Raw genomic sequence first — 576716 nt, forward strand, 5'->3', positions numbered from 1 at the left:
CAAGGAATTTCTATCCAATTTGGACAACTTTATGTATTTGGAGAGCAGTGTGTTGGGAAATGGCTTTCCCACAATGACTACATTCATAGTGTTTTTCTGCAGTGCATGTTATTTTATACCTTAGAAGATTACTATGATATGCAAAGGCTTTCTCCCATTGATTACATTCATAGGATTTCTCTACAGGGTGAGTTATTTTATAACTTATAAAGATTACTATGATATGCTAAGGCTTTACCACATTAATTACATTCATGAGACTTCCCTCTACTATGTATTCTATTATGATTTAGGAGACTACTGTCCTGTGGAAAGGTTTTACCACATTGATTACATTTTTAGGGTTTGTTCCTAGAGTGCCTTCCTGTATGATTTGCAGATGCCTCTTGTGAAAACTCTTTACAACACTGATTACATATATAAGGTTTCTTGCTAGTATGGGCTTGGAGAGCACTGCTATGTATACAGTCTTTACTGCAATGAATAAATTTGTAAGGATTCTGCCTAGTATGGTATATTTTATGAATTTATAAGACTTTTATAAAATAGTTTTACTACACAGATTTCTTTCATAGGCTTTCTCTCTGGCATGGAATATCATTCTCACTGAAGACATATATATGCATAGGCGTTACCACATTGATTACATTGATAGGGTTTGTCTTCAGGAGGGTTATTTTTGCACTGGGAGACTTGGATGAATAGATGTTACCACAATGAATACACTCATAGAATTTCACTCCACTGTGGGTTATCTTATGTATAAGAATTAATACATTATATACATAGTCTCTATAACAATAAAATCCACAAGACTTCTCTCTACGATGGGTTCTTTTGCGAAATAGGTTGTTTCTTATGAAAAGGCTTTCTCACACTGATTATATTCAGAGGATTTCCCTCCACTGTTGGCTACTGTATGAATTCGGAGATCAGTGTCTTGGGTAATGGCTTTCTCACACTAATTATATTCATACGATTTTCTCCAGTGTGGGTTATTTTATACCTTAGAAGATTACTACTTTATGCAAAGGATGTCTCGCATTGATAACATTCATAGAGCTTCTCTAAAAGATGGGTTATTACACACTTAAAAGGATTATTATGATATGAGTATTGTGAAAACACATTGCCATGCTGACTACATTCAAAGGGTGTCTTTTTAGTATTTGTTTGGAGAGCACTGTTGCATATAAATTCTTTAATACAATAACTACATTAGTAGGAGTACTGCCTAGAATGGGTTCTTTAATGATTTTGCAGGACTCTATTAAAAAAGGTTTTCCCACGTAGATATCATTCATAGGTTTTCTGTCCATTATGTGTTATTTTATTAATTAGAACACAAAATTAGGTGCATAGGTTTACTACATTGATTACATTCTTATGACTTCTCTCTAGTATGTGCTTTTTAATGAAATTGGTTGATTCTTGTGAACAGGCTTTCCCATATTGATTACATTCATAGTGATTCTCTGCAGTGCAGGTTATTTTATACCTTAAAAGTTTACTATGAAATGCAAAGCTTTCTCACATTGATTACATTCATAGGATTTTCTACAGGGTGGGTTATTTTATAACTGAAAGAGATTACTATGATATACAAAGGCTTTACCACTTTGATGATATTCATAAGGCCTCTCTCTACTATATTGATTACATTGAATGGGTTTCTCATCAGCATGGGATACTTTGCACTGAAAGTTGTATATGAATAGGCTTTACTACATTGATTACACTAATATGCTTTCACTCCAGTATGGGTTAGTTTATGCACGGGAGACTTAAATGCATAAGCATTACCACAATGATTATACTCATAGGGTTTCTCTTTAGTGGGTGTTACTTTATACATAAGAAGTAATCATTATATACATAGGCTCTATTTACTGTGGGTTCTTTTAAGAAATATTTTTTTCTTGTGAAAAGGCTTTGCCACACTGATTATATTCATAGGATTTCTCTACAGTGTGGGCTATTTTATGAATTTGGAGGTCAGTGTCTTGGGTAATGGCTTTTTCACACTGATTATATTCATAAGGCTTCTCTCCGGGGTGGGTTATTTATACCTTATAAAATTACTACTTTAGGCATAGGATTTCTCCCATTGATAACATTCATAGGGTTTCTCTAAAGGGTGGGTTATTACATAACTTAAAAGGATTATTATGATATGCAAAGGTTTTACCACATTATTTTCTTTAATAGGGTTTCTCTCTGATGTGAATTCTAAAATAGATTTGGAAATGAGTGTTGTGAAAACATATTACCATGCTGATTACATTCATGGTGTTTATTCCAGTATGTGTTTAGACAGCACTGCTATGTATAAAGTCTTTACCACAATGACTACATAAATAGGAGTTCTCCCTAGAATGGGTTCTTTAATGATTCCGGAGGAGTCTATTAAGAAAGGTTTTTTTCAACGTAGATTTCATTCATAGGGTTTCTGTCCATTATGGATTATTTAATGAATTACAAGACTAAATTATGTCCATAGACTTTACTACATTGATTAAATTCTTTGGAATTATCTCTAGTGTGTGTTCTGTTATGAAATTGGTTGACTCTTGTGAAAAGGCTTTCCCACATTGATTACATTCATTGTGATTCTCTGCAGTAAGGTATTTTATATCTTAGAAGATTACTATGATATGGAAAGGTTTCTCACATTCATTACATTCATAGGGTTTCTCTACAGGATGGGTTATTTTGTAACTTAAAAAGATTACTATAATATGCAAAAGCTTTACCACATTGATTACATTCATAAGGCTTCTCCTATTATGGTCTATTATGGGTTAGGAGACTACTGTCCTGTGAAAAGAATATAAAATATTTATTATATTAACAGTGTGTCTCTCTTGTGTGGGTTCTTGTATGAATTTGGAGATGACTGTTCTGAAAACACTTAACAACACAGATTACATTCATAGGGTTTCTCTCCAGCATGGGTTATTTTATGCACAGGGAGTCTTATATACATAGGCTTTACCATGTTGTTTATACTCAAAGGATTTTTCTCTAGTATGGGTTATTTTATGCTTTAGAAGACAGACATTATATGCATAGGCTTTTGCAATGTTAAAATTCATAAGACTTCTCTCTAGAATGGGTTCGTTTATGAAATTGGTTGATTCTTATGAAAAGTCTTTCCCACATTGGTTATGTTCAAGGAATTTCTATCTAGTGTGGGCTATTTTATGAATTTGGAGAGAAGTGTGTTGGGAAATAGCTTTCCAACACTGAGTACATTCATAGTGTTTGTCTGCATTGCAGGTTATTTTATAAATTTGAAGATTACTATGATATGCAAAGGCTTTCTCCCATTGATTACATTAATAGGGTTTCTCTACAGGGTGGGATATTTTATTACATATAAAGATTACTATAATATGCTTTACCACATTAATTACATTCATAAGACTTCCCTCTACTATGTATTCTATTATGATTTAGGAGACTACTGTCCTGTGGAAAGGTTTTACCACATTGATCACACTTTTAGAGTTTGTACCTAGGGTGCCTTCCTGTATGATTTGCAGATGAATGTTGTGAAAACTCTTCACCACACTGATTACATGTATAGGGTTTCTTGTTAGTATGTGCTTGCAGAGCACTGCTATATACAGTCTTTACTGCAATGAATACATTCATAAGGATTCTGCCGTATGGTATATTTTATGAATTTGGTCAGTTTTCCCACATATATTTCTTTCATACAGTTTCTCTCCAGCATGGATTATGATTTTCACTGAAGACTTATATGCATAGGCTTTACTATATTGATTACATTCATAGGCTTTTTCTACAGTATGGGTTATTTTATGCACGGGGAGACTTGAAGGCATAGGCGTTACCACAATGATTACATTCATAGACTTTCCCTCCAGGGTTGATTATTTTATGCATAAGAAGTAATATATTATATACAAAGGCTCTGTTACAATGATAAAATTCACAAGACTCTCCACTATGGAATCTTATGCGAAATAGGTTGTTTCTTGTGAAAAGGCTTTCTCATATTGATTATATTCATAGGATTTCTCTCCAGTGTGGGCTACTTTATGAATTCAGAGATCAGTGTCTTGGGTAATGGCTTTCTCACACTCTTTATATTGATGCGGTTTCTATCCAGTGTGGGTTATTTTATACCTTAGAAGATTACTATGATATGCAAAGGCTTTCTATAATTGATAGTAGTCATTGGGGTTCTCTAAAGGGTGGGTAGTTATATAACTTAAAAAGATTATTATGATACGCTAAAAGTTTCACGTTGATGTGACTTCTAAATTAGATTTGGAAATGAGTATTGTGAAAACACGTTACCAAGCTTATTATATTCATAGGGTTTCTTTCTAGTATATGTTTGGACAGTCCTTACCACAATGACCACATTAATAGAAGTTCTGCCTGGATGGGTTCTTTAATGATTTTGGAAGACTCTATTAAAAAAGGTTTTCCCACGTAAATTTCATTCATAGGGTTTCTGTCCATTATGGGTTATTTTATGAATTATAAGACTATATTATGTGCATAGGCTTTACTACATTGACTAAATTCTTAGGAATTCCCTCTAGTATGTGTTCTTTTATAGAATTGGTTGATTCTTGTGAAAAGGCTTTCCCACATTGATTACATTCACAGTGATTCTCTGCAATGCAGGTTATTTTATCCCTTAGAAGATTACTATGATATGCAAAGGCTTTCTCACATTGATTACATTCGTAGAGTTACTCTACATGGTGAGTTATTTTATAACTGAAAAAGATTACTATGATATGCAAAGGCTTTACCACATTTAGTGCATTCATAAGGCTTCCCCTTAGAATGTGGTCTATTATGGGTTAGGAGACTACTGTGCTTTGAAAAGGATATACAACATTGATTATATTGACACGGTGTCTCTCTTGTGTGGGCTCTTGTATGAATTTGGAGATGACTGTTCTGAAAACACTTAACCACACTGATTACAGTCATAGGGTTTTTCGCCAGCATGGGTTATTTTATGCACAGGGAGTCTTATATGCATAGGATTTACCACATTGATTATACTCAAAGGATTTTTCTCTAGTGTGGGTTATTTTATGCTTTAGAAGACAGACAATATATGTAATAGGCTTTTAAAATGTTTAAATTCATAAGACTTCTCTCTAGAATGGGTTCGTTTATGAAATAGGTTGAGTTTTGTGAAAAGTCTTTCCCAAATGAGTTATGTTCAAGGGATTTGTATCCAGTGAGGGCTATTTTAAGAATTTGGAGGGCAGTGTGTTAGGAAATTCCTTTCCCACAATGACTACATTCATAGTGTTTTTCTGCAGTGTTAGTTATTTTATACCTTAGAAGATTACTATGATATGCAAAGGCTTTCTCACATTGATTACATTCATAGGGTTACTCCACAGGGTGTGTTATTTAAAACTGGAAAAGATTCCTATGATATGCAAATGCTTTAACACATTCATTAAATTATTAAGGCTTCTCTCTACTATGTTATATTATGGGTTAGGAGACTATTGTCCTGTGATAAGGTATTACCATGTTGATTACACTGATAGGGTTTCTCTTCAGCATGGGATAGTTTTTGCACTGGAAGACTTATATGCATAGGCTTTACTACATTGATTACATTTATAGGGTTTCTCTCCAGTATGGGTTATTTTATGCACGGTGAGACTTAAATGCAGACTTTACCACACTGAATATACTCATAGGGTTTTTCCCTATTGTGGGTCATTTTATGCTTTAGAAGACTTACATTGTATGCATACACTTTATTATAATTCATAAGACTACTCTCCAGTATGGGATCTTTTATGTATTAAGTTGATTCCTGTAAAAAGGCTTTCCCACATGGATTACATTCATAGTGATTCTCTAGAGTGCTGTATATTTTTTCTTATTACTTTTGCACTGGAAGACTTATATGCCTAGGCATATCCCACATTGATTACATTCATAGGGTTCTCTTCAGAATGGCTTATTTTATGCACTGGTAGACTTGTATGCATAGGCTATACCTCACTGATTATATTCATAGGGTTTATCTACAGTGTGAGTTATTTTAGGGATTAGAAGACTTGCATTAAATGCATAAGCTTCATTCCAATGACAAAATTCATTAAGCTTATCCTTAGTTTGGGTTCTTTTATGAAACTGGTTGAATCTTTTGAAAAGGCTTTCGCACAATCATTATATTCATAGGGTTTCTCTCCAGTGTGGGCTACTTTATGAATTTGGAGATCAGTGTCTTGGGGAATGGCTTTCTCACACTCTTTATATTGATGTGGTTTCTATCCAGTGTGGGTTATTTTATACCTTAGGAGAGTACTATGATGTGTAAAGGCTTTTTCACATTGGTAACATTCATAGTGTTTCTCTAAAGGGTGGGTTATTATATAACATACAAAGATTACTATGATATGCAAAGGTTTCACCACATTATTTACATTTATAGAGGTTCTCTCTGATGTGAGTTCTAAAATAGGTTTGGAAATGAGTGTTGTGCAAACATGTTACCATGCCGATTTCATTCATAGGGCTTCTTTGTAGTATGTGTTTGGAGGGCAGTGCTATGTATAAATTGTTTAACACAATGACTAAATGAATAGGAGTTCTGCCTAGAATGGGTTCTTTAATGATTTTGGAGGACTCTGTTAAAAAAGGTTTTCCCCACATAGATTTCATCCATAGGGTTTCTGTCCATTATGGGTTATTTTATGTATTAAGAGACTAAATTATGTGCATAGGTTTACTACATTGATTAAATTCTTAGGACTTCTCTCTAGTATGTGTTCTTTTAGGAAATTGGTTGTTTCTTCTGAAAAGTCATTCCCACATTGATTACATCCATAGTGTTTCTATGCAGTGTGGGTTATTTTATACCTTAGAAGAAGGTATCTATGATATGCAAAGGCTTTCTCAATTAGTACAACATAGGGTTTCTCTACAGGGTGAGTTATTTTATAACTTAAAAAGATTACTAGGCTATGCAATGGCTTTACCATGTTCATTACATTGATAAGTCTTCTCCTTAGAATGTGTTCTATTATGGGTTAGGAGACTACTGTCCTGTGAAAAGGATATACAACATTGATTATATTGATAGGATGCCTCTGTTGTGTGCATTCTTATGAATTTGGGGATGCCTGTTCTGAAAACACTTAACCACACTGATTACATAGCGTTTCTCTAAAGCATGGGTTATTTTATACATTGGAAGTCTTATATGCATTGTCTTTACCACGTTGATTATTCTCAAAGGGTTTTTAAACTCTGTGGGTTATTTTATGCATTAGAAGCCTGACATTACATGCATAGCCTTTTACAATGTTTAAATTCATAAATCTTCTCTCTGCAAAGGGTTCTTTTATGAAACTGGTTGATTCCAGAGAAAAGTCTTTCCCACATTGGTTATGTTCAAGGGATTTCTATCCTTTGGGGCTATTTTATGAATTTGAGGAGCAGTGTGTTAGGAAATGGCTTTCTCACACTGAATACATTCATAGGGTTACTCTCCTGTGTGGGTTATTTTTTTTTATAAGTTAGAAGATTACTATCATATGCAAAGGCGTTCTCACATGGATTACATCCATAGGTTTTCTCTACAGGGTGGGTTAGTTTATAAGTTAAGAAGATTACAATGATATGCAAAGGTTTTACCGCATTGATTACATTTATAAGACTTCTCGCTACTATGTGTTCTATTATAGGTTAGGAGACTACTTTGCTTTGATAAGGTATTACCATATGGATTACATTGATACAGTACCTCTTCCGCATGGGATACTTTTTGAACTGGAAGAAATAATTTGTATGCATAGAATTTTTTACAATGATACATTTCAAATGAATTTGCTCTAGTATGGGTTCCTCTATGAAATGTGTTGATTCTTGTGAAAAGGCTTTCCACACTGATTATAATAAGAGGGTTTCTCTCCAGTGTGGGCTATGTTATGAATTTGGAGATCAGTGGGTTGGGTAATGGACTTTTCACCCTGATTACATTCATTAAGTTTCTCTCCAGTGTGGGTTATTTTATACCTTAGAAAATTACTACGATATGCAAAGGCTTTCATACATTGACTATATTCATAGGGTTTCTCTACAGGATAGGTTATTATATATCTTAAAAGTTTACTATGATATATAAAGGCTTTCTCACATTGAATACATTCATAGGGTTTCTATACAGGGTGGATTATTTTATAACATAAAAAGATTGTTATTATATGCCAAGGCTTTATCACATAGATTACATTCATAAGGGTTCACTCTAGTATTTGTTCTGTTTTAGGAGACTACTGTCCTTTGAAAAGGTTTTACCACATTGATTAAATATTTAGGGTTTGTCCCTGGAGTGGGTTCTTGTATGAATTTGGAGATGCTTTTTCTAAAAACACTTTACCACACTGATTACATCCATAGGGTTTCTCTCTAATATGGGTTTGGATACCAATGCTCTGTATAAAGTTTTACCACCGTGGGGCTTCAATCTAGTATCGTTCTTATATGAATTTGGAGGACTCTTGCAAAATGGTTTTATAACGTAGATTTCGTTCATAGAGATTCTCTCCAGCATGGGTTATTTTTTGCACTGAAGAGTTGTATGCATAGGCTTTACCACACTGATTCCATTCATAGTATTTGCATTCAGTATGGGTTATTTTATGAACTGGTAGACTTGTATGCATAGGCTATACCACAATGTTTATACTCATAAGGTTTCTCTCCACAGAGGGTTTTTTTTTTGCATTAGAAGAATTACATGATATGCATAAGTTTTTTACAATGAAAAAATTCACAAGACTTCGCTCTTGTATGGGTTCTTTTACAAAATAGGTTGATTCTTGTGAAAAGGCTTTCCCACATTGGTTATGTTCAAGGGATTTCTATCCTTTGGGGGCTATTTTATGAATTTGATGAGCAGTGTGTTGGGAAATGGCTTTCTCACACTGAATACATTCGTAGGGTTACTCTCCTGTATGGGGTATTTTTTACCTTAGAAGATGACTTAGATATGCAAAGACTTTCTCACATTGATTACATTCATAAGGTTTCTCTCCATTGTGGGTTATTTATAATTTAAAAAGATTACTATGATATGCAAAGGCTTTATCACATCGATTACATTCATAAGGCTACTCCTTAGAATGTGTTGTGTTATGGGTTTTGAGACTACAGTCCTGTAAATAGGTTTTATCAAATTGATTACATTGATAGGGTTTCTCTCCAATGTATCCTAAATTTTACACTGGAAGACTTATATGCATAGGCTTTACCACATTGATTATATTTTTAGGATTTCTCTCTGATGTAAGTTCCAAAATGAATTTGGAGATGAGTGTTGTGAAAACACTTTGCCATACTGATTACATTCATAGGGTTTCTCTCCCATATGTGTTTGGACACCAGTGTTATGTATAAAGTCCTTACCACATTGATTCCCTTCATAGGGTTCTTTCCAGTATGTGTTTGGATAGACTGCTCCGTACAAAATTTACCACATTGATTACCTTCATAGGGTTTCTCTCCAGTATGGATTCTTTCATGCCTGTAATGATAATTTGCACAGCTAAAAATTTTAACACATCGCTGCCTATCCAAGCAGGATCACCAGTAATTTCCACCTGCCTGGTCTCTGACCCCCACTGCTGATCCTCTACTGGAGTTATGGGCCCCTCCCAGAGATCTGCCTATCCCAGCAGGGCTACTCTGAGTTCTTGTAGGCTGGATCCTTGACCTCCATCACAGGGCCTCTGCTAAAGTGGCCTCAGCTGTAGAGTGCAAGGCCCAAGCTAGATCTGCCTATTGGTGTGGAAACATGCTGAGTACCAGCCCAGTCTTTGACCCCCAACTGTCTTTGACCCCCATTGCCAGGTCTTGGCTAGAGGTGAGTCTGAGACCAATTCAGGTGGAATCTCCCCTATACTCTTCCCCAGGAATTCCCTGGATTAGCCCCAGATCTCGCTGCCTTTGTGTCCTGCCCCTATCGAGAGTGCTCTTGGAGCTCTGATACACACCACCACACCACACCACACCACACCCCCACCAAGACCCTGCCCTCCCCTAACCTGTGTTCCACCCTGCCCACTGTCCCACAGCTCTGGTTGAGCACTGGGAAAGAGAGTGGGGCCAACAATCCAGCCACCATTGGGGAAATTTCTGGAGCAGCTCTGAGCACACTAGGCCTGCCTACCCATGCAGGACACCCATAATTTCCACCTGCCTGATCTCTGATCCCCATCTCCGGTATTCTGCTGAAGTACTGGGCCCCTCCCAGCAATTTGCCTATTGCCACAGGGCCATTCTGAGTTCTGAAGGCTGGATCCTTGACCCCCCCATTGCAGGGCCTCTGCCAAAGAGGCCTCAGCTGGAGATGCAAGGCCCAGGCTAGCTCTGCCTATCAGCGTAAGGAACATCCTGAGCCCCAGCCTTCGGGATCTTTGACTCCTATGGCCAGTCTTCTGCTGGAGCCTGATCTTTGACCCCCATCTCCAGGCCCCTGCCTGTGCAGAGACCTCCTAAAGTGCTTGGATCACCCAGAGCTATAGACATCGAACCTCTGACCCACCCAAGCCAACCTGAAAAGCACCATAGAGAAGGGGGGAGACCCCCACCAACACTTACTGGAAGAAGCTATGGGAAGATGGCAATACAGGAAAACACCTAACAACAGAAAGACAAGCATAACGCCACCAGAATCTAGGGAATCTACACCAACTAAACCAGAACACAATAAAGCAGATGAAGCAGAAGAGAATGACTTAAAAATTATCATCATAAACATGATAGAGGCCCTCAAAGAAGATGTGAGAAAATACCTTAAAGAAATGGAAGAAAAAACAAACAAAAAGTTTAGGAGAAATGAACAAATTTCTTAAAGGAAGTACAGAAAGCCAAGAAAAAAAAAAAACAATTAAACAGGTGAAGGAAATGGTACAAGACTTGAAAACTGAAATAGAGACAATAAAGAAATCAGAAACATAATGCTGGAAATAGAAAAACTGGGCAAACAATCGGGAAATACAGATGCAAGCATAACCAACAGAATTCAAGAGATGGAAGAAAGAATCTCAGGCACAAAAGATAAACTAGAGGAAATAGATTCATCCACCAAAGAAAATTGTAAATCCAACTGTCTATTTGCAGATGATATGATAGTTTACATAAGCAATCCAATAAACTCTACCAGGGAACATAAAAGATGGAGTCATTATTGGTTTGAAGAGAAAACTGAACCTAAAGAAATGTCTAGAGACCTACAAGACTGACTCCAAGTAACAATTTGAGCAACAGTGGAAAGGCTACCATAAATGCCCTTCCCTGATAATGAGATCAACAACTAACTTATCCACCATCATGGAGCCATCACCTAGTACCTGTTGGAAACAGAAGCAAACACTCATAACTAAACACTGAGTCAAACTAGAATCCAGATGCAGAGAGAGGATGAGACCAGGTTGCAGAAACACATAGAAACAGCTGACCCTAACAAGGAGGAGATAACGGGACCCCAGACTGATAGCTAAGAATCCAGCATGGGACTGACTAACACCCCATGAACATGGGTCTCAGCTAGAAGGACTCAGCAGACTAAGGGACCTCAGACAGTGGAACCAGAATGTATTCCTTGTGAACACATCCCCCATGGAGGGATACTCCCTTAACATAGAGACAGAAGACAAGTCCTACTCCCTACTTCAAATGACTTGACAGATTTACATGACCCCACCTGGATGGCATAGCCCTGCTTGTGGAGTGGGGGGAGTAGGGGGTGGTTAGGGTACATGTGAGAAGGGACAGAGGGTAAGAGGGGAGGAGGGAGGAAGGGAAGAAAGGAGAGAAAGGGAACTGGGATCACCATGTAAAATAAAAAAAGTTAGTTAATTAACTAAAAAAAAAAATTTAACACATCCATAACGCCGTTGAATGTATCTGTATGAATTAATTTTACAATTTGGTTTAACTGTAAAGAAGAATCAGATCTTAAGGTTTTTATCACTGTTTACTCTCATATTGTTTCCCTTCACTATGGGTGGTTTTGGATCTTTGAATACAACTGTGATGATTAACATTTATAGCATCTTTTTTTCTATATGAGATTTTTCTCACATTTGAAGAGAACTAGAAAAACTCATGAATTTTTCTATAGTCTGAGTCATAATACGTTTATAAAATGAACCAGGACAAACAGAAGTACATATACATTTCAAGTATGCATAAGACTTTTCTGAAGTGTGAATTGGTTGCTGTAAAAGCAATTACTGGTAAACTTGCATCACATTCAAAAAATCTATTCAAAGTGGGTGCTGTTTCATATATTCTAATTGTTCTGAGAGATAGAGAGGTATGTTGCTTCTTTTGATACCCTTATGTTCATATGGCTTATATCAAGAGTGATATATGATATACCTAATAAAGGAAGAATAACAGATAAAAGGTGTCCACATTGCATAACCATGATTTAACGTTCTGTTCCTCATAGACATATGATATAGAGAATAAAGTTCATGACAACAGTTGTCCTTTCCTCTTGACTCTAACTATCTCTCCTCTTACTAAACTTAGCAAAGACACAAGTATATGAATAACACAAGCTTTACTATAAACTATATGCTTATTAGAAAGTTTTGAACAGGTATTTAGCACTTATTCAAGGCGCATACCTTATGTAATATAAGTGGTATAAATTAAATGTATTACAGCAGAGCTATCATGGTGCTGTGATTGAAATGGTGATATCTGTTAAGGCATTGTTTCCTTGTCTACTCTCTTAAAATAATGCCTTGCAAATAAAATTCACCTAATTGACACTGAGGTATATGATTTTGTGAGAATTTATTAATCAGCAATGCACTTTAATTACATCATGGCTGCCTTTAAACCTTACAGACATCTTAAAATTTATTGAAGCATATTTGGATTAGCATGCACATCAAAATTACCTTCTGTGTGGCTTAAAACATAGTACCAGAAAATGTCTGATACATTATTGGAAATTGTGCACAATTTAAGTTATTATCTTCAGTGAACCTTAGAACCATGCCTGATTTATTCGCATCATCCTTCCTCAGTTTCAGATGTAATTACATAGGAGCATTAATAACCAAGAAACAGTTGCCCCCTTATTTTAAATTGTGAAGAAAAATTCAGTCTTACCTTTAGCAGTGAGACTCGTAGTCTCCAGCATCACACCTTTATAGAGATTCTCCTGGGAAGGATCCAGCAGAGCCTACTCTTACACAGTTAAGTCAACATGCACATCTTCACAGACCACTACATTCTAAAATATAACATAAATATATGAAAATAGAAGTGATACTACAACACTGTAAATGTATACTTCCTTAAAAATTTTATTATCATGCTTCCCACATTAAATGACAAAAAGTTCTAATGTAAGCAACAAGTCACTTAAGAAGAAAACTGAATAGGAGGGTCACCTCTGTCATTTCTGAAATGCCTATTAACAAACATACAAAGAGAAGCAAGCAGATCTATAATACTCAGTGCACATCAGAGACATCACATGAACAATTATTAACTACAAGAAAGATGAGCAAACTGGGTATAGTAGCTCATGCCTTTAACTGGTTCAGGAAACAGGGAAAAAAATCTGGTACCTGATGATTCAAGAATTTGCAGTTGGCATCAGATTTTTGGTAGACAACAGGAAATAATCAACTCCAGGCTGAAATCAGTAAAATGCAAACAAAGAACAGTAACAAGAATCAATGATATCAACAAGCTATCCAAGCCAACTAAAAGGCAGAGAGAATTTCTAAGTTATCAAAATCAGAAATAAAAAGAGGAACCTAACAATAGACACTGAGGAAATTCAGGCAATCTTTAGGTCATACTTCAAAAACCTATACTCTACAAAATTAGAGAATATAGAAGAAATGTACAATTGTCTTGGTAGGTAACATACACCAAAATTAAATCAAGACCAGATAAACAATTTAAATAGACCTATAATCCCTAAGGAAATAGAAGTCACTACAAGTCTCCCAAACAAGAAAAGCCTAGGACCAAATGGTTTCAGTGTGGATTCTACCAGAATTTCAAAGAAGAGCTAGTACCAATAATCCTCAGATTGTTACACAGAATAGGAACAGAAGGAACATTGCCAAAGTCTTCTTTTGGGGCTGAAGTTACCTTGATGCCCAAACCACATAAAGACTCAATTGAGAAAGAGAATTACAAACCAATCTCCCTATGAACATTGATGAAAAAATACTCAATAAAAAATATAGCAAGCCAGCTAGGCAGTGGTGTGGCAGGCCTTTAATCCCAGCACTCGGGAGGCACAGGCAGGAGGATCTCTGAGTTTGAGACCACCCTGGTCTACAAGAGCTAGTTCCAGGACAGCCTCCAAAACCACAGAGAAAACCTGTCTCGGAAAAGAAAAAAAGAAAAAAAAATTGGCAATCCAAATCCAAAAACACATGAAAAATAAAAATTATCCAACAAGCAGGCTTCATCCCAGAGACACAAAGACACAGGAATGGTACAACAAAGGCAAATCTGTCAATGCAATCCACCATATAAACAAACTGAAAGAGAAAACACATGGTCATCTCATTAGATGCTAAAAAACAGCTTTTAGACATGTAAAAACAGCTCCACCATGAACCCTACTAAACCCAAAGCTGTATCTGATAACCAGAACTCAGTGATACCACTCAATACATATAACCAGTCACAGTCCTAGAACAGTATCACATCCACTGGACAGTACATACACAGAGACCAAAAACAATGTTCTACTCTTGACATATGAAGAGACATGACCTTGATCAGCCCTGGGTATAGATTATCTCCCCCAGGATCATGATCCAAGAACCAGAAACTTCTGTTAGAGAATGGACCTGAACATCAGCTAAGATACATTGCGCAGTTGAGCAGCCCTGATAGGACTATAATTGGGAATTCAGAGTTTGAATGTTCTGTGATGACCCTTGGCATACTAAAATGCCTTACAATGACTATCTACCTTCTTGCTCACAAAAGTTAGGATCACTTTCCTATACCTGATAATTGCCTTAAATCTACATCAGGATAAGGAAAGGAAAACTTTTCCAAAGCAGGTGCATAGAACAGATTTTTAAAGAAATAATGTTTGATTTCTATTATACACCTAATACAACTTGTTTTGCTATGATTGATTTATAAGTCAAAAAAATTGAAAACAAATTTATCCCTGTTTTTTTGTTTTGTTTTTGTGTGTGTGTGTGTACATTTAAGACAATGTGTTCCATTTGTGTATAAGTGACACACCAGAAAAGAGCCGATCAGATCCACTGAAACTGGAGAGGCAGGTAGTTATGAGCCTCCTAATTTGGATGCTGGGATCTCTAATCAAGTCGTCACCAAGAAGAATATGTGCTGAGCCACCTGCCAAGCACAATAATACTTTTTATTAAATAATCTAAAAGTCTAGCACATAAACAAATAATAAATATCAATGATCCCAGGGAACATGATACATCAATAGCCAAAGACATTGCCCAACAATTTAATTTATAAGAAAAAACTTGATTGAAAAACTTCATGCAAAGTGGAAACACTCAGAATGAACAATGCAATTATAAAAGAAAAAAGTACACTCATTGATAAAATATGATTTATATATTTACCATGAAAGTTACAATAATGAAGAATGTGCACAATATTTGTAAAATAGAGGATGGAAAGAAAAAGCCAAGAACAAAAGCAGGAAAATAAACTTTTAACCAAAAGCACAAAGAAAACTTGGCCAAACATAGCTACCTATGATTCTATGTGTACTGAAATGAAAGAAACACAGATTTCAAAACTCTAATAATAATAATAATAATAATAATAATAATAATAATAATAATAATAATAAGTGACTTTAAACTGTTAATTTTCTGACCCTCAAGCAACAGATGTTTCTTGCAGAGAGGTGCCATACTCTAGAACTTGCCCAGCAAATGTAAGTCATCTCAGGCAGAGCCTACTATGGCTCTAAAGTCCCTCATGCCCCCTTGTAGTTTCAGGCAAACCCAAACAATGTCCAACCTAAAAACAATGTGAAGAATAATATAATGTCTGCTTCCTGCCACAATGATTATGTCACAAGATGTGGCATCTTCCATATTCACCTGCAAAATATTTTGCTAACCTGAAATACCTCTACAGCTCAGGAACTCCTTTTGTGACCTGGAAGTGAACTCCACTGAATCACCTGATGGTGGCTGTCAGAAGCAGAAAGTTGAAAGCTTTCTAATAATGTATTGCTGAGGCATGATGCCCATCACCTCCTTTCTATGTAAAGTATCTATAACATTTGAAAGAAAAAGCTCAAAGTGGAATATAATGTTCTGAACTTCTGGAACAAGACCTTCAGTTTTCCAATCTGTCTTCTCATTGCACAACAAAACCAATGCAAGCAATGCCTGTGTGTGCACACTGGACAGTGATAGTACAAGCTCATAGACTCGCATGCCAGGATGGCAAAGCCTCCCCTTCCCCAGGGAATCCACCTCAACAAAGCTCGGAGGCCAAGGGCCACTGCCCAGGTCAACATGGGAACAAACAGAACCTCAATGTGGCTCACGGTCCATCCCAGCCCAAGCAGTTCAGATTCTGAGAGCTCAGCCAACATGTTCTTTCTGGTCTGGGGACATTGGCCCCAAACTCAACATGGCATGGCTTATGGTCTTTCTTATAGCTTCCCACAGCAGAACAGGAGGAGAATATGGAACAATGACTTACCTTTCCCAAAGCCATCATTGCTGGTCTTTGGGACATCAGCAATTACCCTACTGGGTGAGCAGAGATCAAATGACTCAGCCCACACAGGCCCTCCCAGCTTTGTCCATCCACACTACTGTCAGACAGGGTCCTAATCTGGGAAATTCACAGTTTAGTAAAATCCTCCAATCTCCCAGAGCATTTCCTGTTTCTCTTTCAAGGCACAGGGTCCTATGTGTGCACATTCAATTAAACACTCAATGTACAGCACAGCCTTCCCTTTGCTTCACACCAGGAAGGTCCTGTTACAAAAAGGAAGGTCAAATCCAAACAGTCTCTGTTGTTAAACGAAGAGAACACAAGGAAGGGCCTATGGGTCGGAAAGAGACAGTGGAAATAATGTAATTATAATTATAAACATTATGTTAAAAAGTTGAGACAGGCTTTATGAGCATGTGCTCCAGAGACTAGGAATTTGTATTAGAGCATAACAAATACTACTCACACTATTTCTCTCAGGGCTACCATCTTAAGCCTGGAAAAAACAGTCATATTAGGCATAGCAACAACATTTCATCCAGTTCTCCTATTTGAGTAGAAATGTTGTAACTACAGTAGTTTTGTTTCATGATAAGTTCTGTTCTTTATCTAGATTCTTGATTGCCTGATCCTCTCAACTAAGAAATAGCCAGTCAGGATATTTATGGAACATCTAAAATTGATTAACTGACTCCACATGGCTAATGTGAAGTAGTGTCACGGCAGGAAAGCTTTCTCACTTCTTCTTGCCCCTCACTTTCTGTGCTGTGTCTACACCTGCTTTACAGTTGGTGGATGAAATTCTTACAGGTTCCCACTTCATTTGAAAATTCACAATAAAAATCTAGAAATCTTGGAGGATATTTGCTTACTGGTTAGTTTTTCCTTCCCAGAGATGAGTCAAGGCCCAGCCTGGACAGCAGAAGCAGAATTAGGTATTAAAAGCAATTCTCAATTACATAGTTCTTAAACCAGGCAACAATGGAAAACAGAGACAAAGGGATTATGGCAGTGATGCATTTAAAGAAAATGAAATTTTAAAAATGTTATCAATAACTGATTTTTTAAAGGAGATAAAAATAACTGAAAGAACACTCAGCTACACTGACTTTGAAACAGAGTAGACACTTCCTGGTAGGAAGAATGCCAATAATAAAACACTATATGACTTTATTCCATAAGAAATGTTAGCTTCTGAGTGCTGTAAGCTGACACATGGAGTTGCATTACAGCCAATGGCCTGTCTCAAACCTCTGCGCTGACTTAACTGTGTAAACCATGATTGCACATATCAGCATAGGGCACTTGGCTAATTGGAAAATGAATATTTAGTAGTTTAAGCTATCCTCCCTAAACTGTCCACCCACCAATTATGTCTGTCTTCATACACATGGAAGGAATTCATTCATGCAGGAAAATTACAGTCACCAACCCTGCCCCATCAGGCCCTTATTTATGATGGAGACCCCTCTGCAGCTCACTGCCTTAGACTTCTTCACTCTGTGATCTACCCATTGTCTACTGTTTCCTCCTGCAGTGTACACAGGACACTGTATTGTCTACTCTGTTTCCCCTGCAGTGTACCCAGCCCACTGTTCCTCCTCTTATGGTCTGAAGGGAGAAGCCATGCTCCACACACAAATCCTTTTCCTGTTACTGCAATAGACAGCCCACTATGTGACTCCAAACTGGAAGTTGTAGACCTCTGTGGTGCTGCAGACCTGTAATGCAAGAATTTAGGGTGTTTAGTCAGGAGGAAAACAAGGGCAATGCACTGTGGGACTACAGACAGGGTTCAAGTCCACTTCAATTAATATAGGAGACTTTTCTCAAAACCACATTTCAAAAAGACGGGAGAAGCCACTGTTCTAGAATTAATATAACTTTATGGCACACTGGGACTTAATGTTGGTTGTCACCCTGCAATGTTCCCTTGAGCAGCACATTAGACCTTATGGGTGAAGTCAGGGTTGTCTCTTTTGTTATGGGAATGTAAAGGCAGATTAATCCTGGTGAACAAACATTTACATCTTATCACAGTTATCATTGCTTATCATTGGGGTATTGGCCTTGAACTCACAGAGATCCACCTGCTTCTGCCTCCCAAGGGTTGGGATTGAAGGTGTGCACCCCCACACCTTTATCTTCGGATAAACTACTTCCTAGCTCCACACTCTGATCTTCAGGCAACTTTTATTTTTGTTTTTGCTTTGTTCTTGGTAGTTTGATTTTTTTGTGACAAGGGTTTCTCTGTGTAGCTTGGGAGCCTGACATAGAACTGGATCCAAGTCACAGAGATCCACCTGCCTCTGCCTCTCCAGTGCTGTGATTAAAGGCATGTGCCACCTTTAAAGCACAAAATAGCACCACACTTGGATATTTCTAAACACAGCCCTGGGGAGTGAAGTTCTTCAGAGGCTACCAACCTGGCCTATGGAGTTGCTCTCATCACACAGAACCAAGCTGGACAAGGCAGGACCAGGCAGGTGAACTCTGTCTGGCCATTGGCTCCCACTCAGCCAAAGGAAAATTAAACACACTGGCTTCTGAGCCTCAGCCGGACACTCTGCCTAGTCTGGGGACAGCGCCCTCCCTCACCATGACCAGCCACTCGCCCCCAAATGGGGAGTGCAGCCCCATGGTCAGTGTGACTGGACACACCGCCAAGCATGGAGACAGCAGTCCTCACCCATCGCCAGCCACTCTCCCCGCATGGGGCAGCGCCACTCAGACACCCAGGCCCACCGCTCCTTTCCTGTGAAGAGAGGCCTCGGCCCACAGCTACCCCTCCTCTGTGAAGAACAATGGCCTCTTACTCTCCTTTCCCACAGCTACTGCTCCTCTGTGAAGAGCAGAGGCCTCCTACTCTCCTTTCCCACAGCTCCTCCTCCTCTGTGAAGAGCAGAGGCCTCCTACTCTCCTTTCCCACAGCTCCTCCTCCTCTGTGAAGAGCAGCCTCAGCCCACCGTACCTCTGCCTCTGTGTGGAGAGGCCTCGGGCCACCGCTCCTTCTCCCCTGTGAAGAGAGGCCACAGCCCACCGCTGCTCCTCCTCCTCCTCTGTGAAGAGCCCTCCGCTGCTCTCCAGTAAAGAGTGGCCCCTCGCTCACCTTGTCCCACCGCTCCTCCCGGTCTGTGAAGGACAGGCCCTCGCTCAGCATGGTGAGAGCACTGGAAGCAAAGGCACAACTGACTTCCTCAGGTGAAGAGTTGAGGTGAAAGCCTGGCTCCAGGAAGAACCCTCCCATCTGACTGGCAGGTCAGACAGGGGCTCTGATTGGCTAGTGAAGCCTGAGAGACAGGACTAGGTGAAAAGAAGGGGCGGGCCCTCCCCTGGATTTCCCCTCAAACCACACTCCACCCTTAAAAAGCCCGCCACTTAAGGCTCCGCCCCCAGGGGCGCTAAATCCCCGCTTCTGGACACGCCTTCTGTTTCCTAATTTCCTGTTCTCATTGGGACACCCAGGAATGCTTTACTCAGATTAATTATGGATTTATTAATTCAGTCTAATTAAATTGTTGCATCACCAACCATGGTTTTCCATTATCCTTTCCACTAACTGGTATTTTTAAACATAATAGGGAGACTTTGCTGTTGGTTTTCTACAGCCACTTTCGGCACTGCACATCATCTCCACAGCTATGGTATCGGGAGGACATGAAGACAGGGCCAGGACAAGCAAGGACCTGGGCAGGCGGGAAAAGAAAAAGGGCATGTGGCACCTCGCGGCTCTCAGGAACCCACACACACCCGCACTGGCTGCAGCTGCACAGGCGCACAAGGTGCTGCAACCCCCAGCCCTGGTCCTGCACACGGGGAGGGAGTACCATCTGGCAAATGTAAAGCCAGATTTATCTTTATATTTGAAAAACCCAAAATAAATAAATTCATAAAATAAATGGAAGACAGCCCATGGTTTTACAAAGTACTGAATACTAGGTAGTCCAATACAGTAAGTGCTGAAACAAGGAAACCAGTACAGAAACCCTCCATTGTTCAAGGCCTGAAATGAAGCATGTTTTGAGCTGCTTGGAGGGGAGTGTCTATACGCAGACCTAATGATACAAGATTTGTGTTGAGAGCTCTCACTTATTTATCACTTATTTATCATAACACCTTGCGATGGGGGACTTGATCTCACTATTTAGCTGAATTCCTCATCCTTCTGCCTCCACCTCCCACGTTTTGGAACTACAAGTGTGTACCACCTTTCCCGGCATATAATCAGATTCAAATTTCATTTCTTAGTACAAATAAAATTTGAAAGTGTTTATAGCACAATTTCATGCTCAAACTGAGTCTTTCACCATAATAGAAACATGGCAATCATGTTACCTATTGACACAAACGCACTTTAAAGGACCTTGTCTCAAAACAACAACAAACACAAATAAAACACATACTTTAAAACACACACACACACACACACACACACACACACACACACCAGTTTTGAAGAAGATTTTAATGTACATGTTAATAATGCCTAATCCATTTTTCTCTTCTTAGATACTCTGAATTTACCTGAAGGAACCAGTTGGGTGACGTTCAATATAGAATCACATGGCTACTACCTTGTTAACTACTCAGGCCAGTCGATAGGACAGCTAAATCAGAACCATTTATAATACCTAAGACAGAATAGCTCTGATTCATGATGCCTTCCAGCTGACATTGCAAAATTGTCATCTGTTATCATAAGAAACACCTATCTCATGATATGCTAGACTCCAAAATCAAATTTTCTATTTGGATCTTTCTTGTAAAGGCAAATCCTACTTACTTAACCATGAGATATTTTTGCAAACATAGTGTTTATATAGACTTAACATTTTCAAATTTGTAATACAATATATAAACCATAACTTCTGGAGTATATCTAAAACAACTACATTGGACAACTCTTGGTGTTTATTCTCACCGCCCAACACAGACAAACATGTACTCAGCTAGCAAACCTTCAGGCCAGGCTTGCAGCCTCCTATTCACAGAAGTCACAATGCACAATGACCTGTCTCGCTCACTTTGCATTACCCCCTCTGAGGAATGGATAAGTGATGGAAAGGGGGAATGCAGGGGGTGGGAAGGAATCTGGTGTCGGTATGTCAAAAAAAGTCCCTAGAATAGACAATAGAACAAAATCTACCCTTGCTGGCAATCAGAGCTATGTTTAGTGCAGTAAATCATGAACTGTTCTGAGTTAGGACCCAGCTCCAGTCACAGATCTGTCTGTCAATGTGTGCATTTGAAATGTGAAATACTTGCAAGCTATAAACTTGACAGGAGAGAACTTATTTCTAGCATAGCTTGTTATTATAAGGACTTGCTCAATTTTTTTAGACATGCTAAGAATAGTGTATCTGGGTTCCTTTCAAATGTAAATATCGTTTTCAAATGCTACTACTACCACCACCTTGTAGGGTGTGATTTCTTATGGAGTAAAGAAGGAATGCATACACCTGTCACCATGCAGGCATTTGCCTGTATGCAGATTCCTGTGCCAAACTGTTCCTTTGCTGTTGTATGAGGCAATCTTTACATCCTGGATCCATCAGAGTCTTGGTGACTAATGCAAGGAGGTGGATTAGTGAAGCAGAGTCACAATGGAAAAATGGTGGGTGAGGATAGGGGGTGGATGGAAGGACGAAACTTGAGAAACAGGGAGAAATCAAGGGAGGGCCAAAGCTGGCCACTATGATTCATGCTACATGCTCCAGTCTCTCTAGGAAGCTGTTGCCATCCTCATTACCCTAAGCAGTGGCCTGCCCAGTCTCTTGCCTCCTTTTGTCACTTTTTCTGGGGAGGCAAAGTCTCTGGGATGAGTATTCCATACATTGAACTTGCATTCTACTACAAAGATTGGGGTGAATGGTAGGTTAAACCATCTATGGATGGTTCTGGACTAAGGAAATGCCAGCTTTCACAGTGTGATAATTAACACTTGCCTCAATATATGGAAGTGCAGGGGCTAGAGAGATGGCTCAGTGGTTTAGAGGATGTACTGCTCTTGTGGAGGACCTGAGTTCAGTTCTCAGCACCCACGTGGAGTGGCTTACAGCAGCCTGTAACTCAAGCTCCAGGGAATCCCCTGCCTCTGGTCGCTCTCTGAAGACATATATGCTCATGTGCACAAATCCATCCACACATAATTAAAAATAAGAAAATATTTTAATATATGGAAGTAAAAATAACAGGCATTTTCTAGAAAGCAATCTTTCAATTACTGCGCATTTTGCTACTGACAAATGTTCAGAGGCATTACTTAATGACTTAGCATCTTTTACCTCACAAGTCCTTGTACATGCTCCTGGGAAAACCCAGTGATTTATGAAATCATAAGCTGTTTCTCAAATTTTAACACCATCTCAGATGAGGACAATGGAGTAAAGGGTTTGCCTCTTCTGAGGGTTACTACCATTTTCAGGCCCTTTTCATTATTCCAGTTTAGTACATAAAAATAAACAATGTAAATTGCTACTAATTTACAATGCATGATGAGAGAATGTCATTAATGCAAAACCCTTGTTGATATATACCAAATACTGGCTACCATACATTGAATTTTCAATGAAAGCTATTCTGCTCTCTTGCATCTAATTTTCACCTTTTCTTATTTATAGTGCAATAAAACATAAATATTTGTGCAATAATTTGCCTGGCTTCTCATCTAAACATCTACCCATTTTTGTTTCCTTAGAAATGTTAGGTTCTTTAAATTTAGCTATCCAGGCAAGAATCCCCCTTATAATTTTCCCAAGCATTTTTACTACACATTAAAAAAATAAGTAAGTTATAGGTCTAGATATTACAGTTAGAGCTGGGTGTGGTGACACACACCTTTAAACACACCACTCCAGAGACAGAGGCAGTTAGATGTCTGTGAGTAGAGGCCAGCCTGGTCTACACAGCAAGTTCCAAGCCTTCCAGAGCTACCAGCCAGAGCTACGTAGTGAGACCTTGTCTCTTAAAGCAAAGCAAATATTGCAGGTGAGTCTTGGGGATCTTGTCCTTTGACTTTCTGAAGGAAACTGAGGCATAGAAATGACACAGGAGACATGAACCTGCCAAATGCCCTCCAAGTCTGTGCCAATTTGGAGGGTTGAAGTTTCCCAGGTTGCCCTCTTTTTCTATCTGAAATAACTTTTCACCTTGTAGTCTTAATTCACATCTCACAAATTGCCTCCATAGACCATCCTGACATATAGTGACATCCCTTCTGTGTTCCTACTACACAGCCCTCTCAGTTTACATGCTGACATTATGTTTTCTCTGTGTACTTGTATATAACCAACTCCTCTGCCACCCCCCCACCCAAGAGTAAAAGCGCAGCTTCCTGCTGCTCCTTGTGCTTGTGATTCTGTGACATTTGCTGACAAGTGGTTGCCTAAGACCCAGGGAGGTCAGGTGACTTTCTCAAAGCTGTCTCCCAAGGATATTGAACTGCGCTAGTCGCACTCCCTAAGGGGCTTCTCACCCCTCCTGGGATGGAACCAGATCAACTCATTTGGCCCCTTGCTTGCTTGCTGCAGCAACTTTCCCTACCTGGCTGGGGTGGGGGAGGAGCGGCGGGAGGGGCGGGGCTCGGTGCGGAGTCCTGTTGCCCCAGCCAATAGGCTCCGTGGCGTGGGGAAACCAGGCTGCCAGGCGGAGGCGCTCGCGCACTGTGCGGGGCAGAGGCAGAGCATCCAGGCTGCAGCGCGACCGAGATTGTGTAGCTGGCAGCGCAAGACCGAGGTACCCACGGGCCACCGTACCTGGCACGGTAAGCCACAGCAAAGTCGACTTTGCAGGATTTCTGGCCATAGGAAGTACCCACCTAGAGCCCGAGCTGCTGGTGCGTCCTTGTCCCCTTACTCTCCCTCTCGGTGTTGGCGGGATGCGGGTGAGCCGTGGGCCTGAAGCGCCACCTTCCCTTCCCTTCCCAGGCTGCTGCTGCTGGGCCCTGGCTCTAGTCCCGGTGTGGCACTGGAGCCCGGAGTTTGCAAGCCTATAGCATCTAAGGGTTCCACCCAAAATCCAAACGTCTCCCAGGAAAGAGCATGCTCTGGGAAGCTGAGAACCGCGGCAAGTGACAGTGCTCTGCACTGAATTCCAGCACCTACCTGCCTTATGTCTGGTGATCCCTCACGACCTGTTGCCTTGGGTCTGGGGGTGCAGATCTGCCGCACAATTTCCTATTTCCAGCTATCCTGGGGCGCAGAAGGAAACCTAGGAGGGTTTCCCTTGGCCAGGTTAGGAATAGAGCGTCCCGGTTATTTATTCACGATTTACATGGCTGAATGCCAAACATTGTGCTCAGCTCTTGCTGCCTGAAGGGAGTTCATGGGGACCAGAGGAGGGGTTGCAAAGTAATGTCATGCAAGGGGCACGAGATAAGTGGATCGTGATGGGGTCAGGGAGGTTGAGAAATCGCTATTCAGCGAAGACTTGCAGAAATTGGAATTTGGCATCCTGTGGAGGCGAGGGCGTCAGGTAGATTTTGTTATATGCAGATAAGAGAAAAGAAGGAGCCAGAACCTCAGCTAATCAAACAGCAGATTACTCAGTGGGACCAGCCGGCTCAGTGGGCAGTGGTGGAGACTGGCATCCACAAGCTGGTAAGTTGCAAAAAGCTGGTTTGGGGGCAACTTGGTTACAAAGACTCTAGCCCATTAGGACTGACTGGCCAGGAGCCCTGCATCTCCGGCTTCTGGGCATGGATTCAAGCAGAGAGATGCTGCCATGTGATGCTTGCTTCTGAATTTGCCTGTCATTGTATATTGTTTTTGGAGGTTGCAACCTCTATCTTGTCAACAGGGGGCTGGGGGGGCGGTTACATAGAGAACCTGTGCTCTCTGCCTTACTTGGGTTTGCCTCTCTGTCTCCCAAGGCCCAGAGGCATTGTTGGTAGCAAAGCCATATAGAGACTATAGAGACTGGTATAGACAACAAAGGCTCAGGGGGAAGTGAAACCAGAAGGCCACTTTATCAATTTGCCTTTATCAGCCTTGTGAACTAACCCCCCCTCATATATATGCGCGCGCACACACACACACACACACACACACACACACACACACACACACGAGAGAGAGAGAGAGAGAGAGAGAGAGGGAGAGAGAGAGAGACAGAGACAGAGAAAGAGAGAGAAAGAGAATATCATTTTGCCTAGTTGTCACAGCAGGTTTCCTAGGTTGAAAGTTCTGAGGTGCTATGCTGGTAACTTTTAATTGTTGATTTGCTACAACCTAATTACCTGGAAAGAACATCTCAGTGGGGGATTAATTGTCTATGTCTGATTGGCCTGTGAACATGTCTGTCAGGCATTGTCTGTATGAGTAAGCTGATTGATGGGAGGACTCAGCCCATGGTGGGCAGTGTTCTTCCCTGGAATCCAGTCCTGGACTGTGTAAGTGTGGAGGAAAGGGCTGAACAGCAGGCATGCATTTCTTCTTTCTCTGCTTTGCCTGTGGCTCCTGCCACCTGGATGTACCCCAAAATGGGCTGTAGCCTGGACTTAGGAACTAAATAAATCTTTTCTTCCCTATGTTGCCCTGTGATTTTTATCACAGCAACAGGAGTGGACACAGAACAGATGCTAACATTTCTATGTATAAGGGTCCTTGGGTCCTTGAGAAGTTGCTTTACTGTTCAGTGAGAACAGAGCTGGGGCAATAGGACCAGGCACAGGCAGACTGGGTGAGGGAGAAAAGGGGCTCAAGCCATCCACTGAGGCTTTTGACTAACCAGCCCATGAGTACAGAATGTTCCCAAGAAGGTGTGCGACTTGAGTTGTTCCCTTAGCCAGTTTCTAAACAGGTGCTTAAATGTAAACTATGAGCAGTCAACACCTTGGCTGCTGGAAATTGGTGGTAACAAACATCTTGGTCTTGGAGGAGAGCCTGAGACTTTCCCCACAGCATCAATTCTCTGTGCCACTGGATTGATTTGGGGAAAAGATGAGGATGTTTTGGGCCAGCCTTACACATAGAGGTCACTTAGAAAGTGTTTGTTTCTCTGACTTTTGAATTTCTTTACTGCCTCTGAAAGTTAATGTTGGGTTTGAGTGTTCATTTTTGGGAGGTACCTCTACTAGTGTCCCCAGTGAGAGTTCCTGCTGATTGCTTGCTGTATGTATCCTCTCCCAGTTGTCCCACAATATGCAGGTATGCACTGTTATTCTCAATTTGTAGTATTCTCAGTGTTTCTCAAGCCTAATAGAGCCCCTATTAAGATAACAATGACAGCATCCTTCACAGCATGCCACTTGTTAAACTTCCGAAAATGCTTTCATTGATGAGTCATTCATTGAGTCAACCACTTAATAATCCCTTCAGTCTATTTGGAAAGCCGTCCACACAGTAGGGGCTGTCCCAGGCAGGGAGGTACAGCTCTGTCTGTTAAGGGAGAGAGAGCAATGGCATTGCATATTTTAACCCTTCAAAAGAAAATATTGAAGGCTGGACTACTACTTTGTGAAGTCAAGGATATTAGAGAGAAAAAAAGGACTCTATCTGAGTGATTATCTGTGCCTTGCAAGGTGGACTTCTTGGAAAGCAGATACCTTCCCTTTCCTCTCCCTTAAGGAGAGCACTTTTTCATTTTATTTTCTTTCCTATGTAATTCTTCCTCACTATAGAACAGGCTTCATGGAATAGAAAGATGTTTTATCCCAGGCCCCAGCAGTGGTAAGCATATACATCTTCATTACATGCATGTGTGGAGAGTTGTGATATGGAGACTGAACCCAGGGATTCATCCATGCTAGCCATAGCCCCTACCACTGAGCTATGCCCACATCCCAATGTTTCTTGGGGAATAAAATGAATGATGGGGTTATTTCAGAGTCATCAGAGAAGGTCATTCTCTCTCTCTCTCTCTCTCTCTCTCTCTCTCTCTCTGTATATTATTTATGCTGATGCCTGATACTCAGAAATGGTATGATCAGGAAGTGGAAAGAATAGCTTGCCTATGGACCATGAAGTGGAAGAAGGCAGCCCACTGTTGCACTAGAATGGAAGTATACTGAAAAGAGAAGGATCAGAGGTAACTGCCAGGTTTAGGATTGGATGGATGAAAGATGTCTGTCACAGGGTGAATGGATGAACAAAATGTGCCATGTGCATACAATATTAGTCATTAAACATCAAAGTACCATTAATACATGCCACACTGTAAATGGACCTTGTAAACATTACAAAAATATAAGTAAATAAAGGCAGATCCAGGCCTGGGGAGACACTTAGTGAAGTGCTTGATGCATAAGCATGAGGGGCTGAGTTCAGATATTCTACACCCATGTGAAATGGCTGAGTGTGGGGGCCTACACCTATAACCCAGCACTAGTCGGTAGAGACCAGGAGCTTGCTGGCTAGGCATCCTATCAGAAGCCGTGAACTCCAAGCTCAATGAGGGCCTATCTGTCTCAAACAATAAGGTGGGAAGTAATAAAGAAAGATATCCTGCCCTTCTATGGCCTCTGTAAATGCACTAGTAGGTAAGTATACAGATTCTCTCTCTCTCTCTCTCTCTCTCTCTCTCTCTCTCACACACACACACACACACACACACACACACACACACACACACACAGACAGGCTGCAGGCTGCAGGATGGCTAAATGGTTCCCTTTGGAGCAATGGTGAGACTTTAGAACTAGATAGAGGTAGTGGTTGCCTATAGTATGAAGGTGCTAAATGCCATTCAACCATGCACTTTAAAGTGCTTAACTTTGCACTGTGTAACATTCATTTTGATTTTTAAAAAAGATTAGGTGGATGGTATGGGTGTTTCCACAATAGGGAGGCCATGTGGGACTGGACTACCCAAATATATCATGTATCCATGAAAACATACATTTGATGTAGGTTTGGGCTGGCATTAAAGGGCAAGTGTAAGCCATCAGATGTAAATTGCATGTGGAGCAGATGATTTCTAGTGACCAAGGGTGTGGATCATTATTTAATGGGATGCCCATAGCTACCCTATAAAGTAGGTACTGGGGTCCTTTTTCAGAGAGAAAACCAAAAACACACCTCCCACCTCAATGTATATTCTCAAGACTGGCTGTTAGCTTATGTGGGTCCCAGACTTCCAGCCCTCTGCCTTTCTCATTCCAACATGATGGCGCCATTTAGAACTCCAACACAAGCCTCCCCACTGGCCCTGCCCTCCCTATCAGCCATGACTGGGTATTTAGATATGGCAGGCACTATTCTGGGCACATGTGGATGGAAAAGGTTGACACAGCTCTAATCTCATCAAGCTTATCCAGTAAACAAGCAAGGGTAGCTATCAGATACAGGAGCTGAGAAGAATACAGCAAGAGCATCTCTCCCAAGTTTGGAAGGAGGAGGAAACTTTCCCAGAGAACATGATGGTGAGTCTGAGATTTGCTGTAGAAGCAGACAGAATGAACTTGAGAGGGAGAATGATCTCCAGGATGGCTGGCTGCCTCTGAATATACCTGTCTGAGAATTCACTGCAGTCCTCAGTTCTCCTCATGCTCATCAACTGTCAATATTTTCTTTAATCTAGCAGACCATGCAAGACAAATGGCCTGTTTTAACTTTAAGTGGGAAATTCATGCTGGGTATAGTGGTATATGCCCTGTAATCCCTGCAATCAAGCTAGAAGTATGTAGATCTCTGTGTCTGCAAGGCCAGCTTGATCTACATAGCAAGGTCTGTGACAGCCAAGACTATACAGTAAGAGCTGGTCTCAAAAGTAAATAAATAAAATAAAATTGGAAATTCACAAGGCACGTGCAGCCTGGCCTTCAAAGTGAGTCTCAGTTCTTGGGCAAAGTGATGTAGGATCCCTTTTGTCCAGTGCAGGTGACTGACCCTGTACTCTACTGTGCAGCCCATCTGTAGCCCTCATTTTATTTCTTATTTTGAGAAACACAACCTCACTCTGTTGCTGAGGATAGTTTTGGACTTACTTTGTAGCTCAAGCTAGACTTGAATTTGTGATACTCCTGACTCAGTCTACCAAGTAGCTGAAATGGCAGTCAGTGCCAGGAGGCCTGGCTGAACCTTACTCGTGAAGGAGGCCAATAATGACCACTGCCTGGGGTAGGATATGAGTGAGAAGAGACAGTAAGTGTTACATATGCTCAGAAAAAATGTCACTTCCCTTGGCAAGGAAGGGTTCTAAATGCACTGGGTCCCCTACTCTTTATACTAGATAGCAGCACACCCTCTGAAGTTTGTGTTATGGATAATTTGAAGCATAACATTACAAACTATGTTTAGAAAGCTCTTTAGAGACATCAGAAGAAAACGAGTTTGGAAAACACTGCTATAAGCCAAATCCTTTTTGATTTGCTAAGTAGGAAGGGGTTAAGTATTTAGAGATAGGAGTTTGCCTTTTAGGAATTATTAGCCAATGAGGGGGCTTGCTGGTGATGTAATGCCTGGGCTGGCACTCCATTGGTTGAGTGTATTGTTTCTCTGGATTCACTGAGAAGCAGAAGTGGAACACAGGGGTTAATCATATCATTCTCTCTCTCTCTCTCTCTCTCTCTCTCTCTCTCTCTCTCTCTGTCTCTCTCTCTCTCTCTGTCTCTCTCCCTCTCTCTCTCTCATATTCCTCCTCTCCTAAGTGGGAAGATACAGCAGAGCTCAGCACACTGTTGGCTTTTGCTTTCTAATAAAAGCTAAACTCGCCTCCTGCCTCCCTCCCAAGTAGAGCACATGTTCCAGTAGTACTACAGAGGAGGACGTAGGAGTAGGAGGAGGAAAAGAGGAGGAGTTGTTCTTTAGATGAAAGAGAGCCCCTTTGCAGAGCTATAGCCTCATCCTTGCAACCTGGGATGGGCACAGCTTCATGTGCCCCCAATGCATTGTTTAACAGCCATCTGCTGAGAATTGTTCAACCTGGAAGGATCCTCAGAACTAAGAGGTGAGCCCAAGGATCTGGAAAAGGGAGTGGGCCTGGGAGGGAAGGGAAGGCATCCTAGAGGGGAAAAAAAAAAAAAAAAAAAAAAACAGCCCTGGGCCCGGCCAGTGGCTGCCATTGGCCTGCAGTGGGTCTATTAGCCAAAGTGCACATGGTTCTGGCAGACACAGGCAGGGGACTGAGCTAAGAAGGATCTGGGATTAGGTTTGTTCTTGCTGTAGCTTTCTGTCAAAGCTCCCTAAAGATAAAGGCTTTGCTTTGGGAATCAAGTCAGGATGGGAGCTGGTATACCAAGGAGCCAGCTTTGAAGCAGCCCTCTCCTTGTATTGTCTGTGCCCCCTTCCTAGTAATCTACCCCAGCAGAGTATGGAGTAAGGTTTCTCCAGAAATTCACTGAATACTGTCACAGATTCCTATCTTGTTTGCCAAGACCTCTGATCTATGGATGTGAGGTGCCTAGATGGATGTGCTTTACTCTCTGGCTGTTCAGGCTGGGCTGTAAGGGGAGAGAGAATGCCTCAATTCCTTTTATCTTGCAGATAGCACAGTTGTGATGGTTTTCTTCGGTACAGGTTGCTAGATTTTTGCAACAGCCTGAAAACCCTCCCTACCTGTCTTGAAAGGCTTCCAGTGTGTGCATGCCTGCTTCTGCGGGTAAACTGGGAACTGCTGCAGGCTAAAAACTCTGCCTGTCTTCCCATCAGCACCTAAGACATTCTTGCATCCCATTCTCACACTAAGACATGATCTCTCTGATACAGCACCCCCACCACCCCCATGTAGAAATAAAAAGTTCAGCTTCTTTTCAGAATTTACTCTTGTAAGAGATGGGTTCCACATTTCTTTAGGGAGAGTGGAACCTACAAAGAGTTCTTGATGTGTCTTGTGCAACCCCGGGTGTCCACTGCCCCGCATTCCAGGCCAAGCTTTTGTTGATGCAGAACTTTGCACATTGTTGAGATAAATCTCCAGTTTTCCTAAGCCTCAGTCCTTTTGTGTCCATCAAAGAGGTGGGAGAGGCAGGAGCTGTTCTAGCTCTAGGTGCTTATGCTTTCAAAAGGGATGAGCGTCAGAATGAGGGTGTGAGCCAAGGTTGGTGATAGAGCAAAGGTTGTTGAACAAAGGGCATGGTGCTTATGTCCCTTGGGTGAGAGCAGAGTCACAGTAGTTAGTCACTGCATTTTTCTCCCATTCCTGGGAATTAGAAAATGAACTCCACTTCATCAGTGTGGAAAGTTGAAACTGTCAGCAGTAGAGTGACATTCTCAAAACCATCTTAGTGAACAATAAAGCTGATACCTAAAGCCATCCATTAGATGGGGTCGCAGCAGATTGCAGGGGAAGAGGGCTAGAGGTGGCAGCCTGTCTGCCTTTGCTTATTCTTTGTTCTTTATTCTAGAAACTGTGTCCCAACTTTGATATGGGTCAGCCAAGGCTGATAAATGTGGGTTGTCTGCTTTACTGCTTGAGTTAGCTTCAGAAGAATACAGTACCCTGGATCTGAAGAAAACCTCATGTTATACAGTCCAGGCCCCTCAACTTATAGCTGAGAAAATGTAGTTCAGAGAAATTAGATGCCACTTAGTTCATAGATTGTAAGAAATAGGGACCGTATCTTCTTGTCTTTGGTAATTCAAATAGTATAGCTCTTATTATGAAAGGCTTTTCTGTCAGTTGAGGAATTTGAGATGAACTGAATGTAATAATTCCTGCTTCCAGGCCCCTTTATAGTGTAAAGATTAGAGTAGACTCACAGACTTGGCATTGTAGCAGATGTCTGTGAGGTCAATAAGCATAGAGAACAGTGAACAGCCATAATGGGAGGCCAGGTCCTTGTCCTGAAGTAGGTTCAGAGCACAAGCCATGTTTCATGTGGGCTCTGTCTAATGGGTAGATGGAGAAATTTTACTTGCAGGTATGGCTGGTACATATTCCAAGCAACTGTACTAGCTCTTGTCACATAAGTTTGCTGTTCTTGTCTTTCCAAATAAGCCACTTGTTTTCAGAGAGTATGGTTTCTAAAATGTTGAACAGAAATAGTTGCTATCTAATGAGGAGGCAAGTGTCCTAAAACACGTCAAGAAAACAATAAAAAGTACAGGCACTTGCCTCTGCCCAATCACTGTGTTATTAAGAAAGCATCTTCCTGATAGCAGCTTCAGATATGCAAAATGTTATCATAGGAAAGAAACATTGTCATTTTTCTATAGGGCTGAGGATAGCTCACAGGGGGGCAGAAGTAGAGAGACGAGCCAGCAGATAGAGGGGCAGGATGCTGACAGAGCAGGAGAGCGTCTACCTACCTTCATGCTATTACTAAAAGTGGGTAGGCATTCTGGCAATGACAGAACCCCATGGCCTTCAAATTTCCCTCTAGATCTTAGATTTCTTGGTTATTCATCAGTAAGAATAAAAAAGGGTTTAGCAGGATCAATCTTATTCTTTAGGTTACATGAATGGACATAGTATGAAATAAAGAGTTGTACAGTCAAAAATACCTTTGAAAAGACTTCTGATGCTAAAAACATACATTGTGTGAGGCTTTTATGTGGGTAACATCAAAAAGCAGTGGCTGTTCTAACCAGTGTCCAAGATCCTGATCCAGCCTAAAAGAAGTAGAAAAGCAAAATCTGCATGGGTTTGCCTGGGGCTGCATACTGTTCTGTATTCTAGACAACTACCAGGTTATAAGCTGGCACAGCTGGGGAGTCCCCAGATATCTGTGCTTGCAGAGCTTATGTCATTCTATGTGTACAAACAGTGCTAACACCTACATGCTTGCTGAAAGTGTTTCTGACAACTGGGGAACCTCCCAGCCTAGGACCTGTTACAGAGCTGGTGCTCAACTAAATACTTGTGGTCATCAACATCTTGCTCTATCAGACTTGATGCTGCCTGTCTTGAAGGAGTGTTAGAGGCAAATCAGGCCTCCTGTGTATCTGGGTTGGCTGTACTTTTTTAGTGTTTGCAAATCCTGCTTGACTCCTCTGACATTTACTCACATGAATAAACATTACTTCCAAAATCCCAATGGGATGAAGAATGGGGCTGAAGGCTACATACACCTGGCTTTAAGATACAGTGTGTTACTTGTACTCCCTGTGTTTAGTTTCCTGCACTTTTTGGGGTCACTGGGGTGACTGAAAAGACTCACTGGGAACCTATAGGATGCCCAGAACCAGGTACTCATGCTCCTTAGAAAGGCATTGCAGGAGCAACTCATTTGTTCATGGTGGCAATACCCCTGGGTAGCTTTCTCCAGGGGAAGCTTAACAGAGTTACTCTAAGAAATCTTGAGTGTCCAGGCTTGGTCTCTCCTGGATTCTGTTCCTGCTCCAGCAGGCTGCAGTAAGATATCATATTGAATACACGCTTAAAATACCAAGAGCCAAATTCATTATTCTAAATTAAGGTTTCTCAATTTTGAAGGAAAATACAATATGAAAATGTAACACCAGGTTCAGAGCATTGAGAATCTCATTACTGAATGTTCATCTCTTGGGTTTCATTCATTTCCCATTCAACAAATATTTGAGGTGTTCTTATCTATGGTTAGTGGCATTCTGTGTACTGGTGTCTATCAATGGAGAGTCAGGTGAGGTCTTTACTCTCATGGATCATATCCATAAGTGAGCCATCCTCCCCAGGTGGAGACCCTGGCCCCTTCCCTCTAGTTTTAGGTGGCATATACTCAGTGTGACTGACAACGCTTCAGTTATATGTCCACTGTATAATGTCACATGGACACAAAACCTGTTGGGGCAAATATGAAACCATACAAAGGCACAGAGAGCTTGCACTGTAGGAAAGTCAGTTAGAGGAGGTCTGCATGCGAAGCCAACATTCAGCCTCCCTGGTAACTTCAGGAGTGGATGGAAATATCTGGAGGAAACTGGAAACAGTGAGTTAGTCTCAGAGCAGGTAGAGAGACCAGGGAAGAGAGAGTTAGAGAAGATGTCATTACCATGGACTCTGGAGCCAAATGCTCTAGGGATTTGTGGGTTGAGGAATATAAATTGGATTCTGCTCTAAGTTAGAAGTTTTAATCAGGAGACAGCATGGGTTGACGGACTGACTGGCTGGCTGGCTGGCTTTATATTCATTTCAGTCAGGGTCTCAGTGTGTAGTCCAATTTTCCTGCCTCAGCTTCTGAAGTACTGGGATTGTCATCACCTTGTTATGTCTTGTCAAGAATGTCATATACAGAAAATTGGCTCAGTCAGTAAAATGTTCTATGTGAGCATAAGGAACTGAGCTTGGATTCCTAGCAGCACCCCCCCCACCAAAAAAAAAAAAAAAAAAAAAAAAAAAAAAACTGAAGAAAGCAGTACATATCTATAACCACAGCTCTAGGCAGGGGTTGAGGGAGACAGATCCCTGAGGTTTCCTGGCCAGTCAGTTTAGCTGAATTGGTGAACTCCAAGTTCAGTGACAGACCATGTCTCAAAAAAATAAATATAAATAAATAAAAGCAGACAAAAAATGTGAACAGTGACATTGGAAGTCATGTAACATCTGGCCTCCAAGCATGTACACAGTCACCTGTACACACTGACACCAATACCTGTATATGCCTACATCATCTATGACCATAGTATCTGCCAATAAGAACTTAAAGGACAAGGGGTTGCTTTCAGTTCCTTGTTTTCAGAGGCTACACATCATAGCAGACCAGGAAACAGAGAGCTAGGTCAGAATCAAGAGTGGGTATATCCTTCCAACTCAGCCTGGTCACTCCTTAGCTAACAAGGCCTCACTTCCTTAAAGGTTCTCCAGCCTCCTGAAATAGCAACACTAGCTGCAAAATAAACATTCAAAACATGAGCCTATAGGAATGTATATTAATGAGGATCCTCTAAAGGAACAGAACTGATAGATTGGATATAGGATAAAATGGATTTATTTCTTATGTTGGCTTAAGTATGTGCTAAGCAGTCCACCAGTAGCTCTCCTCCCTCACACTGGAGTCTGAGAGCCCTGTAGCTGCTCAGTGGATGAGGCTAGTCATCTTAGCATTCATGCCTTGGTGCTGAAGTCTGCAGGATTCCTGAGGAGTCATTAGTCTTTAGTCCATGTTGAAAGCCAAAGAAGCTGGAGGTAATGGATGGCAGTGGTGGCTGCAGAAATAACAGAGTAGATGAGCATTGCAAGCAGGGTGGGTAAACTTGCTAGGAAACACACAGACAAAAGCAAAGCTTCCTCCTCTGACTCCTTGAATCTGGTCTGCCATTGGAAGGCACTGCCAACATTTAGGGTTGCTCTTCCTGCTTGAAATAACCTGTTCAAGAACGCCCTCACAGTTGTGCCCAGCAGCTTATCTTTTAGTTGATTTCAAATTTAGTCAAATTGGCCACTAAGATTAATTAAACCCTCACAGGAACCTTTCAGATTCAAGCTGAAGCAATGGGTCTGAAGCATTGGGAACAACAATTCATCAACTCCTCAGTTATTGACACCATTAACCATTTGACCTAGGTCAAATGTTCTCAGCGGGAGTGCAGAATGCCTCTTGTGCCTTCAGAGCCTCAAGTGATAAGGGCTTTTGAGAAAGACTCTCTGCTATAACAAAGGAGCTCACTGCATATGGAGTGTGCAGAGGCTGGCAGAACACTGTAGCTAGTACCACTTCCAGCTTTCCCTGTCAGGCTCCTCACCAACTTTTCACACATTGTCCTACCTACTCACTGAGGGAGCCAGAGCCATGCTTCACTGTGGCAGAGCTTTTAGCTTCTCACTCTCTGCCTATGAGCCAAGAATAGTTTGTTTGGGGTGGTCTAACTCCTACCAAAATCCACCCCTATCCCTGTGGTGTGATGAGTAAACTGAAGCACTGAAGCACTGAAGACTTAAGAGCTGGCCCAAAATGACAAGACTGAGGCAGAGGAGAAGGGTGCTGATCAGAGGTATCTGAGTTTGTTGCCCAGGACTTGGTGGAGCAAGCTCGGAGGATGAGGAGGAACAGCCATGCTTCAGGGAGTAAGGAAGTGGTTACTGAGAAACATCACTGTTTTATGTCATTTTTTTAGTTTTTCCATGCAGGGGCTATTTTCATAAGAAAGGAGATTGGGGGAAATCTTAAATTTTGTTCTCTTTTGACTTTAGCATATGGACTGAAGCCTTCTGTTTTTTATTCTTTCCTTTTGAGCTAATAACAAAACGGTATATAGCTAGTGAGGTTTGAAAGAACCACACCAAGTATTTTGGCATTAAAGTTGTTTAGTGTGTGGCTGTCCACTCTTCTGTAAAAAAGTTCAAGGTATGCTATATTTGATGATCACCACAAAAAGAGAAAATGTGTTAAAAGTACCTTAGTGGTATGCGGTATGTCAGGAGTCTTCTATGCATTTTCAACTCACAGTAGAGCAATGGGATGAAACAAGCACTTGAATGTAAACTTGGAACATCTGAACAAAAGAAAAGAAATGTTCAGTGAACTGATGACAGAGGGGGAAAGGACTGAAATTATCAGACAGTAAATTAGGAAAAGTTTATCAGGTAAACTCCTATTGTGTCTGTGGGATGGGTGCATGATTAACTCATGGACTTCCGAGAGATACAGGCAAATTGGTGCCCTGGTGTTAAGAGTAGGTTTTTCCCTGTAGCCAGTCTGGTCCCATCGCCACGCCAGCCCCAAATAACACACAGAGACTCTGTATTAGATATAATTCTGTTGGCCACTTACTTGTTTCTTATCGGCTAGCTCTGTCTTAATGAATAACCCATTTCTATTAATCTAAGTATTTCCACGTGTCTCATCTTACGGGAGAGTAGGGCCGGTGTTCTGCTCTCTCCAATCTCTACATGCTGACTCCTTCCTACTACTTCCTCTCTCCTCCTTGTCTCCTAGTCCCACCTATCTTGCTTTGACATTGGCCAACAGTGCTTTATTCATTAGCCAATAGGAGAAACATATTTACAGAATGACATCTCCCATCACCCTGGCTTTAGGCAAATAGAGTAAGGGGAGAGTTCTTCCTTTGATCCTTATTAATTAGCTTCAGCTCAGAATAGTTTTTGTGCCATAGGTGTATGTGTGTGTGTGTGTGTGTGTGTGTGTGTGTGTGTGTGTGTATGTGTGTGTGTGTGTGTTTTTTCCTGCAACTGGTAGGACTGATGGGTTTGATACACAAGAGAGTCTTGAACAGGACCTAGCACTGTGTAGCCATCAGCTGCTACTGTTTGCATATCACAACTCTGATCATCTTTATGAGGAGCCTGTGGTAGTAGCCACCCAGTTTTCCTTAACACACATATATAAATACACAATCACACACACACACACACACTCATATGCACACAAATGCAAATACACACACATACACACACACGAGCCTTACCCACATATCTCTTTTTTAGTAGCAGAAAGGCTGCCAGCCTGTGAGATGGGAGTGTGTCCCTGAAGTTGCATCTGATACTACCATTCTTGATCCAGTTTCTAGACTTAGGCTTTCCAAGGTGAAGGACAATGCAGGGTAGAGAGAGTGCTGCATCTTAGACATGATGACACCAGAAGAGGAGATTGAAGGGTAGGGCAGATGACCAGGGTGTCTCAGTGGTTGGAAATCTACCTCCTGAGACAGGAGAAGAGTGAAATGGCAAATTTACTGGTACATGATATTCTGCAAGTTACTAAGTTCCCTGAGTCTTAGTTTCTTCATCTTTAAATGAGGTCAGTGATGGTATTTGTCCCATGGCATTGGGTGAGGATTAGTAGGAAAGTGCTTGTCTTTGGATGAGTACCTGAGTTCATAACACATGGTGGGTGCTATTGGTGATTCAGAGATGATGGTCACTTAGGGAGAGTGTACAGTGACTAGCAGAGATATATATTCATGATATCCTTGTGGGTTAGCTGGGTTGATTTTAGAGGCATATAAACACATTTGTTAAGGACTCAGGAGACCTGTGCTCCAGCCTAGCCTGTCCTTCTACTGAGATAAGTGACCTTGGAAAAAATCAGCCTGCCAAGATTTCTTGCTTTAGCCAGTTTTCTGCTGTTGTAGCAGAATCCTCAGACTGGATCATTTGTAAAGAAAATAGATTTATTTGTCTCACAATATTGAAGACTTGTAAAGAAAAGAGATTTATTTGTCTTACAATATTGAAGACAGAAAAGTTCAAGATGTGATTGCTACATCTGGTGAGAACCAGGTACTTCCAAGCATGCTGGATGCCATCACACATCAGGAGAGTGGGGTGAAAGTGTACTGTGAGCTTTCTGTCACAGCTGGCCCCACAGCCCTAGATCTATATTAATTATAAAACTGTTGGCCATTGGATTGGGCTTTTAGCAGTTGTTGCTCCTACTCAGCATACAGTACTTTCCATCATTAAGTGGCTTTTTTATTACTCTATTTCTTTTACTTTCATTTTTTCAATTTTTAAGACAGGGTTTCTCTACTGCCATGTGCCACCACAACCAGCTACTCTATTTAACCACTTTTTCTTTTCTCTCCTAAGCCTACATTTATTTTTAAACACACTATAAACCATTTAGAGGTTTTACTTCATCTGAATCTGTCTTTACTGTAAATCTTTATCTTTTTCTAACCATGAGTCTTTTATCTGCTACACAGCTTGGCTAAAAGACCTGTGCTGGTTTTTTGTTTTGTTTTGTCTTTGTTTGTTTTGTTTTTGCCACTTATGCTGAGTCAGGAGCTGTTCCTAATGAAGCCTCTAGCGTATGCTTGTCTCAAACAGAGCCCACCTGAGGAAATGCTGCTACCAAGAAGTCTTGCTTGCCTTTGTTCTTTTTTCTAAAAATCCTTTTTTAAAGCATTTGTTAGGCTTTACATGGAAATTCATGCAACTCACGTTGCTGGCACCCTCATTTTGTTAAGAGAGGTTCTTTGTCCCAGCAGGGTCCCACTACCCTTGAGAGCCCATATAGACACACAAGACTTATATTAATTATAAAACTATTGGCCTGTGTCTTGAGCTTCTTTTTGGCTAGCTCTGTCTTAATTGTTAACCCATTTCTATTAATCTAAGTATCTTACAGGAGAAGGGTCTGGACATCTAACTCCTTTGACAGTTCACATTGCAACATCCCAGAATTCTCCTTGAGTCCTAGTCCCACCTATCTTTCTGCCTCATTGGCTAAACAGTGTTTTATTCATTAACCAATAAAAGAAACATATATACAGAAGTACAACACCCATCATGCAAGTACCTGCAGACGAGGTTGACACAAGAGCTGATCATACGAGCCTCTTCCTTCAATAGCTAACTTCATTCATAGGGGACAGCATTAATCCATTCATAAAGGTTCTGTCCCAAGGACCTAAACAACACCTATTAGGCTTTACCTACCAACACTGCTCAGGGAGGAATTACCCTTAACCACCACTTTTGGTGGGGAAAAACCATGCTCAAGTCATGGCACTCACCATCAGGAAAATACAGCTTTGGAGTAGGAGAGCCACATTGTGAGGGTTCTGTTCTGTGCCTACATCTCCTCCCATGCCCTTCCCCAGTCAGACACAGATAGCTGCCAACCACCCACAGCCCTAAAATCCTCCAGCAGACTTCAACCCAGTGTTCATTATGTATGGGCTCTGCATACCAGATCCTGGGCAAGGCAGGGGGAAAAGAAATCTTAGCATTTTTCTGGAACTGCATAATGGGAAGTACAGCTTAGTTGCAGTGCTGTGGGCAGCAGTGAGTGCTGGCACAACAGTACAGGGAATGACCAGACTGACTAGAGAACTCTGAAAAGGTCATAACAGAGCTAAGATGTGTGGCAAGGAGAAACCAGGGAAGAAATCTCAAGAGAAATGGTTAGTAGAAAGCCCTGAGGGTGTGTGACATGGGGATGTTTAGGTCATTGGGACATGTGTGTCACTGTGATCAAGTGCCTGGTAGGAACAATGAGAGAGGATATTTGACCCAGGGTTTCAGAGCTTTCATTCCATCATATGGAAAAGGTTCACAGCATTACAACCAGGAAACAGAGCAAGAGAATGAGAAACCCAGGGTAAGATCAGTCCCCAATGATGTATCCCCACATGATGGACTTCCTCCAGCTAGGCATCTCCTCTAGAACCTCTCAAAATAATGTCATCAGCTTAAGAGCAAACCTTTAGCCTTTGTTCCTATGGAGGACATTTCACTTCCAACTATGAGGGAACTTCCTTTGGTGGAGAAAGCCATTTTAGGTGTGGAAAATGAGTGAGGAGAGGTTCCCAATCATGTTAGGTCCTAAGGGTGTGAAAAGATTTCTAATTCCAAAGTACACTTTATTGGGGAAGTGACAAGAAGAGGGTTAAAAAGATGTAACAGTCTGTCAGATGGAGAATGACAGAGGCCAAGGAAGAATTACAACTGTCTAGGGACTGTGATTATGGAGTTGAAAACAACAAATAAATCAGACTGTTTTAGATTTGTGTTAGTTGCATGAGGGGATGGGGGGAGTCATGCAGATCCTTGAATTGCCAGACTGTGTGAGTGGGTAGGGTTACAAGAAGGGGTGAGGCAGGACACCAGGAGCTCCACTTGGACCCATCCATTGGGATGCTTTTTAGCCATGCCCTTTTCTGTTTTCCGAAGTGCCTTTGCTAACTTCTTCATTAGGCCAGCACCTGGCCTTTAGAAGCACTGCCAATTGGTCATTTGTCCTGCCCTAGGCAGGGAGCTCCTGGCCAGCAATTGAAGGTGTAGGATTGAAGACCTTGGAGGCTCAGTCTGGCTCATCAGCTATGTTCTCTGTGAGAGTGCCCCATCTGTCTACCTCTTTGCCTGTCTTTGTCATTCCTCATGTGTCTTTCCTGTGTATGTCTACTTTTCTGTCTCTCTCTGTCTCTCTCTCCTTCTCACCATCTCTACCTATTTAGCAATCTATAATACAGATATATAGATATATCTTCTCTCTGTGTGTTGAATTGAATCATAGAGACAACACATTATATGTGTGTATGTTGTGTCCTCTGGCAGAAGTGCCATACAAATTTCCAAGTCAGTTAGTCAGTTGCTATTTTTCTCATCACATTTTTTTTTTTTTTTTTTTGCATTCTGAGGGACATCGTGATCCACAAGGTCCATTTGTCTCTGAAAAGAAGACTACTTGTTTACTTTTTCAGCAGGATGGTTGGTCCTACCTGGTTTCTAAACTGTGGCAGTATAGGCATCTCATTGGCTCTTCTCTGCTTGCTACTGTCTCCAGTTCTCCAAGTACAAGGCCACATGTGCTACAAGCCTTGTTGCCTTAGTACTCAGAGTCAAGCTCAGGACATTTTCCTTAATCCACAATGATGAGTGTATGCAGAAGGCACCATAGCACACAGCTTTAGACCTCACTGGTAACTGGTGAATAGCACTAGAATATTCCCACAGGAGGCAATTAGCACAGAAAGAGTAAACAGAATAAAATCCTGAAAAAATTAGAAGCATTGGGAAGGATGTGCTAGAGGAGGGAAAACAGTTGTGAAACCACTGTGTGAGGAACAGAGTACAGGGACAGGGTCTTGAAGCACCTCCATTTAAATAGGTCAAGCTCATCTTCAGCGCCTGAGAAGCCAGACTCCAAAGGGACTAGGGTACCATGGTGTACTGGAATGCCCATGGACCATGGCCTCAAGCCTGCTAGGGCTGGAATCCTAATTCTAAGAAGAAGTGGGCATCTAGATGGTTAGGATTATAGCCACCAGAGCTGAGAGGAGTCGGTTTAAGTTGTAGCTCTGCCAAATAGTGGTCAACAGTGTGATAAAGAGTGAGTAGTAATCTCACCTGAGTCATAGGCTAGAAGATGGATGCCTTGAGTTAATGGGTCAGTGTCTGGCAAGCAGAGTGATATCTCTGGTCCTTGATTTTTACAACAGTAAATGGACCATCTCAACATAACCAGGATCTTAATCCCCATTGTTACCATATTCACAATCACTTTTTATGATTACCATCACCAGCATCAAGGTCTTATTACACAGTCAGCCCTTAATTAGTTTCTTCTGTTGTTACAAATACCCTGACAAAAAGCACCTTGAGGAACAAAGGGCTTATTTTGGCTCACAGTTTGAATGTGTGCTCCATCATGGCTAAGGTAGCAGTGCAAGTACAAAGTGGCTGATCACATGGCTCCACAGTCAGGAAATAGCAAGAGATGGAAGCTGGTGCTCAGCTCACTTCCATGGCTTCCTCTCCTGTTAAGGTGGGTGTCCCACCTCAGTTAATTCAGTCTCTCTTGAAAACATGCACAGAGGTTTGTTTCTAGAAGGTGGTAAAGCCCATTGAGTTGACAAGGTTAATTATCATAGTCCACGATCCAGCTGTTGTCTTGCTTTGTTTTTCTTCACAGTGATTCAAAAGTGATGCTTTAAATGCTGAGCCAAGGCAGTGAGCTTCAAGCTGCAATTTCCAGATAGCAGTGGTGGTAACAGTCACCTCACATGAAATGCCAGCAGCTCTCTCTCTCTCCCCTCTGGGGCTGACCACTTCATCAGTAGCCTCTGGAAGCCAGACAGCAGTCTGGAGAATTGTTTCCCCTAAACAGATTTGTAGACTTAACTGTAGTGGATCCTTTGTAAAGTGTCATGGTTCATCTTGATTGTCAATTCAGTTGGGTGTAGAATCAGTCAGGATAAACACTATGAAGACATTTCCAGAGAGGTTTCACAGAGAGGTTTCACCCTGAATGTGGGCAGCATGATTGTGTAGACTGAGGAAAAAGAGAAGGTGAATGAGGTACCAGCATTGACCCTTCTCTGTTCCCTTACTGGGGTGCAGTGTGGCCAGCACCTCATACAACTGCTGCCAAGCTTTCCCCACCATGAGGATTCGGGTCATGACCTTCAGATGATGAAGTCTGCATAAGTTAGAGGCACACTGACATGAAGACTGGATAAACATGAGCACAAGTCCCAGTCCTGGATGTTAGTGCCCAGAGGGCTCTGCAAATTATTTGTATAAATAAGTCCTGTGATTATTTTGTAGATTGGTTGGTCATATTAGCCATGTAAAATTTAGAGAATTTAGTAAATGCCTCAATTTATTAAATGTAAATGTTTACTTCTGTGCACTTAGTTTTGAGATTGTTTGGGGACACTTCTGTATTTGAATGTATTTCAGAAGGGGGTGATTAGAAACATGAATAGAACTCACTTGACTGACCCTCTCACAAAGTTTCCCAACAACCTGGATTGCTCTTCCTCAAGAGGAGAGAACAGGTGCAGAAGGCTAGAATTTATAAAATGGTCACAGAGGAACTTTGTGAGGTGGGAGATGCAAGCCAATACCACCCCACCTTATCATTTAACAAAGAAGTAGACTGTAAAGACTGGAAATGTTATTTTAAGTAAAATTTACAATAATAAGTATAAAAATATGACAGAAACAGAATCCAGTTCCCTGGCATAAATCATCATTGTTCTCAATCTTAAATAAACAATGAGGGTTTAAAATGTATTCTTGTGTTGGTGAGATGGTTCAGATAGTTAAGGCCTATGAGTTAAATTTCTAGTCCTGCAGAGTAGAAGACAGGAACAAATACCTGCACATTATTCTCTGGCTCCCACAGAGTGAGTGCACGCACATGCACCCAAATACACACACATGCACACCAAATCCATCAATAAACAAATGGAAGAAAAGATTTCCAGAAAATTGTGTGTGTGTGTCTGTGTGTGTGTGTGTGTGTGTGTGTGTGTGTGTGTGTGTGTCTGGTGAGGACCATCTCTCATTTGTATCTGTACAAGGTGCAGAGGGTGTCCCTTGCTAAGAAGGGTTCTATTCATACTCCAGGGCTCCCTCATCAACACTTACCCAATTCCAGTGACCTCCCAAAGGCCTGGTCTCCAAATCTCTTCTCACTGGGGACCAGATCTTTAACACAGAAACTTAATGAGGGGCATCTCATCTTCAGCATTATACAATCAAGAAAATTTGGAAAAAGTCAAATAACGTATTACTAAAATATATTCACTGCTATGACTTACTTATAATTTTTAAGATGTGCTACTTTTATATGACTGTTGTTATTCTACATGTAATTTTGTATTATTATTATTTTTTTCAGTGCTGGGGATCCAACTCAGGGTTTCCTGCATGTTAGGTCCCTTTACCACTGAGCTATAGCCCCATCCATTTAACAATCTTATATATTTATTTATCCATTTCATTCTGAGAGAGGCTCTTGCTAAGTTATTCAAGCTGGCCTTGGACTTACAATAGCCAGGCAGGTCTTGAACTATTGATCTACTTGCCTCTGCCTACAAGATAGCTGTAATGCTGGCATGTGCCAGCAAGCTAAGGCTTGATATGTTTAACATTACAGCATGAAATGCAGTTTTGTTACTAAAGATGCTCCATCTGAACCCCTTTTGAATGGACAGAAACAATTCACTGAGAGACTGTGTCATCCTGTGGCTGACATTTTCAGTAAGGCTATGCTAAATCTATTCATGCATGAGGTTTTTTTTACCTGTTACTTAGATTATCTTTCTTAGTGAAGAGTTCCTGAAAATGGGAGTTGTATGCTTTTAAGGCACATTGCCAAGTAGTCTCTAAAAGTGTGTCCCAGTTTGCAAAGCCACCAGCAGTGTGCTGGAAATGTTATTTATCTGTTTGCTTTTCAAGGGGAGGAGGTTGGCTCCACTAATGTGCTTACTGGATTGTTTCCAACAGGTAAACAGAATCCTGTGAAGCCCACTTATGGTGGTTTAGAACCCCTGGGCTCCTTGGACTCCAAGCCTCCTGTTCCCTGCCTGCTGGCAACCTGCACTTTGAACCTCACCTAGTTGCTTTTGTGCGGACAGAAGGAGGCTTCTATTGCATCTATTGCAGCCATGAACTTCCTCCGGAGGCGTCTGTCTGACAGTAGCTTTGTGGCCAACCTGCCCAATGGCTACATGCCAGACCTGCAGCGTCCAGAGAGCTCCAGTAGCTCCCCAGCATCACCAGCCACGGAGAGGAGGCACCCTCAGCCCTTGGCTGCCTCCTTCTCTTCTCCAGGATCCAGCCTGTTCAGCTCCTTCTCCAGTGCCATGAAACAGTCCCCACAGGCCACCGCAGGGTTAATGGAGCCACCAACTCCGGTCACACCCGTGGTTCAGAGACCCCGGATCTTGTTGGTGATCGATGATGCCCACACCGACTGGTAAGCAGCTTCAGGGACGGAACCTCTTGGGAGGACAGACTAGAAAACCAAGTACTCTAAAAGGCTTATATGGTTTCTGGGGCTAACTGGAAGCAAGAGGGGTTAACCAAAGAAAAACTGTATGCCTTTTTTTCCTAGGGGGTCTTATCCTGGCAGAGCCCCATCTGCAAACTCCAAGTCTAAGAGTTCTGAAATAAACAAACAGAGGCCCCAACCAAGTCTGGAAAGTTCCATGTGTATGCTGTAAACATCTGAAAATATTTGATAAAGGTGTTGCGAGTATTCTAGAAACACAGCACAGGAACCACATGACCTTTCTGAACAAGCAAAGTTCTCAAGTTGCTATTTAATCCAACATTTTTTACAACCATATCTGTGTGTGTGTGTGTGTGTGTGTGTTCTCATGTATGTGTTTTAATGAAAATGCCCTGTGTGGATGCATGCAGTTGACATCAAGTGTCTTCCTGGGCCAGTCTCTACTTTGTTTTGAAGCAGATCTCTCAGTTAACACAGAGCTTACTGACTCTTGCTAGATGTGCTAACCAGCTTACCACACACCCACCCACCACACCCCCGTGCACACACACTGTCATGGCCCCAGGATTCACTGTCTCTGCCTTCCAAGAGCTGGGATTACAGGTGACCACCATGCCTGTCAGCATCTGAACTCCAGTTCCCGTGCTTGCAATTCTAACACTTCATCCACTGAGCCCTCTCCCCAACCTCTAACCAGACATTTGGCCTTAATCTGTGCTAACTGTATTACCTGTGCCTCAGCTATTTGTCAAGAAAGTGTCATTCTGTTGGAGGAGGAATTTTAATAATGGAGGTACTGTGCCATCATGTGGCAACAGCTAGGCAGAGTTCCTGTCTTGTCTCCCAAAACCCCTTGCAGCTCTGTAGCTCTTGTAACTTGCTATGCCTAAATGCAGTACCTACCTCATAAAGGGACTTTATGGCAGTAGACATAATCTAAGTTAATATAAAAGCTCCCAACAGCTACTAAGTGCCATTTAAGTATACATGCATGTTATTGGAGAGGCTCGTGGCCCTCACTGTATGACATTGATCAGAGAGCAGTACCTTCCAGGCATTCTTGGTTTGGGCTCTCGTTCCACAGTATGGTGAGGGTTTATCTCCTCTTGTCTATTTCCTGTTTGTCCTGACTTCCTGCTCAGCCCCTGGTGACTGACTCAGATCTTAATGTTCTGTCTACATATAGAGCATGTGGTACCTTGGCAAGTCACAGTGAACAAGGCTGGGACCCATCTAAACAGCATTTAAATTTTGGCTTTGGTCATCAATCTCCTTAATCTACAGGAATGAGGAGTGTATGGATTTTAGGCACTGCTCCCTTGGGGTAGGAGCTGGAGATACACTTTTGGCCTAGTAGTCCTTGGTGTGTTGAAACATCTATCACTTGCTCATGCTTTAATTAGGTCTTAAGAACAACAGTGTTTGTTTTCTAGCATTCTTCTTGCCCTTTGGTGGGGAAAAGAAACAGATGCTTTTGGGTTCACCTGGGAGTTGGCTCCATATTCACTGAATATTTGTGACTGAGAAACTTCCCACCACAGACCCATCAGCTTCTCCTTTGAAATCCATTCTTGAATCTTTGTGAAATGTCTAAGCTTTCAGCATTACAAGTAGCATTCCAGTTGTCTCCAAAGTAATGGTCACTGGATGCCTAAAATAGCTCTTGCTGGTTGTGGTGGCACACACCTGTAATCCTTAGACTAAGGAGGTTTATGAAGGATTATGAGTTCAAGGCCAGCCTTGGCTACATAGGGAGTCTGTTTCCAGAACTAAAAACATGCAGACACCAGATGATTCTCAGTCCTGCCTACAGAATTCTCCAAAAATGCCTGGCCACACTTACCAAAAGTAGCCAGCAGGTGGCGAGCTAGCACCGTGATCCAGTGTATCCTGGCAGAGCCACTGCCTCCTGGTCTAGCTTCTTCCAAGCTCCTCCTCCTCTGTGTTAATGTCCCCAGAGGGAGCAGGTTGTGAAAAGGGAAGAAGCCAGCTCCCACAGCTTCTTCCTTCCCCTTTGAGATGATAATGAGATGGGCATCTACTGTCTGGGCTAAGAGTGACCCCACCCCCAGCCCCACAGGCATGCTGCTGTCCCCTTCCTGACCCTTCTCAGACTAAACCCTGCAAACTGTCTTCCTTTTCCTTGTCCAGGGCCAGTCTGTCTCATGAGGTTGCCTTGCAAGCAGAGGGAGTTGCAGGAACCCATACATCTTCTGGGTGTCCAGCTGACAGATTATTTGAACACGTGGGCCCTCTCAATTCCACCTGAGAACTGCCTAGAGTCCTGGGGAAGGGACCCTGCATTTATTTTACTATATTTTTTTCTTAATTTTCTTCCTACCTAGTCCCTCAGTGACAACCCCCCCCCCCTTACAGCAGCCATTATCAGTCATCAGCTCATCAGGAAAGGGTGGGGTCTTGTTGGTACCTCCTCTCTCTAAGATGGAATGTGGCAGGTTCCAATCTTATGCAAATATCCATAGCTGCTGTGTGTTCATGATTACAGTAACAACATCATATCCGGATGGCAATGTTTATGACACCTCTCCCCACCCTCCTACTCTTCAATTCTTCCTGCCCTTCCTTCTGTGATGTTCTCTGGTCTTGATATGGGGAGTGATATGCATGTCCTAATTAGGGATGAATGCTCATCAATCACATATTGTCAGCACTTGGGCCAGATAGTAATCTTTGCATTAGCAGACATCCTCTGCACAAATGGAACTTTTCTGCCCCAGGCTTCGAACACCTTTAGTCTGTGGGTGAAAACAAATATTTGGAAGGCAGTTTGACAGCCTGGAGAGAAACAGGAGGGGGACATTCTCCCTTTGAGCCCATGCCCTTCTTCAACACAGCTTGGTTTATAGTGTTTTGTATTTTCTGAAGAAAAACTCAGACCCCAAAGCCACCTTTGCTGCAAGGATGCATGGCTGACACTTTTAGATGCAGCTTGTGGAGAACTGAAGGTGTGGATGTAATGATTTCACTAGACCCAAGATAAATGATAAAGGGCTGTTTATTGGGGAACACTTACACAGATAACAATAATGAGCCACAACAGCGTTTCTCTGTCCTTCCTATCAGATACACTGACCCAAGAGAAAGAGCCTGAGCAAGAGAGACCACACCTCAGGCTTCCCTCTTTCCCCTTCTGGCTGCCTGAAGCCACGCCCAAAGAGGTGTGGCCACTGATACAGGTTCACTGGCAAGATATGGCTACAATTACCCTTTTAGTTTAAAGAAGGTTTTAAGCCAGATGCAAAAACTATATAAGATGATAACAAATACGTATAATCCAGGAAAAGGAAAGGTAAACATACACAAATTAAAACCTATTACCACCCAGGGCAACATTGAGCAATATATACATACTACATGTCAGTCCTAATCTGGAAAGTCTAAGATAAGAAAGAATATAGCTGTGGCTGTGTAGTCTTCAACCTCATCAAAGACCTGAGAAGGAAAATAACAATACTAGGGTAGGCAGGAAGCACAAATGTATGACTTCCTAAAGGTACAAGCAAAGACAGAAACAGCAAGCTACCTGGACAGTCACCCAAGGTCTCATAGCAACATCAGGGCGACCAACATTGACTGAAGCCTAAAATATCGGACAGACTATCTCAGAAGCAGGGAAACTGGAAAACTGGCTTATTCTGATTTAGCAAGGTTCAGCAGTCTTAAGTTTATTTCCTGCAAGCCAAGTTAGGACAGCCTTCCAAGGTCAGTGGTCAAGGTGGGGGCAGTTCTTTGCCCAAGAGGCCAGTAGTCAGGGAGAGAATGAACTCCAGGTAGAGGGTTATCAGTTCCCAACATACTCTCAGAAATAACTTGGTGCTGTCAGGAGCAATTGTGCCTCATGTCAACGGAGTACTAATTATTAAAACATTTAAATGCCAGATTCTGCAGGTCTTAGAAGTGTCAGCTTTTCATTTATGGTAGAAACAAAAACAAAGCCTCTTTGCCTTAGACTTAAATTTTGAAGTCAAAACCTTTTAAAACTATATGGGTTGGATTAATACAACAGCATTGATAATCAAATGTCTGTTAGCAGCTGTTAATCTTTCCTCAGCAATCCATTTAAAGACATACAGTGTCCAGATTCTCTGTGTATTTTCCATTTTTATGTGCCTTTTTTATTATTATTACTCTGCTTCTTTCACTTTTTTATTGTTTTATTTTTTGACATAGAGTTTCTCTGTGTACTTTTGCCTGTCCTGGAATTTACTCTGTATACCAGGCTGGCCTGGGGTGTCAAATTTGGTAAATAAAAACACAGATTATCAAGTTAACACTTAGTGACTAAGCCTAAGCATATACTGTGAATTGTGACTTAGACTAATACTAAAAATTCATTTGCTGTCCATTTGAAATACAAATTTCATTGAGTATCCAACATTTTTGCTCAGGGAAGAAGATAACAAGTGATACACCCTGATTTAACGAATATGTGACCAGCAAGAGGCCAGCCTCTGAGGTGTCTTGCTTTCTGGATGGGGACCCAAACTAGGTCTCCTGACTGGTGAGCCCCATTCTCAGAACATAGCTTTGTCTGCCATCACCAGCAGGGAGGGAGATGACACAGAAGATAGACTACAGCCAAACTCGTTGATGGTATGGGATCTGGCCCTAATTTCTCTCTCATTTATAAGACCTTAGTCAAATCCAAACTCCTAACCCTGCATTCCTCCCCTGTAAGGCAGGACTTTGGACTAGCTTTCAGAAGGGTGATCATGGAGGTTAAAGATAATGGCATGGGTGGGGTTGGTACATGGCTCAACCTGACATAATAGGCCCTGGAATGGTAACTGTTATTAACAATTAATTGCAGTTACTAATTGCTAATGAATATAATAGCCCTGGGAGCCAGAAGGAAGGAAGCCTCTTGGCATATTTCTCAGTTCAGCTGGTTGTGCTGGAGGGCCAGCTTCCAGAAGCCCTGGAGGAGGGGTGTCTAGGCCCTAGCAAACTAGTAGTCACTCTCTGAGATACAGCAAAAGCTCCAAGTCAATCATCTGGCCCTGAGTAAGTGAAGAGACTTATAGCAGAGATGCACAAGTTCCCTGCTGAAGACCCCTGGCTCTGGGAATAACTCATGCCTATTGCTACCACAAAGCTCTCCATTCCACAAGGCAACTGCTTGTGTGTAGAGAACTGTGAGGGATGTCTGGTGAGATATGATGAGGAAACCTTATAAAAGGGGTGTCACCTCCTACTTGTTTACCTATTAACTCAAACATTCCATCTGACCCCTTGGTAGACACTGGCCCTGCACCTCAGCCCCTCCTCTCTCCCTTCCCTAGTGTCCAGGGGGAGGGGAGGGACCTGCACATTCCCCATCAACCAGCTCTGTTGCCTGGATACAGCTCAGTTTTCCCAGGCTCGTCCCCTTTTATCAGAGAGACAATGTGTGCACACAGTGAGGGCCTTGTGTGGCACCCAAGCCCCTAGCCCTTTGACTTGAGGAATTTTTCAAGTGCTGACCCTTCTCCGTGAGGTCTTCATGCTGTCCAATCCAAGGGCTGGTGTCCCTGCAGCTCCTGTGAGTAGCGATAGAGGAAGGGGAAACAGAAAGTGTTACCCACACCCTGATCTTGTAGAATATTAGAGAGCTTCACCCTTGGAACCTTGCTAGAAAGTCCAAGGAAACATCTTTTAACAGAAGAGACTATGAAGAAATCTCTTCCTAAAATCTTTTTTTCTTTTTGATGTCTCTCTAAAGAGCTTGGCCAAACTATAAGATCTCACTGGTACAGGACACTTGTCTCTCTCAGCCCATTTCCTTAGCTATACAGCATGTGTATGGTAATACTATGTCTCCAGTGAGTGTTTCCTATAAAATTACTATTTCCAGCGACCACCCTAAACCTGCTGTATAGGGTCAAGTTCTTTCTAAAGTAACATTGTTCAATGTGATACAAATGAGGCTTTATTCGGTATACACAAAGAAGTTCTTAGAAGGAAAAGAGTGTATAGTGATTGGAGTTCTAGAGAATGTCAGCTTGTGAAACCCCTCCAGAGATGTGCACATATCACATGGGCATATATTGACTCTTGTCTGTCCTTGTACTTGAAACAAATTCTTGGTGAAAATTAAACCAGACTTAGTCTACTTCTTATTTCTTGGGGACACTCTAGGACAAACCTCCAAAGACTTGTGTACAGGAAGGAATCTTGGTTCTGTCAGTATACAGGCAAATACGAAAAGAGGAGCCATTACTAGAGAAGAATCTGGTGGATCCAGATCAGGCCAAGAGGACTGGTTACATACCACAGTAGACTCTAAATGTCCAGAATGGAACGAGGAACCTACTTTTTGACAATGATGAAACTACCAATAGAGAGGACTTCTCCCATGTGGCTTAAATGAATAGAGCCAAGACCACTGGAGCAATGAAAGATGGAGATGAAATTCAGCTTGGTAAACTGAGCATGCCACTATAGCTCAGTAGAAGTAGAACTAACTGGCAGAGATCAAGAGGGTGGAGGGAAAGGGTGAATACCCCATTGTGTAGCAGGGCCAAGCTTGATTTGGGTGCTAATTTGTAAAAACAATGAAGTGCTCAGACCCCAAAGAGCTCACTCTAGAAGCCCTCAGAGGGGCCTCTAAACTGAAGCTTTGCTGTTCTCTGGCCTTTGTTTTACCTGATCTCAGCCCCTTACCTGAATTCCACTGCTTCATTGTGAGTCTTGCCTCAAGCTCCACAACACGGCTTTCTAGGCTAGGTCTTCTCTGTGACATTTCTATAAAAACCCTCAGAGACCTGGGTCTGCCTGGGCAACAGCAGCCTCTGAGCTGAAACCTCCAGGCTTTACCCCACTGGTTGCAGCCCTACCCATGGAGAGGCAAGTCTCTGGGCAGATGCAAGCCCCCATAGCCTGTAGAAGCCTTCCTCTAGTGTGTTGTGAGTTCCCTGGCAAAAGGGAATCATCTGCCATGGCAGGAAAAGGGATGAGGTTTACTGTCTACTCTCTTGGCCTCCAATCTGGGCTTTATGGAGATCTTTGAGGGATTAGTTGTCATGTGCAGAACTGGCTTTGTCAGTCTGTGAGTTTGGGGACATGTGGATGGGAACTGCACAGATGGGAAGAAACACTTCCATGTGGCCAGGAAAAGAGCAGCATAGATTCCATGGCAAATGGCTTCAGCAACTGGGCTTGAACTGCTGGTATCTGACTAGAAACAATGGGGATGTTCTACATGTGACAGCCTCTAAATGCAGCAGCTATAGGCCACTCAGTTAGTGATTGCCATGTGAGAATACAGACTGGATGCTGCTGAGTTTTTGACATTCAAGGGAAGCCAGACTTTTTGAAATGACTTCTGTATTTTATAAGTAAAAGGGGAAGGGGGAGATGATTTGATGGCTAAGAGAGCTTACTATACAAGCATGAAGGTCTAAGGCCATTAGCTCCCACAGGAGAAAGCTTAGCATGGTCCCACACACACCTATGATGCTAGAGTTTGGGGGATGCAGAGAAAGGAGGATCACTGGGGCTTCCTGGATGCCTGCCTAGCCCTAGGCTCAGAGAAAGATTATGTCTTGGGAAGATGTAGAGTGATGGAGCTGGATGCCTGATGTCCTCTAGTTTCCTCATGTATGCATACACCTGCACATACTCATACTCATTTTCACATACACCACACCCCTGACACACGTAAAAGGTTATAATACATCCTGACAAAATGAAGCTATGGACTCCATGACAGTTACCAGTTGTAGACTTATGTTAAAGGATAGAGGTGTTAAGATGACTGATAGATCTGTGTCCTCCTCAGGGACTGTCCCAGTACAACATAAAGCTGTTTCTTCTTGTAATAAGGGGTGTTTCTTTCATCCAGTGTAATTGCAAAGATCAATATGTTGCTTAATACAAAGTAGAGAGGAAATGGAGGATGGATGGATGGATGGTTGGATGGATGGTTAGATGGATGGATGATGATAGGTGGGTAGATGAATGGATGGACAGATGGATGTGTGGGAGGTAAATGGATGATGAGTGTGGGTGGATGGGTGGATAGATGGATTAATGGATGGATGGATGGATGATGGGTGGGTGGGTGGGTGGACAGATGGATGTGTGGGAGGTGAATGGATGATGGGTGAATGGATGGATGGATGGGTGGTTGGGTAGTAGTCAGGTGAATGAGCTAGATGAATGAGTAAGCTGGATGTTTAGTTAATCTGTGTATGCGTGAACAGATAATGAATCTCCAGCCTTCTTCACGCAAAGAAACAGAAGGGAGGAGCTGAACATTGGCAAAGCACCTTCTATGTGCATTGTTTAGGCATTCTTGCCCAGCTAGCAGATGTAGTAATTTTTCCCTAATTGTTTTTATTAGTAAGAAAGCTAGTATTCTGGTGGTGGGTGTTTGCTTGAGGCAGAATCAGGATATAAATAGCAGAGCTAGACAGGACCTGGGTCTGTCTCTAAGGCCAGTAGGTCCTTCTACTTCCTGTCCCTGCAAGATAAAGCCTCACTCATCCCACCCATCAGAAGCCCATTGGTAAGCAACTCACTGGTGCATTCTCGGCAGCCTCCCAGATAGATGACTTTGCATTTTTTCGTAATGTAAATCCTCTTTACAACTTTAGAATTGATCTTTTAAATCCTCGTTATTCAGAGGAGGAGGCAGGGGTGGTCCCAAAATATCTACAGCAGGTATCAGAAATCCTGCCCTACCCCCAAAACCAGGTCTCCCTGTATGTGCCTATTGCTAATTTTTCTTTCTTGAAAGTGTGTGCCATAAGATGCGTCCATGTAGTACCCCAGTGCTTGCCCTGGCAAAGAACAGGCATCAAACATTGGATGAACTGATGAACTGATGGATTAGCTGCCCCACCTCATCAGAGCCATGCAAACACCCCCCACACTGCTACCCACTCAGTGCTGGGCTGAGTGTCCCTTCTGTGGACCACATAGAGTCTTTGTGCTGATGCACCAGTGGTTATCATCCATCTGTCACTTCCTCCTAGGAGGCAGTAAGTCCTGTGTGGTCTTCATGTTTGATTCCTTGGAGCCTGAAGGCTCTCTGCACACAGCAGATGGTCCATCACTGTAGGGTGAACCATGCAAAGAAGTCTTCCTAGGGTCATGGGCATGGCTCACTGTGCAAAGCACTAGCTGTACAAGCAAGAACTCCAGTGTTTAAATCCCCAGTGCTCTAGTGAATGAGTGGCCATGGTACCCCTGCCTGCACCCTATTACTTGTAAACAAGTAGCCATGAAACCCTAACTGCATCCAAGGACTGGTAAACAAGTGTCTGTGGTAGCTGTGCCTGTGTCTCATAACTCTTAAACAAGTAGCCATGGTACCCCTGCCTGCATCCCAGGATGCAGCAGGGCTGGAGGAGGATCCCAACTAGCTAGCTGAACTAGCAGAATCCTCAACTCTGGGTGATAGTAAGAGAACCCATCCAGCTTCAGTGGCTTCATGAGTCGATGGATTTGTCAGAGCGTCCTGCTCTGATGCAAGCAGATCCCATTTGTACTCCTTCCCTGGCTGCAGCAGGAAAAGAATGCAGTGACCACTCCTCATAATTCTCTCTCACATACTACCACATCCCTGGGCCCCAAGCAAGGGATTTCCCACCCCAGGCAGCCCTAGGTTATACTATTCTCCTTCCTGGTGCCTTTAGTGTGGCAGTAAAATATGAGGCCACCCACAGAGACAGAAACCTCCTAGAATCCAGAGTTCCCACCTTCACAGGGCAGGGCCACTGATTCAGTTGATTGGCTGAGTTATTCAGGAGCTCTGAGGATGGACATATTAGGACACTGGGATGAGACTGATAGTGGGAGACAAAGCCAATGGGCACCATGGATCCATCTGTGTCTGCCTGAGGTCAAACAGCCAGTCAACAGCAGAGACAGTGGGCTCCACCCCCAAGGCATCTAGAATTCTAGGCCATCCCTCCCCTTCACTCTCCCAGACAGAGCTGTTCTGAGGCAGCTCCAGGCTAAATGGGCCCACCCTTCCACACCCACTCCCCATCCCTCATGCAAGGAGGCAGCAGTATGTGTGGCCCATCAGGAGACAGACTTCTGACTCCCAGGCAGGTAGGGGGAGCTTGCCTGCCAGCCCCAGCAATAAACTTTCCAAAGACTCCTGGAAAGGTGAGGCCTCTTCAAGGCCAGAGCTGCTTGGGTGGCATGTAATTCAGTGTCTGAGTTCAAGGTTGAAATCAAGTCCAAGGCTGTCAGTCCTGCAGGTTGGGTATCCACACAATGACCACTATCATGAAAGATGTAGATTTGTGGATTCCAATGATTTGCCAGTAGGTGGCAACAAAGCATCACAAGGAAGGGTTGCAGACAGGGAAAATACCTGGTTAGCAAACTAGTGGGAAGCACAGTCCTATACCCTGTCACACTTGTGCTGTCACAAGTGTGTCATGATTTCTAGGAGCTCACAGACTGGATGTTTTTGGGCAGGGAACAGATCTGACAAGGCAAAATGGTACCATAACTGTTGACAGTTTGTGTGCCCAGGGGCCGAGGGGGCCACCCAGCCCAGGTGCTACCAGAGAAGATCAAAGAGTTGATATCGCCCATGAGGACTCTGGAAGGTGAGAAAGAGATGATCTGGCCAAACAGAGATGTGAGCCTGTGCAAAAGACCAAAAGCATCCAAGCAGAAGGCGTATTGATGCATCACAGGAGATATGTGTATCCATGGAAGCAATATTAAGACAATGCATGGATAAAGTGGGCCAACTAGTGCCAGAGTCCCCATTAGGAAGGAACTTGGTATTCTGGGCTGAATCCTGAAAGTCTGAAACTATGGGACAACTGGAAAAGTTATGAGACTTTGAAAGGTGACTTCTCTGTCTGCAGGATATGGGAAGTGACATCCCCTCTTGGGGTTAATGGGAAGGCCAAGTATTGGAGAAAAGCAGAATCTGCAGGTTAATAGATCAGAGTGGAGAGTAACTGGGAAACTAGGGAGGAGTGTGAGTTAGGACTGAAGGCCAATAGCTGGTTTTTGTGATGCTGCTATAGTCTGGATAGAATTCCTTAAGACCTATGAGTTGTAGTCATCAAAGAGGGAATGCAGACATTTTATTTAGATGTTTGCTAACTTGCTCATTGTAACTGTTAGTTTTAAGTGAAATCTTGTCACAGTATAGAATTGCCTGAGAATGTCAGTGCAGGAATTGATTAGATAATGTTGGCCTCTGGACATGCCTGTAGATGATTGTCCTAATTGTTAATTGAGTAAATCCAGACAATTGTGATAAGCAAGCACCATTCCCTACTAAAGGAAGTTATGTGAGGGCAAGCAGGCAAGAATGAATTTATCTTCTCTTTAATTTTGACTGTAGATGTGGTATGACTGCTTGAGCTCATGCCTTGACTTCCTCAAAAATGATGGCTTGTAACCTGAAATTGTAAAGAAAAACAAACAAACAAAACACACACCTTTTCATCTCTAAGTTGATTTTGGTGCTTTTGGTGATTTTGGTAGCTCTTGTACCCCAGCAACAGATATGAAATTAGAATATTCATCAACTTTAAATATTAGTCATGTACCTCATAGGCCACTTATTGTTTTTCTCTGTGCCCCACAAATACTGGAGATGGAACGGAATGTGCTGACTCTCTTGTTGAGGATTTGTGATGAAATTCTGCATTGTGTGAGGCTAGATAAACACATTTTATTGAAGAGCATCAATGGGAAAGAAACACAGACAGATAGACAGACAGACTAACCTCACTTTCAGGTCATACCAACCATTCCTGTTCCACAGAAGTCCAGCCTCGGTGACATCTTAGTCTGTCAATACTGTAAGAAGAAGTGACATTGGCATCACACTTGTCAGCCAAGGATGCTGGAGGTCTTGGGAAGACCTGGCATTGGGTGAGAATCAATGGGGGCTGTGGAACCAGACAGAGTGGAGCAGTCTAAGAGTTTGTAGAAAGGATTTTTCACAAAGATTGAGAAAATAGTTGGCAACATCCCTGCTCCAGGGAAAGAATAGAATGAAGAAACATAAGGGAAGGTTCTTGAATGAGATGCTTACAAATTCTTGACATGTGGTCACATGTCACTTAGGGGAGAGTTGGAACCACATTAAATAAATGTTTATCTAATCCATAAACAATTCTGCTGTGGGAAAAGGAGAGAATGGACTAGAAGGAAGAAAAGTGCTGCCTCTATCCCTAAGAAGGTTTGAGGAAATGCTTAAAGTAGTGTCTGGTTCACAGCAAATGAATCAAGCATTTGTTTCATTGCAACAGCAGTGGGAAAGGGGAAATGCAAACTGGGTCTTTCACATTACATATGGAAAGATATCTAAAAACACCTAAACACCCTTCTGTCCTGACTTCAGGGTTGAGTGGAAGCACAGACACAAAGAAGAAAGCCTGGGTGCAGATCCCCCTTAGGATATGAAAGTGTTTAGTCTCTAACTTTTGAGTTTCTTCCTGAACAGGAGAGAAATAAAAATGCATGCTTCATGATGGCAGTTGCCCACATTAAATGAACACAATCACAGATTAAACCCTACCAATTTTCATTTATTCATTAATTAATTCAAGAAATAATGAATGCATTCCTATGGTGTGCTGCACATTCTGGTGGTGTTGAAGATAAAATGATGGGTCACAGACTTGAAGTTCTATTGTCATTCAATGAGATACAGGCATTAAGCACCCTTACTGATTTTAATTATACTCTGCATTAGGAGAGACAGTCCATATCAGAAGAGAGAAGAACTATGGTCAGGAGTAGGGTGCTTATGGGAGGGTGAGTGGGTGAATGAAAGGATTCATTAGTTGTTAACATTAGACACATGATACAGAGATGAGGAAACATATCAGTAAGCCCTTGATGTTGTACATGTATGTAATTTAATAAAACACCACCAAATCAATACTGCACTGTTTAGGTTTTCCTTGTCTGACTGAGTCTTTCAAATCATCCCTAGAAGTAAGGAGCATGACTTCCTTTAAGAGGCTGCAATTGAGGCAGAGGAAGTCGAATCTCCTCTACTCCCATCAACTCTTTCTCCTCTCCTCCACCATTCTTTCTCTAAATACCAAGGCAAAGGATGGTCAGGGGAGGACAGGGGCAGGTTGAAGCTATCTTAGTTTACGCCTTTAGGGGTCAGGCCTCTGGGAAAGGGAAGAAAGGACAATGGATCCTTACTGAGCAGGACTCTTTGTCTCCTTGCAGGTCAAAGTATTTCCATGGGAAGAAAGTGAATGGTGACATTGAGATCCGAGTGGAACAGGTAGGTAATGGCCCCTCTCCTAGCACTTCCCACACCTGCCCTTTTCTGAGCAGGGGCCATTTCCAAGAGCAACCTTGCTTCATATCTTGTGTGGTCATAGTGAATTAAGATTGCCAGAAAAATCCTGGATTGTATTTGGGAGTCTTATTAAGTTCCAGAATTTTCTGGTCCATTCCTTTTTCAAACTTTTGGCTTTAGGTAGATTATGAGTCAGGGTCCTTTAGAGGAACAGAAAAGCAGAAGTGTGTGTGTGTGTGTGTGTGTGTGTGTGTGTGTGTGTGTGTGTGTGTGTGTGTGTATAAGAGGGGATTTATTTATTAGACTGGCTTACAGGCTGTTGTCCATAAAGTCCAACAATGGCTATCTACCAATGGAAGATCTAAAATTCTAGCAGTCTTTCTGTCCTGTTTTTAGCAGTTTTCCTGACGGCCTGGTCCCAGAGCTGCGTCAGCCACAAATAACACACAGAGACACTCTATTAGACATAAGGCTGTTGGCCTTTTGTTGGCATTTGTTATTGGCTAGCTCTGTCTTAAATTTTAACCCATTTCTATTAATTTAAGTATTTCCATGTGGTCTTATCTTACCAGAGAGAGGGTCTGGACCTCTGCTCTTTTGGTCTTACATATTGACTCACTTCCTACCTCTTCCCAAAACCTCCTTGTCTCCTAGTCCCACCAATCTTGCTTTCCTATTGGCCACAGGCTTTATTTATTAACCATTAAGAGAAACATATTTACAGAATGACAACTCCCATCATCTCTTTTCTGTATAAAATAAAAAGAAGGGTTTTTAACCTTAACATAGCAAATTATATAACAAAACAGTTATCAAATAAAAACCATAGTTAACAATGTTTAGTTCATTAACATTTAGCAAGATTTAAAGAAAATATTTCATCATATATCCTATCTTTGTGAGTCTAAAGTCTTATATGTAACTTATCTTTAATCCTAACTAAGGAAAACTATAACCATAACTATCTATCTTCAGCTCCCTCAAAGACCACAGAAGGATAATATATAAACTCTAGAAATGACAGAGGCAACTCACCTGGTTGGTCACCCGAAGTTCTTCTGTAATGTTCCATCTTCAGCCTATAGGCCATAGTGTGTCTGGCAGACTCTTCAGCAAAGCAGGAAACTTTAAACTGTCCACCTGTATTGGCAGTTTGTCAGTTACTTTTCTCTGTGTCTGCAGAATGTCTGGCAGACTCTTCCATGAAACAGGAACCCTGTAGCAATGTCCATCTTGTATCAGCAGTCACTTTCCTATGGGTCATGCTTGTCTAATTTATACAGCATGAAGTCAAACAGTCTAGACAAGACTAGTATCTTGTCCAAATGGCTAGTCTTCCCATATTGAAGGCAAACTCCATAACAAGTTTCTTTGATGTCATCTTTCTTTCTGACACAGGTGGTGTTGCCAAGAGCAGTTGTACCTCACTTTTAAGAAAAAAACCTAAACCATTTTAAATGCCATATTCTGTAGGTTTTTGAAAGGTTTGAAGAATGCCATTCATCTCAAATATATCTCTGTATATCTAGAAATCCTAAGTAACTTAACTCTAAGTTTTGACTAATATACTATCTATAATCTGTATTAAATTATATATTACATTTCTAAATGAGCTATATAAACAATATACCTAAACAAGAGGAGAAATATACATATCACAAAATTGACCTTAAATTTGTATCAATAAATGAAAATCCATTCCAGAACAAAATATTCATATCTATACCATACTCCCCTTTTCATATTTAAAGATAGGTTGGTTGTGGTCATTATCCATTTATAATCAACTCCATTTAAATGAAAATAAACATTTATAGACAATATTTGGGAATTTGGGCATCATTCTTTCCGAACTGCCTCCAGCTGGTAGGGGGCGCTGTCATGGGGATCCTAAGAAGACACAGAAATCCTGGCTATAGTGGTCTTCAAGGCTGCTTTGTCCCAGAAGTTTTGAATGTTGGATCACCTGGGACACTGTTTCAGGTGGTCTTGTTTGATCAAACCATGTTAGTCTGGAAGGAATCCACAGCTTTTCATTTTCTGTGGAAACAAAAATAGAAATTCTTTTCCCCAGGAGCCTGTCCTTACACTTAAATTTTGGAGTTAAAGTATTTTTAAAATATATAAATTGGATTAATCTAGCAACATTGTTAATCAGGTGTATTGTAGCAATTATTTCTTCCTTAGTAATTGAGCAATTCAAAGACAACATCATAGCATATAGTATCCAGACTCTTTTTGTGCTTTATATCTTTACCTGGCTTTTTTATTACTCTACTTTTTCTATTTCTATTTTTTATTTATTGAGACAGGATTTTTCTGTGGAACTTTGGCTGCCTTGGAATTCACCAGGTTTACTTTGAAATCACAGAAATCTGCCTCCAGAGTGCTGGAATTAAAGGTGTCTGCCAGCAATGCCCAGCTACTCTATTTTTTCTCTTTTTTAACCAGCTGTTCATACACACTATTGAATTGTTAGCAGCACTTCTTAAAAGCTGTGTTTTGTTTGTTTGCTTGTTTGTTTTTGCTGCTATGCTGAGTCAGGAAACCTCCCTTAAAGGAGCTGCGTGAGTCTCTGCTTATTTCTAGCAAAATGGAGCCCAACTGAAAAAATGCTGTTACCAAGAAGCCTTGCTTGTCTCTGTTCTTTTGTTTCTAAAACCCTTTTTAAGCTTTTGTTAAGTTTTAAATGGAAGTTCTTATTAGCCACGTTGCCAGCGCCATTTTGTTACGAGTATGTTTTCCCACCAGCCTAGTCCCACAGCCATGCCAGCCACAAATAACACACAGAAATACTGTATTACACATAAAGCTGTTAACCTGTTACTAGCATTTCTTATTGGCTGGTTCTGTCTTAAATATTAACCCATTTTTATTAACCTAAGTATTTCCACGTGGTCTTATCTTACTGGAGAGAGGGTCTGGACCTCTGCTCTTTTGGTCTTACATGTTGACTCTCCTCTTACCTAGTCCTGAAACCTCCTTGTCTCCTAGTCCCACCTATCTTGCTTTTCTATTGGCCAACGGGGCTTTATTTATTAACCAATAAAAGAAATATATTTACAGAATGACATCTCCCATCACTGTCCACTAACCTGAGTGTCTCAACTGGTCTTCAGTATATGCCAGAATTCCAAAGAAGTAGGCTCTAATGTCAGTAAAGGAATGCATTTGCCAGAGAGATTGAGAGCAAATAGGCAAAGAGCAAGTGTCCTTCTTCCATGTCCTGCATATAGGCTGCTAACAGAAAGTGTTGCCTAGATTAAACGTGAATAATAGGTATGGCATTGCACTCCAAATGATCTAACTAAAAATAAATCCTTCAGAGGTATCCCCAGAAGCTTGGGTTTTAGTTAATTCCAGATATAGTTAAGTTGAAACCTAAGAATAGCCATCACAGATAGAGAATTGTTTTTCAAAGGAAGTATCAAAAGGAGTTCATGCTACAGAATTCAGACAAGTGGAGCTGCTTAGATAGGAAGCCATGTGTCCCATCTGTGACCTGTGGCTCCGAGGCATCTTCTTTGAATTTGACTATGGAGGATAGTGGTAGTATTTGTTGCTTTTATATTACTGTGACAAAACACCATGATCAGGACAATTTATAATAGAAAGCATTTAATTTGTCTTAGAATTTCAGATGTGGAGAGTTCATGATAGTAGAGTAAATGCGTGTGGCAGCAACATCTGAGAGCTCATATCTTGATCTTCAAATGGGAGGCAGAAAGAGACACACTGGGAATGGAAAGTCTAGAGACACACCTCTTCCAACAAGGCCATACCTCCTTATCTTTCTCAAACAGTTCCACCAACTGGAGACCAAGAATCCAAATAAAAAAGTCTCATTCAGACCACCACAGTGGAAGAAAATATGTTTGCATCCCAGCTCTGTTGTTTCTAAGTGTTGAGCAGGTGATTTACTCCCAATGTGCTGTCATTTTCTTGTATCATTGTAGCTGGGAGGAAATTTTTTGAAACTTCAAAAGAGACCAGAATTGAGAATGCCATCTCTCATTATTACTTATATTATCAATATCCAGGCACTTGGTTTTGTGTGGGAAGAAACATGGACTAGGTCAGACTGCATAAGAAATCAAGCCTGAACTCCAGACCTCCTGGTTCCTGACCAGGGACTCCCCAGTCAATAAACTGAGACCCTCCTTTATAGGAGCACCATACTCAACCTTAGGAGAGCACATCAGAGCAAGGACTCTGGAGGCTGATTCCAGATTAAATCCCAGCTCCACCTCTTAATTAGTTGTCTTGGCTGTGTCCTCTTGACTCTGTATGTCATGTTTCCTTAGTACATCTATTGTTGTCCCCAAATTGTCAAGACTCTACCTTGTCTGAACAATCACCAGCTCTCATCCAGACTTTGAACAAACAGCCTCACAGCTCTATTTGTTTATCAAAATCCAATTTACTGTTCATGCCCCAAACCAAAGTGATCTATCCTGTGTGTGTGTTAGGGGGAGGGGTGTTGCAGGAGCATATGCCTCATGCAGGTGTGTGGTGGTCAGGGGACCACTTCAGGAGTTGAACCTCACCTTCCACCTTTATGAGAAAGGGGGTCTTGTTTTGCTACTGTGTGTGCTAGGCTAGCTGTCTTGGGAGCCCACTGAGCTCCTTGAATCTATCCTTCTCCTTATCAACATTGGGAACACAGATGCTTGCAACTGCACCCAGCTTAGTGTGGGCTCTACGAATCTAAACTTGGGGCCCTTCACTTGCACAGCAAGCACTTTTGCCCACTGAACCATTTCACTAGCCCTAGAGTCATCTTTCAAAAGAGCAAATTGGGCACTTTAAAGACTTTGATTAGCAGGGGCTTCCTCAGAGACTCCTTCCCTGAGCCCTCTCTGAGTCAGGACATCAGTGTCTCTTTCACAGAGCCTCCCTCCTTCCTTCCTCATCCTCACCCTGGTATTTTAGCAATATATTTAGGGTGGCATTATTTGACTGCGGGGATATGACATGACTAGATCTCACTCTGTTAAGTAGCACAGGTCCCAGCATAAACTAGAACTGAAGGAAATGTTTGCAGAATGAATAACTGACAGATTCCACAGATTCTGGCTGCATGCTACTTTCCAAGAGTGATATATCACTGTTTTTTAATCTTTCCCCCAAATCTTGGTTTTCTGTAAACCATGTGCCAAATGTTCAGTTGCCAACCAAGCTGGATCTACTCCATCTACTTTGTGGTAACTGTGAGGCATGTTCTCACCCCCCCCCACCCGCCCCTTATATCTTAGCACTGCCTTTGGTCCAAGTGGCAGGAACCAAATATATATGCAGGGATGGACACCTGAAGGAGCTGCTACAACTACACAGGGATTCTGGGGACACTTCAGGAGTCTGTGGGAGCTACACTTATCCTGGAAAATGTTGGCTGATTCCATCACTCTCATTTCCAGCCATGGAAAGCCAAAAAGTAAATTAGTCAGGAAACCAATTAGTATGTCATTTGGGCATTTGCCCCTGAGAGATATTCCTCAAACACTTCTTGAATGGGTTGTCCTTGGCCCATCTGGATCAACGGGTGGGTCACATAAGCAACGCCAACCCCATGGAACTTCACACTCATCCTCCAGCACTCAAAAAGAAGCTTTAGGGTAGAAACCACTGTTTAGTCTAAGCTGGCCTCTCAATGAAGGGCCAGATTAGACAGATAATTGTACTGTCTGGGCTTTGTTGGACAGAGTCAAAGAGTTAGTTGTGGTTGGCCAAGAGGAAGCCTCCACCCTATCTCTCCACCCTATTCCCCACAATTCCAAAAAGACTTGCTTGGCTGTAGCAGAGCCAGGAATCCAGAGACCCAGGGAAGCAAGTGGTGTACTGCATCCTTTTGCATCCCATTTCCCAGCATACCCTGCTGCATCTGCAGGGACCTCCTGTGGTGTCCTGGTGCCAACAGAGAGTATTTGGCTAGGGTGGATGGCCTGCCAAGATTTCCTGTTTGGTCCTGTTTGTTTTTGAGGCCAGGGCATTTTTCCACAGACATAGGTCACCCTCTGTGAGACCAAGAGGTAGGGTCTATGGATGAATAGACTAAGAGACATTTTACTAGAACTTAGTAGTATTGAACCCCTAACTCTGGTAAAGTTAGAAATGAGAAGATAGAAAAGGAAAAAGAGAGGCAGAGAGAGGCAAAGAGAGAAAGAGAGAGAGAGAGAGAGAGAGAGAGAGAGAGAGGGAGGGAGGGAGGGAGGGAGGGAGGGAGAGAGAGAGAGAGAGAGAGAGAGAGAGAGAGAGAGAGAGCTGAGATGACCATGTTCAATCATTTTTCTGATTTAATGGAGGTATCAACACCTAGCTCCAGCCATGTCAGACAGAAAAGCAGGAAGAGGGGGAAGCTGGACCAAATTACAGGCTTACGTCTGAAGTCCCTGTTCTAAATGATGGATAGGGAATTAATTCCCTATGCTCAGACCTACAGAACCTTTACAGATTTAGGATCTTGGTGGACCAGGAGTTTTCAGGTTTCAATTTTTTTCCAGATTTAAAATGTTTGCACATATATGATGAAGTATAATAGGTAGGAAGCTGAATCTAAATATGAAATTCATTTCTGTCTAACATGTTTCTTATATACATACACTGATAGAAACTGTACGTATTGTTAGTTTACCATATTTTTATTATGACCTAATTGTTTGAGGCCAGGAGTGTCATGGTAGCACTCAAATATTTTTGGACTGGGAACATTTAGGAGTTCAGATTTCCAGTTTAGGGGAGCTCAGTATGTATGTTATATGCAATGTGTGCACACATATGTCCAACTGCACTAGCATGCATATATGTGTGTGAATGCCGGAGCCACTCCCCCTTTTTGAGACAGGTCTCTCACTGAACCTAGAGCTCACTGATTCCTAAACTGGCTAGCTAAGATCATCCATCCTTCTCATCTCCCCACCCCTATCTTCCTGTCTCTCCCTGCAAAGTTGTTGGAGTTACAGATATATACTACCACACCCAAATTTTCTGTGGGTGCTAAGGATCTGAACTCAGGTCCTTGTGATTGTACTGCAAGCACTTTAGCCTAGTAGCCATCTCCCCCACCCCATCCCACTTTATGCATATTTTAGTCTTCAATTCATACTTGTCTATGATTTAACATTTATTTGGTGGGTAGTATAAGTCCTCACCCCTCATTGAGGAGCTATTGAGAGCTGGTGGCTATTAAGGGTGGGAGAATCAGTTTTCTCTCTCAACATGGCCTCTTGTAAGTTGACTTTTCTGCAATAGATGGCCCCACACCCACACACATGTGCACAGCACTAATCAGACTTAGTGGATCAGAAAGGGGAGGAGAGGTAAGAGGGGAAGTGAATATAATCAAAATGCACTGTTTACATGTATGAAATTCTAAGAAAATAAGTTTTAAAATTATGTCTTCTTTTTTTAGATTACTATTTTTGTTCATTTTTAAATTATTTTTTACATTTCAATCCCTCCTTCCTTTCCTTTCAAACCCTCCACTCACCCTTCTTCCCATCAGCTCCATGGAGAGGGTAAGGCCTCCTCTAGGAAGTCTACTAAGTCTGTCACATCATCTCGTCCATGGGAGCTCAGAAAGGTTAAACAATCAGCAGAAATGAGTAATAGAGAAGGAATCTGAACCTAGGTCCCCATGTTCACAACCACCCTGTATCGTTTCAGGGCAGTTAGAGATAGAGCTATTGGTACAGTCCTATAGAGAGATGAGATTCAGCTCTGTATACAGAAGCCTGGAACAGGGCAGACCTGTGTTGTAGATCAGGAGGCAGTCTTCTGGAAATACTCTGGCAGAAACTGGGCTGCTAAAAGGGGGATATTTCACAGGAAATTAACATTTCTAAGAGAAAAGATTCCTTTCCTGATGTTTCTTATATTTTTTCTTGTGGTATAGAAGTAATAGATTCAGATAGTTAAAAACTGAAACGGAGTCCCAGAAGTTGCTTTCTCAGGTGGCCTTCCTATTCATGTGGCCTTTGTGATTTCTACCACGGTGTTCTTCATCAGGGATAGCAGGTACAGCCCATCACCCTCATCTTCACACACTTGAAAAATAGGTCTTGGGTTTGGGTGTGGCTGTATGAGCAGGTGAATACTCAAGAGAGGATTGTACTGTGGGCTTTGATGAGTATATGCACCTGCCATTAGGTAATGCAGGAGAGATTCATTCTTTAAAAAAAAAAAAAAAGTCAAGAAAACAACTGTGTAGGATCATGCTAAAAGGAGATAATATTATTCTGCTGGAGAGTTGCCTGATCCAGGTCACACCTCTTTCCTGAGTACAGTTATAATCTGTTTTATAAAGATCCTTCCCCTTAATTCCAATCTGAGGCAGCCATGAAGGTGTATCCCTCCTTGCAGCTTCTGTGGCATTGATAGAGACCTCTGCTGAGACATCTGTGTCTTTCATTCCCCAGCCTGTTCCCACATTCTCTATCCTTTACACTGATTGTACTTCTCAAAGCATCCTTAATAAACTTCCCATAAGCCAACATCCATCTTCGATCTGCATCCCAGAAGATGCCAAACCTTCAAGGGCCCACTTACAATGTTGATAGGTACTGGGTACTTAATCTCTTACAGGTGATCTATGAGTCTCTTCAGGGCTAGATTTTGGAACTCTACTCAGCCCCTGGATTCTGAAGCTCTTCCCATGTAGAACAATCTCTGTTTCTAGCCAAGCATTGATGTGAAACTCTGAGATGCTCCATAATTTGATCTTCCTGTTTGACACTCCTATGTTTGAAACTCCCCAGAGCTTGGCATCTCTCTATAACACTGACTCCAGCTGCACTGACGTGATAAGCCTTGCTTTGTTAATACAATCCCGCAAGGTTTATTCATTTGGCTTGGCTAACCCTGACCTCAGATGTTCTGTTTTGTATTATTTTTTAAAGTGTACAGGTCTCCATGGAGGCCCTTTTCTGTTCAAATTGAAGAACCAGCTGGAAAATGAGGAAAGGAGAAAAAGAGAGAGAGAGAGAGAAAAAAAACAGGTGGGGTGCTAGGACATTCTAGTTGAACCATAACTCATCATGCAAATAACTGTTTCTCTCCTTAACCATGGCATTGATTTGTGTGGGTTTCTCAGCTTCCTGGCTCTACCTGTAGGCCCATCAGTTTAAGCCTAGAAACTGGTGGCAAACTACCACTGAAGCACCATGGCACCGTAGGGGCCTCTTAAGAGCTTTCTATGTGTTCACTTATTTAATCTTTAGCTATGACTGTTGCTGAGAAAACAGGTTCAATGAGTAAATTCACCAGACTTTGACCCACAGTGTGGTGTGTAAATTTAAATTTAGGTCTGACTTAACCAAAGCAGCATCTTCATCAAAGTCCATGTTTTAGGATATATGTTCTTGAATTCTGTCATGAAAGCTTTTGGCTTCCCTTCTGTCTCAGGACTCTCGCCCTGCTCTTTTGATATACTGGACACATTACAAACTCATCTGTGATGTCGTCTAGCATATGACTACCCTTTCCCCGACTCAGCCTAGTGCACTTCCCATTGGATGCTTCTGCATTATTGCTGCAAAGTTCTGCTGTCAAAAGTTCTGTTTGTTCTTTATTTCATCTCAGAGGTTACAATCACCTTGACCTTAAGTGTGGATGCCTTTGAACCACACAGAGGATATAAAAGCCCACTCTCTAGACTCCATTAGTGGGTTTTGAGTCCCAACTTTACAATCTTCTAAATGACTCTGAGGAGTAATTGAACTTCATCCTGCCTCAGCTTCTTCACATGTAAAACAGCATCCACAGTAAGTTCCTATAGGCTGAAATGACTTACCACAGATGAGGCACCCAAAGCAGAGAATGCTACTTTTAAAATGAGTTGTTATCCTGACTGCATGATCCCGAGTAGTGTGTGTGTGTATATATTATTTCCTCTTAGATCATTCACAGAGATGGTAAAGATACATCCATACACTAACAACCTAGACATAAAATATGTGGGAGAGGCTGCATGAGCACCTCTTGCTGTGATGTATGTTTGATTCTTTACATACAGAACTAATCACAGGACCCACTGATATTTCTACACTCAACTAACATTTTCTAATACCTCCTTGATACTATATAGTGGGGGTCCTGGTTTTGATGGGTGTTAGAGCTTAGGAGTTAGGTGTTAAGTGTGTTTTTTCTGGAACGAATGTAAGTAAATGGATAATGTTACAACCATGAGAGGGTGAAATCAGAAAAGAGTTCTTTGAGATCATTCTAAACCAACCTACTTATTTTGGGAAATTTGTTTTATTTTTATCTGTGTGTTTCTGTCAGTGTATGTATGTCTATGTGTATGCACAGAGATCAGAAAAGAACATCAGATCCTTTATGAACCACCTAGCATCAGTGCTGATAAGCACTCTTAACCATGGAGCCATCTCTCCAGACTCCCCCCCAATCTACCGTCTTAGCTGCTGAGACGTTCCAAGGGAGGACTAGAGCCATCACTCCTGGAGAGGTGGAGACTGAAGCACAGAATACCCAGGCTCTCATCTCCCATATTGCTTTTTCTATATCATTCCCTCACCTGTCAATGGGGTTGTTTCATTTTTGTCTTATAGTTTTAAGGAGCCATTAGTTCCTTCTTAATGGTTTTAATAACAAAGAGATTAATCTAACCTCATGAAATTCATATTTTCCACACTGACCTATAAAAGGCCTTCTTGAAAGGGATATAGACTGGAGTACTTAGCCTTAGCTGATTACCAAAGGACAGCACCATCAAGTGGGTAGGCACTGGGGGACTACTGTCCCCTATGCTTGGCAGTTTTTCTGATTCTAAACACAACAGGAACCATTCTGCCAATTGGATGGTCCTTCTGGCCTGCCTCATCTACTCTGTTAGAAGAGATTTTTATCACCCTGTTATGATTGAGCACTTGAGCTAAATATTGAAGAATTTATGGCAAAATGTGGAAAAGGATACAAGAGACAGGTTCCCCCCCCCTTCAGGCATTATTTCCTGTGCACCAATCAGAATGAAAGAGGAGGGAATTGAATGGTTCATCATCTTTCTTTCCTTTTTTTTTTTTTTTTAAACAGGGTTTCAGGGTTTCACTATGTATTCCACGCTGCTCTTGATCTCATTATAGCTGCAAACTCAAAGCTTACCAGCTTGACAAGTACTGGAATTACACATGTATTAACACACTACCTTGGAGTCTGTTGTCTTACACCAGGATGCCAAACTCATAGGTCTGGCCTCTAGCCACTGTGTTTGGTAATTTAGCTTTCCTTACTGCCATTCCACTTCACCAACACGTGCCGTGCCTCCATTAGCTAAAGGAGACCCCAGTGCAAATTACGTTGCTATCCAAAAGGAGAATTCAGCAAGCCCTTTGGTCTCTTGAAGGGTACATATTAATTAAACACACACACACACACACACACACACACAATGTCTCTTCTATACTTGCACCTTTGTTCAAGAGGTACTGAACACCTGCTTTGTGCTTGATATTAATGGCAGTTTTCCAACCTCAAAGAGTTCATCACCTGGTGACTGTAATACATCATGGCATATGTTTCCCAGAGACTTCTCAGCTGTGGGACATTGTCAGGAAAGGCTTCACAGAGAAGCAGGTGATCAGCTGGGGTTTGTAGAAAAGAATTAAGGGAAAATCAATGGACAGATGTGGACATCAGGCCTTCCAGCTAAACAACATGTTTTATAACTTAGCTTGTCACATATGGAAAAAAAATCAGATGATAGAGTTCATGAAAAAGGACTGTTCTGGTTAATTTTAAATGTCAACTTGACATAACCGAGAGTCGCCCGGAACAAATGTCTCACTGAAGGAATGTCAACATTTGGTTGGCCCGTGAGCGTGTCTATTGGGAATTCTTAATTAACCCAGAGACCAGAACTGTATAGAGTGGAGAGATCAAATTGAGCTAGCCAGCAAATAAGGATTTGTTAATTCCTTCTTTGCCTTTAACTATGGATATGATGTGACTGGCTGCTTGAGTTTCTGTCTTGATTTCCACAAAATGATGGACTCTAACAAGGAATCATAAATTCAATAAGCCCTTTCTTCTCCTGTGTTGCTGTTTGTCACAACAACAAAAGTGAAATAGGGACATGGATTATGGGAAGGAAATATAGAACAGGAGACATAGAGCCGTCACTTCCATAAGGGTGTTAGGTACAAACTTGACACAAGCTAAAGTCATCTGAGAGGAGGGAGCCTCAGTTAAGAAAATGCCTCCATAAGACCAGGCTGTAGGCAAGACTGTGGGACATTTTCTGAATTAGTGACAGTGCCTAGCCCTGGGCTGGTGGTTCTGGGTTCTATACAAAAGAAGGATAAGCAAACCATGAGGAGCAAGTCAGTAAGCAGCACCCTCCATGGCTTCTACATCAGCTCCTGCCCCCAGGTTCCTGCTCAGTTTGAATTCCTGGCTTCCTTCTTCAATGAACAGCAATGCTGAAGTGTAAGCCAGATAAACCCTTTCCTCTCTAACTTGCTTTTTGGTCATGGTGTTTCATAACATCAATAGAAGCCCTAACTAAGACATTGTTCAACTGAAAAGTATGTCCTAGAGGCAGCAGGGGCACATGGGCACTAGTCTGATTAACCTGCAGAATGGTAAGACCATATATTCATGTTTGAGTGCACATGCTCATGGTGTGTTTGGGAGATGGCCATAGAAGTAGTGTTTCGGGGCTGGAGGCAGACACTTGGCACTCCATTTGCTGAAGGGAACACCCAATCCTTGATTACTACCCTCAGCTAGAAGGCTCAAAAGTGGATGCTTGTGAATAGGAGATTTCACCATTGTGTTCTTTTTAGTATCGTGTCATGCTTATCATTGCTATTTGAGACAAGAAGAAGTGGCTTGATTAAACTTCTTAGAAGACAGAGAGTATATTCAGAGCCATGCAATAGAGTGGAGCTGGCTGAAACAAGCCACTACCAACTTCACTCTTTGCTCTTCATCATATCTCTGCCCCAGCTTTGCCATTCCATTTTTCCTTGGCCACTCCATATTTCTGCCAGAACTCCTGTTGTCTCCACCACTTCGGGTTTGATGAGAACAGACTTCTCAGGCCCTGCCAGAGGCCCCAGCTTAGGTGTGCTTATATACTGGATTTGAGCCTTTGCATTCTAATAGGAACCCCAGGGGTTATTAATTAATCCAGGGTAGAACCCATCATGGAACATCCCAGAACACCAGAAGGAACCAAAGGGACTTCTGAATACCCAGAATGGAAAAACACCATTTAATTGACTTGGATGACCTCACTACATAACTCTGTCTGGCTGTTATGCTAAACTGGAAAAGAATCTATTTTATCATCTAAGGAATCTCGCAGCCCACCCTGAGCATGTCTCCTGAGGCAGGGAGTGGGGCTGACACATAAACAGGACTTGTGCATAGAAATGTCTGGGCACATTGTTTCATGCCTAGAAGCTGATATCTGAGAATGGGTTTGTATATTCTACAATGTCTGCCTTCTGTATTCCACAGGAGCTTCCCTAATGCACTACTTACTTTGGAATATAATTCAGTATAAATCAAAACTGTCTTGGACTCCTCCTCAGGGATTCCCAGGGTGCCCTGAGAATTTCCATGGATGGTGTTGTCTTATGATAGCACTAAACCTAGGGGCAATAATACCACCAGCCTCTGGCCGCATGTTTCTGAGCACAAGGCACCAGCTGAGCATTTCATATAAATTGTTTTATCTCAACCTCACCAACTCCCTGTGGTAAGCAGGTACCTTAAAGTTCCATTCTCCAACCCACAGAGACAACTGACCTGAACAAGGGGGAGCTCATGGACCCCCAGACTGATAGCTGGGAAACCAGCATTGGACCGACTCAGACCCCCTGAACATTGATCTCAATTAGAAGGCGTGGGCAGTCTAAGGGACCTCTGACAGTGGAACCAGGATGTATCCCGGGTGTACAAAAGGACTTTGGGAGCACATTCCCCTACCTATGGAGTGAGGGGAGAATGGGATGGAAGGGGGGAACAGGAGGGATAGGAGGGAGGGAGAGGGAACTGGGATTGATATGTAAAATAAGGAAATATATATATATATATATATATATATATGAAATCTATTGACTATAAAATAAATAATATATTTGCAAAGCTGAAAAAAAATAAAAATATAAAAAGTTCCATTCTCCAAGTAAGGAAACCAGGGATTGCTCAAAGCTACTTGGTTTACTTGGTTGATGAGTGACAGCTGGAATTCACAGTCAGCCTGGCTCCAGAGTCTGCATTTCTAGTTCAAACATGATGCTTGCTTGCCTCCCTGGAGATGTATTCTAGACACATAAACCCCAGCCCCCACAGGAGGCTTCTCACCTCATTTCTCCCAGCATCCATTTTACACTCCAGTCCTCCTGACCCGGAGCCCTTTTGGTTCATAGCCCAAACCTGAGCTTACATATGTCTCTCCTGGGACATCCCTTCCCCCCAGGCCTTCTCTATATGCATTGCAATTAATTTCAGGCTTTGTTTCCACACTGCATCAATCTCTTGTGTTCACAGTGCCATGTGCACATGTCTACAATGACACTTACGTGCCTGTCCCTCCCACTGAGAACAGGGCAGGATCTTTATCCTACAAATAAAGTGCCTCTGTGTGCTAAATGGTGAGGGAAGACAGATGTAGCCTCTACCCTTGGAGAGTAAATATGAATAGCAGAGTCTCTTTCTCTTCCCCCTCCCTCCATACAAGCACTGTTAAAAGTCTATGAGAGTGTAAGTGCTGTAATAGTATTCTGGGGGAAATGGGGAGTCAGCTCAGTTGGTAAAATGTTTGCTGTGCAAGCAGGAGGACCAGAGTTTGATCCCCAGTGCCTACATATAAAAGCGGGCATGATGGTGGTATATGCTTGTCATCTCCAAGCTGGGGAGGCAGAGACAAGAGGATACTGGAGCTTACTAGCCAGGCAGGCTAGAATAATATGTGGGGTCCAGATCACTGAGAGACCCCATCTCACAAGAGAAGATGAATGGCTCCTGAGGGAGTCACCTAAGGTTGACCTCTGACCTCTATACACATTGTTCACGTATCCACATGCAACACTACCCCTTACACACACTACCCCTTACACACACCACACATATGCAAACACACACACACACACACACTCACTCTTTAATCTATGATGGTAAGGCGCCTGTGGTGATGGCAATTTACCATGGGGTTCCTGGAAGTGAGCACTTATGCAGTTAGTATCAAGTATACAGTCTGTGTTCAGCAACCTCATTTAAAGTAAAAGAAAAATAAAAGAAGCTAAAGAGTTCAGACCAAAACTGAAAGGCCCCAAATCTCCCTTTGCCTGGTAATGAATGAACATATAAAAGACTCAATAAGAGTGACACAGAAAAAGCTGTAACATCGTGATGAAGAATAACAGGCCACAATCCAAGCAATTGATCTGCACAAATTTATTTTGTTTTCACCCTGGTCCCCAAGCTTAGAATGTACAGAACTCAGAGTCACTGAGGGTAACAGAGCTGCCCAAGGTCACACAGCCTGTGGAAGGCTGAGCTGAAATGTGACAACCACTGCATCTGTGGAACTGGACCTCCTTGAGGGGCAGCCCCTTACCCAAGTCATGCCATTGGATAGAGCCAACCCCATGTAACTTCCCTCTCTCCTGCCAAGTCTGGCTTTGGGAGCTGTAAAGGGAAAGAACTTGGCACTGATAAAAAGCAGCAGCAGAAACAGAGCAGCAGCCCAGCATAGGGCACCCAGGAGTGCATTTAGGGGAATTCCAAGTGTACCCTGAGGGCAAGAAAGACAATGAGCCACAGCAGCACATTCCTGTGCTCTTCATAGTGCTTGCTTGTCCCAGCCTTTCATCTGTCAGCAGCTCCCCACACTCTTAGTTCTCAGATAGACAACTGAGGCTCCCAGAGTGGAACAAGTCAGGTCCTAGTTGCTGAATTGTGATGTTTCCCTACCTGGTAGCCTGTCCACTTAAGTCACCTGTTGTCTCGTCTTTCCAGACTAATGGGTTTTTCAGGGCAGTTTTCTCAGGGCCACAGACTGTTTCTGGTTTTATGTCCTATGCCCATATTACTACAATCTCCCTTTCCTCCCTGAATTACACTTTGTGATTCCTCTCATGATCTTATGAGTGGGTTGTCAGTCTGTTTGGGATGGAACTGGACCAATGGACAGTATCTTCCCACCTAAGACCTACACAAAATCCAGACAAGAAGGAGACAGTGACCTAACCCCAATGTGGCTGCCAGGAAAAGCAATGGAATTCAGGGTCTACACCTCCCCTTTGTGGGCCAGCCAATTGCCAGGAGCCACAAACCTTTCACTCATTGAACTGAATGGAGTTTTGATGACTCCTCTTAATTTGCTTGTTCTTAAACAATTGCTTTGGTCTCCTTCTGGCTCCCACTGCACGACATGGTCCAGGCTCCTCAATGTCCTTGGGCTAAGGTCCAAAGTCTTTAGGCAGCACCAAGGCCCTTCCTACCCTGGTAAGCCTGCCTTCCCTTTGCTCTTTTCCTCTTTTTGCTTAGTGGTTCCCATGGGCAATTTTGGAAGAACCACTTAATTTTACATGGTTTCTTATTCCTTGAAGCTTTCATACATTTTATGTGTCTTAGTGTCAAAAAATGTTATTTCTGTACAATGGCTATCAGTGCTGACAACCATTCATTCATTTATTCATCCCCCTATCTAGCCATTTTTGTCCATCTCTCTATAACTGACTCTCCCTTCTTTTACTTGTGGATTATCCCATCCAAGCACTAGTCAAGTTTAACAATGATAGTTTAGGAGATTAGGCACACTATGCACAGTGTGGCCGGAAACTGTTTTATCTAATCAGTTCAGAAGTAGATTATCTGTACCCTCTAGGCTTTATGAAATGTAGTATATTTCACAATACAAAGACAAAGACAATTAGCCCCATATATTAAAAGTGTTTATATAGAAGTGTGTGTGTGTGTGTGTGTGTGTGTGTGTGTGTGTGTGTGTGTGTGCAGAAATCAAGAAAATGGGCTGAGTATGCAGTTCAGGTAGTAGAATGCTTGCCTGATTTCCATCTTCAGCACCACATAAACTGAATATAGGGATGCAGGCCTGCATTTCCAATACTTGGGAAGTAGAAGCAGAATAATCAGGAGTTCAAGGCCATTCTTGGATACTTAGTGAGAGTCTGTCAAAAGATAGGCTGAGAGGAAAGAAGGAAGGAAGGAAGGAAAGAAGGAAAGAAGGGAGGAAGAGAAAAAGGAAGGAAGGAAGGGAGGGAGGAAGGAAGGAAGGAAAGGAGGGAAGAGGAAAAGAAACAATTGTACATAGATTGGTAAGATTTTACTATCTATAACCCAGTTTCCCTCCAGTGACCTTGTGAACTGTTACTGCTGCAGGTGGTAAAACTAGATCCACAGAATCTCAGCAATGTAAACTTGTGCATCTGAAGTAGGACTTAAACTCCTGGCTGGCACTCCCTTCTCCTAGCTCCCAATGCAACCCATCCCTTGTATCTGGTATACTTGTCTGCTGTCCTACCAGGTTTCTCTAGGCTTCCTGTTTCTCATAATCCTTCCCTGGACTGCAGTCTTTACTTAGTTTGGGGAAAAGGGGGATAGTAAGATTCTGGCAGTAAAAAGGCTCATTTGACTGTTGTTACTATGACATATTATTTTGATTAAACGAAGGAAATGTCAGTAGCCTCAGCAGAGTGGAGGTGTATTCAGGGTAAGGTGGTGCTCAGGGCTCTGTCTAGGCTGAGATGGATAAGGAGTTGGATTCTGCCCCTTTTCACCTGTTGGATTTGTAGTAATGGGATCGCTGCTGTAAGCTCCCATTTCTTTATTCATAAATACAAATAGGAGGGTAGCTGTGTTTGGTAGTCAGAACTGGATTTGCTTTAGTGGAAATGGAAAGCACTCTGAATTAGCCTGACTTACTCATGAATGGAAGAACTAGTAAATTCAGAAAGCATTGCCACCCCACATCTGCCCTGTTCCTACACCACACCCATAGCTCCTCCACGAAGGGTCAGTCACTTTCCAGCTAAGCTGAGGCCAATGACATACCTGTCCACACAGCAGAGGGTGTTGGCAGCAAGGTGGACCCACAGTCTAGCCTTGAAGGAGCATGCCACCCTGGCATGTTGTGATCCACACAAGCTTGCTGTTGAAGGATGACAGATTGTGGATAAAGTGATTGGGTCTTGAACAGATGTGCTCAGTTGATAATTATATCATGGGAATGAAACCAAATCCACTCACAACAAACTTGAACTCTATTGAGTTTTTCTCACCTAGCACTTCCTGTCACACCATTTCTGATCATGCCTCTCACAGTTATAGAGTCCTAAGGGTACCAGGGGCTTGCACAGTGTTGAACATCTTTGATAGAAGAAGAAATAGAGAGGGGTGAGAAAAGAGACTGATGGGAAGAGAAGGGAAGGAAAGGGAGCGGAGAGAAGAAGGAAGAATAAGAAAATGAGAAGAAAAGAGATGAGGAGAGAGGGGTGAGCAGAAAAGAAAGCAGAGATGAAGACAGAATAATGATATTCTGGGGTGGGAGACAAGCTTAGCCCAGATCATCTCTTTTGCTGTATCAGTAGTTTCTTATGAGGGGTGATGTAGACAATGTATCTAGAGATGTTTTGGTTATAATAGCCATGAGAACAAGGCCAGGGATGCCGCTGAACCTCCCATGATTCACAGGGCAGCCCCCACTATGTAGCTTAAAATGTCAGTGGTGCAGGCCTGAGGGACTCTGTCCCAGAGCCAAGAACCCAAATTCCACTCCTGAGCGAGAATCCCTGTTCTACCCTAAGAACAGAAGATATGAGTTCAGCTTATGACAGTGTGGCATCACTCTAAAGAAAGTCTACCTTTCTTCTCTCCTGTGGACCCCACATGCAGCCTAATGACAGAGATAGGGCAGGGACCTTCTGCAAGATTTTTACAGGGAGAGCCACTAAGGTGGAAGTTTCTGTCAGTTTCCTTCCAAGGTCCCATAGCTAGGAAGTTTCTGAGGTGGAATTGAAAGCCAGGTACATATAACCACATTTGGCATTTTTGTGGCAGAATCCCTCATCTCCCACTCTGCACCCAGGAAATGAGCCCAGTAGGAATCTGGGGGTCTGAGAAATCCCTGCAGACCACAGATGGAGGGCACATCCTGCTGTGGTAGCCTATCTCCAAAAGCAAATAAAACAGTGGGAGTGATGGAGCCATCCCATCAGGTGACTGTCAAGACTGAGTTTACAACAGTTCCCAGTACATAGTAAGTACTTTAAATCATTACAAAATTTAATCCTGCCAAGCATGATGTTGCACATCCTTAATCCCAACTGTTCCGGAAGCTGAGGCAGGATGATGGAGAGTTCAAGGTCATCCTGAGCTACATAGTGATTTAGAGGCCAGCCTAGTTAACTTAGCAAGACCTGTCTCAAATAAAATTTAAAGGAATAAAGTACTTGTATAGCAAAATAACAACAACAACAACAATAATAATGCCTAATACAAAAAGAATTCATATTAGACTATTGATATAGTATTTTATAATCCCTTTAGAGTCACCAGAAGTAGTAAGGACATTTGTACAGCGGCCACATTTAGTGCTATTCTACCCTTAGTGTCTTGATGGTGTCATTACTTTTTTCAACTTTATAAAGCACAATGCTTTCTATTTATTTTGTCACTACTTCCACTGTCATTTTTAATGGAAGAGCCCACCACTGGCCTTCTGGGTCCTTAGGATGTACGAAAGACGGAGGTGCAGAAAGTGACTTGAGCCATCACTGTTGCCCCTGTGTCCTCGTTTTTTGTTGTTGTTATTTGGGGGTTTTGGTTGTTTTTGGTTTATTTCTTCTCTCTCTCTCTCTCTCTCTCTCTTCCTCTCTCTCTTTCTGTTTGTACTTCACTCACTCAGGGTTGGAGGAAATAGGGGATGGGAGCTGATGAGGCTATGGAGAGATTCTTCAAAGTCAAAGAGTTCTGGTGTAGCCGTCTGTGGACTGCACTCACAGTCCTACTGCTGGGTGCAACCCCAGAATCAAAATCCAGGACTGAGCTGGACATTTGTATAAGTCCCCCAGTCATAGCCCTGTTCACAGCAGCCACTGAGACCCAGCACATCATTTGTTGTTCAGTATAGAGAGCTTGCTCTTCCCTCAGAATATGAACAGAGAGCTACACCTCTGCTTCTTGACACAGGACAAGCTGAGCACAGGTGGGACTTCTTCCCTGGCACTGTCCCTTCCTATCTGTTTAGGGATTCAGTTCACATTGGCTCAAAGCCTTACCTGTGTGCATGATACTGGAACTCCTGTGGCCTCTTGAGAAGAAAATGAATGCCTGGGAAGAAAAGGACCTGAACTTCTAGAAACATGAATCCCTGCTAGGGAAAGGAAGTGAGGGAATAGCCCATTTACATACAAGAAAGTGGCCCCAGGGCTCCCCCTTTGCTGAGCCTCATCTTAATTTGGAACCATTTCACAGTGGACCTTTGCAAGGATGACAAGTTCAAACGGAGCTGCTTAAAATGCTTGGAGCAAAAGCCTAGGGACTTGCAAATCAACCTCAGAAAAAGAAATTAGCTATGTCTTGTCTCAGAACTCCAATACTTGCTCCAAAATAAACACATAAACTATGCTGGCCAGGAAAGCACAGCCCTTTTTTTTCTCCATTTTAGAAACTGCATGTGTGCGTTATTTTAAATAGGCGCCAGCACATGAGGCCCTTTTAACAAGATTGAAAACAGATGGGGTCTTAGGCTATTCGGTAGCTCTTGAAAGCTAGCTTGGGACGTGCTAAGCCATCCTGTGTCCAGGCAATGCTCGTTTTCTTGTTGAAGCCCAAGTTCAGCCAAGCCTCTGGGTCGCAGAGAGCATGTGTCTGCTTCCTGTAGCAGGTGTGTGAGCCAAGGAAAGGAAGTATCTCCTCTTACCACATTTACTGTGTTTGCTTTTGGTTAACCCTTCAGCAGCTCCAGAGCAATGGATTAGCTACAAAGTATTGAGTAGTTTAGGAACTTGGAAGTTATGCTGGCCTTGGGCAGCCTGGGCAAAGGAGGACTGCCCTAGTCTTCATCATCTTGGGAGAAGGCAGGGTTGTTCTAGTTTGGGTCCTGATACTTCTGGGGTGAAAAACAGATATTGTGTGACAAAACTTTTCCTGGGAAGATGCAATACACACCTCATCCCAAATAGAGAACCTGTGACAGACCAAATTATGGAAACTACCACCAATTTGGTGAACCATGAGTTTTATTGAGATTACTTAGAAAAGTAATGCAAGTCATTAACTTGCATTAATGACTCAAAGACCACCCAACCATGGGTGACAGCTCAGAAGAGCTGGGAACCTGGAGCACTGCACAGCCTGCAGGCAGCTCAACAAGTTGGAGAGTGTCCTTTCCTGTGGCTCAGTTGCCTAAACCTCTTCCAGTCAGCTTGGCTGTTTTCTGCTTCCTCCAGGCAGCTGGGCTGGACTCAGTGTCCTCTTTGCTGCTCTGTCCAACTCATGTCAGAGGTACACTCAGCCTTTATTGCTTACTTTGCTAGGGCAGGGCCTAGTGAATCTAGTCAGTTTCAGGGACTTCCTGAAGCTATTTTGTGTTGTTTACCTTCCTGTTTAAGGAGTGTCCCTACAGGATTGAATCTCTGAGGAAACTTACATAACATCATACCCTGATCTTCTGTGGCTCAGATCTCTCCAACAGCTGCCATTCTTTATTATTATTATTACTATTATTTTTTAATTTTACATGTCAATCCCAGTTCCCTCTCCCTTCCTCCCTCCCACCCTCCCTCTTATCCTCTCTCCCCATCACATGTACCCTGACCACCCTCCCCTCCCATCCCTCCACCCCAATTCCACATGTAGGGCAATGCCATCCAGGTGGGGTCATGTAAATCTGTCAAGTCATTTGAAGTAGAGACTAGGACTCCTCTCCCTCAAGGACCTTGAAGCTGCCATTCTTATTCCAAATTGGTAGAGTCCTTCTAGTGGTCCAAGGCATTTCCCAAATAGATCTCTCTGGACCATGGTTTTTGAAATGTGGTGCTGTGTGCTGGCTCCATGTTCCTTTCTTACTCTGACTGGTCCCACTAGCCTTCTTGCTATCCTTCAAAATCAGAAACAGAAATAACAAGAGCTGCTGGGGAGAAGTCAGAGACACTGGAACCCTTGGGGAATGCTGATGGAAATGGAGAACAATGCAGGAAAACATTGTAACTGTAAGGATTCAGGCATTATGCTGGTCTGCCTCTGTCACCTGGCAGAATGCACTCAGACAGGACCCTGGTCAGCCCAGGGTTCCATGACTGTGTAGCCTGCATGCAGGTGCAAAGGACCCCTTTAAAAGACAGGACCCCCTCATCCACTTAATGCTCTTTTCCTACTCTTCCCTATGGTTCCCCTGAGGCAGACAAGACTTTTCCTATTTCCCTCTTCTCTTCACTCCTCTCTGTGTCTCTTTACCTCTGTTCTCTTTCCTTTCTCCTCCCCTTTCTAATAAAACTTCTCACTTAAGCTGTGTCTGCCTGGTGTGTTTGTCCCTGCCTCAGTCACCTTTGCCTGCCATGGAATCTACCATGCCCCCCCCACCACACACACACACAAGGTCCGCTCAAGTTTTATCTTAACAGTGGCATCCCAGGAAACAGCATACAGCATAGGGAAATGACCCATTCAGTATAATGCTTACTGAGCAAGCATGAACACCTGATTTGACCCAAAACCTACGTGGCATGTGCTTGTAAATCCCAATGGCAAAGGTAGACAGGAAATCCCTGGGGCTTACTGAATAGCCAGTGTAGACAAACTGTCAGACCCCAGACCAGTAAGAGACTAACTCAAAAACCAGAGAGAGAGAGAGAGCTCCTGAGGAACAAGACCAAGGTTGTCCTCTGACTTTTACATACATATGCACACTTGTCCACATGCACATATCCTCATACATATGAATATGCGCACACATACACAAACCAAAAAAGTTGAACACAAGAGTTTCTACTTAATGGAGCAATTTCTTTTCTGGGTATGTACACAAAAGAGTTGGAAGAAAAAGTTTGGAACAGATATAGGCCCGTGGTTACAACAGCATTCTTCACAATAGGCAAGGGCTGGAACCAATTTAAATATCCATCATTAGATAGTTGAATGAATGAAAAATTGTGGTGTATCCATTGCATGGAATTTTATTCAGCTCTTGAAAAAAAGCTGGAAATTCTAATATATGCTACAACATAAAATAACCCTGCAAATCCTAAGTGAAATAATCCAGACACAAAAGAACAAACACATATGACTTCAGTTATGTAAGTCCACAGACACACAGTAGAATAATGTTGCTGAGGACTGAAGTGGATGTCTTCTCAGTGTTCTATTACTGTAAAGAGGCACCATGACCAAGGCAACTCTTATTTTTAAAAAAGCATTTAATTGGGGCTTGCTTATAGTTTCAGAGGGTAAGTCCATTAAATCATGGCAGGAGCAGGACCACACAGGCAGACATAGATTTGGAGAAGTAGTTGAGAATCCTGTATCAGGATTGCAGGCAGCAGAAACAGGAAGCCACCAGGCCTGGCTTGGGCTTTTAGAAACCTGAAGCCCATCCCAACTAGGCCACACCTACTCAAACAAGTCCATACCTCCTAATCCTTTCAAATAGTGCTGATCTCTGGTGACTAACCATTCAAATACATGAGCTATGGGGGCCATTCTTATTCAAACCACCACAAGGGGAAAGAAAGATAGATTATGACTAATGGGTACAAAATCTTTGTTAGAATTACAAAATGTTGTGAAGGTAAGGGCTTGGGAAGTTGCTGAATCAGCAAAGTGATTGCCCCACAAGTATAAAGACCCAATTTCAATCCCAGACCCATATAAGAAGCCAGGTCTGGTGCTGTGTGCTTCTTGCTTCAGCAACAGTGATATGGGAGTCAGGGACAGGTGCATCCCTGGAAACTTGCTAGCTGTCTAGCCTAGCTATTGACAAAAATCTCAGGCCAGTGACAAACCCTGTCTCAAACAAGAAGTGGAAGATACTTCACTAAGAACACCTGAAGTTGTCCTCTGGCCTCCACATCCATTTCCATCCATGAGCTGGCCTCTAGACACCTATGCACCCATATCTCACCACTCACACACACAAACATCTAGAGAGAGGTATAGTGGTGATGGTACACCAACATGAATACCTAATGCCACTAAACTGTACACTTGAAATGGTAACTTTATGTTCAATTTATTTGACAATTAAAAATAATTATGGAATACAGTGTACTTTATTCCCCCTGTTCTCTTTCCTGGGACCTTCCTCCCTAAGTGTTGCTATTGCACACGGTCAGTATGTCAGGTTCTCTGCTTAATGTCACTGCTTACAAATGCTTGGTCCTCCCTTCTGAACAGTCTTCATCATTTCCTTCTTACAACCTCGACAGTGGTATTGGGCCTTGAAAATGAAAAACACAGTGTTTTGGCCTCAAGTCTGTATGGATGAGATGCCCCTGCCATTACCATATAAGTTTCCCTTTCTAAATACATCTCTTTCCATGTCCCCAAACTCCTCACACAGTGCCCTTACCCTAATCCTGACCCAGGAATCCATTGTGGATACAGCTCTCACTGCCCCTCACCCTAGCAGCTCCTCCTCCCTGGTCTGCAACCTGCAGTTTTCTCATTCACCTGTGAGCTTCTGAGTGTTACATTCCTATCCCAGGATGTTCCTCAGCAGGGGTGCACCAGGGAGACAAGTGGAGCCCTGCTTGGCACTGAGAGATGAAGGTCAAAGAGGCTTTAACTAACATTCATACCTCAGTCTAAGACGTGGTCTTGAAATAGCTAAACAGGTGCATTGTCTCTTGCAGATAGCAAAGGGTAGTTGCAGGTGGCAAGATTTATTCTGGATCTCTCAACCTTATAAAAGCACCAGAGGTGGGAAAAGATAAGGCCTTGGCTTTGTTCATCTTGCAGGCATATCCAGCCCACAGCCCATGGATTGCTCTGAACACAGGCCAGTATATTTGTAGATGACAACATCAAGTCACAATGTCAGAAGGTTAGACACCCACACAAGGTCTCATGTCCCCTCCTCTTTTTTGTTTTCTCCTTTACTTCTTTTACTCTTCCCCTGGTACTCCCCCTGTCCCACCTCTTCTCCTGATTTCTTCTTCTTCCCCTGTCTCCTCTGCTAAACACCCTTGCTGCCCTAAGCACATTGTCAAAAGCCCCCCTCTCTTGAATTTTACACCTGACACAGGGAGACAACACTAGATATTTCACTTTGAGTCCCAGGTTCTGTTTCTTATGAATGCAGCTATCTTGGGAACGAACCCTGAACAGACAGGGTGACTATCAGGACAAGATTAAGTCATTCATAGATTTAATGGCTCTCAGCTATCAAACTACACCCACTCACTAACAAATGTGCATCTAAGTTTATCATTGTGAAATTCCTTTAAAAAACAGGGATTCTGCACTCTCAAACTTGATTCTGACATTTTACATTGCCAAGAGAAGTAGTGTTGTGGTGAAATGGAGGGAAAGAAGGAAGAGTTTCCATCTTCACTGGTAAAGATGCTGGTGGGGACTGGCAAGTCTCATGTCATTGCACCATCTCCTGCAGAATAAAATTCCGTATTTTTACTGAGTTCTGCAATCTCTGGCCACAAATCTTCTGTGATTCTTCACTGGCCCAATTGCAGCTTCCGTGCTGGTTTCCACATATACTCTAGCCCCAGAGCCTATCTGAGAAGCCATATCCCACCCATGTGGTTTGTTCCTCCCCTTGCTCTTCTCATTGGACAAATGCCAGTGATGCCCCCACTTTGACATGACACTTCCTGCTCCCACCCCTCGCCCTGTCTTCCTGTCTCAGTTTACTTTTCCTCTCCATCCATTTTATGGTCTCTTTCTCTCTCTACAGTATAAACCCCACTAGGAAAAGAGTTATGACCTGTCACCAATTTCTGTCCTTGGCAGATGTCCTAGTCACTGTTCTATTGCTGTGAACAGATACCATGACCAAAGCAACTCTTATGCGAGAAAGCATTCATTGGAGGGTGGCCTGTAGATTTAGAAGTTTAGTTCACTATCATTGTGGTAGAGAGCATGGTAACTAGCATACATAGTGTTGAACAATGGCTGTGAGCTATGTTTGGATCTGCAGGCTGAGAAAGCAACTTCTGAAATCTCTAAGCCAGTGACAAACTCCCTCCAACAAGTCCACACCTCCTAATCCTTCTAATCTTCACCAAAGGGTCCCACTCCCTGATGACTAAGCATTCAAATATATGGACCTATGGGGGCCATTCTTATTCAAACCAGCACATTCCACTCCCTTGACCCCATAAGCTTATAGCCATTTAACAATGCAGAATGTATTTAATCTAACTTCAAAAATCCACATAGTCTTACAGTCTCAACATTGTTTGCAAGTTCAAAGTCTCTTCTGAGACTCAAGGCAATCTCTTACCTGTATGCCCATGTGAAAGCCAATCACATACCTCCAACATACTGGATACACATTGCCATTTCCAAAGAGAAGAAAGGGGGCATAGTGTTTCCTCACAAGAAGCAAGACCTAAAACCAGCAGGGCAAACTCGAAGCATCTCCATGTGGGATGTCAAAGTGCTCTCAGATCTCCAACCCTTTTCAGCTTTGTTGACTGTAACATCAGAGTAGCCATCCAATGAGAATTAGTTAAGTTGCATGCATTAATAATAAATATGTAGTCAGAGGGCCCTGAGCCCAACTTCTCACTGTTCTGCCAGTAGCTTTGTGATCTTAGCCAAGTCATGTGCCCTCTATGCCCCTCATCTTTCTCACCAACCCAACTAATGCCTATTCTTAGATCATTAAGTTGTTGTGCTAAGCAGGTTAGGTGACAGCTGTGACCACTAACCTTTATTACCTGATATTTTACTGTGACATACATTGACTGGTATTTCTCCTGGGCAACCATCATGTGCCTTTTTTCTGGGGAAACACAAATGTATCTGTCCACTCCAGAAAAGGTCCAGATACAGTTTCACTCAAGCCCTTCTCAGTGAATCAGCGAGTTTATTGGGGTTACTTCTGGAGACCATGACTAAAAAGCCTGCCCGAGCACAGGCAACAGATGATGCACCAGACCTGCATCTTTAGGTCTCCCTACCCAGCTGATAGGCAGCTCCATTGGAGAGTCTCCTCTCCACAGTTATTTATAACCTTGGGGAAGGGCCTTCTGAATCCCAGTTTCTAAGCCCCCTGAGTCTCCTAAGGCATGGAGGAAAAATATGATGCTGAGGCAATAGCTATATAACAGCACTGGCCTTGCAGCTTTATACACTAACAGCTCAGTGGTGCACATAAACACTGCCACTGCCTTTGCAGGTAAGAGGTGGGCGCTTTCGTAAAACGGTATAACAAGAAAAGGGAATAATGAGGCAGTGGCATGGCATCTGGCTTGAAAAAAACATGGGAGTGTATCATGTTGAAACTTCAAATCACTGCTCTTTTGGTTTAAATATTCCATTGTTTAAACATTTAGGAATGTTGAGTATTATCATTTTTTTCAGCTTTTTAAAATATTTATCTTGACATGTTTTCATAAATTTATCTTTCTCCACCTTGCTGGTCATGTGCACATGTGAATACACACTCATTCTCTCTCTCTCTCTCTCTCTCTCTCTCTCTCTCCTGTCTCTCTCTCTCCTGTCTCTCCTTCCTGCTCAAAATTTTCATACACAGAGACACTCTAATTTTCTAGTAGACTGAAGGCACTTTTGATCACACATAGAAACTGGTCCGTGCACTGTAGGAAAGTCACTGGGCTCTGTGCTACGTCTGACCCAGTGACCCAGGGCTTCCGTGAGATGCCAAACCCTGATCTCAAGTAGAACCTCCTCATCAGGAGAGGCAGCTGAGCCAGGGCACAGATGTTCAAAGCCTCCCCACCTCTGTAAGGTGAACCCAAGCTGGGAAAAGAGCTAAGCCTCAGATATTAGTTGAGGAATTCACTGAGCCCTAAGGCCCTAGGCTCTGGGAACTAAACTATAGCCTGCATTGGGAAATGGATAGGAAACAGGACATAGCTGAAGAGCCTTAGAACCCTGTCAAGTGCTTGCCAGCACAAGGGCAGGAGGAACAAACAGAATGGAAAAACCAGTAGGCCAGGCCTTTGCTCCTAGATGCTACAGGTGGGTGTGTAGACTAAAGGTGTGTAAAGGCAGAAAGCAGAGACAGCTACAAGGGCAACATTTGAGGGCATGGAGTAGTTCTGCATGTGGCCCTGCAGAAATCACCTCACATATCAGCAACCCCTTGGCACAATATGAAGCAACATTGGAGTTTGTGTCCCAGGTGACAGAACTGGAGGAAAAGTTCTCACCTTCCTGAGTGCCCTCTCTGACATCAGCCAATTTGGCTCCTATGTAACCCATGTTAGTCTCTGAACTACTGCTGCCCTACACCAGGCAATCTCAGGTCACAGATAGGAGAGTGGACCAAAGGGACTCAGTGTCTGCACTGTAGTGCTTCTTGTAGAGTTTCTGTTTTGGTCAGAAGACGATTAAGTATTTCATAGAGATGATCTTAAGTATTGAAATCTGGTGTGAATTGTGTTATAGTTCTGTTTCAGTTGCACAAGAAAACTGGCTGTGGAGTACAATGGGGTGCTTTAAAGGGAGACTACCTCTGGGGACATCATTGAGCAGGAGCCTGGATGATCTGAGGATGCTGTCATGCTGTCACATTGGGAGCTCAGAAATGGGCTTTCCCATTGGGGACAGACCATGAAGCTCAGAGGCAGGGGACCAGGAATGATGGGAAGCAGCAGAGACTAACTCCCATGGGGCCTTATGAGCCACATAGGGCTTGGTATTTTATATTTAGTACTTTAAGGTTATTATTGCCAGTGTTTGTCCTTTTCACAAGCATCTTGGCTGTGAGGGATTTAGAACTGGGGAAGGTCACTGTGTGTACAGAATGCTACTCTCCATAGGAGGAATTTCACACCCAGTTTTGTTCCTGAGAGAAAAGACATCAATCTTTGTTTGGGATTTGTATGAAAGTCTGGTGGTAATTTACAAAGGACTCAGAAATTATGTATTCTTCCCTTGACAATTGCCATCACCCCACTTGAGGTAACAAGAGCGCTAGCAAACCACTGGAAACCTCTGGGTATTCCATGCTCCCATGCAAGGCCCCTAGTATAAGTTCCAAACCCAAGCAGTGTAGCTTCTTATCTTCCCTGTAATCCAAACTGCCTTAACACCTTTCTTTTCTAGATTTATTTGTTTTATGTGTATGGGTGCTTTGCCTGCATGTCTTATGTGCACCATGTGTGTGCCTGATGCTTGTGGAAGTCAGAAGAGGGCATCAGATACCCTGGAACTGGAGATGTGTCCATCTCCTCCTGTGTACCTGTCTGTCTGTGTTTCTCTGTCTCTCCTCCTACAGAATGTATGAATACCTAGAGCCCTGTACCAGGACCTACTATAAGTAAGAATGGAGGGTACAGCTGCACCAGAGATGTCCTCACTAACTAACGGGAATTTCCAGAATCGTATCAACTACCCTTGGATTCCAGGTCTATCTGTCTGCCAGCATCTTGCCTTACTCAGGCACTCTGAACAAAATCTCTTTGTGTCGAAATCCTCCTTTAGTCATGCTTCACAGTCAAGGCTGATAGCTTCTACCTCCAAGTTCCCACACATTCTTGGTTTCTTTCGTACATTCCAGTCAGTCATCTAGTTCCAAGCCTCAATTTCATTCTCTGTACCATTGATCTGTTGGCCTAATACATCCTTCAACATATTATAATAATCACAGCTGCAATCACCCCCCTCCATGCTGTCATCACCAAGATTATCATCGCAAAAGCAATTATCAGTAAGGAGACATGAACATCCCATGCTTTCAGTCTTATTATCTACTTGGCTTGACATCCCTGTCAGGTACCAGTGTTCCTGAGAATGTAGCCTGAGGCCTTAGAGGAAATTGAATTCATTAGATTTCTATTCCTGGGTGTATGTGCATACATGTACATATGTACTTGCATGAATACGTATCTGTGCTTTCTTGGAACAGGATAGTCTCCTTTTCATCTAGGAGGATATAGTAGAGACTTTCTTGGCAGATATGATTCCAGCCATTTGTATTATCTATACCAGGGCCTAGATAATACAAGAAACTGTATAAATGTCCTTAAGATCAAACAATGCTCTCTAGAATCCTTTCTTAGCTACATTAAGTGTGTCTACTTCCTAATCCCTGGGGCCTGTGGAAATATTACCCAAATGGACTTTTCAGATGTGATTGCATAGTTACAGTTATGAGCCAGAAGCTGTGGAATGCCTTGGAGAGGCCAGTTTAAGCCAATCTAACCACAGGACAACATAAGTCCTTAGGAACAGGGAACTTCCTTTGGTGAAAGATAGAAGATGTATCAGAATTAGAAATTGGAAAAAGTCTGAGAAAGACTTACATTCTGTCATTTATTCCAAGATAGAGAGTGAAGGGTTGCAGATGTGGCTCAGTTGGTAGAGTGCTGGCTGGATTGAACACAAATCCCTGTGTTCAACCCTCAACAATATGAACTGTGTGTGGTGGTATATGCCTATAATTTCAGCATTTGGGAGATGGAGACTGAGGACAAGGAGATCAATGTAAGTCCTGGATGGCTCTCAAAGTTGAGGGTAGTGTAGGCTGTATGAGACCTCATCTCAAAAAGAAAAGAGAAGGAAGAAGAGGATAGAACATGATAAGGGGAACACCATTTTAGGTAGCACAGATCAGCAAAGCAGACACTTCAGTCCTACAGTTACCAAGACCTGAATTTTTTCAGCATCTCAGAGGCAGCTTTTTCCCTGAGCCTCCCAGTCAGAGCTCAGCTGGCCAGCACCTTGCCTTGTGCCAAACAGAGAGACAGAACAGAGAAACTAACCAGGATAACCTAGACTTCTGACCTACAGAACATTGAGGTAAGTTTGTGTTGTCTGAAGTCCCTAAACCCACAGCAATCTGTTCAGCTGCTGGTGATGAATGATATAGAGTAGTGTGCACACACCTTCTGCAGGAGTGCCAAAACTTCATGAGTCAAACTCCATTCTAGCATTCTAGTTCTGTTTTCTGCTGTGTTTACCCATGGACTCAGGGTCTCTGCAACAAATGACATTTCACCATTCCCTTGCCTCACCCATGTCCTCACCTATGCGTTTCTTTATTAACCCTCATCTTAAGATTTTCCCCCTACTGTCTGCCAACAAATCCTTTCCTGGTCATTCTTATCCAGAACCTCTGGCAATGCAGTCCCCATAGGCAAGTTACTTAGCAGCTACAGGACACGTTGGAAGTAGGCAGTGTTGTCTGAAGGAGCAAAACCAATAGAGTGTGTCTGTTGTAGGAAGACATGTATTAGATTGGCTTACACACCAGGGCCTAGGAGCCCAACAATGGCTTTCTGCATACTGGAGAAGCTGAGAACCTGATAGCTGCTCAACCAGCAAAACTAGTTGCTTCAGCAATACCAGTACAGCACCAAAGGCCTGGAAGCTCACTGAAGAAATGCTGATATTGAATCTGAGCTGAAATGACTAAGGACCTGGGATCTGATGGCCACCCAGGATGGCATCAGCAACAAATAAACTTGGCCAGGAAGAGGAAGCAGAAGGGGAACACTGCTTTCTTATCAGGCCTCTTAGTACATGGACTGCCCATTGGAAGATGCCCAGTTTGAAAGATTGTTATCCCATCATTTAATCTTCTCTGGAAATGTGCCCAGAAACATGCCCAGAAGTGTGTCTCCCAGGTGATTCCAAATTCCTTCAAGTCAGTCATCAAGACCAAGTACAGCCCCATTCATATTCAAATTATGAAAGTAATAGTTCATTAATGAAGTGGTTTTTAATATCTACTATGTGCCAAATATGACCATAAAGCAGTAAACAATTCTTCACAAAGCATGTTCTTTCTTGGTGTGTCATTCTCCAGAGTTGCTATCATAACAGACTTTGTTTTGTGGTGGTAACTGAAGAACTCTGGTTGAGAAAGAGGCTATATAAAAATGAAAGAGCCCATGGAGATAATTAACTCCACCAATTACAGTGTTTCAGATTAAAGATAAAGAAAATTAAAGCCAGGAGAGAATGAGGTCCTAGCCTAAGGTCAATGTCAAACTTCAGTCTTTGAGCTCTAATCCAAAGTTTAAGGCCAATCTCTCTCCACTGTTTCTCCCTTTCTTTAGGCAGATGTTTAATGAAGATTGTAATCAAGCAGGGAAGCTCGGGTGCCATTGGCATCAATGGTGGAAATCTCTCCCAGCAGCTTTTTAAAAGAATAACAAAATACCTGTAAACCTGTTTATGAATTGTACAGCACATCTAAAGATCAAAGAATTAGCACCTACCTTTCTTAATGATGTCTCCAGTTCTTAGGAATGTATCACACACTGTTTTTCCTCCTAAGATAGAGTTCCAACAATCAAAATTAACTGGAAGATATATTCATTTCCAGGGTAATGTATTAGGAGGGGTTAGAGAGATGGCTGAATGAGTATGAGTGTTTGTTTCTCCTTCAGAGGCCAGAACACACATTGGGTGGCTCATGACTTCCTATAATTCCAGTTTCAGGGATCCAGCATCCTTTTCTGGCCTCTTCAGCACAGACACACAAGTGAACAAACACACCCAGAGAGACTCATAAAAGTAAAATGAAAATAAACCTTAAGAAAATAAAGGAAACAAACTCTTTTATGTGCCCTGGGTAGCAAAAATAGACAAAAAGTAATGGAGTTAATCACAAGACGATTGACTTACACTTCCAGCAAGGGAGAAAGGAAGCTAAGATGATAATATTTGGAACTGGGTGAAACTTGAAACTTCCTGTATAAATCCAAGACATTTCTTTCAGGGTGTGTGAGCATGGTGGCAGGGGATGATATACATACTGGCCCTCAGTTGGGGGTATGACTCAGTAATAGGTGGGCCTGCTTGGTTTAACACAGCTGATGCTGAACAGGAGTTCTTGATGTTCACTGAACCTTCTTGACAGAGCTGGTTGCAACAATGGGCAGACACAAAGTTGAGCATGTCCAGTCGATATATCATTGGTGAAGCATCTGAGCAGTATTCTCAGAACAGAACCTTTGAGGTCAGATGATGGCCTGCTGTCTATGTGTATGATAGAGTGGGCATGCAAGAAGTTTGTTGATTGAAGGGACAGAGTGGTCACCTTGTATTGTCTTGGTATTTTCTTCTGTTTGGGTAGCTTTCATCATATGAAATTGATCACCTCCAAGACTCCCTCCATAATGACAGCAACAAAGACAACTTGAAACAGGACAGACATAGGTCATAGAATAGGAAAGAGAATTTAGAAGTAGCTGGGCCTATTGGCATAGGATTGTGACCATGGATACTTGAGAGGCTGAGGTTAGAGGATCACAAATACAAGGCCAGTACTTGGACTGCATAGTGAACTCAAACCAGTCTGGACAATGTAGTGAGACCTTGCCTCAAAACTAAGAGGCCAAGATACAGTTCAGTGGTAGAGAGCACTTACCTGGCCTATGTGCAGTCCTCAATCCCATGTCCCATACAGCCATGGAAAGAAAACTAGAGTGCCACAAATGAAATAATTTTGTGTTTGCAAAGGTACAAATGTGGTTCTATTGAGAAAACAAAAACCAAAATCTGATCATTTCAGCAAATGGTGGCAAAATGCTACTTAACAAAATGGAAAAGTAAAAACTTAAGCCATTATGTCATAATAAAAGTTAATTCTGTGTGTCACAGGATTAAATATGATGGATAAAACTAGGGCTTCTAGTAAGGAATACTGCAGAATGTCTATATAATCTTGGGATAGGCAGAGGTTTCACCTAGTAATAATGAAAAAGCTAACTATAAAAAGATCATCAAATTACACTATGCAATATGTGTGTATGTATTTTACATTTAAAAAGACACAGAATGGAAGAAGATAGTGCAGATAAATACATCAATAAAATGTTTATATACAACATATTCTTAAATTTTTTAACTTTTGAAATTTTCAAGCTAGAAAATATATATATATATATATATATATATATATATATATATATATATAAAATTAAAAATAGTTCCAAACAGAAATAAAAATGTGGATAAGATTTTATTGGATACTTCACCAAAGAGTGTATCTGAATTTCTAATTAGCATCTGAGGAAAGTACCCATGCTCCTAATCATCAAAAAGATGCAAACTAGAGTCATAATGTTCATTATCCTAGTTCCACAGCATGTTAGTACAGGAGTGACTCAGTGCTACATCTAAAGTCTTTAGAATCTGATTCATATCACAAGGTCTTTACACTGTAACCATCAACACACACACACAGTTCCCGGGCTTGTGCGGGTTCTGCAGGCTGTTGAGCCAACTGATGCTTCATGTATTGTCCCATTCCCTAACCCCCCAGCCTTGAGTATTTCCTTTCATGAAGGGTCAGACCAGCACTTAGCCACAGACATCTGGATCCCTCCTTATGGAGTTTCTGTGTCACTCCATATTTTCCTACATACTACCTGCAAATTCTATCCACAGTGTCTCTCCTCTTGGTGTCTTGGTATCCTCAATTCAGCGATGGCTGAGCATAGTGTAAGTTCTCCTATTGCTGCTTTACAGCCAAGAAACTCCCTCCAAGCAGCCATCTTGAATGATTATATGGATAATTGCATCATTTCTTTCAGAACCTCAGTTCTGAAATGCCTGCTGTAGGATGGCTGAATATTGAAATGTATTCTGTCTGGTCTCTTTGGATGAGATGGGACTATAAATAGAATATCTAGTAGTTTATTGTAACCATGAGTCAAAGTCTGTGTATCAGCTGCCTTTCTCATTGCTTAGCCAAATATCTGACTAACAGTAACTAAATAAAGGAAAGAGTTTTATTTTTCTTTACAGTGCGAAGACACCCTGGTGGGGAAGGCATGGTGGAAGGAAAAGCCCTTGGCAGTGAGAGCAGAAGCACAAGGCTGTTTGCTCATATCCAGATGGATCAGGAGACAGACAACCAGTTCTCAACTCATTTTCTCTATTCAGTTTAGTTGAGGACTACAACCAATGGGCTGGTTCCACCCACATTCAGGATAGGTCTTCCACCCTCAGTTACATCTCTCTAGAAATAACCCCAAAGACTCACCCAGAAATTGTCTTCTAGGCGATTCAAAATTCAGTCAAGTTGGCAATGAAGATGAACCATTGCATTCTCTATATTTTACATTTTGTGAGACACAAATGCTTGAAGATAATGCTGCTTTCTAGTTCTGGTTTATTGAGATAGGGTTTCTCTGTGTAGCCCTGGCTGTCCTAGAACTTGCTCTGTAGACCAGGCTGACCTCAAACTCAAGGGTCTGCCTGTCTTTGCCCTCTGTGTGCTGAGATTATAGATATGCATCATCACACCTAGTGGCTCTACCATCATTGGCATCTTCCATTCACTCTTACTTGAAAATAATTATTATTGCATGCAGCTCTTCACAGAAGCCTGTGTCTCAGCCACATGCTAATTGTCTCAGAGACTTGAACAATCACAAACTCTTAGGGACAGCTGTATTATTGTCTCCATTTTACAGGTGTTAAAACTGATATTTAGAGAGGACTTAGTGAAACTCATTGGATACTACATTGAGTAGCTTACATACACATGTAACTTCTTGAGTACATACGAATCTGCACCACAAGGCCTCAAGTGCAGCATTTTTAAAAAAAAACCACATAAAAGACAGTTGAAGAAAAAAATTGAGATTAAAATGTTAATTCATGCAGAAATTTTAAGTTTTTTAAAAACTTGTGTAAAACAGGTAATTGTCATATTACAGAGGAAAGGAGAGAGAGAGACAGAGAGGGAGAAAGAGATTGTATATGTTTCTCATGTTTGTATGCATGAGTTCTGCATGGAGTCTGATGGAGATGAAACAGCCTATTGACCATGTTGATATTTGGTGGTCTCTTCTGGCTTTGCCTGGAGTACTGAAATCATAAATTTCTCAGTTATTTTTTTCTCCTAGGGTTAACATGGAAAATTAACACAAACTAGGAGATTTAACAAATAGCTTGTAAATCTAGATGTTAGTTTTCATCAGATTTCATCAGGCCCTCCCACTTAGTACTTGGAAATATCGTCTGGGGAATAGAACCTGATCTACTGCAGTCTCTATGGAAACAATGGTATTCTTCCATAGTGATCACTGTTTTAGATCCTACCACAGTATCAGTGAGCCATATTGATGGAGAGGGGCTTGGTAATTCTGTGTGCATTTCCATTGATGGAGATGTTTTAGAAAATTAAATACAGAGGAATTCCCTTCTTCTTTGCTTCCTAAACTCTTTGTGTGTACTACAAGGGTCTTTTCACCCTGTGACCTAGGCATTCACTTTCTCTGATTGTTTATAATCCATGGCTTGGAAATAACTCTAGACATGCACATCTGTACAAGACCAACCTCTAACTTTTCTTTCTTTTTTAAAAAACTTTTATTGATTTCACATTGTGCACTCTGATCCCATTTATCTCCACATCTCCTCGCATCTGCCTTCTGCCCTTGCAACCTCCCACCCACAAATCAAAAACAAATTTAAAATAAAAACTAAAAGCCAAAGCAAACAAAAACAAAAGGAAAGCAGAAGAAGAATCTTGATATGGGAGCTGTAGTGTGGCCCACTGAGACACACAGTTTACCCTCTAGTTCATTCATGTTTACTTGCAAGTGTTCATTGCCACTAGTTATTGCTGCAGCTTGAAGACTCTGGTTTCTGCTATACCACTGATAATGGGTTTTCACTGGGGCTTCTCATGGATATCCTGTTGTTGTCCTGTGTCATGGAGACACACAGAAGAGCAGGCCCTGTACTCCACCGGGGCAGCACACTAGAGCTAACCCTGTTGTTGGGGTCACAGGTGAGCCAGCCCTGAGGGCACAAGAGCAGAAGAACTGATCTCAGCCATCCTTCTCTTATGCTCCCTACAACAAACTGGAGAGAGAGCCCTGCACCTTGCCTGGGCGAAACAGTAGCTCTGGCCTTAGCAATGTAAGTGAAGGGGACTGGGATATGAGGGCCTGAGAGCAGGAGAACTTGCGCTGCTGTTTGTAGGCACACTGGGTGAGCTAGCCCAAGCAGTACTGGAGAGCTCATCCAGATAGTGATGACGAGGGAAAGCTAGCAAGCTAACTATCCCAGCAACCACCCAGGCCCAGAATCAGTGCTATGAGTTAGTCCACCCCAAAATTTACTGAGTCTGTGAACTGTTGGGAGAAAGTGAAGGGGACAAACCTACAGATCCAATGTCTAACTTTCCTATCAAAGCCTGAATATATCTTCTATCTAGGAATTTCTTTTTCTTTTTGGGCAGCAAAACAACTCCTGGATCTACACCCCTTTCAGTTCGTTCCTTTTCTTCACATACCTAATAACCAGCTCTCTTGTTTTGCAATTTCCTTTTAATGTCTTTCCCTGCCACACACATGCAGTAGCTTTTTAAAATTCTCCTTGATGTTGCCAATTAAGTATTTTGAGCAATGTGGAGCTGAATTTGGAAGGCATTGACATAATAGCTGGTTATTACCACAGATTACCAGTGTGGGCTCATTAGCAACGATCTTTTCTTTTCTCCTTGCCACAACATAATGAGGCTATTAGAGCAAGAAGCATCAATGTTCTTGGTATTAAGTTTTCCTTAATATCATCTGGAGAAAGAGTCAGGCCCTTTGTGACAGTTCCTCATACTAGCTCCAGGGTGATACATTTAGATCTTCACTAAAACTTGTTCTCTTTACTTTTTTTAGGTTCCCATATTACTTTTCTGTTGCTGTGCTAAAACACCACAACCAAAAGTGACTTATAGAAACACTTTATTTTGGCTTATTATTCCAGAGTATCAGAGTCCATTATGATGAGAAAGGCATGGTAGTAGGCAGGCATAGCAAACAGAACAAGAAGCTGAAAGTGCACATCCTCAACTGAAAGCTTTAAACTCTCAAGGCCCACCCCAGTGACAGACTACCTTCAGCAAGTCTATACTTCCTAAACCTCCCCAAACAGTGCTACCAACTGGGTTCAAATATCTGAGCCTATAAAGGAGAGTCTTATTCAAAATACTATAATCCCTACAATCTCAGACATTCACGTGGCCTCATGTAGCCTCAGAGAGAGGCAATAGAGTACAAATGGTCAGATGCACAGTCCCTCGAGAACACTGCCCGGGGTTAAATCCTGGACTTTGCTACTTATTGTGTGACATCTTGCATATATCTAATCTCTGTCTTCCTCAATTTCCTTACCTGGACAAGGGTTACATAGATTTATGCAGGTGAAATGCTTAGACCAAAACCTTACACACTGAATATATGTAAATAGTTACATTGATTCATTAGATCCTGTACTGTGAATAAGGCCTCCCTTTAGTATTATTCCTTTTTTTTCTTTTTTTTTAATTTATTTTTTACATTCCAATCTCAGTTCCCCCTCCCTTCTCTCGTCCCGTCCCCCTCACTTCACCCACCACCTCCCATCAGCTACTTGAGAAGGGTAAGGCCTCCCCTAGAAAGTTTAAGTCTGTCCCATCATGTCATTGAGGCAAGACCAAGGTACCTCTCCATACCCCATACTCCTGTACTAGGCTGAGCAAGATCTCTCTCCATATAGAATAAGCTCCACTAAGTCAGTTTGTACATTAGAATTAGATATTGGACCCACTGCCAATGACCTCATATATTGTCCCAGCAACACCATTGTCACCTATATTAAGGGAGTCTAGTTTGTTCTTATGCAGATTCCCCACTTGTCAGACCTGAGTCAGTGATCTCTCACTAGCTCGGGCCAGCTGATCTGTGGTTTTCCCCATCATGGTCTTGACTTATGTGATCATATTTTTTCTCCCCCCTCACTTCAACTGTACTCCAGGAACTTGGCCAATGGTTAGTTATGGATTTCTACATCTGCTTATTATGACACTATCATCAAAATTCATAGGCTGACAAAGTGAACAGGGCATCCGATATACTTCTATAAATAATACAGACAATTGTCATTGCTCTTGGTCATCCAACTGGGCTTGGTTTAAGAACCCATTGCTGAAGACTCTCCACAGTTTGGTCAAGAGAAATCAAGTGGATACCAACCTACAACCTCCTTTCCTGGTAAATATCTTTCATCATGCCAGAGGTGCTAGACAAGCTATTGAGGGATAGCGACAAGTCATCAAAAATCTTACCTAGCTGTGAACTCTGGGCTTTAATAACAACTGCTGGTAAGATGTGCCCATTGATGCAATAATGGCATAAATGCTATGTTAGAAACCAACTGCTTTCTGCTTGGATTTATGGTCACTCCATGGAAAGGAACTTATAGCTGGTATTATAAATCTAGCCAAGAACCAAATGGCTGGGAAGATGATATACCTTCGGGGAAGCCTTACTTACGTTATTCTACTCAATAGAGATAGCATCAATCTGCCTTCTAAATTCTTAACCTTATATTCATAGATTAGTACAGCATTCACCCCTCATTAGATATGATACTTATTACAGTGGATATCAGTTAACACAGAGACTCATAGTTAGTCAAATTCCAGAGTGTGTGACTGTTGAGTGCCCATATTCAAATGGGACATCTCTAAATCATATTCCCCCAAGGTGAACATCATAGAAGAGGGAATAGAAAGATTTTAAGAGTGACGCTGATGTGAAAATGTATCTGGACATGACAGTCATTGAACTCATGAACTTTCAGCAGCTGTGGCTGCCTGCATAAGACCTACACAAGATCAAGCCAATCACATGACAGTATGGATGGGGGAAGGGTTCATGAGGACCATACACAGATGAGAGCTGTTGGCAGTTGATGGCTGCTAAGGGAAAAACAGGTGTGGTTGTTGTTGTTGCTGTTTTGTTTTCAGGAGTGTGGCCCATGGTTGGTTGTCCATGATCCAATTGTTCATGTGTTTCTGGGCAGCTCTAATTAGAGTCAGTGGGTTACAATTTTTTTAAATGAAGAGGATATGAGGTTGAAAGGTGGCTGTGTGTTGGGGTTCTGGGAGAATTAGAGGGAATGAATATGGCTAAAATACTTTATGTACATGTATAACATTCTTTTTTAAAGTTTATTTTATCATTTTAAATTATGAGTATGTGTATGAATCTGTGGCATTGGATCCCTGGGACTGGAGTTGCAGGTAGTTGTAAGTCACCTGATGTAGACTCTGGGAATCAAACTTGGGTCCTCTGCTAAAGCAATAACACTCTAACCACTAAACCATGTATTCAGCCCCATATATTACATTCTTAAAGGATGGATAAATAAAGTTGAATTTTTAAATTGTCATAGTTTGAAATCTAGCCTACACTACCTCCGAATGTGATCTTACTGGGAGAGAGAACCTCTAAAGAGGTTCCCAATCACAAACAAAAACAAGTTCATTACAGTGAGAAGCTACATGATTAATGTTCTTATAAAAGGGGGAATTTTGGATATAGAGACAAACATTGAAATGATGAGAAGTTCAGGGAGAAAATGGTGCTCTTCAAGCCAAGATAAGGGGTCTAGCAAAGACCTCCCCATTACAAGCCTTCAGAAGAAACCAGCCATACCAGCACCTTGACTTTGAACTTATAGCCCAGAACTGTAGAGTAAGTTCCTGCCATTTAAGGCACCCAGGGGTGGGTCTTCATTGCAGCATTCTAGGGATCTGATAGAGGTAGTTACAGCAACAAGTCTCTATCTCCAGGGAGCATACAGTGTGACCAGAGACATGTGTTATTCCACAGAACTCTGATTGAAAGAATAGAATTTCACTAATGCCTTAAACAGACCAGCCAGAGAGGACAAAATACCCACCAAAATTCAGACAGGAACATCAGGAGGGTCCCTCATCTCCTGCTTCTGTTCCTCTCTCCCCTGTCCTCCCTGCAACCCTTCCTCCTGTTCTTCAGCTTCCTACATTCTGGTTTTCCATGCTTCCCCAATGCAGCTAGCAATAAATATGATCCCAAGTAGCATTAGGCTTGTGCATAAAAGATAAAAGCCACCTGTGGGCTGGGGATGTAGCTTAGTTGGCAGAGTGCTTGACTAGCATGCACAAAGTCCTCAGTTCCATCCGAAGCACTAAGTAAAACCACTGTGGTGCACATCTGTAATCTCAGTGCTTAGGAGGTGGAGATAGGAGGAGCAGAGGGTCAGTGTCATTAGCAAGTTTGAGGCCAGCCTGAATTCGTTATATACAACTCTATGTCAAGAAACAAAACAAGAAACAGAGATACAAACCACTAGAAACAAACTTCATTGTCTTGTGTCTTAGTTGGGGTTTTCAATTGCTGTGAAGATACACCATGGGGTAGTATTTAAGCATCTGTACTGGCCTGTCCTTGAGGTTCTGACAGGATATACCTTCAGTTGTTGCCACTAATAGCACCACCTGTACCTATCACTATGTTCCCCTTTAAAAGGGCCCTGCCCACCTCCCATCCTTCTCTCTTTCTTTCTGTCCCTCTTTTTATATGTCTGTCCCCCTCCCTCTCACTCAACTCACTTTCTGCCTCTTTCCTATTGCCCACTGCTCCTATCCCTGGAGGCCAGTCTCCCCGTCCCTTTCCCATTTTTATGAACCCTTTCCCTAATAAGAAGTCCTTCTGCTTGAACTCTGACACATGATGTTTTTCTCTCATGTGCTACTTTTTAAAATTTACAACACCATGACCATAGCAACTCTTATAAAGGACAAACATTTAATTCGGGGTGACTTACATTTTCAGAGGTTTACTCCATTATCATCATGGTGCACCATGGTGGCATGAAGGCAGACATGGTGCTGGAGACCAAGCAGAGATTCCAACATCTTGATGTGTAGGCAACAGAAAATGGTCTATCTCACTGAGCATGGCTCAAGCATGTATGAGACCTGACTTCAAAGCCCTCCTCCACAGTGACACACTTCCTCCAACAAAGCCACACCTCCTAAAAGGTACCACTCTGTTAAGAGCAGTTTCCTACCAGCCTGGTCCCACAACCACGACAGTCCCAAATAACACAGAGAGATACTGTACTAATTATGAATCTGTTGGCCTGTTACTAGTATTTCTTATTGGCTAGCTCTGTCTAAATATTAACCCATTTCTATCGATCTAAGTGTTCCCATGTGGTCTTGGCTAGCTGGGAATGCCAGCCCTGCATCTCCTTTGCCTGCTACATCTCTGCAGAGAAGAGAGCGATTTCCTGTTTGTCCCTGCTTATATTCTGATTCTGTCCAGCTATGCCACTTCCTGCCTGTCTAAACAGACATCCAGACCTCTATGGTTAGCTAGTGGCAGTATCTGCCATGCTACATCACTTCCTGCATGGCCAACCGGTGTTTTATTCATCAACCAATAAGACAAACATATATACAGAAGAACATTCCGCATCACCACTCCCTTTAGGGTCCCATTTTCTTTCAAACCACCACATGTTGCTCTGTAGTTTTAACTTCTTAATTAGGAGTCTATCACTCCCTCCTCCCCTGTGACCAAAATGACACAGACATAGTGATTCCACTGTAGCTACATGTATGGGATGAGGGAAGAGAACATTACTAAGAATATCGGGCAGATAATTTGAGCCAACTGTTACCAGAGCCAAGTAATCAAAGACATGGGGCTGACAAACTGCACAGCACAAGGCTGACAGCTCTAGGAAACCATCCTGTTAACAATGGCATCTTCTAGTCAGAGTCAGAGTGGCCTCTTCTGCTTCCAAGGAGGCAGGAAAGTGTTGTGGTTATGGTAGTGGGGCCTTGAATCAGAGACTCATGGGTTCTAATCTGACGTGTCTGTCATGTGATCTTGAGAATGTCACCTGCCCCTCAGCTTCCCTTAGAAAAAGGAGATGAGGCCTAAATGTGCACTGCATAACAGTAGAAATATACAATAAACACAAATGTCCTACCCTGGTGGTGTTTGATGCCTCCTTTGTTTGATTTGCTTTCTCCTCCAGGCTGAGTTCTCTGAGCTGAACCTGGCTGCTTATGTTACTGGAGGCTGTATGGTAGACATGCAAGTTGTGAGAAATGGCACCAAAATTGTGAGGTAAGTAGACCCGAGACACAGAAGCCATCTGAGAAGTGTATATAAGAAATTTCACAGAGACACCTCCACCCCAGCCAACCTGCTGCATGTGGCTACTCTTAGGGACCACATGCATGTCCCTGTGCTAAATGACTCCCACAGAGTCCCAGATGCCCCTGTAACAGAAATTATTAATGACACACACACATACGGGAAGCAACTGTGATGTCCAGGAGGAAGACTTGTGGCAAAAGGTGTGTGTTCTGGTTGTGGGATTCTGTTGCTCTCTGGCTTATATATGCTTGTGGCAAGAGCACCATGCAGCCAGAGCCTGCCAGTCTACATGAACTGGTACGTGTGAGAGCAGCCTGTCCATAGTGTAAAGGCTTAGCAGAAAGAACAAAACTCCAGTGGCACAGCAGACTAAGCATTCAGAGTGAAGCCCTGGTTATCAGATTTTCCAGAAAACTGTGTAGGATGTGTACTGTGCTGGAGAGGAAGTGAGGGAATTATTTGGAAGGCAGAAATGACAAATACATGTTCACAGAAGAAAAAAGAATCACATAAGGCCAGTCCTGTGTGGCTGGGAAAGAGATGCACAGGCCAATGTGTGAGGATCTGAGTGAGTAAGGGATGATGCTCAGATCTGGACAAGAAGGAATAAGAAGTGAAAAGGAAAGAAGAGAATTGTGTGGGTAGCAGAATCCTTGCAGATATTACTTAAAATGGGCCATACTTTAAAAGGGTAGATACATGATCCAATGTAATTGGTGTCTTTGTAAGAAAAAATGTTGGACTAGATATGGTATCACAGGCATATAATCCCAGCAACTAGAGGTTGAGGCAGGAGGACCTGGTGTTCTACACAGCAAGTTCTAGGTCAGCCTAAGCTATATAGCTGCATCAAAAATAGTGACTAGAGATACAAAGAAAGTTCTGTGTGATGATGGAGGCCAAAACTGAAGTGATACATCTGCAAGAAGTGCCAAGTGTCTCCTGCAATGATGGGTGCTAAGAAATGGGCAAAAGATATGTTCTCTCTCAGAAGGAACCAGAGCTCCTGACACTTTGATTTTGGACATCTGACCTCTATCTATAACTGTGAGAGGATAGAGTTCTCTTTTCTTTCTGTCTTTCTTTTTGGTTTTTGAGATAGGATTTCTCAGTGTAGCTTTGGAGCCTGTCCTAGAACTCACTCTGTAGACCAGGCTGACCTTGAACTCACAGAGATCCACCTGCTTCTGCCTTCTGAGTGCTGGGATTAAAGGCATGAGCCGCCACCACCCTGCTGAGGATACAGTTAAGTGAGTATATAATTTTATGTTGGCTCACATCCATAGCTGTCCTTAGCCACCTGTGGCCCACCAATTGGATGGGACTATAACACTGAAAGTTTCCACAACTTTCCAAAACAGTGCCACCATCTAGGGACCGAGCATTCAAACACAAGAGCCTGTGGGCCTGGAAAGGTGTCACAGTCTCCTGCAAGCAGCCTCAGACTTTTTAGAAAGTACTCACTCATCAGGAAGCTACTGCTTGATTGACACTGTGACCTGCAGGTAGAAAGCCATGGAACCATGACAAGCCCTAGCTGAGCTCTCCCAAGTTAGAGTATTGAGCTGTTCTCTTGCTTGTGGTATCTTCTTTCAGAGACACTTAGGTGGCATATTGGAAATGCCAAAAAGCACTTTGTACCGTGGCCATGGTTCATTTTACATGTCAGTAGGGCCTCTACCCAGATGGGCATCATCTCTGGGTGTGTCTGCAGAAATCTTGCTGGTAGACTGAGTAGAAGATGGGATCTCACTAATATGGGCAGGCACCATCTCATCCACACAGAGCCCAGCTGGAAGAGCACAAAAGGAAAAGCTGAGACTGTCTTCTGGACCTAAGGCACTCAAGTTCTCCCCGTTTCTGTCATCAGAACTGTCATGGTTTCACACTCTAGGACTGACACCAATGGTCTCTCAGTTCTTGGGCCTCAGTATGAGAATGACACTGTTGGCTCCCCTGCTTCTCAGAACTCCACACTCACTGAATCCCATCACTGGTTCTCAGATGGCATATTATGGGACTTCCCCATGGTCTTGTGCACTAGCCTCAGTAACATGGTTCTATTGGTCGGTATTATGTTGCTTCTGTTTTCATGGAGGACATGAGGTTCACATTCCAAAAGATGAGGGTGGTGGCAGAGCAAACCACTATTGGTCCTCTCCATCATCCATCTCTTCTATCCTGAGATAAAGCACTTAGATGATTTTCCACCACAATGACCCCCTCTCTACCTCGTAGTCTGGGCAGTGTGTGCAGCTGACAACACATGACCAGCCCTAGTCTATTGGACTGTCACCTTACCTTGGGACTCAAGGTAATACAACAGGACTTTCTCATGAGACTTTTTCTAGAGCTCTTGATTAATAGAAATGGTTTCTGCAGGGGCTGCTGAGCTGGTAGGGTAAATGCCTGGAGCTGCTGGTGTCTCCCTGTCTCCCTGTATGAATGACCTTCCAAAAGTGAAGCCAAAGCAAAGGAAATCACAGCCAAGAGAGACAGTGGCCTGGTGATGTTCCTCAAGGCTGGGTCCACACTCTTCCTCAGACTTAAGCCAAGAACAATTCCTTTTAGTTTAGCCAGCATGAACAGTACATACAAAATTCATGATTTTTTTATTCATTTAACAAACACTTTTATAGCGTTTCCTATGTGCTAGGCACTGTTCCAAGCACTTAACATATATTAACTTATTTTGTCCTTTCAACAACCCCATAAGGTGTGTGCTATTAAATCACAGTTTATAGATAAGAAGGTTGAACAACCAATGAGTTGTGTAATGGAATCCAGGTGCCCAGCCAGTGAGACATGGAGCTCAGCCAGTCTGACTCCAGAGCCTGTGTGTGGCTTCTCTGCCCTGATTGCCCCTCTTCACTAAGAAGGAGAGTGTTGCATAGAATTTTTTAAAGAGGTGTTAAGTTCCCCACTATGGACAGTATGTAAAAGGACAGTTCAACAACCATTTGGAAAAAAAACAAGGAAAGAATCCAAGAGTCTGACTTAGAGGCAGGGTATAGGGGAAAGGTCATTACCACTTACTGTGTCAAATGGGATATCTATTCCCACAACCCCATACGATGGACTAAAGGAATCAGGGACAGTAGAGCTTGGCAGTAGATAACCCTCTTCAGCCTGGATGAGGGCATTGTATGATGGTGGATAGTGCCTTCTCTGGAACATTTAATTCTAACAACTACTCACAGAGTTCAGTGAGGCATAAACAAGATGGTGTGGGCAAATCTCTCAGCTGTGTGTCTAGACCAGGATAACCCTTAAATGCTGCTAATTATTACCATAGTCCATTTTAGAGCAGAAGAAACCAAATTGCAGCAGCAGAGATTCCCTTGGAGGCAAGGAATTGTTTGTCTCATCAGACTTCTAGAGCCTGGCAGCACTTAAGTCTGAACCAGGCCTCTGATGCAATGCCAGATGCAGCCCCAGAACTCCCTGCTGTTCATTCTGTCTGGCTCATAGCACCTATCCTCACTCCTTCCACACCAGCTTGGGTAGACCCCAGATCTCTAGACAACAGAAAGCAGCAGGAATCTGAGATCTGAGTTAGTCAGCTCTCCATTATCATGACAAGATACCTAAGTTTAATCAATTTAAAGGGAGGCAAGCTTTACTTTGGCTGAAGTTCTAGCTGTTTCCATCTATGGTTGCTTGGCTTTATTGTTTTGGGGATGGTAGTATCCAGTAAATCTTTGTGGACACGTGACACGGAAGACATCACCACCTCAGGGTGCTTGTCAAACAAAGAGCAAGGATGAGAAGGAACCAGAATCCCAATGTCCTTCCATGGCACAATGCCAGTGACCTAACTTCCTCCACTAGGCGCCACCTCCTAAAGAACCCACCACCTCCCAACACCATGAAGGACTGGGGACCAAGCCATGAGCATGTGACCCAGGAACAAATCAGATCCAAACTCAAGCAAACTTTCTGCTGGGGCTGAGCAGGGACAGAACTCTATGGATTAGTCAAGTGCTGCTCTCACGCAAAGGTCAGACCTGGAAAGGTCAGACCTCAGAGCCCCCACTCCTCACCTAAACAGGCACTAATAGAGCATGCATGGCTTTTGTGAGCACAACATGAAATAGTGTATATGAAAGGTTTAGTTTACTTATTCCAAAAATGTTTGTCAAGGTCTCACTATGCTCTGGGCACCAATTCTGCAACTGAGAATTACATCAGAAATTGTATGAGGTGAGAGACAGAATTCACGTCATCTTGGCTTATTTAAATGAAAGAGTCCCTTGCAGAGGAATGTGTGGAGCTGAAGGAACAGAGAGGGGAAATGAATGCCATTACAGATAGAACATCCCAGTGTAAAAGCCCTAATCCTGAAACACTCCAAAATCCAAAACTTTAGAGTTCTTTTCATGACATCACCAATGGAAACTTCCACACTGTTCATAAAATTATGGAAGACTATTATAGTACATTACCCCATGGCTACTTATATAATGTGTATCTGAAATGCAAATGAATTTTGTGTTTGGACTTGAGTCCTGATTCTAAGATATGTAAATATGCAGTGCATGTAAATATATGTAAATATTCTAAATCCAAAAACATCTGAACTGTGAAAGGTTTTAGCAAAGCCTACCTGGTCGTCTTGCAGGTATGCCCTATGGTTGAGCAGAGGGTGTCAGCTGGAGTTGGGGGCTGGGACACAATGATGAGTCTAGGAGTCAGGAGGGCATCCAGGAGGTGATTGTGGGATTCAAAGGAGGCATGGAAAGGGGGAAATGGAGGCTGCAGCTGGTATTCTGTTGTATTAGGGATCAGAGAAAACAGAGGTCTGCTGGCAGCCTACCTGCTCTTCTGGCAGGTGTGGCCTGTCATTTTTCACCTTAGCTTTTGAGACAGACCTCATTAGCTGGTCATTTGACTAAGCAGACTGACCATAAATATCAGGGCATGCCACCATGCCTGGATATTTAAGTGGGTTTGAGAGATCAAAGTGGGGATCCCTCATGCTTGCGAAACAAGCCCTGCTTAACTGAGCTATATCCACAGCTTAGGTATTCTCCACTTTATGGCATCCTGGGAGGAATATCCTGGAATATCTGGGAAGTTCAAAGGCCTGGTCCTCCTGATGTGATTTTAGCATGCCCATGGCTCATATGTGCTCATATGGTCATATCGAAGTCATAAAGTAGTTCCAATTTTTTTTACATTTTTATTTTTACATATATTTATAGCTAAGAGCCCTTTCTACTTTTAGGAATAAGTTTATTTGTTTGTTCCTTGTAGGCAGTGTGTACAACTGTTGTTGATTATGTGCCCACTGTAGTACACCCTGCTTCTGTGTTTCAGTTCAAATGCTTGTTTTAGTGCACAAAATTACAAAAAGCAACTATAGGAAAATACCTCCAGACTAGTTGTGTAACATATGTGAAATGCAAATGAAGTTTGTGTTCAGAGCCATTAAATTCAAAAGCTGACTTAAGATGGAGTCTCTCAGTACAAGTTGCAGCCACTATTTTATACTGTATAGAACAATAGAAGAGGTCACAGTCTGATACCAACAGGTGGGCACTGGGGACAGATACTACTACCCTCTTCCTACTCTGCCTTCCAGTCTCTAGCTGGAACCATACTCCAGTAAAGCCATGTGAAGGCCAGAAGGCAGAACTGTCTTGATGCTGCCTGAAGGACCAGGCTTGCTGGGGCTCAGAGCAGGATGTGGAGGACTTGGGAAAGAAGGGAGTCAGTCTAGAGGAGTAAATTATGGACTCTTCCGTGGACAACCTTAGTACAGTCCCAAGGTCAGATTCTGATATCAGTTTATAAATTTTAGTTGATAGTTTAGTCATCAGTCTTTATAGCAATTAAATTGACAGCCCTTCTCAGACACAGACCAGAGGTGCATGGCCAACCAGCTTGAGGTGCTTGAAGCACTCATCTCCTAAGGAAATAAGCTAGCTCTATTTGGAAAGCAGGGAAGGGGTCAGCTTGGGGCATGTTGCAATCATGTTCTGTGGCTGGCAGGGCTCTTCTGAGCTCAGAGTGGAGCCTGGTTCCACCAAGCAGTGAGAAAAGGGGGCAGCTGTGTTCACCCAGACAGATAGAATTGGAACTCAGAATGAGAGACACCAAGAATGCAAAACACCCAAAGAAGCAGACATTAATGAAGCTCAGGCTAATTATGCAAGCCATCTGAGTCTGCAGCATTGGGTAATTCTAAATCACAGGCAGCCATTCAAACCACAGTGGTTGATAATGTGCATCAATCATTAGAAGGTCAGACCTCAGACGGTTGAGGGGGAACCAGAAGGTATCAGGAACAGCTTGGGGAAAACATCAAAGGTTCTCAGATCCCATTGCCCCCAAACCCCAGGACCCACCAAAGCAGACATTTGCTGGGAGGATGTGAGAGGCAGGAGAGAGATGCCTGGGTTTATCCTAGCTAGAAGGGGACAATTCATCAGATCATGAAGATTTAAGATTGCCTCTCAGAATTGTCTGTGCACAATTCCCACAGTTCAGATGGGACAACTCTGGCCCTGTGCAGGAAGGGAGAGTGATCCAAGCCCCCTACTGTTAAGAGCTGAAGCCAGTTAGTTCCCCACCTTCTCTGTACTCTATTCTGGGAACTGTAAATATTTCAGAGAGAGAAAGAGGGGGCGGGGGAAGCTGGTCTGGGGAAATGTTTTAGTGAGTAGGGTGTTCACCACACAAGGTGAGGAGTTCACATGGATTACCAGTTCAGGAGCCTAATCCAGGCCCTAGGAAGTGAAGACAGGATGGCTGGGGTTTGCTGGCCCATCAATCTTGCCAAATCAGCAAACTCTAAGCTCTGTGAGAAACTCTGTCCCCCAAAATAAAGTGGGCAGTGATTGAGGAAGACTCTGGTTCCCACATATACTGCATACACACTTATGCACATATACACACCTTGTATAACTCATGTTATTTCACACATATTTACTCTAAACCTTGAATTTTAAATTACAGATATTCATTCATTCCTGGAGTGAGTACTAAACATCAGGCAGGAGCTCCCAAGTGTAACACAGAACCCAGTTCCTACTTTCCCTTTAAGATGCCTGAATGTTGGGGAATTCTTATTCACACCTCCAAATCTATCTATACCCCTGGGCTTCCCTGTCCTCCATTCATTCACTACTAGAAATAGAGACGCAGTTGTGACGCAAACAGCCTACATGCTGACATTTAAGTTGTGGCTATGTATCCTAATAGCAGATTCTGGGGGCCAACTGGTTTATGAGGCAGACAAGCACAGACACTTCCCTCAAGAGTTGACTTAGGCAAAATAGAGAAAAATTAGAGTGAGCCCAGTGGCTCTGGAGGAAGGGTCTGGGCCTCTCATTCAGCTTTGTGTGGATCCTAAATTTCTTTATTCAATGTGGACACAGAGCCCAGGGCCTCATGCATTCAACCCAAGCACACTGTCAACTGAACTATACAAAGGTGCTGTCTGGGGCACCTTTGTATGTGCTGGCCACACTTCTTAAACACTTCTATAGTTAGGAAACCCCCTCACCCCCTTGTTCTCTTTCCAGTCTGCCACCAAATGTCCCCTGCTCGGTGAAAACTTGCCAGCCCATCAGCTCCCTGTTCTCTAGGCTCAATGACATTTTCTTCTCCTTTAGGCCTGTATATCCCTGCTCCAGATGATAGATGGATAGACATCTCTGGTTTTAGATAACACAAAATATACAAATGTAAGGTAGTTGTAGATGTAATATAGATATACATAAGGAATGTTGGAGTGGAAGTTGGTTTCCTGCACTATTTTCTAGAGCATAGATCTGGTAGGCAGATTTTCCCATCCATCACCTGTCTGGTTTTCAACACCATGTACTCAGAGGATGTGGAATGCACCTCCCCCATAAGCAGGTGTTCTTCTCATTGCCTGTCCTGTCCTGGGACAGACTCCTGGGGAATAGTTACCCCTTACTCTCCACATCTCCCCTAGCTTGAACTCTCCCTGAGCACCTCCTCAGAGACAGATTTTCTGAATTGTAACTCCAGCTCCTGGCACAGTGCCTGACTCGGCCAAAGTCAATCCATGACTAGCTGGCAATACCCACAAATGAGACTCTTGAAATTTTGTAAAGTGAACGATTCACCACTGAGAATATATGACTGAAGTTGGCACCAGGAGGGGAATTTGTGATAGAACACACTGCTTGACCTCTGACCTGGAGGGGACATGTAAGGAGTAGGTGTGTGTGTGTGTGTGTGTGTGTGTGTGTGTGTGTGTCCGCCGCTGGTCTTGTCCTGCTGCCGTGCCAGCCCCAATTAACACAGAGAGACTCTGTATTAGATATAATGCTGTTGGCCAGGTACTAGTTTCTTATCGGCTAGCTCTGTCTTAAGTATTAATCCATTTCTATTTATCTAGTATTACCACGTGGTCTTATCTTATCAGAGAGAGAGGCCGCCAGCATTCTGCTCTCTTGACGCCCCTTCCTACTTCCTAGAATCCTCCTTGTCTTCTAGTCCCGCCTATCTTGCTTTCCTATTGGCCAACAGTGCTTTATTCATTAACCAGTATGAGAAACATATTTACAGAATGACATCTCCCACCCGGGACATATGTTTTAGGTGCAGAGGCTAGCATACTTGCTCATTGTGAGGTTCAGCAAAGCAGTCTTGGAGGGAAGGAGGCCCCTTCCACCTCAGCCCTGACTGCTACACAGAGGCAATGTGAGCCTGGAAAGAAATGCCAGGCTGTCAGCTCCACCTCTCCAGCCAAGCATTGGGGAGCAGGTCTTCCAGCTCCCTGGGAGAGGAGAGAGCACCTAGTCCTGTGAAGGAGAGCAGTGTGGCTCCTGATCCCAGCATCACACAAACAGGATGGGAAAGACCCAGGGGACCTTCTGTCCAGAATCTGCCAAGCCTGCGCACTTTCCTACTGCCTTAGTGAATTTGTTACTCTTTTTTCGACTATTTCAAAATACCTGGCCAAAGCAACTTAAAATAAGGACAGTCTAGTTTGACTTTTACTACAAGGGAATTCAGTCCATCACGGTAGAGAAAGAAAATAGGATGGGGAAACTTTTAGCAATGGTAATTTATTAACTGCAACAAGAAAAATTAATTCAGGAAAGTTAAAGCAAGCAAACAGAGGTGGGGAGTGGCACTGTGGATCGTGCCTCCCTGAGCTTGCTTCCTAGTCTGTAAAGAGGAGATGATATGGCCAACTCTGCAGACTAGCTGATATGCTCAGAACAGAAGGTGTGTGTGTGTGTGTGTGTGTGTGTGTGTGTGTGTGTGTGTGTGTGTGTGTGTCCTTGATAAATTATCCAATAATGTTTGAGGTTGGGTTATATTAAAATGCAGTTTTTCTGGGATATTTCTTTGTTTTGCTGATCTCTAGTGTTTCAGTGTCATTTGGCCTGTTGGCTGATGTTTTAGAATAGATAATCTCACCTCACCTTCATAAAATTTCTCCTAATGGTCCTGCAGTACCTGACAGTGCTTTGAGCTCTTGGGGGAACTTGTCCTTCACAGAAGGAGACTGGCTTAGAGGTGAACCAGTGTCAAAAGGTAAATATAGGGTCTCCAAATGCCCTGATTTCATTTCTGTTACTGTGATAAAACACTCTGACAAACACACATGCACACACACACACACACACACACACACACAAACACAAGAGAAAGGGGGGGCTATTCAGCTTACAATTCCAGTTTATGATCTGTCATAGCAGGATAGTCATAGTAACTGGAACTTGAAGCTAGTCACATTCACGGCCAAGAGCAGAGAGAGAGGAATGCGTGCACGCGCACTTGCCTATGCTTGGCTAGATTTCTCCACTCATATATAGTCAGGACCCACTGACTAGGGAATGGTGGTCCCCACAGTGGGCTGTGTTTTCCCATAGGGATTAACTTAATTAAGGCAATGCCCCATAAGCCAACCCAATGTTGATAAACCCTCATTGAGACTCTCTTCCCAAGTGACTCTAGGTTGTGTCAAACTGGTAATTATATATGTAAGGCCAATGACAGAAGTTATACAGTATTACGCTTACCATACTCTAGTGTCCACAGATAAGCACAGGGAAAGCCTAAATTTAAGGAGATCCCATCGCTTGAACAAAGTACCAAAGAATTTAAATGCCCACTAATCCATAGCCCCTCCTATCCCTTCTCTATGCAGTAGCTAGATGGGCTCTTAGGAAACTATTATATATTCCAGCTGTATGTGTAAATCCCTTTGATATTTCCTTTCTGTCCCTTAGTGAAGAGCACATGGTGGCTGTGGCCTGCCAAGCCAAATGTGTGGTGGGATCTATTCCTTTCTGTCACCATCTCAGCATACTTGTCCCTTACTTGTCTTAATGGGTCTTCTTCCCTGGGGTCTTTGCACTTCCTCTCTGCTCTCTCCATCTGCCACACATCACTGCAGCTCATTCCTCTCTTCATTTTGGAGATGCTCAGATGTTGCCAGGCACCCCAAAGGGACTCCCTTCCTAACCAGGGCCTCTTTACCCAGCTCTTCTCCCTGTCCTGACAGCTCTCATCTCTGCTGTACAGTCTGCATGTCTCTATCTCTCTCTTCTAGTGCCAAAGCATCAGCTCCTAAAAGGCAGGTTTGGGATCTGTCTTGTGACTCATGCTATCCCTAATGCCCAGAACTTGGGCTGGTACCATCCTACTGAATGAACAACTTGTTCTGAAGGCCTGTATTTGAAAATTCCCTTAAATCCTCCTTCATCTGGTTAGAAGGTCCTTGAAGACAAAGGTCAAGTGGTGTTCCTCATTGCAGCACTCAGCTGCAGCCCACAGAACATCATGCTTCTTGAGACTTTTGACTTAGTGCCTGGTTTGAGCATTTCCCCTGGCTGGAAGTTCTAAGTGTAGTCTTTGTATGTATGTATATATGTACACTTGTGTATAAAGATGTATATATGTGCGTCTGTGTGTGCATATATGAGCACACATGCCTGTGGAGGACTGTTCTAGTTTGCTTTCTGTTGCTGTGATAAACATCATGGACAAAAACAACTTGAGGAAGCAGTCTAGTTGGCTTATACTGCCAGTTCTGCCTTAGTTAATATTTTTCAGACTGCAATAAAACAACGTGACCAAAAGCAACTTGGGGATGAAAGACTTTATACTTCCACATCATCAGCAAAGGGAGTCAGGGAAGAAACTCAGGGTAGGAACTGAAGCACAGGTTATGGAGGGGTGCTGCTTACTACCTGGTTCCTAGTGGCTTGCTCAGCCTGTTTGCTTAACAGCATCCAGGATCATTTGCCCAGGAGTGGCCCCACCCACAGTGAACTATACCCTCCCCAATGAATCATCAGTCAAGAAAATGAACCACAAGCTTGCCCACAGGCCAGTCTGGTGGGGGCATTCTCTCAACTGTGGTTTCCTCTTCCCAAATGACTCTAACCTGGGTCAAGTTGACATAAAACCAGCCAGGACTCTGTGCATGCTTAAGCTTGCTCTCTTCCAACTGAACCCTATTCCAGTCCTTATGTTCAGTTCTTACTGTTGCCATGCAATCCTGTGCACCAGATAGCTACATTCATCTCCTAGCTGAATCCCCAACAGCCTTTGGGGATTTCAGACTGGGGATTCCCCTCCAGTCACTGACCTCGCACTGCAGATAGGTTCCATGACTTGCCTGTGGCTTCCTAAAGAACACACAAGCTGGGACTTACATCAGAGCTGGCTTGTTCTAGTCTTACATGTTACATTCACATGTGACCAGCCAGGTTCTTGAGTTAACCCAGGGTCTCCACTTTCTGATCCTCTGCCGAATCCTGTGTTGTTACCGACATTGGGCAGGTTGGTGACTCTTTCTGTGTTTCAGTGTCCTAAGATACAAGTTCAAAATCATATTAGTATCTAACCTGAGGTATGGGGGAAAGAATGAGATGGGTTCCTCAGATAAAGCCCTAAGCATGGCGCCTGGAGTCTAATGTGGTCTCTGGAAGCCTTAGCTGCTCTCATGGCTCATTTTTCCCCAAAGCATTCAGACCCCCACCCCATTTCTTGTTTTGTTTTTGTTTTTTTCTTTAGTTTTTTAAAATACAAGGTTTTAATATATAGCTATGGTTGCCCTGTGACTTCCTAAGTAGATCAGGCTGGCTTTAAACTTAATCCTCCTGCCTCTGCCTCTGCCTCCTGAGGGCTGGGGCCCTCCTGGTAGGTGGGCTGTTGACTGCCCTGTCCTTGGGTCAGGGGTTCAGCAAGAGCTTTTCACTACTTATAGTACTGGAAGGTGGCTGTGCTGCAGTTTGGGGGTCATACTGCTTGTTCTGCACATGACAACTTGGCTCAGGTCCAGTTCCCTAAAGCAAGCTACAAAGTCAGCTTTCATTGCCACCCTCAGTGCTGGCAGAAAGCTAGCAAGATAAAGTCACTGTGTGGCTTACATTTGCCTCCTGTCTGCAGAGCTCCCTCTGCTTCCCATACACAGATCCCAGAGTGTACCCTGTCTTTTTTTCACCAAGTCCTTTATTCTCTCCTATACTTTACACCTGATATAAAGATGGCCAAAGAGACAGGTAGCCTTCAAAGGTTGTCCAGCTTATGTGCAAAGTCATTGAACACCATTAAGATGGGGCAGAATATGAACCATCTGCCTGTGTCTATTTTCCCCAATTAGTAGGAGCTTTGGGGATGTAGCTCCATGACCTCAAACTGGGGGACTCCTTTTCCTCAGCCTGTGAGAGTGCAGCCCATAAGAAGGCCAAGTTTCCTAGGTTACATATACAACACACTCTCAGTAGACAGCCTCAACCCGGAAAGCCAGGTTCTTCCTCACACCCAGCCTCCATGCCTACACGTCCTGCACATGTCTGGGCCTCCATGCTAGAGCTGTGAACCAGGGTGACATTGCAGGTCCTTGGCCACTAGATTCTTACTGTATGCTAACTTTGTGGACAGCGACCACAGAAATCACAAGTCCTCTTTTATTAAAAGCAAATGTATTTTCATCACTTTTAAGACTAAATAGAGTAACACAGAAAGTATCTGAGTTGTGAAAAGTGTTCTCCTTGGAGAAGATAGAACAAGTCACTACTTCCTGACCCTGCTCTAACCAGCTAAAAACTGGAACCTCCAGAGGGATAGTGACTGGCCTTTGGGGTTCCCCATCTAGACTCCAAACAGGCCTAGGAGACTGGCTTTCTGGTCCTCTCGACCTGACCCAGAGGGAAGTGAATCCATCCCATACAAGACAGGGTTCTTCACAAAAAGGGAATTTTCTGCTTCTCTGGAATGGATAGAAAAACAAGCAGAAAACGGGGTCTCTTACTGAACCTGGAACACAACCACTAGGTTAACATGGCTGGCTAGCCAGTGGGGCTGAAGAAACCCCTGGTCTCTGCCTCTCTGCAAAGGTGATTACAATTGTGTGGGAAGGTCAGTTTGCATTAAAAAAAAAAAAAAAATACTTGAAGCATTTTCCTCATTCAGTTGGGCAGAATACAGTCACATGGCTGCACTCCACCCTTTTGCTTTCTGGGAAGTGTAGTCCAGCTGGATACCTAGGCCTCAAGGAAAATAGGTCTGCACTTCCACTCTTTGAGCTTTGAATGAGTTTGTTTTATTTTCCATCCTTCAATTGAGGATATGAGGTCTGGATATGTCCTAACTCAAGCCAAAGATCAAGAGAAATCATTGCTATCCCAGAGCACTGTGTCAGTAACACAGGTTTAGGGGAACTGTCACTGACTTCACCACCTCCTCCTGAATGGTTGGCACAGGGCCAGGGACATAGTAGGTGCAAAACAAACCATTGTGCTGCTGTGTGGCTTCCCACCAGCTTCCTGAATTCATGCCTTGCCTTGGCTCACTGGTGCTCCGTTCACACACACATCTTTCTGACAACTCACCATTGCCATCAGTCACTGGCAATGGCCCTTGCCAGCTGTGAGCTGGAACACAGGAAGGATTTTATCTGTAGTTGAGATGTCCTGAAAGGATGAGGCTCCCTTCTTGGATCGCTGGAGGGCTGCCCGCTGTACGGCACATTCTTTGCAGCCTAGAGGCCTGATGGTAACCAGGAGCTGAGTGAGGGCTGCAGCAGCCAGCCATGGATGCTGCTGCTGAGACATAGGCTTGTGACCTGTACCTGCAAGTTTCGAGTCTTCTTTATGTCAAACCCAGCCCAAGCTGGGAGAAGGAAAAGGCCCCAGAGACACTGCCAGAATTTGACTGCTAAATTGGATCCAATGACACAGCTCTATAATCCCACCTCCTCAGGAAGCTGCAACAAGATGACTGAAGGTTCAAGGCCAGCTGGGGGAAATTAGGCAGACCATATTTCAAAATAAAAAGTATAAATAGTCCTGGCAGCATGGTTTAATGGTAAGACACTTGCTGAGTGCACACAGGAGCCTAGATGCACTTCCCAACATCTGAAAAACAAACAAAAAGTCAACCTTGGTTGTCAGGGAACTCAGTTCTTAATATAGGTAGTTGGATGTTTGAAAGCACAAGGTGCAGCATACCTTCCAGTGGCAGCAGCTTCCTTTTGTGCGTCTACTAACATAACCTTCAAGACAACTTCCTATGAGAGAAATAAAATTATTACTCCAGTTTTACAGAGCAGAAAGTTGGGGCACAAAACCTCCACCAGCCTAACCCAGTGGGTGCTGTAGGAATGTTCCTTCATGGAGGAGCTTCTGAAGTTCACCACAGTCCCCTACCACTTCTGAATATCTCCCAGACATAGAGACAAAGAGTCAAGTATTGTGTCTGTGAACTTGAAAAGCGGAGCCTGGGGATTGGGGGGGGGGGTTTGCTTAAACTGATACTGAATCTGACCATAATCATTTAAAACCAAGGGCTGTCATGTTTCTGCTCTATAAAGCGGGACCATCACTAACTGTTCTAAAGTTCAAATCCCTATTTCCTCCAACTCCTCTAAGAGTGTGTTTAATCCAGGCCACTATGTGGAGGGCTCTGCCACAGTCACATGTACTGTTTACTAACAGAAATGATCACAATTCCACAGCAGATGACAACTGGAAACTGCGAGCTGAGATGGTTCCAGTAAATGTTGACACTCAGTGAGGGAAAAATCTTTTTCCCAACATATGCTTTTATGGATGAAGCCATGTTGTACACCTGTGGGGGGTCTGTGTGTCCATCAGGCACAACCCTTTTCTGCACATACATGCTCCTATAGCAGAGTTTTCTCAGTCTTGTCACAGTGCTGTGCAAATTTTGCTACTTATAGACCATTGCAGACCCCTGTAGCCTCACTCATTGTGGAGACTAGACCACAAAATGTTTGTGGCCAGTGTCAAGTGTCTCTTCACTCTGTCCTTGGAGATCCAAGAGCAGAGGTTTATGGCTCACGGGATCCTGCCATGAGCCAGGCATAGCACCAGACACTGGCCAAGAGTGACCTGGAGACCATTCCTGAAGGGACAAATCACTCCTCATTTCACCAAAACTGGAACTCAAAGAACATGGCTTCCTGTGTACTCACACAGGGAGTGAGAATGAGGCCAGGATGGCACCCCAGGTTTCCCCCTTTCTCCCCCAGCTCTTTTCTTTCCCTTCTTTGAGTACTGAGAATCAAATTCAAGCAAGCTACATCCCTGACCCCTGCAGATTTTTTTGATGGCCCAAATGCTTCTGAATGGGCGTGCACGCATGCACGCACGCACGCGCGTACACACACACACACACACACACACACACACACACACACACACACACACGACTCTACCATGTCAGTTACTTTTCTCATTACTGTAACAAAATTCCTGACAAAAACAAATTAATAGGAAAAAGCTTTACTCTGGTGCAAAGTGTGAGGATCCAGGCAGTCATGGTGGGAAAGACGTGGAAGGAGGAACATGGATCAGCTGGTGGCACTGTGTCCACAGTCAGGAATCACAGAGGAATACAGTGTTCAGCTCTCTTTCTCCTTTATGTGTAAACCTAGGATCTCAGCCCATGGAATGGTGGCCTCAGTAGTTGGGGTGGGCTTTTCCTCCTCAGTTAATCTGATTAGGAAACACTCTCAAGCCATGCCCAGAGACTTGTCACCTGAACAGTTCTAGAGCCTGCCAAGCTGACAATATCATTCACCACATCTACTTATTCTCCTTTGATTCAGTCTTGACAAAGATACTGCTCTTTCATTCTTTGTATATACGTACTATATGCCAGATACTTTCTTAAGCCTCAGGCATCTTCATAAGTAGAGATTGGGCTCCAGCCACAGACCTGCAGCACTGACTGACAGACACACCTGCAGCACTGACAGATGTGCCTGCAGCACTGACTGAATGCACAGGTGGCAGTGAATGGATATCAGCATGAGGGAATTGCCAAAGGAAGAAAACAGAGTAAGCTTGGGAACATGTTCTTTGCTCCATTATATAGATGAGGAAACTGAGGCTCAGGCAAGTTAAAGACTTGCTCAAAGCTTGAGGACAAATAATGAATGTGCTTAGAAACCATTATGTGCTGATGGCATGCCAGGTGTCTTTTGTGCGTTCACTGCAGCCTTCATAGACACTGCCCAGAATAAGTCCTGTTACCCTTTTTTTCCAAAGGAAACAAGTCACTGAGCTTGAATGTCCCAGTCTGAGATGAAGAAGAGCTGCAAGTGGCTAAGTCAGGGCCAGGCCTGAGCTGCCTGGCTCCTCTTTGAACTTCCATCTCACTGAGCAATTAGATTCTGTGACTGTCATTTCTGTAAGAGAGAAAGGGAAGATGAAACATGGCAGTCCTTGCCCTTCAAGAAGTCCCTGGGAGTCTTGGCAGTGTATCATGGTGGGATGGTCATAACTAAGAGTCTGCTTCAGAAAAGTGAGGATCTTATCTGGCCCCACATTGGTTGCCAATTGAAGGCAGGGTTTAAACAAGTCGCCAGACCCAAGATAAATGATGAATAGGTGTTTATAGGGAAGGACTTACACAGATAAGAGTAAATAACCACCAAGGTCTTCCTGCTCCAGAAGATGCAGTCTCTGCCCTTCCAATGCTTTTTGCAACCCAAGAGAGCACAAGCCAGCCCCTCCTCTAACTTATAATGGGTCATGTCTGCACCTGAAACCACACCCAAAAGGTGCAGCCACCACCACAAGTTCACTGGCAAGGCAAGATGCCACTACACATGTCAGTCCCCAGGCAGGGACCTCCCTCGACAGAAAAGTACTCTGACTCAAGTGCAGACAGAGATCAATGCCTCAGAAATCCAAAGCCTTCAAGGGACAGCAGCATGATATTTGGCATTCTGTGTCTCTCCACAACATCTGCATCCAGGTACCCATGTTCCCAAGGCACCATGGGAACTCAGCACTGAGGCGGGTAGCTTGGCCCATGAGGGGTCTAGAATGAGTTCGTGCAACCTCCACAATCAAGAGGCGGAGCCAAGAGAAAGGGACATGTTCTCTTTACAGCAGTGCCCAGAGCATCATCTCAGAGATGGGGGGGTAGTCTATACAGTCTCTCTCTGAGAAGCTGGAGAGACATGGGGTACAAGTCACTCCATGTCCCTGGAGAAGACGTGACTTAGAGCTACTCTATGACTCCTGCATCTTTCAAAACTGTAAAGTTAGAGAGTGGGTCCTCTAAACCTTTTTCAAGTGGCCTTTGTGGGGACCGAAAGGGCTTTATCAGTGACACAGGGGCCAGCCCACCTCCAAGTGTTCCAAATTCATGTCGTATCTGACTTGGAAAGAGTCTGTTTTCATTCTTCCCTAAGAGAGTTGCACAAAAAGCTTTGAAATTCATCTTTTGCTAGTGTGGATTATAATTAATTGCAAATCCTGAGGTCAAAACCCTGAGATGCCTAGTGTCTTTGACTAGCATGTTATTGTGGCCATACTACCAATGTGTCTAACTCTTCCTTGAAGGCAGATGCCGTCTGAGCTGCTTATCTCTTTTAATGAGCTGCAAAGTGGATTTAACATTAAAGAGATGCCCAGATTCTTCTTTTGTTACATCATGAATGTAACTCTTAGAAGCATCACATCTTTATGTGTGCAAGGATCTGGTTTCCAGGGAGGGCTGTCCCAAAGCTCCCGGTTGCTGGATTGGCCTGGCTCCCAAACACCTGTGCACTAAAGTAGGGCTCCCAGGGATGGTTAGGCCTTTGGTTACACTTAGACTTCTGAGACAGTGCTTTCCTCCCAGGAAGTAGTGAGCAGACACAAAGGTCACAAGATGATGCATATGTGTAATTTTACTTTATGTAGAAGTAGATGAACTCTCTCTCTCTCTCTGTTTGTGTGTGTGTGTACCTGTTCCCGTGTTGGAAATACAGAACATAAATGGATTTGGAATTTGGATTGTCTTTGACTCTCTCTCTGTCGTGCACACATGCACACACATACATACACATGCACATACATGCTCACACGCACATGTAGACACACTCACGTGCACACACAGATAAGCACACAGACACACGTGCATGTACAATACACACACTTGCACAAAGCATGCATACACACACACACTTTGCTTGCTATTGAATATTTGAATTCCAATATGTTTTTATCCAATTAGGGAGGGTAATATTTGGATCCCAAGAAGGTAGTTGGACTAATCATTGTCTCATCCTTCTCTGGAGGCCATAGAAAGCCTGACCTTCCTTCCACCAGTGTGTTTAGAAGCCAGACCTGGAGCTGGGGGCAAAGAGGAGTGAGCTGAGTTGGGTCAAGAGGAGTAGCAAAGAGTAGGGTGTACTAATTTTAGCATCTATGATGGATAGCAGTTACATGATCCCTATAGCCTCCCTGGCACATGCTTGACTGTGTCCTCTACCTTCTACTTTATAACAGCTGGGCAGACACAGACACTCATAGAACTGCAATCCTAATGAAACACAGGAGGGCTCTGTTGCCATAAATAGAGGTGTGAGGCATGCCTTCCCATGCCAAGTCTGGTAGAGTTGGGGACCTCAGCACTTGTCCTCAGAGGATGCTCAGGGCTAGTGCCACTTAAGAGGACCAGGTCTCTTTTACCTTCACTGTTAGTAGGTAGAAGTCATCATCAGCCTCCAAACTGGGCTGTGTGCCTGTACAGATATTCTCCTGGCTCTGGTCCTGGGGACTCATCATCCCTGCTCCATGCCCTCTGTCACTTAGCACACCTCCCCCCACACACACATACAACACGCACCTCTTCTTCAGGCCTATGATTCAGAACTGACTGTTCTTTTTTCTTTCTTTCTTTCTTTCTTTCTTTCTTTTTTCTTTTTTCTTTCTTTCTTTCTTTCTTTCTTTTTTCTTTTTCTTTTTCTTTTTTCTTTCTTTCTTTTTTTTTTGATGGGGCATTTCGAGACAGGGTTTCTCTGCAGCTTTGGAGCCTGTCCTGGAACTAGCTCTTGTAAACCAGGCTGGTCTCAAACTCACACGATACACCTGCTTCTGCCTCCTGAGTGCTGGGATTAAAGGCATGTGCCGCCACCTCCCGGCCTGATTCTTCTTCTTTTAATTACTTATATATCAACACTATGTACCATTGCATTCTGGGCACATTATCACTGAAAGCTTATAGCAGCATATGAAACAGGCACTGACCAGATACCCACTGTAAAGATGGGGAGGCTGAGGCACCCTGCACATTCAATGACTCAGCAAGGTGTGCACAGCCATGACTGGATTTTACATGGGTGTCAGAGATCTAAACGCAGGTCCTCATGCTTCCATGGAAGGCACTTTGCCAGAATGAACCATCTCCCAGTCCCTGCTGCTATTATTTTCAATGTCACTTTAGAGATAAAAGCTACATGATTCTGCACAGGGCTGACCATGCTTGCTCCCTAGAATCTGGAATGGAAATCGGCAGGCCCCTGGAGCTCATTGTCCAGCCAGTGTAGCTCAACCACTCAGCCCCAGGTTCAGAGAAAGATGGTAACTCAAAAAATAATAAGATGGAAGTGACCCAGGAAGACACAGATAGTGATGCCTGGCTTCTACAGTCGAACATATATGGGAATACAAGAATATGTGCAAGCATATTTCACACACACACAACTACCAAAATATTATTTCACCTTTATTTAGTGTCTATTAAATACCAGTCATATTTCATCTAGAATATTTCCCTAAAATATCCCAATGGAAGGCAACAAACACTAAACAAAAAAACCCATCAAAGCAACATGGCTGGGAAGGTGATTATGAGGTATCAGATTTTAGAGATGGGTGATGACTCACAGTGCCATAATCACATACACACAGTGAAAGACTCTGAAATGGCACACATTTAAAACAACTTAGTAGGTTTTCAAAGATTTTTTAAATGTGTTTTCCTGCATGTATGTATGTATACCAAGTGTGTGACTGGTGCCTGTGGAGGTCAGAAAAGAGTATTACATTCCCTGGAGATGGAGTGAGGGATGACTGTCAGTCACCAGTGGAAATTTGGAGCCTCTGAGTCCTTTACAAGAGCAGCCAGAACTCCTAAATGCAGAGCCATCTCTCTAGCCTCAGCTTGGATGGTTTTCTACAAAGTGCCATATGCAGGATCTTACAGGGATCTTCCTCAGGAGAAATAAAGCTTGCTCACTAAATGATGTGCAAATGAACCTTTGAAAGGGCTTTATTCGTAACAAGCAAAGCTAGAGACAAACCAGATATCCATCCCATGGGGACTTCGTGGGCAGAAGGTGACACATCCACATGGTAAAGTGCTCCAAGAGACAGGACGGTACACAGTTAGACTTCTGGACACTTAGTGGCTTTAAAACATCACATCCTTGCCTGCTGGCTTGTGTGGCTCAGCGCTCTGGGCAGGCTCAGCCCCGTTTTCTACAAAACTGTATCACAGATGCCAGCAGGGGCTCTGCTCTTATGTGGACTGGCAGGGAAGCTATTTACAAGATCACTCCATTTGTAGGAAGAATTTATTTATTGTAGCCATGAACTGAGGTGTGATTCCTTGCTGTTTGTTAGCTGGAGGCTCCTCTGAGCTCTTAGAGGTCACCTTCAGCTCTTAGAAGTCATCCTAGCTCCTAGAGGCCACATTCAGCTCCTAAAGGTCACTGTCAGGTTAAATAAAGGAGTTTGTCCATTTGTATGAAAATGAAACAGTTCTCATGATCTGCTGCTATGTAAGAGCAAAAGTCGCAAGAAGGCAAAGAGGAGGCTTAAACTAGGGGCCATGAAAAGTCCCCCAAGCTCACTGCAATGAGTGCATGTTAACCCACTACACTTCAAAAACTCCCCACACCATACATCATTTAAGGAAGAGGCATCATATTATTTACTCTTCTTATTGCTGTGACAAAATGCCTGGCAGAAGCTGTTGAAGGAAGAGACAGTATTTGCTTATTTGTTTGTTTGTTCGAGCCGGTACAATCCATCAGAGGGAGGCACAGCAGTGTGAACAGCAACCCTGGTCATCTTGCATCTAGTCAGGAAGCAGAGGGAGATGAACTTCTTATCCATGGGTTGAGTGGTGCTCTCTGGAGTAGATTTTTTCTCCTCCTAGGCACACCTAGAACTGTATCTCCTAGGTGACTCTAAATCTGTTCAAGTGGTGTTTAACCATTGAGGCCTGGTGGAATCTCTCCTTGGACAGATGTAGACATGACTCACACAAACCCTCTGACATGTCAGCCACTCAATGTGGCCTTTTGCTGCAACAAAGAGATGTCATATTAGGAAATATGTGATAGCTGTCAAAACAATGTGTGGACTTTTTAAAATTTACTATAGTAAATTTTTGTTATGAGTTGAAAGGACACACTCCAGAATAACAATAAAAATGTGATGATCTGTATATATGTTTCTCTTATTGGTTGATGAATAAAAAACTGATTGGCCAATAGCCAGGCAGAAAGTATAGACAGGGCTCCCAGACCAGGAAAGAGGAGGCCAGGGGGAAGAAGGCAGAGAGGAGCCACCAGAGGGATGTCACATAGAGGGAGAAGGAGTAACATGCTGGAACATTACTGGGTAAACCAAGAACACATGGAAATACTTAGATTAATAGAAATGGGTTAATAATTAAGAAAGTGTTAACCAATAAAACATCTTAGCCATTATCCAAACAGTTTAATAATTAATAAAGAATCTGTGCATTTATTTGGGGCTAATCGGCTGCAGGACCAGACAGAACAAAAACTTCCAACTACAAAAGTCAAGTATGGTAAATGTGGAAGTAGGGCCACACTCATCTAGGAGCATTGCCAAATATGAAATGTGCACGTAGTGGCATTATGCTTTTACAGGTAGGTACAGAAGGTTTGCTAGCATCAGCTTCACCACCAAGTCCTGAGTAATGTGTATGTCAGCATGGCCTTAATGTCACTAGTAATGGATTTTTCATACCCAAGTCCCACAAATTGTCCTCTGATCTCTGCGTGTGCATGGTGGTGCAGAAATGTGCACATACATTGTATGTATGTGTGTCTGTGTGTGCTCATGCATCTGCCATATGGTGTGTATGTACAAATGCATGTGTGTAACACCACATGTATTGTGAAAGTAGAGGTCAGAGAACAACTTCAGGTGTCATCCCTGCAGTGCTGACCATCTTGTATTTTGACATGGGGTTTCTTGTTGGCAAAGGGACTCATTAATTGGGCTAGACTTGTTGGCTCCTAGGATCCACCTGTCTCTGTCTCCCCAGTAGTGGAAATGCAAGTGTGTCATACCACACAAGCTTTTTTACATAGGTCTGGAGATCAAGGCACACACTTTACTGACTGAGCCCTCTCTCTAGCCCTCTACCAAAATCTTGTAGGATCACCCCACACATGTGGCCATTGGCTGTCAATCAGAAGGGGGATGAGAGAGGAGGAGAAGGAGGAAGAGGAAGGACTGGGTTAGAATCATTTTGAAAGCTTCCCAGGGATTCTAATGTCTAGCTAAGACTGAGAGTCCTTTTGCCCCTGTGATGGTGGATATAAGGGTTACCAAATCAGCAGAGACACAGCTCCAGGCACATCCAGTGAAACCAGATGGCTTTCTCCATAGCTTCTCCTTCCTTCCCTCTCTCAGATGGCCATGCAAGCTGGAAACAGCCAAGATCCCGTCTTAAGGAGTTCCTGTCCACAGTGTAAGGTGCAGCTGCAAGCATTTATGCTGGAACCTTTGGCTGGATGATGGCTTTAGAAATCACTGCCATGTGTTTCCAGCAGGGCAGGGCCCACATGCATTCTCTGCCTTTCCATAGCCTTCCTCTGTGCTGAGCCAATCTCACCTATCACTGCCCACTAAGTTGCTCCCATTAATCTCATTTTTTCATCGCATCTCCAGGAAATGAAACATAAAACTACAGCTGGGATGTGTATGCTAAGGGTCACGGAAGCCGGGCAGGGTGAGCAGGGGAGGGGACAGTGCAGGGAAGCTATGTCTCAGAAGAGGGGAGGGAGAAGGGGCTTCTGAGAAGAAATAGTGCCAAAATTAACCCTCTTTTTATTTTAAATGTTCAGATATATTTAGAGTTTGGAATCATTTTGAATACAGATAGGTGAACATTCAGATTTGTTAAATGCTTTGTTTTTCTTTTTATCATATTTACTGCAGATCCCTTTTTTAAAAATTCAGAGCATTTCCAAACATGGGGAACACACGGGGACTTCTTCAAGAGGCCTCCATGTATGAAGTGGGTCAGGCTACCTGGCTCTACCGGTGGCCGCAGGAACTCTTCAACCCTCTGTGCCTCTTCCTATTTAAAAGCCAGGAGTGACAGTTCACACCTGTGATGCCAACACTCAGGGGGCTAAGGTAGGAAGATGGTTGGAGGCCATCCTGGGCTACAAGTGAGGCCTTGTTATCTTCACCTGCCTCAAAGGGATGCTGTTGGGATTCATTGAAGTAAAAGTTCTCAAGAAGACAAGAGTCCAATGCTTTCACAGCATTACATGGTGATCCTCTTGGGACCAGAGCTGAGTCTTTTGCATCTGAACATGCTCCTGCATACACTGAGGTGTTTTAACAGAGAAGAACCTGGTATCTAGGACCTTTTACAGAGCCTTGAATGCCCTTTGTGCTGAGCCCTGACAGAGCTGAAAGGAACTATGCTGTTGATGTTGGCTGGGTGGCAAAGTGGCTGCTCTTGATCCTGAGGAAACCCCTTTGTGATCAGGACAGGAAGTGACCTCAGGGCTGGGAGGGAGTAGGCCATGTGGGTAGACTGAAAGGAGCATCTACTGGGCCCTCATGTCCTTTCACTGACGGACTACACATCCCAGCCTCCCCCATCTTTTGATGGCTCCCTTTATAAAATGCACAAGGACCCATTTTGTTTCTCAAAGGGGAGTCGTCCCATGAAAGATCTCTCCATGAGGAAAGAGGAGAGATCCCAAAATGGAAGCCTTGAGCCCATTCTGGCCCCAGCCTGAAGGGTAGATTTGTGTGTCTTTCTAGAACTCTGTTGCCACTAGTGTATGTGATCAAAGTGCTGAGCAGGCCCTGGCTAGCTGGGTCTTCTTAACCTGATGGCAGCAGGCATGTGAGTTGTTGGCATAGATCTTCATGGGAGAAGACTCAAGGCAAACATCTCACATCTCCGTGAGCTCCTTTCTCCAGTCTAAAATGTGCTCTCCTGTCACTCCAGAGCAAAACTATTATTTTTTATCACAAAATGGTCCCCCCTTCCCCCACATCCCTGTGTATCTCTCACATCCGTTCTAGCCATGCCGAGAAGGAACAGCTGCTGGGAGGCCCACCTCTCATCAGCTGCCTTATCTCCTGGATGAATAATGTCCCCTTCCCCGGCAGCAGCCTGGCAGGAGGCCCACAGTGCAGTAAGCTGATGACAGCCTTAAGAGCTAAGACAGCTGTGGGAGGAGAATGGGCTGCTTGGGGGCCCACGTGAGTGAGACTGAGCCCTCCATCTCCCTAGACCTGGAGGCCCCAAACCCAGTGAACCACATCTCCTAGACATCCTGACCTAGGGGAGCAGAGGTACTTCAGACATGGGTCCTGCTCTTTGGGAATGGGGACTGTTTATGAAGGGTGATGGGTACATAAAAATGCTTCATGTTATGGAAATATTTTTAACTACCCCAGGTCTCAGTTATCTTCACCTACAGAGTGGGTTGAAATGAATGTTTTATGAAACCAATAGGTTCTCTGCTCAGGTCTTTGCCAGTCAGTGCATTCAGAAAGCAGAAAGTAACACCATAGCAGGGCCTTCCCCATTGCCTTGAGCTGAGGAGAACTGCATCCCCAGACAACCAAGGGGCTAATACCCCTCCCCCATGCACACACCTGCTAGAGAGTCAGTAATAGTCTTCCATGGCAACAACTCATGCCTACCCATGTGCTCCAGGTCCCCCTGTCTCCCACCAAATGCCTTGTTGGCCAACAGGATTCTTCATCTCTGCTTCTGTCTCCACCACTGATTCACATGCTTCCCAACTCTGTTTGGGGCTCCTCATCTAGGGAACCCAGGACAGTGTAAGCACCTGCTTCCTAAAAGTTGAATGTGAGCATCCATGGAGATGAGGTTAATAAGTGACTGGCCTTCAGCCAACACCCCACAGTGAGTCTTGGAGATTCTTGAAACCATCCTGATATGATGGACTGCAGCAAGGGTTATAGATGCTAGCAGAAGGAGCTAAAAGCCAAATTCCCAAAATGGAGAGGCCAGGAAGGACCCTCAGAGAGTCTCCTAGCTCAACTCTCTTTATCAGTGAGGAGAGAGGAATTGTGAAAAGAGAAATGACATCCCAAAGGCACACTGCAAGCCAAAGACAGATGGAGCTAGGTGATTGCTTGATTTACACTATTATTTTTGTTGACATCTTTGATATTAATTTTTTTTCAAGTGTCCTTTGTGTTGCATGTACCAGGATACTGGGAAGTGAAGCCATGTCCATTATATGTTTGTTTTGATATGACCTTGTAAATACCTGTGTGCTCAACCCCAGCGAGGCACCCAAGAAAAGTCATAGACATCAGCTTAAACACATATTCTCAAGTCCCAGAAGCATCTGGCCATCTAGCCCAGTATTCAAGGACCAACACATGGGGTTCTTGGCAAGCTTGAGGCCAGCTTAAGCTATGTAGTGAGTTCCAAGTCAGCCTGGCCACCCAGTGAAATCTTACTCAAAACACTAAGATAAAATAAAACAAACACTAGGAAGGCAGAGACAGGTGGATCTCTGAGGCTCACTGGGCGGCTAGCCTAGGCTCCTTGATGAATCCCAGGCTAACGAAAGACTCTGTCTCACAAAAACAACACTCTAGATTGACCTCTGACCTCCATACACATGTGCTCAAGCTCTCACTCATGGAGCTTTCTTTTCTTTTTTTATTATTTTATTTTTTTTGTTTCTCCATACAGGGTTTCCCTGTATAGCCCTGGCTGTACTATAACTCTCTAACCTGCCTCTGCCTCCTGGAACTAAAGGCATGTGCCTCCATGCCCAGTTTCATCTAGCTTTCTTACATTGTTGAGATTCACTTGGCTAAGGATGGTTCCACCCACAATAGGTTTGGCTCTCCTAATAATCAAGACAATCTATGTGTTCATGAACCAATTCCACCTACAAAATTCCTTCATTGGGGCTCTACTCTCAGATGACTTTAGGCTTTATCAAGTTGATAATTACTTGAACTGGGACAAGTCCATTATTTCAGGAAAGCCAATGCAGTAACTTACAACAACATATCCATGGTCAAGAACAGTGAGAGAGCAAACACATAGATCATTGCTTACTTGATGCTCAGTACTCAGCTTACTTTATCTCCTCTTTTATTGTTCAGGGCTAAGCCTAGGGAATGGTACCACCCAAAATGGACTAGGTCTTCCTACATTAATGAACAATCAAGACAATTCTCCATAGTCATGCCCCAGAGGTAAACCTGGTCTAGATATTTCCTCAATTATGACTCTTTCCAGGTAACTTTAGGTTGTACCAAGTTAACCATTAAATATAAAAAAACATAGTCATCTATCTGTTCATTCATCTTGTCATCTATAGATTCCTGACAACCATAATCTTTGATTAACATTAAAGTATGAGAAAAGTGGAGATTTTTAAAGTAATACCCAGCTTGCTGCCTTCTTACCTCTTTACCAAACAAAAAGTTTCCCATTTCTCCCCCTAAAGCCATTACCTTTCAAAGTTTCAGTGATAAATCAGGTTCTCTTTTTAGATAGTTTTATACATGTGGCAGTGTACCCTTAGAGTTTCCCATGACATAACACTACCGTTGCTGCTATTTTTTTCCAGAAAGAAGATAGGCACATTTTTGATGCTGCTTAAAAACATGTCTGTGTCATTTTATTTTAATGCAGACAATAGCTAAAGAAAACCCAACTTCCTCCTCCTTCAAATCTGTAGGTTATCATTTTGGTGAATGTTCATATTTGTCCATGTTCCTATGTATTGGCAGGTTTGTTATATGATAAAAATTGAGCTTTAATTTCCACAATTTCAAGCCAGGCAGTGGTGGCACATGACTTTAATTCCAGCACTCGGGAAGCAGAGGCAGAGGCAGAAGCAGAGGCAGTGGCAGACAGATCTCTGTGAGTTTGATATCACCCTGGTCTATAAGAGCTAGTTCCAGGACAGTATCCAAAGAGAAACCCTGTCTCATAAAAACAAAAACAAAACAAACAAAACAAAACAAAACCAAAAAACCCCACAGTTTCATAAGTAAATATATTCTTTACTTGTTGAGTTTAATATTTGCTGAGGCTTTATTCCCTCTGAAGAGTAAATGGAGGTGAGATGGAGAGAGGTGGGAAGGCAGGAGGCAGGGTGGGACGGGGGACTGGGATTGGAATGCAAAAATAATTTTTAAAAAGTAACTAAAATAATTGCTGCAGTTTAAATGTACATCTCCCTCAAATCCAAGAGAGAGGAGAGGTCTTTGGGAGTTAGTAAAGTCTTTAGGATACAGCCCTCACCAGCCTCTCTCCTTCCTACGCTGCCTGGTAAAGGCACAAGAAGAGACTTGGGCATGAACCAGAAAGTGGGACTTACTAGCCGCTGACCCTCTGCTTCTTTGACCCCAGAACAATAAGAAATGTTTCTGCTGTTTATAAGCCACCAGTATGTGTCAATTTGTTACACTCCCTAGAATGCACCGCCACAGGGCTGCTGTTTTAGAACAAGGAGCATGGAAATCTTGATGGATTTATATAGAAGAACAAACTAAGCCAGAAAAGCCTAGAAGCTACCAGAACGAGGGAGAATGGGGCTGCCCAAGGAATTAGATTGCTGAGGTTGCTGAACACAGTACCGCAGGCTCTGAGGAGACATGATACATCACAGGACAGATAGAAATCCAAGGGTAAAGGATGGAGGAAAAGGATGAAGCCAGTGACATGCTCTAATATGAAAGAGAAAGAAGAGCCCAGGACAAAGAGACTAAGATCCCAAGAATAGAGACAGGAAGCCTGCTTCCCCCAACAGCCCCTGCCTGTGTTTCATTAACTTCTAAGTACTTAAAAGCTCCGAGATCCATGAGAGCAGCTGCCTATCAGCTCCTCCTTCAAGTCCCTTCTCCACTGGCACATGCAGCTGGCAGTGTCTCCGTGGGCCACACCAGCCTGGCTACAGTATCCTGTTTTCTGCTCCTTGCCAGATTTCTAATATCTTTTGGACTTGGACTAATTCCTTGCAGTCCTCAGGAAGCATTGCTGATTTTCAAGTACTCCCATCTGGGGGGGGGGAGTTCAATCCCACCCTCTGTAGAGTATGCCCATTTCCTGTCATTTATACTTGCAGCAAGATGGCGATGCTACAAGCCTTTGGGAGCACAGAGACAGCCCTGATGTTAGCTATCCTTCTTCCATTTTGCTGGTTTGCAACTCCTGGGTCCCTATGCCCTGGTTTGTACACCAAGTTATGTGTATAGAAACAGAGTAGAGAGGGTTCTGAGGAGCGTAGAGACAGTCCATAATAAGCCTGGAGTTTCTCTGCCAGCATGTAGAGATGAGAATGTCTGGAACCTTCCCAGGCCTGGCTAGGAACAGATATGCTGTGATGGGCCAGGCTGTGACCCAAGGCAGCATGATCACCCCCATTTGCTAAGTATCTATACTGATGAACATGGGATAGTTGCTAAATCTCAGTGAAGGAGCCGAGAATAATGAGGTTCCTACTCATTAGCTGAGGTCCCAGGCAGAGCCCTGCCAGGGTCCATTCTTGCTACTGCAAGGCCTCACATAGTTGAAGGAATTGATACTTCTCCAGTGGTTCAGAATGACTCAGCCTTGGGCCCTCTGCCTCTTAACATTGCCTCAAGCCCTCAGTAATCCTCACCAATGTACCATTTGTCCTGTCCTTACCATTTAATTGTCTGTCATTCTCAATTTCCTTGGAGCACTGAAACCACTTCTAAGTCATACCTGGGTCCAAGAGCTGATATTAAAATTTTAAGGGTAAAATAAGAAAGAACCCCAGAAAGAGTCTCCAGTGCTAACTTGTGTGGGCCTGACTGTCACAGATCCTGCCTAGGCATGAAAGGCATAGGACTTGAACTGTGAGGGATGAGAGAGAGAGAGAGAGAGAGAGAGAGAGAGAGAGAGAGAGAAGAGAGAGAGAGAGAACAACATGCTTTACCAATGCTCAACTCTGATGCCACTTTAACTGTCCCTATATTCCAGCCACAGAATCAGTGGCAAGCTTTCATCCCGCTGGGTTCATCAGAACTCAGGCAGGAAAGTAGACCTCATGATTCTCTTAGCTGAGATAACTGAGGTTATAGGCCAGGATCTGGATGTCAGGGATAAGGAAATCTTGGGCAAAGCTTTTGCCTCTGTCCCATAAGGCCATAAGGGCACCTATTCTTCAAAAATGGGGATTACTCTACGCAGAAAAAAGAAAAAGAAAAAAGAAAAAATGGTCTCCATCAGCTAACATCTCAGCTGACCACTCCTTTTCCCTACAGTTCACAGACAGCAACTTCAGGGAGTCTGATGAGTGTAGACAGAAGTTTCTGGTCCTGAAGCCCTTTAGTCCCAAATAAACACACAAAGGCTTATATTAATTATAAACTGTTTGGCCGATAGCTCAGGCTTCTTATTGGCTAGCTCTCTCTCTTAATTATTAACCTGTTTCTATTAATCTGTGTATCTTCACATGGTCTTGGCTCACTGGAGAATGCCCAAATGTTTGGCAAGAATTTCCATGTAAAACCTGACAAAAGCTGAAAAGGGGTTCTGAACACACAGAAATGAAGCCACACTGGGCTTCTGGTCCCAGAATCTCATGCAGATCATGGTGCAGAGATGCTATGGCATTTGGGCTTGAGCAAGCATGGTGGGTTCCTGGCACGGTACACAGAGGTCGTGTCTCCAAGCTATACAGCATGCTGCATGGCAGATTTAGCTCTTACTCATACAGACAAAAAAGGTTTATGGGCAGTAGCAGCATAGACCAGAGTCAAGGCAGTGAGCACAGCTGATGGTAACCACACACCCCCAGCCACCCACCCCGGCCGAGTTGGAAAGTCTAACTGGCTGGAGCCAGCAGCAAAAACCTCCACTTTAATCCTAGCCATGCACTTTACCAGATTAAAGACTCATATGGTCACAAAAACATAGAGATGTACAGAAAAGACTGATTCAGATGAAGACAAACCTCTAAAGGGTTTACAGTGTGTTTAAAGATATACATCAGCTTGGGAGAGAAAAGAAAAAGGGTAAGAAAATCCGTAAAAAATAAATAGAGTAGCTGGGCATGGTGGCACATGCCTTTAACCTCAGCACTTGGGAGGCAAACGCAGATGGATCTCTGTGATTTCAAGTCCAGCCTGGTTTACAGAGAGAGCTCAAAAAACTAAAAAGAAAGAAAGAAAGAAAGAAAGAAAGAAAGAAAGAAAGAAAGAAAGAAAGAAAGAGAGACTACTGAAAAAGCCTTTGTAATACACAGAGAGTCGGGATAGTGTATGTTATTGTGTTGTATTTGAACTGTTTGATTGCTAAGGAAGGAGCAATAGTTGCTAAATGACATTTGATTATAAATACTGTTATATTAATCCAACCTATATATCTTGAAAATGTCCTGACTTCAAAATTTAAGTCTAAGGACATGTTTCTTTGGGGGGGGGGAAGGTTTTGTTTTTGTTTCCACAGAAGATGGAAAGCTGTGGATTCCTTTCAGACTAATATGGTTTGATCAAGCAAGAACCCCTGAGGCAGTGGCTTAGGTGATCCAACATCCAAAATAACTGAGACCATGCAGCCGCATAGACCACTACAGCCAGGAGTTGACTATGATTGTGGGTTTTCTCAGGATCCCCTTAGGACTAACAGTGCCTTCAATCAGTAGGAAGCAGCTTGGAAAGAACTACACCCAAATTCCCAACTATTGTTTATAAATGTTTGTTTTCATTTAAATGGGGTTTGCTATAAATGCTTAATGATCACAGTCAATCTCTTTCTAAAGAAAAAAAGGAATATGATATAGAAATAAATACTTTGCATTGGTATGGATTTTGATTTATTGATACAAATTTAAGGTCAATTTTGTTATATGTATATTTCTACTCTTCTTTAGGTATTGTGTTCATACAGATCATTTTAAAATGTATAATTAAATACAGACTATAGATAGTCACCTACAATAGTCAAAACTTTGCTTTCTAGATATACAGAAATATATTTCAAATGGATAGGTATTCTTCTAAACCTTTCAAAGACCTATAGAATATGACATTTAAAATGGTTTATTGTGGTTTTTCTTGACAATGAGACACAACTGCTCCTGGCAACACCAATTATGTCAGAGAGGAAGATGGACACTGGAGAAACTCATTATGGAGTTTGCCTTCAACATGGCAAGGATAGCCATTTGGATAAGAAACTACTCTTGCCTGGACTGCTTGACAGCACGCTGTCCAAACTGGACAATCCGGCTACAAAGAAAAATGACTGCTGAACTTGCCAATGGGCAGGATAGTCCTTCAAGGTTCCTGTTTCATCAAAAAGTCTGACAGACACAATGCCCTGTGGGCTGAATATGGATACCCCAACATTACAGAGAAACTTAGGGTAACTGTCCAGGTAGTGAGATGTCTTTGTCAATTCTCAAGTTTATATATTATCCTTCTGGGGTCTTTGATGGAATTGAAGACAGATAGTTCTGGCTATGGTTTTCCTTAGTTATGATAAAAGATTAGTTACATGTAAAACTTTAGACTCTCTTTCCAGCCTCTTTTTTGTACCGTGTAGCCACCACGATGTTGATGCCCAAGAAGATCCAGATTGCCATCTATGAACTCCTTTTTAAGGAAGGAGTGATGGTTGCCAATAAAGATGTCCATAGCCCAAACACCCCGAACTGGTAGACAAGAAGGTGCCTAACTTTCGTGTACTGAAGGCCATGTAGTCTCTGAAGTCACGAGGCTATGGGAAGGAGCAGTTTGCCTGGAGACACTTCTATAGGTGTCTTACGAGAGAGGGCATCCAGTAACTCCGAGATTACCTCCACCTACCTCCGGAGATCGTGCCTGCCACCCTGCAGCATAGCTGTTCTGAAACTGGCAGGCCTTGGCCCAAAGGTCCAGAGGGTGAGTGACCTGCAAGATTCACGAGAGGAGAGGCAAACAGAGACATCTACAGGAGGAGCACTCTGCCCCCTGGTGCTGACAAGAAAGATGAGCCTGGGGATGGCTCAGCCACTGAATTCCAGTTAAGAGAAGGCTTTGGTCGTGGATGTGGTCAGCCACCTCAGTGAGTTTGATGACTGTGTTTTGAATAAACTTTAAAGAAAAAAATATATAAAACTTTAGACTCACGAAGTTAGGTTAGATGATAGAATATTTTCTTTAAATTTTGCCAAATGTTAATAAAATAAATGTTGTTACTTATAGTTCTTGCTTGGTAACTGTTTTGTTACATAGAATTTTGCTATGTTAAAGTTAAAACCTTTCTTTTTATTTAGATAGAAAAGAGAAGACCATGGGGGGAATGTCCTTCTGAATGCTGTGAATATGTTTCTCTTACTGATTGATGAACAGACTAGGAGAAGGCTGGGAGAAGATGCAGAGAAAGGGAGTCATGAAAGAGCCCCCATGTAGCTGCTGAGAAAGCAAGAGGCTTGGGTATCTCCAGTAAGCCAAGACCATGTGGAGATACACAGATGAATAGAAATGGATTAATAATTAAGACAGAGCTAGTCAATAAGAAGCCTGAGCCATTGGCCAAACAGTTTGTAATTAGTATAAGCCTCTGTGTGTTTGTTTGGAACTAAAGGCTGCAGGACCAGGAGGGACAGAAACTTCAGTTTACAGATGAGATCATTCTTCATGTCCTAATCTAAAACCAGTTCCCACCAAAGTAATAGTTTGCTAAAGGGAAGGAATTTTATCATGAGTTCTGCCTGCCAAAAAAAGAAAAGAAGATATAGGCAGATAAAGCTAAAGCTCTTCCTGCTACCTGGAGAACCTTTAAATCCCTATCTGTAAAGAAGCCCTACTTCTTTTTCAAGACCTAAGACTTTCTATACACACTCACCCAGACCTGTCCCTGGGAAGAACTGAACACACTCCCTGTGTGGGCCACCTTAGCATCTTGTCCACACCTTTTACACCTCATTTGCTTACTTTTTATTTTTACTTTGATGTATATTTGTTGTACACACACATCCTTCACACATTAGATGTAAGAATCTTAAGAAGTCACCAACATTTGTCCAAAAAGACACCCATACAAGTATATATGTGTTTTGACTACATTCATTCTCTCCTCTTACTCCCCCTTCCTATTAACCACATTCATTTTCCCCAAGCCAGACAACCTGGTCTCTGCTTTCACATGCCACTTGATTCTTTGTACCTATGTAGAATCTATGATCCCCAAGTTAAAGAAAACAGGTGGTTATTTGTCCTTCTAAGTCTGACTTATTTTGCTTAATGTAATGATTTCTGGTTGTATCTATGTTCCTGCAAATGGCCTAATTTCCTTTTTGTTTATAGCTGGATAACACTCCATTTCTGTATGCATTCACCTGACTCCATATCTTGGCTATTGTGAATTAGGGCAACATAGTTACTGTGTGAACACAAATGTGTTTGTGTTTACTGTCTCCTTCATACACATGGCTCCAGGCTCCTCCCAGCTGTCAGTTCTATGAAAGCAGGGACCATGTCCCTGTCATCTTGGCATCTTCAGCTTCTGTTGTAGTGCTTGGGAATATCCAGGAATCAGAGACTTGGCTGTTTGGGAGACATGGAAGATGTGTATTCCTCTGGCTGGACAGAGAAACCAGAATACAGAGTTCAAAGGAAGCAGCTACCTGCTACTGGACATATCTCTGTGCATTCCTCAGAGCTCTGTCAGGGAACAGCCTGTGCATCTATGCAGCAGTGAATATGCCTATAAACTGTAGCACATGCCTATCCAGCCCTGGATGTGAAAATCTTAAGAGGTCACCAGGGGTCAACTTAAGTTCCTTGGAGCGAAACTTGTCTTGTTGGGACCAATATTCCTCCATAAATACTGAACTTGTGTCACTACAAAGAAATCCCACAGTTACCAGGGCCACATATTATTGTTTGGACACCCTGACCATCAGACTTCATTTCTTGCCTTGAGCATAAGGACAAGATTCACTCCCCTTCACATTGGCCATTCCTCCTCATGTGTAATGTTTTTAATTCCTTCCTATGCACACTTTTATTAGTGCCCCCTTCTGGCCTCCGTGAACACTGTATCCACATGCATAGACACATAATTAAAAATAAAAATAAGATATTTTCTTAAAAAACACTATTCTGTTCTTGGAAGCTGCTCTGGGCAAATAGTGAGGTTTGACTGTATTTTCCTGGTTGTGTCCCTGTTATAAATCTTCACACAGCTAGAGAAGCTAGGAGGATGGGCAGTGTGAGACTTCTGACAGGGTCCTCAAGGTGGCCTCACCCCTGGCATGACACTGTGTTCATGTCATTATTGTCTACAAAGGAAACCACTCTGTCAGGAAGGGGTTCTGCCTAACTGTCTGGACCATCTAAGCAGCAAAACACAGACAGAGAGCAAAAGGCAACAGGAGACAAACTAGACCAGAGGAAGTGTGAAACAAGCGCATTTATGTGCCTTTTAAAAAGATGCACCTGGTTAAAAACTATTGTCACATTTGATAAGGAAAAGGCAGTATTCTCAATACAGAGCCCTTAGGAGGTAGCAGAGGGGAAAGCCACAGTTTTTAAAATGGAGATGTGAGCAGAGTCATATAAGAAAGACAAAGAAAATTATTAATTTCTTAAAAATTCAAAGTCAACAGAGAGATGCAGGGTGTCTTTTTGGGGATGTCACTCATCAAATTGAAACGCTTGTAGCTGCAGTGGTACAGGCATGTAACCCCAGCTACTGGAGAGATTAAGGCAAGAATGCAAGTTAAAGCAAGCCTAAGCTTCCAGAGGGCGTTCAAAACTAGCCTGGGAAGCTTAATGAGACCATGTCTCAAAGATAAACAAATGAATTAAATGAATGGGTTATAGCTCAGTAGAGTGTGTGCAAGGTCTGGCACTTAGGCCCCAGTACTGCAAAGAACAACAAAATGTCCTGTGAGACTGGCAAGGCTTCATGAGATGGAAACTGGGAAAATGAATCTTGAGAGTGGTTTCAGGGACATTGTCCATTAGGGGCAGTGTGACAGAATTACCAAAGGAAGAAAATAGACTCCTTGCCTAGATGTGCAAAGCTCTGAATATGATTCCCAGCAATGATAAAGGATGGGAAGAAAGGTGGACAGAAGGAAAGGAGGAGGAGAGGAAAAAAGAAAGGAGGAGGGAGGGAAAGGAAGAGAAAAGGGGAGGGGAAGAAGAAAGGGAAAAGAAAGAAATTTGTTTTTAAAAGTATTTTGGTCATAGAGGAACTATTCATGTCATTGTATTAAGTAGAAAATTCCAGAATTGTAACTGATGGAAAGCATGAAATCAATTATGTGTATGAATGCATGCTGTATATAGTAAACTACATAGTTGGATCAAACTGTGTGTATAAAGATTGTTAGGAATTTTCTCTGCATTTTGCAGCAATTCGTTTACCTCTTTTTACATTCCGTGAGTGTTTTAGTAAATCACATAAAAGTAGAAAATGGCTCTCTTGCAAGGGCTTCTGATTGCCATCAAACCCCTCCTTCATTCTTCCATCTTAGTTGCTCTTACCCTAAGATTACTATTTTAAATGTGCGTTTGCTTGCATGTCTGTCTGTGTGAGGGTGTCAGAGTCTCCTCGAAATAGAGTGGCAGACAGTTGCAAGCTGCCATATGGTTTCTGGGAACTGAACCCAGATCCTCTGGAAGAGTGTGTAGTGCTCTTAACTGCTAAGCCACCTCTCCAGTACCCCAAGATTCTAACTTTAACTTTGTTATACTAAGACTGGCAATGCCCATAAACAAACACATTGTGAGCCAGACTCCTGAAGATATTCCACAGTCTGATTTAAGTGGCCTGTGGAGATGAGTTAGCACTTAGTAGAAAAGACCTTGCCTTTGTTTTGATGGGGGGGGGGTGATGTTCACAGGCATTTCCACCACACCTACCCTTCATATACCTGCCCTGTAAGTGTCAGACACCAGGTATCTGTTGAGAACCAAGGTCAGTGCCACCTGAGACACATCTTCACTGGGCACATTCTTTTTGTCTGTCCTCAGTAGGAGAATGTCCTTCCCTCTGGGTTGTTTTAGTCTATATTTGAATTATTTTAAAGAGACAGTTTCTGTGAAATCAAGGATATGACTCCAGAAAAAAAACAGACAGATCATGGTGCCATGTTGAGTATCTACCCTCTGCCCACTGTGAGGCTGTTTTTCTCATGTGTCTTAAAAGTAAGGAGTACAGAAATAAGTTGACCTTTGACAGTGTGAATAAAACACTGTACATCTTGCCAGGGTGTGGGGTAAAAAACATAAGGGCTTAAACTAATGACAGAGTCCAAAGGCAACTCTCCTGATCACCAGCTTTGTGGTTTGGGGGAGTTAATTTCTCAGAGTTGCAAATATTCCCAGCTGTAAAGTGTATGGGGACGCATATCCAAGCCTTCCCCCAACTCTGTTGAGAAGCATTCATGGGGACCCTGTCTCCAGAGGGACCCAGCAAAGAAACTATGTGCACTTGGTTTTACCACTTTCTAGGGGTTGCTACTTTGCAGACACAAGGCCAGTTTGATCGGAAATCTATAAGGAAGAAGTCCAGCTATCAGACAGTTGACAACTATCAACATAACCCTGCCACATGTTACTTTGAGCAATTATGTATCTTCCTGTGTGTTAGGATGTACCTCTGGGAAATGGGAGCAGAGAGCATTCAAGATCTCAAGGGAATTAATTTATTCTGTGTGTTGCTCAGAACCTAGCAAAAGTTATTCCATTGCTCAGTTACTTGAGACATATTTGTCCACATTATAAATAAAATAGGAATCTAGGAAACAGCCTAAAATATAAACACAACCAAGTATCTGTTCTTTTCAATTCATTTGGTTTGTAGTTGGGTAGCTGTGAGTTATACCTAGCCTGCTCCATTCTCTCCTACCCTGCCCTCTCAGGTAACTGCTCCTATGAGTAACAACCACATAGGGTCAGGGCTATACAGCAAGCCTTGATTATACTGCCATGTGGTAATACAGCTGTTTCTTCATTTCTTGGTAGGTCCTTCAAACCAGACTTCATCCTGGTCCGACAGCATGCCTACAGCATGGCCCTGGCTGAGGACTACCGCAGCCTAGTCATTGGCCTTCAGTATGGAGGGCTTCCTGCTGTCAACTCTCTTTACTCTGTATACAACTTCTGCAGCAAGCCCTGGGTGGTAAGTGACAGACAGCATGCATGGAGGGAACTGGGAAGCATGAGTCAGTCTCCCAGCCTATAAATGGCTCCATTCGCTATACAAAGCCTCAACTAGGAGAAGAATCTTATTTAAGAAACTGAGCAAGTAACTTGACCCCAGGTCTCTTCTGGGAATTGCAGCCTAAAAAATACTGTGTATAACACATTATGATACAGGGTTATGTTATAGTCACATTAGTCTTGCTGGGGATGTAGCTCAATTGCTAGAGTGCTGGACTCAATCTCCAGTGCTGTGTAATCCAGATGTGATGGTGCTTACCTCTAATTCCAGAACTAAGGAGATGGAGGCAAGAGGATCAGACAAGTTCATCCTTGGTTATGTATTAAGAGTTCTAGGCCATCCCAGAGTATGGGAGACCCTGACTCAAACAAACAAACAAACAAACAAACAGACATAACTTGTTTTTAAAATCCTAGTATAATTTTCTTATTGTTGCTCTTTGAAGTTATCAAACACATACTGAATGCCAGAGAATTGCTACAAGTGCCCATGCTATTACAGTAGTTGAAGATGGCATTATTCCTCTGTCCTACAGAGGAGAAGCCTTAACTTCAGAACTCTCTGGGATCTTAGGGTTAGTGAATGATAAACCCAGATGTTGAAGCCCTCTTTCTCCAGCTCTCACATTTCTTTCTCCCCATTTACTAACTAGTCTCAAACATTCATTCGATTTACCCAGTTTCCATTCAAGTGTTATACAAAAACAAAGGATCTTCCTAAAATATTGGCCCTCCTCTATTCTCTCAAATACTCTCTGGTCCCTAACTCCACTTTGTTACTCCACACATGGGGTCTGCACCTAAATGACACCATACCTTTTTCCATCATTTATCTCTCTTAATACAAGCAATGCAGCTTCCCACACACATAGTTATAGCACCAGAGTACCTATCCCTTAACCCCATTCTAGTGAAAGTCTATTAGCGAATATGACAACTGTGTCATCTATCCTATGGGGGAAAATGAAGGAGGCTCAGAGGTGTGGAGAAAATGCTATGAAATATGTCAGCTCTCTGGTCCACCCTGTTTGGTTGCCTGTCTGTCATCACCTGGGAGTGAAGAACACTGACCAGAGTCTGGGCACTGGTGCTAGATTGACCAAGACCAAGTCTTTCCACTTATGTGTACCCTCAAGCAATTGTATTAGCCTCTCTGAACTTGGTGTCCTTATTTAGAAAAGAATAGTAATAATAGGGCTTTCCTGGCTTCCAGTGGGGGCATGTGAGGTGTTTGTAATGGTGGCCAGTACACAGCATAACCTAAATAAATAGTGGCAACAATACATGGACTAAGTCTGGGATAGCTCTCAGTATTTGTTGCATGACTACTTGGGGTAATATAATAGGTGTAGCTAGTCTTAGCTGCTGCTATCCTAGCTCTGGTCTTTTTATGTCATAATTAAGGGTTTTGACTCATGGAATCTAATATTTGAATGCCATGAGAAGGAAACAGTACATACTTTTGACATCAGCAACTTATTATCACTCACTATGCTATGTGCTAACACCCATATACTAGGTATCCACTATAAAGCTGCCAGTAAGAGCTGTAGTTCTCCAAAACTCACCAGTGTAGCTATGGAATTGCTTTTCCTCTCTAAACTCCACCTTCCTTATCTGTAAAATTAGGGACACCCCCAAACGGTTCTTCAAGCCGTTTAGAATGAGTTGATTCTGTGCTACACGTGTGGACTATTCCACAAGATTGTACAGAAACCCAGTATAGAGCATTCTTATTTCTCTGTCTAAGATATTGGCATTTTCCTGCCACAAAATGTGGCTCTTCTTCTAGCCATGAGGTACCTATGTTTGCAGAGTCCAAGTTTTTCTGGTATCCAGATGTAATGCTCCTTTGCCTTCTGAGCGAATAAGACCCTTGGTCCAACCTTTTAAAGCTCATGATGACCTGTGATGGGCCACTCTTTGCCTGCTTCCTCAACATCCCCCTGCGCCCGAGGCCACAGCCATGGTAGCCAAGAAGGCCTTCAGAAGCAGTGGTCTCCTTGAAAACACAGAGTACCCTTCTTCCTCTTATGACTTAGGTCCGAGGAGCCTTCCTGATGACTCTCGTCCTCCTCTTTGTCCCAAATTCCCTATGCTTCCCACCAGCAATACCTTAGCATCTCAACCTTGTAGTGTTGCCTGTCTGCCCCTAGGCTTGGAGTGTTGTCTTAATCATGTACAATGCCAGGTGCCATCTGAGCTCTGTACAACCACTGGATCTGACCCTCCCTCTGGAAGCACAAGCTAGTCTGAGGTCCCCTTAGGAAGTGAAAATATGTGTGATGTAGAGTGGGCACCTGCTTGAGAGTTTGCAATGTATAGTCGTAAAAGCAGAAGAATTATTACTCGCTACCTACTACTATGAATTAGGTAGTAGTGTCCTAGCATTCCAGTGAGTGAGATTTTTGTATCTTCTGCATTTACAAATTAGGAAATAGGGTTCTGAACCTGTTCCTCAAGGTATCATAACTATAACAGTAAGAATTTGAATGAGAGAGTCTGGACTCAGACTGAATGTCATAAAGTGCCTACAATGCTATCCTAGAAATATAGATATGGCAGGCAGAAGAATGGCAGAAGCCCCAGCAGGTTGTACTGGGAACAAGGGCCTTGTGTGAAATGGCTGAGAATGCAGATAAGTGCTTATAAAACATAGCTGAACTGAAGTCAGTGACAAGCCTACCTTTTGTGTCAGGGGCAGGCACAAATGGTAAAAGAGGGGGTGATACCCAGTCAAGGAAGTTGGCTTTTTAACCTGGTGGTGAAAAACAGCTTCCAGAAGTTAGCACAGGAAAGATGCTTGAAGGCCAGAGTCAAGTGGGTGCTGGGACCCTAGTGGGGAACCCTGGCTGGCTAACAAGCTCTCCTTTTCTCTCCCAGTTCTCTCAGCTCATTAAAATCTTCCATTCCTTGGGTCCTGAGAAGTTTCCACTCGTGGAGCAAACATTTTTCCCAAACCACAAGCCAATGGTGAGTGCCTTTTTATCTCTGCTTATTTTCCTGATGCAGGATGACCTTACGTGTCTGTCTCCTGAGTCTCTCTGAGTGGCTCAAAGCTTGCTTCCTGGTTACCTGGACTCCCAATGGGAGACTGCATGTCCTGTGCTTGTGGGAATGTCTAGTGCTCCTTGGAGAAGGTTTGACTTTTCCAGGAGAATTTCAGGTAATAGGGCAAGTGACAAAGGTACTTGGCATTCTGTGAAACACATCAAGGAACATCTTAAGCTGTCATGGAACTAGAGGTTGAGTAAAAAGGGCAAAACTACTTTTATGGTAAAATGTTACCTTCAGTACACTTTTCCTGGGACCTGGTTTCCACTGTAATTTTAATAAAAGCTCTGATATCTTACTTGAGTTGATAATTAAAAAGCAATTTGCATGTATGTTCAATTTTCTTTTTTTGAAGTACACTTGTGTTATATCTGGAAGTCTACTAGGGCCAAGCTGAGAGTGTGTGGCTTCATTTCCTATTTAGAAGGTTGAAGACTAATGTCCACAGTTAGAATTTTGGCAGAAGGGTTTTGAGCTGCTGGAACCAGCCTATAGCATGCCTGCTCATGGGATTAGTGCATAATCAGTGCACTTGGCCTTGCAGGAAATAAGGATCTCAGGGAACAAGAATAATATATACTCATCCTAGCTGGGGACTGCAGTCTGTTTGTAGGATTTCAGACTGGCTGCTAATTGAGCTGGGCTGGCCCATTTGAAGATACTGCCAGGTAGGACTGCAGGCTTCAGTGGGAGCAACCTAGCCAGTTGGTGGCTCTAGTTAGTTGTTTATCTGCTGTATCTTCTCATCAGTCACAAAATCCAGGATGTGTGAGGCTCTCATTTGTTGTCTGTCCACTGTATCTACCAGGATGTCTGGTTGGTTTGAGCAAGTGTAATTGTAAGTCTGAATTACCAATTTGACTGGAATGAAAAGAACCCAGATTAGTAATGAACTTTCTAGGTGTCTGTCGGGATTAACTAAGCCAGGAAAGATCAACCTGGAATGTGGGTAACACGCCATCTATGAAGTCAGGGGCCCAGACTGGGTTAACAGAAATGGAGGAAGGCTGGGGCTTACGCATTGTCCTTTACTTTAGTCTACCATGATGAAGCAGTAAACCAAAGCCTCTGAAACCAGGAACCAAAGCAAAAATCAGCCCTCCCACCATGAGATATCTCTTTCTGGTGTTCAGTTACTACAATGACAAGGTCAGAATAACACAGAACCTGCATAAACTAACTCAAAAAATTCAGGGTTTGCCTTCAAAGCAGTTGACTACTAATTGCCACCCAGTCTACTGACTAGATTTTAGACAAGAATTTAATCTCATTGAGAGTAGTAGAATCATAGCAGGTTGATAAGGGTCTGTGCAAGTGTATGTCTAATGCTATGCCTGGCATGTGATGGGTGTTGAGAGTGGAGAACCTTTCAAACAGGGGCAAAGGTCATGACCTACACTGGCAAATGAGGGCTCATAGTTAAGTGGTGGTATGCAATGGAAAGTAGCTCATTGAGTGCTGGATGGGAGGAAATCACCAGCTGTCCTAGGGCCTCAGGAATTCCTGGCATTCCAAGGAGCTTCACTCAGGATTTCAGTTAGATCATTGGCATCAAATATGGCTGCCTACAAGCTTCCTTTCCCACTCTGATCATGGGAAAACCATGACTTAGGCTGAGACAAGTCCCAGTCCTATTCACCCACAAGTGATTAAATTGAGGTCTTTTGAACACTGGACTAGGGGAGATCCTGCCAGTAGAAGAAGGAGTAAAGTTAGTGCTAGATTAGGACCATATGGGTCTAAGAATGCTCTCCTGAAATCTGTTGTAAAATAAAAGGCTTAGTGAAAGTGGCCCAGAATGTAGAAATGAGTGGAAGGAGGTTGTGTACAGGAATATGAAAAAAGACAGGCAGTATCTGCTTGCAAAATTCTCTCTGATACCAATATAATCCCCCAAGACAAGAAGGCAAGAGACAGCAGGTGTGTGATAGAAATAAAACCATTTTACTGTTTAGAATAAAGGACACACTATAAAAAGTGAACATTATGCAACATTACAAGACAATATACACTCACGGAATATAAAATTCATAAATAACATGGAGGAAAACTGTAAACAGTGCTACAAAATTTAGCAACAAATACATTCCTTCTAGACAGGGTTTTCTCTGGTTGGTGTCTCTTCATCATCACTGGGCTTCAACACAGGCAACTGGCTAGAGGAAAAGTAGTCATAGAGAATCTAAGGTACGCCTGTCCTCAGAGCATGGTCATTTTCTTAGGTCCTCTCCTCCTAAATCCAAATAGCCAACTTAGATCTGTTGAGATGATCTCTCCTGCCTTCTCACGTTTCATTGTGCTTCTGCCATTATACTTTTTAAAGTTTCTCACCAATACAAATACCTTTAACTTTAAGTAGCTGGGAACCAACCACCTGTATGCCACCTTAGCATGAGACAGTAATGGCTCCTGGACCCACATTATCTCCCAGACAGATCTATCCCCAAAGGTCATTGTATGTCCTTTATTGTTTAAGAAGTACAACATGAAACAGTGTTTGTGTGGCAGAGTTAGGGCTGGAGAAGGCAGGCACTGGGGTTTCCTTAAGCTCCCCACTCCGGCTATAGCAGATGATAATCTGGGAAGCAAGAGCCTGTGCATAGGAATTCCTTGGCTGAGAGGCAGAAAAGATGCCTAGATGAGACAAAGAGAGCTTGGAGTCACAGTTGCCATGGCCCCGGATGTTGCAGAAACCATAGTTTCCTGGTTGAGTAAGAAAAAGGTCTTGGGAAGTGGGTGGCAGATGACCCAGAGATAGTTGATACAGGACAAGAACATCAGTGTACTTTGTTTTTTTTTTTCTTCTTCTCCTTCCCACCCTTGGGATTCCATGGGGAGGAGGTAAAAGGAGGCTGTTTCTAGTACCTTCTATTTTTTTGAACTCCAGTCTAGCTGAGTGCTTGAGTCCCAGTGTTCTACCCTCCATTCTACTGTAGAATTTGAATCAGGAAAATGGCATGTGGGTTTCTTTCTTTCTTCCTTTCTTTCTTTCTTTCTTTCTTTCTTTTTCTTCTTCTCTTAGACACAGTGTACATAGGACAGCCTATGCATGACACTTGATTTAGCAAAATAAAACATTCATGATATGATTGAAATACCAAAGTGTCTCAGCTACATAAATGATTTTAAATTATACAGTAAGTGAACAGGTGAAATAAACAAAGCTATAGCTTATAGAAAGCTCAGAAACCACCCTCTGGTGACGTGACTTTCCCAGAAGGCCCCTCCTTGCCCAGGACTTCTTGGCAGGGCCTTGAAAGCCACTGGAACCATGGTTATGCCAGCTGATTTTATCTCTGGGTTAATTTCAGGTGCTTTACACTCAGGCCTCACCTGTGTCTCCTCTAGGAGTGAGGTGATTACACATTGAGAATGGCTAAAGACCTCTTAAAAGAGACACTGGGGTGTACATATGGGAGGGCACTTGAGCAAGGTAGATCCAGAGATCCATCTTAGGAGACTCTGAGTAAAGAACCCCAAACAGTAAGTCACCCCTTAATCTCAGCTCCTTCTCCACACGTGGAAAGGACCATGCCTTCTATTCCCTGTGAATACAGGGCAAAGTTACAGGGGAATGAAATCAACCAAGAGGAAACCCGACATCCACTGCCTGAACTGTCTTCCTGTTCTGCTAGTCTATCAAACACCAGGCCAAAGAATTGGTGTATGTGGAGTGGGGTTGGGGGGCAGACATTGGAGGAACATGTTGGCCTTTCTCTCTCTACTTATAATTGGTAACTATGTTTCCTAAAGTGGAATGACTGAAGATATGATACTAATAGAGGATAAATACACATAATCTGAAAAGAGACAGAGAGTAATTGTGATAAATGTCACCACCTTACCATCTCAAACTCTGTAAAATACACATTATCACCTACTATTGGCAATGCATTTTTGACACTAAAACTTAAAATAATCTTATTTAATTGGAAAATTTATATTATAGTTTTATTTTCAAAACAAAAATATGACACAACAAAAGGCCTACACTTTGACAGCAGAGCCTGGCTCTCTTGGTAACCAACTATGTTCATTCTGTGAGGTGTCCATTTCAGGAGGTAATATTCACCCACTACTGAGCTGGGGAAGAAGATATGTCCCCATATGCAGGAGAGGAGGCATTTCACAGAGGCAGAATGCTATGCAACTGCCCCTCTCATGTGAAGGCCCCTAACCTACACTCACGCTCACCTGCCACCAGCTGGCCAGTAAGGCAATTAAGTGAAGGCCACCCAAGTACAAAGCAGAAGGAAGAAAGGGGTGAGAGGTCAGATAATCCCAGTTGTAGGGACAAGAGGGTACTGAAGGTTTTCAGAGTTTCAAATGTTTAATTCAAATGAAAAGAAAAAAGTCAACTTGGAATGTCACAATTTCCCATCAAACAACAAAAGAAAAGAGATTAAACTATTTGCATATTTAACAGCATTGAATAGAATTCTGTGTCCTATAAAAATTAGCTCATAATACCCTGTGGGTATATGAAAATGTGTATATAAACACGATGAGCTAAACACTACTTTGGAAATAGTATTCTCTACCCAAATCTACTTGACTATATCAGTGGATAGTGTCTGGTGTGTATTTCTCCAGCTTACATATCAGCAAGCTTCAAACCAAACTTCCCCAAGAATTCCCAGGAGGATGTCTCATGGGAAGCAGGAAAGGAGAGATGTTCATCTCAACCCTTTGTCTGAATTTTGTACAGATAGACGGGTTGTCTGCTGAACTCAGGCAGATGTTTAAGTCTTCACCAATGTAGAAGTTCTGTTACTCTGACATGGATGCTTGCTCCAGAATCTGAAACATCTGGTCAACCCCAGTATCACTGGGCTGGGGAATTGTGAGTCAGACCCAGTTCTGTAGTTTTCTGCTTCCCTCCCTCACTCTGACTTGCATAGACAGAACATCTGATCCAGATACACAGTTGTATATCCTCTGTGGATAAGGTCTTTCGAACCTGCATCTGTCTGCTTGCTGCCCTTGACTGATTGGGAAACAGTTGGACTTCTGCCAACCTCCATATCTATGTCCTTTGTGTACTAGGATGAAGAAGTGTAACTGGAAGTGTGTCTAGGATGTGGTAAAGAGAGGAAGAAAGAGGGGTAGCTATTAAATGCCCAAATGGGATAGATTTTTCAATTTTTGTTTTCCTATAAAAATAGATTATATATCATGAAGAAGAGGACTATACATGCCTCATTCTTTCTGGCTTGGCACCAGGGATTCCCAGTTAGAAGTGGGTGATATCAAAACCAAAAAAGAAGGGGTAGGGTCAGGGCCAGGAGGGTATTTTCAAATCAACTCCATAGATAGAAGAGACTTTAAGTGTCCCCAGTGCTAAATTTTCAAGAAAACAGGCACTAATTTCATTGTCATCATCTGGGAAGAGTTAGTGTCCGGGAGGCTCAGTGGGATGGGAAGGAGGTGAGGTGGGGCAGCAGGTCTGGGTTCAGGGGTCTGTGGCATTGCTGATGCTCTTGTCTGGAGGGGCCCATCCTCGGTACCAGCTGCAGTAGCCACCCTTCTGCCGGATGCAGGCATAGTGCTTGGACTGATAGCCAGGGTAGCCAAAATTGGAGAGCATGTCGGTCCAGAGACACTCATTCTTGGAGGTCACAAAGCAAGGCAAGTAGTAGCAGGACTTGATCTGCAGTAACACACAAGCCACAATTAGGGGACTGCACTATGTCAGGCCCAGCCTGTATTCAAACCCGGGGTCCCTGCTCTTTAATGCTGACAGTATCATGCCATTAAGCATCTACTTGGTACTAGACACAGTGCCTCTAAACTTTTGGTACAGTTCTAACTCCCTTCTTATTGAAGGGGGCTCAGAAAGGTTGCTCAGCTTGCTCTAGGTCACACAAAGTAGAGTCCCAGATTAGATGTGGGAAGGGGAGACTACCATGCTGTAGGAATGAAAGAATTAGAAAGATGTGAGCATGCCCTGGGGTGGAAGTCAGACTCAGCAAGCTCTATAAGCCAGGATCACATGGTGAAGATGTCTGCACTGTCATTACTTACCTGTACAATGAAGCAATAGCAATTAAGTGGACATGAGATTATCCTGAGGATTAGGACAGAGGGTGACTAAGGGACTGGGTAGCAACTGTTGTCAGCAGGCCTTGGCCAGCCTGCTCACCTGGGCAAGGACTCTAGTGAGTCAGCTGTCAGAGTGACAGCTTGGCAGAACCCTCATGGAAACTTCCTGTACCTGTCATGGCCTTGAACAGCTGGGAGGGGCCAGGACACTGAAAAGCCCTCATAATCTAGCAGCTGCCAAGTTGGCACCATGCAGTCAGGTAATTCTTCAGAGCTTTCTCCCCTGCCTTGCCGTAGGGCAGCATTCCTTACCACCCCTGCACCCCCAAAAGGCTGTCTGTCCTAGCAGAGCAGGAACCAAAGCTTCTAGACTGACGCTATAGAACTCACCTTGCAATTGCAACCCAGGTGGTAGCGGTAATTGAGCCCCTTGCGCTGGGACAATGTGAGGTGGTCCCACCTCTCCACAAAGTTGCACAGCCCTGTGTACATCTTGCCCTCATAGACACGGCCTGAAGTGAGATAAGAGGCAAGGGAATAGGCATATTCTGTTAGAGGCCTGCACTGCCAGGGTCAGGCACTGATCCTAAGTGACACCGTCCCCAACACCTTTAGACATGAACTCTGGCCTGTTTTCCAAATGGCAATGGAGCTTGAGATACTGAGAATTCTAGTGAAGATCTCAAAGCCTTCAGATCTTAGATTCCTCAGGGTTTTGCATGTTGCCATTACTACAATGACAGCCTAAAGACCGGTCTGTGACATAAGACAAACCAATGACTTCAGACAGATTGTCAAGTGTTGTAGCTGAGGCAGCCCCTTTCTAGTTTATGTTAAAGCTGAGATACTACAACATCAGGGCGACCAGGGGCACTATGGAGCCAAGGCTGCCAGCCAGCACTTCATAAGCAAGACAGACACTCGACTTTATGAGACTCATGGCTGTGATCTTCAGGATGCCACTAACTCAGCTGTGGCAGACCCACAGCAAGGGGGTAGTGCCTTGATGCTCCTGGTGCCTCTCACCTGTCAGCAGGTACTGGTATTTGTTGACCTCTAGCTTAAGGCCACAGAGACTTTCAGAGGCTTCCGTGTGGATGTACTGCACGTGGGGCATCTTACTGAAGCCTCGGTACATCTGTGGGCAAAAGGAAACATGGTTGTGAGAGAGGGGTCAAGCCCAATCAGCAAGTTGCTGTGTATTGTATGAGTTTCTGGGTCTCTTGTGCAGCCAGGCAGTGGCACCGCCACAGGGTTCCCTGCACACCAGAGAAGGGCATCTATTCTTTCCCCTGAGCCAGGCGCATATCCCATCTAGCTGCCCTTCCCCATTCCTCTACCTACACATCTCGAAAACTACAAAATCCCTTCACAGATTCAAAGCAGCTATTATGAAAAGCTCCATGTTTCTCCATATACGTTTCAAGGAAACAGAGAGCCAGTCAGCTGGTCTCCACATGACATCTCTGTGACATGGTGACATATATAGCAGCATTCTTACAGCATCCTTACAAGAGCCTGGAGAGAAGGTACCAAGAACTCCATTTTTCAGATGAGGATACTAAAGTAAATTCTATTTGACTGGAGAAGGGTGAGCTCAAGTCAGGCATTGTATATGTTTTTATTTTTCTGATCTTCTGGGGTGGCACTGAGTTCCTTTACTCAGGATGAATTATATATGCATAATTATAAAAAAATCAAAACTTAATTAAACATATTATTATTACTAGATTAAACTATGTAAAATCAATCCCCATGACTGAATCAAGCAGCTCTCAAACAGAGGCAAGACTGCACCTATTGGAAACATTTGAAACATGAGACGATGACAGGAGAGTGGACAGAGCACAAGGGTGTTGGTAATCTTTCTGCAATACATAGGGCAGCCTCGGGTACAGAGTTATCTGGGCCCAGTGTCAGTGACAGTGAGGTTAGGAGACTGCTAGATCATCTAGGCACTGAATGCCCAGGACCTGAGAGGCAGTAGCCTTGGTGCCCACTTTACAGATGTGGCATCTAAGCCTTGCACAGGCTCAGAGGCTTGTCTATAGTCACACGGTTGGTAAACAGCAACAAAAAGTCCATCAAGACAACCCATAGTCTGTGGTCTTAGTGGTCATCTGTCACCATCTCCCTTGCATCCTGTGAAGCTTAGGACCAGGGCTTCCTCAGCATCTGCAGCTCCTTCCATTTCTACCTCTGGTGGGTCCTTTGTGAACATGTGCTCAGAGTCCTTGCTATGACTGTGACAGAGAATGAACACATTATGTAATTCTAGGACGAGTCTATGTGTGTCACACAAGTCCTGATATACTGGGACCACACTGTCAACTGTGAGCCAGGGAGGGTGGAGAGGTACATCCAGATCTGGCCTGATCCTGACCTCTCAGAGGGTCTTGAATGACTGGTTGTCATTAGTCCTCCGGCTAAGAGCTTCACAATAGAAAAATATTCCTAGCACACATTGTTAATCATCCAGGTAATTAATACAAGCCAGACAGTGGAGCCCACTGGTCCCTCACAGACACCCCACTAAGCCTGATAGTCCTCATCTTCTAACTGGTGAAAGGATGGCAGATGCAGGTGGTTCACAGAGCACAAAGTTGTCCATTGGACCCACACAATCTAGAGGCCTCTCCTTGTTCACAGAGTGCTCTGTCCTAATGGATTGCAATAGACCCCTTCTGACCCCTTTTCCTCCCCTGGGGCTTCAAGGAAACTTGGGGTTCAATTACCCCATGATGGAGCATGACTGGTGGGTCAAACCAGGGCCGTGGCTTGTTTGATGCTGGATGTTGCACTCAGGCTGCACACGAAACACATTTAAGACTCCTGATGTGAAGTCCCAACATCATGGCCTACAAAGAGCAAGCTTCATTGACTTTCCTGCCAGGTAACTAACTGTTCACAGTGATTTTCACTAAGCTCTTAGTGGATGGAGTATGTGACAGACAACCCAGTAGGTCCCAAAGGCCAGATAAGAATCTTGCACCATAAGAGTCTCAGGCATTGGAGGACAATGGCTCCCTGAGGACTGAAGGTCAGGGGGTCTTGCAGCTGGAGGAAGTCCTGCTGGCACTCATTTGCTTAGACAAACCACTGGGGAAAGGGTCCAGCACATTCCAACAGGCCAGCAGATCTGTCCTGCCCCCAAGCAGGACAGGCAGAGCACATGACCAGCACATATCCCCCTGGGATCCTCCCAGGACCAACTGGGACATAATGTCCCCCACGTGCTGTCCCTTGCAGCCTGCCTGAAAGCATGTCAGTGCTGTACAAACAATAGCCCCTGGCAAAACAAACTGCTTTCCCATGGTCCCAATGGGAGATAAGGCCCCACAAATGACAGAGGTCAATTCTGGAAACTTCCACCTTTGCATCACAGTTCAATTGCAGCTGATCTCTAAGTATGGGTTTACAATAAGCCTCCTGGATGGTTTTACATACCCCTCACCCCCACACTATTGGTCTGTGTGTACTCAAAGTATGCCCAAGAGAAGGAAGCAAGAGAGGAAGGGAGGCTGTGTGCCTGTCCCCAGAGATCAGGTGTGCTGGCTTCCCATGTCCTCTGTTCTCTAAGTTCCTTCAGTCCTACTCCAGGACTGCCTGTCTTCCCTGTCTGGCCCTCAGGTGTAGAATAACCCATAATAACAAAAGCTCCTAGGAACCAGTGCCAGTCTCACAGGCTTGACCCTCACTTCCTCCAAAGGCTTCGGATACATCATTTGCATGTTGCATGCCAGGAGTCATTCACCTGTTAGTCACATACCAGAAAATCCAATCTGGTCTTTTAAGTCCCCTGAGGGAATCAGACATGAGTAGGTGAGGGAAGCCCCCCACAGTAGGTAGAAATGAGCAGTCAATCGGCTTGCAGGCCCCCAACTTTGTTATCTCCTTTTCCTCCAAGACCGCATGGTAAAGACCTTATCGTTTGCTACTTTCTACTCATACAGTCTTGACTGTGATATTACATCCAAGTGTTGGGCGGCTATTTCACATCCTTGGCTTGAAGCTGGTTCATACAATGGCCTAGCAGATTACCTGGGACATAGCATATGCTCATTAAGTGTTACTTGTTTGTTCATTGTGACAAGCATATCCTTGTCTCCCCATCTTACAGCCCAATGCTAAGCACAGAAGAGGCTGAAGAGGACTGGGGTGAATGGGCAGACTCTCACTCCCAGCCACTACCTGCTCTGACATGCAGGCAGATGATCTCTGTAGATAAAAAGGCATTGACAGTTATGTGGGCTGCAAAGAGAGCTAGAGTTAATGAAAGAGATTGGATATAACTGAGAAACAAGTTATATTCCTCCTCCAAAGAATTTCCTGCTGTATGTTTTGCAGACTGTCCATCAAGAGCCACACATGATTAGGAAAGGTTCCTTAATGCCTCAACTTGAGACTCATATCTGCCCTTAATTAATTTCATGACTCTTGGCATATCACTTCCCACTGAACTTAGTCAGAAATAAGGGAAAGATTACTATATTGAATGCTCATCACCTTGACACCATGAACCCAGCTGAAGGACAGTGAGCAGAGAGTCTAAACCAGCCAGCCTAGGAGTGGTATGCTGGCAAGCTGGTGGGTGAAAGTACAGTTATAATAGCCTCTGAACAACTCCCACTTGTGGGTGTGACACCAACCAGGGACATTCTGCTGACAGAAAGGCCTCTGGTAACTGGGCCTCTAAGCCCTGAAGGCAGGAAGGAAGGCAAGCCAGTTTAGGAATTCCTGCCCCCCAGCTATTTCTCTGCAGCAACCTCAAAGTTTCTGACAATGGAGGTTGTTGCAGAGCAGGGAGGAAGGGGCCTCCACTGCAGCCAGAAATTCTGGCTTTCCTTTCCCCACTGCCAGAGGTTGCAAAGTGGCTTCCCACCTCCACCCACTCCTGGCCTCCCAGCTGTCTGGAGACATAAGCCGCTCTCATGACCAAGCTCAGGCAGCCAAGGGCAACTAGCCAGGGCTGACTTTGAACATTACATAACCAAGAGCCTGGGAGTGTTTCCACAATTGAAGCCAGAGCAACAGGTTCCACAGAATTAGTGCAACTAGCCACAGACCTTAGGAGGGGATAAAGAGGCCCGAAGGTCAGCCATTAGGATAGCTGGGCTCCACTCAGGGGTGAGTCAGCCCTCACCCCCAAGTCAAGTCCAACCTGGGCCTTAACACGTATCTTTTCTGAGGATTTTTCAGACCTTTGGGACTCACCTTCATCTCTTTCATTAGATGTTCCCATTCTCCAAGATTTACCTATTGAATGTTAGGATATCACCCCCCCAAAGTCCAAGGGCACAGGAACCGCAATGAGTAAAAAGTGCAGGCAGTTCACATGGACCTCAGCACATCCAAGCTTGAACTTGTGACTTGTCAGTGCATGTATCTTCTCCTTCATATAACTATAGTACTAATGTAGAAGCTGCCTCATGGAGTCCTAGGCTATAAACACAGAGATCAGCTAAAAACAGGGGTTGAGGAACAGCTGAGTTATTCAAGCTGAAGCCCCAGTCTTTAGTGCCATGAAGACAAACGTAAGAACATGTTTCCAGCAGCTATCACCAGTTCCTGCTTAGAAAAGACCCTACCCATTAGAATGCTTGAACAATGAGGTGCCAAGTCCAACCCCACTACCAATGGATGTTAACACCATGGCCAGGAAAAGCACAAGACCACAGTCAATGAGTTCTTTCGGAATAGCAACAGGAACAGAACATGGGTTCTCTGTGTTTTCCTGAAAACAGACTACTCTGGCATGCTTGGGAAACTTCCTGTGCTTGGTAAGTGGTCTGATGGTGTGGATATGGTTAGCAAATATTCCTATAATGTGGGAAAACTACCAGAGCTGGGAAACAAAGATGGCCCTGTGCTCAGCACTTATTCAATATGAAGACTGAAGGAAAGGACACCTATCATTTAGCCTTGGTGACAGCACTGTAGCCTATGGCTACAACACAAATCAGTTCACATGGGCTCTTAGGCTTGTGCAGTCCAAGATGATGCTCTTAGAGGTGTTTGACAGGCCAAAGAAGGGCAGCAACTGTACTGAGGTCTCACAGTCATCAAGTAACAAAGCTATCTGCCATCCAGTTCCAAGGCTCAGCCTCCCAACAAAGACCTATGAATGAATCTGCCTGTCCTGACTTTGGAGCAAGCAGTCACCATCTCTTCCTATTGCCTCAACAGCTCCCTGGGGCAGACTGAGTCTTCTACATTGAGAGAACACACATTCCAGGTCCAACCATTTGACTTCCCTTGGCCATGATTCTTCTGGCAAACCTCCAAGATCTCTCCTGGGGCCAATGATGATGTCACTCACCTTCATCTGCTTAATGGTGTAGACCAGTGTGCCAAAAGGCCCCTCCTTCACCAGCTTCTTTCCCACCACTTTGGCTCGGATCACTATAGAGAGAGCAAGACAGAGAGAGAAGGTGTTAGGAAAGCTTGAACCACACCTACCTAGAAAGGGCTTCTCTTCCTGATTTACTATCTTACCAAGAACTCTTCATGTCCTGGCACATCCACAAGGCTATGATGAACTCCACCTCCCTCAGTACCCCAAGTCAACATTAATTGCAGTAATTGAAACCAAGTCTGAGTCTCAGGGAGCCTAATGAGTGATCCATCCATGGATATTGTGACCCAAGACAAGTAGGAAACTTTGATTCTGGCTTTCCATCCCTAAAACAAGATTCACAATAGTCCAGATCACCTTAACTGGAGCAATTAGGTGAGACATAGCAGGTGAAACATACCCTTGCCTTTGATGCACCTTCTTTTTCTTCTTCTTTTTTTTTTTTTTAACTAAAAACCATAGATGATTTATTATTTCTAGATATCAGCACATAACAGTAGGAGAGTACAGGCAATTGAACTCAAGTGATATAACAATTCTTCATTCTTTTGTTGTCATAGATAATTCTATCATGTTTTAGTGCTGATATCTTCATGTAAAATAAGAAAAAATAATAAATATAAAAAAGGAAATAATTAGGTTATACTTTTCAAAATGATGTACTTTCTTTAGATAAATGCTTAGAATTATCATCTTTGGCATCAAAAATGGAAGAACTGCTACAATAGGCACTCTAGTGCACATCCAGTCATTATTCTTCAACTTCCTCCTGCAATCAGTGTATGCTGTCTCCAGTCATGCAGGGTCTGGCACTCCTTGGTTAGACTTTCTCATCAGTGGACAGGAACTGGTTAAGAGACTGTTTAACCTTCAGTTTCTACTAGACTGTTTGTGTGAAAACACCCTCTCCCTCAAAAGCAGTCTTCAGGGATTTTTTTTTTTTTTTTTTTTTAAAGCCAGCCCCACAGAGCAATCAATGACTAAGTATTGAAAGGGGAAAGCAGGCCTGCAGAAAGTAGGTCATTCTGTGTGTGTATGTGCAGGAGATCACCTGGTTCTAAGAACTAGTGAAAGCCCGGGGGTGACAGTGTGGTAGCTGAAGCTCTACTACTAGGATGCTGCAGAACAGAGGCATTTTTACTAGTTTTGAGCTCTGAATGAAACGCTTCAACTCTAAGATGCAATTGACATTCCAGACTCAAGTTCCTTCAGTCAGACATGGAGCAAACACACAACTCATTCCAACCCACTTTTTTGAGTAAATATTCAAAAAATGCTTATTGAAAGGATACCATTTACACACACACACACACACACACACACACACACACACACACACACACTTACATTCTGCCAGATTCCTTAGTCTTCGCCTTGTAGATATCCTATAATGTTTCTATTCTCTATTTATTTATTGCTTAAAAACATCTTCATGAGGAACCAAGTCCGCATCCCTATAGGGTTTCTTGCTTACTGAGTCTGGACCCCACTTTGGTGATTAGACATGGAATCATAACTTGAATGAATCAGTGAGCCTCTAGACCATTTAACTATCCTAGTAACACAAAGCCCACTGGCAAAGACAGCTCCGGAGCTGAGGCCATACAGGTTAAGAGGTATGAATGGCTCTTTCCAGATCTGCTGTATAAGCCGGACATTGACAAGTTTCCAGAAAACCCCTGAAGGCACTGCCTCCCTTTCTCGTGTCTCACTTTGCAAGTGCATCAGTAGCAGGCAACAGGCTGTCCACCCAGAGGCCTCAGAGACTCTGTCATCACCCTGACCTTGGGGGAACATCAGAACAGCCCAGCTGCTGGGCAGAGGGCAGATCCACCTGGACTGGAGTACTGATCCTCCTTCTGGAGGAACTGAATTGACTTCATATTCAGCAGCTTATTTTACCCAGAAGGTAAACTGGGGACAGTAAGGTTTTGCCTAAGAGGAAGATAGCAAGAGGATTCCTTTAAGTAGCAACATCTAGCAAAGAGCTCACCTTGATTTAGACTTAAAATGTCTTAAGCAAGCCTGCCCTATAAAGCTGGGTACTTTTGGAGGCTTCTGCACAAAAGATCAGCCAAATCTTTTCTTATCCTGAAATGGCCTGAGCTTGAAACCTTTTCATCTGGGGACAGTTTAGAGAAAACACACTGAGTCTTTGTACTCAGGGTTCAAATCCTACTATTACTATGTGGCCTCACTACAGCTCTTTCCCCTAAAATCTCTCTGGTTTTCTTGGCCTATTCCCACTCACATCCATTACAAGCGGAGGAATGCCATAAAGACCTGGACTTGGCAGGTTCCCCCTGTGGAGTCAAATCCTAGCCCTGATGCCATGTGACCACAGAAAATTTATTAAAGCTCTCTGGCCTTAGTTTCCTAGTACATAAAATGGGAGTGAAGATAGCAGTCATCTGAAATCTGCCATGAGAGACAAGAACGAGCACCAAGAAAAATATGTGGTCTACTCCAAGTACCATGCATCTTATTTCACTGTCACTAACATTGCTCCTGCCACCAGAACCTCACTTGATATCGTCCACCCTGAAGCCCTGTTAGGTAGGACCTGTCAACTTCCCATGGGATTAGGGTAGAGGGGAGATTCCTGGCTGGGATGAAAGTGAAGGAAGGAAAACTCATCGAAATATCTCAGCCTTGTAAAAATCGCAGAGAAAGGTAGAGGGCACACTTGAGGTGACCAGAACTAATGTGCATGAGGCCTTCAAACTAAAGCATCCCTGTTTTATCACTACAGATAGCCCAACAGTGATCTAGTGGGACCTGCCAACCAAGGTGGTATCTATGGTCACGGGATAGAGGTCACACCAATGTTTTCTCTACAAAAATAAAACCTCTTGAAACTAAACTAAAATGAAACATCTTGTGTTCCCAAATAGATGCACAACCCTTCCAAGTCAAATTGCTTGCCAGCCCCACATCCACCTATTTGGCTTGCAAATTATTATAACTTCATTTGCTTTAGTTTGTCCTGTGCAACTTGGATGCATGTTATTCTTTCTGTGCTTTCCTATTTGGCAGTAAAGTCTTCCCTGGAGGCAGTCACTGGCCCAGGCAGAGGCCATGGGGAACAAGAGGGTTGGGGGGTGTCCAAGACTTCAACAGCAACAGAAAAGTGCTCTGCAACTTGAAGCTGACATCACATCTCCCTCCACTTTCAAAAGGCAGCTTTGAGATGGACCATGCTGGACACAGCCACCCACTTTTCACCCAACATCTTCCAGCAGCTGAGCCATCCTAGGCCTGGCATAGGCTGGTGTCTGGAAGCAGGAATGCTTGGTAGGAGTGACAGCAAGAAATACAAGCCCCATTTCATGATTCTACAGATAGTCTATCAGGGAGACAAGGTGGAGTTTAGCACCAGAGAACAAATCAAATCGCCAAGGGGCACAAGTGAATCGAAAGACTTGAGGCAGGAGGCATAGCCTGACTCAGTCTCCGAAGTTCCCTAGACCCTATGAGGTTTCTTCTTCTGAGGGCTTGGAGACGGAAAGGGACAAGGAGAGATTAATTAAGGAGGTAATAATATTTCAACCTAAAGTTCCTAAGAAGAAATTGACTAGAGGGTTCTGGATCCATCCTGCAGAAGATACCTTGTCGGGTGCTTCTGAAATTAGAGGAAGCAGAAACTTGGAGCAGACTTGATGGGGGAGGAGGAGGAACTGGCTGGACAAGAGGAAAAACTGCAGCTGGCCCCTAGTAAAACCAGGACCCTCTCCCCACTTTCCAGGAAGACACCCCTCCCCCACCGCCTCCCCCAAATAGGTACTTCCTGCATCCTACCCTGGTTCCTCAGGGCTCTTCCTTGTCAGTTTCAAAGGCCCTTTTTGTTGATGTCAAAGCCAAGGCCAGACATTATAAATGCACTCCCCATCAAGATAAGCAGGCTCCAGTTCAAAGCCTGTCCTGACGAACTCTTTCCGTTAAGTAAAAATATTAATCTTGGTTTTATTTAAGCAGGGTTTTTTTTTTTTTGGCAAGAAATGACTGCCTGTGGCTAAAAATAAACACAATCCACACACTCTCCACAAATCTGGAAAGCTGCAAGTCATCTCAGCCCAATTCCTTCTCAGGGAATGTCATTAAATCCTCTCTGCCCCAGAGCTTGGTGCTCCATGGCTGGTACCCCCTTTGTGTTCTGAGGTCCCTAGGCAAGCCTGGCCTGGGGATGCTCAGTCCTTGGTCCTCGATGTCTGGGGAATGAAAGGAAGGATTTGTGCAGGGTCCTGCCTTGTATTCACTGTGTAAATCTATTTGATTTACAGCTCCTGGTGACACTGTTGTTGCAAGAAATAAAAGGGCTATGGAAGGAAGGCAAAATAATACAGGTCCAGGAGGTCAGGTTGCCTGAAACTTGGAGGTTACCCAAAAGGAACAGACTATAAAACCTCCAAAATGCTCCTGTTTTCGTATTCACAAATGATGACCTCAATGTGAAGTTCTGAGAGGCAAATGACAAGGGTCCCCAGCCTCAGGCATCTTCTCAGATTTGAGATTAATGCATTTAACTCCTAATCCAATTGCTTTTAAAAGCAATCACCATTAATTGTTTCCTGGACCACTTGCAATTTGGGAGAAAGATATGCATCATTTGGCCAAGATGGTCCTGGAGATGGCTGGTTCTTGGACATAAAGCTGACTTAGTTGGGAGCAAGGACCTGGGATCTGAGAAGGTACATGGTATCTCTGTGATATAGATTTGCAAGGCACCATAAGGTGCCACCTGGGCTTCTACTTCCTTTCCATGCATCAACCTACACATCAGTCTCCTTGACTGAAAGACTAAAGCCTCCTTTCTCTGCAGGCAAAGCTACTCTCATATACTCTCTTCTATTCCAGTTCCCTCTCTTTCCTTCTGGGGAGTTGTTCTTATGTGATCAGTTCTTTGAAAACTCAACAGCACACCTAGTAACCAGATGATGGGGACAACCTGGAGTGTCAGGACTTGGCATCAAGCCTACCATGCAGCAGCTTCCCCAAAAGGTTTGCTGAATGAATGAATGTGTCTGGGAGAGGGAATGCACAGTGACAGGAAAACACAGGCTTGTTTTCCTGTTTAGTCTCCTGGAGTAGAGCGTCAGGAGTCCCAGTTCCTAAGGGCTACGTAGACAAGAAAGAGATAGGTGACATGTGATCTGAGAGCCCAAGAAGAGACCCTGGTCTCAAACAGAGAAGATTCATAGGCCAAGAGAAGTAAACCAGGGGATGTTGTTACAGGCAGCCTTGTTCAACCTGCTGTCTCTCTGGGCTGCACCCAGACCCAGATGAGGAACTCAGGCTCAGGAACCCAGAGGAAGCTCCCACTGAAAACTCCTCCCAGCTCTGCCACTGCTGATTCCCTTGCAAGCAGCCTTGGCAGGTAGGAAGCAGTTCAGCTGCCCCTTCCGGCCACATCCCATCCTGTTTTCTACTTATTCAATGCTTGTGTTCCTCGTTTCTGCCCCTCCCTCTCTTTCTCTTCTACCCACAGCAAACACTTGAGATTGATCTGGTCATTGGTCAGGATTTCTTCAGAATGATATAAAGCACTGTGATCCAGCAGCATGCCTTAGGGATCTGACAATAAACAGGTGGGCAAGGCTCCTACCTTTAGGGACCTTCTTTTAGTCTTATGAGACAGAAAGATAGAAGTAGGACGTTACAGGACAGAACCATAGCTAGAGGGGGCTTCCTGCTCCACTTGCCTTCTGAGAAGTCCCTAGAGCCACCAAGAAATGGGCCTGTTGGTGGAGGAGTAAGTAGAGGTAAATACCTATAGACTAAAGACCCTACCCTACGAGAATAACAGAAAACACAGCCTGCAATGGGACTAATTTCCCAGGTGAGGGTTGATTCCTCTAGGGAAGACATAAATCGCTTAGAACATGTACTCCTAGGGGAGCCTCCTCCCCAAAAGCCTTAAGAAACCTCAAGAAACTAGTTTGGGACTTACATGGCCCTCTTTGCATCAGATCCTCAATGAGCTTCTTCCAGTTTGCATCCCATTGCTGGAGTGCAACGTTGGTATTTAATACAGTTCTGCACCTCCCATGCCCTCCCCCAACTCAAACCCTTCACCTGCTCATGTGGGTTTGCTTTGGGCGTTTGGCTGGTCATCTGCTCTACAGACAGAGAAGATATGGTATCTAGGATGTACACTGACTTCTGTGAAGCTCAGAGGCACTCCATTCAGGACTGCCCACTTGCTCTTTGCCATTGGTTCACAGTTGGCAAGGGGGGCTTGGACCACCCCCACTCTCTCTTCTAAGCTCTAGCCCCTCCCCATGAGCCCATGGGAAATTTTATCCCACACAAGTGGCCACCAGAATAGCTGCCTGGTCTTCAACCACAGCCCCTTTGAAGCAGTGCCCAGAAAAATACCGTGCCCTCCAATGGTTCTCAGAACATTGAGCTTTCAGGTCAGGTCGTCTGTGAGAGCAGAACAGCTGGCAGCATCTCAGGAGCTGTCTATAGCATTTGATTTTTTTTCTCCTAATTGGGATTTTGTTTGTTAAAGAGCTGAGGAATTCTGGGAGAAGTCTAGGAACTGAACCACCATTAAGACAAGGGACCTCCCCTCAGCACACCAGATCGGTAGACAGTAATTCTGTTCCCAGAAGGCACTGGGAGGAGCAGGAAGTGTTACTGTGGCTTGAGCATTCAGCAATGTTTCTTCTGTTTCTGCAGTATATTTGTACAGCACAGGTGGCAAGAAACCGTGGTATGACGTTAACATGGTCTTTGGGTCGCTCCTCAACTCTCAGAGCTCCCTCCAGCTTTATTGTCTGCAACAAGCCAGAAAGGTTGCAAACAGCAAACAGAAATAGCTAGGAAGAATTTACTGGAAATGGGTTGCTGGCCCTGGCCCAGAAGCTCACAATTCCCATGCCCTGGCAATGATAGAACAGGTATGAGAAGAACTCTAAGTGTGAAAGCACTAAAACAGTTAATCAGAAATAACTATCATGGAGGGTGTGAAGGAATGTTTCTCTGAGATAAGCTCCAAGTGCCTCTTCAAGACCCACCCACTTTAAACAAAATTTAGACAAAGAATGCTAATTGCTACCTTTCCTGGTCATGGTGGGCAATGACAGAATTATAAAACCAAATCCAACCATATTTTTGGTATTTCTGAACAATCTTCCCTGGCCTAGCCGGTTAGTGTAACTGAAGAGAAGAGGGGTCAGTGATTAAGAGAGAAAAGACCATCCAGTCCATGACTACCTCCCTACAGGACCCACAGTACCTGAACCTCTGTGCATTCAGTAATATCTCCTGACGGTCTACTACACACATACCAGACACTGTGTGAGGTGGTGAAATACAACAGTGAGTAAGACACATACCTACAGATATTATATCCACTCCTTAAAACTAACTGTAGCATTTTCATTGAATACAGAAAGAAACAAGACTCAGGAGGGTTGAGGAACTTGTCAGAGGTCATACAACTAGAGATTAAACACAGATGTGCCCAGCCACAGAGCTCACCCACCCCTTTTTTATTACTCAACAATCAGCAAGCATGGAATGCTCAACCCAAAGGTCAGAGGCATCAGAAGTGTGGAATGAGAAGAGATTGCCAAGGCTGATCAAGGAAGGTAAGCCATTGCTGCTGAGAACTTTGGGGGAACATCAGCTCCTTAACACCCTGCAGTGTCTAAGGACCTTACTGTAAACTGGAGGAACTCATGTGGATTCATTCCAGCTTCTAGGATGGTTCCTGGTTTTATGAGCTATCCAGAGTATGTATACCCCCATTAGATATACTGGGTGCAATTCTGGCCACACCTTATTGTTGGTCACTAGGGACCCATCTCCTGTGGCAACTGCCACTGCACAAACCACCCTCAAAATATGTGCAGCACAAATCATTTTTCCCCATGCACCTTTACTGCCTAGCAAACGTCATACAGTGCTTTGCCTAAGTGACCTACATGATCACATGTTACCCATAGCTCCTGACTCTGCCTGTCCGTGGGAAGTGATATTACAAAGTGGTCTTAGCTACTACTCCTAAAGCACCCTTAACAACTGCTTCTAGATGCTTCCAAGTGCAATAACACAGAACAAGTTTCCAATGCTATGCTAATGCTTTTTTTACAATAAGCAATAGGTATACGGCAGCTGAACACAAGTGGCCTAACATTGACCCAAAACACCAGTGAGTCACTGAAGCCTATTGGCAACCTTCACTGGCGATGAGAATCTACCGGCTCTGAGCATGTCACTTATTTGCAACTGTGTTATCAGTTGCAAAAAGTGCCCTTATTTATATGCAGATACTGTACAAGGTCAGTGCTGAGTACTTTATATGGGTTGTCCCATTTGGAGCCTCATTAAGATCTCATAGAGTAAATGATGTTCTCCTAGCATTGAGACCTATGGGAGTAAGTGATTTTCCTCTAATGAGGAAGTGGGGGACCCAACATGGCAGTCCAGGTGGCCTGACTCAAAAGTCCCCATTTATCATCTTTGGGCCACATTTAGTTAAGCTTCCAGAAGTGCCTGCACATTTCAAAGGGAGGATGGGACTTTCAGCGTCATTAAGTATAAATTTCTTTAACTTTCTTTGCCATCCCAGAGTGTCTGTATAGTGTGTGGCATCTGTGACCTAGGTCAGGCTGTTCCATGTTTTGACTATTGTATTATCTTCCTGTGATAACCTTGTCCAGTTGCTGACATCATGGGCATACACATGTCAGGGGAGTTCTTCCATTTTCCTAAGCCATTGTGAGGCTAGAAGTCACAGATTCTGAGGGTCCCTTCTCTGCCTCTGGCCCTCTTTACATCTCTCCACCATCCTCTTCTCATTTGTATCCTACAATTCTAAGTGCCATGACAGGGGATGAATGCAAACTTCCCAGGGAGAGGGGGTGAGAGGAGGAGCCATTAGGGCAGAGTGGAGCATGGTTGAGTCTTCCCTATTCAGGATGCCTTTAGTCGCTGCCACTCAACATAAGGCATCACCACTGTCTATTTAAAATCGTGTGTGTGAACAATTTGTTATGTGAGTAGATCTTAACTTCTCATGTGATTTAAAGTGTCTACCTATTACTGCTAAGAGTGTGGAAATATAGTATCTCTGACTGGTTTGCCTGCTCTTGGGATTCTTTCGCTCCTATTGGGTTGCCTTGTCCAGCCTCAGTATGAGGACTTTTGCCCTGTCTTGTATCTTGTTTTACCCTGTTTGACTGTCTCTTGGAGGCCTGCTCTTTTCTGAAGAGGAAATAGAGGGGAGGGCGGGGCTAGAAGAGAGGAGAAGCGGGGAGGAGGCCAGGTAGAAGTGAAAGGAGGGGAAACTGTGGTTGGGGCATGTTGTATGAGAGAAGAATCTATTTTCAATTAAAAAAGAAAAGAACATGAAGGCGTCAATTCACACCGTGTTAGGCTGTGAACACTGAGATCATGAGGGAAACTGTCATAAGGGAAACAGCAGCATTTATTATTTTGGAAGAACCTCCCCTTCCCAAGGCCTTGAAGAAGCTAGAGAACAGTAAGCAAGAGAATCAAGAAGTTCTAAGGAAAGAAGATGGAGAGAGCTAGTTGAACCCCATATGGGGCATTGCAGGCTCACAGCCTGGCTGCCAACCTTCCCCCTCTTGGAACAGTGACTGCCCCACTTACTCTGAGCCAGCACATTTTCATTTCAGGTCAGGTAGAAGCAAGGGATGTTGACTGGTATCTTTCCAAATAGACAGTGCAAAAGAGCCCAGCAAGAGGAGAGAGGGGAAGCATGGATACAAATACTAACTTGTGACTGAAGTCTTCCAGGTGGCATCTTGGTCCTTCCTGGGGGTAGGGAGCATTTGCATGGATCCAAATAGTATGTTTAGTGTGTGTGGTTATCCTTTCCAAAAACTGCCTTCCAACAAGGTTGTGGGTGTGGGAAGCCAAACTTGATATACAAAGTTAAGCCTGAGAGTCCTGGCTTGGCAGGCCTGCTTGGGCCAGAGTAGCCAGAGCCAGGCATTGTTCTGGCTAGAGGAAGGAACAGCCAGTGGACAGCATTCTGTGGGGAGTGAAGGCCAGACCCAGACAAGTTAGGGTCTGATGGAAAGCGGGACCACTCTTTCTGAGTCAGAAAGCCAGTTGCCTTGCTGCTATGTGAAGATGTTGGCTAACAGGAACATCTGGCACCAATCATCTTCCAGGCCATCCAGCAAGCCTGCATAGGGGTGCAAATGAAAAGCTGAAGGCCTGAGGAGCAGGCTGCACCCCACCCCCACTCTATCTCAGTCATAGTGCAGTGCCAACTGGGAACCAGCTGATCAAAAAGGGCCATGTTCTTTGCTCCATCCACTGGTTGGTAACAATTACAAGCATTGTTTGGGCAGCAACAGGAAAAGCGAGTCAGGGTGTCATGGTTAGGACCACTAGGCGTGATTGTGAAAGGCTGACTCAAATCAAAGGTAGTATCAGTTTAATGTTCAATTTGGTTCCTGCCTCTCTGACTTAAGGCTGGGGTGAGCCCTGTGGCTAGACAGACTGCTAAGAGTTGCTTAGCTGGATTTAGCGTTAGAGATTCTATTTTGTCCCCTTTCAGTATACTTGGAGTAGTAGACTTGAGGACATGTGACTTGACATGTTTCATTCAAGTTTAAGTCTAGGGAGTGAACTAATGGTCTTCTCCAACCCTCAGGGTTACCCTTGGGGCAGTGAGAAGGTAAGGGCCAGTTGCCCCAAAGATGCTGTAAATTTGTCCTCCTTCCACCCCAATGAGGGGGGGACAAGTGTGAAATTGCTCAAGGGAATGACTCCCCCAGGATGTTCAATGCCTCTTAGTGCCAGCAACACTCCCCTCTGCTGGTGCCAGCATTGAATCTAGGATGCTGATGCACTAAACATGGAGAAGAAACACATAGCATGAAGGGGGTATACTGTTTCTCCAAGGTCCAGACCAGAGAACCTGTAGCCAATAGACCACAACTCCCAGATGAATTCAGGTAACCTTGATTATATTGCTTGGGACTCCTAAGTCTTGGGATCACCATGGGCAAGTCACTTCTCATCTCTGCTTCCTATCTGGAAGCAAAAAAAAAAAAAAAAAAAAAAAAATGATTAAACAAATATTCTTAAAGTCTATTGGGTGGTCCTGCTTGTCGTCCAGAAAGCTCCTCTAGAAAAGCAGAAATGGCTCCTTTAAATTCTGGCCCTTCCTTCCTATGTGCACATAAATCAATGACCTCTTTCTGAGGCAGCAGTCAACAGGTGCCCAGAGTCTGTATGGGATATCTGAAAGATCTCCTTCCCATCAATCAAGTATGCTGGCTGAAAGGCTATCTGCCCCTAAACGGCCATGTTAGAGTTCTCCTGCTTGGCTTTTACCTACTCATGGGAGCTAAGTGTGAGCCTGGTGAGTCTGGCACCACCTCTCTCCCCTACTGAGGACCCAAGACAGATACTTACTCCATCTGAGTCCCAACCTCCTCCATCTATCAAAACATTTTAGTAAGGATCAGGGTTCTAGGAATCACCTAAGAAGTAAGATTTCTACATTCCTGCCACTACTATGGTAGAAGACAGAAAAAAATAAATAAATGTCCAATATAATACCAGGTTCTAGGGGTGGAGGAAGGGAAGATAGATTCCTCCATAATGGAAGAGCCATGGACACAGAAGTTAGATCCCATAGGACCTTCTAGAACTTGTCAAAGAGTTGAGAAGTCACTGGAGAGCTTTGAACAAGCCATTTCTGACAAATGACTGGTTTTCCAATAGCTTGCTCTGGCTACGTTTTTGGAGAATGGATTGTAGGGGGCTGGAGTGAAGCGAGGAAATTAGTAGCCATCACCGCTACCTTTTCCCTCCCTGCCTTCTATGGTCATTGGAAACTTCATAGGAGATTTCTACTAACACCCAGAAAAACACAGAGGCACAGGAGGAGTACAGATGGCCATATGTTTGAAAATCCATTTGTACAAGTAGAAGCTTGTAGGGCCTGGCACCAGGCTAGCTGGAGCTGTGCTCCTGTATGGATAGATTTCAAGAAAACAGGGTAGGATGGCAAACTCTGCCTGCCTGATACAGCTGTCTCTGTCAAGATGAACTCACATATTTAAACAGGGAGCTTTGGGTGAGGCTATGCCTGGCTCTGCTTTTGCTGGTAGTGCTGGACTGGGATAAGCTAACACCCAGAAATGTGGCGAGGCTAATGCCAATGAGAACCCATTTGCTGAGTGATTGGCACAAGTTCACCTCCCTAACTGGCCTCCCTTTCAGGGCTAGTAAGAAAGCACAGGGGAACTGGAGAGCAGGTTAGCTAGGGGTCTGCAATTTCAGAGTGCCCCCCTATAAGGAGAATGACCTAGAAAACCCCAGCATCCCAGCGGAGCCTACCCCAGCATCATGGCTTCCAGGCTTCTCTTTCCACTGGGGTATGGAATTCTGGGTTGCATGATGGAGCCTTGGATTCAAGGCTGTACTTCTAGATTCCCACAAGTGGAATGAATGGATGTGACAGCAGTGTCTTAGAGCTGTCATGCATAGAAGGGGAAAGCAGTTAGAAAATAGTGCTCGGATCACTCACCCACTCACACCCCTTGAGTCACAGGCTGGGGCTCAGGGGCAGACATCTTGGTGCTTAGTAAATATTTGCAGAACCTGACATTATCCAGAAGTTTCATTCCTCTGAAATACTATATTATTTAAAATCCCAGAAGACAGTAATTAATCAGATGACTAGTGTCAAACTAACAAACAGAAGCTGTTAGTTTCTCAGGATTTAAATCATCTGGGGAGCCAAATTTTACAAATGGAATGGAGATATCTGCTTGTTCTACTGTGACTGGTGATCCACACTCTCCCTGCCAGTTTCCCAGTCTGCTTCTTGTTTTCTTGCATTGTTTCTCTTGTGTAATGATGCAGTTGCAGAAGAAAGGGTGGAGGAAAGTACAACAAATACAGCATACCTAAGACTTGGCATTTGCAGGGCACCTTCAAGACTTTTTCCCAGACTGGTCTATCCCTGCACACATGCAGAAATGGTTTTGCCTCTGATGTAAGCATGTAGAACACATTTGTTGGAGACCTGTTTTCTTTAAGTCCAAACACATTCATATAGTTTACACCAAGTGCTTGTTGCATGATTTTGTAACCAATCCTCTGATAAGCATCATGTATGTTAATATCTGTGTGTACACACGAATATACATATGTAAATGTTTATATGCACATGTACATATTCATGTACACTGCCATCTAATCTGATTATTTTTCCTGGACTAGAAACTATCAGCTGACTTTAAACAAGTCATTTAGTAGTATCTGAATCTAAATCAGTGGGTCCTTGGCTTGAATTAGCTGGCTTCTCTGTAGACATCTCAGGTGACACTCAGAATAGCTGACAGAACATTTAACATAGCTTCTCAGGTCCCATTAACTCACCCCTGCCTCCCAAGTCCCCTACCTGCAGCCTCTGTCTCTCACCCACACAGACCAGTTAGTGACAAGCCTAAAGGAAAGACTATATTTGATATTCCTTGTGGGTCTTGCAGGACCCCATTTGTTATTTCAAAGTCTGAGGCAACATCCCGGGACAGATTGGGGGCCACCAGGAGCCTATTCATTTCTGTCACAAAGTCACAGCAAGAGGCCGCCTTCCCAAACCAAGTTCCTTTCTGCCTTCCAGATGCTGTGCTTATAAAAACCCTCTGCCTGTAGTGAGCAGTTTTAGTATGCCAAGTGCACAGGGAGCATCCCTTTCAGAGAAAAGCAAGCTGCCCTCCTTTTGCTCAGTCACAAAGGCAACCACCTGAAACATGGGTCCCTAAATGAGAATAGAGGATATGGATGTGGATGTCTCTTATGAAGGGTACCATGCTAATATCCCATTCAACCAATGAAAGCAGACTCTGTCCAACATGCTGCCAGTCAATCTGAGCCCAGCTATTCCTAAAAAAAAAAAAATGGTTTTTATTATAATATGTGCTGTGTATTGTGCAATACACATGCATATATACATATATCCTCCACTTTAAAGATCTAGTGATGGTTACCATAAGGCCAGTCCTATCCAGCAGGAAGTTTTCTTGCATGATACCCTATCTCCTTACTCCCCCTACACCCAACTGCTCAACTGAAGCTACTCAACAAAAAAGTATTGTCCCAAAGTCAATGAAGGAGGCACTGGCTCCATTTGAGGCAGTAGTTACATGCTGGAGAGGGGGTCAAGGGCATTTTGTTGTCCTTTGTGATGACTTGATAAGACAGCATGCCTCTCTCTCTCTCTCTCTCTCTCTCCCTTTGTGTGTGTGTGTGTGTGTGTGTGTGTGTGTGTGTGTGTGTACAGAGGACCTTCACCTGTACAGGTGTGCAAGTGGGGTGTTTAGGTTGAGTGAATTGCCTAAGAGGCAGTGACCAACGGGAGATTCTGTAAGGACCAGCCCTAGTCTTTTCACACTGAATCCAGAGTCCCCTCCCAGCCCCCAGGTGACCTCTCACCAGTCCTTTGAGAGCTTCCCAAGTTTTCTCTGGCCCTAGCCTGACACTATTCTGTCTGCCCACAGCCCAGCCCCCAAAGTCCCTCATGTTTCTTTAAGATGCTCCTGTTCCTCCAGCAGCTGTCCCTGCTGGCAGGTGCTCACCCTTTCCCAGACTCCCCCCTTCCCCAGGCGTGGACCAGCTTTGGGCCAATCCACAGGACCCTGGCTACTTTCTAGCCTGATATTGGGAGGGCACTCCAGAGCCTGGTTTCCCTGACTCTTTTGACAAACTCCCAGTCACAGATCTGGCCCATTTAGGAGAGAAGCAGAGGAAACCTGACCTCCGACAGCCCCCAACAGGAACATTCCCTTTGGAAGTCTCTTATGCAAGGTCCCAAGGATCTCTCCCATAGAGGTGTCTCGGTGTCAGAGCCACACCATGTTCAGGTCCATAAAAATAATCAAAGCTCTTAGGAAACATAGAATAAGGCTGAGAGCACCCTAGGAGCTATAAGGAGTACCCCAAAAAGAATAACTGGCTGCCACCCACCGAGGAGCTCTCAACCCAGACATGGAAGATTCACAGAGACTTTGCTTTCCCTCCACTGTTCTTTTATCTGATTATAAAAGTGATATGTCACTGTTATGAAATTTCATTGTCCAGAAAATACAGGTCAAAATGATAGTCATCCAAAACTACACAACCTAAGAATAAACAGTGTTGATGTTTTGGAAGATAGACACCCTGACTTTTTTCTAAGCATCTATATCCATATCCCTATCTTTCATTATTATTACAAACTAGTTTCTATTACTCAAAAGTGCCTGTGGCTGTTTCCAAGTTGATAAAGAAACTACCTCAGACTATTTGATGGCTCTTTGGCAGCCCATTGTGTTAACAATACACATTTAGGAAATTTCCCTGCAAGAGATATTAGGCATTGCCCACGTACTTTGGATCAAACTTCTAGAAATACAATTGTTTGTTAAAGGACATGTGCATTCCTTCCAAAGCCCTGGATGCAGAGCACCACTAAGATGACTTTCCCAGGGCAGATAATACTTTTCTTATCAGCAGCCTGTGAAAGCGAGGCCCATATCCATGAGGCTGGGAAACAACAAGTACTAGGATTCCCCATACAGCTCTGCCAAGTCCAGGGGCATCATCTGGAAATCCCCAAAGCCATCAGCACCTGGCATGAGCTAACTGTGGGAAACGGGAGGAGGGTGGACAGGTGGGAGGGGACAGGAAATATTTTTTTTTTTTTTTTAGGTGTAGAAGTAGGCGGTGGGAGATAAGTGAGTATCAGTAACCACCTAAGGCATTTCTCTATGGGTCCCTGGAAATGTCTCTCAACTGACAGGGGGATGCCATGCCAAGAAGTGCTATATGGGACAGTGGTAAAGGCCAAGGAAGGAATCTAACCACAAGAAGCTGCCTCCCTTCATCCCCAAAGAGCTATTGATCCCAGAAAAGCGTTTGCCCCTGTGGGCCTGTGATTCCCTTGATAATTTCTTGCTTCTGTGACTTCAGAGACCTAATACCACAGCACCAAATCCTGCAAATGTGGCCACCATTTGCCTTTCCGTGATCTTGCCTCTAGAAATGCATTCTTAAAGTCTGTCTTCACCAGGGCCATGCCAACCTTCTGTGACCTCTACTGGCACCATTAGTGCACTGAGGAAGCCTTAATGGCTAGAAGAGAACACGTACCTTTTTGGGAAGTAAGGAGCACATTCCTCAAATGCAGCTTCAGCTCAGCCTTTATTGAGGGCCTTGTCATGGCTGCCATCTCTCACTTATCTTCCCACCAGCTAGTCCTGAATTATAAAAGGGACCCTTCCCATTTGTCACTGGCAGAACTGAGGCTCAAAATTCACTGTACTCTCCCGGGGATAAAAGGCAGAGTTGGGGTTCAACCCCAAGTGTCCTTCATTCTAAGCTCATTTCTGCATCCTTGACTATCTCTCCCAATCAGCAGGAGAGCACCATGGCAGGACTCTGTATTGCTACTACTAATGCCTAGTGAGTGTGCATCTGAACTGGCTGGGCGGCAGTTCCACTCAGGCATGCATCTACACTGGAAAGATCGGTCATTCAGAGTGGGCTGTTCTCTAGAGCACCAATGCACTGGAAAGACATGGCACCACCTGGCTTTCTCATATTGGCCACGGTTGGCTCAGGAACCTTGAAGTTGATTACATCTTGTTCCCTAACCTTATCACCTATGAAGTCAGCACTGACCACACGGATCAGCAGTATCCAGCTTTGCCCTACAGACAACACTCATGCCGAAGTCACCTGCTTTAGTGCTTTAGTGCTTCCAAGAGCAAGGATCTGTGGGCATGGCCTTCCCATGAGTGGGTGGGTCCCAAACCCTGGATCCCACCTTAGCTCTAGGAGCTCCCTGCCTCCTGGAAATAAGCATGTTCTGATAACGTTCTTTGGGCCTTTGACATGGGAGAAAGCAGTGTGAAGCCAGAAATTCCAAGAGGGAGTGAAGAAAAATCTCAACTGACCTAGAAGAGTTGCCCCATCCAATAAGCAAATCAGATTAAACAGAAAAAAAAAGAAGCCAATGAACTGGGTGTCTGTTGGTCTCTGACTGTAGCTGTGGTATGCCAGGCTCCCATATGGTGACAGAGCATTGGAAAAATGGGTGATTAGGCAGAGAAGAGGCCAGACTCTGAGGAGGCAAGAGAAAATGGCAGCGAGGTGGCCTGTGGTCATGCTTAGAGAAAGTAACAATGGCCTTGGGTATGAGAGGCAGTTGCAGCCAGTTTACTACATATCACAATAAGAGATGCCTTCAAGGCACTGATTTCTTTAGGACTAGGGTTGGGAGGAGGGGTTTGGGAGTCAAGCTGATAGTTTCCCTAGAAAATCATGTGAGAAGATAGATTCTATAGAAAATAATAATGGCCAACAGATTCCCTTGGGCCATGAGTGGAAGTGGAAGTCAGGCTAACAGTACAGTGCAAGGAAGTCAGGGCCTTCTCTCCCACAAGAACCTTGTATGTCCTGCATGTTTGGAAACAACAGATGCAACCAAAAAACAGATGTCTTGCTCATGCCTGTCCAAACTGGAATTGTGGAGGGAGGTGGCCAGACCTGTACCAATATGACAGGCTGAACCTCTCAAATGAAACATAAGGTGATAGCAATATCTTCATAAAGACTTCACACTTTGTCTGGAGATAATAGGTATTCAGTAAATCTCTATTCATGTATTATCAGGGCCTTCAACACACACACCTGACCAAGTGGGAGGCAGCTGGAGGAGGGATGCCTGCCCACCTCATCTAGTAGACTTAAAACAGATGTGCCTGGTACCTGAGGAAGAAGACAGGAAATGAGACACAGGCTTCTGCACGTGTGGTCTCACACATGAGACCAGGCTAGGGTGAGGCTGATACCCTCAGCTCCTGACAGCCTTGGCACCCTGTCCTCTGTGTGTCCCTAGATGCCTCCTCTTTAAGCCTCTGTCCAGCTCCTTGGCAGAGAGGCAGTTCCTTCGCTGTGTAACCCAGCACCCACTCAGGAGGCCAGGCCTCCTGATGCCAGCACAGATAGATCATTTCTGCTTTTACTCTCTTGCTCAGTAGTGGGAAAAAAATGAGAAAGCAAAATTCCCCTGAGCAACCAGAAGCTCTGTGACCCTCTAAGTGACAAGATTCAGCCCTGCCCCGTCCCAAGTCCCCTTACTTTCCCCTGGGTCACCTATACTCAGCCTAGCCTGGGGGTTATTTATAACCATGCAGAGGAGGAGAGGACAGGAAATAGGAAGGAGAGAAGGGAAGAAAAGCCCAGTGCCCAGGTGACCATGTTGCCTGCCTAACCCATGCTGTCCTAGCCCTGTGATAGAGAATTATCCCTCCCCAGCCCAGTTCCTATGATCTCCAGTCCTGCCTGTTGCTCACATGTCTGCCCCAGCCCCCTCCCCACCCACTACTTGCTCTTTGGCATCATCTTTTGGGTCTGTTTGCCTGGAGTGGCTCTATAATTTTGGCTTCTCTCACCAAATTAATGTATAGGAGCTAGGGGCCAGCCAGGAAGCCCAGGCCCTCAGAGAAGGGGTATGGGGGACCTTAGTTAGCTCTAGGAGAGCATAAAATGAACAGACTCCATACTTCCTCTCCCAGCTGTTGTGTGTCCTACCCTGCTTCCTTCTTCTGTTTAAAAAAGCCAGAGTCTTAATGGTCAACACTCAGGTGCTCAAGAATTGCTATTACCTGCATTAAGGGGCCTCTGAGAGGACATAACTCATGCAGAGAATCACAGCAGCGGAGACAGAGCTAGGCTTGATGCACTGACAACTGTTCCATCCCACTGTGCTGCTCCATGCAGCCCACGAAATTCTCACTGTCCAAGCAGGAATGTGCTCACAGATGAAAACATCTAGCCTTGCTGTGGCCTGGGCCATGTTCTCAGTGGTTGAATCCTAGCCAACTGCCTCAAGCCCTCTCAACCTTGCTCTACAAAACATTGAAGCCACCAGTAAATCAGCAGAACTATTTACTCCAAGATAACTTTGGATAAAGTTAGGTTCCTTTGAGGTTGTTTTATTTGAAGCTTTTTAATCTTCACACAATTGTTGCCCAATTCTCTAAGACAAATGCTTCCATGATTATAAATCATGGGAGAATGTCTAAAATTCTTGTAAATTTTATTATGCATAAAATTATATTTCCACATGTATTCCTGTCTGTGATAGGATCATGGCCACAAGACTAAGCCCAGGGAGGTACCACATCCGTACCCTAACCCTAACCCTCTCCCACCAACTACACTGTTCTCCCATCAAGCCTGCAAATCTAAGTAATTTACTAGTTTCTACAACTTGAATCTGGAGCACACACACACACACACACACACACACACACACACACGAATGCATACACATGCATGCACACACATGCTCACACCTATGTTGTCCCTCAGTCTACACTATTGGGAAGCGATGGAAACTTTAAGAGATGGAGACCTAAAATGAAGTTTTAGATTCTTGAAGTCCTGGCAATGAAAGGAATTAGAGTGTTCATCTCTTGCTCTTTTTGCCCCCCCCCCCCCCCGCAGCCACTAGGAAGTAAACAGGCCCCCTCTGGCACATATACTTCCTTACTTTGTTACCAGAGACCCAAAGCAACAGGGCCAAGTGACTGTAGACTAAACCAACTAAATCACTTTCCTTAGAAAGATGAGTTCACATATTCTGTCACAGTGATGGAAATCTGACCAAAAGCTATCTTAAAACTCTAATGTGTCCCCCAAACCAAGCCAAGTGAGTCCTAAGCTCAGTGATCACCATTCGCCTTGTATGTATGTGTGTGTTCGCACGCACACATGCAGTAATCCCATATGAGCTGGTGAGATGAAAATGATATTTCTTATTTTCTCCATCCACTTATCAAGCTTAATGCAGGCAAGGGAGCAAAATTAGCCTTCTGAATCCTCTTCTGGGCACTGCCCTTGGGAAACCTCAATACCTTGGCCAGATGGGTTTATGGGTTTATGGGTTTATGGATTGCTGGCTTAAATCCAGCTTGTCATCTTGCGGGCAGTGGGGCTTCTCATGGCCTTTACTATGCTAATGATCACATGCATCTCCCAGGAGGCAGCAAAATAAACAGCTTGCCAAAGAATATTCCTGGGGTTGAGAAACACCTTGGGAAACAGGGTTGATTTAAACCTTCCCACAGCTCAGGAGGTCTTGTCTGCTCCTGTCCTCATTGCTTACAGGATGACCAGTGTATTGGATTTCTGCCAGAAAGGCCACCTCCACTCTTCTGAGCCAGACAGTGGGGCAGCTTCAGAAAGGATCTAGAGCAGCTGCTCCAGGTCTAATGGGACCTTAGGAAGCTACAAGGAACTGATTATGTAAATTGCTCTTAGAACAGCAAAGTCTTGGGGAGCAAGGAATCTTACTATGTAGTCCAGGCTGACCTAGAACTCACTGTGTAGCCCTAGCTGTCCTGGAAATCACTGTGTAGCCCAGGCTGGCCTGGAATTCAGTGTGTCACCAAGGTTGGCCTAGAAATCGCTGTGTAGCTCAGGCTGGTCTGAAATTCATGATCCTCCTGCCTCTTCCTGGTAAGTACTAGGATTTCAGGTGTGTGCCACCACACCCAGCCCAAAGTCTTTATGACTTAGGGGTGGGGAAGTCATTCTCCTTTTTTCAGCCTTGATAGGTACCTGGAAGCAAGGCCAAAGCACATTGAATTTGTCTTGCCTGGTATCTGAACTGTAAACTGTTATGAGAAAATTAAATGGTTGATCCAATGACATTCAAAGTTGGCAAGTAGAGTTGGTTAGCAAAGAGTTCCAGCCTATATGACACTCAGATAATCCTGGGCAAAAGTTCTTTTTATACGGAGCACAGTCTTACTGCACCATACCCCTACAATGACCCAGTTTCAGTATTTGAGCGTTCCCTGTAGTTCACCCCCATTTATTGAGCAGCTACTAAGTATGATGGCCTGTGGTCAGGGATACCAAGAGATTTCCAGGCAGCAAAGCTATTCTTAGCTTTCTGATGTCTATTTAAGGAGTGTTAATCCATGCTGCCTCCCCCTCAGCAATTAAACACATACCACCTTCCAACCTCATGCTGACCTCACCCAACTGTCCCAACTGCAGAGGCAGGATGGACAAGTATGCTTACCACCCTGCTGAACTTGGCCAAGCATTTGGTCTCCTGAGCCCAGGCAACCTGGGAACAAGCCTGAGGGGAGGTACCTGCTTTGTCTGGACCTTTCAAAAGGTTCTGGAGGTCAGATTTCCCATTCCACCTCAACTCCTGCCCAGTTTTTATCCTCCCTACAGCATAGCTCAGACTGTGGGGTAGACTTTCCCTTTCAAATATTCACACACGGCAATATGACTGAGTATCAAAACATAGGGACCAAAATTAACCTATAAACCTGTAAGTGCCACTTGCCCAGGATAACTTCCTGGAAAGCTGGAGCTATCATTCTGGGAAATAACAAGTCACATGTTTTCACTCCCCCAAATGACTTAGTTTTAACCAACTACAGCAGATGTGCATAACTGGATGTAGGCAGGAGGTACGTACATAAGCAGGAAATATGTCAGGATGTATGCTTGCCCCTGATTGGACATGATGGGAAACACAGTGAATTGTGGGTTTTGCTTTTCTAAGCCTCTACAAAACATGACTTATGGCCATTCCCTGAGAACCCAGGGGTGGGCCTGACCAGAGTTCATCTTCTTGGCTAGTATTTAAAGCTTGCTTCAAATTTGGCTCAAAATTGTGGAACTTGTTTTTCCTCTCATGATTCCCAAGATTAACAAAGATATCTGTATATCCTTGTTCAGACTCAGTATTCCCATCTATAAGGTGGGATGGTGATGACAACAATACTAATTCAAACATATAAATTTACAGCTAATAATAGAATTTGTATACATAAGTATATAGTTATTAGAACAGTGGTGGCTTTGATACTTAACTCTACTGGCTCCTCATCTACAGCACAGGAATAAAAGTCCTAACTTCTTAGGGTGGTGACAAGTTTAAAGTGATAAAGCATGAGTATATCTTAGCATATGAAAATGAATTGCCACATTAATCTTGTCAAATATTATTTTTATTCCAGACCAATCTCTAAAGCCAGATTGTTCCACCTCTTTTGACCTGGTTTCCCCCATTAGTCAAATGAGAGAACTGGGTCATATGGCTTCTAAATGGTCACACAGGACATGAGCTTCCTGTCCTGACACCTTCATGGCCCCAAGTCTCTTATGGCCAAGTTGAGTCAGTAGTCTCTGAGTGTAGTTAGCCCAAATGCACCCCAAGCTTCCCCATATCTTTGCCTGTAACCTGCCAACCAAGTTAAAGCAGGGAGAAAAGATGCCTTATATTCAGACAGTATCTTGGTTTGTGGTCCTTAGCCAGGGGTGGCTGCTAGAATAACTAGAGGGCACCCACTTGCAATTGATATGCACTGAACATGAAACACACCATGCATTTTAGAACGGCCACTGAAAAACTGGAAAATCTCGTTAATGTGAGTATTGATTAGATGGTAAGGTGACCATCTTACCATCTAATGGTAAGGAATAAAGGGAATTTCACCTGCTTCTTCTGTTTTATAATGTATATACCTTGAGAAAGTTTTAAAAAGTATAGGTAGCTCTCCATGCCCCTGCCTTAGGATGGACTAGAATTTCTCTCTGCTTGGGAACTATTGCTATGAAGCTTTTCAGAGTGAGCTCCAGGGGAATGTGAACTATTTAGGGTTAAATTTTAAAACAAAACAAATGCAAAATAGGGAGTCAGGTGGGGCATTAAGTTCTAGAAGTCTCTATGAATCTCCTGTGGCTTAAAAGAGCCTGAATATATAAAACCCGTTAATCTGCCAAAACATGGTGCTGATACTACCCCAGCACAAGGGCTCCAAATGGCCCCTTGTTTTTCATCCTCTGTGTGTGTGTGTGTGTGTGTGTGTGTGTGTGTGTGTGTGTGTCTGCATGTGACTGTGTGTCTAAGTCTATATGTGTATCTGTGTATGTTTAAGCCAGAAGTAAATGTTGGATGTCTTCCTCAAATCACTGCCCACCTTATTTTTTGAGACAAGTTCCCTTGCTGAACCTGGAGCTCACTGGCTAATCTACACAGGCTGATCAGGGAGTCCCAGGCATCCCTGCCTCTGCCATAGTTCTGTGATTTTAAGATCATACCACAGCACCACTCTTTATGTGGGTGCTGGGAATCTGGGCTTTCATGGGACCACTTTATTAACTGAGCCATTTCCCAGCCCCTTTGTTGTGTTTTCCAAGTTGATCACTGCTGTTTAACACAGCAGCTATTTCTCATTGAGCTGGCCAGTGCTCAATATGGCAAAAATTGATATTCTCCCTTTCTCCCCCACCACACCCCCAACCCCTGCCAACCCTGAACTGAGGGCACTGTTGCCTGGATACTGTCATTTTCAAACATCCTTATCCATTCACAATGCCTTCACTATGTGCATACTAACATCAGGCAGGGAGCCAGTCAGACCCAGTTCCAATGTAAGACAGGTATAATCATGGGGGTTGGTATTTACCAAGTCCTTACTACAGGCTAGGCAGTGAGACAAAACTGTTTTGTCCATTATCTCAGTGAATTCTCCTCCAGAGCCCTATGAAGTTAAAGGTCTTCTTGTACATTCAGAATTGCAGATAGGATAAGCAAGGGTGAGATGGACTGGCTTGCCTAAGACATGCAACCAGTAAGTAATGAAGTCGAGATTTGAACCAGACCACTTACAGCATAACCTGAGTTCTTCACCAGCTCGGAAACTGGGAAGGAAGTGGTACCAGGTACATAAGCAGTGTATGGAGGATAGCACTGTACTTCAAAAAACCACTGGTCATGTTCACTTGGGGACCTGAGAACCCAAAGAATAACCAAAAGGTCACTGGACTCAAAGCACAAAACCTATAACCTCTACAGCTGAATCTGTGCATTTAGGTATGTGTGTTCTTTTGCATTGCATTGACACATAAAAACTAAAGTTTCACGCTAGCCCTTTGGGTTTCTAGCTAATTGTAAGAACCTAGTCATTTGGCCAAACAGTCTCTTTCCTGAGGGATATGGATTTTCCAGTTCACCAAATTTGCCACCACTCTCTATTACCTCCCTGACACTAAGGCCAAAGGAGGCACTCAAACATATCACATATGTATTTGGGAACAAACATGAGAAAATAAGAGACTGGAGAACCTTGTATGTTTGGTTCATATGAGTAATAGACTCATATATTTGAAGTAAAAATACCTTCCTTTTCTGTGGACATCAGAGTTTGTAACCTGAACTAAATTACAGAAGGATAAACCCAACATGGAAGATAACGGGTCAAAATGGAACCTGCTACCTCAGATACAAGCTCTTCTGTGTTGTGCACATCTATCCTGAACTTTCCCCTAGGCTCCGAACACCTAGCACCACCTGTGTTAGGTTCTCACAGATCTCAGTCCTTTGGGTAGCTGTTTGTCATCACTAGAGAGAAAGTACAGTGGGATCACTCAATGGTCACATGTTTGACCTGGGACTTCTAGACTATCTAGTGGAGTGAATGGGATTATATGAGATAATGCCACTTTTAATTAAAGGTCTACATCTAAATTGGTCTTCTCATGGGAAAAGTCTCTCCTGCAGCTGACAAGGCTTCTTACTATGCTTTCCAGCAGTCAGTGACAATCTCTGAAGTGACTTTAACTCTGAATTCCAGGCTGAAGCTAAGTCTACAAGGCTGTCTCTAAGTCAGCTGCATCCCAACAGGAAGTCTGGTGGTCACATAGATCACCGAGCTCACTAGAAGTGTTCAGAAAGAAACTTCACCACATTCACACCCACAGATATCCCGCTCTTATCCTATCAGACAATATTGCCAATGAAGTTCCATTCTAAGACTGCCATTGGTGGTGCTAGGTGTTCGGTACTAAACTCTGCCCTCTCCAAGGGAAACGGACACTTCATAGGCACTCACGTGCAAAAGAATAGACACATGCAGTCAGCACTTCACCTTTCCAGGTAAGAGGTCAATCAGGTGATAAACTTGGGGTAGACCTCAGGTCTCCTGCCTGATTGCTCTCTTCACCAAGACCCAAGCAGAGCAGAGACAGGAAGCACTGACTTGTCATCAATATTTAGAATCACCAGTATCCAGGACCCTCCCCTTGGCTACTCCATTATCTCCTACTTCTTTCTGCCTAACAGAAGGAAATGTATTTAGAGGCATCTAGATGGGCAAGAGCAGCCCCTGCTCCTTGTAGAGCCTCCAGAAGGCATGGGATCTGCTCCCAAAGCATCTGCTCTACTGTGACCCCACTCTGCCACACCAGCTCTCCATACTGACAGCCATCGAATGGGAAGTGACCCCCACCACCACCCTGCTTCCCAAATGCTTCTAAGAATGAAAATGGAACAGTTATGGGACCAGTGTAGGAAGCTTTGTTATCTGTATGGGACAATGAAAACATCCCATCACCCCTCAGAGTCCTACTTTCCTCAGTAAAAAGACTTTGAGAACACTGGTATACATACATAGCAGACAGACAGGGCCCTCCTCCCTCCCCCCACACACATACACAAAGACTTTACTATACAGTAGATTCTATGCTAAGCTTTCTTCTTTTCTTTTCTTTTTTTTTTTTTTTTTTTTTTTTTTTTTTTTTTTTTTTTTTTTGGTTCAAGACAGGGTTTCTTTGTAGCTTTGGAGCCTCTCCTGGAACTTGCTCTGTAGACCAGGCTGGCCTCAAACTCACAGAGATCCACCTGTCTGTCTCCCAAGTGCTGGGATTACAGGCGTGCACCAACACTGCCCAGCATCTGTGCTAAGCATCTGACATGAGTTATTTCATCAACCCTAGCTCTCTCCAATTTTACAGATGAGGTAACTGGACCAAAAAACTTTCTGAGGTAGAGCTCCCTGGAGCCAGCATGTCTTCAGAACTGAAGGTGACCCTCAGGGATGAGGTCCAGGTCAGAAGGTAGTCCTCTGGACAGATGAAACCACACCTGTACAGTCTTTGGCACTCATCACTTCCCAGGGCCTAATCTGGGTCTCTGGGACCAATTCAAATTCAACAGTCTTCTCTACAGGTAGCCAAGTTGCCTGGGCCCAGGCTTCTACTCCTGGGAGGATCAAAGCTGGGCAGGGGGTGGAGTGAGGAGACCAAACCCCCTGTAATATTGAAGATCTGTGCTACTAGAGGCATGCACTGCTCAGAGCTTCCCCTCTCTACTCCTGCTCTGCAACCAACCCTACACCTCTCCCCTCCCACATCACTCCAGGGCTGTTTTCCACTAGCTGAATTTTACCATGGCACATGAAACCAAATCATTTTGTTCTCCCTTCCATCCCTTCTTCTGCCAGGTGGGACAGACCTGGTGATACTGGAAGTGCCTAGTATGACACCGCTAGGTGACAAGAAGTTTGTGACGTTAATCAGACTTGCATATTGGGCAGTGCTGTACAGTGTAGAATATTTCTTTTGTGGCAGTCAGACTGTCTTAGCCCTACAGAAAGATTCTTCAGGCCCTTCTGCAGCTCCAGGCATGTTTATTAAGCAAATAAGCAATAAGACCCCTTACTCCCATCACAGCTTGGAGACATCTTGTGGCCTCTCTGCCATATACCATTTAATGAGTCCCTTTAAAGGCCTAGTCTATTGTGCTAATGGTGTTGCACACAAACAAGCTGCTAGACCCAGGCCATATCTTTAACCGTATCCAACCCCATGGGACACAGGAGCTACTAGCTTCTCCACCAGTCCTGGTCACATGTCAGGAGTAATGTCGAAGAGGTAACAAAGGCAGTGACTTACTCAGAGATCCAGAAGCCCTTTTAACACTTCAGTAGGCCACCCCAAAATCTGAGGCTCAGGAGAGCCCAAGTGTCCTTACTTTGGATTGTAATTAATTAGCATATCAGCCAAGATGTGCAACCCATAACTGCTAGCATTATGACAATTTTCCATTTTAACTATTTGTTTACAGGAATGGAGCTGTAATAAGTCTCCAGAAACTGAACCCACTGACAGAAAAGAGGATTTTAAAACAATTATTGCTACCAGGAAGGAAGGAGACAATGGATACAGAGGATAAAGTGCTGAGTTAGGAAGCAGAAATTGTTTGTGAGGCTTGTTCCATTGGGAACCCCAAATAAGTAATGCTAAAATATAATTGAGGGCATCAGGGAAAGTAGGGGCCCAAAAGGCTGGTGATAGGAACTGCCCTGCCTGTCCCAACAGTGTGAGTCAAAGGCCAATATGCCAGAGTTGCAAAGGAACTCCCCAGTTCTAGAGACCTGTGGTCCTCAGTCCATAGGAGCAGAGGCCCTAAGTCTACAGGAGACAATTATTCTGAACACAGGCTGGGTTTCACACATTATACTTTTGAACCTGAGTTCATGCAAAAACAAAAATCCAAACAAGTTTGGATAATGAAAAGAACACCACTTATTATAAAAGCAAAACCCTATAGCTATCTCTAACTAAAGTTGTCGAGAATAACCAGCCAAGGGCTGTGGCTGTCCTACCAATTAAGACCTACTCTTGATATAAAAATAATCCTATTAACTTGGCCTAAATAACCTTAATTTTGTTCCCTTTCAAGAAGATAAAAAGACTGTCCAAAAGCAGAAGTCCTCAGAATACCAAGAAAATGTCTAAAATCGTTTTCCATTTGAGAAAAGCCTGGTATACCCTAGTACAGCACTGTGATATTGCCTCCATGTCTATCCTTCATCCCTCCATTCCTCTAGCTGCACATCTAAAAAGGACAAAGTCAACATGAAACTTTGGAGGGTGGACTGCAGCAAAGATTAAAACACACAATACCATAACTGCTGTCCAAGACTTTCAAATGTATGTTTGCCTTACAGAAATACCCATGAACAGAGCAGAAGACAATTAGTGACTACTTACTTATTCCAACACCCTTCTGAGGTTGACTAGTTCTTAGCTCTCCATAAAGAGAAGATGTCTAAATAAATGAAGGTAGATCTATAGGGATATTATATTGTCATAGTAATATCATCTCAAGTAGTAGTATACATATTATATAGTATAGTTGGATATACCTTAGAGATGGGCTACATGGGTTTAAATACTAGGTTCTGTTACTTACCAGATATAGCATTGAACAAGTTACCTAAATTTTCTGGAGCTTCGGTTTCTTCAGTGAAGATAACAATAGTATACCTGTCTCTTAGAACTGCTGAGAGACTTAACTGAGATAATGCATATTAATTATTAGAATGGTGCCTAGCACATGGTAATCACTCAATTTTAAAACTGTCATTGGGTTTTAAAAGTTATAATCCTATGTAATACTAGAGAGAGAAGAATAAAGTAACCTACCTATACATATATTAGTTGGTAAGACTCTCTAGTGCACATGATAAAATAAAAACAACATTAAGGGCATTCCAGTATTTAATCTTCTAACTCTTTGAGTTTTTAATGGAAAAAAAAAACCACTGTAAGTTTTCTACAGGGATAAAAGAATATATATGGATAATAGAAGTAAATAGCATTGATTGAGGCACTGATCCAAAAGAACTGTCTCTTTATTTGGTTTTTATATAGATGGATGGATGAAGAAATGCTAGATGATAGAAGACAAACAAAAAGAGATAGCTCAATGCTAGATACAAGACACTAGACAGATAATAGGTATACAGGTGGATAGAAATGAATGGACGATTGACACATAGAAAGATGAACATAAAATATACTCATCATCATAACTTTAAATTTAAAAGAATGAATACAAAGGGTCTGAAAAGGTATAAATTACTTGTGTCCTTTCATAATGAGGAGAGTGAAGACTAAAGGGACCCACTAAATGCCTAAAATACAAAGCCAACAAGACCCTGGGGAGGATTTGAGCCCAGCTGTGCCCTTCCCAAGGCCCTTCCCCATCCCACACTGCCTCTTGAGACCACCCAGGAGTTGGATGTGACAAAGGTAGGAAGAAGGGGCCTTCATGTCTATAGAGGTTAAAGTGGCAAAAGGCAAAAGTGACTAGAATTGTACTGTTTTGTTTCTCATTAATGAACCTGTTGGAATGTGTCATTCAGCAGCTTAGCTCAATGGGTCCTGCTGTTCCAGCACAACCAGAGCCACTTCCCAGCCATGTTCTAGTCTTGTCTGCCAGGGACTGGGAAAGGGACAGGGCAGTCAGACGGCACCTACTGCATCCACCAGGAACCCAGTCTGGCTCATGCCTCATTCATCCACCTCCCTTGTGAATCCCTAACTGTTTCCCACAAGCATCCTGAAAGTTTGGTTTGTATTAGCCTCACTCCTCGATGACCTCAGTGACACACAGACAGTCACTTTTTCAAATTGTCCTGGTTCTAAAAACTGGAAAGATAAGGAATTTCCTTGTTTTTTTTTTTTTTTTTTTTTCTGTTGTTTCTGTTATAAAACTATATAATCAGTTCTTCCTTGGCAAACATGATACTTAGTTAAAACCTCTGGCCATTTTAGCTGCCTCCAAAGTTCTGAGAAAAAAACTTTCCTAATCTAGACAAAAACAACTTCTCTTTTGATTCTAGGAACAGATGCCTGCCTTAGGATGCCAAGGGGTCAAGGAGAATTGGAGAGTATCATAACTGTGACTGAATGCATTCCTCACCACTGCTGGGTGGCCTTGCATAAGCATAACCTCATTTATCCTTAGTATTTTCCATCTGAGAAATGTATGCAATACCTACACTTGATATTGCTGTGGAGTTAAGGTAACATCTTTGGAGTGCTTGCACACCAGTGCAGATCTGAAGCTTCCTTCCCTTTCTTCCCCTTGCCCAACAACATTCCTTCTCTGGCCAGGCTTGCCAAGATGCTATTAGCCTTGGTACACATGGTATGAACACTTACACACACACACACACACACACACACACACACACACACACACACACTCTCTCTCTCTCTCTCTCTCTCTGTCTCTGTCTCTCTCTCTCTCTCTCTCCAATTTCCAGAATGCTCTGAGTGTTTTACCCATCCTTTCCTGATCTAATGCTGCCAGAGCATGATCTGTCTGGCCAGGGCTGCCTTCTTCATTCCCAGCACCCACCCCTGTCCCTTCAGAGTCAAGGTTTTGAAGGAGTTTCAGGGGCAATGACTGGTACAGAGAGGGCCCCAAATGAGGTGACTGCTGCCAAGTCCCTTTCTTTGCCCTACCGTGTATCTGATAAGCCTGCATGTAAGTTTATTCTTCTAAACACTTTGATAGGGTGCAGGACCTGCAGTTGCCATAGAAACCCCTTTTAACTCCTCTTCACCCAGAAGGTTGTGCCAGTCCCCTGGGCTTTGGAGAAGAAAGGGATAAAGAGACAGGAGAGGGAAGGCCATTGTGGGATGGTGACGGGGGCTTAGCAAAGGCTAAGCTAGGCATGCTGTGCCCTTCTCTCTGGAAACATGGCATCTGGCCAGGATGAGAATCCATGCAGGAAGCTTCTAGAAGAGGCTGGTGGCAGGCTAGCTTGAGCACACTTAGGGGGCTCCAGTGTCCAGAGGACAGTTGGGAGCCACCTACTGGAGGCCCCATGGTAACTGCTGCTGTTAGGCAGCAGGTCAACAAGCCAGCAGGCCCACACCCACACCTCCCATTTTTAAAAGCATTATCTCATCCCTTGTGCAGTGCACCAAACTAAGGGCCCAGTGAATCTGGATAGCTGCCAGAGAAAATTCTCTCTCTCTCTCTCTCTCTCTCTCTCTCTCTCTCTCTCTCTCTCTCTCTCTCTCTCTGTCTTTCTCTCTCTGCTACTACATAGTTCTGGGTTTGGCATATTTCTTAGTAAGTTAACTTTTCTCTAGAAGTGTATGAAGAGGAAGAAGCTGCTACTTGAGTAAATCCATAGAAATTACAAGAAACTCCATCAGTTCCCACATACAGTAGGGCCCTTATAGAAGCAATGGGCTGATTCCAGGAGAGCCCACTGGGAGCAAGATCTACTGGCTCATTCCTGTTGCCACTTTCCCACAAACTTCAGGGTAAGAACCCCAGGGCAATAGGCACCTGAGATAGAGATGTGATTCCCTGGCTCCCCTACACACACTACAAAACCAAACTGAACACACCTAGCCCATTGGGAAGCGGGAAGGAACACCCAGACTTCACCTGCTAGCTCACAGGCCAGGACCCCGCTCTAAACTGAGCAAAACCAGAAGTCTGCACTAACTAGCTGGGAATGTCACTGCCTGGTGAGAGGAGAGATATGTGGAGAGGAATTTGGGTGGGGGCACTCGGGGGAATGGAGAAAAACTTCCCAGGCCTCCAGCAACCCAAAATGAGTTCCCACCTATCCCAAGGACATGGAAGGGTGTGTGCCTGCGGGTCCCAGGAAACCTCCAACAAGGGTGACTGCAGGTCACACAAACACTCCAGGCAGCCAAATCCACTGACCTGGCCATCATAGCCACCTCCCAGATTTTCCCCTAGGCTTGCCTGGCCCCCAGCAGTGACTCTCCAACCTCAGTAGCCTCCACCCCTCCACCTCCTCACCACAACACACTTGCAGAGTGGAATCCCTCACCCAAGACCAGTGGAAAATTTCCTTCTCCTTTATGACTATACTTAAAACACACATACTCCATTCTTCACCTCTGAATCAACACAGGCCAAGGGCGGCTTCATGTCCCACCCCTGCCATGCAAACACACAGCAGGGACATTGGACCATGTGATTTAGGAGCTAGGGGGAAGAGAGCTTTTCCATCTTCCTCTCCACCTGGGGCCCTCCAAACACAAAGTGTCCCCAGCACTCCTGGAGCCCTCTGGACAGTGGGCTCTGACTCTTATCAAGGCTCTCAAATCAGCGAACAGTCTCTGAGACCATCATTGCAAATGATGAGACCCTTGGCATCTTTGTTCTTGGGGGGGGTACAAATCCATTGCTCACTCTCCCTCTTCATATACATTCAAGAAAGAAAAATAATAATAATAACATTCCTGTGAATTTTCACAGCTCTGTGCTAACTGATCCCCTAGTAACCTTAAGCCCACCATCAATACTCAGATGCAGGTCACCTAGGAAGGGGGGGGTCAAACCTACAGGTTTCTCTTGAGAGAGAGAGAGAGAGAGAGAGAGAGAGAGAGAGAGAGAGAGAGAGAGAGTTAGTTTTAACACCCCTGCCCTGGCCCTCTTTCCAGCCACCCAAACTTGGCAGGCGAGAAGCTCCATTAGCACTTGGTGGGAGAGCCTGAAGCTATGCTGGGTTGGATCTCAAGGAAAAGAATGAAGTTCAAGGGCGCAGGAGATAAGCAATCTCTGAAAGCTAGTTTTCTCTCGCAACTCCGCAGCCCCAGCCCGCCCTCACAAGCTTGCAACTTCTTGCAAAGAGTACTCGAGGTCCCAGCGCTTCAGTTAGAGTTCCAACTTTTCAAAACCTTCTTCGACTCTCCTCCTCCAGCTCTTTTCCCTTCATGAGTCAATGGGGAAATTTTCTAGGTGTCAAGCAGGGACCACTTGCCAGAGACCACTAGGATACTGCTAGGGTTCCCGCTGCAAAGCATCTCCTCTCACAGAGTCCCCGCCCAGGGAAACTGAGTCTGCCACTACAGCGTGAGGCTTGCTTAGGGCCTCCCAGAGCACTTACCGATATCGGAGTTGCAGAAGGCATCCTGGGGATGGCTGGGCGAACATGTGCACGCCTCTGCGCCCCAATGCCCAAGGCTCCAGCAGCCCAGGAGCACCGCAAGCCCAAGCCAGGGAGTCATCGTAGCTGCTGCGGTCCACTGCGGGGACTGCTACTCTTTTCTTCAAAGTTGCCGAATGCTAGCGCGGATACTACAGTCCGAGCTCACTCGCTGGGTCTGACCGTGCACGCTGGGCAACTTTGAGCTCCGGGAAAGTGCCCTCCAAATAGCTCGGCGGGATGGGGTGGGACTCGGCGAAGTGGCCTTGGGTGGCTGGAGCCGGAGTCCGCGGAACCAGCGAGTGGCTTCCGGGAGAAGGATCGGGAACCAGAGCGGAGAAGCAGAAGAAGCTTCCCGGAGCTGGCGGCTGCCCGCTGCCCAGTGTGTGCAGTGTTGAGAGCTGCAGAATGATATAGGGGCTCAAGGGGAACCCAGCCCCTCGGGAGCTCGGGGCCCACCCCCTCCGACCAATAGCAGCGCTGCATTACCTCATCGGCCCTCCAAAAAGGGGGCGGAGCCGGGGGGCTCGGGGCGACAGGGCGGGGCCGGCCCCGACTGTTCAGATCCTTATAGGGAATAATGCGATTGTGGGCACTCGAGTGGGTGGGCTGGGCGCCTCCTGGGTCAGTGTGCGCTGCAAAGGCGCCCTATGGCCCCGTTGTCTTATGCCCACCGGCCCTCCGAACGCCTTCTGCCCAAACAAGTGTCCACTCCTAGCCACCCAGCCGGGCAGCACAATCCCTTCAAGAGACCTAGGTAGCCAGTGTCCTGTGGTCCTTGACCCTACCTCCTGGGAAAGAAAAAAGTCTAAAAGGAAGCCTCGAAGAAAATTTCACCTACCTACCTTCCCTAGAAAGAGCAGGGAGTAAGAGGAAACACTTGGGTAGATGACATTATCTTCTCATCAACACACACACACACACACACACACATGCGTGCGCCTACCTCTACCTTTTGGGACTGGCTATAGTAGTTGTCACTGGGGGTAGATGGAGCTGTGGAAATCATTCAACAACACTGTCCTGGACACCAGACAAAGCCCTTGCAACTAGGTGATTGTACTTGTGCTATGAGGAAACTAGAATAGTTGTAGACCTAGGTTAGAATGACAAAAAGGGTATTGCTCTCTGGAACTGTAAAAGAAGAGTTCTCTGAGATGACATTATGCTAGGAGACTAGCAAGTGGGAAGGCCTGGGTCTTCTTTGGAGGGCAGAATATAGAATAAACAGGGACTATGATAGCAGGGCTCACTGGTGGCAGACAGCAGTCCTTCCTTCACCAAGGAACTCTGAGGTAAAACTGTCCAAAAGTGGAATAAGACCAGGTCCCAGAAAAAACTATCCAGGACCCTGGATGACTAACTGTAACAGAAGATCATTGGTAATGTTGTTACCAGCAGTCTCTTGATTGTGATATGTGCATGTGTGGTATATACACACTATTGTTGTTCTGTCTTTTTGAGACACACAATCTCATTGCGTAGCCCAGGCTGACCTTGAACCCAAGACCCTCCTGTCTCAGCTATCCACTGCTAGTTACAAATATGAGGCACCACACCTGACCTATGCTGTATGTTTGTAAAAGCAGGATTCCATACTCTATTCTTTCTAGTTAGAAAAGGCAAGAACAGGTGTCACATGTACCGCCAGCTAAGGAAACAGGCCCAGAAAGGGGATGCTCCTGTCACAGTCTCTCACTGACTCTTCTTACCAAAAGAGGCAGATGCCCTGGACTCAGCAGCATTCCATCTAACTTATAGGGCTCTTACAGAACTCTCTTCCTTTCTCTCCCGCCTTATGCTGTGTCTGGTTTTCAAGGACATTTGTGTTTCCTACAGAAATGCTGAAAACTTATAAGAAAAAAGGCAAATGTAAGGGAACACCTTGGATTATCCCCAAGAGAGGAGACTGTTTTTAATGGCAGGAGTAGAGAGTATTATGATAACATTATTTCCGATTGCACTGACTTTGTCAGGTTGAGGGAACACCTTGGATTATCCCCAAGAGAGGAGACTGTTTTTAATGGCAGGAGTAGAGAGTATTATGATAACATTATTTCCGATTGCACTGACTTTGTCAGGTTGTTTTGTGTCTTTTATCGGTGTTGGTGCTGTTGTTATTTTGTGATAGTCTTATTATATATGTAGCCTGTGCTGGCCTTGAGCTCTCAATCCTCCTGCCTCAGCCTCCAGAATGCTGTAAACTCCCAGCTTCCACATCTTTCTGCCTTATCCCCACACAGCTCTAAAGCCCCTCCCTCCTTAATTCTGTTCCCTGGTGCTGTGGACCAGGCATTGCTCTTCTAGCTCTTCTCCTGGAATATGGTTGCATTATTTCCCTGACACTTGGAGGCCTGAGCTCTTTGGCCACAATGCTTTTTTAATCCTCAGAAGGTCCCAAGAGACTTGAGTGTAGATATATAACCAGTAACCACTTGAGGCCTGAGCCTTGGGCACCACATGGGGCCATTCAGAGGAAATAGGTTGAATGAGGACATACTTGGTGGGATTTAAGAGACTCGCTGAACCTTGCACAGTGCCAGTCATGTGGAAGGCTTTAGAAGGGCTTGTAGACAAATCCACTTGGGATAAACTTCTTACAGGCTAGAAGCCCTCTCTTCCCTGCTTTCCTATTACAAGACCATTTTGTCCAAAGTGCCATTTGTTTTTCTTCCTAAGGAGAGCATTTTCTGGAACACAAGACAAGGGTCAAGCAGCCACTTTGCTACATGTCACAGAGCAGATTCCTCAGAGAGGCCATCTGAAGTGTGTCTTGTTCTGGCAGCTACTTGCTGTGTGGGTGTCCTTGGATTGTTTTCCCTCCTGAAAGGTGCTAATGTGGGTTTATTTCCTTTTGATCCTTCTACTTTTGCTTTCCCAGAATTTGGGGGCTTCAGAGAACACAAGGAGAATTTTGGCCAGAAGTCTTCTCTTTTGCCTGGGCTAAGATGTTCATCACTGCCCAGCCCTGCAAGGTCAGCTTAGTCATGACCCTGGGAACAAGAGCCAGGTACTCTGTGAGTCCTAGTGTGGATCTTACAGCAGGTAGACCTTGCAATATCCCCTGGACATTAGGTTGTCTGTTTAGTGAACAAGATTGAGTGGACTTGGAGCTTGGGTAAGAGTGGAGATAATGGGTCTCCTTCTTTCTTCTGATAGCTGAAAACAATGGCAGATTTACAAATCTGGGGTAAGCTGAAGAAGCTTCAACCAACACCTGACTTGTCATCACACCTACCAGGCTCACCTAGTCTCTCTGTTGGAACAGTTCTAGGAAGCCGAGGGCATGCCCACTACCTGTGTATCAGGTTTCAGAGGGTAGAGCCTATAGAAGGTATTTGCTTAGACATCTAAAGATAACAGAGTCACTCAGACTGCTCATCTTCACCCAAGAAGCTTTGGGTGAAAGAACTTACCAGCATCCCACAGGCTATTGTGAGCACTGATTCCTTAGCTTCTATCTGCATCCCATCCACAGGGCTGTTGTCCAGGCTAGGACATGTGACAAATGTATTTCCACACCCCATACCCCGACTATACAAACAGATCCTTTTAAGCTGACCAGCATTTTATAGTACTATGTAACTAAGAGGGTATTGCCTGTTTGTGTTTCCCTTTCTGTCTTATTTTACCTTTGCAAACCTGTTACAGAAATGGCTGCTATATAGCCCAGTGAACAAGTCACTTCCCTTGTTCAGGTACAAATCTCCATGTTTATTGGATAAAAAATTAAACTGTATGATTCCCAGCAAGGTGCCCCCTAGTAATTTTTAAAAATGTCTATTATTCCCTGGGAGATTCTCAAAGATGAGGTAAATGGTGGTAAGGAAGATAGATCTCACCATGTGAGCAGGTTTAACACCAAACTAACATGCCCAAGACTGATTCCCTGCTCTCCTGTCCTACTCTGCCTTCCAAGACACAGGGCTTAAAACAAAGAATGCCAGTGCAGGCTGTGAGGATAACAGGGCAGAAGAATCTTGGGGTCTTGTTTCTGACGGAGCCTCTTGTAGTCACCAATTCATCTTTCTGTTTGTCTTTTGGGTTGGAAGCATTAAAGGGTCGGGAACAAAATTTACTGGTCTCTCATGTCCTCCCAGTCTCAATTTAGATATTACCTCCTTAGCATAGCCTCTTCATTCGCCTCTTCAAGATTCCTTACCGCATCTTGTAGCTGACTCACCTGAGCAGCTTCTTCCTGAAGTGTAAGCCCATAGGATAGCATATTGACTACAGGGTTCATTTCCATTATGGTCTCTTGGATCCAAAGGTCGGTACTAGTCCTGCTGCCCAGTGTTGGGCTTGAAGGTGGCCGCTCCTCTGAGGGGCTCATCGAGCCTATCCCTCTGGCTAATGCCAGGGGGCGCTGTAAGCCAGAAAACACTGGTTCTCTGAACCTTTAGCCTGCGAGACTCTTTGAGAAGACAAGAGAGGGACAAGTCCACACCAGGTAGTGGGGTGCGGGTGCCAGAGTGGGCAAAGCGAACTTTTCCCGTCTGATACCTACAATGCTCCCAGTCAACATCGCGTCTGGTTCCACAGCTGCCCAGAGCTCTTCCACTCCTGGCTGAGGCTTACTTGGGAAGTGACACACTTGTAAATCGCTGATTTGGGGGCCATAGGGAGGTCTGGGAACACAGCAAACTTTGCCACAGTCCACTATTCCAAGTGGCACTCTGGAAGTTCAACCCGGAGAAGGTGCTGACAAACCTAAGTCACGATCACTGCCACATAAGAAAGCACCTTAGCTTCCCCATCCCCCAGACCCTAACCACAATGCCTTTCCCCAAACCCACAGTCCATGTGAAAGTCATTACATTCAAAATAGCCTTTTCCGAGCAACAGACAGCCTGGTCCACCCATCACCAGGAGCCCTAGCCAGACCCTCAGCAGAGTGGGGCAATTAGGAGCCTAAGAAGGTGGGTACTTCAGGTTCACTCTGTGCCTGGTACCAGCAGGGAGTAAACACCTTTCGCGGCTTCCATCTGGAACCAATTTCATGGCAGTAAAACTGTAGGGCGTTTCTCACCCCAGCTCCCCCACCCCTAGCCCTGCCAGGGACATGAAGACCCCTCTGTACGGTCTCTGGCTGTGTTCACGTGAATGCTGAGGTTTTCACATTTCTTTCCATAGACAGCTATTCCCAGGAATTTTAAGCCAGAGAACACATGTGTGTGGTAGAGACATTTTGTGTCCTGTGTTTTCTGGGGTGGTGGGAAATGGGAAGTAGAGTTAAATAGTCCAATTCTTGGTTTTCATTTAATGGTTGTATGTTCAGGCAGCCAGTTATTTCTGTAAAGGATAATGTGAGATGCTGGAGAGCTTCCCCGCAAGCCTGGTTTAATGTGTTCCTTATGCCCTTGGGGTTCCTGCACTTTGCCTTTAACAATGAGGAGTTAGCTGCTCTGTGACTTCTCTGAAGGTCTGGGGCCTAGCCCCCACAGGGTTGTCTCAGTCATCCATCATTGCAGGGGCTCAGGGAAAGAATGAGGTGGGTGTATGGTCAGGCTCCTACCACCCTGGCTGGAAAGTATGTTTCTGCAAAGGCAGTGTGAGCTCACCTTGGTGGAGGCTGATGCAACTGTAACTGGCTTATCCTGTGGTGGAGAGTCCAAAGGGTCTGGACACTATCACTTTCTACCTGTCTTCAGGTACCTTCTACCTCGGTGGCAGACTCCAAGTTCTTCAGTTTTCTGTGCTTAGCTCCTTGCCTTCCCTTTTAGCATCCCCTGTCACCTTGCTTAATCCCCACTTCTCTCCTGCCTTGACTGGCCAATGTGCTGTCTGCACTGGAATGAGATTGACAAGGCAACAATGTCCCTCTGGTCTCCTGACCTCCCTGTCTATACCCCTGTGACAATTTTACTTGCAAATTCAATGACCTAATCAGCCTCAAGTTGTCCTGAACTCACTGTCTTCTTCCTTCTGTCGCTTCCAGCATTACTCATTCCTTCTAATGACATCACCATTCACCATGTCCTAGAGAGCCTTGAACTGGACATCTCTACTACCCATCCCTCTTTCCCACCCCCACTATTCCCACCCTTGATTGTACCCTGGAGATTCTTTCCAGACAGTGTCAACAGTCTTATAACTGGCCCTGAGTCCTTTTCTGTTGGGTTCCTCTCTTGCCTTGCAGCTACCCAGCATCTTCTCAAATATCACCCCAAAGCCATGCTAGGCTTTGCTTCAAGCCATCCATTCACATTCCATGGCTTTCTGAATGAAGTCTCAAACCCCAAAGACATACAAGTTCTTGTCTGTTCTGCCTCTTCCTGTGGCACCAGGCTGCAACTGGAGGTTATACCATTCATATAGAATATCATGTGACTGCCACCCGACAGTTATACAGCAGCAGACCTCTCCTTAGCCTTGTCCTAAGTCTCTGTTACCTCATTGACATCATTGCATCATTTTATGGCCCCTGCCCTCCCTCCTCCATCTTATCTGCCAGGAACCAGCCAGAACCACCAGCTTCAGAATGTCTGTTGATTGTCTTGCTTCTCCTCTATGCCCCACTTACAATGCATTCCTCTGGGAGCCCCCTCAGTTTCTGCTGCTCCTAGTGGTTGAAACATCTCATTCTCCTCTAGACCCAAGCAAACCTGGGTGCTTCTCAAATGCTCAAATGCAGCACCTGCACACGGTAGGCACTTAGCAAATACTGAAAGAAGAGACTAGCCAATGGCTTGAGGAGAAAGTGTGGGGGGGCAGGCAGGTATCAGTATCACCATCACAGATCCACCATGAGAGGTTCTAGGATCCAGCTCCTTAAACTTGGATTCTCAGAGAGGTTCCCAGAGTTGAGAAGTCTCAGAGGTACAACCATTTCATGAGAGCCGGCCAGACAGCCAGCCAACCAGCCAGCCACAATGCCACTGTCCTTGCTGACTAAGAGGTAGACTGAGAACCCATGTTAATGGAACCCCTTATTATTCTGATCCTTGAAGAGAGCCCCATATGTCCTTACCAGAAGAACATGTTGGGTTGGTGGGTGTGGAATTAGAATATGGATTGAGGTCCTAAGAGGAACTTCTGGACAAAACACTTTGAAATTTTTCTTTTTAAATTACATATGTTTAAATTTATTATATGTGTATGCCTGTGTGTAACACAGCATATATGTCACAGTCAGAGGACAACCTGTGGGAGGTGGCTTTCTCTTTCCAGCATTAGGGTCCTAGTTATGAAACTTGTGTTGTTAGTGTTAAGTGTATTTGCTCCCTAAGTCAGCTCACCAGCCCTTTAATTTTCTTTCTGGTGGAAGCAGGTTCCACTGATCAAAGCCCATCTTACTGGATGCTGATGATGGCTGGGCTCACAGCACCAACTGTGGTCTGTTAGATCATAATCCTTTGCTTAAGTTTAGTCATGCCTTCATCTTTCTGTAGACATTTTTGGCTCTGGAAATACTGCAATTTATTAGCTTCTGGATTGTTTTCAGGTATTTTTGATGGAAACAAAATAACTAAAACTGAAACTTCTAGAAGAACAGCCTATTCTTGCCATCATGTAGATTTCTTTGAACTTGACCCTGGGGTCTTGTGTTTAAAAGCAGTGTCTCTCAAGACATCCTTGATGACAATGAAATTGCCCAAGAGGTCTTTCACAAAGTGTGTTGTAGGCATGAGGTAACATTTTTTTTTTAAATACACTTCTACAAAGAGCTTGTGCTTTGATGTCTTCTTCAGCCTTCCCAACCCTAAATAATAGGTATTTTATGTGTATGTAGAGGGGTCATACATGGTGTGGAGGACCAAGGTTGACAAGAATTGTCTTTCTATATCACTCTTCAGCTTATTCTTTGAGATAGTGTCTCTCTTTGACCCAGAAGCTCACTGATTCAATTGGGCTGACCAGCCAGTGAGCTGCATGGACCTGCTTGTCTCTGCTTTCCCAGCAATGAGATTAAAGGCATGTGCCATGCCCAGACTACTTCTATTCTTGCTACTTCTCTGACTTCAGGTGCCCATGCCTACATAGCAAGCACTTTGTCTGTGGGGCCATGTCCCCATCCCTGGATGCCAACTTTATAATCAAGGAAACTGAGACTCAATGAAGATACTTTGCTATTGTTTTTCTTCCCTCCATATCCATTTTTTTAGGTCTTTTTTTCAGCATTTCCAATGCTTTGACCATTTTCCTCCTTTCACTCTGCCCTCTTCTTTCTTTGGTACTGAAAATGAGGTCCTGGAACCCTGGGATGTGCCAGGCTGGCTGACATTGGTTCACTGATACATGTTCTAGAGTTCTCTGAATCAGTTGTAAAAGATAATCATGATTAAAATTGCAATTCCAAAAACCAGTAATTAAATAAATTTTATTTAAAGCAAGGGCAATTAACATTAAATTTCATCATTTCCTAATCACAGATACTCCTTGACTTATAATAAGGATATATCCAAATAAACTCATCATTGATTAAAAATATCATAATCCTAACGGCATGTAATGTACCTGACCCACCAAACATAAGAACCGAGCTACAGAGATGCTGTAGAATGTCAGTGCTCACTATCCTGATGGGGGCCTTTTAGGGTTTGTGCTCACTGCTCCTGCCCAGCATATCAAGAGGAGTTTTATTGAGCTTCAGTAGCTCAGAAAATGCTGAAAAATGCAAAATCTGGAGAATGGTTTCTACTGAGCAAGTATCATTTCCCCATCATCTTAAAGTTAAAAAGGAATAAAATCATGAGTCAAGCCATCAGAAGCCTCACATTCATGGCTCTAAGCTTGTTTCCATTGATTCTTCTCTGCGTGGTGGTGACATTACACAATGCTCTGCTCTTGTGCTTTTCTCAATTCTGCAGTCAGTGACAGTGCAGTGTAACTAGGAACTGGTCATGATGGGAGTATTTACACCACAGACATTGGTCAACATTACAAAGCAGGGTCTTCTTAAATATTCACAAGTTCAATGTTGCTATTTCTTAACTATAAAAACCTGGGTATGTAATTTTACCTCCTCATGCTTCAGTGTCCTTGTCTGTAATATTGAGACATCAAAAGGATGTTGTAGAATGCTGGACACTACCTTAGCATCATTGAACAGCCACTGTCAACATTGTTATTTAGTCAGGGTGTCATCAAGCACTGTCTCCCTCCTGAGCCAGATGCCATTCATACAGGATGACCCAACTTGAAATGTATCACGCCATTTGGACTGTCACTTTCTGGTTATATTAGTTACTTCTCCCTCACCAGGTACCTGACAAAAGTGATTTAAGTGAGGAAAGATTTGTCTTGGCCCCATCATGACAGGGAAGGTATGGTGTCCAGGAGGCTTTCTCTACAGGAACAGGAGTTCGTGCCGTGACTTGTTATATCTTGGAGGCTTGGAAAGCAGAGTCACCTGCATGGCCCACCTTCATCAATCCAATTCTGTAAGGTAGGCCCCATGTCTCCCAGGTTCTAGAACCTTCTGGGGACCAAATGTTCAAATATATAAACTGTGGAGGACATTTCACGCTCTACCCACAATGCTGTGCGCTGCCCATCTTTACCCAGTGTGAGGACTGGCTTGGGTTAGTTGAATTTTCAGTTCTGAGCACTTAATACAGTGCCTGACACACAACATGTCCTTGCCAAGCTGAGGTTGGGTTTGGGTAATGAAGTGATCAGAGGTTGCTGAAGACTCGGAAGGAGTGGGAGGATTCTCCAACCACATAGCAGGTTGGAGATACTCTAAGTATTTCCTTTCCACACTAGAGAATGGCTGTAATACTGTGACTGGGTCCGTTCTTTTTCTCAGAATCACATGGAGAAGTCATTTTCATGCTTCCAAAGCTGAAAGCCCCCTGACCTGGTGCCCAAAGAGACCCACATTGCCTACTGGTCCCTGCTTTGTCACCACACTCTCTGCATGTGTGATACAGAGCCTGGTGAAGTCTTCAGCCTGTCCAGAGAAGCATGACCAGTGACTTTCCAAACTGGTTGAAGGTGCCTGGAACTTCTGCTTCAAGAATTTACAAGGAAAAGAAAAGAATCTGATATCATATCAACATGTGCTAGAAGAGACTAAGGCCTGGGAGCCTGTGATTGGAGACAAGTGGCAGGAAGGAGGGAGAACTTGAGGCATGGTGAAATAATTTTTTTCTTTTTGGTCTGTTGTTTCTTAGAATAAATGCGTTTCTGGCTTATGCAACTCCCAGTAATTAAAATGGCTGGAATACTTTGCATTTTTACAGTAACTTGAAGGCGGCTCAGAGGCCTTGAGCTGGAGTTGGAGCCAACTCGTGGGGGGCCTGGCAATCCTATGATGCCTGTCCCTTGGCAGGGTAGAGGTGCTGGCATCTAGCTAGAGAGAGGAAGTGAAAGGGGTTGTGATTTGTGTCAACATCTCTCCCCTTTCCCTGGACAGGCACCCAGGTGTATTGCCCCAAGAAGGAAGGTTGCCAAGGGCCACTCATTTTCTGAAAGTCAGGTGATAAGTGATAATGCCTGGGGCTGAAAAGGAATTTCAGGTGATAAGGTTTCCCTTTCCAATACTTCCTGTGTATCACACCCTATAGTAAGAACCAATACAGTTTTTGCTTTAAAAATTAGATGAACACAGGCCTAGTGGTGCATGTCTGTATTACCAGCTACTCCTGAGTCAGAAGTAGGATTCCAAGATCAAGGCATTACCAGTCGGTCTTCCCACCACTCCCGGTGACTGTGGGTATTTAGTTCTTCTGCCTCACAAGGTCTAGATCAGAGATCTGTATACACTAGACACTCAAACCCCATGTTTGTGTGAGTGAGAGTGTTTGCATGCCTGTGTTCTCTTAGGCCAAGAGGAAATGATCGTCATTATTTTGAGGGCAGACTTCCTGCAGTATGCTTAGGCCTACTGTGATTTGCTATTCTACTGAAGGACTTGAGGGGCAAGTCCCCATTGTGATTAGTTCCTCTGATTTCTGTGAGTTCAGGCATTGCTTCACAATGTCTTTTATGGGACTAAAACCAAGATGGTACCCAGGGCTCCCATCTCCTCTGGGACTCCAATGAGGAAGGACCTGTTTCCCTGTTCATGTAATTGCTGCCAACTCTCAGCTCCTTGGTGTACTTGGTCCCCAGCTAAGGGAACTATTTGGGAAGGATTAGGAGCTGTGGCCTTGTTAGAGAAGGTGTGTCCCTGGGGAGTGGGCTTTGAGGTTTCAAAAGCTTCATGCTGTTCCTATTGCTCTCTTTGTGCCTCTCTGTAGTGGATCAAGACGTGGTCTCTCAGCTGTTCCTTCTCTTACTTTCATGGGCTCCAAACCTCTGAAGCCATGAGCCAAATTAAATGCTTCCTTTTACAAGTTGCCTTGGTCATTGTGTTTTATCACAACAATAGAAAGGTAACTACAACACCAATTTTCTCCCTTGTTGTGGTCTGGCATGCCTCAGTGATCCCTTGCCATGTGAGTCTCTTCATACACAGCTTCACTGTGTGACAAGTTCCTTCCTCAAAGCCAGCATGAAAGGAAGTCTTTCAAACTGGGCATCACAGTCATGTTCACAGACGCAGGCATTGCATCTTGTCACTCTAGCCATGGTCTATTCATGCCACAATAACTGCCACACTCGGGAAAAGGGAATTACACAGAACATGGGTACTAAGAACAAGATTCATGGTGATTACAAGAGCTCACTCTCCAGACAGAGGAATTCGAATAGGGAAAGCCCTGGACACTGGAGTTCTGGGAGTTGTAAATACTTGCTGTGGTTGGGGCAGTAAAGCATTGTTAGCTCTTTTTAAGTCAGATGTTTTCTTGTTTGTTTGTTTGTTTTCATTAAACTAGCAGCCTCAGGGCTTGATTTGGTTTGAGCACAACATTGTTTTTTGACAGACATTCAGAAAATTTCACACTCCCAAATTCTCCTGAAACCTAGGGAGCTCTGGATGGGCCTACAGGACTTCATCCACTGGGGTTAGAAGCAGCTGCCCAGGTCACACAACAAGTATAATCTGCTTACCACAGCCCATTTGTCTCCACCTCTCTGCCAGGATGCCACAGGCTGTTGTTTCTTATTCTTCCCATGTGCAGGCCCATGTGCTGCATCATGAACCCCTGGGAGAAGCACCCAGGCAACTTAGACCTGCTGTCAAGGCAGAAGCTGAAGACAATGCAGGCCTTAGTGATCATCCAAGGGACCCCAGATACAGGAATGGAGTAGAGAACAAGTGTCCAGGGTCAGGGCTAGCCTCCATTGAGAGCTGAGGCAGGTTACCTCTCCCTGTGGGTCATTTGTTCCTAGACCAGCTGACAGGGAAGATTAGGAGATTCACATGGCTTCCCAGAAAATGGAGAAACAAACATATGACCCCTTCAGGGTCCAGTCCCACAGACAGAGGGAAGCCAGTTTCCTTCTGTAGGCATGTGAAGGCCTGGAGTCCTGTCTGTTTTCCTTCTTGCCATGGAATTTTCCCTTCAGGAACAATTTTGCAAGAGGAAAGCCAGCCCTCTGAGATGGTGGAAGGGGAAAAAAGTGTCCCTGTGAGGTATGGAGCCCATTCATTTGCACTGCTAAAAATGACAGCTATTCTGTAATGGACTAAAGAGAAAGAGGAAGGAAGTGTGTGTTGCTGCAGATCCACACAGAACACTAAGATTCTCTAACCCAGGAATTCCAGGAGGCCCCAGAGAAGGGAAACCATCAGAGAGCAAATTAGAAGGCCATTAAATATGAAGTATACTGTGGGCTTGGTTCAACGAATCAACAGTGAACATAAAAACTGGTACTTAGGTTGTGAATACTATGGGCCAGACATGGACAAATCCATTAAGTCTCAACCTAGCCCTGTGAGGTTAGTGCATAACCCTTTCTAGTTTGTGGGTGAAGAAACTAAAATCCAGAAAGGTTAGGGAATATGCCTAAGGCCACATAGCTCATCTATGTCAGGGTCCAAGAGAGCCATTCAATCCTGCTTTAAGATCTGGACTTTCAATTGATACTTAGTCCATTATACAAGGATATATTAGCACAATAGGGAAATAAGGAAAGATGACAAAGTCAGGAGAAAGGTCTTCCCAGCTAGTGTGCTTGTTGCTACAGGGCCTTGTGCAAGATTGTGAGCCTCTGTGTCTTACATGGCTTATTGTCTTCAACCTTCCAATCAGAGCTGGCTTCCATCAGTCTATGGATCTGGGTCCTGGAGGACAATTACAAGTTTGTTCATTGTCTTTCTAAATTCCCATCGGATCTTCCAAAGGCCAATGGCTGGTAAAAATAAATAAAAATTATAAATAAGAGGGAAGAAGAGGAGCAAGGAGAAGTAAAGTGAGGCGATGGAGAGGAAAAGAACACACAGACACAACAACCTGGCTCCATGTGCTCAGTGCCAAGTCCACTAAGCACTACCCTACACTTACTCTCTTTACTCTCTCCCCTACTCCAGATCATCAGGGCCTTAAGACTAAAGAAACCAAGTACAGGAAACTCAGTACCTAGTCCAAGGCCATGCAGCTTGTGCAAGGTCACACAGCTGGGATGTGGAGCCAAGATTCCAAATAGGTAAGGTCACTTTAACCACCAGGCTCATAGCCAGTAACAAAAACAGTGACTGAGGTCTAGGTGTAATCCCTTCATTGCAAAGCTCTCTGTGGCAAGACATCCAAGGGTGATGTATCAGCTAACAATTCGTTGCTAACACGTGTGTGGAAAAAACCAGAGACTGCAGAGATGTGAAGAGGAAAGCAGGAACACCAACAGTGTGCTGCTCAGCAGCAATTTGGTTATACCTATCCACTTGAGCGCTAGTCCATCCTCTGTGGGGTTGTCTGATGGGCTGCCATATTACTCACTTCTGAAACCCCTATTACATGTTCCTCTGGTCTCTGTAAGACTAGTTAGTGATGACCTGAGAAATTGCAGCTCAAGGAAGCATAAACTAGATATGTCATCCCATAGTAGGAAGCTGGGAGCTGCTAATGTGTAAGCGGGAAAGTGGGCCTAAGAAAACAGAAATCAAGACAGAAGACCTTGAAGGCTCAACCCATGATGCCGTGCACCTGTGTCCTATCTGGGAGGTGGGGTTTTGATAAAAGCACAGTTTTCACAGCTAGTGTGAGAAGAAGCTCTTTGTTCCAGCTCCCTGGGGCATGGGTACTCGGCCAATCTGTATCATCAATGGTGTGAAAGAGTAAAAGAATAGTCATTGATAATGTCAGTAAAGTAACTTGCATATCAGGTACAACTGGGACTCTGTTCTCTATCATAACAGTCAGTTTTGCATTACTACAACAAAATACCCAAGGCAACTGATTTTATGGAGAGGAAGGGTTAATTTGGCTCATAATCTTAGTGTTTCTAGGCCAAGACTGGGAAGCTCCATTTGGATGTCAACAGAGGGAGTATATAGCCAGGAATCAGAGGGAAAGAAGATTATGGTCACATACTCTTCAAGGCACTCCACCAATTAACTAATCACCTCCACAGGCTTCACCTTCTAAAAGGCTACAGCACCTCCCAATAGTATGACTTTGGAGACTAAGCCTTCGTGCCTGGGCCTGTGGGAGACATTCAACATTGAAACCATGGCCAATGCTCATATGCAGGCAATGCATGCTATAGGTAGGAAAAGCATGGCTCTAGACTCACACAGACCAGGGTTTGAGTTCCGACAGGGCCAAGAGCTCACAGGTAAGCTGTTGGCCTTCCCTGTGAGAACTTACTGCAACACCAGAGAGTTGCAGTAAGAGTTACATGAGGCAGCAGCCCACTTCATGCATGGAAGAAACATGGTGAAGGATGACCAGGAACATTTCTATACAAATGCTTCAAGTCTGTGTCAACAGTCCTTGGCTATTGCCCTTCTCCAGCTTCTAGATGAAACCTACGTAAGCCAGCACTGCATCTCAAGTCTTTATCATGATGCCACATTTCACACTCCTGAGATGATCATTTGATTAGTGTTAGTCTCATTCTCCAGCCACAAGAAAGCAGAAGCTGTGTGTGTCTGAGTCCTCACTGGAACCCCAGTGCCTCTCACAACCTGCCATTTACTATGTGCTCAATAAAACTGATAGAATGAATGAATTAGGGAATGGCTTGTACCATGCCCGTGTGTTCTGTTTACTGAAGGAAGATATTGAAACCAAATTTTTGTTGTTGATATAGAAAGCCCTGAGGTTTGTGTTTCATTTAATGTGATAAGGACATGTTCTAAGTTGTCTAAAAGAGGCTGTTGTATCCTTCTGCTTGTGTTTTGCTGTGTTTTCCTAGTTGGGCTATGGTTAAATGCAAGCTCTAGAGATGGATAGCCCACCAGTATAATACCAGGACAGGCTCCCATGGAAATATCATTCAACTTTGTGTATTTATAGAAGCAGGAGATCCAGAAGTGAGAGATTGTTCAATGTGTAAAATGTTTGCTTTGCAAGCACAAGACCCTGAGTTCAATCCACGAATCCATGCAAAAAAACAAACAAACAAACAAAAAAACAACAAAATCCTAAAGCCCAACATGAAAATGTGTGCTTGTGATCTCAGCACTTGGGACACAGAGACAGGTGAATTCCTGGAGCTTGCTGACCAGCCATCCCAGCCTACTTGAAGAGTTCCAGGCCATGAGAAGAAAGTGAGAAACCTTTGAAGAATGATACCTAATGACATGCTCTCACCTCAACATGAAGGCACACACGTCACCCGTACACATACACACATGAACATACACACACACACACACACACACACACACACACACACACTATGCAGACAAAATTTAAAAATAAGAAATATTTTGTCTTACATCACAGACCCTCCTTGATATATACTTTGGTCTACAAAGTTGAAAATGAGAATAACCTGTGTCCCAGTCAGGTGGTGCAAACACGAGACATGTGTACTGCTGTGATCTTTGAATATAAGGCACACACTTATCTCTTTCCCACCTCTATTTTCTACTTATCAAACTGATGACCCTGCTTTGTCTCAATTAGTTAGGATTTGATGAGACAACAGTGTTGTTTCCTTTATCATAGCATATGTGGGTCTTCTGGGTGGGCCTCCTACCTCTGATGCAGTCTGAGATGTTTGTTTTTTTGTTTTGTTTTTTCTTAACAGTTAGCTTTTTACTATGCTGTGTAGTAGAAAAGTGTTAAATTAAACCCATGAATGAATTAGTGGGTAGTATTACTTAAGATAAACTCTGAGCCTCTGTTTAAGTAAGGGGTGGAGGGATGAATCAACTCAAAAGAAAATACTAAGTAAAATACAAACAGTAAAGTATGTAAAGAAAATGGGAAAAGTCAGAAATGCAACGGCCAGCTTTTGAATTTTAGGGATGTTGCATGATTGATTTTATTGTGTCTGTTCCCATTAGCCTGTGGGTTCCTTTGAAATGGAGATAGTAGGTTTTCTGACCCCTAATAATATGTTTCTCCACTGATGCAGTAAGCCAGATCAAGCTGAATTTAAAAAGTATAACAACAGGTTTATTTTAGCAAAGCAACTCCCGGACAAGTTCCCCAGTTCCAGAGATTGAGGCCATAGAAGCTGTGCCCACAAAGCATGGAGACTTTATAGAATGTGAGGCATGATGATGTGTCTTCCACAAACTTGGTTTGTACCCAAGTATGGTCAAAAACTAACCACTTTAGGTGAGGACTTGGGCAGCTTCAGGGGAGGAAGCTGCAGTAGCTGACAAGAAGGCTTTTTGGTGCCTTCCCTTTGTTCAGAGATTCTCCGAGTGGGCGACGGGGAAGTGTGGAGAGTGAGACAGGAATGAGGCTTTCCAGATCAAGCAGAAATGAGCTGGAAGTTCCAACTGTATATCAGTCTTTTATTCTTTATGCCCAAATATAAAGAATATGATGTACCTTGGCACATGGGGATTCAGTGCATAAGGGATGCATGGACTGAAAAAGAGATAGGCTACCTACCGTCTTTGATGCTTTCAAACCCACCAAACTTGGGTCATCCACAAGGTGTTAGGGACAACATTGCCCCAAACAAGAACTTTTCTTCCTCAACAGGTTGCTATGTGAAAATTACTAGGAGAAGAAAGGTTTAGTTGGTGCCAGACCATACAATGAGGTATAACATGTCTAAATGCCAGCTATATCCAGGCAGAGAGGGCATGCTGGGCATAGTACTGGCTGTGTGGTCTGACTGTTAATGCTTTGAATGGAAAGTATCCCCCCATGGGACTTTAGTAGGTAGAGCCTTGATGAAGGAAGTATGTTACTAGGGTGGGCTTTGAGGGTCCCACTTCTATTTTCCCCTCTCTTCTTCCTGTTTGTGGATGAGAAGTGTGATGAAGTACGTTTCTGCTCCAACCACATGCCCTGTCTTCCACACCATGATGGATTCCATCTCTCTGAAACCATAAGCCAAAGCTAACTCTCTCTTCCTAAAATTGCTTTTTATGGTATTTTATCACAGCATCAGAAAAAAAATAACACACTGCTTGTCTTCTCCTCAGTAAGACAAAGGAGTCATTGTAACTGAACACACTCTGTGGTTCAGGTGGGATTAGTTCGGAGCCCAAAACCCTGCAGGGAAGGTAGCTGGGAGTGGCTTCCAGGAGACTGGATTCAAGTTTGAGGAACTGGCCTCATGAAATTAGGGACCATGTCACAGTCATCACTAGGGTCCTGGGTAGTGGCTTGTGTAAGGGTTTAGGAACTTTTTCCTAGGGTTTGGGGAAAGTTGAGTTTTACCACTGGTGCTACCACCTATCTCAGAGCAATAGTTAAGGCAGATTTGCCATGTCCTAGAAGGCCTGGCCTCAATTTTCAATGCATTTTTAAAAGATTTATTTAAACTAAATATATAAAAATAAATTTCCTTTATTATTTTTTAGGTATGTGTGCATATGTGTGCATGCATAAAAGTGTGCATACTCATGAATATGGTATGCACATACAGAGGCCAGAAGCATCAAGTCCCTTCTGCAGACCATTGTGAGTCACCCAGTGTGAGCACTAGGAACTGAACTTATGTTCCCTGGCCGAGTAATAAGCACTCTGAACTGTGGGACCATCTGCCCAGCCCCACTTTGAATTCTTGCTCCTTCTCCTTGAGTGCACTTTACAGTTTAGTAAATACTTTTCATATTTCTTTCTGTCTCACCCTCATGGGACCCCAGAGAAGACCATCTAGAGTAGTGCACAAGGAGGCTGGTACCAGTGACTCAAGAGAGGATCTACTCTGGTGCTAAGCTGACCCAGGACAGGGACTTGGAGCCAGACCTCTTCAGTCACAACCTAGCTCTATCAGGTACCAGCTGTGTGGAATTAGGCAGATTCATCACTTCTCTGGCTGCAATGTCCTAGTCTATCAAATAAAGAGATAACACTCCTCAGGCTATTGTAAATAAAGAATAAAAACTTGAGCGCACAGGAAGGGATAGCTTGCTATTGTATCAGTGTGTGGTGTATGTGTGTGTGCACGTGCGCACACACACATTTGGGAAGCATAGGGCTACAGATGTTTTATCTTTTTATTGAGACATAATTTCTCATTGTCCTGTAACCTGCCCCTCAGGTTAGACTGGATAACCAGCAAGCCCCAGGCATTCACCTGTCTCTGCCTTCCCGGTACTGGAATTACATGCAATTGCTACCACACCAGTTTTGGTTTGGCTTTTAATGTGAGTTCTGGGCATCTAACTCAGGTTATAAGTTCTCAAAGCTATCAAGGCCAGCCCTTCACTAAACTATCTCCCCAGTCCTGCATCAGTTATTTTATGGCTTTATTGAGATATTAGACATACTCTTCCTGGGCTACAAGAGTAAAATACCACAAACTAGGTGGTAGAATGCTTCTGGAGGCCAGAGGAGGAAGGTCTGTCTCTCTGTGTAATCTCCAAAGAATGACTCTTGACCTCTTCCAGCTTCTGACAGTGCTACACACTTGGCCCTCCTTGATTGGAAGATGCTGATTCCCTGATTCTAACCTATGTCTTCTTGGTCACATGACATTGTTCTCTATGTCTATGTACAGTTTCTCTTCTTTTGATACCACCCATCACTGCATTCAGTCCCATGCTAATCCAGTAAGGACTCATTTGAACCCCATGGCATCTGCAAAGAGTCAGTTTCCAGAATCACCTTTACAAACAAGGCAGGCTAGGGCTTGAATATTTCCTGGAGGGTGGGGTGGGAGCACATTTAAACTACCGAACCCATATGGCTCCCCTTATCCTCAGAATAAGCTCAGAATCCAGCCATACATACATTAAGGCCTTCCCTTCTTCTTTCTCCAGGTAGATCTTGAACTTGCCTCTGTCTTGTGCCTCAGACCCTACTCTTTGGGCTTCTTGGCCCTTGCTCTGGCTGGTGTCCACACCACCTGTTCCCTTTTGAACTTTGCCCCCTCCTAAGCCCCACCTCTTGATATGGGCAGCAGCTCCTTCTACAAGCCTTCCTCACTGTCCCTTTTCCTTCTGATCTTGGGAGAAACAATCTCTTGTCATTGCTCCCCTCCCCCACCTCTGGACTCTCTGCCCAGTTCTACCAAAGATCCAGTCTTTTGTCTGCTTCCTTCCCTCACTATGATCTTCTAGGACAGACACAGTGTCTTCATTGCTTAGCCCAGAGTCAAGCATACAATAGACCACAGGGTGCAAATTGGAGCCTCATGGATGGGATGTAGCCAAACAGATGTGTTTTATTCAGCCTGCATGGTATTGAGAGGAATTTAAAATAGCTACCAACAATTAAAATGAGATGAGTTCTTATAAAAATCCAGAACTGCAGCTTCCTTTGAGAAGTTGGAGGGCCTCTTCCTCTTAGGTCTTTGTTTCTATCTCAATTTGCTGAAGCTAAGCCAATACCATGTCTTATGCATTCCCTGTTGTACTTGAAAAACAGCAACACCTGCTCATTTGTGTATTGCCTCTGGATGTTTATCTATTCTAAAAGTGAAGTTGAGTTATTGTGATCCAGATATTTGCTCTCTGGTTTGTATTAGTTTCTGGTCTCTATTGTAACAACTACTGTGGGATTGTGACTTAAAACAACATGAAATTTCTAGTTCACATTTATAGACAGACGTCTCAGAGTCATTTTCATGAGACTGAATCCAGGCACTAGTAGAGCCACTCTCTCTTAGGTGGCCTCAGCAGACAGACCTGTTCTTGCCTTTGCTGGTTTCTGTTTGCTGAGGGCATACCTGGACATGTGACTTTGTCTCTCTAATCTCTTGCCTCATGGTGGCCGTGTCCCATCCCTGTGTCCAAAATCTCTTTCTCCCTCTTTTTGTAATGATAAATGCAATTGTATTTTCAGGGCTCACCCAGGTTCAGGATAATTTTGCCTCAAAATCCTAAATTTAATCACTTCTGCGGAAGCCTTTTCCTCACATTATAGGAACATCTAGGTGCCATTGATTAAGGGGCAGTTCTTGGTGTACCTCATGTCTTAGAGGGCTGTTTTTAGCAGTGTACTCCATGTCCTTGCAGAGGGAAGGCTTTGCCCATCCTGCTTTAGAATATATTCCAGCCCTTCCAGAAGCCCTAGGCCTCATTCTCTATCTGGCCCACAACAGTGCTCCCCACTGTGTTAGCCACTTGCTAGGACTGACTCTGCCCTCCTCAACCCTGCCCCATCCTCCTGCACAGAGGGAATAAAATAGCACCATCTGCAACATTGCTAGGCCTTCTGATCTTGCTTCACTCTTACCTTGTAGCCCAGTTATATCCTCAGGGATAGGAAAAAAATGAGATTTTTTTTTTTTCCCAGAAATGGTCTGTTTTCCATGTAGGATCCTTTCTTCACCTTATTTTGCAGACTTGATGTCTTTTCCAGATGTGCTAAGAGGTTTTGTTCCATTGTTTTCTGGGCTCAAACTGCTCTCTGCATCCTATTTCTGCAGCCTTATACAACCAGTCACCCTCCCCAAACTAAGCAGCTCTGCTCCTCTAGGTGTTTAGGGATTCACCTCTCAACAACAGTGTCTAGGAGAAGCATAGTCCCCCTCTTCCCAGGCTTTTACTGTGGAAATTCAGATGCAAATTGGTTTCCAGATTTCTTTCCTAACTGGTAAAGCCAGCAGAAACATGTGGTGAATGACTATTCACTGTAAGAATGAACGGAAAACACATAAGCTCACAGCCATCTTCACGTGGAGAGAGCACATCATGTTTTCACAGGTATGTGAGATGGCTAGTCGTGTGCATGGGAGCTGGGCATTAGCATTCTTAGGCATCAGTGTCTTGTAACATGCCCCCCCCCAAATGGAAGCAGTCAGCTATTATCTTCATTTTAAGGAACTGGGGCTTAGAAAGGTGAGACAAGTACCTAAGTGTCAGACAGCTAGCATGAATGATGGAATTATGCATGTGCCACTATATTCAACTATCGTGCATGTGTTTTTAGGATTTATCTACTTAATCCTGCAATTCAAGAGTATAGCAAGAATATACACAGTCACCTAAGATCGATCCCCTGTGACCCATCGCCACATAGCTGGAGTAACCCTGTGAAAGAGGAGTATACAGTGATTTGTTCTCTCTGTCTCTGTGTATCTCTGTGTCTCTCTATGTCTGTTTCTGTCTCTCTGACTCTGTGTCACTCTGTCTCTGTCTCTGTGTCTGTTTCTGTCTCTTTGTCACTCTGTCTCTGTCTCTCTGTGTGTCTCCATGCCACTCTATTTTTGGTTTTGTGTCACTGTCTCTGTCTCTCTGTGTCTGCTTCTTTCTCTGTGTTGCTATCTCTCTGTCTCTCTCATCTCTGTTGCTCTATCTCCTCTGTCTCTCATCTCTGTTGCTTTGATTCCTCTCTTCTCTCTCTCTCTCTCTCTCTCTCTCTCTCTCTTTCTCTCTCTCTCTCTGTGTCTTTAGTTTTTCAGCTAAATATTCAACTAAGTTCACTCATAAAAGGCATCGGCATAGGAACTCATCTCATTTGGGAACTTCATGGAGTAGCCTTCCCTGGAGATAGGGCTGACAGTCAGAGATCTGAATTTCTGAACAGAGAACAGAAACCACAATTTCACTTTTCCTTCCCATTGGGAATCTGCAAGCCCCTGAGGACTGCTTACCATGTACCAGGCATAGTTTCAGTGCTGGGACTTCTTGGTAAAGAAAACTAAGAAAATTATCATGATTATTACCAATTAATCCATTGAGAGTCACCTAGGAGACTGGTAAAACCACCTCTGCCTGTATCCATGAGAGCCTTTCTAGAGAAGATTATTTAAGAAAAGAAGACCCGCACTGAACACAGTCAGCACCATCCCATTGGCTGGGGCTTTGGATATAGCAATGAAGGAACAAGGAGGAATCACACTGATGTAGACATTTCTTTTCTCCCTGGCCACTGTGAAGCGAGATGCTCTATTCTTCTACAATAATGGACTAAAACGTCTGAAATAGTGAGATATAGTGAATATTATTTCTTTTAAAATGCTTTCCTTGGGTATTTTGTGACAGTATTACAAAAAAACACCATAACACTTTCCGTATTTCTTTTTCTGGAAGCTTCCCAATTCTAGGTGACAATGAGTAGCAGAGTGAGCAAAGCTGAGGGACAAAAAGCACACACAGTCTTGGGGACATGGTCTCTTCTACCTAGTCCTTCCCCTAAGTGGCTTTCCAGAGTGTCCGTATCTCCCCATACCCCAGACGGTTGGCAGAATTATGGCTCTGAATATTGCTACCTATCTCCATATCATAGAGTATAACCAAACTCATTTTATTTTACCCAAACTCCTTGAACATTGAGCTCTCCCATCTCAATGGGGGAGCTGAAAGAGGAAGCCATTTACTTGGAGCCCTTTAGGGGTCTAGGACCAGAGTTTCAACCCTGATGTGTACACGATAGCTCTCCATGGATTCCCTGTTTGTTTGACTCCTTTGTTACCCTCATGTTCTGCTGTGATTCTGAAGCAGGGGTTCCAGCTCTGTGGAAACACCAGCTCCCAAACTGCCCACTCTGAATATGTGCAAGAGCTACCTGTTTTCCCAACCTCCTCTGTCCTCCTACTTATCCAGGCAGCTTCCTCCTGAGAGCCAGGCCTGAATTCTCCCTCACGTGTCCAACTCTCCCAGGGGAACTTCCTGCGTGTGCATACACCATCCCCGCCATGTGACCATCCTCCTCTGTCACCCCCTTGCCTGGACAGGCCTGTCATTTTCTCATTATCGTCACCATCCCAGACCCAAACTTGTCCTGTGTTTTCCTGTTTCCAATTAAACTTTGTCCTATCAGGAATCCTAGGCCACATTGTTCTGCGGTTACCAGAGGAAAATGACAGCATGTGGAGGAAATGCTCCCTGCTCAGTTCACAGACTTGGCCAGAGATATCCTGGTGGGGGTAGGTGGACAAAAGCTGGGAGAGACCCCAGGCCTGATGTGGTGCACAAACGAGGTTTGCAGTGGGTGTGGGGCAGGGTGTACTTTTTTTACCCATCGTGTACTTTCTTTTTACAGCTGCTGCTCCTTGGAGACCCCAACATTCCAGTTCCCAGAGCTAATTTTAATTTCTTGGGATTGGCTTGTTCTGAGTGACCCTTACCCCCTACCCCTGCCTTTCCCCTTGGCTCCGTGTTTATTCCTGCCCTGTGGCTCACACCACCCACACACATTCACAACCCACAGTCACATACACACTAACTCGTGTGACTCTTTAAGCAGATAATAAAATAACTAATCCAGGACAAGTGGCCAGGTCCCTGAACCACTCAGGAAGCAGGAAGCTAAATGGGGGGGGGGTGGGTTCTGGTCCCTGAAGGACAAAAGAGAGTAGGGTGGGAACCAGCTTCCTGCTCTCCAAGTAAGGGCATGATGTTTACAGCATCAGATGTGAGCTCACAGCCTTTCTGGAACATTTAAGAAAAGGAAAAGACTATGAGGGAGGAGAGGAAAAAGTAAGAATAAGGCTTGCAGAAAAATGTCTGCCATTGCTTTCTAATCCTATCATTTGTACAACATCCAAGCATCTCAGTTTAGATCCTCATGAGTCTCTAATTGAGTTTTATAGAAGACATAGACAGCAATTCCACAGTAGCAGCACCAGGACCCAGAAACGTGATTGTCCCTTTTGGGTATTTCTGGGAGATGGTGTCAATTCAGACCCTAAGCCAGAATGCAAGCTCAACCTCCTGACTTACAGCCAGATTTCTTTCAAGCCACTAGGCTACTTTTTGTCATGTTCTCCATCCATCTCCTATGACCTGAAAGCCCTTGAAACATTTGGCTGTTGGGTGCTGCCCTCTGGCTCGACCCAAGCTGGTTTCCTCAGAGGGTTCTTTGCAAAGGAAGAAGTGGGAGGGAGTGATGTTCATGGGGGGTAACCGCATCTACCTGGCTCCAGGCTAAGGACCTGTTACAGAGAACCAGAATTTGCTTTCTGGTCTCAATCCCCCATAGGCTAGTTCCTCAGTAGTAACCAGGGCTTCTTCTTTCAGTTTTAGGGGCATCAAAAGCCCACCCTGGACATCAGTAGTGACTGTTCTCTCCACTTCAAAATTTGCCCTACTTTTAGAGACAATTATTCATACCCTGCTATTTTTTCTCCATTTCCTTGACCATCTAGGTCCACTTTCTTGTCTTCATTTTCAGATCCTGAGCTTTCTTTACCCAAGGAAGTAAAGACTCTAGAACTTTCCATTGGCTTCCTGTGGATTCATTAAACTTCAGATCACTCCCAATAGTCCCTTAAGTGTTCTGATTCCCCCTTTCAATGCTACATAACTTAAAGCATGCAGGCAGGCTATGTGCTTCAGTTTCCACATCAGTACATTGAAATGTTGTAGTTTGCTTAATGTTACTATGAAAGACATCATAATAAACAACTTAGGGAAATAAAATGTTTATTTCAACCTACAGGTTATAGCACACATTGAAAGAAGTCAAAGTAGGAACTCATGGTAGGAACCTAGAGCAGAAACCTGTAGATGGATTTTTCTTAGGGCCACCAGCTCACAAAAACTGACACAGAGCCTTATTATTAATTATGAAAGTTTAGCTTATAGCTTAGGGTTATCCCATTAGCTTTTATAACTTAAATAAACATATTTCTACTCATCTACGTGGTGCCATGTGACTTGTGGCTTTTACCTCTCCTCTTGCATGTCTTGCTTCCTCTGCATCTGACAGGCAATACCCTTCTTCTTCCCAGAGCTCACTCTGTCCAGAAGTCCGGGCTATACCTCCTGCCTACTTATTGGCCATTTAGCATTTTACAAAACCAATCATAGTGACATATCTTCACACACTGTAATCCAATATCTTACAACAGAAACCAAGAAAGGAATGATGTTTCCTGCTCTTATTCCTATGTTTGCATTCAACTACCTTTTTTAATCAGTCCAGATTCACCTGCCTAGGGATGGTACCACCCATAGTGGGCTGGGCCTCCTACATCAATTAGCAATCAAGAAAATGCTCCACAGACATGCCAATAAGCCAATATGATGGAGGCAGTTCTCCAACTGATAATGTTCTTTCCCTACGTTTGTCAGGTTGACAACCAAGAGTAGCCATCACAGGGTGTAAACACTATAGAGCAACTGTGAAGATTAAATGAGCTCCCATGATATAGACAAATACAAAAATACTAACCACTTTGTTGATTTACTAAATAAAATTTTTTGTTTTTTAAAATAAAGATTGACTTTATAGAGTTCACACATTCAGAGTACTGAGAAGAGTGCTGATACTCGGTGCTGCCACTGTAGCCAAGGCAGTGCAGTAACTATGGGGTTAGTGGCATTGCTCCTATGTGCCCAGAGTGAGACTGTCTCACATTAGACTCAGGCCTTCTGGTTCACCAAGTGTAACTCTTTCTGCCAACAACCCCTGGAGATAAGTAGCATTTCCTTCACCTTTCACATGAGCAAACTGAGGCTCAGAGTTGACTTAGCCTTGATCAGCCAAGAGGTGGAGGACCAAAACCGTGTCCCCCAGTCCTATGGCTGTGATGACAAGGCCGTACCTAGCCTTGCTCTGCACATCTTTCCTTTGGGCCTCTCTCACTTCATGGTTACAGCCACCAGGCTTTCCTTTCTGGGAATCTTTAAGTCCTTAGAAAAGTGACCCATTCAAGGTCTATAAAGATTAATACATCAAGTCAGAAATAGAACCCAGGTCTGATAAAGTCATTTCCAATCTGGCACTGAATCCATCACAACCTTTTGTATTGTTGGTCCACTTCCAATCTAGACACATTGCAACAAAGAGATCCATGTCTGGGTAGTTGCTGTTCACTCAGAAATAATGTGTTGAGAACTGGAGTGGATTATATAACCTGGAGAAACAAAACATAGACAAGGCAAAGAATTCTAGTTCTCAGACCCCTAGGGTAATCATGCTACCATTCACTCCAGCCACATCCCCTTTCACTGTTCAAATTGCCTATCTATTCTTTGGATATATGACAAGATTGTGAATCTGATGTTCAGATCTTCATCCAAGCTCTCTCTGTGGAGAAAACATGCTCGGACCAGGCTAACAAGAGACCCATTCCAGGCTGCTGAGTGCTGCCTAAGCCCCACAGAGTGGTTTGAGGGTTCCTCCACCCTGATAGTCCCCTGATGTTATTTTTAAGGAAAGTTCCACAGAGCAAAACCTCACAGGGACACTGGGGTTTGAGGGCTGGGCTCTTCCTGCTGTCCTCTGGAGACTGGTTTTGAGGTTGAATCAATGAATCACTCAGCAAAAGTAAATAAATAAGTCGAGGAAGGGAATCTTCCTCAAAAGGAATTATGTTGCCTCCTCCTCTGACACAGAGCAGCTGTAGTCACCCGGGAGTCAACAACCTCTCTGGGACTCCTTCATTCCAGAATCACCCACACCAAAGAACCCACCTCTTCCCTTAGATAGGAGCTGAGGAACAGGCTGTTCACATCCCGGAGTCTCTGGGTACATTGACCTTGATGGCCTCTTCTTCCCTCTCAAGTAGAATAAGAAGTAGCCTGTCCATAGGCCTGGGATCTTGTGAATTTGCTTGGTTTCCTTTGGGGCTCACCCACTTCTTGTGACTTCAACATGTAGTTTCCATGGACAGCCTCTTGCTTCTCTCTCCTCTGCCAATGTTTGCTTGACTCTTCCCCTTCATGCAAAGAACATGAGAGCTCATCCTTTCCTGAGTCCAATCCCTCACCTAGCAGATATGGAAAATGAAGTTAGAATAGCCACAGAGGCAAACACTGGGGCACAGGGAAGTTTTGAGGGAAATGTTAAAACTAAAGCCTTGACATGTTCCTTGACATATTTGACCAGCAGTTGAATTGAGACCCTAGCATCCACCTCCTGACCTTCAGGGGCTGCCCTTGCATGGCTGAGATCCTGGACCCCATATATTTTGAGGGAAATGTTAAAACTAAAGCCTTGACATGTTCCTTGACATATTTGACCAGCAGTTGAATTGAGACCCTAGCATCCACCTCCTGACCTTCAGGGGCTGCCCTTGCATGGCTGAGATCCTGGACCCCATATACCTCGAGGGCACCCCTGCTAGATTGAAAGGGCTGAGAGACATAATAGGAGATTGGGAAGAACATTGTAGAAAGCCTTCAACATAAGTTATCCCAGGTCTCCTGGACCCTTGTATCAGCTACCTGATCAGTGTTAAAGTCTTGTGAGAGATCACTTTCACATGCCCTGAAAATAATCTACTCAAGATCTTTTGTAGCACAACATCCATCCATTGCCTCAGATCTAAACTATTCTTAGAATCCATGGCATTTGAGCCCTTCAGACACCTTCCCCATTTTCTCTTCCTGTCTGTCTGTCTGCCTGCCTGTCTGTCTGTCTGCCTGAACACTGCCACTCTCACCCAGGACTGAAGGCTCATTTCTGAAGCCTAGTAAACCTCAGTAGTGGGGATGGAAGCTGGTGTGGACATGACAGAGGCTAGCCTAGGAGCACCAGAGGGTCACCTAAATGTACTTCCTATCAATCTGTGCTTCCATGGTAGAAGGACACAGCACCTGGAAGACTCTACTTCATATTCACTCTAAGACCCAGGGAGAGTTAAGTTGCTGATCACACCTGCACCTGTTTCCTTGTTTCATTCCACAGGGAATATGCCTGACAACTCACCCCACTGTGAGGCAGCACTTCATGGCACAGCTCTGGGAAAAGTGAATGATGGTCCTTGCTTCTCCCCTTCATCCCCCAAGTTGCAGGGCAGCAGCCACAGAATGGAGAGAGTTTAGCTTATACTCCCAGCTTCTCTTACATTTAAAAACATGACAACTATAAAAGTTTCTGACCATGCAGTGATCAAAAATTAATTCAAATCACTTAATAAATCTGACATGCCCACCTGTGTTCCATCCATCGCATGACTTCACCACAGTCTTGGTTCTAAACACTATAGATAGCATCACACCATGTAACTCTAATGGACACAGTCCAAAACGACTCTTTGTGGCTCAGTGTTTAGGCCACTGTATGATATGAACATACTGTGCATACAAAACATATTTTCCTTTATAGAAAAAACATAATGATTTAATTTCAGAGAACAAACACTTAATATTTTCCTTCTTTCATTCCTTAACATGCAATTGTCAAATTACTATATCTTTGGATTTCAGTCTGTTAGAACATTTGATTTTTAAAATCACTGCTTGCACTGCTGACATGAATTTCATAACAAAAAATATTTCAATGGATTTTTATTTTGGAATTAGGCCAGAATGTCTAACAATTTCTGAAATGGCCATAAACATTCTTCTGCCATTTTGTACCATGTATTTATGAAAAGTGGCATTCTTAGTAATAACAGTTATAAAATAAAAATGTTAGTCAAATCTGAAATAGAAGGTCTGGAGGATGGCTCAGTGGTTAAAGTACTTGCCTCCCAAGTGTGAGGACCAGAGTTAAGATTCCCACAAACCCACACCAGGGCCTGCTACACTTGATGGCCTATCCGTAACTCCAACCTTGGAAGACAAAGATGGAGGATCCTAGAGCAGGCTGGGTAGAAAGACTTGTTTATGTGTTGTCAGTTCCAATGACTCTATTACAGCAACATGAAATGGAGTAATGCGGACAACTCAGAGAGAGAGACCAAGCACATACATGACAAATTTGCACAGTGGAGACCTGTCCTGATCACCATGGAGCCGTGGGCTGGGCCTCTAGATTATAGAGCAAAAGCCTTTTTAACTGAGCCTAGAACCCTCACATCATATTAAATTTTTGTTTTGGTTTGGTTTAGTTTTTCGAGACAGGGCTTCTCTGTGGCTTTGGAACTAGCTCTTGTAGACCAGGCTGGTCTCAAACTCACAGAGATCCTCCTGCCTCTGCCTCCTGAGTGCTGGAATTAAAAGCATGTGCTACCAACGCCCGGCACATGTTATTTTTTTACATTGTGATGTTTCTCACATTTGATTTCTCCTATCACTGTCAGTGTATGCTATTTTGTACTCAAAATTGTGCATGCAGATAACTGGATTTTACTTGCAGTAAAGGGAAGTTCATACAGTTCAAGAAGCATCATAAGATATTTGTAGAATTTTTCTCTAGGTACTGAGAATGGAATCCTAGAAACACTGATCAAGTGCTATTCTACTGAGCTCCATGTCTAGCCCACAAGATACTAGGACACTGAGTGTGAGATGAGAGTAAGGTTGCTATGGTACATGAAGAGGCACCATAACAGACTATGGATAAGCTTTCTCTTGTTCTGTTGAGGTCAGAAGAGTGGAAGCTGTACTTAAAGGATTTGGATAAATGGATAGAGAGCACTGAAGCTGCAGTCTAAAGACCTGAGTTCAAATCTTGATATATCTTGGTGATGAAAGCAAAGCAAACCTCCTGGGCCTTGTTTATGCATTATAAAGGGATCCCCTCACATAAAAACGGGGGTCAGGGCAGGGTTTACAGTGTAACAGTCTATAGCTTTGTGTTTGAGGGATTCCTAGATTCCTTCTGGAACAATTGATGTCTTAAGTATTAGAATAATAAGAGTGTCCATTGGTGTGAATGGGGGATGCCATCTTAGGAAGGTTATTTTATTTCTCTAAGCCTTAGATTTATTGATGGTGAAATCAGAATTGCAAACATCCTACATCATTTGGGTTTTAGATTTAGCAAGTATCACTTGTAAAAGTATGGGAACTCAGTGGTTCTCAGCAATGCTATTAGTTAGTTTTCTTCCTCCACCCTCTGACTACTATAGACCATCCCCCAACCTCTGCTATGCTCTCCAGTCTTTGGTCCCAAAGAGAGCTGGGGAGAAATGGAAACAGAATCAGGCTGAGTTTCCACAGTATTCTTGCTCAGAGGTTAGGAGTTCCTCCCACTCAAGAGAGTTTCCATTTCTCCTGTTGGGCCAGCTGTGGGGTCCATGAAAATAAAAATGACTATGATGGTGAGAATTTCTGTAGGCTTCTCTGGCACTGAATCAAAGCCACTGCCTACTAGGAAGCTAAGGAAAGTGATCTCTTAGTAAAGCCTTGGCCCAGAACACATGGATACTGTCACCTTCACTTTCAGCCAGTGAGGAAGATGCAAAAAGGTTTGAGAGTCTGCATTGTGATGTAGATCCAAGTGAGGGGATGTGGGAAGCCACGTGAATGGCTCCCAAAGCACATTGCTTATCTTGTTCTTGAGCCAAACCTTCAAGGGGTGGGGGGGTCTATGTTCTCAGAAGGAGTGATTCAGTGGCTTTGAGATTCAATAGTCCAGGAATTGAGGACTGGCAAATAGGAGAAAGGGAGGAGATACAGTCCCTAATCTTGGGGCGACCCCTTCCCAAAGTGCCCACTTGCTGGCCCTCTTGGCTTCAGAGCCTCTACTTGGAGCTCTGGGGACCCCATTCATACTGATGTCAACAGGAGTCAAAGCTTTCCTTCAGGAGATTGTGTTTGCCTATTTTTCCCATCCTCGGGGAGTTTTCTTTGGCCAAGGGGAGGCTGATTCAGTGGGCCCAGAGCATGAGCTACAACCTGTCTACACATCAACATTTCAGAGCCAAGGGCATACAGTCCTGTGCAAGGACCCACATTCTAGAGAAGATGATTGTCAAAAAGGGGTCAAACAACTCACTGAACCTGAGAGTGTTGGGAGGAAGAGAGGAGATAGGACTTCTGAGAGGAGAGGACCATGAATAGGCCTTACAGAAATAGCCTCCAGTTATACAGTACAATGTAGTCACCTGCCATCCAGCCAGGTGACCAGTTAGGAAATGCCAGTAACTTGGCATCTGCTGAGTGTGCTGGTTCTGTTTTTCATTGCTGTGATCACACTCCTGACAAAAACAAGGCAAGGGAGCTTCTTTTGGCTCATGGTTTGAGGGTACACTCCATCACTGCAGGCCAAGTACAGTGGCAGGAACATGAGGCAACTGGCCATATAGCATCTGTAACCAGGAAGTGGAAAGACATGGACGATGGTGCTCAGCTCAGGCCATGAGAGGGTACTGCCCACATTCAGAATGAGTCTCTCCTCCCTAGTTAAACTGCTTTGGAAATACCCTCATAGAAACCTAGAGGTGTGTCTCCTAGGTGATTCTAAATCCAATCAAATTGACAATAAAGGTTGACCATCACACAAAGAAAGAAGATCTTAAACATTTTCATCACTTGTGTGAGGCATGGGATCTCTTCATTAGCTCAAAATGGCAAGCATTCCAAAATATGTGCCCTTTTCAGAACATCACATTGTATAACTATGTATATAGATTCTTGCTCATTGACATTTCAGGGCCTCAGTCTAGTTAAAGAAAAGGAGAGAGGAGGCTGCCAGGGTCCAGAAAGATTGCAGAAAGCCCTCGAGGTTCTGCATGGCTGGTGGCCCTCAAGAGGTGGCAAGAAGGGACAGGATTAAGGACTGGCTTTTAAAGGAGTTAGACACACATCTGCTTAAGTTGCTGCTCTGCTGCCCAGTGTTCTCTGGGCCTCCAGTTTCTCATCCAGAAAATGGAATCTAGTCCTATCCTGGAATGCAAGCTCCTTGCTCACTCTTGTATGGGTGAGGCCTGGAACAGCACCAGACCCTGGGGACCCCTCGGTCCACTTGCTAAATGAATGAGTGAAAGAAAGACAGTTTATTCACTATATGTGTCTGACACAAGTAAAGGCTCATGGATAAAGAAGCTTTTGATGCTTGAGCTTCGTAGATGACTCAGATGATGAGAGTGAAAAAGCACTAGAAACCTTGGATGCTGGAAGCTGGGGCTCTTTATGAAAACTGGGGAGCCAGTGAACCACAGTGGACCTGGGAAGCCCCAGGTTGTCAAGCATCCTTTATCCTAGAGACCTGGCTGCATATAAGAGAACCTCTTCTGGGGTCCTTCCTAAGGCAACTCCTCATGTGTCATTGTCACAAGGCAGCTGTGGCCTCTGGAGACAGCCTGAGTCAGGAAATAGGAATTCTTGGAAGTAGCCAAATGGTGACCCCTTTGGGGTTGTTCTCTGAGACTGAGGAGAGCCTGCTTGCCTTAAGCAGAGTCACACGGTCAGCATCCGGGAGACCCCAAAGAATGGTGACCTTCATTCTTCCCACACATCCCGACCTCTGGTCTCAACAGGCTCTAGTGTTAAACTTGCTTGGAGAAGATGCAGGCTCAGACAAAGTGGGAAGGCCTGTCACATGGTATGTCACTCAGACCAAACTGCCTCTTGGTTCCCTGGAGGCAGGGCCCACTCCCAAGGGAAGGTAGTGTACAAGGCTAACCTGACCCTTCCTGTTCTTAGTTCCAAGGGAAGCCAGGGCTTTCGCCAGAGTGTTCAGTTTCCTCCTTAATGGGTCCCAGATCTTCCCTTCATTCTCCTTCCAGTTCTCTGTTTCCCACACACTGTCATCCAGAGGCCACCTCCTCACATGTTCCCCATATGTCCCCCATGTGCCCCCCATGTGCCCCGTATGTGTTCTCTCTCACAGCAGGGCATGGCACTCGCCTCTTGTGTGCACTTCAGCCTTGTCCTGCAGCTGCCTCTGCTCAGGGCCTCTCCTGGATACTGAAGTCATTGACAAACAAGCCAGGGATTCAGGGAGGGACAGATGATGGGCACATATATGGGCAGCTGCTTTGTTAATCAGAGTGATAGGGCGCCCCGCTGAAGGTGTGGTTTTTAGATGAAGTTGGCTAGAAGGAACAGCAGAGCACTGGTAGAGGGTAGGGTCCAGAAAATAGGCTGTTAGTAGGAATGCTGGCAGGATTAGTGATCTACACAACTGAATGAGCTAAAGAGAAACATTCGAGAAAGAACAATGTGGAAACATAAGGAAGTATAGGGACTGTAGAAAAGGGATGGGAACCTGAAAACTTACACTGAGAAGCTTTAGAAGGAGACTGAACCCAGAGCCCTATAAGCTTTGTCAGCTGTGGCTCTGTGGGAGAGATGAGCTCACATAGGAGTGAGATTTGGGTAGCAATGAGGGAAGCTGATTGGAGAGGAAACACAAAGGGTCTGTTCTAAACTTAAGGGATGATCAAGAAAGAGCAGCCCCAACATAGCCAGGAATTATGAACCCAATTTGTGGCCTGAAACTTACCACACAGCTTAGTAAAAGTTTACTTTATTACGGACATTCCCTCAGTAAGAATTCTAGAAAGAACTCATCATTGTCCACTGCCTAGGGAACTTGTGTTCAAATACTCACTCAAAAATGAGTGGGTGAAGGTGCACAACTCATTGAGCACCTACTGAAGTTGAAGCTTGTGCTATAGGAGGCTATCAACAATGGTGGTCTGACAAGTTGCAAATCCCTCTCTCTAGAACAAAAGCTGCCAGAGGGGCAGCTTTTGACTTTCACTTCTCCCAGAAATGCAATTCTTGGGGTAATTCCAGTTTTGAAGGTCCATTGTTTAGTCTAATGGCCAAAGTGAGAGACCAAAGTCTGTCATTCTTGGTATGCTGGTTTTAGATTCCTTCACCACTTCCTTACCCAGACTGGGGTCTGCAGTCAGTGCTCAATGCTCATCATACTTTCTCCACCCCACACACCATCACCAGTGTCGTATCTCATCAATGTCAAGCCTTTAGATGCCAGAACTGTATCTGAAGCTGTGTGAACACTTTACCTTGGCGTCTCATCATTCCAGTGAAAACGCTATCACTCAGCTTTCCATCCCTACACCTGAGCCTCTCCATCAGTATCCTTAGGCACCTGTGCACTCAGCCTCCAACCCTGGAGTCCTCCTGGAGTACTTCTCACCCCCCTCTCCTCCTCACCCTCAATCTAACACACCACTGTGTTTTATAACTCCCTTGACAAAGCCTCCCCACATTCAGCTGTCTCTCATCTGCTCTTGAGTTATCTCCTAACTACGTGTCCTGTTTCTGTCACTGTTTTTAGTAAGATGGCCCTGTGTCCTCAAGCTTCACAGCAGATTTGACTAACCAAGGTTTAAATGTGTCTGAAAACCAACTGTCAAATTTGTATTAAATATGTAAACTATGTATTGACTATGTATTACTTGCTAACTCTGCGCCCCTAGGAATGATATTGGTGCCCTTATAAGAGAGAGCCCAGAAAGATCTCCAGGTTGTTCTGCCACATGAGGGTGCAGGAAGAAGACAGCCATCTATGAGCCCAAAAGAAGCTCTCAACAATCTGTAAGCAGTGTGGTCTGCATTGTACCATCCAGCCTAAACTATGATTATATCTGTGGCACCTTGAACCAAGACATTTACCATGTGATAGTTCAAGACAACTGAGCAGGGACATATATGTAGAGAAGAGGTGGGCTGAAGGGACACAATGTCTCAGAGGTTCCAGTTAACCACTGTTCACGGAGGCCCAGCAAAGGGGTCCCGAGGGGCATGTCACCCAAAATAGAGTTTTAGTTGTTCCCTAAGCCAAAGGCATGCCACAAGATGACTCTAAAAGGCTGTGGGGGGGCGGGGGGACAAGCCACAGATGCTACATGCTACAGAAACTAAGGGATGTTGATGTTCCGTGTAAGCTGACCCCATGCCAATCAAATGCTACTGCACCCTGGTGTAAGAAAAGCCCTGAGTCCACCCACTTATAGCTAATCCATCTGGAGGCTATTGAGTCAGTCCACTGTACAGAGAACCCCATCTGAACACCTTCCAAACTGCATCATGGCTTATCTATGACAGCTGGTCACCTCTTCAGTGACAGAGAGCCCAATGACCACCTCCTACAATCCAGACATCAGTCTTAAATGTGGGGTGAATGACAGCCTCATTCACTTCTTCAAGAGGAGTGAAAGCAAAACATCCACTGTCGTGTTGGACACGTCCCATCCTGTCACACTCCCACTACCATGTTAGAAACTTCCATCCAGCCACACCCCTTTGTTCTCAGGTTTATGATTCCCCCTGAGGTTGTTGTCATCAGCCTTGTTTTATTGCTATGAAAACTGGAGCCCAGAAACTTGCTGTCTGCACAGCCCTACAGCCTACAGTTGGCAAAGCCAGAGTTGGAAACCAGCTCTGTCTGACTCTGAGTCCACACCCCTTCTCCTGTTCCACCTTCTGTTTGAGTGGCAGGTTATTCAGTATCATGTGCTGGCCACTACACCGAAACATCTCAAGCATATTGTCCTATTTAATCCTCTTATGAGATGCATATTATCCCCTTGCCACAAATGGAGAAGCCAAGGATCAGTGAGGCCGCCTATTGTTTTATTTTTTTTAATCTTGTAGCTATGTTCTTTATAAATATTTTTTATTAAAACATATTGTTGGATGAGCCTTTCATTCCAGCTCTCTGGAGGCAGAGGTAGGTAGATCTCTGTGAGTCACAGGACAACCTCATCTACATAGTGAGTTCTAAGATGGCCAGGGCTATGTCGAGAGACCTTGTCTCAAAAAACAAGAAATAAATTAAAATTTTTTTCATATATTTTGATAATATTCTTTCTCATCTTCCAACTTCTCCTAGATCCTCCCCTCCTTCCTATGTACTGAACTTTATAAACTTTCTCTTAAGTAAAACCCTAAAACCCTCAAATAAAACATAACAAAATCAATAAGACAGAAAAGCCCCAAACTTAAAAAAAAAAAAAAAAAAAGCACAAAAAATATGGAGTCCATTTGTGTTGGCCAACTACTCCTGGGCATGGTACCTGTCCTAGGATATGGTTTATATATTTTCTGTCACTCCATTGGAGAAAACTGATTTTCCCTTTTCTACAGAGCTACCAGTGGCAAATAGCTTCTTGGTAAAGGATGGGGCTTAGTGTTCACTTCCCCTTCCACAGAGGTCACCCAGGGGTCACCAATCTTAAACTAGGTCATCCATCTGCTAAGTTTTGGTGTTGGAATAGGACCTAGCATTATTTTAACCCAATGCCACGTTCTCTCCAGACACAAGGAGTCACTGCCCTAGTTGGCTTACTCCTAATGATGGGCGCAAGCTGAGAAGAGCAAGTCCTGCCTTTTACCGTGGATCAGCTAGCTCCAGTGTGCCCCAGCCTTATACACTGGAATCATTAGGACACCCTTCCTGTGGCCAAGCCCAAGGATGCAACACAGCTGCCAGGGAAGGTCCAGGACAGGGCATCCCCATGTCTTGAAGAATACAGTGAATAGTACTTTTTGGCAATGGACCAGGAACTCATAACTGGACACTGGAGGCTACACAATTAATGAAGCCTGTAAGGGATAACTCAGCAAAATGGTGGGCAGCTGGACACACAGGCTGTAGATTCTGAGTACTTAGGTTTAAACTGAGTCTATTTTCTGACTGTGTGATCTTCCAAGCTTCATCCCTTCTTAGATGCACTTTCTTCACCTGTAAAATGGGATTACTGGTTGAACATCTCATGGGATCACAGGGTAGCCGAGAGGAGATCACTTTCATACGGAGCATGGTAAAATCAAGATCAGCCCCAGTGTTGCACGCTGTTTAATATGTGGGTAAAGACTACCACACTAGGTGAGGAAGCTAGATGGGACTTGCACCAACACACCCCAACTTTTCTTGCTCTTGGAAAAACACTGGATCTGAAGTCTAAAGATCTGACCTCAAATCCACCCGACTTCTCTCTCAGCCTTGTCCTGCTCACACCAAAAAGAAAATAGTGGATTTGAACTTGACCTTATATTTCTTATGAGAGTCAAACAAGCAAAACATGTGGAAATATTGCAAGGAACCTAAATGCCTGAGAAATATTAGCTGTGGTGTTAGAATTGTTCCCTGGTCTTATCCCTCGCCCCACCCAGGCTCTCTCTAGCCAGTAAGCCTCCCTCCCACCCTTTTCTGGCCCTCATCTGCCTTGGAAGTTCACTCAGCTGCCCAAAAGGCTTCAGCACAGCACAGACTGTCCAAAGGTTGCTTCCAAAGCCTCCAGCGACTGAGTCTGGCCCTAGCCCTTCCTCCTTGAAAATGTCTCGCCTAATGGAAAAGAATGTGGGCTGAAATTCAGTCCCATTCAAGTGTATGAGCACTCAGAGTCACAGCCAGGTGCCAGGCCCTGAGCATCGAGTACCCGGAAGTAAACAAAGTGGTCTCTGCCCCCAGGAATCATGAGTTCAGTTGGCAAACTGGGACATCACAGAGACCCCCAACTGCATATTTGTGTCAGGGAGCCTAGAGAAGGCACTGTCTAGCCCAGAGGAACCAGAGACAGCTTCTTGGCAGAGGCAACATGGGAGGAGAGCCTGACCCTCTCTCAGTCATGTCTGAGTATGAAGCTTTGACTGTGTGATGGACCCTTTGCCACCCTATCTTGTCTCCTCATCCCAGGGAACATAGATTTGAAGATTCTTTCTTCAAGCTAATGGAGTCCATAAAATATGAAGGACATCTGTCACTTGAAAGGAGCCAGAAAGCTCACATGACCTTCTCACAGATGCCCAGCTGGACCTGCTGGCATGGCTGGGCAGTGTTTGTGTGAGGACTGATGTTTCTTCTGGGGCCATTCATCCCCAGTCAGACTAACCTTGGAGAAAGGATGCCAACTGTTCTCAAAACAGAATGTGTGTGTGTGTTGGGGGGCGGTCTCACAGCCCTCTCACCTGCTGCTTAGGCTACCATGGCGAACCTCACACAGCACTCAACAGTTTGCACCAGGTATTATATCCCACTCAGTCCTCTCAGAAATTCTGAGAAATGACCATTTCACTTAGCCTTGTTTATAGGTAAGAAGACTGAAGTTCAGACAAAAATCCTTGGGGTGTGGCTGTGAAACTCTAAATTGAATGCAGAAGTCACAGTGCCCTTGGCCAACATCTTTATCTGACTACAAGCTGCAAAGTCTGTTCGGGAGCTAAGGGCTGTGTGGCTGCTTCCTGGATCACTCCTCCTTTTTCTTCTCTGAGATTTCCTTGGACAATGCTGGGATTGCTGGTGGCGATATGGCTAGAGAGTATGTGTCTCTTTTCTGTCTTTTCCCCATCTCTGTTCTCTCCAACTCTCCACATGACTTGGCAGCTTTTCCTGTCCTGTTTCCTTTCCATATCTCTTTATCACTTATCCATGGTGCTTTCTTCTCCTCCCTCCCTCCCCCCCTCTCTCTTTCACACACTCTCTCTCTTTGTGTTTGTGTGTCCATCTCTGTCTCTTGTCCTTCCTGTGTTCCTTTCCCTCCAAGGCTCCAAGGTACTTAGAGATGCCAGGATCCTTTGTTCTTGCAGGCCTCTCTGGGCTCCCAGCCTCATGTTCTCAGGCAGCAATAGGGGAAAACCACAGAGAAAAACTGACAAGTCCCAAAGGTGTGTACCTCCTGGGTAAGAGGATTTCTAGAGAATAAACAGGAGATGCTGGGAAGCAGCAGCCCACTTCTCAGGCTCTCTGTGACATCTGGGGTGAGGAAGCAGAGCCCACTCTCTGGCTGGAAGCTGCAGCAGAAGAGATGGAGAGTAACCACAGAGCTCACTGAAGCAAAGGATGCAGAAGAGTGTGCATGGAAGAGCAGAGTCAGTGAGAGCAAAAAGCCAAGTCCCGGCTCTCCATCTGTTCAGGGTAGGTAGCAGGAGAAGCCCAGAGTTTGGAGGAAGAGGAAAAGAGTTCCATGTGTCCTTCATTTTTGTAGAGTGAGTTCAAATCCTAGGTCTTTTTGGCTCATAGAGATGCCTACTGGACCCTTGGATTTCCTGCACTGGGTCCCAATTCCTTCATTGTCTGAAAGCTGTGGCATCTTCCCCCCCCCCCATAGAGAAATAGCAATATTCTATTATATGAACCTCAGGGATGCCTAGCATAGAACTTGGCAGGTACTGGGAACTCAATGAGCATGAGTCCTTGCCCTAGAAAGTCTTCCTGCATCAACCTCACTCCCAGGGCTCTCTTACCCTCTGCTCTCTGCAGCTCTTGGCTGGTTCTTACAGTCCTGGTCAGTGCCCTGCCAGGCTGGCTTGCTGTCAGGCACTAGTCCCAGTTACTTATGGTCTTGGCTCTTGTTTGTGTGCAGACTGCTTTCCATAGCTCTTGACTCATAACTTCCTTCATACTGGGATTTGCATATGGTTCAGGTTTCATCCAAGGGACTATGTGTTTCAAAGGCTTAGTTCCCAGATGGCGATATTGAGGGATGGCATCTTTAAGAGATGGAACCCAGTGAGAGGCTCCTAGTTCATTGGTGGCATGTGCATAGTGCCCCCAAGGTATGTCCACTCTTTTGATATGTCTCTACAAAGTTCATGTGTTCAAGTTTTTTTTTAATCACCACAAAACCTATGATGTTTTAAGTAAACCTACAAGTTCATGTTGAGCCTCCTTGTTAGCTATTCTTGGCTGTGGGCAGTTGCATGCAGACTCCTGGGTAGTAGGTTCTCTGCCTTGCAGTCCCTGCCCTGGTTGGAAGGGACTCAAGTCATTAGTTGACTAATGGTACCAGAATGGCTTGGGTACAGAGCGAGCCAAGAATTGATTTTTCAGCAAGAAACATATTGAATAGTGGTGATTTAATAGACCAATGCATTAAATGCTCCCTGCCTACTGTTACTGCTTTTGTTGTTGCCTCTGTTGTTAACGTCATGATTGGATGGAATATGGAGTAATTTTAAATGCAGTGTAACCTGAGGGTAACATGAAGTCTGTTTTTTTTTTTTTTTTTTGCATTGCACATGAGAGAACAGGTCACAAATGTGGAATGCATGTGAGTATATGGAGGTACACAGGCTCAAAATCCAGGTTGACCTAAGGTACAAATTCCACTTCTTGTGTTCTTACTCTGAGTGATCTTGAGTGAATAGCTTTTCTTCTCTAATATTGTTTTATTATCTATAAAGGAAGACCTCTGCATCATCACAGACTAGGCACTCCTATGGTTGCCATGGTGATGGACATTCTCTCTCTCTCTCTCTCTCTCTCTCTCTCTCTGTCTCTCTCTCTCTCCACCCTTTCATGACTATTGACCTAATGAGCATCAAAGCTCTGATTTGGGACAGATCTTTTTCCTTCTGTTCTTTCATAAATTTCCAAGAAGGTCTGTAAGAGTTCCAGCTGAGGTTCAGGAGCCATTTTGGGCCAGGAAGTCAAGAACCTTCTGCTTTTTCTATCTGGTGAAATAGAAACTTTCTGGTTATAAAAGTAGACACCTGAGTAGTTTTAAAATCTGATTTCACATTTATTTTCTCTCAGTTCTTGGTAGGAGTTTAGTTATTAGTTATGGAACAGATATTTGAAACCTTTGTCTTGGAGCATTTTACTATATATAACAGATTCTTGGAAAGCTCTAGCTTTATTGTGACAAATCCACCCACAAAGTGACAACTGTTGGCAAAGAAATCTGTACTAATGCTAAACATTGTGCCTTGTGGGTTTTACAGTTTGTCTCATGAAGTAAGGTCACCCTAGTGTAATGGAGTGATTAAAAACCAGGATGCACAGTCAGACTGCTGGAGATTGAATTCTAGCTCTGACCCTTTGGGCAGCCTTCTAACCCCTGTGTCTCATTTCTTCATCTGTAAAAATGGGACAAACAAACATTCAATGCTATACATTCCTGTATGAGAACCAAATGGGTCACCAAGATGAAATGTTCAGGACAGCTTCTGTGTCAAGAGGTGGCTGCCTGTTATGAACTCTGTCCCCACTCCTACGCTAGGGCTTTTAAAGATGACTTTTGGAGATTTGCTTCATGTCCAGGATAGAAAGATGGTGTTTGCTCCCAGCTACCAGAAATAAAATAGGAGTATTTATTATAGTGCCTGCACCACTGTGCCCTAAATTTTCATTGGTTTCCTTTACTTGCTGCTCATGGAATTGTGAGTTTTAACACTCAGAGAAGTTCAGATTGGGACAGAACATTGAGGGTCTTCTCATCTGGTTATTCTGGACACTGAGATATCTCCCAATGCCCCTGGTGACAGTGACTTACCATACACTGGTCATTCCACCTCACCTCTGGATGTCTCTAATTCAAGCAAAATTCTCCCTTAATTGTGCCCCAAGCTATTGCTGCAAAGACAGCTCCTGGCTGATCACCTCTGCTTCCTACTCTTCACTGTTTCTGCTGTTCCAAGCTCACATCCAAACTCATAAGACCAAGAGGCCCTCCATCACTGTCAACTACCTTTCTTTCCATACATAGCCTGGGTCTTATCTGGCTTCCAATGCTAGGCCATTTTACAAGTTGGTTACTTTGCCTGTGCTGTTCCCACTGTCTTCTTTTTCTCTGACAGCCTCCTATACCTCCTTGAAGCCTCCAGTCAATGCCCTCTGCCTGAAGAGCCTGACAAGCCCCCCCCCCCAAAGGATGCCAAAGCTACATCCATCAACAGCACTCTCTGATTTTCACAGTGATCATCTAGTTTTGTGTCTGTCTCCCATATGAGTGACAGCTCCTTATTCATGTTCCCCACTTCTCCTCCCAGGCTCGGCTAACCACCTGCACAGGGGTGGGATTCCCTGAGGATGGAACCCAGGGCCTTGCTTGTGCTACACAAGCACATGGCCTCCAAGATTCATCCTCTGCCAGATACCCTAGTTCTGCCAGCCTTTCCTTGTGTGGTTCAGTATTGAGCTCCCCTTATCCCTGCTCCTCTTCCCTACATAAATTCAAAGTATTTATTGTTCTCCTCAAACTATGTCATCTGAAACTAATCACAAGGTACGCACATGGTTTGCCTTATGCAGGAATGCCCCCACTTGTTCTAGCTGTGAAATGGTTCATGGCATAGAAATAAGATGAATACCAGACAGTTGGACATAGGCTCAAAGTAATTCTGTTACCTGTCATCTAAATAACTTGTGGTGATGTTCAAATCACTGAACAACTAGCATGGTCCAGGAATTGACCAACAGCTACAGATCATAGGCAGATTCCAGAAGCCCCTTCTGAACTTGATGTTAACCTTTATGGTTAGAGATTACAGGGTAGAAGGGCTGGTGTGAAGTCATAGCACCAGCAAATGGGCCATCAGTATATAAATGCATGAATATTTGGATGACTAGGAGGACTGGGTAAGTATCTATCCTGGATATGGCCCAGAGTCAAGATTTCCAGTTCTTATCACATCAGTCCCCTCATCTTGGTAGTAGAGTTGAAAGTAGTACCTGCTGTTGGGGACATTAAAGGACACAATAACTAATGTTCCTCTTCCCTGACAAAAATTATAAGCAATTAAGAAATAAGGAAAATGAGTGAGCTGCAGTGTCAGGATGAGTGCCCTTAATACCTGAGGACAATTAGATGGAAGGCCTGCCTCATGCCTGCAGGTTACAGTCTCCTCGACCACTTAGACCCTGACCTAAGTCCCCACAGTATGGCTCCCATCTAAGTCTCGAGCCTCATCTTATTACTCATCTCATTATTCACTGAATGTTCCAACTACACTGTGTTCTGTGACCATTTTTAAACATGCCTAGTCTTCTGATCACCCCATGCCTTTTCCTGCTGCTCTTTTGTTCTGAAATATTCTATCTTCTGGATCACTATGCCTCATATATTAATATTTGGCTCATACATCTTCTTAAAAGTTTAGCTCTGCCTTCGAACTAAACTGGGGCAATGGATTTCACGCTGAATCCAGGGGTCACAGGAAGCCAACAGACTATAACTTGGTAGAGTTGGCCTCCATGGCAAGTCAGACAGCAAGAGCTTCTATTTAGCTCTCTGTCTGTACCAACAGGAGCCAGGCAAATGGGTCCCACCTATGAGGAGCTTTTATGCATCATTTTCAACGCCTGTTTTCTCTCTGAGCCCTGTGTTACTGCTTCTTGAAATAAGAGTGGGTTCTATTTAGTGTCCACACCCATGGATCAGGCATGTGTTAACTATGCACCACTTCAAGTGCTATCTTTGGTAACAGAATTCCTAGACTGAGCTTCCCAGAGAGGGCCTGTCCATCCTCTGCAAATCCAGTACCCACTTGAGACAATTTACCACTTAAATCTGCAGATAAGCTGCCAAAATCCAGGGACTTGACAGATGAAGATGGCACAGTTTCATTTAGCATGGTCCACAATCAGCCTGAAATAACATAGGAGTTGTGATCATTATTATTATATTATTAGACAGGAGAGTTAACAGCCTGTTGCTATAACTTGTGAGCTCCTGACATGGCAATGGACTCACACATTTATTAGCAAGCCACACATTTATTTTGTGCTCACGAGACATCTGAAATACATCAAAAAGTCCTTCTCCATCTGTCTGTCTTGTACATGTGGCCTCCATAGTCATCTGAGTAGGGACATGGAATAGATAAAGGTCAGCTCCTAATTGCCTCTATCTGGAAGGGAGGTTGTGATCTCACTTCTCTGCATTGTCCCAAATTGATCAAAAGACTCAACCTGATTCTTGGGAGGATGGGGGAATATGTGGGAGCCCTGGAAGAGTTGGTGATTAATACCATCTCTGCTATAATTATTGCAGTGGAGAGGAGTGGTGTGTGTGTGTATGTGTGTGTGTGTGTGTGTGTGTGTGTGTGTGTGTGTGTGTGTGTGTGTGTGTGTGCCTGTTCACTAATGGAGGCCAGAGGAAGATGTCAGGTGGCCTGTTCTGTCACTTACAAATTTGAGCAAGGTCTCTCACTGAACCTGGAGCTAGGCTTATTGGGCCATCAAACCACTGTGACTTTACTGTCTCTGCCCCACACAGCACTGGAGTTACAGATCAGTGGAGGCCACACCTAGGCTTTTAAGGTAGGTGTTGGAATCCAAATTCAGATAAGCATTCTACCCATTGAGCTTTCTCCAGCCCCTACATCATCCCTCTTATCTGTGAGAGGGTGGAAGGAGGTGCTGACAGTATCCAGCACATAAGATTGTTGTGTGGACTTGGAAAGAAGCTATTCAAAGTATTAGCAATGCATTTATCTGACATTAATCCAAAATTTTGAAGTCATAGGATTAAAAATGGAGGGGCTATCATAGCAGCAAAGAAAAAGGACCACAAAGCAACACAGAGCAATCTTAAAAATTCTATCTCAAGAAAAAGATGCCAGATGCAAATAATCCCACCTAGATGAAATCTAGAAGACATAACACAATTTATAGCAACCAAAAGCAGATTAGTAGCTTCCTGAGGCTTGGATTATCTGGGCCTTATAAGAATTGTGTTGTGTATGGGGGGTTGACCAAAATATTCCATATTTTGATTGCTGCAATGACAATGAGTATACCTGATCATCAACAGTCATGAACTTGAGAACTTAAAATCAATGCTTTGGGGGCTGGAAAGATGGCTGTCTGCATAGTGCTTGCCTTGGTAAACATGGGTTTTATCCCCAGGACTTGCATAAAAAGCTGAGTGTGGTGACACACGTTTGTAATCCCAGAACTAAAGAGATGAAAACAAGCAGAGTCCTGAGACTTGCTGGCCAGCCAGCCTACTCTACTTTGTGAACTGCAATCCAATGAGATCTTGTCTCAAAATACAATGGACAGCATTCCTGAGCAATGACATCTGAAGTTGTCCTCTTGTCTGCACTTGCACATGTACAAACACTCACATGGACTTGCACACACATGGACCACACATGTATGCATGCACACACACAATTAACCAATGCTTCTATTTCATGTAAATTATATCTGAGTAAAGCACATTTAATTAACACATAGACAGAAACAAAGAACAAAAACAAGAAAATGAGTAGGTTGGACCAGGCACATTGTAATTCTGATTCTGCAAAACAGTCAGAGATGCCCCTGCCCTGCCTATCAATAGCACATCCTGTACAGGAGCCCTTTGCTCTGGTCCCTTTCCTCCAAGCATCTGCTACAACTGTGCACTTCCTGGTCCCTGTTTCCTGCCATTGAGACAGTAGGCTTGACCTCTCTGCTTTGTCAATAAGCCCAGGGATGGGGGTGGGGGGTGTGCAAGGCATGAATGGGATCCCCACATATTACCTCACAGAGGGATGCAAATGTTGGCATGCACACCCTAAGCTGCAGGGATTGATGACCTTGCTGTCTTTGAGGGGCTGGTGACTATGATTCACAAGAGTGTGGGAGGTGCTGGGGCTGTCAGCTGATGCTAAAGCACAAGGACCCAGTCCTGTTATCCCTTACTGTAAACCAGCATGGTGAGAATAAAGCACTTCTCTTCTGAAGTTAAGACACTCCCCAAAGTCTCTGAATTAGACATCACAGAACTAGGGTTTGAACCCTGCCCATCTGACATGACCCTATGGAGAGCAAATGCCTCAGACCTTTGCCTGCCCAGCATACTCGCAGCCAGAAGCAAGTACCTCTGAAAACTTATCCCAATGGCAACAGTGGTAGCAGCTGGAGTTGGTCGCAAGGAAATGTAAATTACACGGTGAGTCCCAGCTCCAAGGTAGGTTTTTTTTTTTTTTTTTTTTTTTTTTTTTTTGCGTTTCCTAGACCTTTCTGAGAGATAGGCACCTAGAAAGTGGAGCAGCAAAGAACCTGTCTACCTGGGGAACAGTGCTAGACTGGGAGGAATCAAAGGCTGTGGAAGGGAAGGGAGTTAGGACTCTGGATAACTAACTAGTTGAGGCAAGATGAGGCATCTTTAAAAGAGGATTTCTCCCAAGACATATGGGAAGGGTCTCATGGAATCCAGGGGCACCAGTCAATCCAGAAATAGCCTGGAAGCAGGAAGCACTGTTGGCACTTTCTTACATCTCTGATCGCCATCCCTTCCTGTACATATGCTCCAGGCTTCCATTTCCCTACTGATAGACTTCCTCTGCTTTTCAGATCTAGGCATCAGAAGTGTGGCTGCCATTGCAGGGCCAGCTGCTCAGAATGTCTGAATGCCTGTCATTCTGTCTGTCTGACTCTTTTTCTTTCTACCAATCCCAAGTTCCAAGGGAAAACTTAGCTGATATTGGGCCAACAGTTCTTCCCTACTTGTCATGTGTGTGAAGAACAAAAGGGAGGTGCCACTCTGCTTTGCCTTCTATCCCCCGCATTAGAGATGAGTCTAGTTGGCTAAGACAATTTGGGAAGGGGTTGCTGGTCCAAAGACTGAAAACCCCTCCCAAGGCAGATCCCACATACATATATATCCATGCATATTGTTAACTAGCTTAATCTGGGCTCAGGAATTTTTCAAATTGCTCCCACATGCAGAGACGTCTCTGAGCTGTTGTCACTCAGACATCAGATGGGGATTGCATCTGTTCACCCAGCTCAGGCCATTTAAGGTAGCAGGCCCAGCCTCTCTCTACACCTACCAGCCATGGCAGCAATGGCCCTACATGGTCTTCATTTACTTCTGGACCTTTTTGTGCTCCAATCACATCTTTTTAGTTTTGGCAATTTGCTCACCTTTATTCTGGCTTCTGGCCCTTTTGACTCATAGTCAGTCCTTGACTCTTGCAACTAGGCTTGGACTGAGCTGGGTCCTATGGCCCCATACTGCCTCCTCTTGTCAAGAGTTTCCTCAGAAACTCCACTGCCCAGTACCTCTAAGCCCAGTCTCCAAGTCCCACTCATCACCACCCTGGCAGGACCAACAGGGTGTGACTATGTTGCTAACTTCAACAGCATCCCATGGCTTTGGCCCTTTCTTTTGTGCTTGGCCAAAGTTTTGGACTTTGGTTCAGCATTCTGTGATTTTAGGCTCCATACCAAGTTCTACACCAGGTGCCAGGAGACAGATGTACAGATGTGAGACTGTCGCCTGAAGAAAGCCACAGACATGGAAAAGGTTTCACTGCAGTTGGACTTCCTATGTTAGACATTCAGTAGCAAAAGAGAGCCAGCTACCAGAAGACAACCCACTAAAGGAGAATGGTCAACAGTCCAGAATGTCCTGGCATGGAGAGTTGCAAGATAAGGAGTCTTTGTTACTTCCTCGTCTGTGGGCACAATGAGGCATTGATGTGACTCCCCTCAGGACTTAGGAAGCATTTTTGGCCCAAGAAAGGCCAGTGCGTCATCATAATTGTGTAATATAGCTGTCCTCTTCCCATACCGCCCCTTTGACAGAGCCTGATCAGGCAAGATTAAGCTGCTACCACTGTCCATCAAGCTTCCTTCAGTGGTCTTTGATTTTGAAAAAAAATGGGGCATCGTTTGTTTCCAGTATGCTGGTCCTCTTACCTCCAAACACTATATCCAAGGACCCACCATTTCCCCAAGTGTTGGGGTACAGATTCTCTTGGAGGGCATTATGATAGCAGGGAGAGGCAGTCTTTGATGTTCAACTAAAACCCAGAGAGGATGTGAATTAATAGAGTTGAGCAATGGAAATGGTGAGTTTGAACCGGTTATCAGCAGTGAAAGCAAGGTAGTGTGTGATCTCTCCAAACATTGGGGTTTTTGTTTTGTTTGTTTCTTTATTTTTGTTGCTTTGTCTTGACTGTATTCATTGGATGATTTAATATGCAAGGACATTACTTTATAACTTGGATCTCATCAGAGATACTTGTATATCATGTTTATTGTGGAACTAGTCACAATGGCCAGAAAACAGAACCAGCCTAGATGTCCATCAAGATGGATGGACAAAGACAATGAGGCACATATACAAAATGAAAGTTTGTATAGCCAGGAAGAAAAACAAAATCATGGCATTTTCAGGAAAATGGATGCAATTGGAGATCACTATGTTAAATGAAGTAGGACAGACTTGGAGAGACAAATACCTCACTTTCTAGACTACATGTAGAACCTATATTTAAAATTACATATGGGGGGGTCAAGAAACTATAAAAGAAGTCATAAAAGGGGCAGACAACGTTAAAGAAGATGATAAATTGGATAATGAAATACATGCTGGAAGGGGGACGAAGGGGAGAGAGAAGAAGGGAATCATCTGGGGGAAGGGTTATTGGAGAGGGCAGTGGGAGACCTGACTCCATAGAGGTGGTGGCCATGAATACACCATTTTGTTTGCTCATCTGCAGAATGGCATTGACAGCCTACACACCCCGAACTCCAGAGCTGCTGTGCCCATCTAGTTAGCAAATGCCATTGAAAGGCTGGAATGGGCTGGGTACTGTCCTAAGTGCAGCAGGTGAGTCCTTGAACAAGACTTTGGTCTGGTGTCAACTGAATGCCTGTCTTACTGCCCATGAGAAATGAGAATAGGATCTCATTGGAGGTTCATCCCAAGTGAAAATGCTTGCAGATATACAGGGACTTAATACAAGCCAGACAACACAATAATAATTATAGCAATGGCAACTGACTTGTATGAAGGTTTTTTCCCATGCAGGCTGTAACTGTACCAATTTTACACATAAGAAAACTGAGACCCAGAGAGGCTGTTAATTAATAGAATTGAGCAATGAAACCTAGGTGCTGTCCTTCTAGTTCTGTTACCACAAAGGCCACTGTTACCTCTGACCACTATCTGGTTTCTTGTGCCTCAGAAATATATTTAGAAACATCTGGAAACTGTGTTAAGGGCCTTATCATTGGCAGTGGAGGGGTTAGCTCACAAAGTTTCACCTTTTGAAACTTTTGAATCTGCATCTATTTTAGATGTAAAGGCAGAGTGCTATGACATTTGCTGGCAAGCTTCCTCCACCCCATCCCAGCCCCTGACTTGGAAGCTACCTCATCACTAGTCTTTGCATCACTGTTGGCCAAGACTAGAGCCTGGGCTGTGTCCTGCATCTGAAAGTCTAGCCACAGGCTTTTATGAAGCTCTTTCTTTCTGAGAACCTCAAATGGGCATTACCTCATTTGTCCTTTGTCAATGTCCCCAGAACACTGGCTGGCAGCCTCATCCCAGATCTATAGATTGCGGGGCTGGAGAAGGCCAGAAATAGGAAATGACTCTTTCAAGGACACCCAGTAAAGTTATGTGTAGAGATGCTCCTGAATCCCAACCCCAAGATGTCATCTGAAGCCTTAATAGACAGAGGTTATAAGCCACAAAATGGCTAATGGCACAAGGCATATAAGAGGCATTTGTTCACAGCCTTTTCCATAATTCTCTACCTTTCATGGACTGCATCGCTGAACATATGCATATGTGTGCACACAGTGTGCAGTCATGTGTGTGCATATGATTGTGGAGGCCAGAGGCAATTTTGGCTTTTGTTCCTCAGGGGCCGCCACCTTGTTTTCTTGAGACAGTTTCTCACTAGCCTATAACTCCCCAAGTAAGCTAGGCTGGCTGGCCAGGGAGCTCCTGGCATCGGCCTATCTCCACTCCCCAGGGCTATGTGTACTGCTTTGCCCAACTTTTCTTTTTTAGGTGAGTTCTGGGGATTGAACTAACATCGTAGCAGTTCACCAACAGATCTATTTCCCCAGCCCTCTGTTGCTAACTCTTTTCATGCCAGCGCCTGGGCTAGGCACTAGGAAGAGTGAAATAGATGACACAGATGTGGTCTGTACTGGTCTGGAGACCACAGAGGAGCAAGTAAGACAGACAGGTGAAAACATGCTAAGTGAGAAAAAGAGAAAAAAGGGAAGAGCTCTGAGGCCCTAGGGGAGGGGTCAGAAAAGGCTGTTCTGGAAAGTGGAGATACTGCCTGTTATGGTTTAAGTGTCCAATAGAGCCTGTATGTTGGTCAACTGTGGCATGACTGGGAAGTGGTAGAAACTTGAGAACAGGTCTAGTAGAAGGAAGTGATGTCACTCAGGACATGCCCTTGAAGGACATAGCATGATCCTTCCTCTCTTTCACATGCTTGTATGTTTCTTAGTGTGATGGTCTGTTTCATCTCAGGACCAAGTGCCCTGGACCAGCTAGCCAAGCACTGAGGCCTCTGACATTAAGCCAAAAATAGCCATCCTGCATTGCGTTGGTTGTCTCAAGTGTGTTTTCACAGTCATAGAAAGCCAACTGACACCATGCCTGACACTCAAAGGGAACAGTCAAGAAACAGTGAAAGGAAAGTGACATTCCAGGTAGCAATGGATCAAGTAGAAGGAGGATGACAAAGATGCTGGGGTCTGTGTTGGATTTCTAGTCCACCTTGTAGCTAAGAATGGCTGCACATGAAACACCCATTGATCACACTACATCTGTAAGGGTCTGCATGCTCCCAAACTTGAATTCATCAGCAAACCAACATTTAAGGGTAAATGTGTATGAGCCAAACTCAAATTATTTTCTAAAGATGACACTGGATCCACAATTAGCACTTTGACCAGAACACTCTTGAGACATTTTCACTTCTTCATCTCCAATCAAGATACAGGGTTATGGTCTGGGAGATAGCTCAGTTGGTTAAGTAATCTCCCAGGATTCATGTGAAAAGTATATGGTTTGGGTCATGTGTTTATAATCAGTGAACCAAGGAAGCAGAGACAGAGGAACTCTAGGGCTAACTGGCTAGTTAGCCTCACCTATTTGGTAGGTTACAGGCCAGAGAGAGACCCTGTCTCAAATAAAACAAAGTAGATGGTAACCAAGGAACACCACTCAAGATTGTCATCAGGCTTCCATATGCACTCACATGTGTGTGAACCCATGTTCATACATGTACCTGCATACACACACACACACACACACACACACACACACACACACACGGAAGACAATGAATCTATATGAAATAAATGCCAATCTGTTCTGAAGTTGGAGAATCCTAGCCTCTGTGTGTGTGACCCTTCCCTCCTCAGAAATACATGGGAAGACACAGCTCACCTAGGTGGCTACTTAATAAGCATCAAAATGATGAGAATCAATCAAGGGCAATATCTGATGGGACCAGACTAAACCTACATTATATAGCCCACTCACAGCAGTTCAGCCGGGCCAGTAAGAAGAAATGTAGTCAAAGCATACACTCAGTAATAGCTAGCTCAACAGTTTTGAGTATCTCAACTTCAGTATCTTCCTAAGTAGAGACAGTTATCACATAAGCTTATATCAAGAGTAGCTAAGTTGATCAATGTCAGTTTCTTAGAATGTGCTCACAATTGTATGTCTTAAACTTGGGCTATGCAACCCAGAATCTTTGTGCCACAAGCATACAAGATAGCCATGAATGAAGCCCAACATAAAGCTGAAACCTCACTTAAAACATTAGATTAGTTTGGCTATTTTTTGTACCTCAATTGTACCATGCTCAAGCATGAATTTTGTAAATGACAGTGTGTACCTGGGAAGCCAAAAGGTTGGACACCGGTGGAAATAATGTGTTTTGATGACAAGTGGAGAGGGGTGAGCATATGATGATTAACTTAAACTGTCAACTCAACTGGGTGGAAAAACCTAAAAGGACTAATGAGAAACAACTTTGGTGGTTATCTATGAAAACTTCCCAAGAGATGCTTAACTGAAAAGACCCATTCCGAATGAAAGCAGTGCCACCTCAGGGCTTGGAGTCCTAAGTTAAATGAAAGGAGAAAAAGAAAGAGAAAGGAAGCCAATTAAATGTCAGCCTTCATCTTTCTGTTTTCTGATTATGGATGCAATGGGATCAACTGCCTTCAATTCCCACACCATCCTTCCCTAATATGATAGGCTGTATTGTATCCCTTTGAATTGTGAGCCCAAACAAGCCCCTCCTTCCTTCATGGATCTTGACAGATATTTGATTAAAGTGACAAGAAAAGTAACTAATACATATGTAATCAGTGATCAATAAATAACAGCAGAAACAAGTAGACGTGAATAAGCATTTGATAGGGCTAGCGTTTTCATCTGGAGAGATAAGAAACACATGGTGATGATGGGCGTCCACTTACAATGGTTAAAGTAGTAAAGTTTAGATTATATAGGCATTACCACCACAAAGGGGGCATCTCTTATAGCTTCTCCATGAGGTATTTTGACTGTTCGCAGGATTCTAGATTACAGGGTAAAGGTTAAAGGTTTCTGGCTAGTAGGAGGAACAGTGCAATTCTTGTCCAATATTGTACTCTATCAACTGCTCTCATTCAAAACAATTAAATTCTAAGTCCTCAAGAGGCACCACCCATGTGTGGTTGGAGCTTTGAGAATGTCACACGGGTGAGCACATAGCTATATGCCCAGTTCAGAGACATGGGCTTGAGGGACAAGCATGAGGAGATGAGAAAACTTAGCAGGAAGCTTTGCTCTGTGAGGATGATGCTCCATCTGCACCAGGAAAAGTCTGAAGGAAATGAAGATGCCCATGCATTGTCCAGGTCTTTGCTCAGGCTATATCCATGCACAGTCCCCTTTTCTGCCCTCTGAGTCTCTCCAAACACTTAGGTGCTTTCCCCTGATCCAAGGCTCAGCCAGCAGCCACATCTCAGGAAGGGCTCTCCATACAGGTACATCTCTTCAGAGGATTCCCATCTCTATATCTAATCTATTATTTTATACTCACTTCATGTGTCAGTCACCCCCTCCATGAAAGGTGGGAGCTATGCTGTGTCTTCTCTGCATCCCTTTCCTTGCTTGCTGCCCCTAATTATGCAAAAACATCTTCATCATTTTAATGAAAATCAACATTTTTAGAAGAGAAAAAGTGAGATATTTCATACCAACACTTCCTAAAGTGATTTCCCAGGACACACCAGTCCTTCAGGATAAGAGAGGATGATTTGGAGGTGAAGGAGTTCTGTGGTCTAAGACTCTGGAGAAGAACTGAGCTAAATAAAGCTAAGCAGCCTATTATAGGGCACATGGAGACTATGACACACGACAGTTACTTTGCAAGTCAGCTGGGACAGCTCAGTAATGTAACTTTGGTAACTTGAGCTCAGCTGTGGTAGGAGTATTTATATCATGGAAAGCAGCACTGGCTACAGATCTGTGGCTTTATCTATGTTTTCAGAGAACTGGTTTACCCACATGTCACTGAACACTAGCTCAGGAAGAGTGTGGACTCAGAATTTTCCTAATGTATTCAACCATAAAATCCCATTAAATCTCAACTTGTGGGAAATGCCTTGGACAGGAAGCCATGTCCATTAGAAGGTACTTGGGGGACATTGTTCTCTGCAAGGATACTTTAATAAATGCCATGGGAAATGAGTGACAGAGGTGAATAGTAACTGGGCATTTGTCATGCCCATGCACATGTTGGGTGCCTTATGTTTACTGCTATGTGCCATTCTCCTGGTACCAGAAGAGGCACAGATGTAACCTCACTTTACAAATGAGCAAGAAAAGAGATGAAATGACCCCAATATATCCAGCATGAAACCTATTTCCACCAGAGATTACAATGTCTTGTGGTAGTTTTGTTGTCAAGATTTAAATAACACTTTCAGAAGGGTTTTTCAAACAATCACCACATAGGACATGAGCTATTCTTATAGTCCAGTCATCTAGAGTTGCCAAAGATACTTCTAGAAAGTAGAAGAACAGGAACAGGAACTGAAAGTCCCACTTGGTACAATCCTGCCTTCTCTCTCTGTCTCTCTGTCTCTCTGTGTGTGTCTCTCTCTGTCTCTCTGTATCTCTCTCTCTCTCTCTCTCACACACACACACACACACACACACACACACACATTCCATATACCGAGAGTCCTGGATAAACCATAGTTTTGAACCTCTAACCCCAGCCAAAATGAAGAACTACTGACCCATGAGAGAGCCCTAAGAGATCATCCAAACCAATTCTCTTTGTTTTGGTAGGGAGACTTAGAGTCACAGAGACAAGTGATATCTTCAGAGTCCATTGGCTGTTGTACAACACCATTTTCAATTAACACAAAGATCTACAGACTTCAGTGCCTTGAAGAGATGATTTCAACTGAAATCCAAACCCTTTCTGGATACCCAGGGCTTGGTTGCTTTCCACTAAAGACAAGCTTATCAACTCACAGCCTTTGAGGAAAGATATAAGAAGATGCCCTGAATCATGTGTGGGACCGGGCCACATGGTTCTCTGTGTCCCTTGTGCTTATCTTATAGGTGCCTCTGCTTCAGTGACAACAGTAGGGACCTGGGAACATCATCACTGCCACAGGATGTTCCAGCAGCATCTTCTACCCTCTGATATGGTTTCTTTTGGTGTTGGTGTCTGAGTTGGTGCTCCCCAGAACATGTCTTCTGGAACATATTAGAAATTCTGAACAGAGACCCCAGCCACCTGGGCAATGAAGGTCAAAATAACCTAGTAACAGGGCCAAGGTGATACTTCAATATAACTTCAATATAACTGGCATTGGAGGGATAGGGAAATGGCTTAGAAGGTAAAGTTCTTACAACATGAGCACGAAGACCCAAGCTCACCTCAGCACTCATGCACAAAATCAGCTGCAGCAATGTGTACTTGTAATTTCAGAGCTTGGTATACAGAGAGACAGGAGCCCATGGTCTTATGTAATAACTTCCCCGCAGCTCAGTTACGACCCAGGCAAACCACGTAAAGGCTCCAAGCCCCTTACACTGCAGCAAGCATCTTCCCTATTGTTAGTTCATTGATTCAGTTTTCACTGCTGTGGCAAATGACTTAGGGAAGGAAAGGTTTGGTTTGGCTCTCGATTTCAGAGGTTTCATTCCAGGGGTGCCTGGCACCCATTGCTTTGGGTCTGGGATGTAGGCAAAGTCAGAGAAGAAAATATGAAACAAAGCAAAGCTGCTCACCTCAAGTGGTCCAGGAAGTAGAGAGACAGAAGAGAAAAGGAGCCTGTGACAAGACATAGTCCCCCAAAGTGTGTCACTCCAATTAAGCTCCACCACCTTACACTTCTACAACCTCAACATGATACCGGGTTATTCCTCCATCAGAGAGGATTAATCCTCTGAACCCATCAGTGGGTAAACCAAATGAGCCCTAAGGATTATTTCTCAATGAGCCCATCAGCTGACATCTGGGCCTCCAAGAGAAATCTCAGATGCAAACAATAATAGTCTAGACTTGAGTAACATTGTCCCTGACACTAAGGCACAGTAAGCAGGCAGAGCAAAGTCTAACGGGGAAGACTAATACACGATAAGAAGCAAAGAAAAGAATGCTTTGCTGGCTCAAAGTTGTGTGATAGAGAAGGCATGATGGCAGCTGGGGCACCAGTCATGGTGGCAGGAACTTGCTATGTAACCTGCTGCATCTCAATGACTCAAGAATCGAGGACCTAAGTTTGGAGGGGACCAGGTATAACCCTGTATTTCAGACCCTACTGCCCTATATCATCTACCAGTTTGGACCCAAGTCCAAAAGATTTTACACTCTCCAAATCAGCACCATCAGCAGCAAAGTGCTCAAACATATAAGGTGTGGTGACATTTTTCATTTAAATAAGTCTGGTGTGGAAATAAATCAGTGTACAGCTATGAATGAAGGTAAACAAGAGGTGGGGAGAGATGGAAGCTGTGACCTACTAATGAAAAGCCCCCTGTGTGGCCCAGTGCCTTGACTGAGGCATGGAGGTGAAATCCTACCCACTCAAGACGTCTGGATGAGGTTATCAGACTATCATTAAACAGCGAGAAGGGCCAGGAAGTAGAGGACAGTCCAAGATGATATCAGCCAGGTCAGGAGGTTAGAGCTAGTGCTGGCAAGGAGAGGCATGTTGCCAAGCTGAACTCATGAAGAGTGTGCAACAGATATTGCATGTCAGAATCCATTCTTCACCTCCTTCTGGCCTGAGATAGACTCCTGGAAGCCAGAGACTGCAAGACAGTGTTCAACTTGGCAGTGTTCGATACTTGCAACCACCAACCAATCTAGACAGGAAGCCCATCTGGACCAGCCAGGCTAGCCAGATCATGAGAATTTTCATCTGTAGACTGATCCTTTGGCAAGGATGATAGTGCCTGGCCTGGTACCCTAGAGGATGGAACTGGCTGCTTAACAACTACAATTCCTTCAAATGACAGCAAATGAGAGAGGGGGAAGTATCAGTAGTTATTGTGGGTAGTCACACAGAAATCCAAAGAAAGAGATCAGGAAAGGCCTTGGGTCAGGTGTGGCCTCACATCTGTAATCCTGCACTACGAAGGACAGAAGCAGGAGTCTGGACATGAGCCTGGGTTGCTATGTCTCAAAAAAAAAAAAAAAAAAAAAAAGGGTGGGGGGTATGGGGTGGTAGCACAGTGGTTAAAGAGCTTATCATGCAATAGCAAGAACCAGAGCTTGAACTTAACATAAATCTTGGGAGAGTGTGGCAGCCCACCTGTATGCCCAGCACTCAGGAAGGGGAAATGTAGAAGCCCAAAAGAAAAATGGCTACCTAGATTAAGAATCAGACAGTTTTGCATTCAGTATAGAGACTCTGCCTCAATGAATAAGATCTTAGCGATCTTAGGACACTTTTTTAAAAAATTTATTCTGTGTGTCTTTCACATCATATATCTTGATCCCATTCATTTCCCCATCCCTTTGCACCTACCCTCTGCCCCTCCCCCTCAATAAAACAAAATTTAAGAGAAAAAAATTAAAAAGAAAAGTTAAAAAATATCATCATGAAAGATGCAGTGTGACCTGACATAAAACCTTGTCCATATTTGATGTTGACCTTGGGCCTTTGTGCACCTATGAGCACATAACCAAGGGGAAGAGAGAGAGTGTGGAAAGAGGAGGGGCCATGGGAAGGATGATGGGATATCGAAGAATCTCATTTCTGCATGAAGAAGACAGTTATTTCACAAGCCCACTCACTCTAGCAACCAGTTCCTCTTGAGTTTTCTTCCTTTCTTCTCTCCCTCTCTCTAGCTGGTGCCTGGCTAACTAAAGTGTCTCGGTCACCCTATTATTACTGAAACTGCAAATCGAGTTCCTGCTGCTGAGAAACAATTTCTTTGTACTCAAAGCAAATTCTCAAGAGAAGGAATGTAATGGGCCCCAATGTAGCCACTGCAGGCCAGGTACCAGACAAAACACAGCATGGAGCCTGTGTAGCTCTCACAGAGATCCTATGTGCACAGCAATCCTGGACTGTACACGGTAACCAATATGTCTCAGCCTGCTCAGGAGTTTCCTAGTTTTAAAACTAATGCTGTCATGTCTGAGGGCCTCTCCCCAAACTTGGCAAAATGGAACAGTTGGTTCCCCCTGTGTACTGTGTGGGGGCCATTCCCTTTGGAGATGTAGAAGGGCCATTTGAGTGAGAGACTCTAACAGGTTACTGTTAGTCAGGTGCAGTGGGTTGTACCCACTCAAAGGTTTGGGTGATGGCAGACTTAGTTTCCAGGATAGAAATATGGGTAAGTGTGAGAACCCTTTAGAGGCAGAGCCTAGTTGGAGGCCTGAAGTCACTGGTAATGTGCTCCTGGCATAGGACATGGTTCTCATGACACCTCTTGGTAGTTTTGTGACAGAGTTGCTATGAAGAGGGCAAGGTTGGCCCTTCTTCCTCACTACTTCCTGCTCTAACTAATTACTCTTTCCATCCCCATTCACCGTTTGTCACAAGATCCTCACCAGAACTCAGTCAGTGCCATCACCATGGCCCCGAACCTTCAAAATTGTGAACTGAATAACCCTCTTTTTCTTAATAAATAGCCTGTGTCAGAACGTTTGCAACAGTGCTGGCAAGCTAGCACACCAGAGTGTGGAGAGATGTCGTTTTCATCGCCAACGACAAGAATTAAAATTATGATGTTTCTGTGGAAGATGGGATATAGAAGTACTGTCTTTGTTTCAGAAACACTTTAAGTCTAAAGTAGACCTCCCAATTAATATATTCAAGGAAGCATTCTTTGTCAAAGTAAAATTATAGAATAAACTTAAATAGTCCATCAATTGATCAAAGTAAGCTATCATGAACCAATGGAATAGTGGTTATTATTAAGACTCATTAAAAAGAATAAAACAGCTTTCTGAATATTGACATGGAACTATTCCATAAAGTAGTCATAAAAAGAAAAAACATGTAATTAAATAGTCCCATAGAATACTTATACAAAAATTAAATTATTATGCATAGAAAAGTTACAAAAATATCTCACTGAAGGAGCTACAGGTGACATCCATCTTTAAATTTATGTTTTTTTTTTTCTACTGCACTGAGTGATATTTTCCAGTTTGGATGGTTTCCCATTTTTTAAAGAGACAGAAAACAAATCCTGGTCCAACAAGGCAGATAAAATAAAGTGTTTTCATTCAAAAGGGGTTTCTGTTCTATAATTCGATTCTGGTTCATTAATTTTAGAACATGCAGAAATTTGGGTTCAGGCCCCAGATGATCCACTAAGGTTGTGTTTTTTTTAAAAAAACAAACAAACAAATAAAAGACTGACTGCATTTATGCAGTTAAATTAATATTGTGGCTTGGTTGCAGATTCAAATGGAGTGGAGTGGTAACTTCTCATTCTTCACTTTCTATTTAGTGTAGCTCAGGCCATTCTGTGGGATTCCCACAGTAACCCTGAATAATTGGAATGAAGGCAGAGGAAGAGAACTAGAGCCCTGATTATCCAGAAAATACTATGTCTCTCATCTTGGAAGGACCTGCAAGAGGCCTCTTTCCAGTGTGCAGTGTGAAGCCACAGCTGGGACATTTCCAGAAAGCAGAGCTGTACTGCTCCAGGCATCAGCTCTTCCATGCCCTTAACCTCAGCTTCCTTTAACTAAACAGGAGCTGCCTCCATGTCCTGTCATTGCCTGCCTGAGCTTGGGCACTTTCCTTCTCACACAATACCCAGACACCATCTCCCAAGCAGTTTGATCCAGGCCAAACAGCATGCAATAAAATTCCTTCATCATGGAGTCACCCTTGGCAACAGTTCACACCCAGGAAAGATTGACTCAGAGGCCATGTGAGTAGCAGACAGCAGAGCTCCCCACCAGCACAGCACACACCTCTTGTTTGCTAGGCATGCCCTGATCTATGAAGACGACTTGATGCCTTTCTTTATATTTTGTTATTTATTGGGGATGGTTGGCTGTTTTTGAAACAAGCTATTCCTATGTAGCCCAAGTTGGTCTTGGGCTCATGGTAATCTTCCTGCCTCAGTGTCCTGAGCACTGGGATCATAGCATGCCCCACCACACCAGACTTGGGGTGCTCTTCTCTTGGAAGAAATGAGAGGCAAACATGAGAAAGCCACAGCAGATCTGGAGTTGCTGGCTCAGAGAAGTTACTGCCATAGAAAATGCCAGGGCAGTTCTTTTCCTAACCCACCAGTCATGATCACCAAAGGGCTCATGTAGATTCCTGTTCCCCGGTGCTTTGTCAAAGACCATGAGGTAAGGAGGATGTTTTTGGAACTGTATCCCTCTTGGAACATGACATCGAGTGTACTTCATTATTAATGTTTATATGCAAGCAGTGGAGAATTGTCCCACCCTCACACTACAGTGCCTTCTACCAGAACTGGGGGGAAGGGCTGTCTGAGTACCAGTAGGAAAGAAGGACAGCACTGTCTGTGGATCGTTTTAGATCATAATAGAGTTGACTGCTATCCAGGCTGCTTTTTACTAGCCACACACACACACACACACATCAACATTTCCTAACACCACCAGCGAGAAATCTTCTTTGTCATCCATATCAACCACTCCACCCAGCCTCATGCTAGGTCCAGCATTGTCTGCTGCAGATGATACACTTCACAGATGACAGCCAGCATCCTCTTATTATTAGACACATTAACAATTATATAATACAGTCATAATCCAGTTTACAGATACTAATATTAGCTGCATTACCCTAAACAGGGAAATGCAAGGTATCATACAGTGATTTTCAAGCCTGAGTCTCTCCTTTCACCAGATCATGAACAGGTTACAAAATATTTTTCCATGTTCACTCCTGAATCTCACACTGGTACTAAGAAGTGGGCACAACTATGCTCACTTAAAATATGAGGACACAGAGACTTGGGAAGGTAAAGGAAGCAACCCATTTCTGCAAGCGCTTTCCACCAGCCTGAAGCGACCAGTCCTTTGGGCTGGGGTACAAACACTTACATCACAAATATGAGACCCAGACTTTGGATTGCCAAAAACTTATGAAAAAGCCAAGGAAATATGGCAGCCACCTGTAGTTCCTGTATTTGGGAGGCAGAGATGGGATCCCAGAGTAGGCTGGCTAGCTGAAATTGGTGAGCTCAATGTTCAGCAAGAGACCTAATAGGAAATGATTGGGGAAGACATTTGATGTCAACTTCAGGCCTCCACACATACATGTACTGCATAGCCATGCAAAAGTGCACCCATTCACACAAGTGAGTCCACACACCTATACAAGTGGAGTGGGAAAAAGACTCATGGGGGAAAAGGACACCTCCCCCACATCAGGAGATAACAGGTCTGACACTGACACTTGGAGGTCATTGGAGCAACACAGGAGATGTGACCACTTCATACGAGGTATCCTCTCATCTTGTTTGAGCCTCTCAGAAGCCCCAAGCAACAGACATCACAGGAAGCAATACCAGATCTCAGAAAAATAGGTTTACTTACTCAGTGGGACATGGATCAGTAAGACAATAGCCAAAAAGTAAACCCTAGAATCCCTGGCCAAACCTCTCAGGCCACAGCAGTCCTGAGAGGGTGAGGATTGGCAGTGTGGTTGATGAGGGATCAAGGAATGCTTCTGAGCTTCTGAGAAAGAGAATCTGGGAAAAGAAATGCTGAAGCCCACACTTCTCAGAATCAGTGGTGGCTCCTGGTTGAGGTCTTGGGTGAATGGGATGACTAAGGCTTTGCATATATGGCCTGGGTTTTCCCAACTTACATGAACATGAGTCCCTGGTCAGTCACTTCCAGGGAGACCAGAAACATGCCCTATCTACTCACAGATCATCAAAACTTGTGCCATTAGAAATATAATGGGAATACGTATGTATTTGTTCATGCAATCATTACCCATCATTGGTTTTCATTGATATCAACATCATGATTATCATTACAATAGTGGAAGTAATAGGTGCCCGTGTTAAAAATTTAAAAAGATTGCTAACTAAATAGAGCATAAAAAGCACTAGGCCATGGAGTGAGATCATCTTAAAGGTCAGCTAACCTCCTTTTTGTCATTTTTTTCCTGAAAAATTGATAAGTTCCCTTGTTTTTTGTTTGTTTGTTTTTGTTGTTATTATTTTTGTATTTGACATTCATTGTGCATTGGAGACTTCATTTTTCTATCTCATTTCAGGAAAAAAATTAATTCTTTTCAACAATTTTCTGTTCCATCTTCTCTTCTTCTGAGACCCCAGTTTCACATATATAGACTGCTTCCTCTGTTGATTAGACTGTCCCACTGTTAATCCTGCCAAACAAGAGTAAGGGCCATCACTTAAACTCTTTTAGTTGAATTAAACAAGCATTATTTTCTGCCATCAAACAGGGTTGTCTCCCTGAAGTGGAGTTTGAAAGAACAGCATTGAACATAGAAGAGTGTGGGATTTATATAGCTAGAGAACTGTATGACAAGGGGTTTTTCAGGGGTTGGGGGTGTAAGGAGTACAGTTTTTCAGCCCGCCGCTGGTCTTGTCCTGCCGCCACGCCAGCCCCAAATAACACACTAAAACTCTGTATTTGATATAATTCTGTTGGCCAGTTACTTGTTTCTTATCAGCTAGCTCTGTCTTAATTATTACCCATTTCTATGTATTTCCACGTGGTCTTACCAGCAAGAGGCGACTGGCGGTTTAGCCTTCTCCAGACTCTCCATCTTGACTCCTCCTTCCTACTTCCTCTTTCCTCCTCGTCCCCTAGTCCCGCCTATCTTGCTTTCCTATTGGCCAACAATACTTTATTCATTAAACCAATATAAAAAACATATTTACAAAATCACATCTCCCATCATGGGGGATTTCCAGAGGAATTTTGGTTACATAGGACCTTGGTAGGACATCTCAAAATTATTTGGCAGAACATCTTATCAGGGTGGTCGTCAGGGTATAGGTTGTGGAACATATCAAATTCTAGAAAGTAGGTTTTACAGAAAATTTAATTTTTCTGTTACTTGATATTAGATTCCTAAGCTATAATTTCAAGCTGAACAACCTTTTGTTCTATAGTATAGAATCTGATGTTAATGCCATTTCATGTAATTTTCATTACAGATATTGTTCTTTTCACACACACCCCACCCCACCCCTGCACCTGTGCATATGGACTTGTACATAATGTGCAGTCTTTTACACTTTCAATTTCTTTCTCACACTCATTTTTTTTAGTATCCTCAGACATACTTGTAAGACTCATAATAGACTCCTAACTACTAATCCATATCTACTCATTGTTACCTTTTTATTTTAGAAAGAGCTTCTCTGCATACCCTGGCTGCCCTGGAACTCACTCTGTAGACTAGGCTGGCCTCAAACTCGAGAGATCTTTCTGCCTCTACCTCCCAAGTGCTGGAATAAAGGGTAGTATACCACCACTGCCTGGTCTAATGTTACCATTTTTATTGTCTCTAGATGTGATTCTTTTTATTGAGTTTTCCTCTCATTATGAGTCATCTTTTCCATATAGATGGTGTCTTTGTGTCCTATTGCTGTGAAGAGACACCACGACCAAAACAACTCTTATAAAGGACAGCATTTAATTGGGGCTGGCTTATGGTTTTGAGGTTTAGTCTAGTATCATCATGGCAGGAAGCAAGGTGATATACAAGAAAGCATGGTGCTGGAGAAGGAGCTGAGAGCTCCACCTCCAGTTCTGCAGGCAGGAGGAAGAGAGAGAGCCTGCAGGCCTGGCTTGGGCCCTTGAAACCTCAAGGCCCACTCCCAGTTACATAATTCTCCAACAAGGCCACACTTCCTAATCCTTTCAATAGTGCCACTCCCTGGTGACCAGCCATTCAACTCTGAATCTATGGAGACCATTCCTTTTTTTTCCCTATCTATCATTTTTATATACGTATTTATTATTTTTCTCATTTTACATATCGACCCCAGTTCCCTCTTGCTCCCTCCTTCCTTCCCATGTCCCCCGACACCCCTCCCATTCCAACTCCCCCCTCCACAGGGAGGGTGATGCCTTCCAGGAGGGATCATCAAAATCTGTCAATTCATTTGGAGTAGGGTCTAGGCCCTCCCCCATGCCTCTGGGCTGAGGGAGTATCCCTCCATGGGGAATACTCCTCGTGCTCCCAAAGTCCTTTCCTGAACCAGGGATACATCCTAGTTCCACTGTCTGAAGTCCCTTAGACTGCCCAGGCCTTCTAACTGAGATCCATGTTCAGGGGGTCTGAGTTGATCCAATGCTGGTTTCCCAGCTATCAGTCTGGGGGTCCATGAGCTCCGCCTTGTTCAGGCAGCTGTCTCTATGGGTTTCTGTAGCCTGGGGACCATTCGTATTCAAACCACCACAGATGATTGGAAACTGAATACTTTTATGTTGATGAATGATAGATTTTGTTTTATTTATTTTAAGAGCACTGAATTGTATTCTGTTGGTTAATTATGCAATTTCAGATTACTTTTATCTCTTAGATTTCTTTTAAACTTTGCTATGACATGTCTAAAGCAGACTTTATTTTAAAACTAATGTAGTGTCAATACTAAGGTGTCACCTTTGAGGATGCTATTCAATGCCTATAAATTATAAGGTTTCTCTGGCTGTTAAAATCAGAATGATTCTTATTCTTGTATTGACCCTGGACATTGTCCTGACCTATTTCCTTCCAAAGGGTTATTTCCTCCTCTGGAGTCATGGAATTTCATTTTGTGCATGCTCAAATCTATTTTCAGAGTCAGCGGACATCTCTGAAAATACTGCAAGTGTCTTTCCCTCTTTCTCTCTCCCTCTCTTCCCTTCTCTTTATCCATTTGCCTTTCTTCTTTGTAGTTCCTCCTCTCCAGTACTGTACTCACAAATTCTAGATGATACAATAACCCAACTTAAGTCTCATCACCTTAGTCTAATAACTGCCTAGCTGCCTTATTTCCTTGCTCTTGTTTCCCCTTACTGTATGCTGCAGCCTGGAAGCTAGCTCCGAGTAGTGAGCTGACACAATCATAGGCCTTTGTTTTCTTACCTTCGGAAAATGTGGTTCTATCACTTCACAGCACTTTTTGTTAAGATCAAGTGCAGAAATCACAGTCTTGTGTTACCTGTTGTCTACTATCTAAAAGCATGGTTTTCTTGTTTTCCCACTTGTATGATACCATAAAGTATTGAGTGGTCCTCCCTCCCTCCCACAACAGTTAGTCACAGCAGAATCACAAATTCTAACTGAAATGTTTTAAGCAGAAGTATGGTTGAATCAGCTGTATCTTTTAAAGAACAGTCTTATTACTCTATAGAGAATGGATTAAAAGCAATAATCAAGGCCAAATCTGAATCTACTTAAGCCACAGAGGATGATGACTTGTGTTTGGGGAAGTAATGAAGAGAAACAGAATGAGACATGTGAAGTGAATTTAACTTTTACAAGATTCAGTGGCTGGCTGCCAGGTGGTTATCAAGGATGAGTCTGACCTCTGAATTGAGTAAACTGAGTAAATGATGGTATCAGTTAAAATAAGAGAGGCATAGGAATTTGGGGTGAAAGACCATGGGTTCTCATTTGAAGATGGTTTCATGCCTTTGAGACATACATAGTTGATGCCTGCAAGGTTGCTGGATTAAAGCTCAAAAGAAGATCTAGGCTGGGCTACTTAAAAATATGATGTGGGACTTCACAGTGCTTATCTAATCTCTTGAAATTATGAGCTCTCAGAGAGCTGTTTCCCTCCCTGTAGCCCACAAGTACCTGGCACCTGGGTTGACACCTGGGTAGGTACTCATTGACTGTCTGTGAATGAGACAATGGCTGTTTCCATTATTCCATTCCATCTCCTTATTCCATACTCTTGAGTTTCCTATTTGCCCTCTGGTTGTTTGAGGAATTGTCTTATGTTTCATTGCTCCTGTTGGTTGGTTTTGGGGGTTCCAGGCAGACTTTTCTCATTAGTGTTAGTCATCAATAGGGAGGGTCATAATTCTCCCTTTTCACAATGGGGTGGATCTTGTCAACTCAGAGGTTCCATCCTAGTGCTGAAATTGGTACCAACTATGTAGGAGGCCATCTTCATTCCAGTAGGGATACTGTTGGTCCAAGGCTTAGGCTGAAAGAAATCTGCGGGCTTTCCAAGGGATATTTATGCCTTTGGAATTTCACAGGTTTCTCATGAACCTAAGACTCCAATTTTCATGCTCAACCCCCGATTTAACCTTAAAAGTTGCTTAAAGAAGGAAAAAACAAGCCTATTGTAAAAAATAGAACATCTGAAAGTCTCAGTATAAAATTTTAATTTTTTTAGGTGGAAAATCTCAGTTGTTCTGGAATGAGCTTTGTTCTATGGATTGGAGAACCTGAGTTCTTGGTCTGAAATTCACTCTATGAGACTCAGAAGTACCTTCTCTTCTCTGGTTCCTTGAAGGTCTCCTCCATTTGTTAGAGTCATAAGAAGTCTATGCTGGGTAGTACAGTCTTGACCCTTCCTCAAGGTGCTTAACATCTTAGAACTGAATTGAATAGTGTCCTGGCCCTATGCCATCCATCTGACACAGAAATCCTACTTCCTGCAAATGTAGCTTGTAGCCGGGAGTTGGGGGCACACACCTTTAATCCCAGCACCAGGGAGGCAGAGGCAGGTGGATCTCTGTGAGTTCATGTCTAGCCTGATCTACAGAACTAGATCCAGGATAGGCTCCAAAGCAATACAGAGAAATCCTGTCTCAAAAACAAAACAAACAAACAAACAAAAGAAAAACAAATGTGCTTCATATAGTTTTATTTTTCTCTGAAAACCTTTTTAAGATGAAGAAATAGGGTCCCAAGAGAGGATGTGACTTATTCAGAATCACACAGTGGGTCCACATGGAACACGACCCACAACTCAACACAAAGAGACACATGTATGTACATTGCACACATGAGCTACCCTAAACTCCACCAAAGCTGTTTGTCCACCACCCTCTCTGTCCCTGCTGTAGAACATTCATATGCAGAGGGAATTAAAAGAAGGGGGTGGAATATTAAATTTACCTGACATTGGCAATTGTAGTTCCTCTGAATGGAGCCCAGTAAGCTCTGACTCAAGGGAGCCTAGCAGCACTGTGGAGTCCTGGGTTGTTAAAACCAACTTCAGGTCCACACGCCTCTGGAACACACTCAGACCCTGCTCTCCATCAGGTAAAGTCCCTAAGACAAGGGGTCTGTGGTCAGGCCATCACTGCCTTTGAGTGTTGTCTTGCAGCCTGTCTGACCCAACTCTGTCAATGCATCCTGCCAAGCTCAGTGAAACCACTGGAGATGCTGGGCCAAGCTTTGTATAAACTCAGGCCAAGTTTCAGAGTGCCTAGTGCCAAGGCTAGATGTCTGATCCAGTGAAGATTAAGACTTTCAGATGCTTGTCAACAGTTGACCTCTCATAAGCTTTGTGACCTTGGGCCTTGATGACCTGTCCAGGCCTCAGGACCTTGTATAAATACAATAGAGACAACTTGTCACCTTGCCATCCCAAAACACATTATCCACTTTCTCATGTCATCTCACTGAGTATTTGTAGAAGTCTAATGTTCCAGATCTTCCTCAAGTACACAGAGGATAAATATTTACTTTTAAATGTAGATCCCATACAGCTTTCCAAGTCTGCAGATCCCAAATATCCAGTACAAGTGAATTATTTTATAAAAGAAAGGGTGAAAGACTTTAGGGTAAAGATGACTGGTGGATGTCATCTGGCAGAGTCTTGTGCTATGTAAGGTAAAAGAGACAGGGAAGCTGCAGAGAGCCTACTGGCCAAAGAAACGAAGACAAGAAGCCAAGACAAATGGAGATTTGTGAATTTCTGTGATGTCACTCCCCTTGAGGCTGACTCTTGAAGTCTTTAGTAAAATCTACTATGTATCTTTTCTCCTGAGGACTAAGAAGAGGTATAGACAGCTCATACTAGGGAGCTTGAAACACAGTGTATTAACTATCAATTGTGTATAACAATGCACAACCACTACTACAACTCTGTTTGTTGCTCACAAATCTAGAGTTGGTTAGTGTCAGCTGAGAGGCTTCTCTGGGCTTGACTTGTCTTGATCATTCATCTGGGAACAGCCAGGTGCTAACTGATTTGGGATGGCCATGACTGGGCAGTTGGGGAATCTTAGCTCTGTTCCACGTATTTATGTCATTTAAGAAGGCTTGCTCAGGCATGTTCTCAAGTTGATGTAGAGTTAGATGAGCCCCAGTAGGAACATGCAAATGTATGTTCAGGTCTCTACTTGCTTCAAGTCTCTTAGCAGCCCACTGAGCAGAGGAAGTCATATAACCAAACTGAGAATGACAGAGTAGAAGAATATACTTTGCCTTGCAATGGGCACTGACTGACAGCATTCTAGGTGTTATCTGTCCTAGCAGCCCAAGGATGACTTAGAACAGAGTCCCCAGCTGTCCTTTTATGAAGAGGGAGTATAAGTAAGAAACAAACCTTCTTCATCTCATGATAAAAGATTTGGGTAATTTTCTTATTCAAACAACCTAGCAAAGCTAGCCTACCATTACTGACATAAGCAAGCCTGCACTGATCACCTAGAATGTGCTAGATTCAGGACTGAAATCTTCATGGTCATTGAGTGTTTAGATACATTCATATTACAAAATATCAAATAGCTATTTTGCACCAAAAATTTTTTCTTCTACTTGGTTAAAACCAGACAGGTTGCATAGTTATTTCAATATTATTCTAGATGAAGAAACTGAAACTCAAATTGCTCAAACAGTTTTCCAAAAGTCACAGAACTAATAAGCAGCAGCATAAGATATAATAAACACAGTGTGCCTGATTGCAGTGGTAAGTCTCCTAGCTACTCCGTGTTAATCTGATTCTGAGAATGTTCTTTCATGGTTATTGTCCCCTCTATAAAAATAACTGGCCTGAAAAAGGGAATTTTAATATTGTGGCCCATTGAGTGAGGACAAAACAGATGCCTTTGTGTATATATGATCCACACCCCAGCCCTGTGCGGTACTCATGACATTTAGCACCAGCTGCGGTGGCAGAGCACCTGGCCATCTCACCAGTGAACTGTTTATCCAAACAGATCATAGGTTTTCTCCACCCACCTCCCCACCCCCTACCCTCCGCCCCATATCAAATCTTATAGCCAAGGGAGGCACATTGTTCAGTTTATTTGGCAACAGGAACCCTGCTGAGCCAGGCTCCACCAGATTCATTCAAGGGTGCAATCCATCAGTGCAGTGAGACAAGGGATGAAAGATTTGTGTCAAAGAATGTGTCTTTAGTTGGGTCCAAGGGACTCTAACACACACACACACACACACACACACACACACACACACACATACACACACACAAATGTGGACCTCTGACTCAGCACATGACAAGTCACCTGAAAGAAATATATGCAGCTGGCTCTTACAAAAGTAGTAAATTAGCTCATATCAAGTTAAAAAAAAAAAACATCGATGTTTGGAGATGGGGCTATTTGTTACAGAATTTGATGTTACACTAAATATATCAGGATAGAATTCATATCAGATCTTTGGAATGTAATAGAAGTTAAGTAGGTTGCCAGATTCTCTTGATAGGAAAAAGTAGCACTATCTTTTAAAGCTGAATACACAATCATGTATTGGTGATGGAACAGAAATATAGGTAGACCTTGAAAGAGTGAAATGCCCCCATCTCAACTCATTTCCATACAGTAGGAGAACAGACACGAGAACAAAGGTCAGACTGTGTGGATAGCTAGTATTGCCATTTCAGACTAGATCCTCATTACTTAAAGGTCTTGGAAGTGAGGTATAAGAGAAAGGAGAATAAGGTCAGCCTTGAAGCTTATCACTAAACTAGCTGTGTAACCACTACGTGTAATCACAGGATCTGCAGTCCAGGGGCCATTTTTGTGACTCACATGGACCTCACATTCAGGAATACTTGTAACCTCAGGGAAATACATATTTGGTAGCAAGTTATAGGGGCATAGCATACTTGGTAACAAATTTTAAGATAACAAATTCAATGGGAAGTGGCTTTCAGCCTTGGCTCAGAAAATCTCAGAAAATAAAGAACAAGAGGAAAATATTCCCAAAGTAAAGCTGTGAGTAAGCAGCCAACATAGAAGCAAAGCAATTGAGAATAACAATAAAAACCATTCTAAAGGGAAAGGAACTAAGATGGGACTTATTCAGGAGAAATAGCAATATAAAGAGATTTTAGAATGAAAGACAGGGAGAGATAAAATGAGGATGAAAGTAATCAGCAAGAAAGCCATACTTATAAAATGTAAGAGTTCACATTATGCATACCAGTCACTCAAACCATAGAACAAGAGGGTGCAAATATATTCAAAGACATTATGAAAAAACTTTCTGAATTGGCAGATTAGAAAGTAACCTTAATATATTGTAAAATTTTGATAAAGAATCATCAGAATGTAGCACTGGGAGACATCCTAAAGGAAAAACAAAGCTGAACTCTGACTGTTCTTTATCCCTTAATGTTAAGAGACGTGGTAGCAGTAAACCATTGATGATAATAAGTCCATCCTGAGAACTGATTGGCAGTCTTCTTGTCTTCAAGTATGAAAAGAGTTGAAAGACATTGACTGTGTTGGTCACTTTCATATTACTAAGACAAATGCCTGAGATAATTAATTTACAAAACATAAGGCTTATTTGGCTCAAGCTTCTGGTATGAGATTGAGAAGATCCATTATTTGCAGCCTCTGTTGGAAGCACCATGTGGCAATTCTGGAGAGCAGCAGAGCAAGCTGCCCACATTGCAAGCCAGGTAGCAAGAGAGAAGGGGGTAGGAAAACAAAGGCCAGGAGGCCTCAGTCCCTTTCAAGAGCATGCCCCCAATGACCTAAGGGCCTCTCGCTTAGTCCTATCTCCTAGAGATCCCAATACCTGCTAATAGCCTATGACCTCCAAACCCTGACCTTTACCACTTTAGGCTCAGATCCATGGGAGGATGGAGGTAGAAGAACACAGACTTGATCATGAAATGCAGCTCCCTCCTCCCCACAAAAATACATCAATGGGATCAAATTAGGAATCTCCGTGAGTTTCTGAAATCTACGAGTTGATGGCAAACATTGTATTTGTGTAAATATAAAACTAAGGCTGAACATCTGTGGGGATTATGGTAACAGAACAGAATGCAAATGCCCCAAACCAGGACGGTATAAAATAGGGCAGGGGCGGGAGATAGACACATGCTATAGTTTCTACAGCTGCCTTAGTGGCGCTCTCTGGGCAGAGAATACAATTGGCAAATCAAGAAGTAGATTGGTGAATTCACTATTTGAAACACAAGGGTAAATGACTCAGACAGACTGTAAACCGTCCAACCATGAGAAGGGACAAGGCAGACAAAAGAAGCCTCAGAAGCCAAACCAAGGGAAACAAATGGCAAAAAATAAAAAGCAAAGTAAACAATTTATTTTTTAAAAGAGAATAAAATGACAATTTTAGAGCAAACTTCCAACAGAGCGTTCATATAATGAGTATGTTTTTTTCTGTGAAAATAAACTAGAAACTGCAATTGCAGGAAAATAACTCAGTGTAATCCCATTTGGATCAACTATCAGTATAAATACTCTGATTTCCACTAACTTAGGGAACTTTCTGAAAGCTTGCCAAATAAATTGACAATCATGATTAGCTTTGAGGAATGGTGTTAGGAAAACTGCAGAGGAGAAGGATTTTATTCTCCAATTAACTGTGTAATATAGAAAGTTCCATTGTCCATGGATTTTAAAAATTTAACTTTAAATATCTAAAAAATATGACAGTGACAAGATGAACAGAGGGCTTTGAGAGGTGTCAGGAGGGAAGGGCTGACTACTTAGGTTGGAGGAATTTAGCTTCAGAGGGTGGTAACACATGATAGGGCCTTACAAAATGCCTGCCACTTTCTGAGGCACAGATCAAGTCAACCAAATAGGGAAGAGCACTGCAGAAAGATGAGTGTAGTGTTCAACAATGTTGGAATCCGCAGGACAGTTTGAGCATATGCAGTGCAGGGAAGAAACACTTGGCCTGCTGATAAGAGGCCTGGCACAAGCAGTGGGGGTAGTTTGGGGAGAATGCCATTCTTACTTTAAGGCACCGTCTACCATGGCCATCTTTTTAAGAAATCACTTCCCCCCCTTTCTCTCTCTCTCTCTCTCTCTCTCTCTCTCTCTCTCTCTCTCTCTCTCTCTCTCTCTCTCTGTGTGTGTGTGTGTGTGTGTGTGTGTTACCATCTTAACATTAGACACTGGGTATCCCATGTCTCTTTCTCTCTCTGCTGTAGCCCCCATTCATATTTGGTCCTCCTCCACTACCAGCCAGATAGACAGATTAGATGGATGGATGAATGGATAGACAGACAGACATTCAGAACCACTGTGAACCTTGTTATAAAGCAGTGGTTCTCAACCTGTGAACCCCTTTGGATGGGTTGAATAACCCTTTCACAGGGATTGCCTAAGACCTTTGAAAAACACAGATATTTACATTATGATTCATAACTAGCAAAATTATACTTATAAAGTAACAAGAACAGTAATTTTATGGTTAGGGTCATCACAACATGAGGAGATACATTAAAGGGTCACAGCATTAGGAAGGTTGAAAGAAGCAGGAGAACAGATTAATGAACTCTAGCTCCTACTTGTGCTTCATCAAGAGACTTCTGGGACTCATCAGGACCAGGGTAGGGCCCTCCTTGATCCTTTATACTGAGAGATTCCAGAACAGAAGCTGATAGGCAGAGGGAAGGGCTCCCTGTGTTTTAACTCAAATCCTCTAAGATCCGGGCAAACAGGAACCACTGTGCCTGTCTTACTGTCAGCCAGATGTTAGTGACTAACAAAGCTAAAGGATCTGGGGTTGGAAGCATGTCTGTGTGGTTCTAATGTGCAAAGCCACTTCCTTCCCACAGCTCACAGGTACTGCCATATGACAAGGGCTCAGCCCTGCCCTATGCTAGACTTAAAATCGTCCAACTCCTCTCCCCTCTTTTTTTCTTTACCAGTGAGTGACAAGTACCTGTGGAGGCTGGGAGAAGGCTATAACAATGGCAATAAAAGTAGGAGAGAAGAATAATACTGTCTCTTTGTTTTGTTGGTTGGTCAGTTTTAAGTTGGGTTTTGAACTTTTTGACACAGGGTCTTGTTTAGCACGTAGGCTGTTCTCAAACTCTCTATATAGCAAAGATTACATTGAACTTCTGATCCTCCTACCTCTGTATCTCAAGTTCTGGGATTATAGGTGTGCCTGGAAATTTTGTCTATTAATAGTTTACTGGGTGTTTCCACCACACACACACACACACACACACACACACACACACACACACACACAACATTCCAAAGGTGAACACTACTACTCTCATTTGATGGTTAAGGAAATTGAGGCTTAAGGATCTTAGGTTGGTTGTTGAAGGCCCCATTAATACAGGAAGATCAAGCCAACTGGCCTGGCTCACTCCTGGGCCTTGCCCATGGCTGCCTGTCCCTGGACACCAGCCCAGGTATTTCCCCTGCTGAGATTTGCTTCAGTACAGCCAGCACCAGAGATGCAGCCCAGCAGGGCAGAAGGACCCTTCATCTAACAAGGAGACAACAATCCAAGCAAGGCTATACATCCTCCAGGTGGGGGATTCAGGAAGAAAGAGAGCAGGTTAGGGTGCTATCCAGGAGGGCAGGTGAGAAAAGTCTTTTGAAACACTTGGGAAGAACCTTGGAACAGAACCACAAGCTAGCATCCAAGCCACAGGATTTAGAAGTTGTTTTCCAAATTCCTATCAGAAATCTCATAATTGAAAGGGATTGGAGGCTGGTCATTATGTCCTGGGCAGCAGACAGTGAGGATAAAGAACTCTCAACTGCCCAGAGCCAGCTAACAAAGGGGAAATGATTTCTCTTTCCCAAGAGCAACTTTTCCCTGGGGCAAGACTCACACTGAAAAATACTTGTTTACCCATTCAACACAAGAAAACATCCACCCAACCAGCAAAAACATGAAAGAGGGAACCATGCAAAGGACTTGGGGTTGTACATGTAGACTCTCCAGTGTCACAATCTAATGAATTGCTTATTGACTAGGACCCTCTGTTTCCTCGTTTGTAACATGCCCAACATGAGAGCAAGGACGAAGGTGCCCAATTTTATGGTTGATACACAGTTATAGATGTAAGCCTTGGACTGTTCTGTGAATACTGATTTATGCTATGGTCTGTATTCTGACACTCTCTGGGGACTCAGCCTGACCTTGTGGGGGTGCCCTGAAGTCTCCCAGAGGCTATGAAGAGGAAGCAAGTAGGAACAGTTCATTACTGCACTGGCTGCTTTAGTTGTTATGAAGGAGATCTCAGGACAGAAGCTGGCATGGACTGAGAATAAGACTATGAGAGTCACGGTGGCTGGAACCTGGGGAAATAGTGAAGTCAATAACCAATTGTGAACACCTGAAGATCTGAGGTCAATGCCCAGCACCTGTGTAAAAATTCAGGCATGGTAGTACGTACTCGTAATCCTAGCTCTTGGGAGATGAAGACCTAGGGAATCGCTGGCCAGACAGCCTAGTCTAATCAGTGAACCTTGGGTCCCAGGGAGAGGCCCTGTCTTAAAATGACAAGGTAGATTGCATCTTAGGAATGATACCTGAGGTTTACCTCTACCCTCTGTGTGCATGCACACAATGAATGTGAGCACAGGCATGGCAATGTCTGGCTCCTGCAGAGCACTTGGGAGGGGCCAGCACTGTTTTGAGACTCTGAGGATTTGCTGAAATTAACAAAGAGATGTGGAGAAGGGTTTCCAACCAGGTAGGACCCATGGGCAAAGTTCTTCAGAGGTCAAAGAACATCAAGTTAAAGGAGATGAGTGGTCAGAAGTAAAAGGCAGAGAGATAGATCTTTCAGTCAAGAGGAGAGTGGGGTTGAGCATCTTGTATTAAGTCTTGAAGGCAAGAAAGATATAAGCAGAATCACACCATCAGAGAGTAAGATATTGCGGTGAGCCAGTAGAAGACAATGGGAGCCTGAACTTAGGTAAGAACAATGTAAAGAGAAACAGGATGGAGACAGTCTACAGTAAGCAAATGTCATGACTCTTCATGTTTGATGTGTACCAAGGATCACACCCATCCTCTGGCTTAGGCATGTGGAGGAATTCTGGTGCCTGTTTCCTGAGATCAGGAAAGCTTGAGAGAACAAGGATTACAGGAAGAATCCATGACTGAGAAATAAGCTGGTCAGGTGAGCCCCTTCTCATCCCTGTGTGGCTGGTGTTTAGCTGATGATACACAGGAGATGCCATTTCTCCACACAAATACTAAGAGAAGCAGTTGGACAAGCTCAATTAGCCACTGTCCATTCAGCTCCTAAGCCCCATAGTTCTTGAAACAATCATAGAGCAGGTGTTCAAATGGGTGGCTAAGATGGCTGTCCATGCTGATCAAGTGAATCAAATCCCCACAAGGTGAGGATGAGTGGAGTTGAATGGCTGCTGGAGCTTTGTGGGAAGCAAACCCCCTAGGTACCCACTCATCCCTTCAGTTCACACACATGCCTGCTTGGCCTATCCTCAGCTGTCTCTCAAAATTCTTCAACTAAGAATTATTTACTAAATTATTCTTTTTCTGATTATAAAAGAGAACATGAAAGGCATCTTATAATTCTGTCACCCAGAGAAAACTGGGTGTATGCTTTCAGTTAGCCTTACTTGATAATTGGTCATAATAAATACAATGCCCCTTTATGGTGGTAGTCTTATAACTGAAGTACTTTCCCATGAGATTAAGGATTCTTTGAAACAGGGTTTGGAATAACAGTATCATTTGCTGAATAATTTATGTAATCACTCCACCATCATTTCTTGGATTTCTAGACACATCTCTATTATGATTATTTCTTCAATTTTGTGAAAGTGAGACAATGAGATCAAGGGGATAGTGTGTGTAGGCTTTCCACAATCGTTGTTAACTTGCTTTCCAAAACGTTTGTTTCCATCCTCACCACGTATCAACCATCATCACACATGGCCAAGACCAGATGTGACCACTTTGGAAAGTTTTCTGGGTGAGGACAGTGGAACCCACAAAAAAAGCCCACTGGCCATAGAAGCTATCCTTGTTTTTATAGAGTCCTCACTCAAGAGGAGTTATCAACTGAAAACTAGATAGTAAACAGAGTTGAAAAGGCCCTTGACATTAGTTTCTGCTTGCATGTCATAAAGTTCCTAAATAACTCCACCCTGGTTACTGTGCAAAAACAGCTGTGGACAGTCTGTCAACAGTGGAGTGTGGCTATGTTCCAGTGAAACCAGGCTTGTTCTTTATTTTAAAAAAAATGTTTATCTGGCCCCTGGCTCATGGTTTGTTGACTTCCACTCTGCCTCACTTCATCCTCTCTACAATCTTGATCAGTAGGCAAAGCAGGAATTAGTGTGCCTGGGCTTGGAGAACCCAAGTTCCATGTCTTCAGGCACACAGATAATAACTGGAGCTGCTGGCATGGATTCCTACATTTTCTGATGTTTATTTACAATATAAGGGCTCTCTTCTTACAGTATAGTCATAGGAGGCAGATGAAATGGCAACAGGTGCCTACAGTGCCCAAGTTGCTTGACCCAATGGGCAATGCACTTGTAGGTACAGAAGTCAGAAAGGAGGAATCATGGCCCAGTCCCTCAGATAGCAGGAAAGTGTTTTGTAAAGGACCTTGACTTGTGAAAAGCTCATCTGAAGTGTGATATTTGTTGGGGTTGATTTCTCCTTCATCAAAGAACATGGTGATGGTGGAAGGCAGCTTAATTATAAAGTCTTTGAATTGAAAGGAACAGAAACTCTAATTCCAAGTAGTGGAGTGAAAGAAAATTTGTTGGTTCCTGTATCTCAGAGATATCAGAGCAATGGCTTTAGTCGGGGCTGGATCCAAAGGCTAAAATGGCACCATCAATGTGTCATTCCATGTGCTTTCTCTCTGATTGTTTGTGGCATCAATTTTTAGATAAGCTCATTTTATGGGACAGATGAAAAGGATATTGCCAGGCTGAATTGTGTTCAAAATAAAGGGACCCTACTCCCCTCAGGCCACATCTTCATGTGGATCTACCATAGGATTAGTCATTGTACCCAGAAATAGGCAGCATTCTGATTAACCATTGATTTTAGAGGATGAAAGCATCATGTTTGATGTTCTCTTGGGGTCTCATAGGTAGGGAGAAGGCTGTACTATTAGAAATCAGTAAAAACTGATCAAAGAACATTAAAGCAGAAAGGAATTTGAAAAAAATTCACCAGCATGTTCACTGGAAGACCCCAAAATGAGAGGGCCCAGAAATTCATTCTCTGGGGACTGAAGTGTGATCTTGCCTTACTCGTGTACTTAAAAAACCACGAGGGAAACATGGAGAAGGGTATTGTTTTAGATAGAATTATGTTTTCTATCTTCAAAGATGTGCATGTATTGAAGTCTGGTGTCAGACTGACACTCTACTGGGAAATAGGGTCATGGTAGATGTACTTAGGCTGGAATAGGTCAGGCCTCTAGCCTCATAAGGCTGGTATTCTCAGAAGAAGAGAATCATGTGACAATAACAGCATAGAACACCATGTGACACTGAAAGCAAGAGATTTGGATGCTGCTGCTGCTGCAAGTCAAGGAATGCCAAAGATAACCCAACAGAAGCTTGGACAAGGGTGCTCCTACTGGCTTCTGACTGTGGCCTTACCAATTGCATGGCTTTAGATTTCCATCCTCCAATGCTGCAAGACAATAAGCTTTGTCCCTAATTACCTGGTCTGTCATGTATCACTTAGAGAAAACCTGATGAACTCAGGAGAGGAGTACGGGTCAGTTGATAAAGTGCTTGCCACGTGAAAAAGGAGAACATGGTGACTCATGCATGTCCCACTATGGTGGCACCTTGTACTCATTAAGGTAACTGCTGTTTTTAAGAGTAGAAAAAGAAGCAGTAGGAGGAAAGAAAATAAGTAAATGAAAGGAAGCAGGCTTTCAGCAAATGAGCCCTGAGAAAGTACATCATAGGAAACCATAGCACCCTTCCTTTCCTGAGTCTCTGAGGCCACACACTGAGCTCTATGCTTCAATGTATTCAATGTATTTGAGGACTAGCACAGTATTGTGCATCTCTGAGAGCCCACCAGTGGGCTACAAATGTAGCCAAGGTTACTTTGAATTGAATTGCTCTAGAAGCATTGTGACTCTGTCACATACTAGCTTCTGGAGTAGTTTTCTCACCTGGAAGGGTGGGTGGGAAATAATCCCTGCCCTGTGTATGGATAGTGGACCACAAAATGAGGTCAGACAGATCTTGAAGCATGGAGGAGCCTGCAACAAAGGGAGCATCAGAACAGAGAAGCTATGATGGCTGGTGCATGTCTGAAAACAGAGACTAGATTGAGACTTTAGGTTGGCACAAAGCCTCTGCAGGTACCTGCAGGCTTCTAAAGATAGGGAACCTCCCTGGGACAAGTTGACACTTCTCTGACAAATGTCCAGATACATCTTGTTGGTGCCAAAATGTCTGAGCCCTGTTGCCTATTGTCAGCCCTTTCCAAATACTCAAGGCCTTTACTGATGGAAAAAGCTGACTTCCATTTCCCATGACATACCTTGATTGACAAGTATGGTAGACATCTCTAGAACTCCTTTCCAAGCCAGCACTCGGCACTGCAAAGCTGGGTGGCTTGATAAAAGACTGTAAACAGGATGGCTTTTTAATAGGCTGTTACAGGGCAAGGCTGGGGAGGGCTCCCCTCAAAGGGTAACACCAGATTCTTATCAGAATGGAGTCCATTTTTCTCCCCCATTTTCACACCATCACTCCCTCTGGAAAGTCCATTCTGGAGGCCCAGAGCTCTGGAAGCTGAACCACGGAAATGACCACCCAATGGCAATGCAGTGATAGCTGACCACAGTCCTGAAAACAAGTGTTTTCTCCTTCTGGACAGTCCTCCATGGTCCTCATGAGACAGACATGGGCACTGACTCAGCAGCTGGCTTCTCTTTGGGGATTTATAGGTGCTCCCACAGGCCACCATCCTGCTCTTACCTCCACCATTCAATGTCCTGGTCACTTTTCAATAAGGGGACCATGGGGCCATGAAGCCTCTGACTGTGCATGGATTAGTCTAGTCTATGGATGAGCGAGTTCAAAACCTGATAGGCTATTCAGGGGTGGGTCCTGGTCAAAACAAGAACCACTGTGACATGCCTTTGATGCTTTTGAGGGTCTGTACCCTGGCTCTCCCTCTCTCTACTTCCTGAGTGATAAGAAGTCCTCCACCACACATTCCACCACTGTGATGTTCTGTCATACCCCAGGCACTAAGAGACAGACTACCATGGACTTAGTACTCTGAAACCTAAGACAAAATAAACTGTTCCTCCATAATGCAGACACAGCTCCTCGGGGCTGTCTCTCTCTCTCACTATTGAATCCCACTCCTTCTGGGACTCTGTTTCTTTGTGAAAGCCATCCCCACTTGCTAGGAATCGGAGCTCCCTCTTGGGTGCTGTATTGTATTGTCTTGGTGGCTTGGCTCTTCCTGGATAGGGTGAGCTATTTTTAGTCAAGGGAAATCTCTGGTTGGTTGCACCTGATCCTTTCCTCCATGTCAAATGGCACAGTGGCTAGAGCTTTGTGTTGTGCCTATCTGTGACAGGGGCAGCTCTGTGCAGTGAAGTCCCTGCCTGCAGGAGGTGGCAGTGGTTGTTGCTCCATCACCAGCATGACATACTCTATGTAAAGAAAGACCTCTTCTCCCTCCCCTACTAAACCGGCAATAGTACCACTATTTCAAAGCATGCCCTTTGGCCAAAGAACACCCTAACTCCCATCCCCACCCCCAAGAAATCTTGTCTACTTTGATAAACCAATCCTATGTCCTTGAAAATGGGAGTGAGAAAATTTGTCAGGGATTTTGAGTTATCCACAAAGGAAGCCACACCAGACTACCCACAGAATCCACGTCCGCACTTGCATACCACATATGGCCCTTGAGAGAACCTAGGTGCTGGCCAAACTAGGTGCTTCTGTCTGCCCAAACCAGTGTCCCTGGATGGCTGGCCTGTGTCCTGATGGGAATCAAGGCACTGCTACACAAAGCTTTCTTTCTCTCATTATTTCTACATTATATGAAATTCTTAGGGAGGGGACAGCCTGGCTTCTTGACCAGAACTCCCCCAGCCCCACCCAGTTTCTTAATAGGGAGCCACCCAGCTGGCGCCTCTCCAACTCCCAGGCCTCAGGGAGAAAGAAAGGGCTGTTGAAAGTGCCTCTGGGTTCCCACACAGGAAGGTGCCAGCTCCAGACAGTCAGGCTTTGTGTGGGGGATTCCGCTTCTCATAAGGCGGCAGGGCATCGTCCTCTAGAGAGATTTGAAGGGACAGCAAGGGGTGATCTGAGGGACAGCAAAGGGTGGTCTGAGTGTCAGATGAGCCTCAAGCATACACCTTCCCTAGAGAAGAAGGCGCTCACCCCTCACTGAGCCTGAGATGAGAAGAGCCCAGCTCAGGACCTCTCCAGTGCCATCACATCCCAGCTTCTCTGATTTGGCTGCTGTTAACTGAGGAATGACTGACAAACCAAAAACATTCTACAGCTAAATATTACCCCTAATCACATATACTTAAAGGTGATACATAGGAGAGCTTAAGGCTGTGGACAGAAATTGTTAGGGACACTAAAGACACCAAACACTGCAGACCCGGGAAAATACAAACTCCATGAGATATGTGAGTGTGAGTGAAGGTGTGTGTGTGTGTGTGTGTGTGTGTGTGTGTGTTAGAGAGCATAAGTAAGTGAGAATAAGTGTATGAATGTGTTGTTGTGCCATCATGAGTGGGTGTGGGACAATATACATAAGTGTGTTCACATTCTTGACTGGATGTGGGGATAGGGGTATGAGAGTAGAATGTTTATTTGTGGAAGAATATGTGAGTTCACTGATGTGTCTGGGTGTAAGTACAGTGCTTATGGGTGTAAGCATACACACATTCTTTACTGTATTTGAAGGTGGTGTCTTAGTTTGGGTTTCTGTTGCTGTGATGAAACACCATGACCAAAAAGCAAGTTGGGGCAGAAAAGCTTTGTTTGGCTTACACCTCTACATCACCATTTATTGTCAAAGGAAGTCATGACAGGAACTCAAGCAGGGCAGGAACCTGGAGTCAAGAGGTGATGCAGAGACTATGAAAAATGTTGCTTTCTGGCTTGCTGCTTATGGCTTTTTCAGCCTGCTTTCTTATAGAACCCAGGATTATCAGCCAAGGGATGGCATCCCCACAACAGGGGAAGCCCTCTCCCATCAATCACTGATTGAGAAAATGCCCTACAGGTTTTCCTGAAGCCTGATCTTATGGAGACATTTTCTCAGTTGAGGTTCCCTCCTCTCATTATCTTGTGTCAAGTTAATATAAAACCAGCCAGCACGGGTGGGGTCATGAATGTGCGTGTGACTGTCGATGTGTCTGAGAGAAGGTGTGTTTGTCAGGGAGTGGAAGACCTGATGGGACTCTTGGCATCCGAGCTGGTACCTCAAGAACCTCTGTAGAGGGAGACTCCCTTGAAAAGGGCTGATCTACTATTCTTTCCTTTCTTGACAAATGTAGAAACTGCAGCCACTGGAGGGAAGGACACTACATGTCAACATACCAGACAGCTTTATGGTTCCAGGGCTGGAAATAAAGCCTCTAGATTCCACCCACACACCACTCTGTTGCCAAGAGAATTGTCTAACTAATCTTGGAAACCTGTCATGGCCACCCTGCAGGTGGGCTATCAGCATCACCCTTCTAGAAAGTGCACCTACCTTGCAAACACTCCTGCTCTCCACTCCTCACATACTCACCTCATCCCTCCTTGGAAAATTGGCCCATGCCCATTTAATACAGGCTGCATAAAGCTCACATTCTGTAACCATGGCTCTTAAACATATGTCTTGTTTCCTGGCAACAGATGCTTGGTCTCCAAGGAGAATCTAATCCAGGGTGAGCCAGTTAGTCCATCCCTAAGAATTCTGACAACAGAGTAAGGAAGGAGAGTCAGCCCTTCTCCTTGCCGAAGCCAGGAGGCAAGATACTGAACTGGAAGAAGCCAGCATGCAACACCCAAGATAGAACACAAACTGCAGAGGCATGGGGTTACCAAGCCCTTCTAGAGCTCGGTTTCTAACTCCTTTGAGAACATCATTGCCTTTCGACTTGCCTGAGTATTTAATTTATCGGTTCTTTTTGAACCAGTAAATTCTCATGTTTTAGTTCATGAGTTAGTTCTTCTAATTAAAAGCCAAAGTACACTAGAGTGGCCATAGTCCCTGGAGACGGTTTTCATACAATTTGAACTTTATTGTAATGGATTCTTATTTCATTGTAATCCTCTTCTTTAAATAATGTTCCTATTTCTAAATTGTTTTATTTATTCTGTGAGAATTTCATACAATATATTTTGAGCATGTTATTCCCCTTCCCATATCCTTCTCCATCTCCCCAGCCCCTTCAACTTCATGTTTTTTTTCTCTTCCCCACCCCCAAAATACTTGGAATAACCATAAAAACCTAATCAAACTAAAATAACAACAAAAGAAAACCCAAGCACACAGACACACACAGAGGGAGAGGGAGAGGGAGAGAGAGATTTATGTTAACCAACTACTCCTGCACATGATGGTTAGTTACCAGTGTGGATAAACACTGTGCTTGGGAAAAGAAAATACAAACAACACAAAACAAAACAAACAAACAAACAAACTCGATTCTCCCTCTTCCAGCATGTATAAATTGCAAATAACTCCTTGGTTGGGGTGGGACTTCGTGCCCACTCCCCCTCATCCACACTGGTATTTGTCTTGAATTGGTGTGTCTCTACATGCTTCCACAGACACTGAGCTTATGTGTACATCATCCTTTCTGTGTCTGTTTCCTTGGAGTCATCTTCCACTGCTGGCTCTTACTATCTCTCTATCCATCTTTTGCACAGATCCCTGAGCCCCACTAGGGCCAAACACTCCCAAGTCTCTCACTCTCTTCACGTTGTCTAGTCATGGGTCTCTGTTTTCCCATCTACCACAAGGAGCTTCTCTAATAAGGGTTGAATGTTGTATTGATCTATGGGTGTAGCAATTTGTCACTAGAAGTCATGTTATTGCTATGTTTATTTAGTAGACTAACAGTTTGTTTCCCTTTAGGGTTTATCTAGTCTCAGGTTCTTGACCTCATTAAAAATGTCAGATATGAGCTCTGTCCTTTTTCCCCCCCTTCCTCTTTTTAAATTGAGCTATATATTTTTCCCACTTCCATTCCCTCCTCCCCTCTCCCCTTCCACCCTCAACTTGCTCCCCATGCTCCCAATTTACTCAGGAGATCTTATCTTTTTCCCTTCCTAGGTGGATTCATGTATGTCTCTCTTAGGGTCCCCTTTGTTACCTAGCTTCTCTGGGGTTGTGGTCTGTCGACTGGTTGTCCTTTGCTTTATGTCTAATATCTACTTATGAGTGTGTATATATTATATTTATCTTTCTGGGTTACTTTGCTCAGGATGGCTTTTTCTAGTTCCATACATTTGTCTGAAAATTTTAAGATTATCATTGGTTTTTTTTTTTTTTACCTCTAAGTAGTGCTCCATGTCTAAATATACCACATTTTCCTTATCCATTCTTTGGTTGAGGGGTGTCTAGGTTGATTCCAGGTTCTGGGTATTACAAATAAAGCTGCTATGAGCATAGTTGAGCAAATGTCCTTGTGGTATGAGTGTATCCTTTGGGAATATGCCCAAAAATGGTATTTCTGGGTCTTGAGATATATTGATTCCCAATTTCCTGAGAAACTGCCATATTGATTTCCAAAGCAGCTATACAAGTGTGCACTCCCACCAGTGATGGAGAAGTGTTCTCCTTACTCCACATCCTCTCCAGCATTAGCTGTCATCAGAGTTTTTGATCGTAGCCATTCTGACAGGGGTAAGATGGTATCTCAGAGTCATTTTGATTTGCATTTCTCTGATGACTAAGGATGTTCAGCATTTCTTTAAGCATCTTTCCACCATTTGAGATTCCTCTGTTGACAGTTCTCTCTTTACATCTGTACTCTATTTTTTCATTGGATTATTTGGTCTTTTGATGTCTAGTTCCTCAAGTTCTTTGTATATTTTGGAGATCATTTCCTTTGCCAGATGTGGGGTCCTGGAGAGGTTCTTAAATCCAATCAAAAGTTATTGGTTACTCTGATAACATTAATGGTACTATTGCATAGTTTGCATTTAGGTCATTATTGTAGCTTGCAAGATCTATAGCTGGGTGAGATTAACTACTTTCTTCCTCCAGTAGTATGCTTATCACCTTCTAACACTATGATCACCAGCTAGGAGAGGTGAGGCTTCCAGTTGAGTACCAGCTGTATTTCTCCATGTTCCATGACTTGAGTATATAGTTACAGTGTCTTCACCAACACGGTCTGACCATCAAGTTGTGTATGGAAACCAGTAGCATTGGCAATTGTAACGAGTACAGTTTTTCCGCCTGCCGCCGCCCGGTCTTGTCCCACTGCCATGCCGCCAGCCCCAAATAACACACAGAGACTCTGTATTTGGTACAATACTGTTGGCCCTGTTACTTGTTTCTTATCGGCTAGCTCTGCCTTAATTATTAACCCATTTCTGCTGATCTATGTATTTCTCTTACCGGGGAGCTGGCGACATACTGCTTTCTCCAGACTCTCCATCTTGGCTCCTCCTTACTACTTCCTATTTCCTCCTTGTCTCCTAGTCCCTCCTATCTTCCTTTCCTATTGGCCAACAGTGCTTTATTATTAACCAGTATGAGAAACATATATACATAATGGCATCTCCCATCAGGCAATAGTATGGAATGTTTGGGGGGATATATTGGACCCCTTTAGCCAATGAGTTAAAAAAATATACAGCCCATTCCTGGTACTAGGGGTTTTATTTGGTAGCATATGAAAAGAACCTGGTGCTTTTTGAGGCTCCAGTTCTCTGTTCTTCTCCTTATATACCATGTATTACCATAAAAAGCAAGAACTAACTCTGATTAGCTCTAACTCCTGTCTGGGAACAAAAGTTTTAAGAATTGTATAAGTTGGAGGCAAAGGGAGAAACAAACTAAGTTCTGAGAAACCAAGATGATGTTTATTACTTAGCAACAAAGAGAGAAGACAGTACCCTTTACATGTTTATATCATGTGTTGACATCCAAGAGCAGCAGTTGGAGGTAGCATAGTGGCACTGTTCCATGAAGACCTCAGGACTAGTTCATTGGCATATATGACAGCTGGGTTCATGAAATGTCTCTATGCTCTGTGACGTTATTGAACATGATGAATACCAGGCTGAGCCTTTGACTCTGGGCTTTAGACACAGACAACACTACAAGTTTGGCCCTACACTGAATTCAATGGGAGGGGTGTCAACCACACCTTCTGAATATTACATTCTCTCATAGGACTGGTGGTGAGATGCTGGAGAAAAAGCAGAGGGATGGAGAGGCTGAAAATTGCTGGGCTTGATGAGGCAAGCCTATGATCCCAGCACTCAGGAGGTGGGGGCAGTGGAGATGTTCAGTGAGCTTAGAGCAGAAACAGACTGGGACAAGAGCTATGAGACCCTGTTTAAGAAGCATAGGAAGGGTTGGAGATGAGATTCAGTTGGTAAAGTGCTTGTCTTGCATTCAGAAAGCCCCAGTTCACTCCCCCAAACCACGTAAAGCCAAATGTGGTGGCACATTCCTGTAATCCCAGCACCTAGGATATGGAGGCAGAAGGATCTTAAGTTCAAGGTCATTTTTTGCTGGTTAAGTAGTTCCAGGCTAGCCTGGGTACATGAGATCATGTCTAAAAAAACAAAAACAGCCCAGAAGCCCCTCTATCCTTTTTTCTCCATGAACAAACAAATGAATGCTCCAGAGGAAACCTCAGCAAGAGTTGCATGCCTGCTGCTCCCCAGAAACAGAGTCCAACTAAGGCTATACCAGTGTTCATGACACAGGGTGTGTTCATGCAGCTTGGCCACAAAGCATAGTCTCAGCATACCCTTCTCTAGTGCTCAAGGCGAGCATCAAAGAAATCTTTTACTAGCAAAAGAAGACAGCAAGGAGTAGAGCCCTGTGCTGTCACTCACACTGAGGAACTGTCACTCACACAGAGGAGTGGAGGGTTCTGTGCTGTCAGTCTCAACTGGCATGAAATTTTCAAGGATAATTTTCACTGTGCACATTTTTTTTGATTTTTGTTTGTTTTTGTTTTTGCTTTGCATTGAAATCTTAGAATAACCTATCACATCTATTTCTTCCACCTCCCGTCTCCCTTCCTCTCATCCCCCTCTTGCCCTTGCTTGTGTCCTTTTACCTAGTGCTATATACACTATCTGTCTCTTCATTTTTCCCACCTAATAATAGCAATCCCTAGTCTTCTGAGTAATGGGGATGAGGGCCAACAAGGTAAGAGCTGGTCAGAGGTACTAACCCAGGGATGAAATGATGGTGATTTGGATTTGGACAGGGATGGGAACACCATGGTGTTAGAATGATTAATTTGGAGATGTGTAAAAGGCAGATACCTCCTGGTCTTCCCATAGAGCAGAGGGGCTGTGTGAAGAGCCAGGGGTCAGGACCACTTTAGATCTGAACTAGAATATCCTGTAAGGTTGGACCAAGTGAACTAACGGGAAAGGAAAGGGAGGAGTAAGAAGGGAAGGGAAGGAATGTGGGAGACTCAAGGGTTCTGGGGATACCAGCTGTATGGTTCTGTTAGAACACAGAGTAGAGATGTGTATGCAGACATCTGTGTGGGAAAGAATCAGGTAGAGATCAGGCTAGGATATAGATGGGTGAGTCACCTTCATATGGACAGGTGTTCGGTTAGATAAGGAAATTAACTGAAGGGATGAGCCTGGAACCCTTCAATGTTAGTATTGGACAGGCAAGAGACACCTGACATGGGTGAAGATAAGGTGGCACGAAAGGTTCTAGAAGCCAAGAAAAGGAAATGTTGAAGAACAAGTGCATAAATGCTGCTGCTCAATCAGGGAAGAGGAACCCTGAAACATGAGAACATGTGTTGGGCCCCTCTCATAGTGCTGATCTGTTTTCCTGTTTTGCTCCCACCCCACCCTCTTCAAAAGGAAAGTCTCTTTATCTGTCATCTGCCAAGTGCTAATTGGGTGGTTTCAGTTGCAAAGGTGGAATTCTATTTGCAACTCCCAGGCTAGGATTCCTGTCAGGAGGCACATGCAGTCTGCTAGCATAGTTCCAGCAATGACTTACCCGTGTGTTCCTTGTGTGACCTTCAGATGCTTTCGTGTGCTTGGGTTCCTCAAAAGCTGAGAGGTAGAAGAGGTCCTCCCAGGGGACCACTGAGGGACTTCATACCTACTACATAAGGCTCACACTCAGAGAGACTTTCCTCTCCCAGCCAGATGTTTGTGCAGTTTGCAGGCCCCTTTGTCAATGTACAGAGGAGAAATTCCTTTAACGTTGTTGGAATATAGAACTTTATGCTTTCTCAGTCTGTTTTAATCTGTCGTGGTATTTTTGTTGGTTTTTGTTTTTAATTTACAGCTTGGAATCCTTTGAAATGGCATAAATAGGTAAAAGGTACATTATTAGCATCAAATTTGCCACTTAAATATTTATTGTTCTGTGCCAAACTACATTAAATGCAGATATAAGAAATTTGAACTCATAAACAGAATCAATGAAATTACATAATTTGTATTTCCTAGTTCAAATGCCAGACAGCAGAAATACCACATAAAACTGTCATGATGTCACTTCTTTTGGCCCATTCAGCTTACCAACACTCCACTTTATGTTCATTACTGAGGAAAGAAAGGCCAAACTAAAAAGGAACATTGGTTGCTCTCATGCTCTCTCTCTCTCTCTCTCCCCCTCCCTCCTTCCTTCCTCCTCTTTCTGTATTGTCCTTTTCAACACAGAATGTTAGCTAGTGAGAACGATGAGTGGAGTTTTGGACCTTTGGGTTTTCTTAGGGTGCCATTCTTGCATCTAAAGCATTTGCTCTAGCAGACAACATGGCTCCTACTGCTGTCAGCAGTCCTGCTTCCTCGGCTGTAGACTAACCTCCTTGCCTTAGAGTTGCTGAAGTTTGCCTAGCCTCCCACACCACACAACACAGTACTAGTCTAGAATTCTATGCTTAAGACTCAGACGTTTATCTTGCTTCTTGTCGCCTCTGCTTGCATACATAATCTGCTGTCCCATCAGTCCTCAAGAAACACAAGTTCAAGAGTAAATGTACTAAGAATTTTAAGGTGGCAACAGCGAGCATTCAGTCAAGATTAGGACCAGCAGAGCACAGAGAACCTGTGTAGTAGCATGGATCACTCCCTAACCCTGCTGTCAGAATCCTTCTGTGGACACAATCACCACACTCACTGCACTACCCCCACCGCCCCCTGTTGGTTTTGTTTTCCACATTAGGGAGTAAGTCTATTCTTCCTCAGTTATTGCACCATTGTAAAATAAACATTACTATAAAGCCAAGTCATTGCCAGATATTAAGCCCATGGACTCTGGTGGGATTTCCTATAGCAGTTTCTGCCCCTTTCATTTGATATAATCATTCTGCATCTCTAGTGAATCCCCAAGAAGCTCACAGTTGGTGTAAAGATAGCTCCTGGAACACAAAGTTCTCTTGTCCACTTATTTTACTGGGTTCTAATCTAAACACACTGTTCACTAATACATGCACTTGGTGAATGTCTGTGGTAAAAATACTAGAGTCCCATGGAGACAGAAACTAGTGGGACATTGAAGATGGAGTGTTACAGAATCTCATGGAATACATTTTGGAGATACTAGGAAGGTACAACTAACCCAGGCTTGGACTCGGTAAAAGTTCTCAGAGGGTAATGTGCCGAAAAGAAAGGCCTCTCAGGATAGAAAGATGCCTCAGCTAGCACAATTGCTTGCCTTGCAAGTGTGAAGACTAGAGTTCAGTCCCCAAAACCCACATAAAATCCAAGTGCCATGGTATGGATTTGTGATAATGAAATAGGAACATAGAGATGGGTTGACCCCTAGAAGCTTGCTAGTCAGCTAGCCTGACCTACTTGAAGAAGTTCCAGGCCAGTGAGAGACCCTTCCTCAAATAAAAGGTGGAAATCACCTGACGAATGACAACCAAGATTGTCTTCTGACTATATATATATATATGTATGTATGTATGTATGTATGTATGTATGTATATATATATATATATATCCATGTGTGTGTTCCTACACACAGACACAGAGAGAAAGAGGATATAGATAGATGCATAAATAGATACATAGATAGATACAACGATATCTGCTCCTCCAGTAAAAGTAAGCAGATGTGAAAGAGTACCATAATCCAAGCCAGCATTGCCTTCTGAGCAGGTTGTGCAGACGGGTGGAGTATGATGCTGAAACTGGACATGTGGGTGGCTAAGATGCAGTACAATTAGCTCCCTACCGGTAACATAATTCTCCCTAAGAACCAGAAAGGGAGCTGCTAATGCCTTCTAAGGGAAACAGTAGCTGGCCTCCATCTAAGCACTTAGGAAGAGTTTACTCCTAGATGTGTATGGAGAGAGCATCCTCAACCAGGACGGTGATCTGAAGCCCAGTGACTTTTTTCTTTGGGAAATTGTGAGAAAGTATGAGTTGGAAGTGTGCCAAGATGCCAAGTGAGAACAACAGTCCAGCATTACCTGAGCCTGTGCTCTAAGGCTCTCTGATCATAGTGTTGTATCTATGTATTTCCTTTTAATGAAGGCCTTTGGTGTAGGTATTTTTACTATCCCATTTATGGATGAAGAAACCAGAGAGGTAAGTAACTTAACCAGAACACTATGTCATCTCTGGGCCTCAGGCCCTTCCAGACCTGCAAGATTCCAAAGAGACTATGGTGTTTCAAACACTCACTATACTGAACATATACTGGCTGCTAAGCAACAAACTCAAGTAGCCAACAAGCTTTAGGGGCAATTGTCTAATGCCATTTGGGGTACCCAGCAGGTGTGTGTTCACATCTGACTCTCAGAGAAGATGAACAGGCTGCCAAAGAAACTTAGAAACCTTGAACTAACTGGTAACCACTGAACCCACAAATCAGGAGCATAAGAGAGGGGGCCCAAGACAGAGCCTTATATAGGAGATAAATATGCAAGAAATGAGACGATAGAGAAGTAGAAAGGGAAAATAGAGTGATATAATCAGAAGCTAAAGGACACCCATGTCACATTCTACAGAGTCAGCCAATCAAATGAGGACTGCAGAAGGCACTTTAGACTGTATAGACACCTCCACCTGTGACTTCATCCAGAACTGTCCCCTCCACCAGCTAATAGGAGGGACAGGACAGTCAGTGGGTATCAACCTAGGCATAAAGTCTGACCTTTACAACTCATGGAGAAAGAAATTATGCTTTGTCCAATATTTTAGATTTGATGTATAAAATGACAGTCACCGCAATCAGATGCAAGTTACAACTTGACTGGGACATGTGACAAGGCACTCTCGTCCCCTCTTTGGGCCTTATTCTGCCCATTGGTAGACAAAGGTGTTTGAAGTGGAACACTCAAACTTTCTCTTTGACCATTCCAGATCCTTTGGGGATGTTGCCATTGACAAGAAAGATGGCGATACAACACACACACACACACACACACACACACACACACACACACACACACACACACCTTCCATGGGTCCCATTATATTCTGGGCCTCCTCTGTCTTGTTTTCTCTTCTGAGGTAACGCCCAAGTCACTGATGGGAAGCACGTGTTTCTGGGCTGCCATGGAATTGCTCTATGCAGCCAAAGAGAAAGAGGATAAAAGAAAATTAAAAAGAAACGAAGGAAAGAAATAAGCATTGGTGTTCTCCACCCTGTACATAATTCCCCTATTGATGTGATGTGAATTACAGCAGCCGCCAGGCCATCGTGGTTTCTGAATCATTTCCTTCAAGAGGAGCCATTGCTTGTTCCTGGGCTGGCCTGGGCAGGCTGGATTGCAAAGAAGTTGGCCCCCTCTGTGCAAGCAGCTGCCCTTCCTCCCTGCCAGGGTTCCAGTGGGAAAGAGGACATCCAGGCAGCACAAGAGAGGCCTGAATAAAGGTGTCAGACAAGCAGGTTGAACCTGTTTATCCCAACAGGTGGACCCTAAAACTCATGGCTTTCCCCCTTATTAGAGAGGGGAATGAAACAAAACAGAGATTACAGACCATCTGTTTCTTCAATGGGTTCCAGACTCATTTGAGACTAGAATCACCATCATCTCTATCTGTTACTCTGTCTGATAAAAGCAGCATGAGCATCTTTGGTGCAGAGTTGGATATGAATTAAATGCCGGTCCTTCCTTCTATGGCTCACATTAGGGTACCTTGAGCTCCATCTCTCAATCTCCTATGGGGATGTGGGTATGAGTAGTCCAAGATTTCCTCTCCAGAGCATTGGTGCTCAAATAAATCTGTTTAAATTTGTCTATAGAATAAGCTTCATTCATTCAACAAAAAACTTAAATCCTTTCTCGGGGCCAGATTCTAGATAGGCACCAGTGTTTCCAAGAGGAAATGAATGTGATCCCAGTTGTAAGAGACACAAAGAAGCAAATGATGTAAAGTGAAGATGGCAAATGTTATGAGGGGGGTCCACGGGGTTCATAAGAGTCCAGGAAAGGCATCCAGAAGTTTCTGTTGCATTAAATAAGACAGCATGCCATGTCATTTTCCTTTGTCCAGACATCACTCCTCCTACTGTCCTTACTTGCTTGTCCTGAAGGTCTCTATCTTGCTTGGAGATGAGACCCACCACATTAAGTTGTGAAGTGTCATCCCTCCTCCAGGGCGACAGAGGGTAATGTTTCCCAACAACCTGTGCAAGTTGAGGAAGTGCAGGAGTGCTGCCACCTGGTGGGCTGGCTGAGCTAGGTTCAGTTCATAGCTACTGGGGTGCTTGGTAGAGATGAGGCAACTTGGAAACAATACCAAACAGGAACTGGTACTGGTATGCCTGCTCATTGGCTGGTAGTTTTGAAAATATGAAAAGAGAAACTTTTAAGAAGCCCCTATTTGCCTTCAGCTGGCTGCAGTCTCTCCTTAAGAAAGGGACTTGCAATCTAGCACAGACCCAGATATATTACTCTTGGGCATTTACCCACAGGATGCTCAATCATACCACAAGGATACTTGCTCAGCTATGTTCATAGCAGTTTTATTTGTAATAGCCAGAACTTGGAAACAACCTAGATGTCCCTCAACTGAGGAATGGATAAAGAAAATGTGGTACAATTTACACAAAGGAGTATTACTCAGATGTTAAAAACAATGATGTCAAGATATCTTCAGGAAAATGGGAGGAACTAGAAAAAAAAAGTCATCCTAAGTAAGGTAACCCAGACCCAGAAAGACAAACATGGTGTGTATTCACTCATAAGTGGATACTACCTATAAAATAAAGGATAATCATACTATAACCCACAGACCCATAAAGACTAGGTAACATGGTGGGTTCAAGAGGGGATGCCCAGATCTCCTGAGAAGGAGACTGGGGATAGGTGGAGATGGGAACAAGAGTGATCAGGTTGGTAGAGAGGAGGGGATGAAATTGGATAGGGGCTGGGGGATAGATATGGAGGGAGAGATGCTAAAAGAGACTACTGGAAGTGGAGGATACTTCAGGGTTAGGGGGGTCAGGTAAAAACCTGGCACAAGGGAATGTGCACCGATGACCGCAGCTAAGACTCTTAGAAATAGCAGATATGTAGTTTGAACTGGCCGTCTCCTGTGACCAGGCAAGGCTTCCAATAGAATTGGGACACCAATCCATCCACATAAACTTCTACTTACAGTCTTTCCTGCTTATGGAATATGGTGGGCTAAGGATGGCTTAGAGATTGAGGGAGTGGCCAACCAATGACTGGCCTAACCTAACACCTATGCCAGAAGAATAAGCCCACCCTGACACTGCACGGAGCACCAGGTTCCACAGGCAGGATGACCCAGAGACCTAGGATAGAACCAAACGCAACCAAACATCATCAATGTAATGATGCCTAGCTATATTCTGCTACACTCATAGGTGGCTGCCTAGCCCAATTGTTATCAGAGAGGCCTAACCCAGCAACTGATGGAAACAGAAGCAGAGACTCACAGCCAAACATTAGGTGGAGCTCTGGGAATCCTGTGGAAGATGGGAGAAAGGATTGTAGGAGCCTGAGTGTTAAGGACACCACAAGGAAACCCACAGAATCAACTAACCTGGGCTCACAGGTGCTCACAGGGAGCCTGCGCAAAACTGACCTAGGCCTTATGCATATTTGTTACAGGTGTATAGCTTGGTCCTCTTATTGGATTCCTAATCATGGGAGCAGGGGCTGTCTTTGACTCTTTTCCTGGTCTTTGAGACCCTATTCCCGATTCTTGCCAAGCTTTAATACATTGGAAGATGCTTTGTCTCAAAGTAGCTTGCTGTATCACATCTTGTTGATGTCCATGGGAGGCCTGTCCTTTCCTGGACAGAAACGGAGAAGGGTGGATTTAGCGGAGATGAAGATAGAAGGGGTAGGGGAGAGACTGGGATGAAAGGAAGGAAGGAATATAAAATGAGTTAAGTAATTAATTAAAAAGGAGAAGCAGCTTATGTAGTAGAGGTGTCATATCTTACTCTTACCTGAAGATTCCTAACCTCTAAATGTCCTTGCTGTCTTAGTCATTGGTGAACGGATGAATGAAGGAGACACTTACAAGGAGGGTTCTAGAAAGAGGAAGCATCTGTCTGCTGAAGGACAGTTTAGGTGTTGTCTAACACAGCTACTCTTGTCTCATGTATCCCTGGTAAGGTGACTTGCCCTGGGTCACGCATGTGTCAACTAACTGGCCCTGGTTGCCTGGCAGGGTCAGCTGCCAAGGCTTAAATAAGGAACATGGCAAAGCAGCCCAGGAAACAGGAAGCAGGCCTTCCCCTAAGGTTACACCCTGTGGGAGAGCTTTCTACTGAGAATCTCTGCCAGTGAGCACACTGACCTTTCTTTCTACCGCTCTCCTTCTCCAGTCCCAGGCCTGCCACTCACTCTTTCTGTGACCTTAAAGAAGGCACTGAAGTCTCAGTGCCTGTGTTTTCTCGCCCATGAGAGGAGTGTTCCCAAAGCATGTGCAGACTGTGTTGCTGTGAGCATTGATGGAGTTCAGCATGCAAAGCCCTCCAAACAGCACTGAGCTAGTAATCTGCTTGCCATGTGTTAGCAGTGATTCCTGTGGCTGTCGCTACATGTAATATGCCCTTTTCTCCCTCTCATTTGTCTCCCTCTACTCCCTCTACTTCAAGAATGAGGGGGCTCATTCTTGAAGATAAATTCTTTGATATCCAGCCATCCCTCTGTCTCCTTCTTAGCCAAGAGGGGGGTATATCACCCCCACTCTCTCAATGACACCCTGAATGTCCCCGTCCATCAAAGAGAAGCAGTGTCCTCTCCTGGTTGTGGGATGCCTAAGATAGGCAACTTAGAGTTACAATGTGTATAACTTGCAAAGCCCTGGCAAGCATGAGGATGGAATGGGTACAGCTATTGAGGAATGTCACCTGATGCTGACCTTTGGGCCTCCATACAAACCAGCTTACACACATGCAACCACCACACACACACACACACACACACACACACACACACACACACACACCTCCAGCCACATGAGAACACACTGATGAGGCTCCATCTGCAAATATGTGAACCAGGAAGCGACCCTTGACAGGCAGGGAATCTTCCTGCTTCTTGACCCTGAAGTCCCAACGCCTGGGACTGTGAAAGATAAGCTTGTGTTGTTCCCAAGTCTTCAGTGCTATGTTTTAGCAGCTGACATGGGTTGAGGCAGAAACAGTCTGAGGCCTGTCTCCAGCCACACAATACTTTTGCTGACTGTCCTTGTTTATGCCCGAGACTGCAGGACCTCTCCTTTGTTCTTTAGCCCACGACCTACTGGAGTGAATGGCAGATTCATCATTCATTTTAGTCATGTAAAGTCTCTCTGCAGATCAGACTTCCAGGGAGAGTGAGAAAGGATGCTAGCAAAAGTCTGCCCTGGATTGATTGCAGCAGCAGGTCTCCTCTGAATATTTTTTGTTGTTTTATTTTATAAGATTTACTCTTATTATTTTCAAGTATGCGGTGGGTACAGTGCCTGTAAAGACTGGGTCTATCAGAAGAGCAGTACGCTATTGCTTACGAGTGCTTAAGTGCTGAGCTGTCTGTCCAGCCCTGTCTTCCAAACGTCTGACATGTACTAAGTCACCTACTCATCACATTGACTTGTGAGGGTACAACTGTTGGTACCACCAGGTCAGTGAAAAAGAGGTCCTCAAAGGTACTTATTCAAGATGACACAGCTGGAAGGGACTGAGCTGACTGGAGCCTGAAGAAACAAGCTCTAGAATTTGCTGCCCTGACCCTTACATTTTTAAAAACAAATATAGCCTCATCCTCTATCTGTGAGTTCTGTTCCCACAGAGTCAGATCTAAAGTCTCCCTCCCCTCCTGCCAAGTCATCTATATTGAATATGTGTGGATCACCTCCCCTGGTCATTCATCCTCTAACAATACAGCATAATAGCTGTTTGCATTGTGTCGAGGCTAAATTGTGTGGAGATGATTTGGAATACATGGGAGGATAAACACAGGTTGTTATGCACAATGCTTTGCTACTCTACATGAGCGACTTGAATTTCTACAGACTGTGGTATTGGCATGAGGCCTTAGAGATACACAAGCAGGACACGTACTGAGGGCTAGACACTAGTAGATGCTAGGAATATGGTAGCACACAGATATACATGGTCCTTGAAGCAGCCAGTGGCATAAAAAGAGAGTAGGATAAAAAGTTTGGGGACTGAAGAGATGGCTCTGTGGTAAATGCTTGCCATGCAAGCCTGAGGACCTGATTTCAGATCCCCAGCACCCAGGGAAAAAGCCAGGCATAGCAGCACACATCTAGAGAGGCAGAGGCAGGCAGATCTCTGGAGCTCCCTGACCAGTCATTCTAGCTAAATCCATGACCTGTAGGTTCACCTAGACACTCTGTCTCAAAAAATAAGGTGAAGAGTGACTAAGGAAGGCACCTGTGGTCTCCACATGCACACTCAAGCACATGCATGTATGTACATACATGCACATGCACATACACACAGACAAATATGAACACATACTTACACTCATAGAAATTTAATAGATTAGGCCTTGGCTTGAACACAGCACTATGAGATACAGCTAGGAATGGATTATGGATTGTACTACTACCATATGACCTTATCATACTAAATACCCTTCAACCTAAGTAATGACAGGATCCATGTCCCCAAACATGGTTGTTAAGTTTAAGTAATGTAATATGGAGAGGTGAGAATTGCCCATGATGGAGGAGCTGATGCTGAAGCTGGGTATCTTCTTTGGGTATCCTCTGCCTCTGTGTCTCTCTTTCTTCATATCTACAGTGGGGATGACAGTCTCTAACTCAGTGTCAGCATCTGAATAAATGCTCTCATAGATATCAAGCATGTCTAACGGGAGTGGAAATCAGGATTCATTAGACTCTGTATATATGAAGTGGAGTTTATTTGGGGGAAAAGAACTTACACAGAAAACAAGTGATGCTCCAGCTCCAGGGATGCAGGCCCTGCCACCCTGATGCTCTTCACGACCAAAGGGCGTTCAGACACCCGAACTTTTTCCTTATAACTGGTCATGCCTGTACCTGTGACCACACCCAAAAGGCATGGTCAGTGCTACAGGTGTGGAGGCAGATCTATCACTACACATGTCATCTGTGGGTCCCTCACTATGTAACTGTTATTAATTGAACCCCCCCCCATTGAATATGGCCATGCTTTCTCATGCTTCTAACAGTGACCACAAGGATAGGCACCTCTCTATGCACTCAAAGAAACCTTTCTCTTGTTCTCAGTGCATCACTAGCCTCCAGAACACTTGGGAAATTAGTTTGCTTGAAACAATGTTCCCGCCCCTATTCAAAAATGCCTACTGTGGGCACTGATGGCTCAGCAGTTAAGAGCATGTACCATTGAGCAACTCAAACCACCTTCAACTCCAGCTCCAGGGGATGCAACACCCTCTTCTGGCTTCATACACACACACACACACACACACACACACACACACACACACACGTACGTACGTTTATAAACATTAAGAATAAATTCTTCTTGGAAATGGCTATTCTGAATGCAAACACTAAACTGTCTTTGGCTGTCACAGTCTTAGTTAGGAAAAGCACATGGCCAACAAGTCAAAGCAAGTTTCCACCCCAGGAAATGCAGAGGAGAGAACATCTTGCATCAGACTTCAAAATACTCAATCCTGGTGACAGCCCCTGATGTTTATTGAGCACTCCCCATACGCTTGACACATGGCATTGCCTTTACACCTCTGACAGTCAGTGTGGTGGGTTTTGCTTTCTACACTTTACAAACCAACAGAAACAGGAGGCTCCTGAATCCTCCTAGTGGAGGTGTGTTTTCTGTGGCTGCAATGGGATACCACATGCTGGGCACATCACAAAGACAAGAGCCCATTGTTGGCTCATGGTTCTGGTCAAAGATCAGTGACTCACATGGCCTTAACTGGCATAGTCCTGAGGCAGAGCAAGTTACCCCATGGTAAGAGACAGCATTAGTGTATGACATCTCCCTCTTCTGAGAAGTCAGTGGTAGACCCTGCCCTTAGGACCTTGTCAAAACCTAGTCAATGGCATAGAACCCCAGTGAATTAAGCTTGCACCTTCCTCATAGCACACAGTGATAAAACATCAATGCACGAATCCCTGAGGACACCCAATCCACATCCAAATCACAGCACTTGTGAGGTTAATAAATACGTGCTTGCCCAGAGAGAGGGAATCCTGATGCTTGTCCATCACCCACAGAAAAGCTACCTCCAGGTACCATGTCCTCATGTCCTCCCAACAGCCCTTGTTCCTGTTATATGGGTGGAGTAGGCAGCTAGGTGTAAAGATGGTAGTTATTGCCCAGATAGCCAGAGTGGCAGAGCAGGGCCTTCATGTTAATGCATTTCCACTGATGTAACAAAATACTTGAGACTGGCATATTTATAAATAAAGGCTAGGAGATACCAATGGTACAGTGTGGTTGTTGTGGTTTGAATATGAAAATGCCCCTCACAGCACAAGCCAACACAGGAGGGTGAGGGAAGAGTGCTCGTGATTTCAGCCCTTGGTCATCAAAGCATTATTCCGTTTTAAAGGCTGCAGAGTCTTTAGAAGGTGGGGCCTGCTTTCTGATTGCTTGCCACTTAAATAAGAATACGGCCCCATTGCCCCAGCACAGCATACAACACTGCTCACACTCTCAGGTGTGGTGCTGTACACAGGTAGTCCTAGCTACTCAGGAGACTGAAGCAAGAAGATCTCTTGAGTCCAGACGTAATTGGCTATAGTGTGCCATGTTATTCAGGTGTCTGTTAAGTTCGTTATCAATATAGTAACCTCCCAGGAGCAGGGTGACAATCAGGTTGCCTAAAGGGTAAACTAGCCCAGGTTGGAAATAGAACAGGTCAGGGCTACATACTTCTCCCACCATGGTGAACCAAATCCCTCTAAAAAGAAAGCCAAATTAAAATTTCCCCTTAAGTTGTCTCTGTCAGGTATGTTTTATTTTTATGTATTTATTTTTTTACAGCAGCACAGAGGTAACTAATACAGTCAGTGTTCACAAAACACACCTACCTCTTCCATCCCATTGGCCAAAACAGAAGGGTCTGGGACGGAAGTTAGGAAGGAGGCGAAACATACCTGTAATGAGCATCCACTCCAGTCCTCGGGCACCTAAGGGGGTGGAAATGTTAGGTCAGAGGTCCATTCGTTTTCTGAAGGTCATAAAACAAGCAAATGGCTGATAAAAATTTGACCTTGGCTACTGTCTATCTTCTCTAAGCCTACTTCCCACCTCTGAACACCCACACCCACCCCCACACACACACACATACACCCCACACACACACACACTTCACTTCCTGCATCTCCTGACCATTTGCTACCCACCATGCCAGAGCAACCTAAAATCCCTTTTCAGCAGCCCCTCCCTGCCCCAGATACTTGCCCCTCCCAGACTCTTCTATGACATCCATCATATCATGGGTTGGAAGAAGAGTCCTAGAATTTTCTTTTTACTTTTTCAAAAATTACTTTACCCTACACTTTTTTTTTTTTTTAAATCTTTTCTGTGTGCTTTTGATATTCAGGTCAGATGTTTGTTTTTAATTGAAAAAGCATAGATCAAGCTTCATCTGATAACATGGCAAGGATTCTGGGTATGACAATTTGCCATTGATACAAAATTCTAGAGCATAAGAGAATCATCTTAACTTCTTTTACTTTTTTTTTTCCCCAAGAGAACGGGAATAAAATGTTTCCAGGTTGAGGGAATAAATGGATGGAAAAGCAATTTGATAACAGATGATTTTCTTAGGGCCTAGCTGGGGGAAGCCAGCAGCTGCAGCATATTGCTTACTCGGATATCATTAAGTCATTCTGGGAAAGGATAACGTGTGTGTGTGTGTGTGTGTGTGTGTGTGTGTGTGTATCTGTGTGTGTGTGTGTGCGCGCGCACGCGCACGCGTGTATGCATGGTAGACATGTGTTTATGTTCAGAGCAAGGCAGCCACAGAGGCAATTGCTTAAATATTGCCTCTGGGCCTGGACAAAAGACAAGTAAACCCTGCTGTATGTGATACTTCTTAGAGTCAAGTTCTTGTTCATCATGAATTTTAAACTGAAAGCTTAGGAAATTGTATTTCTTATGATGTCTGGCCTTGGAGGGACCCACTATAGTGGAGACGACAGGATATCTGGGGTGTTCTGCTCGGATTTCCTCCCTTCTAATAACTAGGCTATGACTCTAAGGAAGTTTCTCCTCCCTCATGGACTTTGGGTTCTCAAATGTAAAATAAGGGAGTTTTGACAAGAAAGTCTCTGATGTCACTTCCTGCTCCGAGGTTCTGTACATGTGCAATAGATTTTTATGGAATGAATTCCGTCAGCCAGATGCCCTGCTTCTCAGACTTGAGTGGTGGTTGTCCCCCACCCACTCAACAAGTATGGTCTTTAGTCAAACCATATTTGGGTATAAATCTCATTGATTTCTCCGTGTTTGCATTGACAATTGCACAACAACTCAAAGCTAAGCTCCCAGGGTGTGAGATAATTAAAACAAAACAATTAGTCACTTTCAGGGAAGATGCTCACACCCCGGACTCAGGCCTGTGCAAGGGCTGAAGCATGTATGGCTCATGAGAAAAAGACTGTGTATCTCCATGTTTGGCTTCATAACTAGTAGGAGACCCAACTGAACCCTCTTGATGACGAGGCATAGTAGTTCAATTCTCCCTGTCATTATACTTCAGAGTCAAGATTCCAACCAGTTGTCTGGAATTTCAGTGTGTGTGCACCCGCCCATGACTATGTCTAGGACGAATGCAGTAGACCGTGCAGTCCAGTGGACAGCATCTCCACTTTGACACTATGAACATTTAGACAAAGCAAATCTTTGGTGTTCCAGTAGTCACATCATTGGATGTCTAGAAACATCCCTGTCCTCATCCCAGGATACGTCAGTAACCACTCTTCAAGAACATCTCTAAACACTGACAAATGCCATGGGTGAATATCATGGACAGGACACAGATAGAATAAGCTGCAGTCTACAGCACCTTCCCAAGAAGCATTATGAAGAGTAGATGTGACATCATTTAGGCAGCGGCCGTCCTCACTCAAAGCTTCTTCCTCCAGTCATCCAAGAAGCTCCCAAACTAAGCTGATTCTAGAGAAGCTGAGATGAGGAAGATAGCCCCACCTAGTCTTCCAGTCTTTTCAGTACTGGACAAAATCTGAAGTAGTAATGATGTCAATGATAAGAGCCTGATCTGATGTCACCTGGAGGCCCTCAGACCTTTTAGGATCCAAAGAAAAACATTTGGCACTTTTCAGATTTTTTGATAGTCATCTGTTGGCTCCGCTTCTCTGAATGTTCTGCCACTGAGTCACTTGTTCCCATGGGTACAAACCCTGCATACCACTGTTGGCAGGTGCACCTGCTTTTCATGCCCACATCACAAAAGGCTAAGTGTTTTACCCATACAGTGCCTCTAGGGGATCACTTCAAGATGAAGAAACCTTGTTGGCCTTCCCTGTTCTCCTTTTCCTTGTCTCAACCCCTTGATGTTGCCCCTGAACACACATGAAGCTTTGGATCCAGAGGACTCTAAGTCCTCGGGAACTCACCTTTTAGTTCCATCATGAAACAAGGTATTTTCTCCATGTAGACTTCCCTCCCTAAGCAAAGCCACAGAAGGAGCTCACACAAAGTTATACAGTAAAATGTGTACCAGTGAAACCTTATGCAAGATCTGGTTTAGAGGTAGGCTGGTACCCTCCAGAGCTTCCCATGTAGAAATTTCACCCCCACTGCCAGTTGTTATGAGTGTAGAAATTTAATTGATTGTGGTTAGAGATGAGACCTTTGGGAGGAGATTACAGTTATATGAAATCATCATAATGGAGTCCCGGTAGCTTTGTAAGGACAGAGCAAGACACAGAAACAAGTGTGCCTTTGTCTCTTGACATACATTGTCGGGTGCCAACCTCATGGTACATCCTGCAAGAAGACCACCACCATATGCATCCCCTTACCCTCGAACCAGAATTATGAAGCAAAATTAACCTCTTATATTTAAAGTCACCCTGCTTTGGGTGTGTCATTGTAGCAGAATGCTCAATACTGTGATATTTTAGCCTCTCTTAAATATTTATCAGTGACCTCTGTGTTTGATGTACAGTAGCTCATTTAATAAGCCCCAGTCATTGCAATGATATTCACTAAAACATACAGCACTGAGTCAGAGGCACAGCCTACTTCTTTCTATGTGCCTTTGTTTTCTCCTTCATTGCTATAATAGAGATCATAGGAATAGCTGACCCTGAACTCATTGTGAGAATTGGGTCAATAAAGATAGACGGTGTTTAAAATGGTGTCTTGCCCTTAGTATGTGTTCAGTAAGTGATCGGCTTTTGTCACGACCACTGGAGATGCGTAGAGGGGTTTCAGACTGAGTCAGCCTTAGACAGGGGTAACTCACAGAACTGGGTGGATGAGTAAGTCCTTGTTCCCAAGAATATCTGATGTTCTGCACTTCGTGAAATCAAAGCCTGCTGGTCAGGAGCCCCTTTGTCAACCCTGTCAGCCTTCCCTCCTGGGTTTGCCTACTAATTCCTCATTCCCACAGGCCTCAGTGAGACACTTGGGAAAATATTTTTCCAAAATAAGTTTCATGTTATTATTTGTCCCAAACCACCCAATTCTGTGGCCCATCCCTGACTACTAATGTTACTTCCCTGTCCCTATTTAGACTGAGGTTTTATAGCTGTCCAAGGCTCTCTCTGGGTCTTCCCTGTCCTGCCATCTCCAGCCTGAGTCACCCTGTGATGTCACTGTCCTGAATTTGTCATGGTGGCTGCTGTGGTCTCAGGGATGACTATGGATGAGCCTGGCTCAGAGCCCAGCTATGACTTATTTTCATTGTGTTCCATTCCTGTTGCCTCATTCCTCCCTGATAGAATGGAGTCACAGCAAGGCTACCTCCATATTCTGATGTCCTTACTGTCTCACCCTGGACCAGGGAGGTTGCACAAAGTTGCAATCTCCTCATTAGTAAAGAGCAATATTTGGAAATTGTCTTCGTTAGAGTTTCTATTGCTGTGATGAAACACCATGAACAAAAACAAGTTGGGGAGGAATAGTCTTATTTGGCTTAAACTTTCATATCACAGTCCATCCGCAAAGGATGTCAGGGCAGGAACTCAAACAGGCAGGACAGGAGCTAATGCAAACATCATGAAAGGGAGCTGCTTGCTGGCTTACTTCTCATGGCTTACTCAGATTTCTTACAGAACCCAGGAACACCAGCCCAGGGATGACAACACCTACAAGGGGCTAGGCCCTTCCACATCAATCACTAATTTAAAAAATGACCTATAGGCTTGTCTATGGCCATATCTAATGGAGGCATTTTCTCAATTGATGCTCTCTCCTCTCTGATGATTCTAGCTTGTGTCAAGCTGACATAAAACCAGTACAGAAATTAAATTGGACTGTACCAAAATGGTGTGCCTGGAACAGAATACAGGGCACTCATATCTATTGTCATAAGTATGTCAAAAGTATATATGTCATTATAACGACATATAGTACACCACCCCAAAGTTTGGCAGCCTAAAATATTCTTTGTAATTCATGTCTCTGTGTGTACAATTCATGTGTACATGAGTGCATAAATGTGCATGTGCAACCACAAGTGTTACCCTCCAAAATGTCATCTACCTCCTTTGAGTCAAGTCTCTCACTGACCTGGACCAATTAGGCAAGGCTGGTTGGCTGTGAGCATCAATGATCACACTGTCTCCACTTCCCTGTTGTTAGAATTAAATGTATGTCATCATACCTGAATTTCCACGTGGGTTCTCCAGATAAAACTAAAGCAAGCACTCTACCAACTGAACCACCTTCCCAGCCTTACCATTATCCTTGCTCCCATGGATTAGACAGTAACTGGTTAGTTTATGAATAGCAGCTCATCAGGACATGCTCTCGGCATGACAATGGTAGAAGTATAAGAGGATAATACCTAAGTCTACAAGCACATTTTAAAGCACTGTTTCCATCTCATTGGCCCAAGAAATGGACATAGCCAAGTCCCAAATTAAAGATGAGGGATGTGCACTCCGATTGAAGAAGTGGCCAAGTTTCTGTCCTAATCTATTTTGTGTAGCTGTGATGAAATGCCTGAGACTGGGTACATCATAAAGAAAAGACATTTGTTGAGGTTACAGGCCAAGAGGTCACACACCAAGAGCATGCATGTCTTCTGGTAAGGACCATGAGGCAGAGGGTACCATGGGACAGAAGCTCATGAGAGAGAGGTCACAGGAAAACATAAAGGAGGAAAATAAGCCTAGAAAAACAAATTTTCTCTATGGCAATCCAACACAGCATCCACAGGAGCCTAAGCAGCTCTGAGGCATGGCCTTCTAAATATCCTACTACACCCTCAATACCATCCCACTTAGTACAAGCTTCCAGCATAGGACAGGGGGTACAAATAATATCCCAAGGAAAGCAGTCATCTTGAAAACGATGTGCAGATTGACTGAGGAATTAGGAGATGTGATACTGATCCAGTGTATAGGGTCAGGAAATAGCTGTTTTCCTGTTTCTAACTTTCCTCCATAAACTCACCCTAACTCACCCTAACTCACCCCAACGAGAGAACTTACAGTCTCCTTGTTGGCATAAGATGAATAACTTGTGTAGGACCTTGGGGGTTAAAAGAGGTGGAGGTCTTACTTGCTCACCTTAATGTGTACACCACTCTCTGAACTTGATCTTCATTGTATCTAAATGGATCCATATAATCTTTTCTCCTTTGACAACCAGGGATATTGAGGCTTTGAGATGTCCACATGTCCAAGGCCATACAGGTAATATGCAAAGAGTTTCACTGAGCCTGCTCTCCAATTAGGTGTATCACAGCAATGCTGTGTTCTTTCCATCCATCCAGGAAAGCACTCAGACCAAGACTTTAGACCAAGTTTTGTAAACTGTCAAATGCAGTGCTTAGTATTTTAACTGTATTTATGTCTATGCTGTGACTCGCCTAGCGATTTTTCTTTAACTTTTCCATCATAAGTTGAACAAATGTATTTCAAAAGAAATTTCATATGAGTGAGGACCATAATGGGAACTAATAGCTTGTGCCACAAACCACTACACAAAGCAGCCATTAAAAATTTTACAGAAGGGAGCTGGAGAGATGGCTCAGAGGTTAAGAACACTGGCTGCTCTTCCAGAGGTTCTGAGTTCAATTCTTAGCAACCACATGGTGGCTCACAGCCATCCATAATGAGATCTGGTGCCCTCTTCTCGCTATACAGTGAGCTGCTTCTGTCCCATGCTCTGCAAGGTTTTGCAGCTCTACATGTTCTTCTCAGAGCCCAGACATCCTTTACGTCACTGAGCATTGAAAATATATCAGAGGATGGGCCCTCCAGGCCTTCAGGCAGCCATTTTCTTTCTAGAGTCCCTCTGCCACTCCAGGAACCCAGAAAACACTGCATAGATTCTTTGAACCCAAATCCCTCAAAACTTTGGGATTTCTTCCATATGCTATGGCCTCTGTACCTACACCAGGCTATATCTCCAATAAATTAACCCTTTCCAAACTCCCCTTTTATGGGGACTTCTGCATCATCCCTTCCCTCAGCGAAGGAATTGTTTTCCAATAACAGAAGTGAGTAGCCTTCTGCTCAGTACAAGCTTGCCTGTCACACCTGAGCTCTGCTATGTCAAGAGCTGCTTTACTTTTTATAAGGAGCTGAGTCTTTGATTTAAAAGCTGGAGAACAAAGGGGTGAAGACCTTTCCCAAAGTAGTGGCCACAGGACAGCAGCATTGCTGGAAAAAGAAGGACCCTGCTGAGTGAAAACGCAAGCCAGCTAATGTCACCCAGCTTTGCCAAGTGTTCTACACACACACACACACACACACACACACACACACACACACACACGCACACATACACACATGCACAGGTGTACACACACATACACACATGCACACATATGTACACACATGACTTTCAGAGTAAATAACTACACAGCTGAATTTGATAGATGGGAAATTTCCTGACTCCCTACCCCTTTATCTCCATTGTATCCTTTGACTTTAAGGGAGGATATAGCTTCCTTCTTGTTTTTTGTTTTTTCTGGTTTTGTAGTATTTTTTAATTTTGTGTTTCCTTGCATTTTTTTCTTCTTTTCTTGAGTTTTTTTTCTAAGTGTCCTAAAAGAAGGGATATCATAAAACACTCACTTATTTTCTTTTGGGTTTTTACCTCTGCCCCAGCTTGGGATTCTGTTCCTTGTATGTGTACAGCAAGACCTCAACCAGCTTTCTGGGCCATTCCCTCCCCTTCCCAAGACCAGTCAGAAACAGCAGAGAAAGCCATCAAAGGCTGTGGCTCCACAGGCTCCATGCCTCCTGCATGGGCACAGAGGGAGGAAGGAGGCCCCTTGGGTCCCAAAGGGGATGTCTTCACTTCCTGGCAGTCTCCAGTACACAAACTGTGTTTGTTAGGAGGGAAAGGAATGCTATTGATGGCTCTGCTGCTGCTGGAGAGAGAGAAACAAAAATAATCTGTGACCATTGGCTCTGTTTCCTGTGCATGTGTCTGTGTGTCTGTCTTGTCCCCAGCCTGTCTGGCAAGCTCCATGCTTGTTTGGGCTGGAAGAGGTTCATGGAGAGGGCTCTTTGGAGCCAGGGTCTGATAAAAAGGCACTTCTACTGTCCCTGACACTGACCCAGCAAGCAGGACAGTTGCCACCTGGCACCTAGAAAAACCTGTTCTGAGTTGTGCCCTCAGGGATGGAGAAAACCTCCCTCCTTAGCCTGTCTCTGCTTCCTGAGTGCCCCATTATTCTCAAGTCCTACATGCATGACCTTGTGCTTAGACTATTGCTTGTGTATATTGCCCCCACTTAACTCAAGGTTCCTTAAGATATTGTGACTCAAGGTGAACTCTATCTCTTGGTCCCTACTAAAAATTTCTGAAATTCAGTAGATATTCAGTATGTTTAGTAAAATGGCTTCTATTTCCTCTCTTTCCTTTAATGTTTCTTCCCTTCTGCCTTATCTTATCTTTGAGAGCATTGTCTTGGGGCCCTGGCAGAATGGCTGCCCTCATTCAGGAAAGGAGGAAGCTAAGCTCAAGGTCACAGTCACACTGATAATAAAATGTAGGAATTTTAGGATCTTGGGTTTCAAGCTGTTTGGTTTTTCCTGATGTCTTTTCACTGTAACATTCTCTCCCTCAACTCTTCTCTGTTGTTTGGTTTTCTTGCCTGCTCTGCCCACCCATATACCTGCCCATTAATCCCCCTTCCCATTATGGCCATCCATTGCTCCATCCATGGTTTCAAGGATCTGTAAGCCCTGGGCAGAAGATTGAGATGAATGCACTGTGGGGCCGGGATGTGTCAGCAGCTAGAGAGCAAGGATGAGGTCCAGTTACGTGGACTCAGATCTCTATTTCCATCTCTGGACACAGATTTCTCCCTGACTCTTATTTAAGACCATCTTGCCGTGTGTGTGTGGTGTGTGTGTGTGTGTGTGTGTGTGTGTATGTGTGTGTGTGTGTGGTGTGAGAACACGTATATAGAAGTCAGAGGTCAATGTCAGATACTTCCTTCCCTGATTGCTCTCTAACTTGCTTTTGATCACAACACCATTTACTGAACCTGGAGATCACCAATTGAGGGAGGTGTGTAGCCCAATGTGTTGCAGGGACACTCTTGTGCCCTTTGCCCCTCCCTGGTCTCATCCCAAACACAGGTCACAGCTGCATGCTACTATGCCTGAATTTTTATATGTCGATAGGGATCTGAACTCATGTCCTCATTCTTGCACAGAAGGTATCCCCACATGCACCATTTTTTTCTTGTTTTTGTTTGGTTTGAACTTTGTTTTGTTTTGAGATGTGATTTTGCTGTGTTAGTCCAGGCTGCCCTTGAACTCATGATATTCCAGCCTCAACTTTCCCAGTGCTAAGATTACAGATGAGCCCCATGTACAGCTTAAAGTAACCTTTATAATTGTTATTTTTCACAGTATCATCTTGCGCATCTTGGGTCAATATATAAATGCAATTTTAAGTGTTTTTAAAGTATGTGTGTACTGAAACACATCCTCATTATTTTTTTTATCTAGAAGGCTTGGGATAGGACCCTGACTGGTTACATCCCTTCACAGTTTTATGTTATGGAAAATGGAGGGGATTCCTATCCAGCAACACTGTAAGAATTTCTGGAGGACACACTCTAGAAGTGGGAGCCCCCATCTGAAGAGTATAGGAAGGAACGATCTGTATCCTTTAAAAACGGTCTCAAATAACAGGGCCTCTTTACCTTGTCTGATGGCAGTCATTTGGGTTTTCTCTAGAGATTTGTTAACATATAATTCACATCCCTCATTTAAATTGTGCAGTGCATTTGTGTTTGATGTGTTCACAGATACAGGCGACCGTTTTTATACCCCTTTATGGATAGCTGTATTTTTAAGATTTCATCTACCAATTGATTGACATTTAGGTGGGCAGGCCCCATATTTTGGCTAATATGAAAAACACCTTTATGAATATTCAAGGACAACTTTTATGGAAACATTGCATTTTCATGTTTTTGAGGGGATAGTTATGGGTCAAATTTCTAGGTCAAGCTCAATTGGATAAAATGTAGATTTCTGGGTCTCAAGACTCTCCAAACCAGAGCCTCGGAAGAGACCCAGAGAATTCCAGGGACACTTACATCTCTGTGGATATTGTGAAGTGCAGCTAGGCTGTCTCACTGCCTACGGTTCCAGCAGCATCACCAACAGTGAGGAACAGTTTATCCAGTGATTTCTCATTCCTTTTAACCACATGCAATCCTCATCATCAGCCCACAGAACTGCTGTAAAGAGAGGGGCGAGGCAGCCCCAGATGGGATCCTGGGGTAAACCAGGGCCTTCTAATGGGAGCCCAGTGCCGATCCAGCTCCTCATCCATGGCCATTTTCTAACCCAAAGCTGAAACCAAGCATCCCGAAAAGTGACTAGGGGCCCTTATCCCACTCAGCTGTACCCTTCCGTGGTTTCTTAATAGAAGTTCTCCATCCCCGAATGACAGTTTGAAACCCTCCTATCTCAGAATTCCAAGTCATCCCTCAGATATTTTCAATTAAATGAGATTAATGATGTGTCATTAATTCATTCTTCAAAAGTTTCTAATCATTTGTCTTGGATAGACACTCTAGTATGTTCTAGTACACAGTGAAAAGACAGTCCAGCCTGGAGAAATGGCTCAGCCATTAAAGACTATCAACCTAAACACCAAAAAGGCACAGTCATCGTCTAGCATGGAGATCTAGAATAAATGCTATAATAGTGTAGTCAGAGGGCCTGGGAAACCAAAGAAGGCTTCCTGGGTGAGGTGAGCTCTCAACAGGCTTGAGACCATGTAGGAAGGAGACAGCATTTCAGACAGGGGATTCATGGGCACAAAAGTTGAAAGGTAAGAAGAAGCTGTTTGTTAGGGTTTTATAGCTCTACAACACCCAGATCACAGAAAGAATGAGGCAGGAAAGGTGTTAGATGCGAAAGGTAGCCCAGAATCAAACGGGGAAGTGGGTGGGACCTTATGTCACACAAAAGAGCATTCAATGCAGTGCTAAAGCACACATTCTGACATCTCCAAACCAAAGTGGGGAGGATAATCCATGTACATTAGAAAAGGAAAGGGCATCCCCAGGAGGCAGTGAAGACTAATAGGTACCTCTGAAATGACAACAGGGCAGGCTGTGGGCCCAGCACTCGAAACAGGGATGTACAAACTGTTGTGTCCTCTCAGTGCCCCAGCCAAGCCACTGAGCCAGATGCCAGGAAATCCTACACCCACCAAAACCAGAACTGCACCAGGGATTTTTGAAGCAGCTGTCAAATATTTGCTTCAATATTCCAGAAAGTCCCTGTTTCAAGTATTTGTTATGTGAACATTCTCTGATTTGGGTTGAGAAAGCGAAGTCAGTAGATTGACCCATGTTCACTATGAATAAATAGTTACCTCTGTTATGGGCTCTGGGAATTCAGATTTATTTCTTTCAACTACCATATACTAGCTCCCCAAATATATGATGGATATATACCAGATTGTGAAGATGGACAATAAACAGGATGGGTGGATAAATGGATGGATGGAAATTAAATAAATGATAGATGATTGACAGATAGACAGATGAAAGATATTCAAATGATTGAAAGATTTATAAAGATGGTAGGCAATACATACATACATACATACATACATACATATGTGATGATAGATACATAGATGCTAGATAGAAGATAGAAGATAGGTAGATAGGTAGGTAGACTGATAGATAGATAGATAGATAGACAGACAGACAGACAGACAGACAGACAGTAAGGAGTTGAGAATATCATGATTGTTCCTTGCAGACACCATCAGTGGTACTCTGAGTAGACAGATGTGGGCAAAAATTTCAATAGTGTGTTCATTACTTTTCTGTTGTCATGCTAAAATATTTTGTCAAGAGCAACTAAATGAAGAAAGGGTAGGTTCTGGCTCAAAATTCCATAGGGACACAGTTCACCACGGTGGGGAAGACATGACAGCAGGCAGGAAAGGTATGGTAGTGAGAACAGAAGGCTGGGGGGGGGGGGGTCACATTGCTTCCATATTCAGAGAGTGCGGAGAATAGTCAGGTGATAGAGTGAGGCTCTAAAGCCTGAAGGCCCACACAGTGACCCAACAGGGCTCTGCCTTTTAAAGGTTCCTTCCCAAACAGTGCCACAGCCTGGAGACCAAAGATTCAAACACAAAAGTCTTCGAACTACTTATGCAAAACTACATTCAAACTACAACAAGTAGAAACCTAGTGTGGGGGAATCCCAGGAAGGGCTTGCTTGGAGGAGATGATGCCTGAGGAGGTCCTAACCATCAGTAGAGTGGAGAGTGGAAAATAGCCTGGCTTTGGCTTGAGAAATCCCACATCAGCAGCTGAGTGCCCTGCCTCCTACTATATGACCTGAGACAAGTCACTCCAGAATTATAAAATCTGACCGATCTGATGGAGTCGTGGGGGTGAGAACAGAAATGAGCATTCAGTACTTCACGAAAGCCCCAGCGGATGCTTCAATTCTGGTTCGGGCCCAGCCCTAAGAGTTTGGAGGATGTCAAATGGGTTCATCCTCACAAATGTCTTGTGTGAGAGATACTATCTCCTGTCTAGAAGTGCAAACATGTGGGATGGATATTCACCTGAAGCTGAGAACAAGCCGGATTGGAACACAAAAGCTGTAACTTCACAACGAACTCTCTGAACCACTATAGGAGCTGGCCAAATGATGAGCTTTATAGCATTGCCTGTAACCCCTGATGAGCTGATAAATGCAGGAACCAAAGCTACTTGCAGCAGCTTCCCCAAGCCTTGGAAACACTGTGTTCATTACATCAATCAGTCAACAAAAAATGAAATTAAGAAAACATATCAGGATGGCCACTTCCCTGGATTTGGGGTTTATTTCTCTACCAGTAATGCAATCAGTCCTTGAGCCATACTGAGAAATAAATAAAAGATGGAGGATGGTGTTTGCAAAGGGCTTCTGCTCTAGCTAAGCTGAATTCTTCCTGCTCCTAACCCTGGAGCAAAGAACTGCAGAATCCTGGCCATCGAGCTTATAGCAGGAAGCAACTCCAGAATTCATCATCTGCCCCATCATAACCAGTCTACAGAAGAAAAAAAAATGAAGGTCCCCAAGAGAAGGTGTGGCAGCCAATGTCACACAATGGCTTCCTGTTAACCTGGGACTTATGGAACACTTCATACTCACACCATGTCTTGATTATGGCAGTCAGGCTGGGATATGCAGCCACTCACCCTCCTCCTGTGTTCCTGATTATACAACAAAGCCACTGGTCCAAGTACAGCCCCGACACCCTTATCTCCCCAGGGCAGCTTCTCCATATCTGCTGGTTCCAACATCTCTCTGCCTTGCCAACCAACAGAAGGGGTGACAGAAACATGACCTTTAGCTATCTGACTTGTTTTCCTAGGGAATAAATCAAAGAGCCCAAAGCACATTCCTCACCTCATATTCATGCCCTGCCTTTGATGACATAAAAACACCACTCTGGCTTGTACAAATAAGGCTTTACACTGGAGGATTTGGATCTGATTATCCTGGGGTCCAGCACTGAACTGCCACTTGTTGTTCTATGATTTGGGCCAAATCCATCATTTTTCTGGTCCTCAGTTCTTCATCTATGAGCCATATGTCCTAAAAGACATCACACAATGTTAGGATTAGATGGGATACTGAGTACAGCAGTGCCCTACACACAGTAACTATTAACGAAACGGCGAATGTACTGCAGCAACCCCAGGTGTGTCCTTCTTCTGAAGTCCAGAGTCACATTAAAACCTGTGGAATTTTTTTACTGTGTTGAATTTTTATTCTCTTCTCCTTGCCAGTGGTGTGGCTTGGGGAACAGTAGGCTCTAGACATCTGGGCTCTGAAGGCACTTGACAATGACCTCTGACTGGGTTAGCATTGGATTGGGGGAAATTGCAGGGCAGAAGGTTTATCAAATCCAAAACAGATGTCAGCCCAAAAAGACAATGGAATGTAGTAACTGCACAGGTTCAGCTTCCAGGCCCAGTGCACCTGTGTTTGGCTTTCTGACAGAGGAAAACATGCCTTACTAAGAGGACATAAAATATTCTGGGGAGTGGGGACATTATAGAAGCATCAGATTCTGTCATTCAAACAGTTGGTGTTTGGGCCAACTGTTAATTTGCACCTATTTCCACCTTTAAAAATATGATGTTGACATAATAAATATATGATTTTTGACCAGATGTGGTATCACATGCCTGTATTTCCAACAATTGGAGGAGGGCATCAGAGGTTGAAGGTCATCCTTGGGTACATGGGGAATTTGAGGCCAATGTGGGTGATGTGCAATTCTGTCGGAAAGGAATGAAATGGAGGAAGGCGAAGGAGAAAAGACAGAGAGTAGTTTGGGGTGCCCTCTTAAATTTCTTTTCTTTCTTTCTTTCTTTTTTTTTTTTTTTTGCTTATTGCTTAATATATTAATCTTTCTACATTACTTAATGTTTAATGAATTAATCTACTTATCTTAATTGGTTTTCTTTTTTGTTTTTTTAAATTTATTTTATATAACAAAGTCCAATTAAATGAAAACAAACATTTATACACAATATTTGGGCGTTGTTCTTTCCAAACTACTTCCTGCTGGTAAGGGGTGCTGAATCGAAGAAGATTCAGAACTCCTGGCTGTAGTCTGTAAGGCTGCTTTGTCCAGCTGTTTTGAATGTAGGATCACCTGGTACTCTATTTCAGGCGGTCTGGCGTGATCAAACCACATTAGTCTGGAAGGAATCCACATCTTTTCATTTTCTGTGGAAACACAAATAGAAATCCTTTTCCCCTGTAATTTGTCCTTCAACTTAAATTTTGGAGTCAAAGCATTTTTTAAAATTTAATTTATTATTTTACTTTTTCATATACTTTTCAGGCTAGGTGTTCAGCATCCTTACTTTGGTCCTGGCCCTAACCCCCCTCCTCCAGTCCTCTCCAGAGCCTGTACCTTCCTGACTCCTAGGTGGCCTCTCCTGGCCAGTGGTACCATCAGTACCTGGAGGGGGAACGTGCAGAGGGATAGATGCTTCTGACTAGAAACTGACTGAAAAGGACCATTGAAAAGAGATTTCCACAGAGCAACTCTGGGAAAAAGAAAAAGGAAAACATTTATAAATTCTCTAAAGCAATCCAGGAGTGACAGGGAAGACAGTGACGGGTGGGCTGCTTCTTGGCCCCAGGATGCACACTCGGCCTACCAGCACCCTCCCATCACATGGTGCCACCCACCCACTCAGAGAGAACGAAGCTGGAGGACCCCGGTTTGTTCACAGTCTACCCTTCTTCTTCTCTTCTAACCTCATATCCAGTGACTTGGCACAGACATTCTGATGAGGGCTTGTGATGTATTACAACACGGACCCCGCAAGGATCTCTGCTGTTTAAGTGTTATGCGGTTTGCAAGCACATTCCCATATGTGCCCCAGATGCCAGCCCGGCTTCCTTCCCCCACTGCCTGAGCTCTAGATGTGACTTGCTGAGACCTTTGTTCATTTCACAATCTTCTCAGGTCTGGGAAAACTCCCCGTGGCTTCCAGGACAGCAGTTCCTAAGTCACTCGCCCCCATTCTCTGTCCAGACTCATGTGATTCCTGAATAAGTGATCTCACTGCAGATATAAGAAACATACAGGGCACTTTGTGGATGGGCTCCATCTTCCTCTGCCTGGGTTCCCAGCTCCTTCTTCCTCCATTGCCCAGAGCAATCCCTGCTGCCTGGATTAGGAGGTTTCTGGGTCTTTGTCCCTCTCCTAAGAGGCTTCAGCTCACTTGGAGGATCTAAGCCCCTCTTTCCTAAAAAAAAGAAAGATGCCACGCCTCAATTAAACCTGGGGAATTGAGAACACAGTAAAGAAAACACATTTCCCCACAACTAAGAGTAGACATTCAATCTGAGGTCAGAGCTGAAGATGGACATTTTGGGCATGTTTTGTGTCGGGGATGAATTTCCTCTCTAGATAAAAATCTCCTCTGGGCCTTTTGCATATTTATTTGTCTGTCTGTCTGTTTGTCTGTCTGAGGCAGAGCCTTGCCATGAGGCTGAGGCCAGCCTGGATCTCTTAATCTCCAGTCACTGCCTCTTGAGTACTAGAATTACAAGCATGCACCCCCATGTCTGGCCTCCCCTCCCTGTAAACCAGAAGCTATTTGCTGCATAAAGTAATTCAAACTGGCAAATTAAATAAGGGCAGGCACTAAGTGGAACCTGATAGATACATAAAACGCTATGGAGGGGAGAAGAAAAATTTAAACTTCATTGCTTCATCTACCATGGACCATGGAGGAAACTTTATCTTGCCTACTTATTCTCCCCTGAGTGCAAAAACTGAGGCCAGGGCAGGCTGAGGGGTGTGCAGGCTGCTTGGCTCCTTGGTAAGTGTGTGTGTGTGTGTGTGTGTGTGTGTGTGTGTGTGTGTGTGTGTGTGTTTTCACAAAAATGAGTGTAAGTCTCTGAGCATGTCTCTGTGTCTGCTTGTCTAGATATGTTTGTGTGGTGATGCATGTCTGGCTGTCTGCACATGGCTAGCTTCATGCATCTATTGGTGTTTGCCTTTGCCTAGTTATGTGTCTGGATGTCCCTCTGTCATCAGGTTTGTGTGATCTGTTTTTTCTGCTTCACTAGGTACTGAAGGATGATATAGAAATGGTTCCTGCCTGTGACATGAGTGGCCTATAGTTATGAAGGCGTGTATTGGAGCAGGGGTGCATGGTGTCCTGACTGTGACATGTGCAGCATGTAGATGTGCAGGGGCGTATAAGGGCAGGGTTCATAGGGTTCACAGAAGCCATAGCAAAGGTGCACACTGCCTCTGCAAAGCAGGTCATCTGCTTTCCTGGTTTTGTTTTTCATTCTCCCAATGGGCTCCAGACCCTTCTTGCAAACAAAGAAAATTTAAAAATTGCAACCCTTCCTGTGTTCCCAAATGTTCGGAATGCCTCGGTGAACTTGAATGCCAGCAGCTTGGATGCCCAGCCCTACCACTGCAGCAGGAAGCCACCACCCATTTATATAATATGCCCCAGGGGAAGGAAAAAGGAGCAGCTGCAAAGCTCGCTGCACTCCAAACCAGGAGTTAGTAATGCACCTTCCATGGGAATGGGAAGCCTATGGGACTGCAAATACGTCCTTTCGGGGCTTCCTCTAGTTTGGTGAGAGGGAAAATGCACTCTTTTCCGTTGATGTAATAGAATGGCTGAGGTTAATCTGGAGGCTGTATGTTAGTAACTTTTCACATCGTTGTTCTAAAGTGTCTGATAGAAGCAGTTTATGGAAGGAGAATTTACTTCGGTTCACAGTTCAGGGGATATGATCCATCACAGTGGGCAAAGACATGGTGGCTCCTTCCATGACAGAAGAAGTTGGTAACACCTGTCCACAACACTGTCAGACCTCAGCTGGAATCAAGGACTGTGATTCACAGAGATCCACTTCCTCCAGCGAGTTCCCACCTTCTAGAGGTTCCTCCACCCTTGAGTTGCACCGCTGGCTGTGGACCAAGTTCAAACACATGAGTCTATGAGGGACATTTTACATCACACAACAGCGGCTGGGTAGTTCAGGCACGTGGACAGGGGCCTGGTACTGAAAAGGCAGGGGTCAGGGGGCTCACTTTATAACCCAGACTCTCAGATACTAACCCAGTGCCAAGAGAAACACATTAATCCCTTAAGAACTCAATTTCCTCTCAAAATCTCCCAGCACAACCACATAGCAAAGAGATTTCAGCATGTGTCATGGCGTTGGGTAGAACAAACTGTACTCAAACCGCAGCAACACCCTTGCCTGGAAGTTATTATCAACCAACCAGGTGTCCTGATACCTTGCCTATTATCATTTGCCCAGGTCAGACAGAGGCAGACAGCAGCATCTCAGTCATTTCCACACGTTTCCTGAATCTCTATTCTGTCAGTGTTGTAAAGACAAAGCAGCTCCACTCTGCCACCCTGGGACTTGGTCCTCTCTTCTACATGTCACTCAGTGTGCACCTCCTTAATGGGGGACGCATTCTCCTGTGGCAAGTTAATGAGCCCACACACATCCACGTACACATGCAAATGGGAAAAGAGGTAGAAAACTCTAGACCTCAGGGATTCCTAAGAATGGGTTTGCAGAGAGAGGCTATCAAGAATAGGAATATCTGAAATTATAAACAAAATGTGAGTGAGAAAACACAATCCACCTACTGACTCTCAGGCCAACAGCAGGCCACCCTCCACACTATGTTTTTGTAGCCCTCCAACTCAAACCTATTTTGCCAGTGGGTTAGCTAAGTTTCAGAAAGGAAGTGTTAATACTACTCCCCCCCGCAAGACTTCACAGATGGGGGCCTACTTTTCTCTATCCCCAGATAACTCAGGTGAGCTAAAATGATTGTGGTGCACTCTGAGCCACCAGTTCCTCAAGTGCAAGCTCTTTCCATGTGTTGGGGACTCGACTCACAGTGCCAGGGGTCTCCAAGTCCCAGTGGCTAAGATTGTCCTGTCTGGTGAGTGATTTAGAGACTTGGCACCCTCTCTTGGTCCATTATGCCATCATTGAATTTTCAGTCCAGAGGCCTTCTGGCATGCCCCACATCTTCAAAATGAAACAGGGGAGCCCTTACTCATTTGCCTGATTTAAAGGCATCTAGAAGCTTTTTTTTTTTTTTTTCCCTAATGGAGGGAATCATACCATCCATCTAAAATGAGGAAATCCCACACTAAGGAACCAAGAGAAAAATGGAGACATAAGTTTAAAGGGCTGACATATTAATGGAGAAATCGTGTGCCTGCTTTGTTTCTGCCCAGCCCCATTCTGCTTGGAAAGCCATGCCTCTCCGAAGCTTTGGAGCGAAGAGGAGACGGCTTTGTCCTAGGGGAGAAATGAGCTCCCTGCCCTCCTCCTCGGGCACCGGTGTCAGTGTGAGGTCACTCCCATTCCCTCCAACCTGCAGACAATTGTGGAGAGGCTGCACTGGGCTGGGTCAGACCTGTGCTAGTTCATTCATCTGACAAAGATTCATTGGTGTTGAGGAAGCCTCTGCTTCCCTGTGTTCTGAGGAGAGGCTCAGAAGCAAGACTACACACCTGGCCTGGCCAGTAAGTAATCTTTATGACCTATCATCACAAGGCATTACCTGTTCTCCCTAGTCCAGGCCTTGAATTTGTAATTGTCCTATCTCTGTGGTGGCTAGGATGACAGGATTGCAGCCTCAAGTTCAGTTGGTAATTACCTGTTCTAAAAATTATTTATATTGGCTTCCTTCCTGACCCATGGGCACTGCCTCAGAACAACCTGGACACAACGTGATGTAGAGGACAAGCTGCCAAACTCCCAGTAGCCTGCAGGCCTCAGGTTGAATCCTTTATCTGTCCCCGGCCCTTCCTTACCCCTACCCAGTCCTACTACCTTCCTTCTAGTCAGGTGCTCTGTCCTGTGTGGAAGTTGAATAGTATCAGTCCTGTCTTCAGAGCCTACCACCTACAGAACGCAGTCTGAGCCACTGACTCATATTTTTTGATTTGACCTCTAGTCCTATGGTTCCCCCACTCCATCATTTACACTCCTACCTCTCTGTGATATACATTCTGGGACTCTGCAGGTTCTCACTGAGTGAGAGAGAGCCTCTGAAAGAAATGATCTTGGGTCTGGAGAGATGTCTCAGTTTGTCCAGTGCTTGTCACGCATGAAAAATTACCTGATTTCAAGCACCAATGTAAAAAAGCCAGACATGATGGCACATGCCGTGCTTGAGTTGAGGAGGTGGAAACAGGAGGATCCCTAAAGCTCACTGGTGAGTTCCAAGTTCAATGAGAGACGCTGCCTCAGAGAATAAGATGGAGAGAGATTAAGGAAGGCATCTTCCATATACTCATGTGCACATACACAAACATGAATACCCACATAAATGGCATGTGATGGAAATGATCAAACACACATGAACACAAAGTGGCACAAGCAATATGTCTGTGTCCCTGCTCAGCTCCAGTTCAGACCCCGTCTGTGACCACACTAGGCTTACTTCCATATCCAGACCACACAGGATTATTTTAAAGAAAATTCCAGACACCCTGCCCTTTCATCTGAAAACAGTTCAGCTTGCATTTCTGAAAGGAGAAGAGAAAACTTCATTTTTGGAAGCTCCAGGTTTGGAGAGGCAGGGAGGTGAGCAGCCAAAACAAAGTAACCAAAGTTTTGGTTTGGTTTGAATGTGTACCTTTTCTAAACTGATATTTTTAGCATAAACCCCCTGAACATGCAGAGAGTGCAATAACTATGTGTCTACCCTCAATTATAGAGAGTGGTAACAAAGTGAGATCTTCTCTGAGTGTGGATACTGGCTAGCCTCTCCCTGGTAGCCAACCCACGGTTGGCTCAGATGTTCCTGGTCCCTCTAGAATGGTCACGCTTTTGTGCCCTTTCCTCATGGATGCATCTCCCTGGAATGCCCCTTTCTTTATTTGGCAAACTGACTTTATCTGTAAAACCTAGTACAAATGTCACCTTGCTCATTGTCTATGGTACCTCCTCAACACCCCTTTCCTCTTAAGACAAACTACAGGGCTGAGTTGAAATCATTCTTGTATGTATCCACTGCCCACTTTCTCTCATGAGCCTCTGTAGAGTGGGGTCTGAGTCATCCCTGACTCTGTAGGCCAGTGTGAGAGACAGATAGTCCTCAAGCATGGGTTTGGCTTCAGCTCAGCTGAACAGTTGTTTAATTAGATATTGGGGTTGTGGTTCGTGAGTCAGGAGTAACAACACTGTGATGGAGCTCATGGGAATTAAGTGGGATATGTCTACCTACTATAAGGCTACAGCAAAGCACACCTGGCCACCAGGAAAGAGAAGAGATATGGCTTCTGGAACCTGACATCTTCATGAACTTCCCTCTTTGAAACCCATTAGCCAGAGACCTGCCTCACCCTGTTGTGGAGGCTTATAGGACTGCTTGCTCCCATGCTGTCCTGTGGTTCCTGTGCCCTCTCACTTCTAGCCTCCATGTGCTGTAGACCAAGCCCTAGGGACCCTGAAGACAATGGCACACTGGCATGGCTTGTGCATTTGAAACCTCAAAGCCCACCCCCAGTGACACACTTCCTCCAACAAAACCACACCTACTCCAACAAGGCCACGCCTCCTAATAGTGCCATTCCCTATGAGCCTATAGGGGCCATTTTCATTCAAACCACCATGGAGGCTAAGAAACCTTCCAAAGGTGACTCTTGTGTTAGACCCAGGTTGAAGAAAAAAAAAAAGTAAATAAAGGGAAAGGACAGGAAGAAGGTGAGGGAAGGAGGGGGAGGGGAGAAGAGAGGTGAGCAGGAGAGGAATGAACACCGGGCAGTCCAGGAATCTGGGGATTCGAGGCAGGCTATCTTCAAAAGCCTGAAGGTGGACTCCTGCACCATCCTTTCAGGATTATTTTCCCCCTCCCCCAGACCAGCTCTTCCCCTGAGGATGTCCTCTGCTGTGAGTTTCACCTAGGGAGTCCCTGAGAGGGCAAGGGTGTAGGCTGGCAGCCTGAACCTGCTATGAACCCTAAGCTCATACAAGTAAGAACAAGGAGAGCTTGTCCATGGGCAGATGCTGCCAGTCTGTGGGGTTATTTCTGACTGCTGTATTTCTCAGGGAAACAGGAAATGTAAGAGAAAGGAATGCTTGCTTGCCAATAGGCATGATCAGTTTAATTATTCCAAATTTACTACCAGTATTTTTCCAAGACACACTAAAAGCAGTGGGGTTGGGGGAGATGAGACAGAGGCAGAATTATCAGGGCAGAGAGAGCACAGGCTCTCAGTAAACACCTCCTAGGCCTTTCTAAGTGCCAGCCCTGGGCCTGGTTAGCATTAGAATTAAGAAAGGCAGAGCATGTCTATCTTAGGTACCCAGGTGCACAGGCAGGACAAGTGATTTTGGTTGGGATACAGGTGGGAAGTGCTGTTTGTGATTGAACGTCATCACACCGGCTGTAAGTTTGAGTTGGAGATGTCTGCAGGGCTTCTTGGTCCAGATTTGTACCTTAGGATAGTCCTCAGGTCTAAACCATAATCAGCAACAGGCATAGCTCCATTGTTTCCCAGGGACCTTGATGGACTGGGACAGTTGAAAACAGGCTGAGATAAACTGAAAAAGAAGGGTGATCAGGCATTGGCCCAGGCAGCAAGGTAGGGCCCAGCTTCTTGGAGAAGTGATTGTAGAGATACCATCTGAAGTAGGTATGACATGGCTTCATTCTGGGCAGCATATGCAAAGGCCCTGTGGCTGGAGGGAACAGAGTAAGAACAGCATAGGAAAGAAACAGTCTGATAGGGAACATGAGAGAGATGGGATCTGAGGTAGGGTCTGGGAAGTGAGGAGCACCAGACAGCAGAGAGCCCAGACAGTACAGCCAGGAGTTTGTCTTGTGTTTCATCATTTCATTTGTAACTTTTACCCCTCTTGGTGACAGCTTATAGGCTTGCATACTATTAAAGGATCAGAAAGACCTTCAAAGATTATCCTGTGTGTTCAACAGGTGCCATGTGAGAATTCCAAGGCAAGTCTGTCAGATGTATCATACCAAGGCCAAGGTTTACCCAGCAACTGTTAAAATGCTTCCAGTCCCTCTTTTGAATGGCCCTTCCGGAAATGCATGTTATGAAACCCACTTCTAGGCCTCCCTGTTTCTCTCAAGGCCTCCTGGCCCTGCTCACAGCCTGCTCCTCAGATTTCCTCTCCCTGCCTCTTCTGCCTCCATCCAAGACTCATGCCTGCCTGCTGATGAGCTAATGCTCATCACCCTGTCACCCGAGAGCAGAGATGAAGACAGGATGGAGACATTCTTAGGGACAGATGCACCACTCCCAGGACACCTTCACTAGCCATGACTGCTAAGTGAGCAGGCCATCTATGGCCAACCACTACTGTGACATCCATTGCTCCCATCAATCCGGTGGGATTTCAGTGAGTTTCCTGTTGGAGAGAGAGAGAACTGAGTCACAGATCTGGTTGTGACTCAGCCAGCAGCCCATAGTAGATAGGAACTGGACATCAACTTGGAGCCTCCTGGCTCTAGAGTTGCTGTTTCTACCCACCTCAGGATTTACGGTTTCTAGCCTTATCCTCACAGGTCTACTGGCTTCCATCCACCCACTGCAGAAAGTGCTTGGTGACAGACAACATGAGGATCCAGAGGTGCCACCACCAAGTGGTGGCAAGGTTCTGGGGCTCTGGTACATCCCAGCTGCTTCATTTTCTCCTTGGGTGATCTCTAGAAAAAGACTTCTATTTGCCTTTACCAAATTCCCTTGTATATAAAATGAGAACAAAAGGTAGACGCTAGAGCTGAAGAAATGAATGGCATAATGATTAAGAACACTTGCTGCTCTTCCAGACTACTGGGGTTTGGTTCCCAGCACACATATCGAGTGGCTCATAACCACATGTAACTCTAGCTCCTGAGGATCCTACACCCATTTTGTACCAGGCTTTGGATGCTACATTTACAGTAGCAAACAAAACAAAGATCCTGGTCCTCAGAACATCTATAGGCAAGTAGAGAAATGGACAATAAAGAAGGAAACGCACAGACAAGCACATTTGGGAAGATGCCTTCCTCATTTGCCTTTTATTGCTGTGATAACACCCTGACAAAAGCCAAATTGGGGAGGTAAGGATTTATTTGACTTACTGGACTCATTCCAATCACTGAGGAAAGCCAAAGCAGGAACCTGGAAGCAGGAACTGAATCAGAGGCCATGGTGGAATGCCACTTATTAGTTTGCTTTTTGTGGCTTGCTGGTTTTGTTTTCCTACCCAACCAAGTGCCCAGGAATGGCACTTGCCCACAGAAGGCTGCCTTTAATCCAAGTACTTGGGAAGCAGAGGCAAGAGAATCTCTGTTAGTTAGAGACCAGTTTGACTTACATACTGAGTTCCTAGGACACCCAAAGCAACATAGAGAGATTCTGCATCCAAAGGGGAGAGGGAAAGGAAATGACCTCCACAAAGATAGAGAGATAGTTCCAGGGTCAAGAGGACTAAGGTCCAATTCCCTGAGTCCTCAGGAAGCACTCTTGACTACTGAGCCATCCCATGTCATGTAGATCACAAATGTCTATAATTCCAGATCCATGGGGTTGGACACCTCTGGCTTCCACAGGCACCTGACCTTGACTGCACACACTCACATGCAGACACATACACCAACATATAATTTAAAATAATAAAAATAAATTCTCTTTAAAAGAAGAAAATATCCCCACAGGCACACTTTCAGGCCAGTCTGAGGGAGGCAATTCCTCAGTTTTTGGCTCCCTTTCCCCAGATGACTCTAGTTTGTGTCAAACGGATGAAAAACTAACTAAAACAATGAGTAGTCATATGATGAGGTGGGAAGCCAAAGCAGCAAGGAAGGCCCCTGGTTTGAGCTCTTCCACCAACCCAGGCTTGCCCCAAAAAACTGGTTAGAAACCCTTCCAAAGACCCAAACAGCTAGGCCCCACCTCTTAAGGTCTTCTGCCTGAACACGAAGCTGGAGAACAGATTTCCTCCATAAACCCCTGGAGACACACTAAAGTCATATCTATGGCTCAGCAAGGGTCCAGTTCTTCACATACTTAAGTCTCTACTATCCCAGAGTGGGAGACTGCATAGGATCATCCCCAGGTGCCCACTGTATAGTTTCATCTTGAGGATGTGGTTGATAGAATACTGGCCTTGGCTCAGCCTGTTGGACCCTTGGGACTCTTCCCAAGGGAACACCCTGCAAGAATGCAGGGCCACACCACTTATTTGAGCTTATTTGGGTACTTTTGAATAAGGCCTTATCAGGGTGGAGAATCTTTCTTCAAAGATGGGTCTGTCCCTTTCTAACAGGATGTCAGGCCTCTTGCCATGGGGCAGTGTTGAACTCTGGAGTGTCTGGGGCCATGGGACCGGGAAAAGGGTCCCTGAGAAGCCATCCCCAAGGAAACTAAATAAAGCTATTGTTGAAAAGGGAAGAGAAAAAAATAGCCTAGCCAACAAGATGTTTTCTGTCCTCTGTGACCTGTCTGTGTTTGGGGAGGGGCTGGCATGTGGCAAAGGGATGAAAATAGGAATGGCCCTTGGGATCCACAGAAACAGTGTGGAAGGGAAGGAACATGGCAGAGATGGGTAGCCATAGGGCTATGCTGAGTGGCTTGTTTCCCAACAGTAATGCTGGAGAAGGAAAAAATGCTAAGGCACATTGCACAAGAGGTCCCTGGTTCCATTCCTGGCTGGGAAACCATCTGTCTTAGTCAGGGAGATGTTGTTGAATTTCTGCAAGCAGATTCAAGACCCCCACTTTCAGTTCTGGAGATCAAAGACTTACTTTAGAAACCTGTCATAATGTCTCCAAATTCTACCTATCTCCCTTTGAAAAGTTCCAAGTCTGGTTCCTTGGAGATAAAATACTAGTTCAAAAGACATGTGCACAGAAGTGTTTAGTGGAATTTTGCTTGCAGCAGCAGGGAAAGGGGGGAAGAAGGAGACAGAGAACCACACACATATTTGTTCATTCACAAGAAAATGGCTGAAGTATTGCAGGATAGGTGTAAGGATTATGGTTTTTCCGCCCACCGCTGGTCTTGTCCTGCCACTGCGCCAGCCCCAATTAACACACAGAGACTCTGTATTTGATATAATGCTGTTGGCCAGGTACTAGTGTCTTATTGGCTAGCTCTGTCTTGAGTATTAACCCATTTCTGTTGATCTAACTAAGTATTTCCACCTGGTTTCCTCTTACGGGGAGAGCCGCTGACATCCTGCTCTCTCCAGTCTCTCCATCTTGCCTCCTTACTACTTCCTCTTTCCTCCTTGTCTCCTAGTCCCTCCTATCTTCCTTTCCTATTGGCCAACAGTGCCTTATTCATTAACCAGTATGAGAAACATTTACAGAATGGCATCTCCCATCAGATAGGAGTGCATGCAATATGGGGCAGCTATTACAATGACTGTGTTAGAACTGTGTGTCACAGTAGAAGGAGTGTGTGTGATATAATATGTCAAGTTAAAAGTGGGAAGAGATGTAGCTAAGAGGTAAAGCAGGGTTCCATCTCCAGCATTACAAAAGCAAGTGAAAATAGCTACTTTGGGGCTGGAGGGATAGCTCAGCCGTTAAAGGCTAGGCTCACAACCATAAATATAAGAAAAGAGCTACTTTGGAAAAAAACAAACATCAACCTCAACTCTCTGGGTGCAACAAAGTATGTAAAAAGACAGATGTAGTGAACAGGAGGCAGGAGCAGGTGAGACTGGTCAGCAGGGCTACAGAATACACGGAGAGGTAAGGCAAGAGATGCCAGAAACACGTGTGACAATGCATAAAGATGGGCTGGGAAGATGGTGAAGCGTTTGCTGCATAAGTACAAGAAACTGAGTTCAGATCCCAGCATTCATATAGCAACCTGAGTGTGGCAACACATGTCTGGAGTCCCAGCACTGGGAGATGGATACAGGGAAATCCTGGGGGTTCATTGGTCAGCACTGAGCCAATCACTGAGCCCAGGTTCAGTGAGAGACCCCTGTCTCAAAAAAATAAGATGGAAAGTGATAAGAGAAGACACTGGACATTGACCTCCAGCCTTCACAAGCACAAACATGGGTGTTCATATGAGTTCACACAAATGCATCATCTATACATACACAAAGAAGAATAAAACCAGTTGCAGAGAGGGAGGAGTGATAAGACATATCTTGTTCCAAAGCAAAGTCTCCCTTTGGCCCACAGTTGCAGAGATTTTAGTCCACGGTTCTTGGTTCTGGAGATATGGTAAGGCAGAGTAACATGGAACAAGATATGTCTTCCAAGGACACACCCCCATGACCCACTTCCTCTCACCGGGCCCCATCCATCTTTCATAATTGCCACTGCCTTTAGATAATATGTTTAAAGTCTGAACCCATCAATAGATTAACCACTGCTTAGGCCATAGCCCTTGTAATCTAACTGAAAATGCCCTCACAGACACATCAGAGCTGTGCTTTACTGGTCACTTTGATATCTCTCAAACATTCAAGGTCAGCATCAATGTTAAACAACACAGTCAAAGTTTTGATATTGAAGTTACCCAACCAGAAGCACCCAGACTGTGTTCCTCCTGGTGTGGTCATGATTCTCCTGGGTTGCAGTTTCAGCTCCTTCCAGCCCAGATCAGCAGGTGCTGTGGGACCAGAGCCTCCAATCTTTTCCATCACCCAGTTTTCCTATATCCCTCCCTATTACTCCCAGAGTTAGCACCTCTGTGCCTCCCCTCTGCTCTACTTTACACTTGTGATTTTAGTACTTTTAGTTAAGTCATCTATACTCCTCATTTCTTCCTCTTGCCACACCCTTGCTTAACGGCCCCACAAGTTGAATATTATCATCCCATTTTTCAGATTGGGAAACTAAAATTAAACAGAGAATAAGTGACAGAACCAGAGGCATGCCATGATCCCTGCAGGACCCACCAGGGAAGTATGTGGCCAGAATGGACAGGACAAAGGGAAGGACAGGACAGAAAAAAGAGAACACCATCTCTCCTCCCCTCCACTCGAGTTGCACCTTCAAATGAGAAGCAAAGCCTCCAATCTTTCGATTGCTGAGTATGTATGCCTACAGTCTGCAATGCTGGCTGGGTGTGACGACTATGCTAGGTAACAAAAGATCCCTGATGAAAATGCACTCAATGAGTGCCTCGCACTGGGCAGGTTAATAAAATGCAAGTCTCCCAAGGTTGGAGAAGGTCCTAGGGAAGAATCTAACACAATTATTTTCTTTATGAACATGGTGTCAAACTGCCTTCTAAATATTATGTTTATACTCATAGATCAGTGCTACTCCCAGCCTTGGTCAGAGAAGCCTTTGTTTACACTGGATGACAGTTAAAACAGGGGCTTACAACTGATCAAAGGCTAAGAACGAGAGTGGAAAGCTCAGCCCTAAATGTGACATCTACACCACTCTCTCTGGGGCTCAGGAAATATAGTGGAAAAAATGTAAAAGCTCAAAGGACAAGGAGAAGTGAAAAGCTGTCTTGTGGACATGATATGACTGTTACACCTGCTCCCCTGCCCACCCACACCATGAACTCACAGAAGCACTGGCTACTACACAAAGCCTGCACAAGACTGGACCCATCAGCCACCATCATGGATGGGGAGAGGCTCAAGAGGCCCCATCCCTCCCTGAGGAGCTGTAGGGAGTTGTAAGTTGGGGGTGGGAGAGTCATATCATTGCAGCCACTGATGAACTTTGTTCAAATAAATGGCTCCCCCTCCTGTGTTCTTGTAGACAGCCTTATTAACATGCAATATGTCAGAAACAAAAAGACATGAAAGTAGGTGAGGGGCTTGAGGGGAAGAAGGAGTTGGTAAAGAAAATAGGGGGCATGGTGTCAAAGTACAGGAGAAAGGGTGTGTGTTTGTGTGTGTCCATGTGTCTGTGAGTGTATGTGTGTATGAAAATGTGAAAGAATGTTTTTAAAGCATAAAAGCTGAAGTTTCAAGATGTACAATGTTTGTTAGGAATTATATAACAGCAAGACTATGAATAAATGCAGGGGAAGAATAAACACAGACTCCATACACTGATTCCCTCTAGGGTGGGAGGGAACAGGTTACATCAAGGAAATAATGACATCATGGCTTTCATTGCTTGGGCAGGGTTTAGTTTCATCAACATGATGTCCAACTCTGCTCTTGAAGTCTCTTTCACATGTGAAATATTTTATAACTGTTAAACCAACAAACAATAACCACCAGAAATGCTGTCGCCACTTATTAGGTGCAAAGAGTGTGAAACAAAATTGGATATGTGCTATGCTCTCAATTTCATAAAAACAGAACAAATGAAGAAAACAACTAGAGGGCTTTTTTCCTCAAACTAGCAGACAAGAAGTCTGGGACAACAGTTATTGCCTTTTTTATACTTAACAATTTATTGCAGTTTCCAAACTTTTGCACTGAGTGCATATTGCTTTTGGTATCAAAATCAAATGTTACTGCTTTATTTAAAAAGACAAATTGGTTCACCTTGAGTGCAGGAGTATGGTAATATTTAGCCTGAAATAAGGGGGAAATTATTCAAACCAAGCGTAGGGATTACAGAACCCAATTTAAGTCCTCAGCTCTCAGCTGGCAAATTTTTCTTATCTGTAAAATGCTTAAATAACAATAATGATGATGATGATGATAACAAGTACCTAGCCAGATTACCTTAAGGGGCATTATGGAAGTGTGATGAGATGATGTATACCTACCTTTTTGTGGTTCTTGTTGTTTCTCATTTTTGTGTCAAAAAACTTGATGTAACATAGTGAAGGAAGGTTCATTGTGGTTCACAGTTTCAAAGGGGTCAGTCCTTCATGGGGACAGGGTACTGCAACAGCTCATATCATCATGTAGAGGAAGCAGAATGACACTCTGATAGTAAGGGGCCAGGGCAGGATGTAATTCTCAAGTACACTTCCTCCAACAATACCTACCTCCCAGCAGTGCCATAGTGGGTAGAGTCCACAAAAAGGGTTACCCATCCATGAGGTCAAAGTCTCATGATCTAGTCATCCCTGGAAATACAAACACACTCAGAAGTGTGCTTCATTAATCTCCTAGGTGTTTCTTAATACAATCAAGTTTACAATTGAGTTCATTTGGTAGTTTTGTGATCCACAGATGGCCATTGGGCAAGATTGTGTAGAGGAAAAAGCTGAGCTCCTCATGACCCTTAATACATAAAAACAAGTACATTGTTGGGAACAACCTAGAACAGGGTGACATACTATTTATACAGCCTAGAGAAGGGGTATGGTGATCCCTGTTGAGGGACAGACAGATTCAAGGAGAAGAGATTGACATCATTACTATGTAACAAGGAGAGATAAACTTTGACCTCAAGCAAACCAGAATAGACTCCTACAAACCAAGCAAACACCCTTCAGACAACATAGGAGCAACATGGGAGCTCAGGTGTGAGCCCTGATTTCCTCTCAGTCTTTCCTCTCAACACTATTTATTTGTATCAAAGGGAAAGATGCACACACCTTGAGAAAATGTTGCTGATGGAACAGATTGAAGTATAGATTCTACATTCAGCCTTGTATGGGGGTTAGAAGTGTCTGAGAGACTGGCAATGCAACAGGGCACCAAGCAGGCACCTGTGGTTGCCTGGAAAACAGTGGGATGCTCCAAAGAAGCCACCACCATGAGGCTGTTTAACAAAGTGCCTGTGGGATATAACTGACAAATGCTAGCAGCAGAGTGGACATGAGCTCTGCAGTGTCCTGAAGAAGGTGAAGAGACTCCATAGGCCCCCGAAATATTATTAGAGGCAGAAATGTGCCAGTAACAATGAAGCTGCTGTTCTCTGAATTCACAGTTTTAGAATTCCTAGCACGGGACTAGAGATGTCTCAGGGGTTAAGAGCACTGACTGCTCTTGCAGAGGACCTGGATTCAATTCCCAGCATCCACATGGCAACCCAGAACCACCTGTAACTACAGTTCTATAGGACTCAGTGTCCACTTCTGGCTTCCATGGGCACCAGGCACAGGTGTGGGCAAAGCACCCACGAACATAAAATAGTAAAATAGTTTTGTTTGGTTTTTTCCAAGAAAAAAAAAAAAGAATTCTTGCAATGGTATTATCTCCCTCATTTTGCAGATGAGAAAACAGGCATGGATCCAAATAATTCTTTGCCTGCAGCTGCACTATGGTAAGGCCAGAATTTTAAGTTGGTTTTCTGGACGAACACCTCTGCCTCTACAGACCGTTGGGTGCTCCCAGGCCAGCTGGCTCTGAGAGCTGAGATGGGCACAGGTCCTATTGCAGCTATAGCAACAGGGTGACCACCTGCAGATGGTTCTGTGGGATCCCTGACAGCATTCTGTGAGTGACTCTTTTTGTAGAGCAGACCCTCCTTGTGGCAATCAATGCTCTGAGATTACTAATGAGTGATTTCCTCTTGTGTCTTTCAGCTCACAGCCCCTCATTTCCCTGTGGTGATCAAGCTGGGACATGCCCATGCAGGCATGGGAAAGGTAAGAGTTTGAATGCACACAGTCAACATAACCACAGCCCACCAAACTCTCTGCTGCCCCTCCCCCACCAGTGCAGTCCCCCCAGGACTCCCACAGACTATCATCTGCTGCTCCTACCCATAGTACCCATTGGCATAGTCTCCAGAAGAAAGAGTGTTGGAAGGAATCAACAAGTCGCCTCCCTCTGCTGGCAACTCACTCCTCCAAACTTGCATTGCAAGGACTGTCCCTCTCACTCAGTCTGAGCTCTGTACATCACCTTGAATTGATAGCTTACAGTTCTCCTTGATTGTAGTTTAAGAGACTTGAAGGAAAAACCTTTGTTGACAATGATTCCTTTGTACCAAGTAGCTACTGCCTTCTCCTCAGTGTTGTGAGCACCTGTCTTATTTGTCCCTCCAACACCTGCTGTGCTAGCACCACCAAAGTGCAAACAGGGCTGCCCAGCAGGAGCCCCCGAGTCAGCAGGCTTCTGACAAACTAAACAAGGTATTTCACAGTCACAGACAACATCCAGTCGTATTGGTTGGCCTTTCAGTTCTCAGTGTCAAAGCTCAACTCTCCATTTGGACCTCTGACTAAGGTCTCTCTTTCCAGCATCACATCTATCGTGGGAGAAGGCTTGGGTTCATGTACCTACCTCCAATGAGGAGAGGGAGGGATGGGTCAGCCCCAGTCAAGATGAAAATCCAATCCTAGAATCCTAGAATTGTGGGCAGTGGGGAGCTACAGCAGTTACCTCTCGGGCCTCAGAAAAAGGTAAATGACAAATGATGGGGGGAGGGCAACCTTGCCTTGACCAGAGTGGACAGCTGTACAGTTCTGCTCTTGATGCCTATATCTCTTCCTGCCATATGGCAGGATTCCTTCCCACTGACGCCCTCCCCACCTGTGCTCTTCCCATTCAGGCAGCATAAGGAGAGGGTCAAAGGTTCAGGATGAGGCAAGTTCTAAACCAGCCTCTTTAGCTGCTTCACCATTAAGCTATGAATCCATTGATGAGATCTGAGCCCATCTGATCTAGTCACCCACCCACCCACCCCCAGCCTCTGCTTATAAATTGCTGCAATGGGAACCATATATTCAACCCCTGAGTTTGGGGGAGGCATTTAGTATCCAAACCATAATACCTCTCTCCGGACTCCGTAGACTACCCACAGGATAAAGAAGGGAACATTTGTCTCTTTTCCCATTACTATATCCCAGGACCAGGACGGGGCCCGGTGAACAGATGAGCAGAACCCCTGTAGGTGCCTGTCCCTCCTTTGCCCATTCCCTCCTGCACCTATACACTGGCTCTATGCTCCTCCCCCTCCCCATGGCCTTCATGCCAGTTCAGTTCCGGACTGATGTCTCTACTCGAGCTTTTTGAGCGTTCCTTCTTACCCTCAAACTTTTCCTTTAGTGGCCTCTGATTCAAGCTCTCCTGGCTTTCTTCCTCAGTTTCACTGATTACACCTTCAGTCTCTTTTAAGAACAAATTCTCCTGTGCCATCCCTGACCATGACCACGCCATAAACACACTGTTATCTCTCGCTAGTTCCTCAGCTTCATCCATCCCCATGCCAACGGCCTCCTGAGTTATATTTCCTTTACCTCCAGTTACCTCCGGTACTTTGTTACCTTGTCTACATGGAAATACCATGTTCCTTATCTCCTGCCTCCTCTTTGTCTTCTTCCTCTCCTGTTACCGTAGCAGAAACTTGTCATTCATTATCTCAAAACCAAAATCAAAGGGCAAGGGTAGCTCAGGGGTAGAGTGCTTGGCTAGCATATCCCAGGTCCCATCTCTAGCACAAACAACTCAGAGACGTATGAGTCATTGCTGCCTCCTCCATGTCCAAATGGCCACCAAGTTCTTGTCACTTGACCCTTGTTTTTCTAGGTGCCCCTTCCTATCTGTCCACTGTCACCATCTTGGACAGCTCTGGTAAAGTTAAGGGCTCCCAAGGACTTCATTATATCACTAACGCTTAAAATAATCACAAAGAGGAAATAAGGAAGTACCTACAGAGATGAATGTCCCAAAGGTCAAGAAGTCAATCCCCAAAGCAAGAAGGTTACATAGACCAAAGCGAACAAGGGTTTTCAAGAATACTGACACGGGGGGGGGGGGGGGCTTTTCTTCTTAGATTTGAAGTGAGAAAATTTCAAGGAACACACTGAGAAAGCTGACCGAGCAGATGATGTCATGTTCATGCTGAGAGGGTAAAGGACCTAACATGTGCCTCCTAAGAAGGGAGATGGTGGCTGGGGACCAGCAGGGAAAGCATGGCCTTGGTGTTGTACAAAGCCCACTCAGGACCCAGTAGGTGAAGTCACTGACCCACTGTCAGATTGTACCCTACTCATATTGTGTAAAACAGGGCATAGAATCTCTTACCAGGGAGGACTATCTCAGGCAATGGACAGCTGCCCTGTTTTACACAATATGAAATGTTTTGACTTGGACACAACATGATGGTAACAATTCCAAAGATGGATTAGTTCATTTGTCAGGTCAGAGCCCTCACAAGCCATTCACCTCCCAAAATACATGGAAAAGACATCTGAATGTGTTGACACTTGATCTTGAAAGTCGAGTAGATAGTGGTCAATGGTGGTGACAAGTAAGAGTGTGCCACTGAGAAGAGCAAGATCAAGCTTCCAGAAAGCTGCACAAGGCTGAGTCGACCTAGGGGGGTTAAAGAATCCAATAAAACAGGGGAAAAAAAAACAAGAGAGAGACAGACTAACTCCCTTGTATTAAAATGAAGAACAGTGCATACCATGAGACAAAGGAATTAAAATCCAGTGAAACACTGCATTTGGGGGTTGCTTAGATAAGCAGTGTAAAATTATGGGTGTGTTGGTTAGTTTTTCAGTTTGGGGGGTTTGAGGCTTTATTATTGTTGTTATGATTATTATGACACAAACTGAAGTCATCTGGGAAGAGGGGACTTTAATTGAGTGATTGCCTCCATCAGATGGCCTGTAGACAAGTCCATGGCGCATTTTCTTGATTATGATCCATGTGGGCAGTGCCACCCTAGGCAGGTAGGTAGTCCTGTGTGGTAGAAGAAGGTAAACTGAGCAGTTGGTGGGGAGAAGGCCAGTAAGCAGCATTCCTTTGTTCCTCCAGGTTCCTGACTTTCCTCTGTGATGGATATGAGTGGGATATGCAGACAGCCCAAAAACCCCTTTCCTCCCCAAGTTCCTATTGGACTTGGTGTTTATTACAGCAATAGAAAGAAAACTAGGATGGGATGGGGAAGTATGCTATGAGCTTCCCATAAATCAGGGGAAACAAGCAGCTGGGGGGGGTTTCTTTCCCAAAAGACACTGGGCCAGCCATATATGGAAACAATGTTAGTTGCTACAGTTGGGAGAACATGGGGTTCTTCTGGATCCTACCAGGAAGGAGCCAGGGTATCACTAAACACCCCACAATGCACAAGATAGCCTCCCACAACAAAGGACTATATCAGCAGTGTCAGATGGAAGGAAAAATCATTGCACTTGGATAAAATTGATTTTATTTCCTCTGTTAAACATTTTACAAGACTGGAAACCAGATGATGCTATAGGGATTGGAGAATGGACCTGTTTCAAATCCACAGGGGATTCCATATCAGTGGATCCATAGCTGTAAAGTCAACCAAGTACAGACCTGAACTGAATAAGAAAAAAATTGCCTCAAGATCAGCCTGGTCTACAGAGTGAGCTTCAGGACAGCCAGTGCTATGCAGAAATGCTGTGTCTTGAAAAAAAGAAAAAGAAAAAAAAATGCCTCTCTACTAAAAACATCTATTTTTCTTGCCATTATTCCCTGAAAGTGTATATATGTGCTACATAGAAGGTGCAGCTACTATGCCAATTTCCATAAGGAACTTGAGCATTCACAGTCCACAGGTTTTTACAGTACTTACAGTGTTAAGTTTTCAATGTTTTCCTTCTCAGAAGCAAGTCATCACAGCAACTAAGGATCTTCATCAGAATCCAGATTCCACCACTTGTGAGTTGTGATGCTGTAAGTTACCTGGAAAGTATCAACCTCACATGCTGGATGTAAGGATTAAGGGAATCTTTGAAGTCGTAGCTTATTGCCTGGAACAAGTGGGCACTTGGTGGATGTTAGTTGTCTTAGTTGTCCATAGAACAAAGGATTCCTGGATCCTGCTCTGAGGACCCTGAACCCAACTGAAGTCAGCGGGAGAGAGATGACTAAAAACATCAGCTGTCAGAGACTACAAGTTCTTGTCACTTGGCTACAAGTTCAGTATGAGTCAAATGAATGTCAAGTTGCCAAAAACATCAGCAAATGCCAAATATGCATCCATGAAAATGGCCTCTGCTGTCTCTCCCATTGGGCAAATGAAATACATAACCATAACCACAAGAATAGCTAAAAATGGAAGGATTGATAACATTGAGTGTTGGCACTGTCACAGAACCTACTGCCTACTAAGCTGAAGGCAAAGGAGTTCTTTGAACATACCTGGCTAAACTAAACTAAAGCACTCATTTATGGTAGTTCTGATGTTAATTTCCAAAACTCGCATGTCTGTTAACGGTAGACAAAATTACAGTGTATTCATGTAAGTGAGATGTTTTAGCGACACAAGCAAGCTAAACGACTTGTATAGCATGAGCAAATCTCACAAACACACCACTGAAAGAACTAAGTCAGAAACCCAGGGATGCTGATTTAGATAAATTCACTCCCATAAAGTTGGAAGCCCTGAGGAATTTATAAGTTCTCTGGAATATTTTAGGTGATAAAACTTCCAGGAATCCCAAAACGGTTCAATAGTTGAATACTTACCTGACACACATGAATCCCCAGTTTATCCTCAGCACTGTAAACAAACAAGTCAGAGCAGAAATTACCTTCAGGGTGGGAGTCAAGTACTCACTGAGCCAAGATGGAAGTGGACAACGTTCTTTGGATGATCCTATAGGGTTATTTGATTTGTATCTACTCACAGAATTGTCCTTCCTGTTGCCTGTGCTTTTCCACGGTTGTGTTATATTTTGAGATAAAGTTTACACTGTAGCCAACCAACTCTGAGGATATAGCCATAGATGTATGTTATCAGAAGAAAGGAAGAGTCCACAGCTAGAAGAGTGTGGTCCATTCTGGATAGTGCCCTAATTCTAGGAGTTTGAAGAAGATGTTGACATGTTGGTGAGTGAAGAACAACTAATAAAAGGAAAAGCTATTCAGTCCTAGAGGACTAATGACACCATGAGCAGCATTGTCAGAAGCAGGGGCATGGACAAGGAAACTTAGATCTATCTGGCAGACTCTACATTCATCTAGTAGGCAAGGCAGAGAGCAAAATCAGTTGAAGGAGCACCTTTATAGAAGTCAGAACCCTGGAGCATGCCCACCCTCTTCAAGAGGAGGTTCTTATGGTTACACAGGCAGTATCGTAACCTCAGACATTGGACCCCCTAAAATTGAGACAAATCTGTAGGTGCAAAGAATTTAAGGATAGTTTCTGTTTCTCACAGGTAACTCCCAATGTAGACACCATAGTTCCAGATATGAGGGCTCAAGACTGTAATCCCCAAATCATTGAGGCAGGAGGACTGCTACAATTTAAAGGCTAAACTGAGCTATATAGCTTAGCCTACTGCACACCTCATTGGGCTATGTAAAGGGACATTTCTCATAAACAAAAAGTGACCCTCTATTGTTGTTCATTGATAAGTTTCTATAGTTTTAATCATTTGAAAGGAATGGCATGATGTATCACCATCCGTGATGGTTCATCTTTACTGTCAGTTTGGTGAGATTTAGAGTTACCGTGGATGTGTCTGTGAGGGTGTTTCAGAAAAGGTTTACCTAGAGAGAGAGACTCGCCCTGAGTGTGAGCGCACCATCCCTTGGGCTGGGGTCCCAGGCTGAATAAAAAGGAGGAAGCCAGCTGAGTACTAGCAGTCACCCCTCTCTGCTTCCTGATTGAAGATGCACCATGACCAGCTGTGTCCGCTCCTGTGGCCACGACTTCCTCACTGGGGGTCAGAGTCAACCTTTTCTTGCTGGCGTAGATTATGTCAGTCATTTTTCCACAACAATGGGAACATTAACTACTACACCAGCAGCATCAGAAAACAAGTTTGAGGCATCAGCTGGGGAGGCTGAGGCAGATGGATGGCTTGAGCACAGGAATTAGAGGCCAACCTAGGGATAATAATGAGACCTTTTTTTCAAACCAGCAAACAAAGACTCAAGTTTAAGTCCCAAATGTGGCAGGGGGGAGCACACAGCTTCTGACTTTAATCTGGACTTCCCACGCACTGGTGGTTACATGCATGTCAATTTCCACATCTCTAATACAGAGACAGTAAAGTGCCACCTGGGGTTGTAATGACAACAGAATACATCAACCCATGCTTAGGAGGGTGGCAGGTAAAGCTGGCATGCATTTACTGCAAGAGAGCTCCAAAGTCAAGCAGCAAAGGTGAGCTATTGTTTTGATTAACCACTTACTGAGTTGAAAGTGTTTCTCATCACAATCAAAGGGAAGGAATTTAATTCAATTCTGGGTAAAATAAGGGTCACAGCTTTCAGTACTAGCAGCTAACCCCACCCTGAGGGGGTGCATTGGCCTTACTTTCCCAGATTCTTCCTGTCTGAGCCTGAATTCCATCACCTCACTCAGAAGATAAGAACCTGAGGCTCAAAGAGGAGCAGGACCTTACCCAGGCTGCACAGCAAACAGAGAAGAAATGAGAGTTGAGATATTTGGCCCCATTCATACTTTTGAGACAGAAATGTAGTAACTGTGATAGCAATGCAGATGTCTCCTTTGTCCAGGAATGATATGTTCTACCACCTCCAGCGGAAGCTTGAAACTACAAAAAGTGCCAAAGTGCCAACCCTATGCCTATAGTTGTACAACTCCCCTTTGCCATAAGCAAATAGGTAACTCTTGGATATTTCAGGGCCATCATAAAGTAGAATAAGGGTCATTTGACCCCAAGCAAAGCAATACCTAGAGGGACAGTTCACACTAGGAGCAGCTGGAAGGAGGCTGGGACACATTCTCATCATTCTACTCAGAATGGCATATGACAAGAACTTAGGAATTATTTACTCCTGAAATTTCCCATTTGACATTTTCACATTCCAAATTTCAAATAGCTGTGGGAACCAAACCATGGATAAGAAGAGACTATCATAATCATAATAATGATTTAAAAAAAAAAACTAATGTCAGGTTGATTTTATTCTGTCTAAGAACTATTCTAAATAGTAGATAATATAAGATAGATAGACAGACAGACAGATAGACAGATAGATAGATTTTGTATTCAAAAGTGGTAGAGTTGGGGTGCATCCCAAGGCAGTCTGGCTGAGCTCAGAGGAGTAAAGGGTGTGGCCACTGAGATGGTAACAGGTTCTGGAGAACCAGGAGTCCTAACTCTTCTCCCTGTGTACACAGCGCCACCCCTCTGAATGGAGCCTCAGGCAGTGAGTGACAGGCTAAGGCACCCTGCAGCAGTCTGTTCTGGGGCCAGGTGTCTGTCTCCAGGTGCAGTGCCTGCAGCAGCCCCAGCATCTCATGCACTCCCACTTACCCTGGTTCGCTGCGGTCATCATCTCTAAGCAACCTGGACTCAGACCCCTTCCTCAGGATGACTCACAAAGCAAGCTGGAGAGGGAGCATGAGAGGGACAGGGTGCAGGGGAGCAGTTAAGGAATCAAAAGATTCTCTGCCACTGGGAGTCCGCCAGCAAGGAGAATCACCTGGAGACAGCAGAAGCCTGCAGAGTGTGAGTGACACCACGTGCAGGAAATCCATCAGGGCCCTGCTTCCATGAATAAGGGTAATCACTGAGTATTTACACACATGTGTATTTCACACGAGAACACGAGCACACCTATAGACCCTTCCTTTTATTTCTGCCCTTGGGTACTAAAATACTACCCTTCTAAACTCTCAGAGCCAGAGGGAATAGCATGCTGTGTCTGTCGGCCTGGTATGTGTCATGTTGAAGATAGATTCATCTCGATCAGGAGGGAGTTCATTTTTCTAGCAAGAATTCAAGGCTTCAGTCTTCCCCTATGACATTTTATCTTCCACCTCCCACATCTTTGCATCATTCCTGGTTCACTGGAAAGAGCTTCAGCCTAGATGCAAGAAACCTGGATTGTCTTTCTGGCCTCTATGTCTCTGGGGCCATCCCTGTTCCTGTGGGCCTGTCATTTAAACATAAATGCAGTTTCCCGTATGTGCAGGAGCTGATAAGGCCAAAAGCAGAAAATGGCATGTAGGGAGGAAGTGGGGAGGAAGGCTGTGGAGGGTCATGGCTTCAGACTCCAGTATTCCCTGGTTGTGAGCTTGCCTCTGCCATTTGCCTTCTCTAGGGACTTGAGAAAATGTCTTCATTTCCCAGGACTCTGATCTCACTAAGATATCTCAGAGCAGATTTTAGTGGTGAGCAAAGGAGGAGAGAGTGCACATTAACAGTTTCCACATATCTGTGTGCTGAGGCACACCCTCTGAGTCCCCAAGCCTCTCTGGGGATGAGACCCAAGCCCTGATTTGCACAGGTTCCCAAGGGTCATCAAGATCACAGGTTAGCAGCACGGAAGAGTCAGGACACTGGGAAATTGCATGGTGGGTAAGATGCTTGCTGTATAAGCATGAAGACCTTAGTACAGAACTGTAGCACCCATGGGAAAGCCAGGTGTGAAAGCTCCTGTCTGTAACTATGATGCTGTGGGAACAGGGACAGGTGTGATCACAGGGCCTCCCTGGCCAGGCCAGTCCAACCAAAACAATGAGTGCCAAGTTCAGTGAGAGACCCTGACTAAAAAGTAAGGAGGAAAGTGGTAGAAAGACATTTGGTATCTGGTATCTGGCCTCTGCACGCTCATGCACACACGTGCACACACATGCGCACACACACATTCTACACCAGGAGTCAGACGACCAATAGACCCGTCCTTGCCCTCAAAGAAAATCATGGAGACTATGTAAATAAGGATAAAGTCAGGTGTGATGACACCTGTAATCCCAGTACACAAGTTCAAGACTACCTTCAACTGCCCAATGAGAGCCTAACTGAAAAGTAAATAGATATGTAATATTTATACATGGGCCATGATGGAAGACTATGAGAAGAATGTGGAGCTCACAGGAAAGAACTCAATCCACCCAGAACATGGGGTCCCTTACCACAGAGGAATCTCTCAAGCAGGGGATAGCTGAGAGACCTGATTTACACAATATGGAAACACTTGGAATAGGGCACAGCATGATCGTAGCAATTCCATGATTGGTTAATTCATTTGTGAGGTCAGAGACACAGGAACACTCTGATGGAATCACGTCTTCCCAAGATAAGGCAACGAGCCAGCTTCAGAAGAGAGCAGACGTAAACAGGACTTCACGGAGACCCACTAAGGAACATTCAGTACCACTGAGGCGAGCATTTACCTTTCCCAGAAGAATGGCCTTGTTTTCTGGTCCACTGACCTCACACCAGGCCTACATCCAGGATAGATAAGATTCATCTCAAGAGAATGAAGAAAAGACTGATAACTATCAAACCTATGTTTCAAAAAGTGAGCACCCTATCGCCTTCAGGCCCTATTTGTCACAGGGACAGAGCCTGTCAACAGCCTCCTACGAAAGGAATAAGTCACCTGTTCTCGTGGATGTTGACACACACAGACCCTCCAGGGAATACATCATGTCTAAAAGAAAACTCAAAATATATCTTGGAGCAGATAAGATTTCCTTGCTTCCTTTCTGTTTTCCTGTCAGTGTCTGCCAGCATATCCTGCTGCTGTATAGAAGGCAAGCCAGCAGAAGCCTTTCTCTGGGCCCTCAGAAAGGACAGTTCCACATGATCACTGGCTCCCACTCTTTCCCCGCTGTTAGACAGTCATAGACACTAGAGAGATGGTAAAATGCAGGGCTAGAGAGGTAGATCGTTGGCAAAGGGCTGGCCTTACAAACATGAGGGTTAAGAATCTATGCTTTTGTTATTAAAGCCAGGTATGGTGGCATGTTCTTGTCATCCCAGTCCAGGGAGACAGAGAAAGGAGGATCCTTGAGTCTCCCTGTCCTGCCTAGCTGAATCTGTTGGTTCCAGGCTGATGAGAGACCCTTTCTCACAAGATAAGGTGGAAGGCTCCTGCAGTATAATAAGGCTGACAACCTCTGGCCTCCACACACCTAAAAGCATGTGCATAGCAGACAGGGGAGAGGGAGAGATACAATGAGTAAACCTTTTTTATATAGGTTTCATTATCAGAACCTATTTTACAGGTGAGATAAACTAAGACCAAGAAGTTACTCTCATAGGACTGCACATGGCATGTCCACACGGTTTCCTCGGGTTCTGGTGCCCATGCTCAAGGAGGTTAGCTTCCAAAACATTGTACTAGCCCATACAGGACACAACCCAGTGTCTGTCATGAAGAGTGCAGGTTTATTGTTAGCCCACAGGAGAAGTGATGTCCTCAGACATCCACCTGCCTTCCTGGCGTCTCAGCACAGAGAGCTGCCCACCAAGCTTCCTGGAGGGAAACCCGTCACAACTCTGGCTTCTTGGAAAGAGCTGGAGTTTGGGGAAGCTGTCAGTTTTGTTTATCCAGGAAGGCCAGGAGGATGCAATATGGGCTTGTATTTGGCAGTGTGTACATGCATGTTTGGGAATGGGAAAAGCGTGTTCTCTCTCAGACTCCACTAAGCCTCTGGATAATTGAGGCAGCAACGGCAGAGCTTGACTTCTGGCCACAGCTGCAAGAATTATCCCATCAACCCCTTCCAGGGTGAGGCCTGAAATGCTAGGAAGGTCAGTACTGAGATGGCGAGTGCTACACAGCCTTTTCCAAATCATAGTACTTTGAACGTGGTGGTATATATACAAAGATGCCACTGGAACCTAAAGGGCTTCACAAACACCCATGAGACAAGGATCAGCAAGTGTTGGCATCTGCTAGGATGTTAGGTGATTGCTCAGGTGAGTGGGTCTGACTCTGGAGTCAGACAGGCCCAAGCTCTTCTGATGGGAAATGCCATTCTATAAATATGTTTCTCTTATTGGTTAATGAGTAAATCCTGGTAGGAAAACAAGATAGGTGGGACTAGGAGACAAGGAGATGTAGTAGAGAAGAGTCAAGATTAGAGACTTGAGAGAGTAGAGGTCCAGACCCTCTCTCTGGTAAGATAAGACCACATGGAAAAATACTTAGATTAATATAAATGGATTAATATTTAAGACAGCACTAGCCAATAAGAAATGCTAGTAACTAGCCAACAGCTTTATTTCTAATACAACATCTCTGTGTGTTATTTGGGGTTGATGTGCCTGTGGGACCAGGATGTCAGGAAAACTGCTAGTAATACTCCTCCACAGCCCTGTCAATTAAATGTGACTCATAGGAAGACCAGCAGCAGCAGCACTGAAACCTCTTTCAAATGCAGAATGCAGGCAGGCCTGCCCCAGCCCTGCTCCACTAGCATCATAACCTAACAAGATGTCCAGGTGGCTCATGGGCATGGGCCCAAAGATGCAATCTCATCTGGTCCAGGGACCAGGAATTCCACAGTGAACCAGGAACATTGGCAAACTAAGACAAAGGTCATGCCAGCAGATAGTCCAGCTATAACTCAGTTCCAGCCACTTAAGACTGGGAGACCAGGAAGCCTTATCATGTCCTCTCCCCCTTGTCATGAATTGTGGGCCACTAGCTTGATACCTCCAGTTACATGGAGTTTGGGCTTGTTTTCACTTTGTTGAGGACTGTAGAGCCCAAGGTGAAGTCCCAGCTCAGAGACCTCTAAAGTGTATAACCTCGCTTGTGAATAATAAAGCCCCTACCTGGTTGAGGGGTTATCCCACAGATAAACCACTTTGAGGAAGATGTTGACTTACCTCCTTTAGATCCCAAATCTGTCCTGTGAATCAGATCACCAGGGCATTAGTTAATGTGCCTGTCCCAGCCTGAGTGGGGGTTGGGAGGTGCTGCTTAGGCTTCTGTATTTAACAAGAGTGTGGGTGATGTAAATGCTTCTAGTCCATTGTCTAGACCAAAGGTCAGCAACTGACATTTTACTCTCCAGGTCCCGCATGTTCTTTGTTCCCCTGTAGAACTAAATAGCCATAGGTGACTGTGTATGGCTGTCTCCCAGAAGAGTTTTATGTGTGACATTGAAACTTCAATTTCAGGGCCACGAGATAGCAAAGTCCATATAGTGGTTGCTGCATAAGCAAGCCCCTGAGTGTGATTCCCCAGAGCCATGCAGGGTAGCACACATACTGTAATGTCAGTGCTGGGGAAAGGAGTAGATGCATGTCTGAACTAAACGTAAGCTCCAAGTCATAGTAAGAGACGCTGAAAAAAACAAAACAAACAAACAAATAAAAAAAGGTGAACTGTATCTAAGGAAAGACAAGCATGGACCAGCAACATACACACACACACACACACACACACACACACACATACAGCACTTGCATGCATACCCACCCAACCCCCACACACACACATAGAGGGGAGGGTTGTTGTTTTGTGTGTGTGTGTGTGTGTGTGTGTGTGTGTGTGTGTGTGTGTGTGTGAATGTTCATCCCAGGCTGGCATCAAACCTGTGATTCACCTGCTCCAGTCTGCAGTCTACACCACTATCCTGGGCTAATAAACACCATCTTTAACTCATGAGTTGCATCAAACAGGCCACAGGCCACTCTTAGCACTCCAGTATAAGTTGGCAGAACTCTGTCCAATACCATCTCGAATTCTAAGACTGGTCCTCTTTCTCACCTTCCAGACAGCAAGCACACACCTCTACCCCACTCCATCACCTCATCCCCCACTCTGTCTTCAGCTCTCTTCTAGCCTAGTCCAGTGCCTTGTGCAGTTGAAAACCATTCCCTCAACCCACACAATGGGCAGGAGCTGGGAGGAGGTGATGCCCTCAGGACTGACACTTGTCGGTGCCTCCCTTCCCTTACGATTAGTCTTACAATCAACTATATACAGTAAAAATGGGGCTCAAAGGATTGGTGACCCAAGCTCTCATCACCAGCACACTGACATCTGATTTATTGAGGAGAAAAGAGGAAAAAAGCCTAGTCTGATAAGCAGGATAATTAGTTCCCACAGAGCCCACTAACTTCCCGGCATGGTGGTCCCCGCCTCTTCCCAAACCTGGCAGTGTGTAAACAGGGTGTGAACATACTTTGGGCTCTAGCCTCTGGGCTTCAGAAGGCTTAGAGTAGAGGCAAAGGCTTTTGAGGATCTGAGACCCAGGGCTTGTGATGTCCTGAATGCCAGCATCCTTCCGAATGTTATAAGTTGGGCCTTTATGCATGCCTCAAAGTGATGCTGGAGAGGCAGGAACTCTAGGTTGTTCGTGGGTGGCCCATTCAATCTATCACGTGAGGTCAGAATTTGCCAGTATGGCATCACGCCAGCACTCAAAAGTTTCAGATTTTGGAGCATTTGGGGTTTCCAATTCTCAGATTAGGTATGTTCAACCTACTGAAATATTCTATATTTATAATGAAATACTTGAGGTGGGACACAAAATTCATCTTTCTGTAATAGATAGAATAGACCTATAACCTAAAGGCAATGTTTTAGCAATATTGTTAATAATTTTGTTTATGAAAAATATTTAATATCAATTTCCCACTTGGGTATCGTGCTAAAATGATCATAAATTTCACATTTTGAATCATTTGGGATATATTTAGTGTAAACATGTTCTTATGTGTAAGTACACACATGTGTTAAGTGTAACATAGCAAAGGCAACACTATCTTCTCCACCATGGAAGGCAGTGCTTTAAATTTCCCTTATGATTTGGGCATGAGGACCTATGTGGGTACCACTGTCTCAAGCCCAAATGCCAGTGGTATTTAGGAGCCCTGGGGTATATGGATGTCTGACTGTGCATATTGCACCTACAGGCCTCTCTCTCTCTCCTTCCCTTCCTCCCTCCCTCCCTCTCTCCCTCCATCCCTCCATTCCTCTTTTTACATTTTGAGACAGTCTTACTATGTATCCTTGGCTATCCTGGAACTCCCTATGTAGACCACACTAACACTAGCCTTAAACATAAAATCTGCCTGCCTCTGCTTCTGGAGTGCTGAGATTAAAGGCCTGTGCCTCCATGCCAGGCCTGTTCCTTTGATTTTTGTTTGTTTGTTTGTTTGTTTGTTTGTTTGTTTTCTCTTTAGCTCTCTAGGAAGACATCTTAAAGATGGCATGTAAGGAGTAAGGTTTTTCCGCCTGCCGCCTGGTCTTGTCCCACCGCTGCGCCAGCCCCAATTAACGCACAGGGACTCTGTATTTGATATAAGGCTGTTGGCCAGGTACTAGTTTCTTATTGGCTATCTCTGTCTTAATTATTAACCCATTTCTATGTATTTCCACGTGGTCTTACAGGAGAGCGGGGGCTGGCGGTTCTATTCTCTCCCTTTTGTCCATCTTGACTCTCCTTACTACTTCCTCTTTCCTCCTGGTCTCCTAGTCCCTCCTATCTTCCTTTCCTATTAGCCAACAGTGCTTTATTCATTAACCAGTATGAGAAACATATTTACAGAATGACGTCTCCCATCAATGACATGAACTTTACCAGCTGTACACACCCACCCATGATTACTTAATTTTAAACTTTCTTCTCACAAAGTTAATCTCATTCAACTAGCACATGCTCTGCCTAGTGGAGGATAATCGTACAGCTTGTTCTACATACAGCAAAAGCAGTCCCCCCCACACTTTGTGCAGAGAAGAGAAACTTGCTTGTTTTTTTAAATATGGCTCCCCTTGCTGGCCCAATGCCAAACAGACAAAGCTGCTGTTCACTCTGGGCCTCCCCATTGTCACAGCACCCATGTCACTTTATGTCCTCAGAAGAGCTGGGACAGACACTAACGATGTTCTCACGGGCAGTGAAGCAGCTGCTTTCTCAGTGGCTCAGGAACAAGTGTGAAGTGAACACCTCAGCAGCAGGCGCCAGGAGAGCAAAGCTGCTTCCTAACTCATTGTCACCTGCAGCTGCAGAGGGACTCAGTACTGGGCCAGCACTCTCACGGAGGCCCCATCCTGCAGTGAGGGCTCTCCAGGTGATATGCCTGCCAAGGTCCTATGCCTCTTGTACCATCCCTCAATCCCAAGGCTTCCTCTGCCTGTTTCCTTCCTGGAACTCTGAGTCTCAGGGTTCCAGGGGACATCTAAAGATGTGAAACCCTGCCAGTGTTCCTAACGGTGGCCTGGCCCCTTTGGGCCCTTTGCCCTTTGTCCAATGAACCAATAAAAGTACTCACTATTTACAGCATATCCCAGAGGAAGCTCTGTTCTGGAGAAAGACAGAGGTCCAGACCTGCCCAACTGGCTCCATCCCTGCCTTGGAGTCCGACTTAATTGCATGCTTTTGATTTTTTGAGATAGAATCTCAAAGTCACTATGAAGCCAGAGTTGACCTTGAATTTCTGTTCTTCCTATCTCCCTCCTCCTGCAGCAGCTATGGGATTTAATTTGCACACTGCCATGCTCAACTGCCTGGAGCCCACTTTGAAAACCACTCAGTTCAAGAGGGCTACCCACTCCCACACCATGGTCAGTTCCTGGAATTTTGCTGTTGATTGAGGAAATAGGTCCAAACCACCTTCTGTGTACAAAGAGCAAGGCAGCCAAGACCATTTTCACAGTTACTGGAGGTAATAGAAACTGAAAGCCAGTCTGAAGGGCTGACTCCTGTTGGATAATCCCTGACGATGTCTCTGATGTGACCATGGCACAGGGGTAATGAAGAAGCAACTGACTGTGCCCATCATCTACAGAAACAGTTTTGCAGGCAGAAGGGCTAGTGAGGGCAACCGCCCAGGGCAGCATTGACCATTGTGAGTTCTAGACTCTGGATGACAGGGAAGTGATGGGAGTAAGGAAGGCCGTCAGAGATGTAGCAGGAGTGCGTGCTGCTGGGCCTGGAAGGCAGGAGCTGTGCAGCATCGCAGCCTTACATGGCTTTGATTCAGGTGCTAACCACATGGGAATTTCTGTGCCCTGCTGAATAATGACATTTGAACATTCTCCTTCCTCAGCAAGGAAGGGGACCTGACCATTAGACACAATACTTTCCTCCCACCTTTTCCTTCCTCCTCCCCCCTCCCAGGTGCACCCTGCCCCCCCCCCAGGCTTCAGTTTCTCTTTCTTGAAGCTAAGTGGGCTGAGTCGATGGGGTCATATCTGAACTCCCTTTTCACATGGAACCCTACATGGAACCTACAGCTGTGACATAGATAAGAGCGGCGAATCAAATCACTGTGATTTGATTCAATATTTTTTAGTCTATGATCGGCATATAAATCCACGAAGAGAATACTGGAGGCTAAAAATAAGGGTATGTGGCAAAAAATCTCAGCACTCGGCAGACTGAGTCTAAAAATCAGATTGCAAGGATGGGAAGAGAAAATGCTTGAGCTCTCTGGGCTCCTTTCAGCCTTGGCCCCTATTTCCGTCCTCTCTCATGTCCTTGATAGAACGCTGTGTAAAAAGCCAATAGGGCCTTCCCCATTTGTCCTGCCACCCCCACATGACTGCCCTAATAAGTCAAGATGGAAGAAACTCACTCTGAGCCACCAAGACAGCTCATGGACATGGCATCAAAGAAAGTTTGCTTTTGTATCCAGGCTGCCCCTTGGTAAGCTGATCATCCATGAATGGGTTCATCCATTTATGAGGGCAGAGCCCTAAGGTCACACCCCAACCTGCAACTCTGGGCTTAGGGAAGTCACTGAGGCCTTAGTCTCATTTGATTTCAGCTCATTGGTTTGAAGGACGCCTGCATTGTAGAACACTTCCTCCATACTGTGCTGGCTGATGTCAACATTGTGAGTTACATGGATTCCATTCATCCGTATCTACCAGGATCAAGAAAGACCTGGAAGAATAAAGGCTGTCCCACAGAGCTGGGCCATATGAACCTTAACAGTGAATAACTAAACACTTGGCTTCTCCCCCAAACCTGCACTTCCCACAGCCTGCCTCGCTGGAGCAGAACCAAGGGAGGGACTGGAGCTCTGTCCTGCATGTTGCTCCCACTCCAAAATTAGCATCATCCTTCAGACTGCTTCTTTTTATCATTCCACATCTTCTGACCATCAGCAAATCCCTTCCACATCCACTTCACATAGTCCTAAAACCTGCCTTCCTTGCTCAAGCCCGTGGCACCTCTCAGTTTTATTAAGCTGGCTTTCTAACCATCTCATTACTCTGCAGCAACTGATAAGTCATCGTTTTCACCATAATGAAGAGGGCCCAGCTCGGACCCATGCAGGCTCCCTCATTGTCTCTATGAACCCTCTGAGCCAGGTTAGTTGATGCTATGGGCCATGTTCTTGTGGTGTCCTTGACACCTCTGTCTTCTTTCTACCCCTCTTCTGCAGGGTTCCCTAGCTCTGCATAATGTTTGGCTGTGGGTCTCTGCATCTGCTCCCATCAGTTGCTGGATGAAGCCTCTCTGATAATGATTGAGCTAGGCTACATGAGTAGAGAATATCATTAGGAATCATTTCATTGATGTTTGTTGTTTATTTATTTATTTGTTTCTTTATTTATTTATTTTTAGCCAGTTGCGTTTGGTTCTGTCATAGGTCTCTTTGCTATCCTGATTCCTGGCCCTCTTGGCAGTATCAGGCCTGGGCTCCCTCTCATGGCGTAGGCCACTAGTAGGACCAGTCATTGGTTGGCCACCTCCACAGGTTCTGTGACACCATTACCCCAGCACATCTTGCAGGCAGATGTTGTAGGTAGAAGGTTTTGTGGCTGGGTTAATATTTCAGTTCCACCACTGGAAGCCTTGCCTGGTTACAGAAGTTACGAAAACACAAGAAATAAATCATCTCCCGCCAGCAAAACCTAAAGAAGGGAAGCACACACACCACCACCACCAAAAAAAGGAATTAACAACCATTGCTAATATCTCTCAGTATCAATGGACTCAATTCCCCAATAAAAGGACTCACTGTCTCCTTATTAGAGAGGCTCCAACATGCTCCATATGAAACAGCTCCATTGTGATTCACTTCAGCCCCATTTATTTGCCCCTCCACGCTCATCTCCACCTAACTACCATGTATTTATTTGTGCAAGATCTTCCCACCCAGCCCCACTACTGCACCCCCAGTTCCTACAATAATACCTGGCTTGTAACTGGGGCTCCATAAATATTTGTTCAGTGAATAACTAGGCCTCAGAGTCAGACAGACTTCCAGTTGGAATGTCAGTGCTTCTGTGTGCCAACTCTGAGTCCCACAGCTGGTAACACATCCTTGGGGGCACACAGATTTTAATACACAAAATGAGAATAATAGTAGTAACCTCATAGGATTCTTATGAATTACTCTAGGGCTTCTCGACTAATACCTGGCACTCATGAAGCACAGCTGTCATCATCCATCATTAATGCCATTATGACCATTGTCATTATTATTCTCTATACAGAGGCTGAGTCACATGGCCCAGCCCAGGGACACACCCCAGTTTCCCCAGCCTTCCTCTCTAGCCAGAGGTGGAGTGGGTGGTTTGAGTGGGGGCAGCCCTATGAGTCAGCGTTGAGCCTCAGCTGTGCTGGGGTCCTCTGGCACAGGCTGTCTTGGCCAAGGGGCCCTTGAGTTGAGTCATCAGGGCCATGTTTCCAGCTGGAGGATGCTTTGGCAGTGGAGTTTGGCTGGCAGAGTTTGACCTCCTAGATCCTTCCAGGAAGAGACTGGGCACCTGCCCCACGAAGCTCTCAGATGTTACACCATGCCAGCTATGTCTATTAGTCTACTAGTGCAGCCTGCAAAAGAGCGGGATGAGAACATGGGGGAAGGATAGGAAGCAGAAACGCTGCCTGAATAACCTAGTTCAATCCAGAGTAGCATGAAGGACAGTTCATGGGGTTCTGAATTCAAGCTGGATGGCCTCAAATAAGCCCTTTGTTTGTCTGGGCCTTCTCTGTAAAGTGTGAAGGAAAACATGGCCCTTTCAGAGTCCCATGGGGATTTGGTGAGTGGAAATGGCCCTTTGTTACTTTCTCCCTTACTGCGACAAAATGTTTGACAGAAGCAGCTTACAGGAAAAGGGTTTGTTTTAGTTGAGTTTAATTGTCCCCATCATGGTGGGAAGATGGGTTAGTGCACCGTTAATTACCCACCCCCCATCATGGCAGGTGTCTAAGTCACCACTCCATTGCTGTGAAGAGACACCATGACTAAGGCAGCTCTTATAAAGGAAAGCATTTCATCAGGAGCTAGCTTCCAGTTTCAGGTAACCACTGTGGGAAGCATGGTGGGAGGAAAGCAAGCAGGGGGGGGGGGGCTGAGAGCTTACATCCATGTGCCTGCTCAAAGCCCGCCCCAGTGATTGACACATCTCTGGCAACAAGGCCACACCTGTTCCAGCAAGGCCACACCTCCTAACCCTTCTAAACCTTTCCAACTGCTCCCCGGTGGGTGATAAAGCATTCAAATACATAAGCCTGGGCCCGGGGAGTCATTATCCTTCAAACCACACTGTGTGAAAAGCTTGGCAGCTGAGGTTCTGTCCCCAGCAGTGGGAGCTCACAGCACAGTTAATTCCATCTCAGTAGATCAAGAAACAGAGAATGCTCAGTGGAGAAGCCAGGCATTCCACATCTCCCAAAGCTTCCAAGACTCCCTGAAACAGTGCTACCAGCTGGGGAATAAGTGTTCAAATAGACACAAGAGCTTGTGGGAGATGGTTCAATAACTCAATAACATATGCTGTCTTCAAATCCCAAACCCTTTCTGAAGCCTTCTCAGACATGTCCTACAAAGTCCCTAACTTCAGTAACATTTGTAAAGGGGGAGAAGAATTTCTCCTCTCTCGTGTTCCTCCTAACATTCCTTACCCCCAGAGAGGAAGAACATCAATTTAATCCTTCCTTCCCTTCAGTAGTAGTATTTATTAGGCATACTGTGCTGTGTCATGAATATACAAGCCATGGTCTAGTAGGAAAGCAGACAATATATGAACAAGCAAATCAATAAGCCTTTATAAAGCCTGCTCAGAACTAGGAAAGGAAAAATAGGTTGTTGAATGAGAGAGAAATACAGTGCCACTACCAGAAAAAGTATTTAAGGTCCTGACTTTCAAGCAAAGAATGCAGAATGAGACGGCACTAAACAAGAAGGAAGAACTTCCCAGGCAGAGAACAGCAGATGCAAAAGCCAAACGACAGGCAAACGCTACTCAGTGTCTTGCAAAAGGGCAGAGTAGAAAGAGGCAGGCCAAAAGGGGCTGGACCAACATGGGGCTCCTGTCCAAAGGCCCCCTCCTCTCAGGCACTGTGGCCTCAGCCTCACACAGCCTGTTTGCACCGCCTATGAACAGTTGCCTCAGGGATTGTTCCCAGTTTTATAGTTGTTTACAAAGACAGGGCTTGTCAGGGTACATAATGGCCGGAAGCCCCCAAGACTGTTTCTGAAGATTGAGATGATAGTCCAGATTGGGTGAGACTCTTCCTGGCAGTACAATCCCTGGCTCATAGTTGGCACTCAATACAATTTTTTTAAAAAAAATTAAAAAGTAAAAATCTTTTCAAATAATGAATATGGAAAAAAATTGGTATCTGTAAGCCTCATGTCAATTTGCCCTTATTGCCCTGCAGTGTTAGAGATAGCATTTAGGACCTCACACATGCCAAGCAGCTATTATCATTAACTCAATGATAATGGAGTTAATGAGTCAGAACTAGGCAGTACTGGTCAACACAGTAGAAGTTGTTATGTCCAGACTGAGTTCTAAAAAGTTGTAGGAGGGGCCAGTGCAGACTCAGACCCAGCTTATCTTCAGGTTTGTAGAAAGGGATTGCATGGTGCAGGCAGCCACTTAAGGACCAGGGGAAGTAGCCTGCAGGAGACTCACTCTAGGGCAATTTAGGTTCACTGCAGGGTGAACCTAGGTGCCATCTATTACGGCACCTGGAAAGCTTTCTGAGAGTGCAGGGTCTATGTGCTGCGCTCAGTGATGCTGGTCACTGACTTATCTGTCCTCTGTGTCCTCACCCTCCCCCATGGACTGTGAATTTCTCAGGGTCAGGAACTGTGCCCCAACTACCTTTTATCTGAAACAGGGTTTCTATAGCCAGATTGATCTTGAACTCAATACATAGTCAAACATGACCTTGAGTTCCTGGCCTTCCTGCCTCCACCTCTCAGATGCTGGGATTACATGTATCTGACCCATGCCCAACTCTCTCAAATATTTCTAATGCACTACTTGGACTCGTGTGTGTGTGTGTGTGTGTGTGTGTGTGTGTGTGTGTGTGTGTGTGTGTGAGAGAGAGAGAGAGAGAGAGAGGCTTAAGGATTAGTCTAAATAGTGAGTTTACACTCAGTAACCACTTTTGTTTATTTAAAAAACACCAGCACTATGGCTCTGGGGTCTTTATCTTGAAAAGATGTTCTAGAGAGTGACATCATTATACTCTGAAGAGTAGCATGAAGGCAGTACAGTGACACATCTTTATAACCACAGCCCTCTGGACACTAGGTATGAGATTCCAGAGTCTGAGGTCAGCCTGGGATACATAGAAAATTTTTTAATTCCCTTAAGTGTGATCTGGTTTGAAGTGTCATCTGGCCCATTGGCTGGTTCCACCAGAGGGCTCTTCCTCCAGGGACATTCTTCCAGGGACTTTTGCTACTCAATGCCAGGGAAAATCCTGGAATGCAATCATATGAAATCATCCTTCCCATATTGCATCAAGACAGCCTATAGCATCCACACTCCTGGGTCCACACAGTACATTCTGTGCTTTCAAGCAAAGCACCATTCTCAGTATCAAATGGACACCATGTAAACAACTAGCCATGTAGCTTGGAGCATCAAGAGTAGATCCCACATTTCTTCCAGTGTATTGTATTTTGTATTAGTGAGAATTTATGGAGACTGGGTTTTAAATAACAGTGCCATGTGAAAAATCACTGAAAGACAGTAAATGAGAGCAATGGTGTCCAGTGGCTTGAGAATTTGTCCAATGTTATGCCTAAATTGGTTAATACACACCCAGAACCACTGGCTTGGGGCCTTTGTAACTTCCATGTGTCTCTTCTAAGCTTTGGGTCTTTGGGGTCTTCTAAGCTCAAGGATCAATTCTGAGCTAAAGTATGAGTATGGCCTGACATACTCTGTTACACAGAACCTCTTAGTGGGAGGGGGAGAGCATATGCATATTCATGTATGTGCAGGTGGGGGACGGAGGTCAACCTCCGGGGCTGTTTCTCTGGAACCCTCGCCCTGTTTGTTGAGACAGGGTCTCTCTCTCTCTCTCCTTCCCTCCCTCCCTCTCTCTCTCTCTCTCTCTCTCTCTCTCTCTCTCTCTCTCTCTCTCTCTCTCTCTCTCTCTCTCTCTGGGAATTGGGTTTGGTGACTACACAAGGAGGTTGGCCAGCAAGGCACAAGGACCCGCCTGCCCAGCTTTAGGGCTATAGGTTTGTGTCACTATACTTGGCTTTGGCATAGGTACTGAGGATTGAACTCAGGTACTCAGGTTTGCACAGCAGGCAATTGGGTACTGAACCATTTCCCCAGTCCCCAGAACCTGTTCTTACTCCTGTCTTTGAAGTGTACTTAAAACCTTCCTAGGAGGTAACTGATAAGCCTGGCCCCCTTTACCCCATCTAACTGGTTTCTTAGTAAGCTGATGTGGCTTTTAAATGAGTTGGATGCCTGCCTTCCTGGTACAGAAACAGAAAAACAAGTCTCTACTTGTGTGCTAGAATTATGTTTCTATTATCTCAAACAAGGAGTACCCTGAGTAGCCAAATGGCCTGCCATCTCCTCTTGCCAAAAAGAAAGACCACAGAGCAACTGCCCACAGCCTGGTATTGTTATTGGTAGATGCTCTTTGGCTTTTAGCTGGCTGGTCAATAACCTGGGTCAATAAACTACCTCATGTGTTTATTCTATGTGCCTTGGCCATAGAAGGAAAGAACATGCTTAGATTCGTGGTCTTTCAGGAAAACATGATAGGGGTGTACTGGGCTGGAGTGAGCAGCTGGCCAGCATTTGCTGTACATTTTAGAAGCTTCTGAAACAGTGCAGTGAGATTCCAATGTGCTCCTGTGCCATGCATCTGGGGAGAGTCTGGACCCCATGTCTTCATTCGTCTCAAAGGGAAGATAGATTATCTTTTCTTCCAGCACAGGTCCCTCAGTGTCCACCAGATGTGAAGGGTTGTGGATCTCAGCACCCATGTGCCCCTTACCCCACAGTTCACATTAGCAACCCCTTCATTGGCTCTTCCGCAAATGTCCATTGTGCCAAGCCCTATGCTGCATGGTAGAGTTTAGGACAGAATAAGAATAATGACATCATCTGTTAAAAATGTGTGATGAGCCAACAAGTCTTAGACCATTTATATGTAGAGGCTTGCATAATGTTCAACTACAGTGTTCAATACCAGCTAGCAGCAAGCTACTTAGATTTTGCTACAAGTAAAGTGAGGCCCAGAGAGGCTGATAAACTCTGGGTCATTCAAGTAAGTGATGAGGCTGACATTTGAACCTATATTCTCCAGCTTTCTACCGTATTACCCCTCTAGCAAGACCATGGGGAAAAACCGTGCATTCATCCATAGCTATTTTCAAAAAAGTTGCTGCAGGACTAAGGTTTCAAAACCATACCCTGAGCCGATGACTCCTATGATAGGAATCCATGGCTGGAGAGCAGGGAGAGGCCCCGGTTGTTCTTATGGTCACCTTCTTTCCAGAACCAACCAGAGTCACAAAAGAAGGGCATTAATCCTTGCCTACAGAACTTGAAGGAGCAGCACTGCAGTGTCCTATCTCCAGATGCTGACCTTCAGTCCACAGGTCCCATGAGAACCACATTGACCCTCCAAGGGCATTCCCCCTGCCCCGTGACCCTCCTAGACTGCTCCTCTGTAAGGTCTTCCCAATAGCACATTCAGGACCAGGCTGCCCACCTGTGAGCCTTTAGAGGACACAGTCAAAGTGTATGAACTTCATCTTTTGACCCTAGATACGATGCTCCCCTGCAGATGGCCTGAAAGGGATCCACACTGGTTCACCAAGCTCCATCCCACAGCACAGGGTGCATCATCAGGTCTGCTGGGATCCACTGGAGGTCTCAGCAGCCATGGAGGTGGGGGACCAGCACTTAATCTCTGCATAGTTTACTCTCCCACTTCCAGAGCCAGGATGTCCATGGACCTGTTTAGTACACAGGCCTCTGCATCCCAGCACACTTTGCTCAGCTCCAACTGAGACTGTAGGGACCACTTTACATCTCCTTGAGTGGGCATATTCAAAGACTATTTCCAGTGAAGTCTTACCAGCAGGTGACAGCTTAGGGCTCATAGGATGGAGACCTTATCTTTTTTCCATATTTTCTTTTATATCATAGCCCTTGTTGGACTGTATAGGTGTAATCTTTTTTTTTTTTCAACTACAAAAGTGCACTTTATGAAAGGCGTATCAAAGTGGTTCCAAAATTGCCTTCCCTTGATCACTTGAAAGCTGCTTTCTTTGAACGATGCTTTCAGGAAAAGACATGAGGATGTGAGATGCTTCGGATCAAATGTGAAACAGGAAAGTTCGTGCTGAGCTTCGAGATAGCACTGTCAATAAAAGGCTTGCTTTGCAAGAGTGAGGATCTTAGTTCAATCCCCAGGACCCACATTAAAAAACAGTAATAAATAAGTTAAGCAGGGTATTGCCTGTCTGTGCCCTCAGCACTGGGAAAACCTGGACACAGGCAGCGCCCTGGAACTCTACCCAGCCAGCTCAACTTACTTGGCGAGATCCAGACCACTGAGAGACTGTCTCAGAATAACAAGGTTGAAGAAGGACACCTTCTGTCCTGGCCTCTGGCTGTGCACCTGCACATATATGAACACATCTATGTACACACGTGCACACGTGCACACGAACAAACTTGTGCATACACAAACAGACTCACACTAAAGCTCTTGCCTCCACATGATGGTATTTGCATGATGGGGCCTCAAAAGGCTTACTTGATGAGCAAAGGGTGGGGCCCTCTTGCTAAGTTTAGTGTTCCTTTAAGAGCCACCAGAGAGCCTGTTTTCCCACTCTCTGTGTGAGCACCCAGCAAGAAGGCAAGGACCTGCAACCCCTCACCAGAGCCAGCCACATCAGTACCTCAGTGTCAGACTTCCCAGTCCCAGAGCCAGGACAGTAATCATCTACTGCTCTTGAACCTCAATATGCAAGGATCTGTCATGGCAACTGGAACAGGGTAAGACAGGAGACTACAGTAAAAGATTGCAGTCACTGGAGATCGCCTAGTTGTATGCACAGCTCCCCCTGGGGAGAGCATGGGAGGGTACCATTTTGCTTGTGCTGCAGAAATGGCTGTGATTCCTCCAGACCCTTTCCTCTTTGGCCCAAGTTGCTTTTTTCTTGTTTTCCACACACAAAGGAGGGCACACACCCACTGCCAGACATTGTCATTTGCACTTTTAACCTCATTCTGACTATAATTTTGTATCCTCGCCCCTTTTGTCTTTTTCTTCCAGCCATACTTGTTTTTAAATTTTTATTATAGAAATTTTCAAGTATGCACAAAAGAGGAGAAAATGCTCAACCTTCAGCTTCCGCCAGAATCCTTCCATGGTTAGTTTTGCTTCACGTGTACACACCCTCATTTCCTCTCATTTCATTTTTAAAAACTGAGATCTGCTGCTAATACAGTTTCTCCTCCTAATGTATGTGATTCGGTGGGTGTTTTTCTTCTTACTATTTGCTATTTTCCCAACTGGGAGCTATCTCCATGTTCCTTCCCCATTAGAAGTCCCTGCCAACCACCCTTGGCCTCGGTCCAGGCAGCCACTCTCTTTTTTCTGTGTCTATGGTTAGCTGGATTGTTTCAAAGCAAATCCCAGAAAGCATGTCACTTTATCCAGAAATAGCTCAGAATGTATTTTTAACACATAAAGTTCTCTTTTCGCTGTAACATAGCCGAATGGCACTGTTACACCTAAAACTTCACCATCCACAATCTAACATCCAGTCAATGTCAATAGCCCCCTGCCCCCTTTTATTGGATCTTTTGTTTGGTTGGTTTTGTTATGGTTCTTGTTTTTGCTATGTAACCTTAACTAAACTGGTACTCACTGTGCAGCCCAGGTTGGCCTTAATTCTGCCTCAGCCTTCCAAGTGCTGGGGAGACAGGCATGTCACACCATGTTAGGAGCCTCCTGTTCTGGCTGCAGACAAAGTCTGAATTCACACATCCAGTGTGACTCTAACAGCTCTTCTCCCTCTATTCTTACTGGGGGTTTTTTGTATGTCATTTAGTTATTGGGTAGAAAACAGGTAGTTTTTCTATAAAATTCCCTATATGCCAGGTTTAGCTGATAACAACCCATGATGCTGCCACTGTCTTCCCTGGGAGCTGGGAAGGCAGATCCCAAGATAAACACTGTGTGTCAACTTTCTGTTACTGTCAAAACAATCCTTCCATAGTCCACTTAAAAAGAGCAAAGGTTCATTCTGGCTCACAATTGTGAATGTTTTAGTCCTTGGCTGTTTGGGCGTATGGTGAAGAAGTACATTATGGTAGAGGTGCTAGACAAAGCTATTCACCTGGGGGTGATTGGGAACCAAACAGAGAAAGGAAGGAGCTGGATCCCGATATCCTTTCAAGAGCACACAACAATCCCACTAGCCCACATCATGAAGGTCCCACCACCTCCCAGTAGCACCCTGGGCTGAGGAGCAAGCCTTTAACAACCAGGTCTTTAGTGAAATTTCCAATCCAATCTATGTCAATCATCTACAACAGTTCACAGAGAACAATGGGGTGTTAATTAATTGTTTAATGACTAGCTGAACATATCTAAGAATATCTCTCTGAGAACCCATGAGGTATTGGTTCTATGACACCAAAGACACCAAATCCACTTTGCTTCCGAGTTTCTCCTCGGGGTAGAGTGTGTGCATACATGCTCACACGTGTGCATATACTTATGCACATGCCTGTGAGGGAAGGAAAGCAGTTCTACAGACAGTCAGGGAAGGCAGGGGAAGGCGTGCAGTGGAGAGAATGGGCAGGAGAGAGAGAGCAGGAGGAGAGTTGCTATGAGAGAGGGAAAGGCAACTGAAGATGAGAGGGAGAGTGGTGAAAGGAACAACTGGACAAAGCTTCTACAGAGTATTGAGGTCACTGCCACAGAGCCTTGATCTTGTACCCTGTCCTTGGTCTTGGGAGCTCTCTTGAGACATCTTCTTTACTCAAGACACTACTGTGATCCAGGCCTCAACCAGGTAAACAGGGCAAGTTTCTCTCCCAAGCTTCTGAACTATAAAGCCAGCCTGCCCACTGCATGCACACATCCAAACACACACTCACACATACTACTACATACACACCGGGTATAAGCACAAGATATACACAGCAAATACCACATGAATGTATGAAACACACCATACATGTAGCATCTGCTAAATACATGCAAACACAGCATATATATTGCTAGAGTGCATGTGCACTGGAGAATGGATAGACAGCCATACTCAATGTCCTCCTTACTCCACAGATCAAAGTAGAAAACCAGCATGACTACCAGGACATCACCAGTGTGGTAGCCATGGCCAAAACCTATGCCACCACTGAAGCCTTTATCGACTCCAAATATGACATTCGCATACAGAAGATTGGATCCAACTACAAGGCATACATGTGAGTCAGTGGGCAGGGGCTGGGAAGAAGGTGGGAGGAGCCTGCTTCTTTCTACCATGATGCTTTGTTTGTCCTCACCTCTGGTTCTGTTGAAGCTTCACCCAAGACAGATCTCTCTACAAAAGAGGTGTGTGTGTGTGTGTGTGTGTGTGTGTGTGTGTGTGTGTGTGTGTGGAGAGAGAGAGACAGAGGTAGAGAGAGAGAGAGATTTGGGCAAATCAAAGAGTCATTGAATACATTGCTGAAAGTTTAGAATTTTCCTGGGTATGAAGGAAAAAGCTGTGTGGTCTGGTGATACGGAATAGCAATCCATTATTCCCTGGAGCCAACAAGACTCACTGGGTAGTCACATCAAATTCTCTGTTTGCAAGCAATAGAAACTACTTCTGAATATTGTGCTTTGTTTTTAAGACAATTCATTAGAAAATCATAGGTAATCAGAAATTTTTAAAACAAACCAAAAGCCCACAAATTACTGATTTCAGAAGCACTGGGATTCGGGCAGCCCCTGTGTATATAGCCAGAAATAATAGCTGATGTTCACAATGCCAAGGGGTGAAGAACCCACCGGAGTCTTTTGCAGCACTCATCTCAGAGTGTGATCTGTCACTTGCACTTTGGTTAGAGAGAGAGGCAGAAAACCACTATGGCAAGTCCAAGGCAGAAGGCAGGCAATTTGAGCAAGATCATGGCCTGGTGGGGGTGGAGGTGCTACCTCTAAATGCACAGCTCTGAATGCTAGATGAGTCAGCAAAGGATGGACTAACCTGTTTAAGTGGGGCTCTGGAGAAGGTGGAAAGGCTCTCCCTTAAAGAAGTCTTATCTGTGTCTGGGTCTCTGTGCCCTCACTTTGGAATGTTGCTCCTGGTTCCACTTCCGATGGTGAGACCCAACAGCCAAGTGTTGACTTGTGGCCTTCGTGCAGCATTGACCATGGGCATAGCTCCATATCAGGAAGCTTCAGTACTTAGCCATGGACAGTTGGACAATCTGTCTGTCCATGTGCTTCTGTGCAGCATAACTTTGCCTGAGAATCCTGTGGGCAAGCCAAGCTGTCACCTGCTTCTGTAAAAATGTCAAGTCAATCAAAGCTGTGCTTATGCAAGTATGCATTGTCTGCCTTGGTCTTTTACCATCTGGGTTGCCTAGGCCGTCAGGAAAACACATCTTTGTTTAAAGGTAGACTGGGGAGATAGTTCAGTTGAAAGTGAGATCATAAGTACCTGAGTTCGATTCCCTGCATTCACCTAAAAAGAAGTGATGGTACACATTTATACTCCCAGACGTTGGGAGGATCCTGGAGCTCATTTCCCAGCCAGACTAACATAATTAGGAAGACCCAGGTCACAGTGGAAGATTCTGTCTCACAAGGCAAGGCCAATTGTTCCTGATGAACAGCACCCAAGATGACCTCTGGCTTCCACACTCACTCACTGGTGTGTGTGTGTGTGTGTGTGTGTGTGTGTTTAAATAGGTCTAGGGTGTTTCAACGAGTAAAACACTTGATTTGCAAGCACAAAAACCTGAGTTCAATGCCCAGATCCCACATAAAAGTACCAGGTATGAGGCTGGGTGTGGTGGTGAATGCCTTTAGTTCCAGTACTTGGGAAGCAGGTGGAACTCTGTGAGCTGAAGGTCAGCCTGGTCTTCATAGTGAGTTCCAAAATAGCCACAGTTACATACTGAGTCCCCTTCTCACAAAACAAAAGTAACAGTTATGGTCATATGCTCTTGTAATCCAAGCACTAGAAAAGCAGACAGGAGGCTCTCTAGTCTCCCAGTCTATTCCATTGGCAACCTCCAGGCCAATGAGAGACTTTGTTGCAAAGGAGGTAGATGGTATTCTGAGAATGATATCCCAGGTTTCCCTCCAGCTTCAACACGTGCACATGTGTGTGAAATCATGTGTGCGCACATGCACATCTGTGTGCGTGTGTGTGCTTACACACACACACACACACACACACACACACACACACGAGCACACACACACACATAAAAATAAAACATTGGGGTGATTTTAGGCTTTGAGGCCCATGCAGTTGGTACCCCCACCCCTGCATCCCTGAATCACTTTGGCTCATCCCAGTGAGGTGGTCCAGTGCATTCTCTCAGCATCACCACAGTATCATTTCCCTCCTCGCCTCATTGTTAGAATTTGCATTTGACATTGGTATGTCCTTGCCCCAGTTTCTTCTGGAGGATTACCTCATTGCTGCATTCTTCAGACTGAGCTGTTCTGGCCTGACAGCTCCAATTTGTCATTGGTTACAGAGATTCCTGGACCCTGGGTTGGTCCACATCCAAGGGACCATATTACACTTTAGCTGAGAGTGTCCTTCCTACCGTAACCATTGTCCTCCTCTGGCCCACATCCTGTTCTGCACTTACACCTTTCTGCTTGCTGCCACTGAGATATCACTGCTTGCTTTCATACCCTCCTAACATACACAGCCAGGGCACACACATGCACATTTGCCCACTCATACAAATGCATCCATATACATATGCACATTTGCCCACATGCATCCATAATCATCTCTCAATGTATCCATCTGCCTGTGCATTACTCTAAATGGAGTCACACTGCTGTCTGGACTTTCACCCAATATCTTGTGGCTCAATTTTGCCTTCCCTGATTGCTTATCTGTTCTTTCTATGCCCATCAAGAAAACACTGACTTCCACCCAGATGGTGGTAATACATGCCTTTATTCCCAGCACTTGAGAGACAGAAGCAGGCAGATCTCTGTGAGTCTGAGGCCAGACTGGTCTACAATGTGAGTTCCAGGACAGCCAGGAATGTTACACAGAGAAATTCTGCCTTGAAAAAGAAAGGAAGGAAGGAAGGAAGGAAGGAAGGAAGGAAGGAAGGAAGGAAGGCTTCCACCATCCATCACTCATTGAGCTATTTACTTGACCCCCATCAATGTTAACAGTTTCGGCCTGTACCTGAAACAGTGGGAAACAACTCTATCAACCACAGCAAAAACTTAAAGAAAGTATCATTACGTTCAGTCTTAATGTCTTCACTCTTATCCAAAGGTACTCAGGCTAGAAGTTTTTCCTCCACCTCCAAGGTAGTACACTTGGTCTTATATAATCCCACCCAGAATTCATATCGGAAGCCATTCCTTCTCAAGTGAAGCCCACCCCTTCTATTCTTAGGAAGAGAGTTTGCAGAGGGGATTACACCAGAGGTGTAGAACCTTCCAGAAAGCAATCAATGCTTGTTCTAGTTCTATTCTGTTACTGTGTTAAAACACTCAGAACAGGGGCTAGAGAGATGGCTCAGTGGTTAAGAGCACTGGCTGTTCTCCCAGAGGACCTGGGCTCTATTCCCAGAACCTACATGACAGCTAACAATTGTCTGCAACTCTAGGATCTGATACTCTCACAGAGACACAGATGCAGGCAAAACACCAATGCACATACAATAAAAATTATTTAGAAAAACACTCTAAACAAAAGCAACTTAAGGTGGGAAAAAGAATTTCTTTCAACTTCCATTCCATCACTGAGAGAAGTCAGAGTAGGAGCTCAAGTAGGAATTTGAAGCAGAGACATGAAAGAATGCTGTTTGCTGGCTGACTTACAGACCCATGCACAGTTAACTTTCTCATACAGCTAAGAACCACCTCTCTAGGAAATAGTGTCACCCACAGTGGGCTGTGCCCTCTTATATCAATCAACAATAAGACAATCCCCACAGACATGCTCACAGGCCAGTCTGAACTAGGTGGTGTCTCAACTGAGATGTTTTTCTTAGATGAGTCTAGACTGTGTCAAGTTAACAGTTAAGGCAGTGTTCTTAGAAAAAGGAACTCAGAGGAACCCCTTGCCTCATCCACTACATGAAGACACAGTAAGAAGTTACAGACCAAACATGAGTCTTTGGGCAATTTGAGCTTGGACTTCCAAGCCTCCAAAACCACAAGAAATGAGTTGTTATTCACAAACCACATAATTAATGGTCCTCTCTTACATCAACCCAGATAAGTAAAGGCAATGACAATACAGACAGATGCTTTGACCACTATCTCCATTCCCTCCTACATCCTACTGGCTGCATCTCAATCAAGTCAAGAACAAGGGCCCTTTCATACACATGTGATGGGTCCTTCCATACATGTGTGATGGGCCCTTTCATACATGTGTGATGGGCCCTTTCATACACATGTGATGGGCTCTATGAGCTCTGTATGTAGTCAAGGCTGCAAGGGAGCCACATTCCAATGAAGCCTGCAGGGTGGGCAAGGACTTAGGAAAAGAAAGGTGGCCACAAGGGCTGCCAGGAGCAGTAGGGAAAGTGGGTGTTCAGGACAGGAGCCACGCATGGCTGAAGCAGAACAAAGTCCAAAACAGGAGTCGAGAAGGGAGGCAAGGCAGGCAGAGGTCACAAAACCTTCCCACTCTTCACCATGGGAAAGTAGTCACTTCATCACTAAGATCAGTTTTTTCCTACATTTTAAAACCTGTAAAAGAAAATACAGAATCACTAGGTGGTACACTGCCCTAGCTCTCCTCAAAAGCAAGAGGTCATGCATATTATTCACTTTTCCATCACTGTAGCAAAATTCTTGAGACAATCAACTTAAAAGGAAGAAAGGTTAATTTAGACTCACAGTCTCAGTCATGGAGGCTGCTCACCTCACGGTAGCCAGGAAGCCAAGAAAGAGGCAAGAAGGACTTCAAGGACATGACCCCCGAGACCTCCTTTTCCCAGGCATCACTTGCTGAAGATTCCCACAAACCCTGATAGCACCATAAGATGCTAAGTCAAGCCTTGGCATGTGGGATCTGGGGTGGGGAATGCTGCAGCACCAAAGTTTGTGCCATTTTATCTGAGATGGCAGCCTTTTTAAATTTTTAATTTTGATGTGGGTGAGAAAAAATATTTTTATTTTAATATGGAGGCTGGAAAGATGGCTCAGCAATTAAGAGGATTTTATTGCTCTTGTAGAGAACCAGGGTTTGGTTTCCAGCATCCACATGGCAATAATAGAAACTCCAGTTTCTGTGGGTCTGATGTCCTCTTGTGGTCTCTGTGGGCATTGTACACACGTGGAACACAGCATGTGAACAAAACATACACACAAAGTAAAATAAACAAAAACTAAGTAAATACAATTTTATCTTTACATTTCAAAAAAAAGTTTGGAAAACAATACACAATATCCAGGAATAACTAAATCAGTCAGCATTAATGGAAATTACACAAAGAAAAATCAAGTTGAGAACAGCTCCAGATCCAAAAGTACATTCTGTGTATGATATGCCTCAGATGTTTGAAGTGACATCTCCTCACCACCAAAGCAAAGAAGGAAAGCAGAATAGTGACAAAGATCCCTGATGTCCTTGGTGTGTGTTTTGTTCTAACCTAGGAGGACCTCCATCTCTGGAAACTGGAAGGCCAATACAGGCTCTGCCATGCTGGAGCAGGTGGCCATGACAGAGAGGTAAGAGACAAAGGGTGCGTGGAGGGGATCACCAACACCCATGAGACTGGCACCCCAACATCTGTCCAGTGTCCCATAGAGCACTTCCCAATTTGCTTTCTTATGGTCAGCAACAACAACAGGGCACCTGTCAAATTAACATTTTCAGAGAAGGGAAGTGTTCTGCCCCATGTCTCAGAGGTGAGAGTGGAACACTGAGGCCTTGGCTTCAAGCCCAGGGGTCTTCTTGGTCCTGCTCTGCTGCCTCAGTAAGAAAGCTTGAAGCCTTCATCAGTCCCCAGATGTTTGCAGGTAACTGGAAGAGAGCATTTTTATTAAAACATCATAAAAATGGAGATGGGCCTTCCTTGAGCCATAGGAAGAGAGAAAAGCCACTTAAGTTGTGAGTTCTTTGGGGTGTGGGCTGGGGAACCCACAGGTCTTTCTTCCTTTAAGCACTGCTGTGTGTTGAGGAGGGGGTGGGCACCTGCTGTATGCACCAGTCACACATGCCTTTCCTAAGAGTCCACTGAACACAACCTGCAGGCATGGCGGTAGTAGGAGCCAGAGCATGTACTCTAGGGTCAGTAAACACTGACCCTACTGCATGCCACAGTGTGCTGCGCAGTAAAGAGGCCAAAGCGAAGGGCACTGACTCTCCCTCTAAGAACTATGGGTCAGCTGCAAGCATCAGAACATAGCACATTAATTTGTGGTGTGGGATTTATTCACTTCTGTTGATGAAATTCTTCAGGAGAGACCTAAGACTCCATCTCCACTCCCTTCATTGAAATTGTTTCTTCCATGGCTGTGTTGGATCACACTTTCTCCAACAATGGTTCACAGCCTCACCAGGGTTAAAGCCTCAGTGTCAAGTCTGGCAGGAAGAAAGCATCTTTCCATACCATTTCATTCAAAGCCTGAAATAGAACCTTATTGGCTGCTTAGCCAGGCTTTGGTCATATGATCATCCTCAGGGCTGTTTGACAAAACCTATGGCAAGCTTCTACTCCAGAGGTTGGAGTGGGGCTCCCTTGGTAGCCTCAGGAAGGGATGTAATGCTGCATACCGAGAAGTCCTTAGGAGGGAAAGAATTGCCCCGACTTGTTGACGACAGCCATCTTTCCACCCTTGTCTAAGGGATGACACAATTGCAGCAGAATACAATAATGCTAGGATAGCATGAGCCCTGAATACTTGCAGTAGGAAGAAGGAGAACATGCACCCAGTGAAATTCAGGGAAGGGTGGGTGTCAGCGTTCCATCCTAAGGAGTGAGTGGGAACCTGAAGGAGCTGGCTTTTGTTTCTTCTCTATAACCACGTCATAAGCAGTCACTGTGGGAGCTGTAGAGCTGGGCCTTAGAGAAAATGATGGGGAGACAGGCATCAGCCCTGCCCCTGTGGAACTTCCAACTCAGGGTCTACAAGCTCAGGAAACCAGATGAACCAAGGTAAGTGCCCCTGCCCCTTCTAGGTAAACTAACAGACAGTTTTGAACTTCAACAGTGAAATGAAGACAGTCCTGCATGCCGTCAGAAAGGCTCACTGCAGCACAGACCCCTGTCAGGGTGGATACCTGCCCTTCTCAGCAGGCCTAGCTGTGGCTACAGCTTCCATCTGGGAGCTCCCTTATAACAGCCAGTCTTTGTGGGGTTGTGCCAAGTACCATGCACTCCCCTCCCACAGGGGGCATTCATGGACAGCCAGTGCCCTCTTCTTCATGACTCTCCCAGTCACTAGTCTTACCCTCTCCATTGCCTCAGAAGTTTATGATGGAGATCTCCAGTGCACCACCATCCTGTGGTTCCGCTCAGTCTCAAGCTACCAGGATAACTCCAACAGGAATCTTCACAGGACAGGGTGTGCTCAGCCTAGTTTGCACTGTCCCTAAAACAGCCTGAACTGTGCTCATGGCCTAGACAGAACTTCCTGGTCCCATTCCTACAGTCCCAAAGTTCCTGGAGTCCCTTAAGCCAGCCCAGCCCCTCTGTGGTTCACCTCTTGCTGGATAGCCCGATTCCTCAGCAATTTTCATTCAGTTTGATTAGTGCTAGTCTACCTGGTAGAAGGGAGGACCTTTCCCATATTTCCTGGCCCCTAGGGTTTGTGCCTCTGGGATGATGCACACACAAGACCTAGGTGTTCATCATCTGAAAACAATCTCTGGAACACCCAGTCCTAAGTCTAGACTTCTGTCTCTCATGGAAGAACCTGACTCATAAGTGTGTCTCAGGCATAGTGCTCCCTGAGCACGTTGTGTCCCATGAGTCAGCCACCAGCGCCAAATGCAGTATCTCTAACACCTGGTTCCCAAAAGCCTCTCAAAGCCCCAAGGATCAACACTGTTACCAAATGTGACTGCACATCAGTCAGAGCATTGTCCAAAGCATTAAGAATAGGTAGAGGCCACCCAGTGACACAGGGTGGAGCCCAGAAACTGGCCATCTACTTATGCATGGGTGTCATTATCTATGCAAGTCCCAAGCACAAGCACAAATAAAGGAAAACGAGACATCAGGAACGGAGAGGCTCATCCAAAATCACGCAGGAGATAACAGAAAACTTCCAGATCACAGGCCAGGGAGACAGAGCAGTCTATAAGTACTTCCATACCAGCATGAGGGCATGGGTTCAATCCCCAGATAAGCCAGGCAGGGGTGGCAGTATGCAACTGTGATCCCAGAACTGGGGAGAGAGAGATAGGAGGATCCTGGGGCTCGCTGGCCAGCCAGATTATAGTGTTCAGCATGTTTCATGTTCATGTTGAGACCTTGTCTCAAAAAACGAGGTGGAAGGTGCCTGAGGAACAACACCCAAGGTTCACTTTGAACCCTGCCGAAACTCATGCATGCATACATGTGCTCCTACACAACATATGCACTCATTCTCTCTCTCTCTCTCTCTCTCTCTCTCTCTCTCTCTCTCTCTCTCTCTCTCTCTCTCTCTCTCTCTCTGTGCCTGTCTGTCTTTGTGTGTATGTGTGTGTCTGTGCATGTGTGTGTATGTCTTGTCTGTGTGTATGTGTGTCTGTGTCCATCTGTCTCTCTTCCTCTCTCTCCCTCTCTGTCTGTCTGTCTCTCCCCCCCCCCGTGTGTATGTGTGTCTGTGTCTGTCTGTGTGTGTGTTTGTGTGTGTGTGTGTGTGTGTCTCCCTCTATTCTCTCTTTCCCTGTGTCTTTCTGTCTGTCTATATTTCCCTCTGTATGTGTGTGTTTCTCTCCTGTCTCTGTGCCTCTGTCTCTGCTCTCTGTCTCTGTCTCTGTCTCTCTATGTCTCTGTCTTTTTCTGTCTCTCTCTTTCTATTCCCCTCCCTCCCTCCCTCTCTCTCTTCTCCCAGTTCCTCCATGTCAAACAGAAACACTGTGGCAGGCTCCAAATGAGAGGGAAGGAGGTTTGCTTACAACCAGGATGCAGACAGGATCTGGTACAGGAAGTCAACGCTGTTAGTTATTCCCCTCTCTCAGCCTCAGCTTCTTCGTCTGGAAAGATGAGTTCAACCCTCCCTCCTTGATCAGTTTGTGCTGGGATTAGAAGGAATGAGGAGTTAGGTTGCCAGGCACAGAGTGGGTCTGCATCCTGCCTTTTACTCCCAGCATGCTCCTGGCGGCAGTTGGATGGGCGAACTAGGGTTGGGTTCCAGCTGGAGATCTAGATGAACATGACCACATTACTGCATAACCTCAGAGAGAGAGACCTTCTCTAGGCCTCAGTAGGCCCTGATGGATGAATTCGGAGTGAAGTCTTAGAAACTGTCAGCCATGCTCCCTCCTCATTCCAGGTCACATGTCTCAAACACACAATCTGAGAGCTGGAGTGTCCCATGTGACCCTAGAGAGTAGGGAGAGAAGGGGGAACATTGACACAAAGTTCCCTGTGGCTCCCAAATGCAGGCCACAAGGAAAGCCAAGTGCACGCCCACAAGATCTCCCCAGATACAACCAACCCCTTGTCGTAGAGTCAAAGTTCACAGCCCAGAACTGTCCCCAGCAAAACAAACTGGCCCTGCCACTGTCAGTCACTGGAGCAGGAACAAAAGCATTTGGTCCAGGGGGCCGGGTCCCCAGGCAAGTCAGGAGCTGTCTGAAGGAGCTCCCCTGCCCCCCACTCCGGGAGAATGAGGTCCTTTGTGCCCCACAGGTCTGGCTGGGGATCTGAGCAGGGAGGGTAGCCTGGAGGGGGTTTTAGAGCCCTTTAAGCAGCTTTCCCAAGGGAAAGGGCTGCAGGGCTGTCTGGGTGTCTGGGTAGCTCTGGGTGGGGCCAAAGCAAGCTACTGCTGCACGGACGGCCAAGGTCCTGGGGCAGCAAAAGGGTGGTCATGGGTCTCAGAGAGCTCTGGGTTCTTATTCCATCTCCCCTTCATCCTCTCGCTCTACTTATCTTGAGTGTTCCCACCCCTTGGTCTCCCTCGGACTTCTTGCCTTGCTTCTTACCCCATGCTCACCGTCAGTCTGTCTGTCTTTGCAGGTACAAGCTATGGGTGGACAGCTGCTCAGAAATGTTTGGCGGCCTAGATATATGTGCTGTCAAGGCTGTCCACAGCAAGGATGGCAGAGATTATATCATCGAGGTGAGAAATGGAGCAGGACATCCAGCCTGGACCATCCCAGCAGGAAAAGCTGACCCCCAGCACGGTGGCCATATCCTGGCTCCTGACCTATCACATATATATAGCTCAGAGCATAGTGAGCCACTCCCAGAGGTATCTGCCCCATGCTTCATGCACCCACCTCAGCTGCAGCAGCAATGGGAACCTTCCTGCTCAACACTCTGACCTCAGAGTTCAGAACTCAGGGCACAATTTTTCCAAGGCTGTAAGGCCAAGAGTCAGCAAGATTCTGAGCCAGTGTCCTCGGTGTTCAAGGACATGACATGAATGTACTTCTCTTACCACATACAAGGGTTCTGCCCTTAAGTTCTTTCAACAAACGTGGGCTCCAGGGATCCCTTGGGCCCTGGGTAATTCTGAGACACACTATTAAGCACAGCAAAATTTACAGGCTACAAGGGAAGATAACATTTTTTTTTTAAATGGCAGGCCATTGTTAAGCTAAGAAACTCCATTGTCAGTGTGGCTGGAGGGACAGATGCAGCTACCAGAAAGAGAATTGTAAGAGATGTTCACAGATGGGCACTGGGACCCAGAACCATGCTAGAGACCCTTCAGCTGCCTGTCTTCTCTCCATCGCCCAGTATCCCCTCCCCTCTACAACCCTTTCCTGCCCTCCTGCCCTCCTTGGGGGCTCCCTGTCCTCTCTTCTCCAGCTTCCAGCCTCCAACTTCTGCAGCTTTAACCCGAAACACCCCTGTGGCCTCAGGGCTCCCAGCCAGTCCCAGCTACCCAGCTCCACAGTCACATGGGGCCCTTTCCATAAGGCTCAGTCTTCATCCCATAAGGGAGAAATGGGTTAATGCCGGGTCAGGCCCTGTGGCCACCCCTCCCCTGCAGCTGCCTCTGCACAGGTGTGGGCTGCCACTGAGAGGCAAATGGCTGGGGTGACCACAGTAGCCAGCCAGTCTCCAGTCCCTCATGTCTATCCCACTGCCCAAGGACCAACAGGCAAACAGTACCAGGTAACTGAATGAGTATGGCCCTGCAAGAAGGTATACCACCAGGTCAGGGAAGGGCTGCCTTGGGAGCCCGGGGCCAGAGATGGTCTCACTTGTTGGCTCACCAGAAAGGCTGGATGCGACTACCAGGTGAGTGGCATCTCTGTGTAGGACCCCATCCTTGCCCCAGAATAGAAGTGAGTGAAGGGCCTCTTCACCTGGGACATCAACAGCTCCTGGCAAACCACCCTGCATCCTTTCCTCACTACGACACTGGACAGGACTCTGGTTTGGGCTCACACACACGCGTTTCTTCACTCTGGGCACTGGGCTCTGAGTTAAAAGAACATGGCTCCAGATGTAGCAGAAGAGCAAAAGAGGGCTGCTATCCCACTAGGAATGAGGACCAGGGGGCAGGAGACGTGACTTATAGTCAAGACTCTTGCTCTTGCAGAAGACCTAAGCTTGGTCCTCAGCATCCACATGGTGGCTCATGGCCGTTCCGGATATGCATCCACATACATTCATACAAGCAAAACACTCATACAAACAAAATTTAAAAAAAAATCTTTAAAAAGTAAACACACACACACACACACACACACACACACACACACATGAGTTCTGGTCTCTGAGAGCCCTCCACTTTCACAAAAAGCCATCTATATCCAGAAGCCTCAGTTCCAGACCCTCAGAGGTGGGGCAGTCAGGAATTAAAGATGCTTCACATTTAAAAACTAACAAACAAAAAAAGCCAGTTGGGTCTTCTAAACACAAGAAAACAACTTTTCAAAAATGTTCCAGAAAAATCTCAAACAAATAAAAAAGATGGCTTTCCGATTTGGGTTTTTTCCCTCAGAAACATTAAGAGAATTGTTTTCCTTTGGGGTTTGGGGCGGGATCAGGAGGAGAAGGAGCCTGTTCCTAAGAAGAGAAAATGTATTTATCCCAGTAAGGGGGAAAGAGGCAGCAGAGATCCAAAAGCACTGTCTCCTAGCCACAGCTAGGCAAGAGCACAGCACTTTTGTGTCATGCTTGGTGAGGGTCCTCAGGGGACACCCTGAACCTCATCCCCTCTGACCTGGCCCAGGGGATGACCTTGCACACTGGGGGGAAAAATGTTTCCCTAGGGAGAGTGGGTGACCAGTCGCTTTGGCTGTGTCCACTGTGGGGACTCCCGCTCCTGACCTCAGGATCCCTGTCATCCTTTTTCCACTGCAGAGAATGTGGGGGACAATCCAGGGCAGAAAGCAGTGGGCAGGGTGGGAAGGAAGAATGGACAGGCCAGGTGCAGGGAGCCCAGGACCTTTGGGGACAGGACAGAGCCCCGTTGTAACTGCTGATGGACTCTGCCTGTGACCCAGGCAGGATGCCCACCCCAGAGAGCTCCATTTAGGGACAGTTTACAGGGCCTTCTGGGATCCACACCCAGGCCGTAGTTTGCTTTTCAGTTCCATAGGCACTCTGCATGCTTGTCCCCACAGTTCCCTGAAATGCACTGCAACCTAGCAGCTGCCTGCACCCTCGGTTTATAATTGACAGGAAGTAGACCCGGAAAAGACAAGAGACATCTCATGCAAGCCCATAACAGAACACAGGCCTGAAACCCATGCTGCCTAGTCTGAAGTCCTACCACAGAGCCACCCAGTGCTTGGTGAGGAGGTCCCTGATGCCACAGAATATCCCGGGCTGACCCTCAGTTTCCTCATCATTCTGTAAGGATGATCAGCCCTAAAGGCTGTTGTTGCTGTGAGACAGGGTCCCATGTAGTCCAGCTGCCCTCAGACTCCATATGTAGGAAGACCTTGAATTTCTCATACCCCTGCCTCCACCTCCTGAATGATGGGATTGAAGATGCTAGGGATGCAAGTGAGGCCCCAAGCATACCAGGTGAGCATTTTACCAAAAAGCCACCCCCTTCCAGCTCTGAGACAGAGCTGACATCATCTATACCTGGTTCTTAGGACAGTGCCCCAAATATCATCAGTGCTCGGAGAAACTGTACTGTCAGGGCCTCCTCCAGCACACAGGCCACCCCTGGCTTCCTGGGATTACCAATGGCAAATGCTAGTTGTGGGACTAAGCTTTCCAAAGGAACAGTTAGGTGAGCTCAGCAAAGACACAGTAACAGAGGGCTTCTGGGAGCTTATGTGGTCCTGGAGGGTCTGGAAGGAAGGGCTGACTAGATATGCCATAATGGATAAGGAGTTAGCCAGGTGAGGGGTGGGCACAGAGAGATGGGTACATGATCTGGACATGAGGCTGCCTGATCACCCCAGAGCTGGCCAAAGAGGGTTTGACAGGGTGAGACAGTGACAGAGGAAGGCTGGATTCCTGTAGCACAGGAGAGAGGTGGCCAACACAGCTGTTACAGGTCTACCAAGATTTTCTTCTTTTAATACTATCAGCTGCCTGTGCCTAGTGATCACCTGGCCCACTGACTTTCATCTCTGAACCTCAGTTTCCCCATCTGGCCATCAGGACCTCCCAGGACTGACACCCCTACTCCTTAAGAACAGCCTGGTTCCCAGGGTATGAGTTTCATTTTAGGCCTGCATCCTGCCCGGGCCCCAGAAAATCGCCTGTTCTCTTCTGTCTTCTCCATAAACCCTGGGTCACTTCCAGCCTGGGTCAAATTTTTGGTTGTTGTTGTGACAGAGCCCCCACCATTACTGTTTCCAGCTCTTAGGACATCATCAACCTTGGGCCAGAAGAGAGGGTGGGAGGAAGCTGGGGTGGGAAACGAGGGGGCGGAGACCCATGCCCCAAAGAAAAGTACAGAAAAGGTCAGCACGTGCTCCCTTGGCCCTGGTCACGTTGCTGGACTCCAGCATGTGGAGGCAGAGTTGAACTGAATCCAGGAGTCCTTTGAGAAGGAAATGGAGAGAACTGGATTTCTACTGATGGCCCAGACAGAAGGAAGAGAGAGCCCAGCTGGGCTGTTTGCATGGGGAACATTGCCATCTAGTGGTCATTCTGTCTGGAGCCCAGAGTCAACACTCCCAGAAAAGGACGGCCAAGCCATCTTAATTCGGGGTCCTTCAGCCTCCTTCCTCCCTGCAGGTCATGGACAGTTCAATGCCCCTGATTGGTGAGCATGTAGAAGAGGACAAGCAGTTAATGGCTGACCTTGTTGTCTCCAAGATGAGCCAACTCCTGGTGCCAGGGGGCACGGTGCCCTCACCCCTGAGACCTTGGGTAAGGTTCTCTTGAGAACAAAGGAGATTAGTGGCTCTGGAATTTCCCCCTCCACCGGGATCCAATAACCCCAGGCAGGCATCATGTAGGAGAATGGGTTGGGGACAGAGGCATGCAGGGACCCCTTTCCCCCTCCTACCCCCTAGGAGGAAAACTCCTATCCCATCAGCCTTTGGACAGACTGCTGACAGTGTTCATCTCAGTCCCCATCTTGGCCTGAGATTTGGTGTGTGCACCTGTGTGTGTGCAAGAATACATGTACACATATGCCCTATGTTTCCAGTCAATAGAGACTACTGTGTATCCTGCTTCCCCATTCCCCAGCCCAGCAAGCTCCCATCCCTCCCCTGCATAGACCCCACCAGACCACTCTTTACAGCTTGCTAGCCTTCTGGAAAAGCAAGTTTCAAGTCCTTCCCCAATCCCAATCCCTGTTTATCCCTCAGAAACACATCCCTTCCTAGACACAGGATCAAGTATTTAAACTCAAGGGGCTACTAGGAGGGAGGGGGTGCATGCAGCATCTTCCATGGCTATGCTGAAAATCTATCATGAGGTACACTGAAGAATCATGCATTGTGGGTTTTACAACAGTGATGTTAAAAACACACACACACACACAAAATAAAGCCTTGACTCCTACACAGAAATTTGTCACCACAGACTTCCTTTCTCTTTTCTTGCTCTAGGGTCCACAAACTAAACTTGCAAAATCTCCAGGGCAAGGCCAGCTGGGACCTCAGCTAGGACAGCCCCAGCCAAGGCCACCTCCACAAGGTAAGGCTCAGGACAGCCACTGAGAAACATTGTACAGTAAGGACATTGAAATGCCATACAGAGGACTGGGAAGGTAGCTCAGCAGGTAAGAGTGCTTGCTGTGTGTACACACATGAGGACCTGAGTTCAAATCCCCAGCACTCACATAAATAAGCTGGGCTTAGCTAAACATGCCTATAGCTCCAGTACTGCATGAAGGGAGGAACAGGCAGCTCTTGGGAACTTGTTGACCAGGTAGACTAGCTGAAAGGAAGGCTCAAGTTCAATGACAGCTGCTGTCTAAAGCAGTGGCTCTCAACCTATGGGTCGTGACCCCCTTGGGAGTCACATATCAGATATCCTGCATATCAGTCAGTTACGATGCAACTCCTAACAAGAGAAAAAAAATTACAGTTATGAAGTAGCAATGAAACAATTTTATGGTTGGGGTGCACAACATGAGGAACTGCATTAAAGGGTCACAGCATTAGGAAAGCTGAGAACCACTGGTCTACAGGGGAAAATGTAGGAAACAACAGAGGAAGATATGCATTGTCCTCTGACCTCCCCTTGCACATCCAAGGGTATGTGCATACACACAGAGTAATTAAGTAATAACTAGATCCATAAAAATGTGTTGTTACTTGGGAGGCAAAGGCAGGTGGATCTCTGTGAGTTCGAGGCCAGCCTGATCTACAGAGCTAGTTCCAGGACAGGCTCCAAAGCTACAGAGAAACCCTGTCTCTCCCTTCCCCCCCCCAAAAAAAAATGTGTTGCTGAAGACAGTCTAGAGCAGTGGTTCTCTCTTCTTAACATTGCAGCCCTTTAATACAGTTCCTCTCAACCATAAAACCATTTTTGTTGCTACTATGTAACTGTGATTTTGCTACTATTATGAATCATAATGTAAATGTCCATGTTTTCTGGTTGTCTTTGGCCACTCTGGTGAAAGGGTCACTCAACAACCCCCAAGGGGTCCGACCCACTGGTTGCGAACTGCTGGTCTAAACAATCCATCCTGATACTTTATTTCTGGGCTATGCACACTCTCTCCCTCTACAGGATGAGGAGGCTAGGAGGGCTGCTGTCCCCTTAAGGTCAGGGAAGGAGTTAGGAAGAGAACATCGGACTGTCAAGTATTTAACATGCCAGGCCCCGTGCTCATTTCCATCCTCCCAGCCGCTTTGCAGAGGAAGCATCAGTGTCTCCCTTTTCCCAAGTAGGAAATTGAAGCTTTGCCCAGGAAGGCACAATGAGAAGATGGCAGGTTTACAAGCCTGGACTTTGAAGCCTGCTGGGAAATGTTATTTCTAACCACTAGTGGTGCCTGAGTATACATTTGTGAGCCAACCAGCTAGAGAGGAAAAAAGGAAGAAGTCCACAACATCATACCCACAACTGCTGACTTTCTTCCTCCAAACCATCCTTGCCTACTCCAAAAGAGCCACAGCTTGTTACAGAGTGGATTCAGGATGAACAAGAGGAGGAAGAATCATGAGAATAGCTAAAGATATGCTGGAGGAAGGTAGAGTGTGGAGAGTTTCCCACGCACAGGTTCAAAGGAAGCACCTGCCAAGCATGTCCCTTATAGCAGATCAGTGTGCTCAGCCTGGCTGCTCTGGGCCAGCTCAGGCTTCAAAACAGCTCAGCCTAGAGATGCCTTCCTTGCAATCTTGAAAGAAGACATTTCCATCCTTTTCTGAACGTTCTAGATACATCATTAAAGCAGAAGATTCATTGCTTCTTAGAAGAAATGGGCCTGGGGCACCAGATGGCTTCCTCTTCCACAGCTCTAGGGGAAAGACTCCTCTCCTCCTTCCTCTCCCCGTCCCTCCCAGCTTCCTCTCTCTCCTTCCTTCCTTTCCCCTTTATTTACTTAACACAACCCCTCAGATTAGTTTACTTTCTCATACAAAAACCTTTGAAATTGACTGCACCCAATATACTCCAAATGTATACACAACAATTAAAATTATATTTAACTGTGGACTAAAAGCTACTGTATTTGTCAAAATAGCAGCTAGATGGCATTTTAATTCTCAGTATTTGTATTCAAATAGTCTTCTCAGAATATAACAAACAAGGCTTGATGACTCCCAGCACAAAAGAAACTGAGGCAGGAGGTTTGCTGTGGGTCTAATGTTAGTTAGGACAACCAAGTGAGTTCAATGCCAGGCCAGCCTGGGCTACAGTGAGAGATTCTGTCTCAAAAGAGGGAGTGGGAGGATGGGGAGATAGCTTAGTGGGTAAGTGCATGCCTTCTAAGCATGAAAACATGACTCTGATCTCTAGTACCCATATAAAAAAATTAATTAATTAAAAAACTGGGTGTGCCAGTGTAATCCTAGAGTGGGAGAGATGATGGTGGGAATCTGAGGTTAGTTTGTCAACTAGCCTATTTGGAAGGTTTCAATCTCAAAAAAGATAGAGGTTGATACATGTCTCTAGTCTCCATATGTAGGTTTGACCCTGTACACACACACACACACACACACACACACACACACACACACACTCATGGCGGTGGGGGACATAAAATAGCATATCCAAAACTGTGTTCATTCTAGAGGCCAGAGTTAACCTCCCCATTTATTTCTGAGTCTTTCTCCTAAAGGTTTGTTGTCTTCTCTATAGTGACAAGCTTGAATAATTCAGATCCCTTTACAATAAAGAACAGAAACAATTTGTGGGCAGTAAGTTGCTAGCCATACACATGGTTGCCCACCTATCTTTCTTACTCTGCTGGTTTTCTTCTTTTCCCTGGGAAAACACTGAGTTTAACAAAGGGAGATAGCAGGTGTCTACCCCTGCGTTGGTTAGCTTCCCATCACCAAATACCTAACTCAAATCTAAAGGAGAAAAACTTTATCCCAGCTTCTGATTCAGAGGTCCAGTCACTTGGCCCGGTATCCTGGGACCTGTGATGACACAGTATTCGCAGCAGTAGGGACATCTTGGAGAAGACAGTTTACTCATGGTATCAAAGAAACAGGGCATGTCCCTAGTGACCTAACTTATTTTCATTAAGCCCCATCCCTTCCACTTTATCCCCAGGGTGGCACAAACAGGGATGAAGCCTCTACCCCTTAGAGCTCTGGGGGTCTTTAAGACGTGACTAAAGCAAGCCCTGTAATGAACAGCAGAGTTCTCCTGACAGTCTATGTGCATGCTCAATCACTCCCACATCACCATCACTCTCTGGTTTAGGTGACATCCTTTCAAACCTCAATTTCCCCTTCAGCTTTCATGATGAATAATAGGGACTTGTCTGTAGGACAGTGCTGACTCTGTTAGAAAGAGGTCTGACAAGGGGTAGAGCCTGGAGGGCTCAGTCCTTGCTGCTAATAACTTACGATTAATGACAATTACACAGCTCTTACTATTTATACCTGCTATCTTTCCAGCGATTCTAATTGACAGATCACTCTTCATGGTTGTCAGTCACTACACTCTGACACATGAAGCCCTTCTCCCCTTCTGCCTGACAATAGTAGTAGTTGCAAATGGTCTGCCTCCTCCCTGCTCTTCCCAGGGCCAACTCTTTAAACCTCTGAATGGCATCTCTTTAGACATCAGAGAGCTAGTATGCTCTAATCTCCTCTCTGGCCCAGAGGAGAAGCAGCTTGATAAAGAGATTTTAAGGAACATGTAGCCAAACTCCATGTGGGTGAGTTGAAAAATAATCAATTTAAAACCAATTGAGGCAATTAAAGGAAATTCTTAGTGAATTAACATTTAGACCGAAAATAACAAAGCTAACTTAAAAATGTTTTCACCAATTTCTATAAATAACAGAATCACTTTATTGACTTGTTTTAACTCATTTTTCAAACTCAATGAACATGAAGTTTTCTTTTAATAAACTTCATCTTTTTAGGAGATATATATATATGTATATATATATATACACACACGTATATATATATATATATGCAAATAAAAAATACTAAGTTGTTTGCTATGCCAAAGAGCTGTAAGAAACAACCAATGTTTCTCCTAATATAATTGGCCCCATGAATCTATCCATCCATTGGAGTGTGAAGCTGGCCTGTTCCAATGAACAACTTTCCAATTTCTTTATTGCAAGATTCTATACATTAATGCTCAAAAGAAAAGAAAATACATACTATCTTAAAAACTATATTTTCTCTTTCTGTTTAGTGGTATATACTTGGCACATACTGTCAACAGTATGTTGACATAACATGTGACAATCAACCCACATTTCATTATCTAAATGCTTTCTTGTAGCTACTTTTGTTTTGACACAGGGTCTTCTGTAGCCAGGGGCCAGGGGCTTGAATTCTCTACATCATCAATGATGACTTTGAATTTCTGATCTTCTTGCCTCTGCCTCTTGAATACTGGAAATACAGGCCTGCACCACCCACCAAACCTAACCATGCTGGAATCAATTATAGGGCTTCGTTCATGCTAAACAAGCACTCTAACAACTGAACTGTTCCCTGCCATCTAGCTATTTCTTGATGTCCCTAACCACTTCCCTGAGATCTGACATCTATGTTGTTTTCAGTTATAAAAAACATGTTTATATAGACATGTGTGTTAAATGCATAGCCACATTTATTCCCAATACAAATTGAAAATTAGCCCTTTCTTTGGTTTGTAGGGGGCCCTCGTCAAGCTCAGTCTCCTCAGCCTCCCAGATCTCGAAGTCCATCCCAACAGAGGCTTTCCCCACAAGGCCAACAGCCTGTGAGCCCTCAATCAGGATCTCCACAGCAGCAAAGATCACCAGGCTCTCCACAGCTATCCCGGGCATCTGGTGGCAGTTCTCCAAACCAAGCCTCCAAGTCAAGTGCCAGCCTCAGCTCACATTCCCGGCCACCCGTGCAGAGCCGCAGCACTTCCCAGCAGGGTGAGGAGCCCCAGAAGTCAGCACCACCTCACCCCCACCTCAAGTGAGTGTTCAGTCTGAATGGGTATAGAGCAGAGTTAGAGTCTGTCCAAAGATGAGCCAATCAGGGTCAGGAACTAAGACGAAAAGAACCTGACAAATCCTTGCCTAGAATTCAAATAGCAGGGGCCAGCAATTGGAGAGATGGCTCAGCTGTTAAAGGCTAGGCTCACAAGCAAAGATACAAGAGAATACAGATTAGGCTCTGCCATGTACTCATGATCTCTGTATCACTCATCACTTGCTATGTAACAAACAAACCCAAATTTATGTGGCTGAAGAAAATCAGTTTCCTAGTTGTTCTAGTTTCCTGTTGCTGTGACAAAATACTGACAAAAAGCAAGTTTAGAGGAACTGGACGGATAGCTCACTGGTTAAGAGTATTCCCTCTTTAGAGGACTAGGGTTCAGTTCACAGCACCCACATGGTGGCTCACAACCATCCGTAACTCAATTTCCAGGAGATCTGATGCCTTCTTCTGGCCTCTATGGGCTCTACATACATGTTATGTATTGCGGTAAATAAGGATCAGGATAAACGAACAGGCCGAATAGATGTTTATTCAAGGAGAAATAACTTACAACCTAGACAGATGAACACCAGGAAATTCAACCCGATCCTCTCCTGTCCGAGTCACGCCAGCAAGAGAGAGCGCCTTCCTGGCCCCCTCCGACCTCCTTCCTCAGGTCACCTCCGCCCATCGCTCCACCCCCAATGGGCGTGGTCAGTGCTACAGAAGGACTACCTCACTACAATTCCCCTTTTAGTCTAAAGAAAAGATTTAGGCTTAATACAAAACTATATACAAAACAGTGAATAACAAGTGTGCTCTAAGAAAAGGAAAATCGAGAACAAAATGACCTACATATCTAGTCCTAGGGTGAGGGCATAATGGAGTTTACAATAGAGTTGTCCTAAGCTGGAAAACGTAAGTCTAGTACCTAATATATCTAACTAGGAAGAGAGAATAATAGTTGTGATAGTTTAATCTTCAACCTCATCAAGACCTGAGAAGGAAATTAACAATACTAGAGTAGACAGGAAATGCGGATGGACAACTTCCAAAAGGTGCAGCAAGGACAGAAACAGCAAGCCACCTGAACAGTTATGTAGAGACATACATGCAGACAAAGCATCCATGCACCTAAAACACAAATAAAAATCTTTCAAAAACTTTTTCTAAACAACTTAGGGGAGGATTTGTTACAGCTTCCAGTCATAATTCATCATTGTGAGGAATCAGGAGATGAACTCGAACTGGAACTTGAAGTAGAAACTATAGGAAAATGCTGTTAGCTGACCCACTTAGCTAGCCTTCTCACATAGCCCAAAGTAGCTATGTCTAGGGAACGGTGCTACTTACAGTGTGGTCCAGCCCTCCCGCATCAATTAACAATCAAGACAATCCTCACAGACATGCCCATGGGCCTCTCTGATGTGGACAACCCCTCAACGCAGACAGGGAATTTAGAACAGGGACTGCCTGATTTATCAGCTAATGCTGGGAACCCTGTGAGAATAACTGGAGCCTGGCCCAGCCCACACTGACAAATTAGAGCTGCCTGGGATGGGGGAAAGAAAAGAAGGTGTGCATGCTCCCCACTTGCCTCTGGGAACCCCAGTTTCTATACCTAAAATGAAGGCAATACCTCCCACTTTGCACATTCTGGGCTAGCACCACTGTGATGTTTTTATTTCTGGCCTCACCATCCTGTGATGACTGGGTTCAGCCAGCAGGTGTTAGTGCTCATTCCTTTGGGGGTCCCAGCCATGACCATCCCCAAACCGTTGCTTTCTGTTTCAGCAAATCTCAGTCCCTGACTAACAGCCTCAACACTTCGGATGCCTCCCATCGAGGGACCCCAAGTGAAGATGAGGCCAAGGCTGAGACCATCCGCAACCTGAGGAAGTCCTTTGCCAGTCTTTTCTCCGACTAGCCCCACTCAGGCTGGAGGGCAGGAAGACTCAGTGACTGGAGCATTTCTCTGGTTCCCTCCTTCTCAACCTTGGTTCCTGGTGGAAACATGCTTCCTAGATGCCTCGGACCCAGGAACTGATAATCTAATGTATTCCCACCTCCATGACCATGACATTCCAGTGCCGTCTGACTGAGAGTAGCCTTGGGAGCCCCTGGGTTCCTCAACACTGGCCTTCTAAACAGACAAGGCATCACTACACCCACCATATGCTTGTTCCCTTGCCACTGGTACCAAGTGAGATGTCTATATGGCTTGTATTTTGCATTCTTGTTAGTGTTTTGCTTGCCTTTGGGCAGAGGCCCCCTTTGAGGCCTTGACTCAACCCCCATAAAATGCAGACATTGTAGTCGGACCTCAGCAACATGAGAGGCAGTACTTTTTAATGATGTTTTTGCAAACAGAAATAGAGAAGCCCAGTGCAGGAGCCCACTATATACCTAAAGCAAGCTAGTGCTAGCCTTGATGGGAGCAGGCTGGCAAAGGCCCCACCCATCACAGCTGGACTTCATAGGAACCTCGATGACTGACGAAAGACAGACACTAGACCCTATGCAATAAGCGGGGCCTTTCAGAACAGAAGAAACCCCATATAATGTTACCCAGGGCCTAGAGCCAACAGCAGGAACCCAGAGGAGAGCCTGTGCCCCCTGTGGAGGTCACAGGATTGTGCCTCTCTGACCTGTCAGATCTGTTTGTTTCTCCTTACGGTTAGATGGCGACCCAGAGAGAGTGGACAGCTCTGTGGCAGGATAAGGAGACATGGTGCTGGGCTCTATATGGTTCAGCGTTCTACCTGCTCTGAACAAGGTGTCAATAGGTCACATTTACAAAAGGTCTCCTGGTGGGTCAGCCTTCAGAAACAGTGCATATGCTTTTCTTTATGAGACACGGAATACAGGACACACAGTGAAGCCTTTTGGAATTTTTTCTAGGAAAAGTTCCACTACAACCTTGTTCCAGCCATTATGACTAAGATGGTTTGCTGCAGAGCGAGGCCAAGTGGTCCTGACTCCCCTTCCAATGCTCGTTTGCTCCTTCCCCCACAACAGACTGCCTCCCAGATCCCATCACTAAGCACCTGGTGCTAGAAACACTGTAGGTGCCAGAAGCCGTGACCTGGTCCCAGGACAAGCCATGATATCAGAACATAGCCATGCTTATCTGCACAGCCCCCTCAGCCACCTGAGGAGTGCCTTCCCTGCACAGGGTGAGGGAGGGAAGAGTTAGTAATTAACTGAAGCAGCTTCTGGTTGTGCCCGAGTTCTGCAGACAGGCGATCCATCATCTGAGGCTTTTCCAGGTCTCCAGGAGCACAGATGCAGCCACCATGGCTTCCGGGGAGTTTGTTTTCTTGAAACACAGTCTCATTCAGCAACTCAGGCTGGCCTAAGACTTAACTATGTAGCCCATACGAGTCTCAAACTCATGGTGACTCCTGCTTTATCGGCCTCCCAAGTGCTGAGACTGCACGAATGAACCGCCACGCCCAACAAGCCTTCATCACTTTCTGGTCCTGCCAGCCCAGACTGGAAGTGGCAGAGACAAGAATAGATCCCCCACCAGCCTTGGCTCACTGCAACCCTGCATTTCTGCAGGATGAACTTTCAGGCTGGTGTCCAGCAGGGATCAGCTCAGCATCAAAAGTGGCAGCTTTGGCCCTGGCTGCGGAGATCCATTTGGCCCTCGGCGTCATCCTTTTCCTCCTTGCGTCTCCCTCCCTCATGATCAAGTCAATATTGACAGCAAGCACTGGGGTTACTTCAGAAGCCCTCCTTGGCCTCTTCTGTACCCTTGGTGTGGAGAAATACACAGACACTGTGACTCCACATTGTGTAGGTCTGGTGACCACTGAGGCCGTACTTTGGAGATGTAGACTGCAGGGCTTCTGGTGTGAAGTGGGTAGTGAGCTGTTGAAGGCCTAGTACCCCTCCCAGTACCAACAAAGCCCAACCTTTTTCATTCCTAATTCCAATGAGCTCAGAGGGTGCAGGAGTCTCTGGGGGCATGCCTATACCCATCCTGCCCACAGCTCCCTCCCTCATTTTGCTTAACCACTCTTCTATCACAGAATGAGGCTGGCAAAACTTCCTGAATGCTTGAGGACAATGGGGGATGGCCTAGAATGTGTGAAACAATTGTCTCTACACTCTGCTGCCCCCACCTACTCCCCGGTGAGGGAAGAGGAGGTCTTGAGGCCAGCACCCACAAGCCATGAGTAGGTTATCCAAGGAAGAAAGCAGGTCTGGGTCTGCAGAATGTTGCTCCTTCCTCCCAGTCTCCTCTGCTCTGACTTAGCCCTTGTAGCTTTCTCTAGATCCTCTGAAGAAAGCTAGGTGAGGCAGAAGGAAGGACTGGGAAGGGGTAAGATCTGAAATGTCAAAGATAGTCTGGTAAAGTGAGTTCTACAGAAGAGGATGTGCTTGTTGGCTTCTGATTATCTACCCAAGATGTGAGTCCCCTTTGCAGGTCCCCCAACACCCTCTTCCCATCCCTCTCCCCTTTATTACACACACACACACACACACACACACACACAAAGGAAAGAAAAGTTAACATCTTAAAACCCCATTACCTCATTTCAGACCATAGTCTTCTTTCTCCTTCAGTAACAAACTGTGCTTCCCTATCAGACCTTAAGAAACCAGGGCTGACTATGAGGCCCATGTGGAAGGAATCAGTACACCAACCTTTACTAGGAGGCAGCACTTTGGGCTTGAGAGAAGACAAATGGGAAGGTTGGGCGACAAGCAAGCCTGACTGGTCCATGTATCAAGCACAGAGCATAAAGGACACAGAAGCTCTCTTGTGTTCCCACAAAACACAAGCCCAGATTGATGAAACATGCACACCCAGGCTTTTATATTCAGACTGAACTCGTAGACACAGAGGAAAAAAATAAAAATGCCCACAGCTTTTCAATGAGTCTCAAGAAGACTCAAGTTAACACTTCTTATACCCAACATTACTTCAGAATATCAGGGAGAAAAAAAGAAATGTTACAACTCACTTGGGATTCCCAGTACAGAAAACAAGAAGTGGTTCAAATTATATCTTTAGGGTCTGGAGAGACACAGTTAAGTCAGCCAAGGGTTTGCAGTACAAGCCAAGGGCCCTCATTCGTTCCTCAGAACCCATGGTAAAGGCTGGCATGGTGGTGGGTGCTTATACTCTCAGCGGTGGGGAAGCTGAGACAGAAGAGCCTACAGGCTCAATGGCCAGTCAGTCTGACCTCATCAGAGTTCTTCCAGGCCAGGGGGACAAATGTGCACACACATCTTTACAGACTTGACATGCAAAGTATTTACAAAGCATTATCCATACTAGGGCACAAGCAGAGCATCTGTCCAGCTGTTCTCCAAGGCTCAAATCAGCAGGGTAGGACAAAACAGTCCTGGAGACCAACTCTGAACAGAAGAAACGGGAGGAATACCTGGCTCCACAAGTTAAGAACTTAGGAGACATCAAGTGAAAGCAATGGCCTCAGCAACCGACAAGAACCAAGCAGAGCTAGAGAATTCAGGATTTTACAAGTTGGAAAGGGTTCTTCCCAAAACTGAATTACCAGCCATGCCAAATGGACACTTTTTGTTTAGAGTGGTACAGGGAGAAGCAAGCTCCCACTACTAAAAAGTGACTAGAGGAGAACTTAGAGGCCAAGAGAGATGGAAGACTGCCATAAGCCAATGCACTGGAGCTGCACCATTCCCAAGCACTTGCAAGAGGCTTCTATGCTGCCCTGCTCCTGTTACTCTGCATGGAGAGGACATCACAAGGCCATGCAGTGAACAAGCCACTGGCATGCCATGATCCCACTCATGTCATCAGCAATACATAAAAGTTCAAATTCTAAGGCTAAGGATACAAGATTTCTAAGCTTCTGAATATAAAATTGGCTGTTAGTCAAGAGGAAATGCTTTGAGGACTCCTTCATACAAAGTTTTGAGAGGTGCCTAAGTCTTACAGTATCTTAAACTCAGACTTACAACATCTGCCAAGCAATCAAGTGAATGTGGACCAGCACAATAATCAGGGGCCTCCCAGGGACTATTTGGAAATGACTGTGTTAAGAAAACTTGTATTTGGTGCTCTGGTCTTCAGCTTCCCATGTCGATGAGGGTTCTTGTGCACATAGCATGCGCGCGCATGCACATGCACACACACACAACTACATGGGGCACATCCGGACACAAAGACATGTTTTGAAGTGGAATCTAGATCAATCAAAGCTCCAGGGTGACCCTTTCAGCCACACCCAAATGAAGCCTATGGCATTCAGCGGACATTAAGACGACTGTCCTACAAATCATAGAAACATACGCAGCCCAAATCCTCTTATTTGTTAAAGATCATACAGCCTATAGAAATATCAGACTGAATTTTCTTCACTGTGATGCAAAGACTCGAAACACATGTGTAGCAAAGTGTCACTTGAACACAGGACTCAAGATATTCCTGCAACATACATTCCAAGCCATTTCCTAATATGCAAAACAGGTTTTTAAAAACAAGAAGATGTTGGCACTATTCCTATTTCCTGCAGATGCTAATAGCATTTTATTCCTGTGTAGCAATTCCAATTTAAATTTGTCACTATAGCATGTTCCTATTGTTACTTGTGTAAGTCATTTGTGTTTGGGCCTTTTCTTGTTGTAGAATAAATAAATGTTGAATTTTGAGTATTTTGTCTTAAAAACACAACATTCTTTCAGTAAAAGGGGGCTAGCCTTGAAGAATAAGTACCCAACAGTGCCTGAAGAACTCTGCTGCCAAGACCATGTCTCAGGTACCCACACACAAGGGGGGAATTCTAGCTGGCCACAGAATCCAGAAAAGCTGCTCAAAAGGAAAGGGTAATTCCAGCAAACTGCTGAGCAGCTGCTTTTATGAGGATTTGTAAGCTCAGCTCTCACCTGACTGGCAGCACTGCAAAACAAAAACAGACACTGCCTGTCTCAATCACCTCTTCTCACCTGACAATTTTCAAATATAGAAATGACTCATACTATAAGGTTTGAATACAAAAGTCAAAACCACCATGTAACTTCTACCTTTATTAATCTAGCACAGAATATCATCAGTACCACAAGCTTTATCCCAGAGGTGAATCCAGGGCAGATAGCATCAGTCAGCTATTCCCAAAGCCAACCCAGCTTTGAGTAACATTGTCCCTGGTGCCAGAAACTGACAGCAGAGATCGTGTCCAAGAAAACAGCATCTGTGGTCTCAATAAAGCCCCCAACTCATTCACATGAATGGTAGCCGGCTGTCAGCTGGTCGGCCCCTGCTGGGTCTGAAGGGAAATCTGTTGTTGGGACCACCTCTTCCTGGCAAGAGGGGGTTAGGTCCTGGAAGAGGGCCCATAGGATCAAAACGTGGTCTGAGTGGTGGTGTCTCCCCTGGCCTTGGGATGAGTGGGTTGGCTGGGTCCCCAACATTGGGTAGTATTGGTCTGGCATCATATTCACCACCAATGATTCCTGGAGGAAGCAGCGAGGTAAGCAAAGAGGTCCTGGGGTAGACAGGAATGGGACAAAATGGGATCGAATGGGGTGGCGATGTCAGGAACATGGCATGCCGCATCCTCTGGGCCTCTTTTCTTTGTATGTGCCTCTTTCTATACAGCTGTAGACAGAAGGGAATGGGGTGGTAAGTGGGTTAGAGGTAACCAGTCTAAGCTGCCGTACTGCCTAAGTTCATCTGCACTTTTCTTTCCCATAGTCTATTCAAAAAAAGCAGGCAAGTTCTCCTCATGAAGAGCCTCAGCTCCAGACGCGGTGCCAGGTGAGCTGTTCTTTAAGCACTTTAGGCACACAGCCACAGAGTGACTGACAATAACTCCAAATGGGTAACTCAGGGGCACATACTTTTAAAAATATAATCTAGCACTCCTTGGCTGACATGAAAGCTTAGCTAAGCCTTTCCTGCACATCATTTAAGTATTTGTTGAAATGCCAAGCTCTAAATAACATTCAGGTACTACAGGAAAGTTCATGTTTCAATGTAAAACACAAATAAGTGGCTACATTAAAGGGCAGGACATGCACTCAAGAACAGTACTGTGCACTCTGAAGGCATCTGAGGACTTTCATTCAATTATTTTTCTTTAGTCCTTCATCCCAAATAGTTTTTCACAGGCCTATCGGTTTTTACAGCTGAAATCTACAAATAAAACCAAGTATCTTATTCTTTTCACAATGTACTATGATATTTAACAGCTTTGGATTACACAAACATAATGACAGAATTCTTGGTTTTTTTTTTTTTTTTCCCCAAGACAGGCTTTCTCTGTGTAGCCCTGCCTGTCCTGGAACTTACTCTGTAGACCAGGCTGGCCTTTCTAAACTCACAAAGATCTGCCTGCCTCTGTCTCCCAAGTGCTGGGACTAAAGGCATACACCACCACTGCCCAGCCAGAATTATTTTTGTGGAAAAAAAAAAAAAAAAAGCCTGTTTTCTATTTCAATGAAAAAACTATTAAGACTTATCTTTATAGTTTCAAGAAAACAAGAACTAGGCCTAAAATTGAAGACATTTTCAGTAGCAATATTTAACAATAAATTTAAGTTGATTTAATCACATCACACTAAAAGTGAAGTGCTCATTAGTTATTTGAGTAATAAACATTAGTCTTCTTTTTAAAAATACCTACTTCTTTCCAGTCTGTGTCTGGACCTCTGACAGTACCATCTGCAAAGGAAAACAAAATATACAGAATTAAAAACCACTTCATACACTCGGTATTACAGGAGAACCTGGACCTTGACCCTCGAAGAAGCAGCACATGAGGCCTCTGCACACACACGGCACATCACTAATTCCAGTGGTCGACACTGCTTAGTGCACTACCTCATGACTCAGCAGTGATGCCTCGGGACATTCGTCCCCTGATGTGTCTTCATCTGGACTACAGCCCACATTCATTACTGAAGTCACACTGGCCAGGCTTCCTTCCTGCCATTCTCTAAATGGTTTCAACTACCGGAAGTGTGACAGTAACACACAGAACTATTCTAAATGCACTTAAGATACATGAAATACAAGTTATTAACTAGCGTGTAAGTTTATGAAAGCTCTAGCCCAGGAGTTCTCAACCTGTGGGCAGTGACCCCTTTGGGGGTTGACCGACCCTTTCATAGGAATCACCTAAGAACACTGGAAAACATAGACGTTTACATTATGATTCGTAAAAGTGGCAAAATGAAGTAGCAAAGAAAATAACTTTATGGTTGGGGTCAGCACGACATGAGGAACTGTGTTAAAGGGCCGCAGTGTTAGGAAGGGTGAGAACCGCCGTTCTAGCCCCATACAATCTTTACACAGACTCAGCTTCCCAAGGAGCTATGATCTAGTCAGAAATGAATCACAGGCCAACAGCAGTTAAACGCACGGGTGAAAGGGCATCTGCTACTCTCATATGACTACACTAGAGCCAGCTTCTTCCTGTCACTTGTTCCACGTGTGTTGATCATGTGTCTTTTACCTACTTGTCTATATGATCTTTTTTAAAGACTCTGTAACTCAGACCAACTTTGAACGACAGCTTCCCACACGCTGGGATTACAGACATGCCCCACCAGTCCCAGTTTATGCCATGCTGGGGGTGGCACCCAGGCCCAGTGCACGCTAGCAAGCACTCTACCAACTGAGGCACACCCCAGCCCTGTCCTTCTTATTAACTGTGAGTTTTCTTTTGGTTACCACACTTGCGGCCTACTGTCAAAAATGTCAAAAAGTAACACTTTAAGTTTGACACGTAAGGGCTTTAAGCAAAGTAAAATGAGGACCTTATGAACCAAAGAAGAAAAGGAAGAATCTAGTTCATTCCTTAAACAGCAACTTCTCAAGTTTAAGAATCTAAATATCCTATTAAGGGGTGGGGAATCTACCCACCAGATTCCCACAGCTAGGGTGGTATGTTAACAGCATATTCATTTTCATTAAAATGTTTCGGTCAGGAACCACACAGCACATGATACAGCTCAGTCCATTTGCTACTGTGGTTCCATTGTTCCTTGCCTTTTTTGTAAATTGACAAGACATTAAGTCAATTTTATGACCTACCCTACATTCAAAACAACAGCTTCAAAAACACTGACACATCAGTACTGGCTCAGTCAGGCTCTTTTTGGGAAGCTCAGTCAAGATCTTCCTGGGAAGCTCACAGTCAATCTCTTTCTGGCCTTGTCCTGGAAATCCTGGTGTACAGGGTCTAAAGTCTCATCACTGCTGCAATGGCCATCCGGTCACAAATGTGACCATTGCAAGCAAAGCACCAGAGCACACACCAAAGGTGAGCAGCTCTGTTAGCTGACATAGTACCCCCCCCCACCCCAAAGACAAGCAGCTCCGTTAGCTGACCTGGTCCCACAAGGCAGTGAGTAGAAGTGTAGTTTATTCTAAGTCAGAGACTGAAAATGCTCTTTCAGATAGAATAAACCTGCCTTCTATTTTGTATTCTGACAGAAGTTGCTTGGGGCTAAAGGATTGTATTGCAGAAAATATAAAAAAGGAGTGGAGTGTGTGTGTGGCACAGGACAGTAGGAAGCCAGAGCTTCTTCATTCAAAAGCTATTCCTTAAACAAGCTGCAGATAAACAGAATAGCAAGGGAAAAAAAAATCCTCTACTTAAAAACTTTAGCTAGCTGAGTACTGCCAAGGCAACCACGGCGACAAAGAGCCTTTCTCCCATCAACTTGTCATTATGTAAATCACCTCGAAAATCGCGAAGATACAAACACCGCCACAGCAGTGGGTCATTTGATGCAATGAGGAGGTCATGGCAGACTGCAGACAAAGCCAGGACAGAATGAACATCCAAAAGTCGGAAGATGCGTAGTTTCAGCTCCAACGGAAGGACCACCAGTCCAAATACATCTGGAAGGTTCAGTACTAGATGGGAGAAAGCAGCAACAGGAGTCACTGGGTAAGCAGCTCGGTTCCCCACATGCGCATCAGAAGTTGTCACTGCCTCTCTCTGAGAAGGGCTCTCTGAATTGTACTTTCAGCCACTAACATCCAGCTCCACTTCTGATGACCAGCACAGACTCTCTTGAGATGGACACTGGCTGGGCTCTGACACAGGGTATCCTTCAGCCACAGCAAACTCACACACCACATGCACACGACTGAAAGTAAGTGCTTCACTGTGACACAAAGAAGAGAAAGCTGGCTTATAAAATTTTATAAAAGCTTGTAAAATAGAAAGCTTGCCAAATGCTAATTTCACCATTCATAATAGTCATCATAAAATCTACTTCAAAGTACTAATATCCAACATTTACCAATGTAAAAATATTTAGTGCCCAATAAATGTTGCCTCCAAAGAACCACAAACAGTATCGCCGGGAAGATGGTTCAGCAGCTGAGAACACTTACTGTCCTTGCAGAGCCAGGTTCTCTGCCCAGTACCACTTGGAGGCTCACCACCTTCTTCAACTCCATTTTTTTTCTTTTTTTTCTTTTTTGGTTTTGAGACAGGGTTTCTCTGCAGCTTTGGAATCTGTCCTGGTACTCACTCTGTAGGTGAGGCTGGCCTCAAACTCACAGAGATCCACCTGTCTCTGCCTCCTGGGTACTAGGATTAAAGGTGTGTGCCACCACCACCTGCCCTTTAACTCTATTTTCAGGGGTTCCAGTGTCCTCTTCTGAACTCTGCCTTCACTGCAAACACACATACATGCAAACAAAATGCTCATACAGATTTTTAAAAATTTTAATTTTTTTAAGATGTGGTTTTTAAAAAAGAATGGGAGCCAGTGATGGCTTGGCAAATAAAGGATCCTGCCACTCAGGCTGATGACCTGAATTCAATTCCCTGGGACCACATAATGCAAGGAAAGAACTGATTCTTGCAAGTTGTTCTTCTTACCACGTATGTCCTACGTATGTTCAAGTATACATGTGCACAAGCATACATGCATGTGTGCTCACATGTAATTTTAAAAAGCAAGGAAAAACACCCATTTTACATGCTATACATACTTATGTTTATTCATCACCTATTATAGACCAGACAATGAGAATGCAAACTGATTAAGACATATTCCTTACCTTCAAATTACAACCTTACATTGAAAAGGAATCATTTTGACCATTAAGATACAGTGCAAATACTGCCATGGAAACCTAGTATTGCTGGGAGGCTGAGCCAGGAGGATCACAAAATCAAGGCAAAGCCTGTGCTCCATAACAAGTCAGATGCCTCCCAGGACTACACAGTGAGATGAACCCATCTCAGAAGAAAGAGAATGAAAAAATGCTCTGAATAAAATGTACAAAGAGAAAATGGATAACTCTTAAACATTGCAGTAATTTTAAAGCAGGATTTGGTAGAACAGAGGAGAGGTCAGGTCTCAGAGTTAATGAGACTGTTCAACCTGTGACTGTTTCCCATTTCTCACCTTGTCGTGTGAAAGCCAGAAGAGGGTACACCAGCTGGTCTTTGAAGAGGCGAGAGAGCTTCTTAAGATCTTTGTACACGTTGGCTGCACTTCCTCCTGGAGTGGTTTTACAAAGCAGAAGTCAAAACACAAAACCTAAAGTGGTGTCAAACATGATCCAAGTATTAAATATTCATGAGTAACAACTAAAGGGAATCAGAATCATTAGAAGACAGGCACAGTGCTCGACTTGACAGAGTCAATCTCGGGGCAAACATTAATAGGCGATGTCAAACTAACTGAGCCAACCTCAACCACAGCTTAGAGGCTGCAGAGAACCACCTGAGGGATCTGGATGCACTACCAGCCTGTTGTGGGCCCTGTACACTGTGCATTTTCTTATGCAGCATGAAGCCCAAGAAAAGGGTAGTACTTCACACAACAAACTTAACAAAACAGTGCTGAGGAGCTCTCCAGCTTCCCTTACATCAACCGTTCCCTCCAAGAGAAACTAAAAGAGAAAGGTACTATTTCATTCACCCTTTCTAAAGCCATGGTAGAGTCTTCCCTCAGCCCCCAGAGTGACACTGTAGGAAGTACAGACCTAAATGCCTGATTTTTCCAAGTATCCACAACTACAGTGTAGCCAGCAATGCTGGCTAGAATTATGTCAGCTTAACACAGACTACAGTAATTTTAGAAAAGGAAACCTCAATTGAGAAAATGTCCCCATTAGTCTGGCCCGTAGTGTATTTTCCTAATTGATGTGGGGCCCAGCTCACTATGGATAGTGTTATCCCTGGGCTGGTGGTCCTGGGTGTTATAAGAAAGCAGACTGAATGAACAAGCTATGGAACAAACGACTAAGCAGCACTCCTCCATGGCTTCTGCATCAGTTCCTACCCTGAGTTCCCACTCTAACTTCCCTGGATGATGGACTACAACTGCGAAAGGAAATAAACCCATCCTCTTCCATGTTATTTGGTCATGGTGTTTTATCACAGTAACAAAAACTACTTCACCACCACTAACGCCTTAATAAATAGAGGCTAGGAATTTGAGAGAACAAGAGGGGGCTGTATGGGAAGGGTTGGAGGGGGAGGGGATGAGAAAAACAATATAACTGTATTTTAATTTCACATAATAAAATATCACACACACACACACACACACAGTGTAGCCCTGGCTGTCCTGGAACTCATTCTGTAGACCAGTCTGGCCTCACACTCACAGAGATCCGCCTGCCTCTGCCTCCCAAGTGTTGGGATTAAAGGTGTGCACCACCACCACCCAGCACTGTTTATTTTTAAAAGACAGAAAGAAACACAGAAATAAGGAGAAAAGTAAATGTGGGGGAGGGGACAGACTCTGAGACCCAACCATGTCCTGGTCAAGCTCCACATTTCAATTGGAGTTTAGGTGACTCACAAGTACAGTAACAGAAACATGACCACACCTGAGAGCCCCATTTCAGTGTTACTATTTACAAGTGTACAATCCTAGACAATTACCTCTCAAACACTCACCTGATGGCTCACCATAAAGAGAAGAGCTACTGAAACCTAAAGCTCCATGCACAGTGCCTAGAAGTACATCAGTAGCCTACATTTACATGTTCAACATTCTACATTTGCATATTTCACTGTGACAATAGCATGCTCGTTTAAATTTAAATAAGAAGCAAAGAGATATGCAGCTTAACTCCTTTAGCGCTTAAATCTGTGTTGACTTTGAAATCTCTCAAGATAATACCACTTTAAAAAATCAATTTGGGCTCTCCTCTTTCTGTTCACCCAGAACCAATCCCTCCTTCTCATCACCAGCTGCAGCCTCCCTTTCCCACTGCCTACTACCTCCTGAAGACCCCAGACAGTCCCCTTCTAATCTCCTTGCACCAACTTGTCACCAAATACCAGCCCCAAAATCCATCAGGCACCCCTGCTCAACCACATTCCATGCCTGCCAGAAGACCAGGTGGGCTGCCCTCAGACCTTCTCCTCTCTCGGTCCCCAGACCCAGTCCCTGAGTCTCACCTCTAGCACTGCCAGGGAACATCAGCTGCACCTCTCCACCCCCCATACCTCCGGTGGATCCCAAAGACCATCACCATCTTCCTCTTCCACCAGCCTCCAACACCAGCAAGCACTCCCTGCGAACACAGCGGCCCAGCAGGCCAGTAAAACAGGAGACATACAGCCAACACACTCTGCAAATCTATACAGGAAACAAACCAAGGACCCAAACACCCACCCAACCAAGGCAAACCCAGAGATCAGTACCGAGACCTGTAATCATCCCAAACCAGATACAAAGACACCAGCATAAAAACACAATCTCCATTAAAGAGCAGCCCCTTAATATTCCAACATAGCTGCAGCACAAGAAAAATTCTGGAAATGAAAATTTAGAAATGCAAACAAGAAATACAGAGGCAAGTTTCACCAACAGAATGCATGAGATGGAAGAATGACTGGCACTGAGGATACAATAGAAGAAATAAATATACCAAGTCAAAGGAAATGTTAAATCTAAAAAATTCCTGACACAAGACATCCAGGAAACCTGGGACACTATGAAAAGACCAAACCTAAGAATAATGATAGAGGAAAGAGAAGAAATCCAACTTAAAGGTCCAGAAAATAAAATCATAGAAGAAAAACTTCCTATCTTAAATAAGGATATGTCTATAAAGGCACATGAAGCTTACAGAACACCAAATAAATTGGACAAGAAAAGAACAATCAAACATAATAATCAAAACACACAGAATATTAAAGCTGCAATGGTTAAAAACACCAAGTAACAAATAAAGGCAAACCCTACTAGAATTATACCTGACATCTCAATGGAGACTCTAAACGCCAGAAGGGCGGACACTGGAAACAACCTAGGCGTCCCTCAAGAAGAATGGATAAAAAAAACTGTGGTATAATTTACACAATGGCGTATCATTTAGCTGTTCAAAAAAAAAAAAAGACATCATGAAATTTTCAGGAAATGGATGTAACTAGAAAAAAATCATCCTGAGTGAGGTAACCTAGACCCAGAAAGACAAATATAGCATGTACTCACTCATAAGTGGACATTAGCCATTAAGTAAATGATAACCAAGCAGAGAGGTTAGGTAAGAGAAGTGTGCTAGCAGGGAACACATGGATCTCCCTGGGAAGGGGAAATAGATTTTATGGGTGGACTGGGGCAGGTAGGAACAGGAATGGGAGGGATCAGATGATCAGATGGAAGGGGAGAGACAGCTAGAATTGGGGGCATTTGGGAAATGGTGTGAATGAGAACTCCTAATAATGGAGGATAAGGAGTCTGAACTGGCCATCTCTTGTAGCCAGGCAAGGCTTCCAATGGAGGGGGTCCATTGCATTCAAGTGAGTTACTGGCCAAGGAGGTCCCCTGGAAATCCCCACAACCCCAGTGCCGAGGACAACATCCACATCACTCACTGAACATGTAGTCAAGCTGGTGCTTACATGAAGCCTACACCCCTACATTGTAGGAGTGTCTCTTTGGTGTGGGAAGGTATTCTGTAGGCTACTGGAAGGGAAACATGGATGCCAACACAGGCACAAAACCTCTGATCTATCATCTGTAAAATATGAGGGCAATGGAGACATATAGCTGCTGGGAGTAGGCGGCTGATGTCGGATTTAACAGAAGGCCTCTTAAGGAGTAGAAGCCAGGCCTGACATTGCTTGGGTGACCAAGACCCAGACACCAGATAACCCAGACACGTAGTCCCAGCACTCGGGTGGCAGAGACAGGCAGATCTCTATGAGTTTGAAGCCAACCTAGTCTACAGAGCAAGTTTCAGCTCAAAAAAAAAAAAAAAAAAAAAAAAAACAGAAATCCATAAAATGACCCCTAATGATATTCTACTACTCACAGAGAAGTGCCTTATCCTGTCATCAACAGAGTGGCTTTCTCTGGCAGCAGATGAGAACCAGACATTACACAAGAAGACTAACTGGGATGTCTCCATCAAATTCCTCCCCTTAGAGCTCAAGGAAACCTATGGAAGAGGCGGCGGAAGATGTGTACAGTCAGAGGGGATGGAGGGTATCAAGAGAACAAGGCCTTCTGATTTAACTAAGCAAGGCACACATGAGCTACTTAGGTCTGGGACACTGAAGTGATTTAGCCTTCTCTACAACCATTTCCTCATCTGTAATATGAGCATAAAACCTGCTGTGGAGTATGAAATATTCATAGCAAGGTCCTCCCTAGGATGGAGATAAATGTAGTGCTGAGGGACTTTTTCAGTTCTCTGATCATGACAGAAAGCTTATTTACAGATTCATGACTCTAGCACACATTCTCAAAAGCGACAAGATCACCACAAAGGTAGGAAAAATTGGTTCTTGGAGAGTACTAATGTGAACCCAATTGTAGAATCAAAAGGGCACAGTATTTAAGTTCGGAGTGTATTTGTGGTACTGAAATTTCACAAGAAAGAGTGACTGTATGACAGAGGATAAGGGGGCTAGGAGTCCTCAGAGGAGTGACGGTAAAAGAACCAACAGGCTGATTAAAGATTGGCCTAGAGCTACTATCTGGATGCACATCCAAAAACAGACTTTGTTCCTCTTCCTTCTTCCATCAGTCTCCCAAGCCTGATCCCCTCCAAATTCACAAGAACCAATCTTCAGAGGAACAGCCTGGGTCAGCCTTGTGTAAGAGATGCTGCTATAAATGTTATCTCCTTTCCACTCAACACTCCCATTCTCCTCTTAACATCTACTGTGGTTTACTGTAAGGACCACAGGGATGGTACATGCTCAGCACAAAACAAAAAGGATGACCCATTCTTCTTCACCCACCACTCTAGAAACAGTAAAAGGAGAAAATGAACTATTTTTGCACCAATTAATAATTTTACCGAATGATAGGCAAAGCCATACTTAGAACCCTAATATTAGGGAAATTCTAATCTCGTTAAATAGTAGCATTTATATTAAATTTATAGTAAAAGTATTCAAGTAGGTTTTTTTTTCTCCATCAATATCAATAAAGAAGCCACACTGAATTACTTCTATGAAACAGATCTTCTCTGTATCAGTTACACAACAGTAGAAAGATCTCCAAGGGTTAATAGGAGAAACCAGGAGGAAATAGCTAACAATCTAAATACAATTTCTATTCAAAGACCTTAAGAATTTTAAGAAACAAATTCTTCAGAATGTCACATTTTCTGCTTTCTTTCCCTCTGTATTTGTGGAGCAGAGTAGCACCCAGTGCCAGGCAAATGCTCTACCACTGAGCTATACTTCTAAGCCCTAAACAACTGAATTCTTAGAAACAACATTGTTTTTGAATTTGCTTTAATCTCATTTAGAAATGATCAGCCTTTTCAACATAATCTTTCGGGCTTTGTTTTTTCAGAGCCTCCCAAAGCTTCATTCCAGAGTTAAGTCAGGGTTACATCACCTGGATCCACTCCACAAATGTAGGACCTTGGCTGCAGCTGCACTGACTTCACATTTTTAATCCCACCGTCGATTTTTACTGTAGCTGTAAATAAATGAAAGGAAAGATGATAAAGCGATTTGTCACTTCCTGAGTGAATTCCCTGCATTTCCTTGCCTCCACACACTAAAGATACATTATTCCAAACAAATTGTTCTGAGTCCATTCTTCCTCTCACAACAAGTTCAAAAGGCTAAACCTGCCATGAAGTAACCTGCCTCAAACACCACCTTCAAAGACTACAGTGAGTGTCTTCATACACAATCCACTCAGCATCACCAACAGCAGCTTCCTAGTGATTGACAGGTCTGCAACAAAGTTGGCAGGATGAGGCAAGTACAGAAGACCATTATTTCTAATGAGGTCACTAAGGCACTATTCATTTTTTTTAAACCCTTGGCAACGGTTAATCCTTGTTCATTAACAGGATCCTGCTAGTTTTCACAGCACCATCGCTTTCGGATCCAAAAGACCAATATTCTTGACATCACCAGAGGGTTCAAATTTAGTTTTATGTACAAAGGCGCACTTCATCTCAGCTTATGAGAGAGCCAGTGATGGGCTAATGCACGTGTGCACCAAGTCATGCCCTGGGTGAAAGGTTTAAAGACACTGCTCCTTTTCAAAGCCTTGAGGCTGCAATGACCAGCTACTGTGGGAGCCTGCTAATCACTCATTTGTAAAAATTCAAGAGTAAAACATCAGAGATTAAGAAATCATCAAAATATTTAGTGAAGATAGGATATTATATGCATGTCATTAGGTACCTTTACATGAAACTGAGGTAAAACTCACCACCTCACACTGGCTATTTATGTTTGGTAACTTCCATCTTCCAAGCTGTGACATGATAAATCAGAAACCATTGTCACTTGGGTACAGAATGCCACACTACAAGCTATACAAGCTAACTGTGAAGAACTAACAGGGGTGTTACTCAGCCTTCATGCCATCACAGCCTCACCCTGAAAATGTGCAGGATCATCTGCTTTTAAAACTGAAATGGGGAGACATTCAAGAGAACTGGGCAATTAAAGGGGAAAAACTAGATGATAAGACAAAAAAAAATAAATCTAATTCTAAGACAAAAATATGCCATAAGTTAGCTTTCCAAATAAATTTAAATAGCTTTTTTTTAACTCAAGGACTCAATAAACAAAGGAAGTAAGCATGTTGTGAGGGCATGGACTCCATCTGACATCATCTGAGTGAAAACAAGTGAACACCTCTGACCTGAGGCAGCAAAGCAGGACAATCTGTGACACAAACATTACATTCTAAATATCTAAAAGATAATCTCAAAAGCAAAACAGTGTTAGCCTGGTGGGATGGGGCACAATCCTGAAGGACAGAAGTTCAAGGCCAGCTTCAGCTACATAAGTAATCTGAAGCCAGCTTGGGCTAAATAAGACTCAATTTCAAAGATACATAAATAAAACAAAAAAATCAGAATGTAATTTAAGATCCTGGTCATGCAAATGAATCTCCAATACTGGAGATCATAGGGACTTTCCAGAGACCAGTGGTGGTTAGGAAGAACCTGTGTGACATCACAACTGAAATGAAATCCAGAGACAGGATGGACTGCCACCTCAATGAAGTTTCCTAGTAGGAGAGGAGAAAGCAAAGAGGTTCTTTATTCGGGCTACTTCCTGAGGAAGGGCAGACAAATTATGCACACATTAAGGCCTCAAAAGTCTCAGCAGTGTTTATATGTATCAACAGTCAAAGAGATGCTAAACTGGGTAAACAGGAACCTCAGTCCAACCTCATAAACCTAGGTAAAGACTTAAGAAGTAAATAAAAAGAGACATTCATGGACATGCACAAAAACCCCTCTTCAAATAGTTTATACAAAGTAAAACTCATTTCATTCCAATGATCACTGTTCTCACAGAATAAAGGATTCAAAGACTGAGCCATCAAGAGAGGGTCTGGGGCTGGAGAGGTGGCTCAGCAGTTAGCTACAGGAACCAGCTGTCCTTCCAGAAGAGCCTGGGTCAAGTCCCAGCACCCACATAGCAGCTAACAACCACCTGTAACTCCAGTTCCAGATGTGGTGTCCTCTTCTGGCTTCCAAAGGTACTGCGTGCATGTGATGCACAGACAAACATACAGGTAAAACATTCACACACGTAAATTAAAAATAAGTGTTTTAATAGAAAGAAAAAGGGAGCTACCCCAAGAGTGAAGGGTGATGTCTAAACCAGCATCAACCTCACATTTTTAATCCTCCAGGCACATTATCAGTGGTAGAGTAATTAAGTTGTGAATGACTCAGAACTGTTTAACAGCCAGCCACTGAAGTGGCTATAAGATGTTTAAAAAGAAACTATTTACTTAATTCATAAGCCAGCAGCCGTGACTGCACCACTCCATTACCATTTATAATGATGAGGTTTTCTAAAGGCACACAGGTGAGCACAGCAGCACCGCCCTCGCAGAGAGGGTGAGTGTACTGCAGCTTGTACACACCGCTCGACCTCCACTTCTCAGGCATTGACACTGCTTTGGCTTCAGTCCCCTGGGGAATGGAACAAAAGAAAAAATGATTCTAAAAGGTGCTGTACTAAAAGCCCCAAAAATCAGAAACCTCCCAACTTACCCACCACAGGTCACTGGTGACTTAAGTACCCAGTGAGACCTCGCAAGGCATCTGGGCTGAGCTCACCTGAGGCATGTAGCCTGACTCGAGCATGAGCAGATGCACCAGCACTATCAAGGCATCATTGATGCTGGAGCAGCCAGCTGACTGATACAGAGTCTCCAGGGAATGTGGCACCTGCCCATCCTCTGTTTCACTGCAGAGCATTGGCTCCAGTGGATGGCAACCAGAATCCTCTTCCATACCCATGGCATCTTGAATTGACTCAGCTTCAATATTTTGACTAGACCCTTCCTAAAAACGAAGATAATAATAAATTCATTAATTTTACTTAGGACGTTCTACACCCTAAACTAAGCAGAGCATAAGGTTCAGCAAAAAGAGACATCTTAAGGAAGCTCTCATATATAAATGAGACTGTAGCCTACACCTCCAGCCTGAGTTCCTAACTCCCTTTATACTGACAGACCAAATACCTGGAACTCATCTGTAAGTCTCCACACTCACTAAACAGTACCCTAACTGTGATATCATCACAGTTCTAACTACTATCATGCCTGAACACCTCTAAAGCTGTACTTCTATGCCACAGGTGCTTCAGATCCCCATTATGTGTCCTCCCAGCTTCCCCTTTCTTGTCTCCTACACACCATGCACTCCTGCTAGTTTCCCTGGAAATTAAGAATCCAATCATGCCTTATGCCCAATTTAAAGCATACCAGGATTTCCTCAAGACAGGCAATGGCATTTCCCACAATTGTGCCTTAAGACTGTGCTGCTAGATAGTCTTAGGGGAAGAGCTACTACATAGTCTAGTGTAGAAACACTACATGCTATGTCTGTCTAAGTGGACCTACAGTCAAAGAATGCAGTATTAACCTTATAAAAGCTCTGAAAATTCTAAAAACAGTAGTAATGTGTGCAATTAACCAAAACGCATTCTCCTTCTTCACTCACTTAGCATCTCTGTTACACTTACTACAGTTTCACAAAAGTGCTTTTCAAAAACAGACTGTGGAGTACAGGCCTAGAAATCAAGTACAAATGCCTAGACATATATATAAGTGCTGCCATCATCCGTTCCCTGGCTCGCCATCTATTCAGTTTCTACCAACCCTTCCCACTTAAGTGGGAGAACTCCCACTTAAGAACCAAGGGACGCTGCTGCCTTTATTATTGACCCTACCACATTGTATTCCTATTTTTCAATTCACACATCTGCATCTCTCCATGGGACAAAACAGATGTGGAAATTTTTAAGAAGCATTACCCTGAGCTGCTAACTCTACACCCATCATGGGCTTATCTAACCCTATTCCTAAGTCCAAGAAGCACTGGCATCTGCTGAGCTGTTCTGATATGAGTGTTTATCACCTTCCATGTGTGCACAGCTGAGCATCACCTTCAAACAGTCTTGCCATAAGCCACTCAAGTACAACAGAGATCCTCTCAGGTCTGCAAAGGCCATCCCTAGCTATCACTAAAGGTCATTCCCAAGTACAAAGGAATAAAACTAACTTATATTTATTCACAAAGCAAAATTCCTCTCCTCTGGCTTTGAGTCTTGTTCATCTATTTAGTTTCCTTTCCCATAGCTCCCTTCTATATTGAACCAGCAGATCATATAGATTGAAGGACTCCAGACATTATTTATGACTTCAAGCTCAGTGTCCCTGCTAAGGTTCCACAGTCACCCCATAAAAACCTTACAAGACAAACAGTATGCTCTTATAATTGGAATCACTACCTTGAGGCACGAGTGATGTCTCAAAATTTTGCAAATAAAAATTAATCAAGTTTACACACACTGTGAAGCCCATGTTACTGGAGGTTTTTTAGAGCACATACAAGTCCTCTAGGTTTATCTCTAAAGGAGTCTGTTTCCTAAGTATGCAGTTAGATGTTTTTACTCATCCAACACACTGTCCTGTGAAGCAGAGACAATAGGAGAATTTGCAGTGGTAAGAATATATACCTAAAAACAGCTAAAAATGATGAATGTCCTGAAGCAAGCTCCAGGACAGCCAGGGCTATTGTACAGAGAAACCCTGTCTCAAAAAACTTTAAAAATGTTTTAATTTAAAAAAGAATTGTTTCATACAGAGTATTAAAAGGGAAAGTAAAATTTAGGAGCCCACAAAGTGATAAAGATCATCAGTTAATGTTCTCAAATCACTGGACTATAATGAGCAAGGACCTTGGAATACAGAGATTCAGACAGGAAAAGGAGGATCAGCAAGGGCACCAGGGGCATGTGGCTGGTCACAAGGTCAGGAGGCCGTGCCCTTGATGTGAGCATGCAAATGGAAGAATGGGAATTATCAGGACAAGAGACTGTCACTGACAGGAAAGAGCAGAAACCAGATCTGGAGGGGCAGGGTAGGACAATTTTCAGAAAGCCTGGGTACAGAACAATAAGGGACTTTCTTTTCTGTGAAATAACATGACTAGACTAGAGATATTTGCATCTCAGACACAGAGCTACTAAAGAGTAAGAGAATGACATAATGAAGATGTAGGAAGCAGAAAACCTAAAAGATCAAATACAGACTGGCAGTCCATATTATAAGAAGTCATAAGTCGGTCTGTGTGGCGGAGCCTTTAGTCCCAGCACTTGGGAGGCAGGTGGATCTCTGTGAGTTCTATAAATTTAGTTCTAGGACAGCCAGGGTTGTGACACAAAGAAACCTTGTCTCAAAAAACCACCACCAACTACAAAAACAGTCAAAAAGCACAGGTTATCAGTAGTCCCACTGAGGGGCAGAGCAGGGAGTTTCTATGTGGAGGTAGACCTAAGGTGCATCTTATTTCCAAATTCATGTTAGACAGAGTCTGTGATAACCATTTAAAAGTCCATCAAAACATTTGGAAATATCTGGACTATAGGTGCAACATTAGAGAGTGCCCAAACACAGTAAATTAGAAATTATAAACACAAACATCAGACACCATGGGATACACTATCTAAAGGAGCATCTAAACAAAACTAACAAAACCATGCATGTTAGAATGCCAGCATATTAGTCCAGACATTTTGCAGTTAAAAAGAAAATGTTCAGAAAAGGCACAGTCTGCAATTTACTGATGCTAATCATCCTGACAGATATAGAATTCCTCTGAAGTGCCAATATGCCTTATCAATTACTCTATTTCATCTCCTCCTCTTTAATACCCACCATACTGTCATCATTCCAGGCATCAAATTGGGTGGCCTGTCCTTGGGAAGAATCACTCCTTTGTTCATCAGGAATGCTAGCCTGATGTGAGCTGGCAGCCAAAGAAGGTTGGTCATTACTCTGGAGTGAGGAATGCTCTGAATCTGTAGATGAAGGTAAGTTAGGTGCCGGCAAGTCATCTTCAAGAACCAAACATATCAAGTCCCCAGAAACAATCCCATATGAAGCCAAGGTCTCTTCATCTCCAGTGAGGGCATCCTTGTTGTTCAATGTAATTGCAAATCTGGTATCAGAACTGCCAAGAAAGATGGATGAGCACAGTAAGAGCTACTCCACTATTCCAAATAATACATTTGGAATACATTAAACTACATGCTATGTATCCAGAAGCACTTAAATAATGAAGAAAAGCAGAGAACAAAATCTCTTGTTCTTCCAGTGCTCTGAAAGAAAATAGACTTCTAATGGCTAAAACTTTAGAAGTTTAGCCATGGAGATACAATACTCATCATTAACCTACATTTTCATCATTTCTAAAGCATATACTTTTCAGTATTTCAACATCTTCGAAGCTGAGGTGCTTGCTAAACCTAACATATCAGTTTAATGCACAGCTTTACTTCCAGCTTTCTTACCAGTGAAAGAAACATTACTGGAGTCAGAACTATTCCCTCACCTTAGAAAATAAGCTGTTCAGCTGCTGCCTGCAAAATGCTCTGATAAACAAAGAGTTGAAAAATCTGCCAGGTGTCCACAAAAAATATCATCTCAGTTTTGGCAGAAAAAAGGAAAACTCCCCAAACAAACAATTCCTTTTGTAGAAAACATAAGGAATGGTCGGTCTGCTTAACCAAATGCCAGTTTTCCCTGCCACGCTTGTAAATGTCTCCAAGGTACTATTTTCTGAAGTTATGGGGTGAAGGCATGCATTTCACCAAAAAATGCAATTCTAGAAACCAAACTTTTAAAAATCTATTTTATCCCAACCTTTGGTCTGCTTAATCAGAAAACACTCTTTAGGAATAACAGCTGTGTCATAAGAACACATTTGGAAGCTGTCCTTCTGTTCCCCAAATAAACAAAATTTCAGAAGAATAAATTTACTTTCACAAGCTGGAGTATAAATTCCATCCAACTTATCAACCTCATCTGTGAAAACAAGCCTGAAAGAGAAACTAGGTGGGCTCTTGGGTTCCACAACTTTTCAAGACTGCCCTGCTTAACTGAACAGTAATATAAATACCTTAAAAACAGAATTTTTAACGTTTGTGGAGGGGTAATTGGTATCAATATATAAAACACTCAGTTTTGCCGGGCGCTGGTGGTGCACACCTTTAATCCCAGCACTTGGGAAGCAGAGGCAAGCGGATCTCTGAGTTGGAGGCCAACCTGGTCTACAGAGCTAGTTCCAGGACAGGCACCAAAGCAATACAGAGCAACCCTATCTAGAAAAGCCCCCCCCCCCAAAAAAAAAAAAAAAACCAACAACAACAACACTCAGTTTTACAACAAGAAGTAGTGTAGGTCACCATTGTGTGGTAATATGTTAAGTCTTTTAATATGAAAAAAATGGCTTTTTTTTTTACGTTTTGGCTAACATTATTATTTTATTTTATTCGACAGGTTCTCACTATGTAACCCTGGCTGCTCTAGAACTTGCCGTGTAGACCAGTCTAGCCTTGAACTCAGAGATCCCCTTGCCTCTGCCTCCTGAGTGCCAGGAGTAACAGTGTAGCTCAGCCTCACTTTTAATCTAACAACATCTTAATGGGGGTGGGGGTGAAAGGAAAAGAAATCCGTATAGGACCTCTTTTTTGCTCAATTCCCTACAAATAAATGAAAGGTCATTAACGGGAAGGCCCAGAGTCCATCTTTTGAAAATATTTTATTCTCGAGTTCAAATTTCTAGCTCAGCACCTGAAGTGGGTCGTCCATATACTTGTGTCTCTATGACCTGAGAATATCTTCTGCACGAAGACAGAAGCTTCATCTGCAACCCTATAAAGTAGTAATGAACCCCATAAAGTAGTAATGAAACAATCCTTTTTCAATTTGCCACAAAACTGCAAGCTCTCTGGGGTCATGCCTCTATTTTTGAAGAAGTGCCCACTGGCCTGAAGCATGCGTACTTCCTAAAACATTGTGATGAGAAAGTTACAGCGTTGGGGGCAGTCTGACACTGGCCGGCTCTGTTGTTTTTAGTTACTGTTGCCTTAGCAATGGCACAGGTTACAGCCGCCCAGGGTGCAGGAGTTTTGTCACTTCGGGCCACTGAACTATCTCGACGGCTGAGGTGAACTCCAGCTCCGTGGGTTCACACTGCAAGCGTCCCACGTCCGACCTCGGCAAGTGCTTCCCGCGTTTCCCGCCCTCGGGGTGGCGGTGACCGCACACCCGGAAGTGACTACTCACCCGGGCGGACAGCCGCACCCCGAGGACGCTGCGCCATGGTCTCCCCGATCTGGAAGCCGGCGAGCACCCGCTGCCGAGCGTCACGGTCACAGGTTTTCAGCGCAGCTCGGCCCGGGAGGCCCGGGGCTCACGTGATCGCCCGGGGACCCGCCCTCCCCGGGCCCCGCGACCGGGGAGTTGCTCACCTGAACCCCAGCGCCGGCAGCAGAGCCTGGCTGAGGTGCGCGCGCAGCTGCCCGAGCGTCGGCTCCGGCTCCGGCACCTCTAGCGGCTGGGTCCGCTTCTGAAGCCGCACGCGCAGCCTCATGGCGACAGGACCGCAAGCCTCGGTCGGCGGCGGCTCCGGAGCGAAGGAGAAACCGAAAGCGAGTTGCTCCGGGCCTGCGCCTCGGAATAACCCGATGAGCGGAGCGCCGAGCGCCTGCCCTACCGATCGGCCGCTCGGCACACGATAGCGCCTCCTGCGGGCGAGATGCGCACGGCGCAGGCGCTGAGTTTGCTTGGGCGCACTGAGTCTCTGCAGGCTACCGGGTGCGCTTGCTTCTCTGCTTGCAGCATCTGGAAGGACCAGTGGCACTGTTTTTGCCTGCCCAGAAATGAACTGCTCTACCCCAGTCATTAGGGTGCTCACACAGGTCGCCTGTGATGATAAAGAAACTTAATGTGGAACCAGGCATGCCTTAAGGGCTTTAAGTGCCTTTGACCTTTTGATCTGGAGTGCTGGGAGATCCTAGTGGCCTTCAGGTGAAGTAAGAATAGGATAATGGGCTGTGAGTTATTAACAACTGCCATTGCGTCTGTAAAACTTGCTTATCACTATGGCCTTTTTATTACTATATAGTGGAAAAGTAAGAAACAAGTGGAGAAAGTAAAAATTTTCTCGCCCAGCTGTGAGTTCCATGAGTAGTTGCAATACACTATTACCTTTTTGATGTCAGTTTCAAAATCTCGCCTTAATCCCTCTTCTGCACAGCATGCTATTTGGCTCTAAGGCTGCCATTAAAAATACATTCATTTAATATAAATTAAATTGAGCCTAAGTCTTTGGTTTCTCCCAATGCGTTCAAATTCCACAATAACAGTATAGCTCTCCACTTCCCAGGGCATATCCTGGCAAACCAGCCTGCCCAATCTTTGTAGGGGGAAAGGGCCAGTCAGAGAAACACACCCTGGCCCTGCAACCAAAGTCAAAGAAATATACCCAGACCCCTAAACTAGTACCAAAGAAACACATTTTGGCCCTAGAATCAGAGCCAGTGAAAAAAATAAGCCCTGGTCCTAAAAATAGAGCCACAAACAAACAACCCCCCCCCAAAAAAAAAAAACAAAAAACAGTGAAAGAAACACACTTTGCCCCTGAAACCAGAGCCAAATCTGACCCTGAGCATGAGATCTGAGCTCAGGGACTTAAATCTGACCAGTCCCTACAGTGGAAATCTCCCTGGGAAAACTTTGCCCCTAAGAAGCCCTATATAAGCCCTGTGCCTGTACAGTTTGTAGCTGCCCGGCTGTCCTCTTTCACCCTGGCAGAGACAGTCCCTCTCCTGGATTTTTCCCTCCCAATAAATGTCTTGAGTTAGGTTTGGGTGATACCTTCCTTTCCCTGAATGGAGGAGAGGAGAGAAGTAAGTTTTCTCCAAGGAGCAGGGGAGCAGGGCTCTAACATTCTTGCCAGGAAATCTTCCCCTAGTGAATCAGAGTGGTTACACTGGGGAAAGGAGGGGCAGAACAGAGTCGGGGGACCAGAACCAATCTGTAACAACTTCACTGGGGAAGCCCTCCCTTGCTGGAATGGGGTTGTTATACTGATGGAGCCTTTCCCTAGAGCTGGGGAAGCCTTCTCCTGCCAGAGCAGAGCTGTTAACACTGGAACAGTCTTTCCCTGAAGCTGGGCTGTAAGCTGCTAAGAGTACTGTGATCTGTGGTATTCCTTGGCTCCCCAGTGCCAGAATACTTTTCCATCAGAGCTGTAATACTTAGTATTCCTTGGCTCCCAACTGCCAGGGTCCCTTTCTGAGTCACAATGCTTACAATAGCCTTGCCTATTTGTCTGCCACACCCCTATTTAGAAACCTCACACTCCATAACAACCTTTATCATGCCCATGTCTGATCTTTTGAACCTTGCCTTTAGGGAGAGACAGCCCATGTACATGAAACAAAAAAAAAAAAAAAAAAAAAAAAAAAAAGCTTGCTTTAATTTGGCCAGGATGATTTGGGCTGGTGGTCTTTGCCCTAGAATCTGTGAGGCTAACATTTTTTTTCTGTAGAATTAACAATCCTTGCCCCATTTCTTGCTTGGCACTGCTCTTGAAAACTTGAAGCTAAACCCAGCTCCTTTCCCTCCTTCAAGTTACAGCAAAATTTAAAGCAGCTTGTAGTTGCTGATTTTTGTTGCACAATGTATAGTAATCTCTTGCTGAATAACAATTGTTCTCCAAAGCTTACTAGCCTACATCAATAAGACATTTGTTTCCCTACAGGTTCTGTAGATCGGGAACTTGAGGGTAGTGTGTATAGGTGGTTCTGTCTCACGGACTCATGCCAGGGCTGCCCGAAGATTCAAGTACACACACCATCAACCTGTTGCCTCAGTTTTCACAGATTTTGCCAGCGATCTGCTTGCATGTCCATGTAACATGATAGCTGTGTCCCCTCAGAGTAAAGGACCCAAGGGTAACCAAGACAGAAGCCATGAGTCTCTAATGACCCAACCTCAAAAGTTACATATTTTCTTCTATTATGTGTTTTACTACAATGCAACATTCCATTTTAAGAATATCAAATCAAAAGCATGAATATTAATAGATCAGGCCACAATGATTTAAGACTGATTGTAATTAAAAAATATATGAAAGAGATGTTCTGGGGTAGGCAAAGTGTTTGAGACACATTCTAGAATAATGAGAAGCCACTGGAGAGTTGTAAGGGAGTCCTCAATGTCAAGGCCTTCAGTTCTGGCCAATGGAAATTGACTCTGGGCAGCTACCCAGGAAGTGATGAATTAACAGCAAACCATAAGGCCCAAGGGCTTCTGGGGAAGATTGGAGAAAACTCATAATCACACCAAAGACCCAAAGACCTGGCCTGGTAAAGAATGTATCAAAGTTGGAACTGCTGGATGAAATTGCTGCCACCACTGCTAAGGAACACAAGGGTACAGCTGATACTGTCTCTGCTACCAGCAGACACCTTGTGTTTTGGGGTTTTGTATGTTGTTTGTTTGTTTTTACCTTGTTTTGTTTTTGTTTGGTTGGTTGGTTTTGCTACTTCCTACACCAACAAAAATGACACTTCCAATAAAGATTCTGTTTTCTCCACTCACTTCCCAATTGAGGGCTGTAGGGGGGCAATCTGAGGAAGTGTGGGCCCCACCCTTGAAACCCTGACCCCAAAAGAGACTGAAAGTCAGAATCTGACTCTTTCTTTGGGGAGGCAGAGCTCATTAGAATTTTCCAGAAGCATAAGGAAAGCTGTTGAAAATTTGATAAGAAGCCATAAATTTGATCTGAAATGTGTGATTCCCCACCAACGGGGGAGGGGCAGTGCGTGGCACCTTGTGGGACTGTATAGATGTCTCAGAGGGTAAGAGGGCTGGCTGCTCTTCTGGACTACTTGGATTTAATTCAGCACCCACACGGCAGCTCACAGCCATCTATAACTCCAGTTCCAGAAAACCCAATGCCCTCTTCTGGCCTCTGTGGATACCAGGCAGCCACATAGTCTACAGACATACAGGCAAAACACTCATAGGGACTGTCTTCCAACTTATTGCAGGTGGAGGGTCTATGTAGATTGGACAGACAGACTGGGGACATAGCTCAGTCAGTAAACATGAGGTCTGAAGGAACACTGCAAACACCTCCAAAGAGCAGGCCTACTGACTTGGTCCAAAATGACCATCTTGGCTCAGCTCATGCCAGAGACTATAGGATTGCTGGCAGAGACTTTCAGCATTCCGCAGGAACTTGTGGAACAGGTTCCTCTGCCAAAATGAGTCATTTCCATTATGGTCTGGCAAGGGGACAAATGGTTCTCCACTGTCATATATCTGTGGTTGCATATCAGAACCTACACTGCCCTTCTGTCTCCACACATACTTGTTAAGCATTTAAAAGCCCACACTAGCATCCTGGCCCTTCTCACCACCTCCTTTACCCTCAAGTCCTAGGCTGTTCCAGTTCAGAGGCCTCCATCCCCCAAGTTACTCATCCTTATAATCTTCATGGTTTGTCCATGCCCCACTTCCTAGCCCCTGTCTGATTCTTTTCCTCTCTGTTTTAGACTCTTTCTGATGTCTCTGGTTGTTCTCTCTTATTCACAGTGTAAAAACCTTCCCCCAATCAGGGAGCAACCATTTCGATGATTTCTTTATTGTGCCCCTGCTTACAGTAAAGTGCTTGCCATACATCCACAAAGCCCTGTGTTTGATCCACAACACTGCAAAAGCCAGGTATAACAGTGCACACCTGTAGTCCCAGCACTTGGGTGAGAGGTAAGAAAATCAGGAGTTCAAGGTCATCCCTGTCTACTTAACTAGCCCAGATCAGTCTGGGTTGCATGATCTTGATATAAATAATAGGTAGGCATAGTGGTGCGTGCCTTTAATCCCAGCACTCAGGAAGCAGAGACAAGGTCATCTTTGTGAGTTCAAGGCCAGCCTGATCTACATTCCAGACTAGTGAAGGCTATGTAGGAAGTTCCTGTATCAAAAATAAATGAATAAATAAATAAATAAATAGGTTCAGGCTTGTTCTACATAGCATACTTGTCTATTTTTCATCCAATAAATTATAGTAGTATGAATTAGATACTTACTTTACATTTTACATTATAATCTAAAACATTCTTCATTCCTCCCGCTGTTGCTGCTGCTACTGCTGCTCAGCTCTGTCCACTGGAAGAGTCTTCCATTGGCTCCTGTATCCATTTTCTATCTCTGTATTTTTTCCTTCGTTTGTTTTATTCAATTCCATTTTTGAGTATTTTCTTACTTTCTGCAACTATTAGATGTTAGGTGCCATGGAATAATTTTGTGTATTTCCTGCACCCGCACCAAAACCAGCAATTAATTTTTCTAAGAATCCCTACCTACTTCCATTTTTTTGTTTTTGTTTTGTTTTGAGAATGGTATTTGAAACCAAGATCTGGTTGATAGTTGTGCTCTTTGTAACTGGAACGTCTTTGATTCTAAGCCTTCCTGGCTGACTGAGCAAAGATATATCTTATTTCCATAATAGAATATCTATTTCTTCATGTAACCAAACACATCATTTTGATAGATCCAACTCTGACTCATTCGTATATGAATCACAGCCGCCTCCTCCTGCAGCCAGGGCAGCACAATCTAAAACTTGGAGTTCCTATAAGAAGAGCAACGACGTGCACAGGACACACAGAGTCTCTGGGTTTCTTTTACTTGAGAGAGAGAACAGCTTTATTTCACAAGTTGGTGTATTTAAAGGGCAAAGTGAGATTACTGAGTCACTGGGAGTATCAGACCTTCACTAGAGCTTTAGCAATCATAAGGACTCACTATCCGAGGCATTTTCCTTCTGCCTATCAGGTGGCCTGTAGTTTTCCATAGAAATTATGAGGAGAGGATTGATTGAGTTACAGGATGCCCTTGAATTTAGGTTTGCCTTTGAAAGCTATTCCAGCCTTCTGATAGCAGCATCCTCCCTTGCTGATCTCCAACTTCCCAGACCAACTGTGAGAGGCCCAGCTACAATTGTCTGCCATCTATTTACTTCATTGCTTAATTGTTCCACTGTACACACATAGTGTCTTTAGAATTATTAGCCATACCTTGTGAGTTAACCAGAATACTCCTCTAGTCTAGAGTTGTCATTGCCTTTAGGCTTATAGATTCCATGCATTCCCACAGTTATTCCCAAACTCTTGAGTTATGTTACTTAAACACTTGTGACCTATAAAACAAAGCATGGGAGAGTAATAGAGATAAAGCTATAGTGTAACTTGTCCTTCTTAAGAGCCAAGCAAATTCCAGGAAGCTTCCTCTGGCAGTAATTTAAAACACAAATCTGTATTACTCACAAAATTCAATTAGCTGGTGGAGAAATCAGATGGGTTACCAAGTAACAGCACCCTCCTCTCTCTTCCACCTTCCACATACCCTGAACTGTGGGCTGCCCTTCAGTGACCTTCCTAAAATGCCATCACAGCAGAAGAGACACCCAGAAGCATAACACCCATATCTTGAATGTAAACACTGATGCCAATGTACAGCCCTTGACATCAGTGTCTTCATCCACAGCATGGAGATAGTATTTGTCTGATGGGAGATGTCATTCTGTAAATATGTTTCTCTTATTGGTTAATGAATAAATCACTGTTGGCCAGTAGGAAAACAAGATAGGTGGGACTAGGAGACAAGGAGGAGAGAGGAAGTAGTAGGGAGGAAAATTCAAGATGGAAGACGGAGAGAGCAGAATTTCGGTCCCTCTCTCTGGTAAGATGAAACCACGTGGAAATACTTAGATTAATAGAAATGGGTTAATATTTAAGACAGAGCTAGCCAATAAGTAAACTAGTAACAGGCCAAAGCTTTATATCTAATACAGCATCTCTGTATTATCTGGGGCTGATGCGGTGGTGGTACCAGGCTGGCAGGGAAAAACTACTCATAACAATTTGTCCCCTGCATGGTCTTGGCAGAGGTTTAAGTAACTCATATATGAAAAGTGCCCAAAGCATAACAAATACACAATAAATACTCAGTCTCACTTCACATATCCTTTATGTCTCCTTTGGGGATTCCCTTTTAATCAGACTTCATTAGCACAAGTGTTGGGGAGACAGGAAGCAAAGCTAGAGTGCCTTTTGCCTCTAAACTACCCCTTCTGGTTCACCCCTATCCCAGATACATATAACCCTGTCCCCTCTCACGAAACAGTCTTCAGGTTAAAAAAAAAAAATCTGGGAAGTGCCGGGATGCCGGGACACTGGACCTCACCCAGCCCTCACTGGGGGAGTGTGCACAGGAAACAAGCAAGTGTGTGATGGAGACATGGGAGAGAGGCAGAACAGGAGACGCTGCAGCAATGTGAGGAATAGCCTGATGTGAGAGGCCTGTGCTGCCACCTGAGACTGTGGTGATGCCCGCTGCCACCAGGGCCATGTCTGGGTCCATGGTCCTACATAGCCTAGGTCTGTGTTGATGCCCATGACCTGTGTTACCCCAAAGGCTGTGCTAATATCCGTGGTCTGTACTATAGCCTGAAGCCTCATTGTACAAGGACCCCCATTGAACTGGCTCCTCCCCTCGTGGATCACCCCATGGTGGTACCAGAAGTAACATGGTCCTGCCCCTCACGAGCTACTGTGGGTGGGAGAGCTGGCGGGCTGACTACCACCCTGGCCCAGCTCCAGAGTTTTTGTTTTAGTACATCCCAACATCTTCCCCATCTATGGGCCTCTGGAGCACATGAAGGGTCCAGTCCTGTAGATCCATAGACAGCAGGATAACCAAGAGTCTCTATGAGGGTAAAGTATTGATGGTGTGGCAGAAGCCAGAGGCGTTGAACTAAACTAGTGACTCATTACAACGAACATTCTCAAGTAAAGCTGTTTGAGCAAAATGGTATACTGCATGACGCAGCAGCTTTCAACACCACTACCATGAGCAGATATGTGATAGAGATGTGGGAAGAATGAGGAGCAAAGTGGCCCATGAACAGAAAGCTATGGTTGAAAGAGGAGCAGGTTGTTGCCCAGAAGGATCAGCTAGATGGTTTTCAGGGGTTGTTTTGTTTGTTTGATTGATTGATTGGTTAGTTGATTTTTCTTTTCTTCTTTTCTAATTTTTGTTTTGTATTTTCATTCGGGGGGTTACAGGGTGGAGGACAGCTATGGAAAGACTAGGAAAGGAGGGAAATTGGGATGTGTGATACTATTCCAAAAGACCAATAAGGAATTATGCTAATAAACATTTAACTTGCAGTGTTTCCTTCTAAAAGGAAATACAATTCCTTCCTTGGGGAGACACAAGCCATGCCTATTGATCCTCAGAAGGTCTCAAAGACAAAGCAAAGTTCACCCTGGGAAAACAATGAGTTTATGAAACTTCCTTACACATGGGTAAGGGGTTGCTGGCAGGAGCATGGGAGAGCCCAGAGCACCCATACTGGAAAGTTTCCAGCAGTATAGCTGATGGCTTCCCCAGAGCCTCTTCTATGGAATTCCCTCGGTTAATCCTCCCCAACCTCTATATTCCACACCACCGGTAAGCAGATGACCCGATGGACAGCTGGGACCTCAAATGAAGGCTCAGTGACCCATCCCACCTCCTTCCTCTGCAGGAACAGTCAACAGATTCACTCTTTAGAGCATGCACAGCTAATCTGATAAGGATGCTGGCCACTTTGCTCAGAACAGCATAGTCTACATGCTACATGATCTAGGAACCAGGGACAGGGAAAGCTTAATCCCTTGAAACTGGATCTTGGCATCTTTCTTTAACAAATAATTATTTCTCCATAGTTAATTATTATCTTCCTTCTGGAGCTATAATTAAAAGTATCCCTTGATCTGAAAAAGAGCCAAGGCCCTGGCAGCCATTAGTAAATGAGATAACTAATATTGTGTTTTAGATTAAAATCACAAATAGTCTGAATAAGCAGGAATTACCAGCAATTTTTTTTCCCACTTGAATGTGGAGACCAAAAAACAATGGGATTTGGATGAAGTACTATTGGCTCTTGCTGTTTTCTTGACAAACTTGAAAACTTTGCCTTAAAATGATTCCCTGAACAGAGTAGAAAACCAGTGGAGCCAATTTTAAATATCCTTTCCAAAAGGAGTGAAACAAATTTGTTGTTTATAGCCAGGTGGTGGTGGTACATACCTTTGCTCTCAGCACTAGAGAGGCAGAGGCAGATGGATGCCTGTGAATTCGAGGACAGCCTGGTCTACAGAGTGAGTTTAGGACAGCCAAAGCTGTTACACAGTGAAACCCTGTCTTGAGGCATGGGGGGGGGGGCGGTGGGGCATGCCACAGATTGATGTGTGGCTGATCAAGGACCACGTGGAGGAATCTGTACTTTCCTACTTTTGCTTGGGTACCAGGGACTGAATTTAGGTCACCAGGCTTGAACCTTCTTCACCTGCTGCAGCATCTTTCCTTCCTGGTCTTTGTTTTAACTCCAATTATTTGAAATTATTCTGCCTTTTATATGAGCTGTACTCTTTTCCCCATAAATTCATTTAAAATGTTTCTAGTTTTGCTTAAAAAGGAAATGCTATATAAAAAGAACACATCTGTTAATTTTCAAACAAGGGAGAGCTATAAAAGCTGCCCATGGTCCTCCTTATCCATGTTTCCACATCTATTCAAGCAACAGCTGAGTTCAAAAATATTGGGAAAAATACATGTTATGACTTTCACTGTCATTGTTCACACAATGATATAACATAGCAACTATTTACATGCTCTTGTGGAATCTGTGTAACCCAGAGATGATTTAAAGAATATAGGAAGATATGGTTGGATTATATGAAATGCTACCTACTAGATAGAAGGTACTTAAAACATCTGCAGATTTAGGAGCCTGCTGGGCATTGGAACCCTTCAGAGACTAAGGGACGACTGTAATCTTGAAAACTGAATTTGCATTCCTCTTCAAGAGGAAGAGGTAGAAAAAGAAGCTATTGGAGCCACCCTAGGAAGATGCTGAAGAAAGTGCATAAATGTTTAGAAAAATATTTATGAATGTTTCCATATGATATGTGACATCATTCATCCTCCATGTCTGCTTCTGCATTGTTTTTTCTAATGTACTCAAAAGGGCCACAGTGCAATTTCATGTGCTTATCTGTGTGGCCCCTGGCATTATCTCCCATCATGCACCACAGGATGCCAAAATGATGTCTTTCATTTCTGAATGGTGACTCAAAATTCATGCTTCCAGAGACCTCTTCCCTGAACACAAGCATAGCTCTCATCACCATCAATATGCCTGCCAATATGCCCATCATCACTGGCTCACGTTTCTTGGCTTCTAAGAGTCAAAGCTCAATTCACATATTACCTCTTCAAAGAAGCCAACCTGGAACATACTGACAAGCCAGACTCCTGCAGCTACATCACTCTGTCAATTATTAGGTTGCCTCGCCAGTTACATTCCCTTATTTCCTCCATAGTGTACATTAGTCAGCTTTCCATCATTATAAAAAATTACCCGAGACAATTAAATTATAAAGAATACAGGTTTATTTGACTCAAGGTTTTAAAGGTTCCAGTCAGTGACAATGTGGTGCTGTTGACTTGGGCCTGTGACATGTCAGGAGTTTGTGGCAGAAGAAAATTGCTTGCTTAGTATCAAGAAAACAAAAGTATAATGGGTAGAATTCCAGATCCCCAGGTCCCCCAATGGAGTATCTCCAGCAACCTAAGAATTTCCCATGATATCCCACCACTCGGATCGGAAATTCCACCATTTTCCCATAATGCCACACCGACAACTTAGCCTTTAATACATGGGCCTTAGAGGGGACATTCAGCATCCAAACCAGGGAATAGCACATGCTAATCTGTTCAGTTTTAATTGTTGTTTCTGTCTGCTAGAAGATGTCCTCATCTTAGTCAGTGTTCCTCTTGTCTTTTCTCCTAAGGAGACCTTTGCCTACAGTAAGTCCTTGATAAATGTTTGTTGGTTGGCTCATGTTGCCATTGACAAGGCCACTAAAAATTTACAGCTTTAACAGCATATTCTCATGCTATCAATATTTCCTATTGATATATAGAGCCGATTCAGACAGAACTCCATTTTACCAAGGATTTTTAAAAAGTCAAGTTATGGAGATAACTAGAACTGAATGTATTTTTTTTATGATAAACTTGCAACCTCATCAGTAGTGAGGATATTGCTAAGTGAACATGCCTGCCATACTCACTGAAGAAATTAAACATCCTGATTTGGCCCAAGCTGTTCTTACTTCAGTACTTAAAACACACATCCTAGAAAAACTGAAATAGTAACCCTATCTTACTCTAAAATATTAAAAATGTTTAATGTGGATAAATTATTTCATATCATGTAATCCAATCCCTAGTCATTCAAAATACACTAGCTAGCTAAGTATGGTGGTACATACCTATAGTTCTCACACTTGGAAAAGTATCATAAATTTGAGCCAGCCTGGGCTACACAGAAAGATCTGGTGTAAGAAAGAAAAAAGCAAATACATTGACTAAGTCATGTAAACCATGGAGACAGAGCAGCTGATAAACACATACAGCTTGTGTCAAAGACATGCTGGAACAGGAAGTCATTATAGCACTCTGAAGAGGAGCAGACACTTACAGATGCCATCTGTGGTCCTGCCTTGAATGATAAAGATGCTAACTAGATCAAACTGGTTATCAAGCCACATGCTTTCAGACTGAATCTCCTGATCCATCCAAAGTCCAAAAAGTGTTCTATGCAGTAGTGGAGCCAGCCATTGGCTGAAGACACACAACGTGGCTTATTGAAAAGGAGATTCTTCCCCCTCTTCCAAGTCAGTATTTCCTCCCCCCCCCCCCCACCCATGTGATGCTTGGAATGGAACCCAGGTCTTTGGACATTCTGGGCAAGCACTCTATTACTGAGCTACATCCTGAGTCCGTTCAATAAGAACTAACACCTTTTAAAAATAGAGCAGAAGTCTTTTCTTAATCTTTTTGGTTAAATAGCCCAACACTTTCACAAGTATGCTGTGTGTGCATTTGGTGTGTGAATGGGTAATGATTGCATGGGTGGCCTTGTCTGTTCATCTGGATAGAGACTGTAGTATTCATTCATGCCATTGGGTAATTGTAGTGAAGCAATTATGTATTACATTTTGAAAGAGTCATATGAAAAAAAGTTCACGGCTGAGATGACTCAGACTTAATTATCTGGACGTTTCAGCAGCTGCGTTCAAGGCGCAAGGTAGAGAACACTCCTGCTTCAAAGGCAAAGGGAATCGAAGGTACATCCCAACATTGGACGCTTCTAGAGCTTGAGGTAAGAATCTTAAACAAAACTTCAGGTCTCTGCTAGCCCAGAAGCTTAGTGTAGGGACCTTCAATGCAGACATGACATTGAGTAATCAGCTGTCATGCATTCTGAATTCTTACTGCTGTCTGCCTAGGGTTTTTATGCTGTGCTTGTCATACCTGTTCAGCCAGAGCCCTCCCAGGGAAGAGGTTTAGTGAAAACTGAAGGGTCCTAAGAAGAGGAAAGAGTCAATCTGGACTATACATCTAACTTGAGTTGGTTCATGGTGGCATGGAGTTTGATTGAATTTAGGTCTTTGGTTGCTTGTTTTATGCTGCATTTCAGAGAGGAATCTAGCAAGTGGCAGAAAAATCTCTTGTCCCTCAGTTACTGTGGTTAAGACTAAGAAGCCATTGTGATTCTTGTGCTGTGAGCAGAGTTCCAAACCACACCGGCACCTTAGATCCAATTCATCTGAACAGTTGAACTTGTCAGTGTTTAGAAAGGAACAACTTGGCAGGACATTTCAGGGACCCCATTCCTAGAAATCTTGCTATACTACAAATGTAAGAATAGAAACCTTGGGAAGATTTCCCAATTCTGCCCATATTTCCTTTACACACTTAAAAATAGTTTTTTTGTTTGTTTGTTTGTTTTGTTTTGTTTTCTCTTAATCAATATGTTGGGATTACCTAGTGGAGACATCTTCAAACCCATTGAACTAAGGTTTTCAGCATGTGCTCTGTTTAGTGTTGTGTTTGGATCATTCCTCGCTCCCCTAATCAGGATTTCCAGATCCGCCAAAGGTCTTGCCAATAACAGCAATGGGAAACTAAGCTGTGAAACTCCAGATTTTTTTTTTTAAACTGTGCTGCTGTTTTATTATTCCTAGTGTTTGGGACAGCCAGACCATTTAATCCAGGGGCGTTTTTCTCTCTGTGCGTTGGCAAGGAACTATTGCTATGGAAGCTATGAGTCTTAGGAACAGTTCCTGAGAAGCAACAAAATAGGAGTCTGGCTGAGAGGCTTGTAGCTTGTAGGTCTTCTTGAATACTTTCCTGGAGCAGGTAGCTCACTGCCCTTACTTGTCAGACAAATGAGTTAACCTTTGCAGCATCATTGCCTTGCCTGACAGGGTTGCTATCCTCCCCTGCCCAGGAATCATCATCCCAGGCAAACAATTAACCTGAAAGTTATGAACACTCCAGCCCTTTCTACTTTGGTAATAAAATTCTCTCATAAGATATCTGGAGGAAAAACAAGTTTTTCTACACACAATTTGAGTTTCTGAATTACCATCAAAGTATACTGATTTGGACACTTCCTTTAGCCAAGGTGGGAAAATAGCTCTTACCTATGGAGGAGAACTTAAAACTCCATCTGTGCCCAAGAAAGTGTAAGAGAGAGCTGCTCAGAAATGCTTAAAAACTGCCTGGTGATGGTTGGATTTCTCCACATTGAAGATGTCACCAAGGTATCCTTACCTAAAAAAATCTCTGGATGAAATGAAAATCTAGGAACCAGAAGAACAAGGCTTGATTCTCAGGTGCATGTCTGGTTGAATGAGTCATTCAAACTTTACAAATCTCCATTTCCATGTGTCTAAATTGGAGATGAAACAGTATCTACCTGTGGGTTCTGTGATTGGTTTTTTAAATTTTACTAATTTGTCACTATTTTTATCACTGTTTCACTGTTAGAAACTGAGACATTTAAGTGTTTTACACTGGTATAACCCTGTGCTTTTCCACTGCAGACATGGAAATATCTATAGAAGAGCACATACATCCATAGTTTAACTATTCTTCTGTCCCAATCTGTTTAGAACCTCTTTTACTGAGGTCCTGTTCCCTCATTTTCATGAAGTTATTGCTTCTCACTGCTATGAAAAATTCTTTCTCTTTGACAAAAATCTGTCTGGTGCCCATTTCAGAGTGATATTTCCACTTCTAGTCTTTGCCTCCAGTGATACTAATGTGGTTGCCAGTAGTATGGCCTCTCCATTTGGTAAAATGTGGAAATATTCTGTACCCATTGGTAAATAGCTACTAATCTGAGGCCCTGGGGTGTCCTTCTTACTCCCATTGTCTCATCCCTCTGGGCCTAATCTCCACTCCAGATCTGTGTGTGTGTGTGTGTGTGTGTGTTACAAAATATATATATATGTGTGGGTGCACTCTCTTATCCTTATGCTCGTATCTTGTGGTCTTGTGGAGACAACAGGTTGGGTAGTTCCTAACTCACTCTGCTTAATTTTTTGAGTAGACTCTCACTGATCTGGAGCTCACATTCCAGCTAGATTTGGATCCTCCTGTTTCTACTACCCATCCAACATCTCGCCCTAAGCACTGGGATTTCAGCTGTACCCTGGCACACTCAGCTTTTGTGTGGGAGCTGAGGGCTCAAGCTCAGGCCCTTGTTTGCATAGCAAGCACTTTACCCTATGATCCATGTTCCCAGCTCTCCTGGGTCCCTTGGCCACCCTACCCTCAGGACAATTACAGGATCAGAAGGCCAGGGATATCAGGAAGCAGGAACCACTGGACCTGCCTCCATCCTGAATACAGGATGCTGTTCATACCCCCTGCTTTCAAGCTATGAAAACTTCACACCTGTTTATCCCTCCTCACATTTCCTCCCACCATCAGATAATTCCTTGCTGGGCCAGAACCCTTCCTCTCCTACTGAGTGCCTCCCCAGCAGCTGGCTCTCCCTTTCATCTCCCTTTCATCTCCCATCTCCTCCCAGTCTCAGGCCTGCTCCTTCTAAGGATTGCTCTGCAGAATCAAAACCAGCTATGCAGGGCTGAAACATTACACTAGACTCACAAGGCCATACCAGTGTAAAATGTCCAAACACCTCTGAGTCTAATAGTAAAGAACCACTACTCTGCCCCGACAGTGTCCTCAACTGCCCTGGCCATTACTCCAAATTGTCCCATCCTCCCTTTGACCCACACCTAACCTTGCCCCTGCTGCAAGACTGCACCCAACATCTGATGGGTTTCTGAACTCTACTGGTTTATAATGCTATGCTAATCATCTCTGCAATGGACTTACAGTCCAGAGCAAGATAAGTGCTATCATGTCCTTTATTTAATCATTGATTCATTCTACTACACTTACCAGTCACCCACTGTGTCCTGGATCTGGAGCTTCCAAACTATGTGCTTGCATTCCAGTAGGAAAGGCAGACAGTTTTCAAGAAAATAAACATATGCACATAAATAAATATGCTTTTTCTATAATTCAACAAGAAATGAAATTGGCTCAAGGGAGTCAGAAATGGCTTCGGGAAGAATATGTTTAACATGGACCTTCAAGAGGCTGTGAAGATAGCTCAGTGAATAAAGCACTTCAAGTATGAGAGCCAGAGATCAGATCCCTAGAGTCTATGGAAAGACTGGATAGAGGGGGCTGGTGAGATGGCTCAATAGATAAAGACACTTGCTACCAAACCTAAGAACCTGAGTTCAATCTCCAGAACGCACATGGTAGAAAGAGGATCAACTCCAATAAGTTGTTCTCTGACCTTTCTCTCTCTCTCTCTCTCTCTCTCTCTCTCTCTCTCTCTCTCTCTCTCACACACACACACACACACACACACACACACACACACACACACACACAGTTATAGAAAGGAAAGAAAGAAAGCTGAGCAGGTGCAGTAGCCACCTGTACTCCCAACACTTGAGAGACAAGATTCTCTGTCTTGGCAAGCTGGACATAAACATAAAGTGAAGAGCAACTGAGGAATACACTTGAAATCAAGTTCAGCCCTACAAGCACACATATATACACATCCACACATGCAGCCACACATGTGACAATGTATACTCACCTTCATACACACGACATATACATATCCAAACAAATATAATAAAACGGACATCTTGCGGGAAGCATAAGGTTCCTGCAGTCTAGACAGAAAAACAGCATGAGCAGTGTTATTAGTTGGGCATTGCTTGCAGATTTAGGGACTGGTGGCCCTCTTTGGTTGGATATTAGATGCACAGAGGAGGCTCCTGGGAGACCGGGTGAGAGATATAAGCAGGTTTACCAAACTGGGTAGGCTTACATCTAAAGATGGACTTAGGCATAGATGAGTCAAAAGCCATGTTCTAACCCTCATGGCCCTCCTCGGACCCACTGTGGGTGTTTGGTTTATGCACTAGCGAAAATCACTAGCTCAGAGGATAAGTGAGGTAGACCCTACTCCCCATAAATCATACGTGGTGTGCTGTTTTCCTAATAGGCTGTCCACTGGCACCACTTTATTTCAACTGGGGGCATCTTTATCCATTTCACCCAAAGAGTAGCAACAGCTTTGGGGGCCTCTCCTTCCCTTGACACACTGTTCCTGGGGGCCCTCAGCCCCTAATCACACTGTTCTGCCCTTTACAAAACTTTCCCTCGAAGACCTGCTTGCCTGCATCACCCCATCTCCATGATCTCACCCCTAAATGTACAAACCACCAATAAGACTTTCAGCCACATTAACCAAGCACCCACCTCCTCTCCATCTCGGCTTCCACCAAGGACTAGCCCTCTTATAACCCTTATCTGATCACATCCTTCCTTCCTTCTGTCTGAACACAGGGCTCTCATAAGTGCCACCATCTTGACCACCTCTACAAGGTCATCTTCCTTGACTTTTGTTTTGCTTTTAGAGACAGGGTGTCTTTGGAAGCTGTCCTGAAACTCACTCTGTAGACCACGCTGACCCCAAACTTACAGAGATCTGCCTGCCAACGCCTCCCAAGTGCTGGGATTAAAGGCATGCACCACCACCACTCAGCCTTGATTTGTTTTAAATCCATGTGGTTTTGCTTTTGTGAACTCAGCAGTGCCAGCTCATCCACATCGTTAACACCCTGATCAAGAATCAAAGCTTATGTGTGTGTTAATCATTTGGCTGTCGTTGAAATAAATCTACACCACTGTTGCTATTGGAATCTGTGACTTAGCCAACCAGAAAATGGGGTGGCGTTAATTCAACAAGCAAACAATTGTTTACTTACACATTCCAAACATGGGTGACATAACAATGAATGTAATGTGTTTTCTTTCCTTGGAGAGTATGTTTGTCTCAACAAGGTATGTCTACTCAGAGCCAGGCATTGTACTAGACTCTGGAGTTACTTAAGTACAACACTCCCTTGATGAAGGGACAGAGAAGTACAGAGGCTATCACTATGCAGGGCCATGCATACCTCATACTACAGTCTCAGGACTGCCCTGAGTTAAGTAGGAACCTGTAAGGAATATGTGACCCAATTCATAGCCTCTGAAGGAGACAGTGATTCATTTACCCACTCAATCACTCATTATGCCCACTGCCTACTATGTGTCAGTTGCTATCAAAGTGCTGGCATGATGAAGTCCTTCTGTGTGAAGTCAAAAAATGTCCAGTAAGGGAAAAGCAAACAAACAAACAGTATATCAGTAATTGAATATTGATTAGGTTATAGCTTCTTAAGCATATTTCCAACAATTTCTGAAATGGCACTAAATGTACTACTGGGCTTATGCAAAGTAACATTCTCTGAAGTGACAGTTTTAAAATCAAAATACCCACCTACTCTGGGAAAATATTGCAGATGTTCTCCACTCAATAGTATTAGATTTGACACAATTTAATTCTTTATGTAAAAACAAACACACACCCCTCTCATCAGTATGCATTGCTTTTGTCCTTAATATATAGTAAAATTATACATTTTGAAGGCTGTTTTGTGTTCCTAGGGATCAGTACCAAGACCTTATGTATGTTGCAAAAACTCAGCCTTTCAGCTGCAACCTCATCTCTCCATCATTTTAAAATAAATTTCTTTTTTGACTTCTTATCAGTAAATATTGGCTTTGTGTTTTTATAAACCTATATAGCCAGAGGTATCTAAAAATTTCTTAGGCAAAAGGGATTCCAGGTAGAAATTTTTTGGGAAACCCTGTGGTAGGTTATACATGCTTTGGGGAAAATGAATTCTGAGAAAGAGAATAGGAGCTCAGAGTCATAGCTGAGGGTCCTTGCTGAGACAGAGTAGACAGGAAATGCTTGCTGAGATGACACTGGGTACTCCCAGAGAAAGAGAGAAGCCTGGCCATAGTGCTGTCTCAGGAAGACTGTATAAGATGGAAGGAACAAGTACAGAGTAGAAACAGGCTGCTCAGGGTGTTCAAGAAAGATCAAGTCGGCTGGGCAGTGGTGGCGCACGCCTTTAATCCCAGCGTTCAGGAGGCAAAGACAGGAGAATCTATCTCTGTGAGTTCAAGGCCAACCTGAACTTTACAAAGTTACACAGAGAAACCCTGTGTCAAAAACCAAAAACAACAACAAAAAAAAAAAAAAAAAAAAAAAAAAAAAAAAGGCCAAGTCTGTGAAGGTGGGCCTATTCCCAGTGTGAACCAGGAAGAGGTCAAAAAGAAAGACCAAGTCAATAAGGATGGGCTGTATTGGGGTTGATGTGATCTGACCTTCATTTCAAATGTCCCCACTGACTATCCAGAAAAGGACAAATACTGAAGCAGGGAGACTAGAAAGGAGGTTGTCAACAACTTCCACGTGAAGTGACATTGTCTAGCCAGAAATTAGTGAGAGGTCTCTCTGCCTTCTAGCAGATAGCAGCATGTGTCAAATGCCCCAACCTACTTACTACTATGCTGGCTGGTAGTTGTTGCTGTTGTCTTGACACAATCTGGAGTCATCTGAAAAGAGGGCACCTTAACTGAGGAAAAGTCCCCAGCAGACTGGCCTGTAGGCAAGCCTGTAAAGCAGTTCTTGATTAATGATTGATATAGAAGAGCCCAGGCAGATGTGAGTGGTGTCACTCCTGGGCAGTGGTCTGGGTTGTACAGGAAAGCAAACGAAGCAAGCCGGGAAGAGCAAGCCAGGAAGCAGCACTCCACCGTGGTCTGCACCTCAGCTCCTGCCTTCAGGTTCCTCCTGCTTGAGTTCCTGTCCTAACTTCCCTCAGTGATGGGCTGTATTGTGGAACTGTAAGATAAAATAAACCCTTTCCTTTCCAAGTTGCTTTTGATCATGGTGTTTGTTTAATTTCATTTTGCTTTTCACCCAGGCAAATGTCCCTTAAAGGCAAGGTGGAAGGCATTTTGATTTATGTTTTTTAATATCAGTTTGCACTTCTAATCCAACATGAAAGAGAGGGATAGGGAGACCATAGTGTTCTATTCCCAAATGTTATCTTTCATGAAGCAACAATAGTGTACATTTCATCGTGTAGATGAAAAATAGTTGAAAAATTATACCTTACAAAGTTTTAAAGACTTGCATACTGCTTATTAGTTACATTTTTATGAGGAAATTCCATTGGTTCTTGGGGGAAGGGTCTGATGAAATGTGATTTTTTTGTTGTTTGTTTGTTTTTTATTGAAAATAGATTCCTCTCTTATTCCCACCACGGTTTCCCCTCCCTCCACTGTCCACCTTTAATACTCTTCCTCTCCCCCACTTCCACTCTCCCTGTTTTCTCTTCAGAAAAGAGCAGGCCTCCAAGAGACAACAGCCAAACATGACCAAATGAGATACAAATAGACAACAGCCCTTGTATACAGGCTGGACAAAGCAACCCAATAGGAGGGAAAGAGTCCCGAGAGCCAGCAAAAGACTCAGAGACAAACCGGCTTCCACTGTTCAGAGTCCCAGAAAAAGACCAAGCTAACAGCCATGACACATACGCAGACCCATACAGGCCCTGTGCTTGCTGCTTCAGTCTTTGTGAGCCCGTATGAGCCTTGCTTAGTTGATTCTGTGGGCCATGATCTTCTGGTGTCCCTCTGACTCCTACAATTTTCCACCACCTCTTCTGTGGGATTCCCTGAGCTGTAATGGGAAGGACCCAACGGAGACCTCCAATTTAGACTCTCTCTACATAATGTCTGGCTCTGGGTCTGTGAACCCACTCCAGTCTGGGACTAGAAGAAGCCTCTCTGATGATGACAGGACAAGGCACTGATCTATGAATATCATTAGGAATCATTTAGTTGGTTTTTGTTTGTTTTCTTTTGTTTTGTTTTGGCCAGTTGTGTTTGGTTCTATCCTATATTTCTATCCAAGTACTGCCAGACTTGGACTCCTTTTCATGGCATGGGCTTCAAGTTAAAGCAAACACTGGTTGACCAGTTCTGCGCCACCATTACCCCAATACATCTTGCAGGCAGGACAGATTGTTGGCCAAAGGTTTTCTTGGTGGGTCGGTGTCAATGTTTCTCTTTTGACAGCCTACACAGTACCTTCCTGCACTGCACCAGAGACTAAAACGCAAGGTTAGAGGTCTCATGCAGGCACCAACTCCACCTATGTAGATTGAATGAGTTACATGGATGCTGTACTCAAGAATGTGGCCCTGTTGTCAGTTTTCAGAGAAAGATCTTTTGTCCTAGCATCAGCCTGGGTTGTTTAGGGGTCTCTATGGGATCCCCTTGGCCAATGACTCAACCAAATACAACCCAGTCCCACCGCTGGAAGTTTTGCCTGGCTATAAAAGATGGTCAGTTCAGACTCCTTAACTTCTACTACTAAGAGTACTCACTAGGGTCACCATTATGGATTCCAGGAAGTTTACACTACACTAGGTTCCACACTACCCTCGAGATGCCCCCCCCCAATTCCTGCTGTCTCCCTGCACTATCCCGTTCCATCCCATCCCTCAATCTGATCCTTCCCACTCCTGTCCCCACCCTCCCCAGTTTACCAATAAAATCCATTCTGTTTCCCCTTCCCAGGGAGATACATATGTCCCCCTGTCCCTCTATAGCCATCCTCTTTACCTAACCTCTCTTAATCTATGAATTGTAACTTGGTTCATTTGTTTAATGTCTAATACCAACATATAAGTGAATACATACCATATTTGTTTTCTGGGTCTGGGTTACCTCACTCAGAATGGTTTTTTCCTAGTTCCATCCATTTGCCTGAAAATTTCATGATGTCGTTTTTTTTAAATAGCTGAGGAATACTCCATTGTGTAAATGTACTGTATTTCTTTATGCACTCTTCTATTGGAGGAGTCCAGTTTCTGGCTATTATGAATAAAGCTGCAGTGAACATAGTTGAGCAAATGTCCTTGTGGTAGGAAGGAGCATTCTTTGAATATATATCTGAGAGTGGTACACCTGGGTCTTGAGGTAGATTGATTGCCAGTTTTCTGAGGAACAGCCTTATTTATTTCCATAGTACGTGTACAAGTTTGCATTTCCACCAGCAATGGAGGAGTGTTCCCCTGATTCCCCATACTTGCCAACATGAGCTTGTGTTACTGATCTTAGCCCTGACAGGTATAAGATGGAATCTCAAGGCAGTTTTAATTTGCATTTCCCTGATGGCTAAGGATGTTGAACATTTCTTTTAAGTGTTTATCGGCCCTTTGAGATTCGTCTGTTGAGAATATTTTTTTAGCTCTGTATCCCATTTTTAATTGAATTATTTGTTTTTTTACATCTAGTTTCTTGAATTCTTTACACATTTTGGAGATCAGCCTTCTTTCAGCTGTGAAGTTTGTAAAAGTCTTTTCTGTAGGCTGCCATTTTGTCCTATTGATGGCATGCCTTGCCTTACAGAAGCTTCTCAGTTTCATGAGATACCATTTATCAACTACTGATCTTAATGCCTGCACTATTGGTGTTCTGTTCAGGAAGTTATCTTCTGTGCCAATGAGTTCAGGTTCAGTGTATCTGGTTTTATCTTGAGGTCTTTGATCTACTTGAACATAAGTTTTGTGTGGGGTGATAAATATGGATCTATTTGTATCATGTTAGATCAGCATCCTGTTAGACCAGCGCCATTTGTTGAAGATGCTGTCTTTTCTTCCAGTGTGTATTTATGGCTTCTTTATCAAAAATCCAGTTTCCACGGATGTGTGGATTCATGTCTGTCTTTAAATTCATTGATCAAAGTTTCTGTTTTTATGCCAATACTATGTGGTTGTTATTACAGCTCTGTAGTAGAGCTTGAAATCAGGGATGGTGAGACCTCCAGAATTTCTTTTGTTGTCCAGGATCATTTTGCTATTCTGGGTTTTTTTGTTTTTTCCATTTGAAGGTCCATTTCAAGGTCTGTAAAGAATTGTGTTGGGCATTGAATCTGCATATTTCTTTTGGTATGACAGCTGGTAGGACAGTTGTTTTCACAATGTTAATCCTACTGATCTATGAGCATGGGAGATCTTTTCATTTTCTGTTATCTTCTTCAGTTTCCTTCTCCAAAATGAAGTTCTTGTTATACAGGTCTTTCACCTGTTGGATTAGAGTTACCCCAAGATATTGTATAATATTTGAGGTTATTGTGAGGGGTACTGTTTCCATGATTTCTATCTCAGTCTGTTTGTCATTTGTATATAGGAGGGCTACTAATATTTTGAGTTAATCTCATATCCAGTCACTTTGCTGAAAGTGTTTAAGAGCTGAATGAGTTCCTTAGTGGAATTTTTAGGGTCACTTATGTATACTATCATATCATCTGCAAATGATGGTACTTTTACTTCTTCCTTTCCTATTTGTAACCCCTAGATCTCAAGTGGCCTATGGTTGATAAGTGGGTGTTCACCCAAGTTAGGGGCTGGGACACAGCAAAAACATGGGGGATGGGCTAAGGGGGTCTGTGGGATTCACAGGAGGTATGGACTCAGGGGAGGGGAGGCATCAGTTGGTGTTCTGTTGCAGCAATGGGGATGACCCTGTGGATTGAGTCTGAAGGAACAGAGCTAGTCATGGTGTTTTATCACAGCAATAAAAACCCTGACTAAGATACATTCATTATGTAAGTGTGACAGGAAGGTGTGATGAACCACGCATTCATGAAATGGAACAGTGAAGGATATTGTCACAGAAGAAAGTGGAGCTTACCTGGGAGAATGAATTCACCCAGGAGTCTATAGATGGGTGACCAGAGTGCAGGAATTGGAATGGGAATGAGAAAGGGAATGGGAATGGGGGGTTGCAGGCATGAGCGCACGCGCAGGCACACACACACACACACACACACACACACACACACACACACACACACACACAGACTAAGAATTGAACAAAGGCCCACAAGTGTGTGAAGGCTGATAAATCAATGAGCAGAAAGCAGATGGTTCTGACTGGCCTGTTTGGAACATCATCACTTAGAAGAGGGGATACAGCTGCTAAGAAATACAGAGACAACAGAAGAAGACCTTTTTTGTCTTGTTGTTTTTATTTGTTTTGAGACAGAGTCTTAAGAACTTACTAAGGAGCCTAGGGTGGCCTTGAACTTCTGATCTTCCTGCTTCAGCCTCCTGAATGCTGGGATGACAGGTGTGCACCATCATGCTGGCTTAAATGAGATCTTGACTGCCATGCTAAGTCCTTACATCCAGTCCTGTAGATAATGGGGAGCTACCAGTAGTCTTTAAGCAGTTGACAGATTGCTTCATGGCCATAAGGCTACATGACTTAATCTGTTTTAAAATATATTTGCTCCACATGTTACCCCACCCATGATCTGTCTCAGGGTACATCCCTATCAAGGCCGTTTTATTACATTGTGTCACAAACATGCATGTGTGCTCACACACATATCCAGCTCAGCCACTAATCTGTGGGAAACAGAGAACAGGGATGATGTGCAGGTCATCTCTACATCTACAACATATTTTTGCTATGTTCAATACAGGACCCTGGATGGGTACATAGGTTGCTCAACAAATGGTAAAGGCATGGATGGATGGATGGATGGATGGATGGATGGATGGGTAAATTGGAGAAGCTGAGCAATGAAAATCAGAAAGCCTAGAAACACTGGATGAATTGATAGACAGGGAAGTAAAACAAATTAAAGGAACTCTAAATGTTGATTCACTGCAGATGCGAACAAATTGGGTCCCAGTGCTCTGGGCATGCTTCCTCCTATGGATTCTTTGCATCTCCTCCTCCCAAGCTGTTTACCCTGGAATCAAGGCAAGGATCACCCAGCGTGCACTGGACTATGGTGAGTTGAATTCATTCAGAAGTCAGGCTACAAATACCCTAGATATGGCCTGTGTTCCAAACCAGCAGGTTGTGGACTGGGTCTGAGATAAATTCTCAGACCTTACCCCTTACAAAGATGTACCAGACTCCTGGAAAGAAAGTGTTACCACAAAATAGACACCTGGTGGAAGGCACATTCAAACATACAGATGTTATCTCTTCCTCTCTTCTCCAACACCCTCACCACATATATCAGGGCTGAAAATAAAAATGTGTCAGAAAGAGTACAGCGGCCCATGCCTTTAATCCCAGCACTCCGGAGATCTCTATGGTTTTGAGGACAGCCTGATCCACCTAGCAACTTCTAGGTCAGCCTGGAACACATAGTGAGACCCTGTCTCACAAAGAGAGGAAACCTAGATTATTCTAAATCATACACAAAATTTATTGTGGGCCATTGTGCTTTATTCTTAAGAGGGTCCACCACATGTGGACTTAGCCTGGAAGACTAGTAGTCACTACTTTTAGAGAGTCTTTGCAAGCCTAGAAACAGAAAACCATTAGAATATGATGTTATTGAGCTAACCTAAGGTCAGGTACAGAGAATCTTGACTGCAAAATCAAACTATACACAGTGTGCTGCTGGCACACCTTTAATCCTGACACTATGAAGCAGAGGCAGATGGATCTCTTGAGTTTGAGGCCAGCCTAGTCTACAGAATGAGCTCTGGGACAGCCAGGGCTATACAATCAAACCCTGTCATGACCCAATAAATAAATAAATAAATAAATAAATAAATAAATAAATAAATAATAAAATTAAACTATGTAAAGCGATTTTTCTCCTGTCACATTTTGCTTCAGATTACCTGAATATAGATTGCCAGATATCTGCCGATTCTTTTTAACAAAAGCAACCAATCCAGTACTATTATTAGTCTAACCAAGAAATCCCTCAATCTAACCAAGAATGATTCTTGGTTATATAAGAAAAGAAATAAACAAAATGAAGGGAGGGAGAGGAAAGGAAGAGAGAGATGAGCTGATTGGGCAACTCCTTTCTTCCTCAGCGGTTCATGGGCCCAAAGAGTTTAAAATTAATCTGTTACATATAACTGTTAAGACACACACACACACACACACACACACACACACACTAGGAATATGAATGCGCATTCATATGAGTATCTAGTTCCTATATTGATGTCTATATGTCTGTGTATATAGAAAGTGTATGTCAGAACTAGGTATCCTGTAAAAGTATTAAAGTGGTTTTTCCACCTTGTAAGTCATAGCATTTAACAGATCTGAGATCCATCTGCATGGTCTCGGGCAGGTAGGTTGTCTCATCTGGAAAAGTGGTGATGAGTAATTGGTCCCTCCATCTTAACTGGTAGGAGAACCAAATAAGCTCACCTGAGCAAATGCAGGAAGGAGCCATGGGGATGAGATGGTACTGGAGTCGAAACCATCTCAGTATCTACCATGTCAGACTATGAATGTGCCTTATGTAGAAAGCATTCCAATACAAGCCCTAGGAAGAAGCTATGTCGTTTCACGGAAAGGCGTCTCATGACAGCAGCTAACGCAAGGTACAAATTCAGTTCTAGTTTTAGTCAGCTGTCCGTCACTGTGACAAAACACCTGAATAAGATACTTTAAAGGAGAGAGAGAAAGATATGTTTTGGCCCACAATTCTATAAGTTACAGCCCAAAGTCCTGCTACTGCTTGATGATTAATTCTGGGCCTGGCAGGGATTATGCAGGGTAAATCTTAGTTGCTCGTCTCATGACTGCTGAGGAGCAGAAAGAAAGGATATGGCTACAGACAGTACATTTCCTTCAAGGGCATTTCCTCAATGACTTACTCCCTTCATCTAGACTCTACTTCCTTAAATTCCCACAGCTCCCCAATAACCCATTAGGCTATGACTTTATCAATGGATTAACTCTTCAATGGAGTTAGAGCAGTTGTAATCCAGTCACCTCTCATTGTTCCTCCCTCTAAACACTACTGTACTGGGGCCACACTTTTACTGCATGAGTGTTGAAAAAATCATTTTCTCTTTTATTTTGATATATATTTTTAATTTTATTGTTTCAGTACTGGAACTAGAACCCAGGGCCCCATCCATGCATAGCTAATGTTCTACCACATGATCTCTAACCCCTAGAAATACTTTTTAAAATGTTTTATTAGCATATGTTAACTATATGTAATGAATATGAAATCTCATGTTTCATCATGACATTTTCATAAATGTATGTAATGTATTTTGATCATATTTTACTTCCTTCTTGCCCTTCTAATTCCACTAATCCCCTTCCTCTTCCTACCTAACCCTCTTTCGTGTGTGTGTGTGTGTGTGTGTGTGTGTGTGTGTGTGTGTGTGTATGTGTGTGTGTGTATGTCCCAGTTAGGTTTGGTCACAGGAGCACAGGCATCTTATTAGCAACTACACCACACATGACAATGTCTTCCCTCCCCCATCAACTGTTAACTGTATACATCCTCAGAGAAGGATGGGGCCCTCTGAGCCCTCCTGCTTCCATTACAGGGAGTCAACCAGCCCAGTAGGTTCATATCTTATGTAGGCAATCACAGTTGCTGTGTATTCAAGAATATAGCAGCTACTTCATGGCCATAAGACACCATTTCTGGGGTCCTCCTCTGGCTCTTAGATTCTTCCCTTCTTCCCTGAGCATTGGAGGGAGGTGATACAGGTATGTCATTTATAATTGACCATTCAACAGTCTCTTAGTCTTTGTACTTTGACTAGTTATGAGTCTAACTTCACTACTTACCACTTTAAAAAATATTTTCTGACCAAGGTTGACAGCAGCAATAATCTATGTGAATAAACATAACTGTTTAGAAGCCATTTGATGGGCATGTCATGTCCATTTAGCAAAACAACTTTCCTATTAGGGCCTATGACCTTCCGAGCTGTGGGGTTCTGATCGTGTTTACAGTATGACAAATTAACTACCCCTTGTGGTCCACGTAGGAAATCCAATCAGAAAAGAGTTAGTTACCCCATAACAGAGTTGCCACTATTGCACCAGTAGGATCATCTTGCCTGATTGGTTGACATTGTTTCACACAGCACTCACAGTTAAGTAAAACTGTTGGAAATTCACCCTAGCAGCCTGTGAAGCACTTTCTGGCACTATGATGGCTAGCCAACAGGGAAGTTCTAGCCAAGTTCTAGCTTGGTTTCTCTATGCCCTGAGCAAGGCATGTGGTGTCTTCAGCAATAATGTCTCACTATGTAGTTCTGTGAGCACTTAAGAGCAGTAACACTAGTCTGTATGGTTTTAGAAAACTTGGGAACTTCCCTGACCACAAGTGGAGAAATATTTTCAAACAGCTAAGTTCTGTCTCACCATACAACATATGCTCATATTTCTGTTCCTTGTGCCTAAAAGCCCAGCCTGTTGACAGACATTGGATGTGGGCTCATGGGCAAGTCACTACCTCATTCTAAGCCTAGACTACCTCATGTGTGAAGTGAGGGCAAGGCGTATATCACTGAATTGTTTGGGACTTGAAGGAAAGAACCTATGTAGAATAGATGGACAGTCTTGACACATACAGGCACTCCATACAAACTGACTCTTATTAGTTTAGCCTCACCCATTATACACATCCATATTGTTATAGAGCATGATTTGCTGTGCTCATTATTAGTAATATCTGTGAGGTATATATCAAAGAGGAGACAGCAATAGTGGTGCCCACCTCTCAGCCATGGTAGGAAATGAGTGAATTAATATACATGAAGAACTGAGAACAGGACCTAGTGAAACAAAATGCCTTTTCATATGTGTGAACACATTCCTTCCTGGTCACAGATGAGGAAAGGTAGTGGCACAGAGGCTGAGTCATACAAGCTGGTAAATGACAGTGCTGGGTTCAAGCCTAAGTTCAATACTTCCTTTGATTTTCCTCTCTCTCTCTCTGTCTCTCTGTCTCTCTCTCTCTCTCTCCCTCTCTCTCTCTCCCTCTCTCTCTCTCTCTCTCTCTCTCTCTCTCCTGTATGTGTATGTGTGTGTGTGTGTGTGTGTGTGTGTGTGTTGTTATTTCAAGACAGGGTTTCTCTGTAGCTTTGGAGCCTATCCTGGCACTTGCTCTATAGACCAGGCTGGCCTTGAACTCACAGAGATCTGCCTGCCTCTTCCTCCCTAGTGCTGGGATAAAAGGCATGTGCCACCACTGCCAGGCTCTTCCTTTGATTATTATCTTCACTCCCTTCATTCTCTGTTATATGACAACAGTATTCACAGAATTGTATATGATGCAGTCTGCTCTTCTTCTCCAAGGGGATAGAACAACTGGAATGATCTTGAATGCAAAATAAGGGAGAAAGGCTAGGTTGCATTTATTTACTCTAAATTTTCTATTATATTTATTATTTATTGAACTCCTCCCATTGAAAAATGAAACCCAGTAAGCATAAAACCACTCACTGTCTTTCACTAGATTTTCAGGGTTCAGTGGTTCCCTAAGCCTCAGGAACCCTTCACTCAAACAAATAATCTGGAAAGAACGGAGATGAAAATAACTTTGTGAAATTGGCCATAACCTGGATTCTGGAGCCCAATTGCTCAGCATTGGCCTCCTAGCTCTCCAGAACCCATACTATCTTAGGCACAAATTAATCTTGTTCACATCTGCAAGATGGGCCTTGTGGCAACTGTAACATCCTCTGAAAAATATCTTTTATTGGTTTCATCACAGCCCTGGCCCTGTATTGAAAACGTCTCCTCATGTTAACCCTGTGCTCTCAGGAAAGTTCCTCCACTTCTCTGAGGTCTAGAGTTTCCATGTGTGAGACAGAGACAGTAACGCCTTTGTAGGGTTGCTATTTTCTTACTTAGCATCAGGACTTACTCAATGCTTACATCTGTATGGTTGTAGATATTATGCCACTGTCATCTTCTTTGTGTAAAGGAACACTTCCTCTTTCCCTCACAGGTGTTCAAGTCGGGATGAAGATGATGGAGGAAATGGCAAAGGAAATTGTCATCCCAGATCTGAAAGGTTCCGAGTCTCTTGAGTTTCTGAAGATTGACTATGTAAAGTACAACTTTTCAAAGTAAGAGAGTGGAGTGGAGTGTCTAATGCCACAGGGACTCAGAACCAGAGAAACCTATGGCATTCCTGCCTTCTTTATCTTTTATTCTGCTTCACCATCTAAGTTCTGACTTCTTTCCCCAAGTTTGCCTCATGGCCCAAGATAGCTTCTATGGTTCCAACCCTGGTGAATATTTCATGTAGCTGAAAGGGAAAAATGATGCTGGGAAAAACCTCTTAGAAGCTCCATTAATTTTCTCATTTTTGAGGTTTTGTCTGAGGCTCTAACCTAACCACATCCCATTTATATATCAAGGGACAGAACTTAGTCACATGTCCAGGGATGTTTAGGGAAGGGGAAGTGGATAATCAGATAGTAACTGGGATCCAGTAAATCCCCAAATGAGGAATAGGATGTGGCCAAACTGGAGATTGGTCTTAAAGGGCAGAGGAGAACCTGCTTTCCTAAGGAGTTGTGTGAGCTGTCATTCACCCCAATGCTTTTTTCAGTTGCCTATTGTGCTAACTCTTTGCAGTAATAATCTCCCTGACTTAATGACAACCTTTTATAAAAATCAGCAGGTGTCTTTGTTGCAAAGGAGATAGTACAGGGAAAGTTCCTTGCAAATCTCCTCACCTGCACAAAGCCAGATGTTCAACATGTGTTTATTGAGCAGTTGCCTCATACAGGGTTTTTTTGTTCTAGACACAAGGAGTATTATAGTGAGGGCCTTGCCCTTGATATTTTGTGGGAGGGATCGGCATTATGTATATATTTGCAGAGATAATCATTTAACTACAATGATAATGACACGACAGAAAAGTACAGGGAAAGCTATAAAGTAAGTTCTGGAGATGAGAGGGAGAAATGGGCAGTCTCATGTGTTGCTGGCATGAGTAGATAGATCAATATAATTTTAATCCTGTGCTGTCCAAACTACAGATACTGATCATTCCTGGGTATTAAGCATTTAAAATATGACTTGTATAACAGAGAAACTATATTTCTATTTTTTTAGTTTTAATTCAAAAGCTAACTCTTAGCTAACCATAGTGATACACACTTATAATTCCAGTACTGCGTAAACCGAGTGTGGTGACACACACCTCTATTTCTAGCACTTGGGAGGTGGAGGCAGAAAGATCAGGAGTTCAAGATCATCCTTAGCTGTGTGTCAAATTCAAGGGCAAAAAAAAAAAATGATGCACAAAAGATCAACAAGTAAATGCATACTGGGAGAATACATATGAATCCACATTGAGGATGGGTTTCCCACCTCAGTTATCCTAGTCTAGAAACTTTCTGGATCATATCAAATTGAAAATCAACAGTAACCATCACAGTATATGTAGTCTTTGTCCCAGTAATTTCACTTCTCAGTATTCTCCTGGGGAAAGTATAGTCCACAAGTAATGTGTACAAGGATGTTCCCTGTGGTGTTGTTTATATAATGGAAACAGCCTAGAGAAGGATTTTGATGTATTCTATAGCAGTTATAAAGATTAGACTAGTGAGGCACAATGGCACACACCTGGGATTCAAGGTGTGTGAATCCCAGTACCCAGAAGGCTATAGAGTGAGTTCCATGACAGCCATGACTACATAGAGAGACTCTGGCTTGGGGGAGTGGAGGGGAGCATGACCTATAGGTGTCAAATGAGCATATTGCTAAAACACTGCTATTCTGAATCTCTGCCACAGAGGGACTCGGGTGTGTGGTAGAGGACACATAGGAGATACTGCACAGGAAAGGAAACCGCAGGCTCATTCGTCAGCTAGCACATGCATGTTCTGGACTTTTCCCAGTCTCAGTTCAGAGCAGTGTCTTTCTCCTGTGCATCAGTGAGGTGAGGATGACCTCATTTCCACGTCATCTCCCCAGCCTTCCTGGGAGTAGCAAAACTGCGTTTTGAACCAGTGACTGAAAGAGGACAAGTGCCTTGCTCAAGGTTGTACAACCAGTACAAACCTTGAATCCAGGTCAGATGCTCATTGTATAATACTCGGAGTGGCATGACCCAGTGATTACGAGTCTGAAGTCAGATTGCAGAGGATCTGGTTCTACCACTTACATATGACTTTACAGGCTTTTCTTATCTTCTCATCTCTGAGCTGAAGCTTGTACATACACCAGAATCCTACAGGGGTACTGGAAGGGACAAAGTGAGATTCAAAGCCAAGTGGTTGCCAAGAGGCCAGGCAGTTGGGAATCACCCAAATCACAATACTTTGTCATTGTGCATGTAGTTTCTATCTTCTGTCTATCTTCGTGGATTACAGGCAAGCCCACTGCCTTACAGGTTCCTGGGACAACTTGTTTGACAGCTCAGGGAATCTTACAGGAAACCACCTCTTTCCATCTCCATATAGGGGAACCTGGCAACTGTAGGAGGAAGGCATGTTTTGTTGCCCCAATGAATGGAAGTGGGAGATACATCTGACACATGTGTCAAATGCCTGTACATTGACAGTCCTATGAAAAAAACAGCTGCTTCATCAAAATGACTGATGCCATCCCCTTAAAGAAACGCTGAAACTGGTGTGTGTGTGTGTGTGTGTGTGTGTGTGTGTGTGTGTGTGTATCCATAATGGCAGTGTTGTACCTATTTTTGCTTTTAAAGGAACCCAAAGGGCTGGGGAGATGGCTCAGTGGATGAGAATTCTTGCAAAAAAGCAAGAGCCCTGGTTCACATCTCAAGCACCCATGTAAAAAGCGGGCTGGGCTTTATAGATCTGTAACCCAAGCCCTGCAGGCACCAGAGACAGGAGGACCATTTTGCTGACCATCAGCCTACCTCCAAGTCTCCAGGGAACAAGATGGAGGGTGATAAGACAGAGCACCTGGTTCCTCCTCTTGTTTCACTGTACACACACACATGTGCATACACATACATGTACATACATACACGTGCACACACACACACACATGCATACACACAGACACCACAAAGAAATTTGAGAAGTAGATTATTTGATTACTTTAAAATTTAGTTCTATACTTGATTGCTTCCTCCCCCAATTGCTTCTTGCTAAGAGGACACACAAGGCCACGCCCAGGTACCCTGCTAGAGAGCTGGGAGGCCCCTTCATCTGTAGGAATTTGCAATCTCAGTGCAGCCCTAGCCTCCAATTTTGCTCCCTCAGCGATGTCCAAAAGTGTTACCCTCACTTTGCTGTTTCTTATTTTACAGCATAAAAATCAACGCCTTTTCGTTGCCAAATACCTCACTGGCCTTTGTGCCCGGGGTCGGAATCAGAGCACTGAGCAACCATGGCACTGCCAACATCAGTGCTAACTGGGGAGTCAAGGCTCCGCTTTTGTGAGTATCCCACTATATCCCTCGCTGGGGAAAATGTAAACAATGCACTGCTGTTTTCACTAGGCTTCTATCCTTCTGTGTCCATACTTTCTCAAGAGTGTTGTGACCAGGTGAGAGTTGACTCAAGGAACCCCTGCTTGGCAGGGAGCTGGAGGAAAGACACTCTCCCTTAGAAGCAAGCAACAGAGCTTTCCAGACTTCTGAAGAGCCAGTGGTGGTGGGGCACTCTAATTCTAGCACAAAGGAGACAGAACCAGGAAGATCTCTGAGTTTGAGGCCAGCTTGATCTACAGAGGACAGCCAGAACTACACAGTGAGACTCTGTCTCAAAATCACGCTCGCGCTCTGCATACACACACACCAAAAGAAAAAAGAAAAAAAAAAAAAAAAAAAAAAACTAAGAACTAGAGGCCAGGCTAGGAGGGAAGTTCCCATATCTTCCACATTTTAGGTCCACTAACCTGAACCAGTTGTTTAGTGCATTTCCCCATCTGCAGGGTCAAATAATGGGAAATGGAGCTTCCTGTCTCACATAGAGCTTGGAGGATGGTAGTTAGCTTGAGTACGACTCTTCCCCAATCTGTCTCTGACACCAAACAGAAGGAAAAGAGGTTGAAACTGGATGTGCTGGTTCTTTGCCTGTAATTTAAATATTTTAAGAGGCTGAGGCAAGAAGACTGATGCTAGTTAGAGACCACCTTGGGTTACATAGTGAGTTTCTGGCTATCCGGGTTACAGAATGAGACAATGTGTGAAAAAGTAGAAAAAGAAAGGAAGGAAGGAGAGGAGGAAAGGAAGGAAGGGAATAACAGAAAGAAAGGAGCTGGGTTGGAGAGATGGCTCAGTGGTTAAGGGGACTGGCTGCTCTTGCATAGGACCAGAGTTCAGTGCCCACATAGTAGCTCACCACTGCCTGTAACTGCATGCACACAGTTGGAATGAATAAATAAAAAGAACAGAGGAAGGAGGAAGGAGAAGAGAAGGAAGAGGGAAGGAGAGAGAAAGAAAATTTGAACTCACGGCATTCCTACAAACCAACAAACTAACTCCTATGGACAAGTGATGCAGTGTTATGGTTAAGTCTGTCTTGGTTGGCCTCAGAATAACACATTCAGTCATTCAAGAGGCTACTCTACAACCACTTATCGTCTATGTATCATTTTTCAAGGCTGATAGATTGCAGATAAATAGCATGTTCCCCCATAAATAACATAGATTAATATACTTCCTCACTTCCTTGATGATTTAGCAGCCATGCTAAATGTTGGGAAATTATTCTGTGCAGGGTTGTGTGCAAAGTCTTGAGTGACACATGCTCCAGTGCCTCAAGACCGTAGTCTAAGCATCACTTCCCCATGTTCACCCAGCCCAGATGTTTGTCTGGTGCTCCCTCTCAAAATGAACACTGTATGTGAATGGTGCTCCACCTCTGCTCAGCCACCTCCAGCACCAGAACATTGGTGAGAACAGAAGCAGTGTCCCCAGCTGTCCATTCACACAATCACCACTTCATTTGTGTTGTAAGCTGCAGGGACTCTGGCATGGGCATGACAAAGCCCCTGTCCCCCAGAGAGCTTAGAAGACCCGTCTCCATGTGCGGCCCAGACTTGGGTAACCTTTCCCTTTCTCTCCGCACAGCCAAGATTCGGGAGCTGCTGATCTGTTTCTCTCTGGAATCTACTTTTCGGGCATCATTGTCCTCACCCGTAATAACCTTGGTCACCCAGCCGTGGAACTCCAAGACTGCTATGCCCAAGTGAGCCATGCCCGAGTCTCATTTTCTGGAGGCCTCAGGTGAGTGACAGCAGCGTGCTGGGGGCTCTGGCTGCCGCTCAGAGAGGTTTCATGGTCCCTTATAAACTCCCTTTTTCATTTTTCCTAGTGTCCTGTATAACTCCTTCGCCGAGCCCATGGAGAAACCCATTTTGAAGAATTTAAATGAAATGGTAAGCCTTCAGAAGTTAGACAACCACTGTCAAATGCTATCAGCAGGCCTATCATACTTTAGTAATTTTTCATCACAAACATTTATTGAGTACTAAGTGTATGCTAAGCACCATCCAAAACACTTTAATTCATACTATTCTAAGCAATTTAGTTTCTCATGGTTCAAGCATTGTGGCGGGAGACATAGACAAATAAAGCTGCATCCCCTCTCTCGAGTTTCCCATCACAGGATGGATAAGCATCTTGTTCTTAGTGCAGACCCAGCTAGACTAGGGACTACTAAGAACAAAAGAAACAATTATTAGTTAATTTAGGAAAAAAAACCCTCAGACTTATAATGACTGAATGAGGGCTTGAATTTAACACATGGTTACAGGATGGTGAGACTGAACTGAAGGACTCGAGAACTGGAAAGTTTCCTGGAGACATGTTTATTTAGGGAACTGAGCCTCAAAATATAGTAAGCTTTGGGCAGGTAAAGAATGGGTAGGGTGATGACAGGTATTGCCAAGAAATACATTAAGAATGCTCTTGGGACGTGGAGACAGAAGGATCAGAAGTTCAAGGCCATTTACAGCTACGTAGCAAGTTTGAAGCTAGCCTAGGCTATGTGTGACCCTGTACCAAAAAAGGCAGCAGCAGCAGCAGACTCATCCACAGAGTCTGAGCTAAGCAGTATTCTCTGGACTATTTCAGTTTCTCCTCACAACTTGATGAGGTAGATGTAATAACCGTCTCCACGCTGCAGATGATGAAACTGAAGCCAGGGTGTGAAAGTGAATTGCCAATGGTTTCCACTCCAGGGGCCAGGCTGCCGAGCCTCTGCTGAAACCACCGTGCTGCATGAGCAGTGCTGAGCACGTGACTGACACATCAATATTGTAGCTTAGTAGTTTCTCTCTGGAATCTGCTTTGCTGATGTTCACCCCTTCAGAAAGGTAGAAAGGGGGGCTTCGATGTCTCTCAATTAGTGAAGAGCTTGCCTAGTATGCATGAAGTCATGGGTTTGATCCCCAGCACCACATAAACGGCATGTGGTGAGGCTTACCTGTAATCACGGCACCTGGAAGGTGGATATAGAAGCATCATGAGTTCAAGGTCATCTTAGACTATGTAAAAAACCCAAAGGTCAACATGGGCTACATGAGACCACGTCTCTCGAGGAAAGGAGAGTGAGAGGCAGCAACAGAGTCCTAAGTGGATCTCTGATCTCATGGTCTCCGCAATTGGCCCAGGTGAAAGAGAAGGTTCCAGCTGAAGCCACTCCAGGCAGGACTTAGAGCTGCTGATGCAATGGGAGGCAGTGGCACCCAGTCAGGAAAGACAGCCGCTCACACAGCAGGTTCCTCAGGCGTGACGCCAACACTGTGGACAGAGCACATGCCTTGACATGTCCAGAGAGAAAAGCCAGGCTCTTTTGTGGGGCTACTTGGGTGTGGTTCAGCCAGCACTCAGTGACACTGCAGAGGCTGAAGGCCAAGAGCATCAGCTGACTTAAAGAAGCGTTGCCATGGCCACAGGGATAACAGAAGGCCTTTTCAGTATGATAACATGCATTTTCGCAAATTCTTTTGGTCCAGCTCTGTCCCATTGCCATCAATGAAGTGGATGCACTCAATGTCAACATCAGCGCCCTGGAGGGTGAGTCTTGGAACTGTCTTCTGGATAGTTCTCTACAGCTTCAAACATTACCCAGGTCTTTTTAAGCAGCACAGTGCCTATTTGTCAAACTCTGCTTTTCTTCCTTCTAAAAACTAAAGTCCCGGGACCCCATATGGGACAAGCCCTATGCATAGCACATGTACTCCTTGGCTATGACCAGCTTTGTTACTGCAGCAGAAGGTGAGTCTCAGGGATCTCAGGTGAACGAGGGAGAAAAGCCCTCCTTGGCTCGCTCTAATCTAATGAGGGCTTAACTGGCCTTCTTGACCAGATTATGTGCCTAGCCTTCTCTAAGCCCTTCAGGGCTGCCTCCAGTGTGCAGCAAGCCCACATGTCTGGACTCGTTCTGTCTCCAGCTCTCTCTGCTTCACTTTTCCCTCCTCTGTCAATCACGCTGCCTCTACTTCCCGCCTCTCCTTGGCCTTGCTCACATGCCCATTCCACTGAGAAGGGACTCCTCTCTCCCTTTCTTTTAACAGACCTTTACTGAGCATCAATTTATTTTGTTTTGTTCTTGTTTTTGAGGCAGTGTTTCTCTGTGTAACAGCCCTAGCTGTCCTGGAACTCATTCTGTAGACCTGGCTGATCTCGAACTCACAGAGATCTGCCTGCCTCTGCCTCCAGAGTGCTGGGATTAAAGGCGTGCACCCATTTATACAGCAGCACTTTGCTGATCCCCACAGACTTTCTACACCTACCTTCTCCTGTCCCTTTCATTTCTCTTTTCCTGAAGACTCATCTTATGAGCCCCTCTCTTCCACACGCCACAGTGACACTGCTTCTTACATGATACTTTACGCATGTCTCTCTGCTCGCTGGTGGTGTACAGGACACTTAGAATTTCTTGGGCACTGGTCTTGGTGCTGGACAGGCACAAAGCCAAGGAGACAGAGAGAGGGAACAGTAAACAAGCAGGTAAAAACTGTACTAGTGAAATTATGACTGATAAGAAGAAAGAAACAAGGGAGAGCTGAAGAGGAGCTTCTGTTTTAGGTAGTGAGTCTAGGGGAGGCAACACTGAGCAGGTGACATTAAAGAAAGATCCTGAAGGGACCGTGGAATGGACGGCTCCTAATTTGGATTGCCTTGGTCCTTTTTCTGTGGCTGTGATAGAATACCAGAGGCTGGGTAAATTATAAACAAAAGAAGGTTATGTCTCATGATCTTGAAAGCTGAAAAGTCCAAGATTAAGGATGTACAGCTGGTGATGGTTTCCATGATGAGCCACAACATGGCAGAAAGGCAAGTAAGCATACATGAGACAGAGAAGAAATCAAGCCAAATTTGTAACAAAACCCACTCTGATAGTCATGGACTAGTCACCGATTGAGGTCCCACTTCCCAATATGTATCATATTGGTAATTAAATGTAAGTGTGAACTTTAGAGGGACCTTCAAATCACAGTATGCATGAAGGGCAGTAAGGTACAGTACATCACATGATCAAAGGCCCTGAGGTAGGAATGAACTGAGAGCTGAGAGACTATAAGACCAGGCTAGGAGTAGAGAGAGGGCATGGTTGAGGGGAGGGTGAGACCTGAGTTTTCAGGTGGGGGGAGGGGTGTCTGGGCATGTCAGGGATCTGAAACACCCCAAAGTCCATCTCTCAGTCTGAGATAGTCACTCCAGTGTCCAATAGACAGGATGGAGCAGCTGAGAGACCATTTAACAGACTAGAACAATGACCCATACAAGTAAGGATCACAGCCAGCCTTGGGTGGAGTGACAGAGAGACAAGACGTGTCCCTGTATTCTATACATACCTTGTTGGTAGACAGCAATAGTTTCCAGCAGGTCAAGTATGGGGTATGAAAGTATTCAGGAGGGACCTCAGGTTCTCATCCTGAGCCAGCAGATCAGCCTCAAGGGAGTTCTTCCGGTACTGGATTATGACTTCCTGGCCGTGTGCCTGCCCCCCCTCCTCTGGACTCTGAGACCTTTGGTGTCTAATATCAGGGACAGGGCCTGGCTGCCAGGCCAATAAATACTGAACTGATGAAGGGACAAGAGAAAACGGGCAGTGGGGCAGAGGATGGATGCGTAGGTGCAGAATTGGAAGGAAGGAAGCGGAAGCGAAGGATGAGCCCCATATACTGTGCACCTCGCGCTAGTGTCTTCATCGCCAAGCCTCACTGCCATCGCTGTAAACAATCCCGTCCTGATCCCCTCACCGCGGGTGGTGGGACCTATTTAGATTGGGCACTTTAAAAACATTTAAACAGCTATGATTAGGGCTGGAGATGGGGCACAGTGACTAAGAGCATTGAATACTCTTGCAGAGGACTAGGTTCAGCTCTTAGTATCTGGAGGCACATAGCCCCCTGTTAGTTCCTTTCCGGAGTTCTGGCGCCCTCTTCTGGCCCTCATGGGCACCTGCACACCTGTGGTGCACATACAGACAAGCAGGCACTCACATACACATACACATTTCACATAAGTGAAAATAAATTTTAAAAAGGTAAAGGCCATAGCGACGTAGAATGACGCTATGTTCTTACTGACTTAGCTTCACCTCCTCCTGTTTCTCATCACCATCTATGGTACAAACCACACATGGTATGAAAGATGTTATTCCTTCATGATGTTAAGGTGATCCTTGAGTACCTTTCTCTAGAACCTGGAGGTCTTCAGACCACAGAGTACAAAATACCAGCAAAGCAGCTTTCCCAGGCCATATCAGAGCCCAGGTACTGCACTGACACCATCTCAGGGATGAAAATCTTCCCTCCCAGGGACCTGGCTCACTGTTTTCCCCAACTCCCCTTTGCCTTTGGCTTTGATCTGAAAATTCAAACACAAAAATTTCATTCAATTAAGAGCTCCATGTGTAAGAATTTCCAAGATCTCTAACTCGGTGAATGTTTCCTTTCTCATAACGTCCCATAACATACCGGCTCCAGAATAAATTCTGGGGCCAGTAGGGCTATATGGGGAGTTCAAGGCTAGCCTGGGCTCCAAGAGAAACAAACGTATTTCTATTGCAAAAGTGATGCATGTTTTCCCTCTCCTCTCTCCTTCTTTTGTTTTTCAAGACACAGTTTCTCTGTACCTTTGGAGCCTGTCCTGGAATTTACTCTGTAGACTAGGCTGGCTTCTATCTCCCAAGTACTGGGATTAAAGGCATGTGCCACTTACTGTCTCTTTTTAAAAATGGAGTTCTGACTACACAGAATCTCTATTATTAGTTGGAAGCCTCTCAATCTGATAGCATGATTTAATATTAATAAATATATTTGTGTTAATTTATTTTTTGTTTCATTTTTCCTGTACTGGAAATAGATTCTTTTCTCATACAATATATCCTGATTACGGTTTCTCCTCCTTCCACACCTCCCAGGTCCTCCCCACTTCCCTTCCCCTCCAGATCCACTCCTTTTCTGTCTCTAACTAATAAGGACCAGCTTCTAAAAGATAACAACCAAACATGGCAAAATATAAGAAGAAGCAAAAACCATCCTATTGAAATTGGACAAGGAACCCCAGTGGAAGGATGAAAGTCCCAAAAGCAGGCAGAAGAGTCAGAGACCCACTATTCTCATAATCAGGAGACCCCCCCCAAAAAAAAAATACTAAGCTGAAAACTACACAGAGGATGTGGTGCAGACCCATGTAGGCTTGTCACACACGACACAAACATACACAATACTAATAAAGTTTTAAAAATAAAAAAGGGTCACACATGTAATTGAGTATGTAGATGTTTTATGAGCACATGCAAAAGAAGAAAGGTGTGCCAAAATTTTACTAATGTTTCTCTGATAGTTGAGAAAAATATTTGCATTCTTTTTCCTCTTCCTTCATGTTCAGATGTAAACATGCTTCTCATGAAAAGGGGAAATTGGTGTTTCATACATTAGTCATAGATTAAGCTTCTAATAAACACAAATTTTCTTTTATTTTCTTTCTTGGTCATTTAGTTTTAACCAAGATTGACAACTACACTCTGCTGGATTGTTCCCTGCTGAGTCCTCCAGAAATCACTGAGAACCACCTTGACTTAAATTTGAAGGTAGCTATCATTCTAGAACACCCTCCTGCCTGCGGAGAATATTTGGAAGACAAAATTATGTTCAGAAGAAAATGTACATGTATGCTCTTCAAGCAATTTCATTTCCTATAGCACCTGCCTTGTGTTTGCACCTTTCAAAAGACTCTTGAACCCTTTCTTTGTGGCCAAATGGGTGTTGTCCTTTGCACTACTTTGTCTATCTTCTTAGTGAGAAATATCAAGACATTTTGCCTCTTCCCTCCTGGAAAAGACTTGAAGCTAGGAGCCTGCAAGTAGAATAACCACATTTATTACATCAGGAGGTATGGAAGGGATGCTCAGTTGGTACAGTACTGGCTGCACAAGATGAGGGTCTGGGTTCAGTCTCCTAAAGCCCATGTGGGAAAGGCCAGGCATGGGGAGGCAGAGATAAAAAAAAAATCCCTGGGGCTCACTGGCCAACCAGCTAGGTGATTCCTCAAGCTCCATGTTCAATGAGAGACCCTGACTCAAGAAATAAAGTGGAGAGTGATTAGGGAAGACATTAAACATCAACCTCTAGACTACACATGCACACATGCACGCACACACACACGCACACATGCACACATGCACGCACACATTGCACACTTGCATATGCCCCACGTACACGAGGACTATAACATATCAATGTATTGTACAGATTAGTGGATTTCACTGAGGCTACTGACCACTATTGAAGTCACAAGTATGTACAAATGGTCGTTATTGATCCTGTAAAAACATCATCTTGCTTATGTTTAGTTTTATCCAAGTTTATATCACAGTCTTTTTGTTCTGAGACAGTTTCACTATGTATCCCTGCCTGTCCTGGAACTCACTGTGTAGATCTGGCTGGCCTCAAACTCACAGAAATCCACCTGCCTCTGCCTCCAAAGTGCTGGGATTAAAGGCATGTGTCACCATGTCCAATATATTACAGTTTTTAGAATAAAAATTGGTTTATATTTCCTCCATTCACAGCCTTTCAAATCAGTTAAGTGCTGTTCAAGACAGTACATTTAAATAATTCCCAACACCTAATGAGACCAGAAGCAAAATTAAACAATTTGGAGTCCTTATTTATCGGTGCATTTCTGTAGCTACACAATTATTCAGCAGTGTGTATTTTAAAGGTCCAGCATTGGGCATCTGCAAGGTTGGTTCATGTACTATTCACAGGTGCATCTTGCCTGACTGCACCTCTCCCCTAAGAAAAATTCTAGCCTGGAGCCTCTCCAGGAGGGACACCCGAGAATGAACAGATACTGCTTGAGAATCTCCAGAGCTCTGGGCTGGGGGAAGGCCCAGCTGTTGAAAACCTACTGCTCTTCCAGAGTACTTGGGTTCTGTTCCCAGCATCCATGCCAGCTGGCTCACAACTGCCTGTACAGTTCCAGGAGATCCAATGTCTCTGACCTTTGAGGGCACCTGCACTCATATGTACATACCCATGCATGTACATATCATTTAAAATATGTTTTTTATCTCAGAGCTTTGACATGACTATTAGCCAAGGAGCCTGAAGATCTTACATTCCTTATCCTTACTGAGAAGCATCTTGGATTTTCTTTATCCGGACTTCAGAGGTCCTAGCTGTTGGATACATTTGCATTTACCCCTGATAACTGGTCTTCGTTTCTGCTCCCCACAGGGTGCATTCTACCCACTGGAAAGCCTTGTTGACCCCCCCTTCCTACCAGTCCCCTTTGAGCTCCCACAGAACAGGGACTCCATGCTCTACATTGGCATATCTGAGTATTTCTTTAAATCTGCTTCCTTCGCACACTATGTATCTGGGGCTCTTGGTGTCATGCTGTCCACCAAAGAGGTAAGTAAAGCTTCGGGGTGGTGGCTATGGCCACCATCTTTAATCTTTTTTTTTTTTTTCATATAAACATGTGTACCATTATGAACATTTTGTCACAGTTTTGATTCCTGGGCCTTTTTACACAATCACTCTTTACAAAATTATAGAATGGGAGCTGTTGTCATTTTAGGAAGGGGGTTGTTGGGTTTCCAGTTCTTCCAATTTAGTCTTCTTCATGATATCTAGTCACTATTATAGAATGATCTTAACTAATACAAAGACATCTACCTCTCCACCATTTGTCACCTGTGACCCCTTTGGTCAATTTAGCCTACTTCTATATTTTGGTTTCCTCATCTGAGAAAGAAGGCTGGAGGTCCCACACTCTTAGAGTCATAATGATCACTAGAGGGTTTAAAAATATATAGCTTCTAGAACACTCTCAGTACAGAGTAAGTGCTCTGCAACTGCTGCTTCGGGGCTATATCACCACCACCACCACCATAACCACCACTACCACCAGCATAACCACCACTACCACCAACACTAACATAACCACCACCAACACGTCCATCATCATCATTCCTTGTACTCTATCAGTATAAGGATTTCTCCTATTGGTAATTACAACTGACTTACACCAGCAAGCAGTAGTGGTACAGGACCTCACTGATTCTCTTTGTTATGTGAAGAAGCACTCGCCAATAAGCCAAGACCATGTGGGAATACTTAGATGAACAGAAATGGGTTAATAATTAAGAGAGAGCTAGCCAGTAAGAAGCCTGACCCATCAGCCAAACAGTTTCTAATTAATAGAGTCTCTGCGTGTTTATTTGGAGCTGAAGGGAACAGGTGGGACAGAAACTCCAGCCACAGCTATACACCTCTCTTTTGTCACAAGAACATCCTCTCTGGCTAGTCAACAAAAAGCATCCATTTTATTTATTTTTTGAATGATTCATTTTATTGTGTGTGCACTGGTGTTTTGCCTGCATGTATGTCTGTACGACAGTGTCCAATCCACTATGACTGGAGTTACAGACAGTTTGTGAACTGCCACATGGGTGCTGGGAATTGAACCCAGGTCCTCTGGAAGCCCAATCAGAACTCTTAACCACTGAGCTATCTCTCCATTCCCCAAAAGCACCCATTTTAAATCTTCACTCTCTGTGTGTCGTAATTGTACACTTTACTATAAACCTTACATTCAGTATGGTGAGGACAGCAGCACCAGCTGCCTTAGACTTGAAAAGAATGCTTACTGGGTAAAATACATAAGCTATTTATGTTTGGGGGGATCTCTGAAAATGAAAGCAATAACTTGAGACTTACTGCAAATGACTGTAGAATGTTTGCATAAAGATGATGCATATATGACACGATGTTCTCCGATGAAGAAGAGATTTCTCTAAAGGAATGTGGCTTTAGGCAAGTCTCTGGCCTTTTCTAGGGCTCAAATTTCCTAAAGTTGAGTTTTATAAAATGAGGTGACTTAGCATTTTGTGGCTCCACCTCTTCACAGTTCACATTATCGAGAAAGACAACCCAGGTCAAATGTTGCAATGCGGGGCTGGAGAGATGGTTCATTGGTTAAGGGCACTGGCTGTTCTTCCAGAGGACCTGGGTTCAATTCCCAGCAACTATATGGCGACTCACAATCATCTGTAACTGTAGTGCCATGGGATCCAATGTCTTCTTCTGGTGTGCAAATGTACATGCAGACAAAACACCTATATGTATGCATATATTTATGTGTATGTGTAATATATATTTACATAAATAAATCATTTTTAAAGTGTAACAATGATGTAATGCTTCTTTTCTTTTCTAGATTTCCAACTATTTTAATAAAAATACTCAAGGAATTGGCAGCGTGCTCTCCAAGGTGAGTGCTCAAGTTTTGCTCCTCAGTAATGGATGTATTGTCACTGAAATCACTTCCAAGAGACTCTTGGGTTCTCTACATTCTCTTTTGATCCAGGCATAAGTCAATGCATCCTTCTATTCTTTGTTATTTCTTTTCCATTCTCTCTTCCTTTTCCTGCTTCTGTTCTCTTCCTTTTCCTCCACTCCTGTCCTTCTCCCCCTCTTTCTTGACAACGTCTCAATATGTAACATGGCTAAATTTGCCATCCCCCTGCCTCAGCCTCCCATGTGCTGGGATTAAAGGTATATACCGCCATACTTGGCCATTTTTCTAACTACAAGATTTTTTCTTCCTCATCAAATAAATATCCAGAACTATTTCCTAAATAAAGCCCATTAAACTACAACTAAAAGTGTTGTTACATTTATAAAGCAATCAATCCATAAAATTCCACCACCCTTAAAGTACTTCACTTAAATATAGAAATTATTGGCTTGAATGGAAGAGTTAATCTTTAAGTTACATCATTTATTTATTTATTGTCAAGGTCTCACTACATAGTTCAGGCTGGACTGGAACTCAATATTTAACCAAAGCTGGTCTTTAATTTTGGATCTCCTGAGTCATTTTCCCAAGTACACATGGCTTTAGTAAACAACTGTTAATATCACCCCTTCATAGCATTCCAGGTTTCATACTTGAGACCTACAGGCTCAAGTCTGCCTGAGAAGAACAAGACATTTCAGAGAAAGGCACTCAAGGCAGACAGATCTTGGCTGGAACTTCAGTTCTGCAGTTAATTCTGTGAAAACTGTCAGAAGAGCACTTAGCCTGTTCTCAACTCAACCTCCATTATAAAACCATTCCTGCCAGGTGGTGTCGGCACAGGCTTTTAATCCCAGCACTTGGGAGGCAGAGGCAGAGGCAGATGGATCTCCAAGTTCAAGGCCAACCTGATCTACAGAGTTTCAAGACAATCAGGAATACACAGAGAAAGCCTGTCTTGAAAAACTAAATAATTAAGTAAATAATGAAAATAAAACAGCACTACCAATAGACCTGCCTTGGAGTTTTATGAAGAGTAGATAAGAAATGATAAAGTCCCTGGTTTTGTAGCTGGCACAAGGGATGTGTTCAGCAAATACACACTGTTATTCCTAGTAAAGAGGTGTTTTCTGTTCTAACTGCATGATGCAAGATTTACTTAGCACAATCTGCTCTAGGCTTGTGGTTTCCCCTTACCAGCTCCTGACTCTATCTCTATTTCTCTCCCCAAATGGGACAGATAGCAGAGATCTATGTCTTATCCCAGCCATTCATGCTGCAAATCATGGCCACAGGGCCTCCTGTGATCAACTTACACCCAAACAATTTCAGCCTGGAGTTTCCTGCTGCTATCATCATGCTCACTGAACTGCAGAACTCCACCATCGAGCCCATCGTCTCCATGGACTTTGTGAGTCTGGGGATACAAGAGGGCAGCCTCTGGGTACCAATCCTGTTCCTGCTGGGAATCACTGGCTAGCAGCCTCTAGATATTTGGAGTGAGGATAGAGTAGATACTAGGGCTCTCTATAACAGACCTATCTGCACATATATGGAAGTAGCCATATATGAATACAGAAGAGCTCATAAACATGTGTAAAATATCTCACCAATCTCTACTTCCCATGTTCTCTTCATTTACATTAGAGAGCTGTGATCGAGTCAACTTTCCCTGACCAATTAAAGTTAAAAAAAAAAAAAAGTACAATGAAGCCAAACAAAATTACACACGTGAGTGGGAAGAAGAGTGATTAGGAGAAAACAATACTGAAGAGGGGGCATGGGATATGGCTCAGGGGTAGACCGCTTGCCTACCCTGGTAAGACCCTGGGTTTTAATCCATAGCACTGCCAAAATTTTTAAGAGACACTCTCAAATGAGAAACCTTTAAACTTAGCTTCTTTCCCCGAAAGAGAGTATTTTTCTCCCCATAAAGCCTAAGCTGGCCTTGAACTCTCATTCCTCCTCCCTCAACCTTCTAAATGCTAGAACACACTCCTAGGCTGCCCTGCCCAGAGTTAGCGATATCTCTTGCCAACATCTTTTGCTAAGATGGAGCACTGGGCTTGTGCCGTCTCCACTGTTCTCCAAGAGCGGAGCTGCTTTCCTTGTGGTCCAGATCCGTCACCCACTTCAGTAACAAGGGCTTTCTTGTCTTCAGATTGCTAGCACCAGTGTTGGCCTGGCTATTTTGGGACAAAAATTGATCTGCTCCTTGTCTCTAAACAGGTAAGATCAATTGATTGGACTGTTGGAAACCTTGGTAAAAAAAAAAATTAGTGAACATTCCCCAAGGACAATGTGACCATTGAGGGAACAATTGCTTTACCACTGTGGGACTGCCAGTGAGCTCGTACTCTGTCTCTAACAGAACAGATTATTAGTGGTTGAACCTGGAGAAAGAAGATTGCACTCTGTTCTTTCCTTCTTCAATGAGAGCAATGGTAAGATAAAATGGAAACGAGGTCATTGTAAAGATAAGTCTATCGGCACCCATTCCCGTGATGGCTAGAGTTCCTCTTGGTGACTCAAGGAGGAGTACACTGAATGGGGTTATGGCAAGAAGAGGGTGCACGGGGACATTCAGATGCAGTGAACATTTTTAGGGATAAAGTTTAGGGATCAAGTTTCAAATCTGTTCTCATTGGTCTTATGGCCAAGCCTTGCTATAAGGTTCCTATTGATTAAACAGCATGACTAAAAGCAACTCAGGGAAGAAAGTTTTATTTGGCTCACACATCTTAAGTTACAGTCCACCGAGTGAAACCAAGACAGGAACTCAAACTGGGCAAGAACCCAGAGACAGGAGCTGATGCAGTGACCAGAGAGATGCGCTGCTTAGTGGCTTGCTCCTCATAGCTTGATCAGCCTTCTTTCTTACAGAACTCAGGACCACCAGCCACAGTGGTACCATCAAAAATGGGCTGGGACCTCCTACATCAATCACTAATTAATAAAATGCTGGACAGGTTTGCCTACAGCCTGACCTTACAGAGGTCCCCTCCTCTCAGATAACTGTAGCTTGTGTCAAGTTGACATAAAACTAGCCAGTACAAGTCTATTAACCACTGGCACTTGAAGTCTGTTTCCTTATATGCAAGACAGTAGAACTGGGCTGATCCAGAACCCTCAAACTCTGACCCTGGATCCTATAACTAAAACACAGAATTTAACAAGTTCTTGGCCTATGACAAGGTGTGAAGGGACATGAACAGTTCCTACACACAGGCCACTAAACACCATCTTCAAAGTCCATGGCCACTGAAGGGGAGGGTTTACAGAAAGATGAACTGGCCCAGAGTAAACTCACGGAAGAAGAGGAGGCAAGAAAAGCAGTCAGAAAAGAACTGAGAAAGCAACAGGAGAAAGTTGTCCCACCTTCCTGAGTCCACCTGGTGGCTAGGCACAGGGCTGCAGTAACATGGAAAACTCATACAATAAAATCATGGCAAGTAGAAAAAGAATACAAAACTGCATACCTGGACAAGAAACCGGAGTAGCCATCACACCCTCAAAAAAAGTCAGGATCCAAGATTATGAGATTGGGAGGTTGAAGTTTTTTATTAAACTATTCATCATGCTATATTGTTTTACAGTAAGAAGAACCCAGTTGTAAAAGATCTCTGTAGAACAGGTTCACATGGAGAAAAGGTTTCTTGGCTCTAAATTACCCTCCAAGTACAGCTGACTTCTCAGAAGGGTCCCGAGACAGCATACCCAGATTTCACCAGATTTAGGGACTGAGGACACCCTAAAGAAATAATCCAGACTTTATTATGCTAAGTGTATACAACAATGATTTCAAAATAATTACTCTAATTATTATAATTTCAAAAACAATTATTGTGGATTAAAAGACTCCAAACACAAAATTCTTAATTGTCTGGAGACCCCAAGGTGGCCCTATTTCTAGGGAGTCAGGCAGATAAAACCCAGAGCCATAATGGGTGACTCTCAAGATGGCAGTTCTGAGAAGCAAGTGGATGGAAATCAGAAAGCAGGTGAACGAAGCGGTAAAGGTTCTTCAGTATCTGCATGGGCCAAAATGAAGAAGGGAGAAAATTCAGACTGAGTTACTTCAGCCTGGGACTGTGAGTACAGGTTAAGGCCTTAGGTGACAGGGACAAAGAGGAGAGAGCAGGTAAGAAAGAGGCGAGGGACCTGGACTGATGGCAGAGGCAGGATGAGACTGCTAGCTGTGGCTTGGGTCCTGGGGTAAGGTAAACAATGCCTGGCGTGACAGGTGCCCATGTTCCTGGCAGAATCTAAAGGAAGGATTAGATAACGGTGGTACCTCAAGCTTGGTCAGGGGACTGGGCTTGTTGTTCTGCCTTGATGGATCCTGGCCTCCCTGACATTTCTCCTAGTGACCGATAGAGCCATCAGCCAGTGTTACGATTACTTGAGGGAATGATTTTTAAAGTGGAGTTTACCCCCACTAAATTCATACCATTCCATTTTCCAGCTTCCTGCAGTCCTCAGATTACTTTAATGTCATGACAATGAACCCTGAAATTAGGGCTCCTGCCTCATTGTTCATTGCCTTAGGTCTCCTTGAGGTTTGCGGATTAGGAGGTTTCCCCTGCGCTGATGCCTTAGTCACATCTGGGTAGGAGTGTCTGCGTTATTTAGAGCCACTGCAAAGGGTAAATGCAGCTCTCCTACTCCAGAGATTATGAAGAAGGGCAGAGAGGTGTCTCAGTGGGGAAAATGCTTACTGAATATGAATGGGGACCTGTGTTTGAATCTCTAACGCCTTTGTGGGCATGGTGGAGCACTGCTTAACCTCAGTGCTGAGGGACAAAAACAGGCAGATCCTGGGGACCTGCTGGCTAACCACGCTAGCTGAAACAATGAGCTCCAAGGGCAGTGGGAGACCTTGTCTCAGAGAGATAGATGATAGATAGATAGATAGATAGATGATAGATAGATAGATAGATAGATAGGATAGATGATACATAGATATAATAGATAGATATGATAGATAGATGGATGATATGATAGATGATAGAGAGACACACACATAGGTGATAGAAATAGAGAATGATTGAACACATCTGGCATGGATGTCTGGTCTTCACAGGTGCACACACAGATGAACACAACGTGTGCATGCACACACACACACACACACACGGTTTTTAAAAACTTATGAAGAATGGCATAGTAGAAACTGAAGGAGTCTGAAGGTGGCTCTGCAGGAGATGTTGTGTTAAACTCAGGCACTGAGAAGCTTTGGGCAAGGTTTGTGGGTGAGGCCTCACTTGGCCAAAGAGGCAGAACAGCTTAGCTGGGCAGGGCTGAAAGGCGGTCTTGTCCTCAGCAGTGGGAGCCGCACCTCCCACGTCACTGCCCCTCCTCCACTGCAGGGCTCTCAGAGCTGCCCTGCAGGCTGAGCTGGTTTAGTCTTTGGCTGGCGTCACAGTCATCAGGAAAGGGGGCATGGTTGAGGATCCATGAGACAGACATCAATGCAGAAGAACCAGGCGATAGTGTCTCCAAATGAACGCCCAGCACACTGTGGCCTTCTAACCACACTGGCTGAGCTACTTGGCATTGGCTACATAGATAAGAGATGCAGGAATCAAAGGCAAACCGAAGGGGTGTGATTACGATGAATTAGAAAGCTGGCCTAGCTGCATTTAGGTCCCAGCACTACCATTTATCAGCTGTGTGATCTTAAGCAAGTTACTTAACCTCTCTGCATCTCTATTTCCTTCTCCATAAAATGATGCTCTAATAAAACCTGCTTTCGGAGGTTGTGACATTGTGAGTCCACATGTGGACACTGTCTATCTGCCGCTCAAATATGCTGCCTGTAACTATTAATAGTTCTGTCTAGTCTCAGCAAACAGAAAGGATATGTTCAATTACACAAGTTCTCTGTCTGTCTGTCTCTCTGCTAGGGATAAAACTCAAGGCTTTGCACATTAAACAAGTGTTCTAACAGCTATCCCTTTAGCCCCTACAGTGTCTTCACGAGTGTCCCTGTTGAGAGAACCCCTCACTCCTCTATGGGAGATGTGGTCCTCTCCTCTTTATTGCTAAGCTTTACAGCCTCCTAGATTCCTCACCCAGCACAACACCCACTCCACTCCACTTACGTCTGTTTTCTTCTTCCCTTATACATTACATCCCGACCACAGTTTCCTCCCATTTCTCCCAGTCCCTCCGCCCTCCCCAATACCTCCCTTTCCCCCAGATACACCCTTCCTCCATCCTCCCACTCCCCACCCAGCAAAAAGAGCAGGCCTCCTAGGGTTATCTACCAAACATGGCCTAATAAGGTATAATCCAGTAAAGCGCAAACCCTCATATCAAGGCTGGATGAGGCAACCCAGTAGGAGGCAAAGGGCCACAAGAGGGAGCCCACGTCCCTTACACTGCCTGGATGTTCAGGGACCAGAGGCTAGGCAGCCCAGAGTCCCGCGATAGAACCAAACATGACTTAAATCTTACAGCCCCATCTCATGACCTAACACCCATGCTCATCAAGTGTTTGTAGGATAAGTGAGCACTCGAGGTGACTTGATAGGTTACTCTCAAAGTCACAGAACTATCCAGTGGCTAGATCACAACTTGAACCTGTTTCAAAGCCATGGGTGTTTACCTATGTGCTTTTGGCATAGGGAAGAGCTAGCACATAGAAAAAGGAATCTGAAGATGGCTCTGCAGGAGATGTTGTGTTAAACTCAGGCACTGAGCTGGCTTTGGGTAAGGTTTGTGGGTGAGGCCCATATAGACCTGGGGCTTAGGAAATAAATAGGGTTGTCTGGATCAGGACACCCATGAACCAGGTGTCATGCAAAACTGAAAAAGACAGCAAATCATTTCTCAATACTAAGCATTGAAAGGTAAAAGGGATGACATGGGACAGTGTCCTGAATGGAAAAGTTCTCACTGCCAGAATCAAGTGAAGGAAAGGACAAAAGAGATAGACAGTCAGGGATGCTGATAATAAACTTGAGCTCTCTGGGATTGTCTAGTCAGAAGCTCGGTATCTGGAGTCAGGTGGATGTGGACTTGGATTCTGTCTGTTAGTTGGTAGCTGTGTGACCTGAAGCAAGCTATTCAAGCTTAGGTATCAGTTTCCTCATCAGACAAACACCACATCTCTCACCTCTGGGTAGAGCTGATGTGTGAGTGGATGGGGTGATTGATGGATATGAAGCCTTTGACACAATGGCTGGTCATTGCTACTAGTCCTGGTACTTAATTCTCTATTCCCATCTCAGAATCCAAGTCTGACCACAGAAGATGGGTAAATTGATCCCCTGAGGCATGACAAATCAGAATGGCCTCAGAAGCTGGAGCACTGACCCCACACAGCACACGGCAGATTCCTACTGTTCTGTCATGGAGCCTCTTGAGACAAATAGAATTGTGTGGAGGCCTCTTTAGTACATGGTAGGTGTTAGACCAAGTTAAATGATACTCTCTCTTTCTTGGTCTTCATTCAGATAACTTAATTCTAACCTCAATCTGCAAAACTGAAGGCAACCAGGGACTGGGTAGATAGTTCAGTCAAAGAAGTTGCTTGTTGTCCAAACAGCAGTATCTGAGTTTAGAGCCCCAGAACCCATATAAAAAGCTGGTCAGTTGCTGAGACAAATGTCTATAAACCCAGAGCAGAAAAGGGCAGACAGGAGGGTCCCTGGAGCTCCCTGGTCAGCCAGCGTAGCCACATCAGGGAGTTCTGGGTCAGTGAGGGACCCTGTTTCAAAAAATAAGGTAGAGAGTGGCTGAGAGTGACACCCACCATTGACTCTGACCTTCACATGTGAGCCTATGTGTGCGTGCACACACACACACACACACACACACACACACACACCCTACAACCCCTCCCAAGCAATGCAGTCAGAAAACACAAATGCAGCTGATTACTAACTTGCCTCCTCACAGGTGGGGCAGGTAAATATTTCCCCACATGAGCCATTGGGAACGCATGTCCAAATGGAATGTGTCTGAGGTTTCCATCATACCATCATAAGGGTGCTTTTTGGATTCTTGGCAAAAGAGGGAACACTAAACAGGCTGCAGGAGGAACTACAGTTAAAACACTGGGGAAATCTTACAAGTTAAATGGGTGTTTCTCCCACAAAACCTTTAAGTACAGGTCAAACCCACAGCCTAGTGGGTGATTGTTTTTTGTTTGGTTTAGTTTTAGGTTCAAAGGCAATTGTATTAGAGTTGAAAAGGAAGATTCTGGAGCAGACCAGCTGTAAATCTCAGCAGCTGCCCAAAAGAGGAAAAGGAAAAGCTGCACCATTTAATCTCTTCTAGGAGGTCTGCCCCAGAGAAGCAGAAGCAAGGCAAAGGAGAGGGAGGGTTTAGAGTGGGGATCCCAGAGAGTGAATGAAAGCACCATGCTCTGGTGTTGTAAGCTCTTCAGCTACTGGTCCTGGCCTCCAACCCCCCAACTCCCACCCCCCACCCCACCCCCAAGCCCTGACTTCCCCCTCTTCCTAAAACTTTCTTTAGAATGCCCTCAACCTCAAAGGGACCCCCAATTCCAGCTACCCCCTAGCTATCTCCTCTGTCTGCTCCTCTGTCTCTCTGTATACAGTCAGTAAGGATTTCTTTGTTTGGTTGGTTTTGGGTTTTGAGACAGGGTTTGTCTGTATTGTTTTGGAGCCTGTCCTGGACATGGTCTGTAGACCAGGCTGGCCTCAAACGCAGAGATCTGCCTGCATCTGCCTCCCGAGTGCTGGGATTAAAGGCATGTGCCACCAATGCCCAGCCCAGTAAGGATTTCTTGAGCAGCCAGTTTGAGCCTTGTACTGCTCTTGGTCCAAAGAGAAGGATAATGGTCCCTACATAACTTGGGAGAGGAACAGGCAATCAGGGGGTGTGAAGTGTCATTCTAGAGGTGTATATGAAATGCTTTCCTCAAAGGACAACTTGTTTTGCTCCATGACTGTCTTCCCCCCATCTCATTCTTTCTCATACAATACCCCCTTGTAAACCCCCCCAAAAAACACTAACATCTTCACTACTTTGTATCATCTTCTACAATTTTAAATTAAATTCTTCACACGGCCAATACACGGCGGCTGAGCATGGGATGAGCACCTGAGAAGTTCTTGGCCGTCAGTCATGTCTCCACATTGCAACTATCATCTTTCATCTTCAAAACCTTCATGATTCTTTGCTTCTAGCCTAAAGATAAAATTAATGGGGCAAAACATGGTGGGGTTGCCTAGTCTGGGCTGCCTCGCCTACCTCTTCAGCGCCATTTTGCTGTACCTGCTCTGTGGCTCCGTTCCTTCAAACAGCCTCTGCCAGGCCCCTTCTTCCTCCTTCCATTTTTTTCCTTTGAAGTTGTATCCATCCTTCATGTTTCAGCTCAAGGAGTCTTTCCTTGGGAGCCTCCTTGCATCTCCCAAGCCAGGTTCTGTGCCTCTGTCACATGACTCGGTGACTTGTTTCTTCCCTTCAGAACCTTTATCTCAATTTGTAATTCATCTTTGGTTCTTTGAAGATGCCCCCACCTCACACCAGCTGTGAGCTCCCTGAGAACTCTAGATGGGTCTGATTGTAGCCACAGTCATCTCCAGCACATTCCCCTTAACTGACATATGTTAGGTGCTCATGAAACGTCTTGTGAATGGGCCAATAAAGTCATGCTTAATGCTGGGAGCCCTGTGACACAATCATTAAGACTGGATCTCACCCCTGAAACAGAAACAGGACATAGGACATTGGGTGGTAACACTGATTTTCCTTGCCTCCCTTGGCACTGGGTTGGAGGGGTCAACTTGTGGACCTCTGCACTTGACCTTGCCTCTTAGCTTTTGCTATACCAACTTCACCATATTGACCCAGGTCATGATAACCTTTCATTTTTACTTGCAGTTTTACTCTGGTTTTCAATCTCAGTAATAAATTTTCTCTAAAACTTTTCAATAGGATATATTCTCCACGTACCGTCATGATGACGGAACTCAGTGCCACAGGCTCTGTCACTATGCCTCGCCCCCAGTCCAAGAGAGAATCTTACTTCCTTCCCAGAAACTCTATGGCCCTGCAGTAAGAGTTTGTTCTGAGTAGCTGAACTTTGAAGGTCAGATGAGAGATAGAAGATAGTTTGAAGGCCAAATCAGACTCACCTCATGGTCTAATCTGGGATTGTCTTCATCAGTGTCTCCACAGCCAGAGACAAGAATCCACTAGTACTTTACTATGAGCATGTGAGAGAAAGTTGAGGTTGCCCTAGGAGAAAGGCATGCTTCCAGGCATGCCCTGTCATAGCAGGTGTTCCTAGATGTCCACACATGGCTTTGCTGGTCAGGAAAGAGAGGAGACTTACGTGTTCCAACGTGATTTCAACACCAGAATAGGTTGGTCAGAGGGAGCACCGCCTTCACACCTTCTCTGCAGAGTCTTCAAACGTGCCCTGTGGATCCTCCAGGATCAATACCAGGGACATCATCTCTGACTTTGCCAGACTTAAGAGGTTTTCAGATTTTTATTATGAGTTTGAAACTAAGTTAGAAACTTAGTTTCTAATAACATGGTGAGACCTGATGATCAGTTGATACCTCCTTGAAAATCTGCTTTTTAAAATGTAGTCACAGAAAGATTCTCAGAAGAGATATCAAAGAAGACATTTAAGAGCTTCACCAGGTGAATGTGCTTGCTCTGAAAGTCTGGGGGACCTGTCAGTCCCTGCAATCCCGGTGAAGGAGAGAACCAGCTCTCGAATGCTGACCTCCAACCTGAAGCACACACACACACACACACACACACACACACACACACGTAATAACAATAAAAGTAACAATATTACTTAATATTATAAGTTTTAAAAAGTAAAAGTTAACCAATCAAAGAGGGAAAAAAGGGGTGGCTAGTCCTAAAACAGGAAACATCCTGAATGAAGACAGAGTAGCCGAAAACATTATAGAATGTGTGAGGAAAGACAATGCCTCTCAGGTACAAGATCTTCCACAGCCCTGCTAATGTTCGGAGACCCCAGCCAGTATATTACATATATTCAAATGGAGCCATCATTAATTACATCTCACTATGGATGGTGTTAAAATGCAGGCACCAGTGGCCATAATATTACTTTATGGCACTATGTATCTTTTCCAGGATTTTTTGGTATGCATTTGGTACGAATACCTTTTAAACATTAATTCTATAATGCTTGGTGAATAAAACAGCATCACATCCCACAGTTCAGGGTTAAAGAGGATAAAATTCAAGACTCAAAGCAAATCCATAGTGGACACTGCAGAGGTGACTGGGAGCCAAGGAAGTCAGGTGTGTCATGTGACTGATTTGACTTTATTACAGCCACTAAAGACTTTTGGTCAGAGCAGTGTCCTCATCAAACATGTACCCTTGATGTGGTACCAAAGACTAGCTGGAGAAGATCAAGTCTAGAGACAGGCAGAAAGCTGACATAGATCTGGGCAAAAGTGAGCCAAAGAAAGCTAAGAAAGTGGTAACATGAGATGAGCATCAAGAGAACTGGGTTCTAGCTAGGCGTATTGGCACATGTGGCAATCCTAGCACTCGGGAGGTTGAGGAGGTCAGGACCAGCCCAGGCTTCATAAAAGACCTTGTCTTGATGTATGTGTGTGGGGGGGGGAGGGCGTCTGGGTTTTAATCCCAAGTCTGTCATTTGCTCCCTTTTGACTTCAACTTTTCCAACCTCAAAATGAAAATGTCTTCTCCACTAGTTATTATGTCTTCATATTACCCTTTACCCTCACTACAGTACAAAAAAAAAGTGAAGTATTAAAACAAACAAACAAAAAGTGAAGCCTGAATCTTGGGAAGAGCCTTAGCTGTTTTGATATTTGACAAGGAATAGCAAGTTAAGCATTGGCCTTGGGTGTTTCTGAAAAGGGCCACATTTGTATAGAGCAATAAGAATACAGTAGGCACAGTGCTGATCTTTTAACTGCATTATCTCAGTCCATTTTCACTCACATACCCATAGTTCACAGCTGAGAAGATGAAGACCCAGGGAAAGCCATAAGGTCTACAAAGTATTAACAATGCTTTGCATTCCAGATTATCAACTGCTAAGCCCTACAGAGCACTGGGGGAGTCAGCCTAGAGTCAGAGCCAAGTCCCAGGATTGTTTCTGTTCCACTTCCTAAACAGCAAATCACAAGGGGAAAAAGATGTATGTAGTAGACTCTACGACCTTCTGAGTTTGTCTGCAGACCTTTTGTTTGTGTTTGCAGTATATCTGCCTAGGTAGCCCAAGTTAGCATAGATTCAGGCTCCTGAGTGCTGGGTTTAGAAGTGTGCACCATCATGCCTGTCTACGTGCAGGGTTTTCAGTGGCAATTTGCCCTTATCTATAAAAAAAGAAATGTACTTTTCTTTTGATGTGTTGTTTCTTATTATTTTGTTGTTGTTGTTTTGTTTTGTTTTGTTTTTGAGACAGGGTTTCTCTCCTTGGCTGTCCTGGAACTCATTCTGTAGACCAGGCTGGCGTTGAACTGGCCTCTGTCTCCCGAGGGCTGGATTGAAGGTGTGCACCACCACTGCCCAGCATTTATTATTTTTCAATTTAGCTTTCTTTAAAAAATTAGATTTATTTAGTGTTTATGAGTGTTTTGCCTGTATACATATATATATGCATACATTCCTCATGTGCCCAATGCCCATGGAAATCATAAGGGTCTATAAGTCCTCTGGAACTAGAGTTACAGTTTTAAGTGAGTCATCATGTGGAGACTGAGAACAACCCTGGTCTTCTGTAAGAGCAAAAACTGCTCTTAACTCTTAACTGCTGAACCAGCTTTCCATCCCCATAAATCTATCTTCCTTTAACCTCTTCCTTTTTACTTTCAGATTCCGCCTCTCTTTGCCAGAGAACAGCCATAGAGATGTTAAGGTAGGAATGCAATCTCTCGGGGTGCCCCGAAAAAGGCACAAGAAACAGAATTCAGTGTTTGTGGTTTTCTGTGTGTCTGAGTCCTTGATAATTCCATAGTTTTAGCTCTGAATTTTTTTCCTGTTCATGTGTTTGGTTGATTTTGCAGCACAGGGGATTAAACCTGAGACCTTCATGGTATTCATTTATCAAGCCCATAAGCTTAGCAATAGACTTTTACTCACATTACAGGGCTTTAAAAAGAATTTCAAAGACTGTGTGTGATGCTAGAAAATGGGCATTCTTGTGGGGCGGTTTGTTTCCTAGATGGAATGATCCTGTAGAGTTAAATTTAAGTTTCAGAATTCCACAGTTAAGTTCATTCTTCAAAGGCATCCAGCCCACATTCAGCTTGGGAGTAGACATGTTGTCTTTGCTCCTTTTCTGGTGCTGTGATAAAACACCACGGCCAAAAGCAACTTACAAAAGAAAGGTTCATTTGGGCCTATGGTTCCAGAGGGAAATTCCATCATGACAGGGATGTCATGGTCTGGTAGTAGGAGCATGATGTGGCTGACTACATTTACACACACACACAGGAAATAGAGTGAGTAAGCAAGAAGTAGTGTGAAGATATAAACTCTAAAAGCCTGCCTCCAGGGACAGACTTCCTCCAGCCAGGCTGAAAGGGTCCATAACCTCCAAACAGTACCAGCAATTGGGGATCATGCGGGGTTGTTGAGAGGCTCTGCTGAAGCCCAGTTCACTCAACACACCTACAGCATGCTGGTGGTAGGCAGTCAGTAAATGATGGCTGCTGTTCCTGCATTCATGTCCGTGTAAACGGAGAATATGCATAATAGTTCATACATTAACTCTGAGGCAAACTGCAAGAGTGGAGTCGCACTTACTGGCTGTATGTTCTTAGACAGGTCACTTAGCCTCTCATGAGGTTAAGGTAGTGCACGGCAGATATAGGGACTGTGTTAATTGTTGCCACATCCAACAGGAAGGTGGCAATAAGACAGGACCAGGCCTGGGAATGTTAGTCAAGGCAGCAAATTTAGCCGAGGCCCAACTAGATGTTTAATTTCAGGGAGAATTCTGAGATCAGGAGTCAGGAATATATATATATATATATATATATATATATATATATATATATATTCTATATGTAATTTAAGACATCCCTTTCAAGCCAGCTTCTAAGTCTGATATCCAGTATCAAAGTCGAATGTGATGATGAACATCCACAATCCCAGCAAAATGCCTACTGTTGACAACACATTGTGCTGACCACAGCATTTCAGAAAAATAGCAATGGTTTATTCCTAGCATTTGCATAGTATTAATCTGTGTGGTTCTGATAACCACCTATGAGAGGCTGCTGCTGATGGTGATGGTGGTGGTGGTGATGATGGTGCTGGTGGTGATGCTAACAATGGTGGTGAGGATAATGGTGATGGTGGTGACAATGATTGTGGTGGTGATGATGGTCATGGTGATGATGATAGCCTATTATTATTGTTTTCATCTTGTAGTTCTTAGAATTGAGGCCCTGGAAGATTGAGTAACTATTCCAATACAACAACATAACTCTAGAAAAATCAAACAAGAGAGATAAGCCTAGACAGATGGGCTTCAAGCTGTCCAAAAAGTTTTCACTGATACAGGTGTGGTGGCAAACACCTATAATCCCAGCATTAGGAAAGGCTAAATCAATAAGAACATAATGAGTTCAGGGCCAGCCTAGGCTACATAAGGACTCCCAAGTAAGTTTGAGGTTATATAATGAGACTCTATCCCAGCAAATAAAAAAGTATTTACCCAGTGAGCTGCTATTCATCTAGGTTCATTTTCTTTTTCAATATTTACGTTTGTGTGTGTGTTTATCTGTGTGAATATTGCACCCACAAGGTCCAGAAGAGGGCATCAGAGCCCCTGGAATTACAGGCAGTGGAGAACTACCCGATATGGGTGGTGGGAACTGAACTTCTGTCCTCTGGAAGAACAATATTGCTCTTAACCACTGAGCCATCTCTTCCACCCCCACTTTCTTTTAATACCTGGATCTTTCCAGAAAGTAACTCTGCCCAGGATATCCAAATACCAGTTTATTAAAGGTAAAGTGGAGGTGGTGGTGCTGCTAAGTACGGTGCAAAGGGAAGGCTGTGGTGAGGTTCCCAGGGAACACAGGGAACTGGACAACACCGTAGTGCTCCATCGTTTACCTGCTCTGTATCGAATGAGCACATTTGCTTCCATCTCGGTCTCTGTTCATTATCACCAGTGCAAAAGGAAACAGAAGGGTCCTCCCACCAGGGAGAAAAGAACCTGTATGGCATGGTTTTCTATGAAGCTAGTACACACCCACAGGGAAACTCTTTATCATGGCTTTCTATCCAGCTGAGTTCTGGGGACTTACACACACAAACCAGGCATGATGCTTTTGGGGAACCTTGATTGGGCAACTGATGAAGTCGCCTTTTTCATTTTAGGTCGTGAGGTTTGAGAATATCCTGTCTTCTATTCTTCACTTTGGAGTCCTCCCATTGGCCAACAGTAAGGAATTCTTTACAAAACAATAGGATTCTAGTATTGCTTACACTTTTAGTTTTGTTTGGAACTTTGTACCCTGATACCTGTATATTTACAGTGCTATTGTGAATTCAGGTCAGATCCAGAAGTTTGCAGTATAGAACATTAAGAGCTGAAGAAACCAGTTAAAGGTTGATGCTTGTTAACAACACTATTTACACACTCAGCAAGAAGGCTAACTTGGCTTTAGTTAAAGAGATAAAACTATGTTCTTAGATAGTTAAGTCTCCTTCAGGTGCACTGGAAATGATATTTTTCTTTTAAGATTTATTTATCATGTATACCATGTTCTGCCTGCATGTATTCCCTCAGGCCAGAAGAGGGCATCAGATCTCATTACAGATGGTTGTGAGCCACCATGTGATTACTGGGAATTGAACTCATAACCTCTGGAAGAACTCTTAACCTCTGAGCCACCTCTCTAGCCCCTAGAAATGATATTATACTCCCTAGGACTACTGTTTGGAAAGACATAGTTTAATGGATGACAATCCTGGTTCTTTCCCTCATCTACAACGACAAACCAAAGCATCTGGAGTTCAGCTCAGTTAAAATATTTTTATAATAGACACAAAATGTTCCCTAGTCCATGGATTAGGAATTTTCAAAATATAAATGGAGGGGGGCTGGATTGATAGTTAAATTGGCAAAATGTTTATCTTGAAGCACAAAGACCTCCAGGAGCTTCCCCCTTCTTATTTTTTAAAAATGCTGGCACAATGGTTCATACTTACAATCTCAGTGCTGATGGAGGCAGGGGGGGGAGGAGCCTGGGGCTCACTGCCAGCTCCGCCCACTTGGGAATTCCAGACAGTGGATGAAAATGAGGAATTGCACTGAGGTTATCCTCTGTCCTCCACACACATGTGCACACACCACACACAAGCACACACACATACATACGATACACCCCACTGTGTGTGTGTGTGTGTGTGTGTGTATGTGTGTGTATGTAAATATATACATATCTTTTATGGTTATGTAGAAAGTGAAAAGCATAGTCAGGCATGGTTAGTACTTAAATGGGATAAAATGGAAAGTGTTTTGTTTTGTTTCGTATCCAAATATACATAATTACATGTGCTTTTTTTTAATTGAATATAAATGAATTACTGATCCATCCAGCAAAATGCTAGGGACATATCACTGTGAATTAAAACAAGACCAGGGACAATGATAAGACAAACTATTTAAAAGCTTCTAGTTCATCTCTTTCTAAAATGCCTGCCAAAAAAAACAGTGCCCCTGCCCAATTACCCTGCACCTGTTTTCTACATTGTAGCAAAACTGCAGCAAGGATTTCCCCTCCCCAACCCCTACAACATCTCATTCGTCAACTCGGACATTGAAGTTCTCGAGGTAAGATTCCCCTCTCCACTGCCAATTGTCACAGCAGACCAAGCTTCCTGCTTTGTTTCTTACTTATTTTTTTAAGATGTATTTACTTTATCTCAAGTGGATATGTGTGTGCATGAGTGTATGTATGTTTGCCCTGTTCATTCCAGTGTCATGACAGATCCCCTGGAACTGGAGTGACAGCCAACCATGAGTCACACCAAACCCAGGCCCTCTGTAAGGACATGGCTGCTCTTATCCACAGCCATCTCTCCATCCCCTCGTTATGTTTTATTTTTGCTTCCCTTCAACTTTTTACCAGTCCAAGGAGTTTCGTAAACAGAACATCCAGCTATTAAAGTTTCTAATAAACAATGAAAAATTTAAAAGTCAGACCAAAGTCACATTGAATCACTCCACGGTATATGAAAACATTTTATTTTATTTCACCAGGCAAGCTGTAAGGTTGAGATCATTGACGTCATTTTTCTGAGGAAAGTAGACCCAAAGAAGTTTAGAAAGGAAAATGGCTGGTATATTAGTTACTTCTCTTGTTGTGTGACTAAATGAGGCTGAGGGTGCGTCACGCTGATTGGCTCTTATACCTTCAGTGGTTCTCAGGATCAGACCCTTGTAAATGCTGCTTCCTGGGAGATTGTTACTCGGTAATTTTGCAATACTGCTGCCCTTCTTTTCTTCATTTTGTTGTTGTTTGGAAATCAGAAACAACTTTCAGAAAGTATTGTCTACCTACCCACTACTACCTACCCAGCCCTTCCTCTTCTCTGCTCCCCACTACCTAAATCAAATCTAGCAACAGTGATCCAAAATGGCCCCTTCTTGCATCAGGGGCCTTCACATAGGTAACAGGGGCTGGGGAAGGCTTGATGCCTTAGAGCCTGACAAAGAAAATTTCCTCCCCTGAGGCAAACCCAAATATGCCCAATTTAATATTGTCTTCATTCCACATACTTTGCAGAGTTTCCTTCTGATTTCTACTGACCTGGCACATGAACCATCCTCAAGACAGCAGCCAAATCTCCATAGTTGGGGAGGTCTGAACCTGGTCAATGGGCCATGGAGAGAACAGCCAACCCATTGATTGTTGGGTCCCAATCCACCCCAGGAAGTGAACAACTTCCGCCCCACAGAAACTGTAACCCTGGATGATGAAGGCCATGCACCCTGGATGATGAAGCCCTTCTGAAGCAGTTCTCTCTGGAGCCCTAGGAGACCTAGAACGAGGCCGACTGAGTTAAAGGGCTCAACAGGGACAAGGCAGTGGGAGCCAGGTATTTGTATGTCCGTGTAGGAAAGCATGCTGTGCGTCTGTAATCTGTGGATATGAGTGAGGCAAGTCAATCTGACCAGGTGGATAGGGAAGTTGTCTGTATCTGCCCTGGCAGGTGTGTGTCTGTGTGTGTCTGTGTGAATTGTGTCTGCTCTTTAGAGACACTTTCTTCTTTAGTTGGATTTTGTGTTTTTATGTTTACTAGTACTGTCCTGCGCTTAATTAAAATTGTTTTCTATCAGTGTAAATCTCTGTGTTTGAAAGCTCCTGTCCTGAACTTATTTTAATAAAACATGACAGAAAATGGAAAAGACTTTTTTTTTAAAAAACTTTGGCAAAGACTGATGTTCTACAAATATCAACATTAAAAATATTAACATTGAATCTTAAGCCTTCCTGGAGGCATCCTGTGTTGTTTGTTTATTTAAGTTTGAGGATGTGAACAGGGCTTGAACAAAAGGGCAGTGTAGCTTACTAAACCTAGACAGTTCACAGCTGACATTAGTGTTATTAATCAGCTGACAAGAGAACAGGATGGGATAGCCAGGATGGATATGCAAAAATGAACAGAAACCTGTGCTTGTACTCTGCTTAGGTTATTGGGGGACGGAAGAGAACTGTTTATGTGCTTAAAGCCCTGGCCTGGTTATTCCTCCAGCTCCATTCCTGTGACCTTCACAGCCACTCTATGAAGAATTATGATCCCATTTCATCTATGAGAAAACTGAGGTTAAAAGGAATTTATCACACAAAGTTTGGTAACGGAATAGGTGGAAACTGAGCCCAAGTATTCCTTGTTGCTACTGTGCTTTTCTTCCCTGGAAACAGAACTAGAAACACATCAGCACAAAGCTCTCTTCTTGGAATGGAATCAACTGCATTTAAAGGCACACCAGAGAGGGCTTACTCCAAACACAGCCAGGCTGAGAAACCGCAATGATTCACAGCAACTGTAATTTATTCACTTTTGCAGGCATTGTTGGCCATACCAGATGCCTTCCTACGCGCTTGCAGAAATAAATGATACGCTGTAGTCATATGCTTATTTGGAATGCTGCTTTTTGTATCAGCAAATGTTTGTTCTGTGTCCACGATTCCCTTATGAAACGTTACAATATCAAATATGCTGTTCCTCAGCATTTTATCTTGCTCAGCTGCTTCACTAATGCGGCAGCGGACTCGAAGCTATGTATTCTCTAGAGCAGTTGACGTGATCCAGATTAAAGGGTTTTCGGGAGTGGCTTAAAAACATTCCCAAGCACTCCTCTATTAGCCCCAGCCAGGAGCATAGGCAAGTGGTCTTCTGAGAGTTCGAGGCCAGCATCTTCCAACGACTCACCGCGAGTTCCAGGCTCACCCAGGCTAAATAGCCAGACCTTACTTTTGGGTGGATGGGGGGGGGGAGGAATTCACGAGAAGGGCGGTTTGGACAGATTTCACCAAAACCCAGTTTGGTTTAGCTTTAGCTCATGGAAAGCATCCTGACAAGATGACAACGGCTTGCGCGACGAGTTTTGAGCCTCGGCGCTTGCCTTCTTCCGTCGTGCGGCGGAGCCGGCCGCGCCTGCGCCCTGAGTCCTCAGAGACGGCTACGCGGAGAGGGTGGGCCGCGCGGCGCCTTCTCTTTGCGAGCGGAGCCGGGAGCTCCCGCCAGCTTCGCCGCCACCATGAGTCGCAGCTACAACGATGAGCTGCAGTTCTTGGACAAGATCAACAAGAACTGCTGGAGGATCAAGAAGGGCTTTGTGCCCAACATGCAGGTGAGGCGAGCGGGCGGGGGCAGCGGCCTTCGCGGCTGCGGGCCGCGCTTCCGCCGCGAACCGGCCTCCTCCGCCCCGCGCCGGCCGGCCGGGTCGGCCGGGCCGATCCCCAGGGTCGGCATCTGCCTCCCGGGCTCGGATCGCCAGTCTCGGCGCACGCGTGCTTCCCCCTGGTCGTCGGGGACAGCCGTGGTCTTTCCCACGGTGGCACAGTTAGTGGAACCCGTTCCTCGTGAGTCATGGTTGTTTCTTAGGTAACGTGTGCGGACGGGGTTCCCCAAGCGTAATTGGCTTTGCCACAGTGACAATCGGCAAGATTCAGGCTTGTAGTAGCTCTTCGCGGAGCGACCCCTAGGACCCGTCTGCACCCATCTGGGACTTCAAGTCCAGTCCACTTAGTTTTCTCCGCCTGGGTGACGTGGTTCAGCTGGAGACTGGGGGCTGAAACCCTGGCATGCCCTCTGTGTCCCCAGGCCGTTTATTTAAAGAGATTTTGACACGTGTATTAAGTGACTCAGTCCCTTAAGTCCCAATGGGAAAGCAATAAAGTTTTGCAGTCCTTTGTCTTAGTAAGAAGTTTCTGATAGGCCTTGCGCGGTAGCTCAGGACTGTAATCCCAGCATTGGAGGCTGAGGGTAGAAGATCCTCTTAGCGCATATTACTCTGTTAAGAGGATACTCCAGGATACATACAGGGCCCACCAGAGCAACTTACGTAAGACTCTCAGAAATCACAAAATTTCCTTTCATTTGACACTAGACGAAGCTTATCAAATGCCTTTGAGCTCCACATTACTTTGGGAGACACGAAGGGGAAAAAAATCCACTACAGTAAAGCAATGGTATTTTCCTTTTATTTGTGTGGAAGAAGGGGAAGTTGGTTAGTAGATTCACTTGCTAATTATTTTTATTTGACAGTTGAAAATTGTACATTATTTAGGACACCATGTGGATTTTCTTGTAATGTATACGTTGTAAAAATGACAAAATCATAATAGATATATCTCCACAGAAATGTGTGAGCACTGAAATAGCAGGTCGAATGTCTCTTGTCTTAAATGTTGAGACCCAGAGGTGTTATAGATTTTTCATTTTTTTTTTTCTGATTTGGAGACAGTTGCTGAGATTTCACTGGTTGGACATTCATAATTTGAACCCAGATCTGAAATGCTCTAGAATCTTTGGTTTGGGACTGGAAGTTTTTCTCCTGTAAGAAGTAATGGGAGTTTGCAGAGTAGAACAGTACAGACACTATGTGGAATATGTGCATTCTGCCCACTGTACCTGCTCTTGATGGACCTGGGTTTGCATGATCTTTTTTTTTTTTTTTTTTTTTTTTGCCTTTATGTTTTATCAGGTGGAAGGTGTGTTTTATGTGAATGACGCGCTGGAAAAATTAATGTTCGAGGAATTAAGGAATGCCTGTCGAGGTGGTGGTAAGTGTATGGTATGGGCCGAGCCTCCCTGGGCCTCATAGAGAAATCAGCCAGGGTGGAATATTTGCAAGGAATGATCAAGACTTGAATCAAAGTACCTAACCTATTTGTTTGTGATCAGGTTTAACTTGCTGCTGTGTTAAGGATTTGGAGCTCGGGGCTAGTCTGTTCTCAGATAGATAGCCTCACAGTAATAGTCATTGCTACTGTTCATCCTGTGCTCACTGAGTGTCAGGCACCTGTTAGGTACTTATGCTCATTGTCTGTGTGTGTTTGTAATAACTAAAAAGGACCATAGATGTTATCTGTCTTTTGTACATATGCAAAAGTGATTTTCGGGGAGGGTTGGTGTTTTGAGACAGGATTTCTCTGTTCTGGCTGTCCTGGAACTTGCTCTGTAGACCAGACTGGCCTCAAACTCACAGACATCTGCCTGTTTCTGCCTCCTGAGTGTTGAGAATAAAGGCATGCACCACTACTGCCTGATTCTTAAGTGATTTTTAATTGTCCTTGATCACAACTTCATGGTGACAAGCCAGAATTCAAATCTGAGTGCCTGATTTTAAAACCAGTACTCTCTTCTCTCTGTGTGTGTCTGTGTGTTTGTGTGTGTGTGTGTGTGTGTGTGTGTGTGTGTGTACAAATGCTCTTCTTGGCTGCATTTATTAATGCCACATTGTAAGTGATACTTGGATGATTATGTTTCAATGAAGTTCCATGTTACCATCTAACACAGATTGTTTAGTTTAGCTGCCAAGATTAACCTTGAGTGCACTTGGGGAGTAATTAATGATGGCCATGGGTAGGCACAGGACTGGAGTCTTTCAATGCTTTTCTTTTATCAGCACTTCTGATTTTATAAAGAAAGAAATTTATTAACTCCATTCCTACCCAGACTTCCTGGTAAACCTGGGTATAGTAGGGTTTCTTATAGTAAGGACCCAGGCCAGCACTTACTGGTGTACTAGCTTCAGTGAACATCAGGATTGACACCTGCCTCACGCTTCAGGATGGTTTAGCTAGGAAGGTATCGTTCTCTAAAATGGAGCTCTGAAGTGATGGTGAAATAGAAAATGTCTTCTAGTCCATTCCAGTGTTTAGATTAGCTAAACAGTTTGTTTCTTCCCTCACTTGAATTTGTTGACTTGTGAAGAATGCGTTGGTATTTAAAATTCAATCTGAATTTTTTTAAGTGACAGTTACAATTCACATTAAGGTCAGCAATTTTGTATTTTCTAGAAAGGGCCAAATACTACTTTCAGTTTTATGAACATTCAGATATCTGTCACTAGGAATTGGTTCTACCACAGTTCAAAAACTGCCATATAATAATATGTAAGTGAATAAGTGTGGCTGTGTCCTATAAAACTTTATTTACAAAACTAGGCAATAGACCTGATTTTGGCCCATGGAGTAGCATCTTCTAATGTGTGCACCATGTTGACTTGCTGGCTCACTCATGAACTTTAAAGCTTTCAGACTGACATTTACTGGGGTTAAAATAATTTTTCCCCTGGCCAGTTAAAGCAAGTTGCAGCTATGTTCAATTTGCAATTATATCACATTATAAAACTTTGCCCCCTAACATCAATTATTTCAAATTTGACATGCTTGTTTTCTTCATTACAAATCATTTGAATGGTGGTCAAGATCAAGACCAGTTTCCAAAAAAACCCACAGTAATAGTGACTCAGTGAGTGAAGTGACGCCCATGTGACCATGAAGACCTGAGTCGGGACCCCTCGTGTAAAAGCCAGGTGCCAAGGTACCTCTGTAACTCTACATGTTGGGAAGGAGACAGGCAGATTCCAGAGCTTGCTGGCCAGTCAGTCCAAACAATAACAGAGGCCCAGATTCAGTCAGAGACCCTGTTTAAAAAAAAAAATAAGGTGGAGGGCTAGAGAGATGACTCATTGGAAGAAATACTTGTTCTATAACCCTCCTGACTGGGGTTCAGTTCTTAGAGGCCGTGTAAATGTAAGAGACTCCACACAGTTGTCCCCTCATCTCCCTGATCTTGCATATGCTGAGACATTGAGCAAAATACGTAATGTTGGTCTGTGGACTGCACATAGACACACACATGCATGCATGCATACATACATACATACATTCATACATACGCACACACATACACACATACATACACACACACATACATACACACACACTTGCAGAAGGTAGGGTGCAGGGAACCTGCCGGCCATTGACAAAGCTGGGCTTGTTCTCTATCTGTCCTGACTCTCAGCTGTTGTTTTGTTTTCTCAGTTCTTCCCCCGTGGCCCTTCACTGTCTTAGATTCAAACCACTGCTGGTTTGGAGTAGCTTTATTTTGAAACAGTCTTGATCCCTAAAACTAGAGTTACAGATGGTTAGAGATGGTTGTGAGCTGCCTGGTGGATGCTCAGACGAGAACCAGAAAAAGCAAGTTTTAACCATTGAGTTGGTGTGAGTTATTGAGAGAATAAATTTAAACGGCATCATAAAGGTTAATAGTTAATCTTTTCTATCCCTACTACATTTGCAGGCCAGCTTCTTGTGGTGTACACAGTATGCATGTGTGATTGTCCTGTCCCTGCTGGGAATGTGCTGCTTCTTAAAGTTCCCTCCCCACTTTCATTTCAGACATCCTGTCCTACTCTATCCATAACCACTGCCCCTTCATGTATGTAAGTAATGCTGAAGATTAAATGTGTCATTTTTCTAAGACTGAGGTTTGTTTTGTTTTCAGGTGTTGGTGGCTTCCTGCCAGCCATGAAGCAGATTGGCAATGTGGCTGCCCTGCCCGGGATTGTTCATGTGAGTCAGAGTCAGAACCTGAGTCTTTTATGTTGTGTAAAGTTTGTTGGACGAATGAAGGACTCCATCTAAATAGATGCTGGTGTCATTTAGATTGTGACCTTTAACTGTAGCAGTAACCCTTAGACTTTAGAGCCAGCTGAGTCTGGACAGCCCCTCCATCTCTTAATCTAAGTGTTTGCAAACCTTGGAGTGGCTTTTATGGAAAGATTTAAATCTTACCATTGTGTGTCATATTCCCTCACCAGTGTACCATTCTAGGCTTCATCGTGATCCTGTCTAAAGGATAATTGGAAAAGGAATGAAGAGAAAATTGAACAGTGAGGAAGGACCACCTAGTTAGAGCTCTTGTGGCAATGTTGGAGCAATGACAGTCAATAGGGTGGAGCTGGATGATGTAAATGGGCCTGCACTGGCCTAGCATGCAGATCGCACCTTAGAGGAGAGTGTTGAGAAGCGGGTCCATTTACAGACTCATGAGGCTTCTCAGTGCGTTAACAATGCTGTGCATTGGGGGCAAGGAGGTGATGAAATGTATTTATGAAGTCCTATTTCTAGTTGTTTCCATGTCCTCACCATATTTGACATCTTTTCTGTCTGGCATACCATCCTTCACTCGACCCCCAACGTATGAAGTATGCTGTATTATTGTCATCAAATAGATTTCATTTGTGCAATTCCTCGTGAACTGTATAAACCAAGGCACAACTACGGTTTACCACTGTCTTAAGACAACTTAAGAAAATAATAGCACCTGTCCTTAGTGTGTGATCTTCTGGCAGCCTGTTACTCAGAGGCTTTTCTGTTGGCCATCAGACTTTATAAAAAGATGTCCTGGGCCATATTCAGCTTTGTGAACAGGAGTCCATGGACAAAAAGAGACTCAGAATCAAGGGCAAGTCCATCAGACAGCCAGGGTGCAGAGTGGACAGCTGTTCTTCATGTCTCGTTCTTTTCCAGCGCTCTATTGGGCTTCCTGATGTCCACTCGGGCTATGGGTTTGCCATAGGGAACATGGCTGCCTTTGATATGAATGACCCCGAAGCAGTGGTATCTCCAGGTAAGGCACCATTACAGTGTGGCTTCTCTCTGTATTGTGTGGCCTTTCTGAGACAGAGTCGCTTAGTGTGCATTTCTCAGTGTCAATCCATCATATTCAGTGGTTTCTAGTGTTCTACATTGAAGCTGGTTATGGACAATTGGTTATGGACAAAGTATCAATCAAACCACTTATTGAAAACTTTGGAGACTTACCAGATGCTAGGGAATATCAGACATTGGCTACAAAAGAAACATTTCTCTGGCAAAATTTCTCTTGGTGACCCAGTTAGTGCATAGGCAAATGTGTCTAATGTCAGACCTGAGCATTATTGGGAGGAGTAAATAAATTTAGCTTGACTCAGTACTTCCTCACATTATTTTTTTGTTTTAACAAATATTTAATTTTAGGTTAATATATAACATGCTATGTTCGCACATGTCTTATTCTACATTGCTTTCATTAATTCCCCTCCCCCACTGCCCTCCCTCACTTCTCAGCTGCCTCCCTGTCTTCCCCAGGCTACTCCACTCTCACCTCAGTCTGCTTCCCTGTTGCATGTATTCTGTTTGCTTATTCTACCTTCCTTAGATCTCTCCCTTCTCTCTCTCGTGGTCCCCTTTCTAGCTTTACAATCAACAAATGTGTGTAATACTCTGATATATATCATTTTAAATTTAGATTCTACATATGAAAGAAAACATTGGGTATTTGGGTTTTTTTATGAATCTGGCTTATTCTGCTTAACAGTAATTTCCAGTTGCATCCATTTTCCTGCAAATATTATTTTCCTTATGGCAGAATAAATTATTGTGTATGTACTGCATTTTCTTTATACATCAGTCTGTTGATGGCTATCTAGGCCAATTCTGTTTCCTAGCTGTTGTGAATATGCAACTGTAACTGTGGGTGTGCAAGTGTCTCTGAGTACATTCACTTGGAGTCTTTCAGGTGTGAACCCAAGAGTGGTAGATCTGGGTCATATCATAGTTCTGTTTTCGGGAACTTCCATACTGATTTCCACAGTGGTGGCACGAGTTTACATTCTCACCTGTAGTGAATAAAGATCTCCCTTCCCACGTTGTCACCAGTATTTGCTGCTGTTTCAGAGTCTAAATGACTGGCTTACAGTTTCAGAGGTTAGTGCAAGAAGCATAGCAGCATGCAGGCAGACATGGCATTGGAGAGGGAGCTGAGAGGGCTACATCCTGATACACAGACAGCAGAAGAATGTGCCACACTGGGCATAGCTTGAATATATAAGACCTCATTCTGCCTCCTCAGTGACTCCTCCTCCAACAAGGCCACACCTCCTAATAGTGCCACTTCCTATGGGCCAAGCATTCAAACACATGAATCTATGGGGGGCATTCCTGTTCAAGCTACAACTGGTAATCTCATTTTTGTATGCAGATATACTGTAGCCTTAAACACACAAATTAGGAAAGAAGGGAACTGAAATAATCTTTTATTTTTTTATTTTACTTATTTGCCAGGAAGTGGTAGCTCACACCTGTAATCCCAACACTTGGGAGACAGAGGCAGGTGGAGGCCAAAGTGAGTTCCAGAACAGCCCGAGCTGTTACACAGAAGCCCTGTCTTGAAAAACCAAAAAGAAGGAAAAAAAATTTAATGTGTATGGGTGATTTGCCTCCATGTATGTCTGTGCACCAAGGGTGTTCCTGATACCCAGGGAAGGCCAGAAGTGGACATAATAGATCCTTTGGGACCAGAGTAGTTGTGAGCTACCTTGTGGATGTTGTGACTCAAAAGTTGGAGAAAGTGCAACAGTTAAGACTCACAAAAGGCAAAACATTGGAAATCGTTTTTTTTTTTTTAAAAAAAAGTGCACAGTTGGAAAGGTTGGCTATTTGAGAAGACTAACAGTTGATCAGCCTCTGATATGAGACAGAAACGTGTTGTGTTACTCCTTTTCATCATGTCTGCCATATTCCCACAGTTGGTGAATACCTTCGTGCATGTGTGCCTTGTATTATTTCAGTGTTGGCAGACTTGATTCTGCAGAGAGCCACTGTATAGCTACATTAAAACATACTTGTCAGCTGACCTGAACAAGAGGGAGCTCATAGATCCCAGACTGACAGCTGGGAAACCAGCATTGGACAGAACTAGGCCCCCTGAACATTGGTGTCAGTTAGGAGGCCTGGGCAGTCTATAGAGCCTCTGTTAGTGGAACGGTATTTATCCCTAGTGTACAAATGGACTTTGGGAATAGAGGGAGGAGGGTCTCGGCCCTGCCCCAAATGATGTGACAGACTTTGATGATCCCCCATGTATCACCACCCTCCCTAGGGAATGGATTGGGGGTGGGGTGGGTACCCGGTGGGGGACATGGGAGGGTGGGAGGGAGAGGGACCTGGGATTGATATGTAAAATAAGTTTGTTCCTAATTTAAATTTAAAAAAAGAAAAACCATGCTTGTCTTTGAAAGAATGTGCATCCTTTTAACTCCATATTAACAGTAAAGAAACTTCAAGTCTGGTTATTCTGCTGATATTTGACTTACTTTATGTTGTAGGTGGTGTCGGGTTTGACATTAACTGCGGTGTCCGCTTGCTAAGAACCAATTTAGATGAGAGCGATGTGCAGCCAGTGAAGGAACAGCTTGCTCAAGCTATGTTTGACCACATTCCCGTTGGGGTGGGATCCAAAGGTGTCATCCCAATGAATGCCAAGTAAGAGCACGGGGTTCTGGTAAACAGAAAGGGAGAGGGAAACCACGGCTCAGCTTTGCTTTCCGTTTAGACAATGACTCAGTCACTTGTTAGGACGTCAGCTCCAGTCCATGTTCATTAGAACAGTCTTTGAGCTAGGCTTGGTGACATATGCCTGTAGTCACACCCTAAAGGGGGGCTGACATGGTAAATTCCAGGAGTTCAGAGCCATCCTGGAAAGCATATAAAACTGTGTCTAAAATTTAAAAAGAGAAAGCATGCAGCCCGAAAGATGACTCTAGTTAAGACTATAAGCTGTTCTCCCAGAGGCCCAGGGTTTTATTCCCAGCACCTATATAGCAGCTCTCAACAGTCTGTAACTCCAGTCCCAGGGCATGACACCTTGTTCTGACATCTATAGATACTGCACATACACGATGCACAGAAGTATGTTGTGGCAAAACCCCATATATATATAAAATAAGAAAAAGAAAAGTAGTCCTTGATGTAGAGTATTTTAGAATGATGGCACTTTCTAAGCATGAGGCATGTGCCTGATACTTTACCCAGATGATGACCACTGCTAGAAGAAATCAAACTAAGGGAAAGAAGCAACAGGAGATTAAGTTTGGTTAGTGCTATCAGGGTTCAGACTGGAGATCTTTTGCCTTGCAGACAATCTGTGTTCTGAGTACTTCTCAATGAAGCCATTCGTCTACAACCTTCTTTTTGAGAGATGACACTGAATATGTGCTGTATTTAGCTAAGTAGTGCAACAATACAAGGCTGCAGTGTTCCTATCTCTTGGGTACCTATTAACAGTGCTGTACTGCTCATACAAAACAGTACACCTTACACTTGGCAGGGTCTTCTCTACCCTATGCTCATGCTCCCCTGCCTCAGCCTCCTAGATAGTAGCATGGCAGGTGTATACCATCATACTTGGATCAGATGATGTACTTAACAAGTGTAAGTCAAAGGTATTCCTTTGACATCTGCGTTGTATGAAATTTGTTTGTATGCATACATTAATGCAGAACAACTAATGCTCTTAATTGTTACCTGTTACACACTCCCACCAAAAAATAAATTTAAAAAAAAACATGAAGGAAAATTTAGATGCTTATCTTTTGTTTTCATATTACCCCTATGCCACCCTCTGTGAAAAGCATACATGACATATAACAATGAGTGATTGAACACGAAACATCTTCACAAATATTTCAGGTAAAATTTTGTCCTAATTCATTTTGTTTGTAAAGGATTGTTGTCTAGGGTAGTAAGGAAGGGAGTAATTTCTTCTGCTGTGTGAGAAGCCTGCCCTTTGGGGGTTGGTGGAGTATCCTCTCTGTAAGCATTTAATGTTGTGTCTTACAACTTCAAAGGGCAACCTGTGTTACTTGAGGAAGTTTAGAAACTGTCATTACTTGGCTAATTTTTTCATAAATTATTAATAAAAGCATTAATAGGGGTAGATGGTAAATCTGATTAAGATTACAGCTTTTCTTTGGCTATTTAATTGCTCCCTTAAAGAATTCAGAATCCCAGAGGTAGAGGTAATATAAAAGAAAATAATAATTGAAAAATATACCACATGGGCTGATGATATAGAGTACTTACCTCGTAGGCAAGGAAACTGAGCATGGTGGTACATGCTGTGTCCACACTTGCAAGATAGAGACAGGATTTTCTGAAGTTAAGGTCATATTTGGCTACAGTGAGTTCAAGGCCAGCCTAAACCACATAAGAACCTTTTTTGTTTGTTTGTTTGTTTGTTACATACAACAGTTCGTGTAAATATCAAGTGGAACTGTAATCATATTTATGACACTACCTCCATTTTAAATAGTAATCATTTATGTGACTACTTTCCTCAAAAGCAGATTAACAAAAACCAAAGAACATAAACTCTAAACAAAACCTGGTATACAGGAAGTATATTTTCATATATTCCTATGTTCTTTGAGGTGTGTGTCTTCCTAACTTTTGATTGCCCTTTGCTGTGGAATGACTTGTATTTCCTTACTCACCCCCAGAGACTTGGAGGAGGCATTGGAGATGGGTGTGGACTGGTCTCTGAGAGAAGGCTATGCCTGGGCTGAAGACAAGGAGCACTGTGAGGAGTATGGAAGGATGCTGCAAGCTGACCCCAATAAGGTCTCACCCAGGGCAAAAAAAAGGGGCCTTCCTCAGGTAAGGGCCTACATGCTGTTGTAGCCATATCTAGGGAAGGAATCTGTATCTTCTGTTTAACAAAAAGTGCATCCTTAGAGGTGTGTGTTTGTTTTTTACAGTACATCAAAAAATACAAATCTGTTTGCTTGTGCATCATTTTTCTATAAGGTCATTCAGAGCTTACAAATATTCATAAATGATTGTGAGTTATAAGTGGATAGGAGAACAATGGACATGATTATGAGACTTACAAAGTATGTCATAATTTAGATACTTTGTAAAAATTATTTATTTATTGGAAAAGATTGTGGGGCGGTGAGAAGGTTCGGTGATGGAGGCACAAGCCCCACAACCACAGTTCTGCTCTGCAGAACTCCCATAAAGACAGGAGGAGAGAACTGACTCCAAAGGGTGCCACACACATCGTACAGATACAATAGTAATAATAAAACAGTCTCTGATCTGTGAATGATTTTGATACCTGACATGAAAAAATGATGTATCATAAATCATTTCAACCTGGGGCTTACCTGAGAATAAACATTCTTCCTAGAATTTGGCTCTTGGTGATAATTAAAACTTCTGTAAGTCATTAATGGCTTGGGGTTTGGGGCTTTTATGAGCACTTGAAGCAGATGTTATTCTAGACCTTGTGCAGTTCACATTAATTTTTGGTACATGTTATAATAAGAATGTAGAATTTTTTTTTGTTGTTACTTGAGACACTTTGTATGGTTATTTTTTTGTTGGCTTGATTTATCTATTTGCTTTTTAAATATATGTTTGTTTATTTTTAACTAGAATATAAACTATTTAATCAGACATTCTTACATTTACAGTTGGGGACCCTGGGAGCAGGCAATCACTATGCAGAAATCCAAGTTGTAGATGAGATTTTCAATGAGTATGCTGCTAAAAAAATGGGCATCGACCATAAGGGACAGGTGTGTGTGATGATCCACAGTGGAAGCAGAGGCTTGGGCCACCAAGTTGCAACAGGTATATTCTAGACCTAATTTTTACTCGGAACCAAATGTATGTTTTGTGAGGAACAGGACAAGAGAGTTAATTGAGCCATGGAAAAATACTGTTGTTTTTTTTTTTTTTTTTTTTTTTTTTAATGGATGGCTCTCTTTACTTGTGACCCTGAACAAACTAACAACTTCATTCGGCCTTTCTCATCTGAAAAAAATGGGTATCAAAGTTAGTGAAAACATATATACATAGCATTTTACTGCATGTGACCCTTAGGAAGCACTTGGTAATAAACTAGCTCTACTTAGCACTGTATTCACTGTTGGAGGTTAGTGCTAACCATCTTGACATTGATAGTACATGGGCTATGGAGTTTAGATCGATACTCATCCCATGAGCCTGTAGTATTCAGCAAGGTTAGTAGTTTTGGTGGACTGGGTTCTAAAGTGGGTACTTGACTTCGCTTTCTGATGAATAAGATCAGGTTGGAGAGAGATCTCAGTACAGTGTGAGGCAAGCCTAGTAACCTAAGTTCAGTCCCTCAAGCCCACAGAAGAAATACTGGGCATGGTGGTGCACACTTGTAACCACAGTGTTGGGGAGGCAGAAACAGGCAAATGCATGGAACTCTCTGGCCAACCAAGCCTAGCCTGATTGTCCAGCTTCATGCCCATAAGGGACCCTGTTTCAAACAAAACAAAACAAAAAACAAAAAGGCACCCAAGGAAAAACACTCAAGGTTAACCCCTGGCATCCACATGAATACTCATCCAAACCTCCACACCACCACCAAAGACAAAAAATAGTAGTTGATGAAATATTGTATGAAAGGCAACTTAAGTATGATATGTTTAAAAAAATATTGAGGTGACTTCATAGACAGTACTTGGGCTAGGCCTTGGGGTTTGAATAGTAACATGTAGAAGACATTCAGGACAAACAAGCAGCAAGAACAAAAGCAAGGAGCAGGGAAATGGGTGTCTGGATGACCTACAGACATTAGTGACTATGAGACAGTATACACAACATGGAATTATAAACATCAAATCTCATGTTATAGTTCACCTTACAGTTGTGTATTATGCGTAAGAATCAACCACCTGTGCCAGACTGGTCCTTTAGTTTTAATCTAATAGATATATGAAGCACTAACTGTGGCTTTCATGTTGAGTAATTCTCCACATTTAGTTGTAAGGCACTCAAACATGTTTGAGACGTGTTCCACACGCTATGATCTCCTCATTCAAGAAGAGGCTGAGCAGGAGCCCAGCTTCGAAGTAGCCTGAACATGTAGTTGGTTGGAAGAAAATGGGTTACAAAGTGAGACCCTGTCTTTTTTTTTAATCTATTTAAAAACCATGATGGCAATGCGGGAAGGGAGTAACTAAACCCATGTTGCTATCAGTTGTACACATCCCATTTCATGTTTCTAGAGGCAGATACTATTGTGTGTGTCACAAGCCTATGTCACCTTACTCAGAAGATTCTCAGTAAACATCTTTTTAAAAAGTTCATTTAAAGACATTATATTTATGTGTGTGCATTCTTGTCTGTATGTGCACAGTGTGCATACAGTGCCCATGGAGGCCAGAAGAGGGTTCGTATCCCCTGGAACTGGAGATACAGGCAGTCATGAACCACTGTGTGGGTGCTGGGAGCTAAACTGAGGTCATCTGCAACAGCAGCCAGTACACTTAATGGCTGAGCCTTCTTTTCTGCCCCAAATATATCTTGATTGAACAAATAGATGAACTTAGACATACGTAAGGTTTTATTTTGAATTTGAATGTTCACTGTCTTTCTACAGTAAGTCTGAATGACTTAAGAGAAAGCTACCTGGGCTGACCTAAGGCTCTGTTGTTCCAGATGCACTGGTAGCTATGGAAAAGGCCATGAAGAGAGACAAGATTATTGTCAATGACCGACAGTTGGCTTGTGCTCGGATTGCATCCCCAGAGGGGCAAGACTATTTGAAGGGAATGGCTGCAGCTGGAAACTATGCCTGGGTTAACCGTTCTTCTATGACCTTCTTAACCCGTCAGGTAAAATAAAATTGCTCTCTTGAGTTAATCAGGAAGTTAAGCATGTTTGGTTTTAGAAATCTGTGTTCTAGATACTAGAAAGTATCTTAAGGTTTTGGTGTCTTGGACCAGGAGAGTATCAGGCAGGCCTGGAAAATAAAGAGAGCTTAGAAACCCTCAATTTGTGTTGAGCCTCAGCAAGTATGTGCATGCTGTTCTCTGTGGTTGAAAAGGCTGGGGAAGACTGCAGGCAAGGTGCAGGACAGCATTTCTGCCTGCCTGTTGTAGACTGCGTGACAAGCAGTGTGCTCTCCAGACCTCTGCTCTATTGAATTCTGAAGTCCCCATTCCAGGAATTTACTAACTGAAAGCAGTAAAATACGTTCTCAGGAGCTAGAGCCGGCTGTTTGTAATGGAAGTTTTCTCCCTAGGCTTTTGCCAAAGTCTTCAACACAACCCCTGATGACCTGGACCTGCATGTGATTTATGATGTTTCTCACAATATCGCCAAAGTGGAGCAGCACGTGGTAGATGGAAAGGAGCGGACACTGTTGGTGCACAGGAAGGGATCCACCCGTGCTTTCCCTCCTCACCACCCGCTTATTGCTGTTGATTACCAAGTATGTAACCCAGCATTTTTGTTTGAGAAGTGAGGTCATGATCCAGACCATTGTAGATCTAGGCTTCGTTAAGCAGGAAAGCAGCACGTGTGTAAAGAAAAAACCTGTCACCCGTGACAGCAGTGGTTCCCAGTCTGCACCAGCGCCCCATCCCATAGCAAGTGCTGTCTGATATACTAGGTATATGTTAGTCCCCTGGGATCAGTTATAGCTTGAAAGCTACTGGGTGGCAGGCAAAGGTTAAGCTGCAGGGTTTCTTTCCCTACACTTACAGTTTCACAGAGGAGGAAACAAGTCCAGAGAGGGCAGATGCCTTGCCATGGATGAAACATCCTAACAGTACTTCCCTCCAATTTGAGAAGTTGTTTTACTATGTTCAGTCTGTTGCAGGCCCTTACATCTTCCTTCTCTTTCTTTTTCCCCAAGAGCCAAGGGGGGGGGGTGGGAATGAAGTAATTCTTTAATATAGTTATTAGAGCATTCAATTTGGAGGTTTAGGTTTCTTCTACAATTTTACAACGCTAAAAGAAATTTCAGGCATAAAAATTACAGGCAAACAAATTTATTGTTTGGTTTTGTGTATCCTCAGCTCACTGGACAACCAGTGCTTATTGGTGGCACCATGGGAACCTGTAGTTATGTTCTGACTGGCACTGAACAAGGCATGACGGAGACCTTCGGAACAACCTGTCATGGAGCGGTAAGGAGATGAAAACTTGCTTAAAAATTTTCTCTTCATTTTAGCTATTGTTTTTCATTTTGACAGGTAAATACCTGATTAAATTTAGCAGAATTAAGGTTTGAGTGTATCATGACTATTTCTGCAAATGACTCCCTATACACTGTTTAGTGAACTGACTGAAGTCACCTAGAATCTCAGTAAGCACTCTGTAGGACCAAGTTCATCCTCCTCAGCAAGTCCAGAAAATCCAAACTAGACAGTTACCAATGTAGCTGAGTTTATTGCAGCTGGCTTGTAGTCAGCATAAGTAACTAACGCACCACACTGAGCTTATGGCCCTTTCCAACAACCCACTTGACCTGCTCATTTGCTCAGTTTGTTTGTTCCTTTCTCTTGGACAGTCCACTCCAGATTTGAGCAGATGCACTCTTTGCAATCAGAGCCCGTCTGTTTTAGTGTGTTGGCTCACACCTTCTCAGCCACCAGTCAGTGAACTGTCTGTAGAGAGCCATCTAGTAGGTACTTCAGTTGTTTTAGGCTTTGGCAGCTATCCATTCTTCTGCCACAGTTCAGCTCTACCTTATAGGGCAAGAAGAGCCATAGTCTATGTAAATAACATTGCTGTGTTTCAGGAAATTTTTACTTACAGAGAAGTGATTGATTGGCTACGTTGATTACTGAAGTACTAGTCAGTGCTACTTAGAAGCATACAAAAACTTTAGATGTAAAATGCTATAGGTAGAAAGTCACTTTCAAAAAGGTATGATGAGGCTTCTTAATAAAAGGTATACGATAAGGTTAAAGTAGCAAAGATAGGGTGTGTCTGTCTGTCTGTCCCACACTGGTTGTCTTCCCTTTTCACACTCCACCTTATTTTGTGAGACAGGGTTCCTTTTGAGCTAAGCCTTGCTATGCTGCTTACAGTGCCCAGGCAGGCCTTGAACTTGCACTTCTGTGTCAGCCTCATGAGAAGCTAGGATTACAGACACTTATCACTAGTGGTATGAGGACTTGGAGCTCACTGATGGCTAGACTGGCTGGCTAGCAAGCCTTTGGGATTCTCCTGCCTCTGCCTCCCTAATGCTGATCTAACAGGCTTGTATGGCCATTCCTAGCTCTTATCTGGATGCTCGAGCACCAAACTCGGGTTTTCATGCTTGCTCAGCAAACACTTTATCTATTGAGCCATTTTCCTAACCAGGTGGTTTTGTTTGTTTTAAAACTTTTTATAATTTCTTTCTTTGGTGTGTGTGGGTATGTCCGGAGGGATATGGTGTGACATAGCATGTGAGTGGAAGTCAGAATTATTCTGTGGCAGTTTGGTCTCTCCTTCCATGGTATGGGTTCTGGGAATCAGACATGGCAGCAAGTACCTTTTACCCACCTCACCATCTCAGTGGCCTGTTAGGTTGTGTGTCTTTTTTTTTTTTTTTTTTTTTTTTTTTTTTTTTTTTTTAATATATATATAACGAAGTCCAATTAAATGAAAACAAACATACACAATATTTGGGAATTTGGGCGTCGTTCTTTCCAAACTACTTCCTGCTGGTAAGGGGCACTGTCATGGGGGATTCGAAGAAGATTCAGAAATCCTGGATGTAGTCTGTAGGGCTGCTTTGTCCAGCTGTTTTGAATGTAGGATCACCTTATATTCTGTGTCTTAAACTTTTGTTTTTTAGTAAAACATAAAAGAAAACCCAGTCCTCATACCACTAGTGATATGTGTCTGTAATCCTAGCTTCTCATGAGGCTGACACAGAAGTGCAAGTTCAAGGCCTGCCTGGGCACTGTAAGCAGCATAGCAAGGCTTAGCTCAAAAGTGAACAGACAAGCCAGGTGAGATCGTTCAATGGGTAAAAGTGCTTGCTGCAAACCTAATGGCTCTCACTCCATGGAGCCCTCACGTTGTAATCCCAGCACTCCTACAGCAAAATGGGCGGTGGAGACTAGAGCCTGACTTAGCAGAAGCGCACACCAGCTCTCCTGGAGTTCATGGCAGCATCAGAGACAAGAGCCCTGCCTCAACCAAGTGGAAGGAGGAGCCCACTTCTGAATGTTGTCTTCTGAGCCCACACACATGCACATGCCGTGGCCATTTTACAAACATGTGCTCATGTGCACACACACTCGCAATACGGAGTGAGGGCAAATGAATAAGTACATAGGAGGATGTGATAAGAATTTAAATAATCAAAGAAAAGACATTTAATCCTAAAGACTTAAATAATTACAGGAGTCAGATTTTAGTTCAGAATTCATAATTGAAGTTCACTTCTTCCCTGACCTTTTTCATTCTAGGGTCGTGCATTGTCCCGAGCAAAATCTCGCCGTAATTTAGATTTCCAAGATGTCTTAGACAAACTGGCAGATATGGGAATTGCAATCCGTGTTGCCTCACCCAAGCTGGTTATGGAAGAGGTGAGTAAGCCTGGTGAATATTTACCCTAAGGCCATTAAGATTTATGTCAGTGGACAGAGGCAACGATTTTTGGTAAATCTTAGAGAAATGACTTGGAGTTTTTGATGATTTCAGTTTGGATGCTTGGGGTTTTTTCTTTGCTTTGTTCATTTTTTTTCTGTTTTGAGAATTCCATCCATGGTTTTTATAATGCAGCTCCTCCTCAGGCCCCCCCCCCCACCACCACTACTCACTATTCCTACCCACTGAGACAAGGTCTGGCCTACTCTAGCCTACTCTGGCCTCGACCTTGAAGTAATCCTAAACCTCCTAAATGCTAGGCCCACTAACATGACCCAGTTTGAGAGAAAAGAACCTGCTTTGGAAGATTGGAGGCAAAACCTGCATTAGGGAAGGTAGCGGATTAGTCACAGCGAGGTGAGGGAAGTGGACAGAGGGGGTTCTGCCCAGAGTCACTGAAGTGGTCCCAGAGGCCACAGTGAGAACAGTTCAGAATTGGAAAAGGGAGCTGTGGTACAACAGCAGGCACACAGCCCAGTCAGGGTCTGGGCAGCCTGCCCTGTGTTAGCAGACATAGACCAGCAGGTACAAGGGATTAGCGGTGCTTGTAAGATGTGGGTGTGTATGGCAGGGAGTTTGAGTGCACGCACAACCACACATACTTGAAGTTGTTTAGATAGACTCAAATCTCTTGTGAGGAAAGTTACTAATACACATTCATTTAGAAACTTTAGTAGCTGCTGAAATAGAGAAATCACTTTGCTCATATTACTAGTCTGTCATTTGGATCATTTCCTTTCAGGCAGATTGGTGTGTACACTTGAAACATGTTTACCATGCTGCTTTTCTTTTCTTTTATTAGTGCATGTGCCCAAGTGTCTGTGCCAAAGCATATGTGAGGGCCAGAAGGAGTCACTTCTCTCCTACCTACTTGTGTACCAGGGATAAAAGTCAGGTCACCAGGCTTCTACATTCCCCACTGAGCCATCTCACTTGCCCCTGCTTTTAATTATACAAATAATATATGGTTTTGGAGAAAATTTTAGAAAATGTAAGACCCACTTGTTTATCTTACACCCCTTACTGGCACTGATAATGTTCATATTTTTAACCTCTGCTAATTTAATGGGCAAAAATATAGCCCCTGAATATTTCTTATAATTTCAAATAAAGCTTAGTGTTTTGAAAGATTTCCTGTTGGTGAATTTTACAGTGTTCAATCCCTTCCCTGTAGGCTCCAGAGTCCTATAAGAATGTAACAGACGTCGTGAATACCTGCCATGATGCTGGGATCAGCAAGAAGGCCATTAAACTGAGACCAATCGCTGTTATTAAAGGATAGAGCCAAGAGCAGGAGAGCCTCTGAAGTGCATGGACTGAAACTCTAAGACATCAGACTCAAGATCCAAAGTGCACATGTTGCTGTGCACACCACAGTGGCTGGTGGAGAGGCTGCTGTCCCAGGAGCCAGGGTTGTAAACTAACCTTCCAGGGAACATGTCTCCATTAGGAGCAGGGCAAATGTGCTTCTTCCTCCCTTGTCCCACAGGTTTTTAGGAAAACTACTGGGGTGTAGGGAAGCATCCAGAAATTGCCTTACTGGGGCATACAAGTCTGTAATCACCAGAGCGGACTTCTTTACACCAAGCTGTTTCTAGCCTAGTAGGTACCATTAAAAATGTTTATTAAAAATGGTTTATGAATGTTTCCTTCTCTTACTGTGTCAGCTTGTGTCCACTCATCTGTGGACCTCTACACCCAGGAAAATGTTAGATTCCCTTCTCTCACGGAGAGCACTGAGCACCTGAGATGTTGTGATCAGATGCTAGATAAGTGCATTGTGGATGTGTTGAAGAGGACATGGGATGTGCTAGGAATAGAAGCCAAAGAGAAAGTAACTTTCCACAGCTTGTCTTTCTTAGCCTAAATACAAGGCAGAGTACCTGCAGCATGGTGTCAGCAGACTCATGGCCACTTTGAGTAATGCTCTGCACCGTGACAGCAAAGAGCCCCCATGTGACACCATGTTTCCATCTTTAATTACTATAAAAACATTAAGTGCCTGCAGCTGGTTATATTAATGTTTGCTTCCTGTTGATGCCTTTAGTCATCTTGTGAGATTCTGTGTTGTAGATGGTGACCTCAAGAAGTCTTCCACTCTGGGAGGAAAGGCATCTCAGCAGGCAGGCACTGGAGGCAGCTGGTCACACTGTACCTAATTCAGGAAGCAGATGAACTCTGGGGCTGGGCTCATGCCCTCCTGTTCCTTCAGCCCCAGTTCATGGAATGGGACCATCCATATTCAGGGTGGATCTTCCCACCTCAACCCAACCTAGAAAATCCCTCCCAGACATGCCCAAGAGCTTTGTGTCCTAGATGATTCTAAATCCTGTCAGGTTGGCTATGCTAACGGTCACGTGAAGGCTGTGCATTTTCCGTCAGGCACTTTAGTGTATATACATGTTGGGAGGTCAGAGGACAACTTGCAGAAGCTGGTCTCCTTTCTATGTGGGTTCTGGGGATCAAACTCAGGTTGTCAGGCTTCTCGGCAACTGCCTTTACCCACTGAGCCATCTAGCCAGCCTTAGTGTTACCTTTGATATTTGCCTCTCCCTGACCTTTGCCTGAGCCTTTTCAGTTCTAATTCCTGGACGTCTCTATTCCTCTCCTTCATCTCAATCCCTATGCCATCCTTTAGATACTTAACCATCTCTCAAAAATACAGCAGCCACGTGCATCCTTTTTCTTCAAATGCTGTAAGCAGAGCTTAGCAGGCCTTTGGGATGGGAGACTGGAAGACCAGGAGTCAGTGAGAAGATGGAGGGGTAAAAAGACTATCAGGGATGAGACTGGAAGCCATTTTGATATAATACTCAGTATAATACCCTTTTAGCAAAGAATCTGGTGGTCTGGTCTCCATTTCCTGAGAACTTGTATTGAGTCCAAATTGAAAAGCAATGGACTAATTTCTTTGGCAGAAGAAATTTCAAAGACAGCATTGCATTGAGTCTGTGGCATGACTGACTACACTTTACTGGTCTACAGTAAAAAAAAAAAAACAAAAGGTTGGTCAAGAAAAGAAGAAACAAATCGCAGTTCATTGAGGAAGAGTTCAAACAAGCTAAACGATGCAGCCAAGGTGCATGCTGAGAAAAGGCTGTAATTATTAAGAAAAATATCCCACTTTGTACTAGGATAATAGGAGGCATACTCCAAGGGCAAGACCCCACCTGTCAAAGGTTCCACCTCACCAAGAAAAAAGAAAGAAAGAAAATTATTTGAAAGGAGATGACCAAATCAAGAAATCAGTTAAAAGGGCTCCCTTGTTCTTTAAAAGCAACTATCTAGAGAAGTGTTTGTCCAAGTCAGAACACATAAATGAATACAGCTGTGCTGCAAAGGGGCCAGGCTACATCTCCAACTGGAAGCAGAAGTTGGCAGTATCATCCATGAGGTACAAGAGTTTCCAGGCACAAAAAATGCAAGATTGAGGGGATCACGGACACTATCACCACAGTTAAAGAGAGCAGCTAAAGTCAGGCAAAATGGGGTATTGTGATGAAGTAGCAAAGATGAAGACTAAGCTGCAATGGAGGATGGAAACCAGTATGTTAGGGATCCACTGAGGGAAAGCTGTGTGTGAAGTGGAGCTAGTCAGCACAGATAGAGGGCCAGGGCCCTTTGGAAGCCCAGATTATTCCAATACGCCTAAGTGCCAAGCACAGTCCATGCCATTACAGTCATTAGCAGTCTCTGGTCTCCTGACAAGACTGTAGTGCCCATGGGTTGATAGAGGGCACAGAGATGAATTACTCCATAGAGAGTTTCAGGGAACAGTGTCTGCTTTATGAGCAACCACTTTCATAGTGGAACCCTGTCAACTGTGATTGGTTAGCACATTGCCTCTGCCTCCAGATCCCAATGCAGAACTCTCAGCTACTTCTCCAGCACCATGTCTGCCTGCATGCTGCTGTGCTTCCCACTGTTACAATAAACCAAACCTCTGAACCTGTAAGTCAGTCCCAATTAGATGTTTTCCTTTATAAGAGTTGTCATGATCAGCATCTATTCACAGCAATAAAACTCTAAGTGTCATTAATGAGAAACCTTGAACTTTACACCAGGACAGTAGAAAAGATGCCTTGAAAGCAATACATCACCTTTCCAAAGCTTCAAGATGCAAACCCACTAGGAAGACTTTCATTTGAAAAGAGAATCCGTGAACAAAGATCTAAGGTATTCTACTAAAGCAGGGTCCTGGAAATCAAACTTGGATCCTCTTGCAAGCACAATAAATGCACAACCTCTGAGCCATCTCTTCAGCCCCATGGTGCTGGTTTTGTAGACATAAAAATAAATAAATGCAAACTGGATAGCGATGGCATACCCCTTTAACCCCAGCACTTGGGAGGCAGAAGCAGTAGATCTCTGAGTTCAACACCAGCCTGGTCTACAGAGCAAGTTCCAAGACAGCAGAGAAAAACTGTTTCAAAAAGTAAATAAATAAAAAGTGAGACTTAAGGGGTCACAGAAGCTTATACCAATGTTCCAGAAGGCCACTGAAGCCATGCATCATATCACCTACATGGATTTCTCTTTGGGATATGCTTAAAATTTAAAGGTGAATCCTAAATTGCAATAGAGACTCCAAGATACTGGAGATGCCAGAAATGTGAAACATTCACTAATAAAAGCTACAGGCTCTGAGTGAGTGGGACTAATCTAAGAGACCAAATGTATGCAGGCAATAGAGCTGGAAGGCAGTACTTCTATCTTTGAGTTAGTATTGCTGTGAAGAGACACCATGACCACAGCAACTTTTTTTTTTTTTTTTTGAGACAGGGTTTCTCTGTATTGCTTTGGAGCCTCTCCTGGAACCAGCTCTGTAGACCAGGCTGGCCTTGAACTCACAGAGATCCACCTGTATATGCCTCCTGAGTGCTGGGATTAAAGGCGTGTGCCACCACTGCCCAGCCACAGCAACTGTTATAAGGAAAACATCTAATTGGGGTGGCTAGCTTACAGTTTCAGAAGTTCAGTTCATTACCATGGCAGGGAGCATAGTGGGGAGTATGGCGGTGTGCAGGCAGACATGATGCTGGCTACATCTTGATCAGAAGGCAACAGGAACTCATCTGTGTCGCTGAGCAGTATCCTGAGACGTCAAAGCCCGCCCCTCCAGCAAGGCCACACCCACTCCAACAAAGTCAAACCCCCCAATAGTGCCACTCCCTGATGAGATAGATTATGCGTGCCAAAACAACCACAACTCCCAAACTTGCTGGAGCTCACATGGTGTCATGATGCTACCCAATGGCACACGAGGGGTTGGAGTTGGGGTTCAGTCTTGCTTTGGCCTAGTTTGCCCATGCCATGCATCCATTCTTCCTTTTTAGAAAAGGAATGCTTACTCTTCACCACCGCGTGCCAGAAGTGTATAGTTTAAGAAGTTATTTTATATTTTTGGTGGTGAGCCTAACTCCTGGCTGGGTGGCAATGGTGAATTCAAGGCCAGTCTGGTCTACACAGTGAGTTCCATGGGCTCCCAGTTAAGAGTGCCTTGAGACCCAGTAGAGACTTAAGACTTTTTAAACAGTGGTGAAACTGTTAGACTATGAAAACCTTTGAAATTGAATTTAGTCTATTTTACATAATAAGATGGCCATGAGCCTAAGCAGAATACTATGGTTTGTGTAAAATGCCCCCTAAAGGGGGCTTAGCCTGCTCTACAGTATAACCTCAGGATCTGCTAGCATATGGAATGACCTGTCTTCATGGTGTTTCACAAAAAAATAAAAAATAAAAAAGCTATAATTAAGGATGCTATGTGCCCTGCACTGTTCAATCCTCATTTGTTAAGAACTCTTGGATTCAGATCATCTCACAAGGCCCTGCCTACAGCTCACATATAGAATTCTTAGATTGTTCTCCAGTGTCAGGGAAATGAAAACCACCCCAGCAGTGGCCCCTCTTGACCCTGCTCTGGAAGCAAAAACCAGTCTGGAGAGTTCTGTTGTCTGGGTGGACACCTTTCTACAGCACCTGTGGCTTCAGTCTGGCTGCACTTAATGACAGTACGTAACCCAACATGAAAGGGTGGCTGATAGGTCTTCAAGCAAAGGACACAGCTAAATAGCTATGAGATTAAAAGCCAGCCTCGCCACCCAGAGAGCCTATAAGGAAAACACATATGAAACTCAGTGATGATAATCAAAGGGCTGGGAACGGTCTTAGTTGTCATGGCCTATAAAGGGACTATAAAGCACCTTCAGGCCCTCTGCTCTACCCCAGTAGGCAGCCTGTCTGTCTACCATGGGATGAAAGGTGTGTGATGGCCAACAGAGAAGGGTCAAAAGAAGCTCCCTAGTGGGATCCAGCCATCACTGCAGTGGAGGATTGTGGGACCACATTTCCAGCCCAAATCTCATTTTCGGGATGATATGGGATTGCTATTCACTTTTGAAGACAGTAAAGATAACCGCAGGTGTATGTCTGATGGAAACTGTTCGGGAGCTCTGGCAGCAGCATCCTTAGAGCCTGTGTGCTTGCTTACAATGTGCAGTGCTAACATTCCTACACACGTTCCCTGGCCCGATGGGACCTGCCTTTCAAATTCAAGATAAAGCTTAGTCACAGATGGCTTAAACAGTGATCAGCTACTTCTCGACTCTGGAAGCCAAGAGTGTGTGTGTCACAGCAACTATCAGGGTGTGAGCCCCAATGACTGCCTGGGGATTTCTAGACAGCTAACCTAGACATGGAGGCCTCTTTTCACCCCCCTCCTTAAACAGTACTAGGGCTTGGTGTTGTTCTTTTCGAAGAATGTGCAATGTTCCATGGCTCTAATGGAGTGCTCCATCACAGGAAAAGGGGACATCAGTGGGTAAACTGGTCATGCCAGCCTAACTACCCAGCAATCCCAGAGTCCACTCAAAGGTGGAAGGAGAAGGAATTGACTCCACAGGCTTCCATTAATCCTATCGGGTAAGAATAAGACCACTACCACACTTTTGATCCAAATCTGAAGCAAGTTCGATTTTTATTGGGATGCCCCAGAGATCTGGCCGGCAATGGCCTCCTAAGTCAGGTTAGAGAGAACAGCCCCAAGGCTAATCATGAGTAGTTGCAAAGCAAGTTTACAGAAGAGAATGGAGCAGTAAGTACAGAAGAACTTCAAAACAAAAAATCCAACAGCCGTGATTATCCAGTCTACTGGAACTGGAGTTATCCATAGTTGTGAGTTACCATGGGGGAGCTGGAAAAACTCTGGTAAAGTAGCCAACACTCTTAACCAGGAAACCATCTCAGTCCCCACTTTTTTGGTTTTGTTTTGTTTTTCAAGACAGGGTTTATCTGTGTAGCTTTGTAGACCAGGCTGGACTCAAACTCACAGAGATCCTCCTGCCTCTGCCTCCCGAGTGTTGGGATCAAAGGTGTGCGCCACCACTGCCCTCCTAACCTCCACTTCTTAAACGAAAAGGTACTTTGTTTTTAAGAGATTTTTGTTTTGTTTAGATGGGCCAGGCAGTAAAGGATTGCATGAGGTAGTATCTGGACAGTGCTCACCAAAGTTAGTTCTCCTCAGTTCCATCCCTCTTAGTCCAAGCTACCTCCAAAGAAAGGGTAATTCACAGTATGGTATTGGAGGGAATGTAGGGATGGGGTGTAGACTAGTGGCAGGACACTTGCATGCATGAAATCCTAGGTTCAATTCCCAGCACCACAGAGAGGTGGATGGGAGCGGGTGCTTTAGAAAGCAGTTTACCTTCAGAAGTCAACAAGCAACTAGCAACTTTTATAATTCGTAACTGTTTTGGTGAGGCAGAAGGAATGACCATAGTGAAATATTCAATATGCCTGAAAACCTTCAAAGACAAATGGCTTGGACACGTAGAAAGTTCAATTCATATCCATCATCCATATCCTTCCCATTCAGCTCAAACATCGAAACAAAACATACTTGCTTTTTATTTTTCAAGTCAGTGCCCCTTTTCCAACCAAAAGTTAGATGTGGGTGGGGGTGGTGGGGGTGGGGGTGGTAAAAACTGTACAGGAGACCATGCAAAGAAAGGAGCAAGAGAAACATGGGCAGAAACTAGGAGGGAAGATGGTCGTCCAGATCTCCACAAAGATTATTAACATCGAAACACTTTACTACTTCCTAAAGTTTCCAAACGACCTCTTGCCAATGTCCTTTTTATGTTTAGCATGGCCAGTCACTGTCGTCAAGCCAATATTCAGGCGTAGCAGATGCTCCACAAATGTGTTAAGGAGCTTAGCCACCTTCACCCAGAGTGCAGTGATGACATTTCCAGTAAATTTTCCAAAGGGAAGGAATGCATGAGAATGTTCCTCTCACATGGACTGCCCGAGTGTGTGCACGTGTGTGTATGCTCGTGTGTATGTGTGTGTATGCACATGTTGTATATGCACGTGTGTGTATGCACGTGTGTGTGTGTGCGCGCGCGCGCGCGCTTTTCTTCTCTGGCTAAGGTTTGTTACAGGCCTTTGTGTTTTTAAAATCACCGCACAGACCTGGGATGATCCTTCTATGTTTCAGAAGAAACACGTTTCCTCGATCATTTGTAAGTTGCAGGTTCGAAACCAATCAATGAAGGTGGTTGGGAGGAAAAAAACCCTCCAAACATTAACATACCCTCTTCCCCACCCCAACTCCCGAAGCACTTAATCCTTACGATTTGGCCCACAGAAGAAATCAGTTACCATGAAAACCTGGTGGATGAGGGCGCTGCTAGCCGCGCTCCTCCGGCTCGCTGCAGGGCGAGGCCCCGGAGGACGCTTTGGACTCGCCATCGCTGTTGCAGTCCCGCCGGTGGCGCTCCAGCAGCTCCTGCAGGTGCTTGATGTAGCCGATGGCGGCGCGCAGCGTCTCCACCTTGCTGAGCCGCTGGCCCGCCAGCTCGCGCGGCAGGTGCTGGCGGAGGCGCGCGTAGCCCTCGTTCACGCAGCGCACGCGCTGCCGCTCGCGCTCGTTGCGCTGGCGCAGAGAGGCGGGTTCGCCGACGCCCCCCAGCGACAAGGACGGGCACGGGCGTCTCCGCGCGCTGTCCTCGGCGTCCTGGCGTCCGGAGGTCCTGCCCGGCTCCCTCCGGGGCATCGTACCCAGTGTTGGCGTCCGTAGCGGGGACGGCAGAGCCAGCAGTCCCTCCGGTCTGCGTTTCTCCATCCTCCACCGAAAAGCGCGCAGATCACACAAGGGGTGACTCTCTTAGTAGGAAAACCAGACTTGAAGCTTTCGTGGCGGAGGCGCTTGTCCATCCAGACTTCCCGGTCTGTCTTCGGGGAAGTTTCTAGGTCCAGAAGCTAGGTTCTTGAGCACACTTAGAGGGAACTTCGCATGATTTCCGAAGCTCGTTGTTCTCTCTTTATAAAACTTCAGAACAGAAAGGGCAAAGAAAGAGGACGCGCCTCATCCACGCTTGTACCCATGTGTCCCCTCCGATCTTAGTTCAAAAGATAACAAAAGGTCTCCGGCCTGAATAGACGATCGTAACCCAAACAGATTGATCTCTCAAAGCTACCCAATTGCTGTAATTCACTCCTGGGTCAGCAAGTGTGGCTCTCGGGGAACCAGGAATTGAGCAGGGTTCCTCCCAGGCACTTGCAGGTCGGCTGACCGGCAGACAGAAAGTTTACTCTGGCATTCTCCTTGAAAATCCAAACTTGACTGTCCTTTGTGGTTTCCGGCGTTGAGGTCTGATGGAAAGAGCTTTCAGGGTGTTTGCAAACATACCCCTTGCTCTTTCATTTCTGGGGAGGCGGAGAAGAGCTCATCAAAGGGAAGACTGCTCTCTTGCGGTTAGAAGATGTGTCAAGTCAAGGAGGACCTCCGGGGAAGCCCGAGGTTTTCTTCTGTGAAATCAAATGGTTTGAAAACCAAAGTAGACACTTTTTGAAGGTAACAAGAACAAAATCTATTATATATTTTAGCATCAAATATAAGGATCCATGATATGGTATTCTAACGAATGTTTAACGCGAGGTCCTTTATGTTTTATTGCTGGGTAAAAACACATCAAAAGCCCAAACAGTAACAAACTTTTAGTCAGTTATTTTTCAGGGTGCTTACTGTAAACACAGCTTTCTTTAGTCCTACCTCCCAACCTCTTCTAATCCCGCTCAGGATATAAGGATATCTTCCCATAGCGCCAAGATTTTTCCCATTATATTCATCTTTATTTCCTCCCTTGAGGACTGGAAAAAAATTTTTTTTTGAAAAGTAGAAAGCCCCATGTCCAAGGAGAAAGGATATGAGTTTGAAGGCTTGTCTTTCTAATGCTGTCCCTCCCCCCCACACACAAATGAATAATTAATCCATCTGTGTTGGTAAAGGGCTTTGAAGATGAAAGTGTCATTAAAAATCCAACTGCACTGGTTAATGTCAGAGTGTTATCACATGGAAAAATCAGATTTCCTGTTCAGCAAACTAACACATTAAAGGCATCTTCTACTTGAAAAGTTCAACTTAAAAACAAGAGATGCAAAAACCCCCTAAATTTACAACCAGACCCGACTCTTCCCTGGGAGCTGGGGTGTCGCACTAACATGTTTTTTTGTTTTGTTTTTGTTTTTTTTTTAAAGACTCCTGTGCTTCCATACTTACTATAAAGTTTAGAGTTTAAACGACTAGCCTGAAGCAACTGTAAAAACACTTGCACCAAGGCAAATAAAATAGAAATAATTATTCCTTTTAGGCATAAGTTAGTCACATTTAAAAAGGCGTAGTTCCCTATAGGCTTATACTGGCAAACCACTCATCATGGCATCATGACCCATCATGGCATCATGAGCCATCATGACATCATATTTTCATGAATTGAGAAAGCCTTCCTATTAGCAGACAAACCTCCTGCAGGGTGCACAGGCTGTGAGACCACAAACTGCTTTGGTCCAGGTCAAAGAGTGACAAGAGAGAATGAGATCATTGAAAATAGGGAGGTGACCTAGATCTGTTTTTCTTTCTTAGGCAGATAGCAAATAAAAAGACTGCAAGCCAAGTGTGGTGGTACACACCTCATGCTAGGGCTGGGAGACAGAGGCAGGCAGGCCTGTGTGAGTTCCAGGCCAGCCTGGTTTACATAAGAAGTTCCAAGCCAGCCAGGGCTTGGTGCACGGTGAGACCTTGCCTTACAATATAAAGTAAAATGAAAGTATGTAAAGGTTGACTAACAGCTGGTGGTGTTAAGGACTTGAGGGACTGAAGTGTTAGGGTAGATAATGATTACAATCAACAGTATATTATCCCATTGCCTTTCATCCAGAAATGCTGGCAGTTTTGTTCCACAGCAATAAATGCACCACTAGTTAAATACTGGTCACAGCATTTGTAGTGAGTTAAAAAAGAGAACAGGGCTGTGTCTGGTGCAGCACACCCGTAATCCCAGCTTCTTTGGGAGGCCTAGAAGGATGATTGCAAGTTCCAGGCCTGTATAATGCTAGTTGTAGGTATGTTTTCAGGGCTGACCGTGTGGTATTAGCTAACCAATCGGTTGCTACCCCCCACCCAAGACGTCTCCTGCTGTCAGCATCCTTGGTTGCCTGTTATTCTCCACGTAGGGCCCACACTTCTTGAGTTTTTCCTTGTCCACATTAACAGGTCTATTGCTATTTGACCATGTTCAGCTCATATTTAGACAATGTGTTGGTGAGACTTATTTATGTATTTAGGAATACACACACACACACACACACACACACACACACACACACATATATATATATACATATATATATATACATATATATATATATATATATATCAACAATTTAAAAAGAGGCCATGAATTTGAAAGAGAGCAAGGGAGGAGGAAAGGGAGGGCAGAAGTGATGTAACTTTATTACAATCTAAAAAAATAATTAAAATTTTAAAACTAAAATCTTAAAATGAAAAGAAAGTTCAAGGCCTGCCTGGGCTGTAGAGTGAGTTCAAAGCCAACCTAGGCAACTTGTGAAACTGTGTCTCACAAGAAAAAGTCAAAAGAGGGCTAGGGTTAGCTTTAGGTTCTCTCCCAGGGTAGTGGGGATGAGGAGGAGACAGGACACAGCACAGTCTGAATACTTACTCATAAAGAAAAAAGTAATACTTACAGATCTCTATGTTTTTATTAAAAATATTGAGTAAGATATATGCAAGTACTTACAGAAATATAAAAAATGTGTTAAGCAAAACATAAGGAAGAAACTTACAGACTTACATTTGCAATAGGAACATAAAACAATTTTATATGATTTATATATGTCTGGTTTTGAAACAGGATCACACTGTATAGCCCAGGCTGGCTTCAAATTCAAGCCCCTCCTGCCTCAGCCTCTTGAGTGTTGGAGCAACAGGTGTGTGACACAGTGACAAGTGGCCTACATGTCTTTGTGTGTTTGTGCAGACATGGAAATGAAGTGGAAAGATGTATACCAAATTTTCGTCATTGGTTGCCTAGAAAGTATGTCACTGGGCATAGAAGGGTGATTGCATCACTGTCCTCCATAAATCTCTCTACTGTTTCCTTATTACAAACTGCACACACTTTATATTTTCAATCTCATGAGTTTTAAAATAGCAAAAGGAAATGTGCACAACACTCAAATGATGTCCCAACTCGAGCCAGAACTACAGATTTATTATTAGCATTCAGGTTATTGGACCCACACAGGTTTTCTTATAAATTCTTTTTCTGAGGAAGGTGGTACAATTGTTCCTGCAGGTTTGATATGGGAGACTGCAATATCCCTAGGAGACCTTGGCCACTGTCATGGCAATGAAATGTGAAGAGCTTACATCTCTTTACAAGGTCTGGTAATGGGGCAAGCATTCCTTCTTAGGGAGAGGGTCACAAGACGCTCCTCTTAGAACCCATCACTGCTGTAAAAAAGGGTAGGAGTCATGATAGCACACGCCTACAATCACAGCACGTGGGAGAGAGATACAGGAGGATCAGGAGTTCAAAGCCAACCTTGGCTCTATAGGAAGTTTAAGGCTAGTCTGGGCTACATGGATCCTGCCTCAAAGAAAAGCAGTAAAAAATTGTCTGGGGATGAGACTTTTCTACAGTACAGTTGCTCACAAGTTGCCCATGCTTCTGTGGGCAACGCCAATTAACTTACTTGTTTTCTAAGTCGGGTTTTTCTGGTCTGCCTACTCCTTCCCCATTTGAGGGGAATAGATGTTACTTTTGTGTCTCCTTAGAAAGCAGGGAGAAATGTGCACAGGATTTATAAAACTCTAACAAAACAGTCCCAAGCTAACTTTACCATCTGTTTGATCTAAAGTTTCTCTCCAACCTAAGAGGTCTTACATATGGCTGGCTAGATGGAGACAGATGATACAGCACCTAAAACGCTTTGGTCATCTGAATTAGATCTGTTCATCAAAGTGGGAAGGAAGCTCACTAAAAGTCCAGTTCATCTGATTACAAGGTGTTCCTAGGAAAGAGGGAACATCCCACCCAGACAGCTCTCCTGTCTGCTCGAAACAAGAGGGGGAAGAAGATTCAGGTGGCTCTTCTGGCAAAACAGTTCATGCTTCATTACAGATTTTGATTTTCTGGGGCTGTGACTTCTGAGATACACATGTGCTTCCGGCATTGGGCTGGGAATTTGCATCATATATCACAAGGGGTAACAGGGATCATGCGTAGGTTATGATCTCATGCTAGAATTCTACTGGGATAATTTACTCAATCTCAAATTGATCCTCTAACACAGGTCCATTCAACTAGCCCTTCTCTATATAACTTAAATATTAAGTGTCTGTATCACTACATGCCGCATCTACCTAGCACAACTAAACTTCTATTCTGGTAAGATTACCATAGCCACATTTGGCATTATCACATTCACTTAGAAGAAACTGAAGCTGAGGCAGGAGGATTGTGAGTTCCAGTCTATCGTGGCGTATACATAGAGACACTATGTTTTAAATCTCAAATCATTTGGGGCTATGTAAGTCGGTATTGACAGCCAGGAGCAGGGCATGGTGCCATCTCAGAGTGTAGTAACAGATGTGCCTTCTCTGCCAATTAAAGAATTAAAAAGCGGGAAAGAAGTGATATCTGAAATCCAAAAAAGTCCCTACAGAACCTTCATGATCCTTAGAAAATCGGCGTCCCCTCTTGGGTTTCTCAATTTTGTTATTAGAAGATTTAAAATTATACTCAAACAGATGCTTGAGGACAATTTATTGGAGTTTAAGAGGAAAACCCCAGGGCAGGTAAGCCCAAACTCTCCAGCTGCCTTGGAGGGAAAGGAGAGAAGAAGGAACAGATGTCATAAAGAGGTGGCAGTGAGGTCAGCCACATGGTGGCAGGCAGTTTACACGGTTAGGATGGGGCATTTTGAAAGAGCAAGGAAGCCCAAAGCATTAGCAGTTTAAAGTATAATCATCTAGCCATCGTCCAAAGGAAAAAGACAGACAGGAAGAAAAGTGAATATGTCTTTTGCATCAGGCTTCAGAAAGATGGGTAAATCCAGCAGAACGTATCGGTGGCTCTGATAGTAGGCAATACACGAAGGGACAGGAATTCTGGAAAAAAAAGGCACATTATCTAAGATGAACCAGCCTTCCTAGGGCTGGTCCTCTAGCCAGGTTCCTTTCCGGAACCCTTCAGGAAGGAGACAAGGACCTGTCTCGACCTACAGGTAGATCATATTCTTCACAGCACAGTTGAGTGTTTCATCTGGAATTATTGTAGCAACCCAGGGTGTTGTGTAGGACCCCTCCATGTTCCTCCAATAGGTAACAGGGGCAAAGAAGCCAGATCTGCAACACACAGCTGTTGGGATATCCATGTTTCCTGCCCTTAGGAACCAGTACTTCTTAAATCACGACCCCATGAAAAGAGCTTCCACCAACCTTAGGCACTCAAGGAATTTCCACACTCAGGGAGGCCCAAAGCTGTAAGGCCCCTGTTTCTATATGGCACCTTGGTGTAAGTTAGAAAAGGGCATTCCAGGCTTGGACCACCAATGGCTGATTCTAAAATTCATCAGGAAGAGCTATTTGAATGCTAAGTGTGGTGGCACACTGCTGTTATCCCAGCCCTTGGGGTGATGAGGCAGAGAAAGACCAAGCTGGCTACTCGGTGAGTCTCTGCTGTGGAATTCAAGCTCAGTGGCGGAGAGTACAATTTCCTCACTCGTGGAGAGCTTGGGTTGAATCCTCAGTGCGAAGAAGGAGAGGAGAGGGAGGACAAAGCTGCTGCTACCGTTGCTACCATCGCTACTATGGAGTAAACATGCTCAGTTCTGCATGAAAGAGCATGGGCATTACTCCTCTCATTACCATGACCAAATGCATACTCTCAACAAATGGCTTAAGAAAGGAAGGCTCTTGTGATGGAGGCCATAGTCATGGCAGTGTCAGGATGCTCACGGTGCATCTGCCAGTCACAGTGATGGGAGTGTCAGGGCGCTCACAGTGCATCTGTTGTCATAGTGATGGGAGTGTCAGGATGCTCACAGTGCATCTACCATTATAGTGATGGGAGTGTCAGGATGCTCACAGTGCATCTACCATCACAGTGATGGGAGTGTCAGGATGCTCACAGTGCATCTACCATCACAGTGATGGGAGTGTCAGGATGCTCACAGTGCATCTACCATCACAGTGATGGGAGTGTCAGGACGCCCATAGTGCATCTACCATTATAGTGATGGGAGTGTCAGGATGCTCACAGTGCATCTGTTGTCATAGTGATGGGAGTGTCAGGACGCTCAGGGTTCATCTACCATCACAGTGATGGGAGTGTCAGGACGCCCATAGTGCATCTACCATCACAGTGATGGGAGTGTCAGGATGCTCAGGGTGCATCTACTATCTGGTACTCTGCTGTCTCTCTCCCGGCTTTGTTCAGTCTAAGACGCCAGTCCATGGTACTTGCTATCTACACACAAGCTTAGTTTTCCCTCTTAACTTGTTCTTGAAGTCACTTTGGCAAAATAGAAAACTGAACAATTAATGATTATAGTTAGGGGTACAATAAGAAAGTACAAACAGTACACTCAGCAAAACTTAGTCTAGGAAATGGAATGAGAATACTTTAATTTGAGGGTAATTAGACACTTTTTTTTTCTGTCTGGGCTTGCTGGTGCATGCCTTTAATCCCAGTATTCCAAAAGCAGAGATTGGTGGATTTTGATGAGTTTGAGGCCGGTCGGGTCTACATAATGAGTTCCAGGCCAGCCAGGGTTATATATAGTGAGATACTGTATCAAAAATATTTCATTGAATTTACTAATTTGTATGTGTGTGAGCATGCATATATATGTGCATGCAAATTGTCATAGTTGGGGGCAAGTGCTTTTACCCACTAAACCATCTTGCCATCCCCCTGAAGTGGTATTTTTTTTTTTTAAACAATGGACATGGTGGCGCATGCCTTTAATCCAAGCACTATGGAAGCAGAGGCAGGCAGATCTCTATGAGTTCAAGGCCAGCCTGTTTTACAGAATGAGTTCCAGAACAAGGCAGGATGACACAAAGAATCCTTGTCTCAAAAAACTAAAAAATATTTTTATTTGTTTGTTTTTTTACATTTATTATTTAAAAATATTTTTAAAAATTGGGGCTGGAGAGATGACTCAGCAGTTAAGTGCGGAGGACCTGGGTTTAGTTCCCAGCATCCACACAGGACTTCACCACCATCCATGTGTTCAGTTCCAGGATACACAGAATATAGACATACATTCAAACAAAACACTCATGCACACGAGTATGTGCATATGAACAGGTGTCTGCTCTATCCAAAAAGAGTGTAACAGATTCCCGGAGTTGAAATTACAGGAGGCTGTGAGCCACTGGACATGGGTGCTGGGAACCCAATTGTCCTCTGCAAGGACAGTATATACTCATAACTGCCGAACAGTCCCTCTGAACCATTTGTGTGTGTGTGTGTGAGCACACATGTGTATGTGCCCATGTGTCATTCCAGGCATCATGTGGAAATCTGAGAGATTTTATTTTTTTCTATCCACCCTGAGGGTTCTGGGAATGAAAAATATGTTAATCAGGCTTGAAAGCAAGTGTCATTACCTGCTGAGCCATCATGGTGGCTCTTCAAACACACACACACCACAAAGCAAAACATTGTGTGGGTACACATACCATGACACACATGTTGATTCTGTCATTTCACCTTTGACAACTTCTGTCATTAGGCCTATCTAGAAAATATTTTTATATGCTGGGCTACAACTTGGCAGGATCTTTTGTGACCCAGGCTTGCTTAGAGCCTATTGTGTAACCCAGAATGGCCTTGACCTTCTGACCTCCCTCCCTCATTATCTGTACATATTGATGTTTCTGATGTGCACTGTCATGCCCAACTGTTGACTTTTTAAGGTATTTTTACATATGACAAAACTCATTTTTTTTTTTTACAGGATAGGCTTTCTTTTTTAGCCTTGGCTGTCTTGGAACTAGCTGTATAGACTAGGCTAGCCTTGAACTCACAGAGCTCTGCCTGCCTCTGCCTCCCAAGAGCTAGGATAAAAGGCATGCGCCACCACTGCCCAGCTATATTTACCTTTCTTCCTCCCTTCCTTCTACTATTCTTCCCTCCCTCCTTCCACCACCACTGTCTGGCCTAATCATGTATTTCAAAATGTGCTATGTGGATTCGTGCTTCTCTACTTGAGGACTGCAGAAAACAGTCCGGAGAACCTTGGAGCCCAGAATGAACTTCTAGTAGGTGCATCAGTTTTGGTCTCCTAGCAACGGCGAGTCGATTACTCGGCGCTCTATTGGGTTGGGGCCCACCTGAGCTGCAAGGCTCTGGGCGGAGCGTCTCGGAGCCCGCCCACCCCCGGGGTGGAGCTCTGCGGTGCGCGCGCACGCACACGCGCAGATAGTGGGCGGGGCGACAGTGAAGAACGGAAGGTCGCCGCTCAGGCAATGGGCAGGTTGCTGGCACGCCGAGTGGCTGAGAAGCCGGAAACGCACCCCGAGTGGCTGAGAAACCGGAAACGCGCCCCGGGGGTGCGGCCGGAGGAGGCGGGAGTGAATGGGCGGGGCCGGGCGGGAAACGTTACGGGAACCGTAAGCGGGGCGTGGGGTCCGGGCGGGCAAGGGCGCCCGGGCCGAGCTCCGGCTGCATGAAGATCCGAGAGGGTGGACCGATGCTCCCCGGTGCGGGCCTCAGGTGGGCGATCGGCCGGGCGGGTTAGCGCGGCCAGGGCGGGGAAAGGCCGTGGCTCATCGCTTTTCTCCCCTTCCAGGTCCGCCAGCCGGGCTCCCAGCGCTTCCGGAAAAACAGCCCCGGGCGCCGCCCAGCATGCCCGGCTCTCCGCGCGGAGCACGACCACCGGCCCTCGGAGACGTCGGGCCGTCCGGGGAGGAGCGGCCGCCGGCGGGATGTGCTAGCACGTGACGCAGGCCCCGGGCGCACTCCAGTCGGACGCTGGTCCCCTGCTCTGCCTGCGCAGGTGAGGAGGGCGGGGAGGCCGGGAGGACACGGTCAGAGAGGGAGTCTTTGTTTGGGTGCCTTCGGGGCTACACGTGTGACATGTAAATGGAACGCAGTGCCCGAACCTAACTAGAAAAAGAATCCAGAGTGCTAGTTGATTCCAGGTTTGAGTGATTGATTTGAGTGATTGATTTGTTCGGAGTAACCACACCTTGTTAGCTGCTTGACATCTTTTTCCTGCCTTTGAGTTATTGTAGCGTTTGATATTTTAATTCGAGTCGTCTGTTTTTGCAGTATCATTCATTGCCCCTCACCTTTGAGATTGCGGGCTACTTTAGCCGGGGATGGTGGAGTGCGGAGACTTAAGTTATTAATTGTGCAAGCCTCGCACATTAGAAGGTACTGTGCCAGTATAGTATAGAAACAAACCAAAGACGGAGTTGTATTTTGCTGGTATTTTTCAGAATCCTTTAAAAGTCTATTTATAACGTGGAAGAGAAAATGTATCGACTGAAATTATTGGAGCTAGTCGATGAATCTTGGCCGTATGTTTCCAGAAAACAGTGTGAGGTCTGCACCTAACATGATTGTCTAGGTTGGTTAGAAACAGAAACAGAATGATACTTGCTGAAGATGTGAGGAAGATAGAATTTAATATCTTCACTTTCGGTTTTCTTAGGACGTGTGTGAGACAGGTAGGCAGAAAGGTTGTCCTTTGGAACAAGGAAATGCTTTGAGGATCACTTACATTTTGATTACTTGTTGACTTTGGTTTGTGGCTGTTGAGGTCACCACATTTTAGGGACTCAACAACAAAGCAGAAATGTGCTGAGCCTCTGCTTTAAAGTCTTGATTTGAACTGGTTTGGGGAGAGTAGGGTTTCCCACCGATGTTTACTATGACATTATATAGGTTAATGTTTAGATCTTTCAGAATAGGAAGCAAAGTGACACAACACACTTAACCCTGCTCTAAAAAGTTACTGTAACCACTTTGCTGTAGGCTTTATGGATCCTGCAGTGATAGCGTTTTAGGTGTAGTTGTGGCTGGAAAAGTGAGAGAAGTCTGTTTGAAACTGGCTGGAGCCTAGAAATTTACAGTTAAAGTAGCATGGCTTCTTTAGGCTACAAGGAGTTTCCATTTTTCTGTGAGAAAAACAGCCACACACATTTTTTTGTTGATGTATGGTTCTTCAGATAGTGAACCTCATTTACCTGTGGTCTTTCTGGTTAGGATCACGAGTGGGCATTGCTTTTTAAGGTCTTTCATACTTATTGATATCCAAAAGCTAGGCCGTTTTTCTTTTCTTCTTCTTCTTCTTTTTTTTTAAAGACAGGGTTTCTCTGTGGCTTTAGAGCCTGTCCTGGAAGTAGCTCTTGTAGACCATGCTGGTCTCAAACTCACAGAGATCCTTCTGCCAAAGGCATGGGCCACTACTGCCTGGCAAAAGTGAGTATGATGGGTTTTTGTTTGTTTGCTTTGTTTTTTTTTTTTTTTGAGACAGGGTTTCTCTGTATTGCTTTGGAGCCTGTCCCCAAAAACTAGTTTTATGATTACACTATGATTATAGTATAATTCAGGAAACAGGTCTATGTAGGACTTAATACTGTACATAGGGTTTAGCCAGGTCCTAAAGTAAACAGGACTCTGTAGAAAACTGTAATTTGTTACCAGGCTAAGAGTTTGGGTGCCTTAAATTAGATCTGAGATCAAAACTCAGATGTACCTCTGACTAGTTATGTGATTTTAGGTTGTTTTTTAACCTCAAAATCTAGGCTATCTTATCATTAAAATGAGGTTAAGGTGCCAGTCTGGGGCTGGGGAAATGGCTCAGTGATTAAAAGCAGTAGCTGTGTAGAGGCTGACAGTTCCAGTTAGGTCTCTGGAACACACAATAAAAGCTGTAGGGGCTGGAGAGATGGTTCAGTGGTTAAGAACACTGGGTGGCCTTCCAGAGGTCCTGAGTTCAATTCTTAGCAACCACATGATAGCTCACAACCATCTGTAATGAGATATGGTTCCCTTTTCTGGCATGCAAGGACACATACAGATAGAACACTGTACATAATAAATAAATCTAAAAAAAACAACAACAAAAAAAGCTGTGTGCTGTGGTGGCATCTGTATGTAATTCTAGCACTCCTAAGGGAGATGGGAGGCTGACACCGGCAATCACCTCAGAGCTGGCCCTGCCTCAACAGCATGGAAGTTGAGAACTACCTCCAGACCTCCATATATGTCTTCAGCCCTCTCCTTCACACACATACATGTATGTTAATTAGAAAAGGAAGATAGCAAACTGGATTAGCTAGCACTCTGTCTGCTATGACAAAATACATGCCAAGAAGCAACTTAAGGGCAGATGGGTGTTGTGACTTACAGATCAAGGGGACACAGTCCATCATGTTGGGGGAGGCTAGTCACACTGCAGCCTATGCTCGGAAACAAAGGTGTGGTGACGGGCTTGCTTTGTCATTTCTATTTAATACAGGATCCCACCCCATTGACTTCCCTTTTATTCCCTTTTATTCACTCCTCTCAGGTGTGTGCCCATGTGATTCCAAGTCCACTGTGGTTGACCATGGAGGTTTACCATCATCCAGCCTTTAAGTATGTGGTTTAGGAGAGGCAGACTAAATTACTTAACCCATTGTTCCTGATGTACCTGTAGACTCACAGGAAGAACATGATGGGAGATGTCATTTTGTATATGTTTCTCATACTGGTTAATAATAAAGCACTGTTGGCCAATAGGAAAGGAAGATAGGAGGGACTAGGAGACAAGGAGGAAATAGGAAGTAGTAAGGAGGAGTCAAGATGGAGAGTCTGGAGAGAGCTGGACGCCAGCCGCCTCCCCGGTAAGAGAAGGCCATGTGAAGATACATAGAAATGGGTTAATAATTAAAGGCAGAGCTAGCCGATAAGTAACAAGTAACCGGGCCAACAGTATTGTATCAAATACAGAGTCTCTGTGTGTTGTTTGGGGCTGGCGGCGTGGCAGTGGGACCAGACAGGCGGCGGCAGGCAGAAAAACCTGTACTCCTTACAAGAACATATTGCAGTGAATATAGAAAACCCTTTTGTCCATATCTTCTGTAAATGAAAATATGGTCTCTAAGTCCTGATTAGAAACCAATATGTATACATTGTGCACGTCTATGCCTGTGTTGTGTGTATGGGTGCCCTCAAAGGCCATAAGGGTGTGGACACAGCACCCCCCCCCCCATCTCCCCAGCTGGATTACAGGTTTGTGAAGCTACCTGATATGAATGTTGGGACCTGAACATGGTTACTGCAGACTGAATTCAAGTCTTCTGAAGAGCATCAGGGACTCTTCCATGAGCCATCTCTCTAGCCTTATATATTTTTCTTTTGAGGCAAGGTCTTGCTATATAGTCTAGGCTGACCTTGAGTTTACCTTGCAGGTCTCCTTGGGACTCTGGCATTCCTCCTGTCTCAGCCTCCCTAATTCTGTGGCATCACACCTAACTAAAACTAAAGTCTTTACATAACAACTGCCAGTTAATGGCCTTTTCACTCTCTTAAGTGTAAGCACTGCACAGAACAGGTGACTCCTTGATTCCTCACCCTTCTGAAAATGGTGTTTTCATCAGCAGGGTCTGGCTGTTGGAACATCTTTGGCAATCCTTTACAGGATGCTTGATGCCCTTTATTGGAATACTTTGTGATTTGAGGCATATGCTGTATCTTTGAGCCTTAATTTGTCATCTACCTTACCATCAGATTTCGTGTGAAAATTAAAAATTGTTTTAGTAGAGTTCTGGCAAAGCTTGCAGGTTGAACCTCAGTGTGTGAGGATATTAAGATTCTTCAGTAAGGTATGGATATGAATTTTAAGAAAATACTGATTCTTAGGAAAGCATGGTGTTCTTTATACCATTGATGATCTGAATCTGACCTATCACTAATTTTTACTCACTGTAGAGAGGGTTAGGAAAGCTACTCAATCACTTTAAAATAGAGTGCCTAGAAACTACTGGTTTGAGCAGATAAGCCAAATGGAACTAGTGACTGCCATGAAGAAAAGCTTGGGTGATTTAACAAAGCAAGCAAAATAAGCTGCCATAGATAGCTAGAGCTGTAGACTGAAGACTTGTGTGTTTGGGTGTGGTGTAGGGTTTGGAATAAGGCAAATTGAGTTCAAGTCTTGTGTGGTATGTGACATTGACATGCGCTAGTTAACGGAATCACAGTTCTGTCTTGTGTCTCAGAATCACGTGCATAAAGAACAGTTGGTTGGGTTCCATTTCTCTTTCCCTAGGTTCTTGGCTCTTTTTACATGAGGTTACAATGGTTGTGTATGCTTTTCCCAGGATGAATGACATGAATTTGAGCCCAGTGGGGATGGAGCAGCTGTCTTCGTCCTCTGTGAGCAATGCCCTGCCAGTCTCTGGAAGTCATCTGGGTTTGGCTGCCTCTCCCTCTCACAGTGCTATCCCTGCCCCAGGTGAGTGGGAGCCACTGCACTTGAACACTTGTTCCATTCTGAAACCATTTTAGGCTAGTACAGAGAAACTAGTGAGAGGCCTCTGCAAAGTGTTTTGATAGTTCCAGCATCCTAGTGGGTGGGAGTAGCAGTTTTTTTGTAGTCTTTCTTTTCAGTTCTCTTTCATCCAGAGCTGATACTGACTTGGTTTTTTACCCATTTTTTCTCATACTCATTGGTTGACACTTTGACATCATGTCCCTAATTAATAGAAGAGAATCAGTTAAATTTCCTCTGTAAATTCCCAAAGCACTTGAAATCTGGCTTGCTTTAGATTGGAAACTGAGCATCTGTAGGAATGGGCAAGGCCTGGCTTTATGGGAAAATGGTGCGAGAGATGGAGCTCCTATGTACAACTCCCTAACTCCCTGTGAGCCTGGGCGTCTGTGGAAACACTGGGCGGGGAAGCGCAATCTTCTCTACCCCATGCCGTAACATACCATCTCCCTTTTTCTTCCTACCTCATGCCTTAGCACTCCACCTCCCTTTTTGTTGTTGGGAGATTTTGTTCTGTTTGAGAAGTGATTATAGGTAGCCTGGATTGGTCCCAATGTTAGTATAATCAGGGTGACCTTGAACTCCTGATCCTCCTGGTTCCACCACCCAGGTGCTGGGATTACAGGCGTGTGCTACCACACCTGGTTCTCAAACCCTTTTACTGTTTAGTTTTGTTTTCTTCTCCCCCAATATCTCACTTCTGATTCTTTATTGATAAGGATTAATTAGATTAATGCTTCCGGAGACAGTCTTAAGAAAAGGCTTATATTAAAAAATAATTCCCTTTGGCAAAAATGTGCAAATCTGCATTGATTAAGTTGGTGCGTAGGCACAGGAAAAGTCTTTTAAGCTTTTGAAATGGGTATAATTCAAGGTGGGTGTAGTGCAAGGTTCAGACTGTTTTGATTGTGAAGTACATCATGTAGAGGAAGGGTTGAAAATAAGTATATATAGCTTCACATCTAACTTTAATCCTGATGGATTCCAAGTGCAAACATACCTCGTTTTTGTTTGTTACATTTTTAGATATGGGTCTTACTATGTTACCCAGGCTAGGCTGAAAATCTTTCTGCCTCAGCCTTCCTGGTACTGGGATTACAGTAATGCACCACCATGCCAAACATTTGCGTGCTTTAAAAATGAAATGTGTAGTGACAAAAAGGAATATTAGTTTACTTTTAAAATACTGATATCATTTAAAATGTTATCACGGCAAGAGACCACACTTGTGAACATGTTTTGTTTGTTTGGTGTGTGTGTGTGTGTGTGTGTGTGTGTGTGTGTGTGTGTGTGTGTGTTGGTTGGTTTTTTTGATGTTGGTTTTGGTGTGTGTTTGTTTTTTTTTTTTTTTTTTTGTTTTGTTTTTCAAGGCAGGGTTTCTCTGTAACAGCTCTGGCTGTCCTGGAACTCTTCGTAGACCAGGCTAGCCTTTAATTCAAAGATCTGCCTGCCTCTGCCTCCCACCACAGCCTGGTCAGTTTCTGTTTTTAATCTTTATTTACCTTAAAGAGTCATATTTTTTACTATTTTTTAGTTATGTGTGAGCTTGTCCTTGTGAGGGCAGGTGCTTTGCAGAGGTTCTGGCCTGGAGTTGGAGTTACACTGACATGGATGCTGGGAATGGAACTCTGTTTGGGCCTCTGGTGGAGAGGTACATGCTCTTAACACTGAGACATCTCTCCAGCCCCCTGCTGTTTTTAGCTATTAAACAAAGTAGACTGAATTGTTTTGAGAAACACAACTAGAGGATCAGTTTAGCACTTTAAAAATAACCTGATGTGCATACATTCACACTAAACTAATTTGAGGGTCAAGTTTGGTCATACACACTTGTAATCTTACCATTCCATTGAATCATAGGTCAGGCCGGGCTACATAAACTCCTGTGGAGAAGTAATTTGGGGACCATGACTGTTTGTTAGGTTATGTTATAGATCTTACCCAATAGTGTCTTGGGAGAGATTCTTTTGTTTCTCTAAATTCTAAGAGTTTTGATTGTGGTTTTTACGTACTAGTCTTCTTTTAATTAAGAAAAAAATTGTTTTTTTAAAGGTCTCCCAGTGGCAATTCCAAACCTGGGTCCCTCCCTGAGCTCTCTGCCTTCTGCCTTGTCTCTGATGCTCCCCATGGGCATTGGAGATCGAGGGGTGATGTGTGGACTACCTGAAAGAAACTATACCCTACCTCCACCACCGTACCCTCACCTAGAGAGCAGTTACTTCAGGACCATTCTACCTGGTAAGTTTTATAGGGGGGGAGTAAGGAATGGAACCATTCTACCCGTAAGTTTTATAGTTCTTTTGGTAGGGTAAGGTGGGGTGGGTGATGGAACCATTCTGACTTCAGCTTCTGAAGATTGGAATTAACATCTTTTTCTTTCTCCTTATTGGATAGCAATCTCTGGGTTTGTTGGTATTTTTGTGCTTTGCTTAGAACATGCATGTAGTTAAATATGAAAGAAGCAATTTGAGTAAAGTAATTCATTCTTTTCATTGTCTTGCTAGTGTAGTTTTAATTTTTTAAAATTGTTTTGGTGTTTTGAAGTGATGAGGATTGAACCTAGGACCTCCAGCATCATAGAAAGGAATATTACCACTGAGCTATCCCAAAGTCCTTTTTATTTTGAGACTGGGCCACTGTCTATATAGCAGAGAATGATTTTGTTCCAGATCCTCTTGCTTGTACCTTCAAAGTGGTAGAATACAGGCATGAGGATGTTGTTGGTTTGAGAGAGGGTTTTGCTTGTAGCCCTGGAACCTGTTATGTAGACAAGGCTGGCCTCAGACTCAGTGATGGGTTATAGATGAGCTCCACCATACCTGGTTTATGTTACAGCTTTTTTCTTTGCATGTGAGTGAGTGCTCAGTGGGTGTTGCTGCATGTGGAGGCTAGAGGTTAATGTTGGTTGTCTTACACACATGTTCCCCACCTTACATATGGAAGCTGGATCTCTCACTGAACTTGGAACTTGTTGATTCAATAGCTAGTGTAACTAACCAACTTGTGAGATTTTAGGTGGGCCACCATGCCCTCCTGGAATTTACAAGGGCATTGGGGACATAGTGGTAATTTACCTGCTGAGTCATCTTCCAGTTCCGTATGGTACAGGGAATTTGGTGTTTTGTTTTTCAAGAGAGGGTTTCTTTGTGTCATCATGGCTGTCCTGAAACTTACTCTGTAGACCAGACTGGCCTCCTGAGTGCTGGGATTAAAGTAATGCCCCCCACACCCTCAACCAGTCTTTATATAAAGCAAATTATGGTCACTGAATATTGGTGAATAGTTTTTAATTCTATAGTTTACCAGCTACCTGTCATGCTTAAAGTTTGTTGATTTTTAAATCTGTTTTAAAAGTATTACATATCCTCTTTAAGAAAACTTAGCAAACACTAAGAAAGGGAAGCCACATTTGTCTTTCTGGTGTATTTCTGTCTTTGGAGTACTGGTGGTTATAGTTTTCCATGATTTAAGACCATGGTTTCTCTACAGTTGTGTATGTTTCTTCACTTCAAAATTTCCCCTGCTACTTCCTGGTTTTCATAACCCCTCTCCCGTCCTCTTTTGAAATAGGCTTTCACTGTGTTGCCCTGGCTGGCCTAAGGACTCACTATGTAGACCAGGCTGGCTTTGAACTCAGAGACTTGCCTGCCTCCTTGCTAAGTGCTGAGATTAAAGGAGTGTGCCATCAAATCTGACATCCTCAATGTTTTTAGATAGCATACTTCTGTAATTCCAATGTTTGGGAGGCTGAAGCAGGGAGACTAGGAATTCAGACTAGCCTGTGTCTGCCTAAAAAAAAAACCAAAAACAAACAAACAAACAAAAAACAACTGGATGGATATTTAATGGTTTATTGCATCAGTCTTCATTGTTGGGCAACTTGGTTTTTTCCAAGTTTATTGTCATTATAGCTGATATTCTTAGGAGTGTCTTTGGATATATTTACAGAATATACTCAGACATTGGAAAGTTGCTGTATAAATGCTGTTTTATGCAAGACAGTACAGTCATTTTTTAGGTTCATAAGTATACTGTGTTTTGGTATGTACTCCTACTAGAAGTACCTCAGATAACATCCTACGTCTTGGAAGCGTAGCTTTGGACTTGGGATGTACTTCAGTAGTAAGACTTTTTTGAGGCCCTGGGTTTGATCCCAGCCTGCCCCTACTCCCAGAAAAAGTTTCATAAAATAAGTTTGTTTAATTATATAGTTTAATTTGCTTTGATAATTTTATAACAAAAGTTCTTAAATCATTTTAGTGCTTATTTATTTACATATTTCTTGCAGAGCAAATTTTAGCATCTTAGAACCAAATATTTGCAACCACATTGATAATAGATCCCATTTAAGTTGTTTCTAGTTGACTTCGTCAGATCAGTTTCATGTGTTTACAGAATAGTATATGTACTACTTGTATAGATACTGGTTTAAAAAGTAGTGGGTTATTTAATTCAGCTGTATCAGAAACATGGTTCCTAGCACTTGAAATTTCTTATATTTGACAATGTGCTAAATAGCTCTGATATCTCTTCTTTTCTCAGGCATTTTATCTTACTTAGCTGACAGACCACCTCCTCAGTACATCCACCCCAACTCTATAAATGTTGATGGCAATACAGCATTGTCTATCACCAACAGCCCATCAACACTTGATCCCTATCAGGCCAATGGAAACGTTGGATTAGAATTAGGCGTTGTTTCAATAGACTCTCGCTCTGTGAACACACATGGTGCCCAAAGTCTTCATCCTAATGATGGCCACGAAGTGGCATTGGACACAACAATCACTATGGAGAATGTTTCTAGGGTTACCAGCCCAATCTCTACAGATGGAATGGCAGAGGAGCTTACAATGGACGGTGTTGCAGGAGAACATTCGCAAATCCCAAGTGGCTCCAGAAATCATGAACGCCTGTCTGTGGATTCTGTGAGCAACAGTCTTACAGCAGACACTGTAGGACATGGTGGTGTGATCCCCATTCATGGGAATGGTCTGGAGCTTCCTGTGGTCATGGAGACAGACCATATTGCAAATCGGGTCACTGGGATGTCTGATGGTGTTGTCAGTGACTCCATCCACACTGTGGCCATGAGCACCAACTCTGTAAGCGTGGCACTCTCTACCTCACACAACCTTGCCTCCCTAGAATCGGTTTCCCTCCATGAAGTTGGCCTAAGTCTAGAGCCTGTAGCTGTCTCTTCCATCACGCAAGAGGTTGCTATGGGGACAGGTCATGTAGATGTCTCCTCAGACAGCTTGGCTTTTGGACCACCTTCACTGCAAATGGAAGACTCCAATTCAAACAAGGAAAACATGGCAACCTTGTTTACAATTTGTGAGTGTCTTGGCTGTTCTCCTCTGGAAGTACTGTTTTTGTCTGAGAGTTCCGCCTGCATGCTAGTGCCTGCAGAACTAGGACAGTGTTGGGTTCCCTGAACTGTAGTACAGAAAGTGTGAGCTGTCCTGTGGGCTCTGGCACTCCAACCTGGATCTTCTGCAAGAGTAGCAAGTGCTCTTAATTGCCGAGCCCTCTGCACATCACAAACACTGGTTTTAGAATGCCATTGTCTGACTAGTGTTTGATATAGAGTGGTGATAGTTAAGGAAGTTGAGGAATTTCACTTTGGAATTTTTCTATGTCCTCATATTATCCTTTTATTACTCTGGTGCCATTTTCCTCAAGTCAAATAACAGATGTGCAATTTATTCTTTTTTCTTTAATTCATTAGTTCTTACATTGGCTTCTTGGAGTAAACAGACAATATAGTTGCATCTATATTTTACCAATAAGTTGTAACCCTGTAATAGTCAAGATATTTCCCAAACAGCATTATAGAAGTAAAATGTAACACAGGTAATCTTCACTGTGCTCTTTCAGCTTATGCCAGAAGAAAAAAGTTGCTAGATCACTGTTACAACTGTGGGAAAATGTAGGTTGATAATGCAGCTATTTGTCTTAGACTGTATGAATTACTATAGTTGGGCATTTAAAAGTTCTCTTTTTATTGGGCAACAACACAAAGACTGTATAAAAAAGTTGATTTGTTGGTTTCACTTTGTATTTAAGCCATGCAAGAAACTTTGATGTGCTCTGCCAGATGCAGGGGATAGGGCAGTCTACCAAGCAGTACAGACTTGAGGAACCAGTTTGGGAAGCATGGACAAAACCCAGGCAGCTGAAGTACATAGTAGCAGTAAAAGTGTCACAATGGGATTAAGCTCACGGTACTTAAGGAGTTTGAAGAACAGGTATCTAGGGCTGTGGAAGGGTCAGCATATGTGTTAGCATAGGCCTCAGGACAGGAGAGATGGCAGTCTGTTGATAGGAAGACAGCCATTGGCACCTGTTAAGAGCTTAGAATGAAAAGAATCATAATGGTTCATATGGCTATAGTGGAAAATGGGGCTGAGGGACCAGTCACTTATCTAAACAAGTAGGAACAGAACATACAGGGCCGTTAAGACCCCTAAGGGTTTTAGGAGTAAGTATTGCTATGGGTTCTACTGCAGTGTGAGCTGGTAGATTTGTTTGAGACAAATATTGTACGTTATGCTGAAAGCTGGGGAGAGGGTAGTGATGAGTCCATTTCACATACTGGTTCAGTATGTAAGGTGCTCAGTGGAGATGGCTGGTGGAGCTCAGGGAGGGATTACCTAAAGGTAATAATCATGGCCATGGTAGTGGGATGAAACCATCTGGTAAAGGTACAGAAAAGCTTCTGAATACAGCGGACACAATAGGGTCAGGGAGGAAGGAAAAGTCTACAATAAGTATAATTAATTATTAAGACCCTTTTTACTAGCTGACTGGTAATTAACTTCTGGTACCAAGTGGAAACTTAGTTCATGTGAACTATACCTATCTGTGTCTTTAACACGTGCTGTCTGCAGGGTGCACTCTCTGTGACCGAGCCTACCCCTCAGACTGCCCTGATCATGGACCAGTGACTTTTGTTCCTGACACACCAATAGAGAGCAGAGCAAGGCTGTCCCTCCCAAAACAACTTGTTCTCCGCCCATCCATTGTGGGGACAGACATTGGTAAGAATATTGGAAGAGACCACACAATCCCATCAAGTCTCCTTTCCTTATGGGCTAGAGTTATAAGTTTATTTGTGTAATTAGTGACAAGTTTAGTGGCTTAAAATGTGTACTCTTAGAGAATAGGTGATATCTGTGGTGATGAGAACAAGGGAGCCTATGAACACCTTGGTGCCGAGCCACTCCTGTGAATCAGTTGGCTGGAAACTCTGTTCTCAGCTGTCCTGTCTGTCACAGCCAGCATGCCACCATATTCCTCAAAGCTTATTTTCTACTAATACATGGAAAATATACCGCTGACAATCGTGTGACCCAGAAGATAAGCAGAGTTTTTAAAAATATAATTGTGTAGCACTATAGAAAGGATCTAGACCACCAGGACATATTTATCCATATCTTAGTTTAACATTTCTGAGTTATTATGCCTATCCTTTGAAAATAGGAAATTAGGTTTATTTTTAGCCATAGCTCAGGCATGAATCTTGAAAGCATTAAGCATCTTAGGTAATAACCATGCAATACATTAAGCATAAGAGATTTTAGAATAGAAGCTTGATTTATTTTATATAAATTGCTTTTTTTGATAAAATTTTTGTGGTCTCTTCTAAAATAATATGGAGAGACATAGGTTTTGTGTGTGTACAGCAGGGATTTGATTTTGCTTTTTATGCATTTCAGTTTCTGTGTGTGGGTACGTGCTTTTGTCTGAAGTACAGGTGCATGTATGCTGTGATACACACGATGACGGTCAGAGAACAACTTTTGGTAGTGGAGTTCTGTGGGTGGAACACTGCAGGTCATTGGCTTTCAGGACAAGTGGTTTTTACCCACTGACTCATCTTTTTGATGACTTTTGTTTGATATTGTAGGCTCAGACCCACAAGTCTCAGCTGTCTAGAATGGTTGACACATCAAAAAATTGTTACCTTATAGAAAGTGAGGTCTTTGTGTGTGTTTAACGCCTGCCTCAGTGCTCTTACTAGTTTAAATCATTGTGTAGTTGGGGTCCTTCCTTTGATAGGAGTGTGGACGGCGGAAACCATTCCTGTGCGCACTTGCTTCGGGCCTCTAATTGGTCAGCAGAGCCACTCCATGGAAGTAGCAGAGTGGACAGACAAGGCAGTTAACCAAGTCTGGAAGGTCAGTGTTGAAGGAACTTATCTGACTTTTGGCTGCTGCTGTAGCCCAAGCTGGCTTCTATTTCTTGAGTCCTCCTCTTCAGCTTCCCAGATGTTGGGATTATGCCGTGCCACCATGCTTGATGTTTTGGGTTGTTTTCAGAGGGACAAGTTTTAAGAGGGACAAAAGACTGAGTGCATTCACTTGTCCATTGTTTTGTATTATAGTCTCTTATTTCTGCTATAAAAGCTTTACAGCTTGTTCTACCAGCGGTTGAGTTTTCATTTTACGGATTAATGCAGTGATTTTGATTTGTCTTTATATGTGTGGGATTTTCCATGAATCTATGTGTAGCACTTCGTGCAGTGTCTGTAGAGGCCAGAAGAGGGTTTCAGGGCCTGTGGAACTGGAGTTATACACAGTTATGAGCTTCCATGTGGGAGCTGGGAACTGAACTGAGAGCCTCTGCAAGAGTAGTTATTATTCTTAACCACCAGGCTATCTTAGCCCTAATTTGAATCATTTTTATGTGATTTGAATTCATAATGGCTCCTGAGACTATGAACTTTGTTTACAAAACAAATTTTTTTTTTTTTTTTTGTGGTTGTTGTTTGTTTGTTTGGGTTTCTCTGTCTGGGAACTCACTCTGTAGACCAAACTGGCCTCAAACTCAGAGATCACTTGCCTCTGCCTCCTGAGTGCTGGGATTAAAGGCACACTTGGCACAAAAGTTATTTTTAATTAACTAAACATTCTGTAAATATTTGGGTTAGGGAATAGTTCTAGAATTAGCTACAATTGTTTTTCTAGTTTCCTAATATAAAGTTTAGACATCAGTAGCTATTCTAGTAACATATTTATGTAGGATTTTAAGAAATGATGAGTACAAAATTGAAACACAAGACAGTGCATCTTAGGGGACTTCAAATTTGATGTCTGACTGGAAAAATGGGTAGGAGTGGTCCTCTGCCCTTAGGAGACAGTCAGTCCTACTGTACCCAGATAGACAAGTAGTCTGTGTTTTATCTTTTTAGCTAAAAGGTACCCAAGAATGGCATCATTCTCATGAAAGATTTTGAGCTCACCTGACATGTTGGCTTTCTTTCTGTTGGCAGATATACCATAATGGTGTCCTAGAATTCTGCATCATTACATCTGATGAAAATGAGTGTAATTGGATGATGTTTGTGCGCAAAGCCAGGTAAGGGGGCACGGTAGATAAGGGCTCATTACTATTCAGATAGGTTTTCAATAGGAAACTTTACATGAAACAGGGAAGAGCTACAGAATAGGGTACCACCCTTGGCATGCTTAAAACCCAAGCCTTTTCAGCATCTCATTCTGTGGTAGAAGACTGGGTGGCTGTAAAGCTGAGTATGTCATTTTTTAATGAACATTTTATTCAGCTTCTGGTACAGTGAAGAATAATACACTCAATCCTGAGTTTGCAAATGATTGCCTCTTCATATCAGTGATAGTCTTTCTCAGGCTATTATTGGAGCTCATTTTTGTTAACTTTCTATCTTTGTATGTTTGTCATAAAGACATTTTAAGACTTCACTGGCATTGTTACTCAGGCCTATGATACCCAATGCCCAGCACTTGGGAGCCTTGGGCAGGAGGATCTCTGCAAGTTCTAGGCCACTTTGAGCTACATAGCAAGTTCTAGCTTAGCCTGAACAAATATTGGGACCCTGTCTCAAAACAAACAGGAATGCTTCACTTTATTTATCTTCTGTTTTGACATAGGATCTCATTATATGCATCAGGCTGGCCTGGAACTTGGAGCAGTTCTCCTTTAATCAGTCCTGTCTCAGCTGGGATTGCAGTTGTGAATTGCCCATGCCTAGCTACTTATTTACTCATTTTGCAGCTAGTAAGAGACTGGTGTTTGTGACTATAAAGGATAACCATCTTTGTATCCAAGTAAGAATTATGTTTCTTCACAGTCCCTAATAGGGTGGATAGAGGATTACTGAAATGATAGAGAAAATAGTTCCATGTAAGCTTTCCTATTGGATTCCTCTGTAGAGGCCATGGCACGTTTAGTATATGTATCAGAGTTACTATACTTGGGCAGATCTAGCTTATTGGTAGGATTGCCTATCTAGTGTGTATGAGGCTTTAGTTTGATGCACAGCACTGGATAAAAGTACCGTTAGCTAGTTATATGGTGTTTACAACGGTAGCCCTAGCTGTTTGGGAGGCTGAGTGGAAAGTTAATTGAGACCAGGAGTTTATAACCAACCTCAGCAACATGGTGAGACCTGTTCCCTTAACACTTGATGTATTACATGTGATTATGTAGGAACCGTGAAGAACAGAATTTGGTGGCTTATCCCCATGATGGAAAAATCTATTTCTGTACCTCACAAGACATCCCTCCTGAAAATGAGCTGCTTTTCTATTATAGCCGGGATTACGCCCAGCAGATGGGTGAGTCTGTAGGACTTGTTATCATGCACTTAGTGCAGTGCTGTCAGCGACCAGGGTGAGAGCTTGGTAATGATTTTTATTAACAGATAAAGCTCGGGGGTCAGATATTAGGGAATGAACCTGATAGATTCACGGAGCATGGGAGATAGCAGCTGGCTCTCTTGTCCACTTCCCAGGTTGAAAAGACATGAACATCTTTCCAAGTCCCTCCATCTTCCTCTCCGTGTCTCTGTCTGGGCCCTCTGGATATGTATTCCACCCTCTGTATCAAGGGTTGACTCCATTGGCAGTCTCAGAGCGACAGTACAAACACATTTCCATGACAGATTTTACAGTGGTGGCTTTACAAAAGCACGCTGTTAGTTAGCTTTGTGTGCAAGGTGATAGAAGTCTGTAGTTCTTTCTTCACTAGTTCAATGTTAATGTTTCAAATAAGGTTTGTTGTAGTACTTTGAATCAGGGCTTGTAAATCCCCAAAACTGCTTTTTGAGCTTCGTTAAAGTTATCAAAATCCTTTGGGTTTGATTTACTGTGTTTTTTCTCTTTTCACTGTTACATAGACTGTTTGTCCTTCAAAATGTAAATGGTTTCTCCAGGAAAAGACCTTGCTAATGCCATGTTTGCCAAATGCTTTTGTGTGCCCTGCTGCAGGCATTGCTTTAGGTGCTAGGGATATGGCACTAAACAAGGCCTCCTAATCCCACAGGTAGTGAGCAAATAAGACATTTTGGTAGAAGGGGGAATTCTTTGATTTGTTTTAATCATCAGTAGTTAATGTCAAAAATAATTTTGAAATAAGAGGAGATATTGACTTACTTTTTTAAAGGTGTTCCTGAGCACCCAGATGTGCACCTCTGTAATTGTGGAAAGGAGTGCAATTCCTATTCAGAGTTCAAAGCTCATCTAACCAGCCACATCCATAGCCATCTCCCTGGCCAGGCACACAGCAGCAGCCACGGGCCAAGCCACAGCAAGGAAAGGAAGTGGAAGTGTTCCATGTGCCCCCAGGCTTTTATCTCTCCTTCCAAGCTCCACGTCCATTTTATGGGTCACATGGGCATGAAGCCCCACAAGTGTGACTTCTGTAGCAAGGCTTTTAGTGATCCAAGCAATCTAAGGACACACCTCAAAATACATACAGGTAAGCCACACTGAGCCATTGGCGTGGAGTTCTTATAACTTGACTGAAGAAATTATTGGAGGTAGAGTTGTAATATGCAATAGAAAATATCCAGATGGCTATGGGTGGGATGTCATTGGGTAGTGAGCCTCATGAGGTAGAAAACGTGGCTACTAAGGGTGTTACTTTCACTCACAAAGGTGTTTCATTTTAAGGAGTCCTACTGTGTAACTTGAAGGAGCCAGGAAAAATTTAATTAATAAAATAAATTGATCCGTGTTTCCATTGCAGCAGAGGGGAGCCCGTCAGAGCATACAAGCTTCCCTCTGCAGATCTTCCTGCCGTTCGTCAGGAGTGCTCAGTAAATACTGCCCACTTTGCAGATTTGAGCTTCCATTTTCTAAACTGCGTATAAACTGCATAAAACATGACTTATTTGTATTTTATGTGTATGAATATTTTGTCTGCATGTATGTATACCACTTTTATGCAGTTTCTGTGTGTGTCCAGCAGAGGGCATCATCCCTGGAACTCCAGTTCCAGATCATTATGAGCTGCCATAGGGTGCCGGGAACTGATCCCAGGTCCTCCGCCAGGGTAGACAGTGAGCCACTGCTTTTAAGCATTGGCCCATCTCTCTAGCGCTTCAGTTCTTCCCCCATACATACTACAAAATAACCAATGAGGTTTTAACTTTCTTGGTTAGTTCATTTGTTCTACAAATTACTATAAGGAAGTTTCCTCCTCAGTCTGTTTTATTAAGACTGGGTAGTTGGAGTAGAGACCATGTGTCCTCCAGAAGCTAAAACACCCACTATATATACCCTTTCTTCTTCTTCTCTCTTCCTCCCCTCTTTCTCATGGGCCACCCCCAACCCCCACACAAGATTTGCCAACCTCTGACCTAGAGTTTTTGTTAAAATATACTTGGAAGGATTTGGTTTCATTCTCGTGAGATCATACTGTGTTTTAAGGAGGGAAGGAGTGAAGAAAGAAAGAAGGAAGGAAGGAAGGAAAGAAAGGGAAGGAAGAAAATGTTGAGGGGAAATAATGGTGTGAAGACAATTGCTAAGGTTTGTGTAAATTTTTTTGAAGTGAGTCTCAGCTCAGGCTAGCCTCACACTTGCTGAGGATGACCTTGAATTAATTATTTTTTTGAGACCTTTTCTCTGTGTATCCTTTGGCTGTCCTGGAACTCACTCTGTAGACCAGACTGGCCTTGAACTCAGAAATCTGCCTTCTGCCTCCCAAAGGCATGGGCCACCATTGCCTTGATTTTCTGGCCCTCCTGTATCCACTTCCTAGATGTTGGGCTCTAAGGCATGCACCACCATACCTGGCTAATGTGCTAGAAAGTGAATTCAGGGTTTTAGGTATGTTAGGCAGGCACTCTGTCAACTGTTCTTTTAAATTTGGTAGGGGTTGATACTATGTTTTCTTCTTCAGAGTGCTGGCTACAGACATGTATGTGCTTTTAGATAAGAGGTCTTAAGAAGTCATACTCGCTGGCTTTGCTAGCTTTAATTTAGGGTAAAAAGGGAAATGGTTAGACTTTTCAGGTAGATAGCATAGAGAATGAAGTGCCAGACATGAGTCGGTTCTGCTGGATGCTTGTTTGGGCTGCTTCTCCAAACATTCGTGCTTGTCTGAGAATCTGTAGTTGTTTTTTTCTCAGTGTGATGTCTTGGGTTAATTTGCAGGTCAGAAGAATTACAGGTGTACTTTATGTGACAAGTCTTTTACCCAGAAGGCTCACCTGGAGTCACACATGGTCATCCATACGGGTGAGAAGAATCTCAAGTGTGATTATTGTGACAAGCTATTCATGCGGAGGCAAGACCTTAAGCAGCATGTGCTCATCCACACACAGTAAGTACCCTGCAGTGAGGATGCTCCCGCAGGTAGTATGGCATTGTGTGTGCCCTGTGCTTGCCATGATGCTCAGTGAGCTCCTCCTTGTTGTCCTTGAACAGGGTTTTTTGCCTCCTGTGTTCCAAATAGCCAAGCGATGCTTGGGCATTAGTGTGAAAGATTTCACACGGTTTCTGATCTTACTTTTATACATTGTGTGTGTGTGTGTCCCTTGTCATGTATCCCTATACCTCTTTTTGTTAATCGAGCACATGTCTGTAGTTTCTGCAGCTAGTCCTGTTGGTAGTTTCAAGTTTAGTCCTCTACAGTATTTTTTATATGATCTGTATAGGAAGGAGCTAGAGCTGTAGTTTGTGCCAGAGTGCTTGGTTGGTGTGCAGAAAACAGCAGAACTGTCATCTTCTTTGACCTTGAAGACAGGTGCATCTTTTGTCCCAAGTATATTTCTCCTGTTTATATCTCCTTGGTATATATCAGAAAGAATACCTTGGTATATATCAGAAAGAATATAAAAACAGAGAAATGTTCATAGAGTCTTGCTTATGAAAATATTAAACTGAAAGCCACCAATATATCCACTAAGAACAAGAAAAGTCAGTTGCAGACTGTTTATAAATACTTAGTATTAATGGAAAGGAACATACTATAGGTACTTGAACAACTTGCATGAATTTCAGAGACTTCATATCCAGTGATTCTGGATCCATTCTATACTGGATGGTCCTGTTTGCATAGTATTCTAGGAAGGGAAAACAGTTGATCCTAAAAGTTCCTACAAAGGTAGTCTAGATGAGGGAGTGTGTGTGGCTTGTTGTTTACAACCCCAAAGCAGATGTTCTTGTGTTCCTCTTAGAGAACGCCAGATCAAGTGTCCAAAGTGTGATAAACTGTTCTTGCGAACAAACCACTTGAAGAAGCATCTTAATTCTCATGAAGGAAAGCGGGATTACGTCTGTGAGAAATGTACAAAGGCTTATCTAACCAAGTACCATCTCACTCGACACCTGAAGACCTGCAAAGGGCCCACCTCCAGCTCCTCGGCACAGGAGGAGGAGGACGATGACTCTGAAGATGATGATCTCACAGACTCCATGAGGACGGATGACTGTAGGATGAGCAGTGCTATTTACTCAGCAGACGAGTCTCTCTCCACACACAAATAAAAGGAAAACTGCTTTGGATGGGCATTGCATTGGGAAAACACAAAACCAGCTCACTGCAGAGGTTTTGATATGGAGTGCCTCCTGATCTTCCTAACCCCGTCAAGAGTGGACCGAGTGGGAATAGCTAAAGCACTTAGAGAAGAATATCCAAATGGATTCTTTAAGACGTGTCTGTCTTATTTTTAAGTAAAGGTTGGCGAGGAAAGGGCCAGCTTTTGATACCTGTTCTTACATAGTAATTTGGGAGATCATTTATGCTTGAGTCAACGTGGCCTTTTGTTCATACAAATCAGGTTTATCTCACATTGTTCCATTTTTCCCCTCCAGCCAACGTGACTTGACCTAGCCATCCCCACTGTTGACCATATATTATGTACTGTTGTGAGGTATGCATTTCACAGAGAATTGCAGCACAGCAATGCAAGTATTCAGTGACTAATTCATTATATAAAACAGAGAAAGTAATTCCTTCTGGCCACTGGAGAGTTAGATACTGTTTCCCCATTTCAGCAGGTGTTGAGGGGGCAAGTAAAGAAGCCGATATGGGTCAGAGGACAGTGACTGGTGGAGGGAAAAGTCCAGAAAAGCACCTTCAATGGAAGCCAAGATTAGCCACCTGGTTATGTGTACATGTACATCTTTGCAGTCTAGCCATGTCTCTGTCTTCAGGAAAGAAAGCCTTTCTGTCATTCAGCAAGTACCTGGAACTAACAGTGTCCAAATAATGCCTGCCGGGTAGTCTCCTGTCAGCAAGTGCATATGGACTCACCTGACAAGACCAGTACTTCAGCCTGCAGGAAGGTGGAAGACAATGAATCTTTTAAGTAGGTTTACTTCACAGAAACCATTAAAATGTTGCTCGCTGAAAGCAACATGTAGATACAAATGCATTGGTGGGTTTCAGTTAGGCTTTCCCAGTTGTCTTCCTTGCTAAAGGCCCTAACCAGCTAAGTGCACAGGATAACAAAGGATCTGGAAGACAGAGAAGACTGTCAGTCACTATAGGGTCTGTTTTCAGGTCTCTGTGAGCAGGCATAGCCAGCTTTTGGCAAGAAGCAGAAACACCCTAAAGTGGACAGGATTGATGGATAAAGTGGACAGGATTGATGGAACATGTCTTCCTGCTCAAGGGTATAGCCTTTCTTGGCTTGGGTAGAGGAAGGACTCTGCTGGGAAGGTTTTGCTGCTAATGTATTTATGGGATGAATGTATGTCATTCAAATCTGTATTCCTTTAGGAAGAATTAAATTTTTAATGAAAATATGGAATTTCTCAATCTTTTGTGGAGGAAGGACTCAGGTTAAAAGAGAAGCAAGCTTTAGCTCTGAACTTCTAATTGTTTTTGTGTAATGGTGCTGAGATAAACTACACTACTGACTGGGATTTATTTGCAGCCTCTCCTGCCCTCTTCCTGGGGCAGGGCCCCAGGGGCAGCTAGCAGGTCTACAACTGAAGGCAGGTGCTGTGGGTGGTTAGGGGTGACTGCTAACACCAAGGCAGAAAGCCTTGCTCATCACCGTAAGTGCTCAAAGTAATTTGTCCCTTTTCTCAGGAGCATACAGTGTCGCTTCTACCTTTAACCTGCTGAGTTTAATTGGCACTGCCCTTTGACAGGACTTACACTTCTCTGCTTAGTTGCAGGAGGTCTTGTCTACTATTGCTGTTGGGTCAGTGGCTACATGGACAGGCAGGATATGGTAAATGTACTTTGTTTTTCTTTTGAGACAGGGTTTCTCTGTAACAGCCCTGGATGTCCTGGAACTCAGAGATCCACCTGCCTCTGCCTCCTGAGTGCTGGGGTTAAAGGTATGTGCCACCACCTGGCTACAATTCTTAAGTTTATACCTTTTAAGTCAAGTACAAGAGGTTATGAAGTAACTACAGGGAGAATTTACTGGAACCTTCTGGAACCAAAACTTATTCAGTATTACTTTGACAGTTTGTTGTTTTTTGATAATAGAAAATTCATATGAAATGATTTCTCAAAAATAGTTTTTAGATGTTGGGACAAAGAAAACATTCCTGAAAACATGTAGTTCATAACCAAAAGCAATGTCAAAAATATGATTAACGTGGAAAAGGTGTAAATAATCACATTTTCATAACAAAATGGACCAGGGCGACTGATCAGTCAATTAACATGCTCGCTTTGCAAAGCACATGGGCCTGAATTCAATTCTGGAACCTACTATGCATACTGTAATCCCAGCCTGGGAAGGTGGAGACAAGTGGATCCTTGAACAGGCCAGCCTGGCTGGCCTTGGAGCTCCAGGAATCTCCCTTCTCCCCAGTGCTGGGATAGGCCTCAGCCACACCATCCTGGCTAACACTGCAAGACCTAGTCTCCAAAACTCTTGAAGTTACCATTGTTTTATAAATCTACAGTTCTTGGTCAGAAGGCAATCATTTTTAAAAAACATTTTTAATTCCAAGAAATATAAGAACTGTACAATACCAGGTGAAGGCAGACAGAAGCTGTGGACTGCCACCAAAGCTGCAGAGAGGAATTGCAACAGGAACTGAATTTTGTCTCCATCATTGTATGACTGCAGCTACACATCCAAACTCTGAGCTCATATAAACATGCCAGGAGATGGAACTTTGTCAGGACTCCATTGGTGTCTGTGGGTTCCCACTCCCGCAAGGGCCACTAACAGACAAGCCTTTAGTGCTGCCAATAACCAGCCTCTCCCGCCTTCCAAATGCTTCATTCACTAAAAGGAACCATTAGATAAGGAGTTAAGAGTCTATACTATAAGGACTAGAGCATCAACAAAGTTCTGCTGTGAGGTGAAAACTTAGAAAATAACATTAATACTAAGTGATAAAGCAGCCAATTCAGTAAGCCTGACCAATCAATGTACCAGATGGGCGAATCTTCTCTTGTCGTTTTGTACTTCTCAGCCTTGTCCTAGAGCTTTCTAAATCTGCCCTGGAACATGGCTATGCTACAGATTTATTCCCCTCTGTACCGCCACCATACATACATACATAATCTACACATACATCCTATCTGTAAACTCAGATCAGCAACCCAGACAAATCTTAGGATACTTCTCATCATGGGAGGGAGAATTTAGTGAGACACACTGCCTGTAGGACACACTAAACAACCTTAAGACGGTAAGAGTCACTACTATTCTGAGGCTGGGGGGAAGGCTCTATCTTGCAGGAAGAAGTTGGGAATGAGCATGTTCATGCTGTCTGGCACCTGGGAAGGCTCTTCCTTGAGACTGCTACATTTCCTTCCAGCTTTCCCAGGAAGCTTTCCATTTTAAGATATTAGAAAATAATCTGCACTTCATATGTGAAGACAGACTTATTATTTGAGGTAGGAACTACAGGCTGCACACTGGACATGCCTTTGCCATTCACACAACACATTAAATTCCCACCCTGTGCTTAGTCCTTAGGCTTTTGGAAAGAGCAGGCCTGAAAGTTCTTACCTGAAGAGACAGTGCTTATGTCCCAAACTCGAAGCCCTTCTTTCTGACCCCCAAAGGCATAAACAAAAGGCAAATCAGGACAACATGAAGAACAAAAGAGAACCCCCTGGGGAGAGAAGAGCTGAAAGTCAGTGGTTTCTATCCTTGCAGAGAGTTGTACCTGGTGGGCCCTTACTACTACTCTAAGGACAGGTTTGATCTGTCACTCAAAGCTAGATAAGAACTGCCTATGGCGCACCATGAAACTAGTCATGATTTCACTATGCAGGTCTCATTCTTTCATTAGGAATTGCCCACCTTTTGCTGTGTTCACACAGCTTTATTCATCTTTACAAATGATTTCTGAGGTCACTCTTATGTTTTTTTTCCTTAAATGATCCATCTGCAGGTTGGGGATCAGGCATTTCTAGGCAGGTGCTCCTCCATGGAGCTGTATCCTCAGCCTCGATCACTGGGAAACATTAGCTGTCTTATGTGTTGGGGGTGGGCATGTGTGGTCGGTCAGAGGACAACTTGCAGGAGCTCATTCTCTCCTCTGAAAACATGGTCACCAGGCTTGGTAGTTAAGTGCTGTCTCTCCAGCTCCCTTAACTTATCAGTAAACTTTCAATATTTTCATTTTTACTACTAGATATTAGAAATATGCATTATTGAAAGTGTGAACGAGAAAAATATAGAACCCTTCAGTGAGATAATGTTTGTTATTCTAGACAGTTATTGAAACAAGTAGTCATTTATAGATAAGCTTGGGATGAAAACTAAGAAACCTCAGGCCTTCCTTTCAATAAACTAAGTGAACAGACACGTTTTTAACAGCTGTGAAGTCCACTGTACTGCCAATGTTAATCATGTAACTCAGCATGTATACTGTCTGTTAAAAGAAACTAGTTATTCTACATGCTTTGCTCACACATACATGTAAAATCAACTTCAGTGTAGTAAAGAGCCACGCATAGCTTCAGTGCCCATTTGAAGTTCCAAGACGCCCTGAGTTGAGGATCAGCTGTGGGCTTTTCCCCCATTCTTCTTAATCTTATCAAGTGACTATTAAGCTTGTGAACTGGAAAAGAGTTCTGATAATAGTAACTGCATTCCTTAAAAGTCTCTACGTTAGAAACTCCCACCAAGCCTGACTATCTCTATGCCTGACTGCAGTGATTGCCAGGAAAAGACGAGCAAATAAAACTGTCAGGGAGATGCTCACCATTTTCATGTCTCTAGAATGAATGAGACTTGGCCTGTCTCCTAGGATGTCCCAAATCTTCACATATTTGTCTGCTGAAGCAGTTACGAGGCAACCCTTGATCTGACTGCTCAGATCAAGACCTGGAAGACAAGATTAGTTTAGGAGCTACTGCCCGAAATTTAGATTTATTTTTCATACTTAATGCACTTGAAAGAAACATCACTGTTGCTCACCAGAGATCTCATCATTGTGCGCATTAAGTGTAAAGATTGGCTTATCTGAACGTGCATCCAGATTATACACAAAGCCGTCATCTGTACTGGCCTGCAGAGTAAAAGATGGGCAAGATCGTGTTATATGACAATAAAATTCAGCAATGGGGACATGTGTATGTAAATTACAGTAAAAGTCTTCTCTGTAGAATTTACTGAAAATTAAAGATAGACACAAGAGCTTACTTTTGCATGAGCTATGTTCATGAAGCAGGAGAGAACAGGGTTAGGGACGGGAACAAAGTGCAGTCACTGAGCAGGGTAAAAGGACTGTGGGGTGGGGTGGGGTGGCACAGTGTTGCTGAGCATGGCTGCTGAAGCTGTGAACTGAGGAACACAGAATGCCAGGCAGAGGAGGAAAGAAGATGGATGTCAGGAGCCAATGAGTAACTTAAGAAAAATGGTGTGATCAGATCACGTCTCAACACTGCCACAGCAGTGGGCTGACAGGTGAAAACAAGCTTCAAGGTTCTCAAGAACTGGGGAGCAAAGGAAGGTGGGAGAGGCCTAAAGCTCCTGGGCAACACCAGCACAGGAAAGGGTGATTGCTAGATGTGGGGCCAAAAGCTAAGACTGGACCTGGCTTCAATTCCCAGCGCCCACACAATGGTTCAGCCATCTGTAACTGTAGTTCTAGGGAATATGATGCCATCCCTCACCTCCATGGGCACTGCATACACAGGGCACACTTACAGTGCATAGAGGCAAAACACTCATACCCAATAAAATGAAATAAGATGACAAACCAGAAAAAAGACTTCAAAATCCTCTAGGCAAAAGCTGGACTCAGGGGTGAACGTAGTTATGATGCACTAATCTCACATACCCCAGGTGAAATGACCAGGCATCTTTTCTGAGGATTGTAACAGCACAAACTCTTGCACAGTTTGCATCAGTGACTTTCAAATCAGTTCCTAACCTGGGAGCCATCAGTAGGAGCTGTCACAGACTCTGTTTTGAACTACTTTACTGGTATTCTAGGATGCATTGTAACTCCACACTATTGTCTTCAGTGTCGAGTAAAACATCCTGCTACTGGTGAAGCTCTCTTTCCTTGAGAAAAACTACACTCAAATGTTTAGAATTCATAAAGTGATCTTACAGTAGCAGATAACATTCTCAGAAACACTGGAAGCTTAATTTCTTAAAAAGTTGTCACAAAACTGCAGTGTTCTTTTCTTGCTCAGTTTCCTAATTAGCTGGGACTGGAACATTTATAATTTGTACATAAAGAAGCTGTGATACACTGCTATACGCTCTCCAAAGGCTGAGCAGGAAATCGTGCCTTTGAGGCCAGCTTGGGATACACGGCCACACTGTGTCCCAGAGTGGAAGAGAAGGAAAAAAGAAAAGCCAGTATGGGCTGAATGCCCTTGGAAATGGCAATCCTACTTACTCACCAACTTTTCAAGTGTTTTGATTGGGGTGGTTATAAATTAGATTAGTTTTATGTTGTACAGCTAAGAATACTTAAAGGCATTTAGATTTCATTATTTTCCCAACATGATTGCACACTACTGTTTCTTAAATACACTGCAAGGCACAGCTTGATTAAAATGCATGTATGTATAAGTTGTATTTTCTTAGAAATGGGCATTTAACATTCCCGTGACTTGCTTTCCTGTGTTTTCATGATGTGTTGTTATAGCAGAGCCTTCCTATTATCAAAGTGAAAGCCAGTGAATGAATGCATATGCACATAAACTCTAAATCTGCAAACTAAAGCAGATAGAACCAGTTTGTTTATTTTTAAAGGAGGCAAGAGACATGACATACTAAAACAAAGGGAAACATAGAGTAAGGAATACTGAGGTTAAAAGGGTACATTAGGAAAAACAAGGCGGGGTGAGGTGGGGGGGGGTGTCGGCAGGGAAGGAAACGAGGATCAATCAAAACGAGCCTAAATGAAAATGCCACAAAGTTCTAAGACAGCCAAGGCTACACAAAGAAACCTTGTCTAAAAAAAAAAAAAAAAAAAAAAAAAAAAAAAGAAAGGAAATGCCACAAATGAACCAATAATTTGTATGCTAATTAAAAGGCAGACACCTCCATTCTTTGAACAGCATTTTCAAAACACCACAGCCCTATGGACTGCAACACTAGGACTTTATTTCTCTTTGGTTGATATTAATGGAATCTTTCTTCCCATTTACACATAAGGATTTAAGTAAGAGTATCTTTTGGACTGATTTAACCATTGAAAAACACAAGAAATAGGTAGAAGCAGGAGAATTTGCAAGTTCAAGACCAGCCTGAGCCACACAGATCGTACCTCAGAATCTTGAAACAGAATATTATGATGCTTGATATTTCAAAAATAACTAGTATGTAGTAAAATGGTCTGGAATGTAAAAATAATATGTAGCACACTGGAATAGTTGAAAATTAGCTACCATTTTTTTGTAGTTAAGACATTGTATTGTTAAGAAATATACTGTTTTCAATTCTAGACCTAGAAGCTTCACACTTCTAAACAGAGAAAATGACTTTCTGAGAATCTCTCATTGTAGGAATTGGAGGAAATATGTTTTAAAAAACCCAAAAAAGCAAATGTTCATATTCTTACCAAAAAATGACAGGGTGAGAAGTGGTTCCAGGTCACTCTCTCAATCTGCCCACTGAACCGCCATAGGCGATGGTTCTCATTTGGATTTCGGCAGTCATATAGAGCCACTGACCTGAACATATTGCAGCCACGTTAGTGTTCAATGCATTTTAGTGAAACGCTAGCAGAGCAACACTGTGAATTCACAATTCAATTATTTAAAGCCTGTTTTAAGGTTATGTTGTATGTGTGGGAGCCCACATAGTTGAGAAGATACCCAATCCCTGTGAGCTATCTGGTGTAGGTGCTAGGAATGACGTTCAGTTCTCTGAAGAGGAGCAAGTTCTCCTAATGACTATTCCATCTCTCCAGCCCACTAGACTCTTCACTTTCTGTTTGGATATGTCTGTACATGAATGTTTTGCCTGCATGAATATACATGCAGCACATGTGTGAGCATCTCCCATCAGTGCCCGTGGAGGAAAATGGGCATCAGACCCCCTGGAACTGGAGTTAAGATCCTCTGAAAGAACAAAACGTGTTCTTAACCACTGAGCCGTTTCTTTAGCACCAAAAGTTGGATTTCACTAGTGGACTATGGTTTTGTCATTGAAGGTGTGGTGGCTTGAACTGGAGCCAACTTCCGCTGGTCAAAATCTTCACTTACAGATGAATCCTAGTCCCAAAGTCCTAGGCAATTCTTACTTCCCTTTCCTAGGTAGGGCTCCTGGCCATGTAACTCAGGCTCTCACCACAGCTGTTCTCTAGTCAGGTTATTGTGCTTGGGGAACTATGGGCCAGTCTTAACAGTTTTCACAAGTCACACTGCAGCAGAAATCTAGTCTGTATCTAGGGTATACATTAGAATGAAATAGTTGTTTTCACTGTATCTAGGGAAAACATCAGAATGAATACTTGTTTTCTAGAAGCACTCAGACCTTGAAGAAATCATTGTGGAAAACAGTGGTTGTTTTTATGAAGGAGCTTTCCAGCCTTTGCATGACAGTGGTCACAAGGTGGTCCTGGCAGACCTGGGGAGTCTTGAATCATTGGGTACTGCAGACAGCACCACACAAAGCCTAAAGTTCTAGGGATGTGATATGTTCTTTCAGAAAACATATAGATCAGGACTTTTGATACATGAACTTGTTTTAGGCCCCCCAAACAACTTCTGTGTAACAATCACTAAGCCTCTGCATGGCTGTCTGAGGTTCAGTTCACAGAAACTGTCCCTCCCTGTTGCCAAAGAACCTAAAATTACATTCTGGAGTGCTCCTCTAGTTTGACTGACCTGATATCCCATCTTAAAAGAATGAAACAAACTCTTGTAAAGGCTAAGGAATCAAAAAAAAAAAAAAAAAAAAAAAAAAAAAAAGCTGGTGTGGTTCTTCTAGCCACCCCTCCCCTCAGATGCAGTCTGTAAAAAGGAGAACATGTGGCCGGGGCTCTTGCACCTGACTGTAGGAGTTCCAACAACCACATTCCCATTACACTCATTTCTCCTACACCCATGGCTTCTTCCATGTGAAGTGTGACTACTCCATGGAAGAAGAGCACATCTTCCACTCCACGAAACATGTTCTATGATGGGAAAAGTGTACTAGTTCTCAACCAAATCTCCAAATGCCTTGGGCTCTCTGCCTTTGGAGAATCAAGTGTCTCTGTTTAGCCTAACTACACCATTGTGAGCAGTTACCAGCCCAACTCAGTCTACATTGGCAGAATCTCCAATGGCATAAGGAAGTCACCAAGTTCGGGATTGCTTATATCACAAAAATGGCTAACTCAGAAAGCCAGAAAAATTGCTAGTTCCCATAGTTAAGATTACTACAACAAAACCACATTTCTTTTTAGAGGGAATGAAGGGTCAGGGCTGAAAAACAGCACTAGTAATTTATGCACATAGCTACCTCAGTAGTATAACCTGACTAAGCATCAAATGGTACTTTTGTCTTGTCTTGGTGTTGGTGTAGACAGAAGGCCTTGTGCATACTGGGCAACAGCCCTTCTGAGCTACTCCCCACCCCCACCCCAGGCCAAGTACTTTTAGATTAGTTTACACATAATGCAATAGCAGTAAGAGAAATGCTTTCTTACTTATCATATGACCCAGAAATCAGAGTTTGTGCTTCAAATGGATGAAACTGTAGAGTCTGGACCTACAGGGAAGAAGGATAAAATAAGAGATCCATCCTTACCCACTGGGAGGAATAGTGCTACTGTGTGGTGAGGCAGAACCAACCAGCACTGCTTCTATGCCCTCTCTGTACTTCCAACACTGTGTAATCTACAGGGTTTGTTGTTTTGTTTTTTTTGGGAGGAAGGGTTTCACTATGCAGGCCTGGCTGGTCCTGAAACTTACTATATAGACCAGACTTGCCTAATGACCTTTAACTCAAGAGTTTCACCTGCCTCTGCCACCTGGTTACTGGGATTAAAGGTATGAGGCATCTTGCCTGGTCAAGAAACCAGTTATTAAATATTCAAAAAGGGAAACCACATTTTCAAATGAAGTCTAGCACTTACGCGAGTAACAGCAGTCCTCAAACCCCGTGATGGAATTGGTTGCCTCCCTCAGAAGAAAGGGGAGGAAAGTAGCATGGACTGGCCTCAACTTTTTCAGTACAACAGCACCCTGAGTATTTTTATAGTAACACATCTGCTACAATCTCTCTTTTCTACTCCTGTAACTGACAACCACACCTCCTTACCCCAAGAACCTCCGTGAACACGTCACAGGGCATTCATGCTCCTGGTTCTGGAAGATTAGAGGAGTGTATGTCTCATAGAGAAGGCTCTGTAAACCTCAGCACTTTCTAAATCATAAAACCATACACAAATGTGCAGATTACTTTAACAATAATCTGCCAGATGGTGTAAAAGCCCTATATCTCCTAAGTCATACCTTGTCTGTGTGTGCAGTAAGCCTGGCTGCCGGCTTCCCCACAGACATATCCCAGAGGATTACAGTGCTATCTGCTGATGCACTTGCCAGTACATTTCTGAGAAAGGGAAGAAACAAATTAGAGAAATAATTTTTAAAAGCAAAGCATTAAACACAAGGGGTTCACTTATAGTCAAATCAGTAAAAGATCAGGAATTTAAAATCCAAAGCTTAAGACTTACATCATGAAAACTATCAAAGATTATAAAAATAAATGTCAAAGAGGTAAGGTAAGACCTTTCTCCACTTGCACTGGAAGATGTAATATTGTTGAGACGGAACAGCACCTACAGGCTGATTAGATTCGGCTACACATGATGACAGATTCAACTCAAATGCTTACTTCACTACAGAGTGGCAAGCTGATTCTGGGACTTGTATGCCCATACAAGGGACCCATAAACAAAACCGAGATGCACACAATTCTCAATTAAAGTCAAAGCTATCACAAAACAGACAGACCTACAGACTGACAGAGGTAAATTTCAGAAAATACATTTTGTTGTGAGCCCCTGGATGTGGGTGCTGAGAACCAGTGTCAGGTTCTCTGTAAGAGTGAGCAGTGGCCGCTCCTAACCACTGAAACACTTCTCTGTCCCTTTTTAAAATTTTTTTCCGAGACAGGGTTTCTGTTGCTTTGTAAACCAGGCTGGCCTTGAACTCACAGATCTTCCTGCCTCTGCCTCTGGAGCGCTGGGATTAAAGGCGTGTGTTGCCACCACCTGACTGGTCCCCAGATTTGTAAAGGGCACCTGTGGCGATGCAACTGGAAAGTACAGCTGCCGCCTGGAGTGCTGCACACTGCATGAAAGGGGACAGAGGGGCACAAAGGTTCACGCACAGGAGGTGGGCACTGTAAGCATGAATTACAACAACCTGCATCGTATTTAGGCCATGCACAGGAGGTGGACAGTGGAGGCATGAACTAGAACAATTTACATCATATTTATGTCATCTTTTTACCTGACTGTCTTATTCCAGGAAAGGTCAAGGACAGCATCAGTATGCCCTTCTGCTGAGGAACTCTGTAATAATTATTTTAATTATTTCTTTGTATTAAATGTAACCCACCACAAACTGTCTATCAACTTTATCTAACTACCTTTATCATGGTAAATATTCTTTTCAGAAAGAAACTATAGCAATTCATGATCTATCAACATTGCCTTTCACCTCTCTCCAAACTTACTTTACACACTAAGAATAGAATAAGATGTTTGGAACTCATCACAAAAGCAGCTAAACAGAAACTTCAAGACTAGTGTTTAATGGAACAGCTACTCTACAAGAAAGAGCATCACCTGAATCACCTGTTCTGTGAAATTACATGCCAACAAGTTTCATGCAACCAGAACACATGGGCTTTCTGAAATTAGAAATTACGTTAACTTCCTTTCTTGTTCTACCAAGACTGACTGCAAAAAATATATGTTCTTATACCCTCCTCTCCAGTAACTTAACCCAGTATGTCTTTTAATATCTACTCCTCTTTACCTTCTTTCCTTTCTTCTTCTTCTTTTTTGAAAGCTTACTTCCCAATGTGAAGACTGGCTCTAGAGAGTCCACTATATCCAGATCCCACACCTCGATAACAGGGGTCATGTTTCCCACAGCAATGTAATTTCCTACGCAAAGAAACAATGCACTTTTGACTATAAAGCTAACACCAAGTCTGCCAGTCTGGTACATGACACTATGGAGGCAAGTGAGCGTTGCTTCTCAAACTCCTGCATCATCATCTTGGAATCCTGCAGTTCTAACAACTTCCATGCCCCTGCTGAGCTCAGGTTTGAGAGCTGTTATTCTAGTCATAAAGGCTCAATCCTACGACCCCCAACTGAAATGTACTGCAGTTAAGTGACAACTGCTGCCTTTTTTCTCCACGGACTGCTGCAGGGATGAGGAAGGATCAGGTTAGACTTGTGAGCCTTGCAAATGCAATAAAGTCATCAGTACTACATACAGTGTTTACTGTCACCGAGAAGCATCAACAGGGCAACTAAGAGTGTGAAAAGGCCACCATGAGAAGCTAGTTACCTGGGACAAGTGCTCTTATTTTACTTTTATTTTCCTTCCTTCCTTCCTTCCTTCCTTCCTTCCTTCCTTCCTTTTTAAAGACCAGGTCTCATTTCACAGTCCAGGTTGGCCCTAGCTCCCACTACCATTCCATATCTGGTTCATTGGAATGTTTTCTGAGACAGGTTACATCCCTAAATTAGAGCTGGTAACATAATACTGCTTTACACTGGGCTTTCATGAGATCCAATAGTTCTAGTCAAAAGAGCTTTCGGAAAGTATCTTTGAGCCCTCAGTGTAGTACCTCATGTAAACTCTGCAGGCACACAGACCCCAAACAGTGACATTACAGGGGGAATGACAGAAACAACACTTCATAAACTATTGCCAACAACTCTGACTCATGCAGAACAAGCAAGTTTCCCAATTACCAGAGGAAGCATCTGGGCTAGGATCGAAATTCAGCCATTCCACACTGAGAGGGTATGCAGACAGGAGTATGTCGTGGTGGACATAGAAAGACTCCTCTTCTTGATTGTAGACTGAAAGGATTGGGAAGAGAGACTGTAGTAAATTAGGGACTTCAGAAATCACACCCACCCACCTCACAAGAACACTGTCCACAAGGAAACTTCATGGTCACTATGCAGTAGAAAGTCTGTCTGTCTAGTCTGATGCATTCTCATCTCTTGGCATTTTCCATGAACATTGCCAGCCAGATAAATGGTTCTGCTGCCTACTATCTTCATTACAAACAACACTCTACAAGGAAGACTAACATTATCTGCCAAAGGTCTAGCTGATTTCACGTCCCAAAGAGCAAAAATAACACTGGAGAAAAATAATTGTAGAAGCTTAAATGCCTACCAAAAGTTACTTCAGGAGTTTATGAAGACTAAAGTGTAAACCAATACCCTTTCAAATGTGGCAGGGTAGTGCGTTCACATTCACATCCGGGAAGGGACAAAATCACATCACCGAGGACAGGGTGATGACAAGAGTTATAGCAGTTCTGTTTGCCCTGTCTCCTTTAACAGGCTCTTTACTGAGGAAGAAGTGAGAAAAGAAGCCTAGGCTCTTTGTTTTCTTTATTTAATTCTCTGATCTCTGATTATAGGACAGATTCTGGGGTTGGGAAATGTCACATCAAGTTCCATCACATTAGCCCCTGCTGAGAAGACACAGTCCTGCAGAAGCGTTAGCAGCCACCAATGTGCTTGGCATACACTGTAAATTAAACTGCTAGTGACACAATCATCTCATGTGCATGCATAAAAAACAACCTCAAAGTCTAATAAAATTACAATTTTGTAAATAACAGTTTTCATCTGTTTTGTTTTGCGCAGAATCTTGCTGACTGGCCAGGCTGGCCTCTACTTGCATGGCTTCTCTTGTCTCAGACTCCCAAGTGCTGGTCTGCACTACCCAGCTATAGTTCTCAGCTAACATGTTTAAAAGTTTAAAAACATCAGGAGTTAGAACAACTTCACACTATATATGCCACTGAAAGCCTTACGTTAGAAAAATGTCAAATATTGATAGAACACAATGACCTAATTATAGGCTTCCTTTTAACCTGTGGGTTGTGACCCCTGGCGGTGGGGACTCAAAAGACTTTTCACAGGGGCCACCCTAATACCACTGGAAAACAGATATTTACATTATGGTTCATAGCAGCAAAATTACAGTTACAAAGTAGCAATAAAATAATTTTATGGTGGGGGTCACTACAACAAGAGGAACTCTATTAAAGGGTTGCAGCGTCAAGAAGGCTGGGAACCACTGCTACAGACAGCGCTGAAGGTCCTTAGGAGTTACAGAGACCCAGGCTAAGAGGGCTGGCAAGATTGCTGACAAGGTATTTGTTCTTAGTCTAAATTTAATCATCAGGGCCCACATGGTGGAAAGAATCCTCTGATACACACACACATAGAGACAGAGAGAGTGAGTATGAGAGGGAGACACACACACACAGAGACAGAGAGAGACAGAGAGAGTATGAGAGGGAGAGAGACACAGAGAGAGAGAGACAGAGAGAGAGTGAGAGAGAGAGTGGGTGTTGGGTATAGCAACATGGCTCAGCAAGTAAAGTTCTCTGCTGTCCGCCATGAAGCCTGAGTTTCATAAGGTGAGGAGGGAGTGGGACAAGAGGGCGTAAGTGGGGCCAGCTCAGCGTCCTGTGTGTGCTTAGCATGCTAACCCAAGAGCCCTAGGTTTGACACCAAGCACTGGGGAAAACAAACCAAACCAAACTCCCCAAACTAAAACACAGAAGAAGTGTAACTAATGAAGCCACTATAAGAGGTCAATAAACGCAAGCCTAAAGGTCCCACTTTTGAATGTGCGAGTATGTGTCCACAGGCCACCCCCACCACTTCAGTTCCTAGGCTGATGGGCAAGGACGGGCTGAGGGGAGCAGGGGCCAGGCCAAGTGGACTGCTCAGGAGGCAAGTGCTCAGAGGAAGGACAGAAGAGAACTAAGGAAAACACAGGGGCAAAGTATCCCAAATGTCCTGCTGATATCCTTTTAGTATAATGTTAATTAAAAATATCTGCTACAGAGCTGGTGATGGAGCTGTGTGCCTGTCTGGTATGAAGTCATGAGTCATCCCAGCACTGAAAAAAAAAAAAAAAAAAAATCCAATTTAAAGTTTTCTAAGCAGATTACCTTAGAGCCTTCTCTCAGGTCTAGGTGTAGCTGTTACTTGAACTGACATAGGGACCAAGATATTTTCGTCAAAAAGAGCATGGTGCTTGGGAAATAAAGACGACTAAGTATAAATGGTTAAGAGCACTTGCTGATCCTCTAGAGGGCCCTGGTTCCAGGGAATTGGATGCCCTCTTCTGGCTTCTATTGGCACTGCACACATCTGGTACACATACATACACACATAAAATAAATAAGTCTAAAGAAATAAAAACAAAAACCCCTTCCCCAAGGGACCTTTTCTATAGACACTGAAAGAAAACGATATTCCAGACCACGCACCTGCATAGGATGTGCTGTAAAACCGATCTGTGTCACAACTCAACTGAGGTGCAGCAGGACCTGGTCTCTAGAGTTGCACAAAGGTGGCCAGTGCACTTTTACTACCGCATGGAAAGCTTCTTGGTGGGTCATTCCCTTTACTCACCATGCACCTCTAAATTGCATTGCTCCTGTTCGGCACGGCCACAAATAATGAAATTGTCAGTGGGCTTAATCAAGAAATCTTCATGCTCATATTGTTCCTAAGGGCAGGAAAGAAACCATCACTAGCTAGAGGCAGAGATTCAACCAGGTTTTTCAACACCTAGAGCCAATATGAAAACTCATGTGGCTAGACATTTACCGTATCTTTCAGGGTGACATATGGGTCTTGATCATTACTGCCATATACTGTAAGACCTAACAGAGATTCACCAAGGGTCTCAGCATCTGTAATAAGAATTCACCCGTCAATATGGAAAAATTAAAGTCACCTTGACAAAAGCTCTTCCCGAAGACATCTAGTTCTGGACTTAGGTCTATTTTATCATTAACTGTACAAATTTCACAGTCATTTTTATTTGGCAACTGGAATGCATTCCTTTCTAAGTCTTAGAAGTCCTAATCTTCCAACAAAAAAAACTAACTCCAGAATTTAACCCTTTTGGAAAAGATTAGAGCTCTGTTCATTCAGCTTCTGTAGCTTGCTCCATACAATTAAAATTCAAGGTACTGGAGAGGCAGCCAGGAGCATCCAGAAAGAAAGTGTCCAGGAAATGCTGAAATCAACAAACCAGATAAGGCCTGGAGTGTAAGAACTAAGAGGCAAGCTTCATGGCTGGCTAGGCTGTTCTGCAGCCAGTGCTTTCAGATGTAACCACTCACTTGCTTCACAGTCTGAAAATGGAACCTTTATTCCATCTTTGCAAGGGCATCAGTAACCAAGTAACTGTTAGAGTTGGACATGAAGTTGCCTTTAAAGGCTCTCATGTTAGGGAATGGGGTGCCAGCTGACAAGCTTCTAGAGAGTGATTAAGTCCTACTGAGTGATTAATCTCTGGATTTATAATATGATGGCATCATTTCCAGGTACTGGAGGGCAGGTAGTGGGGCGAAAATGGAAGGCAAATCAAATCCAAGCTCCTATGACAAGACTCCTTAGCATCACACAGTCCAATACTTTGTCCACAGCATTGTATTCCCTTCATCACTTGGTGGGGCTACTAGAAAGTTAAGACCTCCAGAGGAAAGAGGACCACAGCAGCCCCAACAACCAAAAGGCACAAAAATATCAAAATAGAGGACATATTAAATAATTCTATCTAACCTCACCCCAGGGACAATAAAACAGACTAAGGCTTTGGGATAGCACAGCAGGACCTAGACTGCCATGAGCAGACACAGTTGGGATGAGCCACATCTCACCTGGGTTGTCCTCTTGGTCATAGTTATCCAAGTCATACTCAGCCAGCTCATCATCATCTAGTATATGATCATCCTGTGGGTCACCATCCTCAAGGGTCTCCAGAGGCCGTGCCTGGCTGTGGGCACCCTGAATGCCATCTTCTGAAGGACTCTCTGCCTCCTCTTCCTCACTGCCCCCTTCTTCTCTGAATGTACACAAAGGGAAAAGTCACTCAGGTGGCATTTGCCAATGATGAGCATATGGCACATGTCACCTGGGCTTGACTACAGGCAGCACCACTTGGAAACTTACTGTAATTTTTCTTTTGCTTCATTGATGAGACGCTTTACTTCCTCTTTACTTAGCTCTACCTACAAGGGAGCAAACACTTCATTAGAGCATAGTTACAGAAACCACAAGCCTTTGAACTGAGTCTTCAAGCAAATGTAAACGATAACTTCAAGAGCCATCAAGAAAACCCTGCACGTTGATTAAGGCTCTAAATTTAACTAGGCAGAGCTTGGATAGGTCCTAGGATTAAGACCCCTCCCACCTAATACTGCTCAGAAGTCATACTCATTCTGCTCTACCTTCCTCAATATTCAAATAGATAGATTTTTGTAAAATGATCTGTGGTGGCCTATTCTAACTACCTCAAACTCCAAGGGCACCTCTCTCTCTTGCCAGTGGTCATCCATTAACAAACCATGTAACACCTGTCCTCTACTTTTTCCCCTCCACCACTGATGAATGCAAATAGATTCTTTCTGGGAACCAATTACATCCTCCAACTTCCCTATTCTCTAATCTTGAACTCCAGCTCAATTTTCCCAACTTCCAGTAAGATTTCCTGTCTGGGCATCTTTTGTTCTAGCCAAGTTCAAAACTGCGGCCACTCTCTTCACAACTACCACTTCCTCACCCAAACAATGACCCAACACTACTAAATTAAGCTTGTGAAGGCTAATGATTGTTCAGGGTTGCATACTTAAGGTGAACATGGCCATGACCCATGGTTGAAGGTAAATCAATTGTTCACTTTCTATTGAACAGCCTCCAGCTCTTCAGTGGCTCTAACTCTAGTATTTAAGGAGCTGAAGTAGGACTGTCAATAGTCTGAGGCCACTGTGGGCTACAAAGTGAGCCCTGGTTTCCAAAACAAAAACAAAAATCTTGTAATAGGGAATGAGGTTCTATTTTGGCTGAGACATATCCAGAAATTAAAGGTTAGAAAACACCGGGGTGGTGGGGAGTCAAGTGTTTGTTGAGGAAGCAAAAGGACCTAAATTCCATCCCAGAACTTACTTAAAAACTAGGCGCAGTGACAAGCACCCCTGTAAGTTCACCAATGGGGACCCCAGTGTCACACAGGAGGATTTCTGGTGCTTGTTGGCCAGCCAGCCTGTCTCAATTGGCTAGCTCTGGATTCAGTCAGACAGCACACATACAAACACAAGAACATGGCATACACACAAAAAGGTGTTGCTTGGGGTGGGGCATGGGAACTAGGGAATTTTAAAGACTCCCCTTCAAATACTTCAAAAGCTGTTTGTCCCTTTAAAAATGAAAACCATTTCTTTTTGGACAAATGCTAATGAGGTGATTCGTCGTTCCTGTTCTATAAAAAACGCACCGATTGCCTGCTGTAGGCAAAACATCAAAGAAAACAGTGACTCAACACTGTACTCTGGTGGAACTTACACCTATAGGGAGTACTTCCATCCCTTAGAGGAAGTAAATCCAGGCCACTCCCATGCCCATCGCATGGCGAGTTATTACGGACCCGGACGATTACAACCACAGCAACCCCTTGGCTTGTTTTAGGACACGTACATCCTCTGACATACCACACAGCCGAAAGTCAAAAGCGCAAAAAGATCTTTGCCCTGTTTCGCTCAAACATATCCCGGGACCCCGAACACCGCCTGGCTTGCAGGAAGCACTTAGTATGACGAACAAACCCCCTCCGTCGCCGCAGTCTCTAGCTTTTGTACGATGTCCTCCTTAACCCATAACGTTCTACCGGACTCATCGCAAGAAACTCTAACAAGCAAGCACCCCGCCCCCTTCCGTGCACAAAATCCACGTGCTCGCGAATAATTAATTCAGGGGTGGAGCCGGAAGGCAGAGAAGGGATGCAGTCCCTGCTCGCCTCGGGCAACCGAGCTACACCAGGCAGGCCGCCTACGCGGGCTCGGGCCGGGCGCGTGCGTCCCCAGCGGGGCCGACCCGGTGAGCGTGCCCTGGCGCCACCCCACGAACAGGACTCACCTTGTCCGGCGTCTCTTTGGCCACGCCGCGGCGGACCCAGGCCACGCAGGTCACCTGGCGGCTGCGGTTCATGATCCTCGGCGACGAGTCTCCGCGAGGGGGGCAGTGCGCAGGCGCGGGCGCCCGCATGGCGTCATTCGCAGGCGCCGAAGGGAAAGGGGCGGGGACTTGGCGGGAAGTGGGCAGGGCCGTGCGCAGACAGACAGGTGGAGACGGTGTGCCTGGGAGAGAAGGTGTCCTCGTGGGGACAGAGGAGGCAAAACCCATCCCACCGCTCGACTTTGATTGTAGTTCCGTGGGTTGAGAGATGGCACACGGGGACGTCTGTGGGGTGTTTATTTTAAAGTTTCGATGAAATGAGTTTAATTCCTCAAGGAGATTCCGTCCTTAGGTTTCTTTGCTTTTTAACCCGCTACAGTATGGGGTCAAACCCACCCGGGGCTCCACACACAAACTATACCCTCTTCCTCGCCCCACCTTTTTGGAGAGTTTCTCGCCTTGCAGCTCATGATGCTTTCGCCTCCCGAATACTAGAATTACAGTCGTTGAGTCAACTCGCCCAGAGGTTTTATTACTGAGTGTTATTTTCATAGCAAAACATTTAGCACCGAAACCTGCATGGTGGCGTGTCTTTAATTCCAACACTGGAGAGGCTGAGGCAAAGTTGCCACTAAAAGAAAAAATGATATAAAAGGAGGACATGGCTGCTCCTAAAGGGGGTGAGGTTTTGAGACAGACATCTGGGAGAGTCCAGAGTGAACGTGGGAAGCCAAGAGACTAGCCAAGAGCTAACAAGCAAAGGGGCCATGTGGCCAAACATGCCTGGATTGTATAGGGAAGAACCTGGGGAAACAGCCATTTAACCCCTTGGGATGGAAATTCAGAGCAAGCAGTGGGGTATGCCAGCCGTGGGACCGTGCAACGGGTGGGATTGAGGGAGCCCTGACGGGAGAGTCTGCTTTGATACGCTACTAAGCACCTCGACTGTCCGTCCTGGGTTTGAGACCTAACAGGCCGGCCAGGACTGTAAAGCAGCTACGAAGCAAGACTTGGCTAAAAATGCCCAAGCCCTCTGTCTTATTTTTTATTGTTGTGATGAAATACCATGACCCAAAGCGGCCTAGGGAGGGGAAGGTTTACTTACTTAGACTTGTGTACCACTCTTTATCTCTGGGCATTGAGGCAGGAACTGAAAGACCCTAGTGTTATAGAGGAGCGCTACTTTCTGCACGCTAAGGCTTGCTCAGTCTGCTTTCTTAGAACCCAGGACCACCTGCCCAGGAGTGACGACACCAGGACTGGGCCCTCCCACATCAATCACTAATTAAGAAAAAGGCCCTATAGGCTTGTCTGCCCCCTGGTCTTATGGAGACATTTCCTCAATTGAAGTGTCTCCTCTCAGATGACTCTAGCTTGCGTCAAGTTGACATAAATCTAGCGGCCAGCACACCCTACTCTCCTCAAAAAACAGCACCATGGTTACCACAGTTACGATCTGTAACAAACACAGGGTGCTTATTAAGTTGAAGGCACAGTTTTAAGTTCTCCGCTCTACAATGGCCATCTAACCATGAAAATTTGCATATGCCAGGCAAGTGCTCTATCATGGAGCTACACCCCAACCCCATAATTTATTGTCTCAAAATATATATGACAAAATTTACCTTAATCCATTTTGAGTGTGCAATTTATATTTATAGTTACAAATACAGTGATGATAAACAGGTGAGAAACCCTGTGTTTAAAATATCACACATGAATTGATTTCTTTGTTTTTAGTGTGCTGGGTTGAACCAACCCAGGGCCTTGTGCATTACAGACAAACACACTGCCAAGAACTATATCCTCTACTAGGAACTATTTAATAGAGGCCACTTCTAAATACCCAGCTAAGGTTGGCTAAATGGGTTCATCTGGCATGTGGGTGGGCTTGTGTTTGAGTATTTGATTTTGGCAGTTGCCCTATTAGCTAGCTGCTGGTCCTGTCTGCTTTGTACCCAACATAGTGCCTGATGCAAGGGCAACCACTTGAATATATATATATATATATATATATATATATATATATATATATATGGTTTTTCAATACTCATAGAGATCCACCTGCCTCTGCTGCCCGAGTGCTGGGATTAAAAGCATACACCACCACCCACCTGACTGATAAATATTTTAATTTTTGTCAAGTGAATGGACAATTTAAGGAATAGTAGGCGAGCTAGCTTGATGGCTGTTTTGGGCCTACACCAACTACCCTCCTTTTCTGGACTTATTTCCAACAGTGTGCCATTTCACCCCAAATTGTGAATTTGCTTAAAAAAATGAGAACACGACTACAGCTGACATTATTGGTTTTTTATAACAAGAGCTGACAGATTGAGCTTAAGCAGCTGTTTCTAAGTTTTGTTCTTGGGAAATGATGAGTTTATTTAACCCAGAAAACTCTCTTTGCCAGAGGCATGTTGGTAGCATGTTGCTATTCTCAGTGTTAAGGGTCCCCGTGGATTGAAGCCAGGCCCATGCCAGTTCCTGGTACGTGCTCTGGCTCAGTGCCCTGTGTAATTGGACTGATTCTGGTGTGGTAGTCTATGGCTCCCATAGTCCTAGGGAGTGGCACTACTAGGTGGTGTGGCCTTTTTGGAGTAGATATGACCTTGCTGGAGGAAGTGTTTCCCTGGGGTGGCCTTTGAGGTTTCAGTGCTCAAGCCAGGTCTAGTGTTGCTCGGTTTACCTCTTTCTCGGCTCCAGATCTTTCCAGATGCCTCTGATTGTACTCTCCCTCATAGCTACAACATAATCTCTCCTCCTCAATCAATCATACCTTGGAGTGATCATGTTCTCAGTTTATACACCCAGAACTGAGCAGAACCTTGCATTCTCATAAGGCTGACCCTATGAAGGTTTTGCAACCACAGCATTGCCAGTATTACCTGACAAAACAAATGGCAGTAAGTGTTTATGTAAGAAATGAATGGTATGAGAGTCCTACACTGATGTTCAAGGCGTTAGGAATCTGCCCAGTGTCATGTAGAGCAGTGGGTCTCAGCCTTCCAGATGCTGTGACCCTTTAATACAAGTGCGGTGACCTAGAGCCATAAAATTATTTTCGTTGCTACTTCATGACTTTAGTTTTGTTACTGTTACGAATTATAATATAAATATCGGTGTTTTTGATGGTCATAGGTTACTCCTGTGAAAGGGCCCTTTGATCTGCAAAGGGGTCACGACCCACTGGTTGAGAACCACTGGCATAACTAGTAATGGCAAGATACTATCCAACTCCTTTGTTTTTGTCACACAAGTGTTCTGGTAAAGCTAACCATTGATTCATTCATCCTTCTAGTTTGTAAGTGACAGGTAACCCATAAGTCTAGTCTAGAAACATAAATGACTTCCTACTACCCACTTCAGGTTCAGGTATAGTGTCCTCACGGCCATTAGCCCTAGCAGCTAAGCACCTGCCTTTATCTGGCTTCTTTCTGTGCTGGTTTGTGAATTGGGCTAGAATGGAGTGTGGTGGTATCTTTCTTGCACAAATAAAGCCTGTATGGTGGTCAGAGATATAAGCAGGGAGAAACAGGAAATTGCTCTCTTCTCTGCTGAGGAGGTAAAGTTTGCTGTGGTTTGCTCCCCTCTGATCTCTCAGCATGTCCCTCTATATCTGACCCCAGCTTTTTGTTATCTAGGCCAATTAAGAAGTCCTTTTACAATGGGATGGAGAGAAATGGGGAGAGATGCCATCTCCTGATTGGAAGGCCTGTTTAAAATGATCCTGGCCATACTTAACTACCATAGATAAGAGTGAAGCCCAGAAAAAAGGAGATGACTAACCTAAGACCACACATCATTTAAATGTCAAGACCTGGGTGTTTTGTGCCACACCTGAATAAGAACTTTTGGGAGAGAAGACAGAAATGTGTGCACAGGGGGAAGTCACAGATACAGTGAACTCAGTCACATCCTCCCTACATGGAACTCAACCACAGTGGCAGTCACAGAAATGTCTGGGGGGCACAAGGGTACTGGCCATGTGCTTATAAACATAGGAATAAACTCTTTTATGAGGTCACAAAAGAAAGGCCTTGAGTTTACCTCAGAGGACCTTGAGCATGGTTTCTAGTATTTGCAAGGACTTGTCACCACACAGATCAGGCCAAATCCATACCATACATGTGTCTGTCACTACATAGATCAGGCCAAGTCAATACCATACATGTGTTTTTTCTCTCTACAGTTGCCTTCCCCAGGCCCTAGCATTCCCAGGGACTAACAGAGAGGTGAGACAAAATAAATGTCTGAAGACAAAGGGAAGGATGACATTTCTGGGCTCTCATTATGGATAAATGAATGGAATGATACAGTCATCCCATAGCTGTGGAATGCATACAGAAACTGGGAAGTGTCAATCCCATTGATGTGAGGAGAAAGACCACAGACCCAAATCGTTATGACCGCGTTGGACATGGATGATATAAGTGGTTTTATAGATTATGAGCAGGGGATTTCCAAATGGGGAATTTGGGGGCAAATAGTGTCACAGAAACAGAACATAAGATACAAGTTGGTCATAACAACCTCCTGGAACAAAGACATGGTTACAAGGAGATCATAAGAATGTGGTCATAACAACAGGTGGTTATAATAACCCTCTGAAACAAAGGCAGTACAGAACCATTTGTAGTTAAGGTTACAGGTGGGGTATAGCCCACCTGTGAGAAACACAATTGTAAACAGAGGCAACCGTAGTTTGTCTTTATAAAGCTTTCAAGCCTAAGATGGAGGCAGGCTGGTTTATCAGGAAATTGCCAGATGAAGATAAAGTGGTTTTAGATACGGTCTATATTGTTGTAGTTTCCATGCCTGCCACATGTATTTTCACACTTAGCAAAGATTGTAAAAGAAACTTCTCAAGCTCTGTCTTACCGGGCATGTTTATGCTCTTCACACTGAATGTAGGGTTATGGCTCCACCTAGTGGACATTTCAGAGTTATGCCTGAACCTTGAACATCACCCTGTGCCCCACACTTGTTTCATCTGAATGTTATTGCTTCACACACACTGAGGATGGCAGCACCGCCTTGCAGGTGATCCAGAGAGCCAAAAGATGCTTGTAGAGAACAGAGGAGAATAGCTAGAACGGATTTCCTGAGAGCTGCTGGGGATGTCAAGAGACACTGCCCCTGGCCTCCTGAGAGGCGTGCCCAGCTGTGTGTGGTCTTGAGCAAGCCATCTCCTGTCTTCTTTGGGGGCAGCTGAGTCTGAATCAGACACATAGATGATGGAGGTCCATACCATGTGTCTAGGGCTACTTCCAGCAGTCTGCTTGTTATCTCAGAGGGCACTGGTTTTAGGTCAACGTTAACAGACCCAAGGGCTGAATTCTGGTCTTCCCGACTTTGATGCCTATGCTCTTGGCATTATACTGTGCCACATTTTAAAGACTACATCAAAATGGCCAAAAGCATGGTCCCTGGAGCTTTGGTCTCTATGAGTGGGTCACAGTTCCACCTATGGACCCACCTAGCAATGTGTGTTCTTGGGAAAGTCACCTACTTAATCTCTCTCAGTTTTGGTTTTCCCATCTGCAAATTGGAATAGCAAGGGCATAAAATCTTCTGCAAACCCACATCACACCACTTAGAAGGTTATCTGGATGTCCTAGTCTTTAACTATACATATGTATGTGGGTTTCTTTCTACTTCCAAATCCCAGAGCTCCCTTGGATGTTGTGTTAATTAAAAAACAATGACACAAGCCAGAGTCATCTGAAAGAAAATCAACTGAGAAAAATGCCATCAGATTGACCTATGGGAAAGCCTGAGACATTCTTTTTTCTTATGTGGAAGGGGCCAGCAATTGTGCAGGCCTGGGTGCCCACTCCCCTTCATAAAAAAAAAAAAAAAAAAAAAAAGAAAAGAAAAAGAAAAAAAAAAAAAAAAAAAAAAGCAAACTGAGCAAGACGTGGGGAGCAGTGCTTCTCTGTGGTCTCTGTTCTTTCTAATTCTTTCCTTTAGGTTTCTGCCTTGAGTTGCCACCCCAACTTCCTTTCATGTACAGTGAAATAAGCCTTCTCCTCCTCGGGTTTCTTTTTTTATTTATTTGTTTTTTTTTTTGTTATGTTTTGACAGGGTCTCTCTTTAGCTCTGGCTGTCCTGAAAGACTGGCCTCAAATTCACCTACTCTGCCTCCCCAGTGTAGGTTAAAGAAGTGTGCGATCATACCCAGCCTCCCAAATTGCTTTTGGCCCTGCTGTTTTATCCCATCAATAGAAAAGCTAGGTGTGGTGGCTTAAACTAGGAAGCAGAGGCAGGAAGATCTCTCAGTTCAAGTCCAGCCTTGTCTACATAGCGAGTTCCAGGACAGTCAGGGCTACACAGAGAAACTCTGTCTTGAAACCCCCCCGAATACTTAATTAAAAAAATAAAACACACACACACACACACACACACACACACACACACACACACACACACACACGAGAGAGAGAGAGAGAGAGAGAGAGAGAGAGAGAGCGCCATGGAGGCTCACACTTTAATACCAGCACTTAGGAGGTAGAGGTGGGAAGATCCCTGTCTCAAAAAAAAAAAAAAAAAAAAGTGAGGCAGGTGTGAAATGTAAAACAAGCAGGCTCAGCCACCATGGGATATGGGATGCCTCACTGTGTCATCTTGGCTCTGGAGTGTAGAGACACCTAGATCATTGCCTGAAACTTATGCATGTGCACACACACACACACACACACACACACACACACACACACACACACACTTTTTTTTTTTTTTTTAAATGCCATAGTCTGAACTGAACGTCTCTAACAAACATGCTACAGCAAGGTGGCTCAAACAAACATTTGTTCTTTTGGTTGTAGAAGCCAGGACATTCTAGGTCAAGATGGCAGCTAACTTACTGTCCGGCGAGGGTCCTGCCTCTTAGACACACATCTTCAGGCCTCACTGACAGGGTAGGAGGTCACGTGCATTTACAGCTCTGGAGCCAATCACAACCCAAGGGCATTCCACCTGATACTGTTGTACCAGGTTAGAAACTACACCTGAGTTTGAGGTGGAGGACAGACATAGACCTCAGTCTGTAGCATAAGCTTTTCAGAAATTCCACTTCCAAATCCCCACCACTGTTTCAGGACTTGTTAGGGTCAGTGCCTGGCAGCCATGACTAGCTAGACTTATTGCTCATGTGTCAATTAAAGAGGTAAGTAATAGTGAAAAGCAGAGGAAGACTTATTCAGTGTGGTCACATTGGGAGGAGGGAGAAATAATGAGGCCCCTCCTCTGACACCAAGGTAAATAAAAGACAAGAAGAATGCAATCTGTATTTTTATTTCTTCTGTTGCTATAATAAAATGTCAAGACCAAAAGAGAGTTGCAGAAGAATTTACTTGACTTATGGTTTCAGAGGTTCTAGGCTATCATGTAGGGAGCACAGGAGCAGGAAGCTAAGAGCTCACATCTTCAAACACAAGCCTGAAGCAGCAGGTGAAGAGGAAGAGGGAAGAGACTGTAGGCAGTCCAGCCCATCCCCAGTGATGTACTCCTTCCAGCAAGGATCCACCGCCCAAAGGGGCCACACCCTCCTGCTAACAGTGCCAACTGGGGACCAGTGTTCAAATACTATGGGGGAATATTCTTATTTATACCACCACAATAGCTAAGGAGTCTTTGTCAAGGTGTGGTCCCATCTATCCTGACCCATCATCGCCTCTGCTCCAGTCTCTTCTGCAAGGTGTTCTGACAGATTTTCAGTTCTGGGTGAATTTTCCTGAGAGACAAGCATCCACCTCTGGCTGGCATCATGGTTTAGCCTTTTTCTTCTCCAGCACAAGACTCACATAGTCTCTGACAGTCAAGCAAAGGGCACTGGTGTCTCTTTGGCATATATTCACTTTCATTTAAACTTTAGTAACCATTTTTTCCACTTTGGGCACAAGCAGACTTCCTGCCTGTGTTTGTTATGAGTGGTTTTTTCCCCTCTGGTCTGTCTGGTCCCACCACCACACCAGCACCAAATTACACACAGAGACACTGTATTAGATATAATTCTGTTGGCCTGCTACTAGCATTTCTTATCTGCTGGATGTCTTCAGTATTAACCCATTTCTATTAATCTAAGTATTTCCACGTGGTCTCATCTTACTGGAGGGGCCTGCGTTCTGCTCTCTCCAGTTTCTCCATGCTGACTCCTCCTTACTACTTCTTCTCTCCTCCTTCTCTATTAGTCCCACCTATCTTGCTTTCCTATTGGCCAATAGTGCTTTATTCATTAACCAATAAGAGAAACATATTTACAGAATGACATCTCCCATCATGTGCTTGTAGTTTCATAAAAAAAAAGCCCTTCACTCGCTGTGTCTCTTTCCCAAGAATGGAATGGTTACAATCAAATGTTTGCTAATTCACAGAGCTGTCATCAAAACAGGTGGCTGGAAAGGGTGATTGCCCATGCAGTATGCTAAAACATTCCTACAACATCCCCACTGGGAGAGGCAGCAGGGAAAAAAGCCATCCAGTGGGAAAGTTAATTTAACAAGCATTCACCAAGGGCTTGAAAAGCACCTCATGCCCTCAGCCAGGGAGAGTCACTGGTGACAGAGGGATGTACACAGAGCTGTAGGGAAATGCCCCAGAGAACATGGATCTCTTTAAATGTCTTATTCCAGATGAATACAGAGCACACATTAAGTATTGTCTCCCCACTTCCCATTTGCATCCCTTCCCCCAGTCCTGACCATGTATTTTCTATCTTTGCAGGAACAACTTGAAGTAGCCTTAGAGGAAAGAGAGTAGGTCACAGTGGCCGGGAAAATGCTAATGCCTCTCAGCCATCAATATGCTCAGTGGTTTCTGGACCTCTGGCTGCAGGTGGCAGGGAACAACTTCAGGTGCTGCTCATTTTGTGTTTGAGACATCATTTCTCATTGGCTTAGAACTCAACAAGTAGGCTATTCTAGGGCACTGCAAGCTCTAGGGATCCTCCTTTCTCTGCCTTGTAGGTGTTGGGATAAAAGCGCACACTGCTACACCCAGATTTGTTATGTAGACTTTCATGTTCAAACCAAGGTCCTCATGCTTGTGTAGCAAGCACTTTATTGTCTGAGCTAACTTCCAAGTCCTCAAACTCGGTGTTAATGTAGTCTCAGCAAGGAAAAAACAAATGTAACCTTGGTTGTGTCCTGTGGAAGTAAGAAGTCTGCCTGTAAGAACCACCAGTGTGTTCCTTGTACTAGAGTTTTCGTGATGGAGTACTAGAGTCTTCTGTATGCAGTGAATAGATGTTTCTTTTATTTGGCTGATGAATAAAGCTGTTTCGGATAATGAACAGGGAGGATTTAGCCAGGTGGGAAATCCAAGCAGGGATAGAGAAAGGTAGTAGGAGGAGGCAGAGAGATGTAGTTGCTGAGGAAACAAGAGACACAGGTATCTCCAGTAAGCCAAGACCAGGTGGAGATTCACAGATTAATAAAAATGGGTTAATAATTAAGAGAGAGCTAGCAAATAAGAAGACTGAGCCATTGGCCAAACAGTTTATAATTAATATAAGCCTCTGTGTGTTTATTTGGGGCTAAATAGCTGCAGGAACTGGTGGGACAGAAACTTCTGTCCACATTCTCTAGAGGAGCAGAACTGACAGAATGCATTTATCTTTGATCTATCCATATATCATCTATCTGTCTGTCTGTCTTTCTGTCTGTATATGGGATTTATTAGAATGGCTTACAGGGTGTGGTCCAGCTAGTACAACAAGAATCCAGTACTTATTCAGCCCAGGAGGCTGGATGTTTCATCTTGTCTTCAGCATATGCCAGAATCCTGGAGAAGTAGGTGCTAATGCAGTAAAGGGATGCTCTTGCCAGTGCGAGCAAGAGCGAGCAGGCAAAGAGCAAGGCCTTTCTTCCATGTCCTTTAAATAGGCTTCCAGCCAAAGGTGTGGCCAGTATTAAAGGTGTATCTTCCCACCTCAAATATCCAGATTAGATGTGGGTATTCCCACAAATAATTTAACTAAGAAAAATCCCTCACAGGTGTACTCAAATGTCATTAAGTTGACAATCAAGAATAACTGTTATATTCCCCGTCCTCACTGCAGTAGAAGAAAGGACACCTCCCTTCGTGGGCTCATCTCATTCTAAAAGCTCTGGAAGCATGTCAGTATTTGGTGACTTCCTTTGTGCTAGTAAAAGACTAAAGGCCATACTTCCAAAATCTAGATTGTTCTCCGGGGGTGGACCCTTCATGCTGTAAAATACTGGCCTGCCAGGGAAGATATGCCCACTGGTGCAATAGTGGCGTGACTGTGGTTGGGCAACCAACTACTCTCTAATTGGATTTAGTGCCTACTTCCTAGAAACCTGGTCAAAAGCCCTAGAGTGGAACCTGAGAGGTCAATGAGAAGGAAAGAAGGGCAAGGGAAGGAGAAACTCCATAATGTGCAGGGTTTTATTTGGGGGGAAAATAAACCTACAGAGGGAGTCTTTGTAAGAATCAGAACCTACCACCCATGTCTTAGGGTGACTGTTGCTGTGATGAAACACCATGACCAATGCAACTTGAGGAGGAGAGGGTTTACCCCACTTATGCTTCCACATTACAGTTCATAATCAAAGGAAGTTAGGACAAGAACTCAACCAGAGCAGGATCTGGAGGTAGGAGCTGATGCAGAAGCTGTGGAGGGGTGCTTCTTACTGGCTTTCTCCTCATGGCTTGCTCAGCCTGCTTGCTTATAGATCCTAGGACCACTAGCCCAGGGTTGGCACCATCCACAGTGGGCTGGGTCCTCCCCATCAATCACTAACTAAGAAAATGTCTTGCAGGCTTGCCTATAGCCTAATCTCATAGAGACATTTCCTTAATCGAGGCTCCCTCTTCTCTGATGACTCTAGTTTATGTTAAGCTGACATAAAACTAGGTGGTACATCCCACTTACCAGCCAGGACAGAAAGTGGAGGGTGGGGAGAGAGGCTGAGAACTTTCCTTTTTGGTCTGTTGTTTGTCATTGTTCAGAGTGACCACCGAGGAATACTCAGTTCAAGAATGCTATATAGTTGATAAACATCCTTCCTTGTTGGACATTACCTGGGGTTCACAGGGCAGGGGAGTATTCGAGAATCTAAAGAAGCTGGGTATGATGGTGTATCCTTTAATCCAAGCACTTGGCAGCCAGAGGCAGGTGGATCTCTGTGAGTTCAAGGCCATCCTGGTCTACATAGGGAGGTGCATAGAAAGAAGGGAAGAAAGGAAGAAAGAAAGAAAGGAAAAAAGGGAGGAAGGGAAGAAAGATGAACAAGCCTAGAAAAGCAATTATTACAGTTATTGGAATTGTCATAATTCAATAAAAATGTAGGAGTTTACAAAAGGCATGGCTCTGGCTAACAGAACCTAGTATCATTAGTTTGCTAAATGGTGTTGTCATACTGACTTCTCAGTATTTGTGTTTAAACCCATAGGCCCAGCCTTTCTCAAATCTGTCACAGCAATGTCTTTCTGCAGTGGGTAGCAGTCAGGACAGATTCACAGCTGGTCAAAGTGCTCTGAGACTTGTGGGCGAGTTGGAGGAGAGAAACAGAGGGTAGATGTTATCAAATTTTGTTGTGTATGTGTATGATGTCCTTAAATAATATGTTTGAAAAAGAAAAACAACAGAAAGGGAAAAATAACACAGGAGACATTCTAAGGGAAGAGGCAGAGTTGAGCAGAAGGTGTGAATGGGCAGACCAGCTCCATCTGCCATCCAGGTCTGCCACTTACTTTGTGGCTTTGCCTCAGTCTCCCCACCTGTGAAGAGGAAATGACAATTCTGCAGAATTTACTACAAGGGCTGAGATGGTGCATATATGAGGAGCAAGGAAAGTGAGCAGATGGAAAACATACCAGCCTCCGCACAGACGAAAATTGTAGTCGAGATTTCAGTGACAGAAACATCTCTAACACAGCTGACAGAGGCGTGGGATGCAGGCTGTGCTCCTGTGGCCTCTGAGATGAAATGTGACAATTGGCTGTCATTCATACAATGAAATTCCTTACCCCAGTGATGGCTTGGAGCAGAAGATGCACCTGAGCTGAGGGACGGAGGCTGTCAAGAGTGCCACAGATCAACCCGAAACTGAGTAGATGCTTTCTGGTACTTCACAGTGCAGCATGGGGTTGGGGTGGTGCCTTACTGCTCCTCACTAGAGACCTTATAGAGCCGGTAATGGTCCTTGGGGAGCCAGCCTACTGGGGAAGTGGTAATTAGCGATCAGACTAAATTAGACTAGAGGCTTCCAGACCCAGAGTCTGAGCGATGCATCGCTTCCCTCGCGCACAGCTTCTGTGAACACAGCATTCTGAATTTAGACAGAAATATCCAGCCCACTTGTGCTTCTAGAAGGCCCATGTTCCGCGTTGTCTTAATGCAGTGACATTCTACTCTTTGGGCAGGAAGACTGATGCTGATGAGGGACTCATTCACCAGACACTAGACACAAACTCATGTTTGTTTTCTGTTGAACTTAGTTCAAGAACCACCTAAGAGGGTCTGGGATGTAGATCAGATTATAACACAATTAGCATACACAGAGCACTGGGTTTTAGTTCCTGCACCATATAAAGCAGATGTAGTGGTGTAGAACCACAGTTTCAGCACTTGGGATGTACAGGCAGGAGGATCTATCTGATGCTCACCCTCAGCTGTATCTTAAGTTCCAGGCTAGCCTGACATTCACGAGACCCTGTATTTAAATAAGTCATAAGAAATGCACAACAGAGCTTCTGTATGCCATTCATACACTGACACGGCAATCTAATCTTAAAAACAGCCCTCTCTAGGCATGGCACCGGCCTATTATCCCACCACTTGGGAGGCAGCAGAGACAAGAGTTCAAGTTCATCCTCAGCGATATTGAGTTTGAGGCCATCCTGGGATACATTACACCCTAGACCAGTGGCTCTTAGTGTTTGACTCATTTAGGGGTCAAACAACCCATATGGGGTCACCTAAGACCATGAGAAAACACAGATATTTACATTATGATTCATAACAGTAGCAAAATTATAGTTACAGAGTAGCAATGAAAATAATTTTATGGGGGGGGGTCACCACACCTTGAGAAACTGTATTAAAGGGTTGCAACATTAGGGATGTTGAGAACAGGGGTTGCTGGGGGAGGGGGCATGGGAGGATGGGATGGAGAGGAAACTGGGATTGATACGAAAAATAAGATTGTTTCTAATTTAAATAAAAAAGAAGAAGAAGAAAGAAAGGTTGAGAACCATTGCCCCAGACCCTGTCTTAAAAGTTAATTAAGGAAACAAACACTGCTCTTTGAGTTTATAGTAAGAGATTGGTTCGTGACAGGAATAAAGAAAGAGCGTGTATATTTATGTGGGAATGAGTTAGGGGATACAGCATGAATCTAGAAAGGGGATAGAGAGGAAGAAAGAGGGTTGGGAGAGGGTGATAGAATAAGAGATGTGGAAGCGTAAAGGGCTTACTGGGGGTGGTGGAGTGCACTAGGGGAGAGAAGGGACTGACTAAAAATATATGTGAGGATGCCATAATGAAACCAGCTACTCTGTATGGTAATTAAAATAATACATAAAAATGGAATAATAGAATATTCTAATTATAAAAAGGAAGGAGTAAGGAGGTTCTTCCTTAGCTTGATTGGTGATTGGAATCCATTTTTTTTTCCTTTTTAAAAAGAAGTCCCATATTTCAGTGACAGAGTAGCTTCAAGCTCCCTTGTCTCCTCTAGCTGGTGGGGGTTTGTGAGCCATTTCTCTTCCTTCTGTACTAGATAAGTAAGAATAATGAGTCAGCCTGCTGCCTCACTAACTTGATGAGGATAGATAGGGTGGCAGGTTTTAATAAAATGCAGTCCCGGCCAAAAAAAAAAAAAAAAAAAAAAAAATGAATGCTGAGGGGTCATTATCCATGCTACATAAGACCTATCATGGTAAGCATCCGTCTTCTGAGGCCATAAAAATGACTCCCATCAAAAGGGAAGAATGAAAAATGATGCCTGTACACTCTGCCACCTTGTATTTCTGGAACCCTGATCAAAGGTTGACAAGACCTCCTGTGCTGGGACACACACCTTCCCTTACTGTGTTTTGATTTTATTTTTAAAAAAATTGAGACAAGGTCTCATGTATCTCAGGCTGGTGTTGAACCCCTGATTCTCTATGCCTGGCTCATAGCACTTTGCATAGGCTCTGCGGTGACAGCTCAAAGGGAGACTGGCGGAGTCCTCTGACACAGCCCCTTCCCTCATCCCTGCTGACGCCTCTCAGCCCGTGCTTCTGCCTCCGCCTCTGCTTACTTCTTGTCTCCTGAACCCCTGACTTTGACGCATCTTTTGTGCTCTTCCCCATCATTTCTATTGCAAAAGCTTCACAACCTTTTCTTGTTGCTGTGACAAAATCCCGGGCAAAGTCAGTTTAAGGAAAAAAGGGTTTCTGTTGACTCATGGTTTCAAGCCTTTGTTCACCATGGTGGGAAATTCATGGCAGTGGGAGATGAGGAAGTTGGCTGTGTCCAGGGATAGGAAGCAAAGGACAGTGAATGCAGGTGAATACAGGTGCTTAGCACACCCCCAACCTGTCTGTCTGTCTCCCTATGCATGCATGAGTGGCGCGGGCATGCTTGTGTGCCTGAGTGCATGCGTGCATGCGTGTGTGCATGCCTGTGTGTGTGTGTGTGTGTGTGTGTGTATGGGCAAGTGTATGCACACAGTTGGGGGCATGGGAAAGTGAGTTTGGTGTCAGTCATGTGTCTACCTCAATCCCTCCTCCTGTCATTTGTTTGTTTGTCTTGGAGATAGTATATCTCTATGAAGTCCTGGCTGTCCTAATGCTCTTTATGTAGACCAGGCTGGCCTCCAGCTCTCAGGGATTCTCCTGCCTCTGCCTCCTGAGAGCTGGAATTAAAGGCACATACCACTATGCCTGGCTCCATGTCATTCTTCGTGTGTGACAGACTCTCTTATTGAGCTTAGTGCTCACCTGTTCTACTAGGATGGCTGGTCCAGTGAACTTCAGGGATCCCTGTCTCAGCCTCCCCTGGGGCTGCGGGCACTCAATTTTTTACTCAAGTGCTGGGGACCTGAATTCAGGTCCTAATGCTTGCATAGCAGTCATTTTACCGACTGAGAAGTTTCCTCAGCCTCTCCTTCTTTCCTTTTTATGTAATCTAGCATCCTCCCTCACAGCATGGCTCTGCTCACATCCAGAGTGGGTCTTCTCACCTCAGGAAACCCTCTAGAAACTCGTCTAGACATCCTAATGATTTGATGATGGGGGATGTCCTTCTGTATATATGCTTCTCTTATTGGTTGATGAACAGGACATTGTTTGGTCAATGAGGAAGGAAGATAGGTGGGACTAGGAGATGAAGAGAATTCTGGGAAAGGTAGGCAGAGGGAGCCTTCCAAAAGAGAATGCCATGTAGGCCTCCAAAGGAGTAACAGGTCTGGGCATGCTCTGGTAAGCCAAGACCACGTGGAAATACTTAGATTAATAGAAATGGGTTAATAATTAAGACGGAGCTAGCAAATAAGAAAGCTAAGTCATCAGCCAATAGTTTTATAATTAATATAATATCAGTATGTTTATTTGGGGCTGAAGGGCAGTGGGACAAGGACCTCCAGCAACAATTCAAAAGAGCCATCACAGTCTGGCTATGGCCGCTACCTTTACCCCTGCTACCTAGGGGTGCACCTAGAGGGAACAGCAGAAGGAAATAGGGTCTCGCCTCACGCTGAGTCCATGGAGGTATTGAGCTTCCTGGGTGGGTGGGGCCCATGCTACAGTGGTGCTTGTGGAAGGGTGGAAGGGTGGTCACTGAAGACAAGATCCTGCTAAATTCAGAACGGTCCATATTCATTCCGGCCTCTGAATATTTGGTGGCAGCAGTGACCAAAATAGCCTAATAATCAGACCAGTTCATAGTTTGTAAATTGTTCCTCAACGATCTGCTTTTAAAGGGTTTTCCAATGGTTGTATGACTCCTGCCACGTCTTTGGATAAATCACTTGTCTTTCCACACTGGCCAGAGTCGCTTGCTGCTGGAGTCCTTGAGTCATATGGGTACTAGGCTGACTCCTGTAGAGACACTCCAGTACACAGAGAGCCATCACCTCCCTCATTCAAGAAGTCATCCTTCCACCACTGTAGCCCATAGGCCAATTAGCCTTTTAATTCAGATAAGCACACCGAGGCATATATTAAGTATAAATGCTTGGCCAATAGCTCAGGCTATTAAAACTAGCTCTTAGAACTTAAACGAACCGGCATTAGGATTAGTGAGAGCAATCTTCAGAATTAATCATCGAGAGACTTTGTTCTGAGTTTATGTTGGGTTTCTTGTTGGGAGCCTGTTTGGCAAAGATATCATTTACCGGTGCATCCCATAATGTTCTATCACTCTAAATGGTGCTACAGGTTTGAAATACACAGATGTATTAAGGAGAAAGTAAGACCAATAGAATACCAGCTTGGTGAACCCTTGTTTCAGAGCTGAGAAAGCAAGCCCAGGATATAGAAGAGGCCTGGCCAAGGTCTCCCAAGCAGCTGATGGCACGACCAAGGTGGAGTCTTTTGTCACAACCATAGCCCTCCTCCCTTTTCAGCTCTCCATTCACCCGGGAGGTTTAAGACATTAAAATTCAAAACTCATCGGAAGGGTAACTCTGAAAAGCAACAGCCAGAGGAGTAGATGAACATCAGGGCATCTTTTTTAATTGCCTATTCACACAGACAGATTGTCTCTTCTTATTCAGATCTAAACTTGGAGATGTGTCCTTCTGCAGGGCACTCGTTATCTGACGCCTCATCAGGAATGGGAACTAAAGTGCAATTTGATTGCTGAGTATAGGTTCTATTTTTTTCCTCCTAAGCAGGAAGTTCAAAATCTACTGTGTTATTTTTAAAGAGGGTGGGGGGAAAAAGGAATCATAATAACTTCCTCAGAGGCTCAGTCCAAAGACACATACTGCTGGCCTCAGCTGAGTCGGGAGGACCAGAGGCCATGTAGGGCAGAGTCCAAGCCATTTCTCTGTGAAGGGGTAGGGGCCATACAAAACGCAGCAAGGTACAAATGCAGTTGGGGCTGGTTCTGTGGTGACAGTGGCCCTAGGTTTTTCTGGGGCTTATTCCTATTGGGATCCTTTTGAGGAGCTGTGACTACCTTCTCCTTGTCTATAGAGCCATGGTTCCCAATCCTGGCCAGATAGGTGACTCCGCAGGTCAGGGCTCTTCTTAGTCTTTTGTGGAGCCTGGAATGTGTTAGGAAAACACTATGGGAGTCACAGACATAATCCTTACCTTCTTGAGTGAGTTTGGAAGTGGAATCCCTGGAACAGTAATATTCAAAAAATATAATACTTACAGGGAAGAAAATTAACTTATGTTGACCTAACCATTTATTGGTAGCTGATCTTGTGAGGCAATATGCTGTGAACAAGAATTATAAACAAGATGCTCAGTTTTGGAGGAGGCTCCCCACATCCATTAGAATGAGCAGGAAAATCCTGAAAAACTGCAAGGCATCATGGGAACTGCTTTTGTAGAAAGTTCTAGAAACGAAGGGCAAAAGCATTAAATGTTTTTCTTCTGCAAATTGTCATTTTCCTTCCTCCCTCTGCTTAGTCTTAGGAGCTTAGGAATGCCTTCTTCCTGCTGTTAGCAGTGGGGGACTCTTAGGGTGCAACCCTTCATTTTTCTAATACCATCGCTAATTATAGTGAAACCTAAATTTTCTCTTTCCCTCATTTCCCCTCCCTCTCTCCCTCCCTCCCCTCCAAGACCTTGTCTCGTGAAGCCCAGGTTGGCCTCACAGGTAGCTTAGGATGACACTGAATTCCTGACCCTCCTACCTCCACTCTCTAGGATTATAGGTGTGTGTGGTGTTAATGCCTGGTTTATGCGGTGGCTGGGAATTGAACTCTGGGCTTTGTGCATGTTAGACAAGTACTGTACCCACTGTGCTGCACCCCTGAGCCCACCCTTTCCACAGAGGACAATGTAAACTGGACAGGTTGGTAAGTTGTCCAGAGTTTCAGGGTTAGTCAGGGGCAGAACCAGCTTGGAAAGGGGAGACTTTGAGTGATTCCGAGAGGAACCTGGCAATGGGACTACTGACTGCCAGCCTTGCAGGGTCTCTGGTGGATGGGGTACTGGTCAGAAAGGGCATCAAGACTGGCAGGAGGCAACAGTGGGCAGAGAGAGGTGAGTCCTGGGTTGTGAAAGTGGACCCGAGGTTGTTAGGGCTGCCTCTGTCCCCACATCCCGGGGTTAGTCCTGAGTGCAATAAAAGATCTTCTTTCATGGAACTCCACACCCTAGCTGGAGTGACATTTTTGCCTGGGGTTTGACATGAAAAGTGGATGTGTAACCACAAAGAATCAGAAAGAGGAGCAAACTGCAACACAGAGACCCAGGGGTTTCCATCCGATTCTGCCCTTTTGTGTTTCCCATTTTAGTCAGTGGTGGGTGCCCACCACTTGTTTCCCAGTGTGGGGAGGCTTCTGTTTCTCAAAGATGAATGGTATTCAGGGATAGCACGTCCAAGACTAATAACCTTGGGGGGAGGGGCAGAAGCTAAAATTGAGGCTAATTTTGTTAATCTTGTGGAAGTAGGGGTGTGCTGTCTGCCCTTCAGATGCTGAGGCCCCTGTACAAGCTTTCGTCTAGTGGCAAAGTCACTCATTACACAAGGAAACGGTGGTGGCTACAAAACTCTCTTTTGCTGAAAGGAATGACCTGAAGAGCTCATTTGCCTAAGGCCATGCAGGGGGGAAGCAGGTCAAAATGGTGGGCCTCCTGTCCTGATTCGGTTGTATTCCTTCTCCCCTGATTCTGAGCAGAGTGAACCAGTATCATGGGAAGGTGAGGCCTGCTGTTTCTCAGACTGCTGTAGGACCTTCAGAAGAAGGCTGGCCTTTCCTGCTACGGAGAATGTTGTGGTTCCAATGTGCAATGTCCTCCATGTGTTCATATGTGAACATGTACTCTCCAGTCAGTTGTATTGTTGGGAAGGTTGAATTTGTTCGACATGGAGCCACGTTGGATGGAGTGGGTGAGTGGGGTGGGCCTTGAGGTTTTATAGCCCGGTTCTACCTCCTGTTGGCTATCTGCTTCCAGACTGCAAATGCAATGTGCCCAGATGGTCTCCTGTTGCTCTGCCTTCCCTGCCATGATGGAATGATCACTTCAAACTGAGCCAGGATAAGCCTGCCCTCCGTTACTTCCTTCTTGCCAGGGTATTTATCACAGCCAGCAGAAAAGATCACATACAGTGTGACTCTGTAGATGACTGGCGGCACCATTCCATGGGAACCCAGTGTGGGCCAGGCTGAGGCTGCATAACACACCAGCAGGGCACTTGGTTTGATTTCAGTGATGATGGCGCCTAAGAAGTGACATCATTTTTTTTATCTTCTATCCTCCAAAGTGTCATCACAGTATACCGAGAACATCCAGAACTTGGCTCCCACAGGCAAGGTCTCCACAGTAGACAAGATATAACACTGCAGTGGCCCAGGTGGATGGATGGATGGATGGATGGATGGATGGATGGATGGATATATATAGTTTCTTTGCCTAATAGAAAGGAAACTTGGAGAATCACTCAGAGGTATGTACAGACCCTTCCAACTCTCTCCAATGGCCATCAACATGTCCCCTGTCCTCTATGCTGCGCTGGCCCTATCCCCCACATTTTCTGCAGAGCCACACTCCAAACTCTTAGCTGAGGAAAAACCCCAGGCTGGAGCTAAGGGAGGAAGCGCTCCTGGGTACCACACAGAGGATGCAAACTGTGGGAAATAATTTCTTTTAATGACAGAGAAAGCACACCAAACTGTAACAGAAGGCTGGGTGGAAGTTACCAATGTACACATCAACACCTGGAGGTCCATAGAGCATTAGCTGTTCACAGAGAAGCCAGGTTGGAGAGCAACATCCCTGAAGACAAGCGACAGTGTGTCACCTGTCTGTGACCTGGTTATCACTCAAGCAGTTGTTCCTTCCTCCTTTGATGGCAGGGCTGGGTAGGCTCACAGATGACTACATGGGAGAAAGGCCTCAGGAACTGGCACCACAAATGGGTGATGCTGCAGACAGCCTCAAATTGGGTACCTTGCACACCACACCCGTGAGACAAGACTTGACATGGGTCCTTGACAGGTGTTGAGGGAGCAGGACAACAAGCAGAAGATACAAGTTCCATTAGACTCTAGGGTTGGCGCAACTTCCCAAAAGCATGCTAGGAAATGGGTTTATCAACAAAACTTGGCCATCCCAAGAGATAAAAACTACCCTCCCAGCTTTTACTGTAATGTGTATCTAGGATTCAAAATAAAGAACAAGAAGCAAAAAGCTGCAACTCAAGAATTATTGGGAATATTGTGGCACTTTACCAATCTCTTTTGCATATATATATATGTATATTATATATATACACAAACACACACATATATATGTATGTATATTATATGGCAGAGTAAACATAACCCTGTCAATATAAACTTCCATCATAGATAATTATAGACTGTACACTCTCAGAATACAGAAAGTGTCAAGCCTGTCTATCATACACTTTTCATCTTTAAAAATAATCTAACATAGTTATACTCTCTGGCTAGTAACAAACTATGAACATCTTCTGAGAATACAGATAAAGCTCTGAGATTAATAGTAAATTCTCTGACGTGCTCCCCCACCCCTATTCAATATCAGAAATGAACATATTTCTGTAAAAGCATCCCCAGAGCCATTCATAATCAGGAAAAGAAACAAATACATTTGTTTCACCAAATGGGCTTTTAGCAAGAAGCAAGGGAATATATTTACTTTGGCAAAAGAAAATTAAGCAGGGCATGATGTTTTACAGGTTTGGGTCCATGCAGATGCATGTTTCATTATGTGGGGGTGTCCCAGTCTCACCCTAAAATCACAGTCAGCATGCAGGTTATTGTCAACTATTGGATTCTAGGTAATTAGAGATAGTTGGCAGTGCACCTCTTTTGTGTAACCATGATCGAATCACTAAGGCAGCAATATGTGGCCTTGGATAGTATCAGCAGGAATTTGTTGGATGCAAGTTTACACGGCATGGACCTGTAACTTACTGTCTACAAAAAGAGGAAAAGAACCCCAAACACAGATTCTCTAAACACAATTCAGTTGAAAATGAACTGGTAAGCTTTTAGAAATATATTTGAAACTACCAGACTGTCCTGTGTTTGCTGTACATGAACATTTTTAAAAAGTTCCCACCCCTAAAAATTGGCCATGTGATTTCCTTGTGACGAGCAACAGCATCAACAACTAGCCACCATGCTGATGCCTGAGCCTGCAAAGTCATTCACAGGTCACATGATGCTTTCCAAGGTCATACTGTTGAGTTCTCCAGCAGCCAACCAGGAAGCAGAGTGCCCTTTAAGCCTCAGCCCATCTGTTTGATGTGGTCCTCGGCAGAGGGTGTCCCGGGATCCTGGGCATTTCCTTTGGAGGTGGCCTGGCTGCTGCATTGGCTTGCAGGTTCTGGACCCAGCTACAATCTAACCTGCAGCCCCGCGGAAGGTTCTTCATCTGGGAGCAACAGAAGCCAAGATCACTGACTGGAGAGTGGCTGAGGCAGTGGAGGTGGCTCATTGGCCCAGCAGAAACAGATGCCAGGGACAATGTGTGTGTTCTTTGCAGTAGGGAACCGGAAATCTTACTCCTGGGAAGCATTTGCTGCATGGAGGCATGTCACACCACAGAACCCTTGGAGGATGACAGGTGGATGGACTGAATCCTAATGGCCAACGTCCTCTGTAAGTCCTGAAGCACATCCTGGCCCGCCCCTTCGCCATTCTTGTCGTACAGGAGCTGCTTGAATGCCTCATTTTCAATGAGGACCATCATATTTTTAAGGAAGTAACCTTCACAGTATGCTGAGAGCTCTGTGACCCCGAGGAACTGTGGGGAGAGGAAAGGATGCGGGTGGTTACTGCAACAGTGATGCGATCACTCACTCAGCTGCATCCGCCTGATGCTTCACCGGTCCCATCTTCCTGTCCCCAGACTATGGCTTTGGGCTCCCACTCAAAGGCCTGAAGTCCCTTCCTTCTGCCTCTTGCCTTGTGCAAGTCCAGTCATTTTTTTTTTTTAGCCTCAGTTTCCCAAGCTTCATAATGAGTGGGGTAGCCTACCAGTACTGTTCAGAACATTAGAACACAAATTATCTATCTATCTATCTATCTATCTATCTATCTATCTATCTATCTATCAACACACACACACACACACACACACACACACACACATTTGTGGTCTTCAAGGGATTTGATCAGTTGAAGCATCAATCAGATTTTTTGTCCTATCACATGCATTTACACACAGGCACCACACCCTTCAGTTGGGAAAGATCCTAGCATAGAGGCCACTCTTTCAATGTGAGTCCTGAGCACAAGGCCTCATTCTATAGGGAGGGAAACTGAGGCTCAGAATGTCCTAACTCTTGTAGATTGCTTCGTATGAGTGTTACTCCACTCAAGTTAGTATACTTTTATCTTTGGTATCTGTTAATACTAACTGAATTACCACTACACACCATCCCTGCTTATCATCTCCACACAACTATATAGATCCATATAGGATTAAAGCTCTCATCTCTCATCTTTTAGACAGAAGTCTGCAGACTATAGTCCCCTGGCATAAATTCAGCCCACAATTTATTTTATAAGTAAGGTTTTATTAGAACACACTATTTGTTTTCTAGTTATGTATGACTGTTTTTGCATTGGAGGTAGAATCAAGTAGTGACAAACAAAATAAAACATTAAAACAAACAATGCTTCCAGGGCGAAATAACCTACAAAGTTGAAAATAAATATCTGTCCCTTTACAGAGCATGTTTACTGATCCTTGCCCTCTGTTATATTTTTCAGATGAAGAGACCATGTCTGATTTCTTTTCCTTTCTAAGATAGGGTCTCATATACCAGGCCGATCTCCAACCTTCTATGTAGCCAAGGATTGTCTTGAACTCCTGATCCTCCTGCCTCTGCTTCCAGAGTGTTGGAATCACAGGTGTGATCCACTAGGCCTAGAATGCCTTGCAAATTTCTTTATTGCATTCAGGTGAGTAAGGTCCTAGTAATGAACGTTGGGTCACTAAACACCAAAAAGTATTCTTTTCCACCACAGTATTAGAACTGGATTGAGCTTTTCTATACTTGATGAAGCAGCTTGTTCTCTTTTTCAAACACAGAGATAACCCAAAAGGATCATCAGGACTGCAGAGAGGGTAAGAGGGCCATCAGAGGCTCAGGGCTGAGCAGCTGGGACAGCTTCCGGAAGAAGAAATGCTGACCAATGCATTGACGGGCTTTCTCATCTGTCTAAACCCCACAGCTGGTTCAAGGACTTCCCTGAAGCACTGAGGTGATGCTGTGGGGGTCTTTGGTAGCATCTGGAACTTGGCTGTTAGTATCTACATGCCTGCAATTCCTCTGGCTCAGAGCAACCTCAGCTCTCCTGCTTCTCTGCTTCTAATGGCACTACTGTCAATCTGCTTCCCAATTGGTCAGCAAGGGATTCCAGCGGCTGGAGAGCATCTGTTGAGGTTGCATTGCCAGAGCTGAGGGAAGTAGTGTACACACCAGGCAGGAGGCAGCTGGCCCTACACTTCCTTCATGCAAATATCACAAACGGCTGATGTTTATGTTGGCACTATTCCAGGGTGGGGTCTTGGAGGAGAAAGCTGATATCTGTCAAAGAAGAGGCCCTTACCGAACGGGTGTACTGTGGGAAAGTCTGCTGCCCTGCCACATGAATCCTTGGCCTGTATTCCCTGCTGGAATTCACATGGCATCACTTTGCATTATTAAATCGTGGTACGTGTAGCTGATGCTATCAGCTAAGGAGCCTTAGGAGACTAGGCCAAGACTTGCCAAGGTGAAAGGCCACAGAAAAGCTATCTGTGGTGGTCGGGTTTCTAAGGCAATTCAAATAACCATGGCTAAGGGAGGGAAGGAAGAAGACATTGGCTCTCTTCCTGAGCACAGAAGGCCTCTCTGGGAGGTGCCGTTATGCAAGGCAACACATTAGGACGGAGACAAATGCTACTTTGCTGGGGTACAGTTAGAGCATATCAACTTCGGGGTCAAAGCACAAGGCTGGAGAGTTCTAATCCACATTAAGCAGAACACTTTGTGTGTGTGTGTGTGTGTGTGTGTGTGTGTGTGTGTGTGTGTGTGTGTGTGTGTCTCAGAGAACAAAGGAGAATGGTGTTCTCACCCTTTGTGGTAGTTTGCATGAGAAGTGTCCCCCCCATACGTTTGGGCATTAGAACACTTGATCCCCAGGTGGTGGCACTGTTTGGAGAGGTTTAGGTGGTGTAGCCTTGCTGGAGGAAGTGTGGCACTGGCTTTGAGATTAAAAGTTCCTGCCATCATGCCTGCCTCTTGATCCATCACAACGAACTCCTATCCAGCTGGAACTAAAAGCCCAAATGAATCCCCCCCCTTTTTTTATAAATTGCCTTGGTTATGGGGTTTTATCACAGCACAGAAAAAAATAACTGACACACACCTGAGCTTACACTGGAATCAGGAACATACCCCCAGAGTTTCTGGTTTGCTAGGTCTGACCTAAAAAACCCCTAGCTGCTGCTGGAGACCACATTTTGAGACACACCATGCTAAACTCTTCTCAATGGCAGAGACATTAGCTAGATCCTGATTAGGGAAGCAGAATCATCAGCCCAGTCCAGGCCTGAGGAATCAGTCTGTGACATGATTCTTGTGACAGCAGGGTAAAATAACATTGCCGGAGAACACCATTGCCTGGCTTAATTTCCAGTGTTTAAGGGAGAAAGGAAGTCAGGGTGATGTCAGATCTGAAGCAGGGATGTAAGTCAGTGGGAGAGCAACTGGCTGATGTGTGCCGAAGCCCAGAGTCTAATCCCAAAGCAGCACATCCCAGGCCAGTCTCGGGAGCACAGGCCCAGTTTAGGCGTCACGGGAAGCTTACCTTGGCGTGACTGTAGATATCCACACAGTTGTCAGTATTGATGCTTTTAGCACAGATAATCTCACAGTGTCGCTGTAGTGCCTCTAGTTGGAAAAATTTAGCAGCAGATAGAAGCTGGAATCCATAAAAAGAGACTGTCAGAGGCAGAGATGGGAGAAGGGCCAGCCACACTATAGGCAAGAGTCCCTGTGATGGTTAGAATGAGGATTGCCCTCCACTGTCCCAGGCCTTGGAACGCTTAATCCCCAGCCTAGGTGGCACTGCTTGGGGACAGTTTAGAAGGCGTGGCTTTGTTAGAGGATGTACATCACAGGAAGCAGGTTTTGAGAACTTAAGGCCTCTCCCTACTCCCAGCTGGCTCTCTCTGCTTTGTGCTTGGGGTTGAAGGTGTGAGCTCTCAGCTGCCACTCCAGCCACCATGCCTGTCCTCTGCTGCCTCCACTCCACTGACATGGACTCTTATCTTTCTGGAACTGTAAGCCCAAACCAATCTTTTCTTCTTCAGGTTGCCGTAGTTGTTGTGCGTTGCCACAGCAATAGGAAAGGTACTAATCCACTCCACAGGGTACCTGACTGAGGGTCAGGAAGTAGGGAAGCTGGAGTATACAGCAGGCATAAGGTGAGAGAGGGGAGCAGGTCCTAGCTATGGAAGTTTACTGTGGGCAGAGGCATGGTGAAGTGAGTCACAGACACACCTGTCATAGCAGGTCAACCTCAAATACCCCAAATCACCTCCTGCAGAGAGGAGGGGACATGACCCTGGTTAGCAAGGTGGGTACCACTGTGGCTCTCTCTCCCTGTCTGTGACCTTCCTGTCTTCACTCCACTCGGGGACCATCCATCATCCTATCTTCCTCTTCCTCATGATGCTCCCACCTTCCACAGAAGAGTCCAGAAGGTCAGGGTCTTCATCCCATTAGACCATTGCCACACCCAGCCCAAGGTCAGCCCTGGGTCATGGGAGGCTCCTAGAAGTATACTGAAAGTGGCAGGCTCTGGAGATAGGAAGTTAGAGTTCCCCAAGAGGGGAGTTATTGTGAGCCTTCTTGTGATTTCTTTTTCTTTTGACACAGTCTCACTATGTAGCCCTGGCTGGCCTGGGGCTTGCTATCTATTCCAGGTAGGCCTCAGAGTTCATCTAGATGTTGGAATTACAGGCATGAGCCATCATGGCCAGCTGTGACTTAAACGAGGATTCATTCACCTCCATATAATCTCACAGAGGGAATCTGAGGAATGGTGAGCAGGTGAATATGTCCCTGTCCTGGGAAGGCAGCACACTCCAAATGCATAGAACTTGAGTTCTGAGGTTGCCATGTGGACCCTCCCCCACCTGTCCCTTGCTCTCTAGTAAACCAACTAGTAATGCAGAAAATAAAATTTAACATGCTTACAAAAGGCTGCCTGGCCCTGTGGTGGGGTACAGGATGGGAGGAGGTGTCCAGAGAGACCAGGTCTCTGGAGCATCACTGGGGATGGGGGTTAGGAAGGGAAAGGATGAAGGACAAACTGGTCCTTAGTGACTACGGACCCTACAGCACTCACTGTGGCCAAAGGTGACTAAGAACCGTCTAAAGCATGTTTATAAAACCCTCGGAGACCGAGTATGGACATTTTACAGGACAGGAAACAAGCTCAGCTGGGTCAAAGAAACTGCTGATGTGACCCAGAGACTGGGCTGAAGGGCTTTAGGTACTAAACTGCCCGCTTTATAAAAAATAAGTAAAAACATTATTTAACTAATTAATTATTTTTAAAAGATAGGGTCTCATTCCATTACCTGGTTGGTCTGTAGACCAGCTCATAGAGATTCACCTGCCCCTGCCCCCTGAGTACCGGGATTAAAGGTGTGTGCTACCATGCCCAGCTGAGCTGCCACCTTTAATTAGGAAAATGGATTAGAGCTCTGGCTTTGGATGTGGGGATAGAATGGGAAGTCAGGTGCAGTGGGAGCTGCAGGCTGGGATGGGAGAGGGTGGTCATGGAGGTGGAGAGCAGCAGGCATGGGTGAGGGATGGCTCCCAGCTCTCAGCTTCTGGGTTCCAGAAGGCATGCTTCTTATGCATGTAACTCTCTTAGCAACCACATGGGGGAGCAAGTCATTGAGGATACTTCCTGATGGCCCAAGTGTCCAAATCCCTAGGTGAACTTGCCCCTCACAAACCAGGTTAAGACTGGTGTAGCCGGTCTCCCAGGGTAGGCTTCCTTGAGGACCTGCCTTGCTATAGAGGACCACAGAGCCAGGGAGGGCCACTACAGAAGGGATGCTGGGCGGGGGGGGGGGCAGTCAATAACAATGGTCTCCTTACCTCCATGATCTCATTGTTTTTAATGAGAAGTGACTCTGGGCCGCCACAGTAGAGATACTGCATGACCAGCTGGAAGGAAGAGAGCACAGTGAGTGAAACCCCAGCCTCACACAGTATCACACCACCTAGACAGCCCTCTATCTGATGGGGACATCTGCACATCCTGAAATTATGACACTTTCGTGTCCAGGCCCTGCCTCCAGCTGTATCCACAGGACCAAATCAAACCTGAGCTTGTCACTCTTGAGGGGTGCCAACCCCCCCTCATCCAGTCAAGGTGTACAGGTGACACCACTCAGAAAGCCTGACTTAAAACCTCCTGAAGTCCTAGAGGGCCAGTCTGGGTAACATGTCCCTTATAACAAGTTGACAGAACTCCAGAGGAAGTTGAGAGGGGTCCAGGCTTTTGATATGGTGGTGGTTCGAATGATCCAGGCAAGGGTGTCCTTTGTTATGTGACTTCCAATGTTTGCATAGTGCCCTAAACTACATTTTGCAAATGCGTTTCCTTGAATGACTGAAGATCATGGATGTGTTTGGTTTAGTGTAACTGCCACACATGAACCAGGTGTCTCTTTGTGCACGATGCATACACAGTCCAGTGTGTCCCAGTCTCTCTACTTTTACATGCCTTCCACATGCCTGGCATTCCCGGCCTGGAGCCATGGTCCAGGTCACATGGAGACAGGTCACATCCTACACTGGGATCACAGTGTTGTACCACCACCACAATAGGACTCTAGAAATTTTTTCAAGTGTGTCATGGTGTACATGCATGCACACACACTAAATAAACAAACAAATAAATAAAAGACCAATATTGGGAAATGTTTAACATTCTTTAAGAAAGGACCAATTAACAAATACTTCTGTGCCACCAACGGCTAGTCCATGGAATTACCTGCATGGAATTACCATGTGGACTACCTGCACATTTCATTAAAGCAGATCCCTAATAGATACGGTTATTGGTTTGCTTGTTTCAAGACAGATCTCACCGTGTAACAAACAACTCGCTATGTAGCCCAGGCTGCCCTCTAACTCACATTTCCCCTTGCCTCCACTTCTCTGAGTGATGGGATTACCGGTGGGTTGTCACCACATCTAGCTGGTACCTATCTTTTAAGCACTGTCCGTCTCTCTGCATGCCTCTATCAGAACCTGGCCATGGCTTCCAGCCTCCTCAGCCTGGAGGTTGGGCCTCCTTCAGGTCCTGCTCAGTGCTAAGAAATTTGGGTTTTCTTCCCACCCAGCTTTGTTTCAGGCAACAGCTTGTCCGAAACTGAAATGACCTTCTTTAGAGCCATCTGTGAGTACAGGCATCTCACTCATCACTGTATTCCTGTGCCTAGCACAGTGCCTGGTGTACAGACAGAACATGGACACTATTTTATTCTTATTACTTGGGTTCAGGGTCTCATTCATCTCAGGCTGACATGGAACTCATGGCAATTCTCCTGCCTCAGTCTTCCAAATGCTGGGACTGCAGGAAAGTCTCCCTGCCTGCCTCTTAGATATAATATGTCTCCTGTGTTTGAATCTCCCTTTCACTGATGTTGGGGTTTCTCTGTCCACTACATTGTCTGGGCTTATATGTGTGTGAAATACTGTCAGCCAACACTGGGCTATAGGCTTTATTAAAATCAATTGATTCCTCTAGCACCTTTGTTATAAAGGCCAAACGAATAGTAATAATAAGAAGCACCACTAGAATGTGTGCCCCCACCCCCCAGCATGGGCTCTCCATTTACAGAGCACTTTTCTATCTGTCACAAACATTGTCTTATTTATTCAAGCTGGAGCCACGGGCCGAACTTGCTGCACAGGCGGAGGGAGACCCTGGGCTAATGGAACTTAAATTGGGAGGCCGCCCTCCAGATTCTGCCAGTGCAAGCATTTTCTCTAAGTGGGTGCAACAAGCCCTTATTAGGCCGAAGGGCCTGCACATGGAATTGTTTTTCTTAGCAGCTGCCAAGCGACATGAGGCAGGGACTCTTGCAGCCTGAAAGAGGCCCGTCTTCAGGTGTGGCCTCCGTGGGTCTGGCTCTAGCATGCATGTGATGTTAAACAGTCCTGAGGGAGGAAACAGTGCACTATCAATTACTAAATGTTCTGCCAAAATTTACATGCCAGAAGCATGCAAAATGCAACAGGCTGTTGGGAGCCTCCTTGTGGGTCGGATTCAGCTTTCCTTGGTCTATTTCAAGCCACAAACGAGGCTCTTCTCCTTTTATGAGGAATGGGCAGGGACAGGGACAAGTCCCCAGGGCTGGATAAATCTTCCCTTCCCATTACAGGAACTTGAAGCTAATGTGGCCAGGAAACCTTCCCCATCAGAAGCAATTACAGGCCCAGGGATCCCTCTGAGGCTGGCCTTTCCCATGCAGGGCTCTGACAACAAGTCCTCTGGGCAAACATTTACTGAGTGCCTGCCTGAACCAGGCTCTTGCTACTGGAGCCTCCCCAGTGAGGGCCAGACTTAACAGTCATGGTGTATTTCTTGGTAAATGTATATGTGTATGGTATGTGTGGTGTGTGTGTATTTGTGTGTGTGTATGTATGTGTGTGTGTATGGTATGTATATGTGTGTGTGGTGTTTGTGTGTGTATGTGGTATGTATATATATGTGTGTGTGTATGTGTGGTGTGTGTGGTGTGTATGTGTGGTGTATGTGTGTGTGTGTGTGTGTACAAATGCACATGTGTTCTGTTTCCTGCCATCAGTTCAGGGTCCCACTCTAACAGGTCTCAAGATTTTTTTTTTGTACTCAGGTGACTTCAGAGCAGACTTTCCCAAGTCAGTGTTTTTCTAAGGAAGGGTGCCCGGTTCCATGATGGCAGGAGAGGAGGGAGAGACCTCAGCATGCCCAAAGTTGGGACTTGCCCTGAGGTTCTGCTTTTATGGGTCTGATGTACAGACTGGACATTCAGGGGATATTTTCAAGCTCCCCAGGCGGTATCTGTGTGTGGTGGGGGAATAGCATTTCTGTTTTGGTATGAGTTTTACTGAGAAAGACCATCTCAGAATTGAGTCCTTGAGGTGTGCCACCAGCTGGGCTAGGCACAGATCCCACAGATTCCAACATGGTGGGGATGAGCATATCCCTGAAGCCCTTGCCATGTGTCCTTCTCTGTGTCTGGCCTTCTCCTTGAGCCCAAAGCCTCATTCTGAGTCTGGCCGCTTTGTCTTGGCCTTTGGTTCTCCATTCCTAACCCTGCCCCAATGTCCTGGGATACTCCCTGTACACGTTGGGCGAGAGTATCTCTTACCTTTGAGCCCCTTCCCCCAGCCTAAACCTGGGGCTAGCAGGCACTGGGTTCCAGTGATTGCTGCAGGGCTGCAGTGGGGGGGGGGATGGAGTAAGTGAGCCTGTAGGGCAGGTGCTGGAAGCTCAGTCAGGGTATCCCAGGTGTTAAGACAGCTGACATTACCCCAGGGCTCACCTGGAAGATAGGGTACTTCACATAGCCGATCTCTATGCAGGTGCTGTCATTTGTTGGCTTGCTGGAGAGGAGGGCCTTGAACCTGAACAACATACAGAGAGATCAAGAGTCATCCATACCCCTACGGCTTGCCCACATGACACAGATCTCTGGTCCTGTTCTAAAACACAACTGGATTATAGCTGTTAGTTAGAGTCTATTCACAGCTAAAGACCATGCTGGGAACTCCATTCTTTCCCAAACTGGCCACTGAGAAGGAACTCTCTTTAAAACACCATCACTTTTCAGCATCAACGCAGGGTCTCCTCTGCAGGCATCAGTATGTTCTGAGCACCTGCCCTGACTTCCCTCTTGTCTGGTACCCAGGATATCATCACCCACCCTCCTTTCTGTTGTTCAAGCTCTGCTCCAGGGAAGCAGGAGCTTCTGTCTTTGTGAGACATGAAGCCTTGAGGGCATTTAAGCCATAATTGACGACTGATGGAGGGACTCCCCATGGGTGATCATGTATCTTGGAGTTTGGATGCAAAGCCTCTGGCCAGTAGAGACCTTATCAGTGGGACTGAACTTCAAAAGGCAGGAATACCATCAAGAGATATAGTTTAGTTGGTACAGCAGTGCCTGGCATTCCTGAGGGTGCAACCACCAGTATGAATAATTTGGACATGGTGGTACATGCCTGTAATCCCAGTACTAGGGATGTGGAACCAGGAGGATCAGAAATTAAGGTCAACCTTGCTACGCCGTGAATCCCAGCACATCCCCAATTACACGAGATTTTATCTTCCAAAAGAAAAAGAGTACATACCTGGGAGAGGCTGTGAACAACAGAACTTTGTGAGCATAGAAGGGTCTTCCCTCTACCAGGAAGGTCACGTCAGACATTTCTTTATTGTTAAGAAAATGAGGATCTAGAACAGAAAGCATTAGTGAAGGAAGGGTAAGATTGGGTCCCCTGGTAAATGCACAGGAGAGGACAGGGAAGCATAGTGACCTCTTCATTCCTCGTGGGTGACCCAAGAGATGCATAGAGGACAGATGCGTCGCTATCACCCAGCTCAGTACGGGAGATGTTCCAAGCTGACCTGTTACACACAGGCTCAGTGGGGGTTGTGGCGCTTGCAGAGCATGTGGGATGACCTGGTCCCCAGAATGCACTTAAAGTTGGGTGTGGTAGCATCAGTGTCTGGATTCTCAGTGTTCATACAGTGAGATGGGTGGTGGAGACTGAGAATCCTTGGAAGTCAGCTACACTGCCTCAGACAAACGGGAAGTGAGACCTCATACTCACAGAGATCGAAGAGGAAGAGGAAGAGGAGGAGGAAGAGGAAGTGGAGGAAGAGGAAGGAGGAGGAGAAGGAGAAGAAGGAAGAAGAAGAAGGAGAAGAAGAAGAAGAAGGAGACAAAGGAGACGAAGGAGATGAAGGAGACGATGACGACACAGCGGACACACCTCCAGGCAGAGCTTAGAGAACTCAGGGTGTGAAAGGCCTGTCTGTGAAGGGAATTCACCCATCCTATGCCTTTTTTCTTAGGCTCTGTGTCCCCCTGCCTGGTGGAAGTGGTGTAAAATGGCAGCTGCCCCCTTGCCACTGGACTCTGGGTTGTCCTCTCCCAGAATCAATCTTATTTTTTATAACGAAGACAACGTAACTAACTCTTGATTACTGAGTCCAACATATGACATGGCAGGCCTTGTGCAGGGACCACATTTCCTCCACTGTAGTGAAGGAAACTGAGACATGCACACATTACAGTGGCTGTGCGAGCCAGGATGTGAACCATGACATCCCAATTCTATGGCTTGACTCAGCAAACACAAGGTTCCTACGTATTATCTTTAATTTAGCCATACAGACCCAGAGTCCTTCTGGGTGGCCAACACTTCTACCTTGCTAGAAACATCCTTAACTCCCTGCCTCCTCCCCTGGTTAGTCTCCACCCAGCAAGAACAACGTGGCTCTAGCTGCCAGGGTCTTGTGGCAGGCGACCTGCATGCCTGCTGACTAGAACTGCAGTGTTCAGGGCTGGCCATTCACAATGCTACTTGGGTGAGCAGCACTCTTGCTTGAGTCTGAGGAGCCGCAGCATTTCCATCATACTCTATGCTGGGTGCTCCCCATCCATATGAGAGGTGCTCCAAACCAGGACCAAAAGCAGAAGAGCTTTCTTCCCTATGGGTACCCCAAACTCCTCACCATTCATTTCTCCATCATTCTCCTTCATTCTGTTACTGCCCTTGCTCAGGTTACATCATCTTTCTAGGCATCTTTAGAACTTCTGGTGGTCCCTTTGCGTTCACTTACCACAGGAGCCAAACTTCCTAAAGTCAGGTCCCATCCTGATGGGGGTGGGGAGGCCCTATAAGACACATTTGTATTTCATACCATGGGGTACTTGCACTCCATAGTGCAGGAAGGAACCTGCACGTATATGCTATGAACAGTTTGGCAGGGAGGGTAACTGCTAACTGTTAATGGCTTGCTGCTTCCAAGTTAAATGTCTAGCCCAGGTGGTTCTACAAAGGGCCTGAGCCCAGATACCCAGAGAGCGAGGACCAGTTGAATAGATTGTCATGGGAGAAGGCACAGAACTGTGACTGACCATCTGACAGAAGAGCAAGACTGAGCTCTTTGTCCCCACCCTCCCTATAAAGCTTGGGGTCTGGAAAGATAAGACTTGTTTTTAGGGTGTTAGTCCACTGCCCCCTCAGATCCTGGGCTCTTGGAATACAGCACAACTTAATGTCTCTGATGATTGGTTTTTGTGGTGACAGGCAGTGTTGGCTCTATTCCCCTCTACAAACCTTTAAATAGCTCCCTAGGGCTCCTGGAGAGGCCACACTTCTTTTCTTTTTGTTAAAAAGTATTTGTACATGTATGGGTATGGGCATGAGAGAGCTCCCTGGTCTAGAGTTACAGGCGGTTGCGAGCTGCCTGATATGGTTTCTGGGAACAGAACTCATGTTCTCACTCTTAACTGCTGAGCCATTTCTCTAGCCTGAGCCCAGACGTCTTGACAAGATCACCGTGACTGAGTTCCTTCTCCACCTCTGTCTAGTGAAGACCCTTGCCTTCTTACAGAAATACTTTATTTTATGCATGTGTGTCTGAGCGTGCACTATGTGTGTGCAGGAGCCCAAGGAGGTCACAGGAGGCATTGGGCATCCTGGAGCTGGAATTACAGACAGCTGCAAGTCACCTTGTGGGTGGTGGGAACAGAACTTGGATCCTTGGCGAGAACAGTGAGTACACTTACCCATGGAGTCATTTCTCCAGTCCCTCCTACCCCTGCCTTCTCGTGGTGCTAACTAACCTTGGGATTCTGAACCGTGTCCAGAAGACCAAGAGCCTTTCACTGCTAGTGGTGTGAGAAAAATTGCACCAGATTCAAGGATTACCCTTCCCTCTGGCTATGGGGAGCAGAGCTTACCCTGTGTCCTTGACCCAGACCTCCAAAATGTTGATGCTAACAAGGTGTCTTACATGGCACACAGGTACTGAACACTGTCATGCTCTGGGAAGGTGACCCCTCTCTACCTCTAGCACTTTCTCATTTGCTTGGCCTTTCCAATCTGCCACCCTAGTGATCGATGTTTTCTGCAGGGCAGAAACACTTGTGACTTAGGTACAACTCAGATTTGTCACATGCATGGCCATAAGGGCAAAGTGTAGTCTTTGACTCTATTGCCAACATTTCCATTTTAGCAGAAAACTGTATCATATTTAAATGTCCAAGTTACTTATAGCAGTAATAAATATACTTTGAATCAGCTCCATGCATTCAATCTTTCAGCTGATAAAAGCAAAGGAATGCTTTTGCTACAGGATAGAATTTTCAGATGCTTCCATTTCTCCAACGTTTCACATTTAGAGGGAAAGGATACAGGAAGCAGGGGGCATCCCAACCCTTATAGGAAAAGGAATCCTTCACTGTTAATTTTTTATTATTATTCTCTGGGCAACAGGGGATGGGCTTCTGTAATGCCAGGCTCAGGTTTCCAACCTCAAGAGAACCAGGCATTTCTCTGACTTTTCAATTCTGCCCTGCCTGTAGTAGGCCCAGATGACACCAGTGCCTGCCTGGGGAACTCTCAGGAGCTGGCCCTACACAGTGAGGAATTATGGCATCAGCAGGACTGGTCTTCAAGTCCCAGGTCCACCCTGTTTCCAGATCACAAAGGTCAGGCCAGGCCATGCCTACTTCCTGGGATAGCTGAGCACTACTGAGAGGTGGAAATCAGGCATAGGTCTGGAGCCATGCACAAGTATCCAAGGAGCATATGCGTTACCAGCTGTCCTCACTGGATTTCAGAGCACCCACCCCACTGCTCAGGTATGTCCTGCTTTTTTAATTAAGAAAATATTTATTTGTATGTGTGTGTCTGTGTAGGGTGTCCATAGAGGCCAGAGGTGCTGAATCTCCCTGGGTCTACAGTTACAGGTGGGTTATAAGGCACTTGGCGCAGGTGCTAGGGAATGAACTCGGGTCCTCTGGAAGAGCAGTATTTATTCTTCACCTCTGGGCCCTAACTTGTCCTTGTTTTTGTGGTCATGTGTGGTTGTTCCCTTCTTTTCATCTTCTCCTAAAGCAGGACTTCTATTAGGGACACTGCTGGCTCACTGGTGTCTCCTGCTTACTCCTCTGCAGTGGTGATAAGGGACTTCGTAGACGGGAGAGTCGCTACCTTAGTCCTGTTGCTTGGGTAAAACCCTGTGACAAAGACAACTTAGGGGAGAAAGGCTTTGTCTTAGTTCACAGTTCCTGTGCATCACTGCAGACAGTCAAAGGTGGCAGGAAGCAGCTGGTCACACTCACAGGCCAGAGCAGAGAGAATGGACCAGCAAGAACATTCAAACAATCCAGGCAATGTGCCCGCCCACATCAATAATCCAGTGAGGACAGTCTCCACACCAACCTAATCTAGGCAATTCCTCCCTGAGAGCTCTTCCTGGAAGACCCTAATTAGACTGTATCAAGTTGCCCATCAAAATCATCACAGCTGACGTGGACAGTGGGCCACCTAACATAATCTCTTGTGTGTGGGACATCAGGAGCCTTAGCAGTGCCCAGTGTCAGTGACTGAGGGAAAGGCTCACAGATGGGCACTGCAGTTCCCTTCATTCCAATCCTCTGCTGTATTCTCCAAAGAGATTTAGCACCCACTGAGGGTGATCTCCTCATGGGCTGGCTCCTCGGTCTGCCTCTTGCTTGCCCTCCACCCAATTCTTGTCCCATGCATTTGCTTCTGTCCCATCCCTATGTTGTCAGGCTACAGCCTGAACACAGCTGGGCCACCACTCACCCAGGCGCGAGGTCTGCTTCCTCTTGATCTCTGTGAGCTTGGGAATGGGGTAGGGACCGTAACAGTGAGTGAAGATGACGCACAGTTGCTGGCTGATCACTTCATTCTGGGAAGGAAGAAGAGTAGCTGTCACAGGAGGGCTAGGGTGGCACGAGCCAGGCTGTCACTACAGACACCTGTCCCCTAGGCAAGAGGAGCTTGTACATTTAGTACATGTCCCCCAGGAGCACAGACATTCAGTTTGCACTTACCACCCCTGGACCTACGACTCTGAGTCCATTGCTGAGTGCTTATGGAATTTATAAAAAACATTTTCCCATTTCATCCTGATCATTTCCTAGCCAAGGGAGAGCAGGCTTTTGTAGCTTTCACCTCCAATCCACCTTTACCCATGCTCTCAAACTCTGGAAGCAGCCAGTGGTCCTGAGCAAGCAGCAGAAGGCCCCTTGGTCTCGTGACTGCGCCCCACAAGGACAGCTCTGTATGTAATAAGTCAGATTCTAGGGCTCAGATGCTTTGGATCCGGGAGTCATCAGTTGAATCACTTTTCAATAAAAATAAAAATAAGGGCATCGGAAGGCAGTTCTGTGCCTCCAGACTCCAGCTGCCCGTGGCTCAGGAAGGAGACTGTGCCGTGCTGACCTTCATCCTACTGTTTTGGTTCTTTTCCATGTCAGTCTTTCGCGTTCACCGCTCTCCACGAGCAGGTGTGCAGGCTGCGGGGTGGGATATGACTCACCCCATTCTGCTGCTCTTTATTGAGCAAATGGCTAAAATGGGCTAAAACAAATATTTACAACTGCCATGGTTTGACTAAGTGTCCCGGAGGGCTCAAGTGTTAGGGTACAGTCCCTAGTTCATGGAGATAAGGAGAGATGGTTAAACCTTCCTGAGACCCTGCGGGATATCTAAGGTCCTTGAGCGTGTCTCCTAAAGGGAATTATGGGATACTGGTCTACTCAGCTCTTTCTCTGTCTTCTGGTTGCTCCCACCACAGGCTTCTGCCTGATGTAAGTCTCACCTCTGCTAATCACGGACCTCCAAACGGTGAGCCAAATGAACCTTCCCTCTTTTAAGTTGATTATCTCAGGTGTTCTGTTTTTAGCAACACCAGGTTGACTAACACAATAAAAAAGCAAGGTTAAAACACACTTGGTATCATTTCTCCAAAAACAAAAGCCTGAAGAGCTCTTAGGGTGAGATCAGTATTTTTTTTTTTTCTTTATATTTCCCACAAGTGAGTATAGCTGATTTTTTTTTTTTTTTTAAATGATGGGCTTGGGACCACAACAATGTCAGTGATTCAAGATATTCTTAGATCTAATCCCCAAGGTGGGACATAGCTCCTCCATGTGGGAAAAGAAAATCTACCCCCTTCTGTTGAAGTGGATAGATCGAAGACGGCACTGTGTCACCTGGGGCAGATTGAGGGGTCATGAGAGTAAAAGGAAGAAGGGGCAGTAGTCATTCTCAAGGATGGTATGGAGGATATGTCATGAGCACAGGCTGGGAGGTACTCCTCCTCCTTGGCAACCACACCAGTGGCTGCCACCTCACCCCTGCATTCATGAGTGAGCAAAGTGTTTCCCCCCATGAGCAGCATTAGAATCCCCGGGGAGCTGGTGAGGGGTGTAAATCCTTGGCATTTCTTTATTTCATTGTTGTCCGGGTAGTCTTGAACTCAGGATCTTCTTGCCTCACGTTCCCAGGCCCTGGCATAAATTCTTCCAGACTGGATCCCACGCTTTTAAAAAATAGTATTTCTTTCCCGGAGCTGGGCAAATCCTGGCAGCAGGGTGTCCATGAGTGGGGTAGTGTGACAGACAGTCCAGGTTCCTTTCAAGGCAGCCTCCACCAGCCATGACATCAGCAGATGTGAAGTGGCTTTCCCATTGGCCGAAGGCTCTATGGTTGCATACAAATGTCTGTTTTTGTCATTCAAGAAGACAAAACTGACATTTCACAGAGAAAGGAATTTCAGGCAAACTCAAGGGGAAGCAGAGGGAGGGGCAGGGTGACTTCGCAGTTGAGGTTTGCAGCAGTCAGGCTGAGTGGACCAGTATTTCAGCGCCTCTGGATCCCTTCAAACGCTCCATCATCTGGTGACAACACAGCTCCCTCCCCCACCCCCGGGGGTCTTGGTGAGGAGTAGATGAGTGAGGAGTGACTAGAATGCCCCTGGGGCATTCTGCCATGTGGGTGGTTATGGTCACTCGGCCAGTCCGCTGTCACTTCTCCACACAGGGTGTGACACACAAGGAAGAGAGTCTGGGAGAACCGTGAGCGCTGTATGAGGGCAGAAGAGAAGAAGAAACCGGGGAAGACAGGCTAACTAGGCTTTGATGAATGGATGTGACGAAAGGTGGGGATCGCTAAGCACACACTTGTCCTCCAAAGTTGACAAATTAAGCAGTTTTAGCAAATGGTGTTTACGCTGAGTCCCATTTTCAAGGGTTTTCATGGAGCTGGTTTGAGAGCTCCGCAGTGAGGGAAGGTCTCTGGTGACTTCTGGATGCTCTCAAGGCTTCATCCAAGATTCACTTAGTGGCAGTTTTTCACTGGCAACCGTTTGACGGGTGGACGCGTAGACTGAAGCATTGCTCAGAGGCTTCCTGGTCCAGCATATTTGCTAATTTTCCTACTTTGAGTTTTTTTTTTAAACTTTTGGTGGTATTGGACACACACCCGTGTCTTTAGTGGTGTCTAAAGTCCCTGATGCTGTGCAGCAGCCACATGATTTTTTAAAAATAATTATAAGAGAGAGATTTATTTAAAAAATATTATGCAAAGGCGAGTCTTATGACAGAAGATAGCACGCTTTTTTTTTTTTTTTTTTTTTTGAAACAATCTTATTTTTCCTTCTGTTGTTGGGAAGATGGAAGAGGCATACATTTTCCTATTCCTCAGTATTAGCTTCTACGGTTTAATATACTTTGTCCCCTCTGTAATACATGTTACAATATGGTTCCTAATCTGATGATGCTGAGGACAGTCAATAAATACTAGTACTAAGATAACAGGATGAAGGACAAGCTACGTGCAGGAATCGGGGTAGAAAATATCTGCAAACCTCAAGGCTGACAAAGAACCAGTACTTAGCATATATAAAGGGACTCTTAGAATTCAACAACTCAAACAGAACAAACAATTCAACCAGAATGCAAGAAAATAATGCAAAGAGAAACTTCAGTGAAGAGAATCTATGGATGGTGGACCAGTGCATGCTTGGGGAATATTTTACTGCACAGTATGTTAAACTACCTGTTTCCCTGAGGGTCAGTCTATGTGATATCATACTATACAAGTAAGGGCCCAATGGAACTTCCTATGAAAGCAAGTCAACCCCATCTCCCTCTTCCGCCTGGCTGTGCCCCCTTCTTGGGTCTTCCCCTTCCAGAGAATGGAGCTGCCTGCTTTGTCTTCCTGGATCTGTAGCACAGGTGCTAGAGAGTAGGTTTTGGTCCACACCTGCCAAAAGCCTTTCCTTTTTCCTGCTTCCCCAATGTTCCTGTTAGGGCTGTTGGTGGCTTTCATTTCCTTCCACTCAATGACTCCCCTCCTGCAGTCAGACACTGGGGTGCTTGTGGAAGCTTCCTCTCCCCTGAGCTATGCTAGTTAAATGAGCCACCAGGCTACAGGAAACCTGTGATGTTAGCAGTCAGGACAGGGATGGCTTTGGGAGACCTGGGAGACTGGTGTGCTGTGTTTTGTGGTCTAGCAATGATTGACTGATTTCAGCTAATAGAAATTCACTGGGCTCTGCGGTTACAATCTGGGGAATTGTCTGTATATATGTCAGACTTCAAAGTGATGTTTACTTAAACAAGCAAAAAGCAACAGGCAAAATTCCTCTGCAGCATGGAAAAAGTTAAAATCAGGCAGGCCAGAAAACACTGGACAATATAGACAGGGGGAATACATCCAGTAGTGCCTTCCAATAAGGCAGTTCTTGGATCATTTCAGGTGAAAGCCTTTTAACCATTTCTTTTAAGTTGGAGAGGGCAGGGGAGGATTTTGCAGGCTCTACTCTTCTTGAACTCTCTGAGGCAGGCCCCCTAATCTAAGGCTCATTAGCATGGACACCAAACAGCCAGCAGGGACCACAACAGGCTCGAGGATGGCACTGACCAGAACAGCTGCTGAGACGAACTCTGGCCCCAAGGCTCTGAGGTGTTCTGAAAGCAGATGGTCTGTGTTGCTGGTGGGCTCAGTCGGCCATCAGAGAAGGCAGTTCTGTGTGCCCCTTGCTCTTAGAGTAAGCAGCCTGTCAGCCGAGCCAGGGACAGGAACCCACACACTGTGGTTCACAGGCCTCGACAGGCTCCATGTGGACCCTGGAGTTTCACAAAGCCCCTGCACTGGGGTAGAGTGATCGCTCCAGTGTGGCTACTTAGCCACAAAGAAGTTAGGTGAACCTGGGTGAGTTAGTTCCCATCACCTGACCTCCATTTCCCCTCACTTGTTAAATGTTTGTTAAATGGAGATGAATTTAGGGTTTATCCAGAAGTGCTTGTGAAGAGTGTAAGAGTCTTAAATATGCTTAAGGGAGTGACTGGCCCGTAATTAAAGTATATATTATAAATTATACACACACACACACACACATATATAATGTATAATTACATATACTTATGAAAGACTTAAACTAGCAAAGAAATGAAATGGAGCCCAAATAATTGGAATGCAGGGTAGTAGGACCCAGAAGCTGACCAAGGCCACTGTGACGTAGTTCCTGGAATTGCTGACCACCTGCAACCTCTGCCTTACAAGGCCCTAAGATAGCCAGCTACCAAGAAGGTCACCCTCCCCTAGGGAACTCAAGGGGGAACAAACTGCCCCTCTGGTCAATGTGTCAACAGGGTCCTAGAGAAACAAAGAGATACTGCAACACCTGTTTGCTTAAGCAAGATTGATTAGCACACCCTAAATAGTGAGACCATCTAAAACGATAAAGAGCATGCTAGAGCCCAGGACTCTGGTCACGTACTCAATGGTCAGAGGGTCACGGCCCCTCCTTAAGCTTGTGGGTTTTGCCTTTAAAAACACCTACACCCGGAGAATGATGCTTCTCTTTAGCCTGCATGCATCAACTGGACTGGACATTGAGTTCTTGGGGGAACGGACCAAAACGGGGAGACTCCTCATTCTGAGGGTCTTACACACACACACACACACACACACACACACACACACACACACACACACACACCTTGTATAAGTTTTGAAAACATCTTCATTTATATCTTGAGACATAATGAAGTCCATTATGAAACGGCTCCACAGACAAATGAGTCTGGGAAACACCTTAATTCCCTTTGTGAATTTCAGGGCACTGAAGAGAGAAGTGTCCGTAAGGCAATGCCACCCTGAGGAGAGGAGATGGCACAGGTATTCACAGCTGGCTGTGACTGCTGCTGTCCCTGAGCTGGTGTTTACAGAAGAGCGTTGGGGAAACACAGAAGGCCCTGCATCTTCTGTGAGGCTTTCAAAGCCACCAAGAAAGCTTCTGTGTGGTGTTAGGGAGGAGTGGAAGTTTTCACCACTTTGGGCTCACAACCTCCTAGTGGCCTGTATGATTATTGACTCATTTATAGGCAGGGAAGAAATTGAGGCAGAGAGAGGTTGAAGAAGCTTGGCTAGGGCCTGAAGGCTAGTAAGTGGGAGAGCCAGGATTTGAACCCTTGTAATTTGGCTCCAGAGTGCATACCTTCAACCACTGTTATATGAGCCCAAGCAGTTGGTGGCTTGGGGTATGAACTCTCTGGAACCTTTCAGGGAGATTGATCCTCCCTAGTGTTTCTCATGGCCACAGTGCTGGGGTGTTTTCTACAGTGTTCCCTGATCATTGGCTGTTGATCCCAATGGGTGTCAGGGAGCAAGTTGATCAAGGCTGCCCAAAGCCCAAAGCCAGGAGGGGGCTACACATCCTGGCAGGGCCTGAAGTGTCTTTATGATATTCCCAAATGGATGGCTCTACAGAGATTTCATGGAATGGCTTTCATCAATATCCCAAGAGCAAGACTGATGTTTAGAAAGAGATGCAGAGATGTGGCAATTCCTTTGCTGGGAATGGAGAGCTTGATAGGGACGAACCCCAAGGAATCAAATGAAGCTCTCTGATGGGCTATTCCATCAGAGATGCCTATCATTTTGATACTGTGATATTATATCATCTACACATATGTTGGGCTTCATTTGTAGTTTTCCTGGGATGTATGTAGCCTTTGAGCTGCATGTTGGATATACTGTCAGTCTACATGAAAAGACTTCTCCCAAGTCCTAACTTTCTAGAAACTGTAGCAGAATATTGTCCAGGGATAGCACTCTTCCCCTCTTCCTACTTGATTCCCACTGTCCCTTCGGGCCTGATCAGTGCCAGCATCTTGAAGATGCTGGCCCCTTCCTCCCTGATATTTCTTTTAGCCTGGTCCAGGGAAACAAGTTTCTATGCTTTTAGAGCTCGTGTGTTGGTATTATCACCATGCCTGAATACAAGTTCCACCAGTCAAAGATTCCTAACCTGCCCTGTGCCTAAGCACCCTGGGATACAGCAAATGCTCAGCTGCAAAGCTGCCCCACAACCACCTGTGACTGTGCTGTAGGGATGTTAAGGACCACTGGTTCCCAGCAAGGGACCATCCAGATCTATGAGCCTCTGCCCTCACTCTCTGCTGCAACCACAATGGCCTTACCCCTCACACCCCCTTGTACCTTGCTTGCTTTTAAGATTTCAAACATCAGGGGCAGGCCTTGGGTGATGAGCTCCTCTGTGTACTCTTCCTCTTGAATGGTCTTGAACTCCTTGAGCAAACACTGTATGAGAGGCCTGCGGTGCTGCTGGAAGGCGATTCGCAGTGACTCCAACCACGTGTGCAGAGTCCATGGGACACCTGGACAGGGGAAAAAAATCGGGCCAGGTGGGAGGGGAGGGCAGTCGAGGGGAGGGCAGAAAACAACCAAGGAACAGGAATATTTTAATCTGGAAGTTGGCCTTCTTCTAGGACATTACCAAGCTATGAATCCAAGGGACCGGCCTTCAATGAGCACAGGCAAGACTTAGACATGTTCCTCATACTATAGGAGGATGCATTTTACAATATCAGTCGCTGCATAGAATCTTTTAATTACTCATTCATATGCATCTATGCCTCTGAGTTCACTGTCTTCCTTCCACTCATGGGGGAGGGGAAAACTAGGGGGAAGAGGGAGTTTTAGGGCCAGATGTCATATGCACACTCAGGGGAGGGCTGAGAACGGTGAGACCCACCGAAGGACTTGGCCATCTCCAGTCACATCTAAAGCAATGGGAGGACCTATTGCAGGTTCACTGTGGAAGACATTTGCACCTGCAGCACCTTATAGCATCCTTTTTCCCTTTAACAAGGTCTCCTGTGCAGACATCTGCTGTGATGTGCAGTGAGGTGGTGGTGGGGAGAATATGCCTCATTCGCCTGCTTCATAATGAACAGGGAAATCATTCCGATCCCCCAAGCTTCGCAATACGCAAAACAGATTCTCAGGGCAACAGCATACATTTCTCATGTATTGCACCGTATACCTGTCAGAGACTCTTTCCAGAACAGCGATCCAGTGGCTTTTATTTGGTTCCCAGCCTGCCACAATAGGGCCCTATTTCCATGTTTCCCTTCCTTGCCAGGAAGAAACCACTAGATTGGTGCTAGGCTAGCCTGGACCGCCAGACACACTAGTGAGACAGCTCTGGGCTAGCCCACTGAAGGAAGAGCTGCTGCTCTCTTCAATGGCTCCTGTTGACTCAGAGAAAAAGTCCTGGGCAGGAGGCGTTTGTCCTTCTCCTGAAGGTCACTCTGTGTCACTGGAGTCCTCAAGCCTTGGGAACCACCTGGAGTGATTGTTAAATATACAGATTCCAGCCTTTATCCATCCAGACCCTCCACAGCAGAGCCCCTGGGTGCAGGGCCTGGCAATCTGTATTCAGACAAGCTCCCCAGGTGATTTAGGTACTTGGCTCAAGGTCCAGGGGGTGCTGCTGTCTGTGGGGACAGTGTGGGTGTCTTGGTGTGAAAATGTTCTAACAAGTGAAGGGTGTATGTGTGTGTGTGTGTGTGTGTGTGTGTGTGTGTGTGTACATGGGCACATGCACGTGCACACTGTGTCTAGTGGTGAATGGTGCCCAGACTGACCTATACTCCTGATATCAATTGTGACATCCACGTAGCCATGCTCAGCGCTGTGATACATGGCCTCCCTCAGGGCCCTCAGTTTGGCCTTGCTGTTGCGGCTGGCGCACAAGGGGGGCGGGGCTGTCTCTGCCAGGTCAGTCCCCTCAGCCAGAATCTCCTCCAGGGACAGGATATCGCTCTTCTCCTTCTCTGGCTGAGCGAGCAGTTTGCGGAACACATTCCTGTCAATCATAAATCCAGAGAGGAAGACACTGAGAGATGGAGTGGCTGTGCTGGGGCAGGGGCACTGAAGGGTTAGGAAGCCGCTCACTCAGGACCAGGAATGGCAGGAATGGATGACAGGCTTTGGGGGTGAAGGATATGGTGGGGGTAGGGCTGGCCATGTTTCCCGGAGGATATCTTGAGGTTGAGTAATGCCCAGGAAGTTCTGGAGCTCTGCCCTTTTGAACATTAGTCTGGAGAATTTGCTCTCTTTGGGATAAAGTCTAATAAAATCTGATAGGGCTTCTGGAGGAAGCCTAGAAAGGACATGAGCAAACATGTTCATTTTTATGTGAAGTCTTCTCACGTCACGGAAGCTGACATGATGTACTCTGACCCATATGGCCAAGAGTGACATCTCTATGGTGCTCTCTCTGATCAGGCCACCCACTTTGACTAACCCCGGGCCCCACATCCAGAGAGAGAATGGGTCTGGGGCAGGCCTGGGAATCTGCATTTTTAACAAGCACCACTTGGGACCTGGTGGCCTTGGCCCATCCTAGCCTACCTGTGTCCATGGGCTGCGGCCTGGCTGAAAGAGTTCATGTCACCCTGGGGGGTTGTAGAAATTCCATTCCTGTACATGGTTCCTATCAGGGGATCCGCACCACGCTCCAACAGCAAACTAACCAGCTCAAAATTCCCTGCAAGCCCAGAAAAGGGGGTTTCGTAAAAGAAGAAAACAGAAGCCGGTCACAGGTACATCAAAGGCCACAGCGGACACACCAGGGCTGGCCCAGAACAGGGAACTTACCCACAGCTGCTGCAAGCTGGAGGGGAGTTTCTGAATAGTTCTCCTCGCTGTGTTCCACTGAGCCTTCCACCTTGGCCCCGGCATCCAGGAGGAGCTGCAGGGAAGAGTGACCACTGAGCACATGAGGAGTATGACTCCTGGGAGATGTCAGTGTACTGGCAGAAACTGGCCAGATACTAGTGTCCCCCTCCCCCAGGTCAGCGACCCGTGCACTGGGCACCAGGCAACTTTACCTCAGAAGAGGAGCCTCTCCCGTCTTGTAGGACCCCAGCCTACCCACAGCATAGTCCATGCACAAAGAACACATTAGAAGGGCTGCCTCTCTGGCCCAGCCTGGATATACTGAAATTTTAGCAGGCTCTCCAGGGCATCCTTAGGCATGTCAAGGTTTCTGGAAGCACTGAGATAGAAGCATCCAAATGCTGCAAGTCTCCATTGTTGGGTCTGTGTCACAAGCCTCAGAGGGCGACTGAAGTGGTCCCTTTCAGCAACAGGTGCTCAGGAGTATGGCAGACCCCAGGACCATGCTCAGCCAGTCAGGGTGAGAACCCTCCCAGAACCTCCTGGATGGCTCTGAGGACAGGTGAGGGGGTATAGTTCTCTGGTCAGCAAGACCTGGTAATGTAGCAAAAGCTGCAAAAGCTTTTCCTGCCTTCAATCAGTGCATTTGCTGAGATACACGAGCTTGTAAAAGGAGGCGGAGGCTGATGGTGCTGTCTGCATGCAGCATGTAACACGGGGCAAGCCCACCATCTTTACTACCTACCTACTGCTACCTGGGGGCACCATCCAAGACTGCACCTGCTGCAGGCACATGGCCCGACTACCAGGAGGTTCTGCCTGGCTTTCAGCTGTTCTCTCTCTTGAATGAATGGCTGAGGATGCCATTGCCTATTAAAGAGTTCTGTCTGTGTTCTCCAGAGGCCCCCAACTCCCTTCTTTGTGATTCCCCTCTGCCAAAAAGGGGCTCAGTTTGATATTCTAGAAGCAGAAGCCAGTGCCAACGGTACTACATCACTCAGCCTCCTGAAACGTAACTATGGGTCTGTCATGAGGATTCCCATAGCCAGGAAACAACAAAGGTTCCTGTGAAATGTCAGCATTGCTGAGCTGTCCCTGCCACCTCCTCTCTGCTGCACAGAATTCGGAAGTGTGGGCCACATCAAAGAGGTGTGTTCTTGCTGTCTCTGTACTCACTGTGGGGCTGGGGAGGCCCTGGACTTAGAGGCCAAGCTCCCTCTTCTGATGAAGAAAAGACCAAGTTAAGACCGAGGCTATTCACTGAACATCAAGTCTACCACAGTCAGAAAAACTGACAATAATGCTCTCAAGATTGCAGGCACAGGCATTGTCACCACATCTGTAGCTGTTTCGGAGGACACGGGGGATCTATTGTAGACCCCCCAGGAGCCGATTCTCAAGAGTTAAGACTCACACCAGCACATTTTTCAAAGATATCCTTGTTGATCTGGATGCTTCTTCCCACTGGTTGGAAACCACTGGAGTCCACAGCACACTAGGGCCACAGCTAAGGGAAGAGACCCTCCAGGTGCTGACCCTGGCCGAATCTTATGGCCATGTTAGGACAAATCCACAAAGTAACAGCTGAAGTCCCACCTCCGAGCAAACAGGAATAACTCCACAGGTCTGCCACTCTGTGTGAGGCTGCATGTGGGTATTAGATGCTTTCATATTGGTCAATGCTTGGCCAAGTAGATGCTGAAGTATAATAATTTCATTATAAAATAGGGATATGCTACACTGGATTGCAATTAACCAATATGAATCACTCAGGGAGATATGCATGCTAGGAGAGATTTAGATTTGTGTCACAGAGGAGGTCACAGTTAATGGTCAGATGTGGGTAGGGAAATACTTAATACCTGAACTACAGGAATATGTCCATGCAACACAGCAAAAGTCAGAGCCGTCCAATGGCGGGTCTCGGGGTGGACGGATGGATATTTATGAGGAGTACTGACAACCTATAAACAAATTGAAGTTATTTTCAAAATGTGACCTTCACAATATTTAGGCTTGCAAATTCCAGCCTATCTGTGACCAGGCACACAGAGGAGGAAAGTACCAAAAGACTTCCTGGCAGGTAGGTGCCTTGGGAAAGGGTGATGATGTCAGGGAGTGACTTCCCATGTCGGAGGCCCCAAGCAACCTCTCACCAGGACTGCGTGCGGGTCTTGCTTGAGTGTCTTAGAAGAGATGCTGAAGCAGCCTTCTGGAAGCATGGCACTGGAGGGCCGTGCTTGGGGGGTGTCACCAGTGGGGCAGGCAAAGGTTTTTGAGCCTGTGTTCTCTGTGCCTCCACTCCCCCCCGCAAAAGCACCAGTGTTCGTTCACTCATATGAATGCTTTGGAAAAGTGGTTCCTACAAGCCAGCTTCTCTGCCCATCTCTTTCCCTCTCTGCCCAAGGAGGATGGTGGTTCCAAGAGCAACAGGAAGTGAAGTAGCTAGCGACTTCCTAGCACTCTATCTACATTTTAGCTCCTCAAAGGGAGCAGGTGAGGAGTAGGCCTGCTTCATCTTTCCACAGTAGAGAAGACAGTCCCTGGTTTGAGAGCGGGTGTCCCTTGCCACTCTGCGCACAGATCACCTCGGCTTCTTAGTTGAAAGGGGCCCCATGTGCCTGGAAACACAGGCACACAACTTGCCCTGAACACACCAAGAAGAAATAATGAGAGACTGGGTTTCAGGATGGAGGAAGGCCTTGAATATACCAAGCTGGGACATAGTAGGGAAACCGACAACTGGGGACTTGAGATGTTAACACCAGCACATGGTGTTCTTTCCAGCATTTCTGGGGCCTGCAACCTTGGCTTGAGTGTCCTTACAGTAGACAAAGGCACTGAGCAAAACCAATGGGAGGGTCTGGAGAGAAGGGTCAGAGAACACCTCCAGCTGAGGATCTTGACGGGGTCTGCGACATTTTGAGACCATAGAAGGTGGTCAACCTTAAATCACTTGAAACTTGTTAAGATCTAAAATGGGTTTGGATTCAGAGCTATGTTTAGTATCTACTTTCCTTAAATGAGCATAAAACTCCCAATAATGTTTTAAAAGCACAGGGTAACACTGAAGGGCATCTAATTCTGAAGCAAAGAGGTTTCCTGGAGTGTTTATTGATGGCTGCAGCATGCCAATCTCCTTGACATCTGCTACTGCCAAGTGCTGGATGGGCAGCCCTTCAGGCAGCAAAGAACAGAAAAGCAAGGATGCACTTATTTTGAGTCTTGGGGTGGTTTGGAGCAACTACTATTAATGGCATGCCTCTGCTAGGTGCAAGCCATAGCTGGGTGCCTCTGCTGGGCACCAATTCCTTCCAACAGTGATTGTATCACAGATTCTTCTCCATCTCACAAGCCACACCTAGCCTTAAAGCGGGTGGTAGTTTCAGAACTCGAACCTAAGCTGGAAGATTCTAAAACCTCCAGGGCAGGGAGCTTCAATTTGCAGCCTACTGTACAACATCACATAAGCTTTGAGATAATTTAGTTAACACAGTGAGCCAGTGAGTCTGTGGGCCCATAGAAGATGCAAGGAGGGACCCCCCAGCCCAAGGAGCCAGGCCAGCAAGTATCAGGCATCAGGCGATGGCTGGAACTTGGGATGAGTCAGGAGCTAGGAGCTGCTCAGTCAACAAACACCAGAGCTCCCTGTAGCTATGGCTATTGCTTCAAATGGCACTCTCACAGGGACTTTGGCTGGGACTTCAGGTAGGACAGCCTGCCAGGGGATTTCACCATGGCTACAGCCGTGAAAAGGTTTGAGGAGTAATGAGTAAGGGTGGCTGGGAAGGGAAAGTCTGGGCTGGCAGGGCCTGCAGCCCTCCTCACCCTCACCTCCACATTCAGGTCAGCTCCGGCATCCAGCAGCATCTGCACCATTGCCTCGTCCCCACGGACGCAGGCGTACATCAAGGGGGTCATGCCCTGCGGTGGTTAAAACCAGAGACGGAGACGTTTACAAGGTGGCCGTGGTCAGTCGACAAACACATGGAACGTCTTACTGATGTGTGTACTCAGACACTGTGGAAACCTGCGGCTCACAGGGTCACAGCCTTTTAGATCTGGATATTACAGGGGAGGAGCGAAGGAAAGAGATATCACCTTTAGCACCTGCCTTTGCTTAAGCTGGAGGGTTTTCCTGTATGTCATGGTGTAACAGACCTAGGTGTGTTCTAAAGCCAGTGGCAGATTGCAATGGTGTATGTGTGGGGATGCCGGGGGGGGGGGGCGGCTCACAAGAGCTGACTGGATTCTGCAATATCAACCACAGCTATTTAATTATAAGGAATATCGTTTCTTTGACATTTGTGTCTTTTCAATGTGACAAAGTATCCTTGTTGCCCTATATGGCCTTGGGCCAATCAGAGCCAAGGGTAACTGGGCATCCTTGAGTATGTGGCCACCCTCACTGACATCAGCTCTTACAACAACCTTTATAAGCACAAGGCAACCAAAGCAGTGTGGCTTGCAGGAAACCTTCCCCACTCTCCTCCTGCTCAACACAAACTGAGCACCACTACCAACAGAAGAAGGGATGGAGTTCTCCATCAAGTGTTAGGAAGGCAGCTATTTGGGAAGAATGTTCATGCTCCAGCCTTATCTCATGCCATACACCAATAATAACCTTTAGTTTTACTAGAGACAGCCAGCAAAAGTTAAAGTTACAAGAGATATCAAAGTTGGTTTCTGGAAGCATTTCTAGGTATAAATGCAATGAAAATCATCACGCATGAAAATTACTCCAGCATCTGTACTGTGCAATTGAAAACATTATGAGCAAAATTCCAAAGTCA

The 576716-nt window shown here is 44.2% G+C and overlaps 9 protein-coding genes and 1 pseudogene across 15 annotated transcripts in view; 5 read left to right on the forward strand and 5 right to left on the reverse strand.

Annotated features, from left to right (window-relative positions):
- Nucleotides 1-45258: 45258 nt before the first annotated feature.
- Nucleotides 45259-366068, forward strand: Syn3 (synapsin III). Its single transcript, XM_051206238.1, has 13 exons — nt 45259-45727; nt 58943-59000; nt 101970-102061; nt 139570-139726; nt 142651-142740; nt 315967-316029; nt 343575-343717; nt 349101-349175; nt 353618-353720; nt 357764-357898; nt 358588-358675; nt 363285-363576; nt 365377-366068. The coding sequence occupies exons 1-13, from the start codon at nt 45417-45419 to the stop codon at nt 365507-365509; spliced, it is 1740 nt and encodes a 579-aa protein (XP_051062195.1). The 5' UTR covers nt 45259-45416; the 3' UTR covers nt 365510-366068.
- LOC127237848 (40S ribosomal protein S10-like) lies at nt 134161-134657 on the forward strand (annotated as a pseudogene).
- On the reverse strand, nt 144745-188192 carry Timp3 (TIMP metallopeptidase inhibitor 3). The gene is made up of 5 exons (XM_051206243.1): nt 187753-188192; nt 155183-155265; nt 149890-150001; nt 149254-149375; nt 144745-148471 (listed from the first exon to the last, which is right to left on the reverse strand). Exons 1-5 carry the CDS (start codon nt 187871-187873, stop codon nt 148274-148276), a joined length of 636 nt encoding a protein of 211 aa, XP_051062200.1. The 5' UTR covers nt 187874-188192; the 3' UTR covers nt 144745-148273.
- Nucleotides 366069-370582: 4514 nt separating the features above from the next.
- Fbxo7 (F-box protein 7) lies at nt 370583-389952 on the reverse strand. The gene is made up of 9 exons (XM_051206239.1): nt 389784-389952; nt 387187-387481; nt 384077-384304; nt 383788-383929; nt 381367-381450; nt 375952-376047; nt 374264-374440; nt 372201-372238; nt 370583-371173 (listed from the first exon to the last, which is right to left on the reverse strand). The coding sequence occupies exons 1-9, from the start codon at nt 389903-389905 to the stop codon at nt 370796-370798; spliced, it is 1560 nt and encodes a 519-aa protein (XP_051062196.1). The 5' UTR covers nt 389906-389952; the 3' UTR covers nt 370583-370795.
- A 23472-nt stretch (nt 389953-413424) lies between these two features.
- On the forward strand, nt 413425-451580 carry Bpifc (BPI fold containing family C). The gene is made up of 15 exons (XM_051206240.1): nt 413425-413548; nt 418508-418628; nt 421799-421927; nt 423566-423721; nt 423810-423873; nt 425455-425515; nt 429454-429545; nt 431197-431373; nt 433184-433237; nt 434505-434675; nt 435426-435493; nt 446087-446129; nt 448607-448670; nt 449989-450065; nt 451021-451580. Exons 1-15 carry the CDS (start codon nt 413425-413427, stop codon nt 451141-451143), a joined length of 1524 nt encoding a protein of 507 aa, XP_051062197.1. The 3' UTR covers nt 451144-451580.
- Nucleotides 451581-452924: 1344 nt separating this feature from the next.
- On the forward strand, nt 452925-471626 carry Rtcb (RNA 2',3'-cyclic phosphate and 5'-OH ligase). Its single transcript, XM_051206241.1, has 12 exons — nt 452925-453092; nt 454449-454527; nt 457259-457326; nt 458287-458386; nt 460905-461061; nt 463077-463233; nt 464055-464214; nt 466057-466232; nt 466643-466831; nt 467421-467531; nt 469812-469931; nt 471167-471626. Exons 1-12 carry the CDS (start codon nt 453000-453002, stop codon nt 471272-471274), a joined length of 1518 nt encoding a protein of 505 aa, XP_051062198.1. The 5' UTR covers nt 452925-452999; the 3' UTR covers nt 471275-471626.
- A 6984-nt stretch (nt 471627-478610) lies between these two features.
- On the reverse strand, nt 478611-479144 carry Ascl4 (achaete-scute family bHLH transcription factor 4). The gene has a single exon (XM_051206244.1). It carries the CDS (start codon nt 479117-479119, stop codon nt 478685-478687), a length of 435 nt encoding a protein of 144 aa, XP_051062201.1. The 5' UTR covers nt 479120-479144; the 3' UTR covers nt 478611-478684.
- An 8853-nt stretch (nt 479145-487997) lies between these two features.
- Nucleotides 487998-508868, forward strand: Prdm4 (PR/SET domain 4). Of its 2 annotated transcripts, none has more exons than XM_051206236.1 (12): nt 487998-488084; nt 488161-488367; nt 492683-492816; nt 494905-495090; nt 497395-498189; nt 499746-499895; nt 500896-501035; nt 502130-502215; nt 503323-503450; nt 504277-504591; nt 506271-506439; nt 507296-508868. In XM_051206236.1, exons 3-12 carry the CDS (start codon nt 492684-492686, stop codon nt 507603-507605), a joined length of 2412 nt encoding a protein of 803 aa, XP_051062193.1. In that variant the 5' UTR covers nt 487998-488084; nt 488161-488367; nt 492683; the 3' UTR covers nt 507606-508868. The 2 variants fall into 2 exon arrangements, with proteins under 2 accessions (XP_051062193.1, XP_051062194.1); XM_051206237.1 differs by having other exon boundaries at nt 500917-501035.
- A 1140-nt stretch (nt 508869-510008) lies between these two features.
- On the reverse strand, nt 510009-526737 carry Pwp1 (PWP1 homolog, endonuclein). The gene is made up of 15 exons (XM_051206242.1): nt 526659-526737; nt 524700-524758; nt 524408-524592; nt 523347-523432; nt 523149-523245; nt 520446-520556; nt 519493-519623; nt 518962-519023; nt 517960-518056; nt 517152-517213; nt 515076-515187; nt 512471-512561; nt 512256-512377; nt 511052-511157; nt 510009-510319 (listed from the first exon to the last, which is right to left on the reverse strand). The coding sequence occupies exons 1-15, from the start codon at nt 526728-526730 to the stop codon at nt 510210-510212; spliced, it is 1503 nt and encodes a 500-aa protein (XP_051062199.1). The 5' UTR covers nt 526731-526737; the 3' UTR covers nt 510009-510209.
- A 21418-nt stretch (nt 526738-548155) lies between these two features.
- The window catches only part of Abtb3 (ankyrin repeat and BTB domain containing 3), a 225031-nt gene continuing 196470 nt past the window's right edge, over nt 548156-576716 (reverse strand). The window contains exons 6-17 of one of the 6 annotated variants that reach the window (XM_051206229.1): nt 575758-575847; nt 573786-573887; nt 571903-571996; nt 571657-571792; nt 570888-571108; nt 569437-569615; nt 562726-562831; nt 558229-558331; nt 557421-557502; nt 553978-554046; nt 551669-551782; nt 548156-548612 (exon numbers count right to left, since the gene is read on the reverse strand). In XM_051206229.1, coding sequence (XP_051062186.1) covers nt 548403-548612; nt 551669-551782; nt 553978-554046; nt 557421-557502; nt 558229-558331; nt 562726-562831; nt 569437-569615; nt 570888-571108; nt 571657-571792; nt 571903-571996; nt 573786-573887; nt 575758-575847 — 1506 coding nt within the window. In that variant the 3' untranslated portion in view covers nt 548156-548402. The remainder of the gene's footprint in view (nt 548613-551668; nt 551783-553977; nt 554047-557420; nt 557503-558228; nt 558332-562725; nt 562832-569436; nt 569616-570887; nt 571109-571656; nt 571793-571902; nt 571997-573785; nt 573888-575757; nt 575848-576716) is intronic. The other 5 variants (XM_051206230.1, XM_051206231.1, XM_051206232.1 and 2 more) reach the window with 5 other exon arrangements.

The sequence above is a fragment of the Phodopus roborovskii genome, unplaced genomic scaffold (assembly GCF_943737965.1).
Source record: "Phodopus roborovskii unplaced genomic scaffold, PHOROB, whole genome shotgun sequence".
NCBI classification, from domain to species: Eukaryota; Metazoa; Chordata; class Mammalia; order Rodentia; family Cricetidae; genus Phodopus; species Phodopus roborovskii.

What these genes read in the sequence shown, in the direction of transcription:
- Syn3 (XM_051206238.1), top strand. Translation starts at nt 45,417, where the DNA reads ATGAACTTCCTCCGGAGGCGTCTGTCTGACAGTAGCTTTGTGGCCAAC. An exon ending in TCCAACTACAAGGCATACAT is followed by an intron (nt 343,718 to 349,100) that starts GTGAGTCAGTGG and finishes GTTCTAACCTAG; the next exon opens with GAGGACCTCCATCTCTGGAA. An exon ending in CCACCTCACCCCCACCTCAA is followed by an intron (nt 363,577 to 365,376) that starts GTGAGTGTTCAG and finishes TTTCTGTTTCAG; the next exon opens with CAAATCTCAGTCCCTGACTA.
- Timp3 (XM_051206243.1), bottom strand. Translation starts at nt 187,873, where the DNA reads ATGACTCCCTGGCTTGGGCTTGCGGTGCTCCTGGGCTGCTGGAGCCTT. An exon ending in CTTCTGCAACTCCGATATCG is followed by an intron (nt 155,266 to 187,752) that starts GTAAGTGCTCTG and finishes CTCTCTCTATAG; the next exon opens with TGATCCGAGCCAAAGTGGTG. An exon ending in ACACCATTAAGCAGATGAAG is followed by an intron (nt 150,002 to 155,182) that starts GTGAGTGACATC and finishes TTTTGCCCACAG; the next exon opens with ATGTACCGAGGCTTCAGTAA.
- Fbxo7 (XM_051206239.1), bottom strand. Translation starts at nt 389,905, where the DNA reads ATGAGGCTGCGCGTGCGGCTTCAGAAGCGGACCCAGCCGCTAGAGGTG. An exon ending in GTATCTTCGCGATTTTCGAG is followed by an intron (nt 372,239 to 374,263) that starts GTGATTTACATA and finishes TTTCCTTTGCAG; the next exon opens with ATGGTACTGTCAGAGGTCCA. An exon ending in CAGACACAGACTGGAAAGAA is followed by an intron (nt 371,174 to 372,200) that starts GTAGGTATTTTT and finishes TTCTGTCTACAG; the next exon opens with CTGTATAGAAAGAGGCACAT.
- Bpifc (XM_051206240.1), top strand. Translation starts at nt 413,425, where the DNA reads ATGCGAACAAATTGGGTCCCAGTGCTCTGGGCATGCTTCCTCCTATGG. An exon ending in ACCTTGACTTAAATTTGAAG is followed by an intron (nt 429,546 to 431,196) that starts GTAGCTATCATT and finishes TGCTCCCCACAG; the next exon opens with GGTGCATTCTACCCACTGGA. An exon ending in TCATGCTGTCCACCAAAGAG is followed by an intron (nt 431,374 to 433,183) that starts GTAAGTAAAGCT and finishes TTTCTTTTCTAG; the next exon opens with ATTTCCAACTATTTTAATAA.
- Rtcb (XM_051206241.1), top strand. Translation starts at nt 453,000, where the DNA reads ATGAGTCGCAGCTACAACGATGAGCTGCAGTTCTTGGACAAGATCAAC. An exon ending in GTCATCCCAATGAATGCCAA is followed by an intron (nt 461,062 to 463,076) that starts GTAAGAGCACGG and finishes ACTCACCCCCAG; the next exon opens with AGACTTGGAGGAGGCATTGG. An exon ending in TTATTGCTGTTGATTACCAA is followed by an intron (nt 466,832 to 467,420) that starts GTATGTAACCCA and finishes GTGTATCCTCAG; the next exon opens with CTCACTGGACAACCAGTGCT.
- Ascl4 (XM_051206244.1), bottom strand. Translation starts at nt 479,119, where the DNA reads ATGGAGAAACGCAGACCGGAGGGACTGCTGGCTCTGCCGTCCCCGCTA.
- Prdm4 (XM_051206236.1), top strand. Translation starts at nt 492,684, where the DNA reads ATGAATGACATGAATTTGAGCCCAGTGGGGATGGAGCAGCTGTCTTCG. An exon ending in CAGTGCTATCCCTGCCCCAG is followed by an intron (nt 492,817 to 494,904) that starts GTGAGTGGGAGC and finishes GTTTTTTTAAAG; the next exon opens with GTCTCCCAGTGGCAATTCCA. An exon ending in CTTCAGGACCATTCTACCTG is followed by an intron (nt 495,091 to 497,394) that starts GTAAGTTTTATA and finishes TTCTTTTCTCAG; the next exon opens with GCATTTTATCTTACTTAGCT.
- Pwp1 (XM_051206242.1), bottom strand. Translation starts at nt 526,730, where the DNA reads ATGAACCGCAGCCGCCAGGTGACCTGCGTGGCCTGGGTCCGCCGCGGC. An exon ending in TGACCAAGAGGACAACCCAG is followed by an intron (nt 523,433 to 524,407) that starts GTGAGATGTGGC and finishes TTCTTATTACAG; the next exon opens with ATGCTGAGACCCTTGGTGAA. An exon ending in ATGTCACCCTGAAAGATACG is followed by an intron (nt 523,246 to 523,346) that starts GTAAATGTCTAG and finishes TCCTGCCCTTAG; the next exon opens with GAACAATATGAGCATGAAGA.